Here is a 515896-nt window from a genome sequence, read left to right as displayed (position 1 = left end):
CTTTGCTTTGGGATCTGTTTCAATAATGTACAATGTTTGTGAATAATTTTTGAAATAGACCATTGAAGTAGTGATGACAGCTAATTATTTGCAAAGATTCAAAACTCAAAAGTAGAACACACACACGTATGCGTGTGCACGTCTAGTCATTTCAAAGTCCTCCTTGAACTGCATCAAACTGCATACATGATTCTGGTCATTGACTATTAGCAGATCAAAGTCTCTCCACTGCCAGACCAGACAGGAAGACTTGGCATATCAGCCGAGCCCAGACTGGCAGGCAGACGCAGCGACAGAACACGGAAGTTAAACTGGTGAATATTTGGAAGGTGGGCAGGTCACACACACACACACACACACACACACACACACTTCTCTGTCTGCGTTGCCATGGCATCCACAGAGAGAAGAGCAAAGCCCCTCATGTCTCGCTCTGCAATAAAGGCATTCATCACTACAGTGACATCTGTCAAGGAGCTGATTTAGCACCGCCAAAATGCAAACATCAACAGATGTTATCAGGATGAAAAAGATATTTTAAAAATAAAATCTCCATGAAATGTGACTATTTTGTCTACACAGTGGGACAACTTTAAATCATTTTCTTGGCTAAAGGCTGGAAAGATTGAGATGTAAAGGACTTCCTAATTGCTGTGCATAATTCATACGGTACAATTCTTTTGCTACAAGGCAAGGACTTGGCAAATACAGGTCAAACCTAACTTTGAGCCAAGTAACTGAGCAGACACTCATAGAAAAAAACAGCATGAAATCCATCCTGCACAACAAGATAGCATATGGGCTGATATTTGTGTCAGTAGAATCTTAATTTGAATTATTTAAATCTGAATTTTAATTTCTCAACTTAAATAATCGCATTAAATAACTGAATTTGAATAGAATAATTTGAAATTGAATTTATTAGTTTCAAACTGAATTCCAATAAATTTGTAACTGAATGTAATATTATGAAACTGAATTCAGTTGCAACTGAAACTGTATTTAAGCCTCACTAAAAATTTAACTCTTTATGTACTTTCACATTTAGTTCTCTCAATTCAAATTCATTCTCATTTCAATTTCAATCCACAAGATTCAGTTTCAAGGTCACAGACAGTTCAAGGTCCTTCAGGAAGAGCAATCGAGAGCAGATCAAGCAGGCATTCTTTCCAACAGACAGCAGTGGGCGACTCCACTGCAAAACAAGTCCAGTTCCATCAGAAATACTGGCAAAATTCTTCCCACCTCAGTTAAAAACTTTTAACTGACATCAGTTAAAAAACACTTTCAGTAAACACCTCAGTAAACACTTTCCTAATGAGTTTATGATCTCAAGTCCTTTTCTAATCAGTATGATATTCATTTTGTGAATTTTGGTCCCATTTAGAGGAAAATAGCCGATAAAGTAGGGTATATTTAAGGTGGGGCTCCCTTATGGGTACTCAAGATGAACAGCATTTGTTGTCAGCATGGTAAAGCATGACAAAAGTCACCATTCTCAGGACTGTATAAACGTATATAAGAAAAAGATTTATGTACAAGTGATAGGATGCCTGTTAGATCTCGTAAATGTGGCACAGTTTACTTTAAGTTAATTTTGGACACAGCCATGTTTCAGTCAGTACTTAAAGTAATGCTATGGCTTTGCTTGAATACCCATACCATGTGCAGTGATCTGAAGAGAGTGCATTTACGGCAGGATTAACAGAAGCCCATTCCGGCCAAAGTGTTACCATGGAGCTATCTAGCTTGATTCACAAGGTGCATCCATAATTGACGTTAATTGTAATTTTAACCAGGATGCTTATTTTGGCTAGGGAAAAACAGGAACAGGAAAAAATGAACCGCTGAAGCCTTATACAGTAAGTTTTTTTCAATGGTGGTGGTTAAATATAGTGCAGTAGATAGAAGTCACTCTAACTTGATGGTCACCATGGTATCTACTTGTCACTCACAAGGTAGCCTAACAGGCATTCTATCACTTGTATATAAATCTATTTCTTATCTTATATAAGTTTATACAAACCTGAGAATGATGCCTTATTGGCGCTTTTCCATTACCTGTACCAGGCCAACTCGCCTCGACTCTACTCGACTCTGTTTGGCCGTGCTCCGTTGCAGATAGTACCCAGAGATAGTACCCCTCAATGTAGCTGGTCGTCATAACAACGCCATACACAACTGCCGCAATGTAATGTTCAATGCGACACACACAGCAGCGATCCACACAGCTTTCTCTTTATTTACGTTAAAATGTTTCAACATTACTCAGAATGTAAATACAGATAAGCGGTATGAAAACCTTACAGCTGTGTTTTACTCTCAGTTTCAGTTTCAACTGAATTCAGTTTCATAATATTACATTCAGTTTCAAGGTTATTGCAATTCAGTTTCAAACTAATAAATTCAATTTCAAATTATTCAATTCAAATTCAGTTTTTCTATGCAATTATTCCAAGTTTAACAATACAAATTCAAACTACTCCATTTAAATTCAGTTTTTTTAATGTGATTATTCATGATGAGCAATTCAAATTCAGATTTAAATAATTCAAATTCAGATTCTACTGACACAAATATCAGCCTTTAATAGCACTGGAATAACTACATTTGTTTGTTTGGTGGTGACATCACTAGTGAAACTTTTTTTTAAAATGTTTTATCCATTCCATACGGTGTCTTTGTGTGAAATTATCCCAGTTATCCAGTCTAACTGGGCATCAGAAAAGTAATGAAATGACAACGTAAAAGTTTACGTTTAGGAAATGTTTGATTTTTGACATGATAACACATAATTTGGTTTAAATATCTGCCGAGGAGGTTATGTTTTAGTCCTATACTTAACACTGACCTTGTGTACTTAACATAGTTTTCCTGTGCAAATGAGGGATTACTACCAATATTACGGGTGTAGTTGTACATATAAAGTGGTCTGGCTAAGGCCCCATCCACACTACTCCGTTGTGATTAAAAACGAGTGGCCATTCACATACAATGGGCATGCGTGTGCCGGTGTAAACATGAAGCAAATGGTCTATTTCATAGTTACAGAAGATTTGGTGAAGGAATACATACAGACAGAAGAAATACAGACGAAGAATCACACCAGATTTTTTTGCATGGAACAATAACGAGCTGGGACTGTTACTGAATGTAACACAGGAGTTAAAAGGGACTGTGGCTGCGGAAAATAGACTGGGAGTCATCGCAAAGTAAAAGGCGACATGCAAAGTACAAGTGTAGGCTATAAGTGTTATTTACGTGGTACAAAATATGTTAATTAAAATACCAAATCAAAAACTCTGTCAGTAGCATCGTGTTTCTGCTTTGCATGACTTATAAGACCCAATCAGAGAGCCAAACATGAGCGTCATTGTTTCTATAGTTCTCTGTTTTTGCCCATCCGCACTAAAACGCTACCTGGAGTTTAAAAAAACGGGGTCGGCAGCGTTTTCGAACTTTTCCGTTTTAGGTCTTTGTTTTCACCGTTTTAGTCTGGACGGGAGGTGCAAACGTAGCAATAGGTCTCCATTTTAAAATGAAAATGTAGTAGTTTGAATGGCTTGTTTACAACATATCTGATTATCTGACTGCTCATGTACTGTACTTACAAAAATAACACAGATGCCATAAACCCAGATAATTCAGGTTTATGACATCTTATATTTATTTATAACCTTGCAAAGGCATTTTATCTAACTATGTCTGTTGTTGTTTGATTTCAAAGATCATATTGTTCATTGTTGATTCATTTTCTTTTTATAAGTGTCATAACACTGAGTTATGTGACCTCTGTACAATTAATCACCCAGTGGTGTATTTCTTGATCCTGCAGTCTGAATGAAAAGGTACACATCTGAGCGTTATGAAAAGAATTACACCTTTGGATTTCGACACGAGTGATGTCTGAGAACTGTCTGATTGCGTCTCCTGTTAAAAAGCCAACCATATTTAGTTGCCCAATGTGACATGTGTGATATGACTACATTTTCCCTGGATTAAGCATAATTAATGAAGTGGTGCTTCCTCATTGGGAATGGCTGCTTCCTGTTAAGATGTGGCCATCCTACAGACCACACCAGAAAATCACTCACAGCAGGCATTTCCTGCCTTGTTATCTGAAATAACTGGGACTCCTATAATAAGACTGATTGAGTTTTTTTTTTTTTTTTAATGTAAATTGTGTAAGATTTGGCCAGAATTTTTGTTTAAAACGAAGAAAAAAAAATTAACATGATTTACAGAATGTGAAGAAGTAACAGCTCTGACATCATGTCAAAGACCTTTATGTGTTGTAATACCAATTGTGGCTTGAGAAGCAATGGTGAGCCATAGTAATGTCCAGCCTGTCCTTAGTCCAACATTAGAAGATGAAGAAGTAGTGCTGCCCCGAGGGCTTGTCAATCAATGCTGCGGCACAAGTTGCTCTTGTTCCTCCACTACCTATACTTTTTTGTCTCCTGCCACCACTTGATCTTCCTGTCTCTGACTCGGCAGACTGGGTGTGAAATTGTTGTCTGGGGACACGCAGGAGCTGGAAGTGCTCCGAGCACTTCCTTCTGGTGCCAAGTGCTTGTTCACAGTAGCAATGGTTTGTAATTCAGTGAGTTTCAAGTCCTTTTGCAACGTATTCCATGCTGAAGGTGCAGAATACAGAAATGCCTTCTTTCCCATTTCCGCACGGGTATTTGGTACAGAGAGCATAAAGAAGTCCTGAGAACGCAAAGAGTGTCGCCCATTACTTTTCTGCATGATATGAACACATAGGTAGCTTGGCAGCAGACCAAGAATTGCCTTATGTATGAAAGTGTACCAGTGATATAGCCTTCGGGTGGCTAGAGGAGGCCATCCAACTGGAGAGTATAGCTCACAGTGGAGCATGGTAAGCTGTGTCACTCATATGAAGATTCTGTTCAGAGGTATGCATATATAAAAAATCACCATAGTCCAGAACAGATAAAAAAGTGGTGGCCACAAGTCACTTTTTTACATTAAAAGAAAAACACAACTTATTTTGAAAATAAAAACCCAGTCTTAGCCTCAGCTTTTTCACCAGGTACACCACATGGGGCTTAAAAGTCAGGGAGTCATCAATCAAAAGACCCAGGTAGAGTGACAACTGGAGGGATGCTTTGTTGCTTGGTCCTGGATTTGGTAAACAACATAAGTTTGGTCTGTATCTGTAAGATCTGTAAGAACTAATTTCAGCTGCATAAGAGTATTCTGGACTTTGATAAACGCATTTTGCTTGTACAAGAGTTGACGCACAGCAATATATGAAGATTTGGATTTGACAAATTTTGACCCATATTGTTTATATAAATAGTGAATAAAAGTGGACCTAATACAGAGCCCTGTGGTACACCCTCAGTGACTGCTACAGTACTGAAACATAGACCATCACATCGAATACACTGAGACCTATTACTAAGGTAGTTTGTGAACCAAGAAACTGCTTGCTCTGAAAGTCTTGAGTTAATAAGTCTAAGTTTTAAAACTTCACGATCAACAGTATCGAAAGCTTTGGACAGATCAAAAAAGAGTAATGCCGAATATTGCTTCTTGTCAAGTGCAACCAAAACGTCATTTACCACCTTCATTGCAGCTGTGATGGTGCTCTATCTTTTTCTGAAGCCTGATTGATATGTAGATAAAACGGCATTTGAGTATAAAAACTCCTTTAATTGATCATTTTAGCTAGTACTGATAAATCAGATATAGGCCTGTAATTATTTAAAATAGCTGGGTCACCCCCTTTTAATAAACTCATCATTTACATCCTTCCACTTGGTAATATCATACATAGATATGGTCTCCACTTACACTGCTACGCTGATGACGTCCAGATCTACATCTCCACCAAACCCATCACCACAGTTACCTCTGCAACTCTGACTAACTGCCTCACCGACATACAAACCTGGATGCAAACCAACTTCTTACAGCTCAATTACAATAAATCTGACATGATCATCATCGGCTCCAAATCACTCACAAAAAACACCAACAACTTCAGCCTTTCCATCAACAACTCCACCTTGTCTCCATCGCCACACATCTGCTACCTTGGAGTCATCTTTGACAGCAACCTCACTTTTTAACACCACATCAACCGTGTCACCAGGACTGCCTTCTTTCACCTCAAAAACATTGCCCGTCTCTGACCATCACTCACCTTTTCTGCTGCCGAAACCCTGATCCACGCCTTTATTACATCCAAAATTAACTACTGCAATAGCATCCTCTATGGTTCACCTGCCAAAGCACTAAATAAACTTCAATATATCCAAAACTCTGCTGCCCGCCTCCTCACCCACACACCCGTGACCACATCATCCCGTCCTTCAGTATCTTCACTGGCTCCCTGTTCCCCAACGGATTCAGTAAAAAATCCTCCTCCTCACACACAAAGCCCTCCATAACAAGGCCCCTTCCTCCCTCACATACCTGCTCCACCACCACAATCCCTCCCGCAACCTCCGCTCCTCTGACACTAACCTCCTCTCACCACAAATCAGGACCAAGCACCGTACCTGTGGCGAGAGAGCTTTCACTATTGCAGCCGCCTCCCTCTGGAACTCCTTACCCATACATATCCAAGATTGCAGTGACATGGACTCTTTCAAATCACTTATCAAAACCCACCTTTTTATACTAGCTTTTAACATCAAGTAATGTTATATTGCATTACAAGCACAATGTGTAAGTAACTACAACCTACCGTAATCGCCCCCACCCCGCCAACCGTTCTGCTCATTCAAAACACCCCGCCCCGAGTAGCGGGCAGGACGCTACGCAAAGCTGATGTCAATCAAATGAGTTATCGAAACTGGCAGGACAAAAGCCAGCTAGCCACCAGTGCACCGAGAGAGATCCCGGTGGGCAGGTCACTTGGTGGCCGCTTGAGCAGCTTGTTAATACAAAGACAGAGATGCAGCGTCAGCAGCTGGAGTGGTGAGACAGAAGACAGTAGGGATAAGATAAGGTGGTTGTGGATTTAGCTAGCTGGCTATTCAGCTATATCAGGTGCCTTTTGTTGAAACATATTCAACTTTTCACAGAATCGGTGAGTTCGTCAATGTCACTTTTCGTCCACTGACCAATTACAGCCTGCATAGGGCGGGACCAAAAAGTTTGACATGTTACAGTAAACTTTTAAATGTTGAACTCCTGCATGAATGGTTCAGATTATTGATTAGATAACGTTAGTAGCATTAACAAATTTAGAGACCAATGTAGGCAATTTTTCTTGCACAAGGATTTAATGAATGAAAACATGAACCTGCTTTTTTGTCCAACTGGAATTAATATTATACTAGTGGTGAGCTATATAGTATATTATTCCATAAAATATGCATATAGTAAGATTATATAATTCATATTAACATACTAACAGTATACTATTACATTAAAAGTGAACTTTTTTATCTGTTATAATACACTAATACACTCATTTAAACTAGTTTCTCCTCCATGTTGTGTGAAAGAGCCTCTGCAGTAATAAGATGCAGATTTCCAGAGCAGTTGATGCCAATGTGCCAGTATGTGCTCCTTCTAGCCTCCTACTACAAACAACACATTCCCCTTGTTCTGTTTTACTTCTGTTTTGCTAAAGTTATTGTAATACTGTTCAGTAGTCTTATTTATATTAGGTGAGGTGTGGAATGTGTGGGTGCTGCTGGTGTATCGTGAATCCGTCCCTGGTTCAAAAACCACAGAGTGATCAGTATTTTAAAAGCTGTTTTCAATGCGTCATATTTTCAAAACATCAGTTTCATAATTTTAAAAAGCTTTGACAAAATTTTAAGGCCCGTGCCGAGTGTCCAGATACCATGGTCTTCACTTCCACAGTCCTCCACTGGTTTCATACCATAGTTGAACACAAGGAGAAGGAGCACACATGTAGTATAAATATGTATATAACAAATAGTTTGTTAAACTCTGTTACTTGAACGTTTTTCACTGTGATCCTAAAATTGTTTGTGTGCTCCTTGGGAAAAAGGTTACCATAGAGCCCTGTGAGAGAGAGAGAGCGGCAGAAAGTGGAGTTGAAAGCGAGTGAGTAATAAGTTCTCAGTCTAGCAGTAAATGTACAGTGAAGGAAAGTGAAGGCGGTTAACGCAAGCTAACATCTCCTGTGCTTCAGACGCCGGTCTGAAGGCTGAGCAGGACAGGACGTGGCGTAATCTCGTTTTTACACATGTGGTAGGATGTTTTAAGGGGAAAGTACATGAACACACACAATATTGTCACGGCTGTGACTGTCACCTTTGTGTTTCCCCTTTTCTGACTCACCTCTACCAAGTAGGCTGTGTCCCTGTGGAATGAAGACCCGCCCATTGGTTCCCTCTGTTTCCACTCAACCAATGGCTCGTAACCACATTGATTACCTCCTGCTCATAAGGAGAGTCCACCTGTTGCTCCAGGCAGCTTGTCACTGTCTATTGACTTGTGTGCTGCTGGTATTGACTGCATACTTTGCTTGTTAGCTGTACATTGTGTTTAGTGAAACAATTTGCATACCTTGTTTGTTAGCTCTACATTGTGCGCAGTGGAGAAATTCACTTAGTATTTTTGTTTACTATTGCGTTAGTTTTCATCAGGTGGAGTGGGTGCTGTGCTCTTTGTGTTCTTTTGTAGCAAGAATCAACTCTGCTTAAATAGATAGATAGGTACAGGCCTCCTTTTGAGGATCTTTTTATTTTAACTTGGTTTGTTATTTTCGCAGCACCCTCATCCACCCTCCTTTTGTTTATTGTTACCTGTCTGCATCTCTGTGTTACCAATAAAAGTTACCTTTTTAAGATCTATACCAGTTGTGCCTATGTGTTTATGGCCCCCACTCCCCTAGACCAACAGGGGGTCGTAACAATATTAACAGGATTAAACAACCAAAACAATCAACATGGGGAAATTACGTCAGTTAGAGCTCCAACACCAGCTCCTGGTTCCCTGTCGGTGGTGGTACTGTCATAGTTTTGGTTTGTGTTCTGTATTATTTATTTTAAAAAGTGTCTTCCTCTTGTGTCTTGTCTTCCTGTCTGTGTATTCCTGCTCTGTAATTTTTCACTTGTGTTTAATCATCCTGTCACCTTGTATACTGTATATACACAAGTCTCTCGTCGAATATCATCAAAAAGTTGATTTATTTCAGTAATTCCATTCAAAAAGTGAAACTTGTATAATGTATACATTCATTCCACACAGACTGATATATTTCAAGTGTTCATTCCTTTTAATTTTGATGATTATAACTGACAACTAATGAAAACCCCAAAATCAGTATCTCAGAAAATTAGAATATTGTGAAAAGGTTCAATATTGAAGACACCTGGTGCCACACTCTAATCAGCTAATTAATTCAAAACACCTCCAAAGGCCTTTAAATGGTCTCTCAGTCTAGTTCTATAGGCTACACAATCATGGGGTGGTTTGGGGTGCCATGTCATCTGCTGGTGTTGGTCCACTGTGTTCTGAGGTCCAAGGTCAACGCAGCGGTCTACCAGGAAGTTTTAGAGCACTTCATGCTTCCTGCTGCTGCAGATTTCATTTTCCAACAGGACTTGGCACCTGCACACAGTGCCAAAGCTACCAGTACCTGGTTTAAGGACCATGGTATCCCTGTTCTTAATTGGCCAGCAAACTCGCCTGACCTTAACCCTATAGAAAATCTATGGGGTATTGTGAAGAGGAAGATGCGATACGCCAGACCCAGCAATGCAGAAGAGCTGAAGGCCACTATCAGAGCAACCTGGGCTCTCATAACACCTGAGCAGTGCCACAGACTGATCGACGCCGCATTGCTGCAGTAATTCAGGCAAAAGGAGCCCCAACTAAGTATTGAGTGCTGTACATGCTCATACTTTTCATATTCATACTTTTCAGTTGGCCAAAATTTCTAAAAATCCTGGTCTTAATGGTCTTAAGTAATATTCTAATTTTCGGAGATACTGAAATTGGGATTTTCATTAGTTGTAAGTTTTAATCATCACAATTAAATGAAATAAACACTTGAAATATATCAGTCTGTGTGGAATGAATGAATGAATATAATATCCAAGTTTAACTTTTTGAATGGAATTACTGAAATAAATCAACTTTTTGATGATATTCTAATTATATGACCAGCACCTGTATATACATACTGTATATATAATTCAAAGCAGTAAGTAGGCTTGCTTTAGTGCTTCTGCAGCCAACAGGAAGACAAATGAAAGACCGGAGGGGGGCCCTCCTACAAGCTGCTCCTGTTTATATAAAAACTTGTCAGGGAGAGCCAAAGGGTTTTGCCAGTCTCTGAAGACTCTTGCCCTTCAAGAGACTGAGCGATACAGGATCTTCTATGAATGGTGATGCCATTTTTTCCAAAAGAATTGATTGGTCAGGCGGCGATGTGTTATTTCGAACATAATCTGCTGTGGACCAGGTTAGGTGTGCAGCATTTCACTATGGCTGTGTATCCTGGTAAGAAGTGAACCACCGTGGTAACCCTGAAAACTCCGAGTTGAATCAGAGGTTACCTCACTAACCCCAAATCCTGCTTTATAGTACAGGCTTTGGGAGTTCTCTTTGTTTCCTCTTAGTACCAGCCTTCTCAGAGGAAGGATAGAGAATAAGCTAACTCACAGCTGAAAAGGCCACTGTAAGAAGCCTCTCTTTTGTCTAGTGATCTCCAGATGAACAGTCTCTTTACTGTGGATAGATTAAACACCCAGAGCTGCTGTGATTAACAACTCATTATCTGTTAGATTAATTTTCACCTGCTGAATATTTCAAAATGGTAGTGTGAGGCTTTCTTTAAAAGGACCTGTCGTGGAATATAAATGAATCTTCATTATCACCCTCCTTGGATGATGTGTGAAAGCTGTCCAGAGGATGGTGAGAATAGAATACCTGCGCATTGAGGTAGACAGTTTCAGCCAAAGAATCTAACTACTTAAATACAAAGTATTCTACAAAGTATTACAAAAGCTGTCTCTGCCACCACTGGTCTGTATACCTGTACTTTCACAAATAATGCTATTTTTCCTGTAGTAGCACTTTCTTACAGGGTCGCCGCATAGGGGGGAAAAGTTAGGACAATTCCCTGACAGGGACCCCAAAATATATGTAAAACTAATATAAAGTAATATTATATTATACATTATATAAACATCACTGAGTAGATATGTATTTAAAATATAATAATAAAATGAATGATCTCTTTGTTTTTACTTGTTTTTGGCAATAAGCGACCACACCCCTGTATCTGCATGAAATGGTTTGGTCTTGCCTTAGCGCACTGATCAGTGATGGTGATCACAATGTTTCCTAGTAACCAAAATCTGGTTTCCACAGTGAAATAAGCTAGCTAGCAACAGACAAGTGTTAGCCTACATTTCATCAACATTTAATCAGTGCAGGGAAACGTTTAGCAAGATATTTATATAAAATCATTGTCCCTGCCCCTTTTAGCAGACTAACAACAGATGAGTCAGCAGCACCCCAGTCTCCCCATAACTGTAGCCTCCCTGTCCCAGTGAAGAAGGTGAGCAGCATTGTGTTAATGACAGGCCAGTTAGTATCATTCTGTCTCTCTGCTTCTTTTTACCATAATACAATGACAGAAATTCAAACACAAATTATTTTCTTGCATAATAATCATTATGAAATAAATAAAAAATAAACTCCTGTCTGTACTGGACAGTTGGAAACAGTGAGTAGCTTACCTCAGCCTGCATGTAAGTTACAGACAATATTAAAATAATCCAGGTTGATCCGTTCATTTAGATTATGAATTATGGCCGTTAAATGACATCTGTAGATAGGTGTTAATGTTAAGAGAATTGTATATCTTAATATCACAATAAAATACAGTGAGACTGTAAAAGATTGCCTTAAGGACATTTTTTATGGTGGCTTTTAATCTTGCATCAAATAGTGAACTGCATACTGTACTTGCATTTACAAATCACCAGCAGTAAATATTGTGCTAGTACTAGTACTGAACTACAAGAAGCAAGACAGTTAAAAGCCTTTAATTAGATTTACGTAAAGCTTTTGATGGCAGAGTGATGTGGTGACAACAGCAGCGCAGAGGGGGCCCAATTAGATTTTTTGTCATGGGGCCCAAAATTCCTGGTGCCTTCCCTGCTTTCTAAGGAGTGATAGCATCTGTATCTGCTAAACTATTAAGGTGTGCATGGTGTAAACAGAATTATCTGCTGTTTATGAGGTTTACACGTACACATTTGTGCAGTTATCCTCACACCGCTCATAATTTAGGCGCAGGGACTGTGCATGTCTACTAGTGTGCCGACTGCACAAGTGGGGATCATACACCGACTGTAATATGTACAGAACCATATGCTTCTCTGCCAGCTGCCCTTGTGCTTGTGTCATGTTTATTAGAATCATTTTTGCTTGTATGTTCCTTGTATTACCATTACTTACCGCTATAGTTATTAAAAACAAGACAACTGTCCTTTTTGACATTGTTTGACAGCACATCAGTTTGAAATATTGCAGGAAGTAATGGAACAAGGACTCGAATAAGTAGAAGTGCTGCAGGCGACAGGCGACAGGCGACAGGCTGCGCACCTCCACAGCAAGGTAACCAACTCTCTTCTTTTCACTGTGCATTGCTGTCCAACAAACAAACATCAAAATGAGACCTGAAACACTATACCAGAGGTGGAAAGTAACAAAGTAAAATACTTTATTAATTTATTTAAGTAGGTTATTTTTCAGATTTGTACTTTACTTGAGTATTTCTAGTTGTTGCAACTTTTACATTTGCTTGTTTGGCTTTCTAAGCCATATAACGATATTCACGAGACATCGTTACTCACCTAATGTATAACTGATAATGAAATGGCAGCAATTAACTTTGCACAGCTAATGCGACATGGCATACGCCGTGATAATAATGAAGTCACTCTCGCGTAGAGCCAGAAGAGGGCCCCGGCTCACTCTCATGTCAAAGGTGAAAACGAGTGTTAATGTTTACAACTTTGATGAGTCCTAAATATCCTTCTGAGCAAGAGAAAAAAACTCAATGAGAGTGAACTGCGGGAACAGCAGTCAGGTAAACTTTTTAATGTATTTATGTCTGCAAATAACAGTAATGTTAGGTTAATGTGCAGCTTGCAGTGCATCTCTCTTGTCTGTCTATTCTGCAAACCCAGCTGGGCAGCTACTTTAGGTATGTTTGTGTTGCTTGTCAGACATTCTGTCTTGCTCAGTGACACAATGGTGGATGGGTCACAGTGTGGAGTTGAACCCGGATCTCTTACACCAAAGGCATGTGTCTTATACACTGCGTCATTACCACCCCAGTGGCGAGTTCTTCTCTCAGAACCTTTCAGGCTTTGTTGCACTTCTTTAGCTATAAGATAGGCATCTTACTTGTTTTTTTCATATTCATCGACATCTGCAGGTTTAATGAGTTCAACAAAGCAAAGAAAGGGGCCAGTACAGAGGGACAGAGCAGCACTGATTCATTTTTAAGCCAGACAAGAGGTGTGCAGTTATACAGCCAGGGGCATCCCAGACAGAAGGCCATTACTGAATCCATAATACAGGACTTCATTATTTCATGCAACCTGCCTCTGTCTTTGATTGACAAGCCTAGCTTCAGGAATTTTATGTCAGTTGTAGAGGAGAGATACCGCCCAGTAAGTCGAAGCACCGTAACCGGACGTCTGAGTGAACTAGCAGCAGAAAAAGAGTCCAAGATAAAATGCAAACTACAAAAGACTGACAATGTGTCTGTGACAGTGATACTGACAGGAGCATGCGTGGCTTCTTAGGAGTAACAGCCCACTTCATGGAAATGGAAGAGAAAGACTGCCCAAGACTGCAGACAGTTCTCTTAAGTTGCGAACGAGAGAACAAGTGAGAAATTTAAACTTTAATATAAATTATAAATTAGATTACATCATCTGCGATAATGCCTCAAATGTGAAGAAAGCCTTCACAGTTTGTTTCCCTTCTGTTAAAACTGACAGTGAAGATGATGGTGAAGATGAGCTGGGAAACAGCAGCATGTGGGAGGAAGTAAGTGAGGAATACCAGGATGATGTGGAATCCATCCAGAGCAGCTGTTGGCAGCAGCAGCTGCAGTGCTTTGCACAATCATTGCAGCTTGTTGTAAGAGATGGACTAAAGAAGACAAAAACTCTGAACAGTGCAATGGCAAAGGTGACAAGATTTTGCAGTTTACTCCATTCTACTTGTGGACTGAACAAAGCATTTGAGGCGGAGTATGGAAGGCGAAGCATCCCCTCAGCTGTATCCACACGATGGAACACAACTCTTCGCCTTGTGGAGGCAGTCACTGACCTGGATCCCCAAAGCCTAAATTCTCTCCTAGAAGCCCAAGGACATAAAGGCCTGTGCTTATCAGCCAGAGAATGGATTCAGCTCAAAGAGGTTGTGGACATTTTAGCCCCATTTCTTCAAGCAACAGACTTTACAAAAGTAGAGAAAGTGGTGACTGTCAGTGCGGCTCTCCCTTGTGTACTCTCATTCAACAGCCACCTCATCCATATGCTGAATGCATCTCGTCACCTGGTTGACGAGACTCCAACGCCATTTCCAGGGGATGTTTGCAAATGTCAGAATGGATGAAACAGCACAGAGCTTCCCTTTGGAGATATGGTCTACATGTTGTCTGCGCTACTAGACCCATCATTTTGCCTCTTTTGGCTAGATCAAGATGTCCTCGCACCAGATGAAGTCAAGAGTGAGGTGAAGGAGATCGTGATAGGTAGGTGAATACACATTGACAGATTTAAAAGATTATTATCACATGCATCACTAACATATTAAAATCTTATTTCTTACTTTTCATTGATTAATAACTTAATCAACACCACATCAGTAACATATAATTGAAGATTCTCTATCATAAGGAAGTGCACTGTAGTGTGTTAACATTTTTGTGGATAGTATATTTCACATCATTTGGTTGCAATAGTGTTTTTCATTTAGCTACAATGTGATGTTTTGCAGTAAATAGGAGTATGTGAATTTTAGTTCTATGAGATATAATATTTTCTATATTTGGTCTTATGGCCCCACAGAGCCAGCACAATAGGAGGCAAGGTCTTTCATTATAATTCCACGACCGACAAGGGAGTCCTTTTTCTTTAGAACCTCAATTTTTGGTAAATACAGAATACAGCTATTAATTTGAAAGCAAAGCATTCTTGGTGTTTTTGTCATGTTGCAATAGCCTATGCTAATGGTAAAAGGAGTCATAATAACATATTACATGCTTTGAATTCCTTAAATATAGCTATGCAGTGTTCTAAGCAGCCTGGATGGATCGCTGCAGGTGATTCAACACTTATTATAACCACAAGAGACTTGAGACTTGACTTGGACTCTAGCTCAAAGTCTTGAGACTTGACTTGGACTCTAGCTCAGAGACTTGTAAGTATCTCTGACACAGACCGAGGTACTATATAATACAGGCAGTCTCAGTCAGCACTAGCAGTACAGCCAGTACAGATCTCTTCAGCAGGTTAGAAAGACCCAGGTAAAATACAGGCAGCCTCAGTCAGTATAAGCACAGCCAGAGATGTACAGCCAGCTACAGATACATGACCCAGCAGATTGGCCCCCGGTCTTAACAGAATTCATGAAGACTGAGAATTCAAGAGGTTTATTCATTTTTTCTAGAAGAGGTTTCCATTAATTTCCATTTATGACTGTTTAAAAGGATTGTAGTGATAGCTTTGCTTAGTGCTCCAGGGAGGTCAGGACCACCTTTGCTCTCACACAGTCATTTGCAGCCAGAGTGGTAACAGAACTGGTAGAGTATTACAATATAAACATCTAAAAACTGAGGCGCAAACATTCCTTTAACATGTGTGTGGACTTGTGCCTGATCGCAATTGTTTTACTTTTAAAACCAGCTAGTTTTTTACATTTAATTGAGTAGTATTTTTCTGGATGAATTTTGCTTTTACTTGAGCAACATTTTAATCTGGTATCTGTACTTTTACTTAAGTAGGAAATTGAGTACTTTTTCCACCACTGACTTTAAGAGTATAAGTTATATATATTTAGTTATTATAGTGATATAAGTTAAGGATTTATTTTTTTCGACGAAATAAAGCAAATTCAGGAAACACACCATTTTAAGTGTTCAAACTCTTAACACAGTTGAGTGTATCAATCCTGGTCCAGTTCTTCGGATCCTTTAGTAAAAGCATTGACAGATCGGACATCACAGTGTGGAAGGGTTCTGCCTCCTCACACTGCATGATAAGAATGACATGAACGAAGCTGCTAACTCGCAATGAAGAAAAGGTGAACAAAGACCTGCCAGACTGTGAGAAACTCGTGAAATGTTTTCAATATTGTCAACAAAAGAAGAATCTTGAAAGTTGATTTGGACAAAGGCATTGAAGACGAAAGGCTAATGGACAACCTGGAGGCAGAGATTGCAACCACACAGGAATACCAGGACCGAAATATGGTGGAGAGATAAGCCAGTGGCAAGAATTCTGGTCTCAATATGAAACGGCTATTCATAACAATGATACGCTGTGCAAAACGGAGAAATTCACTTACCTGAGATCCTATTTGACTGAAGTAGCAGCAAGAGCTGTAGCAAGACTTATTATGACTGATACTAATTATGATGCAGCTATAGTGTTACTTCAGAACCGCTTTGGAAGAAAGGACATCGTAGTTAGTGCCCACATCATCCAAATTACTGAACCTGACTCCTGTCAAATACTCTGCAGATATGGTAGTTCTCAGGCACCTGTACGATGAATGTGAAATACAGATTTTGAGTCTAGAGTCCTTAGGGGTACACAGTGACACATATAGCTGCCTGCTATGCCCACTTCTGCTACAGCTCATACCAGATGACATAGCATTAGTCTTCACCTGCAAGACAGACTCCAGCGGTGAATGGAAAGTGCTTGAACTCATCCAGTTCCTGGAAAATGAATTCCAAAGCAGAGAGAAAGCACTTCAGCTTACCAGACCAGGTAATACACAAAGGGACATTCTGCCAAGTAACAGACCATTAAGTAAGTCTGCATCCTTCAGTGAAAATAGACCTAAAACCTAAGTATACCCTCAACAGCTGCGTTACATAGAACGAGAACTGTTCCTCAGACATGTGTATATTGTGACAGCGCTAACCCTAAACATTATACAGAAATTTCTGTGGCTGGTCACAAAGACAAATTGAGAAAACTGTGAAAATGCTACGTGTGCCTAGATCCAAAACATTTCTTCCTTGAACTTCCACCAGCAGCCCGAGGGGACCAGGAGGAGGAGTCAACAGGTCCCAGGTATTACCATCCATTTGTCATTGACAGCTTGTCAACATTTGACAGCGTGCGTCCAGGTCTCAGCCTCTGTAGCAGGTCAACCGGATACCGTGTTGAACTGTGTCGTTTGTGATCAAGGTGAAGCAAGGCTAGACTCTGACAGTGGCAGTACAGACACTGTGGTGTCCTCTGTGTCCAGCACAGTGAAACTGAAAGCCAATGTCCTGAACACAGTACTGCTCCAGACAGTCAAGGCAGAGAGGGCCCAGCAGGAAGAAAAATTGTGCGCTGTTTGTTACATGGAGACAGCCAGAGAAGCTTGGTTCATGAAGGTGTAGTGAGAGCACTAAGATTCCCAGTTGTGAGGCAAAAGAAACTGCATCTGAACACCTTTGGATCCACTACTCCTGTGACAACACAGCGCAACATTGTGAAGGCATCCCTAGAGAATGTGTGGAACACACAGCAAAGAGTTGAGATGGAAGCAGTGGAGACCCCTCAAGTATGTATTGCTGTAATAAAGGTCCCTGGTTTACCTATTCAAAAAGCGTTAAAGAGAAATGGTCTGCAGCTCACTGATTTTCCACTAGAAGGCGCTGATGATCCAAAACTGTCAGTATTAATAGGAGCGGATTACTACTGGCAAGTAGTGTCTGGCGAGGTCCAGAGGCTAACAGAGGCACTAGTAGCCATAGAAAGCAGCTTTGGCTGGGCTTTACAAGGGCCAAGTTCAACATCCAGTGTTACCGATGCCACTTGCATACACATTAGTCTAGGTGAGGACACCCAGATCTCAAAACAGCTGCATGCCTTCTGGGAGGTGGAGGTGCTGGGCATTGTCAACGGGCAAAGGAAGCAGAAGATCAGGAAGGCTCCTGGCCCAGACGGTGTGTCACCATCCTGCCTGAAAATCAGCGCAGACCAGCTGGCCCCCATCTTCACACAGATCTTCAACAGATCACTGGAGCTGTGTAAAGTTCCCTCCTGCTTCAGTCGCTCCACAATCATCCTGGTCCCCAAAAAACCCTCCATCCCTGGATTTAATGACTACAGGTCTGTCAGCCTGACATCTGTAGTCATGAAGTCCTTTGAAAGACTGGTGTTGGCCCACCTGAAGAACATTACAGGCCCCTTGCTGGACCCCCTGCAGTTTGCCTACAGGGCTAACAGGTCAGTGGATGATGCAGTCAACTTGGGACTGCATTACATCCTGCAGCACCTCGACTCACTAGTGACATATGCAACGATCCTGTTCGTGGACTTCAGCTCGGCGTTCAACACCATCATCTCCGACATCCTCCGTACCAAACTCTCCCGGCTAACTGTGCAAGCCTCCACCTGTCAGTCGATCACAAACTTCCTCACTGTTAGGAGTCAACAGGTGAGACTGGGCAACATCACTGAGTTACTAATTTAGTACTGTCATGAAAGAGTGATGCATACTGGGATCAGAGATACTCTAGTGCAGATGAGGGACAGATACTGGGTTTTAAAGGGGAGAAGTGAAGAAAACTCTTTCACATTGCTACATTTGTAGCAGACTGAAAGTGAAGTCAGCACAGCAAGTCAAAGCTCCACTTCCCAGAGACAGGGTTACTGAGTCCCCACCTTTTGAAGTTACTGGGGTGGATTCGCTACTATATGTCACGTCTAGTAGTCAGTCTAAGTGCTTTTCACTTGTGCTGTCACCAGAGCAGTGCATCTAGAGCTAGTCTCAGATCAAACTACAGAAAGGTTTCTCTTAGCCTTAAAGAGATTTATTGCAAGGCGAGGCCTGTGTAAGGTTATTTACTCAGACAATGCCAAAACATTCAAGAGTCTGCTCTTTTGAATGTTTTGGCATTGTCTGAAGACAAGATCTGAAGGAACTGTGGAAGTCAATCAGAGAGTCAGAGCTCGCAGAATTCTTCACTGACAGAGGGATCACTTGGAAGTTTATAGCAGAGGGAGTTGCTTGGTGGGGTGGCTTCTGGGAGAGACTTGTGAGATCTGTAAAGGCATGTCTAAAAAGGATCCTGGGGAGGGCTTCTCTGAACTTTGAGGAATTGACAGCCATGCTCGCTGAAGGTAGAGGCTATGTTAAACTCCAGACCTCTCTCATATGTGGACAGTGATGAATCAGAGCCCCAGCAACTTACATCCTCTAATTTCCTGGTTGGGAAAAGACTAACTTCCCTGCCACCAAAGACTATGCTACCACCATCTCAGGCAACCACTCTGAGGAGAGAAGACATGAGCCGGAGATAGAGGTACTGATAAAGACTCTTGACCAGCTTTTGGAACAGCTGGAGGAAGGACTTGAAATCAGCTCACAAGTGTGAGACACCTGTACCCACTGTACTGAAGGTGAGAGATGTCGTCCTGATTGGAGAGGACAACATACCCAGACAGACTTGGAAAATGGGCAGGATAACTGAGCTGTATGCAGGGAGAGATGGACTCATTCGTTCCTGTACTGTTCATACCACCACGGGCAGTTTGTTGAAGAGACCTGTTCAGTTGATATCCTGATATCATGATAGTTAAAGAGATGAATTGAGTAATGATGAACAGTCATTGAGTGGGAGAACATTGTGCATAAGATACTGATTTAATTTTTGTTTGTCAAGCAATCTTCAGTTTGAGCTCTATATCAAGAATGTTAGACTATTTATAGTGTTAAAGGTTATGGTACTTACTAGGGCTGATCCTGAATAGTTGAAGATTCGATGCTTCGATGGGCGGAGCCTGATTCGACTGTCAATCTCACAGTCGAAGCTTCGCCGCGAAACAAGGATCATGCCATTTTGGCGATATGGGGGTGCTCAACGTCTGATTTTACATACAACTACCAGTTTTCTCCCAATAAGTTAATATGCAGCCTATTACAATATACATTTCAACGTTTAATGCTGTAAATAAACATGTAAAAAGAAAAAAACTTTCAGTAAATGTTTTTAAAGTGGGTGAATAAATCCAAAACTGTAATCCTAACCCTGGGTCGTCAGTGTGCATGTCTAGGCGTAACGTTTGTGTAGTGGCAGAAGAGGAACACTGCTATAGTAATGAGAAAAGTCACTCTCTTGACAGACTCGAGTCATCAAATCTCGTTCATTAAAATGAACTAATCTTTTTTGTGTCATTTCGTTAATTTGAAGTAGGCTGGTTATTGCGGCGCTGCAGCCCTCTAGTGGGCGATTTAAAAAAAACAGCACCGTTCTCAAACACGGAAGGCTGCCTGCCTTGCTTTAATTGACAAAGTATAATGCACAAATTCACCTCTTGATCATTCTCTATCATGGTTCTATAAAATATATTATTATATCAATATAATATATTGAATTAATAAACTCATTTAACAAATTTAATAATAATCTGAATAAAGCCACCAAGTTCTTAAAAGAACTCCAGCACTGAGAAAGGGAAAAAAAATAAGCAGTTTGAGAGAGAAACAAACATGAGCACATCACTCTCAAACACTGCCAGGTTGTTCACCAGTCAAGAGCTGTGGATCAACAGCACAGCTCTGTTGATAAATAAAAAGGAAAAGTTACGTTACATTCATCAGATGTTTGCTGTAAACACACCACAGGGTTAACGCTAACGTTGCTATGAGGCTATGTTTTAATGACCAGGTCCGTTTGTTTTGACGAGGAGACGACCTCGGAGGTAATTCGGCTCCTGGTAGAACCCTGTCAGGACACTGAAGTGGAGCAGACCCAGAACAACTCTCATCAGCTGTTAGCTGTAAACACTAGCAGGACTAAAGTTACGGTACGGCTGTGTTAAAACAATAGCACAACATCACTGTGCTGTAATAACGTTATACTTTATTAAATGTAACATAATTAACAAAATAGATAATGTCAGTCCAGTGACAGACTTGCCTCTCATTCTACGGCGCTGGCATTAAATCAGCCTGCCGAGTGAACTCACATGGGTCCTCCTCGGAGTGGTGAACGATTAGTTAATTCCCGCTCCACAGTAGCAGTGATGTCACATGACAAATGAATGACTCAAACCTAGAGACCCACAGTTATGAGCCCTGAACTAATCAAATCTGCTTCCTGAGCTACCTTCTTACCACAGCCTGTAGCCAAGCTGTCACCTGACAAATGAACGACTCAAACCCAGAGACCCACAGTTGAGAGTCTTGAACTAATCAATACTGTGCTGACGGAGCCCATGCAGCTGCCATGTGACGAGTGAACAAGTCCAAGACTGTTCACGCATGCGTGAAAATTAACAAATTACTCCCTTGAGTCATATACAAGATTAGGTCAAATGAACGAAACATTCTTTGAACGACACAGCACTACACTGCTGAAGAGACGGAGCCCCCGCTTCGTCAGTGTTGTGCCGAGTTGTCCGCACCTCGGGGGACATTCGGATAATTTATCACCGTTGATGAATCACCACCCCCCACTCTCAATCGCCTGCACAAAAACGACTATAAAAAAACGACTATAGGCAGGATTTGACAATTCTGATTCAACTATGTAAATCCTTAGTCGGGGACAGCCCTAGTACTTACTATACATGTGACATGCCATAAAAGTTATGGTTATGGTAATTATTTAATGTTACAATGGAGAATACACTGAAAATGGTTTGTTCCAAGCGACAGACTGAGATGCTTTTATTTTGACACAGAAGCTTTAATTCTGAAGTTTCAAGGAAGTAGCTACCCTATGTTTTTTGTTGCTAGCTTCAGAAGAAAAAATTGTGTGTTTACTATGTCGCATGCAGCAGTTTCCTCCTTTTCTGTAAAATGCAGCATGTTGAAGAATAAACATTCAGTCTGAATAACACCCGTTCTGGTCATTAAGATGAAGCTTTCATTGCACAATGAATGACCCAGAGCAGAAAAGAAACTCAGATGACCACCTGGTTGCTTTGATTTTAGCAAATTCTTAATTGTATGTAACTCCAACAGTTTCTTACCTCAACCAACCATGCTTTTACAATCCAATCTTTTACAATGTTAGTTTATCAAGAGACACACATGCTGGGAACATAGGACCCGGGAAACATAGGGATAAGCCCAGTTACATGCTCACAATTATCAATGTAACAAGCTATTATTTATTATGTAATGTTCAGAATGTTAGCATTAACTGATGTCATTGCCAATTATGTCATATGTCAGAAATAGTTGTGCACACCTTTGCACAAGTCCCTATTTTAGGTGAGATCCATACCTTTTCTGCAGATGATGCAAAATCACAATGCATTATTGGTCTGTTCCGAAAGCCAAAAGGCTTCCAAAAAAGGGAAGACTTAGGGCTGGATGATATGGCCAAAAATGTTCTCACGATAAAAAGTTTCCGATCTTTCGATATTGATAATTATCACAATAATTTCTCTTTTGAGATTAAAGGCTGGTTTTTGCCCCAGAGTGAAAGTTGAAGAAACCTGATGGTTAATTGTGGCTTTTCTTTATGGTCAATGGATCACTTCACAAATCTGAGGTAGAACATTCAAATCAATTACAATAAAATCTTTGTCAACAAATATGCATGAGTATAATTAAGTAAAAGCTTTTTCAGTCCTTTTTACTCAACAAAATAAAACATTTTATAAAAAAAAAAAAATCCTAATTTGTCTATGATTTAACTGAATAAAATCAAACATTTATTGAATATTTATTGAACATTTGTTATATTGTTATTGAAAAAAATTATATTGCGATAATTATTGTTATTGTTTCATTATCCTGCCCTAGGAAGACTCAATGATTGCTTTTACTAATTTGCTGTCAGCTCATGTTGAACATAAACTGGGTATATTATATTATTGTAATATATAATTATTAATAATCACTCACTGTAACAAGCAGGGTTCTGGTGGGTTGCAGTGTACCAACAACATGTCAGGACATGAGCCAATTTTATACTGTTTCCACTGATATTTATACCATTATTTTTTAGCAGCAAATTCTGCATTTAATGCTTTAAAGGAAATGTACAAAACACTTTCATGACTGATGGGAAATATCAAATTTAGCAGCTATCCAACTTTTCCAATTCAGAAGCCAGAGAGAGAGATAAGGGCAGGTGTAATGGCAACTGCCCAGCTTGGCATCTCTTCTATGTTCTGGCCTGAACCTCAGAGTCATTTTGGCCTGGTGTTGTCCTGTGAGAGTGCAGGAGGTGAGTGGGCTGCCAGCGACACTGGAGGGGCTGGATGTGACCAAACTCTGCTGCTGCTGCTGCAGAATGTATTTGTCCACATTCCTAAATGCATTAGTTTGTTCAATCCAAACATCCTACATGTAGTACCCACACATGATCAAAATTAGATTTCATCTTGGCAAGTCATATAGTTCTTACGGCCCTTATACAGCATTTTATGAATTTCACTGTCTCCCGTGAAGACTTTATATTTATCTAAATTAACCAAGACTGGGACAAGAAATTTGGATAAATTCTGATGGATGCTTTAGAGAGACTGCCTATATCTCTGTCAATGAAAGTTATTCATTGTACATATTACTCAACATCCAGAAATATCAAGCAGATCACTCACTGGTTGTAGGCGTATGTATGACTGACAAGTGGCCAGTGCACATGGTAAGTGCTCACAAAAGTGCAATGTAGACGTTACATGGCCAAAAGCATGTGTAGACACACATTACACGACATAAAGTATGTGTACTGAAACAGCATCCTCTGGATTTTGCCCAAAACTTTTTTACCTGGCTGCACGAAATTGCTGCCATTCAGCCACAAGGGCATTAGTCGGGTTTGGCCTGCAGTCGCAGTCGCCGTTCCAGTTCATCCCAGCTGAATATGGCTGAGCTCAGGGCTCTGTGCTGGTCCCACCAAACTGAGAAAACTATTTCTTCCTGTCAAGTTACAGACACTGACAAAACATCCTTAAAAATAACATGTGTAAAATGTGGCCTCTTACTTACTTTTGGCCATATAGTGTACCGTATATAATATACCAAGCGTGTATAAGGACAATTACCACATCAAGCTTGTTTTTAATGAAGTTGTTCGTGTCTTAATAAAATCTAGTAAAAAGGTAAAATCATACTGTATTTATTAATATTTGTGAGTTTCACTATGAGACCCTAAAATAGTTTCCACCTTTCAACCCGATGACTGGGACAGCACTGCCTCCACTGCAATAAAAACTAAAAAGGTCCTACAGTATTATTTAGAAGTCTTTTGACTTTGATAGTACATTGCAGAGGATTAAACACCTCCCAGAAGAGGCAGAGCGTTGTTCCTTTCTCCTTAAATCTCTCCTCAGACCAAGCAGACACATTATTGATCACGGGAGGTCCCCCCACCAAGCTTTCAGCCTCATTTATACCTTCTTCATTGTTCCAGATAAAACACAAAAGAGTCTCCTGCGGACTGAAGTTAAAGGAAACTGCGTTTTCCCATGTTTTGCAGCATAATTCTCTGAGTTAAAAAATGGTTTGCATCAGCAAACCACAAAAATAACAACAATAAAGAACATTTGTCCCCATAGGCCCAGGATGACCTTAAGGAAATAACATTTATGTCAACATTGTTGAGGAGATGGACTTTATCTTATCAGAATGCTCTTACTGAGGACAATAAAAAGAAAAGATAAAGAGGAAAAGGGAAACAGATACAATCACTGCTATTATTGATGACATAGTGCTCTTTTGTTTTGTCAGCATTTTGTAGGAGGTAGCTATATGGGATTCAGGCTGTTTGCTAGAATACAGAGGACACTGATTATCAACAAATGTTCATTGTCATAAATCAAATGTGTGGGTTGAAAATCAGAGTTTGTCCTCTCTATCGGATAAAACACATTGTAATTAAATTTCGTTAGCGGACAGACAAGTATGGGTGGGCATTTAGGGGCCAGGCCCACCCTGGATGACTCTGTGCCCCTGCTGAATCTTGTCCCCTCTCCTCCAGTGACTGCCTGAAAATAATTAAGTGAATTTGTTGACATTATTAGTGGCAGTTAGAGGCATTGTAATCCAATATTTTCAAATTTTAAAAAAGTTTAAAGCTCTGCACAATATGATTGGCCAGAACCAGTCAACAAGGACCATCCACCCAAAACCTAATGCAGTAGCTGCGTGAGTGTGAGGACGTAGGTAGGTATATGACAGCATCGGTAGATTTACGACAGATAGTGAGGCTAGCGGCAAGCCTAAGAAAACGCTGAAAAACTGACAAAATGTTGTCATGGATATTCAAAAATGAGTAAGAAGGATAGAACCTATAAAAGTAGAGCGTGAGTCTTACACCACAATCAGCTGCAAGTTCATAGTCACATTGTGACTAGCTGCCACATTGTTACCCTCGTGCTTCAAGCTCCAAGCTACACCTCATGTCCCAGATGATTTGGGCATTGAAAAACCCAGGAAAGTGATTTTAGCAAAGTTTCCTACTCGGCTGTTTTCAGGGAGAAAAATATATTTTACAAGCTTATGGTATTTATCCAGAGATTGGCTGCAATATTCAATTCAAATAGACGCTGCCACTGCTAGTCTTATCAGACTAATCTAATTAACCTTGTTTCCAGCAAGAAGCAGCAGTTTCCAGTTTTCATCAATTTCTGATAAACCTACTATACACTATGTGCCCGGCACAAAATGGAAGAGCTAGCAACTAGCTTGTGAAGAAATTGGAACATCTAGCAGCTAATGATGTAGATATTTTTCTCAGGAGCTGGTGAAGTCCGAAACTGGACTTACATTCACCAGGTGGACACAAATATCACTCAAAAAGAATACTGACATTTCTATATGAGATACATTTTTTGTTTGCTAACATATGACCATATTTTGGTTTTCAGAAAAGAGGACAGTGGTGGAAGGAGGCAGATGGAAATCTGCAGTCGGTGGAAGGTTGGGGCTTTTAAATTTTAAATTAAATAATTTAGAGACTCAATTCCTCATCTCTCCCAGAGAGAAGGAGGAGGGGATTTGATTATCAACCCTCTACGGACGGCTGAAGAGACCCAAACAGAAGGGGGGTTGAAAGGTTGCGTTCCCAAAGTGCTATTCCTGGGCAGATTATCGTAAAACTGGCCACCTTTGGCAACAGCCGAGATAAGCCTCTCGGTGCCTGAATTGTTAAAATGACAGAGAAACTAACCAGAGATTACAAACACCCTATCAAAACTCTCCATAAAGGGGGCAGAAAACCCTAAACTTATTATTCCTTATCCATTTTATGTGTAACCAATGCTTGTTCACAATACTTTCTCACACATTTCCTTTAGAAATGATGATAAAGAAATGTCATCCTATACTCTATTAATTGCCAGCTTGAATTTAAGGTTAAATAACTGAATTTCCGAGTTCCTGAGCAAGTATCGTTTTAGGATTAATCAGAGCTATCGTCATGTAACCTGAGCTCCCCCAAGTGGACAAAATAAGTATAACAGGCCATTGGCTGAAATGCCGTTTAATGTATAAATGTCACTCGCTATTTATCATGTCCAATAATCTGATGCCATTCATGTGTCTTGCTTATATTCTCTAAGAACTTGTAACAGCCAATGTATCCATGAAAGCTAGTTAAGTTCCTCTCCTCTGATATCATTCTGAAATGCTAACCTTTTAAGGTCTAATTACTGACAATTGTTTTCCTGTTACCAAATGCTTAAACTTAGAACTGTACAACAGTTTAACAATTGAGGTTTAATTGTGGGAAGATATTTGATTATAATACGCGCAAATAGATTTTCTTTTCCTTTTTGTTAGACTTTAAAAGTTTAGAAAGACATTCCCTCGGGAAACCAGAAACGGCCCGCCCTGCGGGAAACTAACGACTGCGCTCTGGGGAACCACAACCCAACCAACAAAAGCGCGACACGCGACGTCTTTCGCTCTCGTCTCTGGTTCTTTGTGCTCTGCTTGTTCCTGGCTCTTCAATGGCGCTTCGGCACGCGCCCGGTGTGCCCCCTCTCCCGGCAACGCCCTAAGAGTTCGGCCCAGTGCAATAAAAGTTTTTTTCCGTTTGAAGTCATACACAACTTCTGTTTCCCTCATTTCCAGGAACTTTACTTTTTTATTTTCTTTCTTTTGTTTTGTTAAAAGTTATCAGTCCGTTAAGTTACACTAGTCTAATTCAAGAACGACCAAGTTCCCTTTTTAAGCTTTTTCGTCGAGCTAACTTCACCGAGGTCAGACCCAGTCACATGGTCTCGCCAGCAGCAACAAAGGACACCTGAAGAACAGCCGAGTTGCCAGACGGAGGACGGCCAACCCTTGAGGGTTTTTCTTCATTCAGACATGGAGAAAAAAGCAAAAAGCCAGGAATCGGGCAGCTAGCGTGGGACCCGTGCAACAGGCCAAGGCAAAACAAAGCATCCTGTGGTCAGTGAGGTCCAATAGTTGTTAATCCATTCTCTTTAGTCCTTAAACCCCTAGACAAATTTAACCGAGTTATCATCTAAATGCATTCATTAGTTGCTGTATGAGTCAAATGCTTCCCACAAAAGGAACCCCTTCTCATTGTTTGTCCATTGTTTATTTCTTTAGTGTATTTAACCGCATTTTATATCACCTTAGTTAGTTAATAAATTCACTGTAACCAAGGAATTGTGTGTGTTGCCTATTTCTAAGTCCCTGCCAAGAGAAATTATCCCTTCAGATAATATTGACTGACTTTAAGATAACTGAGCTAATTGATCACTAGTGAATAATTGTATAATTATTAAAATGCTACCCAGAGATCCGGAGACTTTGGGTTAATAACAACTCCGGTGGTGCCCCCCGAGAGCTTTTATTATATATTTATATATAATTTGGTATTCTCATAAATTTATTAAAAATCATACGTAGCGTTTAGACCTGCTACAGGGGGATTACATTTTATGATTGCTAGCACCTTTATTTGACACTTAAACGTACATACCAGCTTTGCATATCATACATTATGCTTACATTCATTAAATCCTTGTGCAATAAAAATGCTCTACATGGTGGTTACTCAGTTACTCAGGATTTGTCAATGCCATATACTAACTTGTCAATAATCAATAACCACTCATGCAGAATAGGGCTGCACAATTAATCTAATTGCAATTGTGATGTCTCATGTGCGATTACATAACCGCAAAAAGTGTGCGATTTAATTACACAAAAAAAGTGTGTGTGACGCTCTCTTCTCTGTGTGCGCTGCAGGCTGCTGATTATCTCTAAGCTTAAGTGCAGAGAAAAATGATTTATGAGCAGTCTGCAAGTAACTTTTAAGACAACAACCTACCATAAAACCCCTCCCCGCCCCACCGTTAATCGTTCATAACATATTTGGACGCCACCGGAACACCAGGAGAAATGTCAGTCGCTCTATGACAGAGACAGAGCAACATTGTCACCAGCTGAAGCAGTTAAGACCGAAGAAAACAGGGAGAAGATAAGGTTTGAGCTTGGCTCGCTGGCCATTTATCGTTAGCTGTATCTGCACCTTTTTTCCCATTTTTCACAGAGCCAACATGCTTGTTAGTCACTTTTCGTCAACCAACCAATCACAGCCTGGATGGGGCGGGACATTAAAAAAAGTCTGACACGCTCCAGCAAATCATTAAATGTACAACAATATGATTATTGACAAGTTAGCACTTAGCATTGACAAATTCGAGACCGTTGAAGAGCATTTTGCTTGCACAAGGATTAAATAAATAAAAACAACCCACAGAAATTAAACAGCTGTAATTGGATTTAATATTCGACTAGTGGAAAATGGTATACTATTATATTATAATGGATGTACTATATTATTGTTATACTAACAGTAAACTATTAACTAACCATTATAATCTTTATTTAATACACTCTTACAGTTAATACACTCTTACAGTTCCTCCTCCAGGTTGTGGATAGAGACTCTGCATTAGACAGATGTACCTTGAGCTGATTCCAGTGTGCCAAAACGTGCTGCTTCTAGCCGCCTCTGTAGAGCAACACTCTCCCTTTGTTCCATTTTACATCTGTTTACACCAAAGAGTAAAATGTAATAGTGCTGGTACAGGTCAAAGTAATGCAAAAAAGCATGCAATTAATGCCGACTGTAGAAAGCAAAAGCCGATTCCCGAACATTTTTTGCGATTCAGAAATCTCGGTCGGACCCATTTTTTAGGTCCCAAAAAGAGAACATGTCCAGGAAAAAGAGAACGTATGGTCACCCTAGCTAACACACTAGCCATATGGGCTTTAAAAAGGTGCTAATGTTGGTGTTGGGTAGTTTTTTTCCCCGCTATGTAGTGGCCAAACAATGTATTGATGCAGAACTCAAAATGATTTTCTGATGTACTCTAGTGTGAATTCACCATCTGTCAATTGAATTCATGCAGTACTTCATATAATCCTGTATCCTGACGCCCTTTGTTTTACATCAACATTATCTTTTTCATAGTATGTAGCACTCAAACACAACCTACCACACTTTGAAAAGATTCTCTCACGTCACAGTGAGGTAAAGTGTCCGCTGTTTGTGCTTGCCACAGTACAGGTAGGTTTAAAGTCAATAATCAATTATAATAATAATAATACAATAATTTTGGGTATACTTCAGCCTGAATTAAATCACCTGCACCTCCTTCAGTTTGTGATTCAAATTGTAACTAATTTTAGGGTTGTGCCTTGATTTAAACTCAGATAAAACTGAAGTTATTGCTCTGGGGCCTAAGCACCTCCGTGACGCATTATCTAAAGATATAGTTTCCCTGGATGGCATCGCCCTGGCCTCCAGCACCACTGTGAGGAATCTTGGAGTTATCTTTGATCAGGACATGTCGTTTAAGTCTCACATTAAGCAAATTTCAAGGACCGCCTTTTTTCACCTACGTAATATTGCAAAAATCAGGAACATCCTGTCTAAAAATGATGCAGAAAAACTAGTCCATGCATTTGTTACTTCTAGGCTGGATTACTGCAATTCCTTATTATCAGGCTGCTCGAAAAAGTCCATTAAGACTCTTCAGCTGATCCAGAATGCTGCAGCACGTGTTCTGACAGGAACCAGGAAAAGAGATCACATTTCTCCTGTTTTAGCTTCTTTGCATTGGCTTCCAGTAAAATCCAGAATAGAATTTAAAATCATTCTTCTTACCTACAAAGCTCTTAATGGTCAGGCACCATCTTATCTTAAAGAGCTCATAGTACCTTACTACCCCACCAGAGCACTGCGCTCCCAGAATGCAGGGTTACTTGTGGTTCCTAGAGTCTCCAAAAGTAGACTAGGAGCCAGAGCGTTCAGCTATCAAGCTCCTCTCCTGTGGAACCAGGTTCCAGTTTGGGTTCAGGAGGCAGACACCATCTCCACATTTAAGAGTAGGCTTAAGACTTTCCTCTTTGATAAAGCTTATAGTTAGGGCTGGCTCAGGTGAGTCCTGAACCATCCCTTAGTTATGCTGCTATAGTACGGTCTAGACCTGCTCTTTTATGAAAAGCGCTGTGAGATAACTGTTGTTGTGATTTGGCGCTATATAAATAAAATTGAATTGAATTGAATTATAGTGTCTGTCCTGCCTCTCTGGTTATTAAGTCTGTTTTTATTGTCATAATAATGCTCACATGTCCATTTAAGCCTGGAGAACCTTTTTTTTTTTAAACTCTAAATAACTTGTAGCACTGTCTTCCAATTGCTGAGTCAACAAATCTCTTTCAGAAATGAAAACAAACAAGAAAAGGTAAGCCTTAGAGGAAGTGAGCTTTATTTCACTGAGCTTGATCAAAAATCCTTTCAACCCCTGTTGATGTATTGTGGTTATTTTGTGGAATAGGACAATAAAAAACGTCTTTATTGACAAGGGGGAGATTGGGATTCGTGATTTGGGGGAGCCCTGATTCACAGAGGCTGGCATGTGGGCCGATGCACATGTGCAGAGGCAACAGTGGTGTGGCTGGAAACTGAAGTCAATACTTAATAAGAATGTATTTCAGTGTTTCAGCATCAAGTGCCTGAAAGAGCAGCACTAGTAAGGCCAAATAACTATAAGGTTCCATTTGTGTCAACTTTGATGTGTACTTTAGATTGTCTGTCAATAGCTCACCTGACAAAACAGGTGTCTGTGTCTATTCAATTTTAAACTGTACTTTTACTTTGTCATCTTGTTGCACTTGTTGTCATTTGACTGTTTTGTATATCGTCTTGATGTGTTGTTCTCCCAATCATTTGACTGTGTTAAGGCCTTTTTACTCATTTGCATGGCTAGATTTATCAGCTTATTGAATATGAATTATATATATATATATATATAGCCTATCAACTAACATTCCTTATAGTTTTACTTTAAGCTAGGCTATAAAGGAATACAGTAGGGCACAGAAGCCGTTGCCGTGGTTCCTATCTATAGAGCGCCTTTCGTTTACTCGCGGAGCGCTTGTCTCCGTGTCTGTTCACATGAGAAGTGCAGTGCGACCCCGTGGGGCCAGGTGACTACGCAGTGTAACTTCCTGTGTGAAAAGATCTAAATGCATGTAGATGTGTCCTCCATGTCATATGACTAGCTTACTTCTAAACCTCATTGCATGTTTTGTGCAATTCAACTAGTAAGGTTATCCTTGTTGAAATCAGCTTTGGATTTCCTAAATAAGTTAGGTAAATTTAGTTAGCTAATTAGCGAAATAGACTAAAACAAGTCAAAGAAATAGTAGGCTACACTTAAATAATCAATTTATCAGTCACAGGTTTTCCTACCTTTAGCCTATAGGAAAGACTATACAGAAACCCAATATTAAGGCGGTAGGCCATTATCACAATATTTGTTTCTGTCACTAACAGTAAAATAAATGTTAGAAAGCTATAGCATGGAGGCGCTGATAAATTCAAGATATTCACCGGGCCGCAAGCACCCTCTGGCTGGGGGCCAGAACTCGTCTTTTTTCCGTATATTTCCACCCGCGATGCGTTATCATGGCAGCAGGTGAGCCGCACGTCAGCTTATTAAAGATGCAGCCTATCAAACAACTGAAACCATCTCTGTGTTCACTGTTGCTTTACCCGGTCCGTGCGTAAAATATCCACCTCGACTTGTAACATAAGTTAATAGTCTACCAATTTTTTTTTTACCAAGTGAAGTCTGTGAGAGAACACATGCACATAAGACAACTGCCGTCCCCCGCCGCACCCGATGACATCGTCCATCGCGATCTTTCATTGTAGACATTGTCTAATGGAAATTTTGTAGACATCACCCCACCCCTATTATGAATAAAATTCATAGGCTAACATTTATTATAAATTTTGTTCAATAGACATTTTCAGTCAAGGGTTAATGTTCATTAGAGAGTGATTTGACACAGTTTTTACTTGTATGTAAAATGTGTCATGCATGGTGCACAGCTTCAATGTGTATACTCACTGTAAAAATAACACATCAATTGCTCAAAAGACACATTTCATAGGAATTGGCTGTATTTTAATGTTGGAAAAAGCATGCATAAAGTGCTGGACGATGATGTTGGAGGACAGCATGTCTTTTGTTCCAGTTCAGTGAAACCTATACTTGAGATGAACCATGACACTCCCACTCAAGAGGCTTGATGTTTACATTATAAGGCTAAATGTTTACTCTCTGTTCCATTTCAGCTAGCCGTGTGATTGAGGCTTGAAGCATAACAAGCAGAGGGGATAATTATCCATAGAGGGAGAAGTTGGGTTTCAAACCCACCACCCCCATGGGTGCCTACTGAACACAGCCAAAGTACAGGCTGTCGGCAGTAATGATGAACAAAACAAGCTGCAACACAGTGTAACAATTTCAGAGGCAAAAAGTATATATTACACTGTAATAAACTGTGACAGTTTTGTAAAAAAGAACAGAAATAACTTTTAATTTTTATAAGAATTTTTTATGGAGCTAATTTCCTGCCTAATTAACACACAAAAAAAACTGTTTTACAGATACCCTAAAATTCACTAACAAACACAGTGTTTGCCCTCCACATCAGTCAGAAAACCAAGCGGGAAGCTTCCGGTCAGCAAGCCCCTTAAACCTGCATTCTTCTTCTGGTTGCAAAAAGAAGACCGGTTCCATTAGAAATAATGGTAAAATGACCCTACTTCTCAGCTGAATAATTACCTCAGTAAACACTTTCCTAATGGATTTATGGTCTCAATCACTAGTTTCATGTCTTCTTCAATACAAAATGATGTTCATTTAGTAAATTATGGTCCCATTTAGAGGAAAATAGACCATAAAGCAAAGTATGCTTCAGGGCGGGATTATCTATGATTGACAAGTCATTACCATGGCAACCTATCAATCAGGCTAGAGTGACTCGTTTCCAAGGCACTGTGTAATTTTAACCAGCGCCGTTCAAAAAGCTTATTACGAGCTGGCTGTTTACTTTCTCTGGTGAGTACATTGAGTTTTAAGACTGTTGTTCACTAGACAAAATTGTCAGCCCTGTTAACATGAATTACAGATGCACCTAGCTAAGCAAGCTAGCTCGCTCCATGGTCACGTCTGGTGGCGCTGGTTGAAAAAATTAGTTGCTTTAGCAGACAGCCGTGAACTGGCTGCAATGGTTGCAACGTCTCCCTTAAGGGTAATTGTGTCCGTCAAAGTTACATCCACAAAAAGTGCTTGTTTTTGCCACTGACAGGCTCAGACTCTGCTCAAAGATGCTGGCTGAAGCCATCTACTGTACAGATTCCAAAACTTTTTTTACCTACTAGTAACACTAAAATATGTGAAAACAGGGCCCAGGTTTAAAAATACCAAAACAATTATTTTATGGTGTTTTGTATTTGCAAACCACACTGTGTTTGTTAGTGGATCTTAGGGCATTTGTAAAACTATTTAAAATAGTACAAATATTTTTAATTTTTAAGTTTGTTAAGTTTTGGCAAGACATTAGCTACATAATATTTACAATCACATTACTTTTACAGTAACACACTATTTAATTTTCAGCCATCTGGGCGAGTTTCACATAAAATTTCAACGCTATATTCTGTTGATATCTATTAACACACCTGAGTGTAACAGTCTATACACTGTTGGTAAAAGGACAGAAAGTAAAGTACATAAAAGTCTGAAATTATGTCACTCAAGTATAGGAATACTGGCCAAGGCAGCAACCTCCAGAAGCAATTTGCCAAAGCACCTGATAAGAAAGTATGATGGTGTGAAGCTGGTGACAATAATGGTGAGAATATCTCAGTCGCTCCTAAACAGGGGCTTGACACACTAAACCAACCAGATAAAAATAACACAGACACAGGCTGTCGCTATCAACTGCAGTGCGTCATCGGTTATAAATTGAACTTGAGTTGAACGCAAAAGCTACAGCAAATGGCCAGCTGACTGCTGAAATGTATGTTTGTTATGCATTTGTGTGAAAAGAAATATCTAGTGAGCTGTCTGTTTTCATAATTAAAATTAACATCACAAAGGGGCAAACAAAACAACCTAGCAACCATTATCCATCAATATGTTTTAACTGCCTTGTTATATGCTTTGAATACTAATAGAGACACAGGTCTACTAAAAAGTTGCAGCTGGCACCGAAAGCCTTTGTTTTAGAATCACCATTATGTTGTCTTTAATTTTTGTTATAAGACAAGATAATGCAGAAGCAAAAACTAAGGAGAAAATTCAATAAATGGGTAAATGCTAACCTGAATAGCCAAAGAGCTCTCTCTCTCTCACTGATTGCTACTGCAACTGATTCAATATGCACAAGTGGCAGAATGACTGCCAATCAGGGCAGACTAGTGCCATGGCTGGCCAAAGACAACAACAGTTGACTGTCAGCTTGGAGAGTCAGGACCCTTACAACCACTCTGATGTTTGTCTTTTGGACTGTGTGTGTTTTTCTGTATATGTACATGCATCAGAAGCATTAACAAATATTTCCAGATTTTGCAAACAAAGAACTATTTCAGAAACATATAGTATGGCTAGTGTTTACATGCATTCATTGACTTTAGAATAATTTGGTCTGTCTTTATAAGGCTACACCAATGAGCATGACTAGTTATGTAAATGCTGGCTGCTCCTACACTGTTAGCTTGAATATTTACATTAAGGCCGAAAGCAGGAGGAGTTTTTAATGCATGATATACTATGTGTAGCTATTTATTATTAAACATATTAGCATTAACTCAACAGACACTGCTCTCTGTCAGCTCAATGTCAGCACGGTGTGGCCTACCTACTTCACAAGCAAAACCCGCTGCACCTACGTCCTGGGATGAGAATGGGCTGGCTGCACGGTGCGCTAAATGTTAATCTGCAGCCTAAATATTAGCTGCTAGCATCATTTGAAAGCCATACTACCATGCTGTAGCTTCAGCCTTTATTCTCCTCTAACAGAGTCATGTGGATGCTTGACTGAGGTAAATAAGTAATGCAGCGGAGTTAAAGTAATGATTTTTCTCTTAAAAACTACTCAGGTAAAAGTATGATGCATTAAAACTACTCTGACAAGTACAATTTACTCAAAAAAGTTACTTGAGTACATGCAACGGAGTAAATGTAATTCGTTACTACACCTCTGCCAACATGTGAATGGGGAGTACTGGCATCTTTTTCCACTTCTAGCACTGACTAGAAGCAAACCCTTTCACATTGGAGATAGTCATTTGATCCATTGTTAATGCAAAAATATTAATTTGAGCAGCTTCAATGTATTATGTTGCCATATTCTTACTTACTCTCCTTTGATCCAGCACCTAGCTCATAGAAACTCACACTTCATCAACAGAAAATTCAAGGAAAAATTGATTGACAGGAAATTCTGTTAGTGCGCCTCACACCAAAGATGGAGACATGATAAATAACACAAGAACATCTTGCATTAACAGCTCTAAATAGGCAACCAATTTAGTGAGTAAATGACTAGTGTGATTTCATAAAAATTTGTTGAATCAGACAGCACATATTTATTTATTATACTGTGCAAATACAAACTTAACTTCATGAGTTTAGGAGTTCATTATATATGCAAAAAGTCAAGCCAGCAGACTCTTGATATTTTACAGCGTGGGGCAGCACACAGTGTTGCTGTGTGGAAATCAATACAAGTAATTTACATTACCCTAATGAGCGCTCACAAAACTGTGATAATGCATATGCTATCTCTTCTGTAGTATATAAATTTGTACTGTACCAGTGTGTTAGGAAAAACAAAAAAAAACACAATATAACACGTAATCTGATATATCTGTAATTCTAATTACTCATATTTGATATATTCAATCATGTTTAATTATGTGTTTTTTTATGTGTAAAATGTCATGAAAATACCAAGGCTCGCCACATCAACGCGTTATTATCACGTCAAATCATTAATAAATTAACGCCGACAATTATTTTATCGCAAGTTAACTCAGTTTTTATTGTTATTATTTTGAAAGTCTGTTTCTCACTGGCTCTGAATGCACATACATTGAAACCATGGGTCACAGGAGGGGTGGGATGTTCATCAGCCAGCAAATCACCCACCCAAACAAGCAGCGGAGGGAGGCTTTGACTACGCTGGATGCAGCATGTGGGAGAAGTAGATAAACAAAAGCAAATTAGATGCCATAGCGAAGTGGATAGACACACTGCATGCTGCAGTACTGGGGAAGATTTCAGTCTTAGAAACGTTCTTAAAATCACAACGTAGTCGCTTGGCCCCGCGGGGTTGCTCTTTGCTCTGGTAAAGAGCTCCGCGAGTAAGCAGCAGGCGCTCTATGGATAGTAACCATGGCAACAGTTTCTGTGCGCTACACAGCTGTAGCCAATTTACTTAAATTAAAGGAGACCTATTATACTGCTTTTCCAGACCTATATTGTAGTTCTGTGACTCCCGTATGGCAGCTTTGCATGATTCAAAGTTCAAAAAAATATTTTTTTTTCTTATACTGATTCTTCATGTAGGCCTTCATTTCAGCCTTGGTCTGAACAAGCTGTAGATGCTCCTGTCTCTTTAAGGCCCCCCCTCTCAAAGCCCACTGTCTTCTGATTGGCCAAGGCCTGAAGCATGTTACCAGGCTATTGTTTTTGCTGGGTGTGGGCGTTAGTGTGGGAGCACATGCCCATATATGGAACACCGGCTCCCTCTGGCTCGGTAATATGTATAAAAAAGGAGCCATTGGTAGAAAAAGCAGTTCAAAATAGAGCGTTCAGAACAGGAGGAAACCTGAGGATTTTGCTCACAGGGATTTCTTTTTCTTTTCTTTGAACCTTTGTCCAGGTTTAACATGAACATCCAACATTATAACATTGTAGATAAGTCATAAAATGTGGAAAGGCATATAGTAGCAATAGTTCTCCTTTAAATTATGGTCTACATTACTTTACCTGATAGGCCTACATCTAGTTTTGCGGGGATGCTCTGCCATGCAAATTCCCTCCTGTTGATTTCCTCTTTAGTTAACAGTAATAGATTCTGGAAACTCACAAACAGCAAGGATCAGTACCATTGATTTGTGCTTCGCGTCGCGTACAAAAAGTTCAAGACAGTTCAACTTCGGCAGCGGGCAGGCGTGTCCAATGACTAATATGTAATTTCACATCATATTGGGCCATTACTTCTCGGTAATCCACCGGTCTCCTTTCATTTCCCAACAACCACTTTTTCAGACTCATCTGAAAACTGAAAAATAATTGAATCAGTCTGTACAGGACAGAGCTGTAGACTATACTAGTCTAATACAGCTACCAGTTACTTTCTATAAATTGAGCTAACGTTAAGTTACATAGCAGCCAAAGACGTAGCCTATTGTATTAGCTTTCTTGCTCAACTGCCCAGTCTGAAGGGGAGGAGAGATGTTAGCTAGCAGTAACCGGCTTCACTTTTCCAGCAGGTGGGGAAACAACAGACTTTTCTTGGTCTTGATAAGCTGACACACTGTAACCGACAGAGCACATTTACTGCCAGAATATTGTCACTTTCTGCCGCTTGGACAATCAAACACTCGCTACGCACATCCCGATTCCTTACAGGAGTTGTGCTGCTCTTATAACAGTATCTGTCACGTAGATGTTCTGTAGTGTTGCCGTGCTCGCATAGTGTGTGAGTGTAAACATTTGTAGCACAGTTTAATGATCGTGGGGAATTGTAGTAGCGGCGGTTATGATTCAGCAGCGGCACACTGCCACTCCTGAATGCATATAGGGGAAACACTGTAGTTAGACAGATAGTCTAACCCTTTAAGTGACCTTTAATATGTTTGAAAAGTCTGAGAGAGAGTTTCAAGAATGACAGGGAGACAACAGCCCGTAATGGCTCATAAGACCAGCCAGTTCCTACAAATAGACGTCCAGAAGGACATCTTTGCACTTGAAAATCCCGTGCTGAAAAAGGTTACAGTAATTACCATTTCCTATTTTAGCCATCAGCAAGGCACTTACAGATAAGCAGTGGGGGTTTGATTTGGCCAGGTTGGATCTTGAGGAGGAATTCAATCAAATCTCAGTAGTAAACATCTTGGTACAACCCTAGAGTTGGATATTAGCATTTGTATTGTGCAGCTCTGTTGTTGACCAGAGCTTCTCTGCCTTATCTGTCAACACAGCCTTGTCAGATCTGCACCTCGCAGCGAGTAGCTGCTGGTGCTTCCCATTCAGTGCTGCAGTGCTGGGAGCACACACTGGCCTGCTTGGGAGCTCAAATCTCAAAGCAAAAAGAGCATCTGCTCCACTCTTCCAGCGCTGCACACACACAAACACATAAATTCACCTCCAACTGTTGTGAGCAATACACTAAGAAACACATTTCCCTTCAAGCTGGTCATTGCCAGCACTAAGTTAACATTTCCGAACCCTTCAGCCACAGTAAGAGGGATATCAGCTCCAACACTACACAGTCCTGTACAGTGCTTGGCTGTTGTTTTAATTTTTGTTTTCCATGTGTTCTTAATTGCCTGGACACGGCAATGATTTCAAGTTTTAGTATGGAGTATACATTGACATTGGAACATTAATAATTCTCCTCCTCCTCCTCCGTTGTGGTTTTAAAAGTTGTATATTTTTCAAAGCCCCTGATGTATTATATAATATTCTGATGGCTGTTTGTGTAGAAATTTAGACAATCCCAATGTAAATTGGTGCAGTTTATGTGTTGGTTTCAGGCCATCATCTGTGTTGCTGGTAGTCGCTTGACATTTTAAAATCCTTAACATAGAGGCATTTTTCTTGTGCATGAATCTGAGCTTGCTTTACCTTGACTTATTTAATGTTAATAAGTGATGTAAACCTGAAAAATAGCTAATGACATTTTTTTAAAGGTGTTACTCCTTATTCACGTATGGAAGTGGCAGGCACCTTTTATGAGTGTTAAGCTTGCAGGCATGTTTGAATTGAGTAATTTACATACTCATCTCTTATTGAGCAGTTATTAGTGCCGTCTTGCATACTGGCACAAGACAAGCAGTAAATTTCCCAAGCGATGTGTTTTCATCCAACGTTTTTCATATTCAAGTCCTGGTAGCTGGTTACAGTTATATCGTGGGAAACCACTTCCTGAGACAATCAACTTTTTCTCTAATTTGTTTAAAGGCTGATTTATGAGGGATTTGAAACAAGGATTGGTTTTTGTTGCACATTAGTGGACATCTGCATAGAGTTGAACCTTTCTCAGCTTCCCTATATTACAATGCTGGGAGTCTTGAGTCTTTAAGTCTCTATGGGTGGTATTTTGAAGTACTATTCACTCTGTGAAAAATCTTAAATAATCTGTCCACAGTAAGTCCTAGATAAAACAATGACACACAGTAAAGGTTCAGGATTCAAACTATTTGTTCTCAAATCTATAACTAATTTTGATTTTCTGCAGTTTGTGTTTTAGACATAGATTCCGTTATCTATATGACTTTTAGCTTAACTGCAAAACCGTGATGCTTTTGTCAAAATACCAAGAAAAGATCATTGAAACCAGTATTGACCTGGTCAGCAGTAACCTCACTTCCATAGTTTCTGTCTGGAGGGTTACTGCAGGGAGAAAGCTCATAAATACTGAAGACTGACAAATCGATTATCTTTGGGGCAATTCAAACCCAAAAACTGCAATACATCTTCTCTAACTTGAAAATTTTTAATAACTCGTATTGCTGAACATCGCAGTACTATCAGAACCATCTAGTCCTGTGGCTGTACACTACTGCAAGGCGAAACCTAACACTGTCACTCTCAGATACGTAGGAATTGAGGTAACTACTAAATAAATAAATAATAATAAAACCTATATATAATGTGAACTCCTCTAGATATTTACAGTGGGCACTTTGGCTCATAAAGGCTTTAATGAGTAGCTTGATAATAGATAATTTCTCTGAATGAATACCCTATGTCATGTCTCAATAGTAACACTGTTGTTTGCATTTGTGTTGGAGCAATGTTTTTTTCTTTACATATGGTGTTACTTTGTTACCTATAAAGCTATAGACAGAGGTGTCTCTAATAGGCAGTATGACAGCTATTTAGCTGGAGTCCTTTACTGAGTACAAACTATTGGGAGTAAATAATTGGTATATAATGTGAATTTCCCTTATTTATTTACGTAGTTTTTGTATACCTAAATATATCTGTGTATGTGCCCAATATGAAATGTATATATTTTTACTACTATTTTGACTGATGACAATTTGTAACATGTGTGTCTGTAAGATGGATTATGTTGCTGACTCTGTACAGTAGTCTGAGGAAGAGCCTTGTGCTCAAAATGTCACTAGCAATAAAAATCCTTTAAATGGGAGCTATTTGGTGTGCAGATCTTATAATTGAAAACTCTGCTGGATTTTTTTTTGATTCTGCACCCATCATATTGGGCACTTGGATGTATGTGTTTTTATCATTAACTTGAAACTCTTACCAAGCACGTGTAACAGCAGTTAAAATAAAATGATATTTTTGTGGAAACTGTGACCGTGACTAAAATTAAACTAGCTTAAAACTCTACAGAACATTTAACGAATACATCTTATGGCTTTCATTACCACACATAAAGATAACTATATCTTTACTCTTTACTCAAGTTATTCTTTTGTTTCCGTTTCTTTCCACTTTCAATTTAAAAAAACATGCCAAAGGCCATGATTCAGCTTGAGAGTATTTGAAATGTCGACAGAACCTGTGTAATGATCAAATCAGGTTTAGCTTAACCTTGAGTGCTGGTGCTTCTGATTAAAATCAACATCCACAGATGATCTGCAACAGATTATTGATGTGAGTGAAAGTCTGCCCTCTCTAAACTTTTTTCAACATAAAAGCTGTAGGAAAAAAATTACATGGCTTAATGCAAGGAGTAACCAGCATTTCACATCAGAGACTGCATAGTGATGCAAAATGTGTGTATTTTTCAGCCAAACAATTGGCTGCAATTATATCAATTTTACTGTAATGTGTTTTATAAAACCCCAACAGCACAGCAGCAATTAATAATCTGTATTATTAAAGTTTATTTTATTTAATTTCAATGCATTTAGTAAAGTATATTGCAACCATGTCTTTTGGTGATTTTGCACTTGAAATAAAAATTTGATTGATTAAATCAAAGTATTCAAGGTTGGGCCAAGAACACACACACACACACACACACAAACAATATGATAAATGGCAACAATGGCACATTGTTACTGTTCACAGACTTCCCTCTGTAGTACAGAAATTTTAGGATGAGTGATTACAAATCACAGTAATCAACATTCTTAATTAATAGTCAGATACTCCTCAATCATTTAGAAGCCAAATGAACACAACAAAATCTTGAGGGCTCCCAGAATGCAGTTGAATGAGGATGATAGCGGCTCCCTGACATGTATGAGTCATGGCAGGTAATTCCACAGGGCCATTGTTTGTTTGACAGCAGCATGCTCTCTCCAACTGCTCCTCTGATAATAGTGTTTATGTACTTTGGCTCCACAAGGCGAAGCAAAATGGCCACACTAGCAATAGAGGCAGTGGACAGAGGCAGCCAGCGAAATGGCTCAGATTCATCCCCCAGGATCAAAAAAAATCAACAGCGTTCGCCATAATGTTAATCACTTACCCTAATTATGAGCTAAAGAAGACAGCCAAGTTACATCATTATTTGTAAAGACACCCAGCAGGTATACATGGCTGAGTAACTATGGTTTTGCATGGTGATCTATTCAAAAGAATGGCTCATTGTTCTTTTTTAAGAGGGTTGGGATTACTAGGTATATCTGCAAAATAATCACTTGGATAATATTTTTTTTGATATGATTAAAACTTTGACATCCCACCAATATAATTAAATTTTGTGAATTTACCATCTATTTGAAATGGAAAATTTAAACATGTTTGAAATAAATCTATCTATCAATCAATCAATCAATCAATCAATCAATCAATCAAATGTAAATAACAGCCCATCCTTACCACAAAAAATGTACTTAGCTTATTATGACCCATATTAGCCAAGCTCTCCGACCGGCAAATCGGGCTAAAAATTGAGTAGTGTGAACTAGGCTTTATTTGAAATTAAAAACTTTTAATGTTGTACTGTATGTATTTATGCTGTTCCTTATGGCATGTTACTTACGTGACTTATATAATGTACTTATTTTAACCCAAACCACAATCTTTTCCTAAACCTAACCAAGTGGTTCTGTTGCCTAAACCCAATCAAACTGCGACCGAACACATGACTTACATAACATACTTAAGGTCTGTTAGGCTGTATCCAGTTTTTCAAAGGTTAGGGTTTTATTTGTTGGTGGTTTGTACCAGGCAAACCAGTACAACACAGTTTCTTATTGTGCCAGACTAGAGAAACCGTGATGCATCCACAGAGGTGTTTTCACTTGACTGATTAGACTTCAGTTTAGTTGGGGGAAGCTTTGCTTGGAGTTACATGAGATCATCAAAATATTCATTTTATAATATAATAAGGATATAGTAGAAACATGCATTTTGTTGTATTGTTGTTTTACACAAAACTGTAAGTGTGAGGCATCATATCCTACTGTACCTTCATGATTTTGGGGAACTAATACTGTAAAATATATGGGTTAAAATCAGTTTCTATATCAATGGCCTAAATCATTCACTATTTGTCTGAGAACCCAATGAGAATATAAAGAGTGATGTAAAATGTTCCACTAAAGATATTTAACTGAATAAGTATATTAGCATGGTTTATGGGGTTTGAAATGAATTCAGGTTTCCTTGCTAATTTTCCCATAACACCATTAGCTAAGTTCAACCTTGTAATTCCTTTCTCTATCTAACCCTCCATTTTATGGGATTTGATTAAATGAATTAATAATTTGTGTCCAAAATGTGAAAAATTGCCATACATGAAAGTAAAGTTACTGAAATTTTGTTGAAGCAACTGTCTGAAAGTAACCAATTCTAGCTCTGTTTCAGGTCTTTTTACCTCAAAATTTCCAAACCAGTTTTCTCTGGTAACAATAAAACTTACTTTTTCACAGCAGCCAACCTTTCAAAACAAATTCTTATAAAAACTATGTCATTGAACATTACTGAGAAGATTTAGCCACAACAAATCAGGGCTCTCTAGCTACTGTAGATCTCTGCGTTTTTCGACATTGTTAATGAACAGATAACTCCCATTGTGGTTTCTGGGAGATGTGTAACACAACTGTGAAGCTGCAATAGGAAAAATCACATAGTTGCAAAGGTTGCTTTAGGGTAAATACGGCAGTGCATACAGTACCTTCACACAAACAGGGCTGAGGCCTTTACTTCCGTGTGGCATGTGTCCAGGCTATTGCTGAGGCTGTGTCAGCAGGCTGACAGTAATCCTTGGAAGAGGGCTTTGAAGCCACTTCTTTCTTCCAGGCTTCATCCAAGATTAGGAAGTCTTTCCGAGCCAGGACTAGCAATTTCTTTCTCATCATCGCCTGCCAGAAGGATACAGTATACACAGGGAATGTTGTCAAAGTCTCCCTAAAAGCACAATCTGTGATGCATATGGTAACAGAAAGGGAACCTAATTGATTGATTTAGCTGACGCTTTTATCCAAAGCGACTTACAATTGCTTTATATGTCAGAGGTCGCACGCCTCTGGAGTAACTAGAGGTTAAGTGTCTTGCTCAGGGACATAATGGTGGATTGAACCCGGGTCTCTCACATGAGACATGTGGCATGTGTCCCATCCATTACGCCATCACCACCCAATTGATTGACAGGACACCCAAGGCTCAGTATCACTACTGAAACGTATCATTGCATTCAGTGTTTCCCACAGGATTTTAAGAGACTATGATGGGTGGACCTTGGACCTTCTCAGGGGAAAATGTTGTACATTTTAAATCAATGCATTAATTTGGAGCAAAATTAAGAGGCTATCTATGAAGAACTTTGTACGCTTGTAAACAATGTTGTGCTGTAATAAACTATTTAATCATAAACCCACTGTATAGCTATAAATGGTGATGAAACAGCAACAAAAGTCAACTAATTTATTTAATGTTTTTTCAGCAACCCTAAATCAAAGAATAGAAAATAAAGTAATTTCCCTAACATTTTATTGTTGTTTATTGTTTTACTTTTAACGGACACATGTAATATGTTTTCTATTTTCTGTGAATTTAATCCAATTAATCTTATAACCATACTGTATAGATACCTTATTTTGAAAACTGGGCGTTGCCACATGTGATCCGACCCAAGACCGACCCAATTTGATAAATAACGTTGTATGTGGTTCTCGTATCGTGTAACATAAAAGACTGACAGAAACAGACCGTTAACATTACTGTGCAAGCTTACAGCAGCAGCACAAAACACAGCGTTAAAGGTCAGAAATGGTATTACGAGATGTGCAAAAATATTTTTGGTCCATTTTGAAACAATGGCGGAGCAAATTAGACAATGGCGAGCCACCATGGTCTCGTTAATTAATGGGAAACACTGGTATTTTATGATATAGTGCATTGTTATTGTCTTGGCAGCCATCTGTATGTTTACATGCACCAAATTGATTCACCAACACCCAGAATGGCCTGTTTTTTATTGTCTTTATGTTTATTGATGCCAACATTACAGTTTAACAAAGCTATGGATATAACAATAAATATGGTTGTTATTCATTCATTCTACTTAACTGTAAAATAAATTCGCACTGCCAACAAAATGCCAACAGTAGATCTACCATGTCACATACAATGCTAACTCTCGTTTAGGAAGCCCTATTGGTTTTGTTATGAGTTCTGGGTAAAAAAAATCCAATATAATAAAATATCAATTTTCTTTGTCAAGTGGAATAAGAATTGAATGCTGTCATTCACACATCATAGGCAAAGCACTGGAGCATCAGTAATTCATATTTGGAAATGTGTTGATCCCTGACAAAACAATTCTTAACTGTTCAGAACGAAAGGTTGATTAAAATAAACCAATGGCAGAAAAACAGAAGAGATGTTGATGACATTTCTTTGAGTTCATGGGAAGGCCTCAGCACAATTAATAGCTCTTAAGATAAAATTAAAATACCACCATTGTTATTGTAATTTATTAAAGGCAATTATAAGTGTTTTGAGGTCAAGCAGTATAAGGTCTGGGCTGTATGAGGACATGACTAGAAAGATTGTCTGAAAGTTCCAAATAAACTTTCATGAGAGAGTTGAATTAGAAGGATTATCGCCTGAGCTGTGGGCAAGTTTTAAAGTATTAAATTCACTCTTCTCATCCATCTCCTCCATATGGATAAGACTGAATTACTTCAGCATTTCAGTATTCTTCGTGACAGCCTGACTTTCAGAACATGCACTTAGAATAAAAGGTGCTCTTAACATTCATAAATGTGCACTCACAGAGGACAATCCATCATAATCATGGGGGCATACTGTACATAGCTCAGTGGGCACAGCAGTCCCTTTCTATCTCAGCTGCTGACATTCAAACAAAGCGCTGGCTCCTCTACTCCTCTGCAGGATCCCAATGAAAAACAACAACAAATGAATCACAGGCAACAGCAGCCCACTTTACTCCCTTCACAGCATATAAAATGTCAATGCGCACAACAATCCCTTACAGTGATGGATGGGTTAGAGTCACTGCTCTGTTCAGAACACAAAGCACCGGCTCCACCTCACACTACCTACACATTTCACACTTCTTTGTAAATGTCAAACAGAGGTTTCATAAACAGATGTCGTTTCATTGTTTAAAAGATGACCCAAGCTAAAAGGTAACTGCAGTTACTGTAGTTTTGCACCCAAACAGAAAGCCCCTCTCTGAATGATACAGAAAGTTCTGCTGTAATTTTATGTATATGTATCTTTCTCACATAAAGCTTTTAAATTCTTAATATACATCTACACTGCTATAAACAGATGGTTCATACCTTTTTTTCAATAATATCAGTAATAATTTTTGTAAAAAGGGACATTTTGTAGTTATTGGTCTCCAAAAACCAGTTACAATTCCATGCTTGTGTGATTTTATAAAAAATATGGCCTTCCAGATGCAAACAAGGAACGGTTTCACACAGCAATGTGAAAAAGCTTCATTCCAACTTAAAGTACTAGACATAAAAGGAAAAAAAATTAAAGGCGTAAAGCAAATTTATGCCTCAAATTATTCGCACGTATTGGGGCACTTGATTCTTTTTGGAGTGTGTCTTTATCTGCCCCAAACAGCCAATGCACTGACTTTGCAGAACTTATCTGTAGGTAACTAGCAAGTGTGCCTGTGAAAATCCCTCTTCCAACACCTCTGAAGCTCACCTGATTAACGTGTTAAATCTGGTTTGTGCTGGTACAAGGATTTTGTTGCCTTTGAAGAGAGCCAGGCTCTCTAATGTGTGAAGCGGGTGCTGTACGGGTGGTAGCCCCCCCTGCTGAGTAAAACAGTGGGAATATCATTTAATTTTATCATTTGTTCTTGTTCAAGTATGATCGATATGGTAAATGTTAAGGAAACGAACAGTTAATTACATTGCAGCTGCATACTGAGAGACTGGTGCGTTGGTAGTGTCTTTTTTTTGCAAGTTCGACAGCATGCGGGAGTCATCAATGCAAATGTTAAAGATAACCATATATATGGTTTTCTACCTTAGTATCCTGATGTGACCTTGTGCCTTCATATCAGCTAACTGTTTAGAGGAGCTCTATACATATAAATAGTCATAGTCCAAAACCAACTAAAAACAGGTTGTATGGAAAGGTGTCCAGTAGTGACAGGGATGCCACATGTTATCCCTCACCCACAGGCACATATATTCAGACTTTACACTGGTTTTTAGGCTCGCTGGTGGCTTTTTGCCTATAAATCTAGAGTTATCTTTTTTTTTTGTTGACACGGAAATCTGTGTCCCCATCTTCTTTTGAGCAGCAATTAAACCAAGAAGATAAAAGGATATTAAAAAAAGTAACAAAAGCTTATTCTCGGGAAAGACAGGATGGATCTATCCGAAACATGACGCATCATTAATAACATGGTGAATACAACAACAAATTGTAATCAGGTAATCAGATTTTCTTCTTTTCAATTTTGGCCGAGTCAGCAGCAGCTAAACTTGATGCAGGTTTCTTTTTCCTCTGTTTTAGGGATGTGATGTTTACTGATGAGAAGGAAGAATGAGGCAGTGAAGCGACATCCAAAATTCACTGTGAGAGAAGCTTGTTTCTGTCCATGTCCTCACCCCCTTTCTATCCCCTACCTTCCTGTCTCTCTACACTGCCACAAGACCTCCAAAGTAGACAGCAAAATAGGTTGTTTGTTGTTGCCTTCCAAAATGACCAATATGAGCATTTTATAATCTGTTGCCTTATTCAGCAGGATGAAATTGTCACTGAAGCCTTTCAAAACCGTGACAGTTAAAATAATATATCTGCTTTCTGATTTGCTCCCGCTAAGGTTAATGCACAAAAACTACTTTGTTAAGGTTAGGGAAAAACTGTGAAAGAAATCAGTATTGACTGTTGGAAAAACTGGATGCAAACAGGGGCCTCGTGTGTTTTCCTATTGAGGACAGTGTCCTATTATAGTGATGTGTCAGTCCCGAACAATCGGCTCCATGAGTTTTAAGTGAAAAGTGGAAGCCAGCTCCCTCCTGAGAGCCGATCCCCCAATAAGAATGTAACTTAAGCATTGACAAGCAGAAGCGGTACTAAATGAAGAGCTTTGGGAGCTGAAAAAGCCAGCTCTTGGAAAGGAGCTGAGCCATGACATCCAGTTCCCTTCAAAGAGCCGTTATTCCCATCATTATTCTAGTATCCTATACTGTAGACAGTCCATTTTGTGAATCCGAAAAGTGTTTGGATGAATTTGGTGAACTCTGACACATGAATTTGGATAACCATGCAACAGCAAACCATCTTAACAGAGCTACTTTAAGGTGCTAGGGGGACAAAGTGGACAAAAAATGGATGAAGCTATCATTTCATTAGCGTCTGTGCAATGAACATATAGGAGACCTGGATGCAACGTTGCATATAATATATATATATATATTATATATATATATATACATATACATACATACACATACATACATATATACACACACACACAGTGGGTACGGAAAGTATTCAGACCCCTTTAAATTTTTCACTCTTTGTTTCATTGCAGCCATTTTCCAAAAATCAAAAAAGTTCATTTTATTTCTCAGTAATGTACACTCAGCACCCCATCTTGACAGAAAAAAACAGAAATGTAGAAATTTTTGCAAATTTATTAAAAAAGAAAAACTGAAATATCACATGGTCATAAGTATTCAGACCCTTTGCCGTGACACTCATATTTAACTCAGGTGCTGTCTATTTCTTCTGATCATCCTTGAGATGGTTCTACACCTTCATTTGAGTCCAGCTGTGTTTGATTATACTGATTGGACTTGATTAGGAAAGCCACACACCTGTCTATATAAGACCTTACAGCTCACAGTGCATGTCAGAGCAAATGAGAATCATGAGGTCAAAGGAACTGCCTGAAGAGCTCAGAGACAGAATTGTGGCAAGGCACAGATCTGGCCAAGGTTACAAAAAAATTTCTGCTGCACTTAAGGTTCCTAAGAGCACAGTGGCCTCCATAATCCTCAAATGGAAGACGTTTGGGACGACCAGAACCCTTCCTAGAGCTGGCCGTCCGGCCAAACTGAGCTATCGGGGGAGAAGAGCCTTGGTGAGAGAGGTAAAGAAGAACCCAAAGGTCACTGTGGCTGAGCTCCAGAGATGCAGTCGGGAGATGGGAGAAAGTTGTAGTACGTCAACCATCACTGCAGCAATCCACCAGTCGGGGCTTTATGGCAGAGTGGCCCGACGGAAGCCTCTCCTCAGTGCAAGACACGTGAAAGCCCGCATGGAGTTTGCTAAAAAACACCTGAAGGACTCCAAGATGGTGATAAATAAGATCCTCTGGTCTGATGAGACCAAGATAGAACTTTTTGGCCTTAATTCTAAGCGGTATGTGGGGAGAAAACCAGGCACTGCTCATCACCTGTCCAATACAGTCTCAACAGTGAAGCATGGTGGTGGCAGCATCATGCCGTGGGGGTGTTTTTCAGCTGCAGGGACAGGACGACTGGTTGCAATCGAGGGAAAGATGAATGCGGCCAAGTACAGGGATATCCTGGACGAAAACCTTTTCCAGAGTGCTCTGGACCTCAGACTGGGCCGAAGGTTTACCTTCCAACAAGACAATGACCCTAAGCACACCGCTAAAATAACGAAGGAGTGGCTTCACAACAACTCCGTGGCTGTTCTTGACTGGCCCAGCCAGAGCCCTGACTTAAACCCAATTGAGCATATCTGGAGAGACCTGAAAATGGCTGTCCACCAACGTTTACCATCCAACCTGACAGAACTGGAGAGGATCTGCAAGGAGGAATGGCAGAGGATACCCAAATCCAGATGTGAAAAACTTGTTGCATCTTTCATAAAACGACTCATGGCTGTATTAGATCAAAAGGGTGCTTCTACTAAATACTGAGCAAAGGGTCTGAATACTTATGACCATGTGATATTTCAGTTTTTCTTTTTTAATAAATTTGCAAAAATTTCTACATTTCTGTTTTTTTCTGTCAAGATGGGGTGCTGAGTGTACATTACTGAGAAATAAAATGAACTTTTTTGATTTTTGGAAAATGGCTGCAATGAAACAAAGAGTGAAAAATTTAAAGGGGTCTGAATACTTTCCGTACCCACTGTATATAATTGCCACACTGTTCTCTGAACTGAACGGCATTAAAATAATTTACTGACATAACTCTCTAAAGGCTTTTCAATGCTTATTGGACAAAAAATGAATAAAATTCTGATTGATGCTCAAAAACACATATTTATTGTTATGCTGACAATTTTTGTAATGGTTGTGTATGGGATAAAAGTCTTTTTGGGCCAGTATATCAAGTGACCAACTATGGTCAGTATGCCAAAACTAACTCACAGCCCAGTGCTGTTTCAGGAGGCTTGGTGTGGATAATAGACTGTGTTCTAGTATCAGAAGACAAAGTGAGCAGGCTTTTGCAAATGTATAACATATGTATGTTTTGATGGTGTGGACACTGCTGATTTCGGCAACATATGAGCTCCAGGTAGCAGCTTTCAAGCTAGCTAGGACCCCAAAATCCCAGTTTTGCTGATTGTGCTGTGTCATTCATCAGACTATATAGACTGCAAATAGTCAGTTGATGAATGAACAAGACTACTACTTGAAATGTTCTCATGTTTTTCATTAGCAGGAAATTAAAAGACATGTAGTGGGGCAACAGGAAAGAAAGTTCTGTAGGGAAAAAAACACAAACCCTTGAAAGCCTGTAAAACTGATTTGCACAAAACAAGCACGGTCTGCGGGCACGTCACTGCAAAAAAAATGGAGGGTCTTGTATTAGCCACATATAGCTCTTGTAGTCTGGAATGAATGGTGACCCAAGGTTACTTTCTCACATTGATAGTCTAAGCAGTGATACTTAGCTTCACAAGAAGCTCTGGGGCTCTCTAAAGTTTAAAGGAAAAATGCACACACACATAAACATTCAGGGCTACCCATTATGTTTAAGATGTAGTGGACCTGAAAGGCACACAAATGTAAGAGATGGAGGCAACAGCTCTCATCAACTCAAATGCTTGATGAATTAAAATGAGTCAAGCCGGAGGTGACCCTGACCTTTAGAAAATGTAAGGACACACTACTAAGACATTTATCATTTTCTAATTAAGTTATGTGGCAAAGGCATATCTTGTGTGCCCAAAATCTGTGGCGAAATGGGTCTCTATCAGTATGAAATTATTACAAAGCCATGTTTAATTAATGAAAATATGACCCACGTGTCAGAGCTAATATATCACAAAGAGCATAGACGGAGACTGTTCTGTGGAAAAGTATGAGGGTGTTTGAACATAATATATATATATATAATATAAATGTTCTGCTATGTCTGAATTTCAATGATTGCATTTTAAAAAAGCATAAAGAAAAGGAAATGTAGAAAACTACTAAAATCGTAGAATTCTACCCTACTAGAAAGTGCTTTTTGTTTACATTTTTGTGTACCGTCTCAGGACAAACATGGAACAAGTTTGAATGAAAAATTAAATGTTACTGACACAAAACAAAACATTATAAAATACTGTGCAAAATTACTAATGAACCCTTGAAATCACTGACAAAACTAATTATATGGGAGTTGTTTTAGCTTTGAGCATTTCTCTCTGCAAGACTGTGTCCACTGGGGATGGTGAAGAATGCAGTAGCTAGATATATCAGAATTAATGATGACATTTATTTGTATGCGGTTGTTGAAGGTGTTGTCTGGTCAGCCATGTTGTTCACATCATCTTTTCATTTCAAATCCACAACAGCAGCGCCTGCATGTAAATAACACCCACGTCATGTACTGTATGTCCACTCCTGTCAGAGACTCACACTGGTATTATTCCCATGCTATGCAATAAATCTGTCCTTTTAGAGGATTCAGAATCATAGTACATAATAAAATTTACCTTCTTGACTTGGCCCCAAAGATTAAAATACTTCCTCAGTTAACATCAGCTGTTTGAGGCAGATTCAGTCAGCAGCTGATAAGTGAACATACAGAGACCCAAACAAAAATAAATTCTTCAACAGCGTAGTGAGCTTTCAATTATTATGCTGTTTTGATTGAACTGTGGCTGCTATTTATGTTTGCAATTGTGCTTATTTGCAAGGCTGTTTTCAGACTATGAATTATTTCCATTTTTAGCTTGCTAAGAAATCCGTGAAAATGTCTGTGAGCTTTTTCAGTGATGTACAACACATTTCCAGGCTTTATTGGCAGCACACAATGGCAGCTTATGACACACGTAAAAGAACAAAAACCTGCAGCAATTCCACATACCAGGGGTGTCAAAATGGGCATTAATACACATTAGGATATGCCTCTGATTTATTTCCACCAGTGCAATCAGGTGCAAAGTGCAATTATGTCACATTCGCGCCCTGCATGGGCACATCCTGACTTCCGTACATTGAGTACTTCTTTTGTTTGTATTGCACATCTGGTGTGCACTATGGCCATCAAATGAGTGAAGTGTTATTCAGTGCAGATGGTTTGTAAGGCCCTTAAAGATCTAGTGACTCACAGCAGTTGTCAAGAGCACAAATCCAGGCAGGTACGGGCAGTGAAGTTGTAATGCACAGTAAATTGCACAGACTGGATAGCATTCTGTTTGCACGCTGTAGCTTACACACTCCCACAAAATTCCAATAGACTGCAGTTTGAAAACCATTGCTGATGCCTTCGTCACACCAAAATAGCTTTTCAATCAGATTTCAGAAATTATTGCGTGACGTTTACTTTCTTCAGTGAGACACGATAAAAAACTGTCAATCAGAGCTCAGCTTTGGGAAGTAAAGAGATACAGGACAAGGACAAGGAGCCTGAGAGAAAAAGCAAGAGCAAAGGTGATGGCAATGAGAGAGGAAAAGCATGTACTGCCAACTGTGTCCCAGTAAAGGGTTATCATTATGTCCCTGTGCTGATCAAAAACTGACCTGATCCAATTAAAACGATGTACCACAGAGATGTACAGTAAATGTTCTTTGGTAATTACAGTAATTACAGAAAGGTTCAATTTTCCAACAACTACCATAATTATATTGTAATAATAGCATTCTAATATAACCCACATTTGCGCATATTTGTTGCAATGATTTTATCATAATTGTTTTGAATGTTCTACCTCAGATTTGTGAAGTGATATAAAGAAGAGTTTAAACCACAATTAACCATCAGGTTTCTTCAACTTTCACTCAGGAGCAAAAATCAACCTTTAAATTCTAAAGAAATAATGATTTGTTACTTATCGTGATAATGATTGATATCGAAAGATATGAAACTTTATTGTGATAAAAGTTTTGGCCATAATGTCCAGCCCTACCCTGTATCCAACAAAGAGCTGTCTGACTGATTAAAAACAGGCTTGTGATATGGTAGCACAGACACTGGCAAAAATAGGAGCTGTGATTGCATACTTCTGATGATCATACCAAACTCATAATTAACCACAATCAGATGAGTAAAGGACCTAAGGGTTCTGCAGTGCTGAGAACTGCCTGGTGATTCTGTAAACAGAGATCAGAGTCCTATGACCTTTTCTCCACACAGAGAGCACAGACACACAACACAAGTGGCAGTAAATGGACAGTACAAAGTGCACTAGAATCATCAAATATTTCATTGCAGCAGCCTGTAATCACTGTATCATCAACTTAAGCATGCAGAGAATCTTTTTGCCACTGCATTAATAGGTTACACAGGAAGAGAAGGAACAAAAGAAAAGCAAACAAACAAAACATGGGAGGATAATTTAAAAGGGTAATGCGGATGATGAAAAGCAGGTAGGTATGTACTGGATGTAATTTAACAATGAGCATGTAGACAGTTTCTGTCTCTTATGTTTTGGTTTTACTTAGTTTGAGATTTGTTTTGCATCAGTGTACATCTCTTACCATATTGTGAGCATTAACCACTCCTACACACACTATCCATGCGCCCCTTTCATGCCAAGGCTGCAGGCTCCGAGCTAGTTGCTTGCACCGTCGGTGACATGCAGGGAAAGTATCCCAAGGCTCCAGTGTTTATTATGGGTGACTTTAACAGCCGCAGACTCAACGGTGTTCTGCCTTCATTCCACCAATACAAGGAGGGGTAACACTTGGAAATATTAGGGGTGTTTACATCTCCCGAGCTCACCCGCTGCTTGTTTTTGCAAACCACAACATGATCTTCCTGCTTCCGCACTACATGCAGGTACTCAAGCACCACAAGCCTGAGACCTACAGCGTCAAACAGTGGTCGCAGGGCGCTATTGAACAACAATGTTCATTTGCCTGTATAGACTGGGACATTTTTGGTAGTGACCTGGAGGAAAGGGTCTCTGTTATCACAGATTACATCACGTTCTGCCCACAGCCATTACAGTCAGGACTGTTAAAAGATACTCAAACTCCAAACCCTCGATCAATCAACACATCAAAACACCCTCTCTCCCTCCCGGTCTCCTGCTACAAGAGCTTCCTCCAACCCATTCTCCTCTATTACTCCACCTGTTTCTTCAATATGTTAACTGCCAATAGGAACAAACTAAGTTGAATTACGTACACTGCATCAACAATAATTGGCCTTCCCACCCTCAACCTATCAGATCTCAACAGTAAAGCCACCAAACACAAAGCACATACTATTACTAAGTGTACTTCTCTGTTTATTCTCTTTTCAGAATAATTGTGATGTGTGATTGTTATTTGCTCAACCCCTCAGCCTGTTTTTATTTTCCATTTAACTCTTTTAACTCTGATTGTACACTGCACTGTAACTTTTATTATTTTTTAATGTGTATGTTTTCAATTTCCCTATGTTGCTTTTAAACTTTTTTATATTTCCCTGTTGCTTTTATGTTTTATGTAAAGCACTTTGAATTACCTTGTTGTTGAAATGTGCTATACAAATAAACTTGCCTTGCCTTGCCTTGCCTATTGCATATGACCCCAGACGCAGATACAGATCCCTGGCCTGGAAGCCGGTCCGCTTCAGCAAAAGTTTTGTGTTTTCTGCAGCAGCATCACTAAATGAAGCTTCCCAACAGAGAATGCTATGTGTTTTTGTGTATGCTGTCTGGTTATTTTATGTGTATCTTATGTATGCTTAAGGCTCTGTAGAGACTGTGAAGACAAACTACGTGCTATGATTGGTGATGCTAGGCTATTCCTCTTGAGTTTTTGAGGGTGTAGCGACAATCATAGCATACCTTGAAACTCAGTGTTCACATCGATAGGCTATTTTAATGATCAGTCCCAAATGTCTGAAGATGAACACAGTGGCAAAGACTATACCTGGTCTGGTACCCTTTACATCGACAAATAGGGTTAGTTAGCGGTCTGGTGGTTTGCGTGAACAGGGTTGCCTGGGACGGAGTCAAATTCCCGGCCTGAATTATTGTGCCAGTCTGCCCCTGACAACTAGGATAGTTATTCCTGAAATATTCCACTTTTTAATCACAGATTTGACCAGTGTCATATTTATATGTAGCAGTATAACTACAATACTCTGTCTTGCTACTGTGTCAACTAACAGCATGACATGACTCCACAAAACACTTAACAAGAGAGAGTTACACATTTGTTGCCTAATAATTCTGGATAACAAAGTAGTATGAAAGCGCCTAATATGACAACACCATTATAACAACAACCTTAATACATAAACATGGACAAACTGGAACGCATCACCAACCATTCCCAGCTCAACAATTTGGCACAGACCAGCAGCAGAGTCAGGATGATTAAAGATGCTTTCACTCACCACAGCTGAGGCCTCACTTGAAGAGAAAGGTGGCACGATGGGTTTTTCCTCTTGGCAAACTTCTGGATGACTGAAGTTTTTCAGTGAGTCCGCCGGCTCGTTGTGGCCCCGCAGTGCTGTCTTACATTTTCCATGGAGTTTAATAGACGTTATGATCCGAATGTCACTGAGGTCGTAGCGGTTTTCCTCCGCCTGTTTGTTATGCTGCTCAATGGATCGCTAACCTGTAGCTATCTGCAGACTAGTATAGCTCTCGACACACAGTACAATACACATAACTGTGTAGCAGTGTGACACACTTATTATAAACTAGCCAGGCCACTAACTGTCTCTGTATATTACCCTTTTCTTTCTTCTGCAGCTGGTTGCTACCTCCAGAGAAAACACCAAACACACACACTTCATGCGGCGGGCAGGCCCGGTTTTGTACACCAGCTACTTAACCAATCACAATTTTAGAAATGTGATAGCCATGTACACGAACGAATCGAAGGCCTCTCTTAAAATAAAAATCATAGGCTGTCACACCTCAGGGTCAGAGGTCACCATCTTAAAGTGACAACACTTCTATACTGCTAAGCACCTTTTAACTCAAACCCAGGGGTTGTGTTGGAGTCTGTGTTGTGCTGGGAGTCTGTTGTTTTTTGGTGTTTGCGGACTCCATTTTATGAGCTGCTGGGTTTTCGCTGTGTACAGTTCAGAATCAGCATAGGGACGCAGCATAGTGGCTGTTCCAAGTGACTGAGAAAACAGGTGTGTGGGGTTATGTGAATATACAACCCCTTTACAAATAGACAATACAAAAGTGATCAATTTCATTTTAAAAAATACATGTAGTCCCTTTAAGAGACTAATGCTTTACTCACATTTTGAAATGGTTGCTTCATTGCAAGCATTTAAATCTCGTTTTTACCAACCGAATACAACTTAATTAATGACAGAATGACAATGTCATTAACCTTGATTATGGAAAATAAATTACAGCCATCCAACAAAACAATGGAAACAAGGTTTACTATGCTACAAAGTTTGTTGCAACTTGTGCAAAATATGACATCAGCATCATTATCCACGGAAAATACAGTGATGTGGCTTTCACCATAACAAACTTACCATTCACACACTATTAGGGAGCAATTTGGAGTTCAATTTCTCTCACACAGACACATTGATATGCAGACAGAGCCAGGGATCAAACCACCAACCTTCTGATTAGTGGGTGGCTACCTCCCGACCCACAGTGGATATTGATGTATCAACATATCATAATAATATATATCATATTAATATATTGGCATATTTTGGCCTTTGTAAAAAGAATTAGCAGTACAGAAAATGTGTTTAAAGTGGTTTAAATTACATTGTCCAGTAGAAAGTTCTCTCACTCCTACTGATGTAGTGATGTAAGGTGGGAAACCACAACAAAACTAAGTACCTTTGTATAGTCATATTGGTGCAAAAGCAATGCACAACCTATATAGAAAATATATATCTGCCTCCATATCTTGAACAGTTGAATTATTCTCCCCTATCAGTATTGTAGCTATTGGCCTAAAAAACAACAAAAAACACTAAGTCATACTACCTGATTAGTCAAAAGTCAAGATTTCAAGATACATTAATTAATTTCCAGTATGGAGCTTGATAACATAGAAAATCAAAAAAAACAACAACAAAAACAATCTGTTGTTAACATACGGGAGTGCAGTCTTTTCACGCTGATATTCAGCATCAAATAGGAGAAATCCTCAATTAATACAGACTAGCACCATGGAAAACCGCCCACCAAACAAACACAGCGTATACATGAGCCTTCTACTATTCTTCCTATTTCGCCATAGGAAACTAATGTGTAACTAACGCTTGTGGTACTGGTATCTGCTTCATGGCCTTGCTCTGGCTTTATCTCTGGATACGTGTGTTGCCTCATATTATAAGACAATTTCTTTGACTCTCTCCTTCCATTTTGTGAAATGAGCAGACTAGTTCTGAAGCACAAACAATAGGGTGACATGCATAATGGGAGGATTTTGTATCAAGATAAATTTGGAGGAGTATGGAGGACCAAAATTGACAAAATCAAATATAAATAAATAAATGACTCAATAAATGAAGTAATCCCATTAAAACCAATAAAAATACTATAATAAATAAATGTACATGATATAATATATAATATAAAATAAATGTAGGCATTAATTTATTTACAAATGTGACTTAATGCTGACATTTGTTTTAATTTGCGTTAGTATTTATTTATATTTTTCCAGTAGAAAGTTCTCTGACCCCATTATTTACAACACTGATGTAGTGATGTGATGTGGGAAAGCACAACAAAACCAAGTACCTTTTTCATATTAGTGCAAAAGTAATGCATAACCCTCATAGAAAACATGCTCAGAAATGTACTATATCTGCCTCCACATCTTAAATGGTTGAATTCTTCTCCCCTAATGTCAGTTTCATAGCTATTTGCCTAAAAAACATTCAGGCTTGGTACATACTAGAAATCTCTTTGGATGTCATTAAATTGCATCCTTCCTAAGAAATTTTCTTTCTGGAAGAAACCACTGATCTAAGATCAGATCACTCCACAACTTGTTTGCATTTGGGCTTCTGTTTTTGCAGTACTTTCCTCTTAATGTGTTTATTGTATGTACCAAATACCAAGGCAAATTGTCAAACAGTGAAAACATACTTGGTAATAAGTATGTTACACAGTGCCATGGGTACAAGTCACTCTAGCCTGATCAACAGGTTGCCATGGTAACTGCTTATCAATCACAGATAGTCCCGCCTTGAATTATACTCTGCTTTATGTTCTATTTTCCCCTAAATGGGAACATAATTTATGTGTAATGTGTATTAAAAAAGACATGATGCTAGCGATTGAGATCATAAACTCATTAAGTGTTTACTTTGGTAATAAATCAGGTGAGAAGTAGCCTCATTTTACCATTATTTCTTATGGAGCCAGACTTCTTTTTGCAACCAGAGGAGTCAGGAGGTCAGAGGTAACATAAATATAGTTTATCACATCACAGAGTGACAGGCATAGCCTTTCAAAGTATCAATTATTATTATTCAACTATAATTCTAAAGTTAGAAAAAACAGTTTTTACACAATTTATTTGCAAAAAAAGGTCAAAGAACATTACAACTTTCATATCAAGTTTTTTTAGAAAAGCTGCCGCAAAATCAGGCATTTTAGGCTGCAACAATCACAAAAAGGCCAGCAAAATCCCGGAGAGACTGCCTGGTTCAAGTCATTGAATATACTTCCTTTCCTCTTATTTTCCACACATGACATGCATTTACATTTTTAGACATTATTCAATTTCAGGGAAGCATGCACATCAGACCTTACCTATGAGGATGTGTGCCCAGTCGAATGTGAATTTCAAGTCCTGTGTGTGTTTTTGCATGTCACTGTTTGAGTATGCTAGTAGTGCCATGGGTACATGGACTGTACATCTCTGTGTGGGGAATATTAGCCTGAGAAGAGAAAGGGAGATTCCTCTCGGTCTCTGCTCTCCTTGGTTTAGATGTGGATCCTGTGAATTACTGTCCTCCCTGCTGCATTTCAGCTCTCTGCCCAACTCTTGGCTTCATAAAGAAGGGATAACGCCATGCCAATTAGACTGCTAATCTAGCTGACATTTGTATTTACTGCTCTGGGGCACAGATGGCATTGAGAGCTCACTTTGGTGGGTTTGAGGTATGTAGGGTTGATTTACATCTCTGTAAATGAGAGCAAAGACAAGGAAAAAACTGCCACGATGAAGCCAGCATTAATAATACTTTCACACTATCACTGTGGAGAAAAGTAGCTGGCCTATAATGGTCTCTGTTCTCTATTTGATTTGTGTTGATGACTCAATAGAAGAGCAACACAATAGAGGACTGATTTCTTGTTTTCCTCACTTGTTTTCTGTTCAATCACTGCACAGCGAGTTGGAGTTCCTGAAATAATTTGCAAGATTACTGCCTGATGAATAAGAGACAAAGGAAGATGAGTTAAGAATATTCTGACATTTTGGGAAAAAATCCTGTCTTAACTGGGAAATAGATTGATATCAATCTGGTAGAGATATTGGTCAAGGAAATGTGAAGCTTCACAGATATCTAGCATTGTAAATTCCAGCTGACCAGCAATGTTGATACTAATTACAATGTTTTATGTCTGCCTGATGACTGCCGTCTGCTCTCTAACAAGACTGTCCTGCTCCACAGGAGTCACCTGGAAGCATGACTGCCCCTCCCGCTTCACAGCAGCCAGAACCCTGTGCACAACGCTGTAATAAAGAGTTGATGTTGAATAAAATATATTAATACCTGTGAAGAGACGTTCAGTACCAATTGTCAATAAGATCAGGTTAATTTCATTAAAATACCTGCTATTCATCTGTTGTGTTTTTTTTCTCCTCATTAATCCTTATTTAATAATGTATTTGATATTTAGCTATAAATAAATACCCTTATTAAATCAGTAATAAGTGTGTTTTCTTTGAAGCAGAAGACAAGGTCAATCTATCAGAAGAATTCATTCTCTTCTGAAGAGACTTCTCAAATTAATAATTGAGTTTTAATTACTTCGGTTTGTTGTTGGTGTCTCTTTGATGAGTGTTTATTAAAGTAGTGTTTCTGTGTTCCATGCTTTCAGTGTTTACTGTTTTATTTGAAAGTTTGTCTGCACCTGGTGTTGTTGTATTGTTTTGGTTCCTTTAGGGTTTGATTGTCTGAGCGTTTTCACATTATGTTCATCCCTCTTGGTGTATTTAATTGGGCTGCTCCCCTCAGACGCAAGTTCATTGTTCACTACTGCCACCATTACCTCTTAGTATATGTCTCGTGTCACAGGATTGTTTCTCATATTTCCCTCGTCTCTCTTGGATTTATGCGGTCAATGTGGATTTTTGGTTATGCATCTTTCGTTTTCCTGAGTACTGTGTTTTGTTTTTGACTGCTTCACCATCACCATTTACCTGCTTCACTTGAGTGTTTACATCTGTGTCAAGCCCTTGGAGGACGCCGGTCCTGAACTCGGCCACTCCAGCGTGGAGGGGGTACTTCTAATAACTTGAGGTAATCATTTTTAATCAAATAATGCATGATAGAGTTTTGTGGATGATAAAATACATATTTGGCAGGCAAATGTTCTCAGTTTTCTCACTTTCTCAGTTAGGGAGTGACAACATGTGCACGAGGTGCAGGGACCCACTCAAAAAGACGTCTCCATAGCGCCATCAAACACTAGCAGACAGAACCTTTAACTGTGGTCTTCAAAACAGTGCGAGTGTGGCTCAGCCAGCCAGAACACTATCAGAGAGCGGCCTGCTGTTAGCATCTGTCACCTAACCATCACCTTGCCGGCCCTAGTGGTCGCTTGAGAGCCTCTAGCCATTTCTTCCTTCTTTCTGTGTTTGTGCTAAGCTAGGCTCAGCACACGAAACATGGTCCTATGTGCATCTCAAACTTCTTAAGGAAAAACAGTCAGGTTTTTTTTTTTTTTTTTTTACACCTGTTGGAACTCTGTATTTAATGTACAAAGACTCAAGAGATCGGTTTTCTCATCTAGATGTCTGTTAGGAAGCACATGAGCCTATTTTCCAAACTATTTGCATATTTGTCGAATAACACATTACTTGTACAGAAAAAATGCTTTTCAGGTTAAAATTGGAGGAGACATTTCCAATCATCATAATGTTTTAATTAATTACAGCACAAATGAAGGCTTTGAAAATATTCCCCAATGAAATCATTTAATATAGGACAACTGCAGATGCAGCAGATCAACCATTTGGGAATACCATAATACTTTTTTCAATTAATAGCATCTATTTGCTTAAATCACTGAACTCACCCTGCCCATATGTGGGACAGGCCATCTGGTACTCCGTTTGCACAAAACTCTGGCTGGCAAAGATGTGAAATTGACAAACATCCAATTGTTTATTTCAACCATACCCGTAGGAGCCATTATAAAAGGAGGGGGACATGTCCCCCCCCAACATTTCAAAATCTATGTTTTGTCCCCCTCACTTTTTTCCGGCAATTTTGGAGTTGGCTCATAGCCAGGCAGTTTGCGTGAATCATTCAATTACACACTCCACATCAGACATGATTAAACGGTTGAAACGTGGACAAAAATCATGTAGGCATATAGAAAACATGCACAGAAGGCTGAAAAGTTAAGGGAGACAAAGTTTGCTCAAGGCAGGTGCAAAGTGCCTCAATATTACGTTTATTTTGTGCTGTTCTTTTTGTACCTGAAGACAGCAGTGGAGACGCCTGCTAAATGTAATTTTGCAAAATAAATAAATAAAATAAAATAACTAATTGGCACCTTTTCAGTTCCTTTTTTAAAACTGTAGCCTACTTTACAGTATTTTTTGTGGGCCAGTAATATACTTATTTGCTACATTTTCCATTCATACCTTCATAATTTCACCAGTCTGTAATCTGCAATAGACTTCGTTAACCGAATGAGCTGTCAGCCAGGCTGTGTGCGCGCAGTTACGCAGAAAAACGCCAGGTCTCCTAAAGAGACGGCGCTTATCACAGATGAATGAGCTGGACAGATGCAAACATTTAGAAAATCAGGCAAATACCTTTTCAGTTTAAGGCTTTACTGTTCTACTGAAACAACGGAAATCCAGCCTGCGTCGCTCTTTAACAAGCCGGCCGGCACCTACTTTCACTTTCCATTAACGGCCCATAAAAAGCGTCTTTAGTCTCTGCAGAGAAAACGTAAACTTCACACTGTAACATCTAAGTCAGGTGATCACTACATTGATTCTGATATATTCACTGTATCCTGTTGTTGAAAAGAGCATAGAGAAAATATCGTGGATAAAACAGTCCTGTTGGGCTTTACGCAGGACACACAGCTTCCTCTATATGCAGGTTTACCTGCTTCAACAACAAGCTGCTCTCCTGTTACTGCCACAATAATTGTTTGTATTGTAAAGATTTTTTAGATGCTGCCTTTGCTACTGCAAAATAGGTGGTTTGGTTGGCTACATGTCCATAATAAAATATGATATTTTAAAGTGATCTTATCAACACATTCCTGGAGATTTAAAAAGGGAAAATAATTATTAAACAGAAATAGCTAAAGATAATCAACCAGCAAAGCAAATTGCATTCCCTAGAAATAACCATGTTGCAGCTGTTTCTTATAAACGGCAGATGAAATAGGTTTGTCATTTTTGTCTTTTCTTTTTTATGGGAGTAATTGTACTTTTTCTTGAGTAAAGATTTTGAGTACTTTACCTGCCACTGGCCAGCGGCCCCAATAATAGCGCTGACATGGTGAACATGAGACAGACAGCAGGGATGAGGGCAAGAGCAGAACTGAGTCAAAGCCAGCACTGGGCCACTTTTTGGCTTCTGTCAGTGACCATCCTTGACCTTTAAAACTTGTGCCATGAGGTGTGTATGTGTCTCTGCTACATGTACATAAACAATTTGAAAGTAGTCAAAATGTTCACACAGAGATAAGCATCATGCAGTATTTTAAGGGGAATAGGACAGACGTCACAGGAGGAGTAATGCAAGATAATGAAAACAAGCATATCCAACATCACAGGAAGTAGAGAAAAGTGTGGCAGAAGTTAGCAGACAGTACAAACACAAACAAGTAGCATGTCCATACTGACAAAAGTTAAAACATTTATGTTTGTATGCGCGATCTAAGCTTCTTAGACTTACATTTACTCATTTGGCAGACGTTTTTATTTATCTATCATTATTTATTTACTTAGTTAAAGAGGGCGACCCAGCGGGCTTTAAAAGGTTTTATACATTCAAAGAACTTCTAAAAAACAGACCAGTTGTCTAATCTACGTTTTCTGTACCCATACAAGGCCAGTAAAAAGGATAGGAGGCTATTTGGGACTCAGCTCCTAATTGAAGTTTATAGGTAATTAAAGCAACATTATGTAAGATTTTTTTAGCGATTGTTTCAGAATACCACTGTTGTAAATAAGAACAGCCAACATGTCCTCAAAACAGGCCGTTTAAACCACACACGTGAGCATTTCTCGTACCAGTCCAGACATGCGACCTTAACTATGTTACATAAGTCACATGACATTGAACACATGGTTAATGTAGTGAAACATTTGCAGTTTGGATAGGTTTAGGCAACAAAAATACTTGTTTGGTTTGGAAAACATCATGGTTTGGGTTAAAATAATAACATTAAGTCAGTCACGTGATGTATATCCGGCGCCGCTTTCCACCAGCAGCATAATGTTCCTTGAAACTTGGGTGGTAAGCTAGCCAACAAAGCTAGACAGCAAGAGTCTTATTTAATAACATTGCTGACATCAACTTGGGATTTATAGCTGGCAACTACACCTCTGTTTGTAATACCTCTGGCTGATTCTGACAACTTTGCTAACACAGCAAACAAGCCAGCTGTTATTTTAAGATAAAAATACTACATAATGTTGCAAAAATACCCCAAACTGGTCGAGGCAGATGGCTGCCCACCCTGAGCCATGGTTCTGCTCGAGGTTTCTGCCTCTGAAAAGGAAGTTTTTCCTTGCCTCTGTCGCCTAGTGCTGCTCTTGGTTGGAATTGTTGGGCTTCTGTAAATAACATCAGAGTACGGTCTAAACCTGCTCTTTTATGAAAAGTGCTGTTGTGATTTGGTGCTATATAAATAAAATTGAATTGAAAAATCTAATCAGCAAGCACAGTAGCATACTGGGAAATATGCAGCTTAAGCCCTCACATACTTACAGAGCGACTCCAGGGTCACTGATCATTGGACCCTGTGTTCTGAGATTTGCTTTTAGTTTTAGTTAGCCAATGAATGTAACTGTAGGTAAACCCACCCAAACTCCCATCCAAGAAAGTAGTATCAAAGTTGGGGTTTTGTTTGTCGTGATGATGTTCATCACTTACAAAGATCACTAACTAATTATCCATGCTGTACTATAGATCATCATTTGTTGAAAACTGGTGTGGTATTTTTTGTTCCATGTACGGAGAAATTCCCAAGGTGGCCAAAATAATTTCAGTAGTGATGAAAATCTGAAGGGGACAAAAAACATTCTCAGATGTACAAAAGAAGAATTGATCCCCAAAAAAATATGTCTAGCATGTCAGTTTGGTCCAAAAGTCAAAATAGGAAACAAAAGGAGCTGAAGAGATGGACAAAGTGATGAATATTCCATGCGCAAAGAAGCGCAATGTCATCAAACAGGAGACAAGCATCAGAAACAAGTGACACAAGAAGAAAAGGAAATGAAGATCTCCACTGAAGCAAAGCCACAACAGGCAGTTTGAAACATGACAATGGCCCACATGCGCAATGGTCCGCATCAACCTCCAGCAGAGGAAAAGGCACCAAATGGATTCACGTCTCCATCAACAGTCTGACAATGTATCAGCAGATCTCATAAAATAATGAATGGGATCCAGAGGATCATCCACATGGACATCAGAATAAAGTGTTTCCCTGTACATTGCAAGTTCAAATACACATAATACCAGATGATGTTAATCATAACAATAATTAATTATTTCATGTGACAGAATAATCTTGTGAACACGGGATAATAATTGGATGGCTTTAGATGGCAACATGCACTCCCATCCTGAGGGGAAAGAACCCCCCTACCCAGTATTTTGTAAAATTTCATTTTGAAGTCAATATGACATTGATGAAATTGCTTTTCATCTTAAAGAATTGTGGCTTTTATAATTAGAATATTGTACAAGTGTATCAGATGCTCTCTCTTGCCTGAAGTTGTGCATCAGTCCCAAACGGAGTCGCGGAGCATCTCCGTCCTGAGGAGCTCCTACAGGCCTCCTGCTGGGGCTGCTGGTGGAGGGCTAAACACAGCTGAAAACATACCGCAACGATCCACTCCATAACAGCTGGCACAGGGAGTCAACACAGAAGGAGCTATTGTAGTGAAGGCCAAGAAACTGGAGCCCACATTCTGCTGTGTGAGCTGTATTTCTAAAAATGCTGAATTGGAATGCCATACCTGGCATCCACAGTAAGCAGAAAACATGCCTAATAGATAAAGTACATAAGCAGTTCATTGTTTTTCCCCATCTTGTGTGAAGATTAACCAATACCAGTTGTTGGAGCCATACTGCCTGTTGTCCTCCAAGCTACAGGGGGCATGATATTGTGTTGTATTGTGGTTAGGCCGATGCTGGCTTTAGTCGATTTAAGTTACTGTATTGCTACAAACAGGTGTGGTTAATTGGAGAAGAGGAGCAAACAGTTTTTAACTGGAATTTAACTGGAATATTGTGCTCAGATTATGTTGTTTATTGTACTTTATAGGCCAATTACGTATTATTTATTGTAAGTGGACGCAGGTAATAAACGCCAAACTGCAAACTTTACGGAAAAGACTGCACATCGTTTTTTGGGTACACGTTAAAGAGCAATTAACTACCTGTAGCGGCTAAATAAAGGGCATAGTCACTACACCAGTATCAGAACACCAAAACAAGAACAAAGAAACGGCTACAGTGATACACAAGCATAAACCCAAACCATTTTTCAAAAACTGATAGAATAATTAAATGCTCTGATGCTTCTAACATTTACCTGTAATATTTCCCATTGTTGTTGTTACCATGTATCCTAGAAATTATGTTTATGTACAACTACTTTGCAAAAGCAAATTAGTTTTTTCTGGAAACATAATTTGCCCAGATTACATTGTCTATCAACATAATGAGAAAATGTCTTAAAAATGTTCCTTCTGAACATATCAGTAAAATGTCCACCAACATGTTACATTTGTTTTCCTTCAAAGTATCAAATTTTGCAATATGAAATTTGTTAGTTTTAGGGTGTTTCCCAGATACTCCAGGTTGCAGATCCAGACACTTGACTTGTATCCTGCAAGTGTGTTTCAAGCACTAGAGTCCTTCTGATTGTACATCGTGCAATGCGTATATCACCAGTGTCCAACATAACATATTTCCCACAGTTTTACCTGCTCCTAGCATATTTTTACAGGGGGAAAAAAGGGAACAATAACACTGTTACTGTATTAATCATACATCCATTGTAATGATTCATTCAAACAACAAAGGACTGATTCATTTTCTTCAAACATTTAAGATAAAGATTTGAATATACATTTTTGATTTGATTTTCCCATGAATGAGCCATTTGCGTCTGCATATTTAAAAACACAAAGATGGATGACCACCTTGGTACTGTATTCCCTGTTGGTCTTTGAGGCTGTGTTCGGTCCAGTTCATCCTGCGTTAACTGGGAACCCACTTGCCCACTCACCCAGCTCCGGTTCTGGTGCCCAATCCGGCGCTGCTCCCTGCCATTATCATGGCCTGACAACCATGTCATATTGTAGCACACTCATCAAAGATGCATAATATAATAGTGATTTTCAAGTTGATCACACATATACTTTGATATTTCAGAATTTTGTATTAGTTTTGATATTTTCTTCCCTCCAGATATCCCATAGATATTTTCACATCTCTCAAACGTAGTGAACTCTCTGGGAAAATAGCCTTGGATTTTGAAAAAATACACTCGGCCAAAATGTGAAAGCACGCTTAGCAATACTCCAAATTACTTTAAATATTTTATTTATTAAACAACGGGTATGACATACAGTCATCATTACAAGAAAGAGACTCCTAATAGCTCAATTGGCATGGCATTTTGTTGGAATGTTTTCTTGGGTTCAGAATATTTCCAACAATAATTTGACTCCAAATAACTATAACAACTCAAGGTCTATCAATAATGCACTTTAGTACTCTGTTATCTCTCAGTGTACATGTTTCATGTTTTGACATTTAAAGTTTTCTTTTGCAGGAAAGTAGGTAGTAGAGGGATGGTGGACCTGCAGATGCCCATTCATCTGCCCTTTTGTTTGTCCTAGCGAAAGTCCCTGTCATTGGATCACAGCCTGAGTCATTTGTTACTGTAGCATTTGCTGTGTGAAACCATGAAGCGTGACAGCCCATCTGGACCGGGCACAAATCAGAGAGCCCATAATACAGCAGACAGATGTTGTCCTCTGTCCGCCCACACGCCTTTCTATGCTGATCCAGACAAATATTTGATTCCATTCACACATTCAGTCTGTGATGGCAAGAAATAATCTTCCAAGACAAGGTTACAAATTACAATGTAATTAACACATTTCACACAGTACTCTCAGAGCCCATAATATTGATTTCTACAAATTCCTTTCAGGGATACAGCAATGAAATTAAATGTATGCATAATCCAAATTCTACAGAGGGCTTTCAGGTGAAAACAAACTGCCCGGCAGGCTCTTGGTAAATTGTAGTGAGTGTAGTCTGAGCAGCTGATTCTACATCTAACTGTACAACTTGGCTATTTTAACTTAAATTAAAAACATATGGTTAAAGTCCATATATTTTTTCATGGGGAACTTATTATTTTTTAGGGCTGTCCTCGACTAAGGATTTACAGTCAAATCAGAATTGTCAAGTCCTGCCTATAGTCGACTGATAGTCGAATCATGTCTGTTTTTGTGCGCGGCGATTCCAAGCGGGGTGGCGGGGTTTCCACACGGTAGCTTATCTTATCTTGAGAAGCTGCAGAGCTGCAGTCTCTATTAATTCAACTTACACTGTAAATGTCCAGCTAAACTGAGGCTTTTTGAAGACCCTTTTCTCTCTCTCTCTCGCTCTCTCTCTCTTGCCTGCCATTCACCGGTTTTGTGTGAGTTTTGCATGCATGCCAACAACTGGATGCACGTCGCGGTTCCTCTTCCTCTGCAGTCTCTTCAGCAAGTGGTCCTCTTCCACCACCACACACACGCTACGCCTACACATGCACACTGACGACCAAGGGTTAGGGTTACAATTTTGGATTTATTCACGCACTTTAAAAACATTTATTAGAGGTTATATTCTTTTTACATGTTTATTTACAGCATTAAACGTTGAAATGTATACTGTAATAGGCTGTATATTATATATTATTATTGTATTATTATTGGGAGAAAACTGGTAGTTCTATTTAAAATCAGACGTTGAGCACCCCCATATCGCCAAAATGGCATGATCCTCATTTCACTGCGAAGCTTCGACTGTGAGATTGACAGTCTAATCCGGCTCTGCCCATCGAAGCATCGAATCTTCGACTATTGGGGGTCAGCCCTACTATTTTTCAAGCTATTAGGTTTGTGTTTTGACAGCTACTTTTAGAAGTTGTGCCTCTCAAGCTATACAGTGTGTTGGGGTAGAGATGAGGTGGTGAAGACAAGGTTGTCTTCTTCTGTTACAACTTTATCGTATGCCTTGTAGCTACAAGTTACAAAGTGAAATGTACCAGCCACCCTTCTGTTTCCAGCAAATGTCACTGTTTAAATATGGCTACTATACAACAGAGAAGTTGTACAAAAATCAACTGCTACTCTTTTCTGCACACATTCACAATATCATTTAAATCAGAATCAACGTTATTATCGCCAAGTATGGTTAACCCCAAACTTGTTGATGAGGCCAGCTGCAGACAGAAAGAAACTGTTGAGTCCTTTAGTGTGAGGTTGCGGTCCTACTCACTTCTGGCGCCAGCGTGAGCAGGACGCTGATCCAGTAGCTCTGTACATGTCTTGTTTTTACTACTTTAAGTGTGTTTTTTTCTTTCTTTTTTTTAAACTTTAACTCTTTATATAACACTAGCAGTGTAAAACTTTATATATCCTATGGATACAATTACTTTTTACGGATAACATAGCTGTGGACAACTTGTTTATTCAAGGGAGAAGCTGCTTCCACTCCAAACAAGCCGACATTTTCCACCACATACCTGGGGAGCTGAGGAGGAGGCTAGGCTAGCGGCTAAGTGGCGGAAGTACAAGCCCTCGGTTCCGTCGATAGTGATGGGGAATGTGAACTGTCTGACCAACAAGACGGCTGGCTGCCCTTGTGAGGACAGACAGGACGTTCAGGGAGTGCAGTTTACTTTGCCTCTCTGAAACCTGGCTAAGCCAGAACACCCCGGACGCTAATGTGGATCAGACTGTACAACAGCTCCCAGTCATGGCAGGGAGGACAATAGACAAAAGAACAATTTCTACCTCCATCTGTACTCTTTACTTCCATCTGCACTACATTTGCACTGTTTACTTTTTTTGCCCTGTTTACTGTGGCTACTGTGTTATAAGATTTTAATTTTAATATAGGTTTAATGTATGTTTAATGTATGGTTATTTCGTATGCTACTGGATAATTGAATTTCATAAATAAAGTATATATTTATCTGATGGACCGCAGACTCCTGTCAGATAAATCTTTCTTGCTTACCTTGGAGTCCTGGAGGCGTGCAGATCCTGCAGATATTGCAGCTAATCACCTTCTCTACAGAGCGAATTATATGCTGCAGTCTGCCTTTGTCCTTGGCAGTGGCAGCAGCGTACCAGATGGTGATGGAGCAGGTGACAATGGACTCGAAGACTGCGATGTAGAAGTGCAACATCCCTGTCTTTGGTGGGATGAACTTCCTCAGCGGCCACAGGAAGTACATCTTTTGCTGGGCTTTCTTGCTGAGCTTCCACATGTCCTGGGTGATAGTGGTGCCAAGGAAGTGGAAGGCCTCTTCCTGAAATCCACAACCATCTCCTCTGCCTTAAGAGGGTTGTGCTCCGGGTTGTTCTGGCTGCACTAGTTCACCAGATAGTCAATCTTCCACCTGTAGGGGTTCACTCAGGGTGTTGTCATTCACAAACTTCAGGAGCTTGGTGACTGGAGGTGCAGCTGTTGGTTCCAGGGAGGAGAGTAGAGGGAAGAGTATGCATTCTTGAGGGGAACCGGCGATGATGGTCTGGGAGTCTGAGACATATTTTTAAACATGTCTTTTAAAAAGAAGCAATACACTTGCCAAATAAAAAATATTGGACAAAAAATATTATAATCACAGAGATTCTTAATAGATTTGATTCGTAATAATTCTATTACCTCTCTCTGTAAAGTTTACGCTGTCTGAAAAGGGCCTTAGTGTGAGACAAAATGATCTGGTCTGCTGTGTCATTACCATGTCTCTTGGAAAACCACCGGGTTTGGGGCCACAGCTGTAACTCTGCTAAACCCCCTCTGTGGTCTGATGAATGTCCTCACTCACCCACTTCTTTCACAAGGGCAAGGTCATTGATTTCTCCTGCTATGTTGTTGCTGCTGCTCGTTACTGCACCATAATACACAGGTGCTAATTCTACGGAAAGGCAGACACAGTAAAGCCTGAGGGAATTAGATATTGGATGTTATCTACCTCAGTCCTGGACCACACTGACAAATGAAGGCTTTCACTCTGTCCAATAATTCTTTGTTAATCTGTAAATAATTGCCCAACAATGAAAATATTGTGAATGAGTAATACTATTTTTCACCGAATTGCAAATGTATGTTGTTAATTATTTCTTTATCCACTGGATTGTTGACTTAAAAGGTAGTGTTTTTCATGCTGGTCCATGTGAGGCTGCAGGAAAATTGAAGAAAAGCTGATACAAACAGAAAACAACTTTGTTTTTAAGTGATTTTCTAAGATGAGGTTAATGGTGTACAGCACAAAGTGAAGTAATGACCTAGTCTCAGCTAATTAGTTTCCTACACGCCTTCCTAACAGTTATTCAGCTCATCTATCAATGAATCCTTTCATTGACTGCTGTAGAGACACTCACTGAGTACAACCACAGATGTACACACACAAACACAGTCTTCACTGAGACATCTGCTTTCCTCACAGGTTCAGGTTATTATTAAACTGATTTGCATACAGTGCACATAAGTACAGCTTGTTACTTTACATTTTTATTCATTTAACTGAATATCCAAAGCGACTATATATGTCAGAGGTCACACACCTCTGGAGCAGCTAGGAGTTAAGTGTCTTGCCCAGGGACACAGTGGGGAATTGAACCCATGTCATTCACACCAAAGGCATATGTCTTATCCACTATTCTACCACAAACCCAAATTCCTCAGATAATATTGTCACTAGAGCAAATCATTCTGTAAGTGTTGTTTAAAGCGTACTTACAAAGGCCTTTCTTATGCTTCTCTATCAGCTGTAGATAAAGATAAAGGGGCATAGGTGCGTAGGGGCATAAGGGTGGTGATGGGGCAGTGGATAAGATGCATGCCTTGGTGTGATAGTCCCGGGTTCATCTCCCCACTGTGACAAGCCCACCAATGTGTCCCTGAGCAAGACACTTAACCCCTAGTTGCTCCAGAGGCAATACTTACTTACAGCAATTGTAAGTAAGTTGGATAAAAGCATCAGCTAAATGAATAAATGTAATCAAAACTACTTTCATGTCATAAAAAAGTGAAAATTAGCTTTAGCATGTAAAACTATTTTACACTGACCAGAATTAATTGATAAGTTAATATCTGATTACAGCAGGTAATAAAGCTTGTTAAACATCACGTTCCTCCGACACTCAGGCAACACAGATGTGAGTCCTGTGTAGCACACAGGAAGGATTATGGGTAGGGCCGTGATCTGATTGGTTGGTTAAGTCGGTTGGTTCGGCTGCTGGAGCAAAAGTGAGGTGTTTAAAATGAGACTCAGAGACCAAGGATTAGATGTAAGATGATGCCGGCTTCTTATATTTGAAGATATGTATAAAAATAAAAATATTGGTTGGTACCAAAAATGAAAAAGTACAATAATAAAACAAGTAATGAATAAGGCGATTATTGATATCACAATCAGGCTATGACATCAGCATGAAATGCTTGCTTTCCAAATTTAAAGTGAGTATTTCACTCTTTGAAGTAGTTCTATAATTAAATTCCCGGGTGCACCCTTTAACCTAAATTTCTGTTAATAAGACCACATTCAAGTTTGTTCAGATCCAGTTCAATAATACAATCCAGTAGAATTCACACAGTACAACAGTAACCCTTAACTGCAGGAATGATTCCTACTACTCAGCTCCAAATTCTCAGTCCTAAGGTGTGAACAGGTGAGTTTGTTTAAGTGAGTCCAAACAAAAAAAATGGATGTGTCGAAGGTAAGTCAGAGTTCCATAGGGTTGGTGTATGTATGTGTGTGGGGGAAGGAGTGTGAAGGTGAGTGAAGGGGTTTTGTGTTGTAGTGGGGCCTACCACACCGCAAAGTGCAGTAGTAGCGGGACAGGTCCAGTGATCCTGAAGAGGGAATGGCTCCCACAATCATTCAAGAGGGACGGCTCGCCATCAATTTTCATCCGCAGATCCAATCCAGACAATGGAAAAAGAAACACGCGCACACACACACACACACACACACAAAAAAAACCCCTGACCTGTCAGCAGACAGGGTCAGAGAAATATTCACTGCTTAAGTCTCATGCAATAATATACACTACATGAAATTCACAATACACAATGATATACATACTTTGGGTGTTTACTTTCTGTGCCTCTCTCTCAATATTCAGCATATAAACATAAATAACTTGGCTGCACACAACCAGATAAGCTGCACCAATTAGCTGCACGTTAGAACAATTAAAGTTTTGATGCAAGTGCAAAATAAAGTAAGCTGAGTTTACACATTAAACAACACAGTAAACCAGCTTGTTCAACTAAAATTGTAGCTTCATATTCACTAAGTGCACATAAATAATTTAAGGTACAAAGTAAGTTAGAGTTGAAAATGAACATTCTCACCGATTTCACCAGAGCGACTGGACACACACACCCAATATGGCGGCGCCCAGTAAAGCCACAAGGTCTTCTAAAACCGAAACATACGAGACCGTATGCAACTTTCAGTACTTTCTCTCAGTGCAAAATAAATTAGCTTTCACATTAAGGTGATAAAGAATGAACAAAAACAGTTTTAAATGAATTACCTCGCTCTTGAATCAGCACAGACTGCGCGTCGCGGGAAATCCTACGGACGTCAAAGCTACCGACGCTGCTAGTAGTCGTCTCAAGCGCTACATCTAAACACTGAACTTACAACTAAATTCTTACAGCAGTTAGCTACCACGTTTGTAGTGTTGAAGTTAGCCTCAGTGTAGTTCGTTTTTAGCTGTATTTTCTCCAGGTTTCTCCGTTTTTCCACAGTTTTCATCCTCTACAGCAGCGTAGCACTTCTGTCTCTCCACACACACACAGCAGCTGGGGGAAAAAAAACTTTCGCTCGCTCCCAGAGACGCGGGAGCAGGTGGGCGGGCCTACCTGCTGTCAGCTGATTGGCCAAACTAACCTGTCGGTCTATTTTGCCCTGGTAACTGAATTTTAACCCTTTAAAATCCTTAGATAATCTCTAAAGTTGCATTTCAAGAATAAAATCACTCATTCAGATTTTTATAGGCTTTTCCTATTTTTAAACCTAGATCATTTCATCTGTGTTACACCTGCAGCTGATCTGCAGCCCTTGTGGCTGGAAATGTTTTAATAACCTTCCAGAACTTTATGGTTTTGTCCAGTTTGTTTGGCTACTATTAAATGTGTAACGAACTTTATCGTGTGTCTCTTCATTGTACTCCCACACAAAAAAGCTGCTTTAATGGTCAAGCAAGCCTGCAGTTTTTCATTATATTACAGTCAAATCTGATGTTCATTTATAATGTTGCTCGTGGATAGTGGTTACAAATAATGATGCATGTGCATTGCTTTGTATGGCTACAGCTACGTCAGCTTGTTAATTTGCTTAATCTTCGCAGGTCTTTAGACCACGGTGGAAACGCACACAACAGTGGGCTGAAGGAACCTTTTAGTTCCTTGAAAAGAGATCTGGCGACATAAAAGTCGCCGGTACCTTTGGTCAAAAAGTGGCTTAACTGCCACCTTCTCAAACACACTCAGACCAGTCTCACAACAGCACTGCATTACAAATACAAATTACAGTAAACCAAATTATAAGACAATGTAAAGAAATCTACTAGGACTACTGTAAATAAGAAACTAAAAGCCAAAGTAGATTAGAATGTTATCTGAATTATGAATTGTCAGAATGTCTCTCTATTGTCACAGAAAGAAAGAAAGTCACAGAGACAGATCAAAAGAACTAACTCGGACTTCTTCAGATCTGCCGCCCCCTGTTTTACCGATTCCTGGCTCACAGAGCACATCCCAGACAGTGCACTTCACCTACCGCTTTTAATCACTTCAGTGCGGATCGCGTAACGGAGCTCACGGGAAAAGCAAGGGGAGGTGGACTAAGTGTCTTGCTCAGGGACACAATGGTGGATGTCTCACAGTGGGAATTGAACCCAGGCACCAAAGGCAAGCATCATATCTATGCGCCACCACCCCCGCTTCAACAGAGCAAACCTCAGCCATGAACTTCCTAAGTACAGACAGCATATTAAGTGTCCCACCAGGTACACTAATATACTGGACCACTGCTACACAACATTAAAGGACACCTATCGCTTCGTTCCCCGTGCAGGACTCTCTGATCACTGTCTTATCCCGACATACAGGCAGAGACTGAAATCTGCTAAACCTGGTGTAAAGAGTGTGAAAAGATGGACAAACGAGTCAAAGCTGGATTTACAGGCCTGCTTTGACTGCACTGACTAGAGTGATTTTGAGACTGCAGCCACTGACCTGGACAAGCTAACTGACACTGTGACATCTTACATCAGTTTTTGTAAGGACATGTGTGTGCCGACTAAAACCTTCTGCACATACAACAACCAAAAACCCTGGTTCACAGCTAAACTCAGGCAGCTTTGTCAGACTAAAGAGATCAAAGCAGCAAAGAGGAGCTACGCTGAAAAGCTAGGAAACAGCTTCACAGCCAGCAACCCTGCATCAGTGTGGAGAGGCCTGCAGATACTAACTACAGGAGACCAACTCCCAACACTGCTAGTACTCAATGACTGGCTGAGGAGCTGAATGGTTTCTATTGTAGGTTTGAGAAGCCCACAGTCACACCTCTCCCCTGCTAGGTGCAGGTAGGTGCAACAAAGCACTGTACGCCAAAACCAATAGACTCAGGAACAGTTTCTTCCCACAAGCCATCACTCTGATGAACAGCTGACTCTGACTCACAGTGTCTGGAAAAATTCCTGTGCAAAACCCAGTAATTCTGTCTCTAATCAGCCACCTTTTTACTGACTATCACTTATCATTTATTTATTCATCATTCTCTATTTCAGAGCTGTTCATACTGTTCATACTGTTCATTTTGTATATTGTCCATACTGATTACCAAATCCACCTACCTCAAGTACACCTGCACATAATACTTATTTATTCCAGCATCCTTTCCACTCATCACACAGTGTACATGTGTACATGTATGCTTGTATGTGTATGTGCACCTGTATATCTCATCCACCTCCAACATGTACATAATAATAATTATAATAATAATAATAACAGTAATAGTAATTTACTCTTGTATCATTTGCACTCTGCTCATTGCACTATTGCCCTATTGTCTCAATCTGCCTATTTTGTTGTAGTTTATAATGTGTATATATGTGTTCTCTATACTGTAGCCTGTGTTTCATTTTATTATTGGATTATCCAGAGTCAAATTCCTCGTATGTGTACATATACTTGGCTATAAAGCTGATTCTGATTCTGATCCTAACCAAGAACAGGCTTGGTTTTCACAATTTACTTAAATATAGATATGAGGAAGTACATGGATATGTAATCAATATCAATATTAATGTTGCACATTATATTTTGATACTTTGACAACATTGTTTTGGAAACTTTCATGCCAATAAAGCCCTTTGTATTGAACAGAATACTCAAGGCACTGTCATCGTTGAGTCATTTCCTACTAGCGATTCAGGCCATTGTGTATTAATTAACTGTTGTTTACTTTCAAATACAAGCACTCACTAGCACACTGCCAAGGGTTTTCAAGTACTGACAAAATTGCCAGTTCCAGAGAGGGAACGTTCTTGTTTTGCCAAGGCAATTTATTTTGAAAGACTCATTAAAGGATAACATTGTTATTTTCCTTGGCATATTTTTACCAAACACCCCTGGCTCAGCTGTACAACTATAATTCATCATGAATTTACAGTTTACAACCTGTTATTTATCTGACCAGAAAAACTTAAAGTAGCCTCTGTTTATGTGGGGTGGTTTCTTGCAGATGGAATACATGCTTTTGGAATTATGTCAGCATTAAATCATTTATTGATCTGTTTACAATGTGAAAACACTAATGTGAAAAGAAATCTTTACAAAACTTAGAAATACTGTATAAGCAGAGTTTCTAGTACTTGTGACAATGTGCTGTAAGTTCTTGTGTCAAGCACTCAGACTGTTATTGTAATTACCAGAGTTTCCAGCAAGGGAGAAAGCCTTAGGTGGCATAGCTTCTTTTATTTTCAGCAGCTTGTACTGTTTTACTGACGATATAGCTTTACGTTAAACACAGCTGAGAGATGATATGTCCCATGCTGTAAGAAGCCACAGGAACGGTTCAAACTCTTCCTCTCAAACAAAATGACACCGTAAATACTGAGATGGATTTTAGTATATATATATATATTTTAGTGGAGTCAATATTTGTTTGTGATGATGTACAATTTACAGCTTCCTGTTTTCGACCTATACCCACATATATCCAAATGTATACACACTGACCATTATTTTTAGCTTGGTTTTGTCTTTTCCTTCATGTTGATCACGTTCCCACTTGACTTTAATATACTGCTGCCTGTCAAAAGTCTCTCAGGGACAGATCTGGACTACTTCAAAAGTAATCATTATACACTTTATGAAACCTAAATGCTTAAAATCTGAGTACATTTTAAACGTATACGTTTCAATGTCACAGACAATAATTGGAGCTCTGCCAGTCAGTTTCTGGTTATGCCATAGCTCTTTCTTCTTTTCTCTCCCTTGTCTTTTCTTTAGTGTAATTACTCCTCCTCATTTTTACAAATACGAAATAAATAAAAAAGTTGTATTAACAACAACAATCCTTTCTCATTATAATAAATTGTCTCTTTCACAGTGACATTGATGTATTAACCTGCAAGTATATATAGCATTTTAAAGTACTTAATATACTGATTCATCATATTTTATGGGCTTAACATATGTTTAATGTAACACCTTATTCTGCAAGGGAACTAGTACCTGCATCATCATATAAAGATAACTGATGGAATTGAAAGGGACACAAGTTACATCTTTCTTTCTTTCTTTCTTCTTTTTCTCCAACAAAACTGTTCGTGCAGCAAAGTCCAAAATGCTTCAAAATTAGCAGGTGCAAATTTGACCCAATACTAGGGCGCATAAAATGACACTCATTGACCTGAAGGTGGTGCTGTGACAATCAAGTTTAAGTTTTTGTAATTATATCAAAAATGGCTAGGCTTAAGCTTGATTTATACTCCTGCGTAGGGTCTACGTGCGTAGGGTCTACGTGCGTAGCTACGACGTAGGCTATGCACGTAGCCAGGCATTTATATCTGTGCATCCGTGTGTCCGTCAATCTGCAATTACACCCCCAAATGCTAGTCTGTAGTAGCGCTAAAGCATCCACTGTGTTGACTTTTGCTGGCCGAGCAGGCTAACTTCCGGTTTAGCGCTCCGCTAACATGAATAGGGGTAAAATTGTATACGTGCGGCTGGTGTAGCGTTTTCAAATGTTATCGGTCGAATGGATCACATTCTGATAGTGAAACGATCATTTCGCTCGGGTTGTGACAGTCAAATATATTGATCCACGGTATTACAGCCGCTGTTTTGGCCACTATAAAAGTTACTTCAAAGCACGGGCACTTCCAGTCGGCTCAGAGGCATTGCGAGGCTACCCAGCCGACCAATCACAGAGCTTACAGTCTGCATCGCCTCGACGTGTAGTTACATTTTTGAGGAGGTGCATGTCAGGTTACGGCGTAGGGTAGGGGGCTACACAGAGGCTACGCCGTCAATTTGACGCAGAAGTATGAATTGCACTTTAGAGTCAAAATTCATACAGCATGTAAAGAAAATATAAAAACGTCAAATTTCACAACTTTTTCTCAATTTTCACAAACTCCTATTTTTATTATTATTTTTAAATCAATGTTAATCACCCATATGTCCTTTTTTTGTGCAGCAACAACCTTGAAGGTCCTATAATATGCAAAATGAACTTTTTCATGTATTTTCAACATAAATGTGAGAGCAGGTCCTGAAAATGCAGCCTCCTATACTGCAGCTATGCAGTGTAGAAGTCAACCCACTGCTCATGGCACATACAATGACACTCATAGACCTCAAGGTGGAGATGCAATAATCAAGTTTGTGTTTTCATCATTTTAACTCTTCTGCTCTACAAAAATGTCAAATCTGTGGGTTTAGCATACAATTTTCAACATATTGCTGGAAAATACTGGGATACCAAAGAGGTCTAGTCTGACATTTCTGTAGCTGCCTCACATTAAGACACAGGAGACTTTATTTCTGCACACAGTTTAGAAAACAACAGTGTTAAGACAGCACTGACCTCCGTAACAACTCAAATACTTCATGAAGAGATGGGTACATATGCACACTCTGTTCTTATTACTAAAGGAGACTCTATTTGAGATTTAATATCCTCTTGTCAGCAGAGCAGGCACAGTCTGTTGTAGGGCTGCATTACACGCAGAGGCAGACCTCAGATGTCTGTCTCGCTCTGTAGTTGGATCAGTACCAAACACGTATTTTTAGATATCTGAGGTGCTCTGCTTTCTTTAGGTCTCTTTAAGCAGCTCATGGGTGTAACAAAACATGGATGATGGAAGTCAGCCCTAAGCGTGTTTTGAAATGTTGAACTGGTTGCCTGCATTAGTCGTCACACTATTTTCAATCCAACAGAACACAATGTAATGCAGCTTTAATACTCGTTTCAGTCTTTATAGCTCACTGACTGCATAATTCTCCGCTTCCACGACTGTCACATTGAGTGGTCTTATCAGACTCTGAAAATATACATTTCAGTTCCAACAGAAATGTTAATCCTGCAGTAGTCAGGTCCCAATGTCAGGTGCACTAGTACCAGAAAGAACTGGCAGGTATTACAAAACCGTACTATGTATACCTCAAATAATTTGAAAGAATAACAACAAATAAAATGTGAATTTAAAACTGAATTACAAACTCTATACATAGAAAATGCATTATATACAGTTAGTTAAGGGATCAGTTAAACCAAAATATATTCTACAGCAGCATAGTAACTCCAAGAAAGTATAGTATTTCCAAGCTGTAAATATGTCAGAGTTTAACTGATTAGAAGAAGAAGACATACTTAATCCCACAACTGGAAATTCAATGTTAGTATACACATGTAACAACACTAGGAGAGCAAGGGGGCTGCCGCTCAGTGCAGTGCCCCGAGCAGCAGTCAGAAGGTGAACTGGCTCCTCTCCAGCTACCACTCCACACTCCATATCTCTGGTCCGAGTTGGACCGGAACTGACGATCCTCCAGTTTCTAAGCCAAGAATGAGCTGCTGCCACCTCAACTGACTTACAATCTTTAACATTATCTTACTCTAGCAATTCCACAAGTTTTTTTTTTCCATTTTCACTCTGGTGAACTTTTAGGCTGAATGAATGGAATGTCATTTAATTCAATTTTAAATAAATAATAAATACATAAATAAATATGCCTATGAAGTACAGTAAGTCATGAAATAAATAAATGAGTAAATAAATACATAAATAGTCTAAATGTAAATATAAATATAGAAATGACAGGGAATACACTGCTGAGGTGGTTTTCTTACTGGCTTTAACTCCTGGCACCCCTGGCCCACTTGTTTCTAAAGTAACCGCCAACTTCTGCTATTTTTAGCTGCCGTTTGTTAGTTAGCGCAGTTAGCCGTACAGCTAGCTATCCTATTACCTGACTCTGCTTGAGTGTTTGTATTTACGCCTCTGGCACAGGAGCTGTGGACTGCTAAAAAGAGGAGGTTTTCAGCGGTGGAGCAGGTGAGACCCAGTGGGGAATGCTGGCGGGAAGCGGCGCTGGAATGCAGCTAACCTACAAACAGCCCAGTGCTATACCAGCATTATACTTTTACCTTATACTTGGTGAAGTTTACCTCACAGAAACTTTAACAGTTTAAGATTTACATTTAGGGCTGGGCAAGTTAACACGTTGTTATCGCATTAATTCATTAATTTAACACATATGCCTACAGTCAAACCATGGGTCACAGGAAGGGTGGGATGTTGATCAGCCTGCAAATCTCCCACCTAAACAAACAACAAACAAGCAGCGGAGGGAGGCTTCGGCAGACTACGATGGATGCAGCGTGAGGGAGAAGTAGATAAACAAAAGCAAGACAAGCGATCAAATGCCATAGCGAAGTGGATAGCTCCACACTGTATGCTGATTACTATTTGGGAAGATGTCGATCTTAGGAACGTTCTTAAAATCGTAGTCGCTTAGCCCCGCGGGGTCGCTCTTTGCTCAGAAAGTAATCAGAAAGGGAGACAAGCTTTCTGCAAGTAAAAATAAAAGTGTCAGCTAAATGAGTAAATGTATTGTGTATATAGAGAACAGGTGAAGGTAGCACCTATATACCACAAGATGGCGGACTCTTTATCAATTATTCAATGAGGTTTAAACACACTTCTAAAGAATGCCCTACATCCACCACAGAAATTTCAAAATAAAAGTTCACAAAATATTATTATAATAACTACAGCCAAATACCCAAAATCTAAGTAATTAATAAAACAGAATTATAAAACAGTAACAAACTCTACAGCTGTGTAGAAACAAATAAAACCTCCCTAACAGATGAGGAAAAAGTTGACCATGGTTCACTTAAACAATTTTCAGACCACTTTTTATTTAAGAGCAACAAGTTTGATGATGTTTTTTGACCACTGCAGTCCTTTTACCACATCAATTTCTAATTATTAGAAGAAAGATCAACATGCTCTTACATGGTTCCTATATACTACTCTCTCAATCTTCCCTGTCCACTTCTACTTTAGTTGGTGATTCCTCATGCTGCCTCAAGAAACCCCAAGAAAGGGATTAGATTGCATTCAGAAACAGATCAGGTTTATTGCCAAGTAGGTTTTGACATACAAGGAATTTGCTTTTGTATTTTGGTACAGAAGACATAGTAAGAGAAAATAAAAGAGATTTAAAAAATAGTATTACAGGTGTAGGCTCTTCACAGTTGCTCCCTTACACGAATGCAATTTTTGTGTGATTTTATTCTGGCGATTTGTATCTTGGTTGAGTCTAGGCCCAGTTAAGGGAAACCTTGCTCCACAGTGCTACATAAAATGATGATTCTGACAAAAGTGTTTCCAACTTTGTGTCAACAGCTTGAGGAAGAACCTTTCCTAAAGAAATGGTTTTCAGAATTTGGTGTGGAAGAACTTGACTGGCCTGCACAAACCCATCCAACACTTTAAGGATAAGCTGGAATGCGAACTGCAAGTTCAGCCTTATCACCTAACATCAGTGTCCAGCCTTGGGACTAAAATCTGCTATCACAGCAAAAGCCCATGTTGTGCAATGTTCGGATGTCTTCTTCTGGCCCTTTGGTGCAAAAGATCTGATATTTATGTTAGTGGTAGAGACAAAAGGAGGGGGGGTTCAAGCAGGTGAGTATCTGGGTGATCAGATCAGATTACAGCCTCCCTGACATATATTAGTCCCTTTGAAAAGGCTGTCAATATTGGCCAGCTCTTTGCTTAGATTTTGCCTGTAACTTCAAAAGTGAGAACGGCCCCTTTATCATTGTATCCAAATTTCAGCAAAGCCTTTTACCCCTTAGCAAGATAATACAACTTAGGCTATAAATAAAACATGTCCTGGCAGAAGAAATGAATAATTTACTAATGTAAAATGCTAAAATGGAATAAATGTTGACAAGGCTACTGTAAAGATCTGTTGGATTGTCATCATCAGAGCATAGAAACAACATGCAGACATCTAGTTTACTCTACAAGGAAACTAACCATTATAACTATATTACAAATTCTGTATACTTCTTTATTACTCATGTACACTTTAATTCTCTTTTTGCAATAAAGATTTAAGGAGGAATTATTCCAACACCACATGTCACATCAGTCACCTAACCCTTTCCTTAGTAAGCGCGCAGGAGAAGATCCTTTGGCCAACACACTCTGTCAGCTCTTGTGCTAAATAATGTGTGGGCCTCATCATTACCAGTATGGTGTTGTTCAAATTGTACCATTTTTGCACAGTATGGATATTGTGTACTCCACAGCTACCTCTGAGCAACAGAGAGTCAGTCAAGAGCAAGTGATCACACTGGTCCACTTGCTCTGGTCCACTTGCCTTGTCCACGGCGCTTACTTCTCAGCTTTATAGTGGTTTAGGGGAATATTACAGTACGCATATTTAGGGGGTCCACAAGGATGAGTCACTGATGGGGGGTTTTGACCAAAAATGCCAATATTGCGTTTTATTTTTTTCCAGTCCAGCCCTGGCCTTGGGTTGTCCAATCATTTATTATTAATGTGAGCATACTTCTTTCATAGTAAAAAATTTAACAGGTCAAAGACTGTACTGTACTTTAAATGAGTGGAATGCATCATTGTTTTCCTCAGGTTTTCAGGTTTTTGCAATAAAATGTACTTTTTTTTTCTCCAGACCTTGATTATTAAGTACTAAAAGGATAGCTATGTGAAAAGTCTTACTTGCAGTGAGAATTATCCCCCAACTCTGCAGCTTTGCTGAGCTTTTTATCTTCTTTTATGCTCATGATAGGGAGTAGCTGGTGAAGAAAGTGGAACATTTAGCAGGTAAAGACCCACATATTTTTCTCAGGAATAGGTGGAGATCAATGAATGCTAATAATTCTCGGTTTCTGCTGAAGCCATAATTTGGCAAATGCCTTCTTTCTTCTGCCCTCCATTAGCATTGCACAAAACAGACATAACAAAATTCTCAAAACACTTGGTGGATGGATATACACAGACTTGTACTTTCAACTATTCATCAAAGAGCTATATATTTTCTAATACAGATGTTTAGTATCTTTTGTACTGTTGATTCAGCTGGGAGAGTTTCATGCCCATCCAGCCGTGGAAGTACAGTGAGTCAGCCAGCACCCAAAGGACAACTAGTACAAAATAGTTAATGACTCCCTTGTCATAAGTTTTTTATATGATGTTCTAAAAATGTCATTATGAATAAATCGGATTACTTGTTGCTGTTGTAATAATTTACTTCATATAACCTCCACATCTTTTTTATTCTGTTTGCAGTCACTGCACGCATTTTCAGTTTTCGGGTAACTGGTGTACTGGAGTTTGCAAAGACGTGTAATTTAACCGACCAAAGGCACAATGTGGTTATTAGGTAGTTATTAACTGATCTTTATGAAATGTATTAACTGGTAATGATGAAGGCTCAAATATTTGAAATAGGACAACAACATATGTCATTTTGTGAAAACATTTTAATTTATAACAGGATGCCAAAAGGTGGAACAATAACAGAAAATCATTTTCTGTGACTGACATGTGAGTAAGAGAGAAAATGATATTGCAAGAAAAGATGTAGTCAATACAGGATTGCACAATGAAATGTACTTGATGCAGATGCAGTGCAATGTATAGATTAGTGTGGAACCTAGAACATGTGGAACATGTAGCACTTTGGTTTATGAGAGAAGTCATTTATATACAGTATGGTTCAGTGCAAAGGTTGTTGTGGAGTACAGAAGACTGTAGCTGCTCTATAATTTGAGGGTATGAACATCGCCAGATAGCAAAAAGGTGAACAGGCTTTGGCCGGGGTGGGTATTGTCTTTTAGTATCCTTTGGGCTCGGTGCAGGCACCTCACCTCACCCTTGTCATGCTTGTTGCTCTATAGATGGATACCAATAATGTTCTGGGTGATTGTAATCACCCAGTCAGTAGGCTTTGTTTTGCCTTCTTAACAATCCTTAAGAATTTGCTACGCCTTCTTTACCAGGGTGGATATGTGAGATGTGATGCTGATTCCCAGGAACCAAAAACTGTACACCTGCTTAACCTCAGCTCCACGTCAGCGGTGTGCATCTTTACTTCCTTTTTCCTAAAATTAACAATCAGATGCTTGCTTTTGCTGATGATGAGTAGTAGATTGTTCTCTGTGCACCACCCTGCACGATTGTTCATTTCCTTCATTGTTGTTCGAAATCCGGCCGATGATGGTAGTGTTGTCTGCAAACTTCACAACAGAGTTATCTCCAAGTCGGGGTACTGTTTGGGTTCAATGTAACTGCTCTTAAAAGTTAAATATGGAGGTTAAAGGAGGGTTAATGTTGGACTGACATTATGTTGATCCAGTTGACAGAAATACTGTTATAAATGATTGCTAATGTTGCTTCATGTCTGCTTGACATGTTTGCTAACATGCTTGCCATCATGTTGTGTTCCCAGCTTGTTCTACAACCTCCAAGTGACCAATTAAAGATTAAAATTACATTTATGCCTAGGTAAAGGTACTATATTTATGCTATGGTGTACTCTTTTTTCAACTGCCTGTCAGGTGACAGTTAAAATTGTACATTGTGTAACAGGACAAATTCACTCAACGAGCACTGTTCTACATCAGTGTGCAACATATGTAAAATGGCATCTCTTATCTGGAATATAACCTCCTCCAGGTTAGCCGTTCAGCATAAGTTACAAGGTAATCTACCCTGGTAAGAAGCCCTATGTTGGGTTATGAGAATAAGCCACAATGAAGAAGTGAATAATTGTATTTTTTTGCTTGTGAAGTTGTGAAGTTTTCTGCTCCTCAAGGTCAGCTCACATCCTGCCTTATCTCATCAGCTTTCATCAGCTGATGAGATAAATCAGGAAGGATTTTCTTGTCAGCTAAATACAGGCAGGAAACTTTGAGCTTGTGTCTTCAAGCCGGGGGCCAGGCAACTTTTAACTGATGGTGAAGTAAACAAACAGGCTGTCGGGCGGAGAGCAGGCGAGACTGCCACGTTCAGAATGATAAATGTCTGAATGTCACTACCTGAAAAAGAGGAGACAGAGTGTTCTTGAACACATGAAACTTTATTTTTCCCTCTTGCAGAGATCTTTTATCTTACATTAGCAGTTTGAGAAGAGAAGGTTAGAGCTGACAGTTCAGATGGCAGCACTTTTCCTCAACTAAAACTTTCAGGTCTGTGATTTCAACAGATGTTAAATTGTGCTAAATCTTAAAACAAAGAGAATTTCCACTCTGGTTTGCAATAATTGTACAGGTCTTCTGTTTTCTGAATCGTGTATAAATATCCACTTGGAGAGAAAAGTTGACACTGCAAATTATCATCTTGTAATTTTAGTCTCATGTTAATCAGGCTAAATTGCATTCATTTAGACAAATTGTGTCATTAAAGTAAATAAATGAACTTGTAATTTCTGTAATGTAGATTTATAGCTTTTTTCTATTTTAGAAAATTTCTTCTGTACTTTAATTGTTCATCATGTGAGTAGACTGCCAATAATAATTGCAGATGAAGCGGAAGGAGCTGGAGGTATTTTGTGTGTAAATTCAGGAGTCTAGCTACTTATAATGAATACCTCTTTGGAGAATAAGCTAAAGTAGCTAAAATTAGTCAAAAGTAAAAAAAAAAAAGTAAATTATCAACAGATAATAAACTGGATATACTCATGGAGCATAATCAAAGTGTTATGTTGAAAACCAAATAGACATTTACCTTGTAAATTCAGAGGGTTTTTTTGTACTCTCTTTGCTTGTGTAGGGTGACTGTTGAATATTTCTGAAACAAAGGCTTGTATTTATATATGTATGAGCAGTAAAAAGAGCAGTCACCTGTTTATCAGAGACTGATGAAGGGAAAAAATAATGGTTAACTCTTAGAGTGTTGACTGACATGGTTTTGAGATGTGATCATTCTCTTTTTGCTGTGAACTCTTCCTTTAAACAGGATAAGAGTCTGCAGGTTTTTATTTCAACCAAAGACTAAACAAGATGACTTCACTGATCAGCTCCTCCAATATGGCTGAGGGTACACTTTTCTTTCGCTGTTAATTACAATGCATTTGGTAGGAAGGTGTTCAAATTTCCTGAAATTTTAAAATACAACATGCTAGTTCAGATTATGTTAAAAAAAAAAAAAAAGTGATATTTTAGGCAATGTTAGCAGCACGGCTCTACGCTTTGGTCTAGACTGAAATATCTGAATAACTATTGGATGGATTTCCATTGAATTTTGTACAGACATTCGTAGCTCCAGGGGATGATGCCTACCAACTTTCTTGATGCTCTGATTTTTCATTTACGTCCACCATCAGGTCAAAATTTCAGTTTGCCCAGCACTTTTATTGACACGTTATGACCAGATACCTGCAAAACAAATGATCCTCATTTGTATATTTGTGTTTTGTGCTAATTAAGAATTGTTATTACCTGCTAAATGTCAGCATGTTAGCATTTGACTGACATTACACAGGTTCAAGATGGCGCCGATGTCTATGTCTATGGCCTGCCGTCTGTCTCTGCGTACTTTGTTTGTATTTACGTTATTTTTGTCAATCATTATTGCAAATGTCAACTCTCTTCTGGTTTATGACCGCCAAGTTCTCTTAGACCTCCGACCCTTGATTAAAAACTTGGTGCCATTTGAGCATGATGGCCAAAAAACCCACTGTCCTCCGTTTCTTACAGGAATACCAGCTCACCTTTGCCGTGTGTCAGTTCTGCGGTGGTGGGCTTGTGAAACTAAGGACCCGGTTGCTGTCTCCCACCATGACTTTGCCTGGAACCTGGTTGGGATTTCGTCGCCTCGCGCCGTGGCATTCTGCGGACCCGATCGGCTCCTGTTTGGTTCCAGTGGCTGGCTTGGATGTGGGGTTCTCTGCTCGTCGTGTTCAGGCTCCTCACCTCCGCTGGCGTGGGGTGAATCAGCAAAATCTCCGGCCGCTTGCTCGGACTACACTGGCTGCAAAAGCCCCGGATCCAGCTAGGTTTGCCCTGGTGAATGCTAGATCGCTAGCAAACAAAACTTTCATCTTGAAGGACTTCTTTGAGTCACGTGATCTGGATTTTCTTTGTGTAACAGAAACGTGGATTCCGGTGGGTGACTCGAGTGCTTTTTGTGAACTTTTACCGCTTGACTGTTCGTATTTTAAGTCTCCGAGGACGTCAGGTCGTGGATGAGGACTGGCAACAGTCTATAAATCAAACTTTAAGTGTAAACAGCTTGAACTCACTGTATCTTTCGCCACTTTTTAAGTTAACCTGTTTGAACTGAGCAGTGTATCTCCAGTGCTGTGTGCACTCGTATATAGGCCACCTAAGTATTTCATCACTGACTTTTCCCAATTTTTGGCCAAGTTTGTGCCAAGGTATGACAACCTCCTTATTGTAGGGGACTTTAACATCCATGTGTGCTGTCCTGAAAAGCCAATGGCAAGAACCTTTCTAAATGTCGTTGAGTGTTTTGATCTTGTACAATGTGTATCTGTCCCCACACAGGAACGTGGACACACTCTTGATCTGGTTTTAACTCATGGCTTAACTGTTTCTAATGTTGAAGTCTGTGATGCTTTTTTCTCTGATCATATGCCTGTTGTATTTGAAATTTCCCACCCTTGTACTGTAGTTAAACCATGTGCTCCTGTGCGCCGTGGTCGGATAGTTAACCCTTCCACTGCTGCTCAATTTTCCTCTGTTTTTAATCTAAATTGTGTCTCTCTCTGTCCAAATACAACTGTTGAAGATCTGTGTGTTAGTTTTAATGCTGCTTGTCAAGCAGCATTGGACACTGTAGCCCCCGTAAAAACCAGATTGTCTAAACCAAGAACTGATCCCTGGCTGAACGTCAATGTCAATGTCAATCGCGAGTGTAGAAGGGCAGAAAGAATGTGGAAGAGGGATAAACTCCAAGTGTCATTTCAGTTACTTAGAGAGAGATGGTGTTCTTATCAAAAAAATGTAAAAGCTGGAAAGATTAAGTACTTATCTAAAATGATTTCTTCCAATGGTCACAACCCTCGAGTTCTTTTTAATACTCTCAAAACTATTCTTAATGTCCCACAACTCCAGTGGTTGGAGAACCCAACAAAAATGTGTGAGGAGTTCCTTCATTTTTTTATCCATAAGGTGGTGAGCATTAGGACCCTTATTGGTCCACCTTTGAATGACCATGGCATTTCTGTAACTTGTTCTACTGTTTTGAATCAGTTTGAGCCTGTTAGTTTGCCTGTTTCAGAACAAATTATTGGTCAAATGAAGATCACTGGGTCCCCCAATGATGTGATTCCCCCTCGTCTTTTTAAAGAGGTTGTTTCAACAGTGACGCCCTGCATACTTGATATTATTAATGTCAGTCTAATTACTGGAGTCGTGCCTATGAGTTTTAAACATGCAGTTGTTCAACCCTTGTTAAAGAAACCTGGTCTGGACCGACTTGAGCTCTCAAATTATCTGCCTATTTCTAAGCTCCCTCTGCTTTCCAAAATTATGGAGAAAGTTGTTTATTTGCAGCTGAGCACATTTTTAAATGACAATCGTATAACTGAAATTTTTCAGTCTGGGTTTAAGTCAGCCCACATCACTGAGACAGCTCTGCTGAGGGTTCTCAATGACATTTTTTTGGCTTTAGACTCTGGTGATACTGTTGCTCTGCTGCTATTGGACCTTACGGCTGCGTTCAATACGGTCGACCACCAAATTTTATTGTCTCGGCTTGAAAATTGTGTGGGCATTAAGGGGTTGGCCTTAGCCTGGATTACGTCATATTTGGAAGACAGGAGTTTCTCAGTTCAGGTTAATGATGCTGTGTCATCTCCGGCTCCTCTGTTGTGCGGAGTTCCTCAAGGGTCTGTCCTTGGGCCGTTACTTTTTTCAATATACTTACTGCCTCTTGGGTCAATCCTCAGAAGATACAATGTATCGTTCCATCTTTATGCTGATGACTGTCAAATTTATGTGCCGCTAAGTCATTCAAAAACCCTTTTAGAGTGTCTGAATGAAGTGAAAGCATGGATGGCTATGAATTTTTCGTATTTAAATGAGAGTAAAACTGAGCTCATGTTACTTACTCCGAATGACTCAGCTGTTGCGGGTTCTGTTGATCTGGGTTGGCTAACCCGAGATATTAGCTCTGTGGTCACAAATCTGGGAGTCAAGCTGGACGGTCGTAAAACTTGATGCCCAGATTGGTGCAGTGGTTAAAACCAGTTTTTTTCCAGCTGAGGCAACTGGCCAAAGTAAAACCGTTTTTATCTCGACATGATTTTGAGATTTTAATCCATGCTTTTATCATCACCCGTTTAGATTATTGTAATGCACTCTATAGTGGTCTTAGCAAATCACTTATGGCACGATTACAACTAGTTCAAAATGCAGCTGCTCGTCTTTTAACTGGAACTCGAAAATTTGCCCATATTTCACCCATTCTCCAATCCTTACACTGGCTTCCAGTGCAAAGTTTAAAATTATTTTATTTGTTTTTAATTGCGTGCATGGCTTGGCCCCCCAGTATTTGTCTGATCTGCTTGTGCCCTACAGTCCATCTCGTGCGCTCCGATCGGCTGATCAGGCACTGCTGGTAGTCTCTAAATCTAAACGTAAATCTAGAGGTGACCGTGTGTTTGCTGTGGCAGCTCCGAGACTCTGGAATGAGCTGCCTCTACATATTAGACTTACTGAGTAATTTTCTGTTTTTAAATCTCGTCTTAAAACTCATTTATTTTCTTTGGCTTTTAATACAATTTGAGGGTTGTCCTTTCAGTTTTGTATTATTGTATTTATTTTTTGTGATTTATTGTTTTATTAATTTTCTTTGTTGTGCCTTTATTGTATGTTTTGTATTTGTAGACTGTGTTCAGCACTTTGGTCAACAGTGTTGTTTTTAAAGGTGCTATATAAATAAAGGGGGATTGGATTGGATTGGATTTGCCTCAAACCACCTCTGCACCTATGTACTGCTTCACAGAGCCCTAGTTTTGTAGTTTTGCCCTTGTTTTAAATGATGCATAATCAATTTCAAACTATTAAACATGTAATTTAAAATCATTTTTGCTAATAAATCTCATAAATCTCTACAGTCTTTCTGCTGCCTGGCATTGTTAATGGGCCTCTTACTTGTGATATACTGTATTGACAGGTGTGCTGTATGCAAAGTGCAAATTATTTTGACATGAAATATGCAAGCTTGTCTGCCACAGTCAGTGATGTTCAGCAGCACAAGGGATGTACCAACAAACAACAAGCCTGCAGGGGTGTTTAAATCATCTTTTTCTTTAACGCTTCTCCTCTTTGATCACAATATTCTTGTAAACAACAAAAATTGCGTTATTTTCATACTGCCGTGATGCCTTCAGTTATTTAGCAGCTGAATATAAAAGTTGATTGACAGGTCACAGAGGGGACTTATTGTCTTAACCTAATTTCCTTGTGTTTGTCGTTCACAGCTCCACTTACACAGGTGGGGGCCTGTCAGAAATAAGCCAGTGACAACAAAGAAAACAATAACATTTATTTATTGACTCATAGGTTATACATTTCATGATATAATAGCGATATATTATTATTGGCAAAGATACTATAATCCAATTGCATTTCTATACATAAATACAAAATCTGAGGTAGGGCCTCAAAGATTGGTGACAATGAAAATAAATAAATGCATTTCACATATATATGATATATATTTTCTTTTTTCTATTTCTTATTTTTTTAACATCTCACACCAATTTTAAAACATATTTGTTATATATCTACTCTCTATTTTCAAATCAAAAGATGTCATGGACTGTTGGAGGCACATATCTATATCCATAGGCAGCAGTACCTCACATAGAACACACAGAAATATATGACATTACTCAAGTAATTAGAAATTTAACCTATGCATTCATAGGTCAGACAATAAAGTGCCAAAAAAGACACAACAGACATAACAATAGGAATACTGATACCATATGAGACAGACGATAAGCTATTCTGTGATGTTATTTTTGAATTACAATATTATACCATTAGAGGACATCTATAAGGCCAATGGTTACCTGAAGATGTTTTGTAACGTATTGGCAAACATCGAGGAACACTACATGGCATATGAATGGCAGTATCTCAACCTCCTATACGCAGATGACACATTCCTTTTTTCATCTAAAGTTTGTTTTCACCATAGTTAAAGTACTCTTTCTTTGGTTACCTATACTGCCCAAAGTTGTCTTGCAGGCAAAGCGAATTGACAGTTACTTTTTCAGTTTTTTTCTTCTTCCTCTGTAAGAAGGACAACAGCAACCCTCTGTTTCTTAACTTTATGTAAAACAAAAAGCTCCCTAAAGTAAACATGCACGGACTTATACTATTGAGAGAGAGAAAGGACAAAGATTACTATACATGGACATTGAGTTACAGCAACACAAACTGCACATGCAAGCTCTTCAGTGTTATATTTTATGAAGCAATGTGGTTTTAACTGAACCCTAAGACAATTTTTTTCCTGAAAACAAAAGCAGAGAAATCCAGTATAAATGTAAACAGGGAGACACAAAATGTATAGCTATTTTGCTGTGACCCTGAAAAAAGTCTAAATCTATCTCAGGGCATAAAAGGCTTTTACCATTTAAGTCCTACTTTAAAAGCATACTGTCCACTACATTATATGATTACTCATGATTTGAAATGCCAATCTGCTTCTTTGGCAACCTCTGCTCTCAAGCAAGTGGTTGCCATAGTTTGTTTTACCCAGCTCAAGTTCAAAATTGGTGGTCTAAGATCCTCACGTCCATTAGAAAAGAGAAAGAGGCAAATCAGGCTGAGGCATCCTAGGGAAAAAAAGTCTTGTCAATCTCCTCTGCTTCTTTCAGCGATCCACTCCATGCAAACATCTGATTGACATTTAAGTAGAGTTCAGTAAAACTACAGTGACAAGCACACACACACCAGCATACAGACATTCAATATTGTTTGAACAAATAGAGCTAAATGCACTAAGTCGTAACAAAAGCAACACTGCTAATTAATGGATTATATTTGTTTTCAAACCGTACAACCTCTTAAATCATATCTGTGCTATTTTCATGTCAAGATTATGAAAAGACATGGCTTAGAGAAATAGTCAGGGAGACCCTTACACCTCTGAGCAACTGTTCCATATTTATCCATACTTGCAGCCTCCATTTAAAACACTTATGCCACTCAACAAGTCAATACCTGCAGTGTTAAAAGCGTAATAAAATCAATTAGGACTTGTGTCACCATGAAAATGCATATCCAACTGGTCAAAGCATGGAAAGGACTAATTGCTTTGTAGGTAACTGGTTGACAGCCCACACAGTCAAGGTTGGCTGCCTGTCATGTTACATTTAAAGAGGCTGCATAGCCAGTCAGACGTCTGCAGAGCTGCACTGGACTCTTCCTTCAGGCTGCTATGGTGTTACACCTGGAGATGATGTTTATGCCTTTTAAGAAAAACACTCTCACAGTAGCCCATTTGTGCTGAAGATGTCTGAACAGCACACCGTAAAAGGGAAACATGTTCTATATTATATCATTTGACTGAAAGAGATTAATTTTCTGCTTATGCAAATAAAACTGTTTTGACGGTCAACAAAGAGCCAATTAAATTTCAAGTTGATTACAAAAAAATATATTTTTTAAATTAATCTTAACTAATTGTTTTCCATCTATGTTATAAACATGACGAAAAGCACGATACTATATTAAGCACTTAAGTCACTCATATGTCTTGTATAATCATCACAAGGTGCATTTAAGCAACAACAAGCAGAAAGGAAAGTGATGCTGCATTGAGGTCATCAGGAAGTATTTTGATTCTAATCCTTTGCAAAATTGCTTCAAATATAGTTTATCATTAGGATGGCTCTAATATCTGTTTCCTATGCACTGAATGCTATTATTCCTACAACTACTGGAGTAGTCTGATGGAATTGAGTATACCTGAGACCCTGTTTTCACGAGGACACACAGAGAAGCAAGAGGCATAAGTTTGAAATGGCAAAGAGGTCTCCGGAGGTCTACCACAAACAACAAGAGACAAAGTACACTTTCCAGGAAAGAAGGAGGCGATTTTCTACTCTAATCTTCCTCTACTCACACACAGCAGCTGCTCCTAACATTATGAGGCCACGACAACACACACACTTACTACTGGAAGATTTTTTTAAAGAAGTGTACACTTTGTACAAGATATTACACCGCTAGCAAGAGAAATATGGGGTTCAGAGAGACATATACACACGCACACATTCTCAATCTCTGTCTTGTTAGCTCTCTCCTCTGCTGGAGGCTATATATATGTATATACATATATATATTTATATATATATATATGATATATATCTTGATATATTTCATACTGATGTGATTTACATTGTAAAGATGGTTTTCACAGATGGTTTGACAAGTTCACATACAACACATAAAGCGATAAATACACTGTCTAAAATATATGCACAGAGTGACCTAAAAAGGTTAAATGGCCATGTTATCAGCTACTGAAGGAAGGACAGACTACTCTAGTGGTTTCCTACATTAAGAATGTGCCTCTTTACATTCTAGGATAATACAATAGAGGAGAACAGGAATACGACTTAATAAATAGACAAAGAGAGAGGGTATCACAAAGGGTCCCTCAGATTCACAGAGAAAAAAAGACCCAAGCTTCTATCATACTGCAGAGTCATCCAGGCCAAACTGTATCTACTTAAAGTGGTAATCAGGATGCATTCGCTACTCTACTGGGACGTAGGAGGCACAAATTGCAGATCTTGTAATCTATTTTTAACAAAGCAAGAGCAACTGAGCAATAGCTATTGTGAATATACATCTATAGTGCTGGATAGCAACGAAATGTGATAACAGTGCATACTGTGTTTCTTTTTCTTTTTTTTTTTTTCCTTGAGGCAGTTAATATTATTTGTACTGCCGATGGAATTTTGTACACAGATGGAACAAAACACAGATCCCCGTCGAGCTTGTTGAACCGTTGTTTCTCTGTCGCTCAATTTTCTTTTTGTTTCCCTGTGTCTGCTTGCACCAAGATGATTCATTATCTCTACACACAAATATGTTGGGACACGCACACACAAACACACAAACATACACACACAACTCCATAGGGAGCAGCTACAGAGAGTCTAATATTGCAAGTGCAGTCTGAGCTGTGTCATTTAATGACACAATTTTTCTCTTGGAATAAAGATCCCTGGGAAGGGTTCTGGAGTAATCAGTGGTCATGTGTGGGAGGCAATGATAGCTCATTAACCGAGTACAAAGCAGCAGCGGAGGAGTAGACTCCACCTGGGCAGCCACTCCTCCCTGACAGAAGAGAATAAGTGGTGAAGAAGAGAAGGAAGAGGAAAGGCAGCCTGTTTCCACATCCATGATATAAGAAGGAATACAGGAAGCAAAGAGGGTGAAGTACAGACAGGAGAAAGAGAGAGAGAGGTGAAAGGGAGAAAAAGAGGTGGAGGTCACCCCCCTCCCGGTGCCCCCTGCAGGGGTTTTAGGTGGTGGGTGTGAGGCTGTCAGGAAGACCGCTATTGGTAGGAACCGAGCTGGAAGTCCTTGGGGGGCAGCTTGAGGCCCAGGGAGTTGGTTCCCAGAGGGTCCATCATGTTCTTGTAGCGTTCTCCACGGTGTTTCATCAGGAAAGGACCCCAGTCAGGCTGAGGGGAGCAGACCAGCTTCAGACGCTACAACAGGAGAAGAAACAGTAGCTTGATTGTTATAGAATTTTTAGCAGTGTGCATACCACAGTATATTTTGTGATACAACCACTAAGGGTATATGAATTGAACTTAAGAAAAGGGAAGCAAAAGGGTAGTGTAAACAATATGTGATACAGAACAAAACATACGTGACAATGTCTGGTCATGGCTTTGTCTCATTTATTACCTCGATGAAGGTGCCGGGGGCAAGGTGCATTTTAATGACGAACATGATGGGGATCCAGATGACAGAGCAAATGACCATGAGCCAGCCCATAACCATGGACCAGGTAGGGTAGGTGTAGTCCTCATATGTCATCACTTTCCACTGGTACAGACTCAGTCCCAGGATACCCTGCACAGATCAGGGAACCCAGGAAATGTGTGTTATATGAGATGCCATCTCTCTTACCTTCAAGAACTACTGCCCCAGTGTCCTTGAGCAAGTCATTTAAGCTTCTGATCCACTGCTCAGCAGCCACAAATGTAAGGCTGTGGTTGTCCTGGTTAGCTCCACAGAAAACCCCTCACCTTTCAAAAGAAGTAGATAATTTATCACCTGTAAAATGTGTTTCCTGCTGCAAGAGGACACGGTTTACTGCTGTTTCGAGTAAACAATGTTCTAATAACGAGGTGTGTTTGCTGTAACTTGACTTAAAGGTGAATGTGTAAAACAACCTGTACAGCTAAAGAGCAAAATCTTTGCATGGTGTGCTGTAAGTTTGCGACACAACCTGCAATTCTATGATTTTGAAGATTAAAAGTAAAAGTAAAAATGTAATTGAAATTGCTAGTTTCCTTTTGAAAACAATTAAAGCATTTACAATTGGCATTTTCTTCCCAGACACAACTTGTAAGTTTTCAATTTAAATTTGTTAAATTTCAGTTTACTTATTTAAAATCGATGCTGCACATTAATGAAAGTCAGTGACGTAAATATGCCAGATTTAGCCAGAATCATACTGTAATCTGTGCAAGATGCTATGCTCATGTTATGTTATTGAAGTGCTGTTTATGTAGTAAAGTGCACTTACACTTCACTTACAAGATGTGTCTGTCACTGTCAAGTTGCAGAGAGAGCAGTTCTGGAATCCAGCCACCATACATTGCCTTTGAAATTTGTGAAGGTGATCCCTATGCTGTGTAATACTTACTGGTCATGTTGTATGGACTAGTGTTGTAGTCAAGACCACCCAAACCGAGACCAAGACCGGAGTTTATCCGAGACTGAGACAATACCAAGACTTTTAGGGGCTGACAGCAGTCGAGACCAAGACCAAGGGAGGGTGAGACCAAGTCAAGACTAAGACCAGTTCCCTGCATTGCATGGCATGCAATAAAATGTGGAACGAGATCATAGGTAGTTCTCTGATTGATCTGAAAGATCCACATTCCCATTAAAACACCCACATACAAACCCTAAGAGCGGAAATCAGCGTAAGCATCGCAGGGAGGGGTGACAGTCATTAATTAGGGTTATTGGTTGCATTTGAAGCAATATGTTTTACTTCCAATGAAAGTTAGGATCAGACAATGCAAAAGCAATTTATTGATTTTCCCAAAGTTATGGTCTTAACCGGTCTTGAAATAAAATCCAGAGTCCTCAATGTCCGAGACCGAGACAAGACTGAGTACAAATGCAGTCGAGACCGAGACAAGACCAAGACCACCAAAAAGTGGTCTTAAGACCAAGACCGGTCTCGAGTACTACAACACTAGTATGGACTATACTACTACTAGACACACAGTTAAATCTCCAGTTCAATATAAAAAATGGCAGAAAAATCCCAAATCCTGGGAAACACATCACTCTACAATTCATCCAAAGCTAGTGGATGGCATGATGGATGACAGTGAAGATGAGACCTTACTTTTTACTACATGAATAAATGGACAGTGCCTACCTCAAATATACTTTGGCTGAAAATCATTAGAACAGGAAAAAGAAAAGAAAAACAAACATAAAAAAGGCAGACAGAAATAGATTAGCCTGCGGTTGTGCATCAATGAGCTCCCCGGGGAAATCTGATCTCCCTCGAGAGCAGCAAGAGGCTGCTCTATTTATCATCGTCACCTATGCTTTGGAGATACAGTGGTTTCCAGTTACTAACATTAAGGCTGGCAAACCTTGTGCACTGAAATTTACAGCTTCAGCTACACAGTATATGACAAATAACTGGCCATTTTACAGAAAACGGGTTCTCAGGAAATAAATGTAGCAGCAGCTAAACTGACGTCACACAAATTTGGCAGTTACTATTTTCAAAAACAAAAACAACTTGAGACTTGATGACATGACAGGAATTTGAAGGAAGAAATAATTTTCGATTTCCGTGTAACAAGAGCAATTTCTCCGCTGTTCCTTTCCAATTGCAAATCAATGAACTTGGAAGATGGCAGTGAAAATGGAAACATTTTAAGCTGCACATGTCAATGTTTGTGTGTGTGTGTGTGTGTGTGTGTGTGTGTGTGTGTGTGTGTGTGTGCGCGCGTGTGTGTGTGTGTGTGTGAGAGACAGAATGAGATGAGCAAAACCAAACATACTGTTAGAATTGTTGGAGTCACAAAAGCCCAGCAGAGTCTCCAGAATCGGTTTGGCTGGAAACCAATCATCATTTCAATGTCCTCGCAAAACCTCTGCAGACCTGTAGAAAAAAAGAAGAAAAAAAGAGAAGAGAAATAAAATAAAAGAAGAGACATTGGAGAAAATGAGAAAGAACAGACACAGACAGTGACCTGGGTTTAATAAGGTCCCTTAAAAAAAGACCAGTAAATTCAATCTATCCTTATGACTGTGTGTGTGTGTGTGTGTGTGTGTGTGTGTGTGTGTGTGTGTGTGTGGGTGGGTGAGCGAGGGAGAGAGTATCAGTTTCTGTCGTCCCTGAGAAAAAGCGAGGGAGCAGATGGCTTCATTCCTCTGCCTTTATTGACGGATAACAGTGAGTGACATGAAGAGGCAGAGTCACACAATCATTTCAATATGTCACCTGTACTGATGCTCTGACAAACTGGAGGAGAGCTGTTTGCTTTGCTCCTTGGTAACAGTCTTCTAACACACAAACCTGAGCTCTCTGCCTGTACGTTTGACTGTTACAATACATTACAAGAGAGACACCTAGTGGTCATAGTTGGAATTACATTTTGTACACAGAAAGGGAAGTGAGAAATCCTACTTGAGGAACTTCCAGGTGATGTTTTACCCATGTAAGCATTGTATTGAAATTGCAGCAGCTGCTTCGATGAGCTTACATGTGAGTTAAAGATCATATAAATTTTGCAAATGTTTTTATTTCAGAATAAAAAAGGATCTTCAAAACAGCATTCAAAGCCTCATGGGAAGACAATGCACTAGCCATAGAGAGGGCTATGCAGCCTGTGTCTTCTGTGGCTCTGGGGGAGCTGTGTCAAGTCTGGGAAAATTACTCGAGTCATATGATTCGGGTGTCTTGATTTTGGGCTTGAAGAGAAAGCCTGCACCACAAACTCGGGATGTGGAGGCATTTACTAGGCAAAGAATTTAATTCAGCTGCAAAAGGTCCAGTGTTTTTGGAGCCTGATCCATACATGAGACTAAAAGTCAGGATATACAATCCTTGATGGCCCACACCTTGCCAACTGGTAGAATTTCTGGAGCGCATAAAAACAAATGCTTCTGATAAAAATAAAGAATTTGTCTTTTAAACAGAAATATTTTCCTGTAGCTATGTTCATTGCTCTCATGCTCTTCAGAGAAATTAAGTAACTTAACACCCTCTAACAATCTTGTCTTTGCTGATCCACAGTGGTTTCTCACTTGGTGCACTGACCTACAAGTGTACTCCAGGACGCTGTGGCATCACTGTTAAATGTGGTTAAAACTTCTGACCACATCCATCAGCGATGCTGGGTGCGAGGTCAAAACGCCTTTGAAAGTTTCAACCAGAGAGGGCAGTGAATCATTTGAGCCGTAAACCTTTTGATTTTTGTAACCTTCCCTCTAATGTCACCCTCAACATTACAGCCTCTAGTGGCTTCTTGCAGGGTTTAAAACCATCGGTTGTGTTGATCAAAGGTCAGATAAAGATAAAACAAGATCAGCTATACTTACCATAGAGGTAGGAAATCCCCACCAGCTCAAAGATAGCAATGATGACCAAAGAGTAGGAGGCTGCGAACGTGTCCACCAACTGCAGCATGAACATCCCACTCTGTTACAAACACACACAAATAAAATAAATAAAAAATACATCTTAAAATGACGTCAATCTCCCCTGTTCCCTCCCTTTTTTCTACCTCTGACTTGTCCATGGACATAACTTTCACATTCAGATCATAAGAAATGACATGAATGTATGAATTCTACTTAAGGCTGTGTTTTGCCCTTAGAAGCTGTCGGGGGGAGTTTTAATAAGATTCGGGCTCTCTTGTTCCACTCACTGAGCCTGTCCTCTGAAGGCTGTGACTTCGCTTTACATGCAGAAATCTGTCGGCTTATTCAAAGAAAGAGTCGCAGGACGCCGGGTAGAATGCTCAAGTGGCCTCATGGTGTGGCATCTGTGTGTACATTGATGTGCGTTTTCTGTCCGTGTCGTACCTCTGTGATCATGGGAAATCCCAGGATGAAGAAGCAGGCGCAACAGACTAGGGTGAAGATCGGTTTGTGCTTCCTCAAATATTTGGGGAACTCGTCTGACACAGAGGTTACGATGGTCTCAATGGTGGCAAACTGGGATAGAGAAAAATGTAAAGAAGGGGGACAGAAGAGGGGATAAGGGAGGAGAAAGTCAATTGTTCCTGTTTAATCACAAGACATTGCTCAAATTCGTTGATCCATGAATTCAGTTAAATTTTGTTTAACTTTTTTCTTAACAAAATCTGTTTTAAAAGGAAGTTTTAGGCTAACACATGTACAGAATTAATTTATCTATTAAATTATCTGTGTGCAGCAGCGTTTCAACTGAAAAGCCTCCAGTCAGCAGGTTTACCTCATTTGAATCAGAGCAGCTGGTGCTGTCAGAATTCAGTATCCATTGTTGTGCAGCGTGAGTTAAGTGTGTGCATTCGTCTTCAATTCATCTTATGAACACATTTTTAAACTGTAATTTCATTTATTTTAAAAAAAAACAAAAAAAACATTATTCTAATCCTGAGCAGGGGAAGATTTGTAAACAAATCAGTATTAAGAATTTAGATTACAATGCAGACAACTGACAGGTGGAGTCTGTCTGGAGATTAGCAAATCTAAAAGTAACATGATGGCAAAAGGGGTTCAAAACCCAGAGGACAGCAGTGGATGAATATACAAACAGGCAAATTGAGAGAGGTTGGTATAGTGTGTGTACTGTAGAAACACATTGGCACCAAGCTATCTGCCACTTCTCAACTCCTCTCCTTCCTCCTGAGCTCCCAAAACTAATTTCCCGTCAACATCCCAAGCCTATTACTGCCGAGCTGCTTTCTACAACAAAGCCAGCAGCCCTCTCCTTGGAGCCGCCGCTGCCAAGGCTAAGTAACATCATCATTTACCGTTACTGTTGACTTGTGTCTTAATGCGCCACTGTGCCCTCTGCTCCTCTGCTCGGCTAAGGAGCATTGCAGTGCACTTGAAGGAATTGGTGTTTATGCTGGAATATGTTTGCCCAGGATTGTATCTAGAGGTGCTGTGGAATTTGAAAATATCCCAGAGACTGAAGTGTTTGTTCAGTGAAGTTACATCAGGAATGAATCAGTGCAGTAACTGACACAATTAGAGTTTTGTAACTTAGAAGTGTAGTGGTACATAGGTTGTACTGAAAAGGAATCACTTTAAGATACATTAGTTGATTTGTTTGGCTCCAATTTGGTCTCTGGTCTTTCAGCTGCTAAATGCTCCACGTTTGTCATTAGATAATAGCTAGCTTTGTCTGTTTGTTAGTTGGTTCAATGTTTGTTAGTGCACAGTGGGTTTATTAGAGCTTATTTGGTGAATAAAGCCTGCAGGCTTCTGAAAACAAGTGTTGATGAGAGAATTGTTGTGACAAAACCAACAACAAATTACCTGCAAGACACTAAAACACTCAGTGTGGTGATAATTCACTATGGGTTTCTCACTATGATCAAAACCTTTCATGCTCATTTAATCCACTGTTGATATAAATAGATTGATTATTGCAGATTTAAACATTTGTAAAATGGTGGTTTTCAATATTATTTATATTTTAGCAAAATAATTAAGTAAGTAATGAAGTGGTTGGTGCTGTTAGAGATATTTAACTGTTGGAAATGGTAACTCTTACATTTCTATGTAGATGGTGTACTGTCACATTCAAGACCTATTGTGGTGTTCACTATATTTTATTCTGAATTCTGGGTTTCTCACCTTTAGTTTTGCTCCATATCCCATTTCAGAAGTTTAATTAGGAATTACGATTAGCATGCTGATGAAGTCCAACATCAGCAGTTCCTGCCAATGGATTCTGAAGTGTGACATTGTAGATTTTTACAATGTTTTAATTTTAATGGATTAAAGTTAGGATAGGCAACGTTGGGGAACTGCTAGTTCACAGCTAGATTTTGAAAATATCCAACCGAAAAAATCCCACCCCTGGGTCCAAAGCCGCTCCAAACACATTTTCATGCTCAATGAGGACATAGGCAGATTTCGTACATGTCAGTAGGCAGACAGGCAGGTAGGCCAGCCAATCATTTCCTCCGGACCGAATTAAATAATTGGCCGTGCTTATTACAGTCTGCGATAGCCAGAGATACCAGACTTTTTTAAATTTTGCATCTTTTATTTAATAAAGTGATCAATTTAAAATGCTTCAAACCAACAAACTGTAAATGTTAAAGCAGGAGACACATGAATTAAACGATGAAAACAAGAAATTAAATATTAAAGTCTATAAATATTATTATTAATTGGTAAATTTAATGATCTTTTTCATTTTTTTTACTTTGTGTTTATTAGTGTATCATTTAAATGCAGATTTTATCAATCAATTCATAATAGCATTTTTTGATTCTAATAAATAAATTGATTATAATTAAACACCGTAAAAGTCTATACATTTTCTGGTGGAACACTCAAGGCTCCATACTTCACAGAAACCAATAACTGGGGCTAAAAGCCTAATTTGTTGTGATTACTTACTCAATAAAATGTCAGAAATTAGCAAATGATACTTTAAAATCTCACATTTGGAACTTGGGAGCTAGGATCAACTTGCTTAAATATAACGTACTTTAATTGTACGTAAACTTATTTTTATATATATTATACTTGTGTTTTTTTCAGTGTTATTCCAAAACTTTGAGGTCAACTTACTTTCACTCTCTCCAATCACACAGAACCCCCTCTGCTCAAGTACCCGGAGAGCTCAAGCACTTCAGCTGAAATCAGTCACAGTGGGTGGTGTGTATGGGTAATTATGTTAATTGGGTCAATGTCTCAGGCATTTTTCACATAGCTGGTTGGCATTATCAAAGTTGAGTGTTTACTTTGGAAACAAACAAAAGTCAAGAGACTCTCATTATCAACATGAAGACTGTTGAAACTTAGAGATCTTCACCAACAGAATCATACTGTTTGGCGCTGCAACCACTACAGAGACAGTGTTTTCTCACAAATAAGAATTTACAAAAATGCTTTCAGGAGAGAGCTCTGCTTATGAATACACTGGCCCACAGAGAATTATCAACAACTCAGCAACTCCACTGAGCTTTTGACTTTCTGTTTACCCATTGTTTTGGGTTTACAGCACATTTACTGAAGCAAAAAAATCCTGATAAACCCACTGTACAGTACCTACCCAGCACCAGACAACACGTAGACGAGGTTAGCAACAAGCTGGTGAAATAAGTGGAACATGCAAACACTAAAGAGCAAGAAACCAGAGCTAAAACAAGAGTGAATGTTGTACTGACATTCATCACGCAGAAAGAAACTCGACTCTAATGTGATGATAACGTTGCTCTGTGCCAGCTGGATAAATGTGGGTTGCAGGTTTGTCAAGGCGTCAGGGAGTATTTCTGTCCCAAAGTGGCCAAAAAAATCAACATTTCTTGCTCAGATTCAGATGAGAGGATTGACATTACTTCCATCTCTGTACAGATGTAGGTCCTGTAGGTGTTCAGCCAAGAACAAAGACTGACAGCAGGAGCTACCTGGTAGCCTAGCAAGCTCCATCAATAGTTAAAAAATAAATGCACTTTCCAACAACTCCAATATTGTCTTTCATGTGGTTTTATTGTTCTTGAAAGAAGACATTGTGGATTTAGGAATTGTTAGTGTTAGCACAGAAGCTATTTTATGACAAACCCAGCTGACTCGTGGGTGGATTAGTGGCTAGCTTACATCTTATAAGACACAACATGTAAATTAAAAAAGCTTTTGTGGTTGTTGTTAACTAGGCTAACAGTTTCCCTCTGCTTCCAGTCATTGTGCTACACTGAGCTAATCACTTCAGGATTCATGTGATTTTCTTCTGGTAAAAATGACAAACAAGTGTTTGCAACAATGGTCTTGAATTTTTCTGTACAAGTGTAATTCCTAAATGGCACTTATAGAAGTGCTTTTAGAAGAACCGTAAAATATCCTTGCTCTGGACATTTTCCTCATCTTTATAATAGGACATATGAGCCACATAAGTAAAGACATAAAACAGTAAACAAATACACACATTTAAAGAACAGTGGTTACCATAGTATCTAGGCCGAGAGTCAGAAGCATGAGGAAGAAGATGATCGCCCAGAAAGGAGACAGGGGAAGTCTGGTCAGAGCCTCTGGATACACCACAAACGCTATGCCTGGACCTGACACACACACACACACACACACACACACACACACACGTAAATGAGGATGCAAAACACACTGTCTCCACAGCAGATAAAAAGATTCAATTTGTTCAGGTGTGTTTCAGTGAGCAGTGCCGTCCTGCTGCTGCGGCCTGCTGGTGTGGTATCTTACCTTCATCGGCCACCTTCTCTATTGGCACTTTCAACTCATGTGCCATGAAACCAATGACCGAGAAGATGACAAAGCCAGCAAATATGCTGGTGGCACTGTTTGTACATGTCACAATAATAGTATCCCTGCAGGGAAAAAGAGAAAAGAGAGAAAAAAAGGCTGAATAAGCAAATATCTCCTTTAGTCAATGAAATAGTGCAGCAATATTCAAAACAGGCTACAGATGACAAACAATAAATAGTATGATAATGTTCTTTTGTTTGATACAGGACATCGCTGTCTCATGTCCACACAGATGAGATACAATGGCGCCATCTGGTGGCAGGAATACATACTACAAAGGGGTGTAGTGCTTTATATTGTAAAATGTCTCTGTTATTTTATTCAACTGGTGAAAAGAAATAACAACCGCACCTTGTAATGCGAACTAGTCCAAGAATTGTATTTTATTTTAAATTCATGCAGGGCTGTTGATGATAAGGTGTGTGTTTTATGTTGTATTGTTGTGGGGACTTTAACCTGAATGCACACAAACCCATGGAGAAATTGAGGTCCCCACAGGCAGAAACTGCTTTTGGGGGATTAAAGGTAAGAAATTTTTATCCAGTGCACATCTTTCTGTCAATTTCAGCGAATAGCTCTTCATGGTACGCTAGCTGTCCTTCTGTCTGTGTGCTGAAAAAAAATCTGGGGTTTGTCCACAGCCCTGGCTCTGTAAATGGGAAACAAACAAACAAAACAAAACAACTCCACCATACAACCCTATTCCAGCTTTCCAGCCATAATTTGCGTGTCAGGTAACGTTAAATGAATTGCCCACAGAAATTCAGCTTACTTTTTAGTTTGCCAAAACATGCTGCTTTTGTGATGTTAGCTGTTTTAGTAGATTAGTTGTGAGTATTGCTGTCTGGAGCTGGTGTGTTGGCTCTGACACCATTCTTTCCTTTCTGCATGTTGGGTTTGCATCATCAACTGTATCTACAGTTTGCTAACCCACAACTTGCTGTGTCATTGTTCACTCTTTCTTCACACCTTTAAGAAGTGATTTTAGGGTTCACGTTACATCTGGGTTTAGGTTAGGGAATCCATTATGTCAGTGAGATGTCCCTACGGGGATACTGGAACAAACGTGTGTTTGTGTGTGTGTGTGATATTATTATTATTATTATATACACACAGTGAAAAGTGGACTTTTGTTTTTACATGTAGAAACAACTCAACAACAAGCTCTTCTCAGATATTTTATTTGCTGAGTTGTGTTTGCATGAAAAAAAAACAATTTCTACAAACCACAAAAGATTACAATGTTCTTTAAATGTATTAAAATGCAGCATATGAAAAAAAACTGATTTCATGATACAATAGCCCAGATGTTTTTTGCATCCCTGTGTTTCCAATAGAAATACCTTCATATGTTTTGAACTTGGTGAGAATGTGCTAAATATATCTATATTATATATTAAACACAGGGGGATGCTTTAAGTGAGAGTAAAACAAAAGAAAGACTAAACTGCTGGCTACATAAGTGCCATTTATTATTGACATTTCTATCAGACATACAGATACAGTGTCATGTGTCTATGGTGACAGTTTGAATTTGTCTGCCAGAAGCATGGTTTACCTTTTGTGTGTTTACCTGTAGCAGTTATTGTGGAACTTATTGTAGGAAGACAGAGTAATGAGGCCTCCCCAAGCAGCCGACAGAGAAAAGAAGATCTGAGTGGCTGCGTCTTTCCACACCTGAAAAAGGTTGAGAGAAAGAGCTGAATGTAAGGACAAACAGGGCAAAACACTTCACGGTTGAATTAAACAAGTGGGCATCAGGTACCTTTGCATCATTCAGTTTCTCCCACTTCGGTGTGATAAAGTAGAGGATGCCGTCGAAGGCACCGGGGAGGGTCACTCCTCTGATCAGCAGGATGACGAGCACCACATATGGAAATGTGGCTGTGAAATACACCACCTGAGAAGATAAACGACAAAATAAGATGAAACGAGAAAGAGAAAATAGAAAATATGTGATGTGAAAGCAATACACTTCTCAAAAGGATAAAAGTCTTCTTCAGAATCGGTTTACTTATTGACACTGACTTATTTTTATTTCTACCCACCTGTAATGTATGCCATACTGATTTTACTTTTTTACATTTACTCTTTTTTCAGTCATTGTACCTAAACCTAAACTTAATCTAACTATGACAAAAATACCGTACACAGACTGAAAATTAAGTTTCTTGATTATTTCTTGTATGTAAGATGATTAAACCAAAGAGCAACTTTGTAATAAAAGGAACAATAAAGTATCTATTATCCTTCTCACAGTGATGGTGACTTCCAGGTTTGATTTTCCTGCAGTCCTTAATACACCCAGTAAGAGTTGTCAAAGCCTTTCTGCAGCTGCATTACAATGTAGTAAGAAACCCCTGACACACACAGCACCCTTAAAATTAAATTTAAAAAATCTAATAAACAGGCCAAATGTTTCAGAAAATACTCCCACAAATCTATTGGTGCAGTCTAAATAGTCTAAAGATTAACTCTGGCAACTGAGGTCTCTTGGTGTTGCTTGTGTAAGTCACATCTATGTCCAGTAGAGAGCGACATTATACAAGAATTCAACTGGAATAATCTCTAAATCCTAGCTGAAATCAGGAGCATGCAAAATGTTTCCTTCTGCATGTTGTTTCTCCTGAATCAATGGAGGAAAGTAGATTCCCAAAATGCCCAGAAGAAACATGTTTACCAAAGTTTCAATTTTGAGAGACACAGGGACAAAAATGTAATCCAGTGTTCTCCTTTTCTCTTCCCTTCCAGCAAAAGTAAAAAAAAAAAAAAAAAAAGAAGAAGATTGCATTGCATCCAGCATGAAGTGTATCCAACAATCCACTGCATTGCAAAATTGCCTTGGTTAGACACCGTGGGTGTGCTAAGGCAAGAATTACTGCCCTCAGATGTTAAATTAAATTCAATCAAATTCAATTTTATTTATATAACGCCAAATCACAACAACAGTTATCTCAGATGAATGAAATGAAAGGTTTGTTAATGATCTGCTTTCAATGCTTGGTAATTTAAAAAGGGGAGGAGCTAAAGCATATTTAATTGCGGCAACAGTAGGGTTGGAGTCTCTAATCAGTTTTTGAATCTGAATCCAGAATTAAGTTTCTTAATATTTATTCTATAGGCGCATCTCAAATAATTTAAATTTCCTGGAAAAGTTAATTTTCTTCTGTAATTAAAAAAGTGAAACTTTAATATATTCTACAATAATTAAATATAGGGATTTCAAGACTCTTTTGTTTTATTTTTGATGATAATGACTTACAGCTCATAGAAATCAAAACTATAGTATCTCAAAATGTATTAGAATTTTAGAATAAAGAATTTGTAATACAGAAATGTCGGCCTGAGAAGAGCACTAATCAGCTAATTAACTCAAAACACCTGCAAAGGTTTTCTGAGCCCTAAATCTCTCAATCTTGATCTGGTGTTTACAGTGAACTTTTCCATGACATTCTATTTTTTTTTTTTTAAATGGACCTGTATATAAAAGATCAAATTATAATATTAATGAATCTGAGCATTTTACTAACTTACAGGCAGATCCTAAATGCACTATGAGAACCTAACCCAAGGCAACAAGGGTTTTGGAACATGAGGGCTCACTTCTTGTATATTGCACATTTCATCACTAGGGGGCACTTTCATAAATGAAGGGAAGATAAGACATTGTGCTAATATAAAATTTAAGGCATCCACAGCTTTTTATCTACAGCTGGTCAAAGGTGAAGATCAGTGGATTTAAATTGTTTGTGTGTTTTGTTACCTTTCCGGATGACTTGATTCCTTTGGCTAAAGAGGCGTAGACGATGAGCCAGGCCAGGAGCAGACAGCCTGCCAGAGGCCAGCGGATATCTCCTGGATATTCAATTCCTTTGGAGATGTGCAACACATTGTACCTGCAGGTGTGATTCAAACAGCAAAACTCAGCCTGATAACAAATCTCAATAAATTAAAACATAATGCAACATAGATCAAATATCATTCTGTAGCCTGCAAATTTGTCATTTTATCAAGTCACTTATGTATATTATTAAGTCAGGCATTCATTCTGTTAGTGAGTAAGTCTGCCAGGGTGGTAGGATTATTTCAATGAGTTCCAACACAAATCAATTTGATTCAAGAATTTACACATAATCAGGTCTCATTTTTCTTCATTCTTTTACAGAGTGTTGCCTTGTTCTGTCTGACTGCTACCCATTTATTGAATGCACCGGTAGAACTTTTACACAATACCAGATTTGTTTTAAGAAAAGAAAATTTGTAGGACATTTTTGCAAAACATTGGCAGGTGAAACTGTTGTCAAACTCTAGTTGTAGTGTTAGCTTAGTTTTGGTCTTCTACTACTACTTTACATTTCTAGACCAAATATTTAGAAATACAGTTCTGTTAAATTCTTTCAAAAGTAAATGTGTAAATTTAAAACAAGTAAAAATCATTATACCTAAGTAACTAAAGAACTATAATCACTATGGCCAAATCTATGGTGTTTGTGCCTGTAAATTGCAGTTTCCAGATTATTTTGAAGGCCCTAGAAAGCCAAACGTCTGCATGAGAAGAGTAACTGAAAAAATATCTTAGATAAAAAGATTTTATCTTTCATGTGTGGACACTAAAACAGTGTAGGTTCACAGGCACTATGAAAAATAGACCTGTTAACCAAACTGTAGAGGTCTAATTTTTGTTTCTATTAAATTTAAATTTGATTTTAGATTGCTGTTTTTCATCAGCCAGAAGCTGCACTCACTTGAAGTACTCCTCACTGGGGCTGACGTAGGTTTTGTTGCCATCCACAGTCATGTTTAACAGTTTCGTCAGGTTTCCCACAGTGTTGGCGGACAGACAGAATGTGGAGTTCTTGATGGAGGTGATGTTTCTGTCCCGCAGGATGCACGAGTCTGTTCCAATCAGAAACCAACACACGTCAACTGGGAGAGACTGGGAGAGTGCTGCTGTGGCACAGAGCTTGCTGCCTGCTCAGCTTTTCACGATGAAAGTAAAGTGGAAGCGAACAGATGGATCTAATTTGGAGAAAGGAGGACTGACAGGAGGCTGATCTAGAGACCACAGTCTGGATCCTCAGTGAGAAGTGAACCCAGCTGTGTTAGATTTAGATTTTTGTTCTTTTTGATATATAGCCAGATATGAATAACAGAAATGATTGTACAGAATCTCCTCCTCATTTCAGATACATTTGGAAAGGAATTATAAGAAAACCTGTTTTGCTTTTGACTGCTCATTTTTTCATGAATCACATCAGAAAATGCACATACAAAATTGCCTTTTCTGTTTTTTTTTATGTGACTTTCTTTTTAAATTACTGCTTGTAATACTTACAAAAATGGAGAATAACTTTGCATTTTATCTTTTACAAAACAAAGACTCAACCTCTCAGAGGTGAGACAAAGAGAGCTTTCTGTAACTAAATGGGATGAAACCCCCCCACAAACCAATGAATCTAATACTAACAAAATATGGATCTAGAACTGTCACCTCGATCAGCGTCTTTTTGACAAAAAACTGTGAAAATTATAAACTCCTGACAATATTTATTATTTTTTGCAGGGCTATAGTATCAGATTGTAAAGTTGTTTATATTAGTTTGTTCAATCCACAAAATGTGAATGATGTGAACATATTCATACATTTACTTTTTATCATATTGTATATAAAACACTGTTTTATTTTTTTATATTCTTATTTTAAATATTTGTGTATATGTTCTGTGTAGTGTGAAGGGAGCTACATTTCACTGTGCGGCCCCATGTTGTAGAAAGACAAAATAAAGGCACCTTGTAACTTATAATACGGGTTACATAAAGCATTACTTTATGATTCATTTGATCATACTTTTAAGTTACCTTGTAATGGTTTTGCTGTCATTAAGAGTAGTTCTTATTTCCAATATTTTTTCTTCACCCAATCAGTTATTTTCCTCATTTATGAGACTGAGAGAGTGGGAGAGAGACTACAGCGTTGAATAAACATGTAGTTCGTGTATCAGCCAGCAGGGGTCAGTCTCGGGCTCACTGCAGCACTGCAGCAGCTCAACCAGTACAGTAAATTTGTCAAGCAAGCATTTTTTTGTGCTGAATTCACACATTCGCTAAAGGCAAATATTACGCGAAATAAACAGGATTTCGATATTTATTCGACGCAGATCGACATCAAACACCTCCGTGTCCCTGCCCGCATATTTTCCCACAGTCAAACGTGATTTTATCTACAGTTTCATTAAAAAGCTGACCAAGACAGACTGCTTTAGCTGTATACTGCAGCTTTAAAGCACAAAAACTGCTATAATCTGACACGATCATACAAAAGAAGAATCGAAAATATATTCAATGTTTGTTTCTAATTTTGATCTGTCACACTGAGGCCCTCCCTATATTACTGGCATGCATCATTAAAAATGGGTCAAATAGATAAAGTGAAGTGCTCTGAATTTAAAGTGTTTTTGAGAGTGAAAACACCGCAGAGATCACAGGTCAGGATTCATTATACTGCAGGACACCTCAGCTGAGGGAGTCATGACGCATTGCGCATTGTGGAGAGAGAGGTGATTTCGGTGTGAGTGTGTGTGTACGTGTGTGTACGTGTGTGAAGGTGTGTGTCTTACCTAACAGCAGCATGTCTTTGTCCTTACATTCCACCGTGTTCCACTCATTCCTACAGTTAGCCCATGGCAGTGAGCCCTTCAACGAAGCGAACAGGTAGTACAGTGTCCAGCACATTATAATATTATAGTATATGGCTATCAAGACAGATATTATCAACATGGCAATCCCGCAACCTAAAATAAATAAATGAGACGAAATATATAAATTACTCTTAAGAAAAGTAAAGAACTCGTGAAGATAAGAAATGAGCTTAATATTTGAATTTTCCTTCACTTGATTAGTTGTGGCAGTTTACCTTGCAGAGCTGGGATGCATTTCCACACTGACACGGGCCCCTGGCTGGCAAACTGGCCAAGGGACACCTCCAGCAGAAAGATTGGGATCCCGGCAATGCCCAACATTGTCAGGTAGGGGATTAGAAAAGCTCCTGCAAGGAAATGAAACACCAGGCAACAGAGCGCGGTTTAAGAGCCAGAAAAGCCTGAAAGGAACATTAACACTTGATAAAAAAAATAAAATAAAAATTAAGATGCATGTAGCCTGTTCATGTCTGCGTCTCATCTGCTGGTATTTAAACAACACACAGTACGTTTATTAATGAATAAAAATCATCCATTATATGTAAATGGATTCGAGAATAGCTGAACAAATTAATAACAGGCTAATCATAATCTAATGGACTATTGTTACTGTGGATATTAATAGTTAATTATCAACGGTGGCAGCTTTCAATAAAATAAATACATTATTTTAGTGCTTTTTTTCGTTCTCTTCTTCCTTTTTCTTTTTTTTCCAGTAAAAACAATCACTGAACACACTCTCAACTCTATAAGCTAGGATATTTTGTTATCTATCTTTTTTGTTTGTGCAGTACTTTTCGTCTGGTTAAAGGCCTTCAATAACTGACACTGGACGAAACATCTCAATAGAAGCAATAAGAAATAATTCAATCCTTGATTCGATTTGCTGAACTGATTTTTCGTTTGTTTCTGTGTCTGCAATTAAAACCACTGACCCAGAACTCTTACCTCCACCATTTTGGAAGGCAAGATAAGGGAACCTCCACACGTTCCCCAGTCCCACCGCATAGCCAACCATAGACAGAATAAAATCCAGTTTGTTGGACCAGTTTCCTCTGGCCTTATTCTCATCTCCCTCTTCATCATCATCGTCTGCCTACGAGGAAAAAAAAAAAACATTCATTCATTCTCTAAAATAAAAAATGCACCCTGGTCCCACTAAACTCCAAACTAGGGTACCATTAGAATAATAATAATACAAGCACCGAGGCTGGGCCTGACAGGGTATTCGCCTAATAACGGGGAAAATATGAACAAGCAAAATATTGTATTCAGTCAACAACCACCAACAAAATGTTCACCCTTTATTACTAACAGAAAGAAACCTTGAAATATTTTCTTCATATAAAAATACAAAGGAACCCTATGAGATAATACAACATGTTTTGGAGTGCAATTGTCCTTTTGCGCCGTAAATATTACTAGATTACTCTTTCGTGTTAATTTCGTTCCAGATGCGTTTAACTATCACTATCAGTTCAGCACCAGCTTTGCAATGACGAGCATGTATATAAAACGCGTCTTCATCTGCACTTATGGGCCCATTATTGCCACCAGATTACTTGAAATTATATCTCAAATCTAAAATGGAAAGATAAAAAAAACTTGCGAATGGCCCACTAATGAAATGTGAGCAAATGCTAACAAACATGCGTAATCACAGCTGCATTGCAGGATCTGAGCAAATTCATAAAAGAAACTGCATGGAAATTCAGCTATAGGCTAACCAACACCATGCATGGGAATGTGTGTGTGTGTGTGTGTGTGTGTGTGCGCGCGCGCGCGAGGGGTGGGGGTTCCCTCGCGGGGATTGGAAACAATCCGCAGTCTCCTGTAATACAGTGCTTTCTATCAGCCAGAAAACACTTGGGCTTCTGGGCCAAGTGTGCCTGCTCGGAGCAATGAACGCCGAAATACCGCGAGAGTATGATTTAATCCACTAATCGTGTTACCATTGCAACGGTGAGCAAAAACCAAGCACAACAAATCACCAGAAATAATTTGATTAAAGACAAATAGTTTCTTTCGGGACTTACATTCTCTGCACTGCAACGGAACTGATAATTTGTTACATTGACACACAGATGATGCCTCCGTTTTGTTTCCCTGATATTTGGCGGACATAGGCTAAGCAGGTTTTAAAGTTTTGAGATTGGTGCATAGGGAGCAGCTGCGCAGAGCATGAACGCCAAATGGCTCAGGATCCACCCAAAGTCTTTACAAGAAGAATTCAGCCTTTGGGCTTTGAGTAGCCTCGCCTACCAGATTTGTACCCATGTTGGTCTACAGCACAATTTATATAGCCACATTAATTCAGCAGCCTATGCATAAAGGTAAATTAACTACTGTCATGCGGCTTTGTGGAAATCTTAATGTACCCGAATCACAGCATGGAAGAAAACGACTCACTTAGGCCGCTATCTTTTCGTACTTTTTAATAACAAATATTTTCAAATCATCCCGATAATGAGCGATCGTTTTAGGCTTTGTCAAGACCCAACCTAATGATTGCTCTTTTTTAGTTAATGATCCGCCTGTCAAGCCACAAGCACCCACTGATGTAGTTCGGAAGTGGGTGAGAGTTGACACTTTCTACAACTGAGCACTTTTTAAGCACATCTGACAAAAACACAAACCAGTGCCTGCAAAATCACATTTTACGGGATAGCCTCCACATTACAGCTCACCATCACAGATGTTTCCCTTTCACCCTATCACACAACAACACTGATCTACTAAAGCTCTACATGGCGATAAGAGCTCCCAGGGGTTTTCACCTTCCCCTTTAGGAGGCAGCAGGTTAATCCAGCCAGCTTTCTTTATCAGAGACACACGGATACATCCACACCGCACCTGCTTCCAGCCGCTCTCCATTGAGAAAGGAAACGGTTCATTTGGCTGACTTACCCCCGTCACGGTGCCGGGCTGAACAGACGTGTTCCCATCTGTTCCCAGTATGATGGTGGTCTGGCTCATAGCCGTCCAGTTGCTCGCGGTGTTGTTCTGCTCTGCGGTGGACAGGAGCGGGTCGCCGTACTGGGCGGACCCCCCGCGGGCAGAACCGGCGGAATCCTTCCGGAAGGCCGAGTTAACGGCCATTGATCCAGGGACCGTAGGAGCGTTGCTTTTAAACGTCCCATACGCTTTACTGGTGTCCAGTTCTCCCGGTTTATTTTCCGTGGGACAAAAAGTTTTGCTCTCGTTGCACGGCGGAGGTGGCTGAGGCGCTGGGTGATGGTGAGACGCGTGCGGCGGGCACACAGCCGCGTTGTCCGGTTTGTTTGTTGTAAGTCCGGCAGCTCCGTCGGGCTGCGGCACCGGGATGTAGCCGGTAGGAGCGCTGGCCGGCTGTTTGGCCATGTCTCTCGGGTCAGAGAAATCCTGAAACATGAGTGACAGATCAGCAAGACGAAAGGTAGAACGGTATAAGGCGTGAAGCTATGAGACTGCTGCAGCCCATCTCTGATTTGGGACAAAAAATACTCAGTTCTCTTTCTGCAACGTTTTTCTGCAGCATGTTCTGGCTCTGGCTGCTCTGTAGTTTCAGCTCACAGCCTGCCGAGTGTGTTGGTGTGTTTATGTATGAGTGTGTGTTGGAGGGAGGGGGTAAGCTTTGCTTCTCCAGTTCTCGCTTTCTGCAAGATTCTTTAATTTTACGCCCCATTTCCCCCCTCATGTCATTCAGCCACACACATCCACTGATTTTTATGGGCAATAGACAAGCTGCTGTGGGACTCTCGGTAGCTCTGCTCTCCCCGGCAGGCATGCAAGATCACCGGCGTTACAGCAGTGAGCGGACCCGCGGCGACAGAATTACAGATGAATCCCTGAAATTTAGCTTCGATGGGGTCGGGAAAGCAACCGGATAAGCCTCTAGATTCTAAAAAAAGGTGTGGGGGGTTATTATTATTATTTTTAACAGTTAATATATTAATGCTGAGTTGGGTTTTTAACTAGTGAGAAAAAATATAACTGCGCCCGACTGTAATGTAATGTTTAATCAAAATTTAAAGGAAAAGAGGTACGATGGACTATAATTAAACTTTTCTCAATCTAAACTTTTAAAAAGACAGATAACAGGCTTTTACATGAGAAAAACAGGCGGACTGGATGTAAAATGAAGTGAAGAAAGTTTTTCAGCTGCATTTCAGCACCATGGACAGTGCAAGTAGGCCTACCTCAACGTGCCAACTGCTTTTAAAAAGTGTTAAATTAACATGTCAGAACAATTCAACAAGACAGACGAAATTGCAGGTGGAAAAGTAAAGAAAGTGTTTTCGGACACTTACCATTTTGTGCAGATGTCTGCTGGCAGGGTGGAAATGCTGTAGCAGCTGTAAATAGACGAAGAGAGGACTGGAAGCGGACTGGTTGTAGCCGCGCAAAACACCAAGTGCAAAAGCTTTTCTATAGCTCCGTGGGAAAGACCGGAGTTTGCGTCAGTGCAGAGCAAGGTGCCCTTCGCTTGACATTTTCTTGATAATAGGAGTTTGATAAATCATTGGCCTTGGATTCGGATTTTTAAAGGGACAACCGGAGCCAAGACGAAGGGGGCGCGTATATGCGTGCATGAATTGTGTGCGTTCTGGTTACGCAACGTGCATGCGTGAGCGCTGGACTGACTCTTTCAAAGCTGATTAATATACTTGTCTCTGGGGATGTGTAGGATGCTTACACACAGACACAGCATGGATCCATCCCACACTCGCACATACAACTCGTTTGGGATAAAGATTTCACAATTTTAGGTTATTATTAGAGAAGATCTACTGTGTACATGCGGTTCTAAATAATGTTTGCATTTGACAATATCATTTTTGAGTTTAAAGAATAACCTTGTTCTTTTCCGTCTTCATTTAGGCCTGCGAAATGCAGAAGCTATAACAAAGGGCAAATTAGTTTGTGTTTATTTAAGTTATATCAACGACAAGGATGTAAATATTATTATACATAGACTATACCATAGCCTACATGAATGCAAGTTTGTGAAGTTGCAGACTTGTAAAGAATGTGTGCTAAAAAAAAGTCTGAACTATAAATAGTTTTTCCACTTGGCAGGTTTTACGCACGGCGCTCCAGGCTCTATACGTTCCTTCGTGCGTCACCGATAGGAGCTTTGATCAAGAAAAAAAAAAAGTCGGCAAGGTCTTTATAAAGCTACTCATTTGTTAAAGTCTTACGCAAGAAGGAGGCCTCTTTTTTCTTAAATCACGTGTTACAGGAGAAACCGGAGCCAACCACTGGAGCCAGGACTGGAAGCAGTGACAGCGGAGGAGGAAAAAGGTGTCATAGTACTGGAGATTCTAAAACACTGCATTGCGCATACCAAAGTCTCCCTTTATGTCCCGTGTGTGGTGATTTATTCAAAAGCTAACAAGACGCAAACGATTTTTTTTGTCCCATCAATTAAGGAGAAGTTGTTCATTAGCCTATAAACAGTTTAGGCATCAGCCTATAGGCTATTTAGGCCTCCATACGGACCATAACAGTGGAGGAGCGTAAAACAAAACACACAAGTAGGCTATTTTTGCTTAATAAAGCGAAACAGCTCATTGTAGCTACATTGGACGCTAATCTCAGACGTGACAGCCCAAATATAAATGTGTTAAGGAAAATGACCAGTCAGGCGTGTGCGTCGTTGCTTAGCAACCACGTTGTAGCTTTTGTTCGAGAACAGGCGATAGAGATAGGCGGGACATAAGGCAGACAGGCCTTTAGAAATAGCCTAGGCCTAATAATCAGGCTATAATAATAAAAATAATAATGACCTTTTGCACGGCGGAATGTGTACATTTCAATAAAATATAACCTTTAGCCTATTTAATGGATGTTTTCATATGAATTAGCCAAAAACATTAACTGTTCAACCATAGGCCTACACGGCAGGATAGGCTAATTTCTTAACTTTAAAGAGCTACACTATCATTATAAAATATTTGTCTAGCCTAGCCCATATTTTAACGCATTCCCCCCGAACGAATAACTTCACATGCCTGTTTTAATAAACTAAAGAAGTAAAATCATTCTTAATCTAAATCCTTTTCTAGGTTCATTAAAATAATGTGGCCAATGCGGTTTTCAACTGTTTTTAACCTGTGCTAATTTCAGACAGCTGAGCAGGTTTGAGGCTGTCTCCCTGGGATCAGTTTGGTTACACCGGGACGCTCGGGCCGTTCACTATGCACACTGCGTTCCCTCCGCTTGTAAATCTCAGTTCCTTCCAGATAAGAGCGTGTGTATTAGACACCGCCTTGAGTTTAATTACATTGTCAACAGAGAATAATTGTAATTGATTTCTGCTCGTCTTCCAGAGTGTGAACACATGGGCTGCCAGTGTGCGCGCGCGCACACACACACACACACACACACACACACACACACACACACCATGCTAACACATCTAGTTTGTTTCTGATGAAGCTTTTCAACGTTTCATTTCAGGAAATGTTTAATTCGGGGAAGTAGCTGATGTGATTTGCAGAGCCTTAACCCGCAAAGTAAAAACCACGGGTGTCGCAGGAACCTTTAGATCCGTGTGACAAAGACTCTACAGCCCAATGAGCGGAGAGATGTCCACAAGAGAGGTCTAGGGAGAGACCTGAAAGAGGTTCTACTGGTATCTTGATTTTTGTTTCCCACTTTTAATCATTTTACAAAACAATGGGCTCCTTGTGATTTTAAAGAACCACCTTCACAAACTGAAAATCATTTTTTCCATCTGTGTTTAGGCTTAATTTTAACTCGACTATCTTTGGCTTCTCAAGTTTGAGCGTTTATTTGGACCAGACTAAGTCCTGATGTCTGAGCTGAACTAATCAACTCGCAGAGGGCTTTCTGGGTGTCTCCTCGTGCTCGTTAATTACATGAGCTCGTGTAATTAATTGATCACTCCCACTGTCGCCTGAGTGATAAGAAGCCGCATTCATCTGAAACGCCTGGAAAGCAGTGATTCAGCGGAGGAGGTCATCGAGAGGCCCACGACTCCCATCACCATCACCATCATCATCAGCCCTGGCTGACGGAGCCTTCACACTTTACAATTAGAGTTCGGGCAATGTGTGCACCTGCCACTCAGTTAAAATTTTTGAATAGCGCCTCTCCCGTTCAAGCAATTATTTAATTTTAAACACGAATATGAAGCAAGCTCTTAGCTAGTTAACGTGACAATTTGGTTGTCAAAAGGAGTAAAGAGCCAAAACGGGCCACCATAAAGAAATACCTTTAATAAATGTGGTGTCGATCTGGTGCGTAGCCTACTACTGTATCTAAACCTGTCCGGAAAATATAAACAAAGTTAAACAAAATGCTGACAATATTCTGACTTTTTATATAATAAATAAGAATAATTTCCCTTATGAACACGCTATGACACGAAGTGAGATTACAAAATCGACTACTTATGAAAATGGACAGCATCTTGAAGTCTAGCCTATATTATTTCACTGAGCCTCAGGAAATGAGAGACTGTGAAACAATATGTGCATTCATTATTCTAAACAAACATTGAGAGACTTATTAAAATAGCCTACCTTGGCAGTTATATCAGAGGACACATCAACACAGGGGTGTAGGAGCGACTTTGAACCTGGGGGGACGCTGAAATGCTGGGGGGGGGGGTGTAAAAGCGCTTTGAGTGGTTGCAAAGACTAGAAAGGACAGATCACTTAGCCTATACAAAATAACCATTATAGAAGGAACTTATAATATGACCAAGTACAAGTACCCATATGAGAACGTTCTGATTATGTCCTGTTTGCAACTTTGCTATGTGATCATAAAATAGCCATTATGGAACGTCCCCCTAAAGTCATATGAGGAACTTGAACTGCAGCACTTTCATTACCAAAAGAGGACGTTTTAGGAACGTCTCTAATGTTCTGTAAAGGTTTGGGAATGTTCGGTTAGAGAACGTGTAGGGAATGTTATGCATTGGTCGCGAGAATATTTGCAATATCACGACTATTTTAACACGCCGTGATACCAAAATGTGCGACCTATCAGATTCTGCGACCTAAATGGGAAGTTAAGAGCCATGCAGGCTGCTTTCCAACACGGCCATCGGTGGCATGGAGTGAGCTCACTGGATTTCAGTTGAACAATAAAGCTGAAAAGGTATTTGCCTGTTTTCTAAATGTTTGAATCTGCCTAGCTCATTCATATCTGTGACAAGAGCCCGAGATCAAAGCTCTTCTGCGTAATTGCGCACACAGCTTGGCGGCAGCTCATTTCGGTGTCTGAAGCAGAATGCAGATTACAGACTGGTTAAGAAATAAAGATATGAATGGAAAATGTAGGGAAATTAAAAGTAGAGTAGGCTACTGGCCCAAAGAAAATAATGGAGTAAAGAGTAAAAATACAGTTATAAAAAGTTGCAAAGACTTTTAAAAGTTTATTTTCCAAATTTGTAACACGTTACTACTCATTTTTGCAGCAGGAATCATCACTGCTGTCTATAAGTAACAGCAGCACAAATGAAAAGTCTGTAATATTGAGGGACTTTGCTGCACCTGCCAAGAGACCTCTTTTTTTCTCCCTCAACCTTTCAGCATCATCCTTGCGTTGTGTCGCATGTTTCCTATCCATGATTTTTGTCAGACTTTTTAACCGTTTAATTATGTCTGACGCGGAGAGTGTGATTCATTGACTAGTCACTCATACTAAAACGCCTCGGCTATGAGCCAACTCCAAAATCGCCGGAGGCAGGCAGGCAGGCAATGCGAAATAAAATTTTACAGGCATACCAGAAAATGGCAAACGGAATAGTGCTGCAGGAATTCAGCATGTAAGGCATTCAAAAAGTCTGTAAATTCATCTAACCTATCCAGGTGCAACGTCAGGTAAAAATTAAAAAGACAGTCCAGTCCAGTGGATTGTTCCCTTTCAATCCAACATTTAAAAACATGCACACATCTTTGTCTGCACAGGACAACCCGTTTGTCTGACCATTTGCCCTACTTGATGTCAGCACACAGATCAGACTATTAATATAATGGCATTTATTTATGTTGACTGTCAACTGTATGTTTGTCTACTGTAGCACCTTATCACCACAGCAAATTCCTTGTATGTGTAAAACACTACTTGGCAATAAAACTCCTTCTGAGAGGACACAGAAGCAGTACAGAAGAGGTGACTGTCAAATTACCAGCCCCCACAGTCTACTCCTCCTACTCACAGATGACTACATGTTCCCAGGATTCATCATCTCAGGCAGAGAAGGAAGGAAAAATCTTTAATTGTAAGCAGAGCTGCTCGGTGAAGTATGTAAAGAGGCTTCAGTAAGCCTTTTTAAAGCTTAAATTCATTTCGCATTGTCCCAGTAAACTCATGGAAGATGGATGATGCCCCCGATGAGATCTCAGGCAGCTCAAAGTAGGACAATAAGGAGCAGAATACTGAGAAAAATTAAGAGAAATATCTACAGAAAATCTCTGTCAGCAAGTTTCTCTTCTTTCCTTTTTTGGATATGTTGATCAGGCAGAGATGCATCAACTCCCAGTAAGTTATTATGGTTATTCGCAGGCCATTTAAGGTTAAAACTCGGCTAAACTGAATTTGAAAGATTTTCAGACATCTAGGTTACATATAACGGTTCTTTCATCAGCATTTATACAACTGCATTTCAACATGTAGTGGGAAAAACGCTTCACACTAAAATAGTGACATTGGAATGTCCTTGACACAAGGATTATAAACGTAACCTTGACATCTAAAATCTTTCCTTTTCAACCAAATTTAGCCATTTGACCTGCAAGTCACCAAACCAATGCTTACTGGTGGTCTATTATCATATGCTTAATAAAACTCACTCACAAGGAGAAAATCTTGTATAACATCATGGTTTTTATTAGAAGGCACAGAAACAATTCTAACATTTGAAATATCAAAATGAAGCCTTTAATTCTATCCTGTGTCAGCAAGTTGAGAATAAAAACACGGGCTGGATGTTTTACCATGTGCTGACACTATTGCAAGCTGTAAGTCTGCTTCCTGTCTCGGAGGTCAAAGGTGACCAACAGTGAGCGAGGGTCCTTCTTATTTTTGCATACTGTGATCTTTCCCTGGAGCTCCTCACCTGAAGAAAAGAGCAAGCAGAGAGAAAAATATCAATACAGAATTTTGTTCACACTGGAGCCCCTCCCTCTGCCTTTGTGTTTGAAGTTGTGATTGTGATTGAAACCACCTGGTGTAAAGTTTAGTTGCAGTGAAAATCTGGTGTGCTGAAAAGTGAACATTTATGCTCTGTGTCAAAAGGTTTACAAAAGGTGAGGAACCACAAAGAGCAGGAAAAAAAATCTTCTGAACAGTAGAGGTAGGCCTCTGCAAATAATTAAGGAATTGAAATTGAACTGAAAATACTGTATACCATACAAAGACATATTGTAGCTGTTTTCATGTCAACAATCATTAAACTTGCTTTCTGTACAGTACGTACATACAGTATATTCCAACACCTTCTAAAGAAAATCTGTAGAAATACATTTATTTTTTTAGCTGACACTTTAATCCTTTAAAAGCGACTTACAATTTCTATATAAATCAGAGGTCGCACGCCTCTGGAACAACTACGGCTTAAGTGTCTTGCTCAGGGACACATTGGTGGACGCGTCACAGTGGGGAATTGAACCCGGGTCTCTCACACCAAAAGTGTGGGTTTTATCCACTGCCCCATCACCACCCCTTATACCCAACAACTCATTATTTGTCAAACTAAAAGGTCATAGAGCCATGCTACATCACTAAAGGGTGTTATTTTATTATTCTACATTTTCCTTCTTGTCAACAGATTGCATGAAAAGTCTGTCTTGGCCACTCAGCCCCAAGTCTGACGTAGTGTTGTATTACTCAAGAGACCGGTCTTAAGACCACTTTTTGATGGTCTTGGTCTTGTGTCGGACTCGGCCGCATTTGTACTCGGTCTTGTCTCGGTCTCGGACATTGAGGACTCGGGATTTTATTTCAAGACCAGTCAAGACCATAACTTTGGGAATATCAATACATTGCTTTTGCATCGTCTGATTTATTTGTTAACATCCTAACTTTGATTGGATTTAAAACCCTAATTAAAATGTGTTGTTACCGTTACTGACTGTGTTTGTATGTGGCTGCTTTAATAGGAATGTGGATCTTTCAGATCAATTTGAGAAGTACCTATGATCTCATTCCACTTTTTATTGTGTGTCATGTAATGTGGGGAACTGGTCTCGGTCTTGACTCGGTCTCGCCCTCCCTCAGTCTTGGTCTCGATTTGGTCTCAGCCCCTAAAAGTCTTGGTCTTGTCTCGGTCTCGATAAACCCTGGTCTTGTTCTTGACTTGGTCTCGGTTTGTGCGGTCTTGACTACAACACTAGTCTGACGGTTCCCATTGAAATGATTAAAAATGGGTCAGAAGTATCTAGTTTCATTTTTTAAAATGGGCTCACTACTATCTTAAAACAGCTGTGCACTAAGTAGAACAGCCGCTGGGTACTATTTTCAGCTGCAGATTAATACACATGCGGTGCACTAATGAGTACTTACAAAAGCAGGAAGGTGTGTGTGGGATTGACTCAAAATAAACTACAGTGTCTGCTCATGGTAATGACTGAACATGTCACCCAAAGCAACAGGGTGGCTCATTGATGTCGCAAGATTTACAAAATGTTTATTTTCTCATATTGGAAATCCGTTTTTTTGGAATGTATATCTGTGTAAAGTTATAATGTATAAGTAACGTTTGCTCCTGTGCACTATTTTATTTATTATTTTATCACAACAGGTTGTTTAACATCAAGTGGGTGGATTTTGTTTTTGTTCACCTCAGAGAAAGATTTGATTTCCCTTTGATAACCAAAAGTATATATCATGACCTGAGCATCTATGCCTTTAAATTGTACAAAAAAAAGATGAACATCAAAAGGAAGAAAACCATTTTCACTCAGTCATTAACCAGTGTGTTCATAATAAAAGAGAAATGATTAACTGCTCCTAAAATGAAATCTTCCTAACAGCAGTACAATGCTGCTGAGCTCAGGCCTCTGCAGTGTGAGCGGAGACACACTGGCGCTTATAGAAATAATGATGTGTGTAAAGGCAATGTGGTCCAATGTTTAATAGTAAGCAAGTGCGGGTATGAATGCAGACCCGTTGAAATCTCCAGATGGCAGCGAGAAGGAAGTGGATTTACAGTACGACGCACGAGCGAACGGCAGGCCGGGAGAAGAGGCTGATGATTATGATGCATAATCACTCTGATTAACTTCACGTTTGACTGCTGGAGGTAAATGAATGTTTATTCACACGGCAAACAAGCCCCCCCTACACCTCCTCTCTGTGCCACACGCTCTTCATCGCTGGAGGTTAGAGGAGGACGAGTAGAGAAAATGCTGACTGTGAGGCTTTCTCCAGGGAAGTGTCCGCCACCACTGCTGTCACGTCCCACCCGTTACCATGACAACGCCGCTGTCACTGAGTCTTTGCTACTGGCGCCGCACTCTGGGTCTGCCACTCCACTGCAGAGAGGGCACTGTGGGTGCATATCCAAAAGCAGAAACCAGAGTGAAACAAATGAACGAGAGCTAAACTCTGCTATTCTAAAACAACATCAGTAACAGTTCAGATTTGGGTGCTGAATATAAAGTCCTTTTCTTAGTGAAGTGTTAGCTGAGGAAAGTGTACAACAGCCTATTTAACATTTATTAATAACGAAAGTTTCAAAATAACACATAAAGCCAACAACTCTCAAGATTCAGCGCATACTACTCTGCAATCCTACGTGCACTAAATCTCAAGAACAGCAAAAAAAAATATACCAGGTAAAAAAACACCAATATTGTAATAGCTTACATATTCCATATATTCTGATTCTGGTTTAGTCTGTAGCATAGCAGAAATGATTACTATGTTGGGTAATTGTTTGTTTTATGCTCTTTGTCTTATGCCCTAAATTGCACAAACTATGCACACAAGGAAATGCTGGTCAGACAGGTTGTTCTCAAGCCTCAGCCTCAGCCCCATTAGTCCTTATTCTGGAGTATGGAACTTTTAAGCGACCTGACATTTACATTATTCATTCAGTTGACACTTTTAAACGACCGTATGAATGACTTTTCAAGATCAGTAGAAGAAAGTAATGGCTGTTTTTTTGGTGTATTTTTTAATAAATGCTGAAAGCATGATAATTTGATAATCAAAGTTAAAGTCCTGATCAAACAGAACGGTTAGATTTTTGGCTTTCTATAACAACTAGCAAAGTACTGCCTGAGCTTCAGATAGAAATGTTGAAAGGTGGGAGAAAGATGCTGTCTGCCCCCACTCCAACACCAACAATACAAAGATTATCCGAAAAACAAACTAGCTTTGCTTTGGCTTATTTAATAGGAAATTACACACGGAGCATCGATTTCTGGTAACAGCAGCAGAGCCTGGTACTCATGGGAGGCGGCGGGCAGCAGCAGTTAAACTCAAGTTGGCAAAAGGCCGATAAATGTCAAAGGAATAATTGCTTGACCTTTGGTGGCCTTCTGTAAAAACACAACTGAAAGGGGGAAAAAAGCGTAGGACCAAAGACTTCTGCCTAAAAAATAACTTTGCAGAAAACTGTTCAACTTATCCCTCATGTTTCACATTAAAGTATTGAAACATACAAACAGAACCACCAACCGAATGTCTGTTCAGTTGTGATGCGACTACATCAGCACTGCTGTAATCAGTCAGACCAAACTCCCGATGGAAGAGGGCCTCTGTGCCTTCAGTAAACTGGCCACTCAGATGCTGGGAGAAAGAGTTAACCATGTGTGGAAATGAGTCGGGCAATGGAGCAGCGATGTCGTACATCAACATGCCAGTGTCATTAAGCACAACCAGGCCCACAGTAACAGCCCCTCACAGCCCAACACAGCATTTACCCATGAAATTACACTGGAAATACACGGCTCGCATTGGTGATTCAAATAAACTGTTGGAATTTACATTTTACCTATTTAGCTCACACTACTACCGTATCTGCAACCCCATACAGTGAGGGCAAGAGTAGACTGAGCTGAAGCACTTCAATGTTAAGGATCGTTTACTGATTTTCACAGAAAAATACCACGACGTCAACGGAGTAGGTAGGTTTAAAAAAATTTTTACCTGGACTTTATGACCCCATGAAAGAGGAATGATTGATTTCACGTGAAGTAAATTTACTAAACATGGGTTAGTACTAATCAGCCTGCACCAGTGGTAGGTGCGCCAGAGTTGAATCAGCCTGATGCTGTTGCATTTAACAATTCAGTGAAGTGTCTCAAAATGTGTAAGGACAATAAATGGGAGGAGAGAGGGGTGTTTTTGGTGTCAATTAGCAAATTGAAAGAGCTGAGAGACCTTCAGAAAACAAAGTTCAGTTATAAAGCTCTTCGGGATCTGTTATCTAAATACCTAAAACATTCTGATGAGACACAGGATGCACGACTGTCATAAAAAAGGCCAAATTAAACAGGTGACTTCCACTTCAGCCCCATCCCCTGACACTGCATATCTTTGACATACTCCCTCTTGCTACAATCTACTTTCATTAACTCCATTTTTACTTTCCTATTCAGTGCAGAGATAAGAAACAGAGCTGATGGGTTGTTTATCCAAAGCACCAGTCTATAGACACAAAATCAGCCCGAATGTTGAATTACAGCCCTGAAGAACTTGAAGCTTGGCTCGGCTCGGCCACTGTTGTTAGACAGTTCAAGGACCCTCAGAGTTCAAAAGACGGGGGGGGTGGGGTGGGGTGTTTAAACTGAGCCTGGACAGTTGAGGGTGGGGGAAGGAGATTTGAAAGAGCTACAGCACTACTCAGGACAGAGGAGGTGAGTCATGAAAGTGGGTGGGAACAAAGACCACCTGACCATCCAACGAAAGAACAAACGCCCATGCTTCAGCTGCTCTGAGTGGTCCTCAGGGCAGGTAACCAGGCCACCGCCTCACCTCAAGGATCATGGGACTTTCTTGGAAAAAATAAAAACAAAAACATGTGACCTCCTTTCTCCGCGAACATTAAGTAGGTAAAACTGTGAAAAAAAGGATCCTCCTCTTCAATACTCGAGCTACACAAACACACCAGAGCATGACAAATGATTCGCTGTTTAATTTATTACGCTGCCAGCCGGGAGGATTTGCAGGGATGTTTTGTTCCAGCCTGCTGCGTGCCTTCTCTCTCTTCTGCCAGCGCCTCCCACAGAAGCGCAGCCTCAGAGTTAATTACTGCTGCACTCGTACAAACACATCAAATAGGATTCAGTCTCCGGCTCGATAAATCACCACAGACAGAGTCGGTATTAAAACAAACCACTGGATGTTTGTGCATGGCCCTCACTACGGCCTATCAGAGCTGAAGGTGCTTCTCAGTCAACACCCAGGAGGAGAGGCCACTGTGTGTGTATGTGTGTAAGACAGAGTTTTGTCATCTTCAAGGTGACTTTAGGAAGTTTTCTCCTATAACCAGAGGGGAGTTTAGTACAGAAGTACTCTTGTGAATTTAAGTGTGTAAGGAAGCAGTGTGTGTGTGCATGCGTGTGTGTGTGTGTTGTAAAGTACACTAAAAGGAGCCTTGCAGGAAGCCAGAGAATGCTGTTAAAACTCAATTTCTGGTTTACGGCCCCTGGAGGAGGCTGGGGACCGTCAGGGTGCCGGGGTGGAGCGAGCACATCAATAACCTGCAGCTCACTTACTCCCGCCTCATTTTGTTCTTCCTTTAAACTTGTACTCCTCATACTGCTTGGTTCCCAGACTGATGGATCGTTATAGCCTCGACATCAGCTTAAACTAGACTCAGCTAGATCTGGAGAACATAACTGGCTGGTTCTGAGCTCAGGCTGTGAAAATGTGTGTGTGTGTGTGTGTGTGTGTGTGTGTGTGTGTCTTGGCTAATGCTGGAACATGTCACAATGCCCCCGAGGAACCCCAAGAACCCAGATGCTGTGCTGACTGTAAAATCAGGCGCAAGGTTAAAAAAAGACAGAGAGAGATCGAGCAGGAGAAAGAGAGAGAGAGTGTGAAAGAAACAACTGTTTTCAGTTTTGTGTGTTGCATTAACAATTTCTTAGACAGCCTTTGATACATTTCAACAGACGTGCATCTGCATCAGCCCAAGAAATAAAATAAAATAGTATAGTCTAACAGACTAAAGTCCAGTGGCTAAAAGAGATGGCCAAGTTCCTTACCACCCTCCCCAACACAACATGCCAATCTACCTGTTGATTAAGAAATATTCACCCATCCATCTATCCATTATCTTTACCCACTTAACCAATAGAGGGCTGCTTAGAGCAGGAGCTTATGGTAGCACTCATTGAGCAAGAGGTGGAGTACACCTTGACAGGTCACCAGCCTTTCAATTTTCACACCTAATGGCAATTTAGTGTTTCCAATTCACCAAACCTGAATGTCTCTGGAGTGTGGGAGAAAACGAGAGCACTCAAAGGAAGCCGGTGGATTTGAACCTTTGACAATCTGGCATTAAAGTGGAGCTAAGGGAAGGTTCAAAATGGAAAGGATTCATCTTCTTGGGAGCATTACTGAGCTTGGCAAATTTCATGGAAATCTCTAGATGAAATTTTAATATTTCTTGTGTTTAAAAAGAAATTTTGGCCGGATGGCATGAGAGAAAGGTTCTGTGGGGTCACGAAAGCAGGATGACCATGAACACTGACCGCAAATGTAATGAAATCCAGTCTTTACTTTTCTGGATATCTTGTCATTGATTACAGAGGCATTTCAGCCTGGTGGTGGTTAACAGGTTAAATAAGAATACAGTTTAATGTCTAGTTTATCTAATGGTAGGTGACAAAGAATAAAAACCTCAGTATGGTGTTGATCTCCTACAAGCTGCTACAGCTTCAATACTTCTTGTCACAAATCCTCAAAATCTTTGAAACTCCACTGGAGGAATGAACGCCATTCTTATGTAAGGTATTTATTTATTTGGTGTCATGATGATGGTGGTAGAGAGGGTTTTCTAGCACACTGGTCCAGAATTGCCCATAGGTGCTCAACTTGCTTGGAGATTGGTTGCTGTGAAGGCCATAGCACATGATTCACTTAATTTTCATCAAACCATTCAGTGCACCCTGGTGCCCTGTATGGAAGCATCTGCTTCACTGCATCTGAGTTTCTCCACTTGTTTACTTGATTTGTCACTTATCTGTATACATATGCATTGTGCTTGTGTGCATGTACACAAACGCATACAAAAACACTCAGGTTTAAGTAAAATAAAACAGGGACCAGAGGCTGACAATCTGCACCAGATAATCAAACAAAATCCATCTCGGTTTCACTCTGCTGTTTCCCACTTCTGTACTGTGTTAGCATACTGTTGTCTTCAGCTCTCAGATTCAGCTGTGTTTATCTGACCCAGCAGAGCGCAAAGCCTGCGATAGCGTTTGAGCAGCGTCAGAGGTTTTGACGTTCTTATCTTTCTGGCTGCCGCCGGCAGGAGCTGAGCCTAGCTAAGGGCCCCCTGACATCTAGCACCTCCTTCTCTCCGCAGGTCATTTATTACAGTCGACTCCATCTAATATCTGGTCAGCGAGTGGACAGCCAGCCCAGAAGCTCATCCATCCTCACATCAACAGACACATCCACGATTTCTCATTATGATAAAGAGCACAGAGGCCAGAGTTTATAGCAGTAATAAACAGAGGAGATTTCACACAACATACAGAATGACTGTGCATGTAGGGAACACCAAAAAGTAACGATTATACATTTTTTGGCATGACCAAATGTTCATAACACTAGTACCGCTAACATGTGAGATTTATCCTGTATTAAGTAAATTAACATTTACCACCCAGGCTCAGAAAGGTCCTTCCTGGGATACATCCTCAGGCACACATTAAGTAATGTATTTATGTTTCCGTGTTCTTTGGAATAAACAAAATAACTGCATAGTGAGTATAAGAAGCAACACCATGGCTGAACAGATGACAAGATAAGATGCTGATGTGGCTTTTTATTTTGCCTCCTATTTTTGCTTTTGTTAGTTAGGTTTCCCATTAAAGTGAGACTATGTAAGTTCTGCTAGCAGGAAAACAGTAGCACAAGAAGTACTGCCAGTTACACAGTTGTATCTATCAAAAGTTTGCTAACATGAGCCATTTTATTGCTTATGACAAGTGGAATTAACTTCCACTAAGAGGACAACTTTGCAGTTTCTTCAATTAAAGGTTGCATAGTATCAATTTAACATAAAGTCCAATGTGTTGGACTTCAACTACAGAACCTAATTTGTAAATGTACCTACTGTACTTGAACAGACACAGTTAAGTATGTCAATATCAGAACAAGGAGTTCTGCTTATTGTAATATTTGAACAGGCAGAGCTGTAGAACATACTTGTTTTATGCGAGTTTGGTACGTTTGGCTAATAGGTTGATTGATTTGGTTGGGTTTACCTGTCTGGATGGCAATGTCACTGCTGTCTGACTGAAACACTACAGTAAAAAATATATTCATGTTCAAGTTGCCACGTTCACGGCAGGTCGAAGACATTTTTGCAAGAGAAAGTTACCTACAGAAAGTTATTTCAGAGAACATCGATGCAGCTATGTCTCACAGCAAGCTGCATCATTTAGTAAGACTTTAATCTCTTGATACAGTGATTCTATAAATATTTCACTGGTCAGTTACAAAGCGCTCTTCTTGTAACGTGTCATGATTCAAAAGCCTGCAACTGGCTATCAGATGAAGTTTTACATGCTGTCTCAGATGGCTGAATGTGATTTGTTTTGATCCCTCGCTGTCTCTGTGGGTGACAGATAACGGGTGTCAACCAGCCTGACTACATCTTCACCACAGACAGATTACCTGCTGCTGCTCACTATGGCGCTGAGGTTCACAAGAGGAAAATAAAATCATGAAAGAAAGTAAACACATACAACACAAACCTAAATGTAACACAAACAAAGTGAACTTATAAACTCTTCTTGGCTTAGGAAAATGTACGTGAGAGTTAACAAAAGTACAAAATCTTAAATACAAAACATACAGTGTTGCAGAGTATGTAGCAGTGTGGTGGTATGTGTAATTACTGACCTGCTAGGACAGAGACAGGCCTCTCCAGAAGGAAAACAGTCTGTTTCCAGTGTGTTTTTGTGACCTGAGGACCCGTGGAGAACATCACCTGGTGTGATGAGACATGAAAAAAATCACAATACCAGTGTTGTTAATTTGCTCTAATAAGCTAGGAGCACCTTGTCATGTTGTAGCATTACTACTTCTTATATTTCAGTAAAAATCTATGAAAACCTAAAGTAATCTTAATTTGAGCCTATGGGAAACCTAACTGCTCTGTATTTATGAAGCAAACAGATAATCCCATGTTAAATTGTTCCAGCCGTAGCTCCTAGTGGAGATGGAAATTTACTGGACCATACATGGCATGCAGTTTGAGTCTCAGGTACAATGGGAAGTGCAATCAAAAGGCAGGTCTGTGTTGCTCACAGAGCTGTTCCAACTGGCTGGCTCTGCTGGGTAAGTGCTTATATCAGCAGTTGGCTAGGACGCCCGTCGATCGGCAGCAAACGCCTCGAGGAGGAGGAACACGCTAAAGCGTGAACATAATTGAGTTTCCGTTAAATGGCTTGGCTGTTGCCGCTGCTGCTTACCTTGTTGCTGCAGCCTTTGTCAAAGAAAATGTCAAAGTAGCCGACAATTGCCTGCAATGAAATATGAGGGGTGTGTTAGAATGTGACAGTACAATAAACCCCTAGATTTGTTTGACTACACTGCAACTATGACATGCAGAGCTGAGAGAGAGGCAGGAAGGAGACGAGGTTTTAATGAGCAAAATAAGCTAAATGAGGTGCAGTGTTTCAGAATAAGGCAGTAAAAACACAAAATTTACAGTTAAAATATTTACAGTTACCTTTGCTGTATTCAGAATTCAGATTATTTTGCTTGCCATGCTTGCAATGTCATTGTTGTGTGTGTGTGTGTGTGTGTGTGTGTGTATGGTCTGGAGGACTGTATTGGCCACTCTGTTACAGATAAGGGGTATAAATATGACTCATGTGAGAACTGCATTTCATTCAACCCTGTTTCCTCTCAAAACTAACTTGGTTTTCGTTTAAGCTGAGTCAACAGCTCCCATGTGCTCCATCTCACCTCATCTGGGAGACTTGTCACTGGACAAAAGAAATAAATTATGAGGCAGCCGCCAACAACATTGAGGCAATTATGCTGACAATAAAAAAAAAACAGCTTGGTTCATAAAATTAGCAAAGGTGGATATTTTGGTGACAGCATTGCAGCAATGTGAAAACACTGGATATAAGGAATCTAATGTGGTTTTGATCCAACTGAATATGAATGTGTGTTCATCTGAATAATGCCCACCAGGGGAAAGGAAATTAGACAATTGACAAATCTCTGCTCTCAGGGAATCCATTATGATGTTGATAATACTTATAGAACATAGTAGGCAGTTTAAGCTTCATCAAGGGTTCTGTCTGTCTTTGATGTGACCAGAAATGACAGACTTCTTTTCTTTCAGATTTGTTTTTCAATTTACTAAAAGCCTGCACGGAAATGCAGTCTTTATTTTCTGCTGGTAAGGATTTACAAAGCTATGAACACAACTGAGTGAAAACCAATTCACACATCTAAGACAAACTGAGGAAAGGTCCAGGGCCAGAGTGCCTGTAGGTGACTGTTGTCAGATATGTGAGGTAAAAACCACCCCCCAGGCTTGTTTTCCTGCCATTTCTCCCCCCACTGGAGAAAGAGAGGCACTCTATCAATCTCAGGCGCACACTTGTAGTGGCAATGATGCAGAACTAATAGCTTTTAATCCTGACACAGCTGACAACTTGGAGGCCAGCTCTTAGAGACAAAGAAGAGCCAAATCAATGCAAGAGAGGGAAAGAGGAAAACAGAAGGACAGAAGAGGAGAAAGGAGGAAAGAGAGAGAGGTAAAGACAGAAAGACAGACAGAAGGAAGACATAGACAAAGCTGATGGGGAGCGAATGAGTAGGAGAGGGAGAGTGGGTGTAACATAATGCAAAAGGTTTCTTTTTTTATATGGTTTGGTATTTGTTTGTTTCACTTGGAGAGGCTAAATACAGTACCATCTGCTCACAGCTCTGTAAAAGTCTCCCAAATTGTATTTAGCAAAGAAATTTGCAATTAAAACTGGCTAAGATATATATATATATATTTTTTTTTTTTACAATGCATCCATATAGAGTACACACAGAGATACATACATGCAGACATGATAATCATGATGCCGGCAGAAGCTGTGTTCAACACACTCCCCGTAACAAGGCTTCAATCAACCTTTATCAACTAAGACAGGCAGGGGCAGCACCACTAGCTCACAGCTAAACCACCAGAAAAGAAACCAAAGTGGATAAAAGAGCATGTCAACCCAATGCAATTATGTTTTTTAATGAACGCTACAGAGACGCTCAGTGCTGAGGTAATTAGGAAATTAGCCATAATTACTCGTCAGGCAGAGCGGATTCACCTCTCTCAGCCGGAGAGGCAGAGATCATCCTCATCGCGCCTCGCTGATGACAACGCCTCGTAAGCGAGATTGATTGTCACTTCTGCGTTGTGCAACTTTCACACTGCAGCGAGACGGGCAATTAAAATGTAGGCCACAGAGTAAAACTTACAAATACAAAAAAAGTGGAACAGCATGGCGCCTCGCTGCCCCATTAAAATCACATTTGAAAGAATAAAAAAGTAATGTAACGGTCTCATGCAGAAAACATGAAAGATGTGAAAGTGTTAAGATAAGCAATAAAGACCTTGATGACTCACACCTGATTCGGACTATCCCAAGCCTAGCTGATCACTGGCTTTTAATACTTTTTGATTTAAACTGGGCTGGTGGAAGATAGTTTATCAAACACCTTGGGCCCTTTCAAAGGATTTAAAGATAGCTTTTATGACACCAAATAAAATGGGATAGCAAGATTCAAACTTCCAGATGGGGACTGAAAAGTGCAAAATTAGTTTCTGTCTATGTTCATCTGAGACTATCTTTAAATGATAAGATTTCAAATACCTTTCAAAACGTATTGCTGCCGTATATTGTTCTTGTAGGGACAGATGATAAATATCCTTAAAGCAGCATTGATTGATTTTTGGCTGCTATGGAGTAGAAAAACATCAAAACACAACCTTCAACATATTACAGCTTATAATCACTTCTCTATTTACATATAGACAAATGTGCTGTATAACCAAAACAATGAGCTAAAAGAGGCAAGGTGAGGCAGAGTTTGTGATAATTTTCTGATTTCACAAATATGATTAATTTATGATAATTCTAACAACCCTCTACTATTATGTTGTATCTGGCAACTTTTGTAATCCTTGACGGATCAAAGCCTCTTTATCCCAGCACATGGGCAAGAAGGGAGGCAAGTTAAGGATGCAAGAGAGACAGACAGAGAGAGAGAGGAAAGGACAAGGAAAATAAAGGGTCAGCTTTAAACATCGAGACACATATGCACACCCATAGACCAAAAACAGGACGAATCAGAATGTGCGCTTTTCATTTTCATCAACGTTTAGCCTTGGGCCCCGGCTCTGTCTGTGATAAGTGATGACAGTGGGCTCCATGACGGCCCACGGAGGAGGCTCCGCAACACTGCATCTCTCTGGCCCTCATTCTCTGGGAAGAGCAGGGGGGGGAAAATTAATAATTATCATCATGGATAACACCAACAGGGAGCAATTCATCATCGCTCCCCTTTCGCCCGGCTGTGTGTCAGCGAGCTGCGTGGCTCGGCCAGATACTATTATACGATGGTGGGGGGACGTAGGGAGGAGGGTTAACGGCAGGGAAAGGGAGGGGCACTGAGGGGGAGGGAGGGAGGGGAGGGGCACTGAGGGGGAGGGAGGGAGGGGGTGGGAGAAAAGAGGGCTAATGCACTTTTGATGGGGTTTATCCAGGCGTGGAGGCTTCAAGCACGACCACCTCACGGGCGGGTTGGTGTGAATTCCCCCCCTCCATCTCCTCCATCTCTCCTCTCATCCTCTCCACCGGACTGCTGCCACTCCAGAGAGGTGGAGCACGAATCAGCCTAGGCTGCAGCACAACTCCAGTCAGTATTCCTCACTCATGATGCCTCTCAGACAAAAACAAACAACTGTACCTGTGACAGATTCATGCTGTGCAAAACGGACTGTTGTTAGATGCGTCACTGAGCTTTGTTCATGTAATCGCAATGAACAAAAAAACTGAACACAGTTAAGTTTAAGGTGGGAGATGGTAGAGGCAGCATTTGCAACAAAAATGTGTGGTTATTTACATATACACACACATTTCAGTTTTGTCAAGCAAGGTGTTATTCTCATTTTAAGACTATTGATCACAAAAACCTTCTACTCACCTCTGATGTCCAGATTTGGGAAACTCTGGCATCAGGACAAGATGCATACATCTCCTACAGCTTTTCCAAGAAACTTAATTTCAATTCAGATCATCTCAAATGCTTGCCTTTGAAAGATAACAAAAGTAAACACACACAAAGCAGAACTTCTGCAGCAGATCCACTTTATGTCAACTTGCCAGTTGACTACCTGCAGTATTGATGAGCGCACTCTGGTTTGTTTATGTTAGTGTGAAGCTGCGGCTTGTTTTTGATTTAGCTTGCTTGGATAAAGCTAAACAAGTAGTAGCAAATGCAGGAAGATGGCTTGTGTCTGCAAGTTTCCAAGCTGCAAAACTAAAATAACACAGTATAGAACGCAGTCTTCATCGACTGCCACTATTGATAAAGGGAAAATGACTGGCCTCCAGCAGCTATGCACCTTGCTCCCACAGTTACAGGGACTTCTGTGCACTTTCGGTTGGACATAAAGACATGTGTGTGAGATATCTGTTGCATTAAGGTTTTTTGTAAAGCCCATGCTTCTGTTGCAGACAATGCCATCCTTGGCAAAGTCTTTGTTCCCAAAATCTCTACAAAGGACTTGTTTGTTTGGTTATGTTACATGCATTTAATTTTAGATCCAGTTTAGTTAAATTAATATGTTTGCTTTATTTAGTATGTTATATTAAAATATTTGTTTCTCTGGTTTCTTGTTTGCTTATCCCGTATCAACAATCTTGGATGTTCAGTATACCTTTTATAAAGTTATAGAAAATAATTTTGTGTAACCACTATCGCTCTTTATGACTGTACACATTTTTCACCATGCCTTTGGACAACCTTCAGCGCGCCTGGAATTGATGCATCTGGCTCATGTTGGATAAGAGGGCGATAACAAACGAGTGGAAGTTTTTAGTTGAGATGTCAGTCAAATGTCATTCCTTGTTCAAAAGAAACATATTTTGTGACCACATGGCATGTGGTCTGTTTTTGCTGCTCTCTGTGTAGCCACCGGTCTATGTCTCTTCTGTGATGGATTTCTCTTTGTATGAATTTACTAGTAAACTAGTACAAATCCTAAAGTCGCTTAAGCTACAGTTCATCTAGTTGCCACAAGATGCTGTCTCCTAAAAAAGACTGACAATATACTTTGACTCAAATCATCCTAATTTAGAGGATTTCTCTGACTTCAAAAGCCTGGGTCTTTATTTTTTTTTATTTAGAAAGTGGACTTGACAATTAAAAGAGTACTCAGTCGTTCCAGCATTGCACTTCTATAACACTGTCAGACTCGCATGTTTTTCAGTGCAACAGAACCAAATATATACAGTATTTTTATTTCATGCATTCCTCTTCCTGGCACTAATATTACCCTTAGTGCAATTGACCCTTCAATATTAAGGATTAACACTGTTACTGTAAAGCTGGGTGGGTCTCTATTCACTATTACAATCATTAAAAAGCAAAAGGAGTAGAGCTTTATATGTTACATTCAGTAGTAATTTAGCTAGCATTAGGTAACTAACATTAGATTAGAAACAATCCGCAGCTTTCAAGAGCTTTTCTGGCACTAAATAACTGTTTTGATGTCTTCCAGTCAGGATTTCAACCACACAACAGCATTGATACGGCTCTTGTTAAGGTCTTCAATGATTTTGAATGAATGAATTTCAACACAGACAGCGCCAGAATTTAGTCTTAGTATTATTGGATCATCTTTCAATACGGTCGACCCCAACCTATTACTAGACAGATTTGAAAACTGGGTGGGACTTTCTGGCACAGTACTAAAGTGGTTTCAATCCTAAGTCCTAAGACGGGAACTACTTTGTATAGGTAATCACGCAGCAGAGCTAACAAAAGACCTGTGGAGTTCCCCAATGATTCATTCTTCTGTTTAACATTTACATGCTTCCACTGGCTCAGATTATGAAAAACTACAAACAAAATATGTTACCATAATTATGCAGATGACACACAGATTTACATAATATATCACCTGGGGTAACTGTATTAAACAAATCAACAATTGGATGTGTCAGAATATTCTTCAATTCAACAAAGACAAAACTGAAGTCATTGTTTTTGGTGCCAAGGAAGAATGAATTTTAGCCTCATTAGGACTAGGGCTGAACGATTTGGGAAAAAAATCTAATTGCGAATTTTCTGCCAAATTTTGCGATTACAATTTGATTTGGGATTTTTTTATTGAAGTTTTGCTAAAGTTCAATATTCTCTGCCAGTCTATTTTTGACTGAAGTCACGTCAAGGAGCACAAAGCAGATGAACCAGGCAGGAAGTCAGACACAGAACAGCACAGAGAATCCGGTCGTTTTCCAAATTTTTTGCAGCCTACTTAGTAGGCACAAATCACAAATCAAGCACAACTGAACAAATAAGTAATATCTGAATAATTCAGCAAAATCAGAGGGGCAAAACGCTCTTATTCTGAAATGCTCCATGTGGAAATGTAACGTTAGCCTGCAGAGAGAGGAACGGAACGGGTTCACAGAGAGCCAATATCCGTAGTTGAGGCACACAAAATAATAAATTAACGCCATTATCCCACGTTTCCCTCTAATTTTGTTTGTTGTTGTAAAATGTACACACCCCATGCCTGCTTTGATTGGACCGTAAAAGGAGGCGCATGGCGCTTGTCACTGGCGAGCAGATCTGTCACACAAGGATGACAACGGAATTAATTTGCAACTGCATAACTGTTTAAAACGGATCAGATGCGCTGTATTGCAAATCACAATTTTGATTTCAAAACAGTTAATCGTTAAGTCTTAGGTCTGCCTTCTGTCCCCAGGATCAAAACTAACCATGGACAGCGTTCAGTTTTTATGCTCCTTATATCTGGAACAAACTCTCAGAAAACTGCAGGTCTGCTCAAACTCTCAATTCTGTTAAATCGAGACTGAAGACTTTTGTTTTTACCACTGCCTTTAATTAGATCAAATTCAATAATGAGGATTAGTATCTTACACTGCACTGTAACTTTTACTGTCCTGTGTAATCCTGTTTGTATTTTCTATTTAACTCTTTTAAAATTTATTTTATCCTGTTTTTATTTTCTATTTCACCCTTTTAAAAATTGTATTTCAATGTCTTTTTTTAATTTTGCTGTTTAATTTAATGTGCTACACAAATAAACTTGCCTTGCCTTACTACTGATACACTTTTGAAAGTTAAAGAATGAATTTTTCCATTAACAATTCTTCTTAATGTGCTGAAAACCGTCCTTGAAGTTGACGAGTGCCGCCCTGTCAGTCCAGAAGGCCAACCCACCCCCCCCACACAAAATTTAAATTTGATGGAAAGCAGGTTAGAGATGGATTGCAGAGAGATTGTTCTTTGTAGCGCTACAGTAGCTACATCAGCAGCAGTGAGACAGCAGTGTTAAAATTAATTACAGACAGAAACTTTTTCTCTCCTGCTACACCATCAGCATATATCATTTCCAGCCTTTAGGAGGGGATGAGGGCATTTTTTGCTACCTGCTCTACAGTTCAGGTAAATGGATCATGGAGATGAAGGGGCTGAAACAAAAAAAGGCAATGATATAGATGCCCAAGAGAATTTCTGATCTAAGTTTTAATGAAAGTTTCAGCACAGATATATTCCGCATGTGTTTTCACGGTTTACAAAGGCAGACACAATGTCTACACTGTGCAGAGCATGTGAGATGTAAAAAGGAGGCAAGGAAAGGAGTGATAAAAAAAGCAAGAGTGAGAGGATTTGTCATGTGCGTCAACGGCGCAGACGCAAGGGTTGTGCTGTTCATTTAATGCAAGGTTAGGCAGGCTCCGCTGATGAATGGACTGTCGAGAGCAGAACAAAAGCAGGCGCTCCATCACAGGACAGGAGGCACAGCAGCTTTTGCTCACCGATCCCCGAGCACTGGTCCAGGAGCGGTTTACCCTTCACACAGGCTAACCTTAACTACTAGTGAGGAGCTGCAGCCAATACTGACTAGAGATCAGTATCTTTTTGGTAACATCACCCTACTCCAGCAGGTCAATAATCCATCTGTAAATCCTGGGACAAGCAGGCGGGATGCAGGCGGCGAGTATCTACACTGTGTACCATCTTCACAGAGAATATGCATAATAAAACCAGATACACCTGGATAAAATAAGGGTAACAGCATGGCTGCATGATGAATCCTATACACGATATTTGCTTTTGCTTCACGCCAACTGAGGATGACCAGAAGTGTAGAACAGCAGTGGAAAACAGTAGTACACCTTAAAGCCTAAAATTACACCTCTGTACCATATGATCCCATCATCTGTTTTGCTGCAGAAAACCCCTAACATGACTGGAACTACATACTAGAAATAGAAACTGGATGTTTTCAATTACAGAGCAGAAAAGACAGGAAAAATGAGAGGATGTTTACAAATCCCATTAAATTCACCCAGGGAGCATAGGCCAGATAATAACCAGTTATTGATTATCCATTAAACCAATGCCCCAGACAGTGCAGTAACACTGCAGCACAACACAAAGCTGCTCCAACACAATGGGCTTTTATACAGACAGATCAGTTCTCACAGTGCGGAGCGTCAGAGCCTGCAGTAGTGACGCTGTTCTGTAGTTGGCGGATCGCTGCTGGTACCACAGAGAGAATTGTAGCTCACTGAAGGAAGTTCAGCAGGGGTGGGTGGGGATGGTTGGGGGTCACCAAATAGACTCATAAACCATTCTCTGTGCTTTGGTGCCTGAAGCTGAACCTCATTGAGGACACACACTCAAAGGTTCAGTCAGGTTTCAAATGAGTTATGTAATGTATTACACAGGACTGATTATTTTTGTCTTTCATAAAAAAGCGGGTTAATTAATTGAGTTTTTATTTAGTAATGAAAATAAACAACTCAACTGGTTTAATAGCGTTTGATTTTTAACAGAGATACATGAATGTGGTGGGGGTGAAGCCAGGGGCTGAATTATCTTTGAAATCCCTTAAACATACACTCACCGGCCACACCTGTTCAAATGCTTGTTAACACAAATAACTAATCAGCCAATCACATGCAACTAATCAATGCATTTAGGCATGTAATTTCAAACCAAGCATCATAATGGGGAAGAAAGGGGATATAAGTGTCTTTGAACGTGGCTTGGCAGGTTGATGTCTGATGGGCTGGTCTGAGTATTTCAGAAACTGCTGGGATTTTCATGCACAACCATCTCTAGGGTTTACAGAAAATGGTCCGAAAAAGAGAAAATATCCAGTGAGCGGCAGTTGTGTGGACAAAAATGCCTTGTTGATGTCAGAGGTCAGAGGAGAAACGGCAGACTAGTTCCAGATGACAGAAAGGCAACAGTAACTCAAATAACCACTCATTACAACCAACGTATGCAGAATACCATCTCTGAACACACAACACATCGAATCTTGAAGCAGATGGGCTACAGCAGCAGAAGACCACACCGGGTGCCACTCCTGTTAGCTAAGAACAGAAAACTGAGGCTACAATTCGCACAGGCTCACTAAAATGGGACAAGATTTGTAAAATGTTGCCTGGTCTGATGAGTCTTGATTTCAGCTGCGAAATTCAGATGTTAGGGTCAGAATTTGGTGTAAACAACATGAAAGCATGGAGGTAAGTGGCCCGTGAGTGTATGATAAAATGTTGTAAAATATTGTTTTAATGATATAATAATGAATAATAAATTTGTGCACATAAATGATTAATTTGACAGCCCAAACCAGGTAATTCATGAGAAGAGATGTAATTAGTTTGTTTCCTTTATTCTTACCAGGCTGAGTAAAAATCGATTTTAACTGATTCAATGTCCGTCAGCGTCCCAAGCTTTGTCTGAGGGGAGGCCCGCAGTCTCAGACTTTGAAAACCCCTGGTTTGGAGTACATTGATTTGTGAAAAGTATGTAGCAGTGGACGAAAACTGAAACATAAGGATTAATGACTTTTCAGCGTGTGTCCAGTGGAAATATGATTTTCCGGGCAAGGCGAACATAGTTTTAACACACTGCAACTATTTAAGGCTCCAATGTGAGAGATGGGTTTTGATTGTGTACGTGAGTGTGTATTGGCATTTGAAAGAATGACAGGGCAAGCAGACTATAACATTCACTATGTTGTATGACATGTAATTCCAAAGTCACATTGCTTTGATTCGAGACATCCTCTTAAATACAGAAACATAATCCATCAACATGAGCAGAATGATGTCTCTGCTGCTCTGCCTCATTCCTTTACCACAATATCTCTGATAAATGACAGGTACTAAAAGCCGATGTGCAAACTTTTGTTTAGGAAATTCATGTTTAAAAAAAAAACTCTCCTGGGAAACTTATTTTGTACATATTAGCAAGTTGTTCTTCAAAATGCATTATATTTTTTGCATTTTAAATCTCAGCAACATAAAAAATGGCACTGCAAGCAATTAGACGCAATACGAATTTTATTTGAAATAGAAGATAATTTTGAGACTCAAACTTGAACTTTCTCAACTTTACAAATGTTTGCATAGTTGAAACTCTGGATGTCTCAGTGTGCGAGCGGGTGGTGTGTGTACTTACCGTGCACTCGGTGGTGTTTGTTATCTTCAAGCAGAAGTCTGATGCAAACTCCAACTCAGACAGACACACTATGTTACAGTCAATTGTCTGTTGAAAGTCAAAAACACAGAAATCAAATGATGTACAACTATAAATACTGATGACAATATGAACTGTGATCAAGCAATACAAAAAATGAAACAATAAGAATACACATGCAGTTGGTATAGAAGCAATCTCTTTGTTTTGACTGGAGCATTTGAACTTACTGCCTCACCGAGGCGACAGGATCTGCTGTGCTAGTTCTCACCTTTTTTGCATGCATATGAATTTTACAATTAGCCTACCGTTCAGATGTGAAAAAGTAATTTTTTTCAGTCTATAACAACAACATAACAGTATTTCCTTTCAGGCTTCCACAGCTGTATTTTCTCTGTCTTAAAGGAAACTGTGGTTTATTACAACTTGGGTTTTGTTTTCTGCGTTCTCAATGCCGAGGAAAACCTTGAGTGAGCAAAATTAAATTAAAATAGGTCAAAGTTGAGTAGACCTTTGTTTCCTCTTCCAAACAAGTTCGGCTTACCTGGTCATTTGTTCCTAAACTGTATCACTGTCTGAATGTTGTTTTAAGTATTATGACCATGTTCCAAAATCTCAGCAATTGACTTGGTACAAAGAACATTGTTCTCATAACTGATAAAACTGCTTACTAGAGCTTCAAAACGACACCTGGTTGGGAGTTTACTTGCAGAAATCTAAACGTGGTAAACAAGATACCATTCTTAACCTGCTGAAGGTCTTTCTCGACTTGTTTGTGAAGTCAGCTTACAGCCAATAGGAAACACCCCAGGTTACTAAAAGGCTGATTCAGGTACGGTTTACCATAAAAATGACAAAATCACATGATCTTCTGCCGTTACTATGTAAGTAGGTGCACAACTATGCAGCGAGCAAGACACGTTTATAACAAAAGTTGACAGCAGACATCTGACAGCCTTTGGAGTTTTTCGTGGAACCCATTGTTAAACTGTGAAAACAGTATTAGACCACATATTCAATAAGTAGGGGTGGGAGGATCGATTCTAAGCTGCATCGCGATGCAGACGTAGATGATTCTGAATCTATTCACAGAAGTGAAAAAACGATTTTCTCAATGTTAATTGATAACATAAGTCTGTGGAGTGCACATTACAGAGACCAGTGTACCCCCTATATTCGGCACATTGTCGCTGCTGAAAGAAGGAGAGCAGCTACTAAAATTTCACATGATCATTAATATAAATGCGCAACTAGAGATGTTCACTAGTACACTGTGCAAGCATGGTAACATTCAACGCTTGGCTAGTTTCCTCTCTTCATTTTTCAAAGGAGCAGTTATAAAAGCAATGCAGAGAAAAGAATATTGACCACAGAGGAGATGTTTGCAATGCAAATGAGGGACACAAACTAGTCCTTTTAAGCTAATGAAGAGATGTTTCTGAGATTCCCACCCCTATCAATGACAGTGATTACAAATCAGACAACGATGAGATTCCATAAACATTAACTGGACCAAAAGTGTTGTAAAAAAGACCAAGCACAGTATCAAGGACACTGGATTCGTATATAGACAAAATGTGTTACACTGTGCTCCATGCCAGGATGAAAACAAAGTATCACCAGAGAAAGGTCAACATTAAGTCCTTTAGCTACAACACTATAGTCAATCTAGAAAACATTCACTACAACACTTTTTATACCACAGTTAGCATGTATATGGGGGTTTGTGGTAAACTGGAAAAATAGGTGATTAACTCCTTTTCTATTGCAGTTAGACTAGTTTGCCTTTCTGTTTTTTTCTTATGGGTCACATTTGACATCGTGAATCCTTTCATTTTATATTTTTGGCTGGACTACAACAGCCTACAGAGTGGGGAAGAGTGAGCAGCTGACTGCTGTGCAGACTGGCGTCTCTTTGTATCCGTGGTTTAGTGCTCCTGTCAGTGTCGGAGCCTCTTCGGTCGGTCAATGTGTGTTTTTAAAACTTATTTCCCAGAGCAAATCTCACTCTCACTCTGTACCCGCAGTGTATACAAAGTCATGCAGGTGAAGGAATGTTTCCATCAATGCACAACAGAGCTGGAGCCGATAAAAGAAGCTTGTCAATATTTGCTTCGTCACAAATCTGACAAAATAGTGGATGTAAAGATGTCATAGAACTGTGCCAACACAGGACAATAAAACTGAAACCTACTTCTGGTACAGAATACATACAGAATTGAAGAGACAGATGAAAAAAGCCAGCTGACATCAACACAACAACCGCTTCGACACAATAAATATATATAATCCCAGGTTTACATGTACATCCCGAACTGTTTACTAATTATGAATGTGAAAATGAAAGACATTACATGAAGGCAGCTTTAAAGCAGCTTAAAATGGCTGCAAGTTAAACATTCCTGAAGCTGAACATTCCTATCTGTTCCTCATTCAGAAAAAAACTAATCTGTTCTGCTGGAATTTATAATTCCATGAAAGGGCTCTCAATTTTACGGAATAGCAGCCAGCCTTAATGGAATGTTATTGGATCGTATCAACGGGAGGCAATAGATGAGAGTCCATGTAATTTGGGCAGAGGGGCTGTCTATTTGTCACTGGAGGGGAGAAACTATCGATTAGAGGATTCAAATTCCATTATATCAAGTTCTACCCTCATTCATCACATCCACAGACGGGTGGAGGACAAGCTACTTAGCAAACAGGCCAACTAGCAAAGAAACATATGATGGTATGAGAGACAAGAGTAAGAGCATTCCCGCAGAGAAAGATTCAGAAGAGGTATCTGCACTCTTAGATGTCGAACTGTGTGTGTTTTATCTCTGTGTAATGTGTGTGCTGTCCCATCAGTGAAAACTGCTCTATCCACAGGGGGCTGAGAGTAATGAAGTTTCCTTAAGAGGAACTTAAACAAGGATTAGACACATCAATCACCATGCTCTACAGCATTGGAGCGCACACACACATACACACACACACACAGCCTAGATTTTCAGGGCCCTATCTCTCTCTCCACAGCTAACTCCTGCTCCTGCCTTCTCTGTCTATAGCCAACAGCTTGGGCCTTGCAAACTCTATTTCTTCTGCTTGTACCTTCCAAGATCCTTGCACATTACGATCAGACTGACATATTGGTTTGCCAATTGTTAAATATCAGATATTGATGTCTTCCACAGACGACAACTTGACAACAAGGTTTAGTCTCAGTGCAACTTCTGGCACAAACATTTGATACTTGTTTTTTATATTTTGTTTCTCATAATGGCTGATGCCATCTGTATTTCATCATTGAGCAACAACTGCTATGCAAACCCAGGTGAACTGTGCACTATCAAAATCACCCTTTAAAGGAAGGCTGGATCCCTCGGTGCACAATGCATGTCTATGATTTGTAAGCAGTTCAATAGGAGTGATTAAACCTTGTGAGGTTGTTTGATTTGAACACTTTTTAGAGACCTGATGATGGGACACTATATAGCATTTCACAAGAATCAAAGAGTAAAAACTCAGTTGTCAGCAGACCATTTTACTACAGGCTACTTGCAATTACTTCCTAATATCAGTATTATTGTTGGACCTCCAAATCCACTACCCTGTAGGTTGAATGTTGCAGTTCATAACCTATCGACCAAATCACTGTCGCGCTAACAACAGTCACTTTCAGGTAAACAACTGGCAGTTGATTTCAATTACGGAGATATGTAAAATCTGCAAATTTCTTTATTTCTGTTGTCATTTTGAGCCATAACCATAATGTTTAAAGATATATAGTAGAAGACATTTCTGCTCTGTTTATTTTATTTACTGTGTTGCTTTGCCAGTGTCCAAATCGGACTAGTTTTGGGTAAGTTCAAGCACTTATTTTCTTTGGCCCAACAGGTATAAAACACATCTGAATACAATGAAAACATTCAACACGTTGTTGTCATTATATTGTATGTATGTGACGCAGGGGTTTTCTACATATAAGTTATTGTAAACAAACCTTGTTACTGGTTCTTTGTTTACCTGTATGACTGTAGGTTCAGAGATGAGGGTGTCTGCTTTCACCACTTCCACCACAGCCTCAGGCACCACCGCCTTCTTCATGCACGCCATGTTGAAGCCATAAACATCATCCCAGAATGCGATGCGGTCTTGGTGCTTCTCTGTGTCTCCAACGGCTGCCAGGCTAATGTTACAAAGGTCTGGATAGACTATAGAGGAAAGAGAGAAGCAAAATGAGTAAAGGACTGATCATAAATTACGTTAAATACAACAATATTGTAGGAGCCATACTGCCTGTTTTCCTCCAAGCCACAGGGGGCATGACATTGTGTTGTGTTGTCGATGCTGGCCTCAGGCAATTTAAGTTCCTATATTGTTGCAAACAGGTGGTTAATTGAATAAGAGGAGCAAACAGTTTTTAACTGTGCTCGGATTATGTTGTTTATTCTACTTTATATGACGTATTATTTATTGTAAGTGGACGCAGGAAATAATCGCCTTAAAACTGCAAACTTTTGGAAAATACTGGACATCGTTTTTTTCGGGGTACACGTTAGAAACAATAGATCAATTAGCAACCAGTAGCCTCTAAATATAGGGCATAGTCACAACAAATATCATTATTGCAGGCATTGTTTTACAACTCACAAGTCAGACTCAAGTCTCGAGCCCCTATACAGCCCCAGCATCGACTTGGAGGTCAAAGGTTGCCAGCAGACATCTACAGAATAATCAAAAAAAGGCATTTATCTCCAATACCAATGACCATCCTGGTCAGAGAAGGGGGAAATGATAAGTGGCACTAGGGAAGGAATAAGTGACATAAAGTTCTATCTGACTTGATTCATTTGGCTTCCGTTTTCCTATTCTCCAGTTGATCTGGACCAATCTGGTCCCATATTAACGTAACAACCTTCTCTGCACTGCAATCACCTTGGTAAGTTGACGTTGCATGACATATATTTACTTACGTAAACTGTTTTTCAGTTTGCTTTGAAATGCAAGCAGTGGAAATGCTTACTTTCACAATTAAATTACCTCAAATGAGAATGTGGAGGCATACAGAGAGACCACCTGTGACATACTACAGTAGCTCTTCTAATGCTGCTCAGTCCTGAGCTTTAAGAGTTGTACAAAGTTGACTTATCTATTTCTGCATCTGACTACAGTCTGTCTGCATTTGGGTTCCATTGTAAATGTAAATGCTCCGTATTTGGATAGCGCCTTTCTAGTCTTTTCAACCACTTTTACATGGCAAGTCTCATTGGAATGCTTATTTTTTTATTTAGTTAAAAACTGTTTATATTGTTAGTTTTAGAAGCATCTGTTTTACAAACTTTTGTATAACCAAGGTCAAGGAACCTGAACGTTGCTTTAACCTCCTAATGATCTAAAAGAAACAAGTGTATAACAGATCATATTTTTGGAGGTCACTCCATCTCAAAATGCCATTTCAGTGTGCTAAACTATTATAAGGCTGTCTGGTCAATGATGACTGAACCCCTTCAGGGATTTATTTTGCTCTGAAGAAAAGATAATTAATCATAACTAAAGGAAAGGTTGGACAAATTCTGATCCCATAATGTTCTACTCTCAGTGATGAAACATGCTTAATATCAACAAATTTAACTGCTTGAAATCATTCAACAAATTTAATCAGAGAACGCCTTAACATCTTGTGGGTGTGGGACTTTGCATCAATTTCATGAGGCTGCTGTAATGACTGTATCCATCACATGTGCACAAAACATGGCCTGATGACCATATTGTCCTACTTTCATACTTTATACTTAAGACTCTGTAGACTACCCGCGACCCTGTACACTGGATAAGCGGCTGACGATGGATGGATGGATGGACTCTGTAGACTAGATGGCAAAAACATTATCATAAGTGATTGTTCAAGATCTCACAAATGTGCTAACACCAATCACATTCTCCCACACAAAACTGCAAAAAAACATTTCTTAATGTACCTGGCTTTGTGGATGGCGGTCTTGTCATGCTGGAAAAATAAAAGGCCGTTCCCAAACTGTTGCTACGTAGCTGAAGCCATGCTGCCATTGTCTTAAATATAAATGCAAGAAAACATCCCCAGACCAAGAGTACACAAAAGCATATGTAAAGTGTGTCCAAATACTTTAGGCCAAAAAAATCACAAATATGATAGTTGCCTTCTGAGGCTGTGAGCACAGAGAAGTCTTTGTTCTCATTGTTGTGGCAGGCAGTTGTGAATTTCCTTAATACTGTGAGCAATTAAATAGCTGAACATTTGAGCTACTTCACTGGCACTCCAAGGTCAATGACTGAACTTTCTCTGCTGCACAAATTACACTGCAACAGAAGTGGAAAAACATTGCAGCCTCATTTTCTTCTCTGAGCACACACAAAGACAAGTGCATCCACCAACGTCCTTTGGGCCATTATCCCCTTTATTACTTCAGGTAGGCATGCTGACGAAAGTAGCAGAGCAGCGGTAATAATGTGAATGCACTTGCCCGAGTTCTCTCTTGTATTTAACAGCAACACTGATAACTATGCTTTCTAGAATGAGGAAAAACACTCACAAAGAATGATGTGATTGATCTTGGCCTAACACAGATGCATTTCTTGGGGTGGAAGCAATGCTAAATTGTTGGCATTGCTAAAAATAACACTGGCTGTATTTTGGTCAAACAAGTTTTTTTTAGCTTAACCTGCAGCCTCAGATAAACATTTTTTCTTAGAAGAAGGAAGATGTCAGTCACTGGGAAACTGTTTGTAGTTTCATATTTCAAAGTTTTGAAGACTGCATATTGGCAGTGATTATTGTCGCTCTTAATATCACATAATACTGTCTTTTGAATTAACATTATCCATGTCTTAAAATAAGCATTAAACCTGAGCCTTAATGTCTTTTCACTCTCTTTTTAACATCTGAAAACACAAAATCACTGCTCAGATGCCTCTGTATGGTTAATATGCTTGGTGATTAAGTCGGAGCTAAAATGCTTGAAGCCACTGGTATCCCTAATGTGAAGTAACATTAGCCAACACAGAGGCCTAGGGCCTAAACTACAGTTTATAATACACTCATGAGGACATATAAAACCTAATATTGTAACATACATCTTGCCAGTACTAGTAATGAAAGAATCTGTCCCAATTAAAGATGTTCATAACAAGAGTTGGAAATAAAAATCTGGATAGTTTACGGTTATGGTAAATATACACGACTGTGGCATCATGATAACTTCCACTGAGAAATTCATAGAGCAAGTCAACATCCTGAGTCCATGAAAGCCAATACAGTCAATATGGCTCTTAGACACTAGTTTCTTTTGTTGAGATCCTGAATTCATATTGGATTGAGCTGAGGTAAGAAAGTTTGATAAATTAGCTAACGAATATGACAAGAAACCATAGTCAGCTTATACCAACCTGGTCCCAGCCTTTGTTCTCCATAAAGCAAACTACAAAAGTTTTTTTAAAGACATGTTTTACAGTTTTAAAAATACAAGCCTTCCAATGAGCAGATTTTATTTATCTTGCATGGCATGTGTTAGTGCTCAATCTCACATAACCTTCGACACATTGGACCATAAAATGTGTGAATGGATGGTGACAGCTCAGTGATGGGCAACTCATGGCCTCCCATTATTAGCTGAAGCCTGCATCTGACCCTGTGAGTGTCACCATACCTAATGACCGTGCACCCGCATATTTACACACACATAAACACGCAAAAAGCAGATTTGTCACTTCATTTTACTTGATTACTGAACCGAGTGAGTAATTATGAGGGCAAGGTGAGAGAAGGGGGGAGAGCTGCTGATTGGGTAAAATCAGGACAGGCCTGTCTGAGAATCCCACTGAAAAAGAAATGGAGACAGGGAGACGAAAAGGCGAAAGGGAGGGGGTGCTGTGGTGTGGATGGAGAGGGAAAAAGATGAAGAGGAAGAAGGGGGGTTTGCACGGGCGTCCCCAGATTCATGGCTTTGACATCTGCGTCCTTCTCGAATCGCTGCTCACAGCCCGTTTGTCATGCAGACCCCCCCCCCCCCCCATCTTCTTCTCTTGCTCTCTCTGTCTCCCCCATTGGTTGGATGGTGAAGCAGGGAAAGACTCGCGGGAGGGGGCATGGGACAAAACAGATCCCTTTTCCCTGGACATTGTGCTGTGCCAGGCAGGCAGGGACACATTTAAGGATGAAGGGGAGGTTAATGTAGTGGGGAGAATGAGGGAGCTGCTGTAACACTCTACTAATGTAGCTTAAACACACATACAGCAGCAGTGCTGCAGGGCCATACTAATAACTCTGCACAGCTGTGCGCACACCCTCAAAATCTGAAAATAAACTTAAGAACAGAAGTTGATAAACCTAACGTGACACAACAACCAGCTGCTGGATCGACAATCAATAAATGAAAAAGTTATGGTATGTCTATGTACCTTTGGTTTGGTCATTGCAAAGTAATCTGGCTGTGCAGGAATATTTGCTTTGCAGATCTGCACATAAATACTGCCTCGGGCATGCTTACCTCTGAACAAAAATAACACCATGTAGGATCATCCATTCATAGCATTGACACAGGCAACTAACCTCTTTTCTGTGCCTGGCACTTTGCTTGCTGAATTTGGAATGGGATATACAGTCCCTTCCAAAAGTATTGGAATGGTAAGGCAAATTCCTTTGTTTTTGTTGTTGAAGACAAAAAGTTACCACGAAATAAAAGCTGAAACTCTGAACTTTTGCCTCATACTCATCTTTTGATCTTAAACCCAAATGTGTTCAGTGAACAACAAAAACAAAGGAATTTGCCTTACTGTTCCAATACTTTTGGAGGGGACTGTAAATACGGAATTCATCAAATTAATGAGATAATGACTCATGACTCTTACAGACCTAACTTTATGATTTTCGAGGAAAGAATGTCATATAATTTTAAAGAGAACAGCTGCAACAACCAATGACCTGAAACCAATCAGTTCGCAGTCCAGTCCAGAAGTTCAGAATCTTTAACTGGTCTGACAGGCAGAAGTGAGCCAACAAGAGAAAAGAAATATTGTACGCTGCTGTATTAAACATTTAGATTTATCATTATTGATATGAATGTGACGTGATTTATCGTTACAGAGATTTGGTGACAGTTCTTTCAGCCATACGCTTAACGCCCTCAAGTTTAGAAGCTATTTTTATTATTTTCTAATCAAAATGCGCATCAATGTTATTCCTTCAACAAAGGAGCAGGAGCAGAGAGGAAAATCATGCTGCCACTATTGTGTCAGAAATAACGTGGAAAAGATGACTGTCCTGCTTCTAAATATCTGTAAATAAAGTCATTTGGTTGTAGTACGGTAACATGCACGTAACCACAATAAAAACATTATGCATCTATAAATTAGGAGAATTTATAACTATACACTATACTATGTTGAGCCTACAGTCATCAAATTTCAAGTTACTTTACTATTTAAACAGGAAGGAACTCTTCTAGGAACAGCTGATCATAGTTAATACAATGAGACTGCTACCTTGGAGGCGTGTCATTAACTGATAATAATACATATAAAAACTTTTTTTTAAATACTTTTTTCCAGATTATTTTGTGTATTTTGTCATTTCACTTCCTGTCGTGCTGCTGACAGTAGATCCAGCGAGACCAGCCCGTGTTGGGAGCATCAGGGTTAAAGGCTCATGACGAACCATACGGTGTCCTCTGACCTGTCACACTCTCACTCACTCTGGTCACACCGTCGCCTGTCCAATCTCCCTCACTAGCAGATCAGTCTATATATTCATTCTGGCTGTCCATCAATGTATGTGTGTGTGTGTGTGTGTGTGTGTGTGTGTGTGTGTGTGTGTGTGTGTGCGCGTGCATGCACATATGCATGTGTGTGACTGTGACCTCTCCCTCATGTCCCAAAGAGCCAGTAAAGGCAGTGTTGTGGAACAGTTCCTTAGTTGGGTGACATTTGGCACAAGCCATTAAATCTGGTCAGTGGCAGAGATGGGATGACCCAGGAGACACACACACACACACACACACACACACACACACACACACGCACACACAGGCTTTTGCCTAAAGAAAATGGTCTTTGCACATCGAAAGCTGAACAATTTCTACATTCAAACTGTATTGCAAGACCCAACTCAAAGACATTCATGCAAAAAATACATTTTTATGTTTGAGAGTAAAATCTTCCATTCCCCCTCATACAGAAATTTATGAGGGGGATGTTTTCTGCTTGTATTGACATGTGTACAATGTGTCAGACCCAGTGAGAAATACAGAAAAATCACTGCATTCCCACGTGTTCTTTGTAATAACCACAGGGGGCTGGCGTGAACAGTTTTCTCCCTGCTGACAGATGACATTTAGAGTAAATCTGACCTCAGGATCACACTGCACTGCCCCAATCCAACTTTGGCAGGGGAAACTGCCTATACTGAGTAATAAGACACACAAAAAACTCTAAATACCATTTTCAGGGTTTTAAAACTATTGTTCTATACCTTTCCTACCTTGGAAATGTATCTGCTGCTGAAAAGCTGACCCACCACATTTGATCATACCAAACACTGTCAAGGGCCATGCTGTCTGAAAATAAGCCTACTGCTTCTAACATAGTAGCAAGTATGGGAAACTCGCTTCAGTGGAGAGTAGGTGGCGTATAAGGTAGCAAGTCTGATGTTGAATCTCTATCAGCTGATAATTAAACAGCAGCAGGTAACGGAAATGCTTTGGCAAACTTTAGTCTTTTCACAGCTGTTTAGTTTTGACAGAGTACAGTTCCTTTTCCAGTTTAAGCTATTGTATATATGCTGTAAATGTGATATGTTGTTTACTTGCAGCGCTGCGCCTTTGAATCAGGTCAGCACAAGTGGGTTCTGGAGTGCACCCGAGGTAGTCCAACCTATGTTGAATGCGGTGGACGGTGGCTTTGGCTGTCTCAGTCACTATAGGGTTAACAAAGCAGAGCAACGCCCCCTGACACTCCCCCCCCCCCCAACTTCCCTATGCACAGTATATGCAGAACAAAGAGTTTTATCACTCTTGAAATTAAGCATAAATTCACAAAATGCATAATAATTTTCTGCAAGGTTTTTAAGTGGCATATGTGGTATACTTGAGAGCTTTTAAAAAGCATAGCCTAAAGCTACTTCAGAGAATCGCCAACACATAAAATCTGATGTAACAATCCTTTATGCTACCTTCATTTTGATTTTAGGAGAATATTCAACCTACCTGAACCAGTGTCAGCCAGGTAGTGTTCTCTGGCATACAGGACGGAGTCCAACATTGACTCAAACAGCAAGAAGTAACCCTGAAAAGAGAGGACATAAACATTATTACCCTGGTATCTTCTGAAACACCTTTACTGAAAAAAGGGCAAAAGCAGCAGTTTATACATCATCACCTGGTATATTTGACACTTAAAGGCAGGTAATAATTGCATGAGAAGAGAAGACTGCAGAACTGCTGGACAATTCAATTATTTATTTTTATTTTTTATCACTATGGTGGAAATCTGAATTAGCTCTGTGACTGTGAATTGAGTGATGTGCCCACATGGTCTGCCACCCAGCTTCCAAAGGTTTGACCCTGGGCTGACCTCGTGTTCTGCTCCAGTGGACGGCACATTAACAGTGTTATTATTCCATTAATGCTGAAATTGAGTTTTGTCCACATCATGTTGGCTTCGACCTGAGTGGCAGATACTGCTGACAAATGGCTTTTTTCTACCTGCTACCCCTCCATCCCGCAAATCAACCAATCAGATAAGCCTGAGCTGCAACGCTGGCCCCTTCAGTATGGTATTTGTGTGCACAACATTTGGGCGGGTCCAATCATATAAGAAGGTAAATATCTCCATCTGGGTCAAGGAGGTGGGTCAAAATCAGTAAATGGACATTTTACTGTAACTGATGACGCACATCAGTCCTTTCAATGCTGTAACAAATCTTTTGGCTTGTTTAAACTATCAAGATCTTCTGACTGCAAGGTTTGCAGTCTTGTTTGATTTACCTCTAGCGATGCCACCACATTTCAAGTACAATGGCACGAGTACAATGTTATTATAACTTATAATAACAATGTCATAAGTCATAATAAATCAAAGTAACAAGCAAAAGGACTGATGTGTAAGGTATTCAGAATGATAAAACAGACTTAAAAAAGCATTTATTAACTGGTTTGTTCATACTGAAGTAATAATACAATCAAGAATGTTTTTGTCAACAGACTGCCCATTTTTAGGGCCCGACAAAGGCCTGGCCTTTTTTTGTGCCAATTTTCAATTACAATTTTTAATCTAAATGTCTCATTACAGAGCAAGCAATCAACATGATAACAGAGAGCATCACTGGTGCATTGTGGTGTACTTTAATTTCAGGAAAGTTTAAATTTTAACTTCAGGTAAGTTCTGGGATTGCTACCACTGTATTGGAGAGCTGGACTAATGCAAGTTAGTTGTAAGCAGCTCTACTGTGAAAGAATTTATGACATTTGTAGTGTGACAGTAGGACGTAAAAAAAAATAAGAAAACAAAATGGCCTCATTTATGTTTAAGAATACCGCTACTTTCTCTATAGTGGAGGGGAAAGGGACAAGGAGAGGTGAGGGCCAGGGCAGAAGATAAAGAGGGGACGTGTGTGTGTTCTTTTTTTGAATGATGAAGAGAAAGTGGCTCCAGAGAGAGTAAGAGTGAGACAGAGTGAACGTTGTGGCCAACTGAATAGTAATTCACTGAGATAAGAGCCTTATTATTCAAATAAAGACAACCTTTTACTGGAGAAAGGAGAGGAGAGCAAGTAGTAGACAAAAAGGGAAAGCAGCCCTGATTTATAACCCTAACTCCAAAATCGTCACCATCTCTGTCATGGACCTGAGCTGATAATGATGACAGCGATGAAGCTGATATAACAGACTCATCCTCCGCGAGGCGATAAAGGGAAACATTCTCTCCGTTTATCGACAGTGGACTGGTCTCGAAACAAAGTCAGGACCGCGGGTCGTCTGCTGCTGACTGTTGTTGTCCAGCCGATGTCCTTAGTGGCAGAGCGGGACATTTTTAAAACCCTCAGACAAAGCACACTGGCCTCATAATTTAGATCCCAATTTCACGGGACACTGCTTCACTTGAAGGAAAAAGGATATGAGAGAGCGAGCGATGCCTGAAAGCAAAGTCACAGCTTACTTTTACCATCAACAATAGTCCAGAATTACTGCCCGTCCTGATGTTTTCCATGTCTTCCCAGCAGCACGTACCACACACCCCTATTTTATACATCTGCAATGTTAATTACCAAAAACACAGAAGCAACTAACTTCAACCTCTACATGAAAAATCAACAATAACAATCAATGAACATATCTGATCCAGGTAATCATGTGCAGTGTGTCATATGTAGCAGTTTTGGGCTTTAACAGGGCTCAATTTTAGACAATCAGACAGACAGCTGGAAATGTACATGTTGGTTCACCTACTATATGGTGTAACAAAAAGGTGTTAATGATATATCCAGTACATGCATCCTTCAGGCCAGTCAGCGTTGATCTGTTTATCAAGAAAACACAGTGCTCAAATGTAATATCCCCCACTGTCACCAAATTCAGACTGTATCAAAACACAATCAATAACCAACTGGAGAAGTTTGTGACTTAAGTTTTATTTATTTTATTGGACATTTTGGACTCCAGTTCAGATTGTAGAAGGAGGAAGGTTAATTTTGTGGGGTTCAAAACAGAGATTGCAACTTCAAAACTGTCCTAGTTACGATGTGTTAGCGAACAAGTTAACCACTAATACAAGGGTTGGTTCAGAGTTACAAAAACAAAACATGGAAAGGCATCATTCATCCCCACAAGTACAGAACTTCTGAGATGCTGCCTGCAGTCATTGGACTTTTCTAGACTAGAAATTAAACTAGAAAAGAAATTAAGTGCCATTTTCAAAGTATCGGAGTATTCTTTAAAGGCTGACGCTGTTCTACTGCTCTGCATCACAAAAGGTTCTTGTGCATCTGTTGACAAGTTGGTTGAGCTGCCTTACTTTGTCTTTTATCTCACATTACTTTATCTATTCAGTTGTGTTAAGAAAAAGAAGATTGAATCTCAACACCAAACTGAATAACCAACTTTTTTGATGCCTTTTCCACTTATCGATCTGTCTGTCTATGGGCTCAGTGACACAGATGGGCCGAGGTGCTAACAGATCTGTGTACTGTTAGGTAGCAAGGCTGGTGCAGGCAATGCTCTGCAGTATAGTCACTGTGCATTTCCATAAAAGAGACTAATGAAAACCTAATGAGAATGGGCTGGAGCAGCTTATACACATTAACAAAATTAGCATATAAAACACAGTCCCCTGAGTGGGCTATCACACACACTCACATACACATCTACATATGCACCAACACACACACAAAATAAAAATGGTAAATACACTTTTACAGCCGTTTTACTTATGTCAAGTATTTTAGCTTTTTCATGGAGTTGTCACTGCCCTTAATTTTACACAAAAGCTATTAAGCCTGAGTATTCTTTATAAACTCGGCAGAGATTACTTTTATAATTATTCCTGCAATGTTTTTCTATCTTCAGTTGCTGGGGGCAGAGTGAGGAAAAAAAGGCATCGTGTGCTACAATGTATAGATTTTCATGTCCATTAACCCTTGGGAGACTGAGTGACTGTCAATTATAGGTACCAAGAGGCGTTTTGGTACAAAATCTGCATCAGCAGTTTACACTTTCCTCCGCTCTCCAGTACCTCCTCCTGCATTCAACATACGTCTTCCTCAATTACTGCAGATCATCATCACTTCCAGTCCCAGGAGGGCCAAGGCAAAATAAAGGAGATGGTGTGCATGCATGAATGTGTGTTTCTTGATGTGTGTAAGGGGGGGGGATACTTCCATGCTTCAATGAACACTAAAGGCAGCATCTCTTCATCAACACGCCGCTTCTATACTAGTCTATGATCAGGAGACACCACATTAGCATAAACATTTTACACACATCCGTGTAAAAGACTTTAGTGTATTAACACTTGGTGAGTGTACATTGTGTATAATATGAGCCTAGTTTCCATTTAATGGTATGCAAATGAGAGATAGAGGGGAAAGATAGTTTAACAGCAAAGTAATTTGCATGATAGCTAGAAGGTTATTAGATGCAGTGGCTCTTCTGAAATCAATGATAAGAACAACATGTATTTTTAGAAGATGTTACACTAATTTCCATGGACAGTAAAACATTTTAATTAAGTAAATGCAAATGATTTTAAGACCTGAAAGAGTTTAAGGAAAATGGCATAGTTTCACTTTGAGGAAAGTGTTATTATGTAGTGTAGGATTCAGCATGGTTTAAAAGATGTGCATGTATCGGTTATGAATTTTTACCACGCTTTTTTCCCCTTGAATTTGACCCTTGAACTATTCTGCATTCCATCTTTTTTTTTTTACACAAAACAGCTAATTTACAGACTGACAGACATTAGCTGTAAGCTAGCATGTACCGGCCATGTCTGGATGTGTGTTTACGTGACAGCTCAGCCTCTGATTGATCTCACAACTCACCAGGAACTGCAGTTCCTTCTATAATTTAAAGATTACGCAAACATTTTTGTAACTTTTCTTTAATGGAAATGTCTTGCTTGCTTTATTTCTTTGGATCCCCATTAGCACCGGCACAAGCATTTGCTGTTATTCAACAAGTGTTCACTGTTGCTTTACCTGGTCCATGCTTGAAAACATCCACCGTGTCCACATCTTCTAATGTAATCTCTACAGTTTGCTAAAATGGGTCTCCAAATATACTTGGCCTTACAGGTACTACAAAGTGCTTGCTTTGGGTCTTCTTCACTCATGGTGATCTAGGGCTGGACGATCTGGCCAAAAATGTTATCACAATAAAAAGTTTAATATCTTTCGATATTGATAATTATCACGGTAAGTATCAAACTGTTATTTCTTTCAAGTTTAAAGGTTGATTTTTGCTCCTGAGTGAGTTAGTTGAAGAAACCTGATGGTTAATTGTGGTTTAAACTCTTCTTTATGGGCAACACTTACAGCCAAACAGTGGATAACCGTGGATAATGCCGCTGTGCGCATGAAGTGAACCATCGTGTGACGCAGCATGTGTGTAAATTTGACAGGCCCACAACTGGATATGAGAGACTCATCAAGGTGAAAACCAACTCAGATACTTGTTGCCAACTTATAGATTGGTGCATCTCTTAAGTAAATCAATAAAGGCTGTTACAGGCTGTTGGTAGCTGTAATGAGGGGAGAATCTTTATCATGTCAGCAGAAGATGTCATGACAAGATAATCTGATATTTAACACAGACATCAGTTTCCAACACGTTTGTTGTTTGGATTTTGGGACAGGCACCTTCAAATGAAAACTCATTTGGTTTTAAGGTCAAAGTCTAAGTCGACAGGATGAAAATAAAACAATGCCTGTGTGTGCCTTTGCCTTTGTGAAATAAAAGGTTATAGCGGTGAATTCATACATACCCTATAAAAATTCTGATGTACTTTCATTCAACAGTGTACTTGCCCAATAAAAGGCATTTTTCTTCACAAAAACAATATCAACTGAGCGATGCAGGATTATGAGTTTGGGTTTATGAGGATGTCTGTTTGAGGGATACATCAGCTTGTCAGGTTCATGTTCTGCATGTAACAGTGTTATTTAAACCAGAGAGCAGTTATCAGATGAGATGAGAGAAATGCAGCATTGCATTTTAGATACATACTGTATAGTTTTATTGTATTGAATGGTATTGTGGATGTTTATATACCACCCTGCTCAAAGTAAATGGCTGCCTATATGGCCATATGCCCATGCTTCACTAAGCGTGAAAAAAAATAAGAGTACCATAAAAACAGAGGGACGGTGTACTAACATGAAACACAGAAGCCATTCTCTTAATGAAAATATAGGCTTATGTGATCTAAAAGATGGATGACTGGTGAATGACTAGATAGATCTCTACAGCAGGAGGAAATATGAGTAAAAAATCTGACAAAATTTGGCTTTATGAAATATCAGGTGCTTTAATAATTTCTTGTGTTTTCATTGACTAAAAATGTTATGATATAGCTCATATAGGTTGGGCATCAGAGAGGCAGCGAAAGTGTATAGAGCCAAAATATTTTCACATCTAACTCTAAATTAAGGGTTCATTTCAACTAACCTAGAGCTGGTAAATGTTGGAACAGTGGGAAGACTAACCACACCAGTTTTGGTTATTGTTTTATTTCTGTCGAGTTTAAATTGTGAAGTATATTTTACAAACTTGAATTCAGAAGGTGTAAGGCTGTATTTTTCTGTTTAATAAGGACAATAGGTATATTTCGTTTCTTGATATTTTAAGAGTATATTCTGTTTATTTATTAGACTAAAAAAGCTGAGAGAGCTTGTGTAACAGACTATTGCTGCTTGAGGTACAAAGTGGAATTACAAGACAGTACGGGCTGGGGCTAGCTGGTTAGCATGCTAACTTCAGTAGAAATATCTACAAATACAATCTTAACACATTGAACCTTTAAAATAAGCTGGGCCTTTTGGGTGAAAATGAAAATTATTATCCTAATATCCTAATATTGTATATGTCAAATTACCTAAAAACATACCAAACAAAAACAAATGGGATGCGTTAGATGCATCAGACATTTTGTTACGCAGGCAGCTGGCTGAAACCACTTCCTGAAGGTCTTGGGGAAGTAAGTACAGCCAATAAATCCTCATTAAAACATGGACACACCTGTGGCACTGTCACTGTGTGTGTGTGTGTGTGTGTGTGTGTGTGTGTGTGTGTGTGTGTGTGTGTGTGTGTGTGTGTGTGTGTGTGTGTGTGTGCATACTCAAATGTCTCTATCTCTGTGTGTGTGTTTGTGTTTTTGTGTATGTGTCACTGACTGACAGTCAGTCAGACTAAAGGACAGGATGACTGATGACTACCGCCCTCTTCTTGGACAGGTGAGGCTCCCAGCACTGATAATGAGGCTAAAAAGGACGGGCTGCCATTAATTTGACTTTACACCTCTCCCGCACACAGCGATTCTAATTTTGTGTTTGTGTGTATATGTGTGTGTCAGTGATACTTGTTTTGTAGTCAAACTATGTTCACCACAAGGTAAAATATCAGAGATGTGGGTAACAAGAAATCCTCCACAGCAGAGAAGTTGAACAGGGCTCTTTGACACTTCTCTTGTTCAGGGTTCCTTTCACATTTTAATGAAGCATACTGAACAGAGTGTTTCTCCAAGGTGAGTTACCACGTACCTAAAGAAAACGCTATATGATGAAATGTTCAGCATCCACAGTAAAAGATTTTTTAAAGGAAAAGCCAACACTTTGTTTCTATTATAGCTTTCTGTATCATCAGTTTGTGTTCAATGCACCACGAGTTATTTTATAATAAAGAATTGTAAACGAGATTTCACACTTAGACCAAATAGCAGATCCAGGTTTGTTTCTTCAGTTATTTGGCAGAGGGGCTCACAGGTGTAGTATTTTCTACAGTTTGATAGTTTTGACTCCTATGTCAGCTAAATGAATAAATGTAAATGTCCTATGTCACCACTTTTTCAGACAAGTCTGCAATGAGCAGGAAAGGACAGGACTTCTGAAATGGTGACTACAAAGAGTCAACAAAGCTGGTACAACATGCAGGTTTGACAGACAGCAGAAATGGTGAAAATGTGTGTGTGATTCAAAATGTTTTCCAATGCATGGAATTCATAAAAACATTTCATCACTGGTTCAGATTTTAGCATTCGAATGACCTGAGACCAGTCAAAACACAGCATGTCTCCTGGCTGTATTTACAACTTCCTTTTTTTCTTATTAGTGTAAAAATTGGTCTCTGGGTTTTAGCTTTTCTGATTAGTCTCTACACGATTGCTGAACTTTTGAAAAATCGACTTGAGATGACACTTGTCAAGACTACACCAGAAAACACTGCTTAAATATTCCCTGCTATCTAAACATCATTATAGCTGTTGGACATGTCTAATTGATGCCATGTTGTCTACATTATTACAGTTATCGACATTTGCAAAATACAATAAATTTGAATCTGATTTTAAGGCTTCAGTTCTGCTGACTCTTGTATAATGTAACAAAAGTTTGTTAAAGCCAACTCTCCTCTGACAGTCTACTATCATGTCCAGATTTGTACATGCAGTACCATCAAGCTAGCCGCCCCATCACCTGTGATTGATCTTGGAGTGACAATTTTTATTTAGCCTTTCGAGAATTCAGCTCTCCTCCTCCCTGTCAGCCCCCAAGTCTCTTATCTGCTCCGGGACTGTTTGTTTTTCCATGTGCTGAGAAAGAGGACCGATCAATGTTTTGAGTTATGAAATGACAGTGGTGCTGCCAAAGGCAGTCTCTCAAACACGGCCACGGCAGACAGACTCTCATTTGCCCCCTTCTCCACCACCACAGATACACCAAATTCATCACTCATCTCTGTCTATTAGCCCTGTAACCACTGTCTGTCTGCAGGGTCCAACAACTCTGACAGCTGGACTTCAGTGATATAATCCTTTGTTTCTCTTCCACAAAAGCCTTAATTTTCAGGTAAGTAACCTATTACTTCACAATAAAATTTGCAAGGTTATCTGCAAGAGCCATGTGGGTTTTTGTGTTGTGTGCAGAACACAACTAGAAAGTCCAGTGGGTGTCACCTTTCTGCTTTGCGTCAAACGCAATTTAGGTAAGAACCTTTACTGAGGTGACTAATAATGTTGCTACGCGGAGGGGGAGCAGCAATCGTTTTTTGGACCGCTTCGCCAGGCACACTACACTGGGCGAGCTGTACTGTGTGTCGTGTTGAAATGTTTGATTAAATGGAGCTTTAGGGACTATGTTATGGATTCTCGCATTTACCTGAAGACCATTAAAGGTGAACAACAAATAAAAATAAATAAATCTGCTCCTTTAAATCAACTACAGGGAACTTTCTTTTTGTGTTGATTTTGGCAGCCACTGTGATGCAACTTATTTTTATATAATATTTTTCTTATTTAAACACAGCTGGTTGCAGGATGCATAAAGATGAGGTAAATTATCTACTTGTGGCTATGTAAGATTAATAACGAATATGACAATGGCGAAACAATTGAAACTTTGTTTTATAATAATCACTGTGCCTTTTAGCTTTTTTTTGTTCTTCAGTCAATTATTTTCTTTTTCTCTTTGCTGATCCTGCCCCAGTGCCAGTCATATTCACATATTTTGGTGGACAATATATAAAGGTATCTTATAGAGTTTTTGACCACTAGTAATTCTATGGAGCAATGCGGTCAGTTAATTGTGTACACCCAGAATATGAAAATGTAAGATAAGCTGCCACTCAATATAGACTACTTTCCAGGCCTGAGAACAACATTTTCAATCACAACACACGGGATGATAAGTGAATGAACTTGTTTTGCTTTTTTATGTACTGATGCTTTTCTTTGCCACAGTAAGCGCACGCCCCTCTCTTCTGATCCATAGAGCATGGACTTGCAGGCCTATTAATTCTACAAATTTCAGATTAATTACAATGTTCAGTGACAACAGACTCACCACATTACTATACTATACTTTCTACTTAGCTGCGTCAAAAGTATTACATTTTCAGTTCGGGTCTTTGTCCTTTTTATTTTGTCAACCCTATATTCCAACAAACAAGAGGAAGGCATACTAAACAAGTGGCTTCTCTGCAGAGAAGAAAAGGTGGATGCTAATCTATTTTTAGTAACTTAATTCCCTCCAATGCAGCCCTGCCATTGCTTTGACCCAATTTGTGACCATTCTCTGTTGGAGGCCTTAGCAAGCCTCGAATCAGTGTGTGTGTGTTTGTGCGCGTGTATTTTGAACAGGAACAAACAACACCAGAGGCATGCATTAAGGGCACGTCTGATCAATGTGACAACGATGCAGCATTTAATGTTGTTTTGCTTCCATTATTTGCAAAATAATCATTTCTGTTTAATGCAGGGATGAACCAAGTGGGACAAAAGTTATAATCCTTAAAGGGACTATATGTAAGTTCTTCAATGAAATCAATACAATTTTCATTGCCTTATTGTCAATGGGCTCTAAAACTCAGAAATGAAGCACACGCCTGTTTTCTCCGTTGCTTGCATCAGACACTATTCTGCTTTTAATGTGGGGACTCCGGGTCAGATTCAACTCTGTGCGCGCTCCCATGCCTCTCTCAGACTACAGCGGCAACACGGCAGCTAACGACATGCAGTCCACTAACACCAAAAAACAACCGGCTCACAGCAAAACACAGGCTCCACGTAAGGATACAAAACAACAAAAAGTTTTATGTGCTGAAACCCATCAGACCAAACAGGTTCAGATGATGTCGAGTAAGAACAAAGTGAACATTAGTAAAGCTGGAGAAACACAGAGAAAGTCACATTAGCTCACCGGCTAATGCTGAACAGTTGCTAATGTTATCTGGTGTAAAGTTATATCGCTTTCCACCAACGAGGATGGATTAGTTCAACCTGCAGCTGATAAAACTAATACTGTAACGTTGCAGTAGGGGTTTAACTGAGTTTACAGTATATTTTGTGAAGCTGTCTCCCTGCGTGTCTATATTCCAGGAGGACTGTGCAGAATGCGGGCCGGCTAGGCTGAATGAAGTAACGTTACGGAGCCGGTGTTGATCTGCCTCTGAGCCGGGAACGTTGAAGTAACCGCTGGAAACTTCATAATGCCCCTTTAATATTTCAGTTCTGGTTGATCTGGTGACACCTGTTGTTTCCATGGTGTCACTGTTTTTGCGGCAAATGCGAATATGGGGCTACACATTTATTTACAGAACAGCCAAAGTCACATTGTTGTAATAAAAATGTTACTCAATAAAAGACCTTTTTCTATCATGTCATGATTAAATGACGCTCGAGGGGTAACAGTTTTTCTAACTAACACATGCAATGATGTGGAAAATTCACAAAGAAGTTGTATATGTCACAAAAAAACTGAAAATCACTGCACCATTGATTTATATGACATACTCTGAGGAAAAAAATGGAAATAAAAAATGTGATACTAGAGTGATCTCCAGAACATCTCCAGAATCACTCTGAGATAATAAGACACTAGCTGGCTATAAGACAAAGCTGAATAAAGTTTAATACAGCCTAAAGCCATTCACACTGGGCAGAAAGTCTCCTCTTGTGACAACTGTCATTTTTCCATTTTATACAGGCATATTGGAGGGCAGCTTTTGAAGTTCAGGCCATTCTGAGATATGTCTGCCATCGCAGCCATGACGAGAAGTGACTGGAGAATTCTTAGATTTATTAGCGCTCTGTGAGCTGGTGTCATCAGAGATTACGCCCCCTATCCTTCACCGTTCCAACAGCATGTCAACCACCGAATTTCAATTTCCCTGGTGAGAGGACGGGAAGGCTCTGGCTGGCGACCCTTTCTTGTGACCCTGGGGTTTCACGATGGATGGGGGAGGTGGAAGGGGTACAGCTACGGGATGCTCATGAATTAGGGATGACTTCAGCGGTGCATTCAACTTTGGCCGTTCCGCCTGTATCGCCACAGAGAATCTCCCTGATAAATGGGCATCAAAGGCAAGCAAGACTGCTCTTCTTGGTTAGGTATTCAGAGGAGCTCATGGTCGAGTTTAGCTCCGTTTAAGCCATGTTTAAAACATGCATCACTGCTGCTGGCACCTTGGATTCTGCACACTGACTGTCTGGTAAGGGACCAATCGGAGATTAAGGTGGTCATCTACATTTTGGGTGTATACATGTATGTGCAAAAAATTATCAGTGACTAAAAACCACGCTGGCAGTCGACATTGACTACCTGCCATATACAGTGTGCTAGCCTCAAAAACCCAGGTGTTTTCTAACTTTAACTTAGCTCTCCTTATTAGCTAGGCTACTTACATGCTTGCTAATAACTTTTTTAAGCTGAGTCTCCGACATTCACAGCGTGCAGCTGTGTTGATGAGGGAGAGAGCGAGAGAGAGAGAGGGACGGCCCGAGAGGATGTGCTCCGCGAACACGCTATGGCGCTCTGCAATCAAATATAATTTTAAATAAGCCTAGTAAAAAAGAATGAAAATCAATCTGTGGTGGTCAGCGTTGATATTGTGGCGGGCCGCCACAAATAAATGAACATATGGGAAAGACTGGTCTTGTCTGTTGCACACTAAGTAAGGTGATTAATTAATTACAACCTACTATAGCCATGGTATCTCCTAATACTACTTAGCTAAATGTTTGGCTGACTGCAGCTTAATATTCTCAACATGATGAAACCATACACAAAGTCAGTCAACGTTTGATTGTGTGGTCTAGTTATAGTTGACTAATGTATCTAAACTTGCTAATGTAAGAACAGAGGTTACATAACCTTTGGAACAAGCCACAATTTAACCGCGCACATGCCATAAATGCACTCCGGTATTTAAACATGTAGCATTACACCTCTGGCAATCTGTAAACTTTTTCTGATGAAGGTGGCAGCATCTAGAGGCAATACCTCTGATTTACACACACCTTCAAGCGCAACACAGGTGTGAGGCTGCCAAATCGGCCAGCATTGCTCTACAGATATTAAGCGTCATCGACGAATATATTTTCTTGTAAAATGTCCGAGGGTAAACAGTAACACTGGCATTGTCACAAGTTTATAAACTGTGGGAAAATGTCCTCACTGTGGCATCCTTAACAGGAGCACAGAGATAGAGACGCACTGGTAAAATCTAGACAGCTGATACTTGCATTTAATGATTCAATCACTTTTTTTCACTTACTGATTATATGAGGATTTAGGAGTAGAATGCTGATTGACACTCCTGTGTTCCCACAATAAAACTGCTACAGTGTGTGTGAGTGTGTACAAATGTACTGACCATCCATTCTGAGATGATGATGTCCACCTTCTCCACAGGGAGGCTGATGTCTTCTATTCGGCCTTTGATTAGAGTGATCTTGTCCTCCAGCTGGTTAGACCTGTAGGAAACATGCATGATTCAGAGGACTTAGAAACACACAATTTTAAATCCAATTTTCACTCTCCTATTAGCTTTGGTCCAGTGTCTACCAACTCTGATGTAAATATATGATTGTTTAGCTGCTAAATACTCTTCTATGTTCACTAGCTGGTCATCAACATTTTCTGTCTGCTGTTTGGTGGTGTGCAGGTACCGTACAGTGGTGTTATCTGAGTTTTGTCAATATAAACAGCTGCATACTACAAGAGGAAATGAAATTGATAAAAGCGGTCAGTGTGGTAAACAGTTACACTAAGTACAACCAAAACAATATGCTGAAAGATGTTGAAACGCTCCCTAGAGCTGAGAGGAACTGCAGAGTCAGGCGACGATTCTCTGTAGGTTCATCCAGAGAGAGACCCCTTTCACACATAGTCATTTGACCCCTTGTTAATATTAAATAAAATGATAAGTGCAGCTTTAAGCCTTGAACATCAGGCACATTTATACAAACTTTATAAAAATCGATAAAGTATATATCTAGCTATATATCAAAACTGTGCACCAATCAATTTTCAATTCAATTTCCATATATTTTTGGGCAATTTTTAAACTGGTCAACATTTGGAGATCACCATATTCTTTATCATGTACAGTACATTTCCATTTTTTCCTGAGCCATGTAGGAAGTGTGAGAGGGTAGAAACTGTAACTGTGCACCTGAAAAGGTGTCAGTCTCAGGTTGGGACAGTAAGACCAGTGCTGCTGTTTAAATGATCCTTCATTTCAGACCGGCCAGTCTGGGTATCAATCTCTGTGAATATTCCATTATCATGACAGCTAATGTTACAGAGGACAGAACAATTACTCACAGCGGCCCAGAGTGCATTTCTGTGGCAGCGATCCTTATCTTGAACTGTCTTTCCCCTCTCTGCTGCTCTGCTACCGCCGCTATCACCTCCTCCCAGAATCCAACACACCCCTCACCCACAACCCCCCACCGCCTCCACCTTTCACAAGAGGGAAACACTGTAATCTCATTATTGGGGTAATTTAGAGGACAATGTCAAGACTCTGGGGAGAGAGTCAGTATCTGTGCGGCTTTGTAGGTGTGTGAATGTTTGTGTGTGTGAGAGAGGGGTTGTACATTTCATCATAGGGAACCAGTGTTTGAAAATAATTGCTGTCTTTTGACAGTGGATCTATGCCTTTGTCATACAAATTAGTTTTTTCCTCATAATTTTGTTACGCGTTACTTACTTACTTAGATATTAAAGCTAGAGTACGTAACGTACAGCTAGATTTAAAAAATCCCACTCCTCCCCGTCGGGCCAACCTAAAAAGCCACATGTTCATGTGCTATGAGTGCATGCAGGTAGGTAGTCAACAAATATAACATACATTACCTCACATAGCTTTAAAGATACAAAATTTCCAATATTGTTTAAATTTTCCATAACCAATTTATTGGGGAAAATATGTTTTCAGAATGTACATTAAGAATAAAAAATAAAATGGAAAGAAATAGTTTTTAATGACTTAAACAAGAACTGTAACATAAATAAAAATAACAAAAATTACTAAATAAAAACATTTTAATCACAAGTGGCCATGTGTAGTTTTCAGCGGCCTCTAGTGGTGAAGTTTCAGATTGCAAGCCCGTGCACATGCTCAAACTCACGAACGAGCCAAAACAGAGCCCGAAACACCTGAGACAGCCTCACACAGAATGCTGGAAACTAAGGTAAACTCCCACTGCAACGTTACAGTAATATTTTTATCAACTTGATGCTAAATTAATTCATGCTTGTTGCACGATAACGTTACACTGACTTAATTTAGCTAACAGCTTTTCAATAACTATTTTCGTATCTTTCATCAGAGAGGCTCAGCAATGTCAGCACAGAAAAATGGATGACAACAAAAATGGTTAATGAGCTACACTGAATAATATAAATGAGATTGTTGCCACATTTTAGTATTAAAGTTAGACCATAGTAAGTAATGTTAGTGTACTAAATGGGTCTTCCACTGTGTTGTTGTCCTGCACCATTATGTTGCATTATTGTATATTATCTGGGTCACGTAAGTTACAACGACTGAGACCAGCAAAGAAGCTGTGTCCCCGAGTATTGGTTTAACAAAAATAAATCTAAACTGAATGTTATGAAGCAAATAATGCCAGTCCATGCAAATGTAGCTGGCTCCCCTGCTGTGCATCACTATCGGTTTTAGAAACAAACCATTCCACATTTGCTTTGTACTGTTCAATCATTTCTTGCAGGCTAAAATCAACACTTTGACAAGCCATATAACTTTTGTATTTTGCACGGAATAATGTTAGCAACTGGTCGGTGTTAGCCCGCAAGCTAATATTATCTAACTCGAGCCAACTAAAGCACAAAATCAACATCTATTTCACGTGCTTTGCAGTAGTGTTAGTTTACCTGTCCGTTAGGATGAAAGCCAACTCTCATTTGGCATGACAGCTTCAGCACATATATTATATATTTATTTTTTTCTTATGTGGAGTTTATATTGTGTTGTGTTGTTTTTAGGTGTTAGAAGACTCCATTTTGTGTGCTGCTGTGTTGTCGCTGTGTATAGAGTTCAGAATCAGCAGACAAGAGGCTCCAAATCCAACCCTATTTCGTCACGTAGATAAGACGCAGCACAGTGGCAGTTCCAGGTGACCGAGAAAGCAGGCGAATGGTTCACTTTTATGTAAGGTTACAAACCGTTCACGAATAGGCAATCAAAAAGGGATTCATTTCATTTAAAAAATACATATAGCCCCTTTAAATTTAAATATTTTTATTTTAATCATGTTTTGGAATAACATGATTACAAACTTTTCAACATTTGACAGGATGTGAACCTAAATTACACACATTCATATAGTTACTGGCTGGTAAAACGCTTATCAGCATTCTTTGACCAGAGTCAAATAATGATTGATAAACATCCACATCCATTTTGTCTATCTTTAGTTCATATCACAATTAAAATTTCACTATCTACATAATATATTGTCTATTTTTTTCCCCGACTGTGTTGTCACAATTCAAAGCCTTCTATTGGATAATCCATCAATTCCAGCCATTAAAAAAAAAAACGTATTTAGACACTATCCATTAAGGAAGTGACTGTGAAGGAAGGAAGTCACGTCTAGCTTTTCATTTAAACTTCGGTAACGGCGTGAAGACAGGAGATGGATGCTCCTGCTTAACCAACAGGAGCCACTTTAATTACAATCCTGATATTAACATCAAGAAGAAGTGACGGACACACAAACGCTGCCCACGCACGCACACATACAGAAACAAGAGCTATAAAATCACAACCCAGGCAACCCAAACATTTAAAAAGGGACCCAAGGGCAGAGTATGAGTGTGTTTCTGTATGCATGTGTGTTGGGGGGAGGGGTTACACATCTTTCTTTAGCTGAATCTTCACCGCTGGCGAACCTGCAACGCAGCTTGCATGCCAACACGCACTCCAACAGTGAGTCAGTGGGCTGTAAAATTAAAACGTCCTTTTCCTTCAGCAAACCCCGTTGTTTTGCTTATACGACATTCTCTTACATAACGGTAATAATAGCAGTCATAATGGCCCCTAACTCAAAAATGCATTTTAGAGGCATGGGAGTGTAGGAGGAAGTGGCTGCAGGTAGTCGTAGGGACAGCAGAGACTCTGGTGGAGGTAAATGACTCCACTGTGGAGAACCAGCTGCTGGAAAACTGAAAACACACAGCACATGAAATTGGTCTGAGGACTGTATTACAAGGTACCAATAGGGGGTCATCTACATGTTTGTGTGTGTGTGTGTGTGTGTGTGTGTGTGTGTGAGTGAGAGAGAGACTGTAGGTCTCGGACTGAAGCTACTGCAGGGAAGAAGAGGCGAGGGGTGAATGAGTTAGACCGCAGGTGTAAATTATGTACATTATGCCCAGATGACTGACAGCAGCTCTACTGAAATCAACCAGGTGCAACAAATAAAACGTGGCTGGAGGTCACACAGACCTCGATTCCCACAATCCTCTGCTGCACACCCATCTATGACCAATCCCAATGTCCACACTCACAGACTTATTGAGACATGTTCCCGGTAAGTCTGTGAGGGCTAAGGGCAGTCCCACTGTCAAATCGTCAAGTGCGCGAGGGCTTTTCAGCCCTTTTTAAACCCTTTTCGTAAGTCCACATTTCTACATACTTTGCCTGAGTGAACTGCCCACAGTTCACAGCGTTGTGATGTGAAACACGGGGGTTACCAGGCGAAACCGAAAGCGAGAGTGAGAGAAAAATCACAGCAAATCCGCCTTATAAGAGGAGAAGAAGAGCGGTAAACAAATAAGCATGGAAACCAACGCTGATGTTAAAATTGTAAGACAAAAATGTTTTCATAGATTTTAGATGGAAGATGGAGAAAAGCAATCGCCTTATTACACAACTATTAATTTTAGTTTTTTCTTAATAGCCAACTGCTGTTTTGACAAACAATAGTGCAAGAGCCTGAAAGACATATTGGGCATTGGAATTGGGCCCAAGTCTCAACTCTATGACATACAAGGCAAGGGTCACATGACTGACAGGGATAGATAAATTAGCACTACCGCTAGCGAGCTAATCTACTAGCATTCTAACTGCTGACTGAAAGACTTACAATTAAATTTGTCATTGTTGTAAGCGCCATAAATTAAATTCCATTAACCTCCAATGTATTTTAGTTGAGGCAATTAAATACACTAGTGCAGTGCCCCTTTGCAGGGGCCGATGTGATGCCTCCCAGCCCTTTTTATTGAAGTACTTGTTTAAAATGTGCGTCTCACATTGGTGTCACCTACAGCATTAACAATATGGAAACAAAACAACAATGGTGGAGTTACTGCTAGATATTCAGCACTTCTTTAGAACGTCATAAAACGTTTACAACTCCGTTTCAACACATTCGTTTCTAACTCCGTTTAACAATTCGTTACCACATTGGAGCATATAAGCCCTGCCAGTTTACTCCACCTTTGCTGTTGCACAGCGGGGGCTCGCGCTGTACTGTAGTTTATTCAAGGTTTAATAATTCTCGCGTGTCCAAATTGCACGAAATACAACACTGTACTCCCTTGGGTCCGCAGCAACACATTCACCACGTGTGATGTATACTAGATGAATGGTTCTCGGCAAATACAAACAGACAGAGAGAGAGAGAGCGAGAGATTCCTGCCTTTATTAGAGAGACAAAAAAGAAGGGATTGATTGCAGAGTGTGTGTCTCACCTGACAATGTCCATAGCCTGATAGATGATTTCTGATTGGTCGACTGCTATGACCTTCTTGGCCCCAGATCTGGCAGCGAACATGGACAGTATGCCAGTCCCACAGCCCACATCGAGCACCACCTGCAGGACGGTAGGCGAAGGGGGTCGGGAGAGAGGAACAACTTAACACACAGCCTGAAGTTGGAAGAATTATCAATAACACACAGCTATTAATTGGGAGAATATGTTGACCTACACAATCTAATGCATCAACTAAAAAAAATAGCTGTAAAGTAGCATTTCATTACCCTATCTGGTTGAAATTTTCAAGCCTGTTTCACCTCTGAGCCCACCTTGCATCACTAATAGCTGTGGCAGGGTCAGAAATGTGCTATGTTGCACGTGTTACCAAACCCCCCAGTAATGTGAGAGTCCTGAAGCATGGATTTTGTACTCCACACCCTTTAAAAATTAATTCAGGCATCAGTATAAAATTCAACTGCTGATGTTGCAGTGTGAGCAAGGTTGCTGGTCAGATTCTTCTCACATTGTCACCCACCAGTTTGTTTGTTGGCAAATTACAAGCGTCTCGTGCAAACAAATTTTTGAACAATTGGTAAAAAAAAAACAACAAAAAAAAAAAAAACTTGTCTGGATTTATTTTTTCCCTGTTGTAGGACAGTTGGACAGTGAAGAGGCAGACAGGAGAGAGTATGAAATGCAACATACGTCTCTGACTGGAATAATATGCTTATGCAATATGCTTTTGAAATTTATCAGAAGCATGACTTTTCAGCCAAAGGCCATTATCAGATGAGATCTGATGAGCTACAAATAAACTGCATTCATGCAACGTTTAAAAAGTCGTCTAATAATGTGGCGCTTCAGCTGGTAAATGGCATTACATTCACGTTACTTTGTTGGAAAATTAAAAAATGTACAAACATTGTCGCAGAGGCTGGGAGATTTTTTTGAAGGATTTTATGAATTTCAACTACCAAGTGACTTTTAACTGCTTTGGCTTCCACATCTGCACTTAAATCTGGCGGTCAACTTATACAAATGAATGGTCTGTTTGTTAGGTGCGCTGAGCTCGTCCTCAGCACCATTACTCTATTCATCTTCATCCCCAACTGGGGTTAAATGACTGAGGCACAGCTGCAAAGACTATATATGCATCTATATGTATCACTGTGTTTAAATGTGGCTCTATTTAAAGCTACCTGCTGTCCCTGTAAGCATCCCGCTGCCTTTATTGGTTCACAGAGGGTCGGCAACACACTGCTGACTCAACACAACAGAACACAACACACCGCACAACTCCTCGCTCCTTTCTCCATCTTTCTGTACCATCTCATCTTAACAGTACTGAAACAAGAATATCCTGTTTTGTTTTCCATCTAGCACTTCCTGTAGAAGGTGACACTTCCCTCTCTGCCGAATGTTTCCCTCTGACAGGGATAATGTACGTTCCCATCAACACAGCCTGCCTTTCTCCTCCACAGCCTCATCGCAGCACTAACCAGCAGCCACCCATATAATGGATGGTCATGACACAGGCCACTGCTTCCTGCAACTAAAGGCAATGGAAAAGAGAATGGTGGGGGTGAGGTTTTTATTTTGGGGGGGGGGTAGGGTCTTGGTGGACGATTGCATGTGTCTCTTATCAGCGCTCTGCAGTCGACATTCGAGGTGCTAATAAAGTCACACTGTGTTTTAAATCAGACATCATCGCCTTACTAATGTCTTCCCTGCACAATTCACAAGCCTATTTCTGTTAATACACTTGGCTGTACATTAAACCAGCTACCCTGCACATACTGTATACACACATTATTACACATATCTATTTGCGTTTGCTCAGATGGCTCACCTTGTCTCTGAACACTTGAGGGTTGCGGTACATGAAGTCGCGGTAACTCTCTGTGCGAACTTTATCCTGTGAAGAGAATATGTAAAATATATATGAAGCAACGCCAACTTCTCTTGAGTGAAAAAGTAAAAATATATAATATTATTATATAATATATAAAATATTATAAAATATAACATGTTAATGTGTAGTGCAAATTCAAATATGCTGCAGGGTTTCTAGGGGTTACGGGAAGGTTTGTAAATCTAACCATTTGCAGTTCATTTGCATTCTACAACTGCTCACCCTTTTTGGGAAATAAATCTTAGAACATGGCATGTAAAGCTTTTTCTATACATGTGCAGAACAGCAGATCAAAACACACTGTAGCGGATTCTTGGAAAAATTCTTGGACCAAATGTGATGAATTCAACTCAGATATTTTTGTAATGGAGGTTAGGTCAGGACTCGCTAATTAACCTGCCAATCAAATCTGCCCACAAACCGCAGCACCTCTTCTCGAGAGGAAAAGCTACAGAATCTATTGAAATGACGGTAAAATGCATTAATGTAAGATGCAGTGGAATCGAGGGTGTTCTATTCAATACTTGGTTTAAACAGAATCTTGGAAGATAATTACACAAAAGAAAGTTTTCAATTAGATAATCATTAGTAATGTGAATAACTAAAAAGCCATTCACTGTTCATTGCAATCAGCTAGATCAGTCAAATAAGCTTTGATATTTGTGTCATCACGCCACAGAAACACAAATGTATGCTGTATCACCATGTAAATAACTGAAGCCCATCCTGATACGGAGCATCATAGCAAAATATCATTATTGGAGTCAATACATGTTTCAGCTGTAATTACTTCCAGACTTTTAGATTGTAGATGTCAAACAACATTTAGATTTACGGTTTAATGATTTGGAGAGAACATTTAATTTCTGTTTTTATGACACTGCAGCTGCAAAACAAATGTTGTTGCAGGGTTGTGGGGTGTCGTCTCAAAAGGCTCTCAACATATCAGCGGTGTCGTGCCATGAGGGTACTGTTTAAGAATTTGAAAAAATCTGAGCCTGCCCATTAAGACAATGCTGTGTTTATAGAATGTATAATTTAAATATGTAATTAAAATCAGATGTTGCAGATTTACAGTGTTCAGTCTCTTTTCTGACCACAATGGGACACTAAAACTATCCACTGATAATGAAATTCCTGAGTAAGCTGTAAGCTCCGTAAAGCAAAGTGAGGCAGGTTTTCTTTGAAAAGATTCTCATCTCCTTCATGTCACACCAATTGGCCAGTATCTGTTTTTTAATAAATCAGGCTAATATGTTCAGTGACAAATTAAAAGTTGATTTATTTTAAACTAAAGTGATGTCCATCTAACTCACACCCTCTTTTTCAAGGGGTCTCTCTCACACACACACACACACACACACAGAGTGCGTCATAGGTGATGCACTTTACACCAACCTGTGAAAGAGTTGACCACATTCTACCGCAAAGCCCCCCAGTCACGTGTTCTCCACCCCTCCTGAGGCTCTGATGGAGTTGACAGCCTGACGCACACATGTGACGCAAAACTTAACAGTGCTTAGCACCAATCAGGACAGCCAACAGGAGTATGTCTAAGCACTGCGGTAAGTAGAACAGGAAGGGAGGAGACAGAACTGACACCCCCACCACCCACCCCCGCAGGCTTGCTGACACTTTCAAGTTTTATGTGCTTGAGCACTGTAAAAATTAATTTCCACGTTTCGAGCATCCGCCGTGTATGCTGGTGTCTCACATGAGAGCTCAGCACTTATTGCTGATTTGTCACTTTTGAGAAAATGTCTTGTCCTCAGTATCAATGTGTGCATAAAGATGATCATCTTCATTTACGTGCTACATCGAAATCTTTCAGCCAAGACGTACGCTGATGAACCCACTTTTGCTCTGCAGAGACTGCTGCGCCCGCGGGGAGTGACTCACAAGACTGTAATGAGACCTGCAGGCCTGGTCAGTGTGTGTGTGTATGTGTGTGTTTGCCTGCACAACTCAGACCTTCAGCATCTCCTCATGGATGCCATAATGGCCGTAGGAGCTGAAGTAAGCCTCGTCCTCGTCCTCTCGGAGCTCAGCCACAGTGCCCAGGTTACCAGATCTGCCCGTTTCTGCATTCAGTACCAAACCCTGAGCCAGCAACCTGAAAGATCAGCGGACAGATCTGCGTTTAACTTCTCATATTAGCAAATGGGACAAAAGCAGCGACCAGAAAGCAGAAAGCACACACAACCTTCATGCAGGACATAGCAGTAAATGGAGGAGATGGGAGGCATTCATCTTTCTAACTCTCTTCCTTCACCCCCCCACCACTTTCAGTAATTTTCCCGTTATTGCCCCCCCCCCTGCCTACGTCCCCCCTCACTTTAACCTCCATGCTGCAGTGGAATTTTCCCTTCCCTTTTTTATCTTTCCTGTTCCTCCAAACTTCTTCCACAAGGTACTCTAGTTGAGGTTTCTGCAATCCTGGGCTCACTGTGTCCCCCTGCTGGCCTCAGGAAGGTATTGCAGAAGTAAAGCAACACACTGAGCAGACTGCAAGCTCTCAAGAGCACAAAAAGAAAGAAATCAACCCAAGAGCAACAAGAAATTAGCTAATAGGATAACATTATCACACTTAGTGGTTATACAACAACATGTGGAAATGCAGAAACATCACTGACTTAAGTTTGTGTAGGTCATCCATGGCTCTGGCCAACGCCTCCTCTGAGCTACGGGCTCTCTCTTCAGCGGCCTGTGCCCTCTGCAGCAGTGCATCATGGGAGCCTGGCCCAGATGACGGACACGTCAACTGACTCAACCGCTCACTGCCACAGAGCTCCTCAGGGTCTGCCAGAATCACAGAGACAAACGGATATATAAAACACAGAAGCAGAACACAAAGACTCAATACAGTGACTAACTCCTGCCTCTGATCCATTTGTTTTAATGTTTTAATGTTTTTTGTTAAGTCTTCTTATAAAAACAAAATTATATTTTTAGTCAATACAAATAATAGTAATAAGCCCTGTAATTAACAATAACTCTATATGAGAAATGGGTGTTGCTTGCCTTGGATGTGTTTGTTTTATTTCTGTGTTGGTAAGATTTCACCAAAAATTAAATTATGTTACAGTCACACCTTTTCAGCGGCTATATAGCACAAATATCAATTATCAACAAAGACAACAGAGATATTTGGACTGTTTAAACAGATTCAGTGCAACATCACACATTAGTCTCACTGAGTCCAGAGTTACATGCAATATGTTTGGAATTCCCATTACAAAACATCATCAGAGAACAAGGCCGTCTTTCTAGTCTATCATTTAGCACACTCATGCAATAATCATACAGGGAGAAATGTACTGCAGATGAGGCTTAGAGACCAATTTCTATAACCAGGGCAATGCCGCCAAAAGACAGGCTGGGGGCTAAATAAATAATAATAATACCCGTGCTTGTTCTCAACCTGAAAATCTGTCACTCCTCTCCTCTAATGCTCTCTGCACTTACACGCATAACAAAATCATGCTTATTCTCGGAGTTCTTTTCAAGGGGTTTCTGGGAAACATATTTTTGACTGCAGTATAAGCAGGTGAAGCTGGTTGAGAGAAAACAGCTATACCAAAAAATTTAAATTCCAAAACAAAAGTTAGTCTGTGAATGCGTGGGCAGACTAATCGTGTTTAAGAAGAAAAAAATGCAACTTGTGTCACAAGACACAGGACGTACAACAGTTGGGTGATCCACGCAGAAGGGCAGATTGGGCCATCCCAATCAATTTTTCAGTGACCATGTTGCCCAGCGGTGAGACTGCACCATCATGGAATCCCAATAACGGTCAAACATGTTTCACATTTCTTTGTTGTTCTTGTAGTCTGAGCAGTTGCATAAGCACATTCTCCACTCCAGCTCAAATCAATACAGTTGTTAGTCAGGTAACGTGACATGTCCTCTGACAAATGTCATCAGGAGCATTTTTAGACAAACTGCAGTCAGTTACTCTAAAGTAATAAAAATAAAATCTGTGCTGTACCTGTCTGCAGCAGGGGGTCGTCCTGCAGGACTGGTCGCAGGAAGTCTTCGCTCTCCCAGGGTAAGGGAGCATCTGGCAGTCCCGTCAAACAGGATGCATCACATTTCTGTAAACAATCCACATTATTCATTAATTCTATTACACTTTAATGCTGTATTGAATTTACTTGACTATCTTTCAGCAGATGTTTTCTGATGTTGCTTGGATGAAATATTAACAATCAAACAACACAATGTATGAATAAAAATTTCAAACACAAGATAAATTGAACAATATGTACATTTAAAAACATAAATTTTGCTTACAGCAAACATTTTTAAATGTAAGAAATAAAGGGTGTGAACTTTACATCTGTTCTCTACAGTATTAAATCAGATCCAATTACAGACAGTACTTACCGTTGACCGTATGAAGTTGATCATCTTTATGTAACCGTAGTCATCCAAATCTAAAAAGGGAAAAGAAGGGTGAGCCATTTCAACAAAACTGAATAGTAAGTTCTTCATTAACATAGAGAGCATTAGTGTCAACTTACTGTATTTTCTTATCACATCTACAAGGCTGACCTGGTGCTCAGCCGTGCAGTGCTGTAGGGTGGCAGGCACAGAGCTCAGCAACCTGAAACACAAACGTACGGTAGGAAAATCTGTTTAGTCTAAAACATCAGAAACTTACACATATTAATCTTTCCAAATCAATAAAGATCCTCAGATTTATTGGTTTGTTGTATACAAAATTTACTGGATCATAACATTAAGTTAAGTAGTAACATACAGAACTAAACCTTGAATTTTTCACTACTATGAAATGCTTGTTGTGGTTCTCAAGTTTTGATTTTCAATTATTGCATCCACTTATGTCACAGTCCTCAGGTTTTAAAGCAGGGAGGAAATAGTAATGACTTGGTTTGGGTTGTGCAGAATAAAGCAAAATAATCTTCCCTAGACTGATTTTTATCTTAAAGAAACAGAAATAACAAGTAAAAGTAAAGACAGGTAGATGGGACTTTCAGTCCGATAACTGACCACTAGGTGAAACTTTGGATTCTAGGACCAGTGCTTGTGGAAGAGTAATTCATCTGAGGCAGCTTCTACAATTTATTTAAAAGCGCCTTTCAAGTCACCCAAGGACACTTTACAAAGTGTCAGGTAATACAGTTTATACATAATAAAAGATAGAAGTGGCAAGTGTGCTAACAAGATAAAGAAATACATTGATAACATACATATGATGAAACACAGAATGTATTAATAATATGCATATGATAAATATGAAGTAGGTGTGTAGGGATGGAGAAGACTGGATAGGAGGGTGCTACGCCATGGAGACATTTATAAACAAGAAGTAGTACTTTCATACAAACGCAGTATTTAACCGTGAGGCAGTGCAGTTGTTGAAGGGTTGGGGTGATGATCTAAGTGCAGCTTTTGATACAGTAGATCACTCAATTCTTCTAAACAGACTGCACAAGCTGATTGGCCTCTCAGGTACTGTTCTTAATTGGTTCCGATCATTTCTCACTGATAGAGAATTCTTTGTGTGTATTGATGAATCTCTATCCAGAAGACATAAAATGAATTGTGATGTCCCACAGGGCTCAATCTTAGGCCCGACCCTTTTTAATTTGTACATGCTGCCGCTTGGAGACGTCATCAGGCATCAATTTTCATAGTTATGCTGATGACACCCAGCTATACATTGCCATGTCCCCTGATGACCCAGGACCAGTAGACGCTCTTTTTAATTGTTTCCTAAACATACAGTCATGGATGGCAGAACATTTTCTGCAGCTCAATCAGGACATAACAGAAGTATTGGTCATTGGTTCTGAATCTCAGACGGAGAAACTTAAAATGAAATTGCGAATGCTGGCACCTGTGTCCCTGTGATAAGGTGAAAAATCTGGGCATTATCTTTGACTCAGATCTCAGTTTTGATTCACATATTAGAAATATTTCTAAGACCGCTTTTTATCATCTCAAGAACATTGCTAGAGTACGACCCTTTCTCTCTCAAGCAAACACTGAGACACTTAACCATGCTTTTATTACTTCCAGGATTGATTACTGTAATGCTCTGCTTTCTGGGCTTCCGAAAAACAAAATCTCTAAACTGCAGCTGGTTCAAAACGCTGCTGCACGTCTTTTGACTAAGACCAGAAAGAGAACACACATTACCCCTATCCTAAAGTCTCTGCATTGGCTTCCAGTTAATTTTAGAATTGATTTTAAAATCCTTTTACTTCTTTATAAGTCATTTAATGGTATTGGTCCAGAATACTTAGCAGATTTACTTTTACCTTATGAACCTACTAGAACCCTCAGGTCCTCTGGTAGTGGCTTTCTAATTATTCCTAAAGCCTCAACTAAAACCTACGGTGAGGCATCCTTTCAGTGTTATGGCCCGCGTTTGTGGAACTCCCTTCCTGTTTAGCTAAGAGCAGCAGGAAATCTGGACGTTTTTAAAGGCAAACTAAAGACATACCTATTTAACCAAGCTTTTAACTGAGCTGTATTGGGATTGATTGTTGGGCTTGACCTGCTTTTTATTTCATTTTTTAGTATTTTAACTATTTTAAATGGTTCTATAGTGTGAAGCACTTTGTGTTACATGTATTTGTATGAAAAGTGCTATATAAATAAAGATTGATTGATTGATTGATGTGCTCTCAGGACCATGTGTGGCACAGAACTCCGGCAGCTGAATTCTGCATATATTGTAGTCTGTTTAACCCCAAAGTGGGTACACCGAGGAGAAGGGCATTACAGTAATATAACCGGGATGTGATGAAGGGGTGAATGAGTGTCCCTGCATCAGAGTGTGGGGCGCAGTCCGGTGATGTTTTTGATGTGTGTCAAAACAAAGAATGGAGTCAAAAGACCAAGATTATTATTATTATAAGATACCAAGATTTTTCATCTCAGCAACAGAGGATGTTATAAAAAACAGGGATGGACAAGTTTAGATGGAAGACTTTGTGAAGTGTGGCGGGGGAAGCAATGAGAATATTCTCAGATTTAAGTTTAAGGTAATTGCAGGTCATCTAAGCATTAACATCATTTAAGCACTCTGTGAGGTTGGATGGTGGTGCATATGTAGGGTTGTGTGTTGTCCGCATAGCAATGAAAATTGAGGCCATGTAGACAAATTATATGTCCAATAATTGATGTGATATGAGCCCTGTGGGACACCGTGGGAAAGGGCGGATGTGGGAGGCCTAAAGCTGCTAATGGAAAAAAGCTGTTGTCTAGATGTGAGGTAGGACTTGCACAATGTTAGCGGAATGCCAGTGACACCAATCAGTGATTTTAACTGGTTCAGCAAAATTATATGACAGACAATCTCAAAAGCAGCAGTGAGATCTAAAAGAATGAGTGTGAAACCAGAGTCGGCCGCTACAAGCCTTGGCAAGGACAGTCTCTGTACAGTGTTCTGCCCTGAACCCAGACTGAAGTTCTACCCATAGATTGTTTTTGGACATATGAACCTGGAGCAAACTGGCTACAGTTCGCAAAGAGTTTAGCAAGAAATGGGAGATTCGTAATCGGTCTCTAGTTCTTATACTCCTCCAGGTACAAGGATTTTTTTAGGACTGGGGTAATAGCAGCGATTTTTAGACTGGAGGGAACAGAGCCAGACAAAATAGATGTATTTACCAAACCAAAACAATCTAAATGGTGGTCATAGGGAAATTGCAATACAGATTAACTGAACTATTACAGTTTAATTCCATGATTTTCAGGACGCATCACAAATTGTTTACTGAGGTTAGACAGAAACACCAAGCAGATGAATGTGCCATCAGTCTTTAAAAGTTGCTATGGAATCACTGACAACCTCAGACCTTTACTATGTGTGGTGGAGACACAACATTTTGTCACATGAACATGAAGTATTTAGAAATGTCTTTGTTGTCTTGTTTGTTTTCTACTTTATGTTCTTGGCTTGTTTCTTTCAAATGTGAACATTTGTCACCATTAGTTCAGCCCCAAAAAACATTTAGGGCCCTTATTTTAAATACTATACTTACATTTAGGTTGTTTGCAAATAACCTCTAAACTCCAGCGATTGATAACTTTACTAACAGCATCAGATTCAACCCACTTTGTATACCGCAATGGTAACTTTTATGGAACATTTTGAGTTTAGAGAGCTCCGTGGCCAAGATGCAGGGTGCATAACAGGATAAGATGTTAAATTTGTCAGCTCACTATGTCTAGTATGCTATCTGCTCTCCTCCTGATGTGTAAATATATTGTTTTGTTAGGCTTGTTCTTTGTCTTTTATACTCCAACTAGTCTGTATATGGCTGAATTTGTTTTAAATATGAATAAAAAGTGTACTACAAAAAAAATGTTTTATCTATTGAGGGATATATAATAAGTGAATATTTAGCTTGATTACCCAGACTGTTATATAACGGAAAGGTAGAAAACATTAGAAGAAAAGCACTTCGTGTGGTTTGTCTGTTTTATCTGAGGATAGAAAATCGCTGCAGTGCAGCCAAATGTCCAGTGTATTTCTAAAAATACTGGCTGTGGTAAAAGTATGCAGTATATTTCCTCTGGCAGTGCAATGTCATCTCACCTGTCACAGAACAGACAGGTAACGTTAACTGGCTGACTGTCCTCCTCCAGCCACTGCCAATGCTCTTCATCATCATCATCAATGTCATCATCATCATCACCATCAGAGAGCTCGGGCATCTCCTCGGCACCTCCATCGCAGTCTGTCAAAATAAAACCGCATTACAGTTGCATGTAAGAGAAGCCACACCGTCACGCTGGCGGTGTTGAAATAGCTTTTCGACTTTTCCTCAGACAGATTAGCATTGGCATTGCTAAAAAAAGGATGCTAAAGCGTCGTGTATCGCAACTAAAAACCCCATTCATTAACTGTTTACGCAAAATAAAAGTGATCGCTAGTCAAACTAAACACTTGCATCTTTAACAGCAACAGTTACGGGGGTTTAAATTTGCTATTTACCACACTCACGTGGGTCTGTGTACTTCGCCATGATGTCTCCTAGGTTTCAGTGGACTTCCTGGTGACGTAAAGGAGGGCAGGGCCAGAGTGACACTTCCAGATGACCACCACAAGATGTCGCCAAAGTTACATTTACTGCACACCCAGGGACCGCTCATCTCATCTACTTCATCTTCCCAAACAGGTGAAATGAACAAATATGACACGTCCGCGCTAATAAGCCTCAGCAGGTTTTATTATTACCATTCAAACACTGAAGATATTCCACTCCATACATATAAAATATTTGTGTTGCAGTTTCCATCCCTGCAAATGTCTGATGAATTGTTATGAGCAGGGATATCATAGTTGGAAGTCTTTGGAAAGGTTTAAATTTGCCTTAGAAATGGAATTGTGGTCTGTCCTGCGGTGGAGGATGGCATCTGCCGAGTTGGCTTCCTCTGGAATTGTAGTTAAGATTTTGCTGCCTTTCATTTGGCTATTGGCACCACTTCAAGCACTTCACAGTGCTGACAAATAAATGCAGGTATGGAGTGCAGGCTTGATGGGCCCTGAAGGCTGCATAGGGCACTCTGTAAAATATTAAAATCAAGAAAGTACTTAGTTGTATGTATAGGGAATGGTTGTAACACTTTTTAAATAACCTACCCCACCCCTGTCAGCCATTGTTTAGCTAGCTATATTAGCATAGTGGTTTGAAATTAGCAAGAGAAAAATGCATCACAGGTTGCCTAAGAAACTACAATTTAATCTAATATAAGTTGTACAATTTTATCTGAAATAGTAATACACAAAATATAGTCTTTGTCTAACTTTCTGTCTTTACTTTCTTACTGCAAAATAATTTATCCTGAATGTGCCTGTTTCTAGCCTTGACAACCACCTTGCATCATCGGGGAGAAAGTAGGTAAATACTGAAATGATCTCATGATTATCTTTCCTGTAATTGATGGTGTTACAACACTCCCCATGTTACAACCATACCCGGTCTCCCCTAGCTTTTCTGCTGTTTTTTCCAAAGCCTAGTGGAGTTTTGTGTACCTTGACATGTTAAAAACCACTTGTTTTTGTATGATAGGTGTGAAACCTGAACTGCACCTGTGGAGAATACAGTACCAGAGTGTGCTTCGTCAGTCTTCTCACTATTTGGAAAAGCAAGTGCTTTTTCCAGAGCAATTGTATGCCACAGTGCTTCGCCCTCATGTAAATGAGGCTGAGCTTATGCCAGATTTAAAATGATTGACTTGACTTCTTGGAACATTGCTATTTTGTGTTTCAGGCAAAACAGAGTAAGGATGCTGGCTTTGAATTTGTGGTGATTTAGAGTCACTGCTGTGAGATGAGTAAATGTTGCTACTTGGCCCTCACTTGATGACCAGCAGCAGGGATTCTGAAAATAGGTGGTTTTACTCCATCGTTTAAATAGTCTCATTGTGGACTCTTGGCCTGTTCTGCAGGACAGGACATAACCTATTGAAACAAACTACATTGATGGATACTGTATTAGTCTATACAGCAGGTAACTCAGTTTTGTTAAATGTGTATTAAAAGTTAATGGCTGTCAAAATTGCAGATCGACAGATTAAAATACCTTTCTGAGTAATCTCAAAATTGATCAACAACCAGCAGCCAAAAATGAAGCACAAACAGCATGGCAAAGGGCAACAGGTTTCCAAAGTATATTTTGATATCTGTAAGTATTCAAATAACTACAATATAGTAACCTTGAACCTGACAATTTCCCTAAAACTCTGTAGGGCTCATGGTTAAGCTTGTTTTCAGCTGCACCATACACAATGTGAAAACCTATTGGAACACCAGCATAGACCCCTATTCTCAAAGTCTAAGCAGTGAAATGCTGATTAACTCAGCTGTTGCTGATTTTGGATTAATTGCTGCATGGCCCAAGGCTGCACAGAGGACTGTATGCCTTTCCCCAGACAATGTCAGTTGGAGGTAAATACTTCTGCTTAATGTCACTTGAATTTTGTTGTTTCTGTCACTGTGTATTGATGAAATTTGCAGTATCACAATCAGCTTTATTTACCTGGTATTTGTACTGTAAAGAAGCCATAATATTTGTTATAGTATGGATGAAGTCAGCTGTAGACATGCTGGTGCAAAGGTTTGTATGTTTGGATCAAAAAAGATGTGGCTGTTAATTCTCAGTTTTGTTATTTTATTGTAGAGAAAACTCTTTCAGTTGAAGGACTGACTCTCTTGCTACAAAGATTATTTTTGATAGACTTAGTTTTTTCTCTACTGAAGCCAGTTAAACATTGTTTGGATGAATACTGTCTTATATGAACCTATTGTCAGCTACTAAGATAAGAGAGAAAAATCAAGAACGGAAAAAGAAACCAAGGGACTTTTAATCTCTAGAAATGTGACACTATAAAGGCCATTTGTCTGAATGTAAAATTATCTTTACTTGTGTGGGACTTTATCTCCCAGATCCTATGCATTTGTTTTATGCAAGGTCATCATCCTTCAAGATACTTACTGACTTCTTGCAGAACACTTGTCATAAATGTTTTACCCCAATTTCTCTATGAACATATCTCTAAGTGAGGCACAGCAGTGAGGTAGTAAGCATACCAGGATGCGGTTGAATAGTCAAAAAATTACATCGTTTTTCCCTAAAGATTTTGCCTTGACCACGATGGAAAATATGTGAAGGAGAATTCTGGCATTCTGAGTTTTATTCTCTCTCTCGTTCTCTCTCCCTGTGTAGGTACACAAAAAAAAAAAAGTACAATCAATTACTTATAGGAAGTAACAACAAAATATAGTGATATCTTATGTGACATGTCAAAATGTCTACTGTCAAAAAAGTCCAGATTTTTTTAAACGATACACCTGCAGCAGCCTACAGTACAGGTTTTGAAAGCACAATGTGTGGAGCCACATTCAGTCACAAGGGGGCGCTGCTACATAAGTGAGAAAAGGCAAGTTTATTTCAACATCTCTCAAATACACAGGCAATTCAAAGTACTTTTACACAGAGCAACGAAATGCATGAAAACACAAGGACACCGGAAAATGAAAAAAGTAGTAATCTGGATATTTGACATTGCAAGCACATGCATAATTTAAGTTGGTTCCAAGATGATATCTATCTTTGAGAGAGAAAGAGAGGGGCAAGGACTTTTAAGACCTTTAAATTGGTAACTATACTTATAGAACCATCATCTAGCTTTGGAAAAATTTATTCTAAGTTGTTCCATTGCTGGTACCACTGTAAAAATGGAAAGTCATATCTTAAACAGATTGCATTGTATCTGCATGTTACAGATACTGTTAAATCTAAAATGAACAATAACTGTATATTACTGGTAATATAGCGCATATACCATGCAATTTTTACCGCAGAGATGTGGTATAGCACAGACAATATGGATATTATTAATATTGATAGAACCATAAATCAAACACACAGTTAAATATTAATAAAAATGTAATGAAAACATGTTCAAAACACCCAATATTTTAATTTAGTGTAGAATAAACTCAAGCATTTCCTTTAAGGCAGTTGTTCAGTGTTGTCTCAGAGCACAAATGGTAAACATCAAAAGCCTGTCAAAAGTTCCCTGATGACAATATCAATACAGTGTCATTAAAGACCAAAGAAATTAAACCCAAATACAATTACAAGATTAAATATTTTTCTAACTTGACAGGTTGTCTCCATAAGGAATCTGGCAAACCCAGTTCAGTCAAGTACTTTTCATAGAAACACCCTTTGGTTTTCTGACAGTTGCAAAATCAATGGATAAATGAATGTGAATGTGAAAATCCTTTGACACGATCATGTAGTCATCTCTGTATATCTGCTGAAATTACCTGAAAAGAGAAAATAAAATTAATAGTGTGGAGTCACAGGACACACAAAGTTATTTAACTTGTGCACAGCTTGAGAGCAAAAGAAATATTACTATGAATTTTACAGTTCTTTAGGGGTTTCATCCTGTACGTCTTAACCACAGCCATTAGTGTGTTGGGCTAAAACATGAATTTGGATAACAAATTGTTATCTTGAGACAAAAGCTACTGGCCTTTGTTGTGGACGTTGCTTTTATAAATTAGTGATCATCTTAGAAGACTCATTATCTGATTTATAACAAAATTAGTCTGGATTATAAAACTACAAACATTTACCAACCAGAAATCCTAAGAAGTGCTGTTATGGAAACCAAATAAATATACATACTGGTTATTTAAAGGCCTGAACGAAAAATAAATTGTCACGATTTTAGTTGGAATGGTCGTTTTTACATTTCATTTTCACTGAAAAAGAAAAAGTATAGAAATTATGATTTTTGCTGGGGTACCAAACAAGCATGTACCTTTTTAAAGAATGTGATTTGTAGGGTTAGGATTTTTGATAATATTTCGATCAATTGTTCAGCCCTATTTATTGATGATATTAAATTGGTGTGTGTGTGTGTAAAATCTAAGAGTGCAAGCTTCCATTTACATTTGAGTCACTTTTACCAGCTCGGGCATTAACGTTATGATGGAGACAGAAAAAATACACTGCTCAAAAAAATTAAGTGAACAATGGAACAGTCAATGGAAACCAAAATCAGCAACCAATTGAGGGCTGGAATCAAAATAACACCTAAAGTCAAGTAAACAAACTGAAATCGCAGGCTGATCCAACTTGCGTGCTTTTGATCACGGCAATTGATGACTCGGTGTGTACGGCCCCCACGTGGCAGCATCGGATGCACCAATATGTAACTCAATTGGATTTAGGTCTGGGGAACGTGAAGGTCTGTCCCTCTAAAGATATGCCTTGCAAGACCATCACTGACCCACCGCCAAACTGGTCATGCTGGATGATGTTGCAGGCACCACGTTCACCACGGCATCTCCAGACTCTTTCACATCTGTCACATGTGCTCCGTGGGCTCTCATATGTGAAGAGAAGGGGGTGTCAATGGTGGACATGCCATTGTCATCCTCATGGAATCTGTTTCTGAAAGTCTGGTCAGAAACGTGCACACCAGCAGCACACTGGAGGTTGTTTTGTAGGGCTCTGGCAGTGCTTCTTCAGTTCCTTGTCACACAAAGAAGCAGATACCTTTCCTCCTGCTGGGTTGATGCCCTTCTATGGCTTCTGTCCAGCTTTCCTTTTGTAATTGCCCGTCTCCTGGTATCTCCTCTACGCACTTGAGACTGTGCTGGGAGATGCAGCAAAACTTCTTGCAACAGCCGAGTATGGATGCGCCATCTTGGAGAAGCTGCGCTAACTTGAATGGGCTGAACCTTATGCTACCAGTAGTAACAAGAACACCAGCAAAATGCAAAACTAAAGTACAATCAGTCGGGAAGGATATGGAGAGAGCAACTGTCTGTGGCCACCACCTGCAAAAGGGGTTTTAAAGGTTTGTCTTGCTGTTGCCTCTCCAGTGCACCTGTCGTCACTTTCATTTGCACCAAAACAAGTGACACTGATTCACACTCGCTTATGCTGAAGTTTAACTGACACGATGTTATACTGTGATGATTAAGTGTTCTCCATTTTTTTTTGAGCAGTGTATTCCTTACATAAAAAGGACTAACAACTACTCATTTGTGTGATGCAATACCTCACCAGTAACCTTTTTGTCTAGTCATAAGATTTGGAAGATTTGGTGTCAAGGAGTCCAGAATGGTAATGCTACAGGTAATATTTTTCTCACCTCAGTGTATTTCTGCTCTCTCTTATTTCCCTGTGCTCTTTCCCAGACTGGCGATGGCTCCGTTCTCCAGGATCTCAGTCTTCTGCTCAGGTTGAAGCAAAGTGTTTGACACCATTGCTTTTGCCACCACTTGGATTGGTATGGACATGGATGTAGAACACACAGCAGAAAAGGCACTGAAGAATTTCCTGGCCAACCACTCGCTAGGCCGACTCTCCTGCCTATCTACCAACAAAACCCTGTTGCAGAGAAACACAAAGGTATTGATGACTTATAGATTGTATTGGGTTGGATCTGGTAATTGGAGTAAACAATAACCTGATCGATACGGCAGATTTGACTTTTTTTCCTCACATTAATTCTCAATCTGTCATTCTAGAATGACATTTGTTAGAGTAGTACAATCATCAACTTGTATCATGTAAAAGGGTGCAATCAAATGTTTTGCAAGGGCTGTAACGCAGTGAAAAAGTAGATTTTGTTATAGTTGTGTATTTGATACATTCAAATTTCACACTACACTATTATGATTCATCCATAACTTCAAACAAGTGTATTGTTTACTGAATGGAGTTTTGGTAAGTCAAACTGCCAAATTGGCAGCAAGGGTGGAGTCAAAACAAACCCAAACAGAGTCCATGAAACATTAGTAATTGTCTTCTCTGCTGATGTCAACTAAGGATGGATGACAATGAGCATCAGCCCAGATTGTTCTGCTCAGCTTCCCTACGCATTACAAACTCCCAGCAGCTATCAGAATTCAAAATCCATTCCCACAATCCAATTTGTTATGAAGTAATTTCCTGTTGATGGTTGAGACAATGTTTACATGCCTAACAAAACTTGCTGCAGTTCAGTTGCAAGAGGATGCATATTTTCAGGCACATCTGTGCAAATATTTGGTGTTGGTCAAATTGACAGATTGTTAGTGTCAGCTGTTCACACGAAACACAATACGTCTGTTGTAGATAACATTCATCTATTTTATTAGTTTGGGTTTTGTCTTGTCTCGTGTAGTAAATATGGAAGTGTGTGTCGTCAAATGATTGACTCACCCTGGTCTGTAAATGGAATATCTGTCAAAACCTAGTGCCTCAATATCTGCTTCCACTTGTCCCTGTAAGAAAATCAATTTCATTTTGAATTTCATGTCCATGATCGTCCAATGTCATCATTCAATGACACACAGGTACGCTTTAGTAGAGGAAAAAAAACACTTAAATATGTGGCATGCATTAGAGAAAGGAAATAAAATACTTTGACTTTGAGGTAGAGGAAGTTGCTGTTTTTATCGGCTCCTCTGGAGGATTCCAGGTGGAACTGTGTGCAGCCTCCTGACTTGGCAAGCTCTGCTGACTTTAGAACATAATCATGATCAACGCGGATGAATCCTTCCTGAAATAAGAGAGAAGTAACAGACAAAAATGATTTGAACACTGAAAGTTGTCTGCCAAAGCTTAGCAGTAGTTGACAAAATGTAAAAGTTGGAAACTTAATGTTCATATTAAAAACAGTAAACTAGCTTAGTAGAATAAAGACAGTGATGTGAATAAGAAATGTATCATAATTATGGCTGACTAATAATTCAATGATCTTAACATTTAGTAATATATTAACAATACGAACATATTGAGATAGCCTATATTGTTTTACAGTTATTTTGTATTTGTCCCATTTGACTAAATGGGACAAACACTTGAGTTGATATATTTTACCGTGTAATTTTTCATTACCTTAAATAATATATCAATATTGAGATAATGCTGTGATTTTGGTATTTATTTATTTTTTTTTACATACTGTTCATAAGTGTAATGCCAAACACTTTAATAACACTGCTGCTCTGACATTTAATCTATGCCTGAGAATAAAATAAGATACAGTAGGAACTGCTCATTCACAGTTAATCTGAGACAATACTTGGCAGAGCTCAGATGGACAAATTATGCATTAGCGTTGCTGTTTCTAAACTACCTCAAAGCTTTAGCATTCTGTCCTAAAATTTCCTCCTTACTTACTAGCCTACATCTACGGTGATAACAATTTATTGTGATAAGCTATTATCGCAAAATATGTTAGCCTAGCCAATTTATTAGTTGGGCTCTACTGGGAATGTTGGTAAATGGCAAATAAATTGCTGAGTCATTGCTACTAACCAACAACACCATCAAATCCCAGCAGAAATATATTGTGTTTTGGTAATTTCGTGCTACACTACAACAGTCACAACATAATTCACCAGTAAAGTACCCAAATTGGATTTGTTAAGTTTAACTTACAGCCCCTGCTTTCGCTCTAGTTGTTCCCAGGCAGCAGTAGCCAACATCATGGCCCTGGAAGGCAGCAGCATAATCATCAAGCTTCTCAAAGTCCACCACCTCTTGTGCCTGGAAGCATAGAAAACAGTGTCAAGCAAAATTTCACTCTCACGATAATGAATTTCAGGTAATGGAGTAAAGATACAAGGGCATCAACCCACTAACCAGGTTTTCATATGCTTTGCCCTCAAACATGAGCTGTCTCCTTCCGATGAGAGTAATCTTGGAGAAGATGTTGCGCTCTAGCAACTCTTGAAGCAACAGCTTGCCTGTTTCCCCAGAGGCACCAAGGATGAAACAACTTTTATTTTGCTGCCTGAAGTTTTCCTCCATTGTCTTCATGTCCTCAGCCATGCTGTGGGCCAAAAGAAATTGACTGCTCTCTTAGCACTGTGAATGACTGAAAACATTGATTAATATCCTGGCATAACTATAGGTCTTGTTTTTACATACCAATTTGGGCAATTAATAGGAAATTCATTGTTCAGTTAGATACACTGTGATTGTATAGTGTCATGACAAGAAATGCTATCTTCAGAGGGGCTAGGTATTAGTAGGTTTTTATAGCAAAATCAATTTATCTTTGTCTTAAAGAGGTATCATATAGATAGTAGATGCAATTTAAGACGAATTTATGAGAAGATGCATACAATTGTGAATCCAGTCCTAGTTTTGTCTGTAAATGGTGAGAACACTTTCAAAAAAGGTATGTCACTTTAAATTGACAGATTTCTTAAAGGGGTTTGGCTTGACGTTTGCTCTTTGATTAACGTTACCCAGGAACGTTCCTTGATTAATCGTTGCTTCTCTGTTACGAACACACTGGTGGTCTACAGGTATGGGACCATTTCAGTTAACGTTAACATTAAACATCAATTATATAAGTATTTTGCAACGTTACGTGTAACTTGGGTTAGACAGCAGCAAAATTAACGTTTGTATGTGCAGAGTCCAGCTGGCAGAGAGGCTAACATAGAGCTGTTCTTTACCTGATGTATTTAACCGGATCGGGGTCGTCGAAATAATTCAAAACCGCTGCAATAACAACAATTACGACAGTTAAGAGCCCGGTCGCTTTCCCCAGGGTGGTGCCCAGTAGTTTCATAACAAACATTGCTTTCAGCAACGCTTAAATTGCTGGAACGCTTCCTGGTTGCTTCATCTTTACAGACGGGGCTCTCTTTCTGCGTCGTTGATAGGCTGACGACAAAATCAGAAATAATCGTCACCGTCAATATGATAGACAGCTTGAGACTGTTTTAATATATATATTATTTAATTGGTATGATATTGTAGTACACCCAAATGAAACCGGTACCCCTGGGAAACGCCTGATCATCTAGTTTTTCCATAGACAACGCTTTATGCACAGCGCATGCGCACTTCGAATAATAAAGCCCCATGAGTCCCTACAATATTGCATCTAAAATTTTCACTCTCTGGTACCTATAATAGACCCATTAGACTACTACATAAAGTATCTACCTGTGGTACTTAATTTCTTATCATTAGTTACAATTATAATGTAAATTATATTAATTACTTGTAATTTAATTCATTAGAGGTGAACAGCAGGATCTCCCAATATTAAATTAATTTTGCAAATCTTCTCTGTTACAAGCATTTATTTCAAAAGGGTATTACTACAGTCTAGTCTTTATTAGGAATAAAATACTGATAGCTTCATGCCTTTGTTCTCAGGACAGTCTATTTTATTGTGGAAAGGTAAAGAATTAAAGCCAAACCCCCTTCTTACACAGATCCAAATTAACTCTGCACCATCTCCATTAGTTCTTCTTTCATCCTGCTCAAGTCATCATAGTTCTGACCATACACTCCATCATTAAGTAGACCAAGTAAAGCTCTTTAAATTATGGAGATGCAAGTAATCCAGTGGTAAAAGAAGAAGCCTATATGGATATTTTACTTTCAAGTTGGAGAGAGGAGTTTGTGCACATAGAAGAACTGCTAGCAAGACTTTATTTCCTAATGTTACTCCGTAGAAAACTCCCCTCTCCAACTGTGACTCATGTTTCCACCGGCGTCTTCCTCAAACAACAAATCATGAGATTTCAAAGTGAGAATTGCCATTGAGCGAGACTTCTGTTTGTGGCTAACAACAAGGGCTGGTGTTAGGGATCCTTTTCATTATGTTGTCAGACACCCTGATATAACAGTCTGAGCCTGTTGTGGCAAAAAGAAGCACTTTTTGTAGATGTAATTTTGACGGGCGCAATTGCCCCAAAGGAATACGTTATAGTTCGCGGCTGCCAGCTGAAGCCATCTACTGCGCGGATTCCAAACCTTTTTGTACCTACTAGTCATTTTGACCCCAAATTTATATATGAAAATTGTGCCCAGGTTTAAAAATGCCAAAATTACCTTTTAAGTTAAAGTAGCAATACTAAAAAAAAAACTGTTACATGAAAAAGTCATGCATTCCTTAATCTTATCTAAGCAAAAGTACAAAGGTAAAAGCACCAAAATATAGGGCCTATTTTAAGTGCCACAATTAAAAGGACTCATTATGTGGAATGGCCCATTTCAACATATTAGAATAGAATTGTATTATAATGATCGATGTATTGCTGTGTACATCACTTCGGTGATACAACTGGTTATTGTGGAGTTTAATTAAATTACTCTATATACTGCTGGAGAGCTTGTGAATTTCCCCTTGAGCATCAATAAAATCTGCGATCTTGTATAATACATACCAATTTATTTGATTATATTTTGTATTCTTAATCTAAATCTGTAAAGTAACTGGAAGAAAAATCTAATAAAAGTAGTTGAGCACAATATTTGCCTATTTGGAGTAGACTAGCAGGAAACGGAAATACTTTTTAGACTGGATTTTGGTTCTATTTTAGTGTGTTTGTCATGGCAATGGGAATAATCGGTCTGTAATGACAATGGGATTAAACAATATTCTACAGCAGTGCTCCTATTGTCCTTGCACACGGCACTCATGAGGACATTTTTTTTTTTCAAAAAGGGAAGGGTTTTCAGTGTTTTTATGTAGCAGAAAAAGACAATGCTAGGTAATGACTGTACCAAGAATTTGTCCTCTTCTTTTGAAGTTGCGGCATTTGTAGAGTTCATTAGACCGAGCCAACCCTAATTGACCAGAGAATGGTTTTACACAAAGCAGATGGAGGAGATTGAAATCAAAAAGAAAACCATGAGCCTTAAAATACATTTAAAACTTTTTGTAAACTCTCTGCCACTCTCTCTTCTCACAAAGCAAACAAAATGCAAGCTGCTGTTCAGCCAGTGCTGTTTCCAGCCAATTGGTCAGTTCACACCCCTGAGAAAAGTTGCTGGTAAATAAGAGCAGCTTTGACATATGTACACTTTAAAATGTGTAATGGCCTAATTTGAGGAAACTCTATAAATGTTTTATTGTGCTAAAATCATAAATAGAAAAGCTAGAAAGATATTGAAGAGCAGCATATGATGTTAAACATGGCACATTTTGTAGCTGTATAGAAAGCAGGGTCTTGCAGTCATGAGGATTAAGACCTTCCGGATAATTGTTTATTTCTTTAAACTGATGACAGCTTTTTACATATCAAGCCCTGTCTAAAAAACACAAAGGATTTGTAACTTATTCTAGGATACAATGGATATTTTCTTTCCAGATAAGTTGAAAAGTTTTCTGGGATGGCAGCACTGTAATTTTATCAGGAAATCCAGCCTGGACCCGGAGTGTGAACCAAACCCTGAAAAATGTCTTTGCCTTTTGTCAGACCTTCGTGGGGTTTCATTAGCCAAAACCTCCTCACAAAGAAAGCAAGTCCAGTCACATGCAATGAATTCATCAACACCCCATGTTTTTAACACCCCTGCCACTTGGAACACAAGGCATCGACCCAATTTAATAGAATATGATGGAGCCAGGGATGATCCTTTAAAGATGTCAGCAGTAAGAGACAGAAAGAAAAGAGGCTGAGGCTGAGAGAAGAGGCCTTAAACTGGCACTCTGCTGAAATGAAATGTCGCCTCATTGTTCCTTAGCCGCGGGTGCTAATTGGGCCTAGCTGCGGGGAGGAAAGCTGCCGCTGGGCTCCTGTCTGTCACACCTGTTGAGTCATTGTCTTTCACATTGATCAGACAGGAAGTTGGAGGAAGAAGGCTTATGCCTCAGTGGGTGCGTGGCAGAAACGTGGTTCAATTTCCTTTTAGAGCTCCGCTGCTGGAGGTGAAAATACCAATGGTGGTCAGTGGTCAATTGCATTTGTCTATTGATTAGCTTCCACTAAAGGACATATGGATCATAAAGAGTTGGTTTTCATTGGCTAGTTCACATTCTTTGTACCTCAACCACAGTTCCTCCTGCATATCCTCAACATTGCATAATACTTTTGATGTCTCTGTCACTGCTGGTCTGCCATTTTTAAAACATGGTTTTCAGTAAGTAACATATTAAGGCATTTGCTAATATTAATAGAAAATGTACGCCTGTTTGGAAATGTTGGCACAAAGTCACAGATGTAGTAGAACTGCTTCTTCATACCAAAAATGCACTGTAATGTAACTTTGTTGTGGCTTAAACGTGCAAACAATAAAAACTCCAACCTGGTTCCTTGACTCAATGCTGAATCAAAGTTGGGATGTTTAGTTTAATCTCAACAATACAGTATCTTAATTTCTTTTAGTCACAGTAAAAACAGACTTTTTACTTTGACGAGAATGGGTCCAGAAACCATCTCAGGTGTGTAACGATAAACAGTTCAAGTGTCACATTCATAATATTGTATGTATCTAAATTTAAATTAAAACAAATTATGACACTGCAAAACTCCTTAATTACTACTTTAATGTGCTTACAGCTGCTTCCAAGTTTCACTATTTTTGTTGCCTTTGTATCTTAGTTTTCAATTCAAAATGCAAATGTTAAGCAGCTTTTACATGAAACTAAACTGAATAATAAAAACGTGTAGCATGTAGTCACAAAGATGACGTTCAAATGTCTGAACTGGGTTGGCATCTCCAAACTCTGCAGTTGGGCACAAACTCTGATTTTAAACATCTTTACACAAACTTTAAAATTTTAGATTTCCTCTGTAGGACATGTAATCTGACTATAAAAGTTTTCCGGTAGCTCTTGTGACCTCTGACAGTTCAAGAGTTATTTGATTACATTTGATTGCGGCCTCTGGCATTTCGCAAAAATTACCACATTTTATGAGATGATGTCGCAACTGATCTGGTTAAGGTAGCTATTTTGGTGATTTTTGATATTGCATTAAATTTATTTATTTCCATGACAGATTCTGAAATTCTGTAAAAATTACTAAATGGGATAGAGAAAATAACTTTAAATCAGGTATAAATGAGAAAGAAGCACAAATGCATACATCACTGATTATCATAGATGGACAAACAGAAGGGCGTAACACACACACACACACACACTCTGTACACAAACACATCTTAAGGCTTAGGATACCCGGTTCAGACTCTGGAGTGTGATGCTAATGATGGAAATTAATGGAGCCTGACAGAACAATCTGCTGCCCATTGTCTCCCAATAAACAGCTTTACAGTCCACATGAGCCACAGAGGGGACGGGAGGTTTAAGCTGAGAGCTGAGACAGTGAGAGCAGAAGACAGGCAGGGTGGAGGGTCAGACCTCAGGGGACAGTACTGATCCTGAAGTGGGGATTAGCTCAATTAGAGAGGCACTGTCTGATCAAGATGCAGGGTTCAGTGGTACCTATGATATGTGTGTGTTATGGGAAAAGCCTTCATTATTAGAGCCGACTGTTGCCATTATTTGTTGCTGTGTCTGCTGATGCAGCTGGTGTCAACAATAGTCAAGATGATGCCTTTTGCTTTCCTGTGACCTTCTGCTCAGATATCCATTTATTGTCATATATTTCAATGGTAGTTAATCTCCAATGTGTTTTATCGTCCAAATGACAACAGATTCATGAATATTTCAGTGTGGTTAAAGTCAGCTTGTTTTATCAGTGAAAAAGCATTGTGAAAGTTTTAAGATTAATATCTTCAACTTTTATGTTTTTAGCTTGGTAAAAACACATTCACTATTTTTTAGCATTAGAGTTGCAGTTAGTGTGTAATGTGGTGTGTTGCATTTAATGTGTTTGTGTGTTAGCTTCAATGAAGAGTCGGAACAAGCAGATACAGAATATACATGAGGATGATCATTTAAAATCTTTACAGGTTGTTAAGGAACCCATTTTAGAACATTTGTTGTTATTAGGAAATACCCAGTGTTGCTCTGAATAAGCATTTAAAAAAAGACAACTAGGTAAACTAGAGTGGTCCTGTTGCAAATTGTAATTTTGTTAATTGAAGTAGATTAGCACTGATTATTATTATTTTTATATTGTTTATAGTCAAATGTACTTTTTGTTATGCAATTATATACAACAAAAGCCAAGTCTGGATACCTTTTTTTTGTTTTGTTTTTATAAATGTAAACAAAAACAACTGCCTAAATCTATCAATCAATCGTCATTCTGTGTGGAAGCATTTTTCTTAATTTAAAGGAACTGCAGGAGAAAGGAAAAATCAGAAGTTTGAGGTGTTTAAAAATGCCATAGCAGCTGCCAGATCCTTGGATCAGCTGTGTGAAAAAAGGGGTACAATAAAGTAACTCCACTGTAGGACAGAAGCTCACAGTCTTCCCCAGGCTTGGCTTTGTTACAGGCTCAGACTTGTGGCTCAGACCTTCACAATATGTTTGAGGCGAAACAGAGTATCAGTGGTGCTCAGAGGAGCTTTCCTGCTCAAAGAGCCGCAGCTAAGTAGCAATGAGACCTGCTTTTCCTCCTCTGAGGAACAATGAGCTCATTAAAGGAGTAAACAGATTATCACTGTTTTTCAATAAGTGGTCCTAAAAAGAGTCTGGGGGACCTGGCAGCTCTCAGCAGGTAGAGATAAGACTACACTTGCACATCTGGCCAATCTGCTGCTTGTCAGTCTCTCCCTATTTCATTCTATTATGTCAATAACTCTTACATTTGTGTACACATTTATAATAAAGCCTAGCTTGAAATTAAGGCAATAAAAAGGCATGGATGTGACGGATGTTTGTGAGGTGACATGTTTTTAAAGGATTATTTTCTTGTGGAGACTCCCACAGACTCCCTTTTTTATTTTTTTTTTTTTTGTAGGAAGAATCTAAGCCTTCATACCAAGTATACGGACTGCAGAATATGTCAAGAATGGAAAGGGGAGAGCTACGTGTACTTGCATCAAAGTAGTTTTGCAGTGCCTGTGTCAGGACAACATGTTTGCACTGTGCCAGCGCTGGAAGAAAGTCTGATGGAAGTCGTCTTCATCATTCTGAGGTAAATTGAAAAAGGTTCTGGGTTTTTAGAAATCCTGAAACCAGTCAAAAGCCCAAATTACACTACCTGCAATGGTCCATGCCAACAAATGTGTGAACACTGCAGCATATGTAGACACCCAGCGTATAAAAACAGAACCATGTGCACATCTGCCACCCAAGTTCACATCAGTTTTATAGTATATCCGACTTGTAATGGTCCTTAACCTGCATTAAGATCTGAGCTTCAATTGTGTTACATTGCACATAGCTGATTAAACTTTGCCATATAACCAATAACATTTCGGTGAATGTCCATTTAAACAATCCAAAGAGTGTAGGTCTGCCATACTGCACAATCCAAATCACAGTCAAAATTGTCTGTCATTAGTATGTAAAGAAGCTTGGTAGCATGAGTGCTTGTGATTGTTTGTGACCTATGGAAAACAGGAAGAGAGACGAAAGGAAGCAGAGAAAACAACAGTTGGTCAATGAGGAGGCTTTTTATAATGCTACACATCTATTGAGTCTAACATCAAGTGCAAGTTACCTGAATTGGAAACAAAACTGCTGCCACTTCGCCTGACTGCACCTTTATATTTCTTGCTCTAACGCCGTATGAGAGGCAAGCCTAAAGAGAGTGTAAATACAAACATTCACAAAACGGCAACAAATAACCTGGGCTGTAAAGAGTGACAACGCTGGTGAAAGAACGGCTGCATAACCAGTTAGATTCTGGTAATCAAGCAGAAAAGCTCAGCAAAATGAGCTTCCAAACCATTTACATAAGAGTTGTCCACCATATGTTAGACTCAAACAAAGAAACTAGAAAAGGATATTGGTGACAATTCTGCATAGCGCTACAAGATAGTCTTAGGCATTTTAGACAAACTGCAGACCATCATACCAAACTTTTTTTTTGTTCGTTTTGTTACAAATAAATGTCAGACTTGTAAGAATCTGCTGAAATATATTACAGACACACTCAATCATATAATTTGATCAGCAACTCTGAAAACAAATCTATCTTTTTTCCCCCCAAATATGTCCAAGTCTCACATCTACAGAAAGTTGTTTCCTCATGAACCTGTAGTGTAGCTGTTGTTTTACTGCTCATCTACATACCCTTGTCTGAATGGATGTGTATTCGCCAGTGAGTCCTTTTCATCAGAATGGCTTTGTTAAAGTCAGACTAGTTCACAGGAGATTCTTTTTACTCTGTTGTTGAAAGTTATGCTAACATTAGCCAGGTTTTATTAGCCTATTTTCAATATTAGATTTATTTCAGAAATATAGTTATTCAATATGTTCTTTGATCTCAATCAAGTATGATTTTAGCGCAGAGTTTAGGACCTCCAAGTCCTAATGAAATGTCAACATGTATGATTGGTTGTTATTCATTTAGCTTATGGTTTTTGTCATGAGTAACATGAAAAGAACAGGTCGTTATGATGAGACTTTCCCAGGAGAAAATTAAACTTGAAACAGTTAAAGCTGTACGATCTTGAATGGAGAATAATAATAGCATAATACACCAAAGCCTCTTAGTGGATATTTGTGTTTGGCTTTGAGTTTTCACTATCAGATCTATTTGCTGTCTTAAATCTCCCCTTTGTGGCAGGACGGGTGAAGCTTAATGACTCCTTTTGAACTGCCGTCATCCCCAGCAGAATGGCTTCGGGAATGTCAACCAACTAACCTTTAGTCTCTTTCCCACATCCAGCAACAGTGAAGGGCATGTAATACCCATCTTTCAATTCCTGACTACCACCTACATTCATAATCTGTGAATCATTTTGTCAATCACAAATGCAAACATGGAGCACTTATAGTAATAAACAGCATTGGCATAATAGTCATGGAATACAGACCAACCACATTTGTACTGTTTTTCAGAAATCAAATTAGAGCAGCAACTTCTCTGGAATACAAAATGCAGAAAGCCTCATAATAACTGCAGTTGTGGTGCTTTTTATGTGTATGGGTTTAGAACTTTTTCCGTCAGTACATACGGTATGTAATTGTTGCCATGACTTAATGCCTACCACTTTTTTTTTCTCTCCTTCTTTTTATTGCTGGATATACTTGTTGTTAGTAACATTTTCTGACCTTGTAGGCTTTTGAATCTGGACAGCAAATTTGTAGAAATTTGCTGTCCGTGATGACTTGCCAGGATTCTAGAAAAACGGCTTCAAATATCATTTGTTCTATACCCACACTTGAAAAATACAATATGTAAGATTTGGCCAGACTTTTGGTTTAAAACATTAAACAAATAAACTAACAACAGTATGTGAAGAAGTAACTGTTCTAACGTCATGTCAAGGACATCTACATACTGTGTTGCAGGGACATCTAATGAAGTTAGCGTGCTAACCCGTTAGCCCCAAACCAACCTGTGTTGTAATACGGCTTGTGCCTCGAGAGGCGACAGCCCGATAGTATAGCTCAAGCCTCCCCCATAGTTTCAGCTGGAGATGTGTGCAGGTGGTGAGTTTGCTACATTACAAAAGCTGAGATTGGGTAGCAACTGTGATGTGTCTCTTTTTAGTGTTCATCTCAGGCACCATCTGGTAAAGAGTTTGGTTAAACAGAGGGCTTGGCAGTAATTAAATATTATTGTATATCAACTTTTGGTGGAATCGCGATGATATTGTGTCCATCATTTTACAAATTTCTGTTTTCCAACTCTATAATTTGTATATATTGTAATTAGCTATTAAGGTTTTTATTGGATTGTCGAGTTTTGTCAATTGCATTTGAACAATTCAACAATTTGATTATTTTATTAGCATTGTAACCTCTACATTATTTATTACACCTTAAATCTTATTTTCATAGTTTTTTTTTGCTGAGATTTATGAATGTGGCAATTTTGCTACAAAGAGATCAGACCTGTAAAGAATTTTTTTGAGTGAGCCAATCATACAGGTTTCAAACAAACCTCCAGGTTAGTCAAACTTATTTGGCAAAGAAAACAAAGGCAAATGGTAAAATTATTAACCAAATGTTCCATTATAAACATCCAGTTCACATCCCAGTTTACAGATCAACTTTCTGATTCCTGGTTTTACTGTACTTGGTGTAATAGTGCACACACACAGTTTTCTTGTGTAATGACAGATTATTACTGGCATTTCAGATGTGCTCACTTTCAGCTTTGCCTCCAAATAAAGTGGTTTAGATAATATGACTAAGCTGTTGGCTTGTCTTCAACCTGTTGATCTTCTAATTGGTTGTGTTTCTTGCCCTGTTGGACTTTATTGCAGAGCTGTCTACAATTACATAGCAAGTACATGGTTATCATAGGAATAATCAATACCACACATAATATTCAACTTGTAATAAACAAGAATTATCCTTTTATTGTCAAATGACAATCAGATATAAGACTATTTTGGATGGCAGGAAATGCTTTATGATCGACACCTTCTCAATGTGAAGCTGCTGGCTCTCCTCTGTCTTGGCTTCTGCGTTTTTATAAAACCAACTGAGTTTGTCTCTTGGATGGGCCATGCTGTCCAGTGACCTAAAGGGAGAGTGAAAGAAGGAAGAAGGGAGATCATGTCGGATCATAACGGACCCACCACAGCACAGAGACCTCCCTGCTGATGAGCAAACACCACTACAAATGGCAGAGCTGGCTGGACAATCACTTGGTGAATGGAAGCTAATTAGCTGGAGTCTAATGCCAGTTTACTAACACCTGTATTAACGTGCTCGCTCAGCAGGGAGCCAAGGCTGGCCAACAAGCACTAATCCCTCATAAGCCCAAAGTACTCCTCCCAAAAACTGGCATTAACATATTCTGCTTTAGCCAGCTGTTGCCAGCCTAAACCCAGTGGAGACAGGCTTCCACAGTGATGTGTTGATTGAGAAGAGAAACATTTCAGTGAGTTTGTATTGGGTTACCTGTGTGTTCCCATGTGTGTCAGGTTCCCCCAATAGAGTCCAATACTTTTTCGATTCATTCTAAGATCTTTTTTTTTTTTTTTTTGTGAAATTGAAGGAAGTATTTTTGGAAGTAGCACATCCTGACAACAAACTTTCAGATCTCAAAAAGAACATCTCAAAGAACAGGTGCAGTAGAAAGGCAACCACAAAAAAGAACCAATAAAGGAAACCCGACACGCTGTTCACAGTTCGAAAACTGTTTCACTTGAGGGCAATCGTGTTAAATTGACATATCAGTAAAAATATGTCAGTTTCAAGCTCTGGACCATGTCCTGGGTGCTCTCCTCCTTTGTCATTTTTTCACATCTCACAAACCTAATACATTTTCCAGGCCCCTGGGAACCCATGTGTTCACTTTCAGTCTCATTCCTTTGCTCTTGTGCTCTCTCTCATCCTCTCCCACTGCCTGGGTGGTGGAGTGATCACCCAGTAGCCGTGTGTGTATCAAGGCAAGTGCGATGCCAGTATGTGTGTGTGTAAAGGATTAGTGAGTTTAGCATTATCATGACTGGACTGGCTGCATTCCCTCGCTCCACTAATAATTTGAGGGGAGGAGAAAGCGGCTGGCCCATTAGCTCAGTCTGTTTGCTCAGGAGTTGGCCGACTCTGATCCCCTAATTTCTCTCGCCAGTTCCAAGAGGATCTCTAGCTTTTGTGACAGAGGGATGGGAAGATAAAGGATGGGACTAAGGGGCACATTGATTCAGAGATCTCCGTCCTTGGGACATTCTGTACACTTACCAAACTAATCAGTGTGTGTAAACACAGCGAGACACGTTGAGGGCTGGCGGCTAAAAGGCCGGGGTCTCCAGGGTTGATTAGGAAGAGCTGTTGATGGACCACACTCGGTGTCTGCGCGCTCTGATCAGCAGACCACATACAGCTTGGCTCATGCGTAGCTCTGTTCTGACTGATTGTGGGTGTGGTGGATCTACAAAGTTTTGAACGGATAAATCTTGTTGCTGCGCAAATAGTGCCAGTCATAACATAAAATCAATAGTGAGAAGCATTTAAAACATACAAGAACATAACAGTTATGGTGAGTTATTGCAGGACTAAGGGAAAAAAGACCATTCTCACTCACTTATTTTTAGTGACTTTTTTTGGGGGGGGGTAAAACTAAACATGAAACACAAGAAGCATGGATATCTGATTGACAATAATGAAGGGTCTGTGATGGCCAACTTGTCTCAGACCAAAAGCATCAACAAAAAAGGTTCCTGTTCACACAGAAAATCAGATGAGTTTACATGTACAGTTGTAACATGAATACTGTAAAATAAAGTACACCCAGCAGGTCAGTGATCACATTTCTTCCCTACTTCCTTCCCTACTTCCTTCCCTAATGTGTCCACATTGCGTGTTTACTCTAAGTACTTATAAGAGAGAGAAAGTATACCTATAGTGTGAAATTTGGTATGGTTTGCTAACATTCACACAAAGGGGAAAAATTTGGACCATACACAATGTGCAAAGTATTTTTTTTAAAGTTTTTTGCAGATGTCTCTATTGTGACAGGATGACAGGTTACCAGAAATGCTGTCAAATAAGTAGGTTCATTTTGAATCATTCCAAATTTGTTTACAGGCCCTGGCTCACTTTTTAATTGGTCAGAATGAACATCAAATCAAATGTAAAACTGCAGTACAGTGAAAATTTCAGCTGTGGTGTGGACCCTTGTAGTGACTTGTATTATAATAACCTGTCAATCAGATCCTAAGCCACATCTCAGGAGGATACTCTTCTGTCAGCACGATATGACTCAACATTGTCTTCATTTTAAGTGGACATCAGATCAGATGTCACTATCAATTCCCTGAAGCTACAACCTCTCCTAATACCCCTCACAGCCAATTAGGGGAAGTAATGGCACCAAACCTTTAAGGGCAATGCACAGTGTAGCTAGTTATATCTACACATGCTACCCTGCTAGCCGCTGTCAGTGGGGACAGGGGCTAATGGGCAATCACAGGGGGGCTTATGTTGCAAATCAGCCCCGATCCACAGGACTCTACTGGGGATTCCTGTCCAGTGTTGCCTGATTCTGGAGCTTATGATCCAGTAATGGGTGCTTTGGTGGAGATCTGAGAGGGCCCCATGGGAGTATGATGTCAAACTGGCCCAGGCTTCCTCAGGCTAAAAGGGGCTTTGATAGGCAAAGTAGCTTAGCATATAGAACATGGAGGAACAGGTCCCTGCTGATAGGATGTGTCACTACTAACTTGTACAGGAGGAGCTGAACCCTTACTTATGCAGCCTGAACAGACAAATGTCGGATTATTCAGTGATCATGAATTATTTTTTTAGTTAAATGTTAGCATTTTCGGTCCATGCAGTAATTGAAGTTGGAGTGAACTGTTGTGAGAAGTGAACAAAAAGTATACTCAACAGCCTCAGCAGCATCCACCACATTACCATCACCAAGGTACCAAAGACTGTAGCACTGCTGCTCAGGAGCCAAGAGTACATAGCTGGTACGACACACATAACTCTGGAATTTGTGTGTAATGTTTTCTCTCCGGTTTGCCAGTTAGTTTGCAAAGTTGGTTTGGATTTGGCTGAGACATGATGGAAAGATCATCCTCAACCTAACTACTAGCAGATCGTTTTTTTGTTACTGATCTGAATTTCACGTGTTGGCATTTTAAAGATTAAAAAAAAAAGGGTATTTGGAAAGTTCCACATCGGGATGCAGAGGAACTTTAAAAGCTAATCTATTCTGATGTGGTGTCATGGTTATTAGCTTTAATTTAATCTATAGCTGTAAAATCTCTTGGCAGTATAGATACAGTTGCAAGTTTTATAAATGGAAACTCGGGTATGCTGGGTATGATTCCTACATGAACCTGTTCAGTGTGTCTCCCTGAGTGTTGACATGATTGAGAAATTGACCGTAATGATCTCTCATTGCTCATTATTGATCACTATAATCCTATAAAGAAAATACTAGCCCTGTCAGTGTGTATGTATACTTGTGTAGCGTGTGTTTGTGAGAGGGGCATTTAGGCTGAGTTACAGGGGTTTATGCCGTCTGTTCGTCCTGTCAGAGGACTGGTGGGTGTGTGGTGAAGAATGGTGAAGGCAGGTGGTGTGACTAAAGCGAGGACTGGACCGAATTGGGCGGATGCAGGCTTTAGCTAAGGGAGGAGGAGATGGGACAGGGGTGTCACCAGTCGACAGGGCCTGTCCAAAACAGCGCTGCACACCACACCCACCCAACTGTTCCTCTTTGAGCACCCTTCTGCCCATTTCTCCCTCTCTCCTTCTCTCACTCTCTCTCTCGCTTTATCTCTCTCCTCTCCTCCTCTTTTCCTTTCTTTTCAAAATGTATTGTTAACAAAACGGTTTACAAACCCTGGCTGGTACATTATCCACGACCGCCTCCTGTGAGATTGATTTAAGCAAATGGATTCAGAAAGGGAGGGGGTTGGAGAGGAGGGGGGTTTGCATGGAAAGGATGGAAAAGGAGAAAGTGAAAAGGGGTGTGTTCCTCAGGGCCGCAGCTTTACAAAACCACCACATGGGCCACGTTGAATATTCCCTTTTCTCTACATTTTGAGAAGCCATACATTAAACGCTCATTATACTGCCTTTATGTGCTAGAGAAGGCTCCGCCTCTGTGAGGGCAGAGAGGCTGAGGATGGACTATGATCCCCCTGCATATGCATGGATGGAGCATCTTTAGAGGCTTTCTGACATGTATGATATCATCATGACCGAGAGATTTGACTTTCATAAAGCCTGACTCAAGGATAGGAGGGTGTGTCTATTGCAAGGCTAATTTTTACGGTGTGAATTAGATTGTGTGCAATGTTTAATAAAGTTGACATTTTAGGCCGCTGGCTTTTTTATCACAAATTGGAGAATAGATAAAAAATAAAAGGGGGAGAAATCTGCAGTCAGAGAAGTCAAAAGCTGCTTTCATAGTTAAATGTTCATCTGAGAGAAGCACAATGAAATCAAAGCGGCAAAAGTGACAACAACCATGTAAAAGAAGCTACCAGTTTCTTTTTTTATAAGTTTCACTATTAAAAAAACTGAAAAGCACAGAAGTTTAAGTGTGTTGGTGCTCGTCTGCCTTTATTCTCATACACTCTCAAAAAGGACACACTTCAGCTGTGGATGATTTCATTTCACGTTTATATTTCATTTGACTTTTTAACTATCATATAATTTCACTTTCAGCTCCACTTTCACAGTCCTCACTACTTTTTCCAACAATAGCATCCTTTTCTAGAGGTGTGTGTGTGTGTGTGTGTGTGTGTGCGCGCGGCGGGGGGGGGGGCAAAGGTTGAACTGGGCATCCTATCATGATAAATCACTGGTTAATGAGGAGTCCATTGTGTCCTCACACATTGTGTCCCCCTCCTCTCCTCCTCCCCCTTCTCCTCCTCCTCCTCCTTCTTGTGTCCCTTAGACCGCTACCTTTGGGTTGTTAAGCTGACACAGATAATGAACTGGCCGCTTTGAACTGTCCTCACAATATTGACTGGTTGCACACAGCAGATGTCTCGCTGGCAGAAAGCAACTGGTAAAAGCACATTAGGTTAACAAAGAGAGCTTTGCTTTGCAGGGGTGGAGACTGGAGAGGAGGTGGCAGAGGGGTCTGTGTGGGTGTGTTGTGGGGTAGGGGGGGCAGAGGGGAGCAGAGGGCAACCTTCAGAGTTGACAGATCTCAGATTATATCAAAACACATTTGTCGATTTTTATATGATGAAGAGAAGAAGCAACAAAGAAGACATGTTTTTAGAGAGAATATCTTCACAAACTTGCATCATGTTATGAACATGTGCATGATTTTTAACTTGTGAACAGTTCTTCCTCAAGTGTAAACGGGAACAAAGAAGTATGTTTTAGGCAATGAAATAAAATCTAGCAACTGTTAATGCACAGTGTCTTTGCAAATTACAGCTATTAAATACCAACTATGCTACACAGTTTTATATTTTTTTAGATGTCTTTTTCAACATTTCCAGGTTTTCATTCAATTCTTTAAATTAGCATACTCTTAAAACTTGCTTGAGTTGCACACTCCATCGTAGTGAAGTCTGTGTTAAAATTTGTCAAAGTTATGTTATCATTGAGTGGTAACGTATATGCATATTGATTTGAAATCTCATAACAAACGGTTAAATACATCCAACTGTCTCAAACACAGCAACACTGTTTGTAAAGTGGTTAGCTATGATGTAAAACATGCAAAACCACGTATATGCTCCTTTTTAATGATAACAATCTGAATCACAATTTGACATAGGTGAGTTCATTCATTTTGTTTGTAGATAACAAAATGATTAACTTCATTTTCACTCTCCCTCTCGTTATTGTTTAGTGAATGCAGCGCGGCCTGTGAGCCGACGGGTTTCTTTCTGGCAGTGGGACGGGTGTCTAATGGGTCAATAATAAGCCGTGACTAACCGTCTCCCTGAGGAGCAGCTTGGCCAGACACACACTCACAGAAAGCAGCAGAAAGGTATGAGCCACCAACACTGATTACCATATAATTGCAGCCATTGTATTTGACATGGAGAATTAGTAGCCCGCTAGGTGGCTAACTGGCCTTTTATTCAGCTTTGGACTGGACAAAAAAACACACCCACACACAGACATGCATACACAACTCATACTACATGTAATACGCATTTATGTGCACAAAATTATTTGTGTTGTAACAGTACAAATCCCCGCATGGAAACCACAGATCTCTAAAATCTTCGAACTTTTCAGGAACAAAGACAGACAGGTTTTGACAATATTGTCGTCTTGATCTTATCTGGTAGTTTTTTGTTGTTTTTTTTTTTAGCCCAGACAATGAAGATGAGAATCTTTCAGCTGCTAGAGGAACATTAAATTCTTTTGATGAACTAAATGTTAGAGATTTTCACATAGGCAGTGAATATGATTTATTCAAGATAATGATTTGGTAATGTAAATCCACATGTAAGGAATGAGATAAATGAAATGAATACTTCTCCGCTTATTTAAAGTTTAACCTCCAGCCTTTTGTCACCTCTGTTGAGCCACCACGTGGAATCAAACTAGAAGTGCAGGGTCACATCTTTACTGTTTCAGCGGTTCTGTTTTTAACCATCTGAGTTCAAGGATCAGTGTTCATACACATTGGATAATCTGCTATGGCTGCTATTCAAATTCCTCATTTCCACTTTGAAAATTACACACGCCGCCAGTTGTGAAGTTGTGAGCTTTTCCCACAAGGAACCATGTCCTCAGACAGGCACGGAACAATTTGATTTGGTTTCTGGCATACCAGTCAAGAGGGTTAACAAGACCCACCGCCATGGAGTTCCTTCACCCCACGTGTGGCTAAACGATCACTTCCCTGCTCGCTTCACATCGCAACAAATCTCTTTTCATGATCACTTTTCACTCTTTCTCTTTCTTGCCTGACTGGGTCTTTTTAAACTAAGAGGGAGAGGAGAGAGAGTCAGGGAGCGAATTTCTTTCCCTCTTAAAGGTTTTGTGTGAGGACGGCTGAGTGAGCGTCCATTATAGAAAAGGCCCAGACCACCACTGGATGACCCTGCTAAGAGCGACAAAACCCAATTGGTCACGGCCGCCAGCAGCTAATGGGCCAGAGAGGAATAGCCCTGGGTGGGTAATGACTGTATTCTCTGCCTTTCTCTTTACGCCCTTCTGGTGCCCTCATGCTCCCCACATTACCCCAGCAGCCACCAGCCCTGTTCCCTCCCCGTGCCCCTGCACCCAACCCTGGGTGCCCCCCTCGACTTCTCTTCTAGTGTCATTTTTACTAACACACACATCTACACAATGGTGTTGGTCACAGTGTCTGTCTGTGTAGTGCGCTTGGCAACAGATGCAGCAGACAGATCAGGCAGAGGTAATCAGAGGACCATATGTTTGAATAAGACATGGTCCTCCTGCCTTTTCCACAGTGAAGCACGATGAAGGAGTCACTGTCCAATGGAAATTAGATGGGTGCATTTTACAGCTGTCCCTGACTAAGGATTTACCTAGTTGAATCAGAATTGTCAAGTCTTGATATAGTCGACTGACAGTCGAAATGTGTGTATTTGTGCGTGGCGATTGCGGGAGGCAGGGGGAGGTGTTACACACGGCAGCTCTGCTTTAATCTTGAGAAGCTGCAGAGCTGCAGTCTCCATCTATTAGTCAGTGTAACTATCACTGTACATTTGCAGCTAAGCTGAGGCTTATTGTTGATCATTTTCTCTCTGCTCGCCTGCCATTCACCGGTCTTGTGCAGGGTTTAAAAACTATATATTATTCTTTGTGTGGTTCATCAATGGTGATAAATGATCCAAACGTCCCACGAGGTGCAAACAACCCTGCACAACACCAGTGAAGCTGGGGCTCCGTCTCTTCAGCAAGTGTTCCTCTTCTGCCACTACACACATACATGCTACACCTACACATGTGCACCCAACCAATTAAGGGTTAGGGTTACAATCTAGGATTTATTCACGCACTCTAAAAACCTTTTATAAAAAGATTTTAACATAATTGTTTTACAGCATTATATGTTGAAATTTATATGGAAATGGGCTGTATATTAACTTATTGGTAGAAAACTGGTAGTTCTATGTAAAATCAGACGTTCAACACCCCCATATCGCCAAAATGGTATGATCCTCGTTTCGCAGCGGCGCTTCGACAGATTGACAGTCGAATCAGGCACCGCCCATCAAATCTTCCACTATTGGGGGTCACCCCTAGTGCGTTTAAACCAATAAGGGCCAAATCATTTTTAGGCTTCTAAGGCTGTTTTAGACCAACAAGTAGAGCTGCGTAAAAAAATGCAGCCTCCCATCTGTTTCCTTGAGGAGACTGGATTGACACCAACAAGTCTCCATAATTGAAGGACAAAATAGTTTTTTCCGTCAGTGCCTTCCAAAATGATTTGCATGACTACTCCGAAAAGAACTGTTTTTTGATATGCCACCTTTACATTTAAGGTCTGGTTGAATTTAGGCAACTAAAGCCAGCTGGTCAAGATCAGGGAAATATCCTTACTTTTTTACGGTAAAAACAAAAAACAAATGTTCATTGCAGATCTGTGATGGGTAACTTTAGGCTCCAAACTTAAAGGTCGGATGTATTAAACGCCCACCCACCAACCACCCACCCACCAAACTCGACATCATGACTTTTCACCTCGCTACATAAAGCTGACACTACTTCCTGTAATGGCCCTGAACATTGGCTCTGGATGTAAATCCTGACCTGCAGATTATTATTCCAATGCAAACATAATTGGATACTAGATGAAAAAAGACAACGGGCTTTGACAATGCACAGTGTTGTGGAAATTATATTCCTGGTGAGGGGTTGAGCAAAGAATTGAGTTAAAACCAACCGTTGTGTTTGAAGAATTTATTTAACAAAAGAGAATAAACAGAAGTACTAAAACACACACACATAGCTGGTCCAGAGACCTGCCACCTAGGGCAGCTTCGGTCGTTACACAGTCTAGGTTTCTATGTTTTGGGGAACACAGATCCTCTCAGCCTTGAATGAACATTCCAGGAGAGGAGAGAAACAAAAAAAGAGGAAAACAACCTCACAGCTCTGACCTAAACCCTAGCAAATGTGGACAGACTAACATAAGGAGTATAGGAGAGGAAAGGTTAAGGATAAAAAAACAATACATATATCTATAAGACATAACAATAATAGTAATAATATAATAGAACATACATAAAAGATTAAATTTAAGAGGAGTTGTGTGCTCACAGTTGGTTGTAATTGTGAATTCTGTTTTTTGCTGGTGCAGCGTATAACCAAGGAAAAAAGACCTGTAAGACGTATCTGGAAGTCCTGACCATGACCCTTTTCATCATGGCAAGATGATCATTTGCAGATATGAATTAAAGTGAATATTTGGATTCCATTTATAAGTCATAAATACTCCTTTTATTTCCAGCAGTAGCAAATTATTAACACTAGTCACTGTCTGGAAATAAGTAGCCTAAAATCAGTCTGTCTCTCCATGTTAGCAACTTTATAGTCTTGAACATGGTTGCTTTGTAACAGTGGTTTGATGACTGGGAAAAGGTGCTTCTATTGAACATTTAACTGTATATATTGTTGATGATTATGTATTGTATATGTAAGTCATAGCATAGACTGAGTGCAAGTCTTTTGAATTATCATGTATTTGAGTATGGGTGACCATTTCTGAGATGTGCAGGTAATGTGCACAAAGCTGTATATTGAATGGGGTTAATATAATTTTGATTCAGTGATTTTGAAAATGAAACCTCTCCAGTTGATACTGAAAACTAAGTATTAGTTAGTAGTGGATTTAGTTTAATTCTAAAATTCAAAGGAAGAGCTGCTCAAGGATAGTTAAAAAATAGAGAGAAAGCTAATTGTGGACAATGGGGCAACAGCTCCATTTCTTGTTTGTACAAAACTGTAGCTCATTCTTTTGTCTATCATTGCATTCGTACACTATTGTACATTTTGTAGAGTAAGTATATGGAGGTGAGACAGAGTGAATGTTTCAGTATGAAGCCATTCTACTGCTGTCAATAATGTTATCATTTGCCATCAATTAATGTTGACTCCGTGTGTAACTGCATGGCAGACTGAAAGAAGCTGTTTGCTCTGCCAAAGATTCTTTACGAGGTAAAAGAAAATCTCTTTTCTACAGAAAAGTGTTTCTGTAGTTCCAACAACTCCAACAGAGCGATACATATTCTCTGTCCATTTTAGGAGTGTCTTTTGCATCAGTCTTTCATCCATATCATACTTGAAACTGTTGTAATGGTTTTGAACCAGGATTTTCAGTATTTGGATGAAGTAGCTTGTGAACAATATGGTGTGCCACATTTAAGAAGCTACAAACGTTTTCAAATAGGATTGTCTAAGACTGTATATTAACTGACTCTTGAGATCGAGGCCAAAACAGTTTGATGAGGACATACCCAGTTGAAGATATATAAGTTTAATAGTTGTGCATAAAAATGAGAACCCTGAGTGGAAGGGATAGTCACTTGTTTGTGAAAATGATGTTGATAAGGCAGTTATTGGCAGGACAGTTTTGGATGCCGGGTGGTGGAGTGGTTGGCAGCAGATAGGAGGAGTAGATGGAGAAGAGTGGAGGAGGAGGTGGTGGTGGTGGTGGGCAGGTCACACTGGCTCTATTCAGGCCTTAAGACAACACCGCACAGAATGATAGACTCCTCAGGATTGTTTGTCCCTCATAGCCCATTCTCCCTCCTGTCTCCCTCAATGGCACCCTTAGCCGCACATGAGAGGCTCTCACAGGTACCAGAGTGAGTGTGTGTGTGTGTGTGTGTGTGTGTGTGTGAGAGAGAGAGAGAGAAAGTGTGTGTGTGTGTATGTGTGTTTGGAGGGTTGAGCGGGGTGGTGGAGGGGTGGTTGTATTTTAGAGATAAAGCCTCCTAGTCCTATGGTTGATTGCCCCGCTATAGACACTCACTCAGTGGCTCTGAAAGGCTCCCTCAGACACCAGTGAATAAACTCTTACTCTTACGCTTCCATACATCACCCTCCAACTCCCCTTCATCCTCCTACTCTGGCAGATCCACCCCCTCCTCTCTCCCTAGGAATTTTCTGGGGATTTGAGCATAACCCCTCAATCCCTCCTCCCTCCCAAAAAAAAGTCTCCACGCTTCTCTAAAAAGTCTTTGCTTTTCTCTCAACCTTTTCATGCTTACAAATGTTCATGACTCAGAAAATGGCCTGTCAACATTTCCATATTGACTCTACGCTGCTATTTGGATATTCATGACATATCTAAATCATATCATATAGGTTTCTCTTAAATACTTTGTTACTTTACAGGAAGGGCATCAGTATCAATAATCTCAAATATATTATTTTGTTGGCTTCCTCTTTTCATATTGCTCTTGTGTTAGTTACAGGGAGCAGATATATATAATCACACATAACAAGAAATAATCACATCTAATAGACAGTGCACTCATTAAACCCCTTTTTAAAGTTTGACAACTGATCAAGTTAAGCAGTGGCAGGAAACAGGAGTGTTGCCCTCTGTCAGTGGTCTTCCTTTCTGTCGACACATGAAAGAGACAGATGCTGAAATGGCAATGTTATCCTGGCAGCTAACCATTAGCCTGCATCTCTAAAGAGGCCTAGTTAGCACAGTTGTGGCTCCTGTCAGCAGTTTCCTGGCTGCAGGATCCATTTGACACCTTTGACACAACAGGATGAGCTGACCAATTCATTCTAACTGATCCGAGGTTGGAAGTTACTAAATACGCTTACTAAGTTACCGAGTAGTGTAGGAACACAGTGGTGCTTTGCTTTCCATTTTGGGAGACTGTCTACTTTTCCTTTCAGCAGATAATATTGAACCCTTACGTGATTGTTTGGTAGGTACTTTGCAGACTTTCTACTTGCATGGTATAAGCTCATAAAATACTGCTATTGTCGGGAGTAAATATCAGAACCTTTTTATGGAACTCTTGATACTTTTAATACACCACTGTTGACATGACATGGTTTGTCTCTGTGCCTTTCAAAACAACAAAATTAAAAGTCAGTATCAGAAAAATAAGTTAAGTTTAATGATCTGACAACAGTATGTTTAATGTAAGGTTTAAGTAAAAATCATGGTTGGGGTTAAAATGTCATGGTCACATAATTATGGTTAAGAACAGCTGAGGTCATAGTTAACAGAAACCAATACTAACTGTTGGTAGGAAGCAGGAAATGAACAATGATCTCCTACTTCAACCTATAACAATCTCACACAACTTCCTGATTTGCCCCTGGCAGAAAAGAGTCATAATTCTTATGGTTGGTAGAGGGCTTTGTCACTTGAAAGTAAGTGTATAGGGGAGAGCGGGGTTAGTTGAGCCAGTTTTTACTTGAGGTGTCTTTAAAGTGAGCACATGACCGTAATGTCTCCACCTAAAACATGTACATATATTTTAGGACGTGGTGCATCCCTGGGAACAATCAATTTGGATCTAAAATAAACTGTTTTCAAAATATGGCTTTCCAAAAAAAAGTTAACTCTTGGCTCAACTTGCCAGGTCACAACATTCAATTGCACTTAGACAGTGAAACATTGCAGCTACGTCTCCTAGTTGTTTCATATCAATGTATGGCTTTAAAGTCATCCTGATGATTGTCATGTCCTGTGCCACCTGAAGAACTGACTTCCCATTATTGTACCTCTCCCACTGCTCTGTCCAAACCCACAATAGGAGTTGAAGCCTGTCTGTCATCCATTTATAGAGGCATGACATGATGGTTTCTGGTCTAAAATACATAATGTCACATCATTTCAGTGATGCATAAGAATGCAATTTAAAATTAAAGTCAAATATCTGGTTCAACTTCCCCCAGATCTTTTGGCTCAAATTACCCCATCCCTGCCATTTTAACAAAATTGTGTCATCCAGCAGTTTAAAGATAATGTCACGCAAACAGTATAGCCTCCTATTGTAACTTCCTAAAGCACTAACACATGCGTAAGATTTTCTCAAACTTGTTTGTAATTGTTCAGACACAAGAATCAGGACTCCTTCAACATAAAAAAAAAGATTTTTTAATCTTAAATGGTCTTATCTCATATTCTGTGGGCCTCTCTCCATCACAGGGTGAGTAAAATGGATGACTCTTCAAAAATGTATGGTCACATGACCAATTTTGTCTATGGTTGCTGAGAAACAAGGGGTGTCTAAACTTCCCCACTGGCTCAAACCACCCCGCTCTCCCCTACTGTTTATGGGGATTTGCTGAAACGGCTGATGATGTCAATTTCCGTGGACAGCCTTCAATTTACTCAACTAAGGGCATTCAATCCTTTGTACCTATGTTGTTTTTTTTAAATTTTCCTAACATTTGAACAACACGTCCTTATACCTAAACGACAAAATAGGTTGATTGTCAATTGTTGTGGAAAAGTTTTTAGTTTTTTCTGGTCAGGGTGGGCTGTTCTGAGAGAAGCATTTCACACAATGATGTTTAATTATGATTTTATTTTCTTTTTTCTGATGCCCAAATACTTTTTAAATACATATATATTCACTTTTTCGAATTTACTCACCTAAAAATGTTTAATGCAGTTTTGCTACTTATAATGGTGTATAATTCTATAACTTTCACCGCTATAGCTAATCAAAAAACAAAACAGCTTTCAGGGATAATTGAGAAAAAGAAATGACAGGCAATAGAAAGTTACTATTGTTTGATGTGTTCTGTAGAGAAAAAAGCCAAATGGATATTTTCAATCAAGCTCAGCTCCCATGTAATCTCAACAGTGTAGAACTGTGCAATGAAGATGAACAGAGAGTCAATATGCCCTCAAAGACCTGGGCGGTGAGGCTTTCCACACAGCAGTTTGATTGACACTGCCTGTCACAGCCAATGAACTCGACTCTATCATTCCTTTTTTTTTTTTTTTTACTCTTCTGTCTGTCAGGGTTATTTGTGAGGGAAATTTAAAATAAAGTTTTACAGTTATTCATTTCATTATGTTTGACTGTTAATTGGTCTTTCCCTTTCCCAACAGTGACACTATACAAACACACATTTCCATTCTTAAACCCCTGACTTCCCAGTCACTGTCATACATTTACATTTTCTAACCTTTATATGTAAAGCCAAGTGGCAAGAGGAGCTGAATGTTGCCTCCTTATGGTGCAGCCTGGTTTAAGCCATTCAAATTCAGCCTCGGTGTGGAGGTGCAGGGCTTTGCATATTCCTCAGTCCTCCGGGACCTTAGCATAGGCAGGCCTATCTTTGTCTGGACCTCAGCCTGCAGACCTCGGGGAGTTCTTTGCTCTGATCAGGCCTCCATTTAAACAAGTGAAACAAAAACAGCATTTAAACCAACCAGGTTCCCTCTATCAGAGATTTATATGCAAGCTGTTGCCCTTCTGCTCCTGGTCCGATGGTAATTACTCAGGTTTTTAACATGATTTCCTAATCTGCACCCACTGTACCACAAACATCATCCTGTTTACCTACTTCTGTAAATTTTTTAATTAAACACTGCACGGTATAATAGTGAATTTTCTAAATAGTAAATATTTTCAGTGGGGAGGGGAAAATAGATCAACTAATGAGTTGCATTTTCTGTTTTTTTTTATTTTTAATGACACATTCAGAAACTTCAAAATCTTCTTCAACAATACATCTAATATAGGCTATCCTCCAGCCCTCTCCCTCACCTCTGTTCCAATAGTTTCATACACTTGTGAGGAACTATGGCTAAATTAGTCTGCTTAGAAACTGAGAAGTGCCTTAATTAAAAACTCCAAATCCCCCTCTCTGCTTTATTCTTCTCTTCTCATCCTCTTTAATTCTCTGTGGTCGCATCTCATCCAGCAGACAGAAGGGGGACATCGTTGACTTGCACTCCAAGGCCTTCACTTGTTTGCTGGCCTCAATAGAAACTCCTGTTAGATACAATGACCTTGCAAATTAAGAGTGACTGTCCAAATTAAATCAAGCAAGGCAGCCCCATGCAGGCAGCCGGTCTCTCAGTCTGAGCTTAGCCTGCTCTCTGCTCACCCCCCTCATCCTAACCCTTCAGTCTTTCTCATAAGCGAGTGGTGAGCAGAGAGAGTGAATGGAGGTTTTCTTCAGTCCTTCTTGAGATGCTACTTCTTGCTAATTAACTGGTGTTCTTTGTCATCTCCTCTGAGTATGAAGGACCTTGGGGGGACTGAATGGCGGTTTCTCAAATGGCAACCCTTGCCAACTGTCTCTTGCTCTCATGCACTCGTCATTCTGTTCTTTGTCAGATGTTGCAATAACGAATGAATTGATAGTTCTTTTATTAATTAGTTTTTTGCGCATCAACTATGCCATTATTGTTGCAAACTTGTGAATTTTAGTAGGGAAAGGGCTGATTGGGAACAACAGTTTGTGCTGTTATATATAAAATAAATTTTCACATGAAAGAGGAGTAAAAACATTAACTTCAAAGTGGGTGTGTCTTTTTGCATGTGAATGCAGCCATGATCCCTGACTCAGGAGAGACAGCCTATCATGACCTGTTACCTCTAATCCTTGAAATATTGTCCCAGTTCAATGAGTGGTGTGAAATTGGAACATATGTGTCATTATTCTGTAGATTTTTCATTGTACCGTGATTGCCTGTTTATCATCTCATCCTAGCCTCCTTTCACGGACCATTCCTCACACTCAAACATCCCATATTACAGTAATTTCAAATAATGTAATTTTTATAGCAAACATGCAGGAACTTCAGTTCCTCAGATTGCATGAATGATGGCTTCGGATTTACTTCAAGGGAGATGCATGAGTAAAACTATGTGTCCGTCTCTCACAACAAATGGTAGCTATAATTTCCCATCCATCTACTGGGATTTTGGAGATTGTCTGAGATCTGGCAAGGCTGCTCTGGTTGGACACACATCGTAAAGCTAACAGGGTTGGACTCCCAGACTGTGACAGTGAGATTTGCTTTTCCCTTGATCGATTAGTCTCTGCTTGTCCCGCTGTATCTGCTTCAGAGAAAAGAATACACCGAACCCTAGATGCAAAGGCAATACGATGAGAAAACATTCAAGGAGAACCGTAGCTGTGGATAATAGCTGGAATCACACTGTCCTGTGAAAACTGTGAAAATGAAAAAACTGGAACTAAAAACTCTGTCTGCGTGTGTGGCAGGGCAAACAATAGGTCACTCTATACGTTTTTACATCTTCTGTATTCCCTAAACAGAAGGAAAGTTGTAAGAGCAGGTTGAGCTTTAACCCGCCTCATATTTTACCAATGAAAGGATGACTTCTTTTCTAGAAGCTTTACTTGTGAATGTGATTATCTGAAGGCAAGTGAAAGTTTCAAATTCCTGCTTTGCGGCGTGTTGTCTTTGGAGTGGACTCTCTCTCAGGGCATTGTGCTCTCCTTGACCTTAAGTGTCTTATCATTTGGCCCTGCAGAGCAGAGGTCACTCTGCAATAGGTGACCCTTCCCCCTGCCCGCTCCATTCGGCTTTTGTACAAGAGGTCTCTAGGAAGACTCTCCAGCTTAAGATAATATACAAAGTATTCTGAGATAGACCCTAATGCAGCTTTGAGTGACAGAGAATGGAAAAGTTGCTAAAGATTCAGAGCAAGATTTATAGACATCAGCAGTCTTCTACAAAGTTTCTAAATGCTTTGCTCTTTCATGTTGCTGGTGGACTGGCTTAACCCCACATCCTGGTCATGAGTTCATTATGAAAGGGCAATTGCAATCCTAGTGTCTCTTTGTTCAGTCAGCTGAAAGCTGGAGGTAAAAAACATGAACGTACTCCTGCGTGTCTCACTGTCTGATCTGGATAAACTGTCATTTCTCGCTCATTAAGCTGAGACTGCTCTGGGCTCAACATGGCTACTAAACCTGTGGAGAGAAGGAGGCATGAAGAAAAAGAATAGGGGGAAATGGACTGCAGAAGATGTGAAAGGAATGGAAGAGTGATGGTTTGGAGAACTGACAGGCTGAAGGGGGGAATCAAAGACCTGGTGGAACAGATGTCACCTCACCTAGGGCCTATAATATCCCCCATAATGCAATGATGGGATCAATTACAGGCCACACTGGGACTGAAACGCAACACATGCCAGGGGCTCTAAATGGCTGAGGTGACTTTGAGATGCAGGACTCCAGGAGTCCAACCTGAGGGGGTCTTCTGTGTGGAAAGTCAGTCAGACCACATTACTGCTGTCTGTGTGACCAAAGACCCCGACCACACTGATGGTCATTATGCCTCACAGAGTTTCAACAGGGTAAATGGGCCGGCTCATGGTCCACATCCGGGTTGAAGGGAACTGCTGTGTCCCCATCAACTTCTGCTGCTAGCGGCCAGCAAACTGCCACCTCACGCCGAGACCCACGCTAATGGTTCAAACCATGTAGCTGCTGTCAAGGCTTTATCAATGACGTTTAAAATATCTTCAAATGTTTAATTTTGTATGTCTGGATTGTTGCACAGCCTATATAGACTACATACCAGATAACAATATACAGTGCAGTCAAGAAGTATTAGGACAGTTACACATTTTCTTAGTTTTGACCGTATTCTGCACTGCATTGAGTATGGAATAAAGTATGATTATGATGTTAACATGTTAGCTTTCAGCTAAGGCTGGAATGATTTGCTTTTTTATTCTCTATCCACATCCATCTGATTCATTTTTTTGGTTTAACTGGTTCTGGCCATCAAAAGCTCCCAGAACTTAATGTGATATTTTCAAATTGCTTGTTTTGTCCAACCAATAGTCTAAAACTCAAAGATGTTCAATTTCTACTGAAAACACAAAGCGGAACAACAAATCCTTACATTTGAGAGGCTGAAACCAGAGAATGTTTTTTGCTTGATAAATTACACAATTCACGAAAATTGGTTTTCATACATTTCCTGTCAATGATGATTGGTAATAATGTTACAAATTATTTCAGTTTACATCAACATAAGAACAGAGTAGCACTTGTGTCCATTTAGTACACAATCCCGCAATTTCAACGGTCAAAAAGTCATTGAACAAGTTAATATAATATTAAATAAAGCCATTTGATATTTGGTGTCGGTGACTGTGAAGAACCACAGACACTAGGTACCGAATGTTCCCTTATGACACTCTGTTAGGTCTGTACAGCAGCCATATTCACCTGCTTGTTGTTTTTCAAACTCTTAAGTGAAACATTAGTTGGAATAATTATCCTGCAATTATCCAGTATTGTTCTTAAATTGAGGCAGGCAGTAATAGTCCTGATAATTTGATCTTAATACCCTTAAATTGAAGCTGGATTTCAGCACTTTAATATCACTGCCTCTGTTTAATTTAAAATTAAATGGGCTAGAGGACAGAGACAAAAAGGGGAGGCAAGTGTCAATAATATGTGTTATCATAATAGTTTCTTTCTGCACTGTAGCTTTGACATGTTTGTGGGCTAAAACAACACACTATGAATGCCTAAAAAAGGAATTCAGATTGTGGAGTCATCTAAATATTTAAATCAGTTTTGGAGTATGTTAAAATGCATTTATAAAGTCCAGGCAGGTCAAATTTAACAGTAGCCTTAGCTGAAGGACGCTGGTTTGACATACAACATCAGAAAAGACTCCCATATTCAAGTCTCTGTGAAACTTTTCCAATGAAATCCACAGAACCTGAAGGTCAGCAGTGTTTTCTTTGGTCATGTTCATTCATGAAAACATAAACTCTGAACTTTTGTTCCCACCTCTGTTTTTTTTTTTTTTTTTTTCTCTCAACATGAAAGAAGATAAGTGGAAAAAGCTAAATGTTCCGTCGTTTTGTTGTTGTTCTTCGATTAATCATGAGAGGCCAAGTGCAAGAACCGTGTCCAGCCTTGTTTATGCAGGGCTCAGCTAGGGCCTTTTCAAATACACACACACACACACACGCACACGCGCACAGTGGCACATGCAAACACACTCTTGTGCAGCAGGAGCAGCAGCAGCACTGAAAAGATCACTGGTTTCCTCCTGTTATGCAAATGCATCAAAACGCTTGAGTGAGAATTATATATGAATCCAATGAGGCTTTTTCTCTCTTTTAGAAATGCTTAGCCACAAGTACTGAGAACCCTCAATGGCAAGCGTCCGCTTCACTCCCTGGCCATGCGTATTATTCAGCTTGACGAGACGCAAACTGACATAAGCACCCAGGCTCACTTTCACCCACTAGCAATCCGATTATATGGCCAACACGACATCAATGCTGCAGGGCCAACAGGCAGTGAAGTCCGTCAAGCATCCCCTCCTCCACCCAAGCCCCTTCTTTCCCCATTCATACCTTCTTCTTCAACTGCCCTGCACAGCTACCCCTCACACACACACACACACACACACACACACACACACACACACACACACACACACACTCTCTTCTTCAAGCCTCCAGCCCCACTAAACAACAAACCTATAGGCCAGAGTCGCCAATAATAGCAATTTTTTTTGGAAATGTGAAAAATACTTTTAATGGCTCCTTTTTGTGCACTCATACGACTTCACTGTGCATGACAAAAACAAGCAGTATTTCCTCATTTCATGATCGCTTAGGTGAAAAAAGTCCTGCAAACAAGCATTTCATTGCATTTTTCATCTATCTCAGTCTTGCCTATGCCGGCTGTGCAGCTCTTAAGAGCACAAAGACCGTATTAGGCAGCTGCATGTGGCGGCCTTCTGAACCCTTTCCTATTGCCTGTTCACTCCATAATAATCAGATATTTGCGGCTATATCTATATCAAACAACTGCTGCAGGTCGGCCAGACCAGGAGAGTCACCACTAATGTCACCACGGGACTCCTAAGCTAAACCGGTGTTGACAACCACACAGCCTGGCCTTCTTTTCCGTGCTGCGCAGTGACGCTTGGGTCCTCAGACAGGGCACCCGTTAAAGCAGCGAGTGTTTACATGACGCTACCCGAAAAGACTGCCAGGTGCTTGGGGGGGGGGGTTGGACTGGAGCCTCCTCTTGAATATCGCCCCGCATCCGTGAAACTAATGTAGAGATGAGATTAAACTTGCAGAGAGATACATTTGCAATTGATTAATGCTGAGCCACCGTGACAAATTGTATATACTTTTGAGGGCGTGTGTGGGAGTCTTTGTGTGTGTGTGCATGGACTTTATACAATGCAATATCACTGCCAGACTGTTAAAACTAGAGAGGTTGGTTAAATAACAACTACCTGATTCTGAGTTCTTCTGGAGCACCAGATGCTTTTGTCTGACAAGCAGGATTAAAATACTTAGATTTGGAAAACTTCTAATCATTTCAGGTAGAGTTTAATGAGCCAGGGGTGAATGTTCCACCTGCCTGTCTCTCCTGTCTAAAACAAGGATTTAGAGGACTACTGTGCTTCCTCTGCACCCCTCTATTTTGTCTGGTATTAATGAGCAATTAACTTTGCATACAAGGTCATGGACAATGGTATTGGTTGTCAGATTATGCTAATGCTGTTGGCTGTGGCTGCAGTGAAAGAGAACAGGGAATCCCTGTGAATAGAGAGGGTTGTGGCCTTTCTCCAAGATGAGAAAATGATATGCAAACTGTACCAACATGCGCTTTAAGAGGATTAGGACACCACTCGACATCCATACTGACAACTGCTAATAAATGAACAGTAAAAAGGGGAGGCAAGTGTCCCAGTCGGGACCAGAAAGAGCACTTCTGCTCTGAAAAACTTTTCTGCAGTTTAAAAATGGAACTTGCGTGTGACGGTTTGGACAGTTAATGAAAATGTGAAATACATGTTCTTAATGATTTGATTTGGTGAGTTGTAAACACGGGGGGTGGAGATGAGATCAAAAATGACAAAAGCCCAACTGAAAGAATTCGCTGTGGGGTGAAGCAGATGGGGGGGGGGGGAAGAGCCTGGGGTGAAACTAAGAAGTTGAACTCCCATGGCCAAGTAAGAGGGAACAGGTGCAGCCAGAGTTCATACAGAACACTTTGTGCACTAATATGGCTCCAGTCCATTTGGGGAAGAGGGAGGGGCCCATGTTTAATACAAAGTTAATATCGATTTAATGCTTGTCACTGCTCTTCTGAATCTTGTGGCATTGCTAATTCGCTCAGTGTTGAGAGGGGCTTTTGCGCTGCCTGCGCCAGATGCTTCAGGGACCTTCAGTGCCACCGGCGAGCTGAGGTGAAGCTGCGGCCAAAACGCTCCAAGTGGGAGCCGCTGCTGAGGTGAAGCCCGGTCACAAACTGAATCCACTGAAATAGATGTTTGGTTAACTTCACATGGCAGGAGCAAGGATTCATTTCAGCTTCATCTGAAACTGATATGAACTGTGACATTTTAAGGCGCAACGAGCTCAAGTCTGAAGTAGTGCAAACAATGTGCAGTGGTGGCAGAAGTATTCATAAACTTTACCGAAGTAAAAGCAGTACTACAGTGGGAAAATACTTTATTACAAGTACACATCCCACACTCACAACTTAGCAACAAGATTAAGTATCAAAAGTAAATGTATTTAGTATGCTCTTTTAAGAGTTTTATATTCTTATTTTTTTAATGATTTATAAATATACAAGCAACATGTTAATGTAGCTGGTTGAGGTGGAGCTAATTTTAACTAGGTTATGTTCTATTGGGTAATTTAATCTATAACAATGCATCATGTTTTGTTTGTAAAATCTGTACTGAAATATAAAATGGAAATATTCAAGTAAAGTACAAGTAGCCTACTTCAAAACAGTACTTGAGTAAATTACTTTTCACCACTGTTAGTTTACACAGAAAAATCTGCATGAAGGGCCTATAATATTCAACATTTAACTTTATTTACTCAAACTTCCCTTTTAATATCAATATTCACAGCACTGCAATATTCCTGTAATGGTAGGTTAAACACTTCTAGTATGTATTGCTACTAGTAAGTCTAAAGTTAATCTATATCTGTCAGTTATTACTGGCACTTGAAGATAGGCCTAAAACATTCATAAACTGATTCTAGTTTTTATGATATTCAGAAATATATAAAATATGATTTCCTGGTTGCATTTGGCAAGCATGCTCTGCAACAGAGAACGTCTAAATGGTCAGGATGGAAGTGTGTTTCATTTACCAAACCCGGATGGAGTTGGATGCGGACTGAGTGGTTGCATGGCTGAGATGGATGGATTGTGACCGGAGTCATGTAGGCCTACGTGGCTGCGACCAGTCAGCACAATCTGTTCATCCCCGGTTAAGTGAAAAGACGGGGAGTTCCCTTTCCTCGGTGCGTCCACGTCACCGATAAATAATGAGGGAATAATAAACAGTTAACCACCTGTCGGACCCGCAACACAATGGGACGGCCCATACAGAGCCTCTCATGCATGGGTAACATATTTACTCAGCCCCTTTCACTTAACGAAGCAGAAAGAGTCCCAAGACAATGGTTAAGTTCATCTATTTGGTAAACTGACATAGGCATGTCAGAAAAAGTATGAACAATTCCATGATGTCTGTAATAAATATATCGTTCAGGATATATAGCACTAAATATCAGACAAATCATCATAAAATAATTTAGTAATATTATAGGTTTAAGTGTCAGTCGTGTACTTGTAATCCCTATAGGGATATTATAAGTGATTAATACGAGCAATCCTCCCCGTAGAGAGAGATAAGGATGCCATAAGTGATAAGCATCAGTAGGAAATCCCTATGGGGATATTAGCTCACCATAAGTGAACATAAACATAATGCGGTAGTGCCAGTATGAATATTCTAGGTAGGGCCTACATATATAACTCTAAAATGCCACATGAATATTGTAAGAAATCAAATATAAAACCATATGAGTCGATACAGTAGTAAACAAATAAGCAAGCCACTACGGAAACTCACAACTGTGCACCACTGACACAGTATGCCTAATAGTAATAATTCGTAATTAACGGGTATTGGACCAGGAGATAGAGAGGCAATATAATACCATGTAAACATGGACGGTTGGATAATTATACTAAAGTGAGGGGACTTTAGTGGGCTCTAACAAGGGGTGGGGGTGTTGTTGGTAGTAATATTTCAGAGATGTGCTTTTAATGGCTTTAATTCAGCCGCAGCCAGCTGTTTTTACTCGGCCTGGTAAAGGAGCGGGGACGTGGCAAGCTTGCAAAGCTCGTAGAAATTAGTCTCGGTCAGCCAGAGCAGCCTACGCTTCCTGCTAACCATCTGCTTACCGCTCACAAAAGGAGGATTTCGGGCAGCCAAGTAAAGGAATAAGGCCTCATAAAAAAGCTTTGAAGGTCTTGTTACTTATTGGAGGTGTAGCTGTGGTGACGAAGCGCTGTGTTAACGCATGTTTGTGCGTCCTGCGCTCATGAAGCAGACGCACCTCTGATACACACTGACTCTAACCAAAGGATCATTTCACGGAGGCGTTCCATTTTTAATTATCGGTTTGTGGCCAATTTATATTAGGTTGATGTTGAACCACTTATTATTTGAGCTGATCCCAAATGATGCAGTCTGATTCACTGGTTTATTTCAGCAAGAAATGTCCAGGTGCCGTAAAGTTGTCTTAAAAGTTTGTTTACACCCACTTCTAATTAACAGAGCTTTTCTTCTGTTTTTTTTTTTTTATTTATTTATTTATTTTTTGCCTGATGTGAACATTGAACATTGCGGTTTTGTAGAGTCATTTTGGCTAGTAAAGCATAAAAATATGCTCCAAATATTACAATAATATTTGGTTCCTTAATATCACGAGCAAACAAACGCAAATAGTGCACAGACTCACCATATGCCCTAATAGAGGTCTATTGCGGTGTTTATTCGTTAAGTGGAAAAAAGGAAATAAAAACATTTAGTGTAGCAAAAAACGAGCATACTATTTAGTCTTGTACATTAAAATATTTAGTCGATAGCTAGGCTGCACGACATGGCATAAATGGAAAAAAGTTAACCATAGGCACATGAAATAGCCTAAATATTAATAAATCAAATAAGTAACCTAATACACATTTCTATTTACCGTTTCTTGAATGTTTTTAAAGTCAAATGTTTTGTTTTATTGTATTTTTTTAATTGAGTTTCAAACTGGCAACATTGTTTTCCCCTTCTTTGGGTCTGTAATGCATTTTCGCCTCAATGCTCTGCTTTAACGGGTTTTCAGGGGCAAAGCCGACAGAACACGACTATCAGGCTCCAAGTCGCTTTAATAAGAGTTTTATATGGGGTCTCAGTGTCCGCTCATATGAATGCGTTTTAAATCAAATCACAGATGCACTTTTATTCAGCCGGTTAAAATAGCAGAACAAAACCGTCTTTAGGAATAAAGCTTTTTATTCCACTGGGCTTTTTTCCTGAAGCCTGGAGAGAGGGATGGAGAGAAAGGCCGAGGGGCGCCTCCTCCGCAGCTGAGGGTGACAGTTAGTTCATGGTTAACAGGATCATGAGCGCACGGCTCAGGCCGCACACTTCTCCTGTGCGCATTGAGCTGCGGCTCTGCACACTGAATGAATCCTGTGCAAAAAGAGTGATATTTAACACATCTGTTAAAGCGTTTTGATAGCAGAAATCCGTTTAAGACATTATTCCATGACGAGGGTCAGATTGAGTGTTGAGAATCCTATGAAACCCTAAAACTGATTTACATTTGAGATGCTGCGCAGCTTCTGCAACCAATGTAGAAAATGTAGATTTAACAATAAATATAGATAACCTAAGATAAATCAGTTATTCTATTCATAGTATAAGAGTGTTTGACGCCTAGGTTTATCTAGCTAGGTAGGTGTTTATTTTGTCAGCAGTGAAAATAAAATAAAAGAATAATTTTGCATTTTTAACGAGCATATTTTTATTCTCCATAACAAAAAGACACCATGAATGGAAAAGAATAAAGTATCTTTTAAGTACTCATTAATAGTCCCCATATAAAGACTGAATCTGTAAAGACAGCTCTTTAATTAGACTGCTTGCCTCTGCCAAACAAAACAAATTGAAAAGAAAGTGGTCAACATGCAAAATTGATGACTGAGGCTCTTTTGTGGTGGGGACATTGTGTGTTGCTTGCTTATGAAGTCTAATGCAATCATAAATTGCGTCCTCCGGCCAATCAGCAGGCCGGGGGATGCGGCATGAAAGCGACCCATGTGGAGAACTTTGTTGAGCCCCATTGTTAAGGCTGTCAACCCAGAGCGGAGAGCCGGGGCGGGGGGGCAGGCTGCTATAAAACTTCTCTCCCCAGAGTTAGGAAACCAGAGGAGTTAGCAGCCATTCACACGACTGATTCTCTCAGCTACCAGAAGGAGTATCTCCGATTTCACACACTGATTTTTTTTTTAAAAGCCGGGACCATGATGATCCCAAGCATCATCGCGCCTCCTGCCCTCTACCCGGGTCTGTACCGGCCCGCCGCTTCTCTGCCACTTCACCAGACCCTGCCGTCCGTCTTCCCGACTCACTCCAGCTTTTTGGTGGAGGACCTGCTGCGGATAAGCCGCCCCGCCGCCTTCATTAACCGGACTGTCCCGTCAGCGAGCGCTTCCCTGCCCACATCCACCACCACCGTGTCCTTCAGCGGCGCGCCCGCGGAGCGCGCGCCGGCCACGACCACGGTAACGCGCGAACCGTGCTCGCTGAAAACGTCCGTGCCGAGCAGCAAGGACCCAACTTTTCTCAAGTTTGGAGTGAGCGCCATCCTTGCACCTTCACCAAAGATCGGTGAGTAGACAGGCTCCACTGTGTTTTCCTACCTTCAGTTTGAGTTGGTGTTTCTTTAGATGCATTTTTATCATTCAGGAATTTTAACTTGTGATTTTCCTCCACAGCCTCTTCACCCCCTACATTCCACAGCCTGCACTCCAAGACCTTCCCTATCCCCTGCTTTGACGGAACATTTCACCCCATATTCAGGACGCCTTATTTACCAGGTAAGCGCAACCTTTACGCACATCCCCTTATAGATTCATCTCTCTTTAGCCTTTAGAATTCTGTCTGAACTAATTGCATTTAGATGTAAAACACTTTCACCCCCTGTCATAGATTTTTACCAGAAAAGAAGAAATCACTGTCTTATTAATGGGGACTGCTGGCTCTGGCTCCTACCGGGACCCACCCACCCACCCCCTAATTAACCAATTATCCCAAATCGTCACGCTCTAAATTTGAGGCGGGGTGGCGAGTTATAGTCCCCTCTGCTTCCCATTGGGGGGCGTTTTGGCATTTCCCCGGCCCCGCGTTTTCCCACAGAGCCCGGGGGGCCACTGGGTCGCTGTGGTGGGCAACAAAGCCTCCAGCACCATGACCAATTTGGTCAGCTCCCACCGGGCGAACCACCCACACACCCCGGAGAGTGACTTTTACCAGGGGGGGGCCAAAGGCGTGAACCAGTCATGCACTAATTTCCCTATTAGGCGCTATTGAGAGTTTTCAATATTCTCACAAGACCACATAGCGCGTCCTTGTTCCTGATTCTGCTGCGACCACAGGGCAGCTACAGTCAGGAAGTCTAATCGGCAGTATGCAGAGAGGAAAAGTGTCTTGCGCAGGTGGATTTTGAGCCCAACTGCATCCAATATGTCCCAGCTGGGGAAAGTTTCCCCTGCTTGCTGCACGCCCATAGGATAGGTTACCACTGACCTCCAGTGCTCACTCTCTCTGTGCCCTAAACGTTCCTCTATTCTCCAAGTGGGCCAATCAACGAGTTGAGATAAAGAATAATCTCTTAGAAAAGTCTATAAAGTCGCTAGTCCATGCTTTCATTCAGGCAAATCATAATGGAGATGGAGTCTTTTCATGGGCTCAGCTGAATGCCTCAACAAAACAACTCCAGCGTCCTGAATAGCTTTTCGTGTTCATTTAATGAAAATGATTTGAAGGCACGAAGAAAAAAAATCTCCTCCACTTTTACCCCCCCCCCCCCCCCCCCCCCTCCAGGCATCAGTATTCTGGTATGCAGTTGTGTTTAGTTTGAAAGTGTAAATCTCCTTTTGTTGCGATAATATATGGCCTTCGCCGCCTGTCCAGAGTCTTTTCTGCGTTAGTTCATTACTACACAATTACCGTTCACGGTTTATTAACTCCTCTATCCGCCCTCACAGGGTTCCTTAAAGGATATGCTACCTCTTTACCATACCAATGCGGTTGGGGACCGGCCAATGTGCTAATTAGTCACCTCGTGCCATTTCACTCAAAACGGAGACGTATTGCACAGTTCCAAAGGTGGAAAACTTCCAATAATACCGGTTGAAAAGTATGGCCTTAAAGAGAAATCATTATATTAATATAGAGCCTCTGCATGTGTCTGGTTTTAAGTTTAGATTTATAAAGCAATATCTTTCCCATCTCTTAGTCATTTGGGACTGAGGCTTGTTTTAAGGATCATTTCTTCTCTGCGAACAGATTTTTTCTTCTGAGATGTGGCAAAGAAAACAAAGCTAACAAGTTCCAATTTCTCTTCTGTGTTTGTATTGTAGCATCCTCATCCGTTGTCCCCGTCCCCGGGACTTTTTCGTGGCCTCTGGCCGCCAGAGGGAAACCCCGGAGAGGGATGCTAAGGAGGGCGGTGTTCTCCGATGTACAGCGCAAGGCCTTGGAGAAAATGTTCCAGAAACAGAAATACATCAGCAAGCCCGACAGGAAGAAACTGGCCTCTAAACTGGCCCTAAAAGACTCGCAGGTAAAAATTCACGCGTGCTCAAATGTGCGTAAAATGTGTAAAATGTCGTGCGTAATTTGCGCGTAAAGACGTTGTTGCGCAAGCCACTGCATCGGACATAGAATTTTGTCACTCATTTTCTCAACGTCTACAGGTGAAAATCTGGTTCCAGAACCGGCGGATGAAGTGGAGGAACTCCAAGGAACGAGAACTGCTGTCTTCCGGTGGCTGCCGCGAGCAGACGCTGCCCACGAAAGCCAATCCGCACCCGGACCTCAGCGACGTGGGCAAGAAGTCCTCAGCCGAGGATGAGGAGGATGAGGAAGAAGCATTCAGAAGAGAGAGAATGAGGGTGGCAGGGTCCAGCATCTCCTCTCCATCTCTTTCCAGTAAGCACTCAGACTTCTCAGAGTCAGACGAAGAAGAAATAACAGTATCTTAATTTATTAAAAAAAACAAATATAGAGATCTAACCCATGCTTTGTTTTCATGAGACTGTGACCAGATTTATAAGAAGCTGCCACCCTGAAACCGACTCCATAAATGTCATTGTTCAAAAAATAAGTTTCACTCAAGTTTGTTGCTTCATCAGCGCATGCGCTCTGTACAGGATCTGCTTCTGATACATTTTGCTGTTTTGCACAGCTTTGTTCAATTGTACAGTATTTTGTACAATTTTGTATGGACATTTTATGCCAAGAATACCGAGTTCCTTTTACCATGACCTTGAATAGAGTTGTTTATTGACAAATGTAGCTATTTCGTTAATTTATATGAATTTGTTTATTAATTGTTTTATGTGCTGTATATATGTTTATTTCACACTTTTTGTACAAATACCAAATAAACTTGTAAACAGTTCCAAGTCAATTGTGTGTTTAAAAAAAAGAACCGATAGACAAAATTCAATCATAAATAATTATTAATTTTATTGAATCACAATAACTTAAGACTAGTACAGTGATAGATTAATTCTCCGAGCCCTGGACAGACCAGTGATGACAAACAGCACCAATCTGCTCTGATGTAAAGAGACTGTACACAAAATACTCCTTTTCAAGTACTGTAACAAATCAGCTAGAAAAAGTCATCAAAATGCTTCAAGATAATTATTTACAAAGTTATGTTACATATAAAAAATGTACATCGCAAAGAAGGCAAAACATTCATTGAGGTTGTGAGTAATAAACTGACAGACTGGTCATATGCTTCCACAACATCCACACCTCTGAGCAGGCTTTACACAAAACGGAGAATCAGTTTGTGCTTACAAAGGACCGTATCAGGAAATCCTCTATCAAATACACACATGGACAAAGAACATGGGCAACAAATCAGAAACGTCTTTCACAAATCAGGTTCATGCTGTTTATCTCAACAGTGCTGAAAAACGCATTTGGAGAACAGAATGAATGTTGCATAGGATCGGTGACAAAAACACTGAAAGTGATGCATGACCCCAGCTTTAAACGCCCGCCTGCCCTTCCTAGATGGCAGGCTGGGATGTTTAAAACAAAGAAAAAGTACAATATTCTTTATTTTCTATGCCACAGAAATGTTAAACCGTTTTACATTATCATTCAACCACAAGTACCTTTAACTTCAGATTAATTATATCACTATAAAGAAAGCAGCATATACACTAGTTTTCACTTAGTTCAACATGTTTGTTATGACAGTTTTGTTCATCACAAATCACAGAATCAAAACGGACTATGAGCATGGCAAAAGCACAGTAAAAGGATGGGGATGAGGTATAAAATCAACATGTCTTCTTAAACTTCCCTCATCCAATCAACCTGCAAAAGGTTCTGATTTTGAGCACCAAAACATCTATATATTTTTCTTTCTTGCTAGTGGTCCAAATTAGTCTGGGAACCAGATGAATCTGCAAGCTAAACAGATTTCCAGCCAACCTGGCCCAGGTGGGGCCAACCACAACCGTTTCTCTAATATGTGGCGGGTTTGATTTGATGACTGTACAGAGGAACGAAGTTGAGGCATTTTCGTAAACAACCAAGATGGCTGTCACTGATGTGGAACATTCCGTTGAGTCCGCTAACCTCTGGATTCTCCAGTTGAGTCCAGAGGAATTTTGGTCTCTGCCTTGGAAATCGAAAATGAACTGAGGGGTTCCAGGCTAATTCACAATTGTAAATTGGTCTGGCAATGTCAGGCTAGGTCCAATATTTACACCAGCTTCACAGCACTGGGTCATACATGCATACAAATTATTTTGAGACCCAAAGTACTGCTTCTCATTCACATCTTAATCCCACAGCACTGGCGTTTGATATGATGACGGGTCGAAGCCGCTCCTTGACAACTGTAGGTGCTTGAGGAGAGTGTCGACTCAGAGCCCTGTTAAGTTTACAGCCATTTAGACAAATAATCAGCTAATGCACATATCTGTTAGAAAAGAGTAAGGCATTGTTAGAATTCAGTCCAGCACCAAAAGAGATTTGTGCTACAACAGCCTATTTGGGCCAATGTGCAAGGAGATTATTAAGTGGTCAAAGCAAGAACTTAAAAGTGGTAGAGGCGTTATTTGTGAAATTACAATGGAGAATTACAACACAGAAAAGGACATTATCTTAAGTGGTAAAAGTTAAAAGGAAATATCTAGCCATGGTGAATGTTAATTTCCCAGTTAGTGCCCTTTCCTCCTGAAAGACTCTTAAGAGATTTTATATATTAGATTTTGTCCTTGCTTTCTAAAATTAGCTACAGATGTTGTTTTGGGTTGGAATAGCTTTTTAACTGTGTGCCCAATAAAACGTATGCACTTAGTGTGTTATTATTTCAAAGGAACTATTTTCTGGTATAACAACAGTTCCTAAGCTATGATGCAGGATTTAACCTTGATGAAAAGTGCCGTATGATGTGTCAACTCCAAAGGAAACTAAAGTTCAGCAAAGATTGTGATGGGAACTTTTGATTAAACACTTGTCTCCTTAGTTTTGAGTTTTCCACAGCCTTTGACATCATTCTGGTGGTGAAGCTTCAGTGCTGTTGCTTCAGTGTTTGCCAACTTCTTTTGTTTACCAGTTCTCATCCTTTTTGTTCACTGAATGCAGACATTTTATTCAAAAACATTTTGATCATCTTAATTACTTTTGGTGGACATATCTCCTTCATGGATTAGTCCTACATCATTCTTTGCAACTTTGGAGTTGAATGAAATCTCTAGAGTTTGTGATCTCTAGGTGCTTTTGGAAATGTGAGCAGGTATGCTGTAGGACTCAACATTCACTTTGACTTGATTTATCCTCCAGCAATCACACATGCAACTTCAGCTGTAGAAAGGGAAGAGCACAAAAAGGCAGGCTGTTCATCCATCCATCCATCCATCCAGCAGCAGCCTCATCTGCGTGTTCTTAGCAGCTGGTAGCTCAAGCTCACTGATGCTCTAGAGACAAGGGCCTGCATCACCATCTGCAGGCAGCTCAGGCACACTGCAGCTGGGCAGTATCTGCCTGATGAGCTTGCAGCTCGGTGGAGGATGGAGAACTCATGGCTGGTGTTTAATTATGCTGATGGCAGGTGATGATGGTAATGATGATGCCTCATCAACAGTGACAGGCAGTGTGCTTTTATTCTGTCTGTCTGAAGTAGATTTCAGGCTCCTGACCGAGGAGCCACGGGCCACAGCGGTGAAAAACAAAACAGTGCAGTAGAAACTTTTGTTGCCCATTTTCTGAAATGCATTTGAACTTTAAGTATTTGGGTTACCTGCACCCAAATTAAGGTGTCTGGATTTTGTGGCATGAAATTATATTCTCAACAAAAAGTTCTCACAGTGAGAACAGTTCTTATAAAAAGTTCCTCCTGAAAAGAAATCCCAGTGTTGCATTTTGATGGCATCACAGGGTCGACTCCAGCGAAGAGTCCAGGATGTCGTCCTGGTGGCTGTTGCTGTTGGAGTCGCTGTCGTAGCTCTGTGGACTTGATGATGTTGCCGCCTCCTTCAGACGCATCAGCATGTTCATCTGTCAGCAGAAACAAGTGTCAGTCTTAACAAGCATTACAACTCAGAGATTACTGTTACTGAGTTTTGCAAAATTTCAAAAGGCTCTATTTTCGCTTAAAATATGTGCTGTTTATGTACTACCTTTCAAGTGCAGTAGCAAGCAAGGAAGCCAGCTAGTTAGTGGACCGTGAGTTAAGATTTATTTCTCAAACTACTATTTCCAAGCTCAAGAATCAACTTTCACAGTTGAGACTGTTCTTCTCCATGTGCATTTCTGCTCACCAGTGGGTCTGCGTCGCTGTCGCTCTGTGGTGGCTCTTTCCGGACTCCTTCTCTCGGGGCAGAGTAGCCATCGAACCCCACATCCTCTGGGCGGAGCTGCAGCAGCGGAGGCCATTCGGCTGGAGTTGGGGTGGCTGACCATGGGTAAGTGTCAATCACCCAGGCAGCAGGGTCCTCCCACGCAGCCCTGCGGCCATACAGCTACAGAGAGACAGACTGTGTCAGAAACACACTAGAACATGAGGCAGATTTATTATTTTGGATTTGAACGCGAGAAGCATAGTGGCTTGGCGAGCAGTCTGTCTGTAATCTGAGGTTCAGTTTGTGAGTAATTATTTAAGGTCAGCTTAGCGTAGAAATGTCTTTGCCTTTAAAAGGCAGGTGCTAATTTTTACAGGCTAAACCTAAATCTCAGTGACAGCAGGTAAAAGTAAGAGCTACTAGAAAAAAATCTGATTATTTTACAAAACCAAACAAAGAGGATGGAGAATTGCAACTGTATGGTCAACAAACTTAAATTTATCACCTACTGAGCTGACTGTAGTCTTTTTGATAGGATAATTTTATAGTGTTGGCTTGTATTGTATATTCTATATTTTTTGTATGATTCCAGTGGCTTAATTTTCTTAGAGATCATTTTAAGAAACATATGAATAACTAAAGATTAGTTTTCAAATTTTGAAAGCCAAGTTAAGTCGGGTGCAGATAAACTGCAGCTTTAGTAAAAAGTATTTGCATTTCAGCATCACTACATTCTGGTTTCTCTTCTAAACTGGTAGGTCTGGAGTCAAATTCCTCTACTTAACTCTGTCTTTCAAAGCCCCACTCTGAGGTTGTGATCTTATTGTATCATTATTAGTTAATTAGCTGCTGCCTAATTAAATCAGATGCTAATTACATGCGAATTAAGAGAGCAAATTGAATCCATTTCACTTTGATGAACCCTGGTCCAGTGAGAGGGCAAATCTGAATAATTCCATAATTGTCAAACTTATTACATTTCTACTTCATTCAGCTGGATCCTTCAAACATCCCCTCAGGGTGTCAAATCAAGTCTCTCTGAAATAAATAAAAGTATGAACAAAAATAAATTAATAAATAAAAATGACCTAAATCTTAGACATGGGCCAACACCAAAAACCTAATCTGTTGTTTTTTGGCCAGAGCCCAATCAGTCCATTTTTCATTTAGTGCAAATCGAAGGAACAAACTGTATGTGCACATGAGTGTGTTACCTGTAGTCCCTCTCGTACGGCCTCCAGCATGTAGGGGATGATGGAGTAGTTCCAGAGGTCGGTGAACCAAACCCTGGATCCCTCTACGTCTATGGGACAGGACAAGAAGAGACGAGGTCCTGCACGCCACAGGGCAGAGAGGTGAGACGCTCATTGTTTCTACACATTGACATTTATTAAAGGATCTTTCTTTAATGGTGCATCATTCACTTACCGATGGTGACGTCAGAGGAGCTGTGTGTCTCCAGGAAGCGGTTGAGGTGGTGCCAAACTCGCGGAATCCAGTCAATGATCTTCACCAGCTCCACGTTCCGTGTTCGGCTGCCAATCTCCATCTCGATCAGCTTCCTCCTTAGGTAGCGACCGAGGAAGCCTTTCACCGGCTCCATGTGGTTTGCACACAGCACCCACCTTATCAGAGAAGACACATGTATATCAGGACTTAGAAATATCACAATATAACATTTTCCCCCATATTTACCTATATAGAGATGTATTTTTTTTTTATTTAAAAAAAATTTATTTTAAGATCTTTTTCAACAACATCCAGCAGTTTACCTGAAGTTGTGGTGAAGCTGCAGGTTGGGGGCAGATGACGTGGCTTGGCTCATGGTGCCAATAATATAGGGGCTTAAGGGAGAGAAAACATTGATCATTATTGTTTCTCATCAGTCCATTAAGTCATACCATACTTAATAAATCAACAGATATGTTGTGTTAAAGTAGAATGGTTGAAGGTTTGAACAGGAAGCAAATGTTGTTGTCTTACTATACATAGGTACATACTTTTAACAAACCTGCATATTTTAAGTCTTTACTCAATAGTAAATCAGTGGATGTGTATCCAAACATTCATGTTTAGCATGATTGTGCACATGTGTCTGTGAACTTACCAGTGCTGGTAGATGCAGTTGAAGATGCCATTGAAGATGTCTCCCAGGGAGCTGACATGGTGCAAGTTGTCCAGAATGACCACCAGAGGACTGTCCGCCCCTGGGACACCGCTGCACTGCTCCGCCAAACCTGAAAGGTACTGACGCAACTCCTACAGAGAGAGAGAGCATTTGAAATCATGTTATTATTAGTATAAGCCAGCATGTTTGGATGACGATTAGAGGAAGGTTAAGTTCTTTAATATGATGATCTTAATTGTCTTGATGTGTTAAATTAACAACATGGAGCCCTAATTTTACCATCTAGCACTAATGCCAAAATGCTAATTTTTAAAAACCTGCAGGTCAAAATGGCTTTCTCTCACTTTAATCAACTTTTGGCATAAAACACATCACTACCAATAAGCCAGCAGGGAGTGTTGCCACAGACACCAGATTTTAAAACCATGGTATACTGTGAATACAGAGAGATTTACCTGGCAGTGATGGGCTTAATTGCATTTAGCATTGTGTGAACTTGTTTGGTAAGGGCTTGAATGTTACGGACGTTCATTTACGTACGCACTCTTTAATGTAGTGATTTCTTTGATTAGTAACCTAACGCACATCTGAAATTTACAGCCTTTAGTTTAATAAATAGTGGGTTAGTTGTTTATGGATAGATAGATAGATTTGATTATAGCTCTTATGGCTATTGTTTGAAATATGAAAATAGACTTGTAATTCATCAGAAAATGCAACAGAATTAAATTCAACCTATACAAGACGTCAATTTTAATGTTTCAATACTAAAGAACAGAAAAAAAGCTAAAAAGTCTGTATAGCTGACAAATTTATACATGATTTCCACATAGCTGCCAGTGTGACCTACTATAGAGAAATTCTACAAACTACTACTAACACTTTGATGGATGCAGGTGCAGACAATACAGAATTTGCACCAAGTATTATTTACCTTGCTGGACTTGTGGTCCACGTTGAAAGTGACAACAGAGTGCGGTGTCAGAGGTCGGCCCTCCAGCAGCAGCAGGTGTCGAGATAGCTGATTGGCCAGGTAGGTCTTTCCTGTACCGCTGGGGCCCGACAGGATGACGCGTCTGTGCTCCTTCAGCAGGGAGACGTAGCGCTGCAGCATTGGCTTCGGAATCAGAGTGTCAAACACCAGCGAATCCACGTTCTCACTGCTCACACCTGGACACATGTCAAAAGAGTTTAGATGATACTATCTTATTCATTTCCTAAAACTTTTATGTATGCTTTGCCTGAGGTTTTTGTTAGGTAGTATCAATTATATGCAAATCAGACTACTCCCTTTGTCTTTTGACAACAAGCTACCTGTTTAACCTCCTTTACTTGGTAGGCTGCTCGCGCACACACGTGGAAATGACAACTCAACTCAATGATATTCAATTTATCATGATATTATTAAGCGAAAAGCAGTAAATGGTCACATTTGACGGGCCATTTTTGCTCAACAGGCCTAAATGACTTTAAAAGTAAAAGTTTAAAACTACAGTTGTTGATTTATTCGTTTGGACAAAAGCCACAGACTGGCTGATTAATGGACTAATAGTTACAGCACAAGATGCACCGCTGTGACTGAATTATTTTGTAAACCTTTAAACTGCCTTGCCTATGTCTACTTTACTAAGTCATTATGGACATTTCCCACAATGCATTTGACAACGAACCAGAGAAATGTCACCAGCGTTCAGTCAAAAGCCAAATTTCCATCTCGATCTTCTATTTCAAATTTAACCAACCAAATGGATGCCTTTGGATTTCCAAAGTTCTCAGTATCCATTGTTTTCTGACAAGATTTTCTCTTGGCACATGACTTAAAAACATGAATACGAGCAGCTGAGTAGTGTAAATAACAATAATAAACTTGACTGTAACTAAAGAAATGATTACTCCTTACACACTAGCAGAACAGAATTATCATTTGCAGTGTTGGCTTGATGAGGCGTTGGTACCTTTGAGCTGGATGTTGATGGTGTTGCTGTCTCCCACCAGGTAGCCGCAGGGCAGCAGCTCAGGTGTGTGGGCGGCGCTGGGAATACTGGGCCGGTGGATCTCTCCAATGTTGTATCCCTCCACGCTGTCTGAGCTCAGGCCCAGCTGGCTCACAGGGTCCACATGGGTGATGTACTCCTGTCAGATACAAAGGCTCGGCATTTAAAGTAAAGTTTTTGTGAAGTTTATAAAAAGGATAACAGCTACAGTGCTTTTTCTGAACGGAAGAACCTTTCAGAGTGGTTAAGAAAATAGTTGTATTTTAAACAACTCTGCATTTTTTGTTATAGTATAAAACTGCCAAGATCCTTAAAAACTTTTAGTTAACTTTCAAAGACTTAAAACTGAACACTAAAAACACTGATCCCGAGGTGTTTGTGACATCGTCTTGTTATCGGATTCTGTATCGCAGATCTCCCTGTTTATCTTTACCTTGAAAAGGCGTCGGACAACTCCGTCCAGGACGTCCCACTTTGTTTTACCACTCACACCGATGCAACCAATCAGAAAATGACGAGACTGGCCCTCCTGTGGTGGAAAAACACGACTGGTTTTAGATATCAAAAAGCCTACAGGTACAATAACCATCTTCACCAACAAAAATCTGTTTGAGTTGTATTTTTCAAACAGGTTTCACCTTTCCCCACTTGCTGTCCTCGTCCAGGCTGACGACCATCTTCACGCGTCGCCCCTCCTTCCTCATCCCTCCCTCTCCGCCTGTGTCATCCAACAGCATGTCTGACAGGAAGGAAGAGCAAAGTGAGACAAGGTTTCCACATTTCCCATGACCTTGGTAAGGATTTGACAGTTTTAAGTACCAAGGTAAAACAACCAAATTCAAATTAAGGTAATGGCCAGTTTTCCATGTTTTCCCTTTCAGAAAGCAAGCTGCAGAAAGCCGACAATAAGCAGTTACTTAAGCGCAAGTAAATTCACTGTGTAATAATCTGACACATATGCCATCTGTTTATTGGAGGAAATGATTCACCTTTTGTCTACAGTGATCTCACACAGTCTTGATATACATTTGTGCTTGTGACAGAAAATTCTAATCTCTGCATTTAACATAATAACTAACCCATTAATGAAAAATGTTTACGTAAAAAAAAAAAAGATAATGTTATACTGTATGTCCCAACTGTCACATGGGGTCGAAGGCTTTTTTGTATCTAATTTAAATCTACCAGGAACTGTGTAGGTCCCATGACATTAGCTCTGTCTTACCCAGGCTGGTGGACTCACTGGTGGTGAGGTTGAGGCTGTGCTGGGAGAGCCCCGGTACAGTTCCCACAGCCTGGCTGTGTGTGTGAGGGGGAGGAGAGGAGGAGATGGAGGCCTGGGAGCCCGTCCTGCTGCCCTGATTCTCCACCTTCAGACGGTCATTCTCTGCCTTCAGCTTCTCGATCTCCATCTGCAGAAACACACAAATGCACAGATGAAGTAAACTCAATTCTAAACTTAAATGATAGCTCCCCCTTCAGCCCCCCCTTCTGTATTTAAATGCCTGTTGAGTGTCCTTTCAAATGTCTCCAAAATCTGAACCGGAAGTTAAGTCAGGTGTAGTTGTAGAGTTAGAAATTGTTGACAATTTATTGAATCACCATAATCCGATCAATTAGTGCAATGTTTTGAAAGCTAGTACAACTAAACAATACTACGAGAGCTTGTTTACATAAAGCATTTCTCAAACTAAAACTACAAAGAGTTTTTATTATTAAAGATAAAAACTGCTTTGCAAGATAATAACACTGTTCATCAATTAGGTAAATTCAAGTAACAAAGTTGTATATTTGTTTGATGTGACGTTCTCTAATACAAGTGTGTGTGTGTGTCTATTTGCAGACCTGCATGCGGTTCATGGCCTCCCGGAGCTGGTCCAGCTGATGAGCAGAGCTGAGAGCCTCCAGGCGGATATCAGTCAGTTTCATCTCCTTCTCTCTGAGCTCACTGCGCAGCTGCATCACAGTCTCTGCCTCGCTGTCCAGACACTCAGACAATCTGTATGTGCACACACACAGTTTAGTGACATGAAATATTTAGATTTAAGAGTAGATTTTATGTTTCTATAGGATAAGACAGAGCTCCCAGTCCTGCAACTATGAGGTGATGAGGTCTACGTACAGTGAGTTGGAGTGCGTGTTCCTTAGCATGTGGCTGGAGGCTGCGGTGCCGTTGTGGGGCAGTTTGGGGGAGGACGGCAGCGACGAGTCTGTCATCTCCTCGATATCAGAGTGAGAAGAGGCCGACTTGGGCGATTTCTTCTTGCTGAACGCTTGTTTGAAGGAGCTCCGCAGCTGCAGGTAGAAAACAGAGAAAGGAGGACAATGTGAGCAGGCGAGGGACACCAAAAACACACGGCTGAGAGGGAGAGGAGGAGGAGTGTGCCGGGGAGAGTGGAGGAAAACAGCTGTTAAAAAGTGTAGGTGAGTCAGAAGGAAAAAGGGAATTATGGGTAGGCTGTCTTATGACTTGAGCAGCTCTAAACGCAAGAGAAAGGTGAGTGTATAGCTACTGATTTATACTTTACTCATGGCTCATTGTTTTTGTTTTCAAAATTGGAATTGTATATTTATATTAAAATGGTGAAAATCAGTATCTGAATAAATAATTAAAAATGATTAGATCACAGGAAGCAGGTGACAGTGTTGACAGTCTTTTGAGAGAGAGAATTCCATTCAGATGTGCGTGTGTGTGTGTTTCACACTGGAAATTAAATATTAAAAATGTACTTTGCAGTGCAATGACTTTTTAATTGAACTATTATTTTTCTAAACTTATTTAGAGGCAATCTGATGCACAATTTGCAACATAATTAACTAAAACAGCAATGTTTTGTAAGCTGTACTTGTCATTGCTCATTTAAAAAAAATCTGTAAAAAAACAAAAATGATGAGTCATATTCAAACTACACTTTTAGGAATGTCCCAATATCTTTTTGATTTCCTTATAAAATTTCATGAGAACTTGTGAGAAATGGCCTCTGTGCTGAATAGATAGGACAAAAGTGCTGTGACTCTACTGAAACAGACTCATTCTCTTTTCTTATCATGTGGGGGTTGAAATATGGACATTTGGTTCACTGTTGGATTTTTAAAATTGGAACAGAGACACAAGCTATATCACTAATACCCTTTCTCTGTGTTTAAGTAATTTCAAGTGGATTTTTTTTCTTTTCAAGAGTTGACTCAATTGTCATAAGAGCAGTTTTAAGGGAGAGGCAGGCACTACTGTGGCAGCAGAGGACAGGAGAAAAAGGACAGAGGTTAGTAACCTAGAAAAGTGCAGGGGTTAGGCAGCTTTGTTTCTTTCATTTCACACAGCATACCATTCTTACCTCATAAACCTGCCACATGAAGCGAAGCAAAGGAAGACAGAGACAAAAGCACATGATCATATGGGTTTGGGTGGTTAATGGGTTATGGAAGGACAGAGATTAAACTAAGAGATTAATCTACAGGCCCCTACAGTACAAAAGCTGATTTTATTTTACATCCAGGCAGCTGCAGGCTAATGCTACATCACAACCACCATGAAACAGGGGGTCTTTCATGATCTATTATATACTCTTCAACGTACGTAGCCCCTATGTACTCCACATCATACACACCACATGAGCACCTGCATGGAGGAGCCTCCTGTGCGGTCTCATCTGCACAAACTGACAGCTGGAAGCACATCCACATGCACACAGGAGGGTCGTTTATTATCACTGTGACCTAAAGCAGGAAACTCCACACCAGCTCATGTCTTTTAACACACACAAAATCACCACACTGATCTTCTTAGAATTCAACATCAGGATCAGATACTTCTAACCCCAGGCGGCTAACACAACATCGTTTCAGTCTACAAGACGACAGACAGGGGAAAAAAAAAAAAAGTTGCGTACGTCGTCATCTTTTATTTGTCCTCTGTTGCACAAAAACGTCTTTCAAAAACAAAAAGGAAAAAGTTAATGTGTTTGAAGTTGTAAGTTAAAGCATGTAAGGTTATTTTTGTATGATCACTAATAAAAAACAACTAAGGAACTGACACTAGGACTAGACACTAGCCAGTCGGCACTGACTTGGTATTTTGCTGGCCAAAAGACGATTACTAAAACCACATTTAGCTCGGTTTTAACCTAGATGTCTGAAGATCTTTTGACCTGCAAATCACCAATTAAATTATTACTTGGTATTCAACAGGACTGAATCTATGAAGTGTATATATATAGTTTAATCACCTTTTCCCCAGTGAAAGAAGCCTAAAAGGGGAGATTCCCAAAAATGTGACACCAACACACACATGAAAAGACAAAAAGAACAAACCACCATGAGTGCTGGCTGCTTGTCTCATTGCACAGTGAAATCATGCGTCTTCAGATGTATAACTTTTAAATTTGCAGTATCTTACCCAGTTCTTCTTGTTCTTCTTCTTGTTCTTTGAATCGGCATCCATGTTGGAGCCCACGCTGGAGTGGCTAGTTGCGCTGGTGATGCTGCTGACGCTGTCAGAGGAGTGCTGCCTTCTGATGCGCAGGTCTGGCTGCTGATTCTGCTGCTGTGGACTACCGTTACTGCTGCCTGAGGAGAGACAGACAGTGGCAGAAAATGTATGCGCTTGTCATATATTAATTTGAAATATGTCTTTCATTAAATAACAATGTCTGCTTATCAATAAAATGTTGTAGTTGCTTTGTGGTTCGGACAGATTGTGGGATCCTTTTTGTACAATTAGTCCTTCAATGGCCTTTCTCAAAGACCTGTCCCTCAAGACATTCATACAAGAGTGCAGAGGCCATCTTGCATGTGTACACTAAATATTAATTTATTTGCATTACAAATGCATTAGTCAACTTCTGAAATGTTGACACAAAATTCTAATTAAAAATATTAGCTTTGGCTATCAAATATCTCTGATTTGTGTAGCGTTTGTCTGTACCTGTCCTGTCCCTTTTGGGCGTGAGTTCAGGTGTGTTGATGACTCCATTGATGGCAGCCTGAGCAACAGCATTCTGCTTCTTTAGCAGCTCGATGGTCTTCCTCAACTCATTCAGCTCAGAGTCCTAAATGGAAAAAATGAAAAAGAAGATTAAACCAGCAAATCAGCTGCAGGGACAGTGCAAAATGATAATTGTACAGCCCAGTGTTATAAAACAAGAGGTGTTTTCACCTTCTGCTCTGCCGTCAAGGTGAGACTCTTCAGTCTGATGGTCATGTTGCCCAAACTCTGTTCAAACGCTGCCACCAGGTGAGCCTGTGGGAAAACAAGTTGTGCAACTGTTGTAAAAATCTATTGAAAAGCTAAATGTAAACTGGAGAGCTCAAACCTCCAACTCTTAATTCAGTTCTCCACCTTGCAAAGCCACAGCCTCATTCATTTTACAGGTATGACTTGCTACTAAATACCACATGCAAGTCAGAATTTCCAACTAGAATTTAAAACGGCAAAATAAGTATGGCTTAGCGCAGACTTTCAAATCCCAGAACCTAATCTGCTGTCCAAGAAAGATCTGTCCACCACACTTCAGCCAAATACAACCTGTAACTTTGAGATATCTGGCTAACAAACACTGACTGAGAAGTATGAAAAATAAATATAAAAAAAAGATAAAAACAACAAATTCGTTGTTTTAAGAATATGAGGGACTGAAGACCTCTCCACAGAGCTGTGCAGCAGAGACCTTCAGCTGAAAAAATGCCCCAACTGCATCAATCTCGGGGCTAAAACCAAAACACGACATCAGTCAAGTAATCTTCAAACCAAAATGAAAACTTAACCAATCCAAATAATCGTGCAAAATAATAACACCCTGTGAAGAATTCTTATTCCCTGTAGGTCAGCTTTGGACAGGTTCCCACACTACAAACACAACACTGACGCCAAACCGTTACATAATCTTTACCAAAAACAGTCCTTGGAGCGAGAGCCATTCATTTATGCTAAGGCCCAAGACTGTACTGATGACAACATAAAGCCATCTTTGAGTAAACCTCTTTTGACTACAATTTTTATGTTCTAACTTGATTTGATGTATTTCTGGCCGACATAGTGTACAGATAGTATAAGAAATAATTTGCTACTTTCTGACAACATGGGAGGCTTCAGAATAGGTAGGTGGGTTTGGCTGCAAACAAGGCATATAGGCATTGCATGTCATAAGAAAATAATGTGAAAATAAATAATTAAAATTGTAAATGAATCCATATAGTGTGACAATGCTGATTGTGCTGGTTTAAACAAGTGTGAATGCAGTTGTCCGTCACTATACTGTATCAGGCTTTAGACTACAGATATAAATGATCTGCAGATGCCTGCAGGAGGTGTGTGAGAGTTGAGTAAGGCATTGATTGATGGGTGATTCAAGTCGTGACTTCTTGCAGCAGAAGATGTTCTTAAAGTCTCGGCCTCTGGGGCTTCAAGGTGTGTTCAGATAATTTGTCATCTGTCTGCAGTATGTAATCAAATATTTGAACAAAGCCCCTCCTTCACACCCTAAATCTGACCTGGTGACACCACACTACAAACTGCAATGTTTTTAGTCCGTTTTTCTTTCAACAGTCACACCACACTTTCTTGTATCCAGGCGTCATTAGCTATAAATCTTCTGTCCACATCTATGACAGTCTCTCTGCGGTAATCTAACACCTTTCCCACCCTTCCATATCGCTAATCCACAGTTAAACCACCAGCGTGCACTGATTTAGGCAGCAGATTACAAGCAGAGTTTGGCGAGACTTGTGCAATACAGAGGGTAGGGTGGCAGATAGGATCATGTCTGGAGACACTTAAAGAGATATTCTCATGGTTCTGCCAGATGTAAAATTACACCTTCTTGGAGTAAAGTGCTCAACCCGAGCCATCTGTTCAATATTTGATGAATATCATGAAACATTCTTGCGTGTATTTAGTAAATGTTTGGGTGCTTGAGGGAGACAGCTTTTTTGAAGATGAATCTGTCTTTTGGCAAAACCATGATAGTCATCTCATCACAGGATGTTAGCAATATCCTTGTGAGCATGTTGGCATGCTGAAGTTAGTATTTTTCTCAAAGCATTGCTGTGCTAAAGTACATCCTCATAGAGCAACTTTCGTGGCAGAAGACTTTGGTCTAGTTTAATTGTACAATCAAACCTACTGCATTTAAAAAAGAAAAACTGACCTGAAGAGAATTTTTGCTTGATGTCCCTTTTATAAACATTTAGTAAAAACCTTGGAATTTTTTTATAAAAAAAGGCCACTTTTGTAATGCCCATTATCCCAAACCACCTGAAATCTTTTATTATTTTCTATGCAATATATACCTTGATAATAATTTGAAATCTAATTTTTGGGCAAAGTTGCACAGACTTCGCTGATAACCTCAGAATAAGTTTTTTTTAATTAGCATATTAGTGATTAATTGTGGCACAATAAACACTGCAAGGAGACAGTATACATGTACAAATAGGTTTGTTCAGGACTGTGCGTGTGTCTGTGTGCTTGCTCACTTACATTGGCACTGAGCTGTGTCGTCAGGGCGGAAACTTTTTCCTGGGAGGCGTCCAGCTCCCGGCGCAGCTTGCGAATCTGAGGACGTAAAGAAGCACGACATCAAAAAACACCAAGACAAAAGCATACATACCTGCGCCATAGAAGCATGCAAAGTCATACACATGCATCCAGATGCATTATGGAAAAAAAAAAACACAGTAGCAACAAATGAGGGAGGCTCCCAGATGGGAGCTCTGATATGTTCAGGTTAAGAGATGAAACACAGTGTATGCATAAAAGAGCACATACAAGTGTACACAGGTGTGCAGAGAGGAACAAGAGCCTGTTACAGGGTCAGTCACAATACAGTTACACGTGTAACTAGATACAACTGTGACCACCCCCCCCCCATGTTCCAACAAGTTCAGCAACTGCACATAGAAAATTAAAGAGCTAGAAGTGCTGTGCGCAGGCTGATGCTTACCTCCGACTGAGACTTCTCCTCATTCTGTGAAAACAAACATCATAAAAAGAGAAAATCGTTAGAGGATGTACTGACTGAATTCTGACATGCTTTAATGACAAAGAAGAGCAGTTAAAATTGCCAGAGGGCAGACCATGCACATGTCTTGACTCTTGTTTGATTTATTAATTCCATGGACGAGCTTTATAAACTTAGGAGGAGACTGTCTGGTGTAATACGTCTGGAAAGCAGAGATATCCTCCTGAAGGCATTTTACTGAGATGTGTGTGTGTGTGAGAGAGAAGAGTGTCCCATTGTCTCCGTAGGCTGCACACAGAACAATAGTAAGAAAAGACAGGTAGGAAAATGCATACAGAGAGAGAGCAGGCAAATCACATACTCGCACGAACACAACACACCCCGCTGCTGTGCACCAAACAGTCAAACATTTACATGTAAACAAGCTGCACCGGGTTCTGAAACTGCATCTGGTATTGTTCTGCTTAAACTGATTGAAGCTGTTTACAGCTTGTTTAAAATTTGACGTCAGTTTAAATGATTTTCTCAGTTCTCTACAAAAACTTAACAGAATAATTTGAAAGAGGCTGTTATGTAAGTAAAATTTTATAGATTTGATGATTATTTTTTTAATTTCAGGGCTACCCATTCATTTAAGCTGTCTTACACTCGCCAAAGTGATTATGCTCTTGGTCTTGCATGTTTTAAACATTTTCACTGTGAACATCTGCACTTACTTCTGAATGAGCAAATCTGGCTCGTATCCCAATCCCATGATATTTGATCACTATGCATTCTAATGCAGACAAAAGGTTTCTTGACATGTTCCAATATTAAAATGACAAATGTAGACGATAATGTAGTCTTGCTGGAGGTATGTGCTGTATGGGTGCTTTCCTTTAAAAAAAATATATCCACAATCTGTCAGTATTTTTACCACAGTGGTTGTGTTGTGACAGAAGCAATGAAGCAGAACAGCTGATAATTAATGATTTTTCATGTGATTCTATCAACAAATCACTAATTACTAAAACAGGTTTTCACAGCCTATGTGTCTGTGCATGCATGGCTGTGTGTAAGCTAATGTGGCATCTGTCCATACATGGTCTACACACCCAAACAGAGTTGTCAATCACGCACACATGACCAGTTGATCCAAGATACACAAACAGAGCAGCTATTTGTCTTGGAAACGCAGACAAAACACAGAGAGCTCACTCTGATGCAAAATCCCAAACCAGTACTAAACAAACAAAAACAATCCCACGAGTGGCGTGGAATTTTCAAACATTAGATTTGTTTTTCAGATATGAATCCACATCTAAGGAGATATATCAGCTTTACCTTAGTTTACTCCATATCTGATTATATGTTCTATGTAATGTAATGTTTGACTTACAGCTGCTTAAGTACTCCTGCACTCTACAGTCCTCCTCCTTATCCCTACCGTTTGTTGCCAGGATGTGACGGTGCCCGTCAGGGATAAAGTAGCCATCATTTTGCCTTCAGTCTCTTCCCCCCCTCTGATTTCAAACCTGTGATTCTCAGACTCAAAGCACCAGCCAGTGCTGAGCTAGGATCCAATGTCTGAGAGTTTCACTGCTACACCTGGCCAGGTGAATAAACCCGCCCACAGAGGGAGGAGGAGCTATGCTATGAAGACTAGGCTCGGATTGGCTACTATGTATGCATGTGGGCTCTTCCAAGTTTCCCTGTGTGGCTATAGCCAGACCTTTTTCTCACAGGGTGTTTGAGTCAGATGTTTGAATGCATTAGATGGTAAATTTGTAACAAATACTCTAAATATTTCAACATTCTTCAGGTTTTTTTTTCTCAGCAATAATTTAATGCTTATTGTGCTCTATTACTGAAACAACTGTACAGTGTTTAATTTCATACTTAAATGTATGTCTGGCTCTATTTATCTGTATTTTTGAGGCTAATACCGTTATTGATATTTGAGAACAACTTTTTTGTTTACACAGTGAAAAAGGAGACAGGAAACATGAATGAGGGGAACGGGGGACATTGCGGTCACATTGTATGCACCCTAATTCTGAGAACCAAACGTTTTAATCCCTTTAATTTGGTTATTAAAGGTTTCTGACCGAGACATGTCCTGAGCAGGATATTTTACAGTGGAGAAATAAACTTGTCAATGCTCTTTAATGGAGAAACTGTAATGACAAAACAAAATGTGCCTCAAAAAAATTATGTATCAAAATAGCTTTGTATTAGTATTTAACTATATGCACCAGGAGTCATAAATTATTCATATAATAACTCTTGACGTTTTGTGTACTCACTGTAGAGTAAATGGAAGACGTGCTGGAGACCAGAGACAGGGATGATCCATGAACTAAAGAGAAAAAAACAAGTAAAAGTGGGGATTACAAAATATATCTGTACACACAGTGACCTTTATTATGAACAGACAGTCTCCCCACACAAACCACCCACCCTGCTCTAACCCTGCCCACCCAACACTGTTCCTCTAGCCTGCCCCGCCCCGACTGCCCACCTCCTCATGAACATAATGAGTGCAGCTCTGCGGTCATAAAGATAAAAACTCCTACATGTTACAGTTGGGCTGTGGCGCAACTAATGACAGCCTGAGTGCTAATGACTCAGCCACTAATCACACATCAGAGGCAGGAACACAACGCCAGCACTGTTTCCTGCCTGAGAACAGATCAGAAAGGATCAGCAGCGTGACGTAATTAACCACACACAGAGGTTGAGCTGATCCCAGCAGATTCATTCACTCACCTCACAGGGAACAGACATTAATTTACTGAAGACTCACTTTTAACTAAATTTGGTCTAGACATCAAATACGTGCTGGGAGCCACATGAAAAGGAGATTAATTTAGATTCACTGCTGTCTGGTTTGGAGCTCATTAATCAGTTTGTGCAGGTCATATCTAATAAGATCTTTTAATGTGAACTTATTGTTATTGGACCTGAAGTGACTAGAGCTGCAACAAGTACTTACAGTAAACTTAGTTTCAGATTATTGGTCGAATAAAACAAGACATTTGAAGACATCACTTTGGGCTGTGGAATATTATTTTGGCCATTTGTTGAAACTTTTTTGAAAAAACAATTAATTGACTAATCAAGAAAACAATCTGTAGATGAATCCATAACAAAAATAATCGTTAGTTTCAGTCCTAGAACTGATATAAAGGCTTATAAAGTGACATGTTTTTTTTAGGTATTCCTTTCCTTTCTTCCTTTGTGGGTGAACAATAATCACTATGATTTTTTATTGCAATATGTTCTGTGAACGTGTGAGAAATTATAAACAAACTGGTACCAAGTTGCCCTATCACTGTTTTCATTAAATATGGGTTATGCTTTTTGGAGTCATTTGTTGTTAGTGTTGATTTTGTGGAAATGTGCTTATTAAATCCATTTTACACAGGATGAAAAGACTGGAGTTGCTCTCTGGTAGAGCTGTTTTCTTTTTTACTACAAACGTTTTATCTCTTTCTAACCTTTCTTACCTTTTATTGATGGCACATGTGCAGATGTTGCCGTTTGTGTGTTAGCATTGAGAATGTACTTTCTTATATTTTCTTTAACCTCAGTTGTCTATAACATTCTGCAAAACTGACTGCAATTTTAACGCAGATTCTTCAAAATTCTTCATGACGGGTTTACAACATTGATGAAAAAAATGGGGAAAATAAAGAAAAGTTTTGTTTTTGTCCATGGTTACAAAGATACTATGATTTACTACAGACTGTCTCATATTATTTTATAGTCACTTCTTTTGAGATACCATTATAATCATGATATTATTGCAGTGTGAGTATTTGATTCCCACCCTGGTAAAATGAGAGACAAAGACTCAGAACAAAATAAGAAGCTTCTTTCTCTTACAATAATTTAATTATTCACAGATGTCGGTTTACATACTGTTCCAGAATATAATGCAGGACAATGCTTCTTCCATAGAAAATATATCCAATGACAATAGCTAGGCTCACTGTGTGGTTGTAATTGTGGTGGTAATTACAAATGTGAACACCATTCATCTCTGTTCATCTCTAAAAAATAAGTTTATGTACAGTCAATAAGTCTTGATTGGAAAATCCAATTTCTGCAGACATAAGGACAAAGTGAGCAAATATAAAAGGTGAGTGGGAGGGTTTGAGTGAAAGAGATGAAGTGACAGTGTGTTGTGGTGTTGCTCTCACACAGGACAGGTCTGACAAAGTGTTGGGTGGATGATGTGACTTTTGTCCTGTCAATCTAACCACGGTCAAGTAACTCAACACCTCAGCAACATCTACACACAAACCGCATGTTCTCACAGACTGACACACACACACACACACACACACACACACACACACACACACACACACACACACAGAGGGAGAGAGAAAGTTATGTTGGATGTTTTTGTATGTCATCGTGTCTCTCTCACGCCTCTCACTGTGATCCCTGTAATTATCTCCGCTTCTAAAGTGAAGACCGACTCTCAGACTCATGGAGCTAGGAAAAAGAGAGAGTGATTTTCTACTGGGAGGCCCAATAATGATAAGTTTGTGTCTGTGTTACTGTGCATGCATTTGTATAATAGCTTTACAATACTGTGAAAAACTCAAGGCATTTGCTTGAGACAAACATCTTTTAAAGACAGCTGTACAATAGATGATTGACAGCAGTCTCCTCTTAGACGACAAAATTAACCCTCATATACAAAACACAACTTAAATAAGTTTCCAGATGTATGTAGTTGCATAATCTGCGTTCTGTTCCAGAGTCTCGACTGAAAACTAAAGGGGAAAGAGCGTTTGTTGTCAGGGCCCCGAGGCTCTGGAACAGCCTGCCCGAGGAAATCAGGTCGGCTGAGTCAGTGAACTCTTTTAAGTCTCTTTCTTAAAACATACTTTTATAGGAGAGCCTTTCCCGATTTTATTTGATTTTATGCTATTCTATATTTACTTAAAACACGTATTTTAGTTTGTGTTTTCTTGCTTTTATCATGTATTTGTTTTGCTGTAATTGTTCTATAAATAAAGATGATTATTATTATTATTATTATTATTATTATTATTATAATAACAATCACACATCATCTTAGCTAGCTGTTGAAGTGGTTCCAGAGTTCAAGTACATGGTGTATCATGTGATCATCTGAACACTTATTCCTTAATTTGAAGACGAGCATTTAATTGATTTTCTTGTTTAATATTTCTCTGTATTACTGTATTTTATATTTGCTGGTTCACAGATTGTGGACATCTTGATTTTGTCTTTACAGACTTGATGTTTATATTGACTGACCTTTGAAATTAAATTAATTATCATTATATATTCTCAGATAAAATCAGGCTTTTATTCTGAGGAAGGCAAAAATGCATTGTATAGACTTATATATCATATATAGAAATAGAATCATGTACACATCTGGTCAGGCTGAACTGAGTTTCAGAATCTGGTAAAGAAAAGTAAGTCTGGATTTACCTGGTTTCTTAAAGAACAAGCAGATTCCCCCAAGGCACATTTACAAAACCCGTTTCAGTGTCACTGGATTTGCTCTCAAAATCATTGTCTCTCTGCAGGGCAAATCTGTCCTTGGATATCTTTACTCTGTCATGCGTATATCAGTCTGTGATATTCATCTGTGACTTTAATTACATTTCCCACAATACCTTTTGACAACCTTGACAGGAGTGCAAACGTTTTGGATCTTGTTGATTACACAAGCTGAAATATCATGAAAAATCGAGCCCTGTGTACATTACTTGCAAAAAAAATGTCTCGAGGCCGTTTAAATTGTGGTTTGTTGTTTATATTGCAGTTTGCTGAAATGCAAGTTCACTACCAACTGTAGCTTTTTAACATTATTTAATTGTTTAGGGCCGAAATTTCCCATTAAGAGAACCATTTTTAACACAATACTACGCCTACCTCACTCTGAGTCTTAGTTTTTTCCTCTAGATCAAAGCGCAGTGTTTCTATGGCCCTGAGGACTGAGCAGCTTCAGCACAGAAACCTCGTCTGAGCAGGGAGTCTGCCTGCTGGTGGGAAAAGCACGATGGGGTACTTTTCCCAATAAACAAGCTTATGCAGAAACAAAGCAGCCCCAAAGCTGATTATGGACGTCTAAAGGGATAGAGGGCTTTTCTTAGAGGAGCGGTTGTAATCCGTCCTAATGTTCTCTAAACAAATGGAATAATAATTCTTTTGGCACGGGGATGTGGAATAAGGAAGGGGAGGCTTTAGAGTCATAGAGAGATGTAGACATCCAGGTCTTGGAAAAAGATTACACGTAATTACAGATTTCTCCAAACGTCTGAAGAAAACATGGCCAGGACTCATACACAGTAACGGAATATTCAATACACTTGTCTTGTTTCCATCCTTCTCCTGCCTCCTCTTACCTTCCTCAAAGCCGTCCCTGAAGGAGCCCGATCTGCTCATAGTGCGAGTCTTCTCGTCAAGTGACATGCAGGAGTTTCTCAGTCGGTTGTCGCCGCAAGGGTCAATGGGGACATCCTGATTGGTCAGACTGTTGTTGCGCAGACCGGCAAGGTTGATCTGAGCTGCTGAGGTCGGGCTGGATGCTGTCAATTATATGTCATGAAAGGAATTTCTTCTCATTATTGTTATGTTTTAGGATTTGTTGTTTAGCCTATAAAGTGTCAGTAACTGTGAAAAATGTCCGAGGTAACACCTGCTGATTCAGATTGTCAAAGATATTCAGTTTATAATTAAATTAAACTGAAAAACAACTCCTCACATTTGAGAGGCTGAAAAATAATGTTTGCCATTTTGCTTGATAAATGTCCAGAATGATTAATTGTTAAATTTTCTGTATAATAATATAAAGTATAACGATATGACTAGAGCCGTATGTATATAACAGAGCGTAAATCAAGTTAAATGTAGAATAAGAGTAATGGTAATTTCACTCACTTGAAAAACTGCCACCTCCTAATATTTTAATTTGTTTTTAACTAAAAAGAACAATCTTGGGTTTAGGGTTTGATGGAAATGCAGCTTAGGTGTATGCACTAGGTTCTGAAATTGTTTCATAGGCTTTACTTTGTCTCAGTGAATAGAGAACATTTCAATTGCTTAATGATTAAAGTAAACACACATGGATTACTGGGTTTTGGTGCCGTGTGGGGCATACCGAGCTGTCCGAAGTTGAAGCGAGTGCCAGACGGGGAGGTTAGGCTGGAGCCAGGGGAGAACGGGGAGTTACTGGCGGACTCCTGCAGCCCGCTGGTAGAGTGGGAGCGCAGCCAATCACGGGCCTCCTCATGACCTCTCAGCTGTGGGGACGGCCCATACCTACAAAAAGTCAAAGAAAAGATTAGAGTGGAAGCGAGGACACAAAATGGAGCAGGTGCAGGGTGGATTCTGTGTTTTTACAGTAGAAGTTGATTTGGATATGTTATGTCTGACTTTTTACAATCAGTGAGGTGGATTTCTTTCTCTTAAGCAGTTAGATGATTATCAGGGATGTAACATCGGATGAATCAGACACTGAAAGAAGGAATTACAACAGTGTGAACATAGACTGATTCGCAGCTGTGAGCAACAGAAACTGGTGAAAAAAAGCAGAAAAGAAGCTAAAGAAAGATTGACCCCTTGCAAGCCTGCTACAGCATAACACAGTGATAGCTCTGCACGATGAAAAAGTGACATGCCTCTTGACAGAAGCACAACACAACAACGCATGTGCCAAACAAATACTTCAAAAGCATTTTTAAAAGCGTGAGCACAAGCCTCCCTCAAAGAGAGAATGTTGACGCGGAAAAAAAGAAAGACAAAAGACAATTTGGTGAACTAGTGTGCAAAAAAGCGCAATATGTCCAGCAGGAAGTGAAATCAGTACCTGAGTCCCTTCTTAGGCAGAGTGTTTCTACCACAGTGAGGCCCGCTGTGGGAGAGAAACACTTCAGAGGAGGAAAGCAAAGGAAGCAGGGAGGCAAGAAAACATGTGGATGCATCTCTCAAGGACTACTAATTACTATTTTCAATATGCAAGATTTTTTTCTTATTGATAAACTAGTATATTCTAACATACACACTGCAAAAAATCTCTATCTCTAGCTATGTCATTTTGGACTTTTACTCAGTCCTAACACTCCGCGTCTCAACAGGTTTCTTGAAAAAAATAAAATAAAAAAACAGACTATGGAATATCACTGCACTGAAATATAAAAAAACCCACATGATATAATGATAATTTGTCAAGCATTCCTTAAGATTGAGATTTTTGCAGTGTAAAATCAATAATAAACTTCCTGTGCTCATGCTATTGGGTTAGTCTGCACATATAAACTCTACCACAAGGTGGCAGTATGTGAACAGTCATAGGGCTAGAGTTGACCACTAAACAAAAACGCTGAAGCTGCCAACACCCACACAGACAACATCACATTTACTCATAAACACAACTCCAAATTTCCATTCATACATGAGCTAGAGGTCCTACAAATAACCACAAACTACCACACAGAGTGACACACTTCCACACAAAAAACATAAAATACAACATGCTACCACACAGAGCTTTTCTCTGTGGTTCTTTGTGACGCTCTCTGTGTGGCAGCAGGCGGTGGTTTAATAGGAACCTCCACAGCTGTTTCACCAGAAGCCTAACACTGCACACAGGTACATTTACCTGTCCTGCTTCCGAGGTAGCGTGTTTCGGCTGAATATAGGGCTAGCGGAGGGGGAGGACAGGGGACTGATGGAAGAAGACAGGAAGGAGAACGCACAACAGACAGAGAAAGAAAGTTTTAGAGAATAAAGTAGATGAAGAAATCCTTCAGAACAGGTCTGACACGTCATCTCAACTGCGAGATTCTTCACCAATGAAGATAATATGAAATCTCAGTGAGTAGGGTGATGTCATAGCCTCAAAGCTGCAACTCCAGATGCTATTACGTTTCCTCTGAGACATTCCTGTCACATTACACAGTCAACCTGTCAAGATGGAATCCGTTACAACGACCACAATTACTGTGTAATCGACTGAAGACTCCGTGGGATTGTGTTTCGTTGCTTGAGCGCAGACAGAATGGCAAACAAGAAGCGACAACTCATCACGACTGGTGCTTTGTGCATCATATCAGTTCTGGTTTCTTTAAAAGGAATTAATGTCACAACTAGGCAGGATTTTAACATGGTCAGAGATGGAAGAAGCACTTAGATCCAAAATCCAAGTGAAAATGTTACTTTACTAGACCATATTTTCCTCTGAAAAGCAATTAAATATTAATGAGTGTTAAATAAACACCATGCAACTTCGGAAAGTCAAAATCAATAGATTTTATATATGAAAAGTTAGGAACATGATCAATTGTAACCCTGCTCAATTCAAAATTGCTGACTTCATGACTCTTCTTTACTTGTACTATTACCCTATGTGTGACAACATGTGGCCACATTGGCCGTTCAGTCAAGATTCAGTAAAAGTTACATAGGATTGCTTTAAGTAGTATGCAATGAAATACTCAAGTAAAGTAGGACTATGCCAAATATTTACTTTAAGGATAAGAGTCTTCTTTTCTTTTTACTTGGTGAGTACAAAGTTATTAATACAGACAGGAATTATGGCCCAAACTACAAAAATTGTTGTAATAAACCAGTTACACATGTGCAGTACTTGACTGAAAATATTCCCACAGTGAGCTACAAAATTGTACAAATCTCTTGATTAGTTCATGCAACTTTTGTAAAATCACATTAATTTATTAGTTACACTAATGAACAGACTGTAAAGAACCTGGAAACAACCTCATATACAACCACACTGATGAGAGCCAGAAGCTGCACTGGAGAACAGATAACAGAATTTAATTTGTTTGTCTTTTTTGAAAAGGAAACATGTTTTTGTGTGTGTGCGTTTTTTCCCCACTCTTTTGTGTGCTCACCTCTCAGACATGCCGGTCTTGACGCTGCCAGTGCGGCCCAGAGCAGACAGGGTGTCCTCCCTGTGGGTCCCATGGACGCCACCTCCTCCGGCGCTGCCCAGGCTCATGTCGATGGACTCGCTGCTGGTGTGCATGCTGCTGACAGATGGGTATCCCATGCTGCCCGTCCCGCCATGCCCACCCAGTGTGCCCTCCCTGCTCTGGGCGGACGAGCTACTGAAGGTGGTGCCCCATGTGAGGCTGTTGGAGGGGCCGGTAGAGGAGTAGACTGAGCCTGGACTGGAGGCCTATGAAGCGGCGGAGAGCATTTGTCTTTAAATTTGTCTGTCATTTCTAGTGCTGAAACAATTAGTCCTGTAAAAATGCCAAAGATGCTCTTGAAGGCCAGAATTTGCTGCTTTTCTTTGTTTATATGATTGTAAATTTAATATATACTTGGTTTTTGAACTGTTTGTTGGACTTCAACTTGTGCTATGGGAAATTGTGATTACATTCATCACTATTTTGTGCCTCCAGAATATGATATGATTAATGAAAAACATTAATAGATTAATGAACAATGAAAATAAGTATTAGTTGCAGTCCTGATGTGTTTTTCACTTTTATTTGATGGTCTATATATCTGACTATTTAAACATCGGAACCTAAGCTTACTGTTTGTAAAGACATGCCCTATGTGTCACCTTTATTAATAAAAACCAGTCTAATAAAATTTTATGAATCACATGAGAGTGATGCAGAGTTCATGTCTGAGCATGCTCACATTTTCCGTGCTGCTACAATATGTAGCCTACAGTTAGTCAAACAAGTACCTACACTACGCATCTGCAGTTCCACTCAAAACACTCATTTTTGTTTGTGGCATTAGTCAGGTGGGACCAAAATCATCCTTGAGTCCCTGTTAAAGTCTTGTCATTAGCTCACAAACACTTTCCCACATCTTCAACACATACTCACTTAATCAACTCTAAACTACATAATCATTTCTGATCTTAAAACCAAACTTAGCTTAACTTGGACAGCTGACCACAAAAGTTAAAACTCAATTGTGAAAATGACAGCAGCTTTAAAGTTAAATAATAAGAAACAGTAAAATATACATAGTGTGACATGTAACAATAGTCTACAGCCATGCTAGCAGCTCTGTAAGGCTGTACTTAGGCACAGTGGTGCTTCGAATGTGGTTATCACCATAGCCAAAGAACAGCAGAAGCTGATGGGAATTAGTTTTAAAGATATTGGTAATGGACCAAATTTTTTGTTAGAAAAACATTGATATTAGCTGCTTTAAGGAATAATTAAAGTTATTACAATTCTTCTGGATGAGGACACAAATGTCTGTACAAACATTCATAGTAATCACTGCAATAGTTGTTGAGATATTGCAGTCTGGACCAAATTAGTGGACCAACCAACAGGCCAGCATTGCCACCACTAGCATGGCTAAAAATAACTCAAATGCAACTCAAAAATTACAACAAAAAAGGGAAAAGGCTTTCCCTGTTTTCATGGTAAGTAATGGGTAGTTAGAGAATGTATATGAATAAAAATAGCAGCATTCCTAATGACTAAGTGGCTGCTCTCGTGACACTGCCCATAAAAATAAACCAGGCTAATTACATTTTAAAGACTTTTTAAACTAAAAGCCCAAGAATAAACAAAGACACATATTTATCTTTTCCTCTGTGTATGCTAAAGCTTTATCATACAATTGCTGTCACAGTGTGGGGAATCGCAGCCAATAATTCCCCAGGAGCTCATGGATGATTTTGATATCTCTTCATTTATAGAGCAAGTTGACTGACAGTCCTTAATTGTCTCCATTATTTTCATATGTTCTTGCTCACCTGCTCGCTGCCCAGCGTCCCCATCCCTGATCCGTGCATTCTGCCTCCAAACAGGGGGCTGTTGGTCTCGCTGTCCCCGCCTCCCAGCCCTCCGTCAGGGGACTCCAGCACCGTGCCTACATGGTTCATGGTTGCGTGGGGGTTGGAGATAACAGTGGAGTTCTTCATGTTTTCAGCCGTGGTGACCGGAGCCTGTTTACTGGGCTTCCCACCAAACAACCTGTGGAAAATCAGGGACAGGAGGAAGGATGTCATTTTCTAACTTCCTATGAAAAGGAATTGTGAGTCACAACTTTCTGGCATTTTAATAAATCACATAATCACTTTTTGAAGGCAGCACTATGCCAGAGGAAGAGGCAGTATGTAAAGATGAACAATATTTGAATTTCTGTAGAGAGAAAGATACACATTCTGTCAATCTAATGCAACCTTAAATTAGAATATGATTGCCTTAATAAGGCATATTGAACATAATTGCATCTTTTAACACTTAATATTACTTTTATTAACTTCACTAATCTTTGCAGGTCTTGAAACCTCAAGCAACTCTTGAAGCTTTGACGCTCTTGTGCATACACTTACATTTAAACAAGATGCTGGTGCAAGACCAAATGTCAAGGGGTTAGCAAAACCATTAGGATCCATCCTCCTCCAGGGACCGTGAATACCAACAATAAACTTAACACCACATTTCATGTAAATATTCATGGATGTTATGGATCAAAGCCCTGTACACAGGATAGGTAAAGTGAGTGCTCAGATCTAAGTCAAGGCCAAACACAGACTCACACAGACAGAACTCTCTCCTGCTTCTCTGCTGGGTTAGAGTTAAATGGTAGGCTGTGATGACTGGAGCCGCGGTGGGCGATAATGGCAGCACACAGCCTCTTTGAAGAGTTATCACTCCCTCACATTAATGAGGGTAGAGCCCTGAGGTAAGACTCAGCTCCCATTACCCTGCACCACACCCTCCCCCTCCGCCCTCCCCCCTAGACTGCCAAGGCTGAGGCTTGGCACCTGATCAGCCCAGCTCAAGGCCTGCCTTTCACAATGGCCTGATTTAACCTCCATGATCTTGTGTCTGTGAGAAACAAGCCCACACGTGTGATCTTTACTCACCACAGTTTATCATTTACTGTGACTACATGATGACTGTATTTTAAAATGGTGTTCTCTGTGTGTGTGTTTGTGTGTGAATTCAAGCCCATACAAGAGGGCCCCACTCAGTATGGGTCATCAGTTAGTAGTCACTATGTCTGCAGGACTACTGACAATACCAATTATATATATATATATATATATATATATATATATATTTTATATTACCTGCGTAGTGTAGGTGAAGAAACCTGCTGTCTTCCAGTCAAAGGAACAGTCGCTGCTCCTCCGCTCTGCATCACAACTCCACTCCTGAGGTTGTCAATCTCAGAGACGCCCTTCTCCCGATCCGTCTGATTGGCTAGTAGACCTCCTGAACCATTGGCCTTGGTGATGCTCTTCCCGTGAGATGTGACAGAGAGCACAGCGGCCTCGATGCTGCTGGTGGAGGAGCGGTTTCCGTTGCGGGAGGCTGCTCCCGAGCGACTGGGTCTCGGCAGGCTGCGGTACTGCAGTGTGGAGCGGGCGCTCATTGGTAGGAAGCCATCATCGTGGTGACCTAGCACCGATCCGGATTCATGCCCACCGGCCTTCATCCCTCCTGCCAGTGAGCGTGCCCCAGATTTAGGCATCTTCCCCAGGGTGGCTGAGCCACTTGTGATGGTGGCACCACTGGCAGTAACCATGGTTACCATCCCAGGGCCCTGCTTCTTGAAGCCGAAGGTGCTGGTAGGGGTGCGTGAGGTGAGTGTATGTGTCTGGGAGTGAGGGTCTGAAACGGTGTTTGTCGTCGATGTGCGGCTGGTGGGAATTGATTGTTTCTTTGCCTCGTCGCCGCTGCTGCGTCCTGCGTCTGAGGGTGAGCGGTGAAGGCCGTTAGGACGAGGAGAGAGGCGACCCTTTTCTGACACCTTGACATCATCTGTCTTACCTGCAGGACACAGAGAATGGGTAAGTGGGTGATACTGCTGATGATTTCATAATCAGATCACTGACAGCTGGACTTGAGGTGAAGAAGTTGCATCTCCACACTGTCAGCTTTATCTGAGCTAGAGGAAGGAGCCTTACTTTTCATTCATTTTTCACTACCCATTGCCATTCATAAGCAAAATATGGCAGCGTCTCAACCCATAAAATACTAAACGCCATCCATTAAATAAAGTGAAAACGTAGGTCACCTCTTGGACTTGTTCAAGTGATGTTACAAAGTGTTACCAAATTTTTAATTTTACTCACAAAACTTTACATTTACATAAATATCCCAGCATTTGTGCAATGCAATACGCTGCAAAAATACCTGACATAGACATTTCATTCCGCATTTACACTTCAAATTTTATTTTTCATAAATAAGAAATAAGTTTAAGTCCGACAGAATTAGTAATTTCTGCCAGTTTAATACATTTCAGGAATTTCATTTAAGATGAAGAATGAAAACGATGAGCAGAATATAACTGTATAAGATATAAATGACACTTGATTAAAGTTGTAAGATTCGACACGTTAAATTTTCAAATTGAATTCCTCATTTATTTATTTGTTGGGTTTTTTTGTCCTATTAGTGGTGATCGATGTCTAAGTTACCTGAACTGTGGGTCTTGAGGCCAGTGGAACCTGCAGAGCCTGTGCTACTGGTGCTTTTAGTCCGGGGGGATGTCACCCCAACCTGAGTGCTCATGCCTCTCCTCCAAGAGCCTGTGTGTGACACAGAGGGGGCCTTCCTTCCTGAGCTGCCCTTGTCGGACTCATCAGACATGTCGGAGGGATTCCGGCGGCTCCACTTGGAGCCTGGCTCCATCCTGACCCCACTGTCTGACCCGCCGTCTGGCCTTTTCACCTCTTCACCTGACCAGGCTTGGTGCACCGCTGTGGAGGCCGAGTGTTTCTCTGCATCCGTCACAGGCTGGGAAAACACACACACACACACACACACACACACACACACAGCATGTCAGATTTATTACTGCTGAAGAAAGTGTCTTTTATGAGACGGTGCCAAGTGCCTCTAAAAAGCACTCCGTTTTATGACCACAACCATCATGCTGTGCAATCCTGCCAGCATCCAACAGACCATCACCTGAGCAGTTTGTCAGTTTGACCACATCAGGACCTAGGCAGAAAGCGTTCTCCTGAATTAAAATGTAAGAGAAGCATTTTTGCTGCTTTTGCTTTGCTGGGCAGCTAATGTTTTTGAGAAAGAGACTTGGTTAAAGTCAAGTCTGTCAGATCAAGTCCGTTTCATTCACATCACAATTTTTCATTAACAAAATTGCAAGTTAAGCAAAGCTGCGTGCCTGCAGTCATATTTATTTTTCACTTAATCTGGGACCAGTTTCAAATCTGAAACTTGAATATTTTTACTTTAAAGTCTCAACTCAAGAGATATAAAACCATAAAATCTCATGAAAGTCCGGCCTCACAGCAGAGAAGTCCATGTCTCAAATCTAAGTCTCCTTGTGAGGACTCTTGATTACAATAAAACACGGAAATAGTTGCTGTTGCCCCTGAGCTTTACAACATCATTCTTCTTTCATCAAAACCTAAAACATACTGTAGGCAAGTTAGTGGTGCACTTTTTCCTCAGCTTCATCCTCATCTTTTGAGTTTTAATTGTTTTAAATAATATTAAAAAGTATGACTTTGCTAGTTCACTGACTAGTTCACTGAATTTACTAACAGTAAATTACAGCTGTTTAAGGGTTATGGATGCTCTTAAGTTGATTCTGCAACACTACAAACATGCAGCAAGCTGCTCTGCTCACAGAACAAAAAAAAACACAGTGAAGCCAATGTGTGTCATTGCCAGAGGACAGATAAGGCAGACTTAATTAACCTGCACTCTGTCAGGCTGCTGTACTGACAAAAAGGCTCCTTTGTGCCCTACGTTGTTTTTTCTTCCGTGACTGAACCTCTGCGGCAATAAGGGACACACGTCACATAGTAAACACTGTGTGTGTGATGTACATGTGAGTCAGCTGACAATATTATCGTCTCACCGATCACTTTCCTAACCGTATTGGCTCTTATTCAGTATTTAATGGTTTGAGGCCAGTGTCAACATGAGCTTTAGCTTTGTGAGTTCACAGCTGTACAACTCAAACGCAGACTCACATTCTTCTCTGAATGCAGAGGAACGCTGGCACAAACTGGGTCTAGGGATATGAGGCCATGTGGAATAATGCATCCATTTAACACTTTTTACATCTACATTTCATTATCATTTGTAGATTTGTCACTTAAATTAATTCAAAGACCCAATATAAAATAAACAGCTGGCCTTCAGATGGAACTCATGTGTCATATTTATGATGCGGGAAGGTGAGTATACAATCATGCATTCTGACAACACTGTTGCTAGGCTGTTGCATTGTCTAGTTTTATTTCTATTTCTTTATTTTTGCGCTTCAGTGTGATATTTATGAATTCATGGGCTACACCGTTTTTTGACTCTGGAACTCTCAACCAGAAGACATCTAAAAACCTGCTGATATCACATAATATCTCTTCTCAGAAACACTATATCTCTTCTCAGAAACACTATATCTCTTCTCAGGGCTCCACTCGAAGTCACCAAAATATGCCTGCGAGTGATTATGTGGGCGATGAGAAACTGACAGCTGATTGTGAGGTAGTGCAACGTTAGTTATAATAACAATAAGACAAACGCCATCGTCATGTTTAGCTTCTTCTAAATAAGGTAAATGACTCTTGAAAACTCCATCTGTCACGGCTCTTTGCAGACAGAAAAGAGTTTGATGGAGTTCAGATATCAAAGGAAGTAAAACTGTACTCACTCTGAACTCAACTGTCTACATAAATGACTACCTGAATGTTTTGTATATCATGCTTTTCTAATAAAAAGGGGAGAGGAGATACATACTTTACAAACTTGGAACCAGATCCAGAATTGAACTGGCTATCCCAACCCGAAACAATTTTTGGTATTATTCTTACATATGGATGTGTGTGTGTGAGAGTGTGTAGTTTTACCTGTGCGTTGACACCCTTGCGCTGTGCAGCAGGTGTGTTGGCGTAGGAGGAGATGGAGGAGCTGGTGTTGATGTCATCTGTGTCGATGTTGTCGCTGATGCCACTGCTCACAGAGCTGCTGTCATCCCAGCTGGAAACGCACAGAGACAGAGAGAGGCTCACTTGAGAACTGTTTAAACAACAAATCTGCCAGACTGGAGAGGATGGGGGAGCCCACTTGGTTCTTGTTAGACGTAGGGCTGGGCAATAAAACAATAATGATAATTATCGCAATATAATTTTCCTCAATATCAATATAATTAATGTTCAATACATCGTCAATAAATACTTGGTTTAATTCATATGAATAATGAACAAATTAGCACTTACTTTTTCTGTTAAAATATTTATTTTATTGCGGAAAAGGGACTGAAAAAAGATTTACTAATCATATTTATTAAATTTATTTTTATCATAATAGCTTTGAATGTTCTGCCTCAGATTTGTAAAGTGATCCTCTGTTTGGCATCAAGTGTTTGGCACATTCTGACCATAAAGAAAAGTTTAACCACATAAATAACCATCTGGTTTCTTCAATTTTCACTCAGGAGCAAAAATCAGCCTTTAAACTTGAAAGAAATAACGACTTGACATTTATCGTGATAATTACTGATATCGAATGATATTAAATGTTTTTATCGTGATTACATTTTTGGCCATATCGCCCAGCCCTAGTTAGACGGTGGCCCCTTTGGAACAATTTTTATTCCTCTTTCAAGAGACAGACACTAGATTTACTCAGCAGACAGACTGAAGACACAGCAGTGAGGTGTGATGCTTCTTATACCATGAACACAACTCTTTAGAGACAAATATGTCTTTTGGAGCTGCAGTGAGATTTTCCTTTTTGCTAATTAAGTGTAATATTTAAAAGTTGGTCCTTTTTTCTTGTTTCATATTTGCTGTTAAGTATAGATATGTACACATGTACACAATATACGTGCTGTGTGCAAGTGCGGTTGTTTAAGAGTGCTTGTGGTTATGTAAACAGACCTTATGTGTCAATATGTAAAAGAATTATGTGCACTATACAAGGACAGGAAGTATGAAGTTCTCTGTATACTTGTATTTCTGATAAATGTATGACTTTGTATGAAAAGAAAAAAAAAAAAGTCATCTATTAGCTGCAGTGTTAAACGGAAATAAAAGTTTAAACAAATGATGGATCCGGCGTCTCTGACTGCCTGGTGATTCCCTTCCTTTATTCTCCATTTAAACTGGCTTCAGCTTGGGTACGCACACACATGCACACAAACAGGCTGAATGGGGTTGTCTATCATATGAACAAAGGCTTGTCGGAGAAGTGACATCATGGTGTGTGTGTGTGTCTGCGAGTTGTTCAAACAGACCCATCTGAACAGAGCAAACACGGAAGGAGTTAATGCAGGATATTTGTAAATATGTGTGTGTGTGTGTGTGTGTGTGTGTGTGTGTGTGTGTTGAAAGTCTGTGGGGGGCAGGAAGCCTGGCCAGTTGGCAAACATCACTCTGAAAGGACCAGTGGGAGGCTGATGGTGATGGCCAGTGCAGGGTTGGCTGCACCAGACACACACACACACACACACACACACACACACACACACACAAAACAACAGAGCTGGGGTTGACACACTAATTTTTTTTTAACAGTCATCAGGAGTCTGTTCAGTTAAGACTAATGATACATAAAAACATGTCTAGAAAGTCTTGTATGACAACACCCACATACAATTATCGCCAATGACACACACACACAAACACTGTGTCAACACACAGGGATTAAAAGGAGTTACACAGTCTCACACCTCAGTTTATAAAATGCCCATCATAATTTCTCAGAGCCCAAGATGAAGTCTTAAATGCAATTGTGCAAATGTAACAGCAGTCTAAACCAAAAAACGATATTTAGTGATAAAATGATAAAAAAACCAGAAGAAAGCAACAAATCCTCACATTTGATTTTTGCTTGATAAATGACAAACAAGTAATTGATGGTGGGTTAGGAGAAATCACAACTAGTACCAATATGATACCTGTTTTACTTGATTCTGACCTGTATTTTAACTGAACACGATTAACCAAACTCAAGAAAGATCATTGTTAAATTATGTGGTAACACACACAGCCAAAAAAGGACTTTGCCCAAATAAAATAAATGTCTAAGAGATAAGAGACAAGAAAGATAAGAGTCCAAGCTACTTGACAGTTGTTGATCATTTGCATTTCACATTTCACTCTGTAATAAAAAAAATTGTGCTGAAATTCGATACACATTGCTACATATGAGCTCCCATTCATCAGTCATCTGTCAAGTCGGACTTTCAGAGGTCCTGAATGTTTCCCACCAGCACATGAACACAACATCATAATTATGGCTTAAAAAACTAAACAAAAACAGCCAAGGTCCTTGGCAGATTTCAAGCCAAATACATCAGCTGCTTTTTGAGCAACCTTGCTAAAAACCTGAGAAACAGAGACAGGGGGGACAGCACAACTTCTCTCTGGATTTACAAGCAGAATAAATCAAACCGCAGCAGAGCGGAGACACAGTTTCAGAGTTGAAAGCGTCCGTGGAGAAGACGAGCTTAGAGGTGCTGAGAGATTTAGAGTGACCACAACCGTTTCAACTCGTCCATATAGCCACAGGGGAAAGTCCCACACATACACACACACACACACACACAACGGAACAGAACAAAAATAAAGATATGTGACCGGCATGAAGAAACAAACCCACAAAGATCTCAATGTCTCCTGAACACGGGCTATACCGAAGTCATCATTAAGCTACTAGACAGACAAAGCTTCCTTGACACATTTGTGTGCACACTTATATATCTATATATATATATATATACACACACACGCACGCATGCATCTACCTGGTCAGGGTGCCTGGGTTGCCGTGGGAACCGGAGTGCTGAGGGAAAATGCCAAGCTGGACAGAGAGCCTCATGACTTCATGCCGCTGAGAGAGTTCACACAGCCAACTAGCTCTCCCACTCCCTCTCTGTCTGCCTCCTTCTCTAAGCTTTCTCAATGTCTCTCGCCCTCTCTCTCTCACCCTGGCAGTGTTCCTAGATCGAGCTCCTTTGTCGCTTGCTGCACTGATGCTTCATCCCTCGGGCACTGTTTGTCTCTCTCTGGAGTAACTGAGAGAGAAACTGGTGGGGAGAAGAGGGAAGGACCTGCCCTGCTGCTGGTAACATGAGCCTCCCCCCGGGACTGTTAACCACTTCACTGCTGCAGCCTCACCACTAATAGAGCACAGTAAGACACACACAAACACACCCCGAGCCCTAAATAAGCCACTTCAGCCCAACAAGAATCAAACGGCAACACAAGTCAAAGCCACATGATCACAGACAGACTCTCTGTAACTGAAGGACAATCCTCATCCCACTGTTGCTTTCCTGTGGGTTTCCCAGCTATGGTTTATATGTATGTGTGTCTGTGTGTATAAGACTGCAATTTCCCAGACAGATCCACCCTCACTAGCTGACAAGCCAGTGCTAATTAGAGATCAGGCCAAGCGGCATGGCCCAGCCCACAGCCTCCAGCTGGCAAAGCAACCCACCAGTTAACAACCACTGAGCCCTTCTCGGCCAATCACAGGAGACGTAGAGCTCAACTGCGGGCTGCCCCCGGGAGGAAGTGGTGCCAAAGGCAGACAAGGCCTACAACTAATAGGTCGTCACACTGAGGCGAAGCATCTTACCCTTCAGCTTAAAGGGTCAGTTTACCTAAATCACAAAAAACATATTTTCTTACTAATCTCTTGCAGTATTTAGCCAAATAGATTGTAATGGGATCTTGTTTCTAGTGCTCACAGCAATGAAAAATTAATTGATTTTACTGAACTGTGAACTGACCCTTTAAATCAGCTGGAGTGTGCAGCTAAAGCTTTGTGAGCAAGCTTCTCATTCACCAGGATGACATAAGACTTCATTCTCTCACTTGCTAAAGAGGCTAAAGGTCTGTAAACCAGTCAGAGAGGACAGTAGTGGAGAAGGAAAAGTGACCCAAATCATGACATTCCAGAAAGGAACCTCGCCTCTCGCCAGGTCTCTTCAGAAAGCTTTCTGCTCTCCCAAAGGGGTCAGAGTTCAGAGGCCAAACCTCCAAAGCTTCCTTAAAGAGAAGAGCAGTGTGGGGGAGGCAAGGGTACCAATGAAATAAAAAAGGCTGCCTTATGGGTCAGCCAATAGGAGTGTCTGGAAGTGTCCTGAGAAAAAGGCTGTGGTTGTGTTTGTTTAACTTTTCTTGTGTGCGTCCCTTGGGACCGTGGTCAGTCAGTGAGTTGGTTGGCCCTGCAATACTGTAACCCCCCTCCTGACAAACCCCATCCGACTCTGGCACATGAACACAGGATCTGTGCCGCAGAAATATACACACAGACATGCGGCCACAACAGAGCTGTGAAGCAGAAGTAAGGGGATTTCCTGTGTTTGAGGGGCGACTACTGGTCCTCACGCTGCAGCTGGAGCATTTAACCCCAAATCTCTGTCTCTGTCCACACAGACAGACAGACAGACAGGAGGAGTAAGAGGGGAGGACTTTGACAGACTGTCTGTCTGACTTACCGTCCTTAAGGTTGGGGACAGCATTAGGACAAAGGAGTTGGTGTCGTGACTTTATCCCCAACATATCAGCACCTTCAGAGACATGCAAAATACTTTATTTCTATCAGGAAATATGATTTGCATCAGGCACACCTAGGAAAACAGGTTTTTCCTCATGAGCCATAACATAACATGTTTTGATACAAGTGCCAATACAAAACCTGATTTTCTGTCCCAATATCAAATAAAGCCTTTTTGATGCTTTACTTAGAGGAATCCAAATTTGTTCCTATGCGAAACCCTACTGACAAAAGGAAACTGAAATTCAAATATTGTCTTAACATAAACAGCTGCACAAGAAATGTTCCTAAATGGAAAGTCTAAAATTACTGAAGTTTGAAATAAATCAGGAACTTTATGAATAAACAATGTGTAAACAACACTGGGAATCTGACCAAACATGTATTGACAGTTTTGGTTATTAGACAATTTTTGATACTCAGTGGTGGGGGACACATCTCAGTCAGAACCAACAAAGCATCGAGGTTAAATATCCAGTCCATTGTCATCATATTGTGTTATTATTTCATAGAATTGTGTTGTCAGAATTAATGATTGTAAGCAAATTGTGTAATTTAGGGGGTCGCAATGGTGTAGGCGCAGTGGATAAGCCACATACCTTAGATGTGAGAGACCCGAGTTCAGTTCCCACTGCGACACATGCACCAAAGTGTCCCTGAGCAAAACACTTAATCCCTAGTTGCTCCAGAGGCACGCAACCTTTGATATATATAGCAATTACATGACGAAACAGAAAAATAAAACAGCAGATGTTTTCCTAGGTACCGGAAAGTTGATTTACCAGTTAAGATTTCACAGAAATGTTAAGATGGCTCAGATCAGTATCTGTAACCTGCAGCTGCTCTTTGCCTTAGTGTTCAGAAAAATATATGTTTATGAAGGTATATGAGTAGAGGCAAGTTCTAGATCTGAGGTATGAGATAATTGCCTGTACTGGATTGATTAAGTGTAATATTATATGTAGCCAAAATATTTTTAATTAAAAGACTGCAGCTGTATGATTTTGTGGAAAAGTAACAATAGTCTTAACTACATGGGCATAGTGTGAGAGTAAAGGAGGCACTGAAGGGGCCGATGGGACGGGACCTTGCACATTCCAGCCCGGAGTCCAGGAGCCATGTGGTACGAAAATGACACAGCTGTCCCCTGCACTGACAAGAAATGACAGGACTGGACCGGACAGCGCACTCAGGAATGTGTCTCTCCCTCTCGTGTCTGGTCCCATTGTCTCCTTGGGAAAACATTTGCTATCTACACTCAGAGAATTTATCAAAGCATTTAGGTCCCTCTGGCTGCCTCGCTTTCAAACAAATTTCCGTTCCGTTCTGTTCGTTCTCTGTTTGATGTGTAAACATATACTCACATAGATTCGACAGACTGACCCGGATCCACAGTAAAAAAAACAAACCAAAACTCTTCACCCATGTGACATGCATCACTGAACACAGGCACACGACTCCACCATGCTGCATTCAGTCATGCAACAAAAAGCAAAATTTAAAAGACTACTGGGACAACCGTGAAATTTCTCACGTGCAAACACACTACTTAAACACACGGCATTAAAAACAACAATATTGTCGCCTCAATGCTAGAATGAAACACAAGGCTATAACTCCTGCCTCTACACCTGTGGTCTAGAAAAGGTTCATGGGATCCCTGGAGGCCAAATAATAAAATATGACCCTCATCTTATTAGGGGTGCAGCTGCAACATAAATGCAAACTTTGCCCAGAATCTGTCCTTTTTTATGCTCATCTGGTTTGAAACTTCATCTCCAAATGAGACCCACTTTAAGGAAATAAAACATTTTCAGGAGTTTCCTCTCTTAACATTGATCATCTAGTTTTTGTTTTTTTACCACTCTGCTCTCTGTTCTGTTTTTCCACAGATGCCATCAGTTGCTTCTCCATATGAACTTAATTTTTAGTCACACAGAGCAAAAATGTGCATCAAAGAAAAATTATTGTTTATGCAGAAAAGCAGTATTTCAAAATGTAGACAACTTGTCAATATCATGAATGTCATGACTGCATGTTTATTTATATGGTATAGAAGTACAGAAACAAAAACATACACTGATTTCCAGAAACAGAAACTTTGGATCGGTTTCTAAAAGTGCGGACCAAAAACATAGTGCAAACCCACAAACCTTTAATATAAAAAAAGATACCAAATACGTTTATGAAATGTGTTTAAATGTCTTAGTTATAAATATGCCATTCAGCATAAACATCAAAAAACTTCAACAATACAGATACAGAAAATAGATGTGGTAATGTCAATGTTTCCAACCATAAAGCTACTTAAGGTGAAATAAAATGGTAAAATATTGAGTTAAAGAGTTAAATCAGAAATTAAAATGAAATGTTCCCATGTGAATGATACCATTTGGGGCTTCCTGGTCAAAATCTTAACAATGTGTTACATTTCAAGAGTCCATGACATGAAACCTCTTGCACGCAGACTTTTGTCCCCAAGCCTTTCCTAAAGCTTACACGGTGAAACACGGATAATCAACTTTATCCAGTTACTTTAAAGCTGCAACCTGCACGAACCTGCTGACTCCCCGACTTCACACCCGCACCCAACCTCATGGAAAACATCAGGGGTGGTATGGAGGATTAACACTTACCCTGTGCCGAATGCTCCACAAACCACTCACTGTAGATTAATTAAAATCCAACATGTTCTGTTTCTGTTCTGTTTCCTCCTGGTGGCCTGGTTCAGATTCCAGACTGGACCAAAGACATGAGACCGAGCCTCTGACCTCTGTATTTCCCTTAACAGCTGGCTCAGTGGCTAGTTCAGTTGACTGAGGCTCATATACTTTGCAATCAAGATGTCCTGGTTTTGAATATGGCCCGCTTGCTGAATATCAAGCTTGTTTCTCTCTGTGTGTGATCATTACTACATCTCAATGCTTTCAGCTGGACAACAAAGCAAATAAACTAGACAAAAACAGATAAACTGTTAAATAAAGAAGTGCTGTGGATGTTAGAGCTGCAATGTTTGACGTAACAAAGAGAATGTGTGGGAGAAACCCCTTAGTTTTCCCCATCGATTATTTCCTCTCCATTATCCATCTCAAGATGCTCTACCCTAATTAATGCCACCTCCTTCCACATGCATGTGGAAAGAAAATGTCTTCTATATGTAGATGCCCTGACAAAAAAAAACAACCTTACCAAGTAAATTTACAACTGTCAAAAATGTTTTAGCTGTGATTATTTTGCAAACTGTTTCCAAGCAAGCAAACTAGCTTGGTCGCTCAGTCGCTAATGGACCAATAATATGAATTATTTAAAAGGCATATTTTTACCATCGACTCAGGTCTCATAACTATTTGCAAACTATTCCTCTTATGTGGAACTGACAGACACTGACAGAGGAGGGCTGGGAAAATTGATGATGCAAGATACAATTGCTTAATCCATTTTGAACTTTACCAAACAAAAAATTGTCAATAGTGCACATTTGTGAGAGCTGCCCCTTTAGGCCGAATGCCCAGTAAAAAAATGTTAAAATAGAAAAATGATACTGCTTGCTTAGAGAAAACTGAAAGTTGTTTTGTCTTTAAAACAGGTTGAAATAATCCCACAGCAAAGGTAATATTTCCTTCGCTTTTCAAAAAAGTAAATAAGACCAGAACGACTGGATGTTTTTGCAATGTAGGTGGAAGAGCGTTCTGCAGCAGCTGGGGTATGTGGGTGTGTGGTAGCATCATTAACTTGGTAAAATTATCTGCCCTTACATCTTGTATTCAAACAGCAACAGATTGTGGGTCAGACTCAGACTGCTCAGCGTGCCCCAGAACGCCTCGCTGGACTGGCTTTATTACACACACACACACACACACACACACACACACACACCCACCCACACGCACACCACTGGGACATAGCAGAACGCCGCTTTCAGTATGAGCATGGCTGGGAGGCATTTATGGTATTTAGTATTCTAGGAGAGTCAAAGAATGAGTGAGAGTCTAGATATCTGTGGAATAGGGTTTGGTTGCATAAAGTGTATTGTTAGTAGAAGTGAGTGTGTAAGTGCAGAAGATAAGGGGAGAGCAGACAAAGGAAAGGTGTGGCTGTTACATATCTCAGACCAAATGCTTAACACGTTCTCCACTAAGTCAATGTGAGGTTGATCAATTTTGCCTTTTAAACTGTTCTTGAAAGGACCAAATCTCAAGGAATATTGCGTCAGTTTGGTATGTCTGAAAGACGTCACTACAATTATTTAAACCACAGACAGCACATTTTAAACTCCAGTTAAGAATGGAGTTTATTTTAAGTTTGAGAAGCCTGAGAAGTTTCTTACTGTCCTCTTTCACCTGTGAATTCCCATGATTTTCTGATGCTCATCTGATACAAAAGGAATGGGACTGATCGCGTTGGCCGCCATGTTGGAAGCTGTCAGTTTAATGGTGTTGGGTTATTATGGTCTGTTATCAACATGGTGACCACGTTTTGGGCTGTAAGACAAGTTCAACATGGCCAGCATGCAAAGAAATAAAACAATATACATCTACTGGCCTTTCAACCCAGAAAAACAGTAGAACCTGTGTGTGTATGTTTGTGATAAAAACACAGCCCAAGAATGGGTGAACTTGCTTATAAAGGTTTAAAAACCTAAAAACTTTGAGTATTCTGCTGTAAGAAGCAAAGCAACTTGTCTTCACAAAATACATAGTTTCACCAACCTTATGGTAGTTTTAATGTTTCATAACGGAAAATTATTGGGAGAAATATTCATGCAAACAAATCCACTGACAACCACCGATGGTTTATATGTGTTCATCATTTACTCTGGTGCCACTACAGGGTTAATATTGGAGGGAAGTCCGTAAGCAGCAGCTGTGATCAGCAGTGACAGATTGATGTTGTACAAGTACAAGAAGGTTTGGGGGGTAACAGCGCAAATGAAGCTTTGTCTGTGATTATCATACAAATAGACTCCTGGTTCTATGGGGAACAAGCTCGCAGGCTTATGAAACGACTGGAACAGAGGGAGGGGAGAAGACTGATCAAGTAATTATTATTACAGTGAGAGCCTGGAGGCAAAACACAACATTCACTCTGCTGAACCAGGGGAGCAGGTGTAGGTGGGGTTACAGGGGACAGACAGAGAGACAGATAGACAGGTAGAGGGTGAAACAGGTGGAGTGCCAGGTGTTGTTGGTAGCTGAGGAAAAGGGTTGATAAAAGAGGGGGAACCTCTCTCTTCCTCTACCTGAGGCCTACAGGGAACCTGATCAAGTTCAGACAGGAGAGATAACATACTGGGGCTTGGGGCATGTGCATGTTACAGAAGTGTTCCTGTAATGTGTGTGTGTATGACATGCTCTAAACAACTTGAAGTTCTGTTACAGGTGGGATTAAAACCCCTCTTGGGAGAAACTGAAACACAACAAGGATGCTTCTAACAAATACACACACCTACAGGTATCATGTACAGAGAATTAGCCATCATCAAAGATCATTTGAAGTATTATCAACATCATAACGTCATATAGTTAGTCCACGTAATGGGGGCAGACAAAATAATTTGAACACAAATCATAATAGTGTAAAACACTTCACTTTGAAGTAGTGGGTCATCTATAGTTAGCCTACACACCAGTTACATGTGTTAATAACTATTGCTGAAATAATAACTTTTGGTATTTTACAGAGTCTGTGACGGACTGGCGACTTGTCCAGGGTGTAACCAACCTTTCGCCCAAGGCCCCCCCGCGAGAGTAAACATAATTCATTCAAATTATCTGCATTGAAGCTTTGCTTTATCATGAGACTAATATACAATAGACAAGAGCAAAAATAACAACAACAACAAAAAAAACACATGCCAACCCTGACACTGTCTAAAATGGAAAAAAAACTAAGTTTGTGACCGGCTGTGCTGCTCTGTTGCCGATTGTACAGACAGAAAACAGCACTACATCATAAATTGCTAGAAGATGCGTTTTGTTTCAGATATAGGTAAGAAGATAAAATACAATTCAGGAAGTCCAGTTTGAGTAATAGATCCATGAGTTTCAGTTTATCAGATGCCAAAAGACTGCACAATGGTTTATAATAAGAGAAGGGATTTTACAACAATCACAGTAGAATTACTCAATTCACAGTACAAAGTAATTATCAGGAATATGGGCTTTTTTGCCAAAGTATCATTGAAATAAATTAGGAGGTTGGGTTTTTATATGCAGTGTGACTAGTGTTTAAATGCTTTGAACCACAAATGCAAGGCATGGCATGTTTATTCAGGTTTCTTTGTACAGTACCTTTGAAACACCAAAGTAATCCAACGTACTTTACAAAAGGTATTGAATCTACAATAAAAAGACAATCAGAAGGACAATGAAAGACATTAGAATGAGTGACAGATGTTTAAGTGTTTTAGCAGGCATCAGCTGATGGAAAGTGTATCCGTCAGTGGAACAAGAGTGTCATGCTGTTTATATTGTAAGAAGCATCACATGATGCCAGTAGAATAGCAGCTGCAAGGGTTAACAAAAAACACATTCCCTTATCTCTGGTGGTTATTTCAGCGTTTGTCCACTGTTCCTCTTTGGCTGTGTGTCTGTCTTGGGCATACACTTATTTCTCCTTTAATTTGTGTACATACACCTTGGGTGTCTCATAGTTTCTTTAAAACTACTCATGTCAAGGTGTTTATTGTCAAACCTCTTAATAATGATGCAAATTTGCCTCTACCTGACAAGAACCATTGTTTTAACAGTGACTGTACTTGTATAACTAGTTCTTGTGAGGCATTCACAGGGTTTGTTCCATCACCTTGAGTTGCTGTGTTCACAAAAGATAAGTTTTTCAGTCCCAAATGTTGACAAAACCAAATGAAGAAATAAATGAAAAGCAGCCATTAGCAGTTTCTCAAAGAGGAGAATGAACCTTGAGCCTACCAGGACTAAATATGTACAAACAGCAGCAAGAAGAATGTAGAGAAAGGGAAAAAAGACCATTTGCACATATGTGAAAAACATTAGCAAGATCTTTTATCGTCGTGCAACCTCATTATTCAGATTTATATAATTTGTCATTTGAAACCATATGTCATCAGCCTTCAACTGAGTGGTTTATGTGATGTTCTCCTCTCTGTGTCACATTCTCATTTGGAAAAGAGAAATTATATCTTCAACGCCACAGCAAGGGGGGGGGGGGGGGGGGGGGGGGGATTCCCCTCTAGCACTCACTGCTACAGTGGTTTCACACCACAGAGACCTCTCCTTTGTCTGCTTTAACAAAGAGAATTCAAATCAGAAGGCAGACTGTTATAGATTGCTTCCTCTTTCTCCTACTGCCAAGATAAATTACAGGGATAAGCATGCTAACGCACTCACATACACACAGAGTTTCTAGTCTCTGTTGCCTCTGCCTATTTACTCAGCCTCACAGGTCCTGTTGTCCCATGACTCAGTGTTAGCTTCCACCCACTGCTTTACATACATTTGACAGTTGGTAAAACTAGTTTTTGTACTCCCAACAGAGGGTGCAGATCAGCAGCATAGTTTCAGCTGTGACATCTCAGCTGATAAGATGAAATGTGCTTTAATTGGTTTCTTTATCTTTATCTGAAAAAGCCGTTCAATGCTGTGTTTTTGTAGTTGCATCCTTTATGCTCCTCATTAGTGAGGTTTGGTCGGATGTGGAGGGTTTTAGTGCAAAATCTTAACAGTTTTTGGAAAGTTCCTAACTGTGAACCTCAGTCCTTTGAAGCTCATGAACTCTTCGTCCAGGGGTCACAGGGTTTTTGCCCCAATGCCACGGTGACACCCAACACCTTTCCCCACCCCCACTTCCCCACCAGCCTTGAGAGGCATGGCTGCACCCCAGAGGATGTAAAAAAAATAAATAAATAAATAAAAATAGAGAACAGAAAAAGATGGCATTTAAACTATAAACTATGGTATGTTTATAAATGGAGCACACACCCAGTGCACAAATACAGACCACACACAACTCTGAGCTCAGAACTTCAATTGTGACACTCACAAACCACAAAATGTTGGAAACACATGCAGAGAAAAGGTGCTCACCCTGTTCCACCTGCCCAAAATGCACCATTAACCCCCAACTCATATATTAAATTAGCTTATCTTTTACAACAGATAATCAGTCACCCTCGTTTACCCACCAGCCCTACTGGCTTCCGTTTGTTATGCTAATGAATTTTATCTGCCGCTTCCCTACTTCTCCTAATTAATTCCAAACTGAAAGCACTAAGAACATTTATCAGACATTCCTTTGGGGTGGGGTGGGGTTGAGAGGAGGGGAGTCACCTCATCCCCTCTTAATGTTAAAACTCTCTCCTTGCCCTTCTCTCTAATCTTATGAAAGCAATAATGAAGCAGTCTTAAGATCATGAAAGGAGAAATGGGAAGCTTCTGGAGCAACATAACATCTGCCTACTTGGTCAATTAAACCTCACAGAAAAACATGAAAGCACCATATTCAAACGGAAAATAAGAGAAATCCCCCAACTTTTATCATTTAATTGCTTTCCAGTTTCTTCTACTTGCCACAGTCTCTAATCAAAACAAGCGAGAGGAAAATGAAAGGTGAGAGGAGAGAAGAAAGGTGAGGAGAGGGACAGTTTGTGTTAAGCCCTACCTAAGGGCTGGGGGAGTTTAATGAGAAAGACTGAGTGAGTGTGAGTGTGTGTGTGTGTGTGTGTGTGTGTGTGTGTGTGTGTGTGTGTGTGTGTGTGTGTGTGTGTATATGCAGGGCAAAAGGCAGTGAGAGGGTAGAGGTCAAAAGTCTGGAAGACAGGAAATTAGCCACACCTGAGGATTTACAGAAAAAGCTGCTTGAAGCACTTGAGACTACTAGAAGACACACCAGCACGTCCATCTATGTAACACTTCAGTTGATGACTCAAATAATTATAAAGCTTTCATTTCAAATTTTTAAATATTGCTATTCCTAAAGCATCAGAAACTGGTACATTATGTTTTTAATAAAATATATTTTTGAGCAGAGCCTTGGTCTCACACACTTTACTCCTCATTCATTTATTCCTCCAACCATCTCCAGATATTCCACAGTCCATCTTCATATTAAGCTTATTCCCTCCCCCCATACTCTCTCTTTCTTTCTACCCCCCATCCATCTCTTGCAACATGGTGGGGCTCTGCTTGGCCTTCATCCATTTCCGTCTGTCAATTAGCCAGGAACCAAATCCCTCTCCATCTCTGAGACAGGACAAAGAACCCAGCATCACAGCGTATCACTCACGCGGACACCAGGCGCTCTGGAAAGTCCCACAAATACACAAATACATGCCAATATCTCCTAATAATACCAACAGAAATGAATGTGTCTCAATGCTATTCTCTAACAAGTCACAAGTGTGGCGTGTTGCAGAAATCTCAGTTGCATCACATACTGTGTGGTTGTACAAGTCTGAGCAAAACCTGCGCAATATCATTCTGTGAAATAGAGATACAACTATTTTTTTATTAAGACATTAAGCAATAGACAGGATATGATGGTGTTTCAGCTGTTCTTCTACACCAGCTGTTCTAGATATTGTATTTTAGCTTCTGGTTATGTGCAAAGCTTTACGCCTCAAGACCAGCTTTACCTTCTACACTCATAAAACATGCGATTTTAAACCATTTCTTAATTATACCCACAACTATTTCAACCAAGGCTAATGTATTATCTATTTCAACTTCCAGGAAATTAGACAATGTACCTACTCTGCACCTTAAGTGCAATGAAAGAAGCAGGAAACAGACTAGAAGCATTACAATCACAAGACATGTCTACAAACTTACGGGCTAACCATATTTACTGTTTATGCCCAAACTCCCACAACTGAACAAGCATATCAAGTTCAGTCTTGAAATTCACCGAACATCTGACTTGACTTAAACACTTTCTCTCCTAATGGAGCACAGGTCATCCACAACTCCTCTCCATTGCCCCCGTCCTGGGCTTTCCTCTCCAACTCCATCCAAGTGTAACTGGACTGGATACTTTCAAAGTGTAAGAAAATAAGAGGGTGGAATTTCCTCTTTAAGGGACTTTAGACTTACCTGTCAGCATCTCCCTGTCCAGAGGACGTGTTTCTGTGGAGATTCTCTCGGACGGCGGCCATGCTATCGGGCATGCGGTTCAGACGCCGTGTGTACAGACCCAAACCTCCGTCAGTCATATAGCTGCAAAACACAACAAAGCACATTAGATTTAGTCACCATAAAGCACTTCTAAGATGCGCAATTAAAGGGCTCAGCGAGGATGATTTGAAGTTGAGCAGTACCACACTTTGTCTAAGAGTTTGGCTAGAGTTAACACACGGTTCTTCTTCTCAGAGCTGCTTTTGTTGTGTACAGAGCAGGAGGAACCCACATCCATCTAACTTTCCGGCCGAGGCAAAGCTCTCATCAATCAGAGCCAAACAGTTGGCAATGACCTCCCACACAAACACTGAAGAGAACAAACTATAGCAGGTTTGTCTAGCTGACACATATCTCTCATGTGGCCAGTGGTAAACAACAGCAGTCTGTAAAAGAAGTGGCAGCTCAGTGGACAGAGGATGATGAGTTTGTTTTTTATTCCTACAAGGAGGATATTCAGTCCAGAATCTACTTCAGGCTGGGATATTATGATTGACTGAGTTGCTGAACATTAAGAGAAGTTAAAAATACACTGAATATGTAAGTGCAGGCTAAGTAGGCCATTTACTTCATTTCATAACGGGGAAAATTACATTCAAAGAGACGTGAATTATTGGTTTTTGGAGTCAGAGGCTGACCGTTAGCGGCAGTTACAGTCTGAAGCTGATGCTGAGGCCGTGAATATTTACACAAACATTCCCATTCAAACTAAAACAACACTAACTAATTCCCCAAATATTTACCCGTGGAGGAGATTCCTAATGGAAGAAAATATTGACACATTTAACCCAGGTGTAATTTAATGAAATGTTTGCTGATTTAACGTTGAGACAGTTCAAATGGTGAATGTTTTCTGTGTGGGACTGTGATGATTCTGTTTTTGCAGTTAAGAGAGTATAAAAATACGCCCAGCAAGAGTTCGACCATTAAAACATTTTCTGTGTTATCTTTACGTGGATCTCAGCAAGAAGGAACCCAGCACACACAGGCACACACAGACACAGAAACATGCATTTAGACCTACATGTAAATACAGTATACACACAGTACAGTGTCTCCAACAGACAGAGCTCCTTTGTGTAACCTCCAGTCAAACAGAATCAACATCTGAGCTGCAAGACAGAAACTCAGTGGCAACCAGAAGTCACTCAGCAGAGAGATCCAGATGTTGCAGTCTTTATAATCTTTACAGCTGTAACTGTGATAATGGATTAATGTATTTTTGGCAACTAGAGGGCAACAAAACAATCTGAAAACACAAATATGACACATTAACACCTTTTAAAGTTGTTAATGTGAATTTATATTTGCAGATGCAGAGTTAACATTAACATTAATTTGGCGTTTAAGTCCAATTTTCATTCTGCCTTTAGCTCGGGTTTGCTAGTCAATGTTAAATTTCTTCACTAGCTAGTCATTAACTTGGTCTGTGTGCGGGTTAATTAGAGCTTTTTTTTTTACTCAACACAGCTGCCTGCTGCTGGAAATGAAGTTGATGAGAACAGTGTTGGAAAAGCAACACAATGAGAAAATGATGATAAAAATTAAAATTCACCATGCTGAGTCGTTGTATCCAACAGCATGCACATACAACTTTTTTTTAGTAGCAAACCTGAAAGTACCAGATGTTGGACTTTCTCACCACATGAATGCAGTGCAACGGCTGTGGCTACTCTCTCAGGTCATCTGGTAGCCGTCTGCTAACCATTACCAAAGTCCAAACTAAACATACAGATTCAGTATTTTGTTACCATGCACCAACGAGCAGGAACAAACTTCCAGATGAAAGAGCATTTGCCTACCTTTAAATCCAGATTAAAAACACTTATATTCTCAACTGCCTTTATGAAGTACTTAATGAAGTACAAAAATGGTTTCTATCATTTTAATTGGTGTTTCTTTGCCTTGTTCTTATGCTGTGTTTATTATCGGTTTTTGAGTTATTATGTCAAGTAATGGACCAGCAAAATGTCAGACCTATTTTTGTTTTCAGGAACCCCATAATCAGACACATAAAATCGATGTAAATATAACTTCCTTCACTGATACAAGACTTGTTGTGTTGCAGAACTTTACAACAACAAGAAAGACAATAGACAATGAAGACAGTTGAAGACTGTTAACAAAGGATCCACTCTGAGGGGGGTTAGCTGTTCTTTTATGGGAAGCATCCATCATCCCAAAGCAAAGTCACCTTGAAGATGGCCAGGGAGTCAGTCAGTCACTCTCACACATGTACACAAAAACACACACTTATTAGTCCTTTACACTAATGAGTAACTGAGCCTCCCTGTCCTCCTGTTTCAGATGCTTGTTAACCTGTAACCTTCTGCTGCAGGAGAAACATGTCCAAACAAGACAGTTTATAGGCTGAAACCATGCAACCAGGTACAGTTTACACAACCGTGCAACTAACAGAAGAAAAAGTTCTTGAGTAAACGAAACTGCAGAAATATTTAACTTACTAAGAATGCATGCACTGTACACAGGAGGATAGGAGTAAATTCACAAAATGTCATGCTCTACAAAAAACAAACAACTTGCCCAACAAACAAAACAATCGCCTCTAGAGCTTCTGATTTCTGTTGACGGTTTAAAACACTCTGACGTACCTTTCTGCCTTAAACATGGTAACACAGTTTGTCCAAACAAAAATAAACAACTCCAGGTGACGGTTGATCACGGTTGATAAAAATCTCCAAAGCAAAGGTGTCCGTTTTCAACCGTCTGGCTACTGTCTGTTATCAGGTCTGAACGTGTGAGCAAGATCTGCTGTTATGTGAATAATATCACCAGTTAGGAGCGTGTTTGATCATGGTGATATCTGAGGGTGAACAGTACCAATGAACTCTCCATGTATAGATAAAGTGTCTATGTGTAGCCTGAATGTGTGTGAGTGTGTTGCTGTGTAGAAGCTCAGTGCTGGTATGCAGCCTCTCCCCTCAGCTCCACATGCATCCCCTCCTGGCTGGAGGTTGGGTCTTTCTGCAAAAGGTGGAGGAGGGATGGGAGAGAATGGGAGGAAGGGAGGGAAGGGGGAGGGTAAAGGGATTGATCGGCAACATACCCCTGAGCCGAGGAGGTTTTTGTGTGTGTGTGGCGGGGGGGGGGGGGGGGGGGGGGGGGGTATTGTCTCCAAGGGCCCAAAAAGCCGAATAGGAAAAAATAGAGGAGGGGGTTGGAGATTGTGGAGAACTGATGCAAATACTAAATATGGTATCATCAGTCATGTTGTCGCTGTTGTAGGACTCAGAGACCAATAAATAAATTAACTACCAAGATTGATGCTGATCTGGAGATCTCAATCAGCTTATTAATGTCTAGAGCTGCAACTAATGATTGTTTTTATTACCGATTCATCTCTCTGGTGTTTTTTGTTAAATGGATAAATAATTTTTTCTATAAAATGTCAGAAAATAGTGAAAATGTGTGCCATTTCTCAGAGCTGAAGGTGACATCTTGACATTGCTTGTTTTGTCCGACCAACAGTCAAAAACCACATTTGCATTAATATGCAACAAGCAAAAGCAAATCCTCACATTTGAAGTGAATTTGTGGCGCTAAGAGCATTGAAAACGTAATATCTGAAAGATTGATAGGGACAATTTCTTTAGTAGAAAGTAAATTAGATGGTTACAGGAGTAACAGACACATTACTTCTGGAAAGAGATGTTGTCGTTAAATTTTGTCAGTGTTATTATTTTAATGGTTAGAATGGTAAAAATTTTATTCCATTCACATCCATTGTATTAAGGTGAAAGCATACATTTCAAAGACAGATTTCTCAAAATATGGACAAAGAAAACCAGAACTATCTGCATGGCTAGATAGAAATGGTTTCTTTTATGATTTGTGTGAACTGACCATTTAATTAACATTGAAGTGGAGGAAAGAGATTAACTGTGATAGTTTTGTCCTGTGACATAAATATCAGCACCTCCTCTCTGTGTAAACATCCCACTATTGTGTAGAAGAACCAGTTAGTGGATGCGAACAGCAAACTGTGATGAAGCTAACTGGTAAATGGCCTAAGGATATGGAGGTGGGGGGGCATTAGTCTGTGTCTCTTTTAAATGGTTAAGTTGTGGCCTTTTTAATTTTTTTTTTCCTTTTACAATTTCTAACATTTTACAGACGAAATGATTAATCAATCTATTTTTTTTCTTCCAATTGTCATGAAAAAATATTTAGTTACAGCTTGAGCAATACCATCAGAAAATGTTCTTAAGGAAATTATTTTTGCATGTCTTCCTCACAAGTCCAACCCAGCCTGGATATTAAGTTTTCAGACTGAGCAAATGGCTCTGCTCACCTGTTCACATCACTCACCTGTCCAGGTGTGGCTGTGGCTTGGCCTTTGTCTGCTCAGCCACAGATTCAGACATATCAAGTGCTCCAAGAGCACTTAGCTCCCTCAACTTCTACAGCTGCTTGAGGGCTGGTGAATCAGTGCAAATCCATGGGGGCCAGAGGAAGTAATTCCCACTCCAATTTATAAGAGATGTGTTTTTTTATCACCTTGCTTCAGCTCATAGACTCTTTTCTACATTTGCATTCACTTGATCTCAAACTAATTCCTAAGGCAGCTTTATTACCAGACCCTGGTCTCTCTGTCTCTGGGATTTCGATGCCATTTGAAGGTGAGCTGGCGCCTTTTACAACTTCATCTGAGAATAATGTTGACAGCAGAGATTTAAATTGTGCAGTGTGACAGCCAAGGTATGCAGGGGGCCTGTTACAACATGGACAGTAGCTTTGAGAGAGCAAATAAACAGGTTAGCAGCATATCAGCATTACTGTGTCTGCAGACAGAGAGAGATGGGATATTTGTGGGATCTGAGCTATACAGAATAAATGTTGCTTATGATGCTGAGGCTAAATTGTGGGATATCATCTGGTTCTTAGATTATAGGGCGAAATGATGAGAAGGGAACACTACTGCCCTCTTCTGGCAAGTTTGCATTAATACTCAAACTATGAGGTCAAAATAAATAGATGATCTAAAAATAATCTTTTTTTCTGGACAAAATATACATACAATATAAACATATGTCTATAATGCAAAAACTGTTTGTCACCCTGCAGATTTCTGATGACTACAGAATCAGGAACTGTGTCAACTGGCTCTCTCACTTGACCCCCAAAAAGATTACATTTATTTAAACTGTGGAAACTGTCACAAGTTTGCAGAGCCCAAGTGTCTACAAATAGTTTGTTTTGTCCAACCAATCATGCAAAAATGAAAGGCATTCTGTTTCCAAAGATCACCACAAAAATCAGCAAATCCTTGCATTGGACAAGCTCGAACACGCAGATGTTCGGCATCTTTGCTTGATAAATGAACAGAACTGTTGTAGAGTAATTTTCTGTCAATGGACTTATCAATCCATCGACAAATTATTTCAGCTTTAGCTAAAAAACCTGTTTGAAAAAAGCGTCCACCAGCGTAACCCACTTACCCGCTAGTGACATCATCAGCGCGCACAGCATTCTTGCTCAGCACATCTCCATCGCTCATGTATCCAGTGACCTCCATAGAGATGGCGTCCAGGTCAGAGTCCTCCCCGACTCGGTCTCCAAGGTCCACGCTGCAGAGGGCTCCTCCCCTGCCAGCCAGTTGCCGTCGGAGGTGCCCAGGGTACAGGTAACGTCCTCCTTGGCCTCCAGCCACACGGCCGCCATAACTGTTCCCCATAGAAGGGGCATCGCCCGCCTGCAGACGAGGGCTGGACTGGCCTAGTCGCCATGATGACAAAGAGGGGCGGGAAGAAGTAATGCTGAGGATGCTCCGACCCCCTCCGCTGTTGTTGCTGCCACCACAGCCACCTCCGCTGCTGCTGATGTCTGTGGTGACGCCGCCGTCGAAGGTAGTTTCCAAGGTGCTGAGCAGGTGGAAAAGGAGACAGAGAGGTGAGAGAATAAAGGCACAATCTGTGATCCACATCTTAACAAAAGGGACTGAAACCAGCTATCACTCAAAACTCTCTTTGTGAGAGTATTTAATATATAAATCTACATTTTGAATTCAAGGAGGGTTAAAAGTCAAGAGCAACTGGACCTTGAACTTCAACCAAGTGCAGTTGCCCTTGATTTTTAACCTTTCTTGGACAAATATGACCTGGACGACTGAGAACCTTCACAGACATCTACATTTCAAATGTTTCTGATGAAGTTCTATTCAAAGCCACTTAATTTGTGGAAATAGAAAAAGCAAAGAGAATAAATTGAGCCAACTAAGAGGCATTTGGAGAACAAAAACCTCTCTATGGATGCAATGGATGGCTTAATGACTTGGAATCAAATCTCTACCTATAGTAACAGTACAGTAAAGCCTGTTACGATCAACTCAAACTTGAAATATCACGCTACTGGCAAGCCAACCACAGGGGATTAAAAGTAGCCACAACAACCACTATGTTCATACCTTCTTGCTGTATACTTCAGTGCATGTAAAATGAATAAATCAATTATTCAAAAATTGGACAAACAAAACGAGGGCCGTAATGGTTGAAGTGCAAGGATGGATTGCCATGGGCTGTCTGTGAACCAATTTCAAAGTTGGAAGCTGTAAGTTTTGACATCTTTTATGTTGTTTGACTGTTTATTTTGTAAGTTAGCTAACTTTGTGTTGGCATGTTGCACAATCTTGGACCCATGTTGTAATATTGAGGGACAGTCTAGAGAAACTGTGTGAACGTTAAGTGTCATTTGAAGCCAACTAAATAACGAGCAGTACATTTTACAAAAAAAAAGTTTTGCCAATGATTGTCAACAATGGTAGAGATTACACATTTGAATCACCATTAAAACCAGAGCAATTGCAAAGGTTAGTTTGCCGATCTGCTCCCCAAATTACACAGAAATCTGAAAGCGTTTTAAGGTACAGAATATAGTACAGGCAAACAAACTGTCAAAGTAGTAGTGGAAAACTGTATAATCTTCTCGGTAAACAGACAGGGAGAAAGTAATTTTTCTTACAATCGAAAACAGGAAATGGACAGAACATATGAATGTTAAAATAGAACCTAAACTAAATCTAGACAGCGGGGTCACCGCTGAGACGTGAGGCCAGAGCAGAGGTCAAAATTCTGTGGGAGGGAACGTGATTAGAGCTTAACCTGAATCAAAGACGACATGAAAGACATACCCTGCGATCAAAGAAAAATACCCTTCAAAAGAAGGATGAGACGGCAACAAGACAAAAAAGGTATTACCTGTAAGTCTAGACGGACACAGTCTGCTGACCATGAGGCAGTTCAGTCACTCAAATCCCCAACCAGTTAGCCTGATTTAGCCTGTTTACCACTCAGGCGTAGCAGCCATTGTAAAGTGCTACACTTTGATGAGCCCCCAGGAGTAGAGTTATTTTCTACTGCAACACATTTATAACTTCTTCATCAATAAACTATTTGGGATACAAATACAAGGAAACACTCTACATAAATAACAATAAAGAAGTAAGAGTTCAACAAGCTTGTTACATTAAAATTGACCTCTTACACTCCTAAAAAGCAGAGTAGGTGGGGTCAGTTGAGGTGCAGTACTGAATCACCAGTCAGTGCCAATGAAAACCTGCTGGGAGAATGAATTTATTAGATTTTTACCTGTGTGTGACCTGAGTTCCTCGCAAGCTGGACATGGTCTCCTCCAGGTTTTGCCGCAGGTCTGCTATGTTTTTGACAGTACGCAACCGCCTCGTCTCTGGGTCTTCACCTGAGTGAGATAAAAAATCTCAAATGTTAACCAGCTCAATAAGACATAATTTAGCTAACAGAGATTCCAAACAGAGACAGACACTACACTGTAAATGATCACCCACCTGAAAGGTCCTCGATAGAGAGCTGGCTGGTCTTGGTGAAGGACACGTCTCCCCCTATTCCTCCTGAGCCGGTCTCAGTGTTCGCTATTCCCTCGCAGTCTGTTTGGGATCTGGAAAAACAAATTGTGCGAGGGATCAGTGGGGGGATATCATCGATTCTGAATTACTGTGCATTTAGTGGGAACCTAATATACTGCAAATTGTCACGAAAGGGGGATAAACCTGATTAAGAATTAAATCTGCTGTGTTTCAAGTCTTGTGACCGGGATCCAAAATGAACGCCTGCTAAGCCCCAAATGCCAGTGAAGGTTGTCTTTGAAGGATAAATCAATAAAGTTCACCCACTGCACTGGCTGGTGCTTTTTGAGACGAATGCCTCGGTTATATACAGCCTTTGGTCTTTGCCTGATCCTAGACTTTGTCCTTGTTGACTATTGTACACACACTCTCTGAGTGTGAACCAGTCAAAACCACTGAAGCCAGCTTACACTGCTCCATAAAACATTACAGCATCAACTTCTGGTTAACTGACCTCACATGGGTTGAAACTATAGGTTCTTTTCATGCACTAACAATCCTTCTGGCTAGTATCAATTTTTTCTGTCAAGGTGCTTTCTTTTTAAGTTTACAGTCCTCGGCAGGTGAGGGAAAAAGTCAATTTGGACATCGATGGCTTATTTCTTTAATTTCTGTCAAACATATTTTAATTTCTGACATGTGGAGGTGGTATAATCCTGGTGGTAATGGTACCTGACAGGTATACAGCAAAAAAGAACATTTCTGAGTTCTGAGGATGGGGGTGGTTTTGGAGAGGTGGGTTGGTTTGCTATAGGTCAGGATGTACAGAGGGAGAAAGGGCAGCGGTGCAGGAAGTGTCAGGGGGCTAATGAGTGGCTGTTAGAAAAGACTCTTTGAGAACGAGAGGGACCTCCTTCCTTATCACACTGGGACCAGGACAGAGGTCAGGGGCACAACATCCACACATATTTGCCCAGATACATGTGCACACACACATGCAGACAATTCACTTTGCATACACACACATGAACATTCCTGGTTAACAGCTCACAGATGGTTAGATTCACATTTTGTATTTACCAATTCTGGAAAATGTGCTGTGTGCAGTGGTTTAATGACTCAGTTTTATTAGTATTTTATGAAGTCTTACTCACTGTGTTGTAGCCATCAGGTCTAGATTTTTAAGATATTTATTGTAAAACGATTTTCACTTAAGCTAAATTAGTTTTTCAAAGAGTACTTCACTGATTTAACATTGCAGTCCTACTGTAGAACACTGTCAGACTCACAATGGACAGTATTTAAATCGATGCAGTAGAACCAGAGATCTGTCATTCCACACATCCTTGTGCCTACATTACCCAAAATGCAAAAAAATATTTAATGTGATAAGAGAAATAGTAAATATGGAACCACTTTTTCCAATGCTTTAGCAGCTGTTTTTAAGCCCCTGTCTGCATGATCTCACCTGTACATAAAAGGTGCGACGGTGGCTGTGTTGGGGTGGCTGTGGTGCTGTTGAGTCTGAGGTAGCTGCACGCTGACCGTGTTGCTGGCTGTGCTCTGTGTAGTGCCTCCTCCCGCCACAGGGGCAGTGCTGGTCTTTCCCTCTGTGGAGGCAAGACTGGAAGTAGAGCTGGAGTGTCTGCTGTCCCTGTCCCTGTCTCTGTCCAGGGGGCCGCGGTGCATGGCGAGACCACCTACTAACCGCATGCTCCGAGGTCTCTCCCCTACCTCCTTCACTGAGGAAGCTTTCCCCCCGATTCCTGGGGCTTTGCCTCCTGGCTTTGGTATTCCGCTGTGTGCAGGGGTGGAACTCTCCTTTTTGGCCACTTTACCCCCCTTGGGAATGAAGCTGGTCATTTTAGAGGTCCTTTTGTTTGAGCTGTCTGTGTCTACAGCAACGGGTGCTACTTCCTCCTTAGGCTCCTCTCCCCTGAGCTCTGTCCTGTCAGGGACTGATATTCGTTTCCCCACCTCCTTCACTTTCTCCTTCTCCTTTCCCCTATCCTTGTCCTTCTCGGTACCTTTGACAGAGCTCTTCTTGGCAGTCAAAGCTCTGCTGAAAGTGCGCTGGGCAATGCCCCTCAGGGCAATTTTAGGGCTGCTGGCGGTTGTGGAGACAGTAGTACCTGATGAGGGAGCTGCTACATAGGCCGTCCCATTGCTGGTCCCGTTCATTCCCGGCCTGACGTTGCCATCATCTTCCTCCAGGGGGTCGGTGTTGGAGCCAGTCTCGGCTCTCTCCACCTGCCCTGCTCCAAGCTGCCTGGTTAGGGCAGCGTTGTCAGTCTGGGCCCCTACTCCATTGGAGGAGGTGGAAGATTTGGAGCCTCCTTTACTGTTAAAGAGCTTTAGTTTCTCCAGCATTGACTTCTGAGTGACAACCTTAGGAGGAGCTTCACCTGCCAGGGCAGCCTTACAGGAGGTGTCCTTCTCCTGCTTGACGGACTGCATGGCAGAGGAGGAGGTGCTGGTGGAGGAAGGAGAAGGAGAGGAGGTGTGCTTGGAGCTTATTGACTTGCTCCTCCAGGGCTTGCTGTTGCTGTTGGCCTGGGGAATAGCTGTGGAACAGGAGGAGGAGGATGACGAAGATGGGGGAGGAGTCAGGGCGGAGGTAGCAGCGGGGATGCTGGTGGAGGAGCTGACAGTCACTGCAGATGACGGAGCATGCTCAGTCATCACCAAAGGTTGTGAGGTCATGCCCTCTGAGGAATCTGCACCAGAAAAGAGACATTTTATTTAAACAATGAGATAGGAAGGTGCAGATGAGGAGGAAAAGTCAAGCAGAGGGAGGATCTGTGGGAGAGAAAAGAAACCAGATGCTGAGGAGTGAGTCTTCCTTGACCCCACACAAAGCTGCCTTATAAGGGCTTGGAGGTGCGTGTCATTACGTTCCTTCAAGCTGGCCACCAAAACTGTTAAAAACCCCTTAGCACTAACAACAAGAGGAGCATATCACAAAGTGTTTATAAAAACAATGAGGAGCAGGCTCAAGTGCTTTAAAGTCTTGCCAAACAGCCTGAGTCAAGAAGCAGTGCTGCTGCGCTTATAAGGCTTGGACTTATATGGACTGCTTTTGGTCAGAGTCCCTCTGCTTTACAAAGGAAACATTGTCTGGTTACATCTGGTTACATGTACTGTCCCTCGTCAGTTATATTCATAAACAGGATAAAAACACAGTTTAACTTGGAGATGAGCAGAGCGGAAAGCCATTTCTGCAGTGTAAACAAGCTCCATCAAACCATTTTTTCTTTTAAATGTATCACTAAGAAGAAATTGCCCGGGTAGATTTGCAACAAGTGAGTCAGCAGCCTCTCAACAAGCAAACTTACCAAAAACTGAAGTAGCAAGAGAAGAGCTGAAATTCCTGATGTAAGTCACTGTTCTTACTGTGAGAACTAGAGTATCCTGAGGAGCTGCTGAGGTTGTCAGTCTGGTTCTACTGACAACACAGAGTTCAGACAAGCAACATTTGAATATTCAAACACCAACGGCCAGTGAGAGAGTGGGCCTGTGCAGAGAGCACTGGGTGGAATTAATCATAACAGTTCCGTTTCAACGTACCACTCTCACTTTATGTACACACATACACACGCACACCCACACAGACTTATATTTATTCCAAGTCACTGCTGCTGCTATTGTGCCTTGAAATAAACCTTAGACCTATGGAAGATTTGGTTCTTAAAAAAAATCTTAACGCCATATTTGTTAATTACTAAGTCCATAAAGTCTTGTTTTCTTAAGACAAGTGACTAAACAAATTTCAGAAACAAAGTTTTTCTTGGGCTGTTTACATTTATATAAATATGGTCCCAGTGCTGTTTGTTTGCATGAATTTTACCTGATGTAGCTCTGTGGACTAGAATGACACAGTGTGCAGGATTTTTTTTGTTCTTTGCAACCTTTCTCCAGTACATATCAAACTGTTACAAGAATTTGAGGAATCGACCATATCTTGTCTGAACACAGAATTAGGTTGGTTGCTGCATTAGCTTTAAGATAAATGCTTGATAAATACTTGATTTTAGAAAATTCTTGAACCAAGTTTATTCGTATTGGAAAAGGCAATACATTCTCATTCTGCTGGAAGTTTTTGGAAGAAAAATCACATTGAATTCCCTGTCTTTTCCAATGGTGCACACAGGAGAATGATCAAATAACTCTAACATGGTGCTCATTTGGTTAAGAAGAGTGAAGTTTCCTTTAATTCACAATAGCTATATTAATTCCGCATTCATATGTTATTCATATGGTCTCATTAAGTCAGCATTTATGCTCAACTTGCTTGTTTACCCCTTTCTCATCTGGTTCATTTTTACAGCACCTTTAATGCACTAATTGGAAATAGGCACTCACTCACCGCCTCTCCTTTCTCCCCCTGTTTAGCATTTAGTGAGAGCAGCCTGAAACAATGCTGCCATTAGGAAGTGATTAGAGCTCAATTAGCCGTGCTAGCAGTTGGAAAAGTGGGTCAGGTTGCTAATAGCTGGCTTCCTATTGGAGGCGGATGAATGAGAGGGGGACCTGCTCTGATTATGGAGCAGGCAGAAAGAATACGGGGACTGGCACTGCAGGTCTGGGATGAGTGAAGCTTTGATGTGGGCCAGCAGGACAGTCTCTGCTGTCCGTGAATGGGGTCAGCTTAGATTTCGGGTCAGAAAGGAACAGAAGAATAAAGGCGGGACATGGAGAGGCCCTGGACACTGGGACAGCTGATCATTGTCATGACTGGACCCAGTGACCGGGACTGACACGCTCCAGTTGGGTTGCCAAGGGTGAAGGAAAGTGGTCAATCTTCAACATGTTGGGTCAGAAGTGACACTACAGTTTCCATGCAAGGTTCAACACTTCCAAAACATCGCTCTGTCGCAAAAGAAATGCCAAAGTCAGATGTGTGTGTTCACACTTTCTTTTAAAATTGAAACCACTATTTTTACATTTAATGAAGTGACCACAAGGTGGGGTAGATTTCATTTTGGAAAAAAAAGTATTGCATGTGTATTCTTTTTAGACACAGTAGTGTTCTTCCTAGAGCTGAAAAAAGTTCACATTTTAAGATTTAAATTGTGAAAAAAAAACGCCTTTCTAGTCTTTTCGACCAAAGACTTAAAGCGCTTTTACACTACATCTGCATTCACACACACTAAGCCTAAGTGCTCAAACAGAAACTAACTAACACACATTCATACACTGATGGAACAGCCACTGGCTTCAGTGCGGCTTCAGCTTCAGGGAATTGAACCGCCGACCTTCCGATTAACGGGCCACTCGCTCTGTCTCCTGAGCCACAGTTGCCCCTGGATAAACCTGATAGAAAAATTGCTGGACCATGGATCACCATGGATTAATCTTGCTTATTTTTCTTGCTCCATTTTGAGAAACCCATTCATTATCAGCATACAATGAGGAAGCACTTTTCCTTAAAAATAAACACAGAATAGTCTTAACATGCCCTAAGAATGGGTCACTGACCTAATTGCCCTGTGCGGCCTTGGGCCAAATCCTGGAATTACACTGCACATTGCCCCTCTTTCACTGTGGTGGTCGTGCTGTCTGCTTGAAGAAACACGTTGAAAGAATTTCAGGGTTTACGACCCAACTGCTTAATTATAGCAGTCATTAGAGAATAAAATCAAAAGCAGAAAATGACAGTAAAGGAGTAAGGATAAGTAAGTAAGGATACCAAAGCGGAAAAGGACCACAGACGACCACTGAGTTTCCTGTCTACCATAAAAACCTGTCACCCTCTCTGACTGTCTCAGGGTTAGTCCAGCTGCCTTCTCCTCTCAGAGCCTCCTGATAACATCAGCGCATGTTGGAAAATCAGCCGAAGTGGACCCAAAGCTCTTTTCATGGATCGTCACACTCACACACGCGCCTATGTGTTGGTGCCTGTCTACAGCTGAGGAAAACCATGTAATTTCACACACACATGCGTCAACACTCATCCCTCTGTGTTTGTGAATGCATATCAAGTTTAGGAGAGAGGGGGATGTTTGTTATGCTCAGCAATTTCAAACACTTGATGCTCTTCACAGTTGAAGGACCGATGACCAGAGCAAGCACACTCTGCAGAGCACTGACACCACTTGCACACAAAAAAACCCAAGCAGTAAATGCATTAGAGGCAGCGTCGGCTGACACCATTTAGATATTAGAAGCCCTCCAACCCCTTTCATAGTTATAATGGTCACAAGACATTAAGCTAAACCTTCTCAGTCAGTCAGTGACAACATTGCTGACCTCTAGGTACCCTACTTACATACAAGTCATTGAGCAACACTAAAAAAATTTTGTTCCTTAAAACTGAAGGTGCAGAGAAGATTTTTCACATATGCTGCACAAAGAAAAGTACTCCCCTGATTGGTCAGCTTTATTTCATTAACTGACAACTTCACAGACATTTAATTAGTAAAATCTGCACAAATTATATCAGACTGGCACAAAGTTTGAGATCGTAGGTGTCTGCTTACGCATGATGTTCTGATTTCAGAAGCCTCTGCTCGCTCTCTCTCTCTCTCTCTCATTGTACTCCAAAATGTGAGAGGGACAGCTAGCTTTTGTGTGGAGACAGAAACTTTTTAAAGTTTCTTCACATGAATACACTCAAACAGTGACGCTACAGCTCATCAGAAGGCATTCATTCAGCAAGGGCAGCAGCCTCACACACACACAAAAATACACTGGCAACAGAAGCACGCACATACACAAACCCCCTGCTCTCTCTGTCTCTGCTCTCTGTCACTTGGTGGACACCCAGATGCTGCCACATTGTGTTAACGCAGATCAGAAGAGAAGATTCAGGTCTGTTACTTTACTGTACAGCCGTGCAGTAATGTGACTCCATTCTGGTGTCAAAGCCATTGACACAGAGCAGATCTAGCCTCACAATAGAAGTTGCAGGTGCCTCTCTGACCATCTGAACCTGCAGCAACAAAATCTCAAACAAGCATGTATATAGTAACACTGTATAACGCGTAGCACATAAGCCCCCAACATGAATTTTTGAGGCAAAAACTAAATTATAATATCAAACAGACACTGAGATTTTTAATTACATGTTGCAAACAAAAGGAAATTCTAAATCAATGTCTGTTTTACACCAAAGTAGCAAGAACCTGGCTAATTAGTTGACCAATATTACCTTATTACTTCTTCACAAAAAGGTTCAGAGAAACTGACTAGAAATCCTCACAGAGAAAGAGTTTTCTTTCTTCAGCATTAAAAATGCATACATTTCTAGGAGCTACAACAACAACAACAACCCAGTAAATCTGACTAAATCTGCTGACATGCTTTCAAAAGTTAAATGCAAAGCTCAAGTTATACATCTGGGACAATAACCTACAGTCCTAGCTCGAGGTGACCAACAAGTGCAAGCTGACAAACCTCATGGGTGATGCAGGCGTCCGGGAGGAACAGAGAGAGAGAAGGAAAGGACAACGTTGAGGTGGAGACGGATGAAGATGGACAGGAGAGGAGGGAAGAGTCCCAAACTATGGCCAGAGTGCAGGATTAGGAGGAAGAGGAGGAGGAGGAGGAGTGTAGCGCAGTGTTATGGAGGAGGGGAGGGGCTTAGCAGGATGTCAACAACATAAACACACACACACACACACACACACACCCCTGCATGGCAGGAAGGTAAATTAACTTTGTTAATGTGAACTGTTTTTTAACTAAGTTGATCTGATTTCTAGGTGAGGTTTGGTCCTTCCAATCTTCTCATCTAACTGTCAACAAGAAAGTGAATAAGCACATTTCCCACAATGCTACTACTAAAAAACACTACCACTACTTCTACAGCTAATGCTAACACTAATAATAGGCATGATAAAAAGCATTTTATCAAAATATGTTTTTTCTTCACACATGTTTATAAACTCACACATATGCACAAATGTTCAGAAACATGAAACTGTCCACTAGAAACTCTTCCAGCTCCAAGGAGCCTCACATAATAAGTGCCTCACAGGGCTGCTCACAGTGTTAGTCCAAGTTAATTTGTCACTGTTTAAACACGGACAACTCTCTCTCTCTCTCTCCCTCCCTCTCTCTCTATGGGTGGTCAGAATTCGCTGTCTAATGCAGGGTAATAAGTTTAGACTGTGAACACTAACAGTCTATATAAAGCCTTGGCCCAGAAGTTATTTTAACACTGTTCTAACTAAATATAAGACACACTTGGTTTGAATGCTGCAAAACACTAACAGTGGGTAGAATGTCTAAAACTGTGTCAGACCACTTTGGAATAAATGTGTGATCATAATATGTATTGGGTGAGACGTATATTCAAAATGTTGATAGACTATATATATGTATATTCTACAACAGAGAGATTTCGTCCCCCCAAAATTTCATCTGTGTTCAAATAAATGGGAGTAAATTGATGAACTTTATGCTTCTGCACTGTTCAAATTATGTTATGTTTTGTTAACATTGTTGAATGTAGCCATTTAACATTAACAGAGTGGCAAAATGGGAGGAGTTATTTCATGTGTAATGGAAGCCAGTGAGTAAACCTCATTCCCCAGCAGCCATGGTATTTAGCCTCCTCATCATTGCGTCCACCTAACGTACCCGAGGTCGCTGGTTCAAGTCATGACCATGCAGTACAACTCGGGGCTCGATACATGTACAGAGTTCCAAAAGTTAAAGCCCAGTTCATTTTTTGCATAGCATTCTCCTGGTTGAATCATCAGCACAAAAGATCTGGTTCAGTTATTTAAAGCCAAAAGGTACAACCCTGCATATATAGCAAAACTTTAGCAACTACAACCCCACAGGAGCATTTTTATTCGTTCACAAAGCTTGAAATTCTGCTGTATATGCCGCAAGCAGTGAACGGGAGGTAACGGTTACACTTTGAAGTAATTTGATAAAACACTCAGCAGTTTAAATGTCTTCCAGATTCTGGGTCCGATTTGAATATTTGAATATATATGATTTGAATTGGTTTACAGCCTGTCACACTGTGACAATGTCCTTAAAACAGTAACTAAACACAGGTCCAAAGGCAGAACCTGAGTTTTTTCCTTACCTGCAATATACTGAACAGTCATTGAGGCTACAGTCAGATTATATATAATTCAGCATCCAGCAAGTGAATGCTATAGAAAGGGTTAAAGGCAAGGCAAGAAGAGCTCATTCCTTATGATGTAAAATATAATAGTTCAGAATAACTGAATTGACGTTGACCTTGCTAAACATTAAAGGAGGCCATTTATTCACTGAAAACATCTTGATTTATGCTCATTTATGCTTTGCTGTATTCACTTGAAAGGACACAGTCTTTTCAGTGCAGTACTGCATGCTGGGGGCTATGCATTATATTCTGGAACAGTTTTTAATACTTTCTCTTGGTCTCAAAGCAACAGTGCTGACTTGTATTTTCAACTACCACAACAAAAAGCTCCCAGAGGATTCACAATTCACCTTCAATTTGTCCTAAAAATGGCACCATTAAAATTTTTAAGAGCTGTGAGGTTACTCTCTCTTTTTAACATCATTCTGGCTTTCTCTCTCTTTCTCTCTTACACACACACACACACACAGATGTAAATACCAACATCATAGCACTGAGATGGCCTTGACATCTTAAAATAGTAAATGCTGTGTTAAAATGCAGATATGCGTGTGTGTGTGTTTGTGGTTATACATGAGGCCTACCTTTGTTCAGGTGCGAGTTGGCTTTGGTCTTGTCACTGAAGCCCTGGCTGCGTCGGTTCCCAGCAGCACTGACCGAGCCTCTTGGAGGGATGTCACCGCCGGCAGTGGACACCCTCGCTGAGGGGCCGGGAAGTCTGATGGAGTGAGAGAAGCAAAGAAGAGAAAGAAAGGAAGGAAGGAAGGAAGGAAGAGGGCATAAACAGGCCAAACATTAAGTTTGTTTATGAAAGTGACTTAAGGTGATAAGAGTTTACGAGAGAACTTTTGAATATTAGATATAAAGCCCTCCCCTCACACACTGAAGGAAAACATTTGGTTGCTGCAGGTTTATAACACAGTCTGCGGGGGACAAGCACACATCCAGTCTATAGCTTCTAATCACAAACAGGAGGGTATCTCTTAATTAGGATTGCAAGCACCAGGGGAGGAGAGTTGCAGATTTATTACAGTAAGCATTTTAGTGCAGCACAAGTGTGTTCCTCATGTTACTGTATAGCACAATGTGTCGTCCGAAATGTAACATCTGCTATAACAATCCATTTCAGTCAGGGACAACTACTAATGAGGAATTCCCTTCCTGTAAACTCTAAACGCTATAGGACCTGACAAACTAAAACCTTTCTTAGTAAAGGTTGCAGCTGAAATTATGGCTAAGCCTATAGCATACATTTTTAATTGTAGTCTGCAGACAAATTTAATCCCCAAATTATGGAAAGCAGCCTATGTGCTTCCCTTGCTAAAAGGTGGAGACCCTTCAGATCTTCACAATTATTGGCCAATTTCCAAACTCTCTATACTCTCTATTCTTGCTCAAGCTCAAATAAACTGTCAATCAAATAACTTGTCAGAGCACAACATTATAACTGATATACAGTCAGGTTTTAGAGCTGGGCACAGCACTGTTACAGCAACTTTGCTGCTATTAAATGACATTATAAATGCCTTGGATAAAAAAGCAATATTGCACTGCCTTATTTGTTGATCTGTCCAAAGCATATGACTCTGTTGATCATGAGCTACTGCTAAATAGATTAAGTAATATTGAAATAAGAAAAACAACAATCAATCTTACAGAGCAAATACAATGTGTTTCTATAGATTAGAGATTTGCAAGGGTGTCACTCAAGGTTCGATTTTATCCCCCATTTTATTTTCTATATTTATAAATAATATTAGAAATGACATGCAAACTGCTAAACTGCACCTTCATGCGTATGGCACAGTGGTATATTCAGTTGCCCCTTCACTGAAGAAAACCAAATGTATGACGTTTTCGAGGGCACTGTCCCAATCCCCAGATAATACAACTAAAATGTTTCATCATAAGTTTTTAGGTTTTTGGCTCGACGACAAACTTTCTTTCAAAGTTCATGTTGAAAACCTTGTGAAAAAGCTGAAACTAAGGTTGGGTTTTTACTTGAGAAATAGGGCTTGTTTAAACATAACAGCCAGAAATAAAACTTGTGCAGGCTAAGTGTTTTGGACTATGGTGATGTTGTAGCTCTAGTACTCTCCACCTTTTAGATTGTGTGTACGATAGTGCTCTGCACTTTTTAACTGATTTCCGTACTCATCATTGTACGATTTATAAACTGGCAGGCTGGCCATCACTAAGTCTATGTGGACAACTTAATTTGCATATTTTTCTATACAAGGCAATGCTGGATATACTGCCACCATATTTGTGTAATCTCCTGAAGCCGAATTCCAGCAGTTTTTTATCTCTGTTCCACCAGGTGGCTCTCTTACCAGATTCCAAGAGTTTTTACTCTTGAAAAAAAGACTTCTCTTACTTACTTACTCCCTGGTCTTGGAATAACTTGCTACATCTAAATGATCTAGTCCCACCATTAAATGCATTTAAAGCCATGTTAAAATACCATGTAACTGAGAAATGTAACTGTCACATGTGACCTGGCTTAGTCCCTTTCCTTTAAGTGTGATGCTTGTTTGTTTGTTTTGACTATGCTGAATTTCTATTTAAATTGTAGCTGGTGTGCTGTCTTGGCCAGGTCTCCCTCGAAAAAGAGATTCCAATCTCAAGGGACTTCCTGGTTAAATAAAGGTTAAATAAAAATAAATAAACTATTGTTTGCTTTTCTTGCAACTCTGCTTGCCCCCCTAAACACACCTACAGTAATCTCATGGAGACAGATGAGCTCACAACAGCATGGACATATCTCTGAATGGATTGGAAAGGCTGACAGAGTGCAGGTCCCAGAGGAGGAGTTCAGCAGCCTCAGATTACATATCCTGCTCTTTTATTTCACCACATGGATTAGGTCAGGATATTCTGGCCATGGATAAGCCTTGGTAAAATTTTTGACACGTTGATTCCCTATTGTAAGTCGATCCTGTTGCCTTTGGTGAGGTCTGTGAGCCAAGCTGTAATCTAACCAGGCAGTGGCTCACAGACTGTTAATGAAATGCTAATTCACCAGTGCCGACATCATCATCATCCCGGGACTGTGAGACATATGCTGATAAGCAGATTACAGCTCTCTCTGTCTCGGCTCCCCTGTATACATTATAAAAACTCTCATTTCCGACATGCCATTCATTTTGACTGGCCAGTATTTATCTGGCCATTGCAAGGCAATATGTTGTACCACATTATTTCGTCGAGGGTAGACTAAGATAATTTAGCTTTCAATTATGGCAGGACTAGTCAGTATATTGCCTTTGCCTTTTGGACTGGCTGGGTATAGAAGGAATATTCAATTTGTTTCCTGTCAAATACAGATAAAAATTTAAATGAAAAAACTTTTTTCACGGTAAATATCATGCTCATTGCTGAAAATGAAGAAGAGGGCTAGGGTTTACAGCACACTAAATCCTCAACTCTGAACCACCTTCTTCTTCTAGGTATTATTAATAATGTTTTGCAAATGGCTTTCTTCATTTTGATTCTTTCATATTGGCTGTGTTTGACCATGGTGTTGTTTTGTTGATTCACAGTCTGAAAAATGAGCAGTGGCATCAATCTATTCATCTACACATGCTGACCATGAGGTGGGGCCATTGCATTGCTTTGGAGAGGAGCAGGTGCAATTGTAAACAGAATCTGGGATAGGCAGCATGCAAAACCACATCCTAAATCCAATTTCAAGGTGCGTCATCACATAATACAACACTGCATGCTAAAAAAGAGACTTGAGTGCATCACAGTGAACACAGACAGAAGTTAAATTTGAACGAAACATTATAGACACACTCCAGCCACATATTCTTGTTGTGTTAATTATTAATGTCACATTATATGGGGGATGTGCTTAACAAGCACCCCCCCCCACACACACACACACACATACACACACACACAGTTACTTAAGGGTTATCTAAAGGTCTTTCACAGCCCATTTAGCAGACTTGCCAAATGAGGCGCACTGCCAGACAAGCAGGGCCGTCCGAAAATGGAGCCTGGAGCTCTAGTTCCTATCTGCTCAACACTACCACTCATGCATATTAGATAGTGCTTGTAGTAGAGATTGCCCTTAATCATGGACAACATGAAAGTCATTAAAAAAGAAACGTTATCCTTGATTAGGGGCAATTTCTACCATCATAATTTCCAGGAATGGGATGGGACAGGAGGTGTGGTGGAGGAAAGAGAGGGAGGAGCAAGAAAACAGAAAGACTGGAGAAGCTGACCTAGAGGTCTTTTTCTGACCAAGGGAAAACTTGAGTAGTTTACTCTGAGACCCATCCCTAGAGAAGACAAAAGAAGAGAGATATGGAAGAGGACAGAGAGGTCAGGTTTACATTTATAAATGACAGAAAGCGTGAACAGGAAGATCGAGATGGCAAAATGATGGATTAGAATAGCAGAAAACGCAAGAAAGTGAAGAAAACAAAGACAAACCCATTCACCCAGTTTCAAGGTTATGTTCCTAACATTTCCATTGCGTAAACGGGCCAGTGAGCCTCACCTGGACTGCATCTCGGCCTGTGCTGCTTTCTGGGCTGTAAGGGCAGGAGTCCCATGCGGAGAGTGGCTGAGCTTGGCCGGGGCGCTGCTCTGCTGGCTCAGGGGAGGGTGTGTGCTTTGGGACTGGGCGGCGGGTGGGAGAGAGGGCTGGGAGATCTGCTTCTGGGCCTGCTGCTGCTGTTGTTTGTAGCGGGACAAGCTGAAGAAGAGGCCGAGGATGGCTTTCAGATTACCATTCCGAATCTCTGTGGGTCAGGAAGAAGGACAACGTGGGATTTAAAAGGAAAAGGCAGATGAGGGGAGGAAGGAAAAAGATGTATAGATGAAAGCAAAAGTGAGGGTGAAAGTTGTAGAGAAATTCTACCACTATAACCATTCAAAATGACAGCTGCAGGGCTGTTCTGTGCTAAGAAACTAAAGCTAACAGATGCTACAGAATAGCATTATGACTACTGTTGTTATTGGCGGTCATTGTCTATTGATATATTGTTGTTATACTGTGACTCATTCCTCATTCTGCTTACTCGTATTAAGTATCACAGGCAGTAAGTATCATTTATACTTATGGAAGTTAAGCCAGCAGCGGATTCCAAACAAATTTGAATGCGACTGACGGAAAACTGACGAGTTTGTGACCTAAAAGAAAACGGTACGAATTTAATGGTAACAAAGTAACTTCCTTTTAATTCCACAGACTTATACTAGGTTTTAGGGGCCCTGTGTACTTATCGTTAAGAATATACAAGCTGTAACCTGACTTGTTAGCTTCTTTATCTGGCATTGACGCAATTAAGTGAGTAGACTTTAAGTTGCAGAGAGTATAAAAGTATTTTCTTGCAAAGTTGTATTCAACAGCAGCCTGAAAACACAACCAATACAATCTAATTTGCTGTATACTGCTGGCTGTAGCTCTCCAGTCTATCTGACTTGCATGTTCTTGGACTGCAAGAGGAAAGTCACAAATACTTGTTATGTGTACTCTTTACAGAATAGGGTAAGCTTTATTGCTGTCACTGTTCTGCACAAAGCAAATAAGTAAAATAACACTAGTAGTATTAGTGCCAGTATTATTGTTCCTAGGTTCCCTGTGTGAATAATATGATGTAAGCCAACATCAATCTTGTTTTGAAGTAGGCTACATTTAAACACTGCACTATGGTAAATTCGTTCTATATAGGGTATAATAAGCCCTATCAAGCCTACATGTTTTAATGTGTACTGTCTGGCATTAATGTAGTGTGTCCTGGCAAAAGAGCATGCCAATAAAAATGCCTCAAAGTATCAAGTTGCCATTCTTGATCTTTTTCCATAGCAAGGACACGTGTTTAGCAGTTAAGTCTGGCCTGGCTTGGCCTTAGGTCTACCTCTTTGCAGAAGTACAGGAGTCCAGCTTACCCTCTGAAGACAGACCCTGGATGTTGACTCCTTTAGCTGCCAGGAAACTGAGGCAGGCATCGATATTCTCAATCTAGACAGAGAGACACAGGCACAGCTGTAAGACACTGCACCCTGCACATTTCCATTTGAATTTGCATATTTGTATAATGTGAGGAAGCATGATGGTCTGTCTTTTGCACGCCTCTCCTGAGAGCGTAATGGCAACAATTGGAAGGGAAACCTATAAATCTATCTACAAAGGAAAGCTGGCAGCACAAAATCGACTAAACCATTCCAATTTTCAGAAAAGAGGTGCTGAACATCAACACTGACAAGGATGAAAATGTTGGGAATACAGATCAGATATCCTTCAATATATATTGATTTGATACTGTTGGACCAGTGAAAAATAGGCTGCTATAATGGGAATTATAAACACTAAATGTGTTTATGTTCATTGGATTGATACAATCCTCAAAATGTATTTTATATATATAAAAAATTTAAAATGCTAGTCCAAATGGATATTACATATACTAAATTAAAATGCATCGTCAGCATAACAGACAATTATGCTGAATCACTGACAATAGCTTTAATTTGTATGAATGTTTGAATCTTGCTTAGGGTTAGGTACAAGGAAGATTTTTGCAAAATGTTTTGCAAACTAGTTTTCGAGATATTAAATTTTAAGACAAACAAATGGTCCCAAAACCGTAACCTCTCTGGTGGACATGAAAAGTATAGTTATTCATACCAGCATTGGAAAGTGGTAAGAAAGTCACCCATATATCTGGTGACTGACTGTTCATATGTGCAAAGCACAAAATGAATATTGGCCACATGGTGACATAGTCAAAACAGGTTTCAAACCAAGCAGACTTTTGTCAGCAGAGCAACAGAGAAGCAAACCATCTATACTGACTAAGTTGCTATGACAGCAGCCTTGGCAACATGAGCAGACTGCTGAGCTGTCACTGGACTGCGAGAGGATTTGATAGGCAGACAGGCTTTGTTTAGAGCCCATGTGACCCATTATATACACACCGAGGCTGATGGCTGGCCCACGTAATCACAAAGAAAACCACATAAAACAAGTCATCAAGCAGAGCCATAGCAGAATGGGCGATCAAAGTTTACCAACAGTGGTTTTCGGATGAGCAAACACAGGTACAACATAAAAGATATCAATTTGGCACAGTCATTGCTCTCTCATTTTACATCTAGAGGTAGACAATAAAGGTGATGTTCTAGACAGTGCGATTAATTGACATTTAAAAGCATGGATTTTAGCATTTTTAGCATGACATTAGTACAAGTGAGAGAAGATCTATCGCACACTGAGACAAATCTGCCACAATGTACTTACAGTAAACCCATTGTGAAAATACAACAGCTCAAATATATTCTTACAGCCAAGTGAGTACAGATATAGAGCAGTGATACTCCAAGTGGTTTCGAAACTAAAATACATATGAACCATGTCCTTTGTAAATGAAGCAGGGTGTGGGCTGTAACCGGGAGGGTCGTGCTCACTAAAGATTAATGACATGATTACACTTAATATGCACTGACTAAATATAGCTTGACCTACAGCTCCCTCTGTGGTTCTCCTGTTAGGAAGTATCCGGCTGTGAGGTGAGAAGCTGAAGTAAAAGCTCATTTACATCTGCCTCTACTGAGATATCTTAACGTCTACTCACTGCAGATATATCCACTCGTGTCCAACTAAACCTATGAATCTAAATCCACTAAACCACAAGTAACTGATGATTAAACCCACTGTTACTACTGATGTAGTGCTACCCATCTAAAACCATACCTCTATTAGTTACCACTACTATTACTACTACTACATTTATATAACTTCCACTAGACTTACTATAGTTGATGTATTATTATTGTACATTACTATTAGTTACACTTGCCACATTACTACTATTTGCATCCACAGCTGTGTTACTATTAGTAACATCTTGTGCCATATTATTATTTGTCACATTCACAACATTACTTTTATTTACATTCACTACCATCCTACTGTTGTTAGTCAGTTAGTCAGTAATATTCCCTGGCATATTACCATTAGTTATGTCCACTACCATATTTTTTATCAGTTAAATCAACTACTTTATTACTAGTATAATTATTAGTTTCACTACCATAATAAATTGCAGTTACTACCACATTACTATTACTGTAGTTACACTCAGTACCATATTACCATTAGTTACTTCAGCTACCATAATACTATCAGTTAACCCACTACTGCATTACTTTTTGTTACATCCCCTACGTCCACATCCATATTACTATTAGTTACACACCCTAGCAGTTACTACTGGTTACATACAACATCATATTTTCATCAGTTAAACCCACTACCATATTACTATTACATTTACTACTCAACCGCTATTACTTCCATTCACTACCACAAAATTAATAGTTATTAGTTACCATATCCTAACTAGATTACTAGATTTACCACCTGGTCACTAATAACTATATTACTGCTGGTTTTATTAATACGCAACCCCCGTCCACAACCGGACTATAACTAACTATATTTATATGCATACTTGATTACTACTTTCTGCATCATCTATGGGAAGTGACATCCTTCACTGTTTTACCACTATCTTATTATTCAATCTACTACTTGATCACTACTAGTTAATCCACTTCTAGTGTGAGAGCCATATCTATCTGAGCCATGTTAGTGTGAGGAGAGGCTGGCAGACTTCAGGTCATTGATTTGAGTTGAAACAACAGTGCTGCCCCTGATGTAATTTCCGTCACCTCTGACCTTAGAAACAGCTGTTAGATGGGCCGACATGTGCTGTCCTTTGAGGTGATACAGCAGAAAAATTAGGAATAGTAGGAATGCAGGCTATGGCCTACTCTGAATACCACAGGCTCCTTAAATATAAACCTGTCTTAAATACCCCTCTAACCCCACCGACATACCTAGAGACTTTTGTTTAATACCCATGGCCTACACTTCATCTGAGTGACTGAACCACTCCCCTGTCCCAAATTCCCCGGTATAGCTGAAGTTTAAATAGCAGCAGCCTGCAGAAAATATGCTTCATTAAGATACCTCATCACAAATGCCATGCCTGTCCTGCTGAGATAGTTCACCTTTCGGAGGGTATACATACTGAAACCTCTTGCTATTTAAAACCGGAGCTCAGAAAAAACAGGAACACTATTCAACTCAACAATCCTCCATCAGCTACAGAGCCTGACATCTTACCCATCCATCCATACATCCATCGTCAACCACTTATTGTACATCTTACCCAGTCTGTTTCTAAATAATATACCAATCACTTGATATATGGTAATATCACTTAGGAAATCCTCCCTTGTGTATTCTTTACCACTGAGCAGTCTGTAATGTTCAGTACATTCCATAGGTTACTGCAAAAAGCTGCGGTGTTGCTGTGCATATAACTATAACACCCCCAGTTTGAAATTCAGCTGGGGACCTTTATTATATGTCTGCCCTCCTCTCTCTCTTTCCTCATTTCCTGTCACTACACTACTGTCAGCTATCAAAACTAAAGGCAAAAATGCCAACCACACCAATTATATTTTTATCTTTGTAATCCAAAAATAAATAGATTATTTTGACAAGGATTTATGGTTTACAAAGTCTTTATCACTTAAAAACTATAATAATAATTTGTCATTTACAACTTCTGAAATGCAAAGATATTACTTTAAATAGAATACCTTTGGATTGTTGAGCTGCTGCGGAAATAAAATAAGATTCGGTTCATCTGATTGGCTAAAGTTGCGTCTAAATGAATTATTAAGTTTTAACACATTACTCTTAATTCATCCATTCATTGCAGGCTTATTGAAAATAAATTTACTTGAAATCAAGTTTAATCCGTTATTAACAGGAATATGAAAGTTGGACTACCAAACAACAAAATTAAACCAGAAATACAATGTAAGCTGTTTTCTGCAAGACTGTAAGTGTCATTTTGAGCTGTTTTAATATCCACTTTCTAGCCTCATTCTTTGGCTCATTACGTTTCAGTTCTCCAAACACTTTAGTGCACGTTAGGACAAGTGGCTGATGGATGATTGAAAACTAACTCACGTAAAAGTAAAATTAGAAAGATTACACAATGCTCAAAAATATACACCAAGTAAGCAGACATACAAACAGTCAAAAAGAGTAAGACAACTAAATCCAGAGAAGGGAATAAAATACCTCTAAACAAGCCCAGATAACAATCTCTCAAATGCAACACCGTGACACCACCAGTAGTTCCTACCTGCCTGGATTTGTGATCTGTTCCTGCAGTGTGACTGCTCTGCCCGACCTTACACCTCCATCCAGGCCACCGTCACCTCCTGCTCTGCTCCGGCTCCGGGCAGCAGCATGGGGCTGGCCAGCCAACAGCCCTCTGAACAAACACACGTATTCCCATCACAGGGAAGCTATTGTTGTGTGTGTGTGAGAGACAGACAGAGCGAGCGATAGCTCCACAGCTCTGTGAGCCCCCTGTCCCACATGGTTTGTGTTTTATGATTATTAATTAGTAATTCATTTGTTGTATTTTTATATTTTATAAATATACTATTACCTCCCTTCCATAGACCCTATAGTTCTCTATGCCCTGCAGAGTCATACAAATAAAACCTCTTGAATTGAGAGCAAGAGAGAGAGAGAGAGAGAGAGAGAGAGAGAGAGAGAGAGAGATTGCGCTAAATAGAGGGACAGAGAGAGAGAGAGAGAGAGAGAGAGAGAGAGAGAGAGAGAGAGAGAGAGAGAGAGAGAGAGAGAGAGAGAGAGATTGCGCTAAATAGAGGGACAGAGGGAGTGTGTGTGAGCAAGAGTGTTGCGTGTCTGAAGCAGGATTTGACTCATAGGAGCTTTTGAAGACTGATACTGAGGCAGGTATTTTTAAACCAAAGTTGCTGACAGCCAATCCTAAGCAATGATTTTCAGTACTTAAATTTGACGGTTTTCATGTCAAAACCTTAGAAGTAATGAGTCTGTTGCACAGAACCTTGTCCTTGTCGGAATGAAAAAGTCTTGTAGACAGCAAGAGCATCAAGGGAGGCAAATTACTTAAAACTTAAACTAGACTGGTGTTTCTATTGGCCTGTGAGGCCCACTGAGAGACAATCTGTGAAATCGAGCTACAAGAAGAAACACAAGTGGTCAGACATGGAACCAGAAGTGGGTCCCTATACAGTGACGCATGTTTACACAACAGACAGTTTGGGTAATAATTTTACGGTTTGCCTGTTTTGTCTCCCAAATAAGTTTGGCTAACCTAATTTTAGCAATGTCCCTTTTCCTTGATCTCAGCAATTAACTTGGTGGGTACCATGTTATTATTAACTAACAAATCTAGGTGAAAAAAATAGGTGCTGAGTTGTATTGTAATTAACCAGGATTATTCTTTAAACTGTGAGTTAATAAAAAAAAAACGTAAAAAAAAATGTAAACATTACTGACCAAATTAATAAATCAATTAAGTATCCAAAAAGCCCAACAGTGCAGGTGTTCCAATTCTATTCTGGTCTTATTAGGAGAAACCTCCTTCCTACTATCACTACACAACATAATTGGCTGATATTTCAGAAAAAACGAGACTTGGCCTGATATGATTATGACTCTAGCATCACAACACCAGCTTCGTTGCTGAAAGTTCTCGTTTCATTGAGCTGTTGGGTCTTGTGGAGTCTGATCACCCAACATGGTTGTGGAATAACGTGTTATGTCCGTGTGTGTTTAGTGAAATCTGTTAGTATCTGCCCACACATACTTACACTCTCTCAGGAGGTTTCACACATTCCAGCTACCAGCTCACCTGCTGAACTTTGACATCTAACTCAACAATCTTCTCTCTCTTGACTGGGAAATGTATGCAGAGGTTTCAACATCTCAGAGAAGTGCTGCTTTTCATTGCTTATTTATAAAAAAATAAAATGCATCAGAAGCTATGACGCACACCAGGATGCAAAATCACACACATCAATTTCAGCCTGCATATTCAGTTTTTTTCTTCTGCATTTTTATAGACTTGCTGCTGTTTCTTTGTATCCATGTATGTAATCATATTATATTCACAGCATGCATTTGCTCTTTTGAATGTATCATATTTAAATATGATTCTTATGAGATTTATTATTCTTTATTTTTATTTTTGATGTTCGTAGTCATCCTCAGGCTGACACCGTCTGCTTTCACAAATAAAATCAAGCGTTTCCTCTGGCTACATCAGCATCTCCCTGCTGAACTTTGCACAGAATAATTACGGAAAAGCTTCTTTAATTTGTTGTATGAAAACACCTTTGGGTTATCTTTGCTTGTTCAGAAGACTTTTGTGAATTTGTTTTTATTTAAAAGAGGCCACATTTTTCCAAGGTTTCTGGAATTATTAACTGTTGTGTCATATCTTCTATGAATAGACTAACTGTTACTGCAACAGATTACTTGTGCAACAAATGAGCACAGTATGTCTGTGTGCACCCTGGCAGCTTAGACAACCAGTCTTCAGGGCCATTAACGTTCTCTGAAATAAAGATTTGGGCTTTGTTATATTTGGTTGCTTAGAAACTGTAACTGTGAGCTCTCTGTAGTTTTTTTGTCCACCATGTGATGACCTGAATCCTGACCAGCTGACAAAGTTGCGGATTTCACTTTCTCTCACACGCACACAAACAGAAGTTACCGCTCCCTTTGATCAAACATTTACCAGCCTGATGAATCATTAATAAAACATATCTTGGATCTTTTCCTGCTTACCTGCGTAAAGCTTCACCATCTACAAAAATACTAAAATTCACTTGCTTCAAAAAAAGCAACCATCTATCTACCCACCAGTCTGACAGACAAATGTGACTGTGTGCACTCAAGTTAAGTACCAGGTGTGTTCCGTTGAGGTAAAAACCGCGTGGCCGTGTGACGATGCACTTGAAGGTGAAACACAGAATAATAAAGAAAGCTCTATTTTCAGGCCAGTTTAATACACGATCACAGAGTATCAGCAAGGAGCCTGACATGAAGTGGAAGAGCTGTTTCCTCATTTAAAATTCCTCAATGGTTGTTGATGTTTCTTTCAGTCTGTTTTTCCTTAGGCCCATTAAACACCTGGTCCTGCTGGTTTCTACCTGTGTGGCTGTCTGTCAGTCTACCTACTTACCTCTCCCTCTCTCTTTTGCAGTGGTAGAAAATAGGCAGACAGGAGAGGACAAACCAGTACAGCATAAAGTGTATTAAGAATACAATTAAACCTAAGAGTCTGTCCAAGCACCTAAATTACATTACCAAGACAGAAACCCTTTCACTAATACAAACAAAGTCTCTTTCACTCTTTCTTTCTTTCTCAATATCCAGTAGAGAAGCAAAGTCTAAAAGACCACATGATTAAATTTGTAAATATATAAATAATGGAGTATTCATACATTTCTGATGTAAATATATGTATAAAGTGTCCAAAATCTCATCTGCTGAGGGCCACGAGAAAATAATAATAAAAGGCTCAGTTCCTCCAACATACAAAAAAACATACACATCTTTTCTCACTTAGACCATGTGGATCTTGCCATGCAAAACATTTTGGTTTTATTTGTCTATGTTTTGAGATTTCTGTCACTTCAACCCCCTTACAATCGAGGTGAAATTAATTTAATTTGTCGTAATTACAGCACTGTTGAAATGCCATTTTTAAAAAATCAACAGCAACATCTCTTTCAGGAAACAGTGTCCCGGTGCTCTGGATAATATGCAGAAAATGCTGCCAACTGTTTTTAATTGAACTACCTTTAAATTCTGCACAACTTTGTTGCACCACTCCACAGTATCTGAAGTAAAAAGTAAATTAATCCATTACCAGATTTTAATGCTTTGACGAGACAGCCTGTATATGTTTGTGTGTGTGTCTCTGTGTTTGCGTGGCATCCTGTGTGGTTTTAACAGCTCTGTGTCAAATCAACACCCTCACTCTGGGATGAACCCGCACAGACAGACACAAACAAACACATGCACACACACAAAGCCTGACTGGGTGGCAAAGCAATGACCCGACTATGGGGGTTCGTTTAACGAGGATGTGACAGTTGTAAAAACGGCCTCTCACTTCGGCCTGGATAGCCTGCATGCTAATCAGCTAGCTTGAGTGTGAGATGAGAGAGAGGTTTGTTCCACTGATGGAGCTTATTTCCATGTTTATTCATTTAGACGGAGGTTAAGTTAAGTGGTGGTAATTGGCAGCAGCTTTGGGGGTTTGAAAGCAATGAAATAAAGTGCAGTAAAAGTGGGCTCTCAAACTCCTCCACCCCAGCTACTAACTAAACTCTCAAGACCTGAGTGTGTTTGTTTTGACAGTATTACAACACACAAAGCACACATTTGCATAATGACTACGGTTGCACCTGCCCTTAGCACTGCTTGAGTGCCTCAGGTTTTGCTTTAAAGCTGACAAACCTACTGAGATTATAAGCAGCGATCCAAAAATACTCATACACACACAAACTGCAAGATCTGAGCTTATCCATGCAAAATAAAAGCAGATTTTGACAGCCATTATCCAATAAAAAACATCACATTGCTTAAATGCACACTTAAAAATATTTTTTGTTTTCCTTTTGACTGGCAGACACCCCATCTATGAACATGTAGCGCACTAACAGACATATTTTTGGAACCACTTGATTTGTCTCAGAAGCATCCTTGTCTTTAAAAGAAAAATGCTGGGTTGGGTATCTGTGACTGTAGCAGGCTTGTGATTGGCTCAGCCACTTACCTACCTGCCTGCCGACCTGTGCACTCTCTGCCCAAGCACTCATTGTGCATGAAAATTTGTTTGGGGGAGTGGCTTTAGAGGTAGGCCTGAAGAGAGGGGGTGGGTATTTTTTTTGGGTTGGATACTTTATAAATCTAGCAGTCTCTTGCTAGTTTCACCAGCGTTACCTACTCTAGCTTTAAAGGTGCAAGGAACAACAGGATGAAGTATAGTAATAAGGATCCATGTGGGTAATGAAAAAGAAAGGTTCAGGCATCAGCTGTGCTTCCACTTCCTCCTCAGTTGTTAACTATGGGTGTGTACCCCCCCCCCCCCCCCCCCCCGCTTTGAGAGGCTTCAGTAGTCTGGCTGGTGGCCAAAAATAGCCCCCTTCAGCTGGCACACACGGCCCAATTTGAGACCCTTCACATTCAGCGGAGGGCAGCCCTGCCCAGGGCATTGTCGGCTCATTTCCCACAGAGAACACAAAACTATGAAAACACTGAAATCCCACCAGCAGCGTTACAAAGGAACTAACATCTCTGCTAAATGTCACTGTAGACAAAATCACATCATAATTGGCTAAAACATTTTCTTTGTCATCAGCGCTGATGCTCCCTGCCTGCTTTTACTCCTGGAGATGAGAGGAATGCTGCCTCCTTTGCAACTGTAATAAGATGAGGCAAAACTGTCTCCAAAACCGAAGCCTGTGATGTTTTCAACTGAGAGCCAACTGCTAGAAGTCTGAGCCAGAGGTTTCACAGATGGCAGCCCGCAAGACCACAAAAGTAAAAATAAATGGACTAACCATTACCATCTACAACTATTCACCAGTGACTTTTGAACCACAGCTCCCAGTGGGGGCAACATGAGTTAGTAAGATGGGACATGAAAGAGGTTTGTTTCTTCACACACACACACACACACACACACACGTAAATATCACCATGTTCTGTCAAAACAAACACTTACCATCTGAGAACGGCTCTTGGGACAGCCATTGATATCGTCAATCTTCTCATTGGCTGAGGACAGACCGAAAGAGGAGGCAGAGACAGAGAGAGACAAGAGCAGCGAATCAAATCTCTTTTCAGGCGTGTTTAGTTAATGTAATCCTCTGTTTTATTTCCAGTGGCGATCCCTGAGTGTGTGTTTCCCAGACAGTAGCTGGCTGAGTGAGGAGAGCAGAGGTGTTCATGCCGGTGACTGTGACCCCCCCCCCCTCCACTCCCCTCCCACCGAGACATGAAACACTATCTGGTCACAGCAAATGGGAACGGGGCCGCTGGGGGCCCGACCGAGATGCATGTTGTGCTGCTTCTTTTCAAAGGGGGTGTGTGTGTATGGTGTCAAGGATTCCTCCCATCTATTAGAGGCCCAGCCCACAGCAGCTGAGACACGGCCGTCAGCTCACAGCTGACAACTGTGCCAACAGCACGGCCTCCTGCGTCAGGAGGCACGGTTGGGCCCACAGTGCAGCTCCACCTCAGGACCACATATTGCATCACCTACCCTGCGAGAGAATACTCCTCTATCTGCCCAGTGAATGAATATGTAGTCTTTTAATGTGTTCTTGTCAACTGTCTTCTAAAACAGACCTAACTGTAGACGATGGTCTCAATAGACACTCACAACCAGACTTTATAACGGTGGTTCCCAAATCTTTTGGATTGTGACCCCTTAAAACAAAGCTGCATATGTTCACACTGCATATGTCCACGTATTTTAAGTAGTTCTACCCAAAAAAAGGTTTTCCTTCCACTGAAATATTTTTTATTGATTTTCGTAATAGTGGTTATAAGGTGTGAGTAGTAAAAGTAAAACTATTCAGTTAAAAGATAGAAGAAAAAAAACTTTAACTGCTTAAAATATATGTTGCTGTACGTTTCTATATACATATATACACTGAACAAAATTATACTTTTGTTTTTGCCCCCATTCATCATGAGCTGAACTCAAAGATCTAAGCCTTTCTCTATGTACAAAAAAAGGCCTCTTTCTCTCAAATATTGCTCACAAATCTGTCAAAATCTGTGTTAGTTTTAGTTAGTGCTCCCCAATACAATGAAACTGCACATTTTCGAGTGGCCTTTTAAAACACGTTTTCTTGACAAAACGTGTTTTGGAGACCAGCCAGCGGGTAACAAAGTTGTTGTCAGCTTGTATAGTGTGTGACCCCCTGTCACCAATCAGTCACGTTATGTGAACACCACGACGACTTCAAGACTCCTGTCACAAGATGGCAAGTTGTGTAGTCTGAGCAGCACAGTGATCGGCCAACAATGAAAGTCGTGTAGTCTGCACGAGCCACGGACCTTGCTGAAATTTGTTGCACAGATTACATTCATGTTTGCCTCAAGGGCAGTTTCATAAGAACTTTACAGATGACCTTGATCTGAAGGTTTGCCTCTTCCAAAATGCTGACCTCGAGTGTGAGTTGGTCAAATAGCTGAACAGGTGCGACATCCGGTCCCACTATGGCTGTTCTGACATCAACGGGCTGCTCAGTTTTCACCAGCGATTGTGTGGTGTGAGGTTTTCCCAATTGACAGGAGGCAGCAGGCAGAAAGGTAAGGGCAGAACTTGTGAATTACTCTGGTTGTTGTTGTTTTAATATGAGAGAAGACCAGCAGTGGTCAGCTGTCCGAATGTACTGGATGAGGTTGATGACGATGTGGCACGTTTTGCCCACAGGAATCTTTTCAGGAATACAGATACCTTTTAAGGGAACTCCAAGGGGTTTTACCGGCATGTTTTATGATAAAAATTACAGTTTTACTTGCTGGGAAGAACTTTTCTTTGACTTTCTGAAGCCACCAAGACAGACTGCTTCAATATAGTTCCATATTCAAGCACATAAATAAACAGAAAACAATCAGCAGATCATTGCTACACTGCAACATGCAAAGTACTTTTTTGTTGAAGCAATTACCTGATGACAAGCAGCCAACATATGATGGCAGGAAGCTGGACCCATTGAGGAATGTTACCGTACAAGAGGAGGAGGCCCTTCAGCACATTTCACATATAGTGTATAAAATTCCTTATGACGCAAACAAGCCTGATCTAACTCTCAAAAAGGAATCACATGCAACAGCAACAGTGTGAGAACAGTGAGACTCTTCTCTGAACAGGATGACACTGAGCAGATCATAGGAAGCATAAATCTGTGTCAGAGACGAGAGGGAGAGAGCCGGGAGCACAGGGATGCAGGGACATGCTGAGTCACCGGTCAGCTGCTCTCAGCCTGCTTCAACCTCAAGGCTGAGGGCAGATTAAATGACAGGCTGAGGATGGCCAGGTGAAATGACAAGACTGATGATGACACAGATGGGTGTGAAGGGGTCAAAAACACAGAGGAACAGCCCACTTTCACAGCCTGCCTGCATTAGGTTCATACTTCTGTTGTCACGTGAACCACTGTCTGTTTAACTTATGGTTGAAGGATTACAAACGTTCCTATTCAAATAACAGTCATGAGACACTATCTATATGTAGATATACCTTTTTATTGTTGGTCTAAACCAATAAGAGAAGGGGACTGTAATTAATATGTAGTGTAGAAGACAACTTACAGGTTGGTTTTCACAGGCTGATATTTTATTTCATTATTTTGTGTTCTTATATAGTAGTACACTGCATTTCTCTCCTGTCTCCTGTCAGCAGTTTGTTTAAAGGACATAGTTCTGTTAGTCAGTACCCTTCAGTAATAATGTACACATTATCATACTTCATACTTCTATCATACTTCATTTTGCAGATTTTTGGAATCAAAAGTGCGTTTTCCTTACCTACGACCTGTATGATCTCAGCCAGCAGCACTCCGTCTGTGACGTCTGTTTGCAGGTCCTTGATCAGACGCTTGTGCCCTGACTTGGAAAGGTAGTGGTTGGCCCAGTCTGTGTAGATCTGCGGTCAGACACAAACACAACAACGGCGTTCAGTTATGAGCCGACAAAAATAAAATCCATTCCAAAATACAGGCAACCCCGTCAGGTGGCCCACGTGTTTCAAACTCCATAAACACTTGAAAACTACAAAAGGTATAAACGCTTGAAGCAAATTTACGACTAATAAAATAACAACATGGTTGAATGGGAGCAGAGTAGCCCTCTTTCTTTTGTTGGGGCTCCGATCTGGCATATATCCGCGTGGTATTCAAATTGGGGCCATTGTGCTCAGCCAGGGCATTCATCTCGAAGCGCACGGCGGCTGTTTTCAATGGGCCATGCTGACATCACTCTCTAGGGACAGAAAAGACCCTTCACTGCCTGGGGGGAGGAAAGGAGGGGGGCAGAGCAAGCATCTGAATAATCTGAATAGCTTCCTTCATAATTAGTCACCAAACTCTTTCTCTTTACGCTCTCCCATCAAGGGAAGTGAGTTTCTATTTCTGGTGAGATAAAAAAAGATCCACATAGGTTGTTGAAAAGTTGCACACAACATTATTCCTAAAAAAAGAAGAAGTTACTTTTGAGAACCTGAGACCTCATGAATCTACCTCGATTTGCAGCATTGTTCGGCTTGTCTGTAAACTGCAGAGGCTCTGTTTAACAAGTGTAACTTCAGAGCAGTTTTTCCCCCACAGGGATCTGAAACATGTGCGACAGCTCGGCTAAATTAAGACACCTCTCCCTCTACGTCTCACTCTCGTTTCACACAAACCCAAAAACTGTTAGACCAGTGTGGTGAAAAAGATGACAGAGGAGAGACAATCAGTATGTTTAAGTACACGTAGGATAAGTTTGCTTTCAAAACTTTTTGGGAGATAGGCTTTCTGCCTTCCTTTTTTCCTAACCCTAACCAATTAGTTTTGGTGCCTATAACTAACCAAGTAGTACGGCTGGCAGAAAGCCCTGAGGACAAACTTCTCCCATGTGCAGTTTAAGTAACCGGGTCAGCTTTCTGCAGTAATCTGATTTTTTTCAGTTTCACATAAACAAGAAATCTGATTTCCACTGCTCATGGAGAAACCAGATTTCTTAGCTATGCACATTTATTACCAGGTTTCTGGCTTTTTGCATTAACACACGGGCATGAAAGAAAAGTATTGCTGTGACAACAGTGCAGCAGCATTAAACAAATACTCATTACTATAATAATATAATAATAATCTTTATTTGTAGAGCATTTTTCAAAAACAAGTTACAAAGTGCTTTAACAAGTGTAAAGACAATAATACTATATATAGTTATGCATTCTTACTGTATATTCAAAATAATTAAATCCACAGGCAGAGTGAAACTGAAAGTGGGGGCGTTTCATATGGATGCTTAAGGGTACCTTTAGCGTAAAATCCTTACGCTTTGTCACGCTGTCTGAAAGCGTCAGTTGTGACGCATTGAGGTTAGAATGTGTTTCCATCAGCTGGTTTAGAGCCAATAAACCAGGCTACGGCAAGCGTCGTTACGTTGACGTTACATATGGCTGTAATAAACAAGACGTATGGGTTCCAAACCAGACACAAAACCAGTCGCATGAACCTGATGGCCACTGATCAGAGAAAAATGGAGAGAGGTCCTCAGAAATGTGTTTCAAGCGGTATGTTGCTACCAGCCATGGCTCCCCACGTTATGGGAATATCCGATGTCATGCAGAGTTTTGCATGCCTGCCGAGTATTACATGCACCTCCAAATACTGCTTTTAAGCGCTAATATCCTTGGTGGGGTTCGTGATAAATGATTCTATTTATTTTATGAACGTTTAGAGTCGTTAATATTTTGTTACACTCAGTAGAAGTAGCATTCATTGAGATTCAGCAAAAATTCGCGGTGATAACCCCGTTTGATCAGCGTGCAAAGTAAAGTATCTAAAAAGGACCTTTAAGAGGTGAATGCATAATTCGACAGAACAGGTGATGAAGACTACCTGCCGGGATTTGCATCCACCTTTTTTCTCAACATAAATGAGCGTTACCAGCTGCCAGGTGCAGGAAATTCTCGCAGGTATGCAGAGCTCTGCACAAACGGGCAAGACGCCGACAGCAGAAACAGCTGATCAGACGTGAGTTACAAGTTCGCTACGTCAGAACTTATTCAGGAAAAGTGTTTCCATCTCCTATTTAGCGCATTTACTCTTTTTGGACAAAGGCAAAAACCACCTCAAGCTAACGTAAAAAACGTTTTTTGCGAAATTAAGGATTTTTCCCCCGAATTTTGCAGTTTCCATCAACCTTTTTCTAATATAAATGCGCATTAAAAAACGTTGATGGAAACATGGCTTATGTTTCGATACGTTAAGGGAAAATACTGACCACTCACACTTACAATACTTAAAATATATTAGCTATGGCTCCAAAATAAGTTCAAGGGTAGGGGAAAATTCAAATTACTGATTTGCTGCATGTATACACACATTTTACAGTGACCAGCAGTTACCACATTGCCACCATATTTTGTATAAATGAATTTTCCCCCAGAAACCTGGTTTCTAAGGTGCATGTAAACTTTCTCAAGAATTTAAGCCTTTCTCGCACTTCAAATGCATGAACTAGTTCCGAATGAGTGTGCAGCATTATTAAGGTCAAACCTTGGCACAAACATGGACTCACAACATGCACGAGGAGGAGTGTGACATGGTTGTGACCCTTGTTTTTTATTTTTGCACTGTACAAAGACCAGGAGCTTTTCTGCATTGCTACTCATCGGAAGAATCACTGCTCTAACAATGGCTCACAACAGGTGTTAGCACTTTAAAAGGCTCACACACACACACACACAGGCCACACACACAGGCCACACACACTACTGCGTTTTCATTTTAAAATGGAGAACTTTTACTACATATGCACCTCCCGTCCAGACTAAAACAGCGAAAACGAAGAACTAAAACTAGGGAAGTTTGAAAATGCTGCCAACCCTGTATTTCGTTTTGAAACTTTAGTGAAAATGGGCAAAAACGGAGGACTTAAGAAACAATGACGCAGACGCTCAGCTCTCTGATTGGGTCTCATAAGTCACGCAAATTAGAAACAGGATGCTACTGTAGCTACTTTTAACAGGGCATTTTTATTAAAATATTTTGTACTGTGCAAATAACACTTATAGCCTACACTTGTACTGTGTATGTCACCATATTTACTTTGTGACGACTCCCAGACTGCTTTCCGCCGCCACAGCCACTTTTAACTTCCGTGTTACATTCAGTAACAGTCCCAGCTCGTTAGTAGTCCATTCAAAATAAAATCTGGTGTGGTTCTTCGTCTGTAGTACTTTATGTTTTCGCCAAATGTTCTGTAACTACGGAATAGACCATCTGCTTCATGTTTACACCGGCATGCCCAGTGTACATGAACGGCCACTAGATGTGCTTTTTCAGTTGTTTTAGTATAGACAGAGATCAACTCTGATACGCACCTAAAACGCTGGTGTGGACGGAGATATGGAGTAGTGTAGATGGGCCCGCCCATACATACACATGTATTCACGCACAAGCTCAGATGCAAAAGGTTTATGAGAGTACACGACCACACATTAAACACAAAGAGCCTTGGAGCAAAGTTTAAAATCACAGAGGCTGCATACCCAAACACAAATGCATGGTTATAAAAAGACTATTGAGTGACACACAGAGCTAAAAAAGCCTTCAAGCGGTAGGATTAGGCTCTGTGCTTTCAATTCACACTGTCAGCTGGTCATGGAGAAAAGGAAGTGCAATGTTCAGGAGCTTTTGTGTTTGTGTGTGTGTGTAAGCTTTCTTTGAAGTAGTTTCGGGCAGGTAAATTGAGGGGTTGGAGTGTAATTAAAATCAAGGTGAAATGGGTAGCTGTCAGTCACAGAGCTAGAAATCACATGGGAGTCGAACAGCCTGAGGGCAAGCGGGGGGCCATGGGGAGGTTGTGAGAGGAAAGAATTGGGGAAGTGCGCAAGTCACAACAGGCTGCTATTAAGTCCTGAAAATGAAACTTTTCAAAACACATTTTGTGTCTCTGATGTCTTCCTCTCAGCCAAAACATTGGGTACAAATTAAATGTGATATTAGGTATTAGGTATAAGTTAAATTTTGAACAGGAAACATGAAGAGGTGACACATTTTAGCACTGTGATCTAGAGAGACATTGTACATTGGCCAGAGCCAATTTGAAAAAGAGATTACAATTTCAAATTTCTTAAAAGTACACAAATCAATATTTATTTATTTTATATAAAGTATAACTACTATGAAAGGCCTCACTTGTATTAGAACTTCACAGAATCATAACCTACTCTGCTGCTCTGCTGAGCTTCAGCTTCTTTTAGCTCACCGTTTTGGTTTTATGACAGATCTACTCTATGGTCAGTTGTCACAACGTCATTTCCACCTTCAGCAGGTGGCCAAACAGTAGACACACTTGCAAGTTAAGTTAGCAACTAACTTGGTGAAGATAGTGTAACATCTAGCAGCTAGGGAGCCAGATATTTTCCTCAGGAGTTGATGGAGACCAAAACTAAAGGCTAAATATATATATATATATATATATATATATATATATATATATATACAGAGACACGTCTCCATATGAATACCTGTGTTACACTGGCTAGATGCAGTGATGTAGTCTACGCGATACGCAGGTATACGCTGTATACCCACTAGGAAAGGTCAAAGATTTTCATATACTCACTTAAAATAGCAAGAAGATACATATCTACATCATTTTGTGACAGAACTTTCACACTTTTCATAAATTCAACCCATCTGTGTTGCAAAGCTCTGACTTTTGGGGCTTCCGTGACCTGTGACCGGAAACAACAACACAGTTGCCTGATGGTCAATCAGTTTAAAAATGAACTAATGTGAATAACTAAGGGAGATAAGAAACAAAACCAAACTACACTCAACGTATTTTCTTATGTCTGCCCCTGAAGCTCGATGTATTAGTGAGAGCAGTGGTGCTTATGGGGTGTCGCTCTGGGACGCGTCGCTCTGTGATGGGTCGCTCGGGGATGGGTGACGCTGGGAGGGAAAAATGACAATATACTGACTACAATAAACTAGACTACACCACTGGCTAAATGTGTAAATAGGAAACTGTTAGATAATGTTAGCCATGACAACCTTATCAGGTTTAAGGTGAAAAGCAGGCATCTGATCAGAGAGGTCTTTTAATAAGCTGTATGGTTAGTCATATTGACTTAATGTGTATCACATCACACATCTACAGCAGAGTCTCTACATCTGAGGGAACCACTGCATATTGAATAGGACATTTAATCAAACTCTCCAGGGTTTTAAACGACTGGTGAATTGATCCTGTCATTATATCAGAAATTGAATTAATTGAATGGATAAGAGGGTGAGGTACAGGCTAAGTGGTCGACATTATTACCTCCCAGGACAGTCCATGCAAAGTAAGAAGGAAGCAGGTTTAATTTCAGGCCATTTCTGTGTAGGTTTGGCTATTGAATGTCAATGATTTTATTGTACCAAATGAAATGTGTGCAACAGAGTTTCAAAACCTGGTCAGATTCTTATTCTTAATTTATTTATTCTGTGATCAGATGTTTCCTGATCTAAATCAGAAACCATTGGTAAATTTAGATTGTATTAATTAAATTAAGCACCGCTGATAATGCTAAATGGAAAAGGCTTTGGTACAAAAACAAATACTGCATTGTATAAAAACCTATGTTTCAGATTGCCACCGGTTTTGTAAAAAGGTTACAGCAATAAAAAATGTCCTGGTATATTTCTGTGTGAGGTTTCCTACAGTGCTTAACACATAATATGCGCAACAAGGCATACAATTATAATCTTAAACTCCAGGATCAACTGACATACAGTATGTGAACACTGAGGGACTGAGTGATCCATATCAACGATGTGCCTGATGTGCCATGTTCAACAAATACATTTCCCAAGGCGGAAAATCCCTCCATCACTAGAAACTCCCAGCAATCCTGACTCTCTCCTTGTGGGATTGAGGGTCTTTTTTTGGGAGCTGTAAATTGGTGCCAATGTCAGGGACATCCCCATCACCAGAGAAAGCAACATGACACTGACTCATTCACACTGTCACAGCCTTATGGAAAATGTCATATGTGGCCTATTGAGGCTGTTAACTAATTCCAAAAGCAGGAGGGTCATCTTCATGAACAAAATCTATGTGCGAGTTGCATCCTTTTCATTTTAACACCGACCATGAACAGTGCAGTCAGAAAGTATTTGGATAGTTACACACTTTCTATTGTTTTTGCTCTGAACATAAGGATTTGTAATGAAATAATGATAGAATTAAGATTAAAGTGCTGACTTTCAGCTTGAATTAGAGGATGTTCACTTTGAAAAGTTTTTAGTTTGTGCGGACTCCAGGAAGGCTAGCAAATATTTTGTGAAAACTAATGGGGATCCAAATATAAGAATAAATACCCTACAGTGGCCTAAACACTGTACACACATTTAATCAAACACAAGCCCCTGTAAACAACTAACCATGATTTGTCAATTCAGCAAGCACGTATTTCATGAAAGGCTGAACCCATGTGCATGTTCACATAATAATGCCCAAATTAAGCCTTCAAAAATGACAGAGTCAGTTCTTCAAAGCCTGTGACAAGCAATGATGAGTCACTAATTTAGACAGCTGTGCCTTTTTTCCACGCACTAACAAACAAAGCTGCTCCACATCCAGCATCCCTGCTGCCCCAGCTTGCTGAGTCACCAGGCTGGTGTGCGATGCCTACAGAAGGGCATGACGCATACAGGCCATCCCCGCAGTGCAGGGTCAGCCTGGGTGGAGAGAGGGTGAGGGCGGCCAGGGCATCACACTGGGAGAGTGCCCTTGATTTGAAGGGGACTTTATGATTAGGCAAGAGTGAAAAGTGAGTTTTCTGTTTTGGCTGGATGGCTCAGCTGCAGGTGCAGAGGGGTAGGAATAGCAAATGTCACGACATATCATGACGGAGGCAGATTGTACCATAGGAGGATCTAAGCAGATGTGCTTTTGTACTCCTTGCGGTTATGTGTGTGTTTTTGTGTTTATTGTCACATTACTTTGCTCTTTCGTGTCTGTTGTTTGCACTGACTTGTTAACCTGCTTGCTAAGCAAACACTGCACTCATGTTGATTTACACACTTGCATCATTACTGTTGGGTGAAACATTTTAAACGTAAAGAAAAAAACACATTAGTTTTTAGGTTAGTGTCAATGTTAATGTTTTCTCATTTTAACTCTCACTACAACATATTACATATTTAATGACCAACAGGACATTAAAGATTAATGTTTTAATATCACTATAAATTAAAAATAGTCTTGAAACTTTTGGTTTCGGGGAAGTCACTTCAAATTTAGTCTATTTGGTCTGTAATAATGAAAATCACAAAAACAGGAGAGACTCATTTTTCCTGTGACAAGAGCAAATATATTAAATATGTTGCACACCACAATGTGTCTGTGTGATTTTAGCTTGATGATGATGTGAGGGATTTTCTATTTATCCAGTGGGCATTTTAGACTCATAACTGGGAGGATGGATGGATTGTGAATTTTCTCAGCCTGTTTTGGACTATTTAGTCTTTCCACTGAAGTTCAAGTAGGAAAATCAGAAACCAGCAGCTACATTGTACACATTTTCATATGACAACAATAACATACCTCAGGTCTGTTCGTCGACACACTGCTAACACATACGTTGACGTATGTACGCAGTTCTTTCCAGTAACAAATATGTTGATAATTTCAAGACTATTAGACTTATTACTTTCAGGGTTCAGTAAACAACCTAAAAGGCACTGCACTTTAAAACACGCCATTGTGAACTAATCTACCAACATGAGCAAGAACTATAAAGAGAACACAGCAGGACCAAAGCTGCTATAAAGTGCTATCTCTCACGAGAAGCTTTCATAGGGAGCCAGGACTTAAACAGCTCTCATTATAATTCAGGTAATGGCACTGAACCGAGTGCTGAGTCTACAAAAGGCATGTTTTCTGATAACAGTGCTTTCTTCTACCTTTTCAAAGAAAACCAACCTTTTAACATCAAGCACAGAGCCAGCTAAGATGAAGGCTTCTTTCACTGACCATGTTTAGGACATCCAGGGGTTTATGAGGTAGAACCAAATCCCAACAGTAAGCTTTCATTCATTTGTTCAACTAACAGTGTCTCTTACCTGCCTCTGTCGGGGGGCTTTTAAAATAATTATCTGTTGCTCCTGGAGATCTGGCTCTACCCCTGACATTTCTATTTCAAGCTGACCCTTTCTCTTAAGTCTCTCCCTTTTAACTCTCCCTCAGTCCCCTCAGTTAATACCTGTGGTACATATAAAAACATAATCTTCACTGTGAATTCTGCTGTACAGTTTCAAAATTAACAAATTCCTGCCCAGTAAAATTATTTTTAGTTCATCAACAAGTGGATAGCCTAAGCAAAAATGCACTCATGCTACCCTAAATCCTTCACTACATTGATCCCTCCCATTTCTCTCTGGTTTCTTACCACTTTGTAGTTTTCGCAGGAGAAGCGGCTGTAGGTCCTGGTCGGCACCTTAAGGCTGCCATACCTCGCCATGGGGGCCTGTCACCTTGATAAAGACAACTAAGTTGGTACAGCAATCAACTGGAGGTCCATAAACTTCCAGAAGACTAAAGGACATGCGCACTCTGTCATAAAGGCGAGGTGGAGCGGGTAAATATAGCCACGCTGTTTGATGACTCTCCTGTTCAGCTTACATCTCTGGAACAGCTCTGTGTACCTTTCTGGCTTGTCGTCTGTATGAAGAGGACATGCTTTACTCCTCTTTTTATAAACTTCTCTCTAACCTCTCTCTCTCTCTCTCTCCCCCTTCAGACTGCTTCATAGTGACAACTCAGACATCCTGACACTGTTTTAACCCCTCTCTCCCTCTGGGTGCCATTCACTCTGAGTCAGACAACCTGACTCAGTTCCCTTTTCTGCTACTGGTAGAGAGGTAGACCAGCAACATAAAAGTCAGAAATGGAACCTTTTATATTAACTTGGGGGAACTCTATTCTTTAGCAAATGTGATTAAATCTCAGGTAAATTTCTTGATGGTTGGAATAAAGCACATGTTATAGCCAATTTTGATGTATGTTATATGTTGTGTGGTAGTGGTAAGTTGTATAGGGGTTACACTCTTCCACATCTGGGGAAGCCACACAGTTTTTCAACCGTGCTTGCGTGCATATGTGTATGTTTGTGATGGATTTTGTCATGTCCTAGCGTTTGCATCGTGTTTACTGTTTTTCGCATACGTACGAGCTCAATTTACATCCGTAATGCAAGCAGCAGTGTTTTGTAAGTCATTTTATTCTGCATAAAATAAAGTGTTAACCGCATGCCATGGCAGATGGGAGTTTTTGCACCATTACGCGTTGGAGACCACTTCAAATTCCCTCAAGTGGCTTTCTTTTTTGTGGTACGATCGCCATTACAGCACATAAAGCAGAAAAGAGATGTGGGTGTCACACAGTGTCACAGACATTTCAGCCACCAAATAGTGCTCAGTGATAACTAGATGTTTTGGCAATCTGTGTTTCGTCCAAAGTAGGATAGTAGAAGGTATGTGTAAAGATTCAAAAAAGCACTCAACTCCTAATTTGAATTATCTATTAATTGGAAAGCTGTCAGATCCTTTTGGGGGTCTGTATGGCCTTGTTCCACAGAATTATATGCGTTATGTTTAATCACGTTTCCACTGTAGCCCCGCAATAGGGGATAACTGGTTCAATATAATATGTGGTCATCTAGGCAACTAGATAGAAAGCACATATTTTAAGAGTCTTCTAATGCACAAGGTGCCCCACAGCTCATAGTCAGCCCATGTGTCAGAGACAGATGGTGTAAATGTGATGGATGTCTCTCTTCGATGTGAAAGAGCCCCTAACGTTGACTGACAAAACACTTTAGAGTCTTCTTCCTCTGACACACCAGGTGCTGTACATTACACCAGGCGCCCACACACACACACACACACACACACACTGACAAACATGAAACATAAGTTCACATGAGAGGTGTCAGATCTCCCTTGCAGGGTTGGACTACTGTTTGAATTGTCATCTGGTGATTTAACTTTAACCAGCAAAGTAATGTGCTAACATCTCCAATGTCCTGCTCCATTTTCATACCCTGAGATAAATTCACACCTAAGCTGCCCAGAACAAGCCCACACGTCAACTTGAGCTACTCAGGGGGGTATTTGAGTGCATTTTCCCCCAAAATGAAGGTGCCATCACTACCAGTGTTGTAGTTCCCAAGGTGAAGGGTGACCTCTATATCAACCCAACTGGTGTTAAGTGCAGACAATCAAGTTTGAGAACACATGTTCTTGTCGCCGACCCCTCCTGCTGCCCGATCATGCTGAGTCTCATCAATAAGGACTCTGCAAACCTCTATGCTGCTGCAGGCTGAGGGGCGACATGTGGCAGCACATCCCCTTGGACCCAGTCTGGGCTGGCTAGCAGATGGCTGGTGGGAGAATGATGACTGATGGATATACTGACACAATAATCAAACAGAAGGATGCAAGGAGGGGAAGAAGAGGTGGATAGGTGGAGTCTCCAACTTATCCCAGTGTGTGTTAATTTCTCTTCCACACCTAACATGTAGAGTGAAAAAAGACACTAGTTGTGAATGCAGGAACCCACCGCAGAATAAACAAGTTATCACTTGATGAAGGGAATCATCATCTGCACAGCTCTCAGTGAACACTAGCAGACACAGACAGATGGCTTCTGAGAAATCAGTGTCCCTGGTCTGTATGATGGACTGCAGTCTGCTCTGCCAGCTGCTGTGATGCTTCATACAGGACACAATGAATCCAGCCCTGTGCTCCAACATGGAAACTTGACCACAAACTGGACTGAGGCATCCTGGTGGTTCAGTTAGTTGAATTGCATGCATGTCATCTCACCTCTCTCCTAATCTTTCCAACAGTACAGTCTGATAAAAAGGGGCAAAAAAAACCCCAAATAACTTAATGGTTAAATAAAATGGTTTGAGACATCTACTTTAAAGTGCTAGGTTTAAGGATGCCATTGTTTACCCACACCTTAATGGCCCAGGCTACTATTTGCTTCATCACTTAACTCAACCTGCCTATACTTGGGACAGGTCTTCGTTTGGCGAATGAAGTTAGCAGACACGGAGCAATGGACTTCACATGACAATATTTACTTGGATTCATTTTTATTTAAAAAAAAAAAAGTTTTGATTCTTTTGATCAGCAGACTCTTATGGACTAAAGGAACATAAATAATTGAGGAATAAACACGTGAGGAGTCACCACTTTTTTTGTGTCTCTTGTTTACCATGACGTCTGATTGAATTATACTTTGGTGTTTGTGGTTTCAGTAAAATGAACTGAACGATTGAAGTGTGGAGAATCTAACCGATCTAACGATGTGTAGCAACACTACTTTCTCCTTTCTCACCACTGTGTAGCTGTAGCTACTTCTTCTCCTTCTTTGCCCCCAGCAGGATGCACCATGGATGTTGTTTGGTCTGAGGGGCCCCCCTTCTCTGCTGTACTCACACAGGCCTCTTAAGTGGTTTTGGCCCGCAGAAAGCTGAAACAGGCCACTCTAAATGAGCCCTCATGTCTCTGCTTGCTCTCTATTTGGCACATGAAAGACGTGGCTTTGTGAGGCATGGAGGCCATACCAGGCACATGGTAGACAAAACGTCTTAGCCAGAACTTATGGGAAACAGAGTCATCCTCCAGAAAGCCAAGGGAATGTGTGTACATGTGTGGTCATCTGTACATGTGAAACCTGATTTGACAATGAAACTGATTTGAAAATCACTGCTGGTGGATGGAAAGCCTATTCTGAGGTTAATTCAGAATATGATAATCTCGAATTGACAATACTGGACTTCTAAATCCCCTAAATTGATGTTTTGCTTGCTGATATATTTGGTATAGTTGAAATGGCACAGCAGTGTCTGCCATGCAACATCTGATCAGGACAAATCCCAAGACATGCAGCCTGATGCACATGAGGGCACAGCAGCCCAGCAAGTGTTATTAATTTCCCTGCAGAAAACAATTCTCAGGCAGCGGTCTCTTGGTCCAGGAGCAGTACAATAGTAGTGAAGGTCTGCACACAAAACTGAGATCTATACACAAGTGCAACTGTGCGCATCACTTGCATTAACTGTAGTGTAATGTCCTTAAGTCTCCTCTCCCTGCACAGAGGAGAGTTGTTGTGTATTGTCATGGCAGTGGGCAGGAATGACTTTCTGATATAGCAGACTTTACCCATAATGCAGCGTCTTATTTAGTTCCAAACTCCAAAACTCTACAATACAATTGCTTTTAATTTCTTTAAAATGTTGGGGAATGCTGTTGCCTAGTAATTAAATACACATCCTGAATTCTGCATGCCATCCTTGTTGAATGTCATCCCCTTTATTTGGTCAAAGGTGCACTAAAGTTAAGGCGAGGCAAGTTTATTTGTATAGCACATTTCAACAACAAGGTAATTCAAAGTGCTTTACATAAAACATAAAAGCAACAGGGAAATATAAAAAAAAAAGCTTTTTAAAAAGTTAAATAGAAAATAGGTCCTGGGGAATCCTGGGTTTGACTCCAGCTCAAGACGTTGGCCGCATTTTAAGTTTGAACATTTCTCTTCACTGTGGGCAATCAAAATGTATTAAATGTACAATAGGTTAATCACTTTTTTAAAAAAAGCAACATTCAATTGCACAAAAATAACTAAAATGTTGTCTGAATAAATTTTAATCCCACTCACTGGACAAGAGATTTAAAAACTCTTAATCAAGACAGGTAGCTGAACTCAACTTTTGTCAGATGTCCACCTGGATGTTCAGATGAACCTTTACAGACTACAAAGGCTTTGTTCAGACAATGAGGACTTCAAAGGAATAACTCAAAACAAATGAGCAGTTAATAGGCATTCTGTGGCTATACTCTGTGCACAAGTGAGAATCTGTCAAGGCTACACACATGATGCACAACATGACAAATACAGAATATACCTTAACTAAATTACCGTTCCATTCATTATTTTCTGCTCTGTGTATAGTGGCATGTCTCTGACCAGAATTAATCATAAATCAAAATGTATCATTTATGCTGCATAGGTCATATGTTGACATAAGGACTGTGACAATCAAATAATCAATAGACCTGTAATAGAACAGAGAGGATTATGGACATCGACTTCACTTCATAATAAAAAGGAAGGTCATTTTAATTTCTGGAAGTGTGAGCACATATTCAAGTAGGCATTCCTATTATCCCTTTGTGTGTGTGTGTGTGTGTGTGCGAGTGTGAGAGAGAGAGAATGACAAACACACATGTTGACCCTGTGGCCCACCGGCCTCCTGTCAGTCATGCTGTGTGGAGGTTAGCGGTGTGTAATTAAACTAGCTCTGTTATCGTCTCATCTCTAGACTCTGGTAATAACCTCCTCTGCTTCCATCTCCCCTTCCTCTGTGGGCCCACAACAGATCCAGATAAGGACCAGTGGCTAAAAGAAACAGAGGGATACAGAAAAAGACAGGGCAAACCGAAAGAGAGAGAGAGAGAGTCTCATCCACCTGGGTTGTTTGTAAACTCAACAGGGTGCTGATTACACAAAATAACTTTTATTAAATCTGCTGCTACCCACTTTTATCACATTATTGCAAAGATTTTTTCTCGTTTGTTTGCACCACATGACTTATCTGCCCCAGACACACCCTGTATTTTATCTCAGTGTCCCAGATCCTGTTGAATATTTACCATCTCTGGCATTATACTTACATCACACCAAATAGTGGGCCACAAAGCAGAACCAAAGCCTGTCTTACAAATACTTGAAAGGAGAATACACACACACACACACACACAATGTGCTACAAAACTCTTGTTCCATTCTAAACCTATTTTTACTTTCGATGCAGACATCAAAGTGAAGCTAGCATCAGGTGAGGGGGAAACCAAGATTCACGCCTTCAGCACTTTCCTCTGATATTAAAACGACCCACCACTAATCCATTGCGTGCCTGCAATCCAACACTACAGCTACTGTAAGGCTGTGGGCTGATTAGACAAGCATTTTCACCAATACATAACACACAGTGGAAAAAATAATCTAAGCGAGACATGTCCTTAAGCTGCAGCATCAATAAAGAAAGACAGTAAAAAGAGGACATTTTATAGATAAAAGGACTGTCGACAAAAATAAAAAGCCTATAGGGCTGTGATTTTATATTTTATGTGCATGGAAAAGAACTGAAACTGGCCCCTGGTGTTTGACCTTTGAGATGAGTGTTCAGCCTACCAGTTTCATGGTGATATTCTTCTGCTCCCAGCGGCACAGCATCAAACTCATCTTGCTTCTTATAGCTTCCTTCCTCAGAGACACCTGCCTCACATTGGGGAGGACTTTTGGTTGGCCAGCCAGGCCCAAATATAAGCCATCAGAACCAGGTCTAGACCAAACTGGACCCAACAGAGCTGCAGCAAAACACAGAAATCCACAGAGAAAAAAAGAATCCAAGGAGGAGCCTGCAGGTTTGAGAAAGATGTCTTGAATGAGTGCACCATGTAGATCCAGAAAAAAAAAATGGTAAAGCTGCTGCTTGCTCGAGTCCCAGCAGGTCTCTGTATGCCTGAGGGGGGGGGGGGCTCAGCGCCTCCAGCTTCTCTCCACCCACTGTGGGACACAGAGGAGGGAAAAATAAACGCAGGAGGCGAAAGGCAAGAGGAGCTCCACGGCCTCTGCTGCTGCTCTGAGAGGCAGCCAAACCAAACGCGCTGAGTGGAGAAGGAGGAGTGGATCCCCCACTGCCCTCCTCTCTTCACCCACGGCAACACATTGTGCTATTGCTCTTCAATGGACCATTGGTCATATGGGGAGGAGAAAGAAAGAGAAAAGGACAGACCTTTTAACCTTCTACCACCCCTCCCCCGATAGTCGACCCCCTCCATGACAGAAAAGTGAGGAAAAAGGCCAAAAAAGGGATGATCAGTGAACCCACGATAACAGTGGAGAGACCAAATAGTGGGAAGTGTAGAGCTCAGAGGCCAAACCACGCAGAACTCAACGCTAACCGACTCTTTTCTATTTATTATTTCTTTAACCAGCTACTCTGCTGTCTGTTAAAAAAAGCCCAGTTTTATTTTCCCCAACCAGAGACGGAGCAGTCCGGTCTCTGATCAGCCGTCACCCACATCACATTGTAGCAGCTGCATGTGTGTATTTATGTGCATGTGTACAGTGGGTTCATAACCTAAGCCTTTATATACGTGTGAGTGTGTGTGTAAGAGAGTCCACAGCACAGGATGCCCTACGTTTGAGCGCGTTCCAACCCCCCGTCCACACACACACACACACACACCCCACCACCGACCACAAATTACAAGCTGAATTTAAATTTTGGGAAAGGCCCAAGATTTACAGAAAGTTCCCACAGTAGCCCTGATCACTTCCAGCAGGCTGAACAAAAATGCTTAAAGCTTCACGAAACAACAACAATAATACTGAAGACATGTCGACAGTATAAAGTAATGACCTGTGATATTTTCACAGAAATAAATGTCTGTTTTGCTTATCTACTGTCCGATACTAAAAAACAACAGTGATGCAACTTTTGGCAGGTTCATGGCAGCTTGAAAATTAATTTATGTACTCATATGGGTAAAACACACTCTCTCTATGCTGAGATTGGCTAGCTGCTTTGCTACGGTGCAAAATAGAGGAAAAAGAGAAAAAAAAATAAAACTTTAAAAACTTTTTCAACGCGGTTGTGGTGCATTTCACCGACAAATCCCTGCATATACAGTTACTCCACCACAAATATAAAACCTTGGCGTGGTGCTAGTTGAACCATCGATTTCTGTACAAAACCCAGTCCATGCAGTAGATGTTATGGGATGGGTGAAAACTTGGACCTGCTGGTGGTGTTAGATGAAAAGTCAAGGGATCACCGAAGACAGTAAGCTTTGTCCTTTCTGCACCAAATGGCATAGAATTCAACCCAATAGCTGTGGAGAAATTTCACGAAAAAAAAGACAAAAAATGTCAACCTATGGTGGCACTACGGGAAAACTCAAAGGATAATCAAAGTCAGTTGGATTCATCCTCTGTGGACTATGAATACCTGTACAAAATATTATGGCAACCCATCCCGTAGTTGTTGAGATATTATAGTCTGGACCAATCCCAATGCCATCCCTGAACAAAACTGCATCTATGAGCAATAAACACCAAAGAGGATTTTGGAAGGTTACCATTACAGTACTGGAAATCTAACTTTTCCTTTTATACAGCAACTAATACTTCAGTACGATTTCTATACTGTACAGTATTTCATCAAACTAACAAACCACAAAAGGAAACCCATCTACTCAGTCTACCACACCACTGAAGCATCAGTCCCCCTTGCGCCTAACCAGCATTGATTTAATGACATTCTGGCTCTACAAGAAGAAAATATGTCAGCATTTAGTGCTTGTATTTAACAGTTTTAGTACAGGCCTTCAACAAGCTCATTAAGTACAGCCGCAGTGAATGGGCTGAGTACGGTTCCTTTCACAGTCCCAGATAAACCTCAGTGTGTCAGGGACAATAGGGGGATAACCCCATCAGGGAGGGCCCTTTGTTTTGGGGGACCCCCACCTCAGAGCTCTCGAGGCTGGGGAGGAAGATTGGGGTGATGGCGGTGGGTTGGGTGGGGGGTTGGGATGGCCCTGCAGCCTGGCTGTTCTGTTCTGGCTGAGGGGTGGGGGTGAGGGACATATGGACTTGCCAGGGGTAAAGAGACATGCACAAAAGCAAATGGACAGGGGTCTGCTGTGGAGGTAATGGCAGACTGACTACTTTATTTGTCTTTTTATTGACTTCTTCTCTTTTATGTCACACACATTTACCTTCACATAATGTGGTATGGAATGCCATTAATGTCAATAGTTGGCACATATAAATTAAAAAGATTGTCATGCTGCATATTGAACACTAAAAGATACATTAGTTGTGTACACGTAATCTGATCAAACTACAGCAAAGATGTTTACATTTGTAAAGCAGTTTAACTTCACTATTAGTCTGCAGTGAAAATTAATGTAACATGAAAGCATATGTATTATTTACTGAAGTTAAGTTAGACAGTTCTGACTTTCACCTGGACAGAAAAGAGAATGAAAAGCATATGCAACCACAGTGCATATAACCATTAAATATTTAAGCCTAAACTGATTATTAATACTTTTAATCAGCCACTGTGGCTGAGGCTAAGTATGTGTGTTGCACAATTTTGATGAGTTCAATTTTGAAGAACGGCATGTGACTGCAGAGAAAAGTCACATGCCAAGTTAGTAGGGTTGGGTATCGTTTAAATTTTATCGAATCCAGTTCTCATCGAATTTCGATTCTGATTCCAACCCAAGATTTGTGGTGAAGCCACAAGAACGGCATGTCTTGCCACAAATCTTGTCTTTGAATCCAAGTATGCCATCTGGGCCTGCTTATTGAGACCACCTTATTAATAAAACAACATTTAAACACAGTCTGGAATATTCTGTTCTGTCTTCAGATGCAAGAGATAAAGATGTCACTGTTGTAGGTGTACCTGGAAAATGAGTGAGTTAATGTAACCAGACCTTCAAAACTTCACATCCACTTGACATTTTTGAGTTAGGGTTAGTTAGTAAGTTTTGGACACATAAACTCTAAGTGTTGTAGAATCTTCTTAAACAACAAAGAAACATAAAATTCCTAAAATGAGGTTAAAACACTAAAATGTAAAACTAAATGAGTTGAAAGGGTCTCAATCCAGTGTTGATGACACGCATTCATTCTTCAGCCAGATGGTCAAGATGTAATCTTTGATTATACGTATATGTGTCGGTCTTGTATGCACGATGCATGTGTGTGTGATCATGTGTGGGAGATGGAGAGACATGGTAATCTAAGTGTTGTTATTGCATCCAGGTTAAAATCAGAGGAATAAAACAGCTTGAGAAACTCCCTGAAGCTGCACAAGAAGTTGAATGGGTGTGAAAATCAACTCATCTTTTCACAACCAGACAGAGCTGACAGGAAGCCAAGAAATATCTCATTGCTGTGTTCATGCTTGTTTACACTGAACAGTCACATCAATCTCAGAGCAGCACTGAGAATCAACCAGATCTTTGCAGCTGGAAGCATAGTTTGAACCATTAGATATATGGTATCATATTATCATGGCTGCATCTAGGTGATAAAAGCCCTATAAAGATTCTTAAAGCAACAAAATGTAGTATTAAAATAAGTAAAATCATTTTTGATACACTGACTTGTAAAAGGGTGAATGGCATCTCTGTCATTGCCACTCCGGGTTGGAGTGGCAGTTATTGGCACTATGTAAACATTGGAATCCCGTGCACAAAACCTTTCTAATGCTTTACGGCACCGACACGACTCTTCCTCTACTCATTGGCGTGAGATAAAAGAGCTTGATGTCAGCCAACTTGCTAGATAACACACACAATGACATCGGTAAAATTACTGTAAGTGCTCTGGTGTTGGTTGCTGCCTAGTTTTGTTGGCTAGCTTGCCACACAGGTTTTAAGTAACATTATGCTGCTTCAGGTGGAGAGCGGTGCTGTTGTTTCCATGTGCATAACGTTAATTAATGGCAGAGCCGAAGAGACCAAAGAGGATGTTGACAGAGGAAGCTAAGAAGAAAAAAAGAGAGCGACCAAGCGAGAGGCTCCCAGACGCTGGCGAGACTTTTTACATTGTATGAAAGCTCTTGTGTTTTCCAGCTTTGTAGACATAAATGCACCTTTATTTACTACACTAAATTTAGATCTTTCTAAATCTCATTTGTTGTATCAAAACCTGATCAGCAGATGTCATCGGCTCTTTGCTAGCTCCACAGAGATCATGAAGTTATCCAACATGTCTCTCAGTCCTTGTTGACCCTGGGCACAGACCTCTGGGGAGGGTTACTTCAGCCCTGCTGACCTGTACCTCCTGGCCTCTCCTCCTTTTTCCACACTGCCGTCTGTTTCCAGACAGAGATGGAGATGATTGTGTTAGTCTAACCGCCTCTGTAGCGTAGATTCCCCAGGGGGCGCCACTCACAATGATGGGTTTGTCTGCACCAACGGGCTCCCTGTGACAACTAACGCTACGAAAGCAGAGCAGGGGGGAAACTGAAGAGAGGAGGGCACCTTTGGAGCAGATCAATGGAAGGATGTTGACTCAGGAGAAGCAGATGCCTGGCCTTAATTAATATGGTTATGTCCTCAGCCATGACCTCACACAGGAAGGCAAGGGGACAACCACACAGGAAGTGGAATCTGATCGAGACACATTAGGCAAAGATGAGGTCATTACAGCTGTCATATGATCATGTATATCCTAAAAAAAGGGCTTTACAGTGTTTATGCAAACGATTTTTACTACTTTAATTTCTAGAGAAGATATAGAACGGAATATGAAAAACCTAAAAGGTAAGCATGAACTTATAAAAGCTCTTTAAAATTACTGCAGCAGGGTGATTTATTAATAAATATGTATGATTTACAGCCACCCAGCCAAATTAAGATCTCTCCCCACTCAAAAACATCAAATCTAGCTACATCAGAACAGGTTTTCTTGAAGCATAAATGTGCACCGATTGTTCATTCCTAACCATTTAACCATTTAAGTGTAATATCGCTATCTATTGCTAAAAAAACTAAATAATAATAAAATGATAAGCAAATTTTTAAGTCTCTCAGTTAGATTCAATAGCTTCACAGGTCCCATGTGGTTCAAAATGTTTCTTCTACACAAAAAAAAAGATTTAGGAAAAAAACAATCATGACTACCGTTGTTCATATTTCAGGGAACAGGGAACATGCACCAGCCTGTGTCTTGCGGCATTTCTCACTGAAAAGATGTACAGGTGGCTGCTGGGGTAGAGCCTCTCTCTTCATCCCCAGATAAAAGCCACAGACTTGAGGCCAGATGCTATCTCACCATCTGACCGTAGTCTGCTACCGAAGCCTCTGCCGGTATTGCTGGGCTGTTTCAGCCCAGCCTGATGAATTGGCAGGTAAGTAAGTAAGTAAAAGTTTATTTCTATAGCACCTTTCACAGGTATAGGGCCACAAAGTGCTTCACAACAAAAACATTAATATCATAAAATACACACAATAAAAGCATAGACAGTACATGATCATATCAACCCACAAGTAGCTAATTGAAAGCCTGAACAAATAAATGTGTCTTTAGTCTGCATTTGAAGGCATCAACAGAATCAGAAGAGCGCATAGATGGTGGAAGGTCATTCCACAACCTAGGGGCAACAGCCTGAAAAGATCGGTCACCATCACTGTGTTCTCTATTGGAGGACGTGGAGATGTGTTGTTGCTCTTATCAACAGCGACATGGGCTTCCTCCTGCTTGATGCAGATAGTAAAACGTGCGGTCGCAGCTGAGTGAATATTATATCCTACCCATTATATCCAAAATGTCAGCTTTCAGGAACTAAGGAAAGCACTCTCTGACTGCTTTTCAATTTAGCTATGACAAAAAACAACATCTTAATGATAAAAGACTCAACTGAATCCACAAGGATCACTCACAAGACCTAATAAGATGTGTCCATTTTTCTTGTGCTCTTTGTCTGAACTCTTGTAGTCTGTTAAAACATCAGTTATTCCTTTGAACAATGAACACTCCAACAATGAATCACTAAAACGTCCATTAAATCTGGCTTTAACTTGCAGCGCCTCCTGAGGAGACATATGTTTATGTGTGGACTTTTGTCATGGTAATAAATAAAAGCAGCAATATAGTCACCCAGACCTCCCCACCCAATCGCATTAGCAATCCAACGCAGCACGATGGTGCTTGCCTTTCACTCTCACCTCCTGGGCCGGGTCTTCAGGAGACTCAGGCTGGATGTAAAAGCCATAAAAAAAGTAATTATTGCCTTTCACAGGATGCTGGGGAGGAGGGGAGAGGCTCAAGAGATCTTTTCTAAGGGTCAAGTGAGTTGAGTTTTAAAGGTTGATGCTGACATTTGCAGATTGACGATGCTGATAATAAATAGTTTGCACCATTATTCAATTGTTTAAACTTAACCTGTATCACGCTGAAAGCTGTTTAGTTTTTTTTGCGTCTCTAGAATCGATTATTGTCATTATCAAGTAATCTCTCAATTATTTGTCAGAATATATCACCACCAAATTTATATATAGGTCTAATCTCTACCCTCCATCGCCATCGATCAATAGTTTGCCATTAAGGGTCATTTAATTAGCTTTGAATCCACAATAATTAAATGAGTTCGCACATATCATTAGGTATGTAGGTTCACGGTCAAACCAATTCCCGGAATGAAATTACACCCAATTTAAATAATTAAAATTAGGGAAATTTTAATCTCTGGCAATTACACATCTTCAAGAAGGGGGGGAGTTGAATTAATGGAGCTCTGCATCACTGATGCATCTATCAAACGGTGGTAATATAACAGTCGTGCTTTAACATACAGGCTAAGCTCTGGATGGGAGTCTGTCTAAATTGTGAATCCTGGTTTATTTACAACAAGATCTTCTTAGTAAATATTAGCCAAGGTGTCCTGTGACCCTCTTCACCGATCCCGCTATGTTTTTATGCGATTGGGATTCAGCTCTCAGGCCGAGATGAGCTTTAATAATGAGTCAAATAAAGTCAGTCTTTACACAGAGCCTGACTTAAGCCTTTATCTGGACAGATACTTATTAAGATAGGTGCTCCTTATCACACTGGCACACAGACAAATCTCTCTGTGGCTGGGCGCTCATGTGTGAGTGAGCATGTGACTGACTCTGTGTGTGTGTGTGTGTGTGTGTGTGTGTTCTTCATGACTTATAAAGGTCTATGAATGCTCCATGTAGTATCAGAATTTATTTTTTATTATTTTTCTCCTGCTGTGAATGTGGCCTTCAGAGAATCTTGGTTTGAACCTTTTCTTTTTCAAAGCTGTAGCCAAGAATAAATGAGCTACACTTGGATTACAAAGAGGGAAAGAGAGAGCAATTTGAAAGAGTGAGAGAGAATGAGGGAGAAAGAAAACACAGAGGGAGAGAAGGAGGTTTGGAATAAAACAGAGATATTAAAGATGCATAGAGGAGCAAAGACAGTGGCCTTGAATGATTTGCACACACACAGTCTCTCTCTCTCCTGCTAGTGTTTTGTGAATGAACTCGTGTAGAGCAATAACAAGCCACTAGAGAGCAGCAGAGTATCTGTGCGAGGCTGTGCTCTCTGTAATAACAATTTGGTTAAAGGTCAGAAGAGCTTGTCATTTCCTATGGAGTCACATGCCTGACAGAAAAACAGCACACACACACACACACACACACACACACACATGCAGAGAGATAGAGCAGCGCTCAAATACAATTCACACATTTACAGACTATCACCTTCACATCAGATTGTGCCAGACTTCTCACTCACTCACACACACCCTCTATCCTAGATGTCTCTCTCTGCCTCCTGCTGCTCTCATTGCATTATGGATTAACTCTTTGTTACAGGTGTACACAACATGTTTGTGTGTTTAGTGCCAAATGGGCCGTCCAGCTGGATGTTTGTGAGAAGCCTTGGCTACACTCTGCCATGACTCCACTAATCCTTCAGATAACTACTAAAGTGTGCTGCTAGAAGTTACCTGTGTTACGTTCAATGCATCCATTGTCACTCAAACATACCTTGTTTTACCTCCGCTTCAGCCATGTTTTATACAATTTTAAGGAATATTACTGATAATAACTCTCCTTTCTCTTCATCCTTAAGTGTTTCCTGTGTTGGTTAAATTTTGGCTTTTGGCTTTGGATTTAGATCTCAACAGACCATTCTAGTCAAAAAATGGTCAAAACAAAAAGGCCGACAGTGAAATAGATAATAAGAGCAAGTTTTCTACGTTGAGGAATGACTCAACCTTCAACCCACTCTCATGACTGTACTGGATTCAAGTCTATTTGCTGCTACTGTGGGTGCTGAAATTGGTCTCTCCGCCTCTACTATGATGGATTTTTCTCACAGATATGAAAGTTGGTGCAAAATGTCAAATGAAGTGCTAGATTGTTTTGGGTAAATTGACTTTCCCTGATAATTAGACTACAGGAAATATTCTCTATATTGTGTCTCCTAAGTCAGCGGTCCTCTTGAAAAAACTTGGCGCAGCCAACAGAAGAAACAATGAAAGCACCAAAAACATAAAGCAGCCTCCACATCTCCTGAGAGCCTCGTCTTATCTCGCTGTGCCCTCAGAGCAGATTGGGTTCACAGTGAGAACCAAATGTGTCTGTGCATGAAATCCATCGAGGGTTGGAACGACAGCGATGCAGCATGGAGGGTTCAGAGTCCTCACCAGCAATTCAGCTTCTCAGGCCTTCCTCTGGTTCAATCAGTCCCTGGGGTGAAGCCCAGCTGACACAGTCCAGAAATGAGGACGATATAACTGAGCTATGAAACCACTAACACTCCTGCCCTGTAATAAAGGGATATCTAACAATGGACCATTAAAGAATCTCGTTTTTTTTCAATCTGAGGAAAGGCAACAGCACAAGAAGATGTCATTAGAAATTGAGATGCATTTTATTAAATAAAAAATAATTTCCATGGTCATTCCAGCCAGAACCACTGATAGATTTTCATAAAATGATGATATTTTTCATCCGCGGTTTTTCTTTTTCTGTTTTTAATCTCATGTGAAGGACACTACATTAGATAAATTTGAATGAAATGTGTTATGTAAGTAAAGTTTTATCTATGATGATTGGTGTCTGACGTAGTACACAACTATTTCTGAGTGTGTGCAATCACTGAAGCAAATGAGCACCAATACCTGCAACTCTGGTGATGAAAAAAAAAAAAAAAAAGACTAAAAAAGTGATGACTTTGTGATGACTATAAAAACAGCAGCTGTAAGCCTTTGCCTAAACATTCAGAAAAATAATCACACAAACGTGCCCCACACACATACAGAGTTAGCATTGATGGATTTCAGTATACGACTGCAACTTTCACATCACTGCTGCTGGTCATGAAGGTCAAGAGTTAACCCAGCCAAGGGTGAAGGCGGCTGCTTCATCAGCACCACAGGGATAGAGAGAGGGAGAGAAAAAAAAGGAAACCGAGAAAGTCATGGAAAGTAGGTCAGTGAGAAAACGCGATTAGCCACAAAACAAACAACACCAGCAGCGGACGCGTGTCATGTCCGACGGCGCTGTGCTACTGTGTCTTCTCCTCACAAGATCATCATCACCACGCCGGATTCAGATTTGTCTCCTAAACAGCAGCAATGCCTCAGTGACTCCAAGTCACGCTTACTGTAAAGGTTGCCAAGCATGCACTTGCTGGCTCGGTAATGCACACAAACACACAGACCCCTCCTTCCCCTCACTGCCTTACATGGCGTTAGAACGATCCCTCTTGCCGTTGCAGCCGTTTGTGTGGGGTTGCTAAGCGCAGCCAATATTTCACAAACACAGCAAAACAGCCACCCTGATATCCTGCTACGCTGCCATCCTGGACAGCAGAGACACAGTCTGCTCCCCCTCTATCCAGGAACTCACTGAATCTGCCTTTGCATTTCCGTTATGCTAAACTGAGCCAGAGAAAGTATGCTGATACTGAATTCCTGTTTACTGATTACAAATCATTATTAAGAGCCACCGTCGCTGAGAAAACAAGGATTCAGAAACACACTGACACAATCTGAAGTGACTGATGACATGATACTGTTGCATGTAGTGCCTTTTCATGCTAAGACTCAATGTCTTCCCATTTTTATGCCAAAAAGACTTTTTTTTATTATTATAATTTCAGGATACAAATTAGTTATATCAAATACAGAAATCTATTAACTTGTTCAGCAGTGTTCAAAATGAGCTAAACCACATATTGTACCCCACAAAGCTGCAACAATGACCCTACATCATGAGTACATGCGTTCGTAAGAAAGTGGCTTTCCTGAGTTATACGTAACAGTATTTAGGTGGACAAAGACCTAATTAAAAGGCAGCCAAAATAAACAGCAGATTTCAGTGAGTAGCATTGTGGAATACCACTCAGCAGGTGGGGGTGAAGGTGATAGTTTTACATCCTGACCTGAGAGTTTCCTCCAGCCTCTGACACTGGTGTGATGCTTCTTGTGGATCCTGCGCCCACCTGCTGCCCCAGTGAGGGTATGTGGGTCTTGACGGGTACCAGAGGCAAAGCTAGAGCTGATGGTCTGCTGTGGGTCTGGGGGATGGGCAGCGCACTGTGCACCGGTTTGGGTTTAGGGAGTCCCGACTTCATCTTTGAGGCCACGAGGATGGCTGGCATCTTCTCCCTGGCCGCCTGATGACCGCACGCTCCCCTCCCTCTCACACTGAGATGGAAATCCTGTTACTAGTCAGCAAGACTCCTCGTTAACTATCATATGACCCAGCTACTTCTGTGAGTGTGAAGGTGTTAGCGGATTGAAGAAACACACATGCAGTTTGCACCTGATGTGCTACTTGGTTGAAGTAATGTGTGTAATTTGTCTGTGTCTGGGTCTTGGCTGCTCCTGCTGGATTCTCTGCAGGGGGGTGAGCTGAGCTACCCAACATGTAGTGGAGGGGGTTTAAAACCCACCAATGCCACCTGTTTCCTGGTATCAAGTAGCTTCAGGCTCCTTAGATTACGTAGAAAAGACCAAATCTTCCTCAGAGATTTCAGTTTAAAAATGAGTCCAGATGGAAATGAGAAAATACACTCTGCAAAGTCCAGGAAAGAAGTCAAAAATCCTGCATCATACTAAGAGGATTCCCCAGTTGCCTGGTGGCAGAGCGAGTGTTCCCTTCCATTTCCAGCACTGACTGAGAGTCAGCAATTGGCAAAAGATTCCTATAGGAAGCAGAGCAGTTCCTCTCCCACAGAGCCCTGTTAATTACACCATCGTTTTAGGATGACAGGAGGAAGGACTAAGCTCCCTCGAGGAAAGGAGAGAAGGGAACAGAGAGAGATGGTGAGAAAAAAGAAAAGGCAGCAGCGACACAGCAACCGTTCGCTTCAGCGACTGCTCAGCCTGTGACTACACACAGCCTGAAACACACTGCCTCTCTCTCCCTCTCCCTCTCTGGTAAGTCGTGGTTAGCAGCAGGTGTGGCTTGGATCAGGACTGACATATGTGGAGAAGAGCTCAACGCATCTACTCAGTATGCTCCTCCAACCTGCCTCTCTCCTTCTCTGCACGTCTTACTTTCTTTTAAATTGGTAAATGCCCATCTCGGGAAGCTATTGAATCACATCTTGAGTTTAAAAATGTTACTCAGGTTTGCCAGTTCATTGTGATAATTTAATTTGCTACTGAGGCACTTATAATTAAATCCCAAGAGCAATACCTAATAATGACTTGAAATGAGGTAATAAGTATCTATGTGGGTCACATTAAACAATATCATTTCTATAGCTAGTAACAAATCACATCCACCTGCTTTGATATGTTTTTTTGTCTGGTGAAAAATAGGACCTAAAGAGTATAAAACTAGATTTGCACAAAGCCTAACATAAAAATAATGCACTGTCTAAAGATAATCAATGGTTACCTACATTTAGCCAGTCAATGTATGAGAAGATTTCAAATGTGAAACAAAGTTACAGTACGTGCTGTGATATGCACAATACAGTGTTTGTTAGATGGATTTTTAGCCATGCTAGTGATATGGTTCCACACTAGGGATGGCAAAGCCGGATCGATCCACCACTTTGGTCCACACTGAAATGTCTCGACAACTATTGGTTGGACTGCCATGAAATTTGGTACAGACATTTGTGTTCCCCAGAGGATGGACCCTGTTTGGCCCCTGGCTTTTCATCTTGCCACCATAAGTCATGGTTTTTACCTCTTCAGTGAAATATGTCAAGTCCTTTGATGTATGCATGTATGTAATAGCACACTGTGATAATGAACCCGATATAGAAAATAGACTGATGGATGACATTATGATGATGGAAGTATCACTCATTTAAGACTTTATAGAAAAGTGGTCTAATATAAAGTAAAATACCAAAAGCTACATATGTCATTGATCAGAGTAAAGCCTGCAATGCTTTGCATGTATTGACTTTAACGGACCATTCCATTGACCTTTTTTTTCCATTATTACAGGCACTGAAACTGAAAAATGCACTAATAGACTTTCTTCTCTGTATTCCCTCCATCGTCTGTCTCGATTAAGCTTCCACTTTTTAAATATGAGGATGGCCAATTAGTGGACTAGTGTCAGATCAGCCTGACTCCCAGCAGGCTTAGTGAAAGCTGCCGAGTTGTCGACTTTAATTCTGCTGTAGAACCAAAGAAAAAAAGATGAGTGGGAAGGTTTTGCCTTTTCTCCTCTTCTTTTCCATCACCAGTTAATTTAAGAATTTACATACAGATCTTTACAACAATCTAAATTTGTTAACAGTTAACTCCCCAAACTAAGACTAATTAAAGGCCTTTGGACACATTTGCACTGGGTACTGTATGTTTGGTGCTGTTTAACCAAACTCTGGCGTGTCAACTTTATTAGTTCATTTGGTGAGCCATAATACTTTTTCAAATATAATCACAGAGAGAGAAAAAATCTAACAGAACTGAATGTGTGTACTAGTGTTGCAACTAAACATGATTATCATTAATTTTCTTGATTAAATGTTTAGCACAAGGTGATGTCTTTCAATTGCTATTTTTGTCCGACCAACAGTGTAAAACCCAAAGACATTCAAGTTTACTTTCACATTAGTCCAAGAAAAGCCGTATGCTCGCATTTGAGACGCTGGAAGGAGGGACTGTTTAGATTTGTTGCTTAAAACATTACATTATGATGCAACGATTGACATAATAGTTGCCGATTAATTTCCTGGGACTATTCGATTAACCAACTAATGATTGCAAAAAGAGTGTATAAAATGTTATGGAAAACCATGCAATACTTGCCAGTGTTTCCGCTAGGATTTTTTTCAGTGGGGGCAGGACAAACAGCACCCCCCCCGAAGAAACAGTCACACTTCACAAACCTAGGATGGAGTTGTAGCAGCGGAGGTGAAGCAAAATTTTTGTCTGAATATAAATCCAAGAAAAAATTTTGTTTTCCAGTGAAAAATATGTAATTTCACATCATATTGGGCCATTATTTTAACCATATCTCTGGACAAATAGCAGGAAAACCCTGTTAATATGTTAATTTTTTATGTGTTAGATGTATCTTCATTTTACAGCTTCTGACATTTATCTGTAGACATTAATATAAAAAATAGGCAACATGAGAAACCTCCTCCCTTCTGAGGTGCATTTTCTTTGCACATTAAAATCCAAAAAGAAACGTCTTTGCTTATAAGGACCAGTTTGCATCACTAATTAGCTTTATTAACCTCAGCTCCTCCAGTCACCACCATCCTTTCTTTTCCAAAACCACTTTTTCAGACTGAAAACTGAAAAATTATTTAATCAGTCTGTACAGGACAGAGCTGCAGGCTACGTCAGTTCAGTCTAAGTTTGTACCTGATGTTCTCAACATTGGACAATCAAACACTCGCTACGCACCTCCCGATTCAGAGTTACGCTGCTCTTATAACACCATCTGTCAAGTATGTTCGGCATAGAAGGAGAGGAAGCGAACCGAGCATTGAGTGCTGGCGTGCTCGCACAGTGTGCGAGTAAAAATATTTGTAGGGCATAGTTTAATGATTTTAGTAGCGGCGGTCGCGATTCAGAATGCATATAGTGGAAACACTGCTTCTTAAGATATTTAACTCAAAATCACATGGTGGCATGACCATCAAGTCAGTAGGATACATCGTCTGGGATCTATCAATGTCTGCACCAAATTTTGTCCCTACCCATCTAGAAGAATCATGTCAGGGAAATCTCAGGGAATTGAAAAAAGTCCTCTGTGGACCATGAATGTATGTACAAAACATTGTGGCAAAATGTCATCATCCAGTAATTTACTCTTTAATTTAATCTTCAGATATCGGAGACAACTCAAACACAGTAGCTGCTTACCACAATCAAACCAAACAAATCACCAGAATCAGAAACACAGGAAACAGCAACCCACTAAATAGAGTGCTCTTACATATCCCAGTTCAATGTGAAAGGATCACCTCAGTTCATACTGTAGCCAGAGGAGGAGATGGAATAATAGACAGTAGAGATGGAAGTAGCGTAGTGTGCGCACGCACACACGCACGCACACACACACACACGATACATAGATTTTATAAGAGCACTGACTTAATCCAGGAGAGGATGTGTTTAGTATGTTAATCTTAATCCTGTTACATTAATCCTAAATTATGTAAATACTAATATTTGATTATGATTTAGAGTGGTTTTGGAGTGTGTGTGTGTAGTGACGTGATGCTAAGGGTCCAAACATTTGAAACAGTTTAACGCGATTATACATTTTGCAGTTCCAGTTTTTTTCATCATTGTCCAAGTTAGGCAGCGATCAGACTGGACACGTTCTTAGCAGTGGAAACACACTGTTTCTAATTTTATATGTTACTTATAGATTCTGGATGCCTTACAATATCCAGCCAGTTAAGGAGTGCCTGCATCATTTCAGGTAGATTATATGTTTCTTATTCAGACCACTTTTACTGCCAGACAGAATTCTTTAGGAGGTAAATTCATAGCATACTGTAGATCACACCAATTAGGATTCTGAAACTATAATTCCATTTTTATTGTACATATTTACCTCATTGTGATCATTAACTGCAGGACACTTGTATTCCATCTTGTTATAAACTACTGACATTGTTGTAACTGGTGATGATTGAAAAGCCAGGCTGGCTTGCTGATTGAAAAATACACCCATATCCTAACATCAAAAAACACATAAACTGACACATATAGGAAAATACATTAACACCACCCTGCTAGCTTCATATGTCAATCTGTCATTTAGAAAATGGAAAGAAAAACATACAGAACAAAGCATAACATAACAAGGGAAAATTCCAATATTTTCCTATTATCCTCTGTGATAGTAAACAAGTACTAGACCCTCGCAAATCACAACACAGCACTTCACAGAGCAGGAAAAAAAACACATATGTGATTTTTGTAGCAATCTTTGAAGATACCTGATGACAGTACAGTGCAGTCTAATAATAGAGCCGGTTTGGCTGTAAATGGGCGGTATTGACAGTAATAACTAGGACACCCACTGCCTGCTCTGCTGTGTGTTTATACAGTATTTCTTTTAAGAATAATAAACATGTGTGTGGGTGAGATGGTGGGTGTTTGCTGTGAGCTCTGTAGCTATGGAAAGAGAATAATGTCAACAGAGATTATGAACTAGATGCTGAAGTAGTAAATTATCAGCACTGGTCTGAACACATGGTCAGACTAAAAACAGCACTGCGTTAAAGAAAATGCAAGGGGGTGCTTTAGTGGGCGCGTGTTGCTTCACGTGTCAGTGAGACGATGAATTACAACCTGAGGGGTCCATCAGAGGCATGTATATGTATATAATCGGAGGCATGGTCTATATGATTGTTTGACATTCTTATAGGCTTATTTGATAAACCTAATGAGTGTTATCGTGCAATTCGAACCAAATTAAGATGACATGCGTACGTCTAATCCAAGCAATTCTCAATTTTGGTAAGTGGCTCCGCACCTACAGGTGGTGCCAAAGCAACATAATAAAATGGTCATAAGTAACTCTGGGTCACTGGATATGTGGCATAATCCACCCCCACCAAGTTATACTGCCATTCACAAGTCTTGTGCAGAGTCAATTCCAAGTACTGTTTAAAATCGATATAATATTCTTTCTGTGGGGATAAATGATTTCAACGTCCCGCAAAGTTCACGCACAACTCTGCACATCACCGGTGCTGCTGGTCTTCGGTCTCTCTGATTCTTCTACCACACACACACACACAGTGGCAACACATTCACACAGACGCCCAATACTGAAGGGTTAAGGTTACAATTTGGGATTTATTCACACACTTTAAAAAGATTTATTAAAAGCTTCTAAATTCTTAGATTTACCCCCCAAAAAATGGTATGATCCTCCTTTTGTAACAGCTCTGCAAAGATTTGACTGTGAGATCAGGCGTTCATCGAATCTTTCACTATTTGGGATGACCCCTGAAATTTTCAACAAAGACTTAGGTATTCTTGAAAAATAATGGCCCCCCCATCAGCCTATCAGCATGATTGTTGCTTTTGTGCGTTTGTCCTTGCAGACAATCACTTTCTTTTTTGACTTTAATCCTTCCCCTGGACACCAAGTTTCTTTTTAATGTGGAGCATCAGAAACTTTTCTTTGACACTGATTTTAGAAATCTTGTTGTTTAATTCTAATTCACACTGTATGAGTAAGTCGTCTGCTATGCAGAGCCAAACCTCACTATGTACATTCACACTGTACAGTCAGATGGTCAAGCTACAATCTAAGTGCTCACACTCTACCCATCAGCCCCTGCTGAAAATTCTGGCGATTGACAATTAAAGTTAAGTAAAGATTTGTTTCAAAGCTCAGAGGAAGGTAGAAGTTTGTTTGCTAGCAAAAATAATGTAAAATAACGTAAAACTATCTTCAACAAATGTCACCACAGACACCAGATTTAAAAACTCTGGTATACTGCAAAATACAGAGATTTACCTGGCGGTGACAGGCTTTGTCAGCATTGTAGGAACTCATTTGTCAAGGGCTTGACTTTAACAGACATCAGCTTTAAATGTGTGGATCCAGATGCAGAATAAATACTTCTTAAGATTTATATTATAAGATAACAAATTAAGATGACAAGATGCAGTCTTGGGTCCCTGAATGGTTTATAGTTTAAATTTTAAGTAAACTAGTGAAATTCAGAAACAGACTAGAACTTGCTACACCATTTTCTTCAGTGTTAAGGTTCAGAGGATTTAGTCTAAATTGAGGAAACTCAACTTGATATATTATTTATGAAATAATACGTTATAAAATTCTATGGTTTAAAATGGAGCACAAAATTGCGGTGTGTTTATTCAAACACAATCTGCTGACAGTAATCCATTTTCAGAGTCTTCATCCAGCCAATATTATCCATATATTTCAATATTTATGCAAAGCAAAAGAAATTAAACTAAAAACACACACACAATGAATTACACATACAACAATTTACACACACACACACACACACACACACACACAGACACACACACACACACTCACACAGTCCCTTCATTTCCTGATTGTTTTCATTAGCAGAGTTAGCAGAGCAGAACAAGTGGGCTCTCACTGACAAGAGCTGGGCTAACTGGAGCAACGGCCTGACATTTCCACCGTGACAGCACGGGATCTACAAGTTGAGCCCCACACACACACACACACACAAAGTTATTTACGATAATGAACAGTGGCAGTGTTGTAATCGCATGGGGAAGGGAGCCGAGTTCATGAAGCCCAGCAGGGCTCTGGCATGGCTCATGTGACACTGCGTAAGAAAGCACACACAGCACAGTGTCAGGACAAACACTCACAAATAAAAAACGACAACACACGTACTACATATTCAACGCAATTTGGAAGGAGAATGAGCTGGAGGAGGAAAAATGAGTCCTGTTTACTTATGAAACATGGAATGGGGCTGAGGTACATGAGTGAGAAAAATAAGGAGAGCCAACTGATGTGAGGAGGGGGGTGTTGAGCTCAGTGTGTGTCTGTCCTTGCCCAGCTCCAGCTGTGGCACGGGTGTGTTTAAATGTGTGCGTGTATGTGTGTGGGATTTAAATGGGTCTCTGGGGCAGTGGGGGTGGGTGGTGGGGGTCCTGTCACTTTCCTGTCACATGTCACCTACACAGGTCATCGCTGTGAGCTGAGTGCTGTCTGTTCAGAGGGAGCAGGATGTCAAACACGCAAGCGGCAAATAACATCCATTTCAACAAGTCATTTAGTCTCAAGTTCATGCTATATTCCTTGTGAAAAGAGAAATTGGAGTTTATTACAACATAGGTTTATTTTAAGGTAGGTATGCACAAGGAGCAAGATACACCAACAGTCATACAATCAGAGAGAAAGTTCAGCAAGATTATCTAAACCATTTTTTTTTTCTGGAGGTAAAACAGAAAGTGAGTGAATCTGAAATGTCAGAGATAATCTCTCATACAGCAGGGCACGCTTGAAGCAACAAGTTGCCATTTAAACTCTGATGGATATTTACGACAGACAGTTTGATTAATCATATTACTATTTGCCTCCATTGTCGCCTTATTTCCAGATCCCAGCAACTTCAAAATGGCCAAAGAACTACAAAATTGAAACACAAGTTTGAACCCAAACTGGAATTATCCTTGGACACAAAACAGACTGATCATAGGTGTCATTTACACTGGGGATACTGGGGACATGTCTCCACTACTTTTTAAAATGGTTGATTTTGTCCCCACCCCTTTTTGAAATGGCTGATTTTATCCCCATCACTTTTTTAAAAGTAAATAGTTATGACAAATTGCTTGCAACAAGAAGTGTTATATAACAAATGAAAATGCTTTGAGAAAGATTTATTAGCATAATAGGAAACATGCAATGCAATGTAAATATTTAAGAAATGAATGTGCAGTGTCCAAGACAGTAACTTAAGCTAAAAAAAAAACAAACAAATTGCTGATTACTATATTATATTTTTATATTTTGTATTTCCACCTTTCACCTGAATTGTGTGTTTCCCTTTTTATATACAAAGGACACTATAAATTGGTCCAAAAAATGTCTCCAGAATGCAGGAAATTAAGTGTTTAATGCTGAAAATCTTCTGTGGGAGGACCCGCAGACCCCCCAAATAATATATCAAAGTAGTGAGTATTTATTCTAATATTCTTTTGTTTTGTTCTCATGAGGTCATTTTCTGCATCGTCACATCTTGGGAGAAAGTGTTTCACTGCACCCCTAATCTGAGCCCTAAAATGTCCCCACCACTTTTCAGAACAAAGTGATGCCCTTGAGACTGATGGTGTAATTTCACTTGTTCTCTAGTGTTAAAATTTTTCCACTTTTTTAGAATGATGATTTGGGGCAATTTATATTATATATTAAATTATTAGATAACGACAGTGGTGGGATGACGGGATACAAGGTCCCAAGTCTTGGCCCACCCAGAACTATCTTTACACTTGAATATAAAGACTGAATAAGGCAGATCTCTGGATGAAAATGACTTGTAGATTGTAGAAATAAGATAATCTCTTCATACTTCTTTAAAGAAAACAAAATTACTTGTTACAGTCAAGATTATGTGCACACATACACACTTGAGAGGATCATTTACATGGTGCGTTCCCTATCCTCGATTCTTAACCTAAACCATTACAACTACATGCCAAACCTAAACTCTAACCTCGACCTAAACCCAATTCTTAACTTAATCCTAAAACTAGTTATCCCTCAAAATCCTAAAGAGTTATTCTTCAAATGGTCCTTTGAAGAGCTCGCAAAATGTCTTCACGTTCCAACAATGTCCTTACTTCTTAAGATTGAAAACTCAAATTGGTCTTCACAAAGACCAGAGAACAAGAGCAAGCATGCACACATATGCAGATCTCTACTTCACCACAGAAAAAACACCACAACCTGTGTAGCGTGAACAAAATCATAAAAAGTACACACACTACACACACATACACGCGCGCACACACACAGTCAGACATAGGGTAAAAGCTAGACAGAAGAGACAGCAGCACCCAAACAACAGTCTCTGTGCAGTAAACTGGGGTGACAGATAAGGAAACCAGGGAGAAGTCAGCCCAGCCACAGCTCCGAGGTGTGTGTGTGTGTGTGTGTGTGTGTGTGTGTGTGTGTGTGTGTGTATCTAAAGCCCTACTTTAGCTTTATCAGAAGAGATCAGACAAGGAGAGAAAGTTAAGCAGAAACACAATAAACCATCTTCTCATTCACTTTGCAGCCTTCATAATTAACCACCACTAATCAGACATTAATAGCTCATTTAATACTTATTAGCTCAAGGTGGGATTACATGTGAACCGTGTGAACACATTATATGCTGGACATGTTTTTTTCCCCAGACGGTAATTATTACAGTGACGACTTGTATGCTTCTTGTATGTTAACATTTTCAAACATTGACTGTCATAGACTGTTTGAGCCCCGGTTACTTTACAAAGGAGACAGTGGTGAATATTTTATGAATGAATGAGGGTGAAGGAGAGGACAGCTAATGTCTGACAGCATAAATTAGAACCTCATAGTGCAGCTGACGTTAGAAAATGCTCCAAATGATATATTTAATGTTCAAGAGTCAATATTAGCTGATCTGACCTCCTTTATGCTTTCCAGTGTTCATTTTACATCCTGCTGAGAAGCCGGTGCCTGGCCTAAATATCCAAAACACCAGCCCCCACCAAGTGACATTCAACTACATCAGACTCCATTCCTTAGTGGAGAAAGAGAATAATCAATATGGGTAAGATTAAAAAATGGAATAACAGGGCAGCCGTTGTAATGTAAGCCCTGAGGCCTAAATAGCAATTACCCCCCAACTGCTTTGACACAAAACCACTTACTTCTTTTTTCTCAGTGACGAAATAGGACAGAAAAGGGAGACAGATAAGGGCAGATATGGTTTTGAGAAACAGTGAAAGAAAAGAGGGAACAGAAATAGAGATGTAGATCAGAACACCAAAAAAGACTGGAAGGGAAGCAAAGAATTGAGAGAGATTCAGAATACAGGACAGAGAAATGGCTGTCTGCACATGTCCTGGTTTGATGAATGTGTTTATTTTGGCTGCAAATCCACTATTAAGACTCAACACTGGGGCTGAAACAATTCATCAATTAAATTGATTACTAAAATGCATCGATGCAAATTCTTTGATGCAAATTCTTTTCATCGACGCTTCGCTTCGCTCCATATAATTATAAAGCACACTATTTCGCATGGACATCTATTACTGTCACACATCGCGCTTATGCTGTGTGGACGCGACGTGACTATGATGGCGCTGAAATAATCTGGAGAAGCTTTGAGTACTAAAATCATTGTTAGCTGCAGCCCTACTCAACACACAGTAAAAATAAAAGGATATCACAAATAGGAGAACTGGATTTGTAGATTTTCTGTGAAGGTGACACTCAGATTTAGTTTTATGCAAAACATGTGTACAATACACAATGTCAATATCATCTGCACATGGCCCTTTAAGAAAACCCGGGCATTAGTTTTCAGATTTTTACAGTGTTAAGTGGGAATACAACGATCAGCCATAACATTATGACCACCTGCTTAATATTGTGTATGTCCCCCTTCTGCTTTCAAAACAGCCCTGACCTGTCAAGACATTGAAGGTGTGCTGTGGCAGGACCCAAGGCTTCCCAGCAGAATGTTGCCCAAAGCATCATGCTGCATCTGCCAGCTTGCCTTCTTCCTTGAGTGCATCCTAGTGCCATGTGTTCCCCAGGTAAGCGACACACACACACACACACACACACACACACACACACACACGGCCATCCATGTAATGTGAAAGAAAACGTGATCCATTAGACCAAGCCACATTCTTCCATTGCTCCATGGACCAGTTCCGATTGTCATGTCCATTTGTAAGAGCTTTCAGCAGTGGACAGGGGTCAGCATCGGCACCCTGATTGGTCAGCCCCATACGCAACAAACTGTGACGCGCTGTGTGTTCCGATACCTTTCTATCATGAACTGTTTAAGCAGTTTGACCTACTGCTCATCTGTTGAATCAGACCACACGGTCAGTTTGATCAGGGCTGTAACCAGAAAAACATTTTTATAGAGTTTCTCTGGCATCAGGCAGAGACAGTATGCTGATTATGAGACACCCAGCATGTACTTACATGTTTAAAAAATACTCTCTTTTGCTCTCACATATTTCTCCCTGAGCTGTGTATCCACATGAGAATAAACAGCTCATTATCAAGTCCATATATCCACACCGAGCCATCTCCAACAAAACTTTCTAGAGTACATTTACACAACTAATGGCTCATTAGTGCGGCAGTTTGGATGCAGGAATGAGGAATATGAAGCACAAAATAGCAGACGACCAGGAAACTAAGGTTTCCAAAGATATTAAACAAGCGTTCAGCCCAGTCATGCAGTACATACAGTTCAGATACAGTATATTCAACAGAGCACTATTATAGAATGTTTATTGATGCATGCAAACAAAAAGCATTACAACTGACAGATAAAACAGCCTGCACATAGTAAATAAAAATAACAAAATATATCAAAATATTTATTTAAACATATTGAGGTTGGGGCAGCTGAAGGAAACTGCCAATCAGGCAGACCAATAGCATGAGCTAAAGAGAGCAGAGATCACAAATTAGTGGACTGCAGAGATAAAAAATGCTAATGGTTTTTTACCACAGTGCTGGATATTTTGTGGGGGTTTATCGAGGTGATTGTTTGCGCTGATGCATTATTCATTGGAGGCTATAGAACAGTCACTATTTGCATGTGGTGTCGTTCCTCCACATGGCAGAAATAAGAACATGATCTTCTACTTTGCTCTATTACAAGACATGTGCAATACGTGTGTGCATAATCTCACCTTTCTGTTCTTTAAAGCTCAGCATACAGTTTTAATTATTTGTAGTAATTTGTAAGCGCTGAAGAAATTTTTATTGTCATTTAAGAAACTGGACAATTGAAATTATTTCCATGGCAGCCATTTTCAACACTGAGGATTCAAAAACGATCTGGAGGACTGGCATATCAGTCTACAATTAATGTTTTAATCCATTTCTCAAACTCAACAAAAGCATTAGATTTGAGTGTTGCAGATGTAAAACTCACGGCAGTGAACTACACCAAAACGTAATGTAAGCTGTGCTGTTTTAAAGGGCAGTAAAATTTGAAGTGATACTCTGCCCCCTAAAATCTTTCCAATATCAAACACTTATCCCCTGTAGGCTTAAAAAGTGCCTGTAAAAAGTTGATAGTTTTCTTCGCAGGGAATAGCAGCAATGGCCAGCTTGGATTAATTTCATTTACAATGTTTCTCAATGATGAGAGTTTTTCCCTCTCACTATGGGGATCCACTTTTGGAAAAAAGTATCAAATTGTCCATACAAACTTGTGAGTCCTGCAGCATAATCCAACTCTCCACTTTTCATTCCTATACTTAGTTTAGTTTAACTGTCATAATTTTGCTAAAATTATGCACTCTATTTTTGTAGTTTACACATAGCTGTGACTATAAAATAAACACCAAAAATCATGTCACATGCACCAAAAACTTACAGTACTGGCAAACTTCAGAATTAGTTCATTTCAGCAAAGGAAAAACTAGTGTGATGTTTCAACAAATAAAAAAAAAATCTTGCTAGTGAAGAGGTTGGAGTGGATGCTCAGTTGTCAAAGCCAGCGACTTAACTTTGCTTCATGTGTTCTACCAAAAGTTAATGTTAGTTTCTTTTAACCATTATCATGATGTTTCCCTAACCAAGTTGGTTTTGTGCCTAAACCTAACCAAACCTTAATCATAGCAGTATCAGATCACAAAATACTAACATCAACCGTTTTGTAATATACTCTAATTGGGGAGGGTTTTAGAAGGCACAGATAAATGATGTAGTACTTATATAACCAAGCAAAAAGGAGGCTGTTAGAAGTTAGCTGCCATTATAAAAGCACAGTAGAAATTAATGGTGCAAAAGTCAGGAAAGTCAACGAGGGGAGAAAAAAGATTTCATTTCTTAAACCTGAAGATGCTTAACTTGCCTTAATTGTCAGCTAACCCTGTTATGTGGCAAACACCAACAAGCGTTTTCCAATCAACACCATTTTTCACACCATCTTTACATAATCTGTATACACAATATACAAACTTTCATTTTAGAGCTTTTTTTTTAATATCTGTACTAAAACATTTTGTACGGCACTTCAAGCTAAATTTCTAGGTAGTGCTACTTCCACCCTAACAGACGCCTCTGGCTGGGTACAATACACCAAAATGCTCCAATGAATGTGCTCTAATGAATGCTCCAACACATGCTGATGCATACAATTGCACAGATGGGTGCGTCAAAGTGTATGCACATACAGTACTCACACAAATTTTAAGATTCATCTCACAGCACCCTCTTACTCTGCTCAAACCTCCATCTGGCATGCATATGTGGGTTTCTGTTGAGAGACCCAGTGTTTGACAGAAACTCACACTCAGCTGAATCTAAAACCAGTCCGCTGCTGAGGAAACAACATGGGACAAGAAAACAAGCAAACAAACAACAGCAATTCTTACCTGTGAGAAGAAGGTCACAGCATCACGCAGGAAGGACGAACGGGAGCAGGAGCAAAGAAAAGGAGAAAAGAAAAGTACACGTTAGTAATGGGCAGATACACAAAAGCAATACTTTCCCTTTTATAAGGGAATGATCTCCAAATGTCTTTTAGATTTTGAATCTGTAATATCCATTAATTTTACTGTCATATTACAAGATGTTTTAATGAAAAAAATGCACTCATAACTGAAATACCCTGAGACGGCTGAAAGACATTTTTACCGAATCATGTTTCCATGCCTCTGTTAAACCTCTAATGCTTTTAATGATTTAGGTACGAGCAAGTCATAAAACAACTGAAACACATAAAAAGACCTGCAAAATAATTATGAGGAATGCCTGATGTTGCAGAATAGCACATTTAACAGCTATTATGGCATAATTTTCTTTGAACTATCATCCAGCCGGAAGGAAAAGATGTGACGAAGACAAGATGTTAAAAGTCAAAATTTAATCCATCATTTGACAGCAAGGAGGCAAACTTGAGAAACTGTATCAGTAAATAGGGAAGTGTGTTTGGCCCTCAACCAGTTGAAATCATTGGGGGAGCCACCCTTTGCGTTTACGGCCTGTTTCTGCCTGCAGGGTGCCAAGGCTGAAATGTGCTGCCAAGTGCTGCCCACCCAGCTTAGCCCCACTTACTCACAGCTTCCATTTGATAGGTAATGCTGTTTGCACGGTGATGTAAAGCCAATAAAACCTAAAACAGGCCAATTCAAGCTAAATGCGAAGTACTCACACACCTGTTTTAGCAAGGAAAAACATGATCCTTTCACGCAGTGAATGATCGTGAGGAACAACAGACACATTGTGGGTGAGGCACAACTCTCCAGTAAGGACCCTCAAAGGCAAACAGGAAATTAACACCACCACTATAAACAACAAATAAGAGTCCTAATGTAAGCATGTATGTTAAGGAGAGAGGAAATCAAGTCTAAGGCCTCATTTCCTGCCTCGAGGTTTTGATGGAAACTCAAGGGTTACAAGTGGAATTTTATTAAATGTTGTTAAAAAAAACCTTAAAGTTTGAAAGCAGGACTTTTAAATGTTCAAAGCCAAACATCTTGGGAAGAGGAAACCCACCGACTCCAAACCACAAAATGGAACAGCAATTAAAGGCTCTAATTTGGCCGAGGTTGGCAGGGATGTTTCTAATAGGCCAACTATACCACAAGCTGGTGAATAAAACAAGAGCAGCAGACCTGCCAAGACACTAGAATACCGATCACAGTACAGCTAACGATTTATGAACGCAATGGACAGAATGAAAATTCTGTGTGTATGTGAAATGTATGCACAAGTTGTTCTATCTGTTCAAATGGAAAGAAACACGCAAGCACACACACACACACACACACAGCAGCACTTGGCATTCAAGCATCACTATCACTATTCGGATCAGCTAATTGGCCAAACTCTACTGATGGAGGCTGCTAGCGGAAATTCCCCAGAACAAAAACTGAAAAGGTCCACAGCGTCCTCGCCACAGCTCAATATGAGCCAATTTGGCTGTGATGAACCTGACTCCACACAGAGGCACCGAGGCCCAAGGCCACGATATTTTGAATGTGCCTCCTTGCTCTCACGCTGTGTGAGAGACTGTGTGTAAAGGTTACTCTGTTTAAATGGGGATGTTTTCTCCACTCTTTTTATACCGGTGCACTCCAGAGGAAGCTGTATTTAGTGTACAAGAAACCTCATCATTCAACTCCTTTTCTGAAGACATGATAATGTTGGTGTCTCATGAATATGTGAGGTGCAAGATGTGCAAAACAATTATTCACAAAACTAAAGATGAAAAGACTTACCAGCGTTATGATGGAATCTTAACTGCTACAAGTTTCTTGTCTTTACTTGGATTTAAAAAAAGGTTACACATTATTTGAAACACACTACTAAATCTACTAAAGTCCTTTATATTTGAAACTTTCGAAAGGACAGCTATATTTGGTGTGATAGATGCAAACATTACTTTTCTTTCAGGTTTTCAACTTTAAATCGAATCATTCTAACCAACCAAGCCTTAGCTGGTGTCTCCCACGCAATAACAAACTATTTTATTATTCTAAAATATTAAATGTGATGGTATTTATCTGAAAGCTCCAAATGTTTGACCCTCCCACCAGTACAAGACACAGTTACTTTCTTTAATTTGCAAAACATCAAAACAAGATTATGAAAATTTTAATTGGATTATGAACTTGATTAGCAGAAACGCTGCATTTAAAATAAAAACCTTGTATCATTTACATTCAAATCCTAATGACATTGTCCTTGACTATTCATTCAACCAAAAGTAATAACTCGCTTGCTGTTGAGCGAGCCAGTGGTGCCTTCTTTCTTTAAATGCACCTTTACTGATTCTGACAGTGGCAATCTGGGGATCAGATTAGAAGGTGTGCTCTTTATCAGTAAGCAATCCCTTAAAGAGCTTAGTGAGTGTGCCCCGGTCTGCCTCTGACAACATGGAGGGTCAGGAAGGCAGCCGCTCCACGCTGCCCACTCTCCGCTCTGTGCTAATCTTGTTTTCTGCAGAGTATTCACGCCAACCCAGAGCCAAACATTCATTCACAGACAGAGCAGAACACAGATAAGAGATGGAAAAGAAAAACACGGAGGATGTGTTTATCCTTGTGATGACAACAAGGGGCAAAGGATTGAGTAGGACTGGGCTGAAGAGATGTGCTGAAGGCTATGAAGCGGCAGCATCTATTCTCAAAGTCTGAAACACGCAGCTGTGGTGAAATACTGAATATTTAGAGAATGCAGAAGGTTGAAATACATGTTCAAGGTTTGCAGCTTTTTTCGCCTGAGGCATGAAATAAATTAAATCAAATGCATTTTTTTGAACAAATCTATTTCACTTTCCATTTAGTCAAAAGCAATGTCAAAGAGTTAAAACATGGACGGATGGATAATTATGATTTGTATAAATAATTTTTCTACCAGCTGCTGCAAAGATGAATATCGTTGAGTTGATGTTTTTGATGTATTAAAATGTGAAACGTTATCACGCATAGACTGGTCAGTTCTCCAAATATTTGGATGTGGTGTGTTTATCGACCAGCTTGTATTGTATGTTGAGTGAAACTCGATCCTGCATGTTCATTTTAAACATGTGAAGGGATAGAAGGCCACGTAAAGTGATACTCCAACAACTTAGCATCGCAGTTACATGATCTTGAGGGACATATAATTTATAATATAAATATTATTATATTATAATATTACTTATATTGTCTTTTGTTAGACCCTCAGTGCCTGGTAAACACCCACATCAAGCTGCAGTTATTCTTATTTGTACTCTTCTGGGCTAATGCCGCATTCCTGTAATATCAGAGTTCCTGTTTTTATGGTTTGCTGCTTGGAAATTGCGTTTACGTCATCATCAAAGTACAGTGTGTAACTTATCCGAAAGCTCCCATATATCCGACTTGGCACTTAATAATGCAGAAGTGCTTGAAAACTAAACAAACATGGATGCCTTACATCACCCAAAAATCACTGCCCAACGTAATCACACCCAAATTTAATGGATATGTGTCAACACACAAGATTTAAACCTCACACAACCAACTCTGTAATCATAAAACTGTCTTGATGCTGTGAGTTAACAGGGGAATCTTTCCCATCTCTACCATCTATGACATGAACACAGCATGAGCGCCACCTGGGTTATTTTCTCTAACTTGACAAAGCGTCTCCAGAGTCGCAGTAAACATTATACAACAATTTATACAGGATGTGTAGTACTCTCCATAACTGGTATATTGATTTTGATGTGAAAAATCTGTGGAATGCCCCTTTACAGCAAATCCCCACTAGAGTGTTTTATAGAGGAGCTACAATGTTACATACCAAAGGTTAAAATGTTAAAGAGACTTTGTTGTGTTTCTATGTGGGTGTTTTACTATGCGATGGTGAATATCCTTGGTTTGCCTTTACCCTCAGCGGATTTAGTCACAGTGATGCGACTCTGACAGATAAAGAGGCCAGGCCTGCACCTTCTCATGACCCCACAGCACTCACACTAGCTGACAGAGGATGATCACTGCAATGGCAAGAGACATACAGTAAAAAGTCAGTGGTAGATATGAAAGAGAAGGACAGAGAATTAGACAGAAAAACACAGATGCCTGACCCGATGAAGACACCCGTTCTAAAGAACCATGAAATGATCCTGCAAGACGGCTGAAAGGCAAAATGCCTAAACAAACAGAGGGGAAGAGGATCGAGCTGGACAGAGGGATGCTGTGAGGGATAGGAAGAGAGGACGGAAAGGGAGATAAAGGGAGGAAAAGACAAGGAAGGGGGGTTGGATCTTCCTGGCTGGTTTGCACTGGAAACCACAGAGGCCCAAAGCGTCCTTTACAAGCCTCAGCCATGTCAGATCACATCAGTGTCGCTGCCAGCTCCTTCCCCTCCCTATACGCTTACTAGTACACGCTTGCACACACACAAACATAAAAGAACTACATCTGTGCACAAACCCACACACAAACCTTCATCAGATGCTTTCCTTGCACCTTAACTTATCTCCCCTTATCCTGCGGCCCCTGTGGTCCATTTTCACAGCAACAGCACGCGCACACAATCCATCCCTGTGTTAAACATGGATATGAAAAGGTAAGCACGTTTGGTGGCTGAATCATTTGTGTGATGCAGAAAGTGACAGGCAGCCTGCTCCCTGAGGACTTCACCACAAATACTCTGGGTTGCTGTCCTCTCAACGCTTTCTACACCTCTCTTCTGCTCCCTCCATCAACATCATGTGTGACCCAGTTCAGCTCAGTCTTTTATCGCTCTCTCTCTCTAAGGGCTAAAGTTTCCCAATAAGGAGCACATTAGCAGAGGAGCAGCCTCCGCTCTGACTGCCTGCCTAAGGATGACTACAGTACAACACAACTACTATGTTTTAAGTTAAACTGATGTCTTAACCCAACAAATGGCTCTGAGGATTTGGAATCAAGTCTCAATCTCTGCTGGTGTACAGAAAAAAAAAAACATCACTAGCTAAATCTAATCAGCTGTGTCCACCAAATGTCAGGGGTATTGATTCATGGGGTTAGGTGTGGAGATGCCAGCAATAACTCAAAATGCCATTTCAGGTTTTGTGATACAGTTACAATATTTTAGGTTTTTGAAAATATAATATTTGATGCAGAACCAAATCTAATAGTTGCTTTACTAAACACAGCTACAAAGTAGTAGTTGTAGTAATAGTAGCCTAATAGTAGTAGTAATAGTGCTATTAAATTATATATATACACATACACACACATCAGTTTTAGTGTAAGACATAGAAATCGTACATATGTGGTACAAATTAGACACCTAAGCAGATCTAGAGACAGAGGCTCTATCAATACAGTTCCCTATTTTGCAGTGTAACCAGTACAGCAGCATGGTAGTGTGACTATCCAGGCAAAGTGGACGAGCCTTTCTGCATTCAGAGCAGGTAACAAGCTGAATTCATTAACTCCGACCAGCCGCAGTGAGGCAAAACTTTTGATGAGCACTACAACAGTTTAGATGAAACAGTGGAGGAGTTCTCACAGTCATACGCCTCTCTGCGGTCTGGGACCATCCACTGGTAGTCACCCTGAGGCAGCACTTCAGAAACTATTCAGCTGGCGTCCATTGGCAGCAGAAGAGGAGCGTGCAATGATTTTAAATGAAGCATTAGAGGAGCCACTCACTTCTGTGCAGTCTGAATGAATTTCTTTGGACAATAACATTTCCCTATCTCAATGCTAGGCTGAATCACATTGGCCAATAATAGATAGGTTCATTCACCAGAAGGGAAGCTGGGGACACACTCCCTCCCTCCCTCTATTTTCCTTGTTGAGCAGCGCTGTCTGGAATAATTGGTTTCATTGGAGAAGAGGAAATCGCTCTAAAAACTAATTCAGGGGACCTTTAGTTATTACATAAATATATATTGTTGTGAAATAAAAAAAAATCAAGTTCTGAGATACAGTTAAACTTTTTACTTGTAACTGTTATTTTATTGAGCTTGGATGACACACAAATTATGCCTATTGAGTCAATATACAATCATGACTTAACATTTTCAGTTAATCAAAAATTTATTGAATTTTAAGTTCTGTTAACGAAAAATACAATTTGTTGACGGCCCACAGTTTCCCTCTCTTGCATGCGCGGACATGTTCAAGGCAGACGAGTGACCACAGGGCCACAGCTGAAACTCATTTAAGCATAATGTGTTGAATGGTAAGTAATTTTATGCTTAATTACACATACAGTGAGGAAAATAAGTAGTTGAACACCCTGCTATTTTGCAAGTTCTCCCACTTAGAAATCATGGAGGGGTCTGAAATTGTGATCGTAGGTGCATGTCCACTGTGAGAGACATAATCTAAAAAAAAAATCCAGAAATCACAATGTATGATTTTTTAACTATTTATTTGTATGATACAGCTGCAAATAAGTATTTGAACACCTGAGAAAATCAATGTTAATATTTGGTACAGTAGCCTTTGTTTGCAATTACAGAGATCAAACGTTTCCTGTAGTTTTTCACCAGGTTTGCACACACTGCAGGAGGGATTTTGGCCCACTCCTCCACACAGATCTTCTCTAGATCAGTCAGGTTTCTGGGCTGTCGCTGAGAAACACGGCGTTTGAGCTCCCTCCAAAGATTCTCTATTGGGTTTAGGTCTGGAGACTGGCTAGGCCACGCCAGAACCTTGATATGCTTCTTACAGAGCCACTCCTTGGTTATCCTGGCTGTGTGCTTCGGGTCATTGTCATGTTGGAAGACCCAGCCTCGACCCATCTTCAATGCTCTAACTGAGCAAAATCTCGAAATACAAGGCCCCGGTCATCCTCTCCTTAATACAGTGCAGTCGCCCTGTCCCATGTGCAGAAAAACACCCCCAAAGCATGATGCTACCACCCCCATGCTTCACAGTAGGTATGGTGTTCTTGGGATGGTACTCATCATTCTTCTTCCTCCAAACACGGTTAGTGGAATTATGACCAAAAAGTTCTATTTTGGTCTCATCTGACCACATGACTTTCTCCCATGACTCCTCTGGATCATCCAAATGGTCATTGGCAAACTGAAGACGGGCCTTGACATGTGCTGGTTTAAGCAGGGGAACCTTCGTGCCATGCGTGATTTCAAACCATGACGTCTTAGTGTATTACCAACAGTAACCTTGGAAACGGTGGTCCCAGCTCTTTTCAGGTCATTGACCAGCTCCTCCCATGTAGTTCTGGGCTGATTTCTCACCTTTCTTAGGATCACTGAGACCCCACGAGGTGAGATCTTGCAGGGAGCCCCAGTCCGAGGGAGATTGACAGTCATGTTTAGCTTCTTCCATTTTCTAATGATTGCTCCAACAGTGGACCTTTTTTCACCAAGCTGCTTGGCAATTTCCCCGTAGCCCTTTCCAGCCTTGTGGAGGTGTACAATTTTGTCTCTAGTGTCTTTGGACAGCTCTTTGGCCATGTTAGTAGTTGGATTCTTACTGATTGAATGGGGTGGACAGGTGTCTTTATGCAGCTAACGACCTCAAACAGGTGCATCTAATTTAGGATAATAAATGGAGTGGAGGTGGACATTTTGAAGGCAGACTAACAGGTCTTTGAGAGTCAGAATTCTAGCTGATAGACAGGTGTTCAAATACTTATTTGCAGCTGTATCATACAAATAAATAGTTAAAAAAATCATACATTGTGATTTCTGGATTTTTTTTAGATTATGTCTCTCACAGTGGACATGCACCTACGATGACAATTTCAGACCCCTCCATGATTTCTAAGTGGGAGAACTTACAAAATAGCAGGGTGTTCAAATACTTATTTTCCTCACTGTATTTGCATTTGCTCAGGATTCTGTTGGTGATAGCCTACTGTAATCGAATACCGAAATCTGGCAGTCCTTACTCTGAAATTTGAGCAGTGTTGATAGTAAAGTCTGTGTGCAGAGATAAAGTTAGCTAGTAGCCTGTCACTGATTGAGTAGGCTTAAATGCGGGAGTAATAGGTGGCCAGGCAGCCAGGGAAAACGTCTTGGCAAACTTAATATGGGATTATCCATTAGCCACCACTCCGGTTAGCATGTAGGCTAGCTACGTTTATGAACTACAAGTAGCTAGACATGATTAGACTATGATTCAGATGAGAAGAAATACTAAAGATAACTCGCTAACACACAACTTAACTCTTGCAGAGATCAACTTAATTATTGAGTTCATGTTACTTAGAAATGTGTTTTATTGTGGCCAAAAAAGGCTTCTTGACCAAACTTAAAACACTATGTTGGATCAACTTAATTACTTGCATTCATGTTGACAATTATCAAGTTCATGTTACTTAGAAATGTGTTTTATTGTGGCCTAAAAGGTAATTCACCATACTCAAAACATTGCTTTGAATTAATGTAATTCTGCCAGCAAATTCTAGCGGAAAACGTTAACATTTTTATTTATTTTTTTGTTGACCCAATGTTTTATTTTTTAGAGTGATGGGAGAGGAGGGACTACTGATTTTTCCTGATAGATGACTCACCATCTTAACTGTACTACTTGTCAAGGTCTGGAAAGTTAAGAGATTATTATAAGTGAAAAGGTCGATTATTCAGCAAATGAAGGAAATACACAGTGGAATCATCTCATCAAATGTTTCCTTCAAGGAATTCCAATCTGGAAAATGTGGGTTTGGAAAAGCCACATTGTATTCATATTGGCCTCCCATGTCAACTTGAGGCCATGCAATAAACTGGCAACCTGTACTGAGTGTTTGTCTACATTCTGCCCAGTGCATGCTCTGACAGGCTCCAGCACCCCTTCTATGACCCCAAATGGGATTAAGCGTGTGTAGGAAATGGAAGAATGAATGTCAGCTTCAATGTGGTCAACTTGCACTTAAACTTACAATTAACTGGCCGATTGACAAACTGAGCTGGCTCAATAGGAACCGCACACACAGTCGTTCACTGTGTTTAAGTGAAGCTCCAGTGGAACACTGCAGTTATGAGAGTTATTATTTACATGGCCCTTGGGGCAGCGGGGACCCAATCACAGGAAATACAAAGTGACAGGAGATAATCTCAGTTTACTCTGGCGTCTAAATGGAAAAGCAATAACAGATACATATTGGATCATAAAGTACAGATGGTTTCACCAAGATCCTGCTAAGTTATTGGTCTATATTAACCCCAGGATATTACTTCCAACCTGGAGAAGGGTCATCTTTCTGCCTCGCCCTCAAGCCACGTTATGGTGACAACACCATGACCTCTGCTACTGCTGAGTTCTAGACTTTATGTCACCTTGGAGAGATGAGGAAGAAAGAGGAACAACCTCAAACATACACACAAGATGAATTAAGGCTTTAATATGAACATTGATACTCTGTCAACTATATCAATTAGTCTCTTGGGGATACTTTGCTGGAGAGAATATTTGTCTAAACAGGTTATTGATACATCAGTAAATCAAAGTTTTGGCACCAGTCCCTCAGAAACAAAGATCATCAGCTTCTCTTTACTGTTGACATTTTACAACAACATAACAATTTTATACAGAGAAATCATTCAGAGAAGAGAAAAGGACACCATCTGCTGTATTTTACAATTTGCACATTTTGGCAACAAGACTTTTGGCAACAAGACTTTTCTAGGTATAAAGGTATATGTATCATCCATTTACCGTTGTTCTCTGGTCCTTCACTATTTTACAAACTGACCTCTAGAGGTTTACTTGACTTGTTGATGTGAGGGCTATAGTCAACTGTATGCTTGCATTTATTTGCAAATATTTGATGGTCACAGTTAATGCTAATTTACCATATATTTTACAACAGTGAGCCATAAACAGAGATTTCAGACCATTATGAATCATTGTCATTTTGCGTCATTACTAACAGGTGAAAGTTTTATAATCCATATAATGAGGTGGTGTGGTGATGGCGCAATGGATAAGACACATGCCTTTGGTGTGAGAGACCCGGGTTCAATTCCCCACTGTGACCCATCTACCAATGTGTCCCTGAGCAAGAGCATAGCATAGCTTCCTTTAGGGATTGAGAAATGTAGGAAATCACTGAGAGAAAGTGAGCAGACCACCAAAACGACAGATTACAGTAGAATATCATAAAATAAATAATAAATCAATTCCAAGTGGGGGCCGGGGCTCACCAGAGCATTTCCATATAGATTTAAGCAGGTTGACTCTGGAGCCAGTCCCAGATGGCTGCTGGTTCTGTCCCAGCAAAACCTCTGCTTAACTGGCACAGCTCTACAGCCACTGTGCGAAGCTGTGAAGAAGACAGTAAGACCTGATGGGAGACAGACATAAACCGGAGGAGGCTAACTAAACGCTTTCCAAAAGCTTTCATAGCTGCCTTTAATCCATTCTCTCCCTGAGAGAGGATCGGTTGTTGGAAGGGAACCCAACTTGGCGCATACTGTATCCTTTAAATGCTCAGAAGGCTTTATGCAGTAAGAGACTGAGGTCAGAGTTAAACATTGCATATAGCACAGCTAGATCCCATCCTCACTGAGTAGTTTATCTACTGAAGGAAACTCTCAAAAGGATGTGGACACACCTTCCCTTCCTAACAGTGTTCAGGTTCATGTATTTAACCTCAGGTTGACAGTTGGACAGTTTAAATTTAATGATGACTCAAAATGCCAACAATCTTTGCAGATGGCCAGTAAGACTACTGTTATATTACTACTTAAAAATTTAAACAGACTTTAAATCGTTTGAGATGTTCAGAGATCAGGGGAAATTCTTGGTGATACATAATGTTTTTGTCCTTGAAAATCATTCTCAGTGGTCTCTCATTACCATTCCTTCAAGATATGCTCCCTCAACTCCAAACATGACTGACTCAAAACTGTCTGGAAAATGTAATTAGACTGACCTCTTTTGAAACAAGCAAATCAAATTGGAGGAGCTACTTGATTAAGATGTCACCATGTTTCCATGCAGCTGTCAGGAAAACGGGTACATGATCATACCAGCTGAGAGGCATGACTTAAATTAAATTTAATCAGCAAGGCTCTCCTCCTCATGAGATCTCCATCTCCAACCGGGTCTCATGGAGAAATAACAGAGTAATTACTCTGATCAACATGGAGACTATCTGACATGATGTATTGAATTTATATGCATCTCCATCACACAGGAGGTGACATATTCAGTGGGAGGCTCAGAAGGGCGGTGATGGTGACGTGGTGGACAATTCAGATGGTTAAAGGCCAATTTGCTAGTCTTTCCAATAGCGCCCAACAAATATTCGATTTTTTAAGAATTTTGATATTTGAGACACATAACATAAACAAAGATTATCCCTACCATTTGTTATGTGTAATTATTAGACCTCACCAAGATAACGTGAGTTGCCAACAGGGGAGTTGCAGAAACCTCTCTAGTGGACAAACTATGCAACAACAACACTCATAGATTGATTGAAGGATACATCTTCCGTCTCTCGTTTCTTTTTTTCGTTTCTCTTTTGTCATTTATCGGTTGTTATAAACAAAGATACCAATTTGTCTGCAATTAGCTCACATTGGTCCCATATCGGCACGTCATGTATTGGTCAGAGTCTACTTTCCAATCAAGCATTTCCACTAGGTCCATCAACCAAGAGTTCATGATCCATTGTTTCACTCAACAACAACTATATTTTCACCTCCTACAGTTTCTCTTACTGCCATTTGATGGCTTCATTTCTTTATACCAGTGTCTGATGAGTGCCCTTCTTCCTACTCTCTGTGGGCCCTGTGCTGATAAGTGTGGGGAAAGCCTCAGGCTGATTGAATTTTTCCTTAGAGAGACCGTTGAACCTGAATAGGGGAACCAATCAAACAACAAAAACAAAAAAAATTCAGTCAACATGAAATAGGAACATTTTCTCTCACACATTACCAATCTTGAATGTACACCCACACCAGAAAAATCCTCTATTTTGTGAAGACCATGACTGAACACAGAATGCACAGCTTCTTTTTGAAAGGGACTGAACAGATTTACGTCTTTTGGCTTCTAAAAACTAAACCTCAAAGTAAGCGTTCTTGGGCTGAACTGCTTACATCTCAAGCATATGCCACCTGTGACAAGTGATATTTTTTGAAAATGTTTGGGAGCAACTGCTCTAAACGTTCCAGCTGTGTTGAGTTAGTTGATGAGAGTTGTGCTTTATATCTTCTGACATGAAATATGGTATCACATAATTGTGGTGGCCCTTTGAAAATGTCTTATCAGGAAAATAAAGTTGACAGATGGCTTCTACTGTCCTGAAATGCTCTAGATATAGAGGTAAATATCACCTCCATATTGCGTACCCTGATTAAAGACCAAGACCAATATCACGATGGTGTAGGTTTCATGTAGGGCTGAACAATTAATCGAATATTAACAACATCGCAACAGGGACGTCACTAGGATTGAAAGACAGGGGGGGCTTAGCCCCTATGGTATGTGTAACTTTTGCTTGCAAAAGTCCCTGTCATATTCTCAAGACAGGGAATGTGCTTGTGTGGCACCAACTCCGGCAAAATTCACATCATCATAATTTTTATAATTTTTTCAGTAAAAACTAAAATGCAAAAATTACCATTACCATTTTGACTCATATCACAATCTGTCAAAATTTTCGCAATATGATTTTTTTTTGCATATTGTTCAACCCTAGTGTCATAAGATGAGTGAACATTACTAAAAGTAACCGTGGCTCCTATGATATGGAGCTCAAAATTCATAATGCAAACACATACACACACTGTTACACGAGGGAGGTCTCTCTACTGCTCGCAGACAACCATGTTCATCGTCTTTGTCTGCTGTTTCCATGGCTTAGCCCCATGGCATGTGTAACTTTCGCTTGCAAAATCTTTGCACTCGCATCTTTTGTTACTGTATTAGGACTACATTTATGTCAACAACCAGTGAAAAAGTCAAGATGTTAACGACAGACATACTCTGTACTCTCCATTTCTCCTCTGTTGAACAAAAGTTACTGTAATGTTACATGGGCGTCGGAGGCAAATATATATCTCATATCAAGTGAACGAGATGTCATGTTTTTTAACACTATTTTATAGAAATCCTCATTGCTGCCATTTAAAGCTGCCAAGTTCAATGTTTTGCTCTGAACTTCATTTTGTTGTATTTTGTATACAATGACAATAGAGTCCCTATCATGAATATTTTTCTGCACCAATTTCTGTCTTTCTTGCATCAACTTTTGGTGGAAATGTTTTTATTTATGCTAAAGAAAACAACATTCAGGTGGCAGGTGACAATTTAATATATCCAAAACTCAACAGAACTTAATTCAGTGCAGCTCTCAGTCATTCTCTGTTGCTTTCAGATATGTTTCTCCTGTAGATCAACTTTCTTATATAATATCATCCCTGCTGAGTCAGCACACATGCAGATGAAAAAAACAATTATTTTGTCTAGTCCATTTTTTAAATCAGATTTGGCACAGGTACCACAGCTAGCTTCTCTCATTGACCAGGATTCAAAGAGCTGCTAACTCTGGTTGATTACTGTTATTACTGTAGCTAGCTAGCCTAGCAAAAATGTTAGATAACTCCGTTTTGAGTGTTATAACAACATAGTATAAGGCCCCATCCACACTACTGCGTTTTCCAATTAAAACAGAGACCAGTCATTTTAATATAGACGGAGATCAACTCCAAAACACAGCTAAAACGTGGTGTGGCCGGAGTTTGTATTCGTTTCAATTCTCCGTTTGTAAACTAAAACAGAGTAGTGTGGATGGGACCAAAGTGAAACTATAATTCAATGCTGCAACAAAGAATACATGATGTCTTTAAAAAGCATCAGGTGAACAAATGATGAACATTTACTTAAAAAGCAGCTTTTTTAGTGACAGTATGTGAACACAAAGACACACCTGAGCCGCAGGTATGCTAAAATGCTTTGTTTACCTTGCTCTGTCGCGGCAGTGCAGCATGCACGAGCAGTGAAAACAAGGAATGGAGTTTAACTTACAGTATATGTACTCTAAATGAGCCGAGTGGAATGGACTTGAAGAAGCAGCAGCGTGAAAGTGACGGCTGTAGAATGGAGTTTAATTTATTATTGCATTCCTCAAGTGGAATGGATTTGATTGACAAAAGTGAAAAACAGATGCGCTGAATTACAAACTGTAAAAATGAGAGGGTCCAATAATATTGGTCTTAAAAAGTGGGTGGGTCTTGTCCCACCCACATGCAATGGTTCTGACGCCCATGTAATGTTAGCTTTTAGACACATCAACGCTGCATGGGGGAATTCACTTAGGCCAGACCGAGTTCTTCTGTAGGCTGTGACTTAAATGCTACCCAGCTGCTCATGTAAATGTGTCATAAAGTAATATCATGTCTAATACCTCTCTCTATTAGAGTTGCAGGTCCAAAGAAAGCTATTTAATTATATAAATTACTGTTACTGCACTGTGGATTGGTTCAGACAGACACTGATGTGATCTGTAGTTTGGCTTGCATACAAACACAAATACGTAAGCTTTTGATAAGGATCCTATTTAAAGTGGCTACTGTCTCAAGTTAATAACCTGATGGTGGAAGGAATAAAAGATTTCGACAAATGATTACTATATGTATGGATACATGAACTGTATGTATGATTGTTTTTATTCTATTATATTTTCCTGTGTATATACAGTATATCTGTGGGTATATGCTCATGTATAGCCTAGCCATTTGGGCAACATATACATATTTAATTTATTACAGCCAAGAAATGCAGAAAGTTAAGTTGGTCAGAATATAGCAAATATAATAAATATCATCATTTAGTTTAGGTTTTGACTTGGTGCCTAGATCTGCCAACAAATGACTGTTGTTAGAAGGAAACAAAACAGCCCACATTTCCTTAAACGTACTTTATTTGTCACATACATGTAGCAAAATTCCTCCTCTGCATGTAACCCATCCCTGAAGGGAGCAGTGGGCAGCCTCTGTACAGTGCCCAGGGACCAACTCCAGATTGAAATGCCATGCCAGGTCAAACGGCACTGACTGGAGAACCTACCTAACGTGTTTTTGATGGTGGGGGGAAACCGGAGCACCCGAAGAACCCCCACGCAGAGACGGGGAGAACAAAAAAAATCTAATAATTATTTTTCTTATTACTATTTGGGGAGGGCGTAGGACCATGTTAGGGTGGCTTCAGCCCCCCTAAAATAGGCCTAACAACGTCCATGCATCACAATATGGCCAAGTGTGATATCTAAATTGCAGGAGCTGCATTTTTTTGATACAAAGTCAAATGTGTCACAACATTTTAACTGAAGCATTGTGGTGCTACAGAGATGCCCCGGCCTACAAATCATATTCTCAAGACAGGGAATGTGCTTGTGTGGTACCAACTCCGGCAAAATTCACATCACCATTTTTATAATTTTTTCAGTAAAACTAAAATGCAAAAATTACCATTCCTACTAAAATCTTGACTCATATCACAATCGCAATCTGTGTCAAAATCTTCGCAATATGATTTTTTTTGCATATTTTTCAGGCCTAGTGTCATAAGATGAGTGAACATTACTAAAAGTAACCGTGGTTCCTATGATATGGAGATCAAAATTCATAATGCAAACACATACACACACTGTTACTCGAGGGAGGTCTCTCTACTGCTCACATACAACCATGTTCATCGTCTTTGTCTGCTGTTTCCATGACAACGTGCCGCCTCACTCAGCATATCGATGAAACACGCTGAAAAGTGTAGAAAATAGCAGGGAGAGCTATTTCTACTCATTAGGTGCTCAGTGTGGCAGGAACAGACAGAAGCTACTCAGAGCCTTACTATCCCATCCCAAGACTAAACTGGGACCGAGACCAGTCCTGCAGTCAGCAGTGAGACTTTGAACTGACTGCAGGTTCTAATATTACTGTAAAAATGTTGACACATGCTGTAATTTAACTCAGTGGCTATAACTTAATATATACCTGCATTGAACAGAGGCTTTTACACTGTAATGACAACACTGAAAATATACACCAATAAATTCTAAATCTATTCTAAGGCAGCTAGACCACCGCTCTCACAGCTCCCCTTTACACTACACCAGCAGATTTCCACATTAACTATGGCTATATTTCTAAGTGCACCGCAAAGAAGCCGTAATGAGGTGAAATGCAAAATAAAAATGTGCTTTACCACGACTAGTGGCAGGATTGAGTGTCCCCCTGTGAGGGTAATTTGGCTTTTTAATAAAACAGTAACTCAGTTAGTCCTTCAGTGCAAGGTAAGGGCTCAATAGGATCGAAGTAATCAGGAGCAATTCTTTAAAACCCTGCAGCCACAAGAGTCTGTTTAATTTTGTATTGATTTACAGAGACACCTTTTGCAGAAATTGGCAACTGCAGTACTAAATATGAAGTTTATTATGGTGCTATGTACACAGCGGGAATAACATCAATCTTTTTTACTGTAGCATAAAAAGCATAAACTATATATTTTTCACCTACAGTCTGAGAATGTTGTATAAAACTCTTGATCTTACACACCTAAAAGCAATGACTGAGCACACAGCTTGCACTCTATTAAGTTTTATTCTCTTCACAAACAGCTAAAATAGCTAAAACATGGACACAGTAACACAGACACATGCCAACAAGAAGGAAAAGGAGTGGCTGTCGTATTTTTATTAGTGCTTTAGTGACGCAAGTGCTGGTCATGTTGTGGTTGGAGGTGCTGCAATGATTGCCAAACTGGAGGTTCAGGGACCACCAAGGATCCCTGAGTGGGGTCCTCAACTAAATTAAGGATAATATTATTTCACTATTACATTACTTAAATGTGCTCTGAGTAAAGAGGAGAGGAACAAGATGAAATGCAAACAAAAGATTATACTCCTCTTGTCCCATCTCTTGTTCCACCTTTTCTTTTCCTACACAGTTTAAAAACATCAGGCACTTGCAAGCTCATGTTGATATTATGCATCAGCAACTGCCATGTTGAAATTACATAATAGAGGAGAGACTATAGCCAATAAACTTCTTTCAGATCATTACTTACTGGGGACCCCAGGTAACCTAATACTGTTTTTAACCCTCTTTATGTGTACATTCCCTATAATTTTGGAGAATAGTGTAGCAACAGTTTTTTTCCCCCTAAAAAATGTGAGAAAACTAGTTTTCTAATGGTTGTAAATGATTCAAAATCTAAATTTCAGAATAGAACCTCAAGATCATATTAATCACACTAATTCCAAGACATAGTAGAACAACCATTCTCCACTGATTCTCAAGACGTTCAAATCTTTTTCTGTGACAATGATTCAGTTTGTTCTCATTCATTCAGAGATGAAAATTGTGATATGTTGATGTCAGATTTTTTTTTATTTTTTAAACAATTACACAACTATGAGTAATTATCCATCAAGGCCAGACTGCACTAATCACTACAAAAAAGTTTAGTTGTCTTTAGATATTTTAGTACGGTAGTTCTCTCAAAGGGCAGCAGTACATCCGAGGGGGGAATCTTGGTGAGGGCAATGAGGAAGGGTAAATTAAGGACATGCCCACTCAGATCAAAGCACAATGATGAAGATGCAGAGGAAATAAAACCCTCTAGAGATCACTTCCATCTTATGTAATTCCGCACGGGTTACACTGAATCGTACAAGCTCGTCCCAGTGCCAGCACTGGTCACCCCATCTCAGGAGAGTCCTAGACGAACGCACAAATTATCTAGAGAAAGCTACAAGCTGTTCCTTGGTGGTTATCATTCTTAGCAGTTAGCCATAGTATATTTCAATTTATTGAAAGTCGATAACTACTTTATTAACATTTATTTTACACTAGAGAGGGATTTCTCTACAGCTGGCACTGCACATGTACATGTGACACTTTGATTGGTGGTGCAGGAGGCAAAGAGGAAGAAGTCCTGGCAATATCCCATGGCATCATGCAAGTCTAAAAACTAAGAACTGACACACAAACACGTACAAAAATAAAAGCCTATATGTGTTGCAAGGGTCCAGACACAGTGATTTATTTATATTAAACCCATGACGCAAAATAGAGTCCTGATTTCCATGCAAACGTCCCCAAAACCTCTAATGGAAGGCTGTGAGGTGGGAGGGAACCACATAAAGGGAATCAACCAGCGTCACAACTTTGGTTCCACTTGGGCTGTTTTCCATTTGAACCATATAGCTAAACATCTGGCGTTCAACACCCTCGTCCTCCACCACCTCCTTCTCTTCCAATTAGTCTGCTCCCCTCTCCGCAATTATACTAACAGCATCACTTCCGCAGTGGTGCATGAGGTTCTCGTTTCTCCTTCAACCCTCAGCATGACCTGCTTACGGAGTTTCAGCTGTCAGAGGGAAGTCTTAACCCAGTTCTACTCTAAGTAGGTTTCGATCAATGTGTGTTGATGATGTGGTAGTGCATGAGATACTGTAAAAATATTCTGAATCCATATCTTTAAAGAATAACTTAATAACTACTAAATAAATAAAAAATAATAATAATAATAATTAAGAAAAGTGGCATCGCTACCAGCTTCATCACCGTTATTTAACTTTTAGTTTGTACAGCCTGAAGTCAATTAATTTCCAACAAATATTACTCAACCCTTATAGGAAAATAAACTTTGAGTTTTACATACTGGTTTTCTCAACGTACTCCTCAGCAAAACGAGCATATACATGTCATTTGTTCAAGCAGCTTTTTACGACACAAATTTTTATTTTTGTAGTGGCCGCAATCTCTAGTGGCCATATGACTGTAGCAAAGGAAGAACCCAGGTGACAGAGCATAAAGAGCAGGAAAGTCTGCAGAAAGAGGTGGCTAGGGAGGACGTGACTTACGTAACGTACTTACTTTAATCCAAACCACAATGTTTTCCTAAACCTAACCAAACTGACACATTAACCATGTATTTAATGTCATGTGACTTACGGTCCATAGTTAAGGTCCAGTAAGCCTGTCAGTGGACTGGTACTGTCAAATGGTCATATGTGTCATTTTGGGAGGTGTTATTAAACTCTCTATTTTGGATCACGATGAAAAGACACTAATACGGTTCTCTAAACATTTCATACCATTAACTGAAGGATCTCTTTCATACAGTGCTGGCAGAGTTCAGGACAAATCACGTTGACAAAGCTCAAGTCTAATCTTGAACTTTTTCTCATCATCTCAAGAAAATGAACAATTTCTAGACATTTTATTCAGCAAAGACTTCAACTTTTTCTACTGCTAACTTACAGTGAGTTCATCACATTGTATCAGCTTGAGTAAGTCAGCTGCTTACATAACCAGCTATGGAAGACCGAGTGGCATTGAGCAACTCTTCCAGGGACCGGGCCGTGCCCTCCACGGAGGCCCAGGACAGACATTCTTTTCCGGGCTGGCACCACTCAGCGACTCCTGCCAGGAAAGCTTCACTCACGGATAACAAGGTGTATAAATAGACCTGCGGGTAATGTAGCATCGGGGTAAGAGGCATAAAGTAGACAAGAGAGGCACGACAAGAGGAAACCGGGTGTCATGTATAAAGATAAATAAAATGAGCCACTCATCCTTTTGAATAAAAAAAGGAAAATCAAATAAAGTGAACCTAGTGAATAGACTACTCTAAAGTAATTTGTCCTGCCATAAAACCCAGGGCAGTGCTTTGCTTGGCTGCCTCTGCTGTGCACACAGCTCTGCGGTGACTGACGGACTTATTTGGTTGGTCTGGTACTAGCCTTAGTTGCCAACAAAAGCAATAAGCAATAAGCCAACACAGAGGCTGAATGCAAATAAACTGTAACAGTGAGAAAGAGAAAGAGAGGACGCAACCTTTCATCACATTACTTGTTGATTTAAAGGCAGCGCGGCCATGTGGGTGGACTCCCAGGGTTTGAGAGACCACCAGCAAAGACTAACACAAGACACACACACACACACACACACACACAGATTAAAGTTCAGTGCAGAGGGGAAAGAGGAGTGTAAGGAATGACAAAGCAAGATCTGACAGTTTTTTGAGATGTGAGTGAAATGTTGGACACTGTGAAGGTGAGCTATCACCACAGAATGACAAGAGGAGGATCTCTGGGCATCTAACATTAAATATGACCTTGCATCTGCAACACACCAGAGTTTGAGTTGTCCCACACCAATATAAAAGGCAGAGCTTTTACAAGAGATTGCAGCAGTCACACTCCCACACAGCACATCTGTGCATAGCCTCTGCAATGCCAATGCCTTTGAGTTTGAGCCCACAGAGCGGCTATCCCTCCAGTGTCAGCAAGAAAGACAGCAGAGCATTATATGAGCCCATAGGTAAGTGGTTAACATGACAGTCAGTCCATGCTCAACTAACACAGGGAGGCAGGTTACCTAATGGTAGAGCCCAGGGTATCTGGATTTTGTGGGGGTAGAAGAACTCTGACATATTCACCATATAAAGTTATTATTATATATTTACACTTGCCTTTTTTTACACATACAGCAGAAAGTAAACAACATTATCATTCATTTGGAGTCATGTTTGTGTCCACCTGATGAATGTAAGTATAGTATTCTTCACCAAGTCTTACTCTCCACCAACTGCTGTGAAAAATATCTTGCTCTTTAGCCGTTACAAACATCTGTCTACTGCTGCTGGAAATGGGATTTCTAAGAGTGCTGGAACTGAAACCAAAACAATTTGCTAAAAGAGGGTTTAAATGCTCAGTATAGCTGAAGAGCAGTTTGTCACTATGAGGGCACCCCTTCATATTACATGTAGTCTTCTGATCCCATTCATTATTAATAGTATTATATATAGTTATATATAGTATTGTATGTACATTGATTGATCATTGATGATGTCTTACAAGCCTTTTAAATATATTCCAAAGAAGAATATAACAATACAATATAACAATTTCTGTTGCCAAACAATAAAAAAACTAGGCTGCAGTGCCATAATAACTATTATAGTACACTTAGTATTAAATGTTTTAATGCACAGTAGAATTCCCCACACACATACGCAAGCAAAAGAACAGCTAAACTAGCAGCTCATTGATCAACACCAGTCGGATAGAGTACTATGTTTATGAATGATAGCACAATGTGTATGCTTTCATGTCATCAGTTCAAGTCTGAATCTTTGACAAAACGCAACCTACATATCGGCCTTCATGCCTTAATTTGGAAGTGGAAGCATATTATTCATTTAGAAGGCTAATGCTGATTACGGCCACAAATTGCAATTAGTAATACGTCAACAAATCATGTTAACAAGTTAAAATCTGAGCAGCACTGTTAACACACGATATACTAATTTGATCTTTGCTCTTCTGCCCTGCACAGATCAGATCAGGTAGTTTTGTTCAACAGTGAGACAAAAAAAAGTCCTTATCAGTCTTACAAGAAATGGTAGGCAGAGCGCAGCCTTATCAGTAGAAACAGGGTAGAGATACCACTAAGCCACTTACTGTCAATTACAGGGATGGTTACACACACACACACACACACACACAGCTTCACACGTACTCTCTACTTTAAAACCATCTTGAACTCCAGCAGACCTCAACCCGCCTTTGAACCAAACAGAAACATTTGAACCTGTGAAGATGTTGAGTAAAAAACTCCAGAGATTTTCTTCTTAGAGTGATGTTACCTGAGATTAAGCTGGTTCAGTCTGCATGTGTGATAGTACCCTGGACACACACCTACACATCACCTTAATCTCTTTATCGTTGCCTTAAGCTGATTGGACACCCAACTGCTCTCTGTGACGGCCAAGATTAATCGTGAGACCTTCGCTTCTAATCCACATTCTGTGATGTCCTCACGTGCAGTTTGCTTACATTTGCTGACAATAGATTAATTACTTCTCTAAATACTAATGCATAAAAGTATGAGGAATCATGTTGAAGACATATTCTGAAGTAAACATTCACTTACAACTGCAGCCCAACTGGTCTCTCTTCCATAAGGATGACATGGCAGCACATAAGACAAGGAGGGACTGCACCGGAGACCAAATTAAAACACCATAGACTCACCTGGATGTTTATTTGTACATGATTGCAGAGAGCTACTGGCCTAACGCAAGAGTATATCGCCCTGTAAGAAGAGGACTTACGTCCCAAACTCTCTTTCAAAACCAGAGATGATTTTACGGATTGGTGTTTCTCTTCAAAACTTCTAAAAAGATTTAATGTTACATAAATCATTTTTGATGTTAGAAACCAAATAATACACAAAATAACAAAAAATTTTAGCTGTGTATAATGAAAGAAGAAAATTTGTTATCAAGGTGAGAGCATTCACTGTTCATTTTATTGACTCCGGGAGGTTTAAGCAACAGAAATGGATTGCAGTGGCCTCCAGTGGTCAATTAAAACAAATGCACATTGTTCTAGCAATAGATACAGTGTGCAAGAAAAATAAATGAACAAAAAGATATAACGGCATAATTCTACAGTCTGTAAATAAAAGTAGTACCACGACACATGGAAATACTTTTATAATGCTACAAGAATTAACAATATTTAGAAACATGTGAACTTAAGTTTTGTCCAGAATCAACAAAACCTAATTCACTTTGTGTAAACACAGGACCTGCCATGGGGGAAGGGGAACATGAATCAAGCTCTTCTCCTTTCTCAGGGTGTTATACTTGATCTCTGCCAGTTTGATCCAACTCACAGTGGAACCGGTGAGCTGCAGTCCAAAACAAACCTCCCCCTGCAGACAGTCAATATTGAAGTCTGCTCCAAACAGCGTCTATTGTGTGAAGGTTTACAGCTCTGAAATATTAAAACATGTGTTTTCACCTTCCAGAGTCATTCAAACAACCAGCAGCTTCGAAAACAATGTGCGAAAAGGTGGAACATCTCTGTGCAGCTTCTGAATGCTGGCAATGTTTCAGAATATAAATACATTTTAATAAGTGTAACTTATTTATTAAAAGCACAACATGGGTCAAGAGTATGGGGAAGAAATCTGTGAAAAATGCTGCTGGATATGATTTGAACGTACTGCAGCACACAGCAAAGTTGTACTTACGTGAAGGGATATGGAAGTTCTACGGTTGAGAAAATGTAGTTTCAAAGGAAATGGCTGTCTGACAGCAAGGTAAAGCGCCGAAAATATTAAATCCATAGCATACACATAAACTGATACCAATTTTTTTTTTTTTTTTTAAGTGAGCCTTCTTTTAGGTGGCTAAAATACATTTAGCTGCTGACCCTGTCCACAGCAGTACATTGCTTAGCTTCCATGCCAGTACAACTCTCTGCTTCTCCAAACCAGGCACAGGCTGTACTCCAATTACTGCAGGTAATACAGTGACTATAGATAAGTACCTCATACAGCCCCACTTCAAAAATTCTGAAATATTTTTTTAGCTTCATCAACTACTATTTAAGGTAGTCATGTACTACATTTTCAAGGATGCCTTTCAAATGGGTCAAAACATCTCCATTCCGGATTTATATGTAGGACAAAAACAAAAACAACGGCTTAAGCAGTTGTTCAAGTTGACAAAAAGTATAAAAATGTAAGAGGAAAAAGCTGTAAGCACTAATACTGAGTGACAGCTCTACCTATCGATTTCAATCACACAAAACACACAATCATATTCCAGCATATTTTACAATGGGTGCCATTTTAATTCAATTAACTCTTATCTCAGCAAGTCCACAATAAAAAAAAAAATTCTCTTTGGGAGACACCCTGAAATGTCTCTCCACACCCCCAGATTGGATAAAGAAACAGCCTTAGAGGGAAATAGAATAGAATCCCCTCATTTGCATAAATCTCCCCTTAATTAAGACATTAAATATGATCTTCTGCTATAGACACACATGCATGAGCACACAGCAGACGGAGCACACACACAAATTTAAATTCCCCCTTGACCATGGGCCTGTAACACGATTAAAGTCTGCCTGAAGACTTCCGTGTACAATGTAATTTCACACTTATTGTTTTTGCAGACAAAAAGGATTAACTGCTATGGAGTCAGGCTCATCTCTGTCAAATTCTCAGCAAAAACAGAAAATTCACCAGCATTCAAGAGCTCTGACACGGACATCAGGAAATGTTCTTAACTATGATATCAAATCCTAATTTAAATAAAAATCCCTCCAAAAGATAAGATAAATTGTTAGATATTAGTTTGTTGATGGAGGCCAAACATCTCATAATTTTTTTCCCTTAAAGCAAACAAGTAAAAAACACAAGACATTCTTATTCAGAGCCATTATACTGGGTAGGTGCTTTGGAAACTACCTGGCCTAAAGCCAGCACGTTACTGTATTGTCTTCTCACTGAGCAAAGTCCAATGGCTTGATCAAGGCCATTGTAACAGTTTGCTGATGAAAGGCAGACCATTTACCTCAGAGCGACCATATTTCCAAGACTGTTGTAGCCAAACTACTTGTGCAACAATATTGCCTTCTACAATCAGTAACACAGAAGTAAACACAATTTCGCACAAGTTGTTCCAGATATTGTCAAGAATTATTGTTAAAACCCACAACAACAAAGATCTTACCACATCTACTAAACTGACAGACAAATTACTTTATATACAAAACATAAAAACTGTACTTTTCAAAAACTCATGGAACTCTATTGTTCTGTCACAGGCAACATCTGGCTACAAGACTGGTTTTACATTTTAATTAAAGCAGATGAAACTTTAGCTGAGTTTGAAAGATTTCACCTGCGTCAAAAGCTTTCAATATCTGTGCTGGGCATGAACAACCACTAGGTGGGAGCAAATAGACTGATAACTTACTGGATGTCAAGTTGACAACTGCTTGAGCTGGAATTTCTGTTTAAGAGCTGCTCCTTTTTGTAAATCTGAACATATACACAAAGACATTCATCCCAGTTTTTAATGTATTTAACTGAAAGTACAGCACCAAATAAAGTCGCAAAACAAGACTGATTAATGGACAGAAAGAATATATTTTTGTCTTTTCTCTGCACAGCATCACCAGCCGAAATGTCACATGGAGCAATGGTTTGTAGTAAAATGGGATAAATAATGTAGCAAGAAAAGATGGTCTCTAAACCTACGCCCATTCCCAAGACATCAGCATCTCTGCCTCAACAGCAGAGCAGAGAGAAGGAGGAGTGGGCGCTCAAAACTGAATCTCTCTCTCACACACACACACACACACAAAGACCACAGCACAGGGTGAAGTATCCTTTTCTGTGTAGTGGAGTGGGGCAGCATAGAGAGAGGTCACGCCACAAAAAAAAAGATAACATAGCTCGATCCATTAGGAGTTCTGTGGGAAATCCAACAAATGAAAAGGGCTTCCAGAGGAGTGTTGTTCAAGCAGCCCATTACCTCATCTTAACACACACACACACACCCCACCACCACTGCCCCCTCTGCCTCTCATGTCAGTGTTCACATTTAGACAGGTTTTCCTTCTGCAGGACAGAGCCAATTAAAGAGCCCCGGTGATGTTTTAGTACCAGTACGCTTGGATAAGCAAGAGACAGAGACATGGGTGGGAGGGGTAAGAGGTAGAAAGAGCTGGAGGGGGAATTCAAGGTAGTCTTGGAAACCTGAAGGGAGGGCAGAGGGGTTTCTGGGATCACTAACCCTCAAGTGACTCTGTTAGCTTCCTTTTATAATGGTTCTGAGTGATGGGGGCGCAGTGGAAGCTTATATATATAGAGCCATAGTGTGTGTGTCTGTGTGTGAAGTGTCCTTAAATGTATAATCCTCCTCATTGATTTGACTGGTGGTAATTACGAGCAAATTTTAATAGTGCAGAGTTATAGTTAAAATGACACATGCATCGACCACTGGGGGCAGCAAACTCATTTGTGTGTACCCCATCTTGAAAAAATGGGTTAAGAGAACAAGAGCAACTTATGTACCTTGTGTTTACAGTACAGCCAAGCACACTATGGACTAAGAGTTGTTGGCCAATGTTGGCATTGGAAGTAAACCATGAAGTGCTGAATACTGGGCTGGCCAGGGACAATGAAGACATAGAGCAAATGCAGAATGCAAACTGCCACATTGAATGGCTTTGCTGAAAAGAATGTTGGCCAAAAACTGCATCAAAATCGGGGGTTTGATATAATATAAAATATTGTAATGTAAATTTAAGGATTATGGGGACTTTAAACGCTGACTTGCTGTCTTGCCGTGTTTCAGTGCTGCTAACTTCCCAACAGTGGCAGTGGATTTGAGGAATGACAGCAGAAATGGAAAGTTACAGGGGGTTAATGTGGGCACTGTTCAGGATACAGTACAGCAGGTTAACTGACCGCTGCTGCCTTATCTCTGGCAATAAAAAGGTACACGAGGTCTTGTCTAATGATACCATTACTGGCCTCTTATTGCCTCAGGCTAGCAGAGCGACACAAGTACACAGGCACATACACAAGCATAATTAAGTTTTATTGCACCGCAGAATCAGGAACCAAACTGTTGGATAAGGAGTGGCTAAATTATTGTTCAATGATTAAAGATTTTACTAGCTTTTCTTCTGCTGTCTGGTCCATCCACAATCCTTTCTTGTATTTTACCTCTTAGCACTTTTTTTCCTTTTCTACTTATCTTTTCCTTTAAATTTACCCATCTTTTCTTCTCCTCTCTTGTTTTTTCCCCCTTCTTTTCCATTGTCTTGTCCTTATGATCTCCCTTTTCTTTCCCTTTCCTCACCTTCGTTATCTTAGCTCCTTAACTCTTTCTCTCGTTTCATTTCCATCTATCTTCTAATTTTCTCATCTCTTTTTCTCCGCTCCCATTTGGATCTATCAGACATGTGCCAGAGTGTGTGTGTTTTTGTATGTACATTTTCTAAAATCCAGTTTTTGTTGTAAACTCATTTTACACATTCAATTCCAGTTCTCCTCTTTTACTTCAACAGCTTTCAATATCATCAATTTCTTGCTTAAATTTCATACACACTGAATTTTTATAGCTACAAGACAGAGGGGCATCATACTTCTATAAACACACAGCAACACAGAGTATTAAAGCCATTAAAATGCTCTGACAGCTGAAATTAGCCACTTAGCTTCATTGCCTTCTGCATTACATTGATCTCTAGCTGCTTATCATTCTCATGTGAAGAGATGAGATTGAAACTCAAGCTCAACAGCACATAGGTCACTCTGGATTACACAGTGTAATCCACCATGTTGACAGAAGCACATGTGGTCAGTGCGTTTCCCAGAAAATATAGGCTGCTCATACTCAACTGTTATTTAAAAGGGAAATTAATCTTTCTCAGTATATGTACACAGATACACTAAGGAAAATGCACTGATTTCACATTTACACTAAACCAAAGTTTGAGCAGATGAGATAGCTAGAAGTTGAAAATAAGTGAATGGAGCCTTTCTTCCGGAGGCGCCTACTTCCACACACCATTTACTGAGCAAAACTCATAAACTCATGTCATAGTCCATCAATGCAAGTTTAGTTGCTATAGTTAGCCGTTCGTTAGCTAGCAAATGTGTTTTAGCAGAAAATTTGGTCTTTTTCTACATTCCATGCAATACTAACCAGTTGCCAAACTATTTTAAGTGATTATGAGAAACATACTTGTCAGATTTAGAAAAGGTGTAAATGCATTTGCCAAAATTAAGCTGCTGCCACTGCAACTTCTTCTTGTTTTTGGTGGTTGGGAAACATTTACATCTAGCACAGAACCACAAAGATGAATGCAGTCAGGTTTCTCCTCCAGCTACTGAGGATGCATGCAATCTGTAGCTGAGTGTAAATAGTGTGTAAGTTGTATCTTAATATGATGTGGATATCAGAAACATCAAATTACAAGTGTTCCTAAATGGGGCCTGAGATAAGATCACTTAAGCCATATTTCAAGGTGCTCAGGTAACCAGGTAACAAATTCTTATTCCTATTGAACTTTTTAATGTCCACAAAGCATTTAAACTCCCTTCAGTTGGATACAGTGTGATTTGCAAATGGCAAATAACTAGGACAAAAGAGTAATAATCGTAAAGAACTTAAGCATAAATATGCACTTCTATTGTTTAGTAGTAAGTTAGAAACATAATATGAGCACAAGTTGTCAAAAAGCCTCGGACCCAAATTTTGATTCCAAGAGCTGTGAACTGCAATTCATCTCATCTCAATCTACAGACAGGACTGTAGTTTGGCTGTATTTTTTGCTTTGTCAGTTGCCAGGGTTGTTGCACTTAGTATCTAAAGTGAATCTGCTGGCTGGTGCTGTTGACATTCTCTCTGCCGACGCCTCCCTCCTTCCCCATCTGTCTGCTGTCTCCGGCTGCTCAGCGACAGCTCCATACCAGTGGTGAACAGAGTGCTCACACACACACACACACACACACACTGTGATACCAGGTATTCAGATCCACACTAAGGCACAATGCCAGAATTGTTCCCCCAGCCCCAGAGAAAAACACAAAAGTAAACATGGACATTTAATACTTACAGTAGAGTTATGTCGTATTTATTTAGGTCTACACGTCTGCAACTGTATGATGTTGAAAGTTATCGGTACACTTATCAGTAATTGCGCCATTATTGCATGATATATTCAATTACAGCTTGTAACATTTACCAAACGTTTAAGTTTAATATGTAAACTTTATAGTGTAGATCCTAAAATAACTGGCTAACAAAGACACTAAAAAAGATTTGGATGTGACTATGAAGTCTATCAAGCCACTTGCTTCTGAATAAGTACTATTCTCCCATGAAGACATCCAGTAATGTAATGCATGTGGCAACTCTAGCACACTCTAGAGTAATATAAAAATAAATCAATCAAATAAAACAGATTTTGATTAAAAACACAAAGGTTTTGTGTTGGATGGGCTATCTTACTATGTGGAAGTTGGTTTCAAGGACTGGCATCTCCAACTATGTTGAGGGTCTGTAAGGGACACCAGTAGTAGGAATAGAGAGGAACACGGGAAATATACACTCAGGGACCACTTTATTAGGTGCATCTGTACAATCTATTGCAAATTCACAGCTCTAATAATAATAATCGGAAATATGTAAATTCAATTATATGTTCAATACTGGGGTCATAGTTCAAAATGGCAATGTAGCTGACTGCATTTTATTGAGACATTTCCAATGTTTCGTCCTCCCTATTTACATACATTATGGGGGAAGAATATTAAGAAACACCTCTGAATATAATGCAGTCCAGTAAAATGCCACCATAAAACTATTACCCAGCAACAAATACCCCTCAGAGTCTCCCCATTCATAAATTACTTAATTACGTCATCTGCTATGTCCACAGTTATCGTTTGCATTGGACGAGACACCTCCAGCTTCACAGACACTCACCCTTTCCTGTTTTCTACTACTCCTTGATGGTTTCAATATGGCAGTGATCAGCTGTAATAGGCAGCAGTCTGCAGAGCACGCTGATTTGTTTGTGTGACATAGAAATAACACAGTGAACTTGTTCTCAATTGTGATTTATTAAAGAAATAAGACAACTGTCGCACACCAAACTCAATCTTTCTCTCGGATCATGAATAAACTAAAATGTCTTGGGTGTAAAAGTGATGGTCAATAGTTTGTTCATATCAAAGATAAGTTATTCTTCATAGAACTGCAAGAGATCAATTCTTTTGTTGCTCAAATGCATGACAGAAAGAATGGGAAGATGAGAGTTTTGGATTTTTGGTCTGAAAATGTCTCAGTCCATGACATAATTTTTACTATTAACTAAAGTCAAGCATCATTTGTGACAAACCTGACTGGCAGCCCAAACACTTAAACAGGTACTCCCTGGCTCTAAAAAGACAATGCTGATTTTTTATCAGGAACAATAGTTGTTAGATTAATTGTCAAAGAAATTTCTTCTTGTTCCTCAGAGCCTGTAACAGCAAATCAAGTAGATCTTAGCCAGCTGAAATAAACAGATTCTGGCTCTGTTCTGGCTCTGCACAGCTCTTTAGCTCTAAGCCTTCCTAAGGAGTGCCTCATTGGACAGAAATCAGAGTTTGATCCTCTGAGCCTAGAACCAAAGCTCTCTCTCACTCGTCTCATTTTCGCAGCCCTCCCTTTCTAATCTCGTTCATTTTCTCTTTCTTAACCTCGATCAATCCTTTCACCCCCTCCTTCATCATCGCCTTTACACCTTTGCATCTACATCACATCTTATTCCTCCCATTGTTCTGGGCACTTTTCTCCTACTGTACATGGCTGTGACGTTCTCTGGCCTTCATGAATAATTCATTGGAAAGACAGGAAGAGAAGAAGGCATCACCAACAAAAGACCCATCTGTAGGACTGTTGAGCACAGGGAAGCACATCTCAAAACATTCATCCACATTTACAAACATCTACATACATGAGTGTATGAGCTAATTCAACATACAGTATGTCATCATCTCTACATCTGCAGTACTAGCACCCAAGGATACATTTAACGCACAAAAAGCATGAATCCTTCTCCTTTTCACTCCCTGAATTCTTCTTTATTATTTTCTTAGTTGTAAACCAGTTTGTTCAGTCTGTTTATCAGCAATTTCCTCCTTTCCTCTGTCTTTACTTGCTGCTTCCTTATCCCCGCCTGTCTCTGCAGCCATCTATCTGTTTATACCAGTGAGGATTTCCCTGAGAGCATCCCCTTCATCCCAGATGGGATTACATGACATTCCCAGTGCCAATCCTTCTCCTTGCCCCACCCTTTCTTCTATTCCCTTCCCTCAGGGAAATACCACAACATCCAGAAGGGGATTTTATTTTAAATCCAGTTACTAGCCTAAGAACTTAATCACATTTTAACAAAACATGGCTTTCTTTCACTCTCAAATGGAGCAGGGATTCCTTTTCACTTCATGACGAGCACAAAAGCAAACACCACCTTCCTGACTTCCTCCATTGATTCTATCTGGCTGCTTTTTGCCATTAATTCTACCACTGGTGACACCAGATTCTATTCTTCCCCATTCTTGCTGAACGGTCCAACAATTCACCCAGATACAATTCCATTTCTCCAGCTGACAGGGCAGCCCTCTCCGACTCCTCGTCCTCCACTTCGCTCCCAGCGTGCTGACAGCCAGCCGGCCTTTAATGCACACAATTGATTCTGTGGCCTTTCTGAGCCGTAACAACATGAACAGCTAATAAATGTGTGGGGGTGTGGAGGGGGGGGGAACTCCACACTGAGTCTGTGACCTCAGATGGATGACCCAGCAGAGGGAGGTACAGCAGGGTGGAAAGGTGGGGTGGTGGGGGGAGATTTTCAGAGGTTTGGTGGTGGAGAATGAGACAGAAGTGCAGGAAAAAGGGGCCGAAAGTGAAGAGGGAGAAGAAGAAATAAAAACACAAGAAACCTAAATTTTCCTCTCCCTAAAGCCAAAACCTTGGAGATACTCTGTCCTAGTTTACTATTTATACATGTGTGGAGTATGTATGTGTGCAAGTACATGCATGTGTAATGATCTGGACATAATGAGGACAGATGAGGTCACTGTGGCAGTTGGGTGGTACACCTGTAGGGGCCGCAGCGGGCTGGATGAGAGGAATGATGTATAGGAGCTGGGTTAGTGTTCGAATACTCAGCACCAGAGTGCTGCGCAGACTTAAATTCAAAAACAGTCACCATCATCACCATTATCACAGTCATCATCATCCACCATTCATCATCACCTATATCACCTTCGCCATCATCACCATCCATGTCAGCTGGAGCAGTGTAACTGGCTGGTCCCACTTTTGCCTCCAAAAAATGCATGGCATGGACTCCACTAGACCTCTGAACGTATGCTGTGGTATCTGGCACCAAGACGTTAGCAGTTACCTGCAAGGTGGGGCCTTTATGGATCGGACTCCATTTCCACAGATGCTCAATTGGATTGAGATCTGGGGGATTTGGAGGCCGAGTCAACACCTTGAACTCACTGTTTCCTCAAACCATTCCTGAATAATTTTTGCTTTGTGGTAAGGCGCGTTATCCTGCTGAAAGAGGCCACTGTGATAAGGGAATACTGTTTCCATGAAAGGGTGTACGTGGTCTGCAACAATGGGCAGGACCCAAGGTTTCCCAGCAGAATATTTCCCAAAGCATCACACTGCCTCATCCAGCTTGCCTTCTTCCCAGAGTTCATCCTGGCGCCATGTGTTGCCTGTACTCGCAGACACAGAAAGTATAACACTTGCTTATGGTTGTCGAAATCACAATGGACATAAAAAAAAATTAATAAAGGATCCATGGCTTTAATTTGTCACTCTTTTCTTCTAATTCCAAAGTCTGCTATTTCACATCAAATTTAAACTTTACATGAAAATACAGACACACCCCAAATGTGCCTGATTCCTGCGTCTGTAATCAATAACAAGTTCAATGTCAGCTTTCTCCACGTGCGTGCCATCTACTAGAATAATGTACATCTGAGTCACAGTGTCATCAAGTCTCGGTCAGTGCAACCAGACAGCCTCTGATATTAACTAACATTAACATCACAGTGGCATTTGAGCAGCACTGTCCCCTGGGGCTGAACCAACCACTAACGACAATGCTGATGTGTCAGCAGGGAAACAGGCCAACAAGAACAGCTCGGAGAAGTCAACAGGTACACAGGTACAATATTTAACAAACAAGGTCAAGCAATTTTGCAAAATTCCGGAAACGAGTATGCTCATCTAGGACGATTCTGCACTGTAAGCAGTTCTGCAGAGAGGCCGCGATTTCCAAATGGAGGCAAAATAAACTTTCGCTGACTTTTGTTATCTCCAGCCTCCCCCTCAGGAGATGAAAGTGATGATGTAAGCTGTCTTCAAAATTAGACCCTTTACTTGTGAGCCTCTTTTGGAACAGTGACAACCGCTGTTCGATTGCGTTACTTGTCAATTTGTGTGAGGTGTCGTCAAATCCCTGGAAACTCTCTAAGAGATAGGAGGGTAGACAGGAAGGAACTCAGCAACTAACTGAGACTGGAAGCGGTGTTGCATATTCCACAGCAGTAGCAGTCCACAAGTGATGTGTAGAGCACAGTCACAGCAGAAATGTTTATCAAAAAGGACATGTGGGAGTGTGTTGCTCTAAGATGATATGGGTTGTGACAGTAGATGTAGTTTGTTACATCCTTTGATTTAAGCCCTCCCTCGATACATTCTATGGTTATGGTTTAGTGTGGCATGATGGTTTAAAATATTTCTCAATACTCTGCAAAGTACACTTTCATTGCATATGAAAGGCCTCTCTCACGCTGGTTCTCCGACTGTAAATACCACATTTACCTGACAGTGTTTTAAAAGGAGAAAACTTGTGTCTTGAGTTACAGCCCACGCACTTCTTAAAATACACATCACACATAATAAGCTTGCAGTTACATATTTATAATTGCAGACAATTTAAATATTTTTGGCCATATTTTGTCAAAGCAATGACAACAGCAACGTTTGGAGAATGCTGAGCACATGGATGGACAGTGGCGACATGGATTATGATGTTTTAGGGGAATTTTATTACTTTTTCTCCACAACAAAAACCTGTCATTGTTGGAATCCATGTTCTACAGTTTCTACGGTTTCCTAACAGCCAACTTTCAAGCACGCAGGCATAGAGAGCTTGATACTCAGAGTGCAACATCACCTTAAGGTGTTAAACCTAGTTTCAAATGAACTGCTGTCTCAACTATAAATAACTATTTATAGAACATGTATGTGATGATAAGTACTGTAAGGTGACATTATGTGTGTTGGGTGATTGACAGGAAGCAGAGTGTAAAATTATGCAGCAGCACTTCCCCTGTCCACCCCAGGAGGGAATAAAGATGTCGTATCCAATGAGCCCTTCAAAGAAAGTGCACTGCTTTATCACAGTTTTACCCTGATGCACTGATGTCACATCTGAACAATACACAAAATGCAGTTTAATGGTGCATGTAAAAAGAGCCCTAACACATTTGAAATTAGCATAAGTGAAATACAATCGGCAGGAAACACGCAGACAGGCAGGTAGCACTATGAGAGGACAGCACATCTGCACTGATAGAGCTTTTATGGAGCAGGGGCACAGTGAAGACAACACTAACAGCCTCATAATGCAGCGATTATCCTCAAATGGGATGAGATGTGGTGGCGCTCTGGCAACACCCTGGTGACAGTAATGCTCTCTGGGGATCACAGAGCCTGTCAGAGGGACCTCCATCACTGGTGCTACAGCCGGGGCTTGAGCTGGCAGGGCCTCCAGGCCAGAAGCATCAACCCCCATATCCCGAACATCTCCCCTCAAGGAGTTATAAATCACCTGGTTTGTGACAGGAGCAGCGTGAAGAGGAGTCACCTTGGGTGGAGCCTGTGGCTTCTAAACTGGAAGATACTCACTTACTAATGAATCTTTTTTTCATCCTGTATAACCATTTATCCTCTCACACACACACACACTCTAAAGGCCCTAGCATGCAGAAAGCTCTGAGCTCAGCAGCTGTCTCCCGCCTGTTCCTGCCTTGCGAGTTGTCCTCCTCAGTGATTACAGCAGCGTGTCACTATATGGTAGCCACGTTCTGCCCCGAGAAGACAGCCATTACTACTGCTGCTGCTTCTCCTGCTCAACCTCTCGTATCTCTGAGAGCTGTATGGGAACATAGAACAAATGGTAGATAATGGAGCTGAAAGCCCAAAGAAGAAAGAAAAAAGCTTTGTGTGTTTGTGTGTGTGCGCATAGAGAGAAAGGTGGTAGGGTAGCAGCATCCCACTGAATTTTCTCATCCCTGTCTGACAGGTTGTGAATAGTATCTTGCCTGCTGTCTATCAAACCCCTTCTGTCACAGACCAAAGAGAAAATCATCGCTTCAGAGAGTCTGTCACTGTCCTCACCTCCCTCCTCCCACTGGTGGGACACACAGATTTCTGTTTACAGGAACGCAGCATGTCATGTGATGTGTTTTTGTGGTCATGGTACACTGGCTGTTTTCCAGAGGAGGAGCTGATTTTCCAATGTTGCTTACACATAGCTCAAAAGGAACTCCTGGGTGCCTTGCCTGGGTTTAGCCACTGGTTGGGGTACAGAGCAAAGGCAGCACTGACTGTACTGCTAAGAAATATGGGCTGCGTCCACAATGAGAAATTTGTTTTTTATTTATCTTCTTTAAATTACATTTTTGCAACTTTTTCACAGATCAGTCTGTGCTGGCCAACATGATAATTTAGGCATAAATATTTGATGAGTCAATGAATAACCTGTGGAGAGGGTCAAATGCTAAAAAGCTAATTTTAATTATAAGGAACATTTTTTGCCCCTGCATTCTTTATTCACAGGCACTCTGTGAACTTTAAGGGCACGGTTTCCTCAGAGCCCACGTTAATTTATGGCTGTCGATGTCTGATAATATAGGTATTTTTGATAACCGTCAGTCCCTGACCTGTCTTGACACATCTTGCTGATCAATCCCGTTAACCTACTGTTCATCACTAATTAATGCTTTATCAGTTTTTGAGAAAAGGATTGACATAAAACAAATACAATACACAATCCTTCTGCCTTTTTCTTGACATATTTTGGAAAAAGCTGTCATCACTGCAGACATGCCTGGCATTTAATTATGCAAACTGTCACGATGTTACATTTTCATTCCTTGTGTGTATTTGTTTCTGAGACACAGGGAACATAGATTTTTCCTCAGGATAATCCAGAACATAGTTTTTGTGGTAATTTAACTGGAGTGTAAAATATCAAAATAATCAATAATAATAATTTTTACCTTCCAAATTGTGAAGACAATCACAGTAGACCGACAGACAGACAGACAGATAAAAATCCCCCTCTCACCCCTTGTGGTGTATGTATGTATGTGTTGTCGGATCCTCAACCAAAGTCCTTGGAGTTTGAGGGTGCTGCGCAGTATCTTAGATGTTCCTAGCACTGCACTCTTCACTTCAGATGTTGTACCTGGAATCTGCTAGAGCGACTCTTCCAGTGTAGGGTTGCTGTCGCTTGGGATTGCTACATCTATCACTACTGCTTTCTTCTGCTGTTTGTCGATTGACTCGACGTCTGGTTGGTTAGCCATCACCAGTTCGGGATCTTGAAGTCCCACAGGAGCTTAGCTCGGCCATTCTCAACTACTTTACCATGTGTCTTCCATTTTGACCTTGGGAGTTCTAGCCCATACTGATGTTCCTGTACGCTATGCAAGCTAACTGGTTATGGTTTTCCATGTATGCTGCTCCTGCCTGCATCTTACACTCTACTGATATATGCTGTACTGTCGCAGGGGCATCCTTGCACAGACTGCACCTGGGATAAAGGCTGGTGTGGTAGACCCCAGCCTCTATTGATCCTGTACTGAGTGCCTGTTCTTGAGCTGCCATGATTAATGTTTCTGTGCTCTCCTTTAGTCCAGCCACACATAAATACCTACACATACATATATATACACACACACATCTACACATCTACACACAAGAAGCATGTGCACATTATACCTAAATTGTAAAATCCTTTAGTTACAAATAAACGATACTGTATCTTTACTCTAAATTCCCCAAAATAAAACATGGAGATGAGAAGAGTTGAAAAACTAACACTGAACATCAGTTTGAACTGTAAATAGCAACTGTCTATTTTCACAAGTTTATTAAGAAATCACATCATGGTAGGTGTGCAAATATTCCACTAAAGTGATACAACGCTTTAAGGCTTTCACTGAACCATCTCCAGGGACTTTTGACAGGTTTCTCACTACATCAGTCCGTGTGTGTACTGTAATATAATTAAAATGCAGACACGTGCTTATTTGAACTAAAAATGTGTTTGTCAAGGTGAAAATGGAAGCCTGGGGAAAATAACTTGGAGAAGGGTAGCAACAGAACAATGTGTCAAATCACTGCTGTGCGAATTTTATTTGTGTTTACTTATTGTAAACTGGTGCTAGCTGGTGAAGTTTGGCAACACAGTGACAGGATTTTGAAGCTAAAAATATGCATTTTTAAAAAATACTAAAAACTTAGTTCAATACAAAACACTGAGTACAACAAGTAAACACTGCAGTAGATTTTACTTATCTGGCAACAAGATTATTGCTACCCATCTATAAATAAAAAGGGAAATATGTAGTCTAAAATATCTATAGTTATTGAGCTTAGATTTTGTTTGGTGGTCTATTTTCATTGTTCTCAAAGATCATATCAACACATGTATAGCAGTTAAAAAGTCAGGGTTTTGTGAAGAAGCAGCCAGGCAGATGATATTCAATACAGTACCACATGGTGTATCCAAAGGCAGGCTTTCCTTTAATTGATGTCGTTAAAATAAATCCCAGTCTGAGACTTGGTGTAAAATAATGATTGATCTAGCCCCTTATTTGACAGCGTGCACAGTTTGCACTGTTTCTGAGATGCAATAAAGCTTTATTATCCCTGTAGGTGTCTGCGTGTCTAGGTATATGTGCATATGTGCGTGTGTGTACCATTTGTGTGAACCTGCTTTTTTTCCCTGTACATGCTAATTACTTTCAATTAAACTGCAGGCTCTTCCATGTCAGAACTTATTGGCTTCTAATTACTTTAGCGTCCCCTGTACTGCAGCATGGTGTATCAGAGGATAATCCTGCAGAGGCATAGATGCACATCTGTATACATTTCCACCGTGACTTTACGGGGGAGGTAACGGAGTTTCTGTGTCATTTGTTTTATCCTGCAATCTAAAAAAAAGTTAGTAGCATTTAATAGCATTTTATCAAACCTCAATTCAGTAACAGGTCTGCTTATCAAAGCCAAATCACTTTGAATCTCTTATCAAATCCATTTGGGTTAAGCGTTTTAAACAAAGTACACTCACAAAGATTTACATGACATCCAGAGAACTTAAGTTGCATTGTTGCTTTTTTTAAAAAAGGGAGTGGAGAAAAATCATTTGCTAAGAGAATATAAGCGAAAACTGTTGCTGTGCTGTCCCTGTCATATGGAAAACCATACAATGCGTCGTGCTGCGTTACATGATCAGATAATGGTTGATCATAGCATCGCACACATATCCGAAATGTATGCAAGTTAAACACCAGAAGGAATGACACCTCTGTGTTCACAAACATAAAATCACATTCAAATACACATTGGGCGACATAGAATAACAGGCATGGAAGTATTATTCATTTTTAAGCCATGTGAATGTGTAAGCAGCCTTTGAGTTCACTATTCAAATGAGCAATAAGGCTAAGCTGACACTGTGATCTGTTTTCCCACCTCTATTCATGCAGGGTGGCTTAGAGGGATAAATCCCAATTTCACACTTTCATGGTGAGGCATGCTGTGGCAGGCAAACACAGCCTCACACACTGCTTCAGATCGCTGTGTGTTAAAAACGCCACACACAAACTGCAATTAGCCTTTACGCTCTTTCCTACGGCTATAAACATGAATATCACAATAACTTTTAATTCTCAAACCTTGCTGCAATGAAAATACAACTGCACAACATTTCCCAATTATTTTGTTGCTGTATTAGGTTTTCGATCTAATGTTTTCTGCCCATGCAGAGAACTGAAAGAGTCAAAGAGTAGAAGTGTAAACAGGACATTTTAAAAATGTTTTCTATTGAACAGGACTTTAGGTTGTGGTCTCAATCAGGCTTGTTAAGTACAACATGTGGATATACCATGTTTCGATAATTTACGGTTGGCTTTGAGTTCTGTCCTGTGTAAGTTATTATACATCATTAACTGTGTATTTTGATTTAGGATTTAGTAGCGCAAGTACATACAAAACCCCTTAAACACTAGTACAGGTCTATCACGAAAATACACACTGAAGACAAAGCACAGTTTAACTACACACACAAATACACAACGCAAGCCTGAGTTACCATAGAGACAGGGCACTCTAGACATATTGAGGATTTATTAAAAAAAGCCTCCCTGGCAGTATTATTCCCTCTGCACCCTTAGAGCAGAGACACAGACTGTCACCACACTACTGGAGCGGGAGACACACCACAGCACCACGTCTAACAACTGTTAAGATAAATAATATTCAGTATCCTACTAACCTGCCCTTTCTGGCTCCACACTTGCCATGACGCTAATGATCGACTTTAAGAAAACCGCTCAGCATCTATGGCAGAGATATCATTACAGGGTTACAGAGGCAGGTAGTGAGGCCATATGGAACTAGCCACAGCACTAAAAGGGAGCTTCCTCTACAGGTCTCTGAGGGTTTCTGTAGGATAGTCTGAGCAAACAGAGTGGCAGCAATGTCTTGATTTTGTAATTGGATGGTACACTGGGTAAACACTAGAGACAGTCTACTGTAAACAGCTTCTACAGGGCAGCTAGAGTCAACAGACGCTCCGAAGAGCCTGATAGGCCGTGACACTCTGTTTCTTTAAAAGGATTTTTTTCTATTCAAGTTTTGGTGTCATATTTATGTTCATGATACCTATCAGTTTACTATACATGTCTCATTCTCTTCACTGCAAAGATGCGGAGTCAGCGGGTCTCAATATTCAATGCACCTTTATAATAAAATCCATGCATGTGGCATTACAAACACGAGCAATCAGACAGGCCTAGTTTGAGGTAATTATCCAGCCTCTTCTGGCAGGTGATTGTTTGAAGTGATCACTTGTGTCCCACCATTGCAGGGGACATAACAGTTCATCCCCACCCTGATGCAAAATATTGCAGGCTGTTATATCTATAGGCAAATATGAACTGCATCCCTGTCAGTAACCACTAGCCTGTGCAGAAGGCTAACCAGGAAGGTTTACTTGAACAAAGTCTATAGAGTAACCTCATTGCTTCTTGCCTTGCTGATCCCTCTGCAAGCAAGCTCCATAAAGACATAGTTAGTTTCAGGTATTGGATTTGAGACAGTTTAGTTAAATTTAAATATGGTCCATGAGAGGAACGTATTGGGAATGACACATAGCCCAGGGGTAATCAATTTCAAGCAAAAGTCCATTTGCCGAAGTTACAAGGAAGCTCATAAAATTTGTTCAGAAATGTATTAATTTTATGTAGAAAACTATGGTGATTGCTGAATTTGACAAGAATTCTTCCAGTTGATAATTTTTGTGAAAAACTGTTAATTGTATTAATCATTGCAATCAGAAGACCACAAATTCTCGGCGTCAATCTAAACAACTAATTTGGAAGTGAAAAAGAAGATGACGCACAAAGTGAAACCCTCTTGTTCAGAGACCAAGAGATAAAGAATTCAAGCACAAGAGGCATGAGAAGAAAGAAAGATAAAAGCAGAGGTGATGGATGAGGGGTTGATGGTGGGTGCAGCAGTGTCAAGACTCCTCATTCCATGAAGTAAAATCAGTTTCCTCCTGGTTTCCCTGAGGCTGTTCCACATGAGAGCTCCAGCTCCCTGCCGCCTGCATCCACAAAGCAGAGGACGATCGAGCTGGCAAGCCCGTGACATTTGACAGGGAGAGTGTGAGAGAGAGAGAGAGAGAGTAGATAAAGACGGCAAAAAAAGTTGATTATTTCATCTGAGCAGTACCAAGGGCGTTTCCCTCTCAGCAAGGAAATAAGTTGGGGTTACACGGTGAAGCACAAGGATGGCTGAATGTCAGGAAGAGCGTGGCATGGGGAAAGAAATGGGAAGTGAAAACACAGTGAGATAAAAGACTGTCATTCCTTTTACTGAAAAGATCAAATATGACTTATAGAGGACATGAGAGAGGTGATGAAATAGGGCAACAAAAAGAAATCTGAAGACACACAGAGACAAAGGGAAAGCAGACAGAATTAATGTGACTGCCGGTACCCATTTGTAAAGTCTTCAATTCACCTGAGAATTTCTTTGCGACCCCCAATTTCACTTTATCAACTCTCCCCTCTACCCTGTCTATCCGCAGACATGATGCACACTTTCACCTTTGAAGTTGCCTTGCATGCTGAATCTTTTTATAAGCATTGCCAGGGGTCCCAGCCAGGCAACCAGAACGTGGAGAATGGGACGGGAATAGAGGCTTCTGGGAGGGGGACTCATTTATATTCAAGATCACACAGACACAGCCGCTGCACCTCAAGCAAAGCTAAAATTGTAGAGGAATCCCAAAAACCAATCAAGGGGACTGGCAGAGGGGGAAACGGCACAGCCTGCTGAGTTTGGCCAACAAGGGACATCGTCTACTCGTGCACATTTGTGCCAGCATATGCAGAAATGTAAAAATCACACAAACACACACCCTCTGGCCTGAGTGTGGGTGGGATGCGAAGGTGTGGGAGACGAGGGAGAGATCATACCCCTTCCAGGCACAGGTGGCTCTAATAAAATTAGCTTTGGTGTTCAATCAGCTTTGTCTGCAGAAATAAGAACACAGAGGGCCCTCATTTCCCCTGACTACCATGAAGCTAGACAATTTCAAAAGGTCCAGTTTAAAGTGTGAACAGCAGCGGCCCAGTGGACAATCAGCAGAGGAGCAGAACAACTGTTTTACTGTGTTTTCTGTGGCTGCAGTGCCTATAGAAATGGACAAACGCAATAGAAAAATTCCAGAGGACATTATTCTCGACTTTGTAGGTATGTCAGTGAGTTATGACATATTTTTAGGTAAACTTGTTATATGAGGCCACGTGCATCTTCTTTTTGGATTTGATTTATCACCATGCTCAAGAATTTGTCAATCCTGTAGCTTAGCGTAATGAGTTTAAAGTTAATCTAATCTATTAAGTGAAGGAAAATCATGTTCTGCTTTGAATATGTACGTCACAATAAGTCTGCATAAAGACTACATAACTAGAACTGGAATTTAAATGTTGTACCTCTCAGTAGGCTTTGAGAAATACGATGGCAATTTCTCACTATTTTGTGACATTTCATTGACAAAAAAAAAAAAATCAATTGAAAAAAATAATCAGCACATTATTCAATGATGAAAATAACAGTTATGCCTATATTTGACCCAAAGCAGCCATGCTCAATTTGCTTGCTATCAATAAGGGTTTTTATAATAAACCGCATTGTTAAGTCAGTACTAAGCTCAGTGCCTGCAGCATTAGGCAGGGAATATTATGTCTATTACATAATATGGCCAATGCCAGTCAAATTAAGAAAGTCTTGAAGGGCTCTTATCAATTTTACAAAAATTCTTTCCTGTATCAATAGTCCGTTCCACTCCACAGGTAATGAGGCAAATTAGATTCTTTCTATCATGTTTGACACTAGAGCTTGATGCCAGATTTGCTTAATTCACTTCCTACTGAACTTGATGAGCCATCATGATGTAATTGTGGAAAATCTTATTTAAAAGTATCTTGAAAGTAAATATATAAAAAATATTGGAAATAGTTTACATATCACTTTAGACAATGTGTATCAAGATAATATTAAATGCTTCTCTTCATCCCCTGAGCTTTGTTTATTTCTCTCTCTTCCTCTTCAGTGGTTGAGTTTACTTTAAATGAACCAAGCTATATAAATAAAATTGCCTTGCCTCTCTCCGCCTGTCTCCCTCTCTCTTTATTGGTTGTGACAGTACAGTGAAGGCATCATCATTACATTAAAAAGGTAGCAAGGGGGAGATCTAGGTGATTTCTCTACCTTGGTTTCGTCTTCCTCTCCTCTGAATTATGCATTTATTCAATTCCCACTTCTTTGGTCTTTCATTTCCTTTCCTATTTTTCCCCCCTCTTCATCAGTGTTCCCTTTCATCCATGGGGGAGAAATCAAGTTTGTTACAACGCCCAGATGATGTCCAGACACGAATATTAAGATCGGATACAAAAAAATTGCTTTCCCTTTCTCTTTCAATCTGTCTGAGTCTGTCTGTGCAGTTCGAAAAGAAACAAAAAGACAAAGCCTTCAAAGACTGTCCATCGCTTTTGCTTCTCACTTGCTCTTTTCACATGACAGTGACCCTCCCACCCCTGGGATTTCCTCTTTTCCCACGGGTGATAGTGCTTCACTGGGACACATAATTAAATCTGTATGGGGTGCAGGGAGCATATCCAGTGGAGCAACGCCACTCAGTACATTACAGTGTCACAGCAGGAAAAAATACAAGTAAAAGAACACACACTCTTTCATGAATCCGAAAGACTGCCCAAATTAGCTCTCGTTAAATAACACTGAGGTGGCCAAATTCTTAAATCCCATCAAAAAGACAGAGGCTGTCAGTTATACTCAGGCAATAAAAGCTTCCCTGGAATGAAACGAATCCCTTTGAGCTCATACAGTAGCTTCAAAACCACACAGAGGCCACTGAAGTGACAGAGAACCAGCAAAGATTAGGAAGAAAATGCAAAATACTGCTTACCAAACTTCAGTCTTTGTGGAAATAAATGTAGTGAACAATGCGAGGAGAAGAGAGTCGTATACCCTGCAGCACTGTGTTGGTCTAATCAGTGACCTTACTGTTCACATTCAAAACTTTACAACCAACCAATCAGCAGCAGCCACTGATTTGAACTTGGACCTTAAAATCCAGATTTCTGCACTGTTGTTTCCTGTTGAGCTGTTAATTTGTAGAGTGACCTGAGTTGAATATTAACAAGGATGATGACAGAGGTGGGTTGGAAGATGACATCATGCAATAAAACACTATAATGTCAGGAGAAGAAAATAAAGTAAAACAGAACGACAGGCTGCTGTGAGCTAAATCAGACCTCTGATCTTGATCTCTATTCCAGTTTACCTGCAAAGTCAGTCTTCGGACATAAAAAGCAAAATACCATTCAACTTAACTGAAAGAATTTCCATGTAGAGTACAAGATGTGTGAAAAACAGGCATTGTTTCCAACTGGAATTCTCACCGTCACAATAATTAGACTAAATTAAAGTTTTGATTTCCAGAAAATAATTTTATAAAAAGTGATAATGTTAAATGTTTCCCCTGAGCAAATTGTGTTAAATGCCAAACAGATTGGACTGCTGTTCTAAATGAAAATTCTCGCCCTCTTGCACTTGACTTTATGACTTTATGTGCAGGATAATTAATCTTGTACATAAAGTAAAGACTGATGTTTCCGCTGATATAAACATTGATCAAAACGTAATATGTAGTTGTAAATCCTATAATACACCTCTGTGTATTTTCGCCGGCCTTCACGGTAGTAAAAGCAACTGCTTCTTCCTACCTCAAAGCCATGGTCAAACCCTTCATTCTGGCACAACAACTGTCACTCCTCTGTCTCTAAATACTTACTAATACTAATACTAATACCCTTGGAAGCAACTCCCTAGGGGAGTCAGATGCTGCAGACTGACCCCATGGCAAGCCTTACTTACATTTCTAAAAGGAAATACAACTCTAAGCACCTGGAAAGTCGTTTGGGAGGGATGCATTTCTATGTTCTTCTTGCCCATCACTTTGGACAAACATGTCTGCCACATCAATGTAATGCAATTATTTACCCCCCGTCTATTTGTACTTGATCCAAAATATGTAATTAATATAAAATTAACACATTTGATCTTTCTGAATTACAGTATATGTGGTTTTGTATAATGAGTTGTTCTCTAGTACTGCTATTATGGTGTGGTTTTCACCTAAGGACTCACACTTCCACTTTGTTGTTATTTTATCCTTGCCATCTGCTCATTACAAGACAGTAGGTGAAGAAAAGTGAGAAAAAGGTGTGAGATGTCTTGAGGCTTTGTCGTATTCCTGTTCCCTCCCGGTGCATGCGCAAATTGTTCTCTGTGCCTCTTCCACAAATACAAGTTTCCCTTTGAAGTTTTCGATTTCAAAGAAACATTTTATACTGTGAAACTCCATAATTCTAATGAGAATATGCAGGCAGTTATTTTATCTACATTTTTGCTCAGACACACAGGGTAAATTGCCAACAGCTGTTTATCATCACTGTTTGTATTAAAGTGTGGATTATAGCTTCAAAACAAAACGAAGTATCTCTACATTGATGATGCATCTGGGGACAAAATCATTTCTATTTTCACCAAGAGACTAAGCAGTCTGTGGCTCCTGAAGAGGACTGGACTAAGCTGCAAGCTGAGAAAATCCTGTGCAAGTGTAAAATACTAGCAGGTAACCTGAGGTGGATTATGCACCAGATAATTAAAGGCATGCTCGGTCTTATTTAATATTGATGTCTGATAATTAAGGGATCATAGACTTAGGATGATACTGTCTGTCTCCCTCTTTCTCTTCTCTGATGCTTTCATCTTCCGCTTTCTCCCTCTACATACACATGCATGCACACCTGAACGTGTTCCCACACAGACACAACAGCATACGTTATAATTGAGGTCTTTACTGTTTAATGAGGACTCTGGTGCATTCGCTGTACGTGCTGTAATATGGCCTTTGGATGGGGGGGGGGGGGGGGGGAGCAGGGAGCTCACTGGAGACTTCATTAACAACTAATTGATTTCATTTGCGGTATTCTGAGACTGATAGCGTACAAATTTTCTCCAAATAAGCTTAGACTGAACCATTTATATCTGTCTGCAGATTACTGGCGGGAAATAAATGGCACATTTTACTGCAGGGGTGGGAATAATAGATATGGATATAGCCCAAGATATGGTGGTGTTTGACAAAGGAAGAGGGATTCACTGCTCTTTCTCCTCCCTCCTTAATTCTCTGTCTATCCTCTGTTCTGTTCCTTCTGAAACCCAGGCTAATTGAATTAGGGCTGCGTGATTAGAGCCTATATGGCACGACGACAGTCTCTAGTTTTTCGTCATCTGTGTCACTGAGAGGCCTTGGTAGGCCGGGAAAATGGGGTGGGGGAGGACGAGGCTGATACACCGTGCATGGATAGAAGTGGGTGCTTCATAAAACGATGGTCAAGAACAGAATAATGAGGCTAGCAAGAAGAGAAAAGAAGCTGCTTGCGAGGACGCGACAGTCTTCTAGCTTAAACTGAAGCAATGTCTCACCAGAGTGAAAAATGAAAGCATGCCAAAACAGAGCCAAAAACTGTTCTATTATGCAATTCAACAAAGACTAGACTGCTGCACGTTACAGTCATTCTCTGTAAGATCTGAGAGGAGCTGTAGCCATAATGACCAGCACTGTGATTTATTAGCCTGTTAGGATCTATCATAAAGCAGTCTGGCAGATGAACAGGAGCTGTAGATATGTTGGGCCCTGCTGGCCTCTGTGTGAATAGAAAACGACCTTGGATACGTAAATCTATGGGGAACCTTCATTAGCCCACGACAAAGCCACAAAGAGACACCACACAGCCTCTAAATGCTTTGCAGTTGGCCGCTGGCCTTCAGACAGCGCTGCAGTCTGGTCATTCACACATCCAAGCGCCCTGGCTGGGAGGCGTTGCAGAAGTCAATTCCTTCAATTTAGCAGCTCTCTTCAGAAAACGACAAACGTGCTAACAGCCTCTTCCAGTTAGTGCCAATTAGCCAGGGTCCTGAGGAGGTTTCACTCATTTCAGACCTTGCGCTGATCCAAGGGCTGCCACTAATGTGCTCCCAGTTTCCACTGTGCCCTCTCACTGTTCAGCAGTAAAGGGAACCCAAAGTAATAACAGCTGTCAAATGTACGTTACCCCAGCAACCATCTCTCTGGCTACCAGAGAAGCAGCCGCCCCGACACAGTTATTGTGCTGCAAAAAACAAAAAACACTGGATGGTTAAAAAAGAACAAAAAACTCAAGAGTGAGAAGTTCAGAGAGAGAACGCAAATATGCAAAAGGTGAGAAAATCAGCTTTCTAAGTACTGTGTGCTGCTTCTCTTAAGACACACTACAAGTAGAAAAAGATACTCTAACTGTATGCTGTGGTGTAGATAACAGCACGAGACAACATTATAACAATGTGGCATTGTTAAAGTAAGAAACACAAAGAGTCAGACAGTCAGGCAGGTTTTAAACAAACCACAAAGCTTAGCAAAACTTATTTAGGAGAGAAAACAAAGGTGAATAAAATTATGACAAATTGTTGATCAGGATTAGATAATCAGGATTATTTTTTGATTGGTAACTGGGCAGCAGTATTATTTAAAGATCATCGATTCTCCAGCTGTGGCTTCTCAGCTGTGCAGCTGCCTCCCACTGCTAGCTCCCCCTCGGGCTCACAGACGCACAAAGACAAACATTTCACCTCAAATATCTCAATTCAGTATTGACAAGAGATGGTTTGACGCATAAAAGGTAGTGCCTATATTCATAACTGCACCACCAAACATATGTACAATAAAATGTCATATGAGAGAGAAAATGGAAAGAACACAATATCTTGGGAGAAAATTTCAAAGAAGATAGATGTTAAGAGAGAAACGGAAGACTGTCTTGGATGATGCCAAATTTAGCCTTAAAAAAGGAAGGAAAAAAGACAGAAATATGCCAGTGTGATTTGTTAGATGCTGTAGCATAATATCTGGAGCACTAATACCAAAGGGTTGACTTTGTTTGTTCTTTGGTTAATAGTGTGGTGGAATTTAAATCCACACACTGTTGTTGTTACATAGAGCTATTACCAACAATACCTTATTTGAAAATGATGAGCAATTCCTAAGAAATGCAACAAAACAGGAGATTATGTTACCGTTAGGCATGGGCTGGTTACCGGTTTCAAGGTATCTAGCAGTATGAAAAAAATTTCTGTTATACCATTGCTGCGGTAGCCTATAAGCGTTTTGTCTCCTCAAAGACAGAAAGTCACCTGTGTGTGAAATGGGCGAGGGAGGGGAACCCCTGTCACTATTCACTAAATTCAAGGTAACACTATCTAGAAATGAACATTTGCAACAAGCTAATGGAGTTGGCGTGATTAGCGCTGTTGAAATAAATACTATTGGCTTGCTACAGAGGCAGAAACATGGCTAATTAACCAGCTAACATCAGCTAGTTTCACCCCTCACCTTACTCAACAGAGCGGGGAAGAGCAATACGTTTCTGTGATTTAGTACAATAATTAAATTTAGCTAGTATGTCTATACTTTTGTTGTACACCATTGTGTACATCTTTTCAAAATCACAAAAAAAAAAAAAAAAGAACTTCTGGCTCTGGTGTCTTCTCCGCTGCTGTACAGAGAGAGACCATAAAACAGATGGGTGTGTGTGAGAGAGAGACACTCACACTCTCTCCCTCTCTCTTTATGTGTATCAACACTGAAATAACAAAAATCGATTTTATAGCGTATTTTGATATTTTTCTTATGTTGTTGTCTTATTATTCGTATGTTGTGTTCAATGAAAAAAAAATATATATTTTTTGTCCAGACATTAAAAATAACACATTTAAGAGCTGTAATCGCAATATAAATTGTGATATTTATGCTTAAGGTTATCATAACGTGAAAATCTCATACCAGCCCATGCATAGTTAACATCAAATCTTCTAAAACAGTCGTTTCCAATCTTTTGTGACTGGTGTGTCCTCTTAAAACAAATGTCTACATGCAACTCCTCGTCATATGTTTACTATGTCAAACAGTGATGAGCAGTGAAACCGAAGTGATTTTTTCCTCTCAAATTGTTTTGGTAAAATGATTGTAAGTATTTTTAAGGCTAAAAACAAACAAAAAAAATAATTACAGGATTTATTTTTTGTACAAGAAAAGTGTTTTGATTCTCTTCTATCACATTAATCACCTTATCACTGACATGCATGCTGAGCGAATATGTGCTGCGTGCACATTACTGAAGAGAAATTTATTTTATATAATAAAATCAATATGTGACGTGATGAGTGTTGTTACGTCCCAGCTCACTAGGGGAAACGCATAAACCAGATGTACTTGGTATGGTGCAAAAGTTATTTATTTACACAAGAGAGTTTGAAAAATGAAAACAAAAACCTCTCTATTTTGGGTGTCTTAAACAAAACACAGGGAGCGCAGCACCCCTAAACCTAAGGTGCTAAACAAAGGAAAATCCTAAACGTGTACAGTGGGTGTCAGTACTTACTCCAAATCCTAGCCCAACTCTGCAGACACACGGTTAAACACAAACTAACTCACGTGTGTCTCTTAACAAAAAAAAAAAAAAAACACTTACTGATTCTCAGTAATGAAAGAAACTGCTGCAACAGGGTTACAAAGTCTTTAGCTACACAGCTAACACAAAATCTTCTCTTAACAAAATAAACACTTACTCTCAGTAATAGCAGCAGGTTACAAACACAAGCAGGCCACAGAAGTGAAGCTGCTGGATGAAGCATACAATATACATACGTTAGGCTCAGTAAACACACAGTGGTCGGCACAGAGGCAGAACAGTAAATGAGCAGGCGGGAGCAGACAGGTCCTCACCAACGCCAACCAATCCTCAGCCGGGGATTGCACAGCCTGCTTAGCATACAGGAAACACACACACACAAGCATACAGGAAACACACACAAACAGTAACGACATACAACGCTATGTCAGTGAAGGACAAATGTCTGGCTGAACCCAGTATCATTCTGGTATAAGAAAAAGCACTGCATTTCTTTAAACCAATCACAATCATCTTGGGATACAGCGACGGTGCCCTTGCACAGCGGTAACCACAGATAGCTGAAGGGGAAGAGAATACCAACTGAATTAGCCAGCCAATGGTAGGCTTTATACCCACAGCCACTTCCAGTGAATAAAACTAACTTGGTAGAGACAAACCCCAAGTTTAGCCAGTCCTGCAATGAAATAAGGCTCAACCATGATTCAGTTGGGCAGGCAGAACATATCCATCTTCCTGTTCACTGCCAATCCTTTCCTTACTCTTCATCGCAGTCTAGGGTTGTTAAATGGGCATATCCCGGCCTATCTTGTCTCCAGCCTCGAGCTGTCACCTCCATGTAATAATCCACTCACTAACAGACTGGGTAATGAGAACGCTGCTCGGGCTGAGAGGCCAGTCACCGTTGTGGCTCTACAGGCCACTGCCTCACCATTAGCTATTCTTACAGACCTTTCAACCATTTCGTAGTTTAACACACACACACACACACACACACACACACACACACACCGCTCTCACATTTACACATCTTTGTACCAAAAAAAAAAAAAAGTTAGAACCAGCCAAATTCCCAAGAGACGACCCCAAAGAGAATGGTTGACAAGGGACAAAGATAAACCCACACCTCTTACCAAAAGAGTGCTCCCCAAATTCAAAGTCACCCTGAGACAGAGGAATATTTCAGAAAACAGCAACACTTCTTCTGCCTCCAGCATCATTCAAAATTAAACATGGCTGACCTCCCTCTATAATTTGATCCATTCTTGAGTCAAAGCATGACTGTGACCTCCGATTCAAAAAGAATGATTACAGGTTCTGGCACCTGAATTTGATGCCTCCTCTTCCGTTTCATTAAAGGTTCCTGTTTGTGAGTTGAATGCTGAGTGAATGAGAAAGTGCTACCTTGCAGTCACAAAAGTGTGTATGACTCAAACAGTGATGATGACTTTTCATAACCTCTCTGCCACTGATGACACTAATCACAGGGTAATTGTGCATTATGTGGATTCTGATTAAAAGACTGATGAATATGCATCACCTCTGAGACAGTGTGCATTGCCACATGAAAGAAAAGCTTGAAGAAACATCAGTAGCCTTGTTGTTTTGTTGATATTAAGGTTAGGCTGGGTTTCTGGATTTTTCTGTAATAAACACACATTCCTAAAATGCAAATACACACAACATGTATATTTAAAGTGAGATTAATGTATTCCTCCACCACAAAAATAATATGTAACAGTATGAAATGGTGTTATTGGCCAAGTTTAACTTGCAGTGAGTTGTTTTACTCAACTAAACTTGAGACAAATTTGTAAACGCGCTATTCATTCCATAATTCTTTACATGTGAAATACTGTAAATGAAATACTTGCCTTGACTCAGACACTACTTGTTATTTGGTAGTCAATATGATTTACAGCTAAGACATTCTTTTTAATAGGTTCATATTATGATTTTTAATGTAGCCGATATTTATATGTGGCCTCTAAAGTGGATGGTGCACTGACTGTCTACATGGTGTGATCACCCAGCTCCAGTTGATCATGGCTTGGTTTATGGCATAGATAAAAGGTCAAGGTTATTGTTGAAGGGATACACTGTCCAGCCATTAACAAAATTAGTTTTAAAGGTTCTTAACTTTGCACTGAATCCTCATCTTCTTTTGTGTGCTTTGAAGCACACGCCAGATATTAAAGGTTTTCCTGTAGCATCAGCATGGTGTCTAGACAAATGTTGCTTTTGAATGCCACAGGAAATGAATCATATTGCTACAAACCAGATTTGTCTCTTCACACCATATTTAAAACGAGGTAAGAAAGAATCAGATTTTGAAAGTTTTTACATTTTTATTCAAGACTGTTTAAGGCAGCTAGCACAGTACACCTATATCAGAGAGGGGTGGTATGCTATGTGGTAAACTCCAGCTAAGTGAGAACATAACTTTCCACCTGACACCCCTTAAACAGACAAATAGTTCAGTGGATGAACTGATGTAATGACAGACATTTGGAGGAATGCACAGAAAGTTATAAAATATGCCAAATCAGGGTAACCAGGGCAAGATTGGACATGTTTAAGTCACAGCCTGTCAGCCCCTCAGTAACCACATTAGCCTCTTCACCAGCCATTTCCTCATCAGTCTGGCTGATGGCTCGGAGTGTCCCAGCTGCTTCCCTGTCAGCCGGACTATCAATAACTCTGCAGGCTGCTAATCACCAGTGTCATTTAAATATAACTCTAAGGAAACCTTACATACACATCGCCAAATTACTGTGCAGTAGCTGAGTTAATCACTACAGTCTGCCAAATATCTCCGCCATAACTAGCAGCAGGTCTGCAGGAGCCAATCAATCAAACATGACTTCAGTCAAAAGACAGACATCTGCCAAGTCACATCCCTGTGCTGAACATGACAACACAGCTGCCACTGTCACCCCTTTGTTCTGGTACTGCTCCCATGACAGCTTTGACCACTAAAATCCTAACCAACCCCATATTTTATGAATGTCTATCAGTGGACCAAGTTGGATTCACCCTAAATTTGTTAAGATTTGTGTTGTGAAAATAACAATGATGAAAAGGTACCCACAATTTCACTCAGTGCATTCGATTGTAGTTTATATCTCATCTCTGCTCATCAGTCAGAGCTCCTCAGGAGACAACAAACCCAACGATGGCTCAGTCTCTGCTAACATATGTCCATCTATCTGTCCTACACAGTCTCCGAGCCTTCAACCTCAAATTCCTAAAAGATGAAGTCTCAGATCATGACAAGAAAAAACACTTTTACACCCAATATTTATTATTATTTAAGAAAGATTGAGGATGTGACCCTCATCTGAGACATTAATATTGCTTACAGAAATCAAATCTGCAAGGCACCTAAATAAACCTCCATCTGTAGCAATTTCTTACATAAAGGTGACACCTGTATTATTTTAAAAACAACTTGCTGGAAATTGAAATCATGTTTATTCTGTTAAACAAAATATAGTAGCTTTTAGGATCTACTGTATCTTGCAGCATCACTGGAGCAGTGACGTTCTTAGAAGTCATGAAGTTCTTTATGTTCCACCTCTAAAGCACCAATCCTGCGGTTACATTCAACTACTGAACGTGGGAGACAAGAGAAGACTGAGGCAAATGTCATGGCAGAACAGAAACCCCTGAGCAGTACATGTGACAGTGACTTGGCATCTCTAAAGGCCACTGAGCAAACACTGTGCATTAGACCTAATCACAAATGTCCACTCTGATTCTTTGCTTTAACAGAGGGGAAAGAGTTAATGAGACATCCAGGCCTAAATGTGATTATTTAAATTAGACTGTGTATTTTTGAACAACAGAATGCGTTAACATATCTAAGTATAATATTCCACAATTAACAAGTCTGGAGAGCTTATTTCCAAACAAATAAAGACTACATAAATAAAAAATATTTTCACTTGTTTACTTAGAGTTAGATTTTCACTTCACTAGGTCTAACGGTTTCCTGAAAATAAAAGGACATATGAAGAGAAAATACCAAAGAGCAGCTGATTAGACGACAGACGACAGAGTTCCTAAAAGTTAAAATGACAACAAACAGTTCAACAGCATAGACTGCAAAGCAAAAAGTAGTAGTTAGGTAGGTAGATTTATTTTGTCACAATATAACATGTTATAGAGTGAAATTGAGTTTGTAACTCCCTTCTGCTACGTAGCAGACAATATACATTAATATAGAAGCAATTATAAAAATGGTAAACAGAAATAAACTATACAGAACAAAATTATAAATGCAAGACTTTTGTTTTTGTCCCCATTCATCATGAGCTGAACTCAAAGATCTAAGACTTTCTCTATGTACACAAAAGGCCTATTTCTCTCAAATATTTTTCACAAATCTGTCTAAATCTGTGTTAGTGAGCACTTCCTCCTTTGCCGAGATAATCCATCCACCTCACAGGTGTGGCATATCAAAGATGCTGATCAGACAGCATGGGGATTGCACAGGTGTGCCTTAGGCTGTTTCACTGTATTGGGGGGTCCGGAAACCAGTCCGTAACTGGTGTGACCATCTGGCTCACACAGTGCAACAAATCTCTTCGCATAGAGTTGATCAGGTTGTTGATTGTGGTCTGTGGAATTTTGGTCGACTCCTCTTCAACGGCTGTGTGAAGTTGCAGTCAGGTCGAGACCCCGATGACGATGACGAGCACGCAGATGAGCTTCCCTGAGACGTTTCCTGACAGTTTGTGCAGAAAATCTTTGGTTATGCAAAACGATTGTTGCACCAGCTGTTGTCCGGGTGGCTCGTCTTAAATGATTCTTGGAGGTGAAGATGCTGGATGCGGAGGTCGCTGGTGTGGTTACACGTGGCCTGCGATTTTGAGGCCGGCTGAATGTAGTACCAATTCTCTGAAACGCCTTTGGAGAGGGCTTATGGTAGAGAAATGAACATTCAATTTGCGGGCAACAGCACTGGTGGACATTCCTGCAGTCAGCATGACAATTGCACGCTCCCTCAAAACTTGCAACACCTGTGGTTTTGTGCTGTGTGAACTGTAGATTTTCCTGTGAGGTGGATGGATTATCTCGGCAAAGGAGAAGTGCTCATTAACACAGATTTTGACAGATTTGTGAACAATATTTGAGAGAAATAGGGCTATTGTGTACAAAGAGAAAGTCTTAGATCTTTAACTTCAGCTCATGATGGATGGGAGCAAAAACAAGTGTTGTGTTTATTTTGTTCAGTATATATTCAATGGAGCAGTGCAAATTTGAGCTCGAGTCTGACAACTTGGGAGAAAAAGCTGGTCTGCAGCCTGGTGGTGAGGCATCTTTCTTCCCAGAAGGCAGCAGGGTGAACAGGCTGTAGCTGGGGTGGGTACTGTCCTTTAGTATCCTTTGGGCTCTACGAAGGCACCTCACCGATAACACCGATTCTGGGGAGATGGGTACCAATGATCTTCTGAGCAGTTTTAATCACCCGCTGCAGTCCTCCTAAATGTTATCCTTATATTTCAAATCCACCCAGATTTTAGTATCGTAGATTGACAATATAGATAGTTTAATTCATTCTCTATTGCTAAATTGTTCAATCAACAAATTTCAATATCAATATAAATACCAATACATTTCCAGATTGTTTAAATATAAACAAAATTAATGAGCACTTAGAATAAATTACTTAGTTTGTGAGTACATCATTTTAAATACTTTTGTGGATAAAATGTTCTTAGCTAAGCAGATGTGATTTACCCATGATAATGTGTGCGATTTATAGCCTCTGGCTGTCTTGCATTATCCACTGCTTAGAAATGCAGTGTCACAAACACAAAATCAACACAAACACAAATATCCATGACATGTGGTCTAATCTTTCCACCTCTTTGTCTCCATGCCAAGGTAAATAGCGAACCTGCCATTTAAAATGTATAAACACATTATGCAACACCAGCCGCGCTCATCTCCAGCCTCCTGGTGTATCCACCCCTGGGGCACAATGATTGGCATTCATAGGCAAAGTTATGGCCCCACACTAAATTACCAGTCTCATTACCGGATGAGAGGCCAGAGGTCTTAACGTGGCCCGGCTCTTGTCAGTGTTAATCCAAGCAGGTGCGTCTAAGCAGGGTGAGGAGAACCTGGTTCTCGGTTTCAGGCTCGGGCCAGCAAGGGCGAGATTACAGCACTAATCCAATGTTTGTCTGACACCAGCACTGATCCGTTAATCCAGACTGCTGCTGCCTCGCCATCTCCAGCCAGCTAGCCTGCCAGCACCCCCCCCCTCAACATCCATAACACACAACCACACCGCGCAGGATAGACACCAGCTGTTGGGCTCAGCTGTGTCACAATGCTTGGTAGCATAATTTATGTGTGTGTGGGTAAATAAATGCATATATACATTTATGCATATACAGATGGTCTTAGTGTGAATAGCTGGAGATCAACTCACAATAGTACATTAACATCAGAAAACCCTCTGAGCTGAGGCTGAATACTAAACCATTAAAACGGACAATTCATACGAAGAAAAACAGGCAAATAAATGTTAAAGAACCTCCGCTTCTCTGAAACAAAAGCATGGAACTCTTCCACTGTATTTACTGTACAGGAATGCTTGCCCAGCTTTCTGTGTGGGCTGGAAGGAAGTGGGAGCAGAGGAGGAGGTAATCTTTCTGATGATGCTGATTTTAATGTGGGAAGGACAGATGTACCAGAAACACATTCACATTTTGAGCTTGCCAGTGTTGGAACGTAACTAGTAAGTGCCATACTTAGGCACACTTCTGAGGTATGTTTGTGATTCTTCTGTATTTCCATTGTTATGCTTTATACCTAGACTCTACTATGCTGTAAGAATGAACGCACATCTTTTACAGATTAAATTACTCAGTAACTGCAGTATAAACCTATAGCCTATAGTAACAATTGGCTCCAGCTCAGCCAGCTAAAAACATTAAAACGCTGCATACCTTAAGGCAACAGCAGTTATAATTCAATAATGAGTAAGTACGTAATGCTTGGCATTTTTTCATGTACAATTACTTAAACGATTAAATAATTAACAAAATTGTTGCCAATTAATTTTCTGTATGATAATTATTATTAGATTAGATTATTTTTAAATTGTGTAGTTGCTACTTCAAATTAAGTAAATGACTTCTTTCACAAGTGGAGACTGCACATAAGCCAGTTAAGCCATTCACATACTTTACATGTAGAAAGACATTAAGGCATTTATTGCATTATGCAGCAAATGTAAGACATATACCTAAGGTTTCATCACAGAAAATGCTGCGCAACTTTGAGCAGTAGAGCTTCTGGAAGGGAATCAAGGGATTCATGAGGAATGTACAACAGAGGGGCGTTAGCCCAGCGAGGCTGGCAGCAGTGTGCGGGCTGTAAACTGGCTCTGCTGACTCTCACAGCTCTGCTGGGGACGTGCACAGCCAGCAGCATGAGGAAGCCTTTGTAGTCCCCCCCCCAGGTATGAAAAGAACCTGTCTCTAATTCCAGTGGATCGCACCGAGGAGCTTTCAGCATCTGGGTGGCATGTGTGAGTGTCTTTGTGGATCTGAATTTACATGAAGACAACTTCCCGCCCGTTATTGCATAGCATAGCTATCCTCTCTGCAAAATGCTCACATTTACACATCTCTACATGCACTTCCCTTCCAGTTTCAGGCAAACAGAAAGTCACACCCAGACAGAACAACATGAACCAGAAGCGTTGGTGGGTCAAAAGCAGACACTGGAGATGAATTTGTGCCCCTAAAACAAAGTCAAAAACACATCAACATATTCATTCACTAACCAACTATAAACACTATCTGAACTGAAACTGTTGGCTTGGAGCACTGGCTGTTGTAACTACCTGCTGTGTTAAAGCTTCTCAGAACTGTTATATTCAAAATATGTTGTGGAAAGACAATATTTTTCAGTATGTTCAGGGGGAGAGAAACCATCTCCAGTCACTGAGGAAGGCTAATAAGTCTAATAAGTCTCGAAATATTATGACTTTTTTTTCTTTAAATGTCAGAGAATACAGATACGTGGCAGAGATTCTGAATGTGCAGAAAGTTTTGAGCATGAGCAGATAAGTTATGATAAGTTATTAACAGATGAGTCCAGTCAATAACTGAATTAAACGGATTAATTTATCACTGAGATGAAAAGGGGCCACAAAGAATTTAAAATCAGTTACTTCCCCACAAGACACAAAAGAGGAGGGAAGACTTAATCATGTGTGTTGACTCAGCAGGGATGAAATTAAATAAGTTGATCCAGTGTTTCCCATACGTTCATTTATTTGTGGCGGCCCTGCACAATATCAACACTGACGGCCACATATACTGTAGATTTTCGATTTTCTTTTACTAGGCCATTTTAAAATCGTATTTGATTGCAGATCGCCGTAGCGCAGTCGCGCAGCACATCCTCTCGCTTGTCCCTCTTTCTCTAGCTCTCTCTCTCCCTCCCTCAACAATACAGCTGCACAAATCAGTCCAACACAACGCTGTCAATGTCGAAGACCCTGCTTAAAAAAAGTTATTAGCAAGCATGTAAGGATCCTGTAACTAATAAGGAGAGCTAAGTTATTCTGTGTCATTCTGTGGGAGAAAAATATTTAAAAGTAATAAAGAACGCCTGAGAGCCTCACTACATTATATTTTATTATATTCATATATACTGAATTGTCAACTGCCACCTGAAATGTGTGTTTCCCTTTATATAATAAGACATTTCCACCATAAATTGGTGTAGAAAAGGCAGAAATTGGAGCAGAAATTTTCACCAGAATGCAGGAAATTAAGCGTTTAATGCTCAAAATGTTCTGCGGGAGGACCCTCATACCCCCCACTTATCAAGCGCCCTATCCAAGAAAGCAGTCCCTGGTTTCATACACAGTTTCTGGGAGGAACATTCACTTCTTAGTTAAATATAATTACTTTTCACATGGCTTTTTTGTTACCTGGGAAAGTAATTAACATGTTGTTTGTCATTCAATTATGTGTTTCTTCCATTTTTTTTTTTTAAAATAACAATAAAAAAATAATAAAAATATTCAGAGAAAATAGCCAACATCTTTTTTGACAGGGGGCGGTAAGGGACCTGGATAATAACCACTGGTTTAGGTTGGAGATTATGTTGAGTATACAGATGAGGTGAAAGATAAAGAAGAGACAGACCAAAAACCAAGGAAAGCTTGCTGATGAAAAGGCGTGCCTGATGAAGCGATGCTTCCAGTGGACACTGACACTACAGCGAAGATAAGAAACAACCGAGCCACATCGTGTGTTGATTCCAAGTGTACATTTTCACCTCAAAATCGGTTAAAACCAGTTGAGCATTAAATAAAAGTATAAAATATAGCTGCTTTTTAATCCAGATACACAACACATTCAACATGTGCCACTACAACACCCCAGAGGAACTTGCGTCTCCCCACTCTCCGCCTCTCCATCTCCAGGCTGGCAAACCATGCAGTGAGAAATGCCCCCTGACACTTTCCATGCTGTCTCATCAAACAGGTAATTAAAAACAGCCTCCACAAGTCAGTGATTTGAGCTGAAGGTATGTACACACTACGTAGGTGGCCCCCCAAATTGTGTAAGCCACAGCTTTCCATTTAGTAAGCTGACATAAACAACAGGCATTGAGGCTGAAAAATAAAGCTGAGGTGACATGTCGCCAGTGTGGAATTACCATGGTCAACCATGTGGGCTGGAGAAACTGGACCACTGTTATTGTTTTGTGGTTCTAGGCAAACACTTGCAGAATGGCAGAGCAGCAAGGATAACAACACCATTAAAGTATAGGAGGTTTTCATTAAAAAGAGAGCCTTTCACATGGAAATGACTTACCGTAAAACACTACATTACTTTTAGTTTGAGTAAAAGCCTTGGTGCTAAGTGGATGGAAATTTGAATTAGTTCTGTCTCTCTGCACAGATTCAGATCAATATTTCCACCCAGCACTGACCTGGAGAATGTGTTGACAGCAAGGCAAAATTAATGCAAACGTGCTGCTAAAAATGAAAATGTGTTCTTAAATGACTTGCCTGGTGGAATTTTTCTTTTTCCCCCCAAAAGAAAGTGTCAGCAGCAGGCTAAAATTAACCCAAGGTGCTGTGTGTCAATCTGTTATTCTGTCAGTTTCCAGATGCACCCCCCTCTCCCACCCCCGCCTCCTCCACTCCTTCAAAACACCACTCCTCTGTGGATAGGAGGTTATCTGCAGCCTCTGATCTCCTCACACTGGCCCTGCAGCAGAATCACAGCAAAACACAGAGCAAAACATCTGACCAGCACTGCATGAGTGTGTGATTGTGCACGCGAGTAAGTACGTGGCTGGATGTGCTGAGCAGTAAACACCTCAAGCTTTGTATGTGTGTTCTGTCATTATGGCTGTCCCTAATAACAGCAGTATTCAGTTTACATGCAGTGGGGGAGTCTGTGGAGAAGGATGCGCGTGTCATTATCACAAACCTGCAATACATGCTAAGACAGCTGCTTATGAAAACATTTTTTTCCCTCTTCTATTTGGGCTTTTATCCACACTAAGTTAGCGGTTTTTCACACACAAAAAAAAATTCTCCAGCCAGACACAGTCAGCAGTTAAGTTGAGAAGAAAACTTTCTGTTGCCTCTAACCCTTTAAATGTTATCATAGCACAATAGAGCTGTTGTCATTAAACTGCGTTTATGTGTATTTTGTTGGACAGTTAAGGATTGATAAAGACTAACCGACGTCTCAGTGCAGCGGTGAAGAATCATCTGCTCACTTGGTGAACTGGTAGTGTTTAAGTCGCTAGAACCAAAAATATGTAAACACAGTGTAGGTTATTGCAAGGGTCAACAAAATGGATATTTAACCAAGAGGGAACCTGAAAAGTAAATGCGCTGTGTCTGCCCACCACTTTACCAAATTACAACAAATTCACAATTTTGTTTTTACTGACTGAACGAAAAGAAAATAACAACCGTTCACATCTAGATGGTGGACATGGTCAAAAAAAGCTAGTACTAACTGCTTTTTTATAAGGCTGCTATTGCCCTCTTATTTTGTGTTCGTCATAGCTCCCTCTTCCTTTTCTAAACCATCAGAGCCCCATAATGACCCCCCACCAGGGACAGTTTATTTTGTACCTGATACAGGATCATACAGTGCGGATCCTCCCAATGTTCATCTCCCCATCACCTCCATCAAAATGCTCTGCCACCCCCTCCGGCCTGACTGGTCCTGTCCCTCTGGGGGATGCTCACCTGTCACCGTTAATGAGGACTCCCCCACTCAGGAAGGGAGGTGTGGGGGGGCTGGGCGGTACAGAAAGAGGGAGGGAAAGGAGAGGAGGTAGAGGTGGAACGCAAGGCCCTGACAGCCCTTTCCCTGTGATGGATGAGGAACGGGAGATTAAGAACGCCAGAAGCAGAGTGACTTCTGCTGGGAATAGCGCATCGTCTGAGAAAAAAACTAAAAGATAGAGCACACCAAGCTCTTTCTGTTGGTTTAAATCACAACACTGACGAAGCACATAAAGAAAGCACAGTGTACAGGCACATTGTTAAATATGCAAATGACACAGGTATTTGTCAAAAAACTGAAACCAGAGAATTCTGGAAAGTTTTTGAATTTATAGGAACTGGATTCATTACAAAATAAATTACTGAGATTTACTTCCAATCTGAAGTAACTGTACTGGACTGCAATTATTCCCCCGTGCAGGTCTTCTTTTTAGTTTTTGTGGTGAGGTCAGGAGTGCTTTGTGTTTACTTAGCTCCAGCATGTAGAAGGACTGAAACCGAACGAAAGAACAATAATGTATTGCAGTCCCAAATTATTGCAGACGTGCCTTGCCATACCCTAAGGTGTACCACCTGCTCTAATACCCCCGACCACCAGCCACCCACATCACACACCCAGAGAGTGCTCAAGGGCAAGAAACAAGAACAAAAATACAGGGGACACAGTTTGACATCAAGATTGTTCACAACCCTGAGGAGAAATTTAACAGCACATCATGACAAAGAGACACACACTGACAACAGCCCATGTATGGATCTGACCACTGAGTGCAACCAACAATTAACTTCACAAGAGAATAGGCTGTCAAATGAAGGGTAAAGAGAGACAGGGAAAAATCAGTATGGCCATCTTCATCTGTTACAATAACCCTGTTTCTATGACAAGCCTTTTTAACATTTAATAGGTTTTTCTTGACCATTTATAATTACATTTTAGACATCTACAAATGCATTTTGAGTAGTCACACTTACAATATGACTAGTTGGAATACTAAGTCAAGATATCTGCAATCATAATATCTAACCAATATCTTAATTACAATTACTATAACTTTAAATGTGCTGAATTAAAGATATCTTTAATTTAAAACTATGACTAGTCAAAACTACATTCCAGATATCTTGAATTCACAGACGAGATATAATTGTAGATATTCCTATTAGATTCTCCACACAACTCAATAGTTAATTCTCCCTAGTCGGAAAGTAATTTTAGATATCTCAAATTTCCTGCTCCAGAGGGAGAGTGTGGATCTGGAAACCTGGGGGGGGGGATCACATAAAAATGTCCACTACAAAATATCTGAATGCAACATCACATCATCCACATTTGACCAACTATCCTAACAACATAATGAGCCTAGAAATACAAAATGTTTTTAATCCCCGTTTAATGGCGGATGACCTGCCCAGGTGTCCTGACATTCACACACAGTAAAGTCTGACATTTAATGGTCTCTCAGCATTAGCTTCACACTTTATCAAAAGACTGTTGCAACCTGCAAGAGGGCAAGGGGGGACGATCTTCTCCTTTCCTCTCTCAACACACCCTCCATTATTCTTCAGCACCCCTTCGTCTTTGCACTCAAAGGTCAGGTCAGCTGTAGACGGTGATTGCCTCCATTTTAAATCGCCCTCGTTGTCTCCTTTCCTCAGTGCTGGGCACCCTGAACCACAGTCCAATACTACATAATGATTTATCATAATGAGAAAATCCATTTAACTATGACTTTAGCAGGACAACACCCAAACACAATTTACTAAACAATTTTAGAGTGTGTGTGTGCGCGTGTGTGTGTGTGTGTGTGTGTGTGTGTGTGTGTGTGTGTGTGTGTGTGTGTGTGTGTGTGTGTGTGTGTGTGTGTGTAATACAGGTTTGAAAATCAATCACTGAGCCAAGTTTGGCTTACTACATTGTAAGCTGCATCAGGCGAAAAAGTAGCAAAAAACATAAGGCTCCCCGTCCTTATTCAGGCATTCTTTATCTTAAACCAACAGATTTAATTGAGTCTCCCGTGCACCTGCAGAACCTCATTTGGTGTACTGACGGAGAGTCTGAGGAGCGAATTGAAAAAAGAAGACAAATGATTCAATTCCTCCAGACCCCTGATGGTTGCACCTCTGCATTCCAGCCTGATACAAAGACACGGCCTTGATAGCAGGACAGTGTCATCATCTGCCCTCTGTCAAACAACAGACACACGTACAGAGATCATAGAATAAATATATAATGGAGCAGCAGTCAGTGCAGCCAACCAGACAGGCTGGCAGAACGTGAGTGAGGGCTGAGGTTTTCTTTTTTACGATGCTTGTTTTATTATTCATAGAGAGGATGAGGTTTCCAGGATGCCTGGCTCGTTGTTGGCTGGAGTCCCGAAGCTGCTCCATTCATTCACTCTCTCAAAACACACACACACACACACACACACCTACTGTGTTTCTGCTATGATACATCTCAGCAGCAGATCCTGTTTCGTACATGGGGAACGACTGCTGCAGCAGCTTCACTGTTTGAAATGAGGCGACGCCATGAGCCTTAAAAAGGACTTTTGCCAAAAGTGCCTAAGTGTGTCTGTCATAAAAATAGGCAGTAAAAAGAAACTCCAAATCAATGCGGTGACTCTGTGCGTTCTTCCATAGCAGTGATAAAAGCATGGGTTCAATAGCTCATGTCACCACGTTATGGGGCCTAACACAGACAGCAGCCTCTGCGTTTTAATATTTTATTAGTCTCATCCGCTATCTCTACCAATCAGTCGATATTCTGACAGAGAGAGAGCAGAGACTGTGACAGCGCCTGGAGTCAATCATTTTTACAGTCTGGGTCAGGAAAGAGTAATCCAACAGATGCTAAGCTCACAGGAGCTCTTCCAGCACTCCAGAATTTGGCTTTTGCTTTTTAGGTGAGAGTATAACTAAGAGAAGAGAGAAAAAAATGTAAAAAAAGGGGGGGGAAGAAGAGACTCCAGAGAGTTGTGGCTGTCCCTTCAAGTTACAGTCGGTGTAGTATCAGTGCTGTTGCATCCATCAGCAGAAAGAAATCCTTCCACCTGCAGGATCAACAGCTCTCAGATAGGGCTGCAAAGAGAATTTGGCGCCACTTCTACTTGGAAGTGTTTCTGCTGAAAACTCTCACCCAAGAGGCAGCTGTATAGAAAACAAATAAGGAGGCACTTTTCCGCTTAACGGCTGTATAGCAGTCAGACTAGAAAAAGTAGGCTCTTCAATTCTGTAGCATTTATTTTTATTTTTCAAGTTTGGTTTTCTGACAACAGCACAAGGACAGAGCATCCTAGCGGTGTCCTCACTCTGTCCACCAAATGTCAAGCAAACCCATTTGTTAAAGCTACAATGCCAACAAACATACAAACAGACTTAAAAAGAATCATTCCCACAAAGCACTAGAAAAGGTTATCAGGTCGAAAGTATATATAATCAAATAACAAAACCCCTAACCACCAGAAAAATGTACAAACATCATGTGAGAAGAAAATGTTTTGCTACCACAAAGACAGAAGCATGAGAACACCAACACACATCAGGGTTTTGGCTTATGAATTTCAATATGTGGAAATTTTCCAGTTATTAGATAAACCTGTTCAGCTCCAGGCATCTGGCGTTTGATTAAGGCTGAGCGAAGGAGTGAAAGGATGTGGAAGCAAAACCTTTGCAGGTGAGAGAAGAGCGGAGAAGAAAAAAGACAATAAGGAAGACAGAGAGAAAGGAAAAGTGCAAATGAGAGAACACAGCTCTTCAGGATTCAAAGCGATCCCTCAACTTGATTCGATGCTGTTACACATTTCTCACCAACATTGTAAATATTATATAAATTGTGATTTTAACTATATGGTTGCAAACTGCTGTTTCTACCTAAACAGAAGAGTTTTCACTGTCCTCCCATTATTTCTATTTGCAAACCAGTCAGCAAAAGTAATGCATTATATTATGACAGCATATACGAGTAGTGTACAAGCTCTAATCTGTGTGATGTGCTTTACAGTTTAAAATGGGAACTACTGTTCACCAAGTGTCACATTTACAATGGACAACTAACTACCTGGAAACTATGGGATTATTATGGTTTTTAGCCACTGTCCTGCACACAAGCACTGTCTTTGGCCGATGTATATGAAAACAGCATTTAGACAGCACACTAACTGAACTGTAGTTTGCCCCAATCATGACGTTAAGTACTGTACACCAGAGCTGCAACAATTCATTGATTAGCTATCAACTATTAAATAAATTGCCAACTATTCAATTTCAGTAATTAAAAAAAAAAAAAAAAAAAAGCTGTTTCCAGCATTTTAATTGTGAATACTCTGCTTTCTTTAGGCTATTTGAGAGTACACTGAACATTTTATGGACCACAACAACTAATCACTTAAATCGAGAAAACAATCAACTGATTAGTTATAGCCCCACAGTACACTAAACAAACTGCAACAGCGATGGTTATCATTTCACTTACAAGCCAAGAGGACACTGTTAACAGCTCTTATTGGAAAGTAGCACACTTTCTAATCAGGTTTTTAGAGCTCCTTCACCCTCCCTTTGCCCAGGAAACCCCTGCAAATGTGTCATACTCTCCCTTTGCCTTCACAGAATGGCACAGGTGTCAGACCTATGTGCTCATTTGACTAAGACAAGTGGAATAGCAATTAGTGTACACAGACCATCAGATATCTACACAAGGGTTAAAAAGATATGTCGATTTTCCGATAAATGGGACCAATTGTGAACTTGAAGTAGGTGTTCTCCATATCCATATAATGTGAGAGGAGCTCTTTTGTGAACACAACTAATTTCATCATTAGTCTGCTTTCACGGGGATTTAAATTATGTTAGAGGTTTCTCACTTTGTCAAAAGTTGTATCATTAGTTGTATCCCTGGATCTGGCAATAGCAGCTATGGGGCTATGTATAGTCATAACTGATATTGTATTTTCTTTCTGTAAATATATTAAATGTGGTATCAGTGAAATGTGAAGAAATATTAATGTATTCCCATTACAAGTTACCAGTGGCCACTATGACATCTTCCAATCGGTTGTTTTGTTTGACCAACAGTCCAAAGACGATCAGTTTACTGTGATATACAACAGATATCAAAATTGTTGGCATATTTCAAATTATTTGAATTCAATTAAAATACTGATTAAACGTAAATTATATCAACTGCTATCATTACTTTCATAAATAAACTACTGCCCAGAGTTAAACAAACATCCTACATGAACAGTTAAGAGGACAAGAGAATAAAACTGTTTGCATGCAGAGCAGGAGACGAAGACGGAAAATTCATTTTGCTCACTTGGTCTCTCACCGGAGATTACCTTGATGCTGTCAGTACCAGGAGTCTGTGTGCAGAATATTGATTGTATTTACCCTAACTCCCCTCATCTCATTACCTGAGGGTGCAGGGATGCAGAAGTCTGTCAGTCTAATATTTGGAGTGTGTGCGCCAGTCTTGTTATCCCTGCAGTATGGAGCAGGCTGCCTGATAAACAGCACGTTTCAAGCACAGCGATCAATGGAAGTTAACTAGAGAGAATCTCTGCCTAGTGGCTACAGCACAGGATGAGGAAATCAAGTGAAGAGACATGAATGAGGCCTGGAGCAGCAGGGACCAGAACAAATACACAGAAATGAAAAAAGGGAGGGAGATTAGGGTAGAACATTTTTTATGAAACACATTTTTAGACGTTCAGCCTCCTCCATCTCCTCTCCACATATTTTCAATCCTAACTTGGTCAAGTAAAGTGTATTACGCTTCCTTCATGAAACCAGAAGTTCTTCATAAACTGCAAGGCTTCAGTGACTTTTTCGTGACTTTCACCAAGTCTGAGCATTTCCTTGGCCTAAAAAATTTTGCTCCTTCCTGTTTTGTTCATTTTGTTTTTCCAGCTCAGGATGATTCTACCGGGGTAAACAATCTGTTATCCACTAAGCAAACTAAAAACAGGGTTTGCAGGGTCATAAAATGAAAAAGTATTCCTGATTAAAATAACATGAACATGGATTCGGAGGATATTATGCTTACAAATTATGACCTGTAAATCAAAATAGGAATTAATGTGTCAGTGTTTTCTCACTCAGGTAGTTATGGAAGCTTCTAAGTAACCTGAAAGACAAACCTCTGGGCAAGTGTTCGCACAACACTCACTGCTGCCTTTTGACCATGTTGCTGTAGGCAGAAGGTAACAGTTGAAGGTGATGAACACACCTGCATTTTTAGGCTCTCTCTTGTCATCTGAATTATGATGGAGCACAATGAGATTTTAGGGAGTCTCTGAAATTGTAACTGTTAAACAGTAATGGTAAGGGGTTGGGGAGAAAATCAGGATTAAAAAAAAAAAAAAAAACATCTAAAATGTACAGCCTACATGGAAACTTCACAGGATATTCCAATGAATTGATCAGTTTGTATAAAAATTAGCCCACGACTTCCCAAAAAAGAAAAAGATTAAATGCCCTGACTTCCCCATCACCAATGTGTCCATCTAGCTGACTTCTTTTATCTTCCAGAAACGGCATGACCGGTGGTAAACTGTTAAGTGCCTTATAAAGCGAAATACGAGATAAAACACGATTTCAAGATACGATGGTCAAAATGCTGTGCACATGCTTTGATTATTTTCATTCATTTCTCCAACCAACACTATCAGTGTCTAGATCTGCCTTCTATATTCTTCTCCTTTTGCCAGCTCTCTGGAGAATTTGAGTGAGATGGCATTAAGAGTGTGTTGATATTCTGCAGAGGTTGCAATGTCTGGGTCGCCACAATTACCCAGGGGGAAGGAAAGACGACATAAAGAGACGAAAAGAAAGGAAAGGAGAGGAAGAGTAAGGGGAAGTGGTGTAGAAGAGGGAAGTGTGTGCCTAGAGTTTACACAGCGAGTCCATTGTGTATTCAGGAGTGTGACTGTTTCATTTTCTGAGCTCTCTGGTGTATATTCTGACTTAGAAAAAGGCAGAGCGCTTCTCTGCAGACAGGAGATGCAAGTTTTCCACTTTATCTAGTCACTGGTCCCTGAGGATGAATGGAGACCTTTGAAGGACACCTCTCAGGTGTGAAGACAATGACTGGTTTTGTCCAGGGTGGCCTCCCTTCCTCCATCACACTGACATTTACAGACAAAGAGCCACTTGAGAGGCAAACACACCACGTTAGAATAAAGGAAAGTGCACACAAACTTTCACAATACGTGCACAATAAAAAATAAAATAAAAAAATCACCAGAAGGAGAAAACATAAATTGAATACACTCAACCAAGGACTAGAGCAGGTTTGTGAAGCCAGGTCAGATGACACATATTAGCCGATTCATATCCACTGCCAACACAGGTTTAACCATTTATAAATTATGTTCAGACTGAAAAGCCTATTTATCACAGGGCTCAACGTTAAACTTTTTTTCAACTGGCCCCGCCGGGCCAGTGGGTTTGAAACTTACTGGCCCGAAGACAATTTTTACTGTCCCTCCTTCCAAAAGCCTACATCCTGGATATAAAAAAAACTAAACAAAAATGTAAATCACAGTTATATTATAAAAATGGTTAACAAAACAATTTACTTTTAAAACAAAACACACTAACAGACTCAAACATGACGTGCTCTCCTGCTGACAGCCATTTATGAAAAATGTACACAGAGCAGCGGACACGGGTCGCCTCTATCCTGATGAACAGGTTGCCATGGTAGCGACCTGTCAATCACAAGGTAGTCCCGTCCAAAAGCATACTCTGCATTATCGTATATTTTCCCCTAAATAGGACCATAATTTACTAAATGAACATCATGCTGTGTTGAAGAAGACTTCAAACTAGCGACTGAGACTATAAACTCATTTAAAAGTGTTTACTGAGGTAATAAATCAGCTGAGAAGTAGCAACATTTTACAGTTATTTCTAATGGGACTCGCCCCCTGCTGGCCGTTAGAGAGAATGCAGCTTTAAGTTCCATCTGCATGGTTTCACTTTCGACTCAGAGGTTGCCACATGATTGAGATTAAAGAAATAACATTTGACAACCTCTCGTCACGTAACTACAACTCTGGATTGGACATCGGTGCACGACAAGGACTGCAAAACAACTGCAGTTTAATTTTTAAATTTTTTTTATTAATTCTAATGTTTTTGGGCCAGTGAGTTGCTAGTTCAACTGTCCCGCCGTTACGTTTTATTGGCCCCGGGCCATCGGGCCACCGTTATTGTCGAGCCCTGTATCAGTTACATTTTAAAGATTCTCTCCCTGCTTTTGTGATCGTGCACTTAAATCCCAAAACTCAACACAGCTCACAAATCGTTTCAATATATCAACAGTGAGATGGGAGGAGGTTTTTAGGTATTTGGGGGGACTGTTGCATGCTACAGCCACCAGAGAGCTTCTTTATACAAAGATGTCTTACACAAGATTTAGGTTTTAGTTTATCTTTTATCTTTATACTTATGTTACCTTCAGTGTAAATTCTGAGCAAGCAACAGTGCACTGTGGGATGGCAGTTTTATGTGTAAAATACACATCAAACTGTTTTAAATGTTTACTGTACAAAGGTTTCTGCAGTAAAACATATTTCACTGAACCAAGTAATGTGCAATCCCTGATCGTCATGTATCTAACACCACTGCATATTGCAAAAAGCCTCCTAACTAAACACCAAGACGGCCAACTTAGTTTATTCAGACTTCCTTCGCCTGCAAACCTGGAAGTTTCAAGTAGCTTGAGTGACAACTGATTTTAGAGCCCAATATCACAAATCACAATTTGCAGGAAGGGACTTTACAATCTGTACAGCATACAACATCCTCTGTCCTTAGACTCCCCACAGAAAAACTTGACAACCATGACGACAATGTGTGACTAGACTAATTATTAGTGTTATTGTGGAGTGAGTCAAGGTAGATTTGAGGTAAAGAATTGTAGTATTAAATTTGCATTTGCACATATGGACACTCAGAGGCAGGCTTTCTTACTGCTCTTTCAATATAACAGCTGAGCTTGAGCTTGTTTACATATTCCTGCTGACTGACATGTTGGGAAGTTGTTTTCTACTGCATTTTTGTCTCACAGCGCCTTGCCCTATAGGGCTACTGCATAAATGTTTCCTTTTCTCAATTGCCAATTGTCATACCAATTGTTGCCACTTTGCACCTCTGATGCTAACAGGAGATTTCCATTAAAAATTACTGACATCCTGCAGTTTCTTTTCCATTTGTAGCTGCATGTGTGAACACACCTACAAAGTAAGGGAGTAAATGTTGCCCTCTGAAATGGCCTCACAAACATAGTAAAAAATCTCAGCATAGGTGTGTGTTCGTGTGTGTGTAGCCCCATGCTGTGTCTCAGTGGAGCCGGAGCGAGGCTCAGCGAGGTGTCCAGCGCTTCTCCAACCCAGCACGCTACGAGGAGTCCACAACATAAGCAAAAACAACTGGGAGGGGTGTGTGTTTGAGTGTGAAGGGGGGTGTTCTCAAAAACATTATGCTATTACAGCCTGAGTAAATCAGCGCAGTGGGGTGAGGGGCCTGGAGTGTCTCGCTCACAGTGAGGGGCTCACAGTTAATCAATGGGAGAAGGAAAACCCTTCAGAAACCTAAATGGCCTTGGGCAAAAAAAGAGGCAAAAGAGAGATGACAGAGAGGGAAAATAAGAGAACATATAAAAGGGAAAATTAGCAAAAAGGGAAGAGAGCAAATAGGAAGATGGTGAAAGAGGGAGAAAAGCAAACAAGAGTGGAAGATAGGTAAGGTAGATATCTTTTCCACAGGGAAGACATGTTGACATGATGGATGGAGTGGGATGAGCAAGTAGTATCAATATTAATACATATACATAATATTATGATCCAAATATAATATAATTCAAACCCCTGCAGATCAGGTGATTTCATTGCATTTATTGCAATTATAAACAAAAAATATCAAGGCTGCAGGATGTGTCCATTCCATTCTGAGGTTAAACCTGAATACACATTACTTTGTATTGTATAGAGTACTTTAATCCCAATGGGAGACTGCGTGAAGAATGTCAACGTAAATGCACTATTAAAAGACGATCCACTAAACAAGTTCTATATAGCACAAAACCAAAGGGATGGTGCGTTACCAGGTGCTGGACTCAAAGCTTCTGAAAGTTACTTTTTGAGAACTCCAAAGTAACACCTTTCTGTTTTTTATTTTTAACTGGTGAACATAGGAGGATGCCATTCAAATTGGCATCTCCGTGTGTTCCCAAGCAATAATAACAGATGAACTAGCTTAATTGTACTCTATGGTGAATAGTATCCATCCATGACCACTTACCCGGGTCTAGGTCTCAGCGGCAGCCGGCAAAGCTAAGTAACCCTGACATCCTTCTCCCTAGCCAGATCCTAGAGCTCTTCCTAAGGGATCCAGAGGTGTTCCAAGACCAGATGTGTGTTCTGGGTTTGTCCTAGGGTTTCCTCCCAGTCGGAAGTATGCAAAACACCTCCACAAGAGAATTACTGTAAAGAAACTACAACTGTAATCTGGCCATGGTGGGGAGTGCTATAGACGATTTACATATGTAGACAGGCTTGTAATTGTGTACACAAATGTAGATACTCATCAACAGTTCATGCTTTGTATTTTCTGGTAGCATCCTTTCATGCAGAACAGATAAAAAATGAGAAAGAATTGAAAACATAGGAGACCCAGATGTGCTCTCTGCTGCTTTATGAACAGCCAGATATCTGCCATCTCTTTCAGCACTGCAGCACACATGCACCACAGAGCATTTCCATTCATTAGCATTTATTCACTCCATAACTGGCAGATAGGAAAAAGAGATATGGAGAGGAGAATGCAACTAGATTAGCCAGTCAACTGCATGGTGTTCTACCTCAACACCACCCACTGCTGGATGCTACTTCTTTACATCTCACACACACATCCCCTCCCAACTCCCAATTACCAGACGGCAGCACAGTAAGTGGTCCACTGTAACACATCCGCCTGCCCACAATGGGACAAGAGGAAAAATGATTCTCAATGAAGAGAAAGAAAGAATAAAGATAAAACAACAGATGTAACTAGAAGGAACTCCAAGAGCACAAATGTTTATCTGTGCTGTACAGGTCTTCAGTTATGCTTTAAGCAATTGATTCCTTGACCATAACAAATATCTCTTAAGAATTGCATTTAATTCTCTTCCTCCGCTAGTTTCATTGTGATCCCCAAAACATTATCTAATGGCAGAAACATCCTGAAGACTACCAAAACTTAATCTAGTGTTCTTTGGCCTGTTTTATCTATCATGGATATATATCATTACGTTTTTAAAGGTTTCCTGCTGAAATTCTTTAAAAAAGGCTGAGGTGGTAAAACAAGGATGTAACCTCTCATTTGCTATACAGGACTTTTTCTGAAAACCAAATTCATTTACATAATGTCTTCCTTTTCACTTTTCTCCCCTTTTGTTCTAACTACTAACATCTCATTCAACTCACCTCCTCATTGTGAGGGAATCTGTGCCTGGTGTCTACGATATTTAAATCGAGTTGCAAGGTAAGACAACAAATGCTTTATGGCGCACATCTGCAACAAGTATGCAAAATGTAAAGACAATATCAAGACCACCTGTTCTTACATAAAACCTCCAGAGCAGCTGGGATCAGGATGAAACCTCAAGATGAAAGTTATGACTCTTTATTGATTTCATCTGCTAAGGTTTCTTCAATCATAAAATGAGATGGAAAGGGGGAAAATCAAAGAGGAGATGAATATAAAATATGGGAGCAAGAAAGATGACTAAAGGCATGAATAATATGAAATGGAGCCGTCACGAAGAAAGGTGCCCCTAATGTTCTTATACATTGAAATACTACTCGCTAACACTTTCCATTTATCACCTGCTCCACCAGTGTAAAAAAAAGAAAACCAATTCTGGGTAAAACGCACCAGTTGCTTTCAATGTTCAACACCTTACTGGCTTCAAGTGATGCATTAAAGTAATGCAAAAGTGCTTTAAGGGTGAAATATGTATCAAATCCTAGAGTAAGAAAAAAGATGCATCATCATCAAAAACGTGCATTTTTATAATATCCTACAGGAAACCCATCACCATGGTAGATTTCCTCCCTGAATTAAGTTATATACGTGCAGTGATTACATTTCTGTATCTCTACTGTCTTTGGAGAAGCTTATTGCCACAGTCTGGAGTGATCGCTTCGGTCTACCAAATAGTAAGCTTTGCACATTGACGCATGCATAACCAACAATAAGGAGGTCCAAACATTGCATTCAGAATAAATAAACTGAGTTTAATTTTTTTTTTAAGAACTGGTTCTCAGTATCCAACCCTAATCACAAATCCTGGGCTTATATGGACAAATGTTCCACTTAAATGGACTAAATGTTCCACAAAAGACAAAACACATGCATAAGTACACAATCAAAACACACTAATACACACAGATTTCCAAGACTTCATAAAGGTATTTCCTGAGCTGCGTAAATGACTTAAAGCGCAAGGAAGCGGAAACCAATTTGGAACAAGCACTATTCATGTCTCTCCCTTCCTGGATTCTATTTACCTCACCTCCACTTATTTACATATCCATTTATTCATTTATCTTTGGTGAGGCCTTGCAGCCGGCTGTATGGAATTCCAAAATTCTCATTAATATGCAGATATGCTGGTTTTACATGGTCAGACAGAGACAGACTGCTAAAAAGAAAATTAGGAAAAAATTCCCATAACACATATACAAACAATGTTCCTATATAGATAATATTGTCTGTGTGTATACGAGCTGAATGAATGTACAAAGCATACCTGTATGTCTGTCTCAGGAGGAGTAATTATATATATGAGCGAGGGCAGAGATTTTTACTCCATCCACAATCTATAGCAGCTGATTTTACTGATTAGCTCCTTCTCACTGCCTAAAGGTGAAATCAGCTGCTTTTGTATTCGGTTGGAGAGAGAACCATCAGACTCTCAACCCCCCGTGTCTGATTTAAATCCTTGCTGGAAAACCACGGACCCATTGTATAATTTTTACCAATTGTAGGAATCATTCAAGAGGAGACTATACTTTGTTGTATACTTTGTTGTACACCTTCATTAACGAACATATGTTTTTCCACAACATTTTGATGCCAAAGCAAACATGACACCTTGCTGCAATCTGCACAAAAATAAAAATGTGGGAAAAGAAAAGACAACAGAATTGCTGTGAGCCATGGTATAAAAACAGGTTCTACACGGAGGTTTGTATAGTCAGTTTAAGTCTGTACATAGAAAGACAACTGGTCACTTGAAGGTTATATCGTATCATCAGAAGCCTGACAAAGAACATATTTCTTGTAGAAACACCGTTTACTGGCTCATAAAAAAAATCCACAGCCTTGATCTCACAACGTAATCCTGTAAATAATTTTGGACCTTAAAATACGTAGAATGGTTGGCATGATAATTGAAAGCAAATGTATCTAATTAATATCATCACAGTTTATTGGCCCTGCGATGGATAGGCGACCTGTCCAGGGTGTACCCCGCTTTGCGCCCGATGTCAGCTGGGATTGGCTCCAGCCCCCTGCGACCCTGTACGCAGGATAAGCGGTTGATGATGGATGGATGGATGGATGGCAGTTCATTGGCCAAAGCGGTTCAAAGCGAAGATTTCTCTATTTAGAGGATTCAGATAGCAATATTATCATTGCTATCAATATTAGCATGCCAATTTAAAGTTACACACTAACATGTTGGTGTTATTAGCTTTCTAGTTCAGCATTACTGCTTTAGCATATATGCTGACAGAAATACATTTTAGAGGAATTCAGTCATCAGCAGTTGTCTTGGACGATGGCATCGTCTATCAGCCCAACCCTAGTACAAGGCACTTCTACGGGAAAAGTCGACCCACAGAGACACTTGGACACTCAGACATAATCTATCTCTAATGTTGAACGTGGTCCAGGAGTTATTTTGCTGTACTTTTTGAGCCTCCCCATTCAGCTTCTCAAAATGCCTAAATGCGTTTTCAAGGGCAACTGGACGTGGTTGACGATACTTGAAGATGTTTCTCCTCTCATCCGAGAGGCTTCTTCAGAACTGAGAATCTTCACAGACAGCTTAAATGTGTTGTATTAATAATGGACATGTCGTCTATGAAAAAAAAGCCTCCTCTGACTTAATTAGATGGAGGGTGGCGGCTGTGGCTCAGGAGGTAGAGCGTTGGTTGCCCGTTAATCGGAAGGTCCTCCATGTCGAAGTGTCCTTAGGCAAGATACTGAATCCCGAACTGCCCCTGGCGGCTGTTCCGCCAGTGTATGAATGTGTGTATATGTTAGTTTCTATCTGGGCACTTATGCTCAATGTATAAATGTGTGTGAACGGTGAAGATGTAGTGTAGTGTAAAAGCGCTTTGAGTGGTCGAAAAGACTAGAAAGGCGCAATACAAATACGGAGAATTTAAATTTACAGGGTAGTAGTGGTAATGACAGCATACGAATGGCAAAAGGGAGGCTTCTAGTCAGTCAGAGTTGTAATCTGACCTGACTCGAATTTCAAAGCCTATTTCACCAAGTTTCAACCTAGCTACTTGTACTCCACTTCACATAGATTAACACTACTTGACAAAACTCTTTACATCATCAGAAGCCTCTATCCTAATCCTACAGGTTATAGTGTTGGCACAGGATGAGCAGTAGCCACAAAAAATTAGTATCAAAGTCTAACTCCTGCTTTCCGGGTTTAAATTCTAACTTTAAAGTCTCAGTGTTGTTTGACTGAGAGAATGATTCAAGGTCTTGGGGTTGAAATGAGGTTTTCTTGCTACTGCTTAGCCTGTGATTGCATCATGAGTAGAATTTGTGGTGAGCAAAGCTGCCCCAAAAGCTATGATTCCCACGATTAGTGACAAGTATAATGGAGCACACTAAAGGCTTGCCAAGCTCTGAAAGATAAAAGGATATACAGCAACAAAATTAGCTAACTGGTCCTTTAAAGGGAGACTAGGATTATGTGTTGATGACCAAGTCTGCTGACCTCTACCCTCAGGGGACCAGGCGACAGAAATGCTGATGTGTAAAATTCCAAGTGAAGTGTGTGCATGTTCATCTGTCTGTGTGCAGAGTGTGTGTATGTGACATACTGTACGCAGGTCTGGTCTCTCCCAGTCATCTTGATGACTGGTTTAGCTAACAGCATACGGCTCCCACCCTTGACAGGGTAGCATGCATCTGTTACAGGATTTCAGCAGGGTTCACCTTGTTAGATGACACTTTTTAATACATATTTCATGATCATACCGGCCAAAGTAAGACCGTATGATGGAAATCAGGGACAATATGGCCTCAAATTATTTATTGTTATATCATTTTTTCCCCTTATTTTTTTCCTGTACTTCCAAGCCGTATATAACACAATATAATTCTGAATTATATAATTAATTTAATTAATGTGAGATGAAGTAAAATGGATGGAAGGATTAATTAATTAAAATGTATTGTTTTGTAAGTTTTTGACACATAGCCATTATTCATTAGTTTTCTAGCTACTGTAGCTAGCAGTAGTGTTCGCTACAGGCCTGATGGTTGGGACTGAAACTTCACAAGAAAGGATTCAACAGCCTCCTATGTGCACACCATTCCAACAATCGAACTTTCAGTTTAGTTAGTTGTTTTTTTTAGTTAAGTGTGTAACTCCCCCCATCGGCCTGCAAATCGGGTACAAAAACATTCCATAGCTAATATTACTACCTGAGATAGGCAAGATAAAACATTAAAGATGTTTATAGATTAAATTTAAGACCTTTTAACACCATCTAAGTTTTTTATTTTAATAAAAATGCATTTTATGATTTTATGACTTTACAAGGCACCCTGTGTTATGGGGAACCACATTCTGAACTCCTTCACCTTCACCCCCTCACATTAAATTCTATTAGATATGTTTTCTGATCTTATAATTTTGGTGATGCAGTTCACTTAATCAGTTAGTAGCCTTGGAATATGGGTCAAGCTGGGTTAATATTTGCTGACATGGGAAGTTACAGTGGGCCAATAACCTCTAAGCCCCTGGGGAGGGGGGAAAAAAAGTAATCAATAAACATCCAGAAGGAGAGCATCGTGAAAAGTGTCTGAGAAGAACCACAGTGATGTGTAGAGGAGGTGGGGAGCGGGTGATGGATCCTCACTTGGGGAGGTGACAGAGGCAACAAGAGAGAGAGGGAGGTGTCTTGGAATGGAGGAGTAATCTTCCCATTTGTTGATGAATGCTTCTCCACACCTCATACATCATCAGCAGGCGACAGCACCTCTGGACTCCAGTCAATATCATTAGAATTCGATGGACATTTTTCTCTCTTCATGCATCTCACACATATATGTAACTATATGTGCTAAGCTAATGTAACAACACAGGAGAGGCACATTTTGATGCTTGACCATTTGTCTCTGATGCACACCAACAACAAACTCCAATTTGGTAATAAATTGTTTTCTCCAAGTCAAAGAGACCATTTTACGAATGCAGTGTGACTGCATGGACAGAATCACAATTTAACAAACTAATCCAACCTGCTGGTTCAGCACTTCCATCATTAAAACTTTTTTTATTTATTTTTTTTTACTTGAAGCCTCCTGGTTTAGAAAAATTAAAGCATTTACCTGCTCTCTCCTTTAAGGCAACCGCTTGATGTACTGATCCAAAATACCAGGAAATTAGGTTAGACTAACTCTAGCAAGCCAAGTCAGTGGCTCATTCATTAAAATCAGTGAATTATTATGGAGTATAAACCTGGACTACCAAAAATAAAACAAATGGACCAGAGAGACTGGTCTTCCAGATCTCATTTGTAATGCCTGTAAACCCTTCATCGTGAAAGCCCTTGTAAAATGAGGCCAAGTTTCAAAGAGGGAAACCGTTATTGGAGTTTGCTCTCCTGACACACTTTTACAAGTCAACACACTCAAGTCCTTGACAAGTTATTTCCTGCGACCGACACCTTTATCTAGACAAGCAGCATCTTGGTTGGTGGATAAGATAAGAAATGCGGTGGTCCAATAATCTTTGGTCAAGGCCCCAAAACCAGAAATCATTAATCATGTCAAAGCACACCTGTGAAAATGCTTTAATGTGAAGGCGGTCAAAACAAATCTAGCCCCAGTCATTGTAATTTAAGGAAGGTAGATTTATCTTAATTTTCGCCGCTTTCAGAGCATTAAGACCTCCTGTCCATCATATGTCAAGATCACTCATTATACCTATAAATCTTTGTATTTCTATGCTGTTTCAAGTGAAGTTTATCTATATATTCCAAAATCACAAGTCTGGGCTTTACAATCTGTACAACATAAAACACCCTATATCATACGACCCATATGGGAAGAATAGAACATAAAAAAACTCAGATGGCCATCAGTTTTGTCTTCTGAGAAATTATGTTGTTTCCATAATTCTGGTAAGGTGAATGGCCAATCAGAGGCGAGAATACCCATTTAAACTGTTAAATGCTATCTCAGGTTTCTGTGAGGCATAATCTTTAACTTCAGCTGGTCATAAAAGCAGTACAACAGAATTTAATGCTTGGTGATTGATGTTTCTCACGGTTGACTTCTCTTCATAAGTTCACATTTAACCAGACCTGTACCTTCGTATTTTTATTTAAAGAACCAGATATTAATCACACAGTTGCCCATCTTGTTTGTTAGGCATGGGCCGGTTACTAGTTTCAAGGTTTGAAAAAGTCAAAGTTTTCCATTCGTTGCTGCGGTAGGAGCTATTTTTTTGTCTCGTAAAAGAAAGAAAGGGCAGGAGTCCCGCAGGTTGTGTGCATCATAGAGAATAACAGAAAGACTAGAGGTAATACGACAAATATGATATCCCCATCTACGGGAGCCCCACCCATCACTTCGCTATATTCAAGGAAACACTATCGTGAAATGAACATTTGCAACAAGCTTAGAGAGTTAACGTGTTTAGCACTGGTGAAATAAATAATATTGGCTTGCTACAGAGGCAGACAACACGGCTAATTAACTAGCAAATATCAGCTAGTTTCAACTATGTTCCTGCAATTTAATACAATAATTAGAGGGGGTGGGGTGTGATGGTGCAGTGGAGAGGACACATGCCTCTGTGTGGAAGACAGGGTTAAAGTCCCACTGTGACATTCAACAAGGTGTCCCTGAGTAAGAAACCTACTTGCACCACAGGCGTGTTTCATGTCCATCCAAACCTTTGAAGGGCTCCAACTGTGAGTCGTGTAACATTGTCAATGCAGAAACTTAACTGGTCTAAAACTTAGGACGCCTCAATCTCGCTTTACATGAGTCACCCACGGAGTTGCAAACATGTACACAGTAGACAGTAAAAAGCAAGTATAGGAGAAATCCAACAGAACATAAATACAGTATGCAACCAATAATTATTAAGCAGGACTGTTTAACTGAGATGCTTGAAAATGCTGAGTGCCAATGTGCCCTCAGAGTGAACTTTGGAGCCAAACAGTAATCTGTATTCTGCTCACAGTAGCAGCAGAGGCTCTACAGTGCACCTCCACAGCGATGATTTAACAGATCGCAGCAGCTGCTCACTCTTTGTCCTGTTAGAGAATAGTGGGTACCAAAAGGTAATATTGCGGACCCCTTTTATTCATGCATCATCCCATTTCCACTGCTTTACATTTACATGTATAGCTCTGGAGGCACTGTATTTCACACTGCATTTCAATGGGCTATTTCCCATACTGCACTATAGGACTGTTATCACCCATCACCCAACAGTGAGATATGGTTTAGCCTTTATTGCATTTCCATGGAGCAGAGTGTTTCTCAGCTCTGGCATAGTGTTATCTCAGGCAGCTTACGGTGATCCTTCACTGGGACTTACTCCTCTCATCAATTCTGCCCGTCGCTCTGCTGAACCTCATGTGTTTGATTGGCTGGCAGTTGGGGCCGCCTCATTGGAAGAAAGCTCTGATTGGCTCAGCTGTGTTCTTCATTAGAGAAGACTTGGGCAGCAGGCTGACCCCTGGAAGGTTCCAGAGCATGCTGTGATAAATGAGCTTTTTTCTTCTCTGTCACACCACTCGTTCATATACACATGCTTCACACACACACACACACACACACACACACACACATCCAAAGATGCACAGGAAGCACACACTCCTGTCCTCTCCTGTAAATACTGCATCACTCGAAAACATATGAAACTTAGCTGCCTGCAGGCTTGGCTTCCAAATCTAAGTTAACCTTTAGTCAAAAGTGCTTACTGTAGTCTAAATTAAGATATGCGAACACCCAAACAGCCTCATTTGCATTCTGGATGAGGCAAAGTCTTCAATTTTTGGCAGGTGCTGTGGAGCCCGATCTGCCCTTGATAAAGCACTCTAAACAGACAGAAACTCAGTGGTTTCCCCATGAATCTCTGCAGCACATAGATCTATCCATGTATGCAACTGCAGTTAGAATGGAAAGAAATATACTTTTCTATTGTGGTTTACCACAGCACTCATGCTGGGTGGAAAATAAGTTTAGCCTAGTTGGCAGAATTACAAAGTACCGCACCTTCACAGCTAGAAATGCCATTTTAAGCTGTGATGTGATGAAAATTACCCCCACAGAGACACTAATGTAATACAATAAAATGATATAATCTGGCATTGGAACATAGTGAAAAAGTACTAATAAAAAGGTGGGTTTCAATTACAGCACAATTTTTGATTTCAGAAGCTATTATACAGCGACTCTTAGCATGGTTTGATGGTTTTGGGGAGTTTTCATCTCCAAAAACAGTTTCCTGTATTATTATTATTTTTATATCCTGCTTGATAGAATAAAAAAAAAACGAAAAAAAACAAAAACAAAACAGGATTGCAAAACTTGATACAGCTTTTATCTTGAACATCCCTGCTTTATGGCCTATCACAACAACCTGTGTCAAATGGAAATACTAATAACAGAATCTCCCCGTGATCGGTAAAACACTCCACTTCAAACTGAAAGATTTACAGAGGGAGACAGAATGACTTATTTAAAAACAAATTTAGTTACATATATGTAACCATAAAACAAAATTAAAAAAATAAATCTAATTTAAACTTCAGAAAATAATAGTCAAATATAAATAAAAAAAATTTCAGGTCCAACAATTATTTTTCAAATGAGCCAACACACACACACACACACACACACACGATGCCGACATACCTGCAATAAGCCAATATATGTCAATAATACAAGCTCAGCAATTATCAGTCTGGCTTTTAACTTAACTTAATTTAGATCTAAGCAATTCATTTGCTGCTAGTAAGGGTGGGAGGGCTGATAAAGAAAGCACGGTGAAGGAAAAGTAGAAAATTTTAGTTCAGCTGGATGTTGTTTTGTCTGTTCAGTGGAATGCCAGAGGTTTGAACACACACAAAAAAAAAAAAAAAAACACCAGCCATTTTTGTACACAATCCAAGTCTGTATGTTCCGCACTGCTGCTGTCGCACTACTCAACCACTTCAAATACACACACATTTCCAAACATGCTACTATTATGTGTCAGAGCTGTGTGCGTTTTATGTGTGCATCTTATCTCCTGCTCAACACGGCAACGAGGTACACAGCCCTCTACCTCTGAGTCACATACTATCATTCTGTTATCACTACAGCTACAGGGGGTCTCTTTCGCGAGCACCCTCACTTTCTCACTGCTTCAGCCAACTGGCACCCCCTCACGCTCTCCTGCAGCACCTCCTCCCCTCGCCACTCACTTTTGCCAGCTCTATAGCTCAGCGAGCCAGCGAGGGCTGATGTAAGAGCGTTAAGAGGCGCCTGCCAATAGCTGAAACAGCTGGAAGAAGAAGCTCAAGGGGAGAGAAAACACACACAGGGAATTAACCCCCTGACCCTGACAACTCAAACTGCATTAAACCTGCTGGAAATAGTGAAGAGTGGGCAGAAAAACAAAAACAAACATGCAGCTATTAACGCAATCATGATAACAGATAAATTCACATCCTCAGATTTGGGGGTAATCCTTTTTCCCCAGCGAAGGAGATGAGGGAGACGAGTCTCCCAACAGCCAATAAATTTACATGTTTTTACATGCCGTTATGTGCACTGGATGGATCTTGTTTGAGGAGGAGCTACTAATGTGTCTGCTTCCACATGACAAAACAACGCAGTAGATAGCTGTGCAACAGAGCAGTGAAGCTTTACATGGAGAAGTAGTTCATACAAATTAGTTAGAATTAAGGTGAAGATGTGCCGTTTAGATCGATATCTGACAAAACGCTCTACCCCTCTGAAAAAAATCCTACTATTGTCAATACAAAGGTCATAGGTGCAGTTGATGGAATGTCGAGTTTGCTCTGCCCATTTTTACATCTACAGTATGTATATGCACCTGCCCCATCATTGCAGATCTGTCCAACAGTTCTTTGTTTTGGAAAAGTCTGTGAAGCTAAAATTAGGCTTCGCAGACCTCCATATCTGACCTTCTGAGAGGAGGCATCCCACTTTAAGACTAATCGAAGTCTAAGCACATCTACAGCCCCATTCAGACAGAACGGAAGAGAGACAGGTGTTGTGAGCGACCACAATGAAACATAAAACAGGAGAAGAGATTGTTTTACCAATGTCTCGTCACTCAGTGGCTGGCTGCTATGATTTGGCAGGTAATCCAGGATGCATCTTCAGCAGATGAACTACTTTCAACTTTTGTCAGCTTGACATAAGCATTGGACATGCCTTGACATAAATACAAGGCCAAGTCACAATGCTGCCGCACTCCAACTCAACGTGTCAAGTCAAGGTCTTAGATCAAGATACATGGAGTTCAAAACGCTTTCTCTTGAGCAAAGCAGGGACTAAGGGCCCTGAGGTTGGCTCCCATTACAAAGACAGAGAGGCCAGGCTTGTGCACGCAGACCAGGAAAAGAAAATTATCAGCAGGCGGAGAGTCAGGAGAGCAGACGGACAGACAGGGAGTCTATTCTCCTTTCTCTTCCTGGATAAATATTTGATCAGCGGAACTCTGATGGGTATTGATTAGAGCCCTTATCCGCTCTTCATTGATCCCTCCTGACTGTGATCACTGTTTAGATGAACAATGACACACACACACACACACGTAACCTGTGAATGTCAAATCTGAATGAAAGGTTAAAGGCTAGTGTTGTTTCTAATGAGATAATTGTAACACTATAAAAGCATTAACAATACGGATTAAGGAAAAGATGCATTTCAGTCTGCCCGTGCGTGTGCGTGTGCCCTGTGGTGCATATAAACAGCCACTATCGGGTTACAGTGATTTCCCACTCTTAGGCTATCATACCCTCCCTCAGAGTCCTATTAACAGCTAAGATTACATTACTGCAATGTCCTTCAGACCCATGATGGGTGACCCCTGCTGTAGTGCTTATACTAGAACCTCTCCCTTCAAAAACTATGGGAACTACCACCACAACACAGATGTGTGCACAATATGTGCATGTGTGGTTTGAAATGGAAAAGAAAGAGTCTTGTTTGCCACTTTAATTTGATCATTGCACCACAGTAACATTGTGACGTGAAACGAAACACATAATACTGACCTGACACTGCTATAAAAATCAAATAAAGCGACGGCCAGCACCAAACAGTGAACACTCATGGAAATAAGGCTGAGTTTAGACAAAAATAGCACCATGTTAAAAAAGCCAAGGGGCTGCATTGGTGTGGTTGTGTTGCTGCAGGTACCAGTGTTAAGATGAAACACCAACCTTACACCAAGTCCACAGGAAGCTGTTGGCCAGTTCAGAGGTAAACTTACACCATTCACATAAAAAAAAAAAAGTTGGCCACAAAAGTTGAGCCAGGTTCGTAAACAATGCCTTTTGCAATCAGGGCCAGAGAAACAAATGGAGGAGACAGCGTGTTTGGATGCAATGTGCAACAAAGGCCCCACCAGCTGCAATGAAAAGGTGTAGCGTGATTTTACCAGTTCACAAATGAGGAATGAAATAAACACAAGGCAGAAAAAATAAGTCCTACTGAATACAAATGCTGTGTATTAACATCTGAAATCCCCAAAAAGCCTCCAAAATCAAAGAAGCTCGAAACATTTTTCCCAGCCACCGACATTAAACAAGCTGCACTCTGACTAATAGTTTCACTGTATCCCATAACAAGTATTTCTGCTAGCATCCTTTTGAAAAGAAGGTACAAGTTTTTTCAGTGGGTTATTGTCTCGTTCAGAGTTATTCATTATCATTTGTCCTTGAATTTATGTGGTTGCCTTTCAGTCAGAATAATCTTTATTCTAAGGCAACTAATTGCACTCAAACTTTTATTTACTTATGATTCATTTAACAAAAAAAAAAAAGTAGTAAGAGATGAAAGGGGGGAACAGAGAAGCAAAGTGCTGATGGGAGTCAGTGATGTATCTTTTCCATGCAACACCTCAAATGTGAATCCAGCCACCATTAATCCACAACAAAACCCTATAAGACCTAATCATTTTCACCAATCCTGGTGTCATTTCTGATCTATCGGAAGCATGAGGCAATAACCTCTGGTCCTCTGATTAAATAGTGAGAACTTACAGTTCTTGCAGGTTATAGCAACAATTTAATTACCACAAAGCAGCCAGCCCAATCCATGCGTGAAACAATCCGAGGCAAACACATCATATTTGATTTCATTTGATTATACGGATTGGTTCTGACAGAGGGTAATATGTCCAAGTGGGGAAGGTAAAATTAAAGCTAATTGAATTCCCAGGATGCAGTTACAGCTTTCTGTCATCATGGGCAAAGCTGCCTTCAGAGGCTCCAGGCAATATTCACTCCTACCACCAAGCTATACAACAGCCTTCAGGCAACCATCAGTCACAGAGTGAGAAGCAATCACGCCTACAGTTTGATTTCTTCAGACCAAATCTCATTAGAAAAGTTTACTTTGCAGAATTTTTGCAATTTATGTTTGTATACACACTGCCTAAATACAAGCAAATCCGGGTTTGTAGCATAAAAATAACATGCTGTTCCCCGCTCTCTGTACAAACACAAAAAGTGTCACATACAGTTGGCAAACATGTGGCTGTTTTCTTTCATGTGTATAACTTTGTGTCTGTTCCAGTTGAACAAATCATTCAGGTTGTCTGCTGGGTTGCTCAGCTCTGCTATGAGCTTTGACAACCTTCGGGTTATCCATGACCTTTTCTGTGTAGATCCACAAATACCTTTATGTCTTTGCAAAACTAGGATTCTAATTTATCTTATGACAGGATGCTCAATATACAAAACACACTAAACAAACATTGCTTAGGGCCACATCTCTATATTCTGCCTCTGATCAGGCCAACTCATTAACTGGCATAAGATGAATTGGTCATGGTACTGAATTGTATACTGCAAAAAAAGTTACATCAAGTTCCCGGCAAAGCAGGTTGCCCTTCATGGCAAATACAGCTTTTACAACCCATCAATATTATTTAATATATTTGGCACGTGCACAAAACTTCAATGGCCTCATCTGCAGATTATTTATTGGACAGCCTGCTCCGGTCATCCTGCCAGGTTAAGCATGACGGACTTTATTTTCCCCCTTTGCTGTTCATACCAGTGAAGAACAAATAAAGAATACGAAAGCTGAATAAGGGACACATCCAGACTTCATTTTGCTCAACTAAGCTTTCCAAACAAGACAAACAGCTTTCTATCAGACGTCAGCGTCATCCCTGTATACACATTAATCAATGCATTTTCTTGCAATTGGTTGAAGTGGTGCTCTCATTCCTCTACAAAGAACCAGAAGTTTTCTTGGCAAAAGACACACACCTAAATTTTAAAACACTTTTAATACCTTCCTGTGAGTTTTTTTTGTAGCACCCCAATTTTAAGTGGATTATTCTCACCTGAAGAGTAGAAGTTTAATCACTCCAAAATCTACAGAACTCACTATAGTGCCTGGGTTGCGTAACGGCGTCTCCAGACCATGCGTTGTCATAATTAGCCTAAATTAGGCTTTCGCTGGTTGATGTTGTCTCTCCTCTCTATGTTGTCACCATCAAGCAACAAATGTGCTGGAATTCAAACCATCCTTAATGTTTTGAAAGAAAATCAAAAGGTCATTACTCTAAATTACTGATCAGTCTTTACATAGTTACAATTAATTGAAAAAGAGTCATTGCCCTGCGACAAATACATTTCCTAACAATTACTGATAACTTGTCCTTGCATAATGTAAAGGTCGTTACGTATTCGTCCTTGATCTCCCTGTGCTCAATACATCCTGGAGATGGCTTGAGAAAAACCAGACGCGGGTGATAAAGTGTCCTTTTTGGGTCCTTGATTCCAGGCAGGAGGCCACAGTCTGGGCTCAGCAGCTGTGTATACACCATACCTGGATCAATAACAGCAGAGAGCCTGTATTGATTATGTGTGTAAGTGATACTAGAATGGGGGTTGTTATGGGAGAGGATGAGGGAGGTGGGAGGTAGATGGCCTGGATTAAGGTAACAGGGGTACAGCCTTGCGGTGATCCTAGCGAGGGGTGTGTGTGTTGCCATTTGGCTTCCCTATTGTCTCACATTGCTCTGGTCTGTCATTTAGAGGCCTTTCTGAGTAAACTGTGGGCACTGAGATGCCGTATTCTCCAATACAGGTTGACCTTTGAATTTCAGAGCTTCCTGACCCTGTGTCCTGGTCTGACCCTTTCTACCTCAAACAAGACCTGAGACTTATCAGCTACACATTCACTGAGATAGTTTTGACTTCTGGACTATCTAGACTTTGTGAGCTATACATCATGTTGCAACACTGAAGCCTAAATAGTAAAATAAAGTGTCCTGGTCTCATTCATCAAGCTGTTGATCGATGATTGGATGATCCATGAACAGCCCAGATCATCTTACAAAATCCTAAACTGTGGGGGTGGATTCTCCCATGTGTTCCCCTCCTCTGAACTGGATCTCTCTAGCAATCAATTTCAATTTACTTTGCCATTTATATATGAATGGGATCAAAGGTATTCTATAAACATTTTGCTTTGACGCAATACATTTAAAATCATTGCATTTTCATAAATCCATCTTGCAGGCAGTTTTGGACTAACATCAGTCAAACTACTGTATCACAACCAGCTCCCATCACTTTATCCAGGCAGGTTTGTAGCTTTTGAACTGTTGCAACCCTCTAAAAGGTTCCCTGCTATTCCTCTATTGAATTTTGCAAAAATACAAGCTGCATTTTAGCTTCCATTTGTTAATTATAAATTGAATGTGGGAATATTTTGCTAGTGTAGGTTCTGATATTTCACAAATGAAATTACTAGTGCAGTTTCAATGCAGACGGCAAACCTGAAGAAAGAAATCCACTGACATCAAAATTCAAAACGTATATTTGCATGCTGTTTGGAAGGCAACGGGTAGTCCAAATACTGATTTGATTTATATTTTTCTTCTGTTCACTCAAGTCGCATTTTGTAATTGATAAATATAATATATTAACATGTCTATTTTTTAAAGCATTCTTACTTTACAGCATTTTTCCTACACCGGCCTAAGATTTTTGCACAGTACTGCATATTTACAATATAACCAGCAGTACAGGGGGATTCATTCACAAACAGCAGCACTCTACTGTGACTTTTCAAAAGATATTGGAGCACATGTTATAATTATAGGTATTGTAATCCAATTGAACACTTGCGTTTTGTAGATACAGCATAAATATTTGACAGCTCAAACTTTGAAACTGTAGAAATTTAAAACAAATTTGTTCATATTTCTTCTTGTACCACATACATATTTTCTTGTGAGTTTCCGCTTGGTCTCAAAATAGAAACCCTGACCTGCCTTCATCCCAGCTGCCTGTAATTTAGCCTACATTGATTGTTTGTCTTTGCTATAGACGGAGTCGCATGAAAAACATCTGTTCTAACGCCAAGCTTAGTGCTCTCCCAGGAATTGAATAGTTCAATTACAACAGAGCTCCATGTCTGCAGCACTGCCCTCCAAAATAGTGCTGACGAAGCATCCGGCAGCCATGAGAGGGACCCGACAGTCTCCTGGGACCAGGAACTTCAGATGCTGGATACATACGGTATATACATACACACATTGTGATACAAATATTAAACCTCTTTGGTATTCCCACTAATGAGCCATTACAATTACAACTGAAATCTAGACACTCAAAAATTCAGTTTGATATTCAATTACTCAAATATGGAACCTTTACGTAGAAATTCAAATCATTGAAATTCTGTGCATGTTCTTGTCAAACTGACTACCTGTTCAGACATTCATCATGGGTCTATAATTAAAAGGGTCATTACTAGCTCACTTTTTCTAGCTATGGGATGTAAACATATGATTAAATAAAAGCAGTAAGTGCTCTTACAATGAATAGTTCATGCAGTTTCGGGCACATTTTTTATGTAAACATCCAACCATTTCATCTATTTAAACCACAAAGAGCATCCTGTTGCCACTAACTCAACAGAGCGCACAGCGTAGCTTTGCCTTATGTATTTACAGTAATCACACTAGTGAATTACACTGAGCAAGACCTCAACTAACTGCCATTACATTTGTCATTTCTGAATATTGATAAGCAGCTATTATCAATATACCTTAAAATAACAATGTATCAAATAACAATGAGAAAATGTGAAATGGGTCTAAATGAGAGCTGGACTTAAATTCAACTGGTGGTCAGAAACACAACTCCAAATGACTGATAATGTTGCTATGTAACTGTTGGATGGGTAAAAAAGAAACCGGCTGCCCCCAACTGGCCAAAACAAAGTTATTTTTGAGGTTAATACATTGCAAGATAATATTTTTTTGTCTGCTCAAGAAATGAAAAATCAGTTTGTTGCCAAAGTGCAACTGCTGACTTGCCACTGTACTGTAGGTGACTGTTTCAAGTTGTGTTCTCAGTGAGAAAAGATTAAGCTGTTGTCTCCAATAATCAATCAAACTGTAATATGATAATTTCAAGTGAAATATTCTCAGTGCTACATATTTGATGTTTGCTGCTCAACATGCAAAAGCAAGAAAAACACCTCTAAGCAGCAAGCACTTCTCCTGGAGTACAGAAACAAGAAGTCATAATTAGCTACTTCCCACCTCTGCATGCTGTGGTAGCTATTTATCCTACAGATTCAACATTACCCAGACTCTCTTGCAGCACATTGACTAGAGAGCACATTAAAATGCAGAGAAAAGCAACAGCGATGTCTGGAAAGGTGGAGAGAGGCTGGGGGGAAGGTATTGGAGACAGGAAATCATTGTCTGATTCATCACTTCATGTTCAGTGAATTACACGCTGAGAGAGACAGTAGTTGAAAATCTGGTCCATAAATAAAAGAGGATTATTTATTCAGAAAGATAAAAGAAGCGTTGAGGTCTAATCCCTCCATACGATAGCAAATAAATGATCTCACAAATTATCTCATGGAAGCTACATACCAACACAGGTACTACAATGGATGGGCTTGGATTTCATTGAGACGCATCCAATTACCACATGTAAGTACACATTGTTATCTCTATACCTGGGGTACATGAGTCGCAGGGGGCGGGGGGGTTGCCTTTAGTCTCGATCCAATGGTGCCATGTGCTTGCACTCTGAGGTGAAAAAAAAACAGCTAGAAGAAAAATATAATTTTCCTTCTGGAAAAACAGGCCTCGAGAGAATTTGAAACAAGGCCCCGTGTTTCCTCAGTACCACAGTGCCAATTGTGTTTCCCATAGCCCTGCAGGCAAACAGTGTCCAGAAATATTTCATTGAACAACACATGGCAGAAATCTCTATTTCTCATAACAAAGGGGGCTGATATAGAGAAAGCATGTCCACCTTCCTTCTCCTCCACTTTCCTTTGTCCACAGCCCCATAATACAATCTTGACTACTTGAATTCCTCTCTAAACGTGACCAATTTACAATATGGGCTCAATGATGGAGGTAGGGCTGAGGTTAAAAGGCTGTGGAGTGTGTGTATATGGGCGATGAGATTGGCTGGAGGAACGTGAAGACCCTCCAGCTCCACACTCGAGGCTACAGAGGAAAAACAGCACCTTTTTTTACCCCTCATCCCTCCTTATCACTCGGAAAATTCGTGATGTGTAAAATTGAATTCCGAATGCATTTCCCAGGATGAAGATGAGCGGGCAGAGATTGGAGAGAACATCATATGGAGAAGCTGGGACAACCCCTCTTAAACACACCACTCAATCATTCTCTTTCTCACACACACACACAGTAACTGCAGACACAAGATAACAGGGTCTCTGTCTTTCTAGAACAAAGGCCGAAGTGGACTCCTATTAAGCCAAAGAAGATCCCACTTTTACTATCCTACATGCTGATCTTGTAGCGTTGTGCTGTTGCATGTGTTCACCCCACAAAAATAACAAACGATACAAAGAGACCCTTTGCTGGTTTTAATCTAGAATCTAACCTTTCTGTTTATCCATCTATTCCAGTCACATACAACCTGAGCCTGAAGCTATCATAACAGGTGCTGCACATGGATTTTATATTTTTTATGGCTTGAAATGAAAAATAAATGCATATCTAATATTATGAAATTTATCCACAGGCAAGAACCCATCAAAATAGCTGCTCTAAGAAGGAAAATAATTAAACAGTGAAGTGGTAGCAGAATTTATGTCTGATAGACAGCTTTAAAATGAGCTCTCCCCAGATATGACAAACGCTGGTTCTCAGCTTTAATTATAACTTCATTATTCACTGAAATGAAACCAAAGATAAAAGAGTCCTTAATTTAAGACTGCTACCAATTCACAGCCACCTGCTGAAATAATTAACGGTTTAAGAAATGTGTTGTTCTCCGTGTGTATGTGTTTGAATATGGATACAATGGCCACAGCACAGAGGAAATCCCATCACCACAGGAGCGAGCTGAAGCACCTGTTCACCAGCCGATCACCTCCCCTGAACCAGACTGAACCAGATCTTGCCCACTGACCCCCAGACGGGGATTACAATGTTGTGCGAGTCAGGACAGCCGGACCATCACAGACCCTGCTGGGTTACTGACGTCGTCATGTTTTCCGGCCATAGAGACTCGAGCTGTCAACCACTGAAAATGTGGATATGTTGTTGATTTGTACAGTTCAAATTCATAGTGCCTAATGACAGAACTTTATTTCCAACAGGGTAGAAAATGAATGGAGGCTTCGGGCAAAAAAATGCTTAAATAAAAAAACAAAAAGAAAAACTGTTCATGAAATTAAAATGAGGGAGAAAATATGCAGCTTTTATGTGTACACTTGAATTTTAATCAGTTATTTCATCTTTTATTAGATGAGATAACGCTTACTTTATCTTTTATTTAGTTAAATTGTCATATGTTGATGTCTCAGTGCAACTTCTGTGTTAAAAGTGTGTTCTCACTTAGGATAAATGGTGTGTGGGGTCTGAAGTAGAAAAATTAATGTCTCTGATTATTAAACTATTTACCTTTTTATTTTAATAACTATTTTTATCATTTGATATGAATCATCTTTGTAGTACAAATTTGGTGAGCCAACCGAAAATGAACACACATTCTTTATCCTGTAGCTGGTCTGAAAGACCAGAAATTACCCTAAAATACAGATTGAGGGAAAAGATTTCTTTCCAGGGTCATCAAGAATGTCCTTCCTGACACGAAGCTGAGCAGGCGGTTGGTATGTGATGTGTGTGTTTCAGGGGCCCAACCAGCCAATCGTGTTGCCCCATAGCCAAAGTCCAGGCCATCCCACCAGCCCCTGCCACCTGTCCTTCACCCTCCCTCAGGGTGCGAGGAGAGGGTGAGGGCCAGATGGCTCTTGAGGGCCAAGCAGCATCCTGAGTGCAGCATCCTCCCCACCCCCAGCCTCAGAGTTGGTCGCACCTCCACCCTCTGAATCCCCCTCCCCATCCCCAATCCAAACCCCTGAGCCCCAGCGCTCGTCAGTGCTGCATGACTGGTCAAACACAGTCCTTCACCAAAATAAATCCCCTGTCTCTCCTCTGCAGCTGCCTGGTTTGCAATAAGAGCTTAGCCAGTGGATAAAAAAGGAGCCCTCAAAACAGCATTTATGCCATTAAGGTTTTCACTATCACAAAGTGCCAGAACCTGAATCTAACGCTGACTCTTTATTGGTTAACTGAAAATCTTTAAAAGAAAATGGTTTATGTCTGCTTCAGCTACAGAGTACTTGAGCTAAAGATAATGAGAGCATGCCACTATGGTCACTAGAGATGGTTTTCACTTATGAGTGATCCAATCAGGGGCTGGCTGCAAAGGAGTAACTGTTAAAGGGGGATAATGTCTACAATAGGTTCTAATAATCTCACAAGGCTGCTCATTTGTCATCACCCTACCCTATCTCTCTGATATTACATTCAATTAGTTTCAGATACCAGCCGTGCAGGGCGGCTGGCACGCACAATCAATCAAATCCTGTCAATGACAAATTGTCACCCCTTAAGTCGCTCTCCATATCCAGGCAACAGGCTAATGTAACAGTGGAGAGATGATTTGGCCCGGTGATCATCAAGTCTAATGGATGTCTCAACTTGAGGTCAAAATCCAGCGTCAGTTCTCGCTGAGAGCAAATAGATGAATCATTTATTATTCAAATCTGTTCAGGTGCCAGCAACAAAATGATCCTTGCAACTGTTGGAGGTGCACAGAGATATAGCCTTCACTGTTTCTTAGCTTGTTTAAGAAAATAATGTAAGAGGACATTGACTGCAGCAATCTGAGTGGTGGTTAGCACAGATGTTGCAGTCCTAGTGAGCAGGTTGGCTGCCAAGGGAGGGTACGGCCATAGTGACCTTGCCCATATGTCTGGCTAAAAGTCCACTGCTAAGACAGAAAGCAGTAAATGCAAGCTCTTTTTCTGTTGTTTTCACAAGCTTAATAATAATTGGATAAAACTGAAATGTATGTTAAAATTGACATATACTAGCAACACCTTTAACTCTTTCAGCATAAAGTGATTATCTGAGAAAGATTGTTCTGCTTGTCTTTCCATTCTGTCAACTGATCATGTGCCTTAGACAAATTTGTTTAGTTTAGTTCAAACAGTTTCTATCATAAGTCACCAGATTTTGTACTATAATACTGTAATATTGTCTTCAACTGATCTGCTCACAGAATAATAATAAAAATGCAATCAATTGTAAAACACTGAATATCATTAAATCTGCCTTTACCTAGCATTTTGTAGGCGTCATTTCCACAGCATTTCAGCCAAAGAAACAGAAAAAACCTATACTGCTATGTTTTAGTTTTATTTACGGGCACGGTGCTCCTGTCCTCTGCTCTTTGCATTACCACTGTTGGTGTTTTACCAAGGCCAGGGCTCAGCGCCTCCTCCACACACACATACAGCGTCATACCAAAGAGAGTCAGCGCGCTAGCAAGAGCTCATCACGTCAACAAACTTTCAAAACTGAGACCACATCGGCAGATGCAAGACGCAAGCTTGTAGTAGACTTTGAGTCTGTGTGGGCAAAGTCAGATATTCCATTAGAAAAAATTCAGCATCTGATCAGGATGCCTCCTTGACACCTCTCTGTGGAGGTAGTCCAGGCTCGTCCAACAAGGACACCTCATGGCAGACCGAGAATCTTCTGCTCGAAGGATTACATATCCAATCTGCCTTGGGATCCCCCAAGAGGAGGATGGATGTGTTGCATGTTATTCTTAAGTTAGCTTACCGTCTTAAGACCATTATTTAAAGCTGTTTTTAAATCACCGTGTGGCTCGCTGTAATTGCTGAATGATCATTTTCTGTCTTTCTTTTTGTCTTTTTCTTTTTGTGCCATGCATGAGTCAGTCTACTGCTTCAATAAAAACTTTTAAAACAAACAAAACTCTAACTGCTGACAAGCCAGTGTCCCATCACCGGGTCTCATTGGACTGTTCCCAGGCTGGAACAAGTCACTAGAGCCTGGCAGCCATAAGAAAAAACTCTAAAGCTCACTAATAAGGCCTTTCCCGTTGAGTATGAACTGTATCCTGAGGTTCAGGATTAAGTCCATCTTCTGAAGGAAATAAACAAAGCTGTGCAGGGTTTCCCACTCATCTGTGTCTCTTAGCTAATTATGAGGCTGTTAGAGAATAACTGCAGCAGAGCAGTCAGCGACACACTCATCCACTGTAAACACCTCATTATCCTACAGAACCCCACCCAACCATATCAAACGCCTCTTAATGAGCAGTCAGAAATGAGTAGTGAAAATAAATACATCATTTCCAGTGGTTCTGATTGAGCAATTAGAGTCAAAATCTCTTTTGCCCTCAATGGGTTGAATCAATAATGGATCCCATTACAGAACGCTTTTTGTCACCTTGTGAAAGACCTCTGTCATCTCTATCAGATGCTAGTAGAAAGGGTTGAGATTTGCTGTCGAACCCAGTCTTTATTTTAAAAACATACGGATTTTGTACTGAAATATTACATGTTTGAGGACATTGCACTCTCTCATCAAGCCTGGTTTGTGTTCTGACTCTGGATATATCAGAATGAGCATTGCTTTCTCACCTAACATGTAGGTAAGCTTTAAAACATGACAAACGTTTCATGAAGAGAAACACAGGGTCACATCAACACTGTTGTTCCCTTGCCCTGTGTCCAACATTAGTGCCGTAAATCTGTAATGTATCCACCACAATGCAGTGTTCGGTCACGAGATAAATCAAAGAGCCGTTTCATAACATAGAATTCAGTGTTCCATTAGCGCTCTCTCAAGAAACAGGCTGTATGGGAGGCAGGGATATGCAAACTGTCCAATACGCTGTTCAGACAAAGATCAGCTCACATATAATTTTCTGTGACTGTGCGCCAATAAATTAAGCATGCCTATCTAGCCCTGGAGTTCACAGGTATTTCAGTCTTTCAAACTGAATTTCACGCTGGCTCAAGCAAATCTGTGATACAGAGGAGCTGCAATACATTTATGAATATGTACTATATGGTGCTGTTAAGGCAACCTCTCTTCAGCTTTACAACATTATATTCTTGTTATAAGTAAGTTATCTTATTCCCTGTCTACAGTGTTGGAAGGAGGTGACTCCTGTATCTTTGCGTTTCTGTAAGATGTCTTCCACAATGTTACCGATTTAGCTGAGACCTGTTGGTATGCAATCTGCCCAAAGATCATCTGATTAGATTTTGCATGTGATCTAATTCCCAATACCAAATAGCTTGATTTTATACACCGTGTCGCGCATGCTTGTGCGGTAATGCTGCTTTTTCTTGGAAATGTGGAAGACGAAAACATTTTAAAGAGGGTATATTATAGAAAGCAAGAATTGTCTAGTTTAGTTCTCTCCATTTAATCATTTGTTCATTGTTGGTGGACGTTTCTAAAAAGCTCTGAAAAGGTTATGTCCCATGTAATTCTCATTTGCTAACAAACATACTGTACATCATCTCTAATCCTTTCTTGTCTGCAGTTGGACAATTCATAACACTAATGATCCCATCTCATGGAATCCTAGTTCAATGAACACAAACTGACTACAAATAAACAGGTTTCGGGTCATAGTAAAGTCTGCAGCTTTGCTCTGTCAAACACTGGGCCTTCATTCACCAAAATATATAATACATCCCTCCTTTAATGCTCTCTGCTTTTCCATGTAGGTCCATGATTGCTACTCAATGAACATTAATATAAAGAGCTGGGGACATGTGACAGAGTAAATCTACAAAAGGGAACAAAATCCAATTACCTCCAACCGGGGCCAGTATCACATATAGGATCTTGAACTCACGCAGCCTAGGTAATTGTCGGGGGACATTGAATCTTGCTGCATGGAAGCCTAAAGTAATTCTCCAACAATGGGAGCCCGTGTGTCCACGTTGCTACCTCAGTGTTTTCAATTTATTTAAGTCGGCTGATGTCCATTAAGAGGGAAGGTGAGTATTGGCTCTGTCTAGCACAGCCTCTCTTCCCCGGAGAGCGCCGAGCGTCTGGCCTCGTCTGGTATCCGATTGATGATGCCGCCAGGTCTGCAGCTGCAACTGAGGCTTCTAATGAAATCTAGACATTTCGCTGCTGGTATCTTATCAAGCATGCAAAGGGCAAAAACTCACTTTATGAATGGTACCAAGGTTGGTTACTGTCAGACAAAAAAAAATTTGGGGGTGGAATTACAGAAATTTTAAGCTTAACGCTGAATCCAAACACTTAACAGAAATACTGAAGTCCTTTTTCTGCTCAGTGTGTCACTTAGCATCCAGAGAGACGCTCTGTAGTCTGGAAAATTGGAAAACAGCAGCTGGGACTTTGGTTGCATCAATTAATATTCATGTTCTACATAATCCCAAGTGACTAACTTAACACACCTGATCAAATCAATAATTTAGAGGGGGAGGACCATGGAGGACAGAAAAAGAAGAAAAAGGAATAAACCTTATTAAATCTGAGCCCTGGCGAACCTTGGAGTTGAGGGAGTAAAGTCCAATGAATCTCCACACCATTTGAAAAAGAACCAGACTTTCAGCAGTGACCAAACTCCAACATGCATGCTGTGACCTTGTACGCCTCAAAAGCTGTCCATTCTTCAGCTGCCCTGAGCAGTGGACGCCACGTTTTGGAAACCCAGTTAAGGTCACCCACCCAGAGGAGTTAGGCCTCCCTCCCGTTTTGCTATCTTAGCTGTAAACTCAGTGTAAACAGAGCACTGAATGTGTCATGAAAGCTGTAGGGTCAGCTGAATCAGTGTTCACTGCAGGCAAGCCGAAGAAATTCAATCCGCCTACACATTACAATGAAGACTAATGTGCAGGGTTGTCGCCTGGTGCCTCCGTACCAGTCTGTCACACGGTGTAAAGTGGAAATCTTGTATCTCGCAAATCTCAGCTCATCCAGAACCACTATGAGGAGAGATGCCAGGTTTTCAGACGTGTATCTGACAAAATGTTGAAAGCGTTCATAGACCCAAGGAGCGGTCAACTTCTTTTATCTTAAAACCATGTACTCCTTCATTTGAAGTAAAACTAGTGCTGTGAGGTTTGCATACAACAATAGCATTAAATCAATATCATGTAGAAAATGCAGAGCGAAGCTGAAACAGGGAAAATGAGTCACAATGTCAAGTACTCCATCAATCTTAACGCAGACAGCTGAAGTAATTCTACACAACCACAAAGCATCAAGGAAAACTTCACAGACGACTTGACGCTTTCACTGACTCTTCGGCTTTGAATCAATCCAGTTTTGCTTCCTTTGACACCTAAGCTGGTTTTCCAGATGATGAAGGTCAGACTAGGTCACAATGCGATGTACAATGACATGTGCAAATATTTAAAGCTCCTCCATGACAAAGTAAAGGCATTTTTGTTTATGCAATGAGACAAACTTTTTTGGATCTTTCCTTGTTAGCAATTTAGGATCCAAATGTAAAATTTCAAAGGAGGTCACATTTCATTTGGAGGTCACAGGATGTTCTAAAACATTTTTTAAAATGCTTAACTGCAGAGTCTTCACAGAAACTGATTTATATGAACCAGAAAAGAGCCAAATCTGTATGTAGCCTACTTTTTAGCCAGTAGCAACAGTTTTACTTTGCTTGTTAAACCTCCCACGCATCAACCGTATGCAGACTCAACTGTCAACATTCAATGTCTACATTCAAAGACCGCTTGTCCACTCTGCACTCTGGAGCGCTCACTCAGTCGTCCTCTTAAGCCGTCACACAACACTGAGCATACAGGAAGATCTGGTAGATGAAGAGGATCATTCATTTACTCACCCTTTTCTGGTCCTCCAAGCAGTGCAGCACAGGTTTCCTCCTCGGCTGCTGTTGTGGACTAGTCTCCGCTCCTGCCTCCATCTTCCCATAAGTGAGTGTGTACTCGAGCTCTCCCACAGCTGAATATCCAGGCTTTACAACAGGCCTCTTAGGGAATGAAGGGAAATACCCACTCAAAGTTTTTATGTCCCCTTCCCACTTGGTTCCCAGATGTGGTGCATGAATGTCTATGCAAAAATAGGAAAAACTCTTTGTCCATCAACTTTGCTTCATGAAAAAGATAACACCCAATCTCTGAGAGGATCCAACCTCAGCCACACACCTTGTCGCAGTCATATCGTTTCTTGCTGGTTTCTCTTTGCCGCTCTTGGTCCTGAGGGGTTGGTCTGAAGTGAGCATCAAGGCAGAGAGCGGGAACCTGAGATAACCAGGATGGTTCTCTCTCCCAAAACCATCACTGCTACCATGGAGATTTGATCTTAAAAGGAGGATGCGATCATAATGATCCTCTCCACTGCCCGAGATTCAATCTGTCTGCTGGCTGAACTAAAAAGGCAGGCAGGTTCAGTTTCTTTACAGCAAAATGAGCATCCACCAATATATAAAAAAAAAAAAAAAAAAGAAGCAAAAAACAAACGTCCAGCAAAAGCAGCTGAGTAAAAGCTGGTGTCACTCACAGCTCAAAGGTCAAGTGTGGTATCCTTACAGTGAACAAGTGCTTGTGATGAGAAAGAAAACAGAGTTAAATTGAAGCATTTAAACAAAGGCTGTGGTGTCAGAAATAACTTAAGACACATATTCATATACACTCGATAAACTACATCTGATGAGAGACATATCTGAATTACAATTACTTGCAAAGCATTCCAGTGCTTTAAGCTGCCATTTGTATCTATTGCATCTAGGAAATAGTTTATACGTGGAAGTAAATGTGGGGAACCAGAGTTTAGGCAATGTCTCAACAAACCGCCAGCTAATTGCTGCAGGTGTGGGCTTTTCTCTCATTCACACCATGAAAAACACTTTTTGGTTTTGAACTTTTTGTTGGTCACAAACTTACTATGGTGCTATGCAGTCCTTACAAGTTGCAGTAAAGTATTCAGCCTGTACTTGACAACTGACAAACATTAACTCAAGTGTTGGCATCTGGAACAAACTGCTTGCCGAAGGTTTGAGCTACTGCAGCATCCCTACAGCAGAATCTGCGAGACGTCATAGGCTGCCTGACAGACTCGCTGCTGCACTGAGCTTTCTGGAAACTGTTCGTAATTGCCTCAATTAAACAACATTAGATAAACTACAAGAAAAAATAACCACGGCAGACAAGAATTTGTGGTAAGAAATGATGCTCACCCGCAGTTCTTAGATTTTCCTTCCCGGGTGGAGATGGTCCTTGCTTGCCTCGTGCGTATCGCTGTCCGTTCCTGTGGCTGAGAGCGGAGCAGCCAGCTGCTGCATTCAAGCGCTGTCGTATATATCAACTGCACGGGATTCTTTGCAGCAAACTCTCTTAAATCTCTTTTTTTATATATATAAATGTCCATTTAAGTGTATCTTGTCGTTTTATCTTGATGTTTTTAGGCTTTGTTCTTTTTTTGTTTTGTGTTTTTTGCCTGTTTCCTTTACCAGACTGATTACCAGGCTGATTTAGTGCTTTGCATTTAGTAAAGCACTTTGTGACCTTTTTTTTTGCAACATGCTGCATTGACAAAGTATGTTGTTGTTGTTCTTATTATTTTAGGAGCGAGGACGAAAAAACTGGATCTGTCATTTCTCCAGCAGAACTATCAAGCAAATCTCAATTATATACAATGCTCTAGTTTGCCACGCATACACATTCTCATATCTCATGCGAAACTGATTTTTATTAACTAACATACACAGGCTAACTTATGAAATTGAATTACATAAAGTAATTCAAATTCAGTAAAGTAATGATCTGAAGTTAGAAATCCCACACCAGAATCATTAGTAGGCCTATATAAAGATTATTGGCCCACGGCAGATGTGTTTATCATTTTTATTGCGCTCTGACTGTTTTTTTGTGATCATGCAGACAGACGGGGTCCACTTACCCAGTCGCAGTGGGTGGCCTAATTTACGAGGCACAATGGAAGGCAGCATGAGGGTCCCACTCGCTCTCTCTCTCTCACATTTGTAACATTACGTCACTGTGTGTGCTTCAAGCTCCGCTCCCAACATCCTTTAAGGCGCTCGTCGGTTTCCATGGTGACTCCCGGTAAGGAGGGCTCTATCGCCACCTATCGTCGAAACAGAGACACGACAATCACAAAATGAGGAGCCACAACAACTATTAAAATCATATTATCTATCATGGCCCAGACTCTCAGTATCCAATTCACATTGTGATCACATTAAGCCTTAATACGCATACTTTTATTTGGCTAAATCATGTAATCATTTAATTTATTATTTTGTTTTCACTTATGAAACCCATTGTCAACTGCTTATATGGCCGCGGGGGGGGGGGGGGCAGGAGCAAATCCCAGCTGACATCGGGCGAAAGGCAGGGTACACCACTGGACAGGTCGCCAGTCCATCGCAGGGCCACACATAGACGAACAACCACTCACACTCACACCTAAGGACAATTTAGTCACCAATTAACCTAGTCTTTGGACGGTGTGAGGAAGCCAGAGCACCCGGAGAGGACTCACGCAGACACGGGGAGAACATGCAAACTCCACACAGAAAGGCCGGGACGACCATGAAACAATTAGTCGATCAAATAATTTACAACCATTCTTATCAAGTAATCGTCCCAGTCATTTTTCAAGCAGAAATGCCACAATGGGCTGACTCCAGGTATCTAAAGCTTTTCTGTCTTGTCTTTTCTTGTCATACAGTATTCCAAAATAAAAGTTAATCAACTTACCATAAACTACACAGAAAACTTGAAGCCAGGAAGTATTCTTCCAGCACAGGAGTACTGTTTGGTCTTTGAATTTCTATAAAAAGCTGCCCCTAGTCTGCTGTGTTCTGTGCTCTATTCACATTTGGCTGTGCAGCAACAAGGGTGGGTGCATTTAGGGACTAAACCTAACACCTCTATTAGCTGAAAATCAAAATGCAGCAGGTAGCGGAGATGCTTTGGTAAACCTTAACTGAATCTTTCACAGCTTGAAAGTGTTGGAGGAGCGTACAGAATCTGCCCTGGATCCTCTAAAAGATTAATCTAGCTGTGCTCCTATAGAAAAATCATGTGAGATTAACATCACAATAAAGTTTACATCAGCAGCCCTAAAGGATAATTGTAGAAAAGGTAGTTTCACATTAAAATAATTCATCATAATGTTATTGATAGTGGTGGATGAAGTATTCAGATCCTTTAGTACTAATACCTCACTGTAAAAATACTGTGATACAAGTAAAAGTACTGCACTGAAAATGTTACTTAAGTTAAAGTATGTAAGTATAATCAGGAAAATGTACTTTTTAAAAGTACTAGAATTAAAATGTCCCCTGTGACTGTTACCATTATATATCATCAACACAATCATCATTATTATTATTCAGTTAGGTGTTTATGTAAAAGTAGGATTTTACTAGTTGGTTGAAGTTGAACTATTTTGTATCATGAAAATCAGCAAATCTTCACATTTGTGAAGCTGGAAGATGAAATGTTTTTACATTTAAAAAAAGACAATTATCAAAATAGTTCCCAATTACATTTCTGTCAATCAATTACTGTACTTGATGTACTTGTATAAATCGTTTATACAATTATACAATCGGTGGTTTAATTTATAACCAAACATCCTATTTTTTAAACTCTTCTGTGTTTTGTGTGTAAAAATCTTACTTTGTAAAGTAACCAGGGGTAGGCTTAGGGTAACATATTATAATGTAAAATCACTTTAACAGGTACAAAATTACACATAAAATAAACTACAAGTAGCTGGTTTAAAGCCAGGAGATCATGTTATAGGCTTATGTTACTAGCTTGCTTATCATATATTTCTCAGACTTTTCAACAGTGAGGTTGCCGGGATCTTCATCAGCAGAAAGTCTGAGGTAAAATAAGATTATAAAATAAGATCTAATTTATATATATATATATATGGTCGGGCATGGCACCAGCAAGATTGCCCAGCAACAATGCTCAAAAAGTTGCTCCATGTATCATCAGTTTAAAACATTAGATCAACTTAAATGTCAAAATCGCTTTGATAAAATAACTTCAAATATGTGATGAAATAGAGGAAATTTGTAGTTGAGTGAGACTAGCGGCAGCCAGAAGAAGTGTTGAGGGGGGAATTACACAGGGCGCATCTTACCCTGGTCTTTTTTTATATACAGTCTATGGTCTTACCCCATGTTACCCTACCTGAAGCTGTAAGATAAATGTAAGAGAAGTAAAAAGTAGCTACAGTATTTCCCTCTGAGATGTTGTGGAGTAGAAGTAGAAAGTGGCATAATACTAAAGTAGGCTAAAGTACCAATACCTCTACTTTGTACCTACAGTGAGTGCATGTACTTAGTTACTGTCCCCCACTCAATGAAGACTAGGGGATGTAGGACTACGTGTAATGTTACAGTCTCTGATATCTGGGCCCGCCTCTCTCCTACAGGCAGGAAGTGCGGTCGGTGTGGGGCTGACGTGACGTGCTCGCACTGGGAGGGCCAAATGCTGGTGGTCACCCACACAACTGGGCCAACTTTTCACAACTGTAGTAAAGTTAAACAAGAGGCCATTGCTTACTAGCAGTGTAAAAAAAAAAAAAAGCAGAGCCGCGCACATTTTGTACTACTTCACTTTGAGGGGTTTTATGTTTATTTTAGCCTGGAAACGAGTTCAAATCCACATTTTAGCGCTCGGACTTGTTTTTTTTTTGGGAAATAACTCATAACGTTAGCGGGTATCCAAAAGACATTCCCGTGAAAATGGGAAGTTGCCTGTGAGCAAGTGAATTCGTGAATTTGGGTAAGTCTCTGTGTATTTTATCTAGATAACGTATGGACGTTTAAAGCTCAAGATGTTTCGTTTAATTAAAGCTTTGGTTTCGGTGTCGCCGGGTTAAACTTTACCGCCTCCTCTTTACCAACTGCTTCACTTGCTTCACCATGTTAATAGCGTTAGTTAAGGTTTCTCTTTTAAAACAAAGCAGTGTTTGCGTGAAACGTTTCTGGATTGTCTGGTTTTACTAGCCTAACGTTATATTTTGTTATTAACTGAAGTTAGCGCCGATCAGGGCGCTCGCTACGTGACAACAAACTAGCATTTAGGGGGATCTTACGCTTTCTTAAAATGAATCACCGTATGAATGTAACGTTAGTGATGATGCGGACTTTGATAGAAACTTGTGAAAGTTTAAAGCGAGACGCCGCTGTTACCGTAAAAAAAACGTTCCGCGCCAAGGATTTCAAAAACAGTTTACCTGCGCGGGACACTCTGTCTACTTCCTCTACGCTGCCTGGCGCGGCGCTCCCATTGGCTGCTCCCACTGAAAAAGGGCGGTACCGCTGCGTCCGTTGGGCCCGGCGATTCGATGGAACGCACGTCAGTTACCGCCAATATCAATCTGTGTGTTTTGATTAGATTTAAACAGATTTTTGTGATCAATTTCACCAGATAGGGAAAGCAAATTAAATGTTAAAATGTGACGCTGTTTTGAAAATGCTTGTATCCGACACATATGTTCCGCTCAAAAAGAGGTAAGGCTTAAAAGATTTTACTGTAATAACTTTACATTGATGGTGAAATGAATGAGCAACCCTTTTTAATATAGATAAAACCATATACCGTTACTGGATTAATGCTTCTTGTTAACAGGGCTGTTACACTACAATAATAAAGTATGAAAAATTACGTTGGGCAAGTTTAAAGTTTGTTAGATGGAACAAATGTTAGCTGGTTTAAGGTAATTGCTGCTTTTTGCCTCCACCCTTAACATACTGTTAAGAGCATATAAGGGTTTTTAAAGATTTTCAGATTACTATATTACTGCATATTTAACTTTAGCAAATATAATTCTTATTACATTCTAATGTTAAGGTGGAAAATATTGAGTAAAGCGCATTAATTTCAAAACCTGACCCAGAAATCTGATTCAAAGGTCAGTAAAGTACTATAAGTTATGTTTCTGAACTTTAGCACTGGATGATATGGCCATAAATGATTATCATAATAAAAAAGTTCATATAATTCAGTATCATTAATTATCACAATAGATGTCAAATCATTATTTAATTAAGTTTAAAGGTTGATTTTTGCTGCTGAGTGAAAGAAACCAGGTAGTTAATTGTGGTCTATTCTTTATAGTCAGAACATGACAAACACTTGCCAAACAGTGGATCACTTAACAAATCTGAAAACAATTGTGATTTAAAAAAAAGTCTCTTTTCCTCAACAACAAAAACTCTTAATAGAAAGAATAAGTCCTAATTCCTTTCTGATTCCAGTGAATTAAATAAAACATTTATTAAATTGAGGAAAATTATATTGCGATAATTATCATTATTGTTTTATTGCCCAGTCCTATGTAACATTACTTGTTTTGTTGTGTTTTTTTGTGATAAATCCTGATATACCTCATTGCTGAGTTGGTATCTAAATCTAAAATTTGTTTCTTCCTTTTGCTGATTAGGATGACGGCTTTGTAGCACCCCAGGTTGTGATAAATACTCCAAAGAAATTATTTGGTCAGTATCCGGTGTCAGTGGAGAACCATCCAACAATGGGGCCCCTCGCTACACCTAAAAAAGGAAGGGAAGCACGTTCTGTTGATCCCTGGACGCCGACTTCAAACCTTAAAATGCTCATAAGTGCTGCTAGCCCAGACATCAGGAACCGAGAGAAGGAGCTGTGCATGGTCACTGATGAACGGGAAGCTGTTGACTCTGCACAGGTAAATCCAAGCATTAACACACGATAGACACTTTCTGATAAGTCAGAGTGTACAAAGGAAAACATTTCTGATCTTTTGATGTTGCTGTTATGTTCCTGTAGGACACTGAAAATTGCGAAGAGTCAGAGAAAATGATTAGCAGGAAAGAGAAGAGTCTGGGTTTGCTCTGTCATAAATTCCTTGCCCGCTACCCGGATTGCCCGGACCCTGCCATCAACAATGACATCTGCCTGGATGATGTGGCCACTGAGCTCCGTATGTTTTCTATATCAACTCTGTTGTCTTTTAACAAAATCAATCATACAAGATCCATCTATTAAGATCAAAATAAATGTCAGATTTTTTGGTGGCTAATAGTTTCTTTTATTACTCTTTAATCTGTACATTGTGTTTCTGTTTCACAGTTGAAACGTGCACATTAGAAGTTACAGGAGCCCAAACATTTACAAATTACTGTTTTATGTAGTACATATAACAATTTTATGTCTAGTTTATTCTCATATATGCCACTATGTGAGTTTGTGGCATATTCACAACATGTCACCTATTGTACTTTGAATTTCTTTACCGTGATCTGTTTCTTTCATTAATTGTGATACTAGTTAATTTATTAACTTAAGGCCGTTTACGTGTTTTCTTCCCGTCTGCGCAGATGTAGAACGGCGGCGCATCTACGACATCATGAACGTGCTGGAGAGCCTGCACATGGTGAGCCGCTCGGCCAAAAACCGCTACATGTGGCACGGCCGGACCAAACTGGCTGAGACTTTGGCCATTTTGAAGCAGGTGGGCGAGGAGCACAGGTACGGCCAGCAGATGCAGCAGATCCGGCAGCGTCTCCTGGACAAGGAGTTTGACTTTGACAATGAGGAGAAGGAGAACGAGGAGGCGGTGGACCTGGAGAGCGGGGAGCAGGGACAGAAGGAGCTCTTCTTTGTGGAGCTTCCAGGAGTAGAGTTCAAAGCAGGTGTGTGTCATATTTAATGCCTAATTTGTCTAACTATTGATATCAGAATTAGATCTGATCTTATTCCTTTCAGCACTCAACATGGCTGGCTTTTTGATTACGACTGGATTTCCACAGGCAGTGCTGAAACTGTGTTTATATAGAATTTTAATTTCTTGGTTTTGTGGCACAGTAATCTGACTTTTTTAACTTTCTGTTTGTCCTGTCCAGCCTCTGTTAACAGTCGGAAGGACAAATCTTTGAGGGTAATGAGCCAGAAGTTTGTCATGCTCTTTCTGGTGTCTAATCCTCGCGTGGTCAGTCTGGACGTAGCCGCCAAGATCCTGATCGGAGAGGACCAGGGTGCAGATCAAGACAAGAACAAGTTCAAGAGTGAGTACAGAGGCCTGCAAGATACAATATGTTTCTCAGTATTAGGCAGGGTTAAAGTAAAGTGACGCTGGTGCATGATTTAGGATCTTTATTTCTTTCAGTTTCAGCACGTTCAACATATCCTGTGCTTTCACCTTCTGCTTGCACAAATATCATAGACTGCAGTGCATTAGTTTGAGATGGCAGATATATCTTTGATGGTATGGAAGTCCCGAGGACACTTGTAGATGTTATAAAGTTTGTCAAAACTGCTGTCTCATCATCAGTACGTTTGTAGAGACTGGCTCCTACTAATGTGTTAATGACACTTTCCTGCAATGTAAAGCTATTTAGATCTTTTAAAAGGGTTTATATCAAATACATGTATTACCAGTATAACATACAACAGTCAGTATTCTTACGTGCACTCAGCCTTCTCATACTTCAGTGGCAGTGTTCTGCTATTTGAAAAAGCTTGGTTAATGGCATCACATGCAGTGAATAGAAAAACTCCAACATTGTCCAGCGGGATGCACAAGTTTTAAATGCTGGTTTGATTTTTGTCAGGGTAGGTTCTGTGTGTCTTTAGTTGCGATAGATAATCTTGTTTCGCTCTTCTGTTTGCAGCCAAGGTGCGCCGTCTGTATGACATAGCTAATGTGCTACGGAGCCTGAAGCTCATCGAGAAAGTCCACGTGACAGAAGAGAGGGGGAGGAAACCGGCTTTTGAATGGGTCGGCCCCCAAGAATTCCCAGAAGTCAAAGGTATTGCCAGACCTCTTTTTCCATTTAGTTGTTGCTTATATTTTGGTCCACAATTAGAATGAATTTTGGGCTTAGTGTCACATTTATATAGTCACGTCCTGTGTACAAACTACTTGTAGAAGTAGAGAAGTATTTCAGGACTTGCAGTTTCTCCTGAGCAATGATTGTCAGTTATGCTGATATTGTGTTTCATGGACAAAACATTAAACTCTTGTTTCAGACTTGGAGAGCTCCAAATCTGAAAGCCCAACTAAAAAGAAAAGTGTACTGGAGTCCCGTATGTCTGTAGACAACTGTGCCAAAAACCTATTTTCATCGCCGGGAGCTAAGCGCAGCTTCACCCGGCACCCCTCCCTCATAAAGCTGGCCAAGAGCATTGAGGATGACCGTCGCAAGATCAGTTCCGCGCCCAGCAGTCCTTTCAAGAGTGCCCTCAGTGAGTATGGAAAATCCTGTAGACAAGGCTACGATTATCGTGGATGTTTATGAATGTAAATGTGTGATGACACTTACATCCAATCTCTTTCTTTTTTTTGTCTTCAGGCGATTCATCAAACACTGATTTCCCAAACAAGATGGCCCAACTTGCTGCTATTTGTAAGATTAAGCTTGACCAGGAATCAGTGTAAGTTTGGTTCCGTTTAGACTGTTATTTAACCTAAACTGTTGAGGTAATGAGGCAATAAGGTAATTGTAGATCTCCGTAGTGTTAAATGAGAGTGCTGCTTCTGTTCCAGGACTGGAGCTGAAGTACCAAAACACGCTGCTGCTGTGAGGCCAGAGACGGCCTCCTCTGGTTCAATGGAACCGCCTCAGGCCCTGTTACTAACTCCAACCCAGGAGCCTGGAGTCAACACTACTGTCCACCTTACCCCCCACACCCCACTGGCCGCCATGCCCGCGGGCTCAGTCACATACATCCCTGCACAGTGTTCATCCCTGATCCCTATCCTGTTACCTCAGCAGCGGGGGAGCGGGCCCTTTGCAGTGTATTTGCAACCTTCCTCCCCCAGGCCAAACCCTCTGGCCAGGCCACAGCCAACCAGCCTCGCTGTGCGCTCTATGACCTTTGAGGATAAGACTGGGCAGAGCCCATTAAGCCAGTATGCGGCTAAGAGCCAGCCGGCCTCCAGGGTGTCGGACGTCAGCCCCTTGGCAATCAAACGACTGCGTTCAGATTCAGTCACAGAGAGCAGTCCCTCCAAAGCTAAGAGGACTGATCCCAACTTTAAGGTAAAAACAAATAACTTTTACTATTTGAGCTTTTACATCTAGATGGTACATTTATGTAACACTCAACTGATTAAAGGAAAGTTGTTCTTACTTAAAACATGTGAAGAGTTTGGGTGTTATTCTTGCAGTTGTTTACTGTCTCAGTGCACACTTTAATGCTTTAAAACTGGTTGTTGGTTAAAACCATTTGTGTAAATTCTGCTAAAAACCTTTTGCAAATTCCTCTGCAACAAAAACATGAAGGCGCATGTGGTTTTTAAAATTGCTTTAATGTGTTTTATATAGTTACTTTTATATATATATTTTTCTGAAATACAGTATTTCCCACCTTCTCTTTCCCCCTCCTTCCCACTTGCCTCCTATAGGACACCTCTCCGAAGCTGTGTGAGATCTTACAGGCCCGTTTGAAGGCCCGTCGCAGCAGTCACCTCTCAAGCCGGCCCTCGCCTCGCGCACTCCACCTGGACCCGGAGTTTGTCAACACCCCCGGCGGTGCTGTTGCCCATCAGACTCTAGGGCAGAGCTTGGAGACCTTCCTGGACAGAGAGGACAAGACACCGAACTCTGACAGCGAGGCGGGATTAACACCAGTCAGAGCCGTACCCCTCACGCCAGGACAGCTCCACACAGAGGTAAATGCACAAGCACAAAGCTCGCTGGGCATCAATCAACACCAGAAAGGCTTTTGTTGTGTTAGTCAATTTTTATAGCAGTATGTGTGAAATGTATTTATCTGACCTTCCAGACGTTAGTGCCAGCCGGATACCTGATTCCAATCTCCCAGCAGTCCCTCATCAGCTACAGGGAAATTCAATGTTTAGGGAGAGAAAGCAACAAGGCCTCAACTCCCACTTACAACATCTACCAAACACCGACTGCAGGTAAATATGTCACTAAATAAAAATATGTCCTAAAATGTTGATTTGATTTGGTTCCAGCAAGATTTTATCTTTTGGACAAGCCATTTAATTTTCATTTTTGTTGTCATTTATAATGAAATACCAGATCCTCTGGAACCAGAGATTGAAGGCTTTTTTTTGCTTGGTTAATAATTAAACAATTAACTGATCATCAAAATTGTTGATATATTTTTAGTTTAATCTGTAATCTTTTAAGCATGGACAGTATTAGTTTTCTTTACCTTTTTAAAGCTTTTGCTTTTCGTTTGTTAAATTAGTGACAGTTGAATAACTCAATGATCTTACTGCAGATTGGCCTAAGGGTTTACACATTTGAATAACTACATCAAGATAAGGGATTGCACTATTTTATTTTGTCATCAACAGGCTCCAGGCCTGCCCTGGCCCAGGAGATTACACCCACCAACCTTTGTCTTCACAAACCCACTGCTGCCGCCTCGCCACAAACCACCCAGCAGGCCCACCACCTCCACAGCCCCAGTCCTGCCATCCTGAACTTCACCTTGCAGAACCTGGGTCTGATCTCAGGCTCTAGCCCAGGAAACACCTTCGCTGCCCCACAGACTCCAGACTGTGCCAACACCCTGCCCAGCCCTCTGCCGGGCCCACTGGCCCTGCAGCAGAGAGGGATGGTTTTCATCAAACCCGTGTCCCCTGTGCCCGTCCAGCAGTCTGTATCCGCTCAACCAATGGCCCTGATCAGTGTCCAACAGGTAGAAAAATCTCAATGTCAAAGTTTACACACTATACTGACAAAATGACAAAAGCCGTTTCTCCAAGACTGACCCAACTTTATGGAAGTGCTATGCTAAATCGCTGGAGTATGCCTTTACATTAAACATCAACTTGATCATATTAACAATTGGCCAAGTCGATACTTGGGGGAAAAAAAAAAAGGTGAGGGAGAGAGGAAGTCTTGAAACTTCATTTCACAGAGCAGACATGATAACGTAACTTAACTGTAGGGTGATGTTAATGGTTGTTTATGCACTTCTGCCAATTTCCCCATATAGCCTGTGAACCAACCGAAACCCCTTCAGCTGGTATTTTAAAGAGCCAGTTAACACAAACCTTAACAAAAACAGCCTGGGGTTGCGAGCGTGTCCAGGCACACAGATAGTTGGTTTTAAATGCTGAGGTTTTGACTTGATCTGTATCGAGAAACATTAGACCTCGCGGAGGACTGAATCTTTTGGAGAAAGTAGTTCCAATGAAAAGTGTTGAGTAAGATCTGGTGATAGTTCAGATTAAAGCAGTGAAATTGTTTCTGGAAAGATGATGAGGGAAGGGGGGGTTGTCCTTATATTTACTTTATTAACGGAACATTGTCTGTTGTCCAGCCTCTGATGACGACCCCCAAAGGAACAGGGCTCCCCCAGCAGAGCTTCTTCCACACGCCGGTCCCCCTCTCCCCTCTGGCTGCCATGGTAACCACCAGTGGACACCCAGCCACCAAAACTGTTTACGTCCCTCAGAGGAAGCTGGATGTCACCACTGAGGACTCCTGAAATCCTTGAAGGACACCCTCAGATGTCTGTATGTGTGTGTGGGGGGGGGGGGGGGTGTGTTTATTTTTCTCTGAACATTTCACGGCCTTCATTCACAGCCAGCTCTAAAAATAGCTGCCTTTCAGACTTCGACTGTGGACACATGCAAATCAGATTTCAAAGTCAGAGTTCACCAGATACTCATGAACACTATTGTGATGCTGGTAGAAAATGTTTTCCCAGGAATAAATTTGCATGACCTAATGGGGGAGAATTAATGATCTTTTTTGTTTGTTTGTTTTACTTAAATCCGCTAATGTGGGTGATGCAAACACCAATAGTTGTATTCAAACAGTAAAGTAAGTAAGTAAATGGTCCCATCAGTACTATAAAGAACAAAACAAGTCACATGGATGTTTTTTTTAATGAAAGACCAGTTTAATTGGAAAAATTGTTCATTGATCATCATCTCTCTTATGTTAATGAGACTGCTTTTGCACATATGTACATGTTAAATGTTACCTCTGTTAAAATGGAATTGTTAAGGAAATGTGAATATTTGTGATTCATTCTAAGACTAATCAGGCATTTTGATACGTTTAATTTATAATGAAATAACCTTCATTTCCGATGTCCTGTTTAAGTGTAATATGCTAATGGAATTTGAATACATTTTCTGTAAGAACATCAGGTGATGTCTGTGTTTTGTTTTGTATATCTCCACTAGAGCTGCAACGATTAATCGATTAGTTGTCAACTATTAAATCAGCAACTATTTTGATAATTGATTAATTGCTTTGAGTCCTATTTTAAAGAGAAAACATTTTAAAAATTTGAATAATTTCTGGTTTCTTTCCTCCTCCTGAGAGTAAACTGAATATATTTGGGTTGTGGACAAAAGAAGACATGAGGACAACTAATTGATTATAAAAATTATTGTTAGTTGCAGCCCTAATCTTCACAGCTATTGGATTGGAATTGGAACGTGGTGCTGCTACCAACAGTGATTTTTTTTTTTTTTACTGTAGATGAATCTGTTGAATTATTTTTACTATCACTTAGTTTATTAAATAAGAAAATAGTGTCTGTACACTTGAGCTCTAACAAATGTGTTCCATAGTGCTGCTAAAAGTCAAAAACTTCACATGATCCCTTTAAGTACAGGGGAGAAAAAATGACAGCTGAGGCAGACGGAGCACTGAGTGGACTAACCCTGACAATGTAAAACTGAGCCTAACAAACTGAGAGATGCCTCAGTCACGTCATGTAGGCAGAATGGGAAGAACAAGAACAGGTCTGGAGTCGGGAAGAACTCACATAATTACAGGATGGTTACCCTGTCATTAAATATAATATGAAGTTAGCCTTAATTACATACTGTATGTGCATCATGTCACAAGCTGTTGGTTGTATTGCTCACGTTTGATTGGATTTTTAGCATTAATGTAACATTTTATTAACAATGACAGTTGTTTTGCAGCCACTTCAGCACATGTTGACACTTTCTGCAATTCTTTCCGCCGGCTCATTCTTTCTTGTCAAATGTATGTTAAGCGTTTGTTTGGTACTTTTGACTCAGCAGCTGATTGGAGACCAATGCAATAGAGCTCTCTTGAAGTCTTGAACTTGAACACTTGAGTTTAAGTGGGAGATATCTGTCAGAAAGTTCCCATGTCTCCCACTCATAACTGCAATTACCAAGCAGTCTTTCCTAGTCAGAGCGAATTGTTTCACCGCATTCATTCTATTTGAATCGCTGAACAAATCGGGAATCTGGATGGTGATTCAGATGTCTGGAACCAGGCTGTTTATCTCACTTGCCTGCAGTAATTTAATTTCTGTATCATGATTTGAATGTGGCATGGAATGTCTTAAAATTGCCACCATACAGATGCCAAACTATTTTTATTTAGATAACAACCTCACCTTTGGGACTACCCGCAGGGCCGCTAGTGGTTAGGATCTAAGGAGAGCAGTTTTCTTCACATTTTTCATCCATCCAACCAATTATTTGCACAAAAATGTGTTCATATTCAGATGTGCAGTTAAATGCTTTGAGTTCTCATCATGTATGTGCATAATCCTGTGACATACCTCCCTGCATGGTAGCTGTCAGTCACAGTTTTGTGTCTGTCTGTGAGTCCAGAACAAATGTTTGGGTGGCTGATGTTCAGGCCTCTTTCAGCCTGTGATGAAGGGTCCGAGGGCTCTGCTCTGTCACAAGTTATTTTAGGATGATAGTTTCACTGAAGCGTCACCGGTGGACTGTGGTGATGGCAAGATGGACGGTATTTAAACCGCCCAGGAGCGTTCACTGCCACGGTAGGACCGAAGCACACAGGCTCAGGCTCGGATTCAAGGTAAGGACTCATTTCCTTTGTTTTAAAGCTTTCTGTTTGTAGATGAGTGAGTTATTGTAACAAATGGGTAATTTGCTTGTTTAGGCTATGATTTATTTTAGTTTTTACAGGAGGAATTATATTTATTTTATGAGACTTTCTTTTTGACATAAATATCAGGACCATTAGTGTTAGATGGAGAGGGCGCTTAGCTTTTGTCCATCTGATGTCTCAGTACAGCCTCTGGAATATCACATACCAGTCCTGTGAGGTGTTGGGCAGCCTCTGATATGAGTGGAAACTGGAATGTCAGCATGAAGGCCAGGCAGGGCGGCATTGCCACATCTCCAGGCTTTTGGTGAAGCTGGCATTTGGGGGACGAGTCAAATCTAATGGCTCAAAGTGAGATTAAAACTATCAAAACTGAAAATATGAGTGACAGGTTTTTAAACCACCAGATTTCACATAAAAAAATAGGTAAAATACAGCAGGTCAAGAATCACACAGAGTGCAGGTTAGGTTTAGGGTTACTTCATTGACTCCTTTATTTCATAATTCAATTATACAGTTTTTTAAAACAGCTTAAAATAAGTACATGTGCAAGATGGGGGCTTAAACATGAGTAAATGAATGATGAAAGGTGTCAATCAAATAGAAGTCTGAATTGTCACACTAATTTGTTTTGGCTTGAAAATGTTAGGGATGCCTGGATTGGATTGGATGTCTGATCTGTTGACTTCAAGCCTGCTGGTGCAGATTTCTTAGTTCCAATGCTGAAAGAAATAGTTGATTACTTGAAGAAATTAAAAAAATAATCAATTAATTAATCACATATCAAAATTAAAAATAGCTTGTGAAAATAAATGAAAACAACACTTTTTAGATATTAAAATGCAGGGAGGTCCTAGCTCATCTTCATTTCATATCATTAAAAATGAGTATTTGAACTATTTTAAGATCTTCATTACAATACTTCCATAGTTAGTCGATTGACAGCAAATTTATTGTGTACAAAAAAAATACAACTGTAATTGTAATTTTAACCTTTGACAGAGTCAGTAATCAATAGATTGATTAATAATTAAATAAGTAATTATTTGAACTTGTGTTGGGATTGTTTCTTCAAGATGCCAAACTGGGGAGGGGGTGCCAAATGCGCAGCCTGTGAGAAGACGGTGTACCATGCAGAGGAGATCCAGTGCAACGGGAGGAGCTTCCATAAGACCTGTTTCATCTGCAGTGAGCACCCTGGTTCTTTCTTCTTGTCACTGGTCCAACAGAGAGAATTCTGCATCTGTCTGTTTTCTCCTCATATTTAATTTAGAGAGTGCAGTTTTTGTGGTTTCATTTTATTCATTCAGTTCTTTATACTTTCTTTTCCCTTTCTTCCTTTCTTGCTCTCTTTACACTTAATCTTTTTCTTTCTTTGTTCTTGCTTGCTTTTCCCTTTGTTTTTCTCCTTGATTCATTTCCTTCTTTCTTTCTTGCATCCTTCTTTTCTTTGTTGCTTTCCTACCTCCTTTCTTTCCTGCCATCAGTTTATTCTTTTCATTTGTCTTGCTTCTTTTTCCCAATTCTTTATGCATCATTTAATATTTTCTTTCCTATGTTTCTCTATATTACTACTCTTATCCTCCTCCTCTGCTCTGCACTGACCACTTTCTCCCAGTAACCACTCACATCTTCTCCATAAAATGCCTTCTTCTCATGTAATATGTTCTAGTAGTTGAATGGCCCCTCTCTGGGTTTGACGGCCAAGTGGAGTTTCCCCTCCTCTTTATCTGTTTGGTCGGACGTCAAGACTTTAATTTCAGTTTTGGTCTTGTTGTGATACAGCCAAAGTTATTAGACCATAATCAGATCTCCCAGCTGCAGCTGTCAAATCCAGGAACTCCGACCTACATGAGAACTGAGAGAGTGGACACCTCATATAGGTTTACAGCTCTTTGCAGAAACACAAACACTCTCCAGTTGGTTGGACGTGAGTCTGTGTGACTGTTGTATTGTTCCAGTGGGAACTCTGAAAGGCCTCTGCGATAAGCTCATACATCTGCTAAGTGTTCTTCTTTTCTCGAACATTCACCTCACACTCTCCTCTCATCCTATAAATAGAAAAACTAGACATCTGACTATGTGCAATGCCACTGTTGACTGATAAAACTAGCTAGGTGGGAGCTTTATTTAAACTCCATTACTCCACCATGGCTCTCTACAGTCTGGACAAACCATTTCACCCAGCCTCATAGTCAGACAATAACTGGTTAAAATGTGTAAAAATATTCCTGTTTTTTTACACAGTGACCTGCAGAAAAGGACTGGACAGCACCACGGTTGCAGCGCATGAGTCTGAGGTTTACTGCAAGTCTTGTTATGGCAAGAAATATGGGCCAAAAGGCTACGGATACGGGCAAGGAGCTGGAGCTCTGAGCTCTGATCCCCCTGGACAGAATGTAGACCTGCAGCCTCATGAGTACGTCTTCACACTGCAGTTAGAGACACAGGCCAAGTCTGGGCTTTCAGTAAAGGGTCATTTCGGTGGTATCAAGCCATGTAGGCAGATTTTATGTGCAAATGTGATTTGGTTGAACTGAACCTTTAAATTGATTGAAAGCCCATTGATTTATTGATTGCTCTCGGGATGTAGAGAGAGAGAATTAAGAGAATTTCAACAAATATGAAATACATTACCTTAATTACTGGACGTTAACATGACCTTTCTCCAGTATGATGAAGGTTAATTTTTGAACACAGCTGTAGAAACAAGTCTATAACTTGAAAAAATGTTTTGTATTCTACATTGAAAAGAAAAAAGCAACACACAGCAAGATTTAGCTTAGCGTCACCAGATATGTTACAGAGATATTTACAGTCTGACATGAGTAAAATACTGGGGGAGTTAGCAGTTTACAAACAGATCTATCTGAAGCCCATCTGTCCTCAAAAACCTACAAAACTGAAACTACAAGAAAGTCAAACACCAGTGACCACTGACGTCATCCCACAATGTTTTTTTTTTCTAGCTCTAAACCACGACCAGCTTCTTCAAACTCCAATGCCAATAAATTTTCCCAGAAGTTTGGAAGTTCAGACCGCTGCCCTCGCTGCTCCAAAGCCGTCTACGCAGCAGAGAAGGTCATGGGAGCAGGAAAGGTAAGAACCGTCCTTCCTGGGACGCTGTGGTGGTCTTTTGTCTGGGATTTATAACTGGCTTTTATGTTACTGTAAATTTTGTTGTGATCAAGTCATTTTAAGAAATGCCCCAGCAGAGTGACAGCAAATTGAATTCAGACCTCTGAGCTCTAAATAATTCTCAAACAGGCTGTTTTCCTTAAAGTGTTTCACTACCATGGGGTTGTATGAGCCCCAACAATTTGGCCATGTAGCCTACAATCTAATAGGTTACTGTATTCATTCATAGACAAGAAAATACCAATAAATCTAGCTTCATTTGTCTTTATAATTGTTGTCAGTAACGCTGTGTGTGTGTGTGTGTGTGTGTGTGTGTGTGTGTGTGTGTGTGTGTGTGTGTGTGTATAGCCCTGGCATAAAACCTGTTTCCGCTGCGCCCTTTGTGGTAAAAGCCTGGAGTCGACCACAGTGACAGACAAGGATGGAGAGCTGTACTGTAAAGGTACACACATTTACACAAACACACACCTGTCACTGCACTGAAGACACTTTGAAAGTACATTTTGGCCATAGACTCCTCATCTCCCAGTAACCTCCCTCCCAAACACACACTTACACTGTACGTGTGTGAGTGTCTGCTTCTAACCTTATGTGCATTTCACTTCAGTGTGCAATATACCCATGTGTTTTTATAGTATACTATATACTGACTTATTATTTTTTATTCTGTCAATTCATATAGTATTTTTCAATTCCTTTATGGGCTGAATGCAACATAATTTCATTCAACTGTGCACTTATCCTGTGTATAGAGTGACAATAAAGTTATCTTCAATCAAATAGAAATACACACATACACATTTTAGATTTGAAATTAAATCAGAAAATGCTGATTAACTCAGCGTTGTTTTCTAATTCTCTCTTCAGTTTGCTACGCCAAAAACTTCGGTCCAAAAGGATTTGGACTGGGAAACGCTGCCATGTTGGAGGAACAACAGTGAACATTTCTGGTTTTTAGAAATGTGTGTGCGGCACACGGCAGCTGTTTGAGTGGAGACTCAGCCTTTACCTCTACATTGGATGATGTCTGCAATACATGATAGATGCCATATCGGGCTGGGCTGGTAAAATAACAGTCGAGCAACATTTGTAAGCTCGCTATTATCTTGAAAATTGGGTAAAAAGATAAAAATAGTCAGAGTACAAAATAAAACTATACCCTAAAATATACCCTGAATGAGGTTTATATATATGAAAAATTAGATTATTTTTAGAAATAAACACAAATTGAAATACAATCTGGGGTCCATGTCTTTAAATAAATCTTTTGTACCTCACATACAGAAAAGAGCTGCACTGCTCATTATTAGAAAATATCACTGATTTTAGACAATCCTTTTGTTTGTATCACTAATCTGTTTTAATAAAAACGCAAAACGACTTGCACAACCCTGCTCATAAGTCAATGAATTTATCTCCTCCTGCTGTGAGAAGACAACTAGCAGTGCCTCATCGTGTTAAAGTTAATTATTAATAGAATTAAATTTGCATTCATAAATAATTCCGTGCAATAATGAATTAGAATAATCAAGGCAACAAGTGATTAACAAATGCAATGAGTTCATTGTCCCCAAACAATTATGTGTGAGCAGCTGTGCAGAGCACGTTTGGATTAGTTGTTTTTGTCTAAAATTAGAGCTGCTATCAGACTCGCACCATTAAATCAGAAGAGATGACAACACAGAGGAACACACAGAGTAAAAGTTACTCTAAAAGAGATGTCTGTTCATGACACAGTTACCTACGAGTCATCTGTAAAAAACCTGCACACTTGATGATCAAAGTGGGTGTCTTAAATCATCACTTCTAAAAGGTTTTAGGAACCAACCTATATATAAAAAGCTTTTCTCAGCATGAGCAATCCAACCATGAAAATGACAAACAACCTTCTTTTTATTGACTTAAGTCTCCAGCGCAGCGACCTGATGGCACATAAGTTTCTGAATTAACACCCAATACCTCAATCAAAAGCTGTGACATAATAATAACAGTAAAATCTCTAAAAGAACAAAAAGCTGTCGGTCTTTCCTCTGGCCAGGACACATGAGGCCAAAGACAAGACATTCTGCCTGTAGCGGTGGAAAGATGTGCACAAGGTTTTTAACACACCAGAGGATGAAATAAAAGCGGGGAAGGAGCATGCTCCTCTTATTAATACAACTCTGCAGTAAATCTGGTGAAGCTCAGGTGTTGTTGAGACTGTCACAGGTGTTCATTCAGCCTGCTAGTTAACTGCTGAGTATGTACTTTGTGGTGTTGTTGAACACTTATCATTCTTATCTTTCAGCCAGTTGCTGGTAGTCTACTTCTGAACACTGTTCCTCTTTGCTAATGTACTGTGAGGCATGTGTTGTCATAGTTTAGAAATTTTCTACCAAATCACATCTACACTACCTGTCCTCTTTGTCCTTCTAAACGTCCTTTCAGACATGGAAGTGGCAAGTTGCCGCCTCTGTTCCTTTCACAGAAAGACTGGCTGTCGCTCTGGCAGAAGCAGCACAGGGGAAAGAAAGACGCACACAATCACAAATTCTCCCATTTTCCATACTGCCACTTTAGTTGTCAGCTTCTTGCACCTGGATGAAGAGCAGGTCTCCCACTGTGTGACTCCAAAACCTCTGTAAGTGTGGCTTACAGATCTGAAAGGTTCTCACATTGTCTTAAAAGCTGCGTTCCAGCAGACACAGAATAAAATTATCATTCATTTATATATGAGATGTATTAAAATACAACATAAATTATTCAATGTCTGTGAAAAGCCTTGTAGCCTTGGAAAATTAGGCTGTACTTGTACTCATACGTGAGCTGTCACACAAGAATCAGCAGTTTGCACTCGCTCCTTTTATAGACAGCCTAATGCAATCTGAAAGTAACCAATCACCTCACCTGTCAGTCAGCCTCCTATTTATATCCATATGCACACACACACCTGACCTGCCATATACAAGCTCGTTCTCCTTAGGCACTTGTATTCAATCTCCTCTCTCCACCAACTCCTCAGGGAAATATTTGTTCCGTGTTCACAGCTGCCTGCTGCTGAAAACTATTGAGGAGAGCTGTGAACTGAACCACACAGTAAATGTGTTGTAAAAACTGAAAATGAGCTAAAAGAGGCTCAAAAGCTGCATACAGCTGCTGAGTTGGTGATACTCCTCTGTAGGGTCATCACAGCATCAGACTCTTTTCTCCTTATGAGGCTTCAAAAAATAACAAATAAGTTAAACAATCTGCACAACAACTCGGACATTTATGAGCCACGGTGATATTTACTGAAGTACAGTGTTTCTGTTATATTGTCCAGCCCCAGAATGTGGAGGCCTGGGATTCCACACAGAGCCAGTTAAAAAGACAGGCACAAGATTGCTTTATTGAAGTAATATAGTGGTCATTCATTATTAAACACATGCAACTCTTACAAAAGTCATAAAACCAACTGTTTACACGTACAAAGATCCTTTTCCCCCAGAACAGATGATAGAAAATAGACTTGGTGTGCTCATAAAAAACATCTCAAAACTTCAATTACAGTTTAGGCCTTTAAAGGTTTGTTAACCTTTAAAGGTTTGTTAACCGTATCCAAATTAAACACATTTGTGATTTTCTTTTCACTTACATTGGTCAAGTATAAGGCAACAGCAGTCTGTACGAAGAGCAATTGAATCAAACAATATCTACAATGCTTTGTGTTTTCCCAACTTCTGATAACGTGGTCTCTCCTCACAAGGAGCCCAGCTGTTAAAAAAATAAATAAATACATTTTGTGCTTTTGGTCCAGAACCACTGTAAACATCTGACCGTTGACCCTGAGCGAGGGGTAGTTGGGAGGTCAGACCATGTCGGTGTGTCCGAACATGTGCTGGTCGCGGCCAGGGGGAAACTGCTGCGTCCAGTCGATGATGGCCGGTTTGAAGAAGCCACAACAACGCAGATGGAAGAAGGACACCAGGTTCCGCACCACGCCCAAACTGCAGAGAGAGATGATAAGAGATGATTCATTCACAAATGCACTTGCACTTTTTGACATAATATGCCTTTTTGGTGTCGGACATTGTTGGCCAGGTGGACATGGTTCAAACCATCAAACCAAAAAAAAACAATAAACTCAATGTCCCAGGTGGAGCTCAATCAATTCAATTCTCTGCTTTTACAGACAGAACCAACTCTAACCTGATGTCTCAAACTACTCATTTGATTCATTGCACCTGATTTCAAGTCACCACTCAAGCTTCAATAATCACAACAAAAGTATGGGCTTATATCAGATGCAGAATTTTAAAATGTAAATTAAATAAATTTTCAAGCATGCATTTGCACATCTCAATCCCAAACCTCGTTCATCAGCATCCGCTTACACAGGTTCAATATGATTCAAGTCCCGATTTTATTTAAATAGAGACTAATATCATCACTGCCGCAGTTCTAAATCAGGGCTACTGTAAAATGAGATGTTCATTACTGCATATGGCCTTGACTGAAAAGCATAAAGTTCCTCCTGCATTATAATTAAAACAGCCATTTAATCCACCCACATTAAATATTGATTTAAAATAGTTTACCACTTTAAATAAGGGGCCTTGCATTATAGAGCTGCACTGATATGTGTAAAATGAACTCATTTATAACTTATTCCAAAGTAGTGCACTAAATAATGGCATGCCTAATATTAACTCACTTGTATGGATTCTGTCTCAGGGAGACGGATTGTCGCAGTTTCATCTGGTGGAGTGTCAGGTTTGTCCGCTCTGCTGTGGTCAGTCCCAGGAAGGCAATCTGCTCCGACACAAAGGAAAAACATCAATCACCAGAAGAGAAGAGAAGAGAAGACACTCATTGTGTGTGCAACACAGCAGATCAGTAGACCGTATACAGAATGAGATTTCATGCACTGGCTAAACACATTCGGCTTCTCTTGCCACTTCTAAGAAGACTCTCACATAGACTCTCAACATAAGTTGGTATATTTCCGTGGTTTGACACTTTAAGGGATGAAAAGCCAATTGTAATTACACTCTGGCTGAAATAAAAAACAGTCTAATGCTTCGTGCAAAGCAAGTTTTTTGAGACACTGAGGATTCTGCCACATTTCTTCTAACACACCTTTCTTACTTGATTGCCATTTTTATTGGTATCTATATTCAGTATATGTAAACAATTCATTATAGGCAGTTAGAATATAAAAGGTATTACTTTAGCAGAAATCTTAAAAGGCATTTACAAGACTAAAATCTATTTAATTTATGAAGGCACATAATTTTGAGGTTTGTCTTCATTCAGAGTCTGTTTTTTTTTTTTTTTAAAGACTGAACATTGTTCACAGGATATTTGAGAGCTGCAGAAAGTCATTTACAGACTCCAAGCAGCCAGTCACCTGGTAGAGCTGCAGCAGCAGGATCAAGCTGGACCAGCAGGTGTGATAGAAGGCCAGCAGGAAAATGCTGAGCAGCCAGGGAGAGCAGCTGACCAGAGCGGAGACCACGCCCCACAGGCCCTGCTCCTCGTAATGCAGCACACAATGAGTCGACCAGTCTGAAAAAATATACACAGCAGGCATGTGTATCCTGTGAAAATGTAAAACTGTGTCAGACACTGTTATTCTAGCTTATGTCAAGTCACTCACACATGAGACAACCGTAGAACATCCAGGCTCCCATCAGCACGAGGGAGAGCAGGAAGAGGATGAAGTAGTGATGGTTCCTCGCACCTGGGAGAAAAACAGCAACAAAAACGTGTTTGATCGCCTTCAACTTTGTCAAAAGACTCCAAGGTGTGTGCACTTCTGAGGTGTATGATACTGTAACTAATGTTGGCCACTATAATAACTTGTCACAGCCAAAACATACATGTACCAGATCAACTGGACCAGGCAACACGGTGGGTGCAGTGAACACCCCAGGAGGAAAGGACAGAGAGCTGGGTTAGGAGCCATGCTGGCCCAGCTTGGACTTAATGCTGCTCTTGGCTATTGACAGTCTGGACAAAATGGGACTCGGGCTGGCAAAGCAACGGAATTTGGACAAGGAATAAATTATGTAATGTATGTAATTATTAAGGTTTCAAAATTGTGAAACAGGGCAATTTTGAACATTTTCCTCACTTTTTCTATGAACTACTTAGGGTAATTTTGGTATTTTTGAACCTGGGCCATATTTTCACATATTTTGGGGTTGAAATGACTTGCAGGTACAAAGAGGTAATATAATGCTCATTTTCAGGTTCAAAATGTTTTTTTTGGATTATACCAGAACAGGTTGATATTGTTTAATTTTCAAAAATACCATATTTGTTGTCATACTGCACATTGCTGCAGCTTCTCTTTTCACGCTGTGTGTGAAGGCTTCGTTTTAGCTATGGAGTGATACATCTTGTCTCAACATGATCTTTGTTGGGAGTTGCACATCAGCAGTTCCTAGTTAAGGACTACTAGCCAATCAGAGGCAGAGAAGGGCGGGTCAGTGAGAAGCTGGTAAACACGGCTCCGGTTCAGCTGTATGTCCCCTTACCAGCTCAGCAACATGGACTGGAGCAAGAGTTTCAGAGTGGTGAGTTATTAATCTGTAACAAAACTATCTTTCATGCATAAAGTTTTAACTGAGCTCTGTCTCTACATCACAGTAACAACTTTATGTCCATTGACTGCCTGGAGGGTAGCTAGTGTTTGGAAGGGAGAGGAGGTGTGTTCTGCAGCTCAGTGCTGTTCCACTGCTGTTTTTGAGGGCGTGTCGGACTAGCCGCTTGGCAAGCGTTATAAGACGCGCATTTTGCTTTCATCCATATGACATCACAGGGATGAAAGGGAAGCGGCTGGACTACAAACGAGCTGTTTTCAGGCAGTTCAGAGCAGAGTTTTCTGTGGGAGATGGGAACTCCCTTTGGGCTGGACTTTGGGCTTTTTCACTTTGCAAACCTATTACATGCACAAAAAAGGTATATAACTCAATAAAGGAGAGGGGGAAAGCCAAAAAGCATAATATGAACTCTCTAAAAATAAAGATATGACCCTTTAACTTAAATAATCTGATGCATACAGTCCATTTACCTGGTCCAGCCTTACTACTATGTGTATTTTGATGCAGATCCAGATTAAACATTTTAGTTACTAAAATTACAAATTTTGAGGATTCATCTTCGGTGGAAATATGTTTTCTCAAACTAGAAATAAGTTTAACAGTTTCACGCTGTTGTATTTTCTGGTAATTGCAATCACATTTTACTTGCTACAGTTTGTCATACCGATGCAGCTGTTGGTCCACATGGAGTGGTGGTCCTGCTTCGCCACACAGGCATCACAGGTGAAGCAGTGGTTCGTTCTCATTGGTTTCTTTGCCTGTGAACAAAGCAATGTAAAACAGAGTAGGTTGTCACTGTCTGCGTTACTGAAACAGTGTAGTGTAGTAAAAGTTTTGTGTTCAAACCTCACCATGCAAGAAGTGCAGAATATTCTGGGGTCCAGACAGCCAGCTTCAGCCAACACCAACACATTCTGACAAGACAAACAAACAAACCTGCTTATTTGTGCATGAAACATTTACATGTAAGAGGATGTTATTTAAGCGTCTATTTTTTAATGGCCACCCCACCATTTTCTTCTCTTCTTCGGTTGCCTTGACGAAGCCCGGGTCGGTCCTGCAGGTACGGACGTAGTAGTAGAGCAGAGCAGTGGCATTCAGAGTGAACAAGACCTGAACTGTGGCGCGGTGCTCATGTGGGGTCAAAGGTTAAGAAACTCTTCATTCATAAGTTTGACCAAAAGGCTAAAATATCAAACATTACATTAAACTGAGGGAAAAGGAAGCTGCTAAGGTTACTAGCTATTTATCACAGTGAATACTTCATTGCACTGGTTTCATACTTCTCTTTGTTTATTTCCTGTCTCTGATAATGATGACAAACCTTGAAGTCTCTCTCACTCTGTCTACCATTAAAAAAAACATCCGAACCTCTTGCTTTACATTTACTGGCCTTGTCTACCCTTTCATCTGATACAGATGTCCTACATTTCCCAGAATGCCTCTAAAATAATGGAAATTTCAGTGGACAATTTAAATATAGTTAGCAAGCCAAATAGTTAGTTCCTGACCAAGTCCACCTGCCTTGCAGCTGCGTTGCATTCTGGTCTATTTTCATCACAAATAGCTGTCTTGTAACTGGTTAAGGGTGTTGTTTCCTTCGACGAAAGGATATCTGGCAGGAACCAGAGGTACCAGGTGACAAGCATCCAGAAGACTGAAGCCATGAGAGCTGTTGCTGGTAGGAGAGACTGAAAGGCTGGACCTGGGAAGTTCCTGTTCAGACACGAACAACAGACAAGACAACCAGTTTTGTACAACATGCAGATGGGGTACATGAGCACTGGAGTAAAATGTGGGATTGTTTAACTCTTTCTTCGTTTACACAATACTAAGAACAGTCAAGAGCACAGCCCGTTGGAAAAGCTTCCTCACCTTGAAGCCAGATTGACCACACCTATCACACAGGCCAACAGGATCCCTTTGAGCAACCAGGACTCTGAGTTCATATCAACTATGGCGCCCACACTTCCAAACATGGCAGTGCAGAGCAAAAACTGCAGAAAGACCTGGTAAAAGCAAACAGGATGGTGTTACAGGTTTGGTCAATGTTCCAGAGATTACAGGAGATGTTTGTTTTATGTGTAGGGATGACACTGTTACTGGTTTAATGATATTTTAATTAAAACTGTGTTTCATTACAGCTTTAAAAAATACTGTCTAGCATCAACCAAAGTTAGCACTAGTCTCCTAGACACGAGTTTGTTATGAGTTGTAAACTGAAGCTCTCAGTGTTACCTACTCTTTACCTTACCTACTCTGCAGAATTCCCCTCAGGGATCAATAAAGTATTTCTGATTCTTGTAAAAACACTACACGTTTTTCTGCTGCTGCATGCATCGTGCGTCTGCAGACTCTATTCGCCCACTGCACATGACAACACAGTACGTAGTTTAGTCACCCAACCAACATATTTTGTAAATTTAAAATCTGGCAGTCGTCGAATTGGTTGTAAAAGTCTTCCAAAAGGAGAAACACTGCAGACTCCTCTGTATTTATGTCAATTGCTGGGCTCATTGCAGTTACAATCACTGTCTTCTTAAGGCTCACCTGTATTTATGTAAATTGTGCATGGGGTCACTGCATATACGTTATAACTTTACAACAGCTTTAATGTTAATGCACATTTCATAAGTTATCATAGTTTTCATATGTTCACATAATGTATTGGCTGTTATTATTTTAATGTTTATGCAAACAAAAAGTGCACAGTGCTGCTAATTTTATTTGGTGAAAAGGTTTCAGTGTGCGTATCAGCATTTTATGAAAAATTTTTGCACATTTTAACAATCCAGCGACAATACCGTGATAATTTTGGTCACTATAATTGTAATATGAAATGTTCATACCGTTTCATCTCTATTTATGTGTGATCAGAAGTTTGTTATTTAAGGTAAGGCAAGTTTATTTGTTTAGCACATTTCAACAACAAGGTAATTCACTGTGCTTTACATAAAACATAAAAGCAACAGGGAGATATAAAAAAGCTTTAAAAGTTAAATAGAAAATAAAAACAGGCAGGTCCCACCCCCTTTTTTTTATTTTACACTTACCCTAAGGTTACTCTAAAGCCCCTTTCCTACTGCATGGTACCAGCTCCACTCGCCTCGCCTTTGTTTGGTTTTCCACTGTGGAAAAGTTGTAGCAGTACCTGCTTCCAGGTACTTTTTTTCCACCTCCGTCGAGGTTCCAAGCGAGCTGAGGCGATACTAAAATGTGACGTGAAAACACGGCAGACTACTGATTGGTCAGAGAGAATCGTCACTATTCACTGCATCATCATTGCACGCGCCAGACAGAGGCCAGCAACAGAAAGTTTTAGATTTTACAGTTTTCGTATGGAATTTCATCACTAAATCCACTTCTGAGAAGTTTTGAGGCGAGAAATCAGAAACGCTTTAACTTAAATAAAGAGACAGCTCTATGTGGATCGCTGGTGTGTGTCGCATTGAACCTTACGTCGCGGCAGTTGTGTGTGGCGTCGCTATGACGACCAGCTACAATGAGGGGTTCTATCTCTGGGTACTATCTGCAATGGAAAACGGAGCAGGGCCAAACTGAGGCGAGGCGAGTTCAGCTGGTACTGGCAACGGAAAAGCGCCATAACCCTTCTTTAGATACAGTCGTCACTGTAAATCCAGATTGTCCACGCTAAAAACTCTGGTAAAAGCGGTTGAAAGTGGGACCCTGTCAACAAGTTACTTAGGGACTCTAACCCTAAGTGTTAAAGGGTCAGAGTTAAGTTGGTATGTGTGTGGTCATCAGTATCTGTATACCCTGTATCTGTTGACGATCCGTGTGCAGCGTGAGTTGGAGCGAATCCTCTCCTGTTTGATGTGGTTGAGCATGTGGATGAGCAGCGGGCTGTGCACCTGGTGGGCCAAGTCGATAGGTGTGTGACCCTGAAGAAGAAGCATTAAAAAGACCACAAAGACATGCATTATTATTGATTGATTAATTAAAAATGCAAAGGTACTAAGTGTTTGTGTGCGTCCAAACACACTGTTCACACTGCCAGTGACTGAACTGATGGCGTCGTTCTTTTATATTATCACAGATTTCACCTGTGTGAAGGTGTCCACCTACACCCATAAAAGCTAATTGTGTATTTAAATGCTGCAGTAATATCAGCTCAATGCCATTTATCTACTAACTGTATATTAATGATCCCCTCCAGACATGTTATAAACCATAAAAATAAAAATCTTTAAGTTACATCTCTTATTGAAACATCTAGAATTTAAGAATATGTCAATCTTTTTTATTTACTACTGGACACAAAATGTCACCTAATTCACCACAAACACCATTTGTAGTGTATGTGCACAGGGGGTGGAGTTTCAAGCTTCCACATCTCACTCATTTAAGTTTCAGTCTTAACCACGACTAGTTGTGATAACAGATCTCAGAGGTGAGCACAGAGAAAAACTGTAAAATAAAACCGATGATTTTGAGATACTGATTCCAGTAAGCATTTCAAATACAAGTCGAAAACTAAGAATCCTTTCTTCAGTATTTGACAGCAGACGGACACATACAATATAAGACTTTTGTTTATGCACTATGAGTTTTGTGAAGCTCACGTTGATGTTTTCTGCGTCCACACTGGCTCCAGCCTCCAGCAGGATGTGGGCAGCGTCTACGTTTCCTGCAAGCACAGCGCAGTGCAGCGGTGTGTTCCTGTTCACTTTGTCCACAGCACTCACAGAAGCGTTATTTTTGATTAGGAAGTTTGTTGGTTCTGGCCTAGGACAGACGAACAACATGCTGTTTAGATACAAATGTCAAGAGGTCATGGATTTACTTATTAATTAGTTTGTATTTATTTACTTAACCCAATCTAAAGACCAAAAGTCTCCGCTTACAAGGATCAAAATGTCATTCTCTGAAATGTTCAAAAGTTGTGGTCTGTCTATTATTTTTTTTTAGATCTGAAGTAAGCATTTCTTATAATTTTTAAGTTTGTTTTTAATAAATACACAAAACGAAAAAGAAAAGAAAGCTGTGATGTTGCCAGCTTTTTTTCCCCATGTTTTTTCTAATTTTAATAGGTTTTTCTTATTGTATTATTATTATAACAATAAAGGCATTTTTTTTATAAAGGCAAAGAGGAAATCAAAAGATGCGTCCCAAGAAAACACTGCGTTCTCTAATTATATACCGCTGTTTATTAATACACTGTGATTTCATCTACAACATGTGGGCCGACAATATGTGCAGGATACTTTCAGATTAAGACCTACTGCAAATAGAAAAATCATCACAGACCATGACTCCCATTCACAAGTTTAAAAGAATAGTAAGAATAATAGCAATAATCAATAATATTTAGGTATTTACATGAAACCAGTCGGGTTTAAAGCATATCTGTAAAGGAGTAGGGGGCTCACCCAATAATCTTCTGGGCTGCTAACATCAGAGGTGTCTGTCCGTTGCAGTCAGGCCCATCAACTTCCTGGAAGCAAAGAAGCAAATTAGAGGATTACCATCCAGGAAAAGAAAAGAGAGCACCAAGTCAAATACACCTCTGCAAATGCAATAAGAAAGACTGTTGAAAGTAATAAAAGGTGTTAGAGAGAGAAAGTGTAAACTATCGAGTGTGTGTGGAGTCTGACCTGTCCCTTAGCCATAAGATAAGCTGCGATGGCCATGTGCTGGAAGAGGATGGCAAGGTGGAGAGCGCGGTAACCTTCGCTGTCTGCGATGGAGGGATCTGCTCCGTATCTCATCAGCTGGATCACCATGGAGAGGTGGCCCTGCCTCATTATTGACAAAAACCACAAACAGCTTTATGGAGGAACACCAAAATAACTAAGTTTCAAATCCAGTCAACATATCAACAGCACTTCGGCCAATCAAAATGCATGATTCATATTGTGTTTCATTTTAATTGGTACAGCTGTGATACAGTTATGTATTCTTTTTTTTACTACGCAGTATTAAAGAAATTAACCTCCCCATGTTCTGCTGAAATGTGACCTGTGCTGTGTTAAAAACAAATAGAAATGCAAAAGTAAAGCAAAGCATCAGAGGCAAAACTGGTTGTTTGGGTATTACAACCAGTTTTGAATAAAGAACCTAATTAAAATATATATACGGATGGGAATCCATTAGAGATAGCCTTTTTGAATCTGAGCTGAAGCAAAGTTTGGATCTGTGTTTCTGTTTACATCACTGGTTTCTGTTTACATCACTGGTCACACCTGGGTCAAGGAACATGTGTAGTGTTTACTATACAGTCGATTGATACTTACTTGTCTTTAATTTACCTTTTAACAATGAGAAAATAAAAAAATAATAAATATATCTATTGTTTATGACTTGTGTTTTAAAAGCAGCCTAAAGCTGCTGAAAATAAATGTGAACATTGTTTTTATTATTTTTTAACATTTATTTTGACAGATAAATTACATATAAACAACGGAACCTGGATTTAATCAAATCTGGAATAGAAAAGCAAACCAAACCCCACCAATAAATCGCATTATGGTTATTCAGTCACCTTATAGCCCAGTGAAGAGGAGTAGAGTTCAGGTCTCCTCCAAGCTGGTCAACTATTGCCCCTTTAGAAATATAATACCTGTCAGGAAACAGCAGGGAAGTTACAGAGTGCAAAAATCAGAATATCAGGAAATCAGAATCTTTTGTATGGAATAAATAATAAATAAATGTCCCTGGGGTAGGACTGACTTTACTGAAGCTGTTTGTTTTTTAATAAGATATTCAGCTGAGAACAGCAACACTAAACCATTTGCACTTACTTTAGTTTGAGACAGAAGTAATTCTAATTTAAATGTGTCCTATTTATGTTAACTTACACGAGAAAACTCCCAATATGATACTAAATTATTCATTTCAATACATTTTTAATATAATGACCATGTATGTCTCAATAAATTGCATCTCATTTACCTTTTTACAGTACTGTGTTTTGTCTAATTTCACTTAAAGTAAGCAATCAAAATCCAAGAATTACTGAGACATCATGGGTCTCCATGCGGAGGAGATACATACACCTCCTGGATTTACACCAAAAATAAATCAAAGCTCACATTAAAAAAAAATATTTCAGCCTCAATTTCTCTCTTCTATAAGCCCAGAAAACTGACATCCTGTTTGACACACCACTCAGCAGACAGCCTCTGTGTTTGGTGAAATATGGTGAGAAGCCTGCAGTGGAGTGTTTGTATGTTTACATAACAGGTTCCTCGTGTTCTCTGGTAAGTCAGTTGTGGTGAAATAGAAATCTTCACGTCTTACTTGACCAGCTCTAAGCGGTTGTTGATGGCCGCCCAGTGCAGCAGAGTAACATTCTCTTTGTCCGGCTGCCTGACATCATATCCAGCGTCCACCAGCTCCTTACAGCGCTCAAGGATACCGAACCTGAGAGGGTCACACAGAGAAAAACACTTTACAAGAGCACCAATAATAATGACAACCAGACTAATGATTTAATTTGTGCAGTTGTCCTAAATGATAATAAAACCCCGGATAAAATGAACAAAACACCTGTTAAGCAGGGATGAAGTAACAAGAAATGTTCAACTAAAAGCCATATAAGCCATATGTGTTAAAGTAGAAAATCAAGTTCGCTTAATCATAGCTGAATGAACTATGAACTGTGTGAAAAGAATTTGCAGCATGTGTACACACACGGTGAGATGACAGATAGGAGCGGCTCTGAAAAGTGACCCTCCCTCTGCTGCACCTTAACTCACTGATCCGTTATCAAAAGCAGCTAGCACTCCAGTTACCTGCAAGTACAATGTGGTTTACTAATCTCAACTAAAGCACCCTTACATGTTTGTACAGCCTTTACTTCAACCGTTTTATTTCTAAATTGCTTTCTAACAAGACAAAAAAAGAACCTTCTAACTGCAAACACGGAGCTATGAAAGCCTTTGTGTATTCTTTGAGTTTTGTTGTGAAACTCTTGTGCAATTTTATTCATCTTAAACTTATGTTTAGAGTAACATTAAAACGTGTTTTGGCCATTTAATTTAATTTAAGGCCAAATAAAATAATTTGATCCTTAATACTGAAAAGAAAATATTTTTTTTACGAAGAAGGTTTTACAGGATTGTATCATATTTCATGATATCAGAAAATGGGATTTCTGTATTGTTTTCAACTTTAACAGCAAGTTTCTAGTTTATTACTATTTGGGCTTTATTTCTGTAGTTTGGACCAAACTTTCCATCAGTGATAATAACTCTCGGTAACTCACCAAGTTATGGGTACAAGGTAACATCTCTAAAAGAAGTGAGAAAAGTCCAAAGGGGCAAGAAACACAAGCACCAGGTGATCAAACTTATTAACTTAAGGCCTAGTTCACACTACACAATTTTAAGCCCGATTTGCCGGTCCGCAACCTCGGCGATCATCAGGCTGTGATCAGGGGTAAATCAGTGATCGATCAGCGGTCGCCAATCAACAGTCTTTATGTGTGAACTACCCAAGGACGCGTCAAAACGGCTCCCCGACTCTTTTCTGACACATCGCCGACGCCTGCCAGATATCTAGCACGTCAAATATCTGGAAGAGTCGGCCGACTCGACATCCACATCCAGCCAATGAGAGCAGGCAGCTACTTTTTCACCGCAAAACACTTTTTACTCCCCTCCAGCTCCCTCTGTAGCTCAGACGATCCCAGCTACCTGCGTGTGCTGATCCATTCTTTGTCTTTATAATAGCTAACTTTATAATAACAAACAACAGCTGTTTCGTGTGCAGGTTCATGTCATTTCCCGTTTAACATTTCACGTGTGTTTTCTTCACAAAATGTGGTTTGGAGACCAGCGTCTGGTGACACAGCCGCTGTGAGCTTGTGTGGTGTGTGACCCCCTGTCACCGATCAGTCACGTAGTGTCCAGTACAGTACAGAGTGCTGAAAGTCATGTAGTCTGCCTCAACGAGCCTCAACTGATTCTACATTACATATTGTGCCTGCCATGGTTGTGTTTTACTTTTTGGTACTATAATAATAAAATCAATTGCTTTTTCAGTTCACAATAGAAAGAGTTTTCAATTGGAGACACAATTTGAAGTTGGAAAAAAGGTAATAAATTGCAATATATCGCAATATGTTTAAATTGTAATAATATCGTATCGTGACATAAGTATTGTGATAATATCGTATCGTGGGGCCTCTGTTGATTCCCACCCCTAATACACAGGAAACGTTGCTCATCAGTGGACTAACTATTCCCAAGATGAGAACATAGCCTTCTCTGACAATTGTGGCATCGCATGACATGAAAGTACACATTCAAATGTCCAGTTGACAGAGAACTAATATTCCACCACTTACTGCGATGCCTTCACTATGTCCCAACTGCTGCTGTCATCCATGTGCGAACGTTTCTTCGGCTGCTGACTGAGGTTCACCTGATCGGCGTTTTTGCCGAACTGTCCGTGAAAAGCTGCCATGAAGGGGTGCGCCGCTCTCGGCCCGTGGCTGTGGGAATGACCTGGATGTTCGTGGTGACAGCTGTGACCCTGCAACACATACACACATTGAAACCTCACATTGGCAGAGAACAGTAGTTTTACATGTTTACACTTTTTATACACTTCTGGCTGTGTCTCATCTCTTCTATGTGACAGCGTGTCGGCTCACGCAAGTTAATTTGACCTTTGGTGTGCAAATTAAAAGCACCTCTCCCTTTCCTCTTTTTGCTCTCACATAACTAAATTAGAAAACTGTCTCTGGAGGAAGGAGGAAATAGAAGACAGCCAGCTGTAAAAAGGGATGAATTTTTATCTGAGGAAGTAAACACCAGATAGGGGTTGCATGTCATCCACTTCTCTCCCCCCTCATTTCCTGACGGCTCTCTACTGTCTCCCAACTAAAACCCCCCCCTAAATACTTAAAATACACAAATTCCAGATGGATGGTTATTTGAGACATTAAACTATCAACACTGAGTTAAAAAAAAATACTTCCAGAAAAAAAATTAATGATTACCTAAATTAAAACAACATTGAGTCAGTGTCTGCAGTTTAGTCTTGTGTTTTTCTTTTTTCCAAAAAGTGTGTATATAAGTATATGGGTGTGTGTGTACAGCATTATCAAAATGTTCTGCAGCAAAACAACTGCAGTGTTCAAAAGTCCTGTGGTCACCCAAGTGCTCTCAGGTGGAAGATTGCACTTTCTATTTGTAAGGTGTCACTTGTGTAAAATAGGTTCATTTGAACGAATACATTTTATACTACAGCAAACAGCTACAAAACATTTACTCCCCATGAGCTGTAGGGTTCGGCAATATGACAATACACACTTTATTCCCTGTATTGTGTTAGACCATTGCAGGCAATGTTACAAATTAGTGAGCAGGGGTGTTTTTTGGCAATACTGGAATTTAATATGACTTTTGCATCAATGTGATGAAGTACCTTGACTTGGTCATTTATTTCATTGTCTGGATTTGGCGAAAGACGATGTTTTTTGTCTGGTTATTGTATGAATAAACTGTTTCTCAACAAATTTCAAAAAAATGTACTCGATCATAATATACATCAGAATTTGGGCTGCACAATTAATTGAAATATTATTGAAACTGCAATATAATCTCCAAATCGTTTGACCCAAATGCAGCTGTCAGATTTGTTAATCACAGTTTACATAACCACTCAGCCCTCTTTCCACCGACTTAAACTGTGTGTACGCGTGTGCCTGAAACCCCTTTAAATAGCACCTGTCAAAAAATAAAGAAAAAATGAATAAAGGAAATTTAAAACTTAAAAAAAAATAAATAACAATCTGTGACAAAACAGCACTATAATGAAGTACTGTAGCGCTGCAGAGATGTTCCAGGTTTTAAATGTTATTTTCAAGATGTAAGAAAACATATTTGTTTGGTCCCCAAGACCCCAACAAATGTCACATCATGATGATTTGAATAGTTTTTTTTTTTTTTAAATGAAACTGAATGATGTGATGCAAAAATTATCATTCCCACTTATCGTGTATCATGTTGCAAATCGTAATATACATATTAAAATAATCCCAATATGATTGTTTTAGCATATGTGTGCAGCCCTTACCACATGCAGTGCTGACACAATTAGTCAACTGATAAAACTGTAAACTATTTGGACTATTAAGTGGTTAATCAAGCAAAAAGTGCCCTATAATCAGTTTTACATCTCTGTAAATTGAATGCTTATCTCCACGGGCTTTGGAATAATGTGATGGGACATTTTATAGACTAAACAAATATTCGATTAATATAAGAAAAGACAGAATAAATAATCATTAGCTGCAGTCCTAAGAACATTAAATACACTGTGACTGTGAGTATTTTATCCATTTTGCCCACTCCTAACGCCCTGACAGCGATGAACATTTGATTGTGTAAAATATGTATTTTTGATTCTAAAAGATAAAAACCCAACATGACAGGCTGCTGCCATGATCTCGGCCAGATGGCTAACATATGGCAAAAGATATAATGCTGTAATGGCTATAAACACATGTGGATCTGGATGCTGCTCCGATTTACTATACAAAAACAGCTGGACAGGATTAACGTTGACGTTACAGGATTAACAGTTTCTTATTGTTAATATGCGAAGATAAGAAAGGTATCTGACGTTAACGTTACGCAATGAACTGGTTAAACTCGCGTTGACTGTCAATGCATGATCATGTCACCCAGACTAATCAAGCTGACTCTCCGTAATGCGGACAACAATGCCGTTACACGAAGAAAATGAGCTACATGTGAGCGCCGAGGTGGAGCAGATATTGGTAAACATTAACGCTAGCTAGTCTCTGCCGCCAGGTAACTAGCAGCAGGCTAACTACGCCCACTGAAGCTAACAGACCGATTGACAGTTGATTTCGTCTGTGTCGAAGTGAGAGCAGGTTATTCCGCGTTTAACGTTACAGCGACACACCGACACGCTAAAATCAAACCGCTAGCTAGCTCCTTAATGCTAACAACATGCTAAACATAATATCAGGACAAACTACGTGAGCCAAGTCATCCGCCAGATGAAGCGGTAACCTGCACGACAAAGGCAACCAAACGCAGCGACTGACACAAACCGACTTACATTATCGTCCTCGCCCCAGTCCATCTTGATGTGAAGGAACGAAGGGAAAGTTCCTGCTTCTGGACAGGCCGGTTTGAACACACCACTTCCGCTCTGTGTTTTTCAAAATAAAAGCAGCCAAGATAGGCTTCTTCTTGTTCTTGTTCTTCTTCCTGTTCTTCTTGTTCTTGTTGTTGTTGTTCTACTTGTTGTTGTTGTTCTTCTTCTTCTTCTTCCTGTTCTTCTTGTTCTTGTTGTTCTTGTTGTTCTTCTTGTTGTTGTTCTTCATGTTCTTCTTGTTCTTCTTCTTGTTCTTCTTGTTCTTCCTGTTCTTCTTGTTCTTGTTGTTGTTCTTGTTGTTCTTGTTCTTCTTCTTCTTCTTGTTCTACTTCTTGTTCTTGTTCTTGTTGTTCTTGTTGTTCTTCTTCTTGTTCTTGTTGTTGTTCTTGTTGTTCTTCTTCTTGTTCTTCTTCTTCTTCTTCTTGTTCAACTTCTTGTTTTTGTTCTTGTTGTTCTTGTTGTTCTTGTTGTTCTTGTTGTTGTTCTTGTTGTTGTTCTTGTTGTTCTTCTTCTTGTTTCTTGTTCTTCTTATTCTTATTCTTCTTGTTCAACTTCTTGTTTTTGTTGTTCTTGTTGTTCTTCTTGTTGTTCTTCTTGTTCTTCTTCTTGTTCTTCTTCTTGTTCTTCTACTTCCTGTTCTTGTTCTTGTTCTTCTTTGTGGTTTTATGGCGGTTGGCGTCTAAAAATCTTGCATTACGACACCTACTGGAGAAAACAGTTTTCCCACTGCTTTTGTTTTTACGGTGACCACCAAAAATATTCTCATTCAAAACATTGTTAACTTTGCCACAGTTACATGGTGAAACTGTAGGAAGGCAAAATCATAGATTATTTAGAAGCAAATTAAAAACCATCTGACGAACAGCTGATTTCTGACTCCTGGTGTCAGTAACTCTGAACTCTAATCAGCCACCTGTTTACTGGTTACTACTTGTCACACTATTTATTTGTTATTGTGTAATTCAGCGCTGCTCATATTGTTCCTATGATATATACTGTATATATAATTTCCACCTACTAATCCCCATCCGCTTCCACAAAATGGTTGCTAGTCTTCCTGGGGTCCACACAAAAACATTAAAGCAAAAAATCAAACAGTATCAATGAAACAAGAACAGGATGAACGAGTCTTGAAACTAGATAGGGTAATAAAGAAGGACACTCCTTAAGGTCTTTTTCATGTCATTTGATACTGTGATTCAGTGCTGGTGGGAATCCAGCATTTGAATGCAAGGTTGTCAAATGTTTATTTAGCAAAACAAACATAATGGAAGATAGAAGACATCCTTCTGAGATTCCTTGTAAATAATTTGTGTTTGTGTCATTATGTGTGATTTTTGCTATTTGAGTTTGTGTGAAAAAGTTCAGAAATCTTGTCAAAAGCCTTCCCAGGAGAGTGGATGCTGGTATAGTATGAGATATAGTATGCTGTTTTTGTCATACAAAATAATACACTGTTGACATTTTATTATGAATGTAAGCATGTTAAACGGGAAATCTTGTTTCTGGTCATTTTAATTTTCTTGATGCTTCAATCCTTTCTTCTTCCTGGAAATGCAACAGTGGTTTTCATTGGGCTGTTGTTTTACTCCCACCTACAGGGCTAAACTGCTGCTGCCTTAGATATTTTAAAGCGTCTATGTCCCAATGGAAAACACACAACTTTGATTTAGTTGGAAGAAACAACATGCATATTCACTAAAAAAAACATATTTGATTTTAAACTGTGTCCAAGCAAACCAGTGTGTGAATTATGACTTTTTCAAAATACATTTTCACTGGGGAAATATGTTTTGGTATCATAAGTGAACATCTCTTGCAGTTTCTGTTTCATCATAGAACAACAATCCCATTCATGTTTGTATGCTTGTAGAAGATGTCATCTCTTACTTTCAGCCACTGATAGCTCAGTTTTGCTATTATAGGTCAATATTCCATGTTTTTGCTGCATGAAACAGACTTAAAGGCCCATTTATACTCCTCCTCCTTACTGTGCAGCTGAGATCCGTACTCTACTGGACTCAAGAGATTGTTAAGAGGCAATAAATTACTGATGTTACTTAATAAGCAGACATTTAATCCAAACCTCACACAAGTTTTTGGAGCATAGTGACCGGAGCCTGAAACACCAAGATGGACGGAAACATGAAACCAAAATTTAGTTTCAGTATCCAGAGTTGAAAACAGGGAAAACCTTGACTGTACTTTATATTTAAATCATAATCCTTGTCTAATGTTTGACATAGATGTCAAGGTGGAATTATATGGAAATACATTAAAAAGTAAATAATAAAATACCCCCGAATGAAGTTGAAGGCAACTAAAAAGCCTTAAAAAAGTCATGAAGACTGACAAAAAAGTTGAAAAACAGCTAAAGAAACCAAAACTTTGACTGGAATGAACTGAAATGCATGGTGATAAATATTCACAGTTGGTTTAAAGCTACATGGTCAGCAAACAAACCATCTGTGGTGCAGGCACTTTAAAATGGAAAACACCTAATATTTATAGACAGAAACCTTTTAGTCATTTAGTGCGACAGTGTCAGCCTCTTCAGAGCAACTCTGCAGAGCCCACTTCTTGATGAATAAAATGCATGTTGCGTGGACAAGAGTCATTTAAACCCTCATATCATTACTTAAAATAGTAGTCAATATCCTGAAGTTAACAAAAATAAGAATTCTGGGGAAAATTCATATAGAACGACATATCTGTAATCATTTTCATTCGATGTAGGGGTGCAGTAATAAATATTGTTATAATAATATAAATGTTTTTAAAATTTTACTCAATAATAATCATGTAGCTTCAATTAAATGTTGCCACATATGGTGAAATAGGTCAAAAGGAAAGCAAAGCATTTAGTAAATAATCAAAGATTTGTTCTGTAATGTAAGTATGTTTGAGGGAATTGTGAGTAACATCTCTTTTCTCTGCTTCCACATGGTGAAATCACAGCATGTGTCACAAGGATGAAATCAGCTACTGATTCATGAGAGAAGGCTTTTATCTAAGTGTCATGCAGCTAAATATGAACCGAAGTATCATGCAGGGACTGTGATCTGTTGGCAAACACTGACATGGAAACATGTCAAGAAGAGACGCCTCAGCATCCTATCTGCTTTACTGAACACAGTGGAACTGTATATCCTGTAACATTTGATTTCCGTCTTGTTATGCTCAAATTTTGACTCAGAAATAGTCGGATTGGTAAGCTTTGTTTCTTAAATTTGAGCTTCTTTTTAAATAGGTCATGTAGCCTTAAAAGGCTTTCAGAAACCCCTAGTGACCTGTGTTTATTTATAAATATGCTCTTTCTGCCTCTTCATTTATATTGTAAGATCAGGTGGAATCTGACTTCACATGGCAAGTGAGTAGACAGACCTGCAGTCAAAATCAAATCATCAAATTTTGTATTTTTATCAAGGAAGTTAACAAAATTTTTTCATAATAAAACCAACTGCAAATATTGTAACATCTATGAAGAATGAATATACTAAATGCCACTTTTCAAACCAAATACTCTGTTTTGTGAGGCACAGATAAATGGTGCAGCTTCATTGTTTTATTTCATTATAAATTTCACACTATATACAAAATATATATATGATTTTATTCTGAAAAGACAAACTCCAAATATATCCCACATCTGTGTGAAAGTGTGTTCTTCGCAATTTATCTGACCACTACGAAGTGGAAATAAAGCAAAGAACTTTGGCCCCAGTTGCTCTTCCAGGTGAGTAGCAGTAGATGGCGCCATCATTCAATACATGACCAGAAGGACTGCTGTCTGCCAGGCTGCAGATAAATTCATCTGTTGTGTTGTGTCTCCATGATCATGCACAACTTAATTAAGTTGTTATTCTGTGGTTTAACAAAAAAACCAATGTCTTCACACTTGCATAAGATAGATAATTCTCCACAGTGAACATCAAATCTGCTTTAATTGTTGTCAAAGATATGTTCTTGTTGCACTGCTGATGCAGACTAATTAGAAAAGTGACACTGCACTGTATCACCACACACTTAAGTCTTTAAAACCTAATTTTCATACCAGACGTGGCTGAAACAAAACACGTGCCTCAAATGAAAAAAAAACAAAACATTGAAATATACTTTTTGCTGTAAAAGATGTTGTCTGTAGTAAACCATGCCAATGTGTCACTGTGTGCTGCTTTCTTTGCCAAGGCGGCATACTTCACTTAAAATAAATAAATACTTAATTAAGATGCAAGCTGTCATGTAGTGTGCTTTCTTAGTGTAATTATCCATTTGGGTATTATCAGCTATCTTGGTGGATGATCCTTCCCTCAGTTGGCTTGTCAAAGGTTTGCTATCGGATGGTTCTCTGAACACGATCACCCTCTTTTTCAGGAACACCTCATACACTCCTACACCTGGAAGCTCACAAGTACATAAACATTCTGATCATCTGGCCACTGAGCATCTCCACTGGAGCAGTTGTGGGTTAAGAGCGTTGCTGGAGGAAACCTCAGCAGTGATAACCACGGTAGGAGTTCTGCTCTTTCACTCCCCCCACCCAGATTTATCCTGCTGGTGAAGGAATCAACCTGGCAACCTTTGGTTCACAAGTTGAAATGTTGAAAATTTACATCCTAAGATTTCCATGCATCTTACTGTGGGTGTATTGATAAAGCACATGTACAAAAAATAAAAACGAACATGCATTTGTAATGTGCATGACCTCGATAAGATTTTCTTCTTTTCCCGTGCTCATTGTAGCTTGATAACTTCCATCTCAGCTTTTTTTAAAATTGGCTGCTTGTCACATTTTTAAGTTTTTGTTTGTTTTTTCCTTTTTATAAAGTATACTGAGACTTGCACTTGTTGTAGGCCATGATTTGTAATTACAGGATGCCAAAAAATAAACATCATTCATCTGTCAATTGCTGGTTTCATTGTTTTTTTGTTTCATTTCTGTTTAATTTTAATGGGATAAAAGTCATTGTCTGACACTTGCAAAACATATTCCTGTTGATCTGTGCCACTGTGATTATATATATATATATATATTTTTGTTTTTAAAAATTTGAGTGGTTTAATTTATACATGTTGCTTAGATACAATAGACTAACATGGGTGCATGTGCCAAATGTGTGTGTAGCCCGAACACGAAGCAGAAGTAATTGAGCTGTCAGGAGGAAGTCATAACAGTGAAGAGGACTAAGGATCAAGATTACTATCATTTGCATGAGATGTGAGACTAGAAGCAAAATGAAAAGTAATTACAGTATTTTTATGAAAGGAAAAGGAGAATTGGACATTGTCATCAACACATATCCAGCCTTTACCTCTAGTATGTGTCCATATTCTTCAACGAGCAGCCACTGGGGTCATTAAAAACAAAGTGATTAAGGAAACAGGGCCATCCAGTGAAAACATGTAGAGGATGTGTGTTTCACAGCTGATAGAGCAGCAGAGCCGAGCTGTATGAGCGGACTTTGCTTCAACTAAAACCTTTATGGAATTTAATAATGCTGTGAAAACTCCAATTTGGGGTATTTGACAACATCAAGTTGGCCTTTTAGAGCCTTCCAGACCAATAACAAACAAATTGTCATTAACTTAAGAACAAAGCTTTTATTAGAACAAGTGACATTTTGGAGATGCACATTATGATTTATTTGAATGGGGAGTATGAAATGATTCTCGATCCTCCCTGATACAAACTTCCTGCAGTTGTGGAAAGATCACCCTATATACGAATGTACTTTTCTTTTCTTTATGTAAATACCTTAAAGCGGCATTTATTGATATTAAGTACAGACGTTTTGGCTATAGCTTCTTCTGTATCCAATACTCCTCCAGTTTCATAGTTGAGTCCTTTTAACTGTCATCAATCAACTTATTACCAACAGGTGCACCAAGTGGTAAACCTGTCGTCAGAGGGGTCCTCAGACCTGCCGCAATATATATAAAATTATATAAATTTTTCACAAGTACAGGTAAAGAAGACAAATCTCAATGTTGTTCCCCCTTATGGCACAAACATTAAAGGCATTTGCAATTTTTCAAGAAGGATCATGGTTACTTGAGAACACATCTTATCCTGAACCTGACACCAGACTGTTATTGTAATGAGAACGAATAAATCCTTAATATGCTGAGTTACCTGATGTGTTCGCAGCGAGCTTTGCTCAGACTCTCCAGAGATACTTGCAGATATGAAAGTGAGAAGACCCCAGCTGATGGAAGTTAATTATGGTAATAAAGTGTGTGGTGGCCGGGGGGACTGAACATTGCATCTCTGTCTGTTGTGGCTGTAGGACTCTCAGCTGGTTGCTTTATAAAACAAAAGAGGAAGAAGCGCCTTAATGTGAGCCAGTTATTTTGTTGTTTTAGAATATAAAATGGTGGAAGTTTGAAATCTTATTTTATCTTAAAGGGAAAACCACAACAGCTTTTGGTGGTAAATAAAGTGAGGTATTTGAAGCATCCACAATGGCAATTTATCCCATAAAATGTTTCAGCAATATAAAATATCAATCAGGTTTCTGTCAAAAAGCAGGATTTTCTTTCTAGAGAACACCCATCACATTGTGCAACACCCAGTGTTACCCTATGCCACCATAGATCAGTGTATTAATTTGCAAGTTATACCGACACACCTTCACTGCTTAATTAACATGGTTATGTAATTAATTAACTTGAATAAAAAAAATCACTAAGATTAAGGACACTTTCTAAAAGAAAGGATTCCTTTAACCACGATGATGTTTAAATTATTCTGGACAAGTACCTGCCTTATAAAACATTTTGCCAGTTTTAATGGGAAATGTGATTGCAGCCGGGATTGTGTCCACTGGAAAAACTGTTGCCAGTTAACCAAAACAGTGCCATGTTTTTGTACTGCACACACGTCACAAGGAGGTGGGTGTGCAGTACAGGACTGTGACATCATAGACCATAAGTTTGGGCGACAAAAGCACTTTCGTTAAGGTCAAGAAAAGATCACGGTTTTCATGTAAATGTTAATAAAGCAAAAAGCAAAAAGAGTTGCACGTACAGTAAGTATAGAGAATAAAATCTATAAGGGAAAGTTGTTCCTCACCATAGATTTTGCACAGGAAAAACACACATCAGGTCTGAAAATAAACTATGCCCTTCTTCATGTTCTCTTTTCTTTTCAAACACCTAGTCAGCTAAGGAGACATCTGTTCCCTTCATACACCTACATCTTTCAGCCTGTGAAAATGTTGGCGTGACAGATTAATAAACTAATGCAAATAATAATTAAATAAATAATTTTATAAGGTCAAACATTCATATGGCAAACTTTGAAAGAAACAACACAACTCAAAAAAGTATTTTCCATTGTGCGAAATTATGTATTTGGTTTGCAAAAAGGAAAGAAAAGCATTAACAAGTATTAAACTACGTTTGGTATAATACCTGACATGTGATTTTAGTCAGCAGGATAGTACATTTAAATGTATTTCTGATAAATGAAATTTTGAGTAAAGGAAGCAACAGGTGTTTATAAACTAAGTTTCTAGCACGCTACGGGTGTACATACATGCATTTCTATGTTCATACATACACCTATGATGGAAATTAACCAATGGACATTCCTTCTCAGGGAATTCTGGGAAATGTAGGGATCCACAAATTGAAATGGAGGTAGGTAAAAAGAAAAAATTACATACTAACTCCAGGGATGCATTGAACTGAAAAGCCTGATGATTGGTGTCTGACCATCTTAAGGGGAGATTTTCCTTAAACTGTCAGCCACTGAGAAGAAGACTGGCTGTACTGAGGAAGTCTGAACACATGCTTCCTCTGCAAGAAATCTACAACTGACTTTCACTGAAAATCTCATGTATTAAATGCACACACTACATATTTTACACATTTGTAAACCGTGAATTAGGACACAATTACCATTACATCCATCACTGTTCACTCCCCAGATAATCGGACTAATATGCCATAACCAGATTGAGCCTGCCTCTTTTGATACAAAAAGGAGAGGAAAAGCAACAAAAACAGTAGATACTGTTGTCTGTTCCTCTCACCCTGCTCCCCCATTGCTGCCACTCACCTTGCTGTCTCTCCCGCCCGTCGGAGTTCAACGGCTGGTCATGGTCTGCATTTGAACCCGAGGACCAGTAGTATTCAGGGTCAAAGGTCGGTCCCCGAACACTACCAACTACAAGAGCGAGGGTCACAAACTTAAACCCTGCTTTACGTCTTCAGCACCCTTCATGGTACTACTGATAGAAGGCTGGTGGGTGTAGGGGGGGGGGGGTGTAATGTTTGAAATGACTCTGTTTTAAAAGACAGTTACAGACACATGCAGAAGTAAATCGGGTTGACTATGGACAGTTATGTCTGTGTGGAATGGATGATTTACAAGGCTAGAGTTGATAAATGAAGCTATAAAATCAAGACACTTAAGAATGACACTGGGTGAAAGACATTCAGGGTGTCGGTCAGAGTTCAGGGTAGACCAGAGCTTTGTTTTCCTGTTTTGCTCTTTGAGTTCAGGGACAGAGTCAAGCAGCAACATTATATGAGGGGTATGATTGGAGAGGATAGGTCAGGGAACGACATTCAATAGAGGATTCAGCAAACACTGTTGCAGTTAAACCAGACATATACCAGCATAGGTTAATAAGGTCCACCGACTAAAAGAAAGGTGGATCGTGATATACAGTTTCCTCACTGTGGTTGTGTGTCACAGATATATACCCCACAGTGAGCCATCAAAACGTGTGTAAAACACTGTTAAATAAAGTTAAAATGTAACTGCATTCTGCGGTTTAAAGTTCATTCTTGACTTTGGAAACAGTAGTTGAAAAAACTCACCACGAGGTCTTCATGACTTGTAGATGGAATTGTAGATGTTCAAGTTTCCCTTTTTTTCTGAGCATTTCAATTTCTTGCCCATGTTGGACTGAGAATATTCCATCTGCTGATAAAGATCATGATCAGAACAGCTGCTAAACAGACCTGGTGGTGAGACTGTTTTCTCAACCAATAACTGTATTTTGCTTCCTTCCCAAAAAATATTTGTAGAGAATTATTTGGTGATAGTCATGCCATCTGTGGGAAAAAAACAACAGACATAACATAATAAATTTACAAAGTCATCTTGAATCTTTACTTTTCACTCCACTAACAAGGTTATGATGTTTAAACCCTTTTTGTCAGCAGGATATTTCAAACATCTTAAATATCCAGGAACTATGGCAGGCGGATCAGCCTCCTGCCAACAAACAACTGATTTAATTTTGGAGCTGTGATTTCTGCATTTTGAGCAATCAATTCAATCTAAAAATTAAAGAGAGAGGACTGATGATAGCAGGAAGTTGAATTTGATCAGCGCTGATGGAGGTTTGTGCTTCTCAAGGTCTTACCTTGCATTGCATTTGGAATATATATATATATATATATATATATATATATATATATATATATATATATATATATATATATATATATACATATACATACACATACACACACACACTATGTAACTAAGTAAAGAAGCTGTTGTGGTATGTGGTATTTTTTTCTGGCTTTTCGGGAACCAAGAAAAATCTGCTTTGCAAACAGGAAATCATCCACATTGAAACTTACAATTTAATAAAGGAAATCAATAGCGCCCCCATTATTCTATACAGTCTTTGTGTGTTTAGTTTGATTTGCGTGAGAGTGTGTTTGTGTGTGGCTGTGAAATTGGGCAACTGAGGGGAGTTTTCTGGTTTCAGCTTGCCAGGGGACAGCCTCTCTGTAGCAGTGCCAGGGCTGGATGGGCAAGTGAGGAGGGGAGGGATGAAGGAAGGGGAGGGCTCGGGGTGAGTCGGTGAGTGACGGACATCAAAACAACAAAGGGCAGCAGGGGCGATAATCCCACCTAATGCCCCCTGTCTGCCCCATGTCTGCGGTGGCTCTCTGGTGAGTGGCAGATTGAGCGCACTCATGTAAAGGTTACTTGGGTGATCAAGTGCTCTTCTCAGGCGTGGGGGCAGCACAGGATGCCTGTCTTCAGCGGCCGTTGTGGGCCCTCGTCCGCTCAGAGCAGCAGCGGCAGCGTTTTTCTGCCGCTGATTCAGCAGAGCTCAGCTCGCCATGTTGCCGGTGGGCATGCATTATGTAACAGGCCCTGTGCTGTCTGGACAGTAAACGCACACAGACTGGGACGCTCTCAGACACGACACTGGGGTCAGACAGGGATGAGGCTGTAGTGTGTAGTCCAGTTTGCAGAATTATTGATCTTTTAGCTTTAAGATTTCTCTGTATTCATGCTCTTCTCCATTTACCGACCCAGCCCCCTTACTCTACAGAATAAAGACTACAAGACAAATGACCGCTTTAATCCCTAGGCCCTCTTTAACAGCTCCATACTTAACATTGTTTTATCACCTTGATGGTTTTCATGATTTCAAACCGATAACATGTTTAAAATCCACTCCAGAAAATGACGGACTACCTATGGTTGAGGTCTCAGAGACCTCAGTTGTCAAACATACTTCCTTACAGTGCACTTTCATAGTTTGTTCATAAGGAGTTTTATATCTCCAACTGACCCTAAACATAAGGAACTATGTAGGATGACATACTGCACATTTCTTTGTCTGTGAATGACTTGGCAGCAAACAAAAGGCATATTGTAATTGCAAAACTCATATAACATAAAACATGATAGGCTATATGTTCTTATTAAGCTGCAGTCAGCTTGATTGTACTTACTTTGGATTATGAGAGTTCCTGCAAAAACAACTCTCAAAACCAATAGAAACTTCTTCATCGTTAATCTGTCTGCGGAGTATGATTCTAGCTAGCCTGATAATCAGACTGAGTTGACATTTGTTGCACTTTATTTATTCATCCTGACAGCTGGTGTTCATGTTGGCAGATTTCTTGCAAGGTTATTTTCAGTTGACACAGACGCTATGGTAGCAACTGCTAGGAGCAGTTAACACTTCTCGTATTTAAACTTTGCTATTTCTGTATGACTTACAACAATTTGTACCACTGCGTAGATCCACTTGTCATTTCCCTGTTTTTATGTAGCTAGCTAGCTATGTCCAAAGATGATGATCCCCTCTTTTAATTCTGCCTATAAAACTGTGGTTTGGTAATCAGTTTCTCCAGCAGCCTTCAATGGACACAACAGATCTGTTTGAGTTACTGAATAAATCTGAAATGTAGGTTAACAATTCAGAGGTTAGCTCCAAACAATTGCTGCTTCGCCACTAAATAGCTAAAAATGCTACTTCTGACAGATATTTGGAGCTATGAGGAGGTTATTAAGACACAATTCACCGCTCTTTCTTGGAATCTTTCTGTTTTCTAAAGAAAGCAAGTATTTAGCATACCAAAAACATTTTTTTATGTTTCGTAACCATAGCCAAACATGTATAAGCATGTAGATAGCATAACTCTCTATAGTATTGTAAAATGTGCATGAGACACTGAGACGTGTTTTGTATGATAAGTAGAACTGAAACTCAAATGGTTATTGACCATTAGACGCTTAAAATAAAGACTAGACACAACGAACACCACTGACTGACGTATAACAGCTTCAGAATAACTGAAAGTAAACGTAAATAGCTCTTACTAAGGATGGAGGACATGAACCCACTCAGCAAAGTGATGATTCCTGTAAGCACACGAAGCAGCGATGAACTCCAGAGCTAACCCTCTTTCAAACCACTTGACCACATGACATTGTTGTCACATTGCAGGCTCGTCTGCACAGCTGCTTTAATAAAAACACCTTTTTTGTGGATTTGTACATCCTTGGTAGCACAGCTGACTCTGTGAGCTGGCGTACAAGGTGAGCTTAACTCGAGGGTTTTAAACGTCTTCTTTGAGATAAAGGAATTTTTAGCTGAGGGATTTGAGTAAACGGTTGGCAACTGTCTTCACTGGACGGCATTCAAGTTGTGTTTAATCTGCTCATGTGAACTCTGTCGCTGTTGCCATCTGCTCACAATTATTATTTAATTATTTAAAAATTCTCAATACCAGTTTTGTCATTGAGTACAGGAGGATGTCTTCTGTCTTTGTGGGATTCCCTTGCCCACACAAACATGGACGCTTGCTTTTGGCAACTCTTTGCATTTTCTTCTTAGTCAATCTTGTTGGCACAATTATCAGAGAATTGTTAAAGCTGAAAAGTAAGTAATTAAGTGCCTGTCTGATGTCGTTTAAAAAAATGCCATGAACCTCATGTTCTGTTTAGCACAGTTAACTCTGTTCTTAATACTCCCCAATCCACCATCATAAAGTTTCTCCACTTTTTCAAGGATAAGATGCCACCACTAGAGTGGTGGCATCTTATCACCAGACGTTTCCTAAAAATAAACATTGTTCACGAGTCCCGCACCTTAAGTCCAACACCCCTAACCAATACACCATCCTTCCACTTAAGGGCTCAGATTAGGGGTGTGACGAAACACTTAGCCCATGAGACGTAACATTGTACAAGTTTGGGGCCATGACAACAAGACATGAATATATTTTAATAGGCCTACTAATTAGGAAAACAAATTTTAATTGTTTCGTGCATTCTAGGGACATTTTCTGCACCAGGGAAGCACAAAATTCAGGTGGCAGGTGACAATTGAGAATATATAAATATTAGAGAATATAATGCAGTAATCAGTAGCTTATTGTTTTTAGCTTAAGTTACTTTTCGACAACAGTTTTCTTCTATATTTACATTGCAGGCTTATTGTGAACATTAACCTATTTCAAAGTATTTTTATTACTATTTTTATTAATTTACATTTCTTGGTGCAAGCTATTGTTCAGAACATTTAACAAATGCTCTCAAAAAGTGGTAAGTACATGTCCCCAGCGTCCCCAGTGTAAATGACCCTACCTCCCTGCTCCCTCCCTATAGGCTACTCCATGCTTACCGCTTCACCTCCACTCTCCTCCTGCTCTCTCTCCCTCTGCCCTGTCACTTTGTCACTCGCTATCACCATAGACTGGCAGTGGCCACGACTTTCCTTTACTCTTTCAAGTGCCTGTGTCTGCTCTCCGTACACCGGTACTGCAGCTGATGTTGAAGATACTGCAGCCCCGGTAGCAAACATATCAGTTGTTTTTGCGCATTTGGCGGCAGCCATCTGAAGATTTTTTTTGGCACGCAACACAAGAAACAGAGAGCAGAGGGGCTGGGGGCTAGCAAGAGATGTGATTGGGCTAGCCCAGTGTCAGTATAGAATATTACCCAATGGGCCGCTGTCCGTGCTTTATGGGCCGATCATTGACCATTTTTTTAAAAACAGTTATATAAATACATAATTTATGTTACATCGGCCCCAAAGGTGCGTCGACCCTCCGGGCATTTGCCCGGTATGCCAGATAGCAGTCCAGCCCTGCCTCGAGTCTGAGTCAAGTCTGAATTCACTGTCTGTGCGAGTCTCAAACTCAAGTCTCCCTCTCTGGTACCACCCTATTTTAAACAAGCAGTAGTGCAGCCACTCATCAAAAAAACAAAACAGTTGTCTCTAAGACAACTGTTAAGGTTTGTGGTGTGGAGGTTGGTGGACCCAAATGCAGAACGCATAGCGGAGGAGGTACAGTTCAAAGGGTTTATTCACCAAACTAAAGTCCAGGGAATCCAAAATCATACAGGAGCAAACAAAGCAGGTGATCCAACAGAGAAAATCCAAAATCCAATAAACACATATGGAACAGTAAGGCAACAGGATGAGACAGAGCAAACCACAACCACAGACAGAGCGACAGCATGCTGCAATGTTCAGACAGGGAATGAACAGAAACACCAAACCTTTATACACAGGGACTAACGAGCAGGGCAGGAGCAACACAGGTGACTGGGATCAGGGTTAACGAGGGAGAGAGACAGAAGGGGAAAACAGAGAGACTGGATGGCAGGCAGATACTGGAGGTGAGCAGACATAACACAAGTACTGAACACTAAACATATCAAAGTAAGAAGTAACAGATCAGAACAACAAGAACGACAAACTAACCCAGACACCATCGGACATATCACCACTAAACTAACACCAAACACTCACTGAAGCTGGGATTAAAGAGAACACAGAGCAGAACAAGGGCAAAATACCACAGAAGTGCATAGACCAAAAGTAAACCCTAAACATGAACTAATTAACAGAGGCAAACAGAAGGACACACGAAACAATGGCAAAACTCAGAAACCCACAGGGGCAAAAATACAACTCATAACAGTACCCCCCTCTTAAAGAACGTCCCCAGATGTTCTTCAACAAAACCCACCCCACAAAACAAAGTCCAAAAACCCAACCAGGGTGGGTGGAGGGAGGACCGGAGGAGGGCAAAAAAACAAAAAAAAAACCAACAAAAAAAACAAAAACAGTCCAGAGTAAGCAGAGGCAATTCAACAGTTGGTCTGGGACAGAGAGGAAACAGGGGATTTCAGGCGGGCACCTGAAGGCAGCACCAGGAGAGTTCAGGCGGGCGGCCCGAAGGCAGGGCAGGGGGGGAAACAGAGTTCGGGAGGCCGTCGTAGGAGGACCGGGGCCTCAAGTGGCAGAGCTGGACTGAAGGCCGGCAACTGGACAGCGGGGCTGAGGACCACGGACTGAGCTGCGGGGCTGAGGACCACCGGCGAGACAGCTGAGCTGATGACCACCGGCGAAACAGCTACCGATCGGGCCACCAACAGGGAGCAGGAGTCGGCTGGACAGTAGTTACTGGTTAGACAACCGACGGAGAACAGGGAGCAGGAGTCGGCTGGACAGTAGTTACTGGTTAGACAACCGACGGAGAACAGGGAGCAGGAGTCGGCTGGACCACCAACGGAGGTGGTGCCGATCGGACCACCGATGGGGCACGAGGAACAGGAGTCGATCGGACCACCGGCAGAGCTGGTGCCGGTCGGACCACCGACGGGGAATCAGGTGTCGGCTCAGTAGAACGGAGGTTCTTCAGTTTTCATACCGCACAGAAGCACAGTCTCGGAAACATCGGGTGACTTGGAGGACAAGGCCCTGGACCCCTGAGCAGCCTGTCTGCGGTGGCGAGAACCCCGTCGCCCTCCAGCTCTGTTTTGCAAGCCAATTCCTTAGATCAGTTGCTACATGTTAGCTAGTAGCTAACTCATGTTTCTGTCTCCAGACCCTGGATCGCCTGCTCAACCTGCGCTGTCAGCTTTTGTCTATGGAAGCCACATAGAGAACGATTTGCCATCCTACTCTCCATCTAGCCACGCCAACCACTGCCCATGCCAGTCTGCCACTCTGAAGACTGCCCTACCCTCTCTATTGAGTATCCTGTCTGTTAATAAACAGTTTAAACTTAAGGGATTGTTTCTGCTTTTGGGTTTGGGTTATTACTTTAACACATCCTGAAGTTTTAAATGTCAAAGTTTTACAGTTTAGAAGCTAGTGAAGTTTCAATCGTCCCAACACGCAGCCATTCTACCTTATTTAGATAGGGCGGGAGGGGGGCAGAGTCCACCAGGCTGCAGGCTGGACCACCAGGATACTTACAGCCAAATAACAGGGTCTTTACAGTAGACCAGGAAAACAGGCTGCAGATGTACATAAAAGGGGCAGCCAATAGCTAATCCAAATGTGCATTAACTGTTGGATATTCTAGTTAGCTAGCTAAGTAATATTTATACTATTTTTTATTAAAATAAATAAAAAATAAATAAAAAAAGGACATAATGTATTTGCAATACGTATTAAGAAGGTCAGTGTCAAGCTTTCTAAATAAAAATAAGAATAACACAAATTATTTAAATGTATATCGTTGTGTTTCTTCCGTCCCGCACAGTAGGGTTGCATGAAACAATGCTCACCTTTCATTTAAAGTGAAATTATACTGAAGTCGTTCCACATTTTAACAAGATAACACCTGGAATTGATAGAACACACACGTGAGTTGTTGATGACAACAACAAATGATTTCTGTCTGTAACATTATCTTTTAAAATGACGTATATCTGAAAAGTGTTTCAGTCATCCCGGCTCTCCCCTACCTGTATCGTATTCACACTTTTAACATGTCATGAGTGTTCCTTTGAATGTAAACATATGAAAATGAAAAGATCTCTGATGAGCCCCTATTAATCCAACTTATTCCCATAATCGAAAGCAAAGCCATGTTTGTAAAAATGAGATAACGATGCACAAACGTTTTTCTGTTTAGTTAACAACTATATTTAATGTTTAACTGACAAACAGGGCAAAAATTAACAGACTAATTGGTGCTTTCCTCTCTCAGCTAACTCTCGCTAATGTGACTGTCCTTCGAGTTGCTGTGCATTACCACCACTCCACTAGATGGCACTGTTGAAAAAAAGAACTACGGTCCTAGAACTGCGGTCCCAGGATTGCTGCGGTCCTGAAACTGCAGCCTCCGGTACTGCAGCAAGTGTACTCAGTTTTTTTTAACATTAGATGGAGGAAATGCTAAAAATAAGCAGCTTAGTACTGCTTATTTGACGAATTAAAGCAAATCATTATGTCTTCATATTTCACAGAAACACAGTAATGACGATAAACGGAGCTTTGACTAGCTAACATCGATGCAGCAGATCTGCCTGTATGTAGGTCAGTCATAGTCAGAACACCAAATAATGCAGGAACGAACACTTGTTAACAAAATGGTTAGTCATGTTAACACATAATAGAGGCGTTGTAATAAAGTTTTTACAACTTTCCAGACACCAGTGACTGTACTAATTAGCTATTCCCTTTTACTTTTTAAACTTAAAATATTACACTTCAGATGTTTCAGTGCATTCTGTTTTCTCCCAATTCTGCAGTCTCCAGTCCTTGTCTCTACTAATTCTTCTGTTGTCCTGTGGAGGGCTGCAGACCAGCATATTTTCTTGACTGACCTTGTGTGATGAGGTGAGGCTGTGTGGAATAAGGGGAGCTGTAGATTCTCACTCTGGCCACGACTCTGTGACTTTGGGTCGTAACTCCAGAAAACAGAGCACCGAGAACATTGCCGCCATGTCCTTGATCAGTTGCTCATCTCCACCCTGAGAGGCACACCAACCGGCACGCTGTGGCACTTTATGGCGGATCGAAGCTGCTCAAGTTTAATGTGTTTGTGGCTGTCGCAGCTCTGATAAAAGGTGCAATACATAACACAGGAGTAATAGAGGGGGACAAGCCAATCAATAGCCAGAGAGGCCATTTGACCCACGTTTTAAAATGACAAATCTCCAGCCTCGCATCACTGAGAGTCTCTCTCTGCTTTCAGTTGCGGCCAACAACGGCCTTGAGGGACGGTCTGCCAAAATAACCAGAGTGTCAGTGGAAAGAAGCCTGCTTTCACTGGCATGCCTTACAGCTGACTTGGTGTGGGTGTGTGTGTGAAATCTCCATTTCAGGTTCAGTCTCAAAAAGTCCAAACTGGCAGTAAGAGTCTTGTAAGTAAAGACTGGGGCTTCACCTGTGAAGCGGCTTTTGTAGAAGCAGCCTCCTGTTTCCTGGCAGATAAAGCACATCTGCTTTACCAGGAGATAACACCATGCATACATTCACACAGCCCCTCTCACTCACACTCACATGTTCACCTTTTCTTTACTTTCCCCTGCCTACCCTCCTGTCCTCGTCATTCATATCTATTTCTGTAATTCCCTCTTGCTCTGCCTCATCTCTAGTCTTTTTCCAAGCTGATGTCTGACTGATGTCACCTGGTCTGTTATTATGTGCGTGTTGCCTCTCCTGAAGTGGCCTGTCCTGGAGATTACCCTTCCCTAGGATTTGACTGCATATGGTTAGTGGCATAGTGTGCCTGAAGTTGAACAGCTTGGACCTGGCTTGACTCGACTTGGAAAATTTGTTCTTCATTGAAGATGAAGTGGATGCAATAGGAATTCCAAGTGACTCAAGAGATCATTTAAAAACAAATTAATTCAAATAGGGTTGAATACTGCATGCTAAAGGCATAACTACTTATTACTTTTCCAATAAACAATTTCGGTCAGTGGTTCTGACCAGTTTGCACTGAATGCACAAATGTGTTAAATTCTTAATGTCAGAAATGTACTCAATAAATCCATTTGTTACTGCTTAACTTCAAACTTGTAGATAGAAGTATCGTCATTTAATTGTAAGCGGTGACGTAAATCTTTTGCGGAGCCGATTGGAGCTTTTTATCAATAGCAACATAAACAACAACTAAAAAAATCCCAAAGAGTGCTCAGCTCGATTTATTGGCAAGTCGTTTCCCATCAAGCTTACGCTTCTGCTCCCAAGGTTTATCGCAAGTCGGCGCAAATGCTTCTATTTATCTTTCACTAGCTCATTTTATTATTAACCTCCTTGTATTTTTGCAATGTTTTGGTCTGTCTAAGCACACATTTACTGATTTATCTATTTTCTCTCAAGCAACATTTCCAGTTTACCCAATGGTTATAATGATTTTGAGCATTTTAGCCGGCAAGTTAACAAAGTTAGCAAGCTAATGCTACTTGGCAGTGAAAACTCCCCTAAAGGTCTTCTCATGGTCTTTCTTGCAGGAATTAGTTTCTGAAATGTGTAAACCAAGCAATTTTTTAAAAACAGTCCCATCTCCATCTCTTGTTTCAACTGCAGATACATTCAAGCACAGCAAAATGCAGTTTCCTTGTGACATTAGTGCAACCTGATAGAGACATTTTATGCTTGCAGGCTTGAGAGTCGCTACATAACTGAGATCATTTCATCCCTGCATCATCCTGACTTTCTTAGTTTTTTAAGAATACTGCAGTGCAACAGTAAGTAAAACAACAAAATGAAAATCACAACAACAAAACAAGTACAAAAACCTCCCCCCCAAAAAGATTCACATTTTAAACAGTAGCCTACAGAGTTATTATGAGAATAGTTGTCACTGAGCCATTTTACATTTATCTGACGTTTTTATCCAAAGCGACTTACAATTGCTATACATGTCAGAGGTCGCACGCCTCTGGAGCAACTAGGGGTTAAGAGTCTTGCTCAGGGACACAATGGTGGATGTCTCACAGTGGGAATCGAACCCAGGTCTCCCACACCAAAGGCAAGCATCATATCTATGCACCATCACCAACACATTTTGCAGCATGAGTAGAATTTTTTATAATCTAGTAATCAGGTAAATGATTTATATTGGTATCTGGTTTCCTAATTGAAGAGACCGAGACAACAGACAGAACATGGCATCCATAATAAATCCTCCTGAGCTGCAGCCACTCTGGAGGACATTTACTACTGAGTGCAATTTCCAAGAAATATCCTGAAGTGTCATGGACTTCCTCCTGATGTTAAGCGGTAGCTCCTTCTTGTACAATCATCCACAATCATGTCTGCTTTCTTGAAACTGAATAAATCCTTTTCTTTTTCTGCTCCTGCTCCTGCTTTGTGTTCAGTATAGATTGAAGAGGGGGAATCTATAAGCTTTCACCTGGATTCACCTCATGTTGCACTGTCTTCTAGTTTAAAGAGCAAATTTCAGCTCAGACTACTAATCAAGAGCCAATTCTCAACTGGAACTGATTATCCAATGTTTTTCTGACAGTTCCGCACTGAAAAACAATGCAACAAAAAGGAGCCATGGCAGAGACGAAGAAAAGGTCCATAGTGTGGCTTAATTTCACAAAGAAAGATGACAGCAGCACAAGTTGTAATGTCTGAAACCTAAATCACAATCAGAATCAGAGCTTCATTGCCAAGTAGTTTTTACACGTACAAGGAATTTGCTTTGATGATAAGGTGCTACATGTAGACAAACATAAAGTTGATAAATAAATGTATAAATATTAAAATATGGAATAAACAGATGCAAGTTATATAAGAATTATAAAAGAATAGAGAAAAAAGTAATACAACTATTTGCAGTGAAAGAACAACGCAGCAGATATTTACATGTGCATTATTCTGGGTTTGTGTTGTGCAGACACATTGCAACGGAAGAGGACATAGATATAGTGTACATAAATATATAAATTGACAAAATATGAAAATATAGAACAACAACGATTGACAATTAACAACAAACATGTGCAACATGGCAGGTTTGTGCATGATATGAAATGAAATGAAATAGTATTTGCATGTGCATGTGTGAGAGGTTTTGGTCCTGATGGACCGCAGCCTCCTGCCAGAGGGGAGAGTCTGAAACAGTTTGTGACTGGGGTGGGAGGAGTCAGCTGCAATCTTTCCTGCTCGCCTCAGAGTCCTCGAGGCATATAGGTCCTGAAGAGAAGGAAGATTGCAGCCAATCACCTTCTCTGCAGACCGAATGATGCGCTGCAGCCTGCCCTTGTCCCTGGCAGTGGCAGCAGCGAACCAGATGGTGATGGGGGAGGTGAGGATGGACTCGATGATGGCGGTGTAGAAGTGCACCATCATTGTCTTTGGCAGGCTGGACTTCTTCAGCTGCCGCAGGAAGTACATCCTCTGCTGGGCCTTCTTGGTGAGGGAGGTGATGTTCAGCCCCCACTTGAGGTCCTGGGAGATGATGGTGCCCAGGAAGCGGAAGGAGTCCACAGTGGCGACGGGGGAAGTCATGCAGGATGACAGGGGAGGGTGGGGCTGGGCTCTTTCTGAAATCTACGACCATCTCCACTGTTTTCAGAGCGTTGAGCTCCAGGTGGTTCTGGTGCAGCCATGTCCACTCTGGCTACAGAAATATTCTCTCATTTTATCCATTTGAGATGATAACAGACTGCTACTGGTAGCTCTCAGGCTTCAGCCAGCTCAAGTCACCCCTGAGCTCCCCGCCAGCAATACTTTTTCACATTTGCTACAGAGGGAGGGGAAATGAGCGAAGAACAGATGATCAAGTGACACCATGCAGTCACAAACCTTGTAGTGAAAGGTTTACACACTTTCTCAACAGCAGAATAACCACAATTTCTTTACTAGGGGAGTTGTGGGTCAGTTGATGTACAGCTTAAGCTAGATATACACGTTGCAATTTCTTATAGCCTATTGTGCAGTATTTAGAGTATATATAGCCTATTTTGCACACCTAAGAGTCACATGCATGCCAACTCTGTTTCTACACTGTGTTCAGACACAGAGATAATAAAACAGTCACATTGACGCTGAAAACCTATGTATGGCTACTTTTTTCCACACACAAAATTGATCAGGAATCAATAAGGGAGTCGATAAAGAATCTGACCGATAAGCAGAATTGATAATGGAATTGGTATCAATAAAATCTTATCAATTCCCATCACTAGCTCCAATAGTTTAGGAAAGGAAAGAGGAGGAGGAAAGACTAGATGATAATAATTACATACTATTCAGTTTTTCTTCAGGATCATGCAAAAAAGACTTTATGTTAGTTTCTGCCATTCGACATAATGTCAGTATTTTCCATATTTTCCTTTTCGACCAACAGTATGAATATTCTATATGCTTGCAAGTGAATCTCCATAATTAATGTTTTTCAAATAATGCCTGAACAATTTTACAAAGCAAAATTATAACTGATGGTCTTTTTGTTTTTAAATCTCGGCATGTTTAGAAATGTGAAACGGGGAAAACATTTTCTCTTTGCTTAGTCTGGGGAGGAAAGTACAGCAGGGGACAAAGAGGGACATGGTAGATAAAATAAAAGCAGCATCAGAGTGTAACATTGATTTGACAAACAACACAGAGCCAGAGCCATTGATTAGAAAATCCACTATTAATGACAGTACACAGTGCTATTGCTGCAGAATCACAAGAGGAATCAAATCACACAAAAGCAAACATAGTTTGGTTTGAGTGACATTCAATACCAATACATATGTTAACAATATATAAATATATATATATATAAATAATAAAGTCAGACAAGTGGTTTGATCACGGCATCACTTGTGAATAAAATGGGAGCATTACTGCACAGAATTACGGGTGCAACACTTCATACTGATTGCTGCATGTAAATACCCTTTAGCGTAAATGCAGATACTGAAGGTTTCCTGATGCGTGATGTCGTGAAGGGGGATAGAGAGAGGCCGAAGTGAGAAAGGGGGAGGTGGTGTGAAGGTGGCATTGGGGTGGGGATGAGGGGACCGGTTGGAGAAACTCATTCATCAAGTCATTACGGGAGGTGGCTCCTGTGGTATTTCAGCCTGTCTATCAGTGGAGGAGGAGGAGGATGGGGACAGATTCCCAGAGGAGGACTAAGGCTCGGCCGGCCTTCCTCCATCTTACACCCCCCCATCCCCTTCACTCCCACACCTTCCTCCCCCATGGACGTCTCTGCCCTGCTTCTCCTCTGACAGCTCACCTTCTGACTGCTATTACTCCCCCTTCTTCCTTTCCTCCATCACACTGTCTTCCACTTTATCTGCCCCCTCTATTACATCTTCCATCTCTCTCTCTCTCTCTCTCTCTCTCTCTCTCTCTCACACACACACACACACATCCACCCTCCTCATTCTCAGTACTTCCCTCACTCTCTTCCTTTTTACATTTCTCCCGGGAGGCAGCCCTTGACTCTCAGATGTCCCTCGCATGCCAAAAATTACTATTGACATTTCAATTCAGTTGGGTTTTTTCTCTCACTGCTCTCTGCTGATGCCTTATAGCAGGAGGACATTTACATGTCAATGGGCCAGACAAAAGAAAGGCAGTGTGCCCGCTCCCGTGTCCTTAACACAGTGGCTGTAACACTGAATTTATGGCTCCTGTGGTGTTGAAGATTCTTTGTGTGCTGTATCTATGCATTAGGTAATGGATTATTAATATATATATATATATATTAACTGGCCTACAATGCCACAACACTTATAATAAAGTATCACCAGCTATTTCTTTATGAATACTCACTCTGCAATTTTTAGTTTTACAAAATGTTATATACTGTCAGTTAATCATAATTAACATCGAAGTCCAGAGTTACAAAAAGAGCAACAGGAAAAACTGAAGCACAGCAACATTTTAATGTTACTTTAAAACTAAAGATCAGGGGTGGCTAATTGCCGAAATTCTTTCTCATTTGTACATGAGTTTGTGGATGGGAAGCCAGTGAGGGATCACTTTATTACTGCCATATTACCTACTGGTTGGTCAGGGCACTTGCACAGGGGGATTAGGATCCGGGGGATGTTACTAATGTCTCAGTGAAGCTTATCACTGGCAGGTGAAAGGAAGCAGCTGGTGTCTCAGAGGTAGCATTATGTCTGTCTGCAGCCCCCGACAGAACAACAGTACATGGAAGCTGCCTGTATACTTTCCGAAACTTTCCAAAAACAGCCAACCCGACATTTAAACCTACATTCACACCCGAGCTATGTGTGGAGGTAAGAAAGTAAGCAGAGTTTGAACTTCTCTCTCTAGCTGTAACCTAAATCAACCGAGATCGGATGGACATACTGCCTAGATGTTGGATAAGAGTTCGGACAGATTTGTGGGCTCAAAAAGTTTTGTGTCGAGTCTATTGATTGCTAGCGCATTTTGTTGTCACTGCCTAGCTCGCAATGAGCAAGATGTAACAGTGTGAAAAGAATACTTGTTTCTTTTACACATACTGTGAGGATAACAAGGTACAGGAGAGTATCAGCTCCTCATGTGAGAGAGAAAGTATTTAGTTTTGAATTCACGAGTATGTGTCAAATTTCGCTGAACTTGTGCCGCAGTAATTTTTGTAAAATTGTGAACATGACTCATGTAAATAGACTCAACAACGTTTAGATGTTTTTATTGTTATTTAACTGTTTTGTTTCATAATTTTCATGTATTTGACATTGCAATTATGCAATACTATTCCACTTATAATAAGTATCATTAGTGCCAAGATGCTGGTACTTGAAGTACCTTATTTACAGTCAGAAGAGCAGTAAACCACACTGTTTATGGCCAAGTGAATGTTAAATGATATGTTCATGATGTGACTGGAATATTACTAACTGTAAGCAATAACTAAACGTATAGATTGTGGTGTTAATACAGCAGAATAAAGATGGAGCTTGAGTGCAATGCCTTACAGGAGAGGCTCTCTGAAAACGTTCACCGTATCCCCATATTTTAACAATTACCTCCCTTCTCACTGTGACGGCAGGCTCTTCTGCCTTTGAGTGAGAATGTTCAGAACAGCTATAAATTGTTTGATTTCCAGCAGGGTTGGAAAACACACTGTATGAACCAGTTACTTTCTAATCTAACCCATCCCTTAGCAGTGACCTGAAATTGTGAGAAAGTGGTAAAAATCAGCAACTGTAGTATTGTAGTTGGGCACTGGGGCCAAATGGCAAAAAGGACTGACTCGCTGAACCATTTCAGCTTCTCAATAAATCCGTGCTTCGTCTTCAATTCCTAGAGATTGCAGGGAAAAGGATCACACTGTTGAGGGATTAAGATTGTTAAATTTACAGCATGCACAATAGAACCATAAAGAATATATAAAGCTGAATAAATTACTTGAATGAGGAATAAAATCCATTTTACCTGGAGCACCATTTGGGTCACGTGGAACAAGACTGGGATTAAAGATATTGATTGCTGGTTGAAGATGAGTGGGGGTGGTGAGCTGTTGTCAGAAGCCCACAAATTGTGGCTGTGTGCCTGCACCTTAAACATCAGAAGGGTTATTGTGCTTCTGTCCTCTTGATGTGTGACTTCAATTGGATCCATAGGATCTTTACCATAGAAATTGCTGAAACGGGCTGTATTCATGCATGTAAGAGCGTGCATGTTTCCTGGTATGCACACATGCCTGAGTATATTTCCCTCACAAGAGGGTTTTTCAGACATGCATCTTCATTTCTAAAGCCCTGTAAGTATCACCACCTGATTGGTCCCGAGGCGCCGGGGCTTCTGCTTTGCTGTGATTATCTTAAAGGAGATACATTGCATATGTAAATGTCCTGTTTTACAGAGAGCTGGCTGCTGCTCAAGCAAAAGAAAAAAAGCCCCTCAGCATTGATCTGCCCTTCTGCATTTAGTCTGGGTTAAGTGTTCAGCTTCCATTAGGACCAAATTCATGCAGGAGTTTGTATAATTATGCCAAAGTCAATCCCCATTACTCCTTAGCACTATCGAGCAGCTGCTTACTTTAATAAAAACACATGTCAAAATCAGGGAGAGGAGCTGCTGTGTATATTTGCATGTGTCTGTGTTTGCCAGTGTGCGTGCATATTCTTGTGCTTGTGCATAATTTGAATCAATACACACAGGAAGGAGGCATTAAAGCGAATAACCAGTTGCAGGCGCCAGAAGCAGCAAGCAGACCTCGTGCACCAAATGTTCTGTCAACTCCACAATCCTTTCAATCAGTGCAACAAACAACTCTTTCAACATTTGTCTCTTTCTCCCCCAGGACACGATTCCTCTTTTCTGTCTGCTTACTGGAGACCATCAATCTGTGGCTTCTCCCTGTTGCCCTTCTTTCATCATTCCAGTTTTTTTTTGTTTTTTTTTACCAATGAGAGCTTTCAAGCCTGACCTTTGTCCACTTGGAAAGGACCGCTGTGGGTAACAAAGGCCGTCAACCAATCACAGATCGGTCTGAGTGGCTTTGGGTATGTGAGTCTCATTCTTGATGACATAAGAAAGCCTGAAATGGATTTTAGGGAAGCTGGTGATAACTCCTCACATGTACATGCTCATCCTCACCTTGTAACAGATGTTAAGATGAGCATGCTCAGGTTTTTTTTGCTACGGTCTGGGTAGCAGCTTTCTACTCTTTGTTTGAGAATACCAATAAAGTATGTTCAAATCAAATCTCTCCACCATTTTTGTAGTGTCGTGCATGTAAGCCAACAGACATATGAGAGGACATTTCTGAATTTACGCTTAAAAATGCTTTTTTCCTCAGAGTTGGATGATGACTGGCTGCAGAGGATTTTGTTACCTTGGGACAAGCCTGTTTTCAGCCTTTGTGCTAAGCTAAGCTAACTGATTGTTGGCGGTAGCTTCATTTTGACTGTACAGAGGAAGCGAGGACGTGAATGAACATATTTCCCAAACTGTTGGTCTATTCCTTTAACTGGTCAATGTATGCACTGTATGCAATCATTTAAATAAACACGAGGCTTTGGTTTATGATTCTGTAAATTAATCTTGCCACGTTCATGTCTGAAAGTGTGCACTGTTATTCTGATTTGTATATCTTTAAATAATCTCTCTCTCTGATGGCAGTCTTTTCGGCCAAAAAAAGCAAGTAGAGTCGAGAACTTTAACTGTTAAACAGTCTTTCCACTCACTGAATGTAAATGTCAGTGAGTGGAAAGACTGTTTAACAGTTAAAGTTCTCGACTCTACTTGCCTTTTTTGGTTTTCCACTGGGGAAAAGTTGTACCTGTACCTGTTACCTGGGGTGAGTTCAGCGGCGACAAAACGTAGCAAAACGTTTTTTTTCAACAGAAATGGTGGTTCCCTGAACACCCTGCTGTGTACGCAAGCGCACTGCATTTTCCCGTCTTTTCAACACCGTTGTGTTTACAAACTTGTCACAACTTATAGTGTAACACCTGTGACACGCCCATCAAATGGAAGAAAACATACCTCGAAGCCCGTTGCGTAACGTTGCGTAACGTTGCAAGGAAACATGTAGTTCAATCCGAAAATATTGCAAGCCGGTGCTAAACGTTTTGAGATTGAACTCGCCCCTGGTACTTTTTTCGTATCAGCTCCATCGACATTCCAGGCGAGCTGAGGCGATACTAAAATGTGATGTGAAAACACAACAGACCACTGATTGGTCACTTATTACTGCAACATCATTGCGCGTGCCAAACAGGGGCCTGCAACAGAACGTTTTATATTTTACAATTTTCGTACATTATTTTATCACTAAATGCACTTCTGAGAAGTTTTGAGGCGAGAAATCAACTTTTCTCGTTTCCTGAAAAGTGATGGCGGATCAAAAATATCCTTGAACTTTTTCGGAGATGAGGAGCTCCGCAAATGGCGGCGGGGGAAGCTAACGAGCTGCCGGCCAGTCAGCTCACAAACCGCTCTGGTCCCACAGTCACTCAGGCCACTGCAGCCAACGCAGCAGACAACTCCAGCGACAACGGCAGAGGAAACCACAGCTGTAAGATTTTTGTACCGCTTATCTGTCTTTATATTCTGAGTAATGCTGAAACCATAGACTAAATAAAAAGGTTGAAACGTTTTAACTTAAATCAAGAGACAGCTGGTGTGTGTGAGTCGCGCGTGTGTGTCCCATTGAACATTATGTTGCGGCAGTTGTGGGTGCCGTTGCTATGACGACCAGCTAAATCGAGGGGTGCTATCTCTGGGTACTATCTGCAATGGAAAACAGAGGACGGCGGGCCTAAACCGAGTCGAGAGTTGAGGCGAGTTGAGCTGGCACCAGCGGTGGAAAAGAGGCTTTAGTGCCAACTTCAAACAGATTAATTTGTTGACCCATCAAAAGCAGGGCTGTGTGTTAAAAATTATAATCCAAAAACAACTCAAGCATTTCAAAATCACGCTTTCATGAAGTAACAAAGGTCAATTTAATGCAGATGCAGCAAAATCCCAACAATAACCTCAGACTTGTCCTTTGGTAATCAACTCAACTCAACTCAACCTCTACTTCAGGAGCAAAGAGAGCAATTATTTTACTTCCTCTTATCAATTTTTATTTTCAGCGACCTGATCCCCTTTGTTTCTTTAGGTTAGCTAGCTATGGCTAATTAGTGAGTTGCATAGCAACAAGAACATTGATGAATACTCCTTCAGCCCTTTGAGCTCCTGCCCTCTCTGTTGCTAGTGAACATCACAGTTGAGCCATGTGAATGAGGTGGAAAAAAACTCCAATCAAATCACAGCCATCATTATGGCCATTACGCTGTCTCCATCTAACCCCGTGGCTCTATGAAATATGTGATGAATGTTGTCTGCATTCACATAGATCTATACTGCTCTTGAATCTATTATTTTCCTGACATCCTCTGCAGCGCCATAATTACTGGAGATTTAATTAGTCCCCAGAACAAAGGCTACTTGACTTTCTCTGCAGGTTCAGGATACTTGCGTACATCACACCACGGATTTTGCACCAGTTTGTGCTTTTCCTCCTATAAACTAATATTATTCTAGACCAAACACACAGATTGGATACCTTAATACAAACTCAGCTGTTGACCAGGAATCACATATTCCGTGTTTCTGAGAATCGCAGGTTTGCTTACCTTCTCTGAGATTCAGAGCAGGGAGGGGGATATCCTTGTTATCTTCCTCACCTCACACTCACAAAGACAGTAATTACACAGAAGGCCATTCAATAAAAGGAGGCCATGCACCTACATGGCTTGTCACAAAAAAAGCATGGCTAATTAAATGATTCAACCCTGGACTCGAGGCCACAGCAGTGAGACTCAGCCGTACACAGAGGGGGGAGACGCTCCGGGTGAGAGCCAACCTTCAGCTGAATACTCTGACCAGCACCAGAGAGACGCAGGACACACAAAAAGCAATTAATAGATCTTTTTGTGCTCAGAAAATTGTTCTGTAAGTTTGACCATTGTCATGTGGCTTATTCAAAACACTTCTGGAGGGGCTGCTGGTGGATGAATATGATCGTGATAATAGTAATGAGTGGTCCTTTGTCGGCGCCTTCCAAAATAATGTACCATGGGTGCATCAAATCATGACGATGGAGAAGGCAACTAAAACAACTCTGGTTGAACCTGATGTAACTCAATTTAATGGTTGAACCTGCAATAATTAATATTAAAATTACACGTGAGGTCAGTGGGATCTGCTTGTAGGGGCTACAGTATTATTAAAACTTTCATGGTTATGTTTAGGCAACAAAAGCACTTGAAACCAGGATCTTTCCCTAACCTTAACCAAAGTACTTTTGTTATCAAACCCAACTAGAGTTGAGACTCCTGCAGTAGGTGGAAATGATGCTGATGAAAGTGGTCAGACTGAATCAAAACAACTGGAAAACCAAAACAATGAGCTGAAAGACGATGATGCGCTCCATGGTGCTGAGGGGAACTCAGCATCAATCGGGTGAAAATGATCTGTGAGTTTGTCACATGTGTTGACCAACAATCCACCATGACCTCCTCTCTGAGACTGTCGGCGGTACAACAATGTCACGCTCCCTTATTCTCGTCATTAACACGAACACAAAAGGTCGGTAGTTAGGAAAACATAAAAACAAGTCGTTTTATGATGGAGCCATGTTGCAAAATGGGATTTTCCTCCTTCTCATCCACTTGTATGTTGCATGTGTCACTAACCAAATATGCAAATCAGCACACTGTATCCTACAGGTCTGTATCTAATGGTCTCATCTAGCTCCACCTGCAAACTAAATGAAATCAGCGAAGTATGTGTATGAGACAATGTTTCTACTAAGCTTTTGGCTTTAATAAATTCCATTGTTCATTAATAGTGTTGCATCTTTCAAGTCCTAGGTTTGTTTGTATGCAGCATTGACACTGTAGAATAAAGAGCTTCTCAAGAAAGACCTCTTAACGCACCCTAATGGAGACTTCAAATACTTTCACATTCTCTGGTGAAACGTATTGAAATTCACCATGCGTGGTGGAGAAAGTAGAGCGGCTGGATAAACAACTGTGACACAGAGGTTATCATACTCAATTAAGCCGCCGTCGCAGAGACAGAAACAGATCTTTTGTCATGTGAAGACAGAGGGGCCGAGGGCGAGGCGGCGTCTCGTGTGGAGTGGCTGCTGTTAACTCTCAGGGCAAACACAATTGACACTGTGTGCCAACTATAACAGCTGTAGTGCGTCTGAGTAAGCCTGAGTGTGTATGTGTGTGTGCCAGGGGTTTGCGTCATCTGGGTAAAGGAAGAAACACTGGCGCCAACTGACTGTTTCACAGGACAGAAGGAGAAATTCCACAGGATTAAAAGAAAAATCCTCCTCAGATACTCAAACACTGTTAGATCTCATCGAGTTTTAATTTTGTTTGCCGCAGCTTTTCTGTGGAGAAGTGCGCTGTGGTGCCAGAAATTAAGCTGTGTTTACCTTTTGTGTGTGATTGAACTGCTGCTGTGATACTCCACATTTAATAAGAGGAATGTCTTTGATAGCTCCAATATTACTGGTTAAAAAGTACATTGGGTTTGTTAAAATGCCTCAGAAGTCCTTGGAACTTAGTCACATTTTGCTTTTGCTTTTGCTGTTGATTGCATTTCTTGTTTCTCAACATCACCATGAAATTCAGACATAACTAGAAAATTTTAACATTTACTTACTTTTACTTTGGTGTAGTCACTTTGCCTCCTTTACTTTAGTGGTTCCTTCCATTTCCCAAAATGCCTTTTTGAACATGTAGCTGTTTATTAAACTTACAGTATGTACAATGGCAGATCCTTAAGTACCAATACCACAAGTAAAAATACTCAATTGCAAGTAAAGGTCCTGCATTTGAAGTATTACAAACTAAATATACTTAAAGTATCAATTTAAAATACCCATTCTGCAGAAAATAGGCTCATGTGCAATATATAATATCGTACATCAGTTAATACTGATACATCAATGCCTGAGTAGTATGATCTGGTCCTGGCTAAGCTAGTTTTAACTACTTTATTTACAGTTAGGTAGTTTAGCCCAGCGGTTCCCAATCTAGAGGTCAGGCTCCTCCAAAGGGTCAAAAGATAAGTCTGAGGGACAGTGAAAAAAGTTCTAATACATAAATCTTTATTCATTTTTTGCACTAAAGTTTGCTTTAATGAAATAATGGATTATTTTACCTCTTTGAGCCTTAAACAGTGACCATGTGAGAAGTTTAGAGGAAAAATCTCTTTTCTGAACAAGACAGGAAAAGGATGGAGCAGGAACGAGCACAGGTCCAATTAGAAGTGCACCATTGTATGTTCTTGTGTGACTGTGCATTAGCCTAAATTAGAGAAAAACAAGTCTTTCATATGATCAGACTGGACTACTTCATTCAAGGTATTTATTGTTGCATTATAAGAAATAGAATGTATGTCTCATAATCCACATTTTTGCCTATGTCAAGGTAGGACTATTCATCAGGAATTTAAAGAATACTACAATATTTGATGCGCGTGTCAGATAGTCCAAAAGAAACAAAGAGATTAATCTGAGTAAGACAGGGAACGTTTTGAGGCAGTCTTACGGTTTGCTTATTTACTTTGTGGGGCTTTGAAGGAGTTTTTGTACAGTTTCTTTTCACTTATATTACCATCATATCATTCCAAAACACATTGTAAGGAGAACCGAAACAGAAATAATTAGTTGAAACAGATCATACAGAAAAGACTGAATGTACATCTTAGGCTCCATGGTTTATTCAGGGTGAGCCATTAGCCTTTAAACGGGTCTCGGCTGCTCAGCCAGTTCAGACCTGGCTGGGAAACACTTTTTTTTTTGTTGCCAAATCTCCTGCTTCTCCCAGCGTGCCCTCTTGACCCTCCCAGTGCTGTGGTTGGCATCCACTGGGCTGGCTGCACCCTCCCAGCCAACACAGCCATAATGCTCCCCCATATGGCAGACAGCATCTCCTGCTGAGGGACTCCTTCACTTCTATTAATACACACAGTGTAAAAAAAGAGCTCAATTGAATTAATCAGCTTGAAGACATTAATCAGACATTAATGAAGTATTGACCTCTGCACTGCACTGCTGTTCACGGTGTCTGCCTGCCTGTTTACGTCTAGAGCCGCATCGACCTGCTGCTCTGTTTCTTGAAAGGTTTTTCGTGGATTGTGCAGATTACCCTTCTTTTCACAGAACTGGCATGAAAGCTGAAGCTACTGCAGAGTTTTCTGTACGAGAAGCCAACAGCCACGGCTGTCTGGAAGCAAATAAACAAATAAAACAAGAAAACCAGACATTTTCAATGCACATACATTTATTCCACACCATAAGTCCTCTCCTTACCAGCTCAGAGAAAGCCGAGAAGTTCACCTTTGAGTTGAGGTTATGTGGTTGTACATACTAAAAACTACTACTTTTGCATTACTTTAATAATTGTTTAAGTACTAAATTAATATGTAAAACAACATTTTATTAAACAACTTTTGTAGAATTTGGAACAATAACGGATTTAAAAACCTGTACATTAAATCTAGTTATCTGCTCCAGCAATGT

At 40.2% G+C, this 515896-nt stretch overlaps 8 protein-coding genes and 3 long non-coding RNA genes across 15 annotated transcripts; 5 read left to right on the top strand and 6 right to left on the bottom strand.

Moving 5' to 3' along the window:
* Positions 1-72495: 72495 nt before the first annotated feature.
* On the bottom strand, positions 72496-74035 carry LOC119889760. Its single transcript, XR_005442152.1, has 3 exons — positions 73756-74035; positions 73571-73637; positions 72496-73203 (listed from the first exon to the last, which is right to left on the bottom strand). It is a non-coding gene; the product is annotated as an uncharacterized LOC119889760 (long non-coding RNA).
* A 17283-nt stretch (positions 74036-91318) lies between these two features.
* Positions 91319-114592, bottom strand: slc6a5 (solute carrier family 6 member 5). The gene is made up of 15 exons (XM_038702246.1): positions 114110-114592; positions 112151-112298; positions 111418-111549; positions 111122-111295; positions 109250-109400; positions 108268-108400; positions 106270-106404; positions 106078-106181; positions 104442-104566; positions 104172-104284; positions 100086-100217; positions 99600-99699; positions 98057-98157; positions 95700-95867; positions 91319-95497 (listed from the first exon to the last, which is right to left on the bottom strand). Exons 1-15 carry the CDS (start codon positions 114590-114592, stop codon positions 95342-95344), a joined length of 2355 nt encoding a protein of 784 aa, XP_038558174.1. The 3' UTR covers positions 91319-95341.
* Positions 114593-121025: 6433 nt separating this feature from the next.
* Positions 121026-181345, bottom strand: prmt3 (protein arginine methyltransferase 3). Of its 2 annotated transcripts, none has more exons than XM_038701504.1 (16): positions 181240-181345; positions 180832-180973; positions 176780-176862; positions 176643-176692; positions 176245-176350; positions 174890-175055; positions 174228-174369; positions 172194-172259; positions 170340-170461; positions 164989-165088; positions 152338-152416; positions 145127-145314; positions 141101-141187; positions 130825-130875; positions 130253-130340; positions 121026-121277 (listed from the first exon to the last, which is right to left on the bottom strand). In XM_038701504.1, the coding sequence occupies exons 1-16, from the start codon at positions 181259-181261 to the stop codon at positions 121168-121170; spliced, it is 1602 nt and encodes a 533-aa protein (XP_038557432.1). In that variant the 5' UTR covers positions 181262-181345; the 3' UTR covers positions 121026-121167. The 2 variants fall into 2 exon arrangements, with proteins under 2 accessions (XP_038557432.1, XP_038557431.1); XM_038701503.1 differs by having other exon boundaries at positions 181231-181276.
* A 2820-nt stretch (positions 181346-184165) lies between these two features.
* Positions 184166-190583, bottom strand: htatip2 (HIV-1 Tat interactive protein 2). The gene is made up of 7 exons (XM_038702114.1): positions 190225-190583; positions 189401-189590; positions 189197-189304; positions 188175-188312; positions 187973-188034; positions 186918-187156; positions 184166-185073 (listed from the first exon to the last, which is right to left on the bottom strand). Exons 1-6 carry the CDS (start codon positions 190347-190349, stop codon positions 186940-186942), a joined length of 840 nt encoding a protein of 279 aa, XP_038558042.1. The 5' UTR covers positions 190350-190583; the 3' UTR covers positions 184166-185073; positions 186918-186939.
* On the top strand, positions 187099-228436 carry dbx1a (developing brain homeobox 1a). 3 transcript variants are annotated; one of them, XM_038702111.1, is made up of 7 exons: positions 187099-187177; positions 196384-196560; positions 205825-205965; positions 225259-225633; positions 225741-225842; positions 227388-227590; positions 227724-228436. In XM_038702111.1, the coding sequence occupies exons 4-7, from the start codon at positions 225267-225269 to the stop codon at positions 228009-228011; spliced, it is 960 nt and encodes a 319-aa protein (XP_038558039.1). In that variant the 5' UTR covers positions 187099-187177; positions 196384-196560; positions 205825-205965; positions 225259-225266; the 3' UTR covers positions 228012-228436. The 3 variants fall into 3 exon arrangements, with proteins under 3 accessions (XP_038558039.1, XP_038558041.1, XP_038558040.1); XM_038702113.1 differs by lacking the exon at positions 205825-205965; XM_038702112.1 differs by lacking the exon at positions 196384-196560 and having other exon boundaries at positions 187106-187177.
* A 37-nt stretch (positions 228437-228473) lies between these two features.
* On the bottom strand, positions 228474-448577 carry nav2a (neuron navigator 2a). 2 transcript variants are annotated; one of them, XM_038702109.1, is made up of 42 exons: positions 448491-448577; positions 447460-447855; positions 447138-447282; positions 310920-311037; positions 308101-308153; positions 298388-298460; positions 296994-297237; positions 296716-296772; positions 293065-293198; positions 284861-286109; positions 283375-283484; positions 283160-283268; positions 281015-281437; positions 275475-275597; positions 260748-260877; positions 258342-258660; positions 256986-257688; positions 255660-255879; positions 253813-254099; positions 252558-252623; positions 251766-251810; positions 251058-251218; positions 250303-250485; positions 246208-246260; positions 243905-243928; positions 243442-243516; positions 241120-241203; positions 240889-241012; positions 240361-240530; positions 238087-238259; positions 237810-237963; positions 237190-237376; positions 236603-236703; positions 236398-236493; positions 235926-236103; positions 234905-235140; positions 233950-234101; positions 233615-233686; positions 233271-233467; positions 233057-233175; positions 231822-232022; positions 228474-231558 (listed from the first exon to the last, which is right to left on the bottom strand). In XM_038702109.1, exons 2-42 carry the CDS (start codon positions 447534-447536, stop codon positions 231433-231435), a joined length of 7551 nt encoding a protein of 2516 aa, XP_038558037.1. In that variant the 5' UTR covers positions 447537-447855; positions 448491-448577; the 3' UTR covers positions 228474-231432. The 2 variants fall into 2 exon arrangements, with proteins under 2 accessions (XP_038558037.1, XP_038558038.1); XM_038702110.1 differs by lacking the exon at positions 296716-296772.
* Positions 234024-237261, top strand: LOC119890732. Its single transcript, XR_005442291.1, has 6 exons — positions 234024-234086; positions 235966-236132; positions 236378-236540; positions 236630-236758; positions 236846-236891; positions 237194-237261. It is a non-coding gene; the product is annotated as an uncharacterized LOC119890732 (long non-coding RNA).
* LOC119890734 lies at positions 237272-238138 on the top strand. Its single transcript, XR_005442292.1, has 3 exons — positions 237272-237405; positions 237808-237882; positions 238035-238138. It is a non-coding gene; the product is annotated as an uncharacterized LOC119890734 (long non-coding RNA).
* A 3214-nt stretch (positions 448578-451791) lies between the features above and the next one.
* Positions 451792-460419, top strand: e2f8 (E2F transcription factor 8). Its single transcript, XM_038702021.1, has 13 exons — positions 451792-452082; positions 453746-454006; positions 454108-454261; positions 454659-454973; positions 455184-455345; positions 455952-456089; positions 456310-456525; positions 456633-456714; positions 456827-457322; positions 457688-457954; positions 458068-458203; positions 458609-458955; positions 459583-460419. Exons 2-13 carry the CDS (start codon positions 453836-453838, stop codon positions 459748-459750), a joined length of 2652 nt encoding a protein of 883 aa, XP_038557949.1. The 5' UTR covers positions 451792-452082; positions 453746-453835; the 3' UTR covers positions 459751-460419.
* A 1565-nt stretch (positions 460420-461984) lies between these two features.
* Positions 461985-466385, top strand: csrp3 (cysteine and glycine-rich protein 3 (cardiac LIM protein)). Its single transcript, XM_038701691.1, has 6 exons — positions 461985-462089; positions 463196-463307; positions 464367-464538; positions 465089-465218; positions 465606-465699; positions 466125-466385. Exons 1-6 carry the CDS (start codon positions 462003-462005, stop codon positions 466196-466198), a joined length of 669 nt encoding a protein of 222 aa, XP_038557619.1. The 5' UTR covers positions 461985-462002; the 3' UTR covers positions 466199-466385.
* Positions 466386-468597: 2212 nt separating this feature from the next.
* On the bottom strand, positions 468598-484036 carry zdhhc13 (zinc finger DHHC-type palmitoyltransferase 13). The gene is made up of 18 exons (XM_038701675.1): positions 483884-484036; positions 481134-481321; positions 479084-479206; positions 478326-478403; positions 477439-477583; positions 477214-477278; positions 476407-476569; positions 475600-475725; positions 473699-473832; positions 473439-473539; positions 472835-472959; positions 472675-472737; positions 472488-472581; positions 470875-470958; positions 470626-470783; positions 469930-470027; positions 468829-469222; positions 468598-468792 (listed from the first exon to the last, which is right to left on the bottom strand). Exons 1-17 carry the CDS (start codon positions 483905-483907, stop codon positions 469084-469086), a joined length of 1908 nt encoding a protein of 635 aa, XP_038557603.1. The 5' UTR covers positions 483908-484036; the 3' UTR covers positions 468598-468792; positions 468829-469083.
* Between the last annotated feature and the right edge of the window lie 31860 nt (positions 484037-515896).

Source organism: Micropterus salmoides, unplaced genomic scaffold (assembly GCF_014851395.1).
Source record: "Micropterus salmoides isolate LMB-PRFRI ecotype aquatic unplaced genomic scaffold, ASM1485139v1 Ms_hic_scaffold_6, whole genome shotgun sequence".
NCBI classification, from domain to species: Eukaryota; Metazoa; Chordata; class Actinopteri; order Centrarchiformes; family Centrarchidae; genus Micropterus; species Micropterus salmoides.
The sequence above is the reverse complement of the archived record's forward strand: the minus strand, read 5'-3'. Positions and strand labels throughout refer to the sequence as shown.

Bases quoted from the DNA above. Each gene is read 5' to 3' on its own strand.
- e2f8 (XM_038702021.1), top strand. From the start codon at position 453,836: ATGGGGCCCCTCGCTACACCTAAAAAAGGAAGGGAAGCACGTTCTGTT. The intron at 455,346-455,951 runs GTGAGTACAGAG...TTCTGTTTGCAG, and splicing joins AGACAAGAACAAGTTCAAGA to CCAAGGTGCGCCGTCTGTAT. The intron at 457,323-457,687 runs GTAAAAACAAAT...TGCCTCCTATAG, and splicing joins GGACTGATCCCAACTTTAAG to GACACCTCTCCGAAGCTGTG.
- nav2a (XM_038702109.1), bottom strand. From the start codon at position 447,536: ATGCTCACTTCAGACCAACCCCTCAGGACCAAGAGCGGCAAAGAGAAA. The intron at 254,100-255,659 runs GTGAGCAAGAAC...GCCGCTTCATAG, and splicing joins GGACGCTGGGCAGCGAGCAG to GCCTCCAGTCCAGGCTCAGT. The intron at 231,559-231,821 runs GTGAGCAGAAAT...TTCTGCTGACAG, and splicing joins ACAGCGACGCAGACCCACTG to ATGAACATGCTGATGCGTCT.
- dbx1a (XM_038702113.1), top strand. From the start codon at position 225,267: ATGATGATCCCAAGCATCATCGCGCCTCCTGCCCTCTACCCGGGTCTG. The intron at 225,634-225,740 runs GTGAGTAGACAG...TTTCCTCCACAG, and splicing joins TGCACCTTCACCAAAGATCG to CCTCTTCACCCCCTACATTC. The intron at 225,843-227,387 runs GTAAGCGCAACC...TTTGTATTGTAG, and splicing joins CAGGACGCCTTATTTACCAG to CATCCTCATCCGTTGTCCCC.
- htatip2 (XM_038702114.1), bottom strand. From the start codon at position 190,349: ATGTTTGTTATGAAACTACTGGGCACCACCCTGGGGAAAGCGACCGGG. The intron at 189,305-189,400 runs GTTAGTGGGTTG...CTATGCTTCCAG, and splicing joins GCAAAGCATATGAAAACCTG to GCACAAGAGGTGGTGGACTT. The intron at 187,157-187,972 runs GTGAGTCAATCA...TCTCTGCAACAG, and splicing joins TATTCCATTTACAGACCAGG to GGTTTTGTTGGTAGATAGGC.
- zdhhc13 (XM_038701675.1), bottom strand. From the start codon at position 483,907: ATGGACTGGGGCGAGGACGATAAT. The intron at 476,570-477,213 runs GTGAGCCCCCTA...CGTCTGTCCTAG, and splicing joins GCAGCCCAGAAGATTATTGG to GCCAGAACCAACAAACTTCC. The intron at 470,028-470,625 runs GTGACTGGCTGC...GTGTCGGAGCAG, and splicing joins TGCTGCTGCAGCTCTACCAG to ATTGCCTTCCTGGGACTGAC.
- slc6a5 (XM_038702246.1), bottom strand. From the start codon at position 114,592: ATGTTTCAGGATTTCTCTGACCCGAGAGACATGGCCAAACAGCCGGCC. The intron at 106,405-108,267 runs GTAACAAAACAC...TTATCTTCTCAG, and splicing joins GAATCAAGTCATCCGGAAAG to GTGGTGTATTTCACAGCCAC. The intron at 106,182-106,269 runs GTACCTGATGCC...AACCTTTTTCAG, and splicing joins AGAAACTGAATGATGCAAAG to GTGTGGAAAGACGCAGCCAC.
- prmt3 (XM_038701503.1), bottom strand. From the start codon at position 181,261: ATGGCGAAGTACACAGACCCACGTGAGTGTG. The intron at 174,370-174,889 runs GTCAGTGATGTT...CTGATCTTTCAG, and splicing joins GATGACCTACACAAACTTAA to GTTGCTGGCTCAGGGTTTGG. The intron at 165,089-170,339 runs GTGAGACACACA...TGTTTCCTACAG, and splicing joins CAGGCTATGGACATTGTCAG to GTCTAACCAGCTGGAGGACA.
- csrp3 (XM_038701691.1), top strand. From the start codon at position 462,003: ATGGCAAGATGGACGGTATTTAAACCGCCCAGGAGCGTTCACTGCCAC. The intron at 462,090-463,195 runs GTAAGGACTCAT...TGTTTCTTCAAG, and splicing joins GGCTCAGGCTCGGATTCAAG to ATGCCAAACTGGGGAGGGGG. The intron at 465,219-465,605 runs GTAAGAACCGTC...GTGTGTGTATAG, and splicing joins AGGTCATGGGAGCAGGAAAG to CCCTGGCATAAAACCTGTTT.